The sequence below is a fragment of the Histomonas meleagridis genome (assembly GCF_020186115.1).
Source record: "Histomonas meleagridis strain 2922-C6/04-10x chromosome Unknown contig_51, whole genome shotgun sequence".
NCBI classification, from domain to species: Eukaryota; Parabasalia; order Tritrichomonadida; family Dientamoebidae; genus Histomonas; species Histomonas meleagridis.
The window spans coordinates 12,644-589,359 of NW_027150894.1; the positions used below are offsets into that span (position 1 = coordinate 12,644).

Below are 576,716 nucleotides of genomic sequence, written 5' to 3' on the forward strand. Positions count from 1 at the left end.
GAAAGTTTTACTACGGAAAATGTTCTTTTAGAATTAATTGAATCAGCGAAAATTCTTAAAGATAAAATATCAAAAATAGAAATTTATCGATTAATTAAAAATCTTCAAGAAAAATCAACGAAAATTCAAGAAATTATTCATAAATATGATAATGAATTTTATTTAAATAAAGATTTAAATTCAGCTATAAAATCTTTTTCATCATTAAATATTAAACATTCAAATGAAGAATGTCTTCAAATGATTTTACAAACAAATATTCATTGGTCAATTATTCATCAATTAATTCAACAACTTCAAATAATTCCTAAAGAAGAATTATTAACTATTATCAATAAAACAAAAGCTATCGAAATTCTTCAAGAAAATATTCGAAAACAAGAAATTAATCCTCAACAACTTCAACTCCTTCAAATTATTATAAAATATAACAAAGAAATTCTTCAAGAAATTCCAGAAGAAATTCAACATAAAATTCAATTATTAAATCAAAAATATGGAGGAGAAATCCCTATTGGATTTGAAAAAGAGAATAAAATTAATGCTGAATGATGAAATGAATAAATGATTTATCTGAATTTTTATTATTTTTTGATTTTATATATTAAGAAATTTAATGATTTTCTTTAGATTTTTTGTGTAAAATTAGGCTTGAAAATTATATTATCATTTTTTAAAATACTTTTTACATAAAGTATCTACAAATCATATTAAATAATTATCTAACGTTGAACAAAAAAGACAATGAATATTCAAACAATAGTTTTCACTACAAGCAAAACTTTAGTGATTTTATTTTATGGTTCTTAGAGGTTAATTATAAAGATATGAAGGTGGAAATTTATTAAAATGTAAATAAGTATAAGTAATTTATAACTTCTTTAGAAGCTTCTTTTGAAAAAATTAAATAATTCGATATAATAATTAAATTGAAATTGATCGTTCTCATGAACAAGCTTGTCTTTTCACATTTAAAAATGTCACAACCCGACAATCAAGAACAATTAAATGGTAATAATACCCAAAGTGAAAATAAGTTCGCTGACTTTAATAAGTTAGTCCATAAACTTAAACAAATAATATATAATTTAACACAAGACAATTTTAAAATCTCTGTTGAACAAACAAAGAAATTATTTGATATAAGTTTTCCATATTCACATAAACTCCTTCTTTGTAACCTAATTTATTCTATATTTTATTCCAAAAAAGAAAACAATTATATTTATCTGAACTACTTAGAAGCTCTAAACAAAGATAAACCAAAAATTATTAAAATATTTTGTAATTATTTAAGTAAAATTAATTCACAAGAATCATATTATTTAATTCTAAAAATGATTGAAAAAAATTTAGTTGATTTAAATGACAAAAATGTTCTCAAAAAAATCAATCCAAAATATCGCATATATGTAAGTGAAGATGAAATTATTTATAAATTTTCTAAATATTTTTCTTCTACATCTGAAATATTTTCAAAAGAAGATTTTGGACTAGATAAGAAGTTAGTTGAAGAAGGATTTAATCCGAATGAAATTGCGAAAATAATTCGAAATGATGAAATCGAAAAACTTCAAGAAATATCATCAAAAAATGATTTTGATTTTAATCAAACAATTGAACCATCACTTTATGAAAGATGTTCATTTATTAATCAAGAAGATGTTTCATTAATTGATTATGCAGCATTTTTTGGATCAATTAAATGTTTTAAATTTTTACTTATGAATGATGCAAATGTAGAAAATACAGGTAAATATGCAGTTGCAGGTGGAAATATTGAAATCATTCATTTGTGTGAACAAAATAATTCATCATTTGATAATGCATGTGAAGCTGCAATTAAATTCCATAAGAATGATATCTTTAAATATATTTATGAAAAGAAAATTGAACAAATTGACTTTGAAAAATGTTTAAAATATTCTAATTATGATATTTTGTCGTATTTGCTTATAAAAGAAATGAAAATAAACAAAAGTCTTATTGATTATATAGCTCAATTTGGGAACTTATATCTTATGCAATGTTTCCTTCAAAATGATCTTCTTTCTGGATATGTATTGTTTTCATCAATAAAATCTGAAAATTTTGAACTTGTTAAATTCATTGTTGAACAAAAAGTAATTGATATTAATGTTAAAGATGTTTAATTTTTTTATTTAGGTTTTATTTGTTTTATTTTATATTTATTTTAAGATTTTACAATTTCTAATTACATTTTGAAAATTATTTAAAATGTTTGAAACAGCACTTATAACTGCAACTAAAATTAATAACAAAAATATTGTTAAAATACTTCTTGAGCTTAAAGGAATTGATATTAATGCTAAAAATATTTATTTGTTTTATTTAAAATTTATTTTAATAATTTGATATTTCAAAATAATATTTGGAAATTATATAAATTATTTAAAACAGCACTATTTATAGCATCTCAAAAAGGTCATACAGAAATAGTTAAATTACTTCTTGAACAAGAAGGAATTGATATTAATGCCAACAATATTTATTTCCTTTATTTATCGTTTATTAAAATTTTTTTTGGATATATCAAAATATTATTTGAAACAGCACTTATTAAAGCATCTGAAAAAGGTTATACAGAAATAGTTAAATTACTTCTTGAACAAAAAGGAATTGATATTAATGCTAAAGAAATTTTTTTGTTATATATATTGTTTATTCTAATAATTTACGATATCAAAATAATATTTGGAAATCATATAAACTATTTAAAACAGCACTTATCTATGCATCTTTATATGGTCATACAGAAATAGTTAAATTACTTCTTAAACAAAAAGAAATTGCCATAAATGCTTATGATATTTGCTTGTTTTATTTGATATTTATTATAAAAATTTTATGTCTTAAAAATAATATTCGGAAATTATTTTGATTATTACACACAGCAGCCTCACTAGCAACTCAAATGAAAAATAAAGAAATTGTCAATTTGTTTCTTGGAATTAATAGTAACGTTAAAAAATAAAAAATTAATTTGGGAAACTTTGATAGTTGGATCAAAATATTATTTGAAATATATTTGAGCAAAAGTCGAATAATTTTTTTTTTCTTTTGTTCGAATATAATTTAATTCTATTAAAAAAGAAAAAATTCACCTTCGACGGGACTTGTTTATTCATTATCGTATGTTATTAGTGATATTATCTTTAATTATAGACGCGACCGCCTTATTCTACTTCACTTTGACTCTTGTTTTATTCATAAACCAAATCTCGTCGGTTTTTTTTAAGGACTTTATTGATCGTCATGTTGGGGATGCCCTAACCCATCCTCAACATTTTCGTCAACAAGTTCTTCTTGATTTACACCAACATCTTCTTGTAAATCGATTTTCTTTCATTACTATTTGGGTCGTCAGTTAATTGACCATATGGTGACGTTACTTCAATAATTTTAAGATTTTGATAATTACTGGAAAACCACCATACATCCGGTTTAAGATTTCTGGAGTTTCCTTCTAATCTTATATTTCTTTTACTGATTGGCCTATCATAATTAAATATAATATTATTATTTGGTTTAATTTCTTTTAATACTTCTTTAATGATTGCATTATGTCGAATAGTATATTTATTTCTTAAATTAATACAACCATTTAATCTGTGCATGAGGGAATCATTGTAATTGTTATTACATTTATGACAAATTCCATCGCCGATTCCATTTTTATACAAAATTTCGCCTGTAGGCAAATTATTTGTTCTTGAAACTACGGCGAAATGTATAATAGAGTCAGCAGTTGGAGCTTTATAATTCCCCAATGAAGAAATTGGATAACGGAGAATTTTTGTAATGTGTTAAATGTGTGACCTTTGATAGGTTTTGCTCTTAATTTTTCTCCATGTCTGTTTTTAATAATATTATTTAATTCATTTAATATATTTGTTTCATCAACTATTATTTTATTAATATCATTTGAATTATTGTCCCATATTTTAGCAGTTTCTTTATTAAAGTTCATCTTCATACCAATTTTTAATTTGGCTAAAGATTTAATTGTCCTTGAGAATAAACAATTTGTTCTGCTTTGACTAATTTGTGTAATTATATTATTCTCATCAACTGGAATATTTAAATAGGGTGAATTGTAATCTTTTTCGATCTTTCTATAATCTATTTCATTAATAAAAGATTGTCTGAATAATTTCCTAAAATTTGGATCAAAAGATTTTATAATATTTAGGAAGTTCTTAATTTGTAAAGTTTTAGCTCTTTCCCATAATTTTGGTAACCCTAAACCTCCATCACTCCATTTAGTATAAAATAATTCTTTAGGTAAACTATTAGTTTTACAATCCTTCATAATTAATTTCTTAATCATTGTATCAATATTATTTAATTCTTTCTCTGAACAATAACCATTTAATAATTCGAAATCTATTTCAGGAAGAATCATTCTTTTTATCACATCTATCTTTTGATTAAATTTTAATGAGGATTTCATAATTTTAATGATTTCATTTTTAATTTTTATATAATCTAATATTAGTATGATCAAAACTACCTTTTTATTTAATTACTGCAGATGAACCTAAATATTCTAAAGCTTCTAATAAAGGTAAATTAGGAATATTTTCATTCTGAATTTGTAATTTATAATTTAATGTAACTCTTCGATTATTTTCTTTAATATAACTTAAAGTTTTACATTTTTTTTTTTTTTTTGTCATATAATTCTTCTTACAGCACTTTTCTACTGTCTTTAACATGTTTTGCATACCTTCAGGGGGTTTGAGAAATCAAGACTATATCATCAGCATAAGCTTGAATATTAAAAATATATTACCTCATTATCATTTGTATTAATTGGAACACCATCTAGTTTATGTTTAATCTGGATTTTCTTTAATAAAGGTTCTAAGCATAAATTAAATAATAAAGGTGATAAAGGACATCCTTGTCTTACACCTCTATTTATTTTAATTTGTTCAGTTCTTTTATTTCCAACTTTGATAGTAGTATAAGAATTATCATATAAGTCTTTAATTGCTTCTATAAATTTCGTTGGGAATCCTCTTTTCTTTAAACTCCATAAAATAGCTTTATGAGGAACAGACCCAAAAGCATTAGTAAAATCTAGTGTAGTAATAATGATTGAAGAATTATTTCTTTTAGCTTCAGAAATTAATTCATTTATAGTTGCTATATGTTCTGAAATACCATTAATACCAGCTTTAAATCCTTTTTGTACATGATTAATGAAGTTACAATTTTGATTTATAATTTGGATAATCTTTGATATCTGACACATTACAATTCTATACAATGTATTTGATATTGATATAGGTCTCCAAGATTTAATTTCTTTTGGATCACCTTTTTTATATAATAATATTGTTTTCGAATTCTTTAAAGTTTGTGGAAATTTTCCGAATTTAATTATTTGTTCATTAATCATTTTAATAATTTTAGTAGTTGATTTAATATCTATTTTCCATATAGGATTTCCAATTCCATCTGGACCATTAGCAGCCATATTTGATCTTGATCTTATTGAATTTCTAATTAAATCCTTATCTAATAGATTATTTAATAAAAAATCTCTATTTTCTTCGTCAATCATTTCTTTTAAGTCCTATAAACTATTTTCTTTTGGTTATTCAAAATTCGCAATTTTCTCAAATTGTATTTTATAATAATTCCCAACTTCTTCTATATTTAAATCACATTCTGGTATAGGATCATTTAATATATACCATCTGATAGCTCTAACTGGATCTTCTCGATACATGTTTTGAGTTATATTTTTATATTTCTTTGATATAATATTCATATTATCTTGTTGAATATTTTCTAATGTAGCTGAAATATAATTTAATCTATTTTCTCTATGTTCTGGATTATCATTAATAATGTTTCGAATATATTCAATGTTATTTCCTCCAATTATTTTATTTAATATATCATTATTAGTATTCTTTAAAATATTTACTATTTCTATTTCAATACTTGAAATAGTATTTAATATAGTTTGTGTAGGTGTTTTATCTTTTAATTCTATAATCCTTTTAATATAACTAGTAATTTCTGATAAATTTCTAATTATATTGTTTTGTCTTCTAATTGTAAGTTTTTGTCTAAAGTTTTTAGTAAGTTTAGGTAAATGAATCTCATTTTGTTCTTCTATTTCTACCCTATTTAACCATTTTCTACATTTTATTAATAAATTATTTCTTTCTTCTAAAATAATTTGTTGTTCTTCTTGAGTCATTCCTATATTTTCTACTTGTTGTTGTTCCTGATTATTATTTTGTTGTTCTTCTTGATTATTATTTAGTTGTTCTTCTCGTTGTTGTTCTAGATTATTATTTTGTTGTACTTCTTGATTATTTGGTTGTTCTTGTTGAATGACTCTTTGATCTTGATTTTGTATAATAATATTATTATTTCTATTAATTTCTCCATTATTTTGTTGATTAATAATAATATTTCTATCATTGAAGTGATTATTATTGTTATCATCTGTTAATTGTTCTTGAACTTTAATTTCATTTTCAATCTCATCAATTTGTTCTTGTAACAGGATTCTAAATATTGTGGATTTAATTTTAATCTTTTGTTTTGTAATAATTGTACCTTTTATTCTTGAATCACTATGCATTGAAAATGCATGTAATTTTATATTTCCTTCATTAGCTGTAATTGTCTTTTTTACAATAACCACATTATAAACCATTTCTTTTTTTCATTAATTCTTTAATATTTGGTGTTCTATTAACTTGATTTATCCAATATTTAATAGTCGCCCAAATCCATCCTATTTCTGATTTTTTATCAACTATATATTTGTGTTTGGTTTTCATATGTGAAGAAAATGAACCCTGATTCATAATAGTAAAATAATCACAATTTGGACAGAAGCAAAAATAAAGATTCTTATGATAACTTTGATGTTGGTCTTGTAAATTAACTTGTTCCCAATAATTATCTTTTAAACTTAAAAAGTTTAGAAATTCTAACATTGTACAACCTGGAAATGTTTTATTATGTATTTGTTTCTCATGATATTTCAAATGAGGTACACATGTGTAAATGCTTCTCCATCTCCTTGTGTACATACAAAAGGTCCTACACCTGGCCAACTTTTTTCGAATGCTATAATATTTAAAATTGGTATTTTAAATCTATTATTATTGCACATGAATAAGTTCTCGTTTAAATCTTTATTCTTCCATTTATTAATTACTAATTTAATTTCTTCTTTAGTATTCGCATTTCTAATATCATTTAATAAATTTTCTGGTGTTAAATCTTCTTCATCATTAATATTATTATTATTTCCATTATTGTGATTATTATTATTATTATTATTTAAATTGATGTTATTGATTTGATTTTGATTTTCTTGTGGAATATTATTGTTATTGAATCCTAAGGTTGTAATATTTGAGTTTAGTTGATTTTGATTATCATTGTTATTTTGATTTTGAGTTTCGTTATTATTTAGATTTATATTGATATTAATATTGGGTAAATTATAGTTTGGTGTTGGAAAATTGATATCTTTTTCTACAAATTTAATTTTTGGTATTTCTATAATTTGTTCATTAACTTTAATCTGTGGAATATTAAATGGTATACAATTCCTTCATTGTAATACGGAATAGGAATATTAATATTTTGTACTTGATTTTGATAGTTTGGTATTGGAATATTAATGTTTTGTATTTGATTTTGATAATTTGGAATATTAACTAAAAAGTTTTCTTGGTTGTATTGAGGTATTGGTATTGTATAATTTTGTAAATTTTGTTGGTAATTCGGTATGTCTATTTTGAAATCTTCTTGTTGATAATTAGGTATTGGAATTATAAAATTTTCTGTTTGTTTCTCATACTCTGGTATTTTAATAGGTACCAATTTTTTTTTTTTTTTAGGAATTGGTATTAAATAATTTTCTTTATTGATTTTAAAATTAGGAATTGTAATTAACTTGTCTTCTTTATTGTAATAAGGTATAACGACATTAATTTCTTCATTATTGATTTTGAAGTCTGGAATATCAATAATTTTTTCTTTAACTTTTACTACTGGTAAATCACAATTTATGTTTTTCTGTGTAATAGAGAAATTAGGAACATTAATTGGATATTGTTTAACTTGTGTAACATGAGAAATGTTTTTATTTAGTCTAATTTTGTTATTTAAGAATTGTAATGTGTCAGGTCTGATTGATAATGTTTTATTTATAATTCGAAAAGTATCTGGTGGTAAAATTAAACCTCGATAAGAACATATATTCGGGATCTCAATATTGATGTTATTTTGTTCGATGATTAATATCCAATATGGTAAATCAATTTCAGTAAAATCTTTGTTTTCATAATGTTCATTAATTAAATAAATTTCTCTCCAAGCATCTGGATTAATATTATTGAATATTCCAAAAATCAACTTGTGTTTTTAATAAATTTAATGCTGTCGGTAATTTTTCCGTAAGTTTTTGTCCATGAAAAGATTAACGTCCAAAATAACCCGACGGTTTGTAAAGAATTTATAATTATTTCTGAACTGTGGTCTTGATTTATATGGTTGATTAATTCAAAATTGTTAGAAATAATTTTATAACAATTTGGAAACGGACAGAATCTTTTATAATTTTTTGATTTTATAATATATTTGTTTTTAGTCAATAATCTTTGTATGATTCTTTCGTGAAAGAGTAATTCTTGATTAGGGTCAATATCATGTTCTTCTGATAAATGTTTTGATAGTATTTGAAAATCTTTTGTGAAAAAATTACATTCTGGAACTAATGAACAACAAAATGGTTCGAGTAATGGAATTTCACGAAACTCATTTAATTTGAATAATTGAGAAATTGGGAAATTTAAAAAATTATGAATTAATAATAAATTTTGCTGTAACCAAATGTTAGGCTTTGGTATTTGTTTCTTGATTGCTTTGATAATAGTTCTTTTAATTTCTTCTTTGTTGGGAAAATCTTTATTAATTATATAATTTTGTAAAAAGTTTTGTAATGTTCGATCTGTAATAATTTCTTTGTTATCTCTATAATAATTTTCATTAATATCCCATATATTAATCTTATCTTGTAGTACATGGTCGAACTTTAAAATGTAAATATCTTCATAATTATTCGTAATTAAAGATTCGTTTCTTGTTGATCGTAATTCAGATGTATGACCCTCTATTCCTGTAAAATTGTTCGTCTGAAGTTTTGAATTTCCAAATAATCTATCTGATGAAAATTCGAATTTTGAGAAAAGGGTATCATTCGATTCCTCTCCCTGTAACGGAGCTAAAGGCGAATTCTCAGCAAAAATAGAACTCTCCATCAAAAAAACAAAAAAAATTCACCTTCGACGGGATTCGAACCCGCAACCCCAGGATTAAAAGTCCTATGCTCTAACCGTTGAGCTACGGAGGTTCTTGTTATCTTAAATTCAAAAAAATAAAATATATTATAGCTTTATTTTCATGTGATGATCTTTTTTGTTTTTCTCATTAACTTAAAAAAATTTATTACTGTTTAATTTTCATTTTTCTCATATTTTAGTTGACTCAAAAATTATATCAAATTTCAAAGTGAATAAATAGGTATTTTTTGCTTATTTTTGTTTTTATTTTTTAATTACTAATATCATTATATATGAGTTTATACTGATTCCGAGTTTGAATCTCCCATCTGTCATTTGGATCGAAGTATTCAAACTTGCCTAGCTCATACTCTGATGTTTTTTCTGTCGGTTCTGCAGCTTTCCGTAACCAAATCTGCAAATTTGTATCAAATAACCAATCTCTTCTTTTTAACTCTTTTCCTGCGAAATATCTGGTTATAGAACTCTTTGTGTAATAGAATATGAAAAACAATGTTGATAAATCATATTTTCGCATTGTTTCTGGTTGAAGAAGCTGTTGTAGTGGTTTCTGTGGATAACCATTTGGATGTGAATTATTAGAATCTACCGTTGGCATCATGTCATAAGGAGGGTCTGGTATAAGATTTTGTGAAGAAGAAAGGGCATAAGCAAAATCTTGTTGACTGAGATCTGATTGAAAAATTGCTTCTGGTGATTTTATACCAAAAGCATTTAATTGCTGAAACAAAGTTGGCTGTGGTATTGGTTTCTTTATTGATTCTGGTTGATTTGAAACAGGAGCTGAGGAAGCAGAAGGTGGTGGATGCGTAACATTATTAGGGTGTTGGTTACGCTTTGGAAGCGACGAAAAAGAAGGGAATTCTTCGTCAAGCTTTTTATTATAAGAAGAATTTACACGGCTCATTTCCTAAATAAGTCGTCCGTTTGTTCAGATTATTAACGGTCCCATTCTAATTCCATCACCATCAAACTTTTTGAATGCATATTCGGCCGATTACAGCGGTTTTTTACTATTTCCTATATATTAAACTCGACTTATGATTTCCACCCATCGTAAATAGCGATCATCCTACGATATTGATATCATGAATATATAATATATATGCATAGTTGCATCTATGATTAATACAAATCTAAATATAATATCATAATTATCACGAGATAAATCTATTCTTTCATTTTAAAAGTGACAAAAATCGACTTTTGCATGATTTATATCAAACGATAGCAGTAACGATTAGTGACGATAAAAGCAAATTTGAATGATGGTAAATATTATCAAAATTTTACCCTTTCCTCGGAAAGATACGTTATTTATCTACATCATTGTAATTTGGGAACATCCAAATTAAAATTCTTGGTTCGTTAAAGAATAAAAATATTGATATTTCATCATAGAATCCTGATTTGTTATTTATTCCAAATAATTATATGAAATCTTGATTTTCTTGAATTTATGGATTTATTAAAAAAATGAATGATGTGATAATTTTTGTAATACCTTAATGATTTACTTATCTAACCTGATTAATAATTTATTATCGATAAAATAGTTTCTGTGTAAGTACATATTCTTGAAATATCTTGAAACGACTATGATTTTTTTTCTGAAAAAACCGATTTTTGATCATTGAATTTATTTGATGATTTTTTTATTTATTTTCATTACCCTATATTAGCAAAATGTTCAATTTTATCGATTAAATATCTATACAAATGCAATTTGCAAATTATCTTTAAAATACTAACTTGAAATACATTTATCGATTCCTTTTATCTCATATTACTTATGTGCTTTCAAATTTCAAATATATTACATTTTTCAATTTATTTGACATCTAATGTTATGATGTTGATTTCTCTATTTTTCCGAATTTGATTCGATATCACCGTTTCTTGAGCAAGCTTTATTCTGAAATTGTCTCTGAGAACGATACGAGCTGATTGCGTGATTTTTATACGTCCACTCATTCAAATTTGACTTCGAACCGCTTGAACATGTAAAATGATATCAATAACTTATAATCAGATTATAATCGTATATAGCGATCTTCCTACAACCTTGATATTTATGAATATATAATATATAAATACATTGTGCATTCATGATTAATAAAACTAAGAATAATATCTCGATCTATTAAGTAATTGAAAATTCAGAAATTAAAGTATTCTTCAATAAGTTTCCCGAACGATACACTTTTTTAGGCCAATAACCCTCGCACTTCTATTAAAAAGTTCTATTGTTTGGGAAATTTATTGAAGAATTCAAAATTTATTTGTTTTTTTTAGTAGTTGGTATGATTTTCATTATTGCGAATAACTTGTTGCAGTCTGTCTTGCATAGAGTTTGCAAGATTTTGAAGCATTTCAGGGGAGATGCTTTTCCAGACTTCGAATATCGCAGCACAGAGCTCACAAATGGTTTTCGGTCTAAGTTCATAAACTTTTCTTTTCATAATCGCCCATAGATTCTCAATTGGATTGAGATCTGGGCTCATTGTAGGCCAGTCTTCTAGAATGTTAACGTACATTCTTAAGTAATCTATAGTTTCTCTGCAAGTATGAGCGGTTGCTCCATCTTGCATTAAAATCCAACCCATGATTCCATAGACTTCATTCATATGCGGTATCAAACCGCTTCCATTTATCAGTTCGTCTACATAGGAAACATGGTCAATGGTCCCTCTTTCAATAATGATGAGGTTTGTTTTGACTTGGGAAGACATCCCACCAAACACCAAAACCTTATCTGGGAATTTTTTTTCACTAACTATAACTTCAGGACATTTCTCGCCTTTTTCTCGATAAAGAGGTCGATGATCCTCGTTGAGCCAAAAGTAGCTTTCATCTGTGAACAGCACTTTTGTCCAGTCGGTTCCAAGCTGCAAATGCTTTTGTGCAAACAATAAACGGTCGCTTTTCTGTTTCTCAGTAAGTGCAAATGAAATCAATGGGTAGCTGAATCGATATTCTAGAATTTCTCTCGCTATCATGATGGTAGATTCGCTTATAATGTTGTTGAATTTTTCAGATTGGTTAGCAAAGACTGATAACGAAAGATTTGATAATCGTCGATTTTCTTTCGTCATATCATCAACAAATTCCAGGAGTTCTGTCGTAATTTTTGTCGGGGCTCCAAGTTTTGTTTTTTGAAAGCAAATGTCTTCCCCATCTTTAATCATTTTTCGAACCAATTTTACAGTCTTGTGGTCATGACCAGTCATCCGTTGGATGTCCATATCTGAATACCCTAGGTATATCCATTTTGCTATTTCCTGCCTTCTTTTTATTGTTGTTTTTGTCGCCAGCATGTTCCTTGTCTGCGGAAGTTATTTGATAGCTTTACGTGGGAAACTTATTGAAGAATACTTTATTTGAGAAATAATGAAATATTACTTGTTTTATTTGATTATATAAAATCTTGATATTAAATTTTCTTCAAATCAATCGAAAATATTGATAAACTCAAAAAAATTCGAATATATTATTGATGGCATATTCATGTAATTGTCGTATATGAGTTATTTTCAATAAGTGAATGCACATTCAGCCATATATTGGTACAAACAATACAAAACTTTCTAACGATAACTTTTTTAAATGGAATGACAGTTTTTTTATTATTGAATTTTTTCAACGGTACTTTTTTCCCCTTTGCATGATAATTTAAAATCAATTGAAAAATTATCAGTCATCCTGAACAAGAAGGAATTGATATTAATGCTAAAAATATTTATTTGTTTTATTTAGAATTTATTTTAATAATTTTATATTTCAAAATAATATTTGGAAATTATTTTGATTAGTTGAGACAGCACTTATGAATGCATCTTCAAATGGTCATATAGAAATAGTTGAATTACTTTTTGAACAAGAAGGAATTGATATTAATGCTAAAAATGAAATTTATTTTAATAATTTTATATTTCAAAATAATATTTGGAAATTATTTTGATTAGTTGAGACAGCACTTATGATTGCATCACAAAAAGGTTATATAGAAATAGTTAAATTACTTTTTGAACAAGAAGGAATTGATATCAATGCTAAAGATATTTTTTTGTTTTATTTAAAATATTTTGAAAAAATATGAAATTTCATATAAACATTTGGAATTACTTATAAACATATAAAACAGCGCTTATGATAGCATCAAAAAAGAAAAATGCAGAAATTATTCGATTATTTGCAGACAAAATTCAACATCATAAATGTGACGACATAACAAAATTAAAAGATTCTAAAGGATAAAAGATGTAATATTTAAATATTGAAATAAACATTTCCTAAATTCAGTTTGTCTTCATATATTATTATCAACGCATTAAATTTGATTAATATTATTATTATATAAATCAAAATTTGATAAATAGAATATTTTATATCATATTTCATTGTATGATTTTCATATAATTTGATGATAATAATGTGAAAAAAATGATGAAAAATTCATAGCAACAAAATATTAATTATTATTCATAGTATTATTTACTCTTAAAGTTTAATGGAAATCTATTGAGTACACCTTATTATTTTCAGTCCCATTATACAAAATATTTGTGAGGAATCGTATTACCAGGGCATAACGGTCGTTTCCATTGAATTATTGTATAGTTTATGCTTTCAAATTTTTTCGATAAGTGACGCTTTACGCCAAGTGAAATTAAAATAAAAAATTGAATGTGATAAATCGTTTTGCATTGATCAAAATTGAATAAAAATTGAATTCAATTCAAAAAATCAGCTTGTGTATCTAAGATTGAAAGAATTTTATTAATTGTCTTCATTTATTTTCAATTTTTTTTTTCTAAACTTTCGATATATCAATTAGAACTTCCTCTATTTATTATTACGAATTTTCATTCAGCACAAAATAATAAAATTATTTTTTATTTATTACATTTTAATTTTCTTTCGCTTTTCCTTCTATTAAATCCAACAAATTCTGTGTTTGCGTATACAATGATCCCCACGATCCGCCGCTTCTTTTATTATCATTTTCCAAATTATCGACTCGCGCATTTAACTGCACCGATTGCGTCCATTTATTCAATGCGCCATTTACCTCATCGAACATTGGTAATCGCAAAGTTACATCTTTTTCGTCGACCTTCACAGCCATTACGTTATGAATTCTTGTTAAATTAGAGAACGCGTTACACAAACTTTCGATTTGTGCCGAAATATTTTCTTTATTTGCGTGTGGTATTGCGTCTGTTAATTTCATGATTCTATTTTTAATGTTTGCAATGATGTTTGTTATTCCATTTGTATAATCTCTTTCATTGTTTATCAGTTGTTCAATTTTATCGATTAACAAAACGATTTTTTGTTCTTTTTTAACTTTATCAATGTTATGTTTATCATAGATATGAAGTCGTTCTGATTGTAAATCTATTATTTGCTTTAATAATTTGATATATTCATTAGTTAATGTTTGAGTTCGTTGAGAACATTTATAACGCTCAAGTTCGAATGTATCAATTCGTTCATAAATAGTAATTGCGTCATGTAATGTATTATCACTTTTATAATGGATTTCATTAATTAATTGTTGCGATTTCTCTAATTCGCTTTTAGCTTTAGTGATTTCTTCATCAATTTGCGATAAGTCATTTAATGATGCTTTAAATAATATGTCATTCGAATATGTAATTTTTGGTATGTTAATGTTCTCCGATAATGTTTCAATTTCAGTATAAAGAGTTTCGAGCTCTTCTTTCGATCTCATTATCGATTTCTTGGATTCTGTTTTCAATGTAATTATCGATGTACATAACTCAGAACATCGTTTTTTATATTCATTTAAATCATAAATATCAATTTCAGAGTGAACAGAATTCGATCCTTGCGTTTGTTGGATGCTTTTTAAGGTGCTGATTAACCTTTTAAGAAGTATCTTTTTCTTTGGTATGTGATGTGATCGCAATTGCTGTATCTTCTAATATGTCTTTATGATAGAACTTTTCAATCTCTAAATACATGTTGAGCTTTTCTTGTGAGAGAAAACGTCGGGCCTTTTGAGCTGCCATAATTAAAGGTGACGTTTTTTGCTTCTTGGAATTGATGTCGAGTAAACTTGACAAAAATTCAATGTACTTCGGATCGTCAACCCCCGTAAACGGTTCCTCGTTTGATTTGTAGTAAAGAACAGTGGAATTTTGGCCCGTTTCATCTATGAAAAAGATACCACGCTTCATTGGAAACACAAAGAGTGACGATTCGATTGATGTGGAAAATTCAAGATTAAGCCATACATTATGCTCAAAAATATATATGAGAGCATCACTTGATACGACCGATTGTGAAAGACCTCCAGTGATAAACAAGTTACCAAAGAATAATGAGGCATGATGTGACCTACGTGCTGGATATAAATATGGAGAATCAATTATTGTGACTTCGCCCGTTGAAAGATCAATCAAATACATGTTTCGATTTTCTGCTTTGTTAGCATGAATTCCTCCATATAAACAAACTTGGGTACCTGATACATATGTGACTGTATGATGAGAGAATGGTAAAGGTGTTGATAAAGGAATTGTTTTGGATTTTCCTGATTTTAGATCTAGAAGAACAAAATCTTGATAAACATTATGATCAAAAGATCCTCCAGATAATAAAACTGATGACATTGTTGGTATCCAAGTGCAACTGTGATAAGCACGTGGAGCCAAATCATGTGTAAAAGCACGCCACCTATCAACTGCAAAAATCCATGCATCAGATATTGTTTTTCCACTAACATTGCCTCCAAAAACGACAATTCCATGTGGTGTAGAAGTCATAGAATGACCACTTTCTATTGAAAATTGTGGATCAGCTTCCTTTTTCCATTCTTTTGAGTTATATGTCAATGAATAAAGTCCGTTTGGTCCAAGATAATACAACTGATCATTGTGTACAGTCATTAACTGATGGTGAAGTCTAGAACGCTCTGAATCGATAACTGGTTTGTGGGAAAGAGTGTTCCCTTCATGAAGCTTCGTCATTTCATTCATTGATGAACACCGTTTAATAGTTGAACGTTATTATAAACAAGAGAAAAGAATTTTATTCAGTAAAAGAATCGTGAAAAAACATTTTCTGAGTGACATGTCTTATAAAACTATAGATTCTTGGTCAATAGAAAACCATTGAAGCTTCAATCTCTCTCAATGGCATAGCGAAATAATTTTAAAGGAGAATCTTCATAATAATCATAATCTTCAAGTCTCAAAAAGTCATGCATAAGTCTTCCTTAAGAACTTATCACATAAAGATTGGAATTGGACTCAATATTGTAAAAACTTAATTGTTTCGAATCTTCTAATTCTTTCTATAAAAAGATCAGACTCAGGATAACTGATGTTGAAAAAATTCTTGAGCATGATGGCACTTTTTATGAAGAAAATTCAAATAATTTATTACAATTGTAAGGTTTATTTACTTCATTGAGAAGGATCCACTTTTTGAAGCCTTAATGAAGAAATGGGTCAATCTGGAAGAAAATATTGTGCTTGGACAAAGAAAGAAGAAAAAAATTCAAAGATTTAAGCAGCAGCTTTGGCGGTGATCTCAATGAATTTATGAAATATTTTCCTGATCGCTCCGGAGTCAATAAAAAAGAAAATAACAAGAATGAACGTTAAATAAAATTCTTAACTTTACTTCGCTATTTTTTGTGAGAATAATTGGTTGGAAGTTCTCTGTTGAATTCCTTGGCATAAGCTTTTAATAACAATGTGTTATTATCCTGAAGACATTTGTTTCGGCTTTTTTATTCAGTCAATTATAACAGGTATCGGCTCAATTATTATGGTCATATGTGGAGGTGTGTTTTGGGGGAGATTGAACTTTGATCCAAAATTATTATCCATGGTTTCACTTCCGTTAACACCATCTACTGACAATCCGCGAGATATATATATAGTTTCAAATCTAACCAATCAATCTATTTTTTGTGATAATAAGTTTTCAATTAATTATCCAGGTGTGTCTGGAAGTAGTTTTTTTTCGTTTTATATCATACACAACATGTTTAGCTATGATATCAAAATTACTATTGATGGTGAAAATGTGAATAACTTTAATGTCAGCTTCAATACAAATCGTGAAAATCTAACAATTATTGAATATCAAAATTTTGAAGATCTTAAAATCGATTCATCCCCTCTTAGGGCTGGTGAATATTTTAGGGCTTGGTGTCCATCTTCATCACTTATTACCCAATACAATGACATTGATCAGTTATGTAGTACAAGTGAATATCCAATGAAATTCGACAGCAAATATACAATTTCATACATTGGTGGTGCTACACTCTCACAAACACAAAATATTTTGGAATTTTACAATTCGACATTTATTCCAAATAATTACATTGAAATTCCAGAAGTGTTTTTGGCAAACATTATCAATTATGATAAGGACTATACTTGGGAAATAGTAACCATTGTCGGTGTTGTGGCCTTTCCTCTTTCATTGATCGAGGGTTTGTTGATATTTTGTTGTGTTCTCCTTTAAGCAAGGAAAAATATTTATAACTGTATTAAATATCATTTTAAGGTTTACTTTTTTGATATTTTCATTAATTAATAACCTTGTGTCTCATCATATTATCAAAAAAAAATTGAGAATTATACTATATATATGAATCAGATCAACAAATAAAATTTTATGATTCACCGATGGGATTTCATTCATAAATTATTTATTCTTTACACTCATAACATAAAACATTTACAAATTATTTATTATTTACATTAAATATTTACAAATTATTTATTATTTACATTAAACATTTACAAATTATTTATTATTTACATTAAACATTTACAAATTATTTATTATTTACATTAAACATTTACAAATTATTTATTATTTACATTAAACATTTACAAATTATTTATTATTTACATTAAATATTTACAAATTATTTATTATTTACATTAAACATTTACAAATTATTTATTATTTACATTAAATATTTACAAATTATTTATTATTTACATTAAACATTTACAAATTATTTATTATTTACATTAAATATTTACAAATTATTTATTATTTACATTAAATATTTACAAATTATTTATTATTTACATTAAATATTTACAAATTATTTATTATTTACATTAAATATTTACAAATTATTTATTATTTACATTAAATATTTACAAATTATTTATTATTTACATTAAATATTTACAAATTATTTATTATTTACATTAAATATTTACAAATTATTTATTATTTACATTAAATATTTACAAATTATTTATTATTTACATTAAATATTTACAAATCATTAAACGCAATTCACAAAATGTTTTAATGTTTACTAATTATTTACATAAACTTTAAGTTGCTCAAGTTCACATTTTCTTTCTTCTTTATGCATTTACTTAACTTTTTCCCGTTTTCTGCGATGAACCTTTCGAACTTTTTATTCATTTGATTTATTTCATCTATTTCTCTAATTTTGAGTTCTTCAGTATCATTTAATATTTTATCGAAGTTTTTATACAATTCGCAATTTCTATTTCTTAAACATTTATTTTCTTCTTCTATTTTTCTATTTTCGTATTCGATATTATCTATTTTTTGTTTCATTTCTTCTATTTCCATTTTAATATTTTTGTTAATATTTTTCAATTCATTTATTTTTAGTTTTAATTCTTTAATTTGAGAATTTTTTTTCAGTTTTTGGATTTTATCGTTTTGGCACTTTTTCATCAACTTCAAAATTTTTTTACATTTTTCTTCATTATAACAATTTTCATAAAATGGTTCAACTTCGAATTCGCTTTTGTTTTTATCATTAATTTCTTGGACAAACGAAGTTTTCGATTTGTTACAAAACAATTTGCAATAATTTTCATCTGATGATTGAAGAAATATAATTATCGAACAATTATTTGTTATGAATTTTAATATTTCGTCAAAGTTATTGTTATTTGTTATGATATTTTTCGATTTGTTTTTGATTTGATATATTATCTTCGAAAGTTCAATGATTTCATTGTCGTCTGTTAACTCGATAATACCAAAATATGAATTAAATGTTGAAATTATTGTTATGTTATTCAGAGGGTGAAATGTTTCATCAAGTTTTTCGCTTCCAATGTAATAATTCTTTTGTTGCGTTGATTGTAATTCATTGTTTGTGGTCAATATGAATGAAATTATATGAGAAAAATTAATTACATGACAATTAATAGAAACAAGTAAAAAATTAGAGCCTGACATGAACTTTATGATGTTCTTTTGGATGATATGAAAAATGTTTTCTTCTATTCGTTTGGTTGAAAGTAATGATACAGTTGAAAAATAATATTTGTTTTCGATTTCTTGAGCTTTATCATTAGTCTTAATAAATGATACATTGTTCATTCCAATCTTTTGTTCATCTTCAATTTGTTCAAGTAAAAAATGAGTTTCAACAAATGTTTCAAATTTCTCATTTATCGGTAATTTTTTTGTATTACTTAAATTTTCAAGTGCTCTTGCGCCGCTTTTCTTTCCTTTTATCAAAGAAGAAACAGATTTTGAGACGTGAAGAAAACTTTTATTTTGTTGATTAATCGTTAATTAATTTTGATGTGAAAACATCAAATGAAAAAAAACGTTTTTTCTATTGAATTTTTGAATGCACATTGAATTTGCATTCAAAAAGATTTTATGAATTTGTTGATGCAAAAAAATCTTCATTCTCATATATGAGTAATCCACAATCATCCATGCAACAAAGAGGATATAGACCAATTGTTCCTAATAAAAAAAGAAATCAAAATATTCGATATAGAAATGCATCAAAATCAGGTGCTTTGTTTTATGTTCCTGACGAAATGAACTTCATGCTTAGAATGGCGTTCTTGTTATCATTGTTCTTGTTCCCAATGTTCTTGGTATGGAAGCAATTTTTCTTACCTTTATTGGTTTGTGCTTCATTAATTTATATAATGAGAGTAGCAATCGACCACAAATCCGAAAAATTGGTAAAGAAGATGGCATCGATTTATTCTTTTGATGATATTGAATCAATGATAGAAACCAGGAAACTTGATGCAGACGTTTCAAGAAGAGCAAAGTTATTTTTAATACGAAATGGCCACCAAATGCGTCGGAGAACATTGCAATAAATCATTCATAAATTTCTCTTTTTTTTTATCTAACTGAACCTTCTGCTTTTCATTAACTTTTAAATATTTCTTTAATATTATTTTGATATTGTACAAAGTTGTTGCCAATTGATTCACCATTAAATTTGTAAAACTGTTTGCATGATAATTTAACGGCCTCTCAGTCAGATCTGTCACTTTTATATAAATGTTTCAAAATCAACAAAAAAGTGCTTGATCGATGATATCAACAGCAAAACAACTTTATTAATGTATATATATTATGTATTAGATCCATTTATCACCTTCACCAAAGAATTTGGCAATACTTTCGCTTAGGCCTTTCTCATCGTTTTCAAGGTCTTGCATTTGTTCATCAAATTTCTTGTCAGCCGCAATATTATTTCCGAAGTTTGAAGAACTTTTGGTGTTTTGTTTATTTTTATTTTTTTTATATAGATATATAATTATTCCGATAATAATCAAAACAATTGCAAATGAACAACATACTATACCTATCAAAACATTAGTACTTATTGTATCATTTGCTTGATTAAATTCGTAATAAACCAAAGTGAAGAAATCGGAATAATATGTTCTTAAATAGGAATATATAACATAGTCATATTCATAATAAATAAACTCTGTATAAATAAAAATATGCGAATATGAATTAGTTAAAGATTTCGTATATGAATATGAATAATACATTGTTTTAATTGTAATTGATTTGGTGTATGTTTTTTGTTGCAGAAGGATAAATGAATGTGAAACACTGGCATCAATTGGAAATGTTGAAGTATATGTGCTGGAAATTATGTTTGAGCCTGAAAATGTTTTTGAATAAGTGTATGATTCTTTATTAATATTCGATTCAGTGGGTGTATTTGATTTAGTAATAGTATTCGTTTGTGAATATGTATTTGATTTAGTGAATGTTAATGTTGATAGTTCTTTTGTGATAAAGATATGTGATGTACCACTTAATATTCCATAGTTATCAATTGATGCAACATGAACATGAAGATCTCCATCTTTAATATTTGTTATTGTTCCATTTGTTATTTGATCTTCATTTAAGTTTTCTTTTGTAATATTCGTGTTTTCATTTTCATCAATAATGTAATAATATTTTTTGACAAATGTTGTAAGATTAAATTGTGTTGGTGATGATTCATATTTAATTTCATTTGTTGTGTAAGCTACGACTTTATAGTAAATTGTTGCGGTTTCATAATTATTACTTGTGTTAATTTCAATTGATCTTTCTCCTTCAATTCGGGTTATATTTGGTGGATTTAATTTTGGCGTTTCGACTGAATTATCATATCCATATTGAAGTGATGTTCTTTGATATAAATAATAAATAGTGTTTACAAGAAGTTGTCTTTCATATAATGTCGCACTACCTAATAAATGTCCTGTTTGAATCATTGCGGTGTTTTTATATGTTGTCAAGTAATAATGCGGATTACCATATCGTGTTCCGGAATATCCATCAAGTGTCCATTCATAGTTTTCTATTTCTGTAAAATTTCCGAAATTTGGATTTTCAAATTCACCTAATTCAACCCAAACATCACCAAATGCAGCATTTGAACTTGTATGCGTTAAATTAATTGGTAAGGAAACATCAGATGGAATGTAGTATGGATAATTTGTAACTAAACCTCGATTAGTTACTTTAATTTCTTTAGAAAAATGATTCCAATTTGTCGATATTGTACCTGTTGAACAATAGCCACTAACATTACATGTTGCTGAACCAAGTTTGATTCCGAATTTATCTGCAATTTGTCCATAACCAAAAGAGTTCCCATAAAAATAACCAACAACATCATGGCCAAATAAAACACTATAGTTAAGATCAATATATTGCCAAACACGTTGAACTGTTTCACTATACGATTGGCAATAAGGTCCGCCATTCATATCCATAAAACCAATAACAATAATATCATAATTTATTATACTTTCTAAACTCATTAATTCAAAATCACTACTTGATATTGGAGTAACACTTATAATTTCTTCTTTTGTTTCAAAATTCATTCCTAAACTTTCAAAATCAAAATTTTCTCCATTATATGTATAACTACCTCCTTCAACCCATACTTTAAGAATGGCTGAAAGATGAAGTGTTTTATTCTCTGTTGGTTGAGTTTTATATACAAAATTAACCTCGGTACCTGTTTTCGGATATACATTAAGTACTTTTATGTTTTTTGTGGTAGCAAAATCGAATAAACTGATTGGATGCCAATATAATTCATTTCTTTGTGAATAAACTTTATATGTTAAATTGTGATCTATATGAGATCCTGTCCAATTGAGTAAAACATGATTATCTTCATATTTAACTTGAAGATTAATTACATTTGCTACAATAGAAGATATTAAAATAAAAAACAATCCATAAAATTTGAAATGTTTTTTAAAAAAATTTTTGCAAACGAAATGGTTGAGTAATGGTTTGAGTGAGGGTAAGCTTTTTGCATATGGATATGCATTTGAAAAGCCAAATTGGAGTGATTTGCTTTTCGTGTTGTTTATCATTTGAGTTTTGAATGGATGTTGGGAATTTTTCAAATCGAATTGGAGTTAAGCTTTGAAAATTGTGTGGTTCAACCCGCAATAATTTTTTTGACTGTTTTACAAAATTATAGTTACTTAATTTTGTTCCAAGTGACCGTTAAATGGAAAAAAGTCGCTTACATCCATCTGAAAAATCTCAACGATAGAATCGAATGAATTAAAAATTATCGGATTTATATTCAAAGTGCTATAGAAAGCCAACCAACATTTTTTACCCAAATTTTCTACTAATCAATGTGTACTCGTCACATTTACATTGCAATATAAAACTTATCATAAACAAACAACAATATGTACAATATTTTTTCATATTTTGTAATTTTAAATTTGACAATATATTTTTCTTATTTTGCGTCATTCAATTCGATGCACATGCATCTGTTGGTGTTTTATTTCTCATATATATTTGCTCTAACTTTCCAAGATAATTGATTAAAAACATCTAAAATTAACAACAATTTTATTCAATTACCGTAAAATACAACATCAGGCACACAACTTCCTGTTTCATTTCCGAAGTTATCTAATATGTTAATATATATTGTTCTCAAGCGAACAACATCCGGGAGATTGAATTCATATTGATCGTCTCCCATTGAAAATTCCGCTATCGTTTTCGTCACATCATTTTCCAATTTTGCTGAAACAGAAAACTTTTTAAGTAAACACGATTGGATAACAGTTTTCTGGAAAACGATTTTCGAAACGTTATAAAAATTATTTCCGTTGTTAAAACGAAGCCTTCCTTTAATGTTATCTAAGTACCATAAATTGTTGAAATCTTTTGGAATTGGCGAATCTTTAAACTGCGGAAAGAACTTTGGCATTGTTTTGATGCTTCTGTGAATGCGTCTGCGTGATGCCTTAGTGCGGATGGTCTTTAGAATTAGAGGGAGTTCGTATTGATAATTCGTAATATTAAACATTTTTTGCATGTTTTCGAATATCGAAATTTCGGAGTGAAGAATATCTTTGAGAAGTCGAATTTGATCTGTTGCGCTTACGCTGCGGAAGTGCGCGGCGTCAATGAGGTGCGGATGAGACGCGACTTGGAAACTCAGAGTCTCCGGAAAGCGGTACACGGATATGGCTTCGGACTCTTCGGTGGATGAGCTTTCGGCTGGCGCTTCGTTTGTATCTATCTGAAATTGCGTTTGTGACTGATTAATTTCATCTGTTTCTTCTGTGTCAGCTTTGGCATCTGTAGAAATTTCTTCTTGTGAAATTTCTGCTTGTGATTGATTAATTTCATCTGCTTCTTCTGCTTTGTTATCTTCTTGAGTTTCTTCCAATGTAATTTCTGCTTGCAAATCACCATTTGCATCTGCTTGTACTTCCTTACTTATATCTGTTTGTGTTTCTTCGATTTGATCTGTTTTAGTTTTTTCAAATGCATTTGTTTGTACTTCTTCATTTATGTCTGCTTTAATTTCTTCATTTTCATCTGTCTGCTTTTCCTCATTTCGTTTTGTTTCAAGTTCTTCATTTGTTTGCGCTTCAAATGAATTTTCTATTTGTATTTCTTCATTTGCATCTGTTTGTGTTTCTTTGATTTCTTCTGTTATTTCATTACAAGTTTCGAGTTCTTCTGCTTCTTTATTTAATATTAGTTGAACATTTTCATATGTTTGTGCCATTGTTTCATTGTTTACTGTTTGTTCTTCTGTTATTTCTTTATTTGTATTATTTAGATCAACTTCTTCAGTGTTATCTTTTGAGAGAATTTGTTCGTCTTCTGGTAAAATACTGTGGTTGTTTTCTTCTATTATATAAACATTGTCGTTTTCGTTTGTTTTATCTGTTAAAAGAGAGTAATTATTTTCTTCTGTTTTATCTGTTAAAAGACTTTTATTGTCTTCCACTAAAAGAGAGTAATTATTTTCTTCTGTTAGTGTGATATCATTTTCTTTTATTGAAAGAGTATTATTTTCATCTTTTATTAAATATGAATCATTTTCTTCAGTTTCTTCTGTAGAAAGAGAATTATTTTCATTTTCTATTAAATGTATATCATTTTCTTCAGTTTTATCTGTTAAAAGAGTTTTATTGTCTTCCACTAAAAGAGAGTATTTATTTTCTTCTGTTAGTGTGATATCGTTTTCTTCTATTGAAAGAGAGTTATTTATTGTATCGCACAAATGCGCATCATCTTGTTCTATTAAGATAGCACTGTCATCTTCTTCTGTTTTATTAATTGAAAGAGTTTCATTGCTATACATTAAATGCATTTTATTTTCTTCTGTTTCATCTTTAGAAAGAGTATTCTTGATATATGCTGACAGAGTATTATTTTCTTCTTTTGTTTCTTCTATTAAAAGCGTATCGTTATTTTCTTGATTTAAAATTATTTTATTATTTTCTTCTTCTATTAAAGTGGAATCATTTCCTTCGAATTTATCTGTTAAAAGAATATTGTTATGTTCTTCTGTTTTACTTTCTATGAGAGTTTCGTTTTCTTTTGTCGAAACTGTTTCATTATTTGCTTCTTCAATCAAAAAATTATTTTTAGTTTCTGCAAATTTATCTGAATGTGTGTCGTTCTCATCTACAAAAAGAGTACAATTATGTTCTTCAACCAAAAGAGTATTTTCATCTATTGGAACAATATAATTATCATTTCCTTCTTCAATCGAAAGAGTATTATTGTCTTCTTCTGTTCTATTTGTTGAAACTGTGTTGTTTTCATCTACAGAAAGAGTGGAATTGTTTTCATCATTTAAAAGAGTGTTGCTGGTTTCTTCCATTAAAAGAGTATTTTTATTATCATTTTCTTCATCAATCAAAAGAGTATCATTAGTTTCTTCAAATTTATCTGTTGAAACTGTGTCATTTTCATCTATAAAAAGAGTTTTGTTGCGTTCTTCAGTCGTAAGAGTATAATTAGTTTCTGTTTTGCTTGAAAGTGTATTATTTCCCGTTATAAAAAGAGTGGTGTTGCTTTCTTCAGTCGTAAGAGTTTTATTAGTTTCTGGTGCATTTTCTGTTTCTTCTACTAAAGGTGTGAAATTGCTTTCTTCTTCTGTAGTTGAGAGAGTATTATTACTTTCTTTTTCAATCAAAAGAGTTTTATTTATTTCTACTAAAGGCGTGAAATTGTTTTCTTCTGTTTCATTCGTCATAAGAGTATTATTTGTTTCTACTATAAGAGTGTGATTACTTTCTTCTTCTATTGAAAGAGTTTCATTTTCTGTTTCTTCAATTAAAAGAGCGCAATTGTCTTCTTGTTTCGAAAGAGTATTATTTTCTTCTTCTATTTCTTCAGTTAAAAAAGTATTATTGTTTTCTTCTGTTTCATTCGTCATAAGAGTATTGTTTGTTTCTTCTAAAAGAGTGTGATTATTATCTTCTTCGATTGAAAGAGTATTGTTTTCTTCTTCTATTTCTTCAGTTAAAAAAGTATTATTGTTTTCTTCTGTTTCATTCGTCATAAGAGTATTGTTTGTTTCTTCTAAAAGAGTGTGATTATTATCTTCTTCGATTGAAAGAGTATTGTTTTCTTCTTCTATTTCTTCAGTTAAAAGAGTATTATTGTTTTCTTCTGTTTCATCTATTGGATTGTCGATTGTTTCTTCGACTAAAATTGTGTAATTATTTTCTTCTTCGATTGAAAGAGTATTGTTTTCTTCTTCTATTATTTCATTTAAAAGAGTATTATTGTTTTCTTCTGTTTCATTTATTGAATTGTCGATTGTTTCTTCGACTAAAATTGTGTAATTATTTTCTTCTTTAACATTAAATGTTATATTTTCGCTTTCATTTGGTTCACTTATCATTGTTTGGTTCACTAATTCATTCTCCAAATGCGTATAGTTCATTTCCATGGTTTCATTTGGATTTTCATTAATTATTTCTTCTGACATATTGGCAATTAATGATTCATTTTGAATATTTTCTATTGCCGCATTTTTTATTTCTTGAATCTTAGCTTGATTTGTTTCTTTCTCGTTTGAAATTTGATTATTATCTGCATTTATTTGTTTTTCCTGTTCATAGAATGAGGAAATAATTACAATACCTGGCTTATTAATTTCATCTATGTTTGTATCATTTTGATTTTGTTCTTCCATATTTTCCATTTGATTATCATCATTATTTATTTTAGTTTCACTTATGTTTTCATTAATACTAGAAACAGAAGGCATTGTTTGGTTTGTATTATTAGGGAGATCAAAAGGAAATATGATTTCGAATGAAAGTTTTTCTGAAATTTTTTTAGCAGATTCTTTGATTGAATTCGAGATATGTATGAAACGAGAAACAATATTTTCAAGCTTTGGTTCGCTTACTTTTTCTATTTCCGCCATTGCATGGCACAAAAACAGCAAGTAAAAAACCATATGTAAATCAGGGCCACCCCGACATTTGACCAAAAAAAATTGCCATTGAAAATTTTAAAATCAAGATTTTACCACAACGCGACATTGAGAACGTTACATTAACGGCGAGCACTTTTGATTACATTTGTTAATTTACGTTAACAAACGTATTAACCGTTATCAATCTTCGCTTTATCTAAAATCATGACTTCTAATTTCAAAATTTTACAAAAATTAAATCATAAAGGCGAAAAAGATAAATCACTTGTCAAAGATCTTCTTGCTTTAAAACCAATAACATCAATTGTAATCACAGAAGCACATCCACTTGTACCAGTTTACAATGATACGAATCCACCACCACAGCCAGTTGATCAATTTACTCCTTATTTATCACGGAAACTTACTAACAAAAGAATTGAAAAAATCCAAAAATTAAAAGGAAAGCCTGTCCAAAATTCAAAGACATATATGCTTACACGTGATCCTCAAACCAATAATCAACCAATGTCAGCACAAAAAAACACATCAAATCGGGAAATTACAAATATGAATTTTTTAGAAGAAAATCCATTACCACAATTATCAAACACCAATAAAGAACTTACCGAACATCTTCAAATGGAAGCACTTTTTGATAAAATTGTTATTGGATCACCAACAGTTTCATTACCACGATTAATTGAATCAACATTAAATGTATATTTTCTTGCTGAAACTGTTCTCTTTTATCATGACGTATCATCTGTTAAACTTTTATATTGTCCATCTACTACAGCAAGTTGTCCACATGGATCAGGCATAGTCGGATACACACAATTTTCCCGTAAAATTGTAAATATTGATGTCGCACATAATCATATTGCATATTTGCCATTATTAGAGAAGAATCTTTATCATCCTGATTCACGAGTTTTATGTTTTCCATTATTTGATATTAATGAAAATGTTGTTGCAGTAATTCAAGTTATAAGAAGTCCTAGTTCAATGCCATTTACATCAAAAGATGAAAAATTTGTTGAATATTTCCAATCTAAATGTAAAGCTTATTCAAGATGGTTATTTCAACCAGTTGTAAGTAACGTTTTCATTTCCAGTATCGTTCAAACTTCCAGACTTCGCAAATTCATTGAATCCACGACAGAAAAATTGACAAGATTATTCGGTTGTAGGGGTGCAGAAATTTGGGAAATTGACACACAAACTAACAAAATTGTGAAGTACGATCAAAATTCAAAGGAAGCCGTTCCGATAGAGTCCAGTGAAAGTGGCATTGCAGGGTTTTCATTACGAAATCAAATACCTATCTCATGTTTAATGCAAAAAGTCCATTCATCATATCAGCAAAAAATAGATGGGAATGGAGAACATTCAGTGTTAGCAATGCCAATTCGTGATCCAGATTCACCACGATGTTATGCGATAGTCTTACGAGGCAAACGTATACCACAATTCTTTACAGATCATGATGAGAAAATCCTTGTAAAAATATCGCCATATGTTATAGCATCGTTAAATAGTTCAATATTAATCGAAAAGAATCATCAACTATTAAAAGACTCATTACAGAAGCAAAAGCGACTTGCAGCGTTACTTGAAGTTGCCGAAAGTTTATCAGGAGAACTTAAAATGGACGTATTAATCCCAAACATTATGAACAAAGCTTGTGACTTAGTTAACGCTGATCGTTGTTCATTATTTATGGTCAATGACACGCGTGATAAACTTGTAACAAGTTTTCAAGGCGGCTTAACAAACTCTATTGAAGTCCCAATTCATGCAGGTATTGTTGGGTACACAGCAACCACTGGAAAAATATTAAATATTCAAGATGCTTATCAAGATCCACGATTTAATCGAGCGACAGACTTAGCAACAGGTTATCGAACTTTAACATTGTTATGTGTACCAATATTTGATGAGAAAGGAGCAATTTCAGGTGTTGTTGAAATGATTAATAAGTTAGATGGAGTATTTACTGAAGAAGATGAACGAATGATCAAAATATTTAATATATTCACTGGTATTTCGATTGAAAATGCACGATTATATAGAGCGTCAATTGATTTGTCATTACAATTACGTTCATTTTTAGATATTTCTTATTCATTATCACAGCCACAAACGATTAAAAAGTTAATTGAAGAAATCCTGAAAAATACTCGAAAAGTTGTCGGTGCAGTTCGAGCGCAAATGTTTATGATCGAAAACAATGGAATTAATTTTACTCCTTTTGTTACTGATGAAGATATCGAAGCGAAAATCAAACGAGAACAAAAGAAACTACAACAAGAATCAGAAGATAACTTAGGAGTTAAAAAAGCAATTATCCAAAAGTTACTTCAAGGGAAAGTACCAAAATTAGATGATGAAATAGTCCAAGAAGAAAATGAACGAAAAGTATTAATCGAAAATGTAATTTCTACTAAAGAAAGTATCTTACAAAACGATGACTTAGTACCCGAAAAATCATTAATGATGGTTCCAATAGTTTCATCTGATCGAGCAGTAATGGGATGTGTTATGATGCAATGGAAAAAGTCATTACAAAAGTTCACATTTGATGACTTAAAATTATTCGAAAGTTATTCCGTTTTCTTATCTATATCATTAGAAAGAAGTAGACTCAAAAACATTGCTAAACTTGGATCAATGGAAGTTGAAATGCAAACATGGATCACTACTAATGAACGAAATGAATCAGGAATTCCTGAAAAGCTTATATTATCTGATGAACAAAAGTCGAATTTATATTCGATTAACTTTGATATTTGTAATTTTAATGGGATTGGCTTAGTCAAGATTATGTTTAATTTATTTGATCATTTTCATTTATTTGATATATATCATATCACTAATGAAGTATTTTATCATTTCATTTATAATATTCGTGAATCGTATAATCAAGTTCCATATCATAATTGGATGCATGCAGTTGATGTAACTCAATTTATTTCATATGAATTATATTCAACTGATTTAGAAAACGTGTTTACGTCATTAGAAATATTAGGAATGATAATAGCTGCTGTATGTCATGATGCTAATCATGATGGCTTTTCTAATTCTTATAATGTTAAAGCTCAAACGCCATTAGGTATCTTATTTAAGAACAATAGTGTTATGGAAACACATCATTGTACAGTATCAATATCAATTTTAACAAAAGACGAATGTAATCTCTTTAAATCTTTGTCTGATACCGATTTAACTTATATATGGAATTTGTTTATTTCGTTAATATTGGCTACTGATATGGCAAAACATTTCGTCATACTAGAAAACGCTAAAAAAATTCAGGCAAATAAATGGACGGAATCTGATGAAGGTCGTTTAATGTTTATGCAATTACTTTTAAAATGTGCTGACGTATCAAACGTTGCACGAAAATTCGATGTCGCTAATAGATTATGTGATATTTTATGCGAGGAATTCTTTAGACAAGGAGAATTAGAAAAGGCAAATGGAATGGAATATACTTCGCCAATGAATGATAGAGAACATTTGGATAAGGCTAAAAGTCAAATAGGGTTTTATACTGGTGTTTGTATCCCATTACTCGAATTAACTAATTCGTTTTGCCCAAAGTTGAAACCTTTGGTGGATATGGCAAAATCGAATTTGAACGTTTGGATAAAACAAACTAAACAAAAAGATGAAAACGAAAAAATTAAAAAGGTCGAAGTCAAAGAAGAAGAATCAGAAGAAAAGAAAAAAGAATTGGAAATCGCAAGAAGAAAGTTCCAAAGCGAAAATCAGGAATTGGTACCAACTAAAAATGAACATAAGAAAACTAAAATTAAATATGGTGAAGAAACGGGAATTGTGTACGAGAATAAATAAAATTTGTTGTTATTTAATAAAATTAAAATAAATTGTTCAATTATTGAAATTTTTCGTCATACAATAGCTAAATGAAAAAAATTCAATTGGCATACATATGGGCTGCTTAAGTATAAAGTGGTTCATAAATTCTTCATTAGTATTTCGAGCGAAAAGAAGTCAAAAGGGAGTTTACTTTTTCTTGTCAACATTAATATTATTGTTTACATTTATTACATCTACTTTAATTTTAGCATAACGCACACGCTATTATTCTCATTGAAGCTTTGCTCATAAAAAAGTGCACAAATATGTTTTATTAAAAAGTGCTCAAAAATGAATGTTCTTTCCTTAATTTTATTTGGTCCTGAAACAAAAAATAGGAATTTTTTCTTTCACGCAGTTCGTATTTTTTCAATTTCTTGTTTTATTATCTTGGCAACAAATGTTCATTCATCAATTTTAACAACTTTTTTCACGATTGTTTCTCTTATAGAATACACAAGAACCCTCAAAAAATTTCAGCTTTTTGCATTTTTGGGTGTTTTTACATTTTCTTGCTGGCTTTCTGCATACATATCAATTTCCCCAATAAGTTCACGAAGTAATATTTTTTCAGATGTTTTAAGAGTGGTGGTATATTTTTCCGTAATTGTTTTAGATAAAATCGCTGTTAGGCGATATGGACTATCATCAAAAATACCATATTTATTATTTCCTTTTTTACTTGCAGGATGTAGCGAGCTACTCTCTATTTTCGATTCCCTTGGAATAATGACACATATTTCAACATTTTCTTCCACATCTCCACAAATCACATATATTCCACTTCATTTTTTAGGGCCAGCAGGGCTTGCCTTTATCATTGGATTTATTGTTTCTCTTGTTTCAATCTATCACAACAGTCATCTTGTTCCTAAAAATCTTCATTGGACAATATTCAAAATTATTATTCCAATATTTCTTATATATCACATTGGCAGATACTTTACACATGTACATATCCCTCCTTCTTACATAGATATAACATCAGTTTATGATTCTAATTATTTCATGAATCAATCATCATTTCCAAAAAGTGATATAATTGTTTTTGCAAAACCACTTTATGAAAACAAAACAATCGAACTCCAGAACATTGCATCCAAAACGCAAGCAATCGTAACTTTTGCAAACTTTTTTGATACATTTAAAACCGTTTCGGTTATTTTCCCTAATCAAAGTGTCATAACTCGATATCTCAGCAAATCTGCAGATAAATTCACTTTCTGGAGACTTTGTCTCAAGGACATGCTTGTTATTGACACAAAATTTGGTAGAATAGGTTTTATTGCAGGAAGAGAAATGTATAAACCAGAATTTTTTGCATCATCAGATACAGATTTATTAATAACATTTGGTAATACAGAATATGATGACAGATGTAACCTTGCGCAAAAAACAGCAAACTTGGTTAGTCAAGTAACTGGTTCAGCAAGATTTCATGCGAGCGGTTATTCGTTAACGTTCGCTCTGGATTCTATCGGCGAATACGTTATGAGAGATGAATTCATTTCAGATAACATTTCATCAAAAGTGTACCAAGTAAGAATAGACAAGAAAATATTTAAATACACTGGGATTATTTATATGACAAGTGCTTACTTGGCTGTTATTGCTTTCTTTGTAGCGATTATTTGTATTTTAGATCCAAAAAAGTTCATAGTTAAAACTATCATGAGATTACTACCAAAATTAGAAGAGAAACCAAAATAAACTTTTCAAGGATGATAGTGTTCTCATACAAGGATATATTTTAGTAATGAACAAAATATTTTAGAAAATTGATTATTAACTGAGACATTTAATAGATCTATATACAAACGCATATTGTTTCTCTTCTTTCCAAAGTTGCAACAAATGTTTGAATCACGTAAAATTATCCCAACGCACACTCAATGTTGTGCACCATCAAAAAAATGTATTAAACGGTTTTTCGTATAGCCACTTTTGTATAAAATATTGATTTTGTATTTATCGGCGTTATATTTTTATTAGTTCTTGTATAAATATTAAAAACCCGAGTAATTTATTCAGGATGTATATGTGCTTACCAAAACTTCATTTTCTTTTTCGGACGTTCAATGTTCACAATCTTGTAAAATTCTTCAAGAGCATCTGTATCGGGATGAGAAAAGAAATATGAGCGCTTTCCAGGAAGCTTAACATCGACTTGAAGCAAAAGATCGCGTCCATGCTTATTGGTGATTTGCTTTACATTGGTTACATTTGATATTTTGAATCTTCCAAGCTTTTCACCAAGTGTTGGATCAGCGAAATAAGTTATTTCGTACTCATCAATGTAAAAATATCGCCATCTCCAAATGTTTGTCATTGTAACTTTGGATAATTTGAGCAACGCTATAAATTTTTGATGACTATTATAGAATGATACTTCATTAACAGGAGACCATTCTGGCGATACGTTAATTAATACAGCTTCGCGAAAACCTGTGATCCAATTCCATTTTTCTTGATCTGTTTGTGCTGCGAAATATAGAATACGGCCATCTCTCTTGGTTATTATAAAACAATGAGCTATTTCTGGGTTGTTGTAAGGTTCAATTTCTGATATATCGGATAACTTAATTTTTTTTACCCATTTATTTTTGTCTCCAGGGGGACCATATCGAAAATATCCGTCTTCACCGACAACAAACTCTCTGTCTTTATAACCTTGCATAGCATGTCGGCCTTTTTTCTTGATTATACCACTCATTTTCTTCATTGCAAATTTACCAGCCCGTAACAGCAACCGCCATTTTACGCTGAAATTTCCTGTCGTTATTATATTTACACTTAACGATCAAAAACAATACATTTTACATATCCGATACGCTTTATTCAAAAACTGCTATTGTTGGGGTGTCCTAAATGAAAAACGTTTTTAATCTAAAGCAAAAAAATGTTTTTAGTGATTTTATTCACAAGCATTTTCACAAAGGAATTTGTAATTTCCAACAGTTACTGCCCTTGCGATATTAACAATGGTGTTTGTGATGCGAATTGCTCATGTGATGAAGATTGTTCCACACAAAATGATGATTCATATCCACTTTATTCAGACAAGTTAAATCGATGTCCAAGTAGCAGATTTAGTACAAAAGGTTCACTTGACAAATGGGCCTTTTCTGAAATCTTTTGTTTAAATTCAGATCATCGTAGTACACAATCTACCACTCATTATTCTACATCAGCTAATGTAAAATATGAACCGGAAAGTATTTATGATACATCCTCTACAACTACTCCAACATCATCTACTTATAATTATGGAGACAGTTTATTAACATCTGATGATACCATATTTTATCTTCCAACTTCAACATTAATCAACTCACAATGTTCCCGTATCCTTCCAATACAATTCCTCAAACCAATTCAAGTCTCCACATGTACTGTTACAGATCTCGCTGCATCGCAACTTGATGTAACAAATTTCATTCAAACGCAATTTAAACGGTCTCCGCGATCAACCGAAAATATACCTCTCAATTATAATATCGTTGGATATGATTCACCAAGTGGTCTTTATGCCAAAAGTCTTAGCTATATCTTTTTCTATAATAGTATAACATTAGATCTTGTTAGTGTTAATCTAACTATTGTTCCACATGATACGACTACGACATCAAGTGTTTATACTACAGATGTTAATGTTCATTTTGAGTCCGAATCACAAAATCCAAATGCACTTCCACGATCAGGTGAAATTGGATATGCTTATGGTCAACCAATTATTGTTGCGCAAGTCGAAAATGGCACATTGTTGTTGCCAAAAAGTACAAAAGGATCATTTCCAATTCCATTTGGTGTAACATGTGAAGAAGGATCTGTACATTATACACCTTTACTTTTCGGTGTCGAAACTATTGGCGGATGTACATATGGAACTAATACAAGTCCACCAACAATAGATTTCACTCGTTTTTCATATTTTTCGAAACTTGGAACTGCGAACCCAATGTATGAGAACGATTGGGTTCAAATGAGAGATAATTGTGCTGGAATTAGTTCTCCGATTGAGTTAATGAAATATTATTTCTTTTATGAGTATGTTGGAAATGTGAATAATCCACAAAATAGAATAGTTTCAGTAATTAGAGAATGTACGCCTTCATCAAGCCCAAAGAATTTCGTGTTCGTTGCGTCGTTCCATAGAATCGCTGATACAGAAACAAAAAGGTATTTGCCTCCACTACCAAAGATTAGAGGTATCCCAAGAGATACTTTTTATCCTTTTTAAGTTTTGTAAATAGAATTTTTAGAAATATTTTTAATGTTTTATTGATATTATTTTGGTTTAAATTTAATATATATTATTATAAAGTCCAATTTTATTTGAAATTTTTTATTATATATTTATTTCAGAGTTTATGGTTTGCCTTAATAAAAGATTCATTTGTATTACAATAATATATTTATTTATTATCTGTAGAGAATAAATCGAGAAATGATTTACATTATGCTAATTAATATTATAGAGAGTTTCCTAAACTAGAGGCAGATGAAATAAAGCAAGAAGCTGTGAAAAACTATTTTTTGTCTACATGGGGTTCTTACTTTCTTACGCTTATTTCAATAATAGGTAAAAAATGTTTATAGTTGAAGCATATTTATTATTTATTCACTTAAATGATAAATCTAAAAAAGCATATGATTGGATTGAATTTAATTTTCCAATTATTTTGTTTTTGGAATTGTAGTCTTGCATCTTTGTGCATTCATAAAAACTTATGAACAAATGATTTAATGTTCTTAACATGTTATTGAATATTCAAGCAAACATAATAATCACAAAGAGTCAAAATTTTTCCTTGTAAAATATTTAACGATTTATGTAGATACACCTCTTTTATTCACTTATTTCAGTTGAAATTAAGGAAAATTATTGCATAAAATAAAATGTTAGTATGTTTTCTTTAGTCAAAAGCTTGAAATAGAGAAAAAGTTGTTATAAAAAAATTTGAAAAATCTTACTTTTTCGATCAAAATAGACTCAAAAAATTCAATTATCTTCGATAAATTTCAGTTTTAAAACCGTAAGTTGACTTGAAAAATTGATCACAGGATTTCGGTTATCTGATTCAAATTTTATCGAAGATATCTCCCAAAATTATTACCTCATTTTCTCAATGTTATCCCAAACTTTAGACATAGTTGTTGGCGACCATACTTTTAATGCTGACTTAGTTGATAATTCTTCAACTGCTGCTTTAATCGATTTATTGAAAAAGGGTCCATTAACAATTCAAATGTCTGATTATGGAAATATGGAAAAAATGGGGCCTATTGGCACTAAGCTCCCAACAAATGATGAACAATTTTCAACTGGTCCTGGCGACATAATTTTATACCTCGGAACAACATTTGTAATTTATTATGATCATAATTCTTGGAACTTTACAAGAATTGGAAAAATAAATAATGTAACAAAAAGCGATTTATTGAAGGTATTTGGGAAAGGAAACGTATCAGTTACATTAAAATTACACTAAATCTTTAAACCTTTTTAAGTTTAATTTTTTCGTTTCATCATTTTGTTTTATTACTTTCATCTTAACACAGAAAATGTATTTTAAACATGTGTTGCTATACGCTGTTATACTTTTATATTGCAGCACACAATCACAGCAATTATCTCTATCAGTGCAAGAGAAGAAATCACAATGAAAACAATAGTTACTATTTTCCAAGCAGGAGAACTTGCTTCACCAGAAAATCCAGCGCACAGAAACGCTTGTGGAGTGTCAATGTAATTATTCAGAATGAACGTTGAATTATAAAAATCAATAATATTTTGCGTCTCAGAGATTTTGCCTTCGCCAATGTAAGAAACAGTATACTTACCATCAATTTTCATTGGATATTCACCTGCAAAACATTTTTGGTCAATGCCATAATGTTTTGTAATGAGTGATGAAGATGGGCACCAAACTTTAAAATAATCTCCATCAACTCTAAATATGGATGTATCAAGATCAAGTTGATTAAAGTATCGGAATTCAATACTTGTGATATTTTCCGGATTTGTGTTAAAATCAACTTTAATATTAGTTTCTTCTTCGTCAACATGAGTACTCATGTTAATGCTATAACCAAACATATTATGTATGATATAGAATGAAATAGTAGTCCTAGTAGAAATAGTAACAGGATAATTAATCGAAAAATTATTATTGTCATAAATAGAATGACTGGTTAGATTTGAAACAATATATATATCACGTGGGTTTTCATAGGAAGGCGTTAACGGAAGGGAAACCAAAGATTGCAAGTCGTTGTTAATGTTTCCAATGTTACTTTTTGACCAAAAAACACCTCCGCATATTACCACGACAATTGAAACAAGAAAAAGGATACCCGCTTGAAAGAATATTTTAAGTAAAAATACAAATGCCTCTGTCCCCTCATGGCCATCGCTCATTTTTCTTTGGCCTGGGTTTCATTCAAAAAACATATTGTTGATAACCACTTTATTCATAGTTTTTACATAAATATTCTTCTTCATAGTTCCTAATGCAGGTACATTTAAATACATTAATATTTTAAAGAAAATTAAAATCATGATTGTGACTTTTAAAAGCGTAAGTGATACAATTAGAATAATTAAACATGTTAATTAATCCGAAAGTATAATTTTAATTGTATCTATTCATCTAAAAGAAGAAAATATTGATTTTCGTTTGTATATTTTTTCTTGATTTCACAGGATATCTACCAAAATCCTAAAAAAGTTAAGATTTCATTGGTTTTTTCAACCATGTGCCAAAATTTTGGGGTGCCCTACATGTTTTTGGCCATTAAAAATGGGAAGAAAGCTAAAATTTCATGAACAAAAACTTTTAAAAAAGACAAATTTAATCCACTGGAAAAGAGAAAACAATCTAAGAGTCGGAGAAGTTATGTCACGTTTCAGTCTTAAGAGTTCTGACGAATACCATAATTATAATAGACTAGTAGGGAAAATCCAGAATTTCGTAAATTTCATACGTCAAATGAGTCCAGACAATGCAATTAGGATTGAACTTACCAATAGATTTGTTGATAGAGTATATAAGCTTGGTTTAATTAATGTTCCAACATTATCCGAATGTGAAAAAATCAACGTTTCCTCCATTTGCAAAAGGAGACTTCCTGTTGTTCTTGTTTCTTTGAAGTTTTGCGAAAGAGTATCTGAAGCAGATAAATATGTTTGTCAAGGTCATGTTCGCATCGGCCCTGACGTTATAACCAATCCAGCAACTCTTGTTTCTAAAGAGATGGAAGATTTTATTCAATGGACTCATGGATCTAAGATCGAGGCTCACGTCAAAGAATACAATGAAGAATTCGATGATTTTGACATGTTATCATAATAAAAATAAAGGATTAATTTTTTTAAGATCTTAAATGCGATGATAAAATTTATTTGGTTTTTTATTGGATTTCATTTTAGGGAAAGAAAATCATTTAATATTGTTCTTCACGTTGAAGCTCGTCAATATATTTGGAAAGCTCACAAGTCATTTTCTCTGGGATATATTTCTTTTCATATTTTAATAATATGTTTACAATATCTGTATTACCTTTCTCATATGCATACATAATTGCTGTATCAAATATTTTATATAATTTCCAAATATTTTTATCAAATCCTAATTTTATAAAATAAATATTAAAAAATTTTGATATATATCTTGAGCAAAGATATCAATTTCATCCTGTTCTAGTAGTAATTCAACGATTTCTTTATTACCAATATAAGAAGCTTTCATAAGTGGTGTTGAAAATAATATAAATAATTTCCAAAAATTACTTAGAATTTCCAAAAAATTAATATAAACATAAAATAAAAATATTAAATAGCTCTACAATTTACATCAACCCCTTTTTGCTCAAGTATAATTTTTACAATTTCTACGTTTTTATAGCGAGAAGCAAAACAAAGCGCTGTTTCATATAATCATAACAAATCATAAATGTTATTTTGATATATCAAAAAATTTATATAAACCAAAAATGAAATTAAATAATATAACGAGCATTGATATCAACTTTTTCATTTTGTAGTAATAATTTAAGTACTTCTGTATTCCCTTGATAAATTGCTTTTATAATAGCGTTTTCATATATTTTGAATAATCATCAAATATTATTTTCAAATCAAAAATTATAATTATAAATATTTTATAAATTAAAAGTATATCAGAACAAGTAATATCAATTCCTTCATGTTCAAGAAGTATTTTAACTATTTCTGTATGACCATTTGAAGATGCTCTGATAAGTGCTGTATAAAATAATTTAATTAATTTCCAAATATTATTTTCAAATATAAAATTATTTAAATAAATTTCAAATAAAACATATAAATATTTTCCGCATTAATATCAATTCCTTTTTGTCTAAGTAGGAATTTAACTAATTCTGCATGACCTTTATCTGATGCAATTATAAGTGCTGTATTAAATATATTAAATAATTTCTAAATATTATTTTAAAATCTTAATTTATTAAAATGAATATTAAATAAAATAAATTAATGTCTCGAGCATTAACATCAACTCCTCCTTGTTCAAGAAGTAATTTGATCTTTCCAATGTCACCATTTCTAGATGATTCAAAAAACTCGAGATAAAATAATATAAACAATTGCGAAATGTTGTTTTTTAATATCAAACTTTTTAAATAAATTTTGAAATAATCAAATAAATATCAACGCTAATATTACCTCCTTGTTTAAGAATTGATTTATCTACTTCAATTTGACTATTGCCAGTTGAAAGCACAAAATTTCCATTATTTTTCATTTGAAAATGTTTGGCTAAACAGAACGTATGACACTTGTCACTTTTTCATGAAAAAGTGGCAAATACCTTTTTACACTTTTTGCAAGTTATACAAATATTATTTTGTATTGTATGGGCACTATCCCCCATTCAAATCGATCTGACAACGGTTTGTCGGTTTTAGAAAAAGTATCACGTGATATCAAAAACAAAAGAAATTCATTTTGTTTAACTTTCTGATGTTTCACATGCAGGAAATTCAAGTTATTATGTCTCGTTTTTGATGACAATACGAAGCTCACCTCAACCAGTTTTGTTCGTTAATGCGTAAGTGAGAGCTCGAGGATCATTAATAAAAAATGTTCAACTTCTCAATTTTAAAAAGTGACATTGTCATACGTTCTGACTAAACGTTCACCAGATATTATGATAATCGAAAAAACCTAAAACTTCTACTATATATTCTTCCCCTTTATCGCAACGATCCGGAATTTCTATATCTATTTATGCCACAATATTTTTTTTGTTATATTTTTTTTTTTAGTCTGTATTAATGAGGAAAAAGTAACACAAATTGAAGTTGATATTAGGTTAACTACAGAAGAAAATATAGTCAGAAAATAATTTTACTATTTAAAATTAAAATATATTTTAATTATAATTTAATCAAGATCAAATGGTAAAAATAGTAGCATCTAAAAAAGGTAATAAAGAAATAATTAAATTACTCTTGAACAAGAAGGATTTGATATTAATAAAAAAGATATTTATTTGTTTTATTTGAAATTTATTTTTGTAATTCATATTTTTAAAAAATATTTGAAAATTATTTAAATAATTTAAAACAGCATTTATTTATGCATCTCAAAATGGTCATATAGAAATTGTTAAATCAAACAAAAAATTAAATTCAAAAAAACTGATTAAGAATTTACTTCAACATTTTAAAATGTATCATATGTGCACATGGTTAATAATAAATAAACTTAAAAATTTTCAATGGAAATGTGCCAAGGTTCGATCTTTAAATGTGCTATTGATATAAGTAAAAAATCTTGCATATATCTTATCGTTCAGTTTTAACCAAGTTTGTTATTGTCGTGTTTGAATTATGCCGATCATTTTCATTCTGAAATATGACAACGATATCTCTCAAATATAGCAACAAACCCAGTGAAATGCCTTCGGACGAATTTATTTTACAACCGAATTATTTCTCAATTTTTGAATACTACGTTTCAGTGTAACGTTGCTCGGCCATTTTGTCACTTTTATTTTCATCAAATGGCTTTAAGAAGAATACAGAAGGAACTTCAAGAAATTTCTCGTGATCCTCCATGTAACTGCAGTGCAGGTCCAGAGGGTCAAGATCTTTTCCACTGGACAGGTACAATCTTAGGTCCCCCAGATACACCATATGAAACAGGTGTTTTCTTTGTTGATATAACTTTCCCACCAGATTACCCATTCAAGCCGCCACACATCATCTTTAAGACACGTGTTTATCATCCAAATATTAGCCCACGTGGTGCTATTTGCTTAGATATATTGAAAGACAAATGGGCGCCAGCACTTACAATCAGCAAAGTTCTTCTTTCAATTTGTTCACTTCTTAATGATGCAAATCCAGAAGATCCACTTGTACCTGATATTGCACGTCAATATAAAAATGATCGCGAAGCATTCAACCGCACAGCACGCGAGTGGACACAAAGATATGCAACATAAGTAAAGCTTTAATTACGAATTATTTCATCCATTTTCAAACGATAAAAAATACAAAGTAAAGTTCTGAAAATTAATTATTTTCTCTTTTGACTAAGTTTGTTCGACCACATAAACAAAAATCAAAATCAGTCACTTTTTACTTTACAATAGAAAGTTCTATTGTTTCAAAAGAGTTTTTAGTACTTCAATTCAGAGTTTCCGATGAACTCTCTGATGCATGAAGTTGGAGGTGCAACTTCTGGTGACAATGGATAGAAGAAGTTAAGCAATCCGAGCAATCTTCTTGCTTCATTTGTGGTTTCAATTGCTTCTGGTGAGTCTGGATCTTCATCTTTACTTGGTTCTGTTGCTTCTGACAATAAAACCTTTCCAAAGATCGAAAGAACTGGTAACTCATAAACCATTGAAGAATTGAAGAAAAGTTGAGCATTTGCTTGATATGGGAAAATATTCCTTTCTTCACCAACTCTAACGCTTGTCCATCTTCTAATTGTTGTCCTAGGTGATTGGCCACGGAATTGATGGTCACGGATAATTCTTCTTATCAATCTTAAATCACTTGTCGGGAACCTATGGTTGTAATCAATGTTCAACGGGGTCAAAGCAGAGACATAAATAGGTGTAACATTACTAGTTCCAAGGCATTTAAGAAGTTCAGGATTTAATCCATGAATTCCTTCAAGAATCAAAAATGCGTTTGGCTTAAGCCTTAGCCTTTGCTTAGGATTATCTTCGCCGACTCCACGTTTGAAGTTGAACTTCCTTCTTGGGATTGATTTACCTTCTAGTAATTCATGAACTCTTTGTCCAAGAAGTTCAAGGTTCATGGCTGAGATATGTTCGAAGTCTTGAAGCCCATCCTCTCCGAATGGGATTTTACAGGTGTCTTGGAAGTAATCGTCCATTTCGATAACTGTTGCTTCATATCCATTGACGTTCAATTGGATTTCTAAACGCTTGGCAAATGTTGTCTTGTTTGAGGATGATGGACCTGCAACTGTAATAACTCTCTTTGAGTTGAAATTCTTACATAATTTGGATGCAATTTTGCTGATCTTCTTTTCGTGAAGACCTTCGGCAACTAATTTGATCTTCATGATTTCGCCAGTATAGATTGCATTGTTAAGTTTGGAAACACAATCGACATTTGTTAATTTGGCCCATGCGGCATACTCACTAAACATCTCATGAAGGACTTTAGGATCTTTGTACTCTTTGATAGAAGTTGGATTAAGCATGGTTGGAAGCCGCATAAGAAGTCCTTGTTCATATTTGCGGATTTCGAATATTGTAAGTCTGTTTTTATCGGTACTCATGGGTTCAATGACATAATCAAGGAATTCTCCACATCGAATGATTGGGATGTTAGCATCTTGCCATGCCTTTAAAACTCCGACTTTATCTTGACATTTGATTGACTTGAAGTATTTAATAAGTTCTGCTCGTGGCATAGTGCTAAGCTCTAAAGGAGTGTCGTTGTTAACAAGTTGAGTGAATTCCTTTCGAATTTCATCAATTTGTTGCTCGGTAATTGGTTCTTCAGTGGAATCGATATAATAAAAACCATCTCCAAGAGAGTGTTCAATTCTAAGGTGACGACCATAAAGCTTTTGGTAAAGAGATACGAGTAAAAATGAACTTACAGCATGTTCAGAGAGAAGTTGGGTACGAGTGATCTTCTCATTACGTGGGTCGTGGATCTTATCAATGGCAAAGTCAAACACTTCCATTGATGGGGCAGTTAATGATGCCTGAGACTGAAGTTGTTGCTCCATAGAAAAGTGAAATGTTCATTTTTAAATTGAATGTTTTGTGTTGTTTATAGAACGATATACATAGGTTTAATGCAAAACAGAAATATCTTTATTTCTTTATGTTTTATTAATAGCTCCAATGCATAACTAGACATACATTAATTGTTTTTATATAAATATACAAAATATTAATCGTATTTGTATGTTTAACTCAAGAAAATTGGACCAAAACATCGGTCCCCTCAATTTTGTATGGTCAGATTTTAAGATAAAAATGATCGGTCTATCAATTTTTATGAAATTCAAAAAGTAAAAGTTGATCGTTTTTTTGCTTATTGAAAATTTTTGATGGGTTTTTTTCGGTTTTGTAGGTTTGAGTTTCGGAGAGGGGTACTCCAAGGAATGGGCGAGTCAAAGATAACACATTCTCCACAAGATTGCATTTATGGTCCATTAACAATCCCATCTTACTGTTGGAAAATTATTGATACTTGCGAATTTCAACGACTTAGACAGATTACACAACTTGGATCAGTTTCTTATGTTTATCCAAGTGCAAATCATACACGTTTTGAACATTCATTAGGTTGTTGTCATTTAGCTTGTAAATTTATGAATCATATTTCTGAAGTACAACCAAAATTAGAAATTGAACCAAATCATATACAAGCTGTTGTCATTGCAGCACTTTGCCATTGTCTCGGATGTGGCCCATTTTCGAGTGCCTTTCGTGCATTTGCCCGAGAAATTGATACTACATGGTCACAAAAAGAAATGTCAACCAAAATGTTACGATATATTATTGACAAATACCAACTTAACTTTTCCAAAGAAGTCATTGATGCTGCTTGTGAATATATTTATGGCAATATCTATGAAAAATATCCACATTGGTTATCTCAAGTTGTAGTCAATCATAAAACAGCCATTGATATCGTTAAATTCGATCGTCTTTCACGTGATAGTAGTCGATCTCTTAACTCCCATATGTTTGAGTATGAACGACTTATATTCAATTGTCGAGTCATCGATGATCAATTGACATGGAAGATTTCAGAGGTCCCAACCATTGAGTCCTTATTTTATACCATGAATGACATGCATTTGCGTGTTTATAAGCATCGAGTCGTTCAATCGATTTCGTGCATGATTCAAGATATCTTCTCAATAATCTGCGACAAAGCGAAAATTTCGGAATCCTTAAACGATCCGAAGCTATTTTCATCATTAAATGATGATATATTATATCAATGCGAACTTGGCATGTTTGGCCAAGAAGCGAAAGAACTTGTTGAACGAATTTTATGTCGAAAACTATATAGTTGTGTTGATGAAATTCGCATAAAACCGGATGATGAAAATGGTTTTCGTTATTCTCAGAAGTCCCGCGAATCGATTGTGGATGATATCTTAAGATGTTCGAATGAGTGTGATAGAGATAAGTATAGAGTTGTGTCAATGAGATTTAAGTATGGTTTGTCCAAGACAAAGCATCCTTTGTTGTCGATTCTGTTTTGGAAAAAGGATAATGAGAAAATTATTTACTTAAAAGATGAGGAGATTTCGTGTATTGTCCCAGCGCATTTCACTGAAAACGCAATGAGAGTCTTCGTTACAGATAAAGATGAAGTACCAATTGCAAAAGTGGCATTCCAAAAATGGGCTGAACAAAATCCTTTCTTCAAATAAATAAATTTATATTTATAAAAAATAAAGTAAAATTTATGTTTAACTTTTTAGTAAGGTGTATATTGCTTATGAATATAAAAATTGGGCTTAAAATTATAATTATTTTTGATTTTATAAATTCTTCAGTACTCAAGTAAACTCGTTTAGAAACGAAGTGGTTTAACATACGTATTTCCCGTATTATCAAATTTTCATCGATACTTTTCTTTCATTGATATATATTTTATATTTTGCGCATATAAACATTCTTACATTCGATTAATCTGGAGCAATATCTTGTATATGCACTTTTTGATGTGCCTCATTATCAAATTCTACAATTCCATCATCTGCTATAATATTTTAGTGTAGTGCATTTTATGCTTGTCTTCAGTTGGAAAAAATAACAATGGGAGAAAATGCACAAGCAATACGGGAGGATTCATTTCTACAAATTCTTTTATTAAAGGAGACTACAATTCCTTTAGTATTAGGTACCTCTGTTAAATGAACTCAATCAATATCCATTACAAACTCACACATTCTCATATTCATACGATTTTACACCTTTCATACAATAGTACTTTTACATATGTAATAACACAAACAATTACTCTCGATATTATTTTTACGAAGCCTATTTCTCTTTCTGCATTTTGCTCAACATATACTAATATAGAGTAGTTGAATACTCAGCATAAATTGAATATTTCACTGGATTTTATACAAATATTAATCAGAATGAAAACAAAGCAAATAAAAATATAATCAATCAAATCATTTTATTGTTTTTGTTTATGCTGTAGTAATAACAATAATTCTTTTAATATTTGTTGTATATTTCATTCGTATGGATAGAAAAAATATTAAGCTACATAAAAAGTGTTAATGCAAATGAATACTTTGAAATAATTTTTATATACATATATTTACAGGCTCTTCAATAGTATTTGAAACTAAAGAGTCCTTAATATATAATCGTAAAATTTTATTATCAAAATTATAATTATCAAGCTGTTTATTTTTTGTAGCATGTGGTTTTTAAACATGACATAAGAATGATATATTATTTCTTGAAAAAATATTTATTTGTTATGTAACAATATACCTTCCAATGAGAAGAAGCCGTTTAAAGAATGTATGCAGCGGTTTTGATCGTCATTTATTGGATGTCCAGCAATGATTCTCTTCTTCCTTGGATTTATAGTTTTGAAGGAGTAACCCCGGAGAACTGTCCTTCGTTCAACAACCTTCGTGAAGGTTTTGCTGTTGCCACTATTTTTAATCAACTTCAAAATACATGTCAAATTGATACATCAAAATTACTAACTGTTGATCATTCAAAGGATGATTGGTACACATGCCTCAAGAATATCAAATCTATCCAAGAGAAAATTAAAGAACCATTTGCTGCTGCTAAACTTAAAAGCACATTTGATTGCACAGGAATTGCACGACTTTCTTCTCCAACAGCACTTCCTGATCTTATACATACATTAATTTTATATTCATTAAAAGGCCCTGAAAAAGCTAAAGGCCTCGAACGAATTAAAACATTACCATCTGAAACGCAAAAAGCAATCAAATCCATTATCCAATCAAAGTCCAAGAAGCCATCATCACCAGGAAGTCCTGAATCAAGTCAAACAACAACACCAACCCGATCAAATGCCAAAGCATTATTAAAATCCAAATACGAAAAAATGCTTCAAACTCTTAAAAGCGAAAACGAAAAACTTCTTAAAGAGAATGCTGAGCTGAAATCCCAACAACCTAAAGCGTCAGCACAAACAAAAGAACAAATTGAATTTAACGAAGCAAAAAAGAAACGAGATGATGCAATTGCAGCAGGTGCCGAACTCGACAAAGAACTTCAGTCGCTACAAGAAGTTGCTGATCGCAAGAAGAAGATGCAGCTTGAGTTGGAAGCAATCAACGCCAAAATCAAAGATTTAGAGAAAAAGTCCAAAGCCGATACACTAACGGTCGACAGCTTTAACGGCTCCACCGATCCAACCGTCATCAAACTTCTTGCTGAAATAAAAGAAGCAGAAGAATTAATTAAGCCGGAATATTATGAAAGCTTAAAAAAGACAGAAGCAAAGCTCAAAAAGGAGCACGCAAAACTTACGGCATTTATAAAATCGGTTGAACCAAAAGCAAATGCAGATGATAGCGATGATGCTGCAGCTAAGTTGTCCAAAGAAATAGAGGACCTTATCATGGAGAATAACAGAATGAATAGTGAAACAATCGGAATGCTCGCACGTGTTGAAAGTATTGAACGAATGAAAAACAAACAATCATTTATCGAACATTTGCGATCATCAACGCTATTTCTTAAGTAAAAAGTGTTGAATCTTTCTTTTTTGAGTTTAATATATATAAACACGTTTAATATATTTTTGAGTATCATCAAATTGGATCGAAAAAAAAAAATTAAAAATCAATGAATATTACAGTTAGGTGATCATAGAGAGAACAGAAATGAATAATTGGTCGTTCTTTATATTAAAAATTATGGAGATTTTAAAGAATTTTCCAAAGTCAAAAAAGGTAATTTTGTGCACTTTTTGTTTTACGGTTGCAATGGTTATAAAAGCAGACATGAAAGAAGGAAGAAACCCCAAACAAACACGGAAATTCATATTTTATGATATGGTATCAACCTTATTTCGAACAGTAATCGACTGGTTCAAGAAAGGTAATCCTCCTCCACCAACACACAAAAAATCAATGGCAATTATGATAGGTCTTCTCGTATTTGGTTTTGCATTTGTAACCATCTGGGCTTCATCAGTGCTTGACATAGGTCCATTTTCAACAGTTAATTCACCATCATCTCTGGCATTCTGTTCATTTATAACTCTTTGTCCTGGTCTTTATGCTTTGTGGATAACAATTTGTTGCTGGAGGGGCGTTAAAGGTTATGATTGGGGCATGATCCCTTTTTTTGATTAAAAAATTTTCAGCTGAAGATATATCTTACCTTTTTTTTGTGAATTTAAAAAGAAAGAAAATATGAAAAACATTTCCGTTTTTATTGATTCATTTTAGATGTTAAGCTTCCTTCTCCTCCAATGGCGGCGCATTGGGTTTTGAACATGGCGAACGCCTGTCATTGCACGGATAAATTGTGGCATTGGGCGATTTTGCTTGATTTTCTTAGCGAGAATGCGCTTCATTCTAAGGGTCTTATGAGCAGTCATTCGTAAAAAGGACGACCAAAACCGTTTTCATTAAAATAAGAAGAACGTTAACAATAATAAGGAACAAAAATTGGTAAAATTATTTTTTATTATTAACGAGGTATCTGAGCCAAACACCATCACCATCAATCTTTTGTACATCCTTTAACTTGAAGAGGAAAGTTTGAGATTTTGTTACAAAATCAGGTTTTTCGAAAAGCGTTGGTGTATTATTTTCACCATCAGCTATTGGTGCCATTAAAATACTAAGTTCATCAAGCATTCCTTCTTGTAAAAATGAATAATTAATGATACCTCCTCCATCAACCATCAAAATCTTGATGTCAAATAACTTGAGAAGCTTTTTGGCAGCAAGCTCACAATCAATATGCTCTTTTCCAGCAATGATATATGATATTTTCATCTTACGGAGGAATGCAAGATATTGATTAGTAACTTTTTCTGTTAAAATTTCAATGATATGTGCTTCAGGATAATCCTCATACTTTAAATTATTAGATTTCCAACCTAACTTCCCTGATGGATCAACAGCACAGAAGTAAATTTCGGTTTTTTCTCCTGCAACATAATCACCTTCTTCAACTTTTGGTGCATTTTCATCAAGATCAGGTTTTTCAAATTTTGTGAAACCTTCGTCAATAGTGACACGACCACAAAGGAATGCATTGAAATTGAAAGTTTTTTGAATTGTATCATATGCATTCAAAACAGGTGCTGCATATGGATGATCCATATAAGGTCCTGTAATCTTACCGTCTAATGCGGTTAACATGTGGCAGATAATGTAGGGTCTTTCCATTTCTAAAAATGTTTTGCTAATTTCGATAAGTTTTGAATGCACTAATTGTGAACGTACGATAAGTTTTCAATGAGTGTGGGAAGTCATAAACTTCAGAAAAATCATCCAATATTTTTGCTCATCTTTGTCCTGATTCAGATCTGAATTTAGGCTATGTGTGTTTGAGTCAAAAATAGTACTGCTTGATTATTTTTAAACAACAACTAACCCAGAGAAATTATATTAAAATGATCATCGTCATGTGATCGCAAAGACATATTTTCTCCATAATGTATAAAACACCTTGACTATTTTTATGAAATTAAATTTGGTTAGACAATTTGCTTAAATTTCGTTTTCATGAATAGTACTTATTTTTAATATTTTAATGTTCCCAACTAAAAAATAATAACCAACATTGATATCTAGCCCTGAGAATGCTTTGCCAAATGAAAAGGGATTTATTTGATTTAAATATTAAGATAAAACAAATTTATAAATAGATTCATATGTAATAGCATAGTGTAAGCGACATAAGTAATAGCGACATAAAATTAGCGGGAATTAATGTTGTTTTGCTCATTACGAAGATATCTTTTTTGACAGTTTACAGTCTGCTTTATTCTTTATGAAAAAAAGTGTTTTCAATTGTAGGCCGTTAAATTCATACAAAAAGTGCGTAAAATCAGACTTAAGAATTGAAGAAATGAAAAAACAAACAAAAGATGAGCCAAATCAAAATAACGAAACTGCTGCAAAAATCTTCGAAGAAAACCTACAATATTTTGCAGCTATAAGGAAAAGCAAAAAGGAAAAATCAACAGATTATCAAATTTTTCCTTCTCTATGGAATTACTTTTACTCAATTGATATGGCTCAAGGTGTTCGTAAGGAAATGATGAAAATTGGGTCTCAAAGTCCTAAAGGTTCCAAAGATAAAGAAAAATCAAAATCCTCAGATAATTCAAAAATGACTCCAACTGACTCCAAAAATGATACCAAGGAAAGCTCAAATCCAAGTCCATTCAAGCACAAAGGTAATAAGAAGGAAAAAACCTTTATTAATTTTAACGGAAATTATATTCCGTTTTTTGGGTTTAAGTACTCACCTAAATATTCCAAAGTTAGAATCCTTTGCCTTAAGAATTGCAATCTTGCTGAAGTTCCATCTGGATTAACCACACTTCCCAAACATGTTATCTCACTAGATTTATCACATAATTATATTACATCTCTTCCAAATGAACTTCACTGGAAGAACCTTCATGGTATCAATCTCAGTTTTAATGCTTTTTGTGAATGGCCCAATTCATTAAATTCCAATGCTTTTCCTGGGCTTGTTTTCCTATCTTTAGCATTCAATGACTTAGGTAGATGCAACCCTTGTCAGTCAGCGTTTAAGAATCTTAAATTTTTGGATCTTTCATTCACAAATTTGAAGATGTTTCCAACTTGGATTTCGAGTTGTAAGTCACTTAATTGTATATATCTTCGAGGGAACTCAAAGATGGAGTCAACATGGCAAGCTAAATTGGATCAATTGCCTGAGCTCAACATAATTGATTTGACAGATGTAAATTTCCCTGAGAATGCTTCTTTTCCTGCATCACTAGATGTTGTTGTAAATAAGAACGGGAAACCTAACGCTTGGGAAAACAAAAAATTTGTTGTTTTCAATTGATCAATTTTGGGCGATATTAAATAAAATATATAGTTTCGACAAAAGAAGTTTGTTGTGAGTCTTTTTTATTCATTGTTTTCAAAGTGATCACAACCAATAGTAGCTATGATTTACTTGAATTATAAAATCATAGGGATGAAATGAAATCATTATTAGAGGGACATAACTTCCAATAGATGATATAGAATCACCAAAATTCACGGAAATAACTGTTGACCATGATGAAAATGCATTATTTGGAATTAATTAAATTCCTTCACAAATATTTATAAATTTCGTTTTATTTTGATATTGTTCAATATCATCAAAATCATTTTTATTTGTTATTATTAATGTAAAATTATCATTATAAAATATTTGAAAAGAATTTATGAAAAATTAAAACATTTTTCTGTTTTTTCTTTTCGTTTGTTTTCAATTTATTAATTAAATATTTAATTTGATTTCATAAAATATAAAAAATCCCAAAATAAAAAAGTAACGCATTAGAATTTGAACAGTTTCATTGAATTCGAACATTTTCTTCATGAAGTTAATATTCAGTTAAAATGGTAAATAAGCTTACAAATTCGAAACGCAATGTTTTAATGAAAAGTGACAGATAGTTCCCTCATTTAAATTGTCGAAGCAGACAAAAAACTGAAAGAAAGAAGATGATATCTTAACAGATTTTTAAATGAAAAATGATCAAAATGTGGCATAAAGGAATTTCAAAAATCAAATGAAACATTAACTTTATTATGTTTTAAGAGAAGAATGCAAAAAAGTCACTTTTATATGAAAACAACTTTTTGTGATTACGATAATAACCGCTCCGATAGAGTGTTACTTTTTTAAAAAATGTGCTGCCATTTGCAAAAAAAGCATGCTTGCCATATTTTTAGAATTTCAGGGTTTCCATGGAAATGTTCCTGGTTTGTTTAGGGTACTCTTTAGTGTTTGGCATTGAAAGAGCTTACTATTAAGTATTCCATTTGAATATACCCATATCATATATATCCATTTCCTAAATCATTATTGGAGGTGTATATAAGATTTTATATTATATATAAATGAATTTACCTTTTTGGTATTTATAATCCATTTTTTGGATTTTAAAACAAAACAAAGAAGATAAAAATAAGTTTCTTACTGAGAAAAAAACTTTAGTTTCGATATTCTGTGATACTTGAAAAAAAATGAAAATGTTTTTATAAAAACTGACTAAAAAAAATGTCATTTGAAAATTTAATCAAAAGCTTAACGAAAATAATATAAATTATATTATTAACTAGCAATTTAATAAACTTGGAAAAAAATTCAAATATTAATTATTCAACGAAATAAAAAAGAGTTAAATTTTAAATATTTTATTCTATAACTTGTTATATACTTTGAATTTTTTATTATAATTTATATATATGATTATCATGAATTTGTAGTTTATATTTTTACATGTTTAGATATTAAGATTTCTTTTTAATATTCAATAAAAATCGATTTTAATAAAAATTAATTCGAACCATATTTGACATGAGAAGGTTATTTTATACACATCTGTATCATTTTATAGCCATTTTTTGTTCCTCTAGGAATAGAATTTCTACCTGTGCAAGTTGTGTATCACATATTTCATATCCAATTCGATTTTTATTCTTTGCGGATTTAATAATTGAACATATGAAATTCATATTCAGATCTAAATATACAATAAAAATTAGAACAAAATTTATTAAAAAACAATTTTACATTATAAAAAATGCAGCAAATATCAACTTAACTCAGGTCTTTGAGGATTTTCATTTCCTTCTGTATAAGCTGATGTATTATTTTATTCAAACTTTCTCTATTTTCATTTTTCCCATCCAAAACAATTGTTTCCTTGTTTTGGAGCTCATCAAAACATTTATTATAATTCAAAAGTTTCTTTTGAACATTTTCAAGTTCAACAATTAGTTCATTTTCATTGTTTATATTTGTAATACTTTCATTTATTCTTTTTATGTCTTGTTTTAACATTTTGTTCTCGTTTAATATTAATGTCATTTCATTATTTCTTTTTTGTTCTCTTTCGAAATATTTTAATGTCGAAATGAATTCGTCCAAATCTGAAACATTTTCTGGTTGAAATAATGAAACTTCATTAATTATTTGAGATATCGAATCACAACATTTTTTGATGTCGATTTCTTCGAATTTATTTCCTTCAAATTCTTTATTAATCGCTTTTAAGGATTTTGATGTTTCATAAATTTTTTTCTCAGTTTCATTCATTTTAGTGATTTCTAAGATGCTTTCCTCGATCTCTATAAGTTGCATTTCCAAAGGAAACTCATTTTTGGATAAATCAATTTCTTTATTATAAAAATCAATTTTTTCTTTGAGAGATATAATGCTATCAAAAAGTGGAAGATCGGATTCAATAGATTTCAATAGAGCGTTGATATCGTATTTGATGTGGTTTTTATCGTCTTTTTTCTCGATGGAATTTAACTCATGTTGAAACTTCTCGAGTGATGGTGAACATGGCTTCTTAAGTAACATATTCTCTTGAAATATAGCACTGTTAGTTTTGGGTATGTTTAATTGAATTGCTGATGAGATAATTGAACCCTTTCGTTTGGAGTTTTGAGTATGCGCTGGTGGTGTTCGGGATTGTGTAGAAAGAACTTTGGTTGAGGATTTTAGGTTTTTACGTTTTGGTCTTTCGGAATTTGGAATTGTGGATAAAGAAGAAATAGGTGGTGGAGTTTGAGGACGTGGTGAAACTAAACGCTTATTAGATTCTTCTGATTTAATTATATCTGAAATTTGATCAAATTCAGAAGGAATTGTAATTTCAGAAATCTCAGATTGTGGTGATTCTAATACTTTGATAAGTTGAGATACTATACTTTTAACATTGTTCTGTGCCTGAGTTTTTTCAGCTCGAGTTAAACTAGTGGTCTGAAAAAATAATGAGTATGTATTTGGAATATCATCATAGAATTTTTTCAATTTATCTATCAGCAATTGCGTATTCCCGCTGTTTCTTGAAGTGCTCATTTTTTGGATTTCATTTACAGTTTTTTTAATTCCGATATAAGAATTGTTATGTTTTGATTTAATATTAGGAAGAGTTGGCGCTTTATCATGAGTACTTGAGATGATTCTTTGTAGATCTGTAAATAATTGATTTACAGATTTATTTTGGTCTAAATTTCCTAAAGTTTTTTGAACCTGCTTTTTAAATTGTTCCCACTTGCCGAGGAGTGCTGATGGTGAAAATGAATTTGGTGATTTACGAATCATTGATAAAATTTCACCTTGAATTCTCCATAAAGTAATCAACAAATTCCCTTTTCGATCTCCTGCTCCATTATCACCTAAAAATTTCTCTATTGCCGAAAACAATTCGACAACTTTTGTCGTTTTTGGCATTCAAGAAAAAAATGTTGTCTCGAAATAAATTAGGGGGAAACGATAGAAAGGGGTACCCCATTTTTAGTCATCAAAAATTGTGAGATTTTATATTTTGTCAACAATTACATCTGGGTGTTTATTATTAAAAACAGAATATTATTCCATTGTAGTGTACTGATCTTTAACAATGTTCGAAAGATTTGATATATCGTTTGTTTGAAAGAAAGAATTGATATATATTTGTCATAAAAAGTTGAAATAATAAAGAATCTCAAATTTTGGTTTTATTGTTTAAGTTGTAAAAGAAGTGTTTTCATTTTGGAAACATCTCTTTGATGGAGATCTGACCTATTGAAATCGATGAAGCTAACAACTTTTTCCCATTTGTTGCTTGGCTCGTTTTCAAGGTCGCTCATGAATTGTTGATCAACTTCAAGATTATTTTTGGCTCTTTTCTCTTGTGCTTCAGATAATTTGGAATGATAGTTAGCAAGGATTTCTTTAGCCTTATTTTTCATTTCTTCATCAGCAGCGTCATTTTTGGCATCAAGCTGTTGAATTTCTATTTGTTTCTCCTTTTCCCATTCAACTAATGCAGATGATTTTTCTTCTTCTTGGGGTTGCTGTGGCTCTGGTGTCTGAGCAAAAAGATCATCATCGTCTGAACCAGCAAGCATATCATCCACATTTGTTCCTGCAAGCATATCGTCAACATTTGTACTTGGATTTCCAGAAAAAATATCATCATTTGAGGCCCCACCATTTGAACCACCAAAAAGGTCGTCGGTTGGTCCATTGCTTGGAATAGATTTGGCTCCTCCTCCAGACAAAATATCTTCCATTTCTGAAAAGTGAAAACCGTCAAAAACGCCCATTGTAAACCGCCGCAAAATGACATATCACAATAGGGTGCCCCAATCAATTCGTTGTCTTTAGCTCAAAAGTAGATAATTCAATAGTTTATTAATTCAGAATCTGTGTTCGAACAAAGAAACACAAAAAATTGGTATCGGCAGTTCCTATTCCCAACATTGGAAATATATATAGTAACATGAAAATAATGTCCTTTAAACAACCCAAAAGTTGGCTTTATTGGTGCCGCATTTTGATTTGATCTTCTAATAATTTTTTCTGATCTGTTAGTTGGCGACATATTTTTTCAAGCTTATTAACTTCTTTTTGTTTTTCATCAGTTTCTACTAGAAGTTTTCTATTACTTAATTTAATTGCTTCAAGAGTGTTAGCATTGGAAATTTCTTCATTTGTTAATTCAGGATTACTTTCCTGTAAATATGACCGAAGAGCAACTATCCTTTGATTTGTTTCTCTCATCTTAGCTTTAACCAAATTTAATTGGTATCTGTTTTGAGATATTCTTCTTGAAATATTAGCTTTATGTTCTTCACTTCTTTCAACAACAAAATTCAAACGTTCTGCAACCATTTGGTAATTAGCTTTTTCTTCATTAAGTGGTCCTTGATATGTAAAAATTTCATTTTTCAGAATAGAGATTACATTTGAAAATTTTTCTTTTGTTTCTTTCATTTTTTGACTTTCCACATTTGTCAGCTCTTCAAGTTTAAGCATTTGCTCTCTTTGTGATTTTTTTAGATTATCAAATAAATTCTGTATTGCGACTTTCTTTTTACGAATATTTTCTAGTTGTTCACTTTGGTCTTTAAGTCGCTCAGCAAGCTTATTTCGTTTGTCTGTAAGTTCTTCTAGAATTTTTGCAAAATCTGATGCAGACGATTGGGACATATGTTAAACTTTTTGCATGAAAAAATTGAGGATATCACTTTTTGAATAAAAATCTTTTTGCCATTTATGCGACCGTTAACATTTAGACTGAATCGAACGTTAACTCTAAAATCGACCAATTTCAATGTTCAACAACAACTTTCTTCCACATTTTTCAAATGAATTTTTCCATTCCGTTGGAAATGGTTTCATCGTAGGACAAGGCTTGACAGCTGCATCATCAGCTTATCATTCTCTCATGAATAATCCACCAGGCAAAAAATTACAAGGATTTATTTCTGACCTTGGATACAACTCTTTTAACAATGGAATTGAAATGGCTAAGTGGTCAATAGTAAGTTCGACAATTGAACCATACATTGCACCACATATTCAAACTCCATGGCTCAGAAGTGTGGTTAGCGGTGCAGCAACAGGTGCTCTTATGGAGGTTCGAAATGGTTTAAATGGTATTGCTACTGGTGCATTCAGTGGTGCTATGCAATCCGTAACAATGTCTATATTCAATAATGTTGTTGGTTTTGTTCTTTCACCAATCAATAACATGCGAATGAGTAGAGCTCGAAATAAGTTCAATGAAAAGCGAAACAAAGCTATTTTTTCGGAACCAATTGATGTTATATCGAAGGCATTTTTTGAATAGAAAACTTTTTGAATGTTTACAATCAGAATTGTCTATCGTTCAGTTCAAACACAAATAAACAAAACAAATCTATTTCTTTATAATTTCGCTTCTGTTCCCAAACAAATTCTCCTCATTTCCGGGATAATACCATCAAAGTACGGATGGTTAAGCGCCTCTTTTGCTGATATTCTTTTCATTGGGTCAAATCTTAGCATTCTCAAAACTAAGTCGATTAACAAAGGATCAGCACCACTCATCATTGCTGCTAAGTTGCTTCCTTCGTAATGAGGCAATTCTACGTTATATGTCCTCATGAATTTTTCTCTAAATCCAGGAGATTCTTCTTCAGTTGGAGTTCCTAGGACCTTCAATATTCTTACCATTTGGTCCAACTGGCTATCGCCAGCAAAAAGCGGCGAATAGGTTATCATTTCATACAATATACAACCAATACTCCAAATATCAATTGACAATTCATAAAAACTTCCAAGTATTAGTTCTGGTGCTTTGTACCATGGCGTTACAACCCCTTTAGTGTATAGCCGCATTGGGACCGCAAAGTATCGCGCCATTCCGAAATCACAAATTTTTAAAATTCCATTTTTTGAAACTAAAATATTTTCGGGTTTTATATCGCGATGAATGATTCTGTGTGAGTGAAGATAGTACACACCTGCGAGCATCTGGAATGCATATGATTTGATGAGGCTTGGTCGAAATTGATGTGTTTTTAAATTCATTAAACGTGCTAAATCTATATCAACATATTCAAATGCAAGATATATCGGCACTGTTGATGTGCAAACATCACGTAAAGATATGACATTTATGTGTGAGAGTGATTTGAGTATTGATATCTCTCTTAGAAGATTAGACGGAATGCCATCTTTTTCAATGTTTTCCAATTTCAAAATTTTTAGTGCTACTATTTCATTCGTGACTTTATCTATTGCTTTATATACAACACCATAGGATCCTTCGCCTAATTTTTGATGTTTTTCATATCTTGTTATTTTCATTTCTGAAATTAAACGTAGGCATTTTTGAGGTTTTTTCAATGCCACTGACGGTTATTTTCATGGCCGATATACGTTTATTTTTTCCAATAAAAAATAAGAATTCCCGGGAAATAATAACATTTTAGGAAAGGGAACTTCAATCGAAGAATGGCGTTAATAAAATGATTATTAAAACTTATTCATTTAGTATGGTATTAATATCTTAATACTAAATTCATTCTACCGTGCGATAAGAACGATAAAATCAAATTGTGCACAGAAACGATCATAAAATTATGAAAAAGTTTTCTTAAGAAAAAATGACTTCCCAAAATTTTTTTTATTATGTATCACAAAGATTGATCATGTGGTTCTGGCATGTTCACACAAGTAATGTTATAAAATTTATAGTACCGAATTGGAAAACAGTATTTTTCAAATTTTTTGGAAAAAAAACATACTTAAATTTAATGTTTAAAAACAAGAAAATTCATCTCAAAGATCTCGAATAGAACAGAATTGACCTAAACTTACTTCTCATTTCAGGGTGAGTCTTTAACAATGGGTTTATCACTTCGTTCACAAGTGTTTTATATGCATTTACGAACTCATTATCTTCAATTAAATGTTTTCTTTCAGGTTCGCTTTGCGAAGCTTGAATGAAAGAGCACATGCATTCAATGGTATTATCGAAGAGAATTGACTGGTTTTCTCTTGACGAGCGTACAGCTGTTTGTGTAAGGAGCTTAAAAATCGATTTTTCTGAAAATTCGACAAAAAATAGTTCAGTGTTTAAACTCAACAAATTTTGGAGACATTGATTAAGAATAAAGGAAGGGGCAGAAAAAATGGTGAGTTGTGGTGGCGTGGTGTTGATCGAAAGATGTGAACAGGTTTGAATATACGAAAGGATTTCAGATGAAAATTGCATGAATTCATCAATGTTTATAATACCAACTGTTTCTTTGGCTGTGAAACATAGACAAAGTAAAGTTGGGATTTCAACCAATAAAGTTGATGTAATAAAAGGATCAAATTTTGTTTTTTGATTCACTAACTCCCCTTTATCTGAAATTACCAAATCACCAGACATAAAGCCTTTTGAAACCTGACGACAGTATTGTAAAAGAAATTGAATTTTGGATAAGCGAAGACATTCTCTCACAACATAATCAGGCCGATCATACACAGAACCTGACCTATCTATTTTGCTTTCCATTTCTTTATATGCTTCGTTTTTTAGTTGGAAAATCGCTGTTGCAACGTTTTTTAAATATTTTGAAGTTATATCTAAAGGCTGTATTAAAAGCACAATATTGGTAAGCTTTTGCATCCATGGATGAATGTTAGGAACATCAGATGGAAAAATTAATGGGCGAATTGATTCCCAATAATTTTGCATTTTTTTGGAACGATACTGCGGTTAGGGGTACCCCGTATGTTCCAAAAATCGAAATGGAAAAAGAACTCAAGGACAGAATAAAGATTGAAATCAAATATTATGGCATTGGAAAGGTAGTTTACTTTATTTACAATAATTTTTTCCTTTTAAGGGTTTTATTGTTTATCTTGGGTTGCCTTTTTTTATCAATTGGAGTCAAGCTTCCTTTCTTTATTTTCTTCTTTATAGAAATAGCTGTAGCATGGTGTAGATTCAAAGCTCCACTCATTGACCAAGAGAGAAGAGAACAATTCAAGAAATGGGTTAATGAATCAATTGTTGCAAGCGGAGGTGAAAGTTGTCATTTTGCTAATCTTCTCTTTGAGAACGTATATAGCAAAATGATAACTGATACATACAGTGATTTTTTATGTCCAATTGCAAGTTCTACATTACAAGGTTTATTACCATTTTTTGTTAAGAATCTCAATTTCACTGCCATTTCCTTTGGTTCTAATCCACCTAAGCTTTTACAAGCTGTCACAGAAGAACCACCATTTCCTAATTCTTTATCACTTCAAATTGCAACTGTTCTTGCGAATGATATTTCTCTTTCATGTGACTTCACTATATTTCGAGTTCCATTTACTGTTGTTATTAAAGACATAGTTCTTTACGCACCTGTGCGCGTAATTATCGAGTCACCCGAACATAACGTCTTTTCGAACACATCGGTTATCACATCAATGGCTTTTACAGCGGTAAAACCGCCTATCGTTCTATCGGCAAATATTTATCTTAACGGTTTCTGTATCAACCGAATCCCAATGGTAATGTATCTTATTTCGATTATAGCCGAACATTTTATTTCATTGATTTTAGCGAATGGAGAATGTATTGTTTGGGATTGGATAACAAATAAGTTGTCAATGAGACATATTAAGAGACCTGAATCAGCTCTTTCATATCAACTCTTCCATACAATAGCTGATAAAAGTAAGGCTGATAAGGACTATGGAAGGTTCTCATTTTCAAATGACGCTATTGAAAGATTCGATGAAACAAGAAAGATGTATTGGGAAAGAGCGCAAAAGACTCCTCTCAAACCAAACGAAATTTTGTTGCCAATGTCTCCTGCACATGGAAACGAAACTGAACCCGTTTTCCCTTTCTACCCAGAACGAAAAGAATCACGTGAAGTCGGAATACAGAAGTTCGAATCTGAAGGTTTATCTCAATAAATAATGTGATAGAATTCTAAATATAATATTTAATGGCATGAAACTGTTAAAAATATTTTTTATTAGAGGTATTGGTTTTAAATGAATTACGAATTTTGTTTCAGCAAAAAAGTTTGGCTGCTTCATATGAAAACATTGTTACTAAAAGTATAATGTGAATACAAATTTCAAAACTAGACTTAGGGATTTTTATAAGTATTTTCAAATATTAATTAAAATGTTTTTATGATTGATGTTTATAATGAATGAAAGGGGATTATTATTTCATTTTTTATTAGAATTGGTTCAATATGTTGAAATATTTATATAAATTATTTCGTTTTAATATCATGTGCAAATTATTTTTGAGTAAAATCAAACTTATTTCAAAGTATAAAAGCATAAATATTTTACTAAACAATATAATTTAAAGTTTTTTCCTTAGCTCACTTACTATATTTGACCAAGTTTGATTGAAAGTCTTTAATTCCAGCTGTACGCATTGATCTCTCAAACTATCATGACATATAACTTCCGAACACAACTTTGGGTAATTAAAACAAGTGATCAATTGCGAAGAAGAGTTTGATGGCGCCCTCTTATTCATTATCGCATAATAATTCACGCCAGCAGCATTTGCAGCTACTTTATACCAATCTCTGCAAATATAACCAAACGGCAAAACCTCAATCATATATGTCGGAAATTCATCTGTACTTTCATGCATCCACATTACATGTGCGAGACCACTTCCATGCAGCCCGACAAGTACAGAAGCCTTTGAAACCAAACTAATTTGTTCTTGTACCTTTAAGCTCTCAAATTTTATGCATCGCACATCACAAAAATCACATGTATTTCTCATCAATTCCACAACTTCATCTTGATTGACAATACGCCGATGACTAGTTTGTCTGTCTATCATTATCACTAATAGTTTGCTTTCATTAGTTTTCCGGGCATTTAAAGGGAATTTCAAACTCTCTAAAACAGCATCACGAAAGCCGATAGCATTTTGGCGGTTAACTTCATATTTGAATGAAATCATTTGATTGGAATCGCGGTTTGGGTCGGGGTTCTTTTCGAGTTTTTCAATGCCAACGGTTCCTTGTCGTAACAAAAGTGTGTCTCTAACGATCGACAGCACTTGGATGCCTTTGTGTGAGAAAATATTAGCAACACAATGAAATAGCCAGACGCCATCATTACGGACAAAGACTTGACTGTTATTCATGGTTGCATTCGGCTTTAATAATTGAATATGATTCCATAATGGGATACTAAAATCAAATAGAAAATGCCAGAGCATATAATAGTTATGAAATGTCCCATAGATGTAACTAAAATCAGTGACTTCTTTGAAGTTAGTAGGAAACTGTGAAATTTTGAAATTAAGAACAATGGGTTCCGAATTAAAACGATCAATGGTTTTGTCAAATGGAGGAGCTCTTGCTCCTGGTACTAAAAATGGCTCGGGATACCGAAATTGGGCAGGCGAGAAAAAATAAAAATGATTATTAAAAAATATTAAATTTTGATATTCGCACCAACGCTTTGAAAATGAATTCTTATGGTGACATTTTAATTGTGAATATTCGGTGGAATTAGCAAATCTTGTAGTTGATAATTGAACTTTATAAGCAGAATTTATAAATGGCTTAAAATCTTCATATGACTCAGATACGTTAATACCGGATGATGAACAAAGAAGTTCGCCTTCATAATAATCAAGAACAGGCAAAAAAAATCGAAGTTGATACGTGGTATTATCTATTGATAAAACTTCCCCTTTACCAATTGGAAAGAAAATTTGCTGATTAAGCCATGTTGTTCTTAGAGCGAAATGTAAGCTAAAAATATTTTTGTTTTGAGTTGGTAATTCTGGATATGTTATAGAAATGATATCATCAGTGATTAGTATGGAATTGATATCTGTGCAAATTGATGGAACTGAAGGAATACGATTTCGTGCAATTATTATTTTTTGTTCTTTCCGTTTTATTTTTTGAGGGTATGGAATTAATTTAGAAAGAATAACTTCAGATGTAAAGAAGAATACAATAAAAGTTAGTATGAATCTTATTTTCTGGCCAAAAAAAATGCTTTTTTTCCGAAGGTACATATGGTCGAACGTTAATTTAATAAAGAATAATTGAATAATCATTCAAAAACTGTGATAAGGTATTCTTCCAAAAAGAATAAAAATATCCGCAAATATAAGACTTTAAACAAGCAAATATTAATTATTGAAAAATGCACATGAATGTTAAAAACAAATGTGTTGTACATATTACTCAATGCTTATGTATTAAATAAGACCATCACTTTCTTTACGTCGTTAATAGATAAAATTCTGCACAACGAACTTCCATTATTTTTTCATTGTGTAAAACTAAAGAAATATAATATATTATTAACAACATAAAAAAAAGATCTCTTAATTTCAAAATTACTTCATGGACTATACTTGTAAAATCATGAATAAACAGCCCAACTAAATGCAAGAAACTTTTTATCATTAAACTTCAAAATTGTTTAAAATCATACATGCATTATCAGAATTCAAAAATCTTTATCTATGGGATAAAATCCAAACTTGCCATAACTCTTCAGTGAAAAATCTTTTTTGCATAAAGTCCTTTACAAAAAAAATTGATCAATTAATTTATTCAATTTTTTTAATAACCAAAAGAAATTGTGTAAAAACAAGTTCATGTATAAATTAAACATTTTTCTAATCATCATATATCACATTTTTGCAAAAATAAAAAAAAAAAAAACAATATTGTTGAATCAAATCTGAAAATCAGATTTTGATTAATAGACCTGAAAAACAAATAAAATTTCATGTACGTAAAGAGTTGCATTATCAAAATTAGATATCTGTTTTCGATTTTTTAGTTTCATGAATTGTCACTTTTTGTATTCAATCCAATGCTTTCGTTGTTTTTTCATCATTTTCTTTCTATAGAATTGAATTTAACACGAGAAATTTGGGATAAGTTGATTTTATCTAATGACACTGTCTTTGCAAATTTTTATTCACCAACATCATTTTTTTCAAAATATGTTCAATCACATTTTTCCAAAGCTGCAAAAAGATTTAAAAACATTCATTTTTTGAACATCAACTGTGATGTTTTTTCGTGGGTTTGCGACAAATTTTCAATAATCGGGCTTCCTACATTTTTATATTTTCCAGAATTTCAAAATCAAACATATATTCAATATACACTTCCAAGAACAGCAGACTCAATTACAGATTTTATTGAAACTCAATCGTATTATCGAAATTTTTCACATTCCCATATCCATAGAATTAATCCAATTTCATATTATTCGTTCATTAACACCAGTGAATGTAATATTTTAATATTTGGAAATACTTGGTATCGAAGCACTAAAGACTTTCGAATATTAATGCGCAAAGTTGCAAAGATATTTTCTGGCGACAAAAATGTTAACTTTGGATTTATTGACTGTAAGGAATACTTTAACATATGTTACAATGAAATCGAAAATCTGTTTCCTGTTGCCTTCTTTTCTAATGAGAGAGTTAAATACTCATCACGATTCGAAACCGTCGAAGAAGCGGTTTTTTCCATAAATGATTTTTGTGGCACATTTCGAAGTGTGGACGGCACATTACTTGATTCAGCCGGTATTAATGAAATTGATGAGGAAAATATTGTGAGTTTTTCTGAAATCATTAATAATTCGACAAAAAAGCAACAAATGGAATGGGTCAAAAAGAATATTCCTGAGAAATGCTTTTTGTCAAACGTAATGAATAAGATCGTAGAGAATGGAAAAGAAGCTTTGGAGGGCTTACTGAACGTGACAAAAAAGATATTCGAAAGTAAAAGAATGTCACGAAAAGCTAAAGATCAATTAAATATGAAATTGAACTTGTTGAACTTGTTCAAAAAAACTTTGATATGAAATAGAATATAATAATAAATGTTATAAAATTATAATGTTCTTTATTAAATTAAGTGAATTAACTAATATTTGAACATGAAATAACTTGAATTATTATTATATATATTAAGATGCACTCGTTCAAAAATAATTATATAATTTGATTAAAAGCACTACTCAATTAATATTAAACTAATCAAAAATTATAGAAAACCTTAAGATTTCTTAGATGATTAATGAAAAAGTTAAGCATACGATTGTAATTAAAAAATATAAGTTGGAAATGCATTTAATATGAAATGCAGTCTTACTATTGCAATTTCATTTATTGTTTGTACTGTTTCGTTTGGAGCTTCTTCAGCATTATCTTCATTAGCATTAAGATCTTTCACACCTGAGTTGGTTGTAATGTACAGGATATTATTTGGATTTTGTTTTTGTTTAATTATATTAATATTTCGCTGCTTATTCGAAAGAGATTATTTTAATAAAGTAAAATCTCATTTAAATTTCAAAATGATTAATATATATTTATTAATTGGAGGACTTATTAACCTTGGTATTCCACATACATTAATTGCTGTTGCATTACAATGGTGTCAATCAGCAATTATTCAGATTTCAAGACCACTCACGACAATTGTTTCACAAATTTTTTCCCATTTTTTATTTGCTGATGAAAAACTCAACAGATTTAAATTTTCTGCTTTAGGATGTGCATTCATTGGTGTTTCTTTTAATGCAATTCCTTCTTTCACAAAACCACCAAACACAACAAATGATACCATTATAAGTTATGTTTTAATTTTTATGGGTATGTCTCTTTTTGGTGCTGCTGCAGTATTTTTAAAATACAAAACGCCACTTGTTGATATAACCATAAGTTCATTGATCCAAAATTTAAGTTCTTTTATTTTTTGTTTGATTTTTACTCTAATTTGTACTGGTCCTCATAATATGCATAAATGTGCAGTTAGAGCAGATGTTATTGATTGGATATGGCTTCTAATATTAGGAATTTTTGCTTCTGGAATATCTATTCAATGTATGATGTTTCTTATTAAAGAACTTGGTGCAGGTGGCGCAAACTTTGTATGTTTCGGTCAAATAATTGTTGGGGTAATTCTTGGAATTTTTTGGCTTAAAGAATGGAATTCATATAGCTCATGGGAAATTTCAATCTCTGTTATTGGGCTTACCCTAATTGCACTTGCTGTTTTAATTGGATTTATTGAGAAACCAAAAAATGTATTTAAATCTGATGAAGAAAAATACTGAAATATTAAAAAAAAAAAAAATTGATGTTGTCGTCGGTGTGGGAGTGATAATGAGCGCATTGGCTGTTTCAACAATTTAAAATAAAAATTATTAGTTCGACAATTTATTTAGCTTGTTTTGCCTTTGGTTTTTGTTGTCCATCTGCAGCGAGAGATGCTTCTTCTGGTTCCTTTGCAGTGAATATTTGTTTTGGTAATGAATAATCAATTTCGAAAAATGGAATAAGATCTTCCATTCGTGTTGGCTTCTTCTTTAAACTTTTCATGCTCATGTACCCTTCTTGATCATAATAATCATAATATTCCATTTCGATTGGATTATCCATTTTATTCAGCATTGCTTTGCTTGGTCTCATTCTAGGATCTGGATAGTCCCTTTCGTCGCGTCTTTCATACTTTTTTCTTGCCTCAGGATGCATTTCATAATGTTCCTTCTTGGACCTGCCTCCTTTCATGATAATTATTTGGCAAAATTACTGACAAAGAAAATTTGAATGAAAATATTCGTTGCATTATTATTTACGTTCAAAAAATAAATTGACAAAAAAGATATCTAATGTAACACATTTATAGCTTCATATCTAAGAAAGAAAACATAACTACTGAACGTAATTATACAAGAGATTATTAAAATCATCATAATTTCAAAAAAAAATATGTATCACATTGTTATTCAATTTTTATGTGTAAACGAGTTTGTGGAATTATGAGAATATTATTATGTTTATAAAAATTATAAATGCATTTTCTAAAAAAAGTTTTTATAAACTTGTATCAATAAATTCATTTGAGTTATTTCCATTTTTCATTTTTATATAAAAGATTATACCTCCTGTAATGGCACTTATCCCAGCAAGAGCTGCTATAATTCCCACAATCAATCCAACTCTTGAAAATTTGCTGTGATCCTTTTTATTGTTGGTAATTTGACTTGTTATATTGGATGATTTATCTGTTTTTGGAGGATTTTCTGGTTCTTCAGTTTTCTTTCCAGGTTCATCTGGTTCTTGAGGCACATCAGGCTCATCAGGGACTTCTGGTTCATTTGGTTGTGCATCTGTTATCATAACGCCGAGACAATTTTGCAATTCGCTTTCATCCTTAAGGAAGTAAGATGTACAAAATGGTTTTATTCTTGAATTTTTTCCATTAAGTTCTGGATTATCTGATTTAAATGTAACTAATTTTTTATATGAATTACAATTTTGTATAGAAAATATTTTTCTCTTTGCACAATAGACAAAGCTTATTGAATTAAGCAAGTCATCTGTAATTTTATCTTTACCTTCATATCTTAATATAATTTCTTTTGGAGTTGTCATTCCATTTCTGGTTAAAATTAAAGGGAATGAACCGAATGAATAATTAATTTCAACAATTCCATTTTTTATATCAATATAATTAGATTTTAATGTTTTGGTATTTTTAAGTGATAATTTTTTACCAATAATTAAATCTCCAAATATTATTTCATCAGATTCCATTACATTAATATTATTAGTAATTAATTTGTTATTAATTTTTGAATTTTCCATAAAGCTTGATTCAATATTATTACATTTTATAAAATTAATTTCAGTATATTTAATAATTCCATTATTTGCACGATAAGAGAATTTCTCATTATTACAATTTATTGTAATTGGATCATTTAATAAATAATTAATATTATCATATTTAAAAGAAAAAGAAGCATCATTTACCTCATTTAATGATAACTTTATATTATTTGTAATATCTACAAATTTAAGATTATTTCCTTTAATTATTAAAGGTTTAGTAAATTTTGAATTTTCCCAATTTCCTTTAAAATTCAAAGTTAATTCTTTGTTTAATGCTTGAGTATTTAAGATGAATCCATCAAATTTAACACTATTTTGAGAAAGAGTGACTTCATTATTATTTAATGAATCTGTTAAAATTTGATATTCAATAATTCCTTTATGTTTTTCTTTCTTAATTAAATTCGTCCCAATATTAATATCATTATCGTTAAACTGAATAGACATTGGATATGTAGATTGTAATCCTAAATTATTATACACTGATTTTGTAAGTGATCCAAAAGTTTTAAAATCAAGAAAAACTTCTTTTCCTAGAAACAAAACATTATCTTCATAAAGTTTTCCTTTGATAGTATTGTTAATAAGTTCTACATATGGAATCTTCATTTCAATATCTTTATTAGATATTATATTTTTAAAATTAATATCTAAAGAACAATTTTCAATTCTAAGTTTTTTAATATGTTGAATATCAGTTTGATCTATATCAATGGTTAATTCATTTTTTATCAATGATGTTATTGATATTTCAGTATTGATATTTGGTAATTCAGATAATTTTATTGAATCTTTTAATGATTCATTAAATAAAAAGTTTATTTTCTTTGTTCCTTTATGTATTATACTTTTTGGATTTGTAATTTCAGTGAGTTTTACAGGAACATAATCATTATTGTTAACATTACATTTTGAACCATAACAATATTTTTCAGGAATAGAAGCAGGAAGACTTTTCATAATCATTTGAATGCAATCTTGATTGTTAATATGTTCAATTTTGAATTCTGTAATTTCCTTAAATTCATCAGCATCCTCATTTATAAAATTATAATTAAATGCATTTTGAGGAATTTTATTTGCGCACATGAGATTTAAAGGAATATTAATTTTTTTCTTTAACTCTTCAAAATGAATTGATTTATCCATATTTAAATTTATGTTTAAATTATATTTTAAGTTATGTGAATCATAAGGAATTTCAGCTTTATAATTAATATTAGGTAATATTATTTTACCAGTCTTCTCAATTTTGATTTCTAATGTTATAGTACCTCCGGAAATTAAGTCAAAGTAATTAGATTCTTTGTTTTTATTACTTAAAATATTAATATTCATAGATTTGGTTTTCACATTTTTTGAAGAAGAGATTGGTATGTCTAAATAAGAAACCATTAAAGTTAACTGATTATTAGAATTTAAATCAGAATTTAATTCCAAATTTTTAACTTCATTTGCATAAAAAATTATAGGTTCTGTGATTTGAGAATTTATTGAGTTACTTGATGATTTTAATATCAAACTATTTGTTATTCCACATTCTCTTGATGTTGTTATTATATTAATTCCAGCACTACCAATATTTGCAATTAAAGCAGGAACATTTAATCCTCCAATTTCAATTGTTGACTTTTCTTTTTGTATAATATTGAAAATTGGACCTAACACTTTATTTGAAGGCATTCCAAATGATAATGACTTTTGGAAATCATTTGGAAAAGAAACTATTCCTCCATTAAGCTTTAAATCAAAAAGAAATGATTCATGAAAACCAAATTTTTCTTTTTGAATAAATGTATATTTAGAAGTGATATCTTTGAAATATACTTTTGTGAATGAATATTTTGTTTTAAAAGAAATTTTATTATTCCCATTGTATGGTTTGATTGAAAATGAATAAGCAGAAAGAATTATTTCAGCATTTTCTTTGATATCTTTTGAAATAGTAATTCTAGGTCCAATAAAGAAAGTTGGCGTTAGGTAAGTAGTTTGAAAATGTTCGATGTTTATTGTAATATCAGAAGTAATATCTTTATCAATGCTTGTTAAGATGAAATTTGCAGAAGTAATAGAATCAAAATAAATAAGCGATTTTGAATCACTAACAGTAAAAGTAGAATCAAGTACACATTTTGATATTTGATTACCTTTCTTAAAAATAACATTATTCATATCCATTTTAACGCATGAAACAATTTCAGACACACTTATAATGACAATATTTCTTAATTTAATGGTATTTATAGCGTTAATGTTTCCAATGTCAAATGTAATTATAGGTTCAATATTGTCTTTACCAGAAATTCCTATGATTTCAAATTCTAGTGGAGCATTAACAAAAGAAATTTTTACGGAACTAGCATCACCATAAACATATAAAGTGCTACCACTATTCAATTCATCTGGATCAAAATCTTTGATTTCGTAAAATTTATCAGCATATGTTTCTTTGCATTGCTCATTTGATGTACCAATGCATATTGAATAACTTAAACATTTATTAATTAATATTAAGCAGAATATCATTCTTTAATAATGAGTAATTAAGGTTTTTGGTTCAGCTAAAAATGAAATTTCAAAAAAATTCGTGAAAAAATTGAAAAATTGAGAGAAAAATATTTATGTTTTTATGATATAGGTTTTTGACTTTAAATACTTAATATCTATGAAAATTGTGTGAATTTTTATAAAAATAGGATAGAGCACTTTATACTTTTTTTCGATGAATTGATACTAATAATAAATAATAATGAACGTTCACATTTATTACTAATTTCAAACAGAAGTATAAAATATTATATAAAATCAAAACACATTTTTACATATATTAAAATACATTATTCAGCTTCATCACTACTTTTTGAGGAATGTTTTTCTATTTCATCTTCCTCTTCAACATTTATTTTGATTTTTTCTTCGTTATTTGATTCTTCAATCGAAAGTAATTCTTGTTCAACTTGTTTTTGATGTCGATGATGATGTCTGTGATGTCTTTTCTTTTTGTCTTGTTTATCTGAGAGCAAAAATCCTGAAAAAGAATAAATAAACGCTCCGAAACATAATGAAATTGTTCCGAAAATTTGGAGCAATGTCCATTGTGTATCGCCATATATTAAGTGTGAAATGATAAGGGTTGGAACAAACCTTAGTTGTGCTAATATTATACCCGAAATCATTGATATCTTTTTAGTGATAGATAAATTAACTAATTGGAAAATTTCACCAATGATCGATCCAACGACAATAAATAACCAGGTTTGGGATGTAAGTATCTTCCCCATGTTTATCCATGCGCCTGGTTCGAGATAAAGTGAGAAAAATGTAATTGGAATACAGGCAATGAAATATCGCCATGCTAAAAATGTTAATAATGAAATGCTTCTTTCACTCCCTTCGATTATGTTCATGGATTTTTTGAGTGAAACAGATGAAAAGGTTTGGAAAATAATTGAAATAAATTGTAACAAAAATTGTCCAAATGATGGCATTTTGTCTGTAGACCATTGGAACTTAGCAGAAATTAAAATAGTACCTACAATTACAAATGAAACTGATACAACAAAATAAAGTGTAATTTTTTCTTTTAAAAATATGGCAGCAAAAAGACCTTGCCAAACAACACCTGATACTTTGAATATAACAGTGAAGTCTACATCTGAAACAAATATACCAAGATTATTGGAGCACATCATGATTCCATAAGTCATTGAAGAGAAGATAAGATGCCAAATAATTTCTTTTGGTGGAATTAGCCATCTTGTTGATTTAGGGAAACCTAAATTAACCCATGCAGCAAGTAATCCTTCTGGAATTGATAGAATCATTTGTAATAAAGTTAGGAACAAAGGAAAAGGAGCAAAAGAAAATAGCTCCTTATTAAATACTGGGAAAATTGAAGTTAATGTCCATTGTATAACAATTAAAATGACAATGGTTGCTGTGGATCTACAATCAGCCATTACATAAGAGGACGTTTATTATATGGAATACGTTAAGCAAAAGACGTTTAAATTAAAAAATCTATTTTATTCGAAACAAAGATTCTTCAATCTGTAAACTTTGCATACTCTTTAGTCCATTTACGGGCAGTTTCTTCCGCTTCTGCTTTGTTTTTAATCCAATGATTTGCAACATTTGTATCAAGTGGATCTTCAGGGTTTGGATCAGAAAGTAGTGATTGAACTGATAATAAAACTGTTGATATTTTTAATACAGGAGTCCACTTATTTTTCAAAATATCTAAGCAAATTCGTCCAATTTTGTCAACATTTGGATGATATATTTTTGTAAGAAACCTAACCTTTGGTGGAGTGATAGGATATCCATCTGGCAAGAAAACTTCTAATTTAAATAATCCGTCTTCATATGGAGAATTTACAGGTCCAAGAATTCTTGCTTCAAAATATCGATTGTTGTCTGGATATGGTTTTGCAGTAATTCCACTTGGCGGTGATGTTGCTAATTCTTTTATTTCTCGGGCAATCCTCACATCACTGTTCATCAGAACCAATGTGTCACTTTTTGCTTATGGCTTTTGCAAAACTTTAAAAAAAGCATAAAAGTTGGTGAAAGAAATGTTTCCTACAAAGATCATAGCCATAAGACTGAACGCCCAGTGTATTATTTATTTTTAGATTCTTTTTCATTTGTTATTAATTTTTGATTATCTTATGGACAAATTCCAAATATTTCATAACATTCATCATCCTTAAACTAATTTTTTAGGAATATTCACAAATTGTTAGTTGCCTTAAACAAAAAAGAAAAAATCACGTTGAAGAAGTTTTCAAAAAGTGACTTCGGATCAAATGACACTTTTAAAAGTGACAAAAAGAAATGTCAGCCGAAGGGACTGTCACCGTGAAAATCGCTCTTATTGGTAGTACAATGGTTGGTAAGACCTCACTTATGGTTAAGTATTGCAAAGGCACATTTAGTGAAGACTACATTGCCACACTAGGTGTCCAATTTCTAGAGCGTACCATCAAAGTTAAGAACACTCCAGTTAACCTTGTCATCTGGGATATTGGTGGTCAAAAGAACTTTATGGACATGCTTAACATTTGCTGTGAAGGAGCTCATGCCATGATTTTCATGTTTGATTTAGCCAATATCAAATCCTTAACAGCACTTCGAGATTGGTACAAAGCAGCATACCAATGCAACCAAACAGCACGCGTCTTTTTAGTCGGCAATAAGTTCGATAAATACTTCGAGCTCCCCGAACAAGAAAGAATTGCCATTACAAACAAAGCAAAGAAGTTCGCAGCGGCTATTGGGGCACCCCTGGTTTATTGTTCTAACACTCATTCAATTAACGTTAAGAAACTGTTCCAAATTGTAATTGGTTCCGTTTTCGGACTGAACTTAAAAGTGGAAAAGGTCGAGGACCCAAGCAAGCCAGTCATAATTTTCTAAAAAAAATAATTTTTTTCGAAATTTTATCAAAAAAAAAATATGTTCTATATAAATATATTCATCAAAATTATTCGGATTCTTCTTCACTAAAATCATTGTACCAAGGAGTATTGGATGTTAAAAAGCCCATCATTTGATGGATCTTTTCGAGCCACCTCTCACCTTTGATCTTGTATTCATCAAGTTCCGATAGTTTTTCTTCATATTCGTTGGACTCAAGTACCAACAATTCAAGGATTTCAGCCATGGGTTTGCCTAAATATGTAGTTTCATTGGCTTCATCAATGAGTTTATCTATAATAAGAGCTTTCTCTATAATAGATTGTGCATCTTTTGGAATTTGATCTCTTGTATATGCAATTCCTGGTGGAAAATCTTTGGGATCAATATGTGCAAAATTTTGTATATTACCAATGACATTCGTCATTGCCTGAAGTTGGTCCTGAAACATAGTCTGTAAAAGCTGAACATGATCTCTCAGCTTGCGTTGGTTTTCCATATATTTGAACAAACATAGTTAAATAATTGAATTAATTTTAATTCGTCACATCTTTTTTTCTCAAATTGAAAATTGTCAATTAGTACTGGTCGAGCAAAAAAATGGAAGAAAAGCTTCAGTACTTCACAGACATTTGTAATTTAGCAGATTACAAATTAATGAAAACTCTTATTGATGATACAAAAGATGATCCAAAGCCAGTTGTCAAAAAAGAGAAAAAGAATTCTGATAAAAAACAACCAAAAGCAGTAAACAAACAAGAGGAAATTGACCCAGAAGCAGGACCATCTGCTCCAAAGGAAAAAGGAAAAATTGAAGTTGCAAAAGAAAATTATAAAAAATTAAGAAAAGAAGCAACTCAAAGAAGCAAAGCTGAAAACAAAAACGCAGAAACAAAGAGAAATGAAAAAGGTGGGAATGAAAATAAAAAGAGTCAAAAACTTGATAAACCTTTTAATAAAAAATTCGAAAAGCCAAACAAAAAATTCAACAAGCCAAACAAAGGAAAAGGAAACAAGCGCAAGTAAATGGTTTGAGTTTAAATTATTCAATAAAATTTCATAATGATATTTATAAACTTTTTTCAATGAAAAAAAATGAACACCTTGCTTGTAATAGTAAAAGAACAAATTCTTTTTCACGTGAAATTTGTTTGTTCTGCGGATTACCAAGAAGAAGTATTTAAGCGGATAAATGGTCGGATAAAATGCAACCTCCACCTCCCGTAGCAGTTTTGCGAGGGCATAAATCCTCTGTCACTTCATTGTGTTTCATCCCTGATCGCCTTATTTCTGCTTCCAGCGGATGTGAACTTTTTATTTGGGACATTCAATCCAGAAGAATTATATCAACTCTTCATAAATCAGAGGAAAATGATGATGGGTTTCTTCGTGCAGTAGCCAATGATAAAACAATCTATGTTAATTCCAGACTTGGCCGAATTTTTTCATATGATATGAATGGTCAGCTCATCAAAGAAATTAGTACAGGAATCACAGCAGGTTTTGCCGGGTGTCGACTTCAAGGCACAGATCTCTTATTTGCAGATGCATTTAATGGGCGTGTTTATGTATATGATACAAATCAAGGTACACATTTTCCTATTCTTGATTATAAAAACCATGGGATGATTATGGATATTTCTGTTTTCAACGAATATTTTAGCCTCGCTCTTGAAGATTCCACAGTTGTTGTTTATGATTCACGAAATACAGCCGAACCAGTTTGGTCACATGAAATGAAGCTCAAAGATCCAATTATATCATTAGCTACTGTGAATGAAAACAAATGTGTTGTAGGAAGTAGTCAAAAAGAAGTTTATGAAGTTACGCCAACAGGAAAAAGCGTTTTCTACGAGATGCCGCATGCGGGCGTTGATGACATTGCCATACGATGCGATGGGAGAATTTGGGCGACTGCTGGATGGGATGGAAGAGTTCGATTGTTCGATGCGAAGAAAAAGATACCATTGGCAGTGTTAAAGCACCATAGAGGAGGAATACACACCGTTGCGTTTGCTCAAGATGGTTTGCTCGCAAGTGGAGGTGATGATAGAGGTATAGCAATTTGGTCACTCTATAGAAAGTAAAATTACTTAATATTGTAAGAAGTAAAAGAACCCAAAACAACAAATTTGAATCGTTTCACATGAGATTGGAAAACAACTATAAAAACTTTAACATGTTTAAAAATTAGTAAGCATCTACAGATGAATATATATTCCCAAAATAAAGATTTCAATACATATCTAAGCATCTGAATATACCCGTGTTGTTCAATATCTCATTGAAGATGAACATTCATTGAATTTGCAAATTTAAGCATTAAAAGATCAAAGTATTAAACGGTCGTTCGATGGAAATTAGAATACTTTATTTGTAGACCGTTTGTAGTTTAACATGCAATGATATAACGGTCGTTTGAAAGATGGAAGATAAAGAATAAAAAACACATTAACAAAGTAGAAAATTATTTAAAAATGATATGATCGTTTAGGAGTTCCTTTCTAAAGAGGCAAATCAACATCAGTTCCGGTGATTTTCATCTTCAAATATTGATAAATAAAATCACTATAAATAAGTGTTTGTAAAATTCCTGTAATCCAAACAACCTTAGGTGTTGATCCAGTGTCTGAGGCAACTTTATAGATCCAATTCAAAAGATAGAACAATCGGTAAATGCCAAGGAAGAAAATGTATTCAAGGTTGATAACATCAAGTTTGAAGGACCTTTTAAGTAAAAGCAATTGTGGGAAAATGGCAAAGCTTTCTACCCATAGGGAAAAAGTATGTAGGAAACTTTCGAATGATTTTCTAGGCATTGAAATTAAAGAAAAAGGAATACAAATAACAATGATAAAAATTATGCGAAATGTATCATGCCTTTTTTCATATGTTCTAGATAACTTTGTGAGCATTAAAATAACAATTAATGCTTCTGAAAATATGTAAAATATTTTGAAGAAAATGTTGTAAAAAGGTGGGTAAAAGAAGTACTGGTTGATATACCTTGTTGCGAATACGATTAAATAAAGAATATGTGTTTTAAGTGAAACGCCATTACAAGTTCGTTTAGAAATCATTTTATACAAAAGGATGCAAACTGATATTAAATGGGAAAAGTCTGCTAAGTAACGGAAAATGTTCCATTCTAGAACCATTTTTGTTAATAGTAATCTAACAAACCTAGTCAATTGTTGTCAGACAAAACGGTTGAAATCCTTAAGTTAAAAAAAAATCAAAATTATAATATAAAAGTTCATCAGATTTTTTTATATATTAAAGAAATCTCATAACAATATGAATTAAAATGAAAATTTATTCGAAAAAAGTATTAAAATAAGAAATTAATGAAAATAAAAACGCATATAAACATGATCAAACTAAACAACCAAAAGAAAAACGATTATTTTTTATAAAGTTTTTATTTAAATTTTCAATATTTTTGTTTTAAAAGTATAGATATTCATATTCACTATGAATTATTATATCCATTGATCATTATCTTTATCAATATATTCTTTGAAATCACCGCCAACGTATTCAGTTTGATCTTTATTATCATCATTTGATGAAAAAGATTTTCCTGATTTTGTAACTAAATTTTGATTATTAGCTTTTTTAACAACAAAAACAACAATTCCAATAATCAAAAGAACAATTATAATTGCACCGCATATTATACCAATTAATACATTTGTTGGAATAGTTTTTGCATTATTGATCTCGCTTTCCACAATAATTGTGTAAAATCTGGTGTAAATATTATACTGTGAAGTGTATTGATAAATTGTATAATTATAATAGATGACTTGTGAATGCGTAAAGGTATAACTTGTTTCAATATATGTATTTATTAATGTGTTCGATAAGTATGTGTTAACAATAAATGTTTGCGTAACAGAATAAAAATTAATTAATGAAAATGAAATTGAAATACTTGGAAATAACGAATTTGTAAATTCATTGGATTGAGTAAATATATTTGAATTAGTAAATATATTTGAATTAGTGAATGTATTAGATTGAGTTAATGTATTGGATTTAGTAAATTTGTTTGAATTGGTAAATGTGTTGGATTGAGTAAATGTATTACTTCCTGTAAATGTATTTGAATATGTATTACTTCCTGTAAATGTATTTGATTGAGTAAATGTATTTGAAAATGTATCACTTCTAGTAAATGTAAGTGTTGACCATAAATATATATCACATTCTGAAAGCATTTTATGTGAAACATTAAGAGTTCCAAATGTCGCGTTTTGATATAAATATGATGTCATAACATATTTCGTTAAAATATCAGAAAATGCATTTGAACTTATGTATGTTGGTGATGTAATACCTTCGTAATAAATACAGTTAAGTTTTTGACATGAACAAAATGCATTATCCCCAATCGTTGTTACATTTTCGCCAATAATAACTGTGACTAAATTACTACATGATAAAAATGCAGAACTTCCAATCGTTGTAACTGAATTTGGAATTGTAATATTTGTTAATGATGAACAATATTGAAATGTATAATCACAAATTCGTACTAAATTTTCTGATATATTAATAGTAATTAAATCGGAACATGATTCAAATCCATAAGATCCAATCGTTGTAACTGAATTTGGAATAATAATATTTGTTAATGATGAACATGATCGAAATGCTGATTTATTAATTGTTTCTAAATTTTCATTAAGATGAACTGTTACTAAATTACGACATGATAAAAATGCAGAACTTCCAATAATTGTAATTGATGAATAAAGTTTAATTGAAATTATTGTTTCCCATTGATAAAAAGCATTAGATTCTATCTCAGAAATACCTTCATTAATGATAATATGTTTCACTTGTTCTTTATATGTTTTTCTATTTGAATATTCACTAGAATTATTAATAATTAAAGTTTGCGTATCTGAATCAAATGTTTCATGAGTTTCAATAAAAAAGAGAATAAATAAAAATGAAATAATTTTATAATTAATTTTATAACTTTTATTCGTTTTATTGAAATAATAATGAAATAATTTAATAAAAAATAATAGAATTAAAATATTATTATATAAAAAATTAAAGATAATACAAAAGATTAACTTGAAATATTCAAAAATGTTCATAAAATTAAATGAAAAATAGTTTTGTTTCGCAAAGAATCTAACATCCATGATTTTTTGGTGTGACATGTTTGTTAAAAGAGTTGATTTATTAAAAGATAGTGGAATATTGATGTTTATTTGTATGAAAGAAGAAATAAAATGTATGATGTTCAAATATTTTGAAAAGAGAAAATTTATGAAATTTTTAACATGGGATAACATGAAATCTTCTATATGGGGCAAATTTTTTCCTTGAAATAGACCTGATTTAATGTTTTTGTATGAATGAGAAATATATTTGGACATTCTGATCGCGTATGACCGAGCACGTTAAAGTATCGCCATGCACAGTAGAAAATTTCTGTGTATCTTAACAAAAGTGTTATCGGGTTTTGCAGGAACAGAAAAGGAAGCACATACATAAAATTAACGTGCTTTTTCGGCCTGCCTGTTTTTTATCGTATTTAACTAACCGCTACAACTCAGAAGCGTGATGCATCATATACAATAAAATGAAGTTTCCAATCATTTTTTGCTCATCTATTTATAAAAAATGGACTAAATTTTATCATTTTCATGTTTATTAAGGAAATTAACATTTAAGTACTCAAATCATCATATTTAAGAGAATGATTTCATTTTTGTGATATTAGAAATTAAATATAATTATAATTTTTCTTTCAAGGATAGATCATACAAAACATATATTTTCTCATTTATAATTAAATTCTCAGACATTTGTTATTCTACAAAATAAATTACGTAATTAAGCACGTACACAGATCAAAAACATAAAATAAAATCTTTTTCGATACAAAATTTATAGAACAAAAATTCCTTTTCTTGATAATATCATAAGCACACAAAGGATTATTAAACAAACAAAAATTGATATATAGCCTGTTGTATTACGAGATTCACATGCAATCCAACGCGCTTGCAATTCAAGCGGAACATTATAATATATTCTTTGTGGATTTTTTTCAACAGATTTACGGAAAATACGACTTACAAAATGTGATATTACTATCGCAACTAATGCGCTTAATGCTAAATATGGTAATAATTGTGTTGATGTGATTTGAGTAGTAAACCATCTCATATTCTTTCTGGCAAAAAAGGCTAAAACTGATCCAGCATAAGCACATACATGCCAGGTAGCAACAATACCCCATGCAATTGCATTTAGTGTTGGATTTAAAGTTCTTAAAAGTCTATTTTCGAGATTTTGTCCATCATAAAAATGTCGAACTGTAAAATATTCAATGCATTCTCGACATGCAAACATATCATTAATAATTCCATAAACATTACCAACTAGAACAGTAATTCCAATGATTCTGATTGATTCCTTCGATGAAAAAAGTGAAAGCAAAGCGAGTATAAAAGCTAATCCAGCAGCTCCTAAAACAGCAGAATATTTTCTATTGAAAAGAGAATGCTTAATTTGAACCATTAAATCCAATTTTTTTTTGGCATTTTTTAGATGTCATTTTACTCCCATCAAATTTAAATGTACATAATAAACCGAATCTTATCAAAATTCAACGCAAAATTCGGTTTTAATTACATCAATCTTTGATGTATAAATTGATTTTGTTTTATGGAACCAAAAATAATAATCGACTTATATACAAAGCTTTCTTCAAGCAATCAAGAGTGGATAACAGAGATATCTGATAAATTTGTTATGATTGTACAAAATCCAAATAATATTCCATCTCTAATTACAGCTTTTTTTCAAACTGAAAACGAATTTGTTAAAAAAGGCATTTTATTAGGGCTTGAAAAATGTATTACGATTTCAATTTCAAGTTTTGATGTTAATCAAATAATTTATCTTTCTCATCATCTTTTAGAGATATTAAAAGGAGAAATTGGGTCAACAATTACCATTGACATTTTATCCTTAATTTTATCCAATTACCATGACCCTATTTTAGAAATTGAAAATTATTTGAAAAATTCAGACAAATTAACTAGCCATTATTTTACATTATTTTCCAAATACTCATCACATAATCATCATATTCCATTAGAAATCATCCTTAATAAAATTCATATCGGAATTGAATCTAATGAAATCAAAACACAAATTTCTTCTTTTTGTTTATTAGCACTTTCATATCCAATACATAAATCCATTGATATTCTTATTACATATACTGCACAAATTCGAAATATATTCGAAAAACTTTTTTTACCAGATACAGATTATCTACAAATTTTATTATTTCTTAAAGTTATTAAATATTTCAAAGTTACACAAATTGATGTTATTGAAATATTTTGTCCAATTTCCGAAATAATACTAAATTTAAAAACATTAAATTTAACAAATACACAAATTCTTATATTTATTGATTATATCAATGAACGAATAACAGAAACGAACATTGAATCAACAGATTTATTATATATATTCGATGTATTTATTGAGTTATGTATTAAAAATATATTCATTTGAAGTAGATGAACCAATACAATCAATTGATTTCTTTGTATATATATTACGGAAAATTCCATTTGAAGAAAGTAAAATAATTTGTTTTAATAAATTAAAATATTTATTAACAAATAATGAAATAATATATTATAAATTTACATATTTCACTTTACTTTCTTCATTTGTAATTGTTTATGGCGATTTTGATGAATTTGTTCAATTATTTTCACAATGTTTATTAATGAATAATTCCAAAGTTTTCATATTCGCATTAGAATGTTTTAATGAAATATATCAATTTATATCGAAATCGATTTGTAAAAATTCGGAATTTCTTTTTAATATATCAATAAATGCATTTCAAACATTACATAATTACATACAAATTATTGGCGATTTTTTATCGAATGTTATCATTTTTTCAGATGAAATATCTATAGATATATATAATAACATTAAAATGATTATATTTACATATTTAAGAAATGGAATTAATTCCGAAGTTTTGATATCATTACGAATTATCGAAGTATTAATCGAGAAAATTCAACTCGAAAATTATTCGGATATATTTCAAATAATAATTTTACATTTAACGAATAATGATACAAATATTAGATCTTATAGTTATTGTTTAATTACTTCATTTGTTTTAAAATTTCCTAAACAATTTCAAGAATATATTCCAATGATATTTGAGATAATTAAAAATGAAAATGATATCGAAATAATTGGACAAATTTGTTACTTCTTTGGTATTATATCAATAGTTTACAAAAATGAAATAAAAGATTTCATTCAACAAAACATTAATTTAATTATTGAACAATGTAATAATGAAGTTAATGAAGAATATGCAATAAATTCATTATCATTAATATTCCATTCATATAAATCAAAAGAATTAATTCCAATTTTATCATATTTCTATATAAATATATTTAAAAAACATAACATAAATTCAACAATTTTCATTTTATCTTCATTAGAATTAACTTTAAATGTTTTTGAAGAATATAAAGAAATTACAATTTTTAATGAAATTATCAATGATATTAACATAAATATCGAAATAGTTGATGAAAACCTTCAAATTATTTATATTGATATAATAAATTTATTATATAAATATAATAATAATTCGACATATCAATCAAATGTTATAATGAAATTATTAAAACAAATTATGAATGAATATAGTCAAGACAAAAATGAAATGTTAAATACAATTCGAAGATATTTTAAGTTAAATTTAATTGATAATGAAATAACAATAATTTTAATTAACAATTTTTGTAATTATTTAAATTGTTCAATTAAATTCATCAGAAAATATTCATTAAAATTATTATATAATATAATGAATTTAATGGATAATGAACAAATTAATTTTATTATCAAATATTCAATTGATTCATTACAAAATAATATAAACACAAAACAATCATTAAAAATCATTAAAAAAATTCTTCAAATAAATTGTAAATTGTTACCAATCGATATAATATTTCCATTAATCATTAAAAAACTTCAACAAAATATTAAAACTAAAACATTAAATAACATTATATTAATTTTAATTATCATCCAAAACAATATCCAAATAATTTCAGCAGAAGAATTCTTTAACATTATATTACCTTATATATATAATTGTACAAATCCACAAATATTTGAATTTGTTCTTTCATATTATGAAAATAATCCAAACAACAAAACATTTTTCGTTGGCTTATCCATAAAATTACTTTCGTTACATTTTTCTCAGCAAATGTTACCAATTCTAATTAAATGTTATGAAATAATACAAAATGAAACAAGTAAACATAACGAACCAATGACATTTATACACCAATATGTATCCGATCAAGAAACACTCGAAACATTTATGAAGACATTCAATTACATTTGTTTAATAACGAAAACAAATAACTACAAACAAATTAAATTGTAAAAATGATTAATAACGAAAACAAATAACTACAAACAAATTAAATTGTAAAAATGTTTAATAACGAAAACAAATAACTACAAACAAATTAAATTGTAAAAATGATTAATAACGAAAACAAATAACTACAAACAAATTAAATTGTAAAAATGATTAATAACGAAAACAAATAACTACAAACAAATTAAATTGTAAAAATGTTTAATAACGAAAACAAATAACTACAAACAAATTAAATTGTAAAAATGTTTAATAACGAAAACAAATAACTACAAACAAATTAAATTGTAAAAATGTTTAATAACGAAAACAAATAACTACAAACAAATTAAATTGTAAAAATGATTAATAACGAAAACGCAAAACAAATAACTACAAACAAATTTAATTATAAAAATGGTTAATTTCCATTCGGATTTGTTTCGATTTCAGTTTCATAAATTCCAAAATTTGTTTCTTCTCTTCATTCTTCGGCATCATCAAAGTCAGCACGCATAACATAACGCATATCATCGTCATTGGCAGCTTCGTCCTCCACTTCCTGAACATTCCCTTTACTTTATACGACAACACATACAACACAAACAATATCAAAAACATCATCAACAAATACATTTGTCTTCTTCGCATTACATCGATACATTCAAGAGCTTTCTCCGATGCAATTGTTACATTCCGTACGTCTTCTTGTAACTTATCGATTGCTTCCATTACCATTTCATCATTTGCGTTATTAATTATATTAACAATGTAATTAATTTCATTACCTTCTTCGATATTTTCATTGTTATTCGGTATATAAAACGACTTAACTTCAATCGACGTCGTTATTAAATTACTTAACTGCTGCGCGATCGATGCCACAATTCGACTTCGTCCAACGCTGTTAATGATAGTGTTCGCTTTGGAGAGAAAGAACCGAAGTTTCCGGCGATGAAATTTCTGTATCTTTTGGAGATAACTTTGAAGATGTGGAGAAAACGCTTGGCTCGACGAGTCCATGAAGCAGAGTATCAGCTGCGCGTAGTCCGACAACGAAATTAAGATATCTTCGAGATCAAAATTCAGCCGACTTCGGTCAGGAATAAGTCCGGGAGTGTCAATGAGGGTAACAAGTGACGGGCGTTGGCATCGTGGAAGGCATATCTCTGTTTTGATGTGATTTTGATAATTTTGAATATCTTTGATTTTGCGTAATATGCGAAACTTGTCAACTGTGGACTGGCCATCGAGTGTGGAGTCGTATGCGCCTGATGTGATGAACGTGATCGAAGAGGTTTCGATCGAAACTGAAACATTTTGGATCTCCTTCTGATAGTACCAGTTGATGAAACTCGACTTCCCGGTGGAGTGGTCCCCGATCAGGAGGATGAACGTATGCTGCGGAGGTTCAGATATTGGCTTCGACATATTTTTGTTGACCCATTTGTTTTTGGCTATATCGTTCAAGCCGAGCCTTCGCTCACTGTATATCCGTGCGATGCTTTGGATGATGGACTCGTTGGCTTGTGGCTCAACTGTTAATTCCATTGCGACCAAATAACATTTGAAACCATTTCCGAACAAACTTTCTCAAATTTTTATGATCAATAAACGGTCGTTTTGTGTATTTGCAAATTAAAGAAATTGTTTAAATTCGATACTAAAAACTGGTTTACGTCCTTAAACTCATGAAAATTAAAACAAAAGTAAAATTTGCGCTTTTTTGAGGTTTGGCAAATTTTGGGCAATGACTAATTTTAATCAAATTAGTGCATTTTTTAAATTAATATCGTTGAAAGCAAATGCCTTCGTGTGAGTATGGTCGGTTGAAACTTTATATAAAATTATTATAACAATATGTTATTTTAGAAATCATTTTGAAATTAATTCAATGCTTGGAAACAGAAAAAGAGAACTCTTTACAAACCTGAATTATTGTGAAGCCCAAAATTGCATTGCCGGCGTGCGTTTCGAGTTCACAGTACCAATATTGAAATTTGTTATAATCAAAAATACTTATGCTCTTAATTTTGGTGAATTTTGGGAATGGCCTGAAAAATCTGCCTTGGCACAATATCATCACTGTCAATTTTATAATAATAGATTTGGTTCTGAAGGATCAGCTATAACTTTTTTTCACTGGATGAACAGACCACATGTTGGAGATTGTTTCTTTTCAGGTTCCAATGGCAAATCACAAAGTGATATCTATGTTTATGTTAAGGATAGCATTGGGAGGAGATTACAAAAATACCCTCTTTTCGAAATTTCGACTGTACAATCTTTCGAAATTCGATCTGATTTCGACCATACTTTTTCTGGAATTTTGGATTATTTCCTATATAGTAATGTTGCATATTAGATGTGTTTATTTTCTAAACTATTATCCTTTATCATTTTCATTAAAAATTTTGAGAAAAAGTGAAAATATATGAAAAAATCAACTTAGTCGATAATAAATCGAGTGCAACTTTTTATATAAAGTGGCGGTGGTCTTTATTTATTTATGAATAAAAATATATGATTTATTATTTAAAAAAATGTGATTGTTAAATAAAAATATTTTTTGCATGGATTTTTATGAATGATTGAAATTTTGGTGAAGTGAAAAAACTAATGTGAAGTGATTTTTTCTTTATTTATTAGATATATTTATTTTTTTTTAAACTATTATCTTGTATCATTTTTATTGAAATTTTTGAGAAAAAGTGAAAATACATAAAAAAAAAACGACTTCTCCAACATTCATGAAAATCCAACTTTTTATATGAAGTGGAACTGGTCTTTATTTATATGTGGATAAAAATATATTATTTTATTTTTTGAAAATATTTGATTATTTTTTGAAAATATTTTTTATATAAATTTTTATATCTGATCAATATTCTGGTGAAGTGAAGAAAGCCGATAGGAAAATGTTTTTTTCCACCTTGTTTTATATCATATTTTCTCATTAATATATGAGAACATTTAGTCAATATTAAAGTCCATACTATGAACTTACTACAATCTTTGATTAAAAATTGATTTCCTTAAATTTAATATTTTTCTTAAAGAAATGAGAATTATTTATGTTTAATAATTCTTTCTTAGATTTATTACTCACTTATTTATTACAAAATATTTTTTCTTTAAATAAATACACTATAAAACTTCAGTTATAATTTTCAAGATAATTAAACGGTAAAATAACTTTTGGCGTTTACATTTGTATAACATATATTCGAAAGAAGAGAAATGGTGTCATATTGAATTATAATCACAAAATATTTTGTGAGAGATAGATTAGGTCCAAATGTTCGGTCACTACTTAGTCGTGCGGAGGTGCCTCCATTGGCTGACTTGAGAAAAATGGTTTGCAACATACTCCGAGGGCTGTGAGCGATTGTGAATTTTGGTGATCTAACAGACTTAGTCATGAAACATATAAATATGCGCCTTCAACTTGATGTCAGTGCTTCATATAATGCTTAGCGAGATCTGTTCTCTACATAATAAAGAAGTCAATTAAAAATATTATTATATATTAACAAAATGATCCTCTTTGAAATCTTCAACAAATGGATCTTCAGCAATGTTCGACATTTGATTAGGAACTGAAAATCCTTCTGTCGTATTATTGTCATTCGTTTCAACACTTATCGCGTTTTCTTCATTTTTGGTTTTGTTTCGTTGATGATTAAGAAATATAACAACAATTATTATAATTAGAATAATAACTATTATTACACAAACAATAATGATAATAATAACAGTATTCGTTTGTTTCTCATTATCATTTCCTTCATTTTGATTGAAAATAGTAAAGAAATCTGAATAATAACTTAAATATGTCGAATATTGAATAATCGTATAATTATAATATAAATATTCTGTGACAAAATATGTAATAGATGAAGATAACATTGAAATGATATATGTGTTTGATAAAAATGAATAATTTGAAATTGTTTGTATAAATGATATCGTATATTTCAATGTTAATGAATATGAAAATGTTGTGAAATATTCAAATGAATTCTCTATTATAAATGAATTAGACTTACTAAATGAATTTGACTTAGAAAATGTATTTGATTGTGAATATGTATTTGATTTAGTAAATGTATTTGTGAATGTATTTGATTCAGTGAATGTATATGTTGAAAAGCACTCTGGAACTGTTTCATATGTCACATCAAATTTACCAAATGTTTTACTTTGATATGTGTTTAATACCATGATTTCAACTGTAACATAAATAAAAGCATTTGCATCAATTGTGGGCTCATTTTCACCATAAAAGTAAACACATGTGAGACTATTACAAGAATTAAATGCGAAAATTTCGATTTTATTTACATTTTTTCCAATGTAAACAGTGGTTAAACAGGTACATGATGAGAATAAACCCTCTGAAATTGTTGTGACTTTGCTTGAAATTGAAAATGATTTAAGTTTAGTGCATCTGCATAATGCATATTCTCCAAAACTTTCAATGTTATCACAATTTGTAATCTCTTCTAAATTCGAATAATAAAATGAAATATCTCGAATATAAGTAACTGTTGATGGGATTTTATATGTATTTCCTTCTTTAGCTGCTGGATAATAATAAATAGTTTTAACATTTTTATCATAAAGAACATCATCATCATTTAAATTACAAAAATACGGATTGTTTTCAGACACTTTATAAAACTTAACATTCGGACATGATATAAAAACAGCATTACCAAATGAACTTACTGATGCTGGGAAAGTGATATTCTGTAATTGACCGCACTGCTCAAATGCACGACTTCCAAATGATTGAACATTTTCTCCAATTATAACTGATTCTAAATTTAAACATCGAAAAAATGCACTATATCCAATCGATGTTACAGAATCACCAATTATAACTGAAACTAAAGAAGTCCAATGGGAAAATGCATTATCTGATATTGCTGTAACTCCACTTTCAATTATAAGATTTAACGTTATGTTTTGGTAATAAGATCTTTCATCAAATTCACTTGAAGTAGTGATGGTAAGTGTTGATGTTTCTGTAGAAAATGTTTCACTTGTATGAATGAAAAAAATAATGAATATTAAAGGAAGGAATTTGTTTTTTATTGTTTTAATATGTTTTATTAATTTATCAAATAAATTTATTGATATGTGTTTCATTTTGTTGAAAAATAATTTGGTGACAAAAAAAGTGAGTAAAATTACTAGAAAAATATTAAATAAAAAAGAAAATACATTGAATATATATTCGTTATTCACTGTAGAAAAGAAATAATGGACATTAAAAACATGAGAAATTTTTTTTGTCTTTTGATTTTTAAGAAATAAAATATTCACTGGAGTTAATACATGAGATGACATAATAGGACTTAGTTGATGTGTAATTAGAAATACTAATGGTTTGTTGGTATTAATATGAATTAAAGATTTTGATGAAAAATGTTCATTTTTTGTAATATTTATTGAATAGAGGCTGAAGCCAGTCACCGATAAATCATTCATATCGAAAATATTACATGAACAAAATTTGAGTTGCAGCAAAAGGATCTGGTAAATCATGCCTCAGGAACTAAATTTGTATAGTTTACATGTTCAACAAATTTCAATTCTAAAACTATCAAAGTTTTGGAGGTAAATAATGAGAAACTTAATGTGCTTTGTTAGTAACAAATTGTTACTTAAAATGTGTTACTGTTCAGTAAGGCGCTGGGTTAAGCTCAGGGAAAACCTGATTTTGAAGCCAAAAAAAAAAATAAAAAAAAAAACTACAAAGGTTGGTAAAAGTTGAAATAAGAATTTTGTGTTTGAATGGTTTACAATATATAATTGTTAGGTTTATCTCCAAAAATTGCCAATATTATCCAATTGTATCTTAATTCATTGGAATATTTTATTATTAAAGTCACTCTGCATCATCAAAAGTATGAAGAGAACGTTTATCTAATTTAATAACTTTACTTGATTTAATTTTCAATTGAAAATTATGTAATATTTAGTCGGAACCACTTTGTTTTGGTTTTATTATCAAAACAAAATCAAAAAAAAAGATACCAACAAGAGTTCTCAAATTAGCATTGTGATGCCGCCATTTAAGATCACATCATCAATATGGATTCCATATCGGCCTTTTCACTGAGCTTCTTGTTCACAAATGTGGCACACTTATCAGAGGTCGAATGGACAAAGCCTTGTTTGTGTCAAACTGACTTTTTCTTAACTCGGACTTGAAAACTTGCCATGCAAAATTGTGTAAATCATTCAATTGCAAATTTCATAACCAAAACATAAATTTCTTGTTATAAAGCTATAATATATTAACGAAAAATATAACCTAAAACTAAAATAAATATGTTTTAAAAAATTTTACATTTTGGTTTCTTATTTGTCACTACACGAACGACAAGGTTCACGTTTACAAAGGGAGTTCACTTTTATAACCGTAAATACAAAATCATTTTATTGCTGTAAATGTTTCGTGCTCCTCCATTACGTGTGAATGGATACAGACTAATGTTCTGTCAGTCACACACAAGGAACTCGTACGTATACACGGCAACAAAGCCACCATCACCGAAAAAGTTTTCATTGAAATTCATTTTCGTTACAAAAGAAAATATAGAAAGGATTGAGAAAGAATGTCAAATACAGTCAGAAATACAACATCCTTATATTATGCCAATATTAGAACAATTCCAACACGATAATTTTAGAGTTCTTGTGATGCCAAAAGCTATTGGTGAAACTTTGATTAATACAAGAGATAGATTCAATGTCTCGATACGCTTTATCGCGATTGTTATGTTTAGAACTGCTACAGCTCTTGCAGCATTACATAGAAATAATATTCTTCACGGAGATATAAAACCAGCTAACATTGTTATAGAGAACTCAGACAGTGAAGATCCAGTACCAAAAATCATTGATTTTGGACATGCCGTAAAATTAGAAGATAATGAATCTTGTCATTGTCACTTAATGACATGTGTTTATTCATCTCCAGAGCTTCTTAATAACCAGCCACATTCATATCCATCTGATGTGTTCTCATATGGATTAACATTTTATTATCTCGTTACACAAAATAACCTTTTGCATTTAAAGGAAATTGCAGAAATGTATCAGGAGGCTATGAAAATAAAGCCTGATTATAGTGATCCTCTTTGGTCAAAGTATCCAGATTTGAAAGATCTGATACAAAAAACAATCGAATTTGACCCAAAGAAAAGAATTACTGCGGAAGAAATAATGGAACATCCGTTCTTCGAGAAAGTGCTCGGGTGGGATTGGATCAACAACGAGCGAAAATCTATTTACTCGAAGTCAAACGTTTTCTTGGATATCGAAGAGAAAGAATTCGATGACTGCCTCGGAGTATAAATATTTTTAATATAGAGAATAAAAAACGATTTATTTAAAATTCTTTTTTTATTTAAGTAAACTAATCAAAATTGATAAGTTTACACACTATCGTTAAAGTAATTTGCAATCAAATATTTTCTTATCGACTAAAATAAACTGAAATTCTAAACAAGTTAAAGTATTACATAGTTTTAATATATTGGAAAAAAAATAATTTGATGATTTCATGGAATTGCAAAAGTGACAGAATTGATTACTGTAAAATCATTAAATGGTTTATTTTTATAAGAGGTTTACCAGAAACTGAACCGCATTCACAAATATGAAAGAAACGATAAATTTGTATTCAAACCTATCATCATAAAATGGATGCACTTCTACAAAATATACAGGCTTTATCAAAGAAACAAAGGCTTATACCAGCAGAAGAAATAATTTCAAGGGTTTTATGTGATTTTGAAGAAGAATTTAATAAGTCAACAAAATTTAATTTCGAATCTGCAGAAAAGGCATTATTCTCATTATTTTATGCAAATACGGGATGCCTTAGTCAAGGTTGTTCAATTCAAATTGGTAAATGTTTACTTTATCTTTATTCAAATCAATCATTAAAATTGTGGAATCTTTTTTCAACAGTAACAAATAAGCCCACAGTTTCTGGTGTATATGCAATTGGGTCTATTATTAGAAAAATTGGAGAACATTCGAGATCTATGATTCCAGGATTACTCAAAGTCTTAATTTCATCAAAAATCAATGCAACTCCAATCATATATGCTTTAGGTTCATGCGCTTTGAAAGCGCCCATAGAAACTCAACAATTTGCCGATAAAATTTTTAGTATTTGTCAATCTGCTTTTACAACTAAAACACCAGAAGAAACAGCACAACTTTTTGCAACAGAAACAATTCGCTATCTTATTCTAACTAATTTAATTCCAATAAGAAAAGTTCAACTTTTCATACTTGAAATTATCAATACAAATCTTGATATTTTTGTACAAGAAGAAATCCTTAATATTTGTGCACTTTGTGCATATCACCCATTAAGTAAGTTACAAAATTCTCAAAATCAAAATAGTGATTGGTCATTAAAAAAAGAAAACAAAAGCCTAACACCAGAAAACTTTCAGCAAACCTTTGAATTTCTCACCATATCTAAAAAGCATTTTCCTCAAATTCTTGGGCATTTTTTGGATTATATGCCACCAGAACTAATTTACGATAACATTTCGGTTTTATTCAAATTTGTTCGAAGCATTCAAATTTCAGAAGTCAGTCAATTAATGGCACTTTTCGGTAAAGATGTCAGAAGTGAACTTTTCCATGAAATATCATTAGAACAGCCACCATCTGTTGAACAACAACATTTATTGCGTTTATTATCATATGATGTAACATCTGATCAAGAAATAGCGGGATTGTCATTACAATTAGTTTCGTCTAAATCACCAACATCACATTTATGTGGTGCTTCATTTTTTTCCTTATTACCAGAAAAGAATCGCCAATCAGCAATACATTATTTACAAATGGCTACATTATATTTAGCAGTACCACCAGAAGATAATGAAAATCTTGAAGACGATTTACATGGAATGGCATTAATTACTTCGCATATTATTGGCTCTGCGACACAACGGAACAAACTTATTGAGTTAGTTTCACAAAACTTGAAGATTTTTTTAAATCGAGCAATTGAATGCAAAAATATATATTCATCCGAATATTACTCTATTTATTTAATATTAACAGTATTACCATCTGAATATGTCAATCAAACTAAAATTGACGAGTCATTAATGTTATTAATAAATTATATCAAAAATAATAAAATGGATAACACAAATCGTAAAATTGATTTGTTAATAACAATTGTTCGATATGTTACATCATTTTTAGCTTCACATCCAAACACAAAATTAATTGAACAATTTTTAATATTAATATCACAAAACAAAATATTACAAACACATACAACAGCACTTTGCGCAATGATCGCATCAACAGAAGCTTCAATTGCTTCAAAGATATATAAAAACTTTTTGTTTCCGACATTACTTGATTCATTACCAACACGTAATTATATAATCTCAAAAATTAAGTCTCCAATGTTACCAGCTAGTGAAACATTACATCGTGTAATTACTACTTTTAACAAACATGATATTATATATTCGAAAGTTTCGATTTCATATTTCTCACAACATGCGATTGAATTTTATCCGAATTTAATACTTTCATTAACTGATAATGAAGTCGAAAATGTTATTAATCATTTAATTAATTGTACAACTAATTTAATTGTTACACATTTATTAATATTAACATTACTTAAAAACATTGAAACGCAAAGATTATTTCCGAATAATCTTCATATGTTTTTATTGCCAATGTTAATTAATGATGAAAATGATATATTACAAATGCAAATTACTTCGGAATGTATATCAGTTTGGTGTACATTAAATCAAAATGTTATAAATGAAGTTATAAATTATTTCATGAAATATAAATGTATTGGGAAATGTTTATGTTTTTCATCAATATTTTCTTATATTAATTTATCGAACAGTTATATAATATCTATGATTCATGACTTAAATGAAATGTCTAAATCAACAATTACTAATAGTTATGCACAATTTGCATTATCTAATGCATATAATCATTTATCATTTCGAATTGATGAATTACATCTTTTAGATATTCAATTTACGTTTTTATTATCATTATTAAACACGCCAAATTTATTAGCGCCATATAATTTATATAATATGTCATTATCATTTAATATGTTATTACCAATTATATCTGCAGAAATATCAACATCTCCTTCATTAAATACTATAAAGTTAATCATTCAATCATTTTGTTGTATACAAATTCCTTATAGTAAACAAATTATGTTTCATGTATTACGTGGCGTATTTGCTTTCATACGTGATTATTCTAATTTAACATTAATCGAATTTCCTAATGAATTAGGAAGTTCTATTTCATTACAAATTTCTGCTTGTGGAGCGTTTTCGGATATGTTAAAAGTTAAGAATAATATTAAAGAAGATTATTTCGAATTAATTCCGAATTTATTTGTTTTATTACAAAAAAGAAATGATGAAAGAATTGTTGATTTAATACAAACAATTGCACATAAATTTTCTATTCAAGAATTTATTAATTCAGAACAATTAATTTCTTGGATTAATATCATCAAAAATGTTTTATCAAATGGTTCTTTGTTACCGAATTTACAAATCGAAGCTTCACTTCAAGTGAAAAGAGTTTGTTCGAAGATATCTTCAATGATTATTAAAGTTATATCTAAAACGAATCCTTTAATGAATGAATGTTTAGATGATTTAATTACATCTGAAACTCGAGCATTAGAAATTCAAGATGAAAATATATCAAAATCAGCTTATAAATTCTTCATTAAAATTATTACATTATTTAAAGATAAGAAAATGCAAAACGGAGTTTTATTACTTGAATTATATGAACCTCAATTTGCATTAACAGTACGAAATGGATTTTTAATTAATTTCGAAATATCCGATGAGTTTTTATATGAATATTTATGTTTCCAAATGAATAATTTCTTAAATCGAACAAATGATTTCATTAATTTAATTGAAGTTTATTTTAATGGAATTAAAGATATTAAAGTTAAAACAGATTTTTATTATAAAATTATTATAAATTTATGTGATATAGCACAAAATAATATAAAAATTTATGAAAAATTCCAAAATATTTTCCAAACATTTGAAAATGATTTCGAACAATTCATTAATGAAACAATGATATTATTTAAACAAAACCCTCCAAACCCTGTACAATATACAATATTTAAATCATCGAAACAAAGTTATTATGGAAAATTATTAAATTCTTTTGTTTGGATTAAAACTATAAATCAAAAAGTTATTAACATTGAGTTTTTGATTAATGAAATTAAAGAAGAAAACGAAAATTGGAGAATATCAATTGCTATTAATTGTATCACAACAATTTTACAATATTCCACAAATAAAGAAATAATTCCAATGAACGTATTATATGAAATTACGGAAATAATTAAAAAGAAAATTATAATTTCAAATGAAATTAATGAAATTCTTCCGAAATTTTTGAAATATATTTCGACGTTAAACATCGAAATTAATTCGAATCTTTGGAATAATTTAATGGAATTAACTTTAAATAATTCGTTTTCTTATGAAATAATTGGAAAATTAATAAGAAAAAATCCGCCAAAAGAATATTCAAAAGAAATATGTGAAAAAGTTTTCGATTTAAATGAATCAAATCCAAAAGCATTATCACTATTAACAATTCTAATTAATGTTCAATGGGAATATGAACTTTCATCTTTGTTTAAATCTAATTTTAACGACGAATTTAAGTTAAAACTTTTGGAACGAATTCTAAAACTTTCGGAAATTTCAATTCAAAATAATCGGCAGGAAATTTTCGATTTCATTTTTAGACTATTTAAGAAAGGAGGAATGAATTGTTTAGCTCAAATATTATTAGAAAACCCTAAAATTGGTTATGAGATTTTGTGTTTTGATAAGTTGAGGATAATTTGTTTGTTATGTGAGAAAAATATACAAAATTCTTCTGTTTTCTTGAATTTTTTATGTTTGGCAATTGTTTTATGTGATTTCGAAAACGATTTATTAAAAGTTATCATAAAATGTGCTATAAAATGTATAATTGTACATGGAAATGATTCACATTTCGGTTCAATGATTATTGAATCTGCAATTAAACTGATTAAGAAAATAACTTCGAAAAATGAAATCGTTGTGAAAGAAATATTCTTCGAAATTACTCAAAGAGAACAACAAACGTTAATACATCTCTTGGAAAATTTCGTCGATAAAAATAAAAGAAAACAAAATGTGCTTCATTTGAAACAATTCTCAAGCGAGAATTTAAAGAGGAAAAATGATGACACAAGTGATGACGAAGAATGGGAAACACTCGAAATTGTATAGTAATATGATATTTTAATAAAAAAGTAAAATTATGTTTTTTCTAATCTAATGTTATTCTGATGAATCATTGTTATGAACAAAATGAACTTTTATAGAAGAATTCCACAATCGGATTTTTATATAACCGGTAATATTAACATAGAGATATAACTATATGTCACATGTCTTTAAGTGAGTTTTTTTCAATTACGTAACCATTTAATTGGACAATTTTTCTCATATGGCACGTTTCACATTTTTTATTTGAACCGAATGGATGGCAGCCAACATCATTCAAGTCTTATAAGACATTAAGGATAAAGATGGCGAAACAGCACTTTTTCATTGTAGTGAAGTATCATACAATTTTATTAATTAATGCTGATGTTAATAAAAGAAATAAAGATTGAGAAACACCAATTTTCAATAGCTTCGATTGCGATAATGCTAAAGCATATGTTGGTGCAGGTGCTGATGTTAATTCACGAAACAACAATGGAGAAAATGTAATATTTAATCGCAAAATTATTAATTGATTATGGTATTGATGTTAATGTAATGAATAATGAGGGAAATTATGCAATAAATAATAAAAAAAGTAAAATTGCTAAATTATTAATTTATGCTGGAAATAATGAGAAATCGATATCAAAATACAAAAACGACCATGTTTTTGTGTAAAATTTAAGTAATAAGTTCTTTTGTTTTAATGATTTAAATGCTTTGTATACAAAAACAAGTCGAAAAATTCAATAGTTTACATACATAAATGGGAAGCTTTTTGAGAGAAGTGTAATCTAGTCAAAAAGCAGAGCAACGGTTTTTTCTTTCTTTGGGTTTGTAACCTCCTGTGAAGGCAATTTGAAAACCTGCCTCGAATACTTCTCTTATGTTTTCGTTGGTTAATGAAGAGCATTCAATGTAGGCAAGAGCCCCAATTATGTTTTTGAATTCTTCGCCTTGAGATGTTGAAATTTTAATTGAAACATTTGATTCTTCTTCCCTAAGATCGCTTTTTAGCCCAACTAAAACATATGGTTTGCCAGGGTAATGTTGTTCTATGTTTGGAATATATGTGGTTCGAATTTTTTGGAATGATTTTGGTGACACAAGTGAAAAACAAATCATAAAAACATCTGTGTTCGGGTATACAAGCCTCTGTAATTTTAGGTATTCATCTTTACCACATGTATCTTCTAAATTTAAATAAAAATGATGACCTTTAAAGCAGAAAGGAGCAGAAAAACCACCAAAAATTTTGGGGCATAATCCGCAGGAAAAACACCATCGCGTGTGTAAGTTACTAAAAGACTTGTCTTACCACCTCCTACGAATGTGAATTTGACACTATTGTGGTCCATTTGCGGTTTTTTAACGTGCCCCGGTATGGAGTACGTTAACACAAATGGACCCAATCCTTCTTTCCAAATGTTCTAATATATACGAAAGAATTATGTCTTCTCCATTAGGAGAAGGTATCACAACGCACTATTCTACTTTTCAAGGGGTCCCATTTTTTCAACTAATTCGAAATAAATTAGAAAGTAATTCTTATTCATCACCAAATGAATGGATCAATGATGTCAGAACTTCGTTCAATATGGAGGCAAGGAATCTTGGAACTGAAAGTGAACTATCTCTTTTAATTTTGACTTTACTTCAAATGATAAATGAAGATGCTGAATCAATTTTACCAAAGGAACATAGAGACACGAGTGGCGAACTTCAGAAAATAATTGAAAGCCTTGCAAATTTAGCAAAAGAATTACCAAATAATCTCAAAGAATTTAAAGCAATGCAAAAACTGAAAGAGGAAACAATACCTGTCATCAAAAAGATAAAGGATAAGGAAGAAGTAGAAAATTATGATCCAAATAAAATATATCAAGAAATTTCAGAATTGAAATCAGATTCTGATCTCCAAAATATTGCTGATATTTTGACAAAATACGAAACTAATTACACACACCACAAAAGCGTCATCGAGATCGACTTGTCATTATGTAGTCCAACTACACTTAAATTGATTCATAATTATATCGTATCGAAAAATAAAGAATAAAAGTAAATAAAAATTTGTTTCTCTCAATGTTTCACACTGTGTAAATACGTGAAAAGCGATAACATGATATTTTTTATTGATGAAATCCATAAAATATATTAAGTTAAATCATTAATGAGCGATTGTAATGTTCATTTAGTTCATAATATTATTATTCATAGCAAAATATCAAATCAGATAACGAAAATATTTCATTGAGCTTCAAGTAATAAAAACTGAAATTATTTAATGCAAAACAATCTTTGTTTGATTGAACCTTTTAGAAACATCTTGTGAAGTGCGAATATTTATATTTGGAACCAAATATGAATCAAGTAATATTTGTTATTATGCATGGTAATTAATATATTTCAAGTGCATTAAGAGTGAATTCATTATATACAATAAATTTTAGTTGTCATTAATAAGTTTAAAATTAAAGTGATTGATGAATCGAAACTGAATAAACAAAGAATTCGAATACAATATTAATAAGGATCAAAAATATCAAATCCATTGGTCATCATCTTTTTGAACAAGACTTTTGACCTCGTTGTTGACATGTTCTGTTTGTTCTGCTTCGTAATTTATTGATACGTTTGATATATGAGTTGGTGCATCTGTTGTTGAATATGTTTTCTTTTTGTGCTTTTTCTTAATTAAAAATATTATAATTCCGATAATTACAAAAACAATTACAACTGTACAACATACAATGCTAATGAGAACATTTGTTTTCATTGGATTTTGTTCATCATTATCATTTTGATAGTTTAATATTGTGAAGAAATTACTATAAATTTGGGAATAAGTAGAATAAATGATATTGACGTATTCATAATGAACAAATTTCGTATTAGAATATGTAAATGAAGAATTGATGTGGGAAATAGTTAACGAATTCGTAATATATGATTTATAAATAGAAGCTGTTATCGTAATCGACATAATATTTGTTAAAATGAATGAATGCGTTAAAGACGAATAATGCGAATTTGTATTTGTTAGAGAAAAAACATTCGAATTTGTAAATGTATTTGATTTAGTAAATATATTTGATTGAGTAAATGTATTTGATTTAGTAAATGTATTTGACTTAGTAAATGTATTTGACCTAGAAAATGCATTCGATTTAGAATATGTACTTGATATAGAAAATGTATTTGATTTAGTAAATGTATTTGATTTAGTAAATGTATATGATTTAGTAAAAACATTTGATTTAGTAAAAACATTTGATTCAGTAAATGTATTTGATTTAGTAAAAACATTTGATTTAGTGAAAACATTTGATTTAGTAAATGTATTGGATTTAGTAAATGTATTTGTGAATGTATTTGTAAATGTATTTGTAAATGTATTTGAATTAGTAAATGTAAGTGTTGGAAGAATGCATTCGTCAATTGTTCCTTTCGTTATCTTTAATTCTCCAAATCCTTCACTTGTATATGTTTCATTGACCATAACATATTCTGTTGGAACATCTTGAAAACAATCACTTCCAAATGCTGGTGAAGTTTCGCCATAAAAATAAATACATTTCAGTGATGTACAATACGCAAATGCTTGATTTCCAATATTTTCAACACTTTCGCCAATGATAATCGTTTCTAATTCATAACAGAATGAAAAAGCACTTGATTGAATATCTATAACAGTGTTTGGAATTATGAAATTCGTAAATACACAACTTGAGAATGCAGAACTTTTTATCGTATTTAAACTTTTCCCAATTGAAATTGTTATTAAATTTGTACATAAATTAAATGCATCTGATTCAATTGAAGTGACTGAATCTGGAATGCTGAATGTTTCCCTGAGATTTCCAATAGGATAAATAATGAGTTTCGTAATCAATTTATCATATAAAACTCCATCGTTTTCATAATTACTATAATATGAATTATCTTCTGCAATTTTAATAATTTGAAGACTAGTACAATAAATAAATGGATTTGTTGATATTGAAGAAATTGTACTTGAAATTGTAACATCTTTAAGATTAATACAGTTTTGAAACATCATAGATCCAATTGTTTGAACACTTTCACAAAAAATTACACTTTCAAGTTTATCACATCCATTAAATACATCTCCACCAACTGTTGTAAGAGGACTTTTAATTGTTACATATTTTAATGCAGTGTTTTGAAATGCACTTGATCCAATACTTGTAATACCTTCTCCAAATGAAACTTCTTCTAAATTAGAACACATAAAAAATGCATAAAATCCAATTGAAGTGACTGAGTCTGCAATCTCTGCTGTAAGCAATGATGTCCATTCATAAAAAGCGGAATCTGGGATTTCTGTTATTCCACTTGAAATGATAATATATTTTGTATTACTTTGATAATCATTTGTAAATTCATTTGGATCCGTTATAGTTAATGTTGATGTATCTGTATCAAAAGTTTGTATCGAATGAGAAAAAAACAAAATAAACAATATGAAAACAAATTTGATGTTTGCTTTCTTATCGATTCTATCACTTAATTTAGATATTATATAAGAATCTATTATTTTGATGTAACAAATAAATTTCTCGATAATAATAGAATTTAAAATCAAATGAAGTTTGAAATTATTTGATATAAATTGGAAAAGATCTTTCAAATATGAAAAAAGGTAATGTAAAAATTTGCATTTAAGTTTGAGACATAACAAAAATATTTGATTATAAGTTGGAATCAATTTCAATATAAAAACAAATGTTGTATTAAAAAGAATTGATACGCTCAGAATATATGTAACAACTATAAGAGCGCTCAAAAATCCAAAATCATTTTCAAATTTTTTTGAGAAAATGTTAAATTCGAAAATTTGATTTTTGTTGTTAATATAATCTTCTGTGGTTGTTAATTTTCTATTAGGGATAAATATCATATGTAGAGCACACAAAAAACATGTGAATTTTATTTTGAAATGCTTGAAGAAAGCCTTCAGCATCTGTTGTAAATTGATAAATTGTCAGAAAAAACGATTTTTCATTCAAATCCAGATCCAGAACGGCCATAAAATCATACAAAAATTTGCTTTGAGATATAATCGTTTTTGCCTGCACAGAAAAAGTGTTTTAACCAATTTATTTCAATGGATGTTACATTTTAGTATCTGTTTGTTCTTGTTGTCCCTTCAGAAACAATTTTCCTTCTTCCGCCTCTCTTTCGGTACACACCTTCTTTCTCCTTCAAGCTCAGAGTGTATCTACTCACGTAATAAAATTCTATAACATCTTTCACGCATTTAAGAGGCAAATGTTTCGCAATGATGTGAAACTTCTTTGGATGTTGCATATACTTCGTAACAAACTTTTCTTTCTCTTCTTCGCTCCATGAAATTCGATTCTTAAACTCATTATGTGCAGCTTCTGGATCTTCGACAAATCCATTTGTATTGTAAAAACAATTCGTTCGTTTTCGAACCATGGTCATAAATTGTGGTTGGTCAGGGGCTGTATACTTCATAACTTCTTCTAAATTGTTCGATTTAGTTCGACCTTTTGGAAATTCGGGTGGCCAATTTTCATGGCAATCATCAACACGAGTGGAATATTCGTCAATAGCTTTGGAGCCACGGAGCCAATTCTTCTGAATCTCAACGTAAATTTGTGCTAATGATTGCTTTTTTTCTTCGATAATCTCCTTATTGAGCATTTGGACAAAAAAAAGTGGGGTAACGAGATCATAATACTCTCGCGTCTTTTGTCTGTAAGTTGGAATATCCATAATTTGCGAATACTTCGAGGTATCTTGTGTATTTATTAAGGTCAATTTTTCTGATTCGATTTTTTTTTCTTTGTTTTCGGAAATAACACCATCAATAACAGAGTCACAAAGAATTAAATTGTGATACTCACGAATACCATTAATTGTTGTTGTGGGTATTAATCTTTTGGATGAATTATCATAAAAATCGCGTTGGTGTTGAAGCGACAATAACTCTGCTTGAGCAAATTTAATTTCTTGCTCAACATTAGCTTTTTGTTCTTGAATTTCTTTATTGGATGGTAATGTTGGAAAAGGTGCTGCAACAGGTTTCATTTTTTGAGTACCTGGAGTGTGAACAAAAGTAGAAACAGGTCTCATGGGATGAATACGTCTTACAATTGGATGTTGAAGTGGGGTAGATGGTTTATTCGGTATTAACCATGGTGAATTATTTTGATCGACAGGTAAATTGCGGTTTGTATTTTCGTTTGAATTTAAAAAGATTGGCTGTGGAATTGGCTGGGAAAAATTCATGTGTGAGTGAAAATTTATTCTGGCAATTTTTATTATGTAACAAAAAAAGGCGGCACGAATATTAACACAGAAAAAGTTGATCCTGACCAATTGAAAATTTGTTGTAAAAAGTTTTTTGTTCACCAACTTTTACAAATATAAGTATCTTCATCATATAAATCATATATTAAACACAATAAATCAAACAAATTATAATAAAACTTCTTAATCATATTTAAACAGTTTTAATATATATTATGATTAAGTTAAAGAAATATTTGTATATTAATCAGGAATAGTAAACATTCGATAAACCAATGAAAACAAACGGTTTTATATACGTTAAATGTAAATGGAGGAATTTATACAATGCAAATATGAGGGTGAAAGAAATCAAATTGGAACAATGAATGGGAAAGGAGAATTTACTTTTTCCAATGGTACACGTTATGTTGGCGAATTTTTAGATGGTCAATTTCATGGACAAGGCGTTCTTTATTATCCTGGAAGAGGCTGTTACAAAGCTCAATGGGATCACGGGAAAGTTATAGATGGCCAAATGTTTTTTGAAGATGGTCTTGAATATTCTGATAAAGATTGGAAGTATTGTTCTAGCGAAGATCGCCGTTTCTACCCTGAAATAACAAATGGTCTTCACCCAGCAGGAGAAAGTTATATTACACCAACTCAACAAGAAGCTACATAATATTAAATTTTCACACAATTCAATAAATTTTTATTCATGCTTCCGCCACAATTTTCTTTAAAGATTCAACGTGATTAATAAAATGTGTCAATGCGACATTTTCTGTTTCACTTACAATTTGTGTATCACCTTGTGGCAACCCCATTAAGAAATGTTCCAAATACTTAGAGAACGAGTACATATTTGTTAATTTACTTGATAGCAAAGTAAAACTAATTAATGGTGTCATTTCATCTGCTTGAGGTATCGCATTAAATTCAAGATTAAACATACACCTAAGGATATCCATCATAGAAGAAATATATTTTAATGCTTCCATTGGTAATTCGACGAATTCAGCATCTCTTAATTCAGCCTCAGCAAACTCGAAAAGTGACGGATTTGAAAAAAACCGTTTTAACTTATCGGCCGATGGATCAATGCAAACAGACTTTGTCAATTCATGGTTTACAACTGCCAAATTATTATCGAATGGAACAAATTGAGGATGTTCTTCGATGAAATCTTTTAATGGAATCATTTGCATCACCCAAGTATGAAAATGTATGATAACACCAGAAATTGTCATTTTCGCTATCGGCTGAATAAAGTTTTGAATTTTTTGAATGGACTCTTGGAAAAAGTTGATGAAAACGGTTTTATCTGACATTATATGTTTACGTTTTGCTTTAATTGTTTGAGTAATTGAAGGATCTGATTGCAAGAACAAGTTTAATAAAGCTGAATATAAAACAGAATAAGACTGATCTGCCTTTTGTTTGTATGATTTAATTTGATTATCAAGTTCATGACAAACACGTTCGATTTGAGTCAAAAGATAATCGTTTTCATTAATTATAATTCGAATGTTATCAATTTCTTCTTCGAAAGAATCCAATAACATATATTGCTCCTTATCTTTAAGCAATGATAGTTTCGAGAAAAGATGATTTAAATAAGTGTAAGTCTTAAAGTCATGCTTCAATCTTGTTTGCTTCTCGTAATATTTCATGAATTGCAAGAACTCATCCGGCGCGTTATTGTTTGGGATTATATGGCTGAGTAACCTGAACAATGTATTTGCGGCAGAAGAAACGTTACTATTATCTTTACGATTATCATTTTCATTTTTATTATTAACATTTATATTAAATATACTTAAGTCATCAACTTTGAACCTAAAGAACTCATAATTAAACTCGCGATTCATTGGAACCCGAATTTGATGTATCGATAATTCGGGCGCAACAACTAAACTCGCAAGTAAACAGATATCACTCATTGTGAATATCATATTTAATGAGTTCGATGATAATAACTTTAGCATTTCATTGGTATCGGGCTCATTTAATTCATTTGATTCGTCTTTATTAATCGGCCCAAATAATTCATCAAGTAATTTATCAAATGAAATTGCTTTTAAAGCTTCGATATCATTCTCACTCATGTTACGGAGTTTCGCTTGCGCTGGATGTAGTATGAGACGAAAATGTTGCGCAAGTTGTTGTAATGTTCGCGCTGGTCCTGTCGGACTCATGTCGAGTTGATAACTCGGCGGTAATATACAATATGCTTTCGGCAATGAGATCGCAGGCGCTAATATGCAGTCGATGAATAACATCTCAACGCGATTAAGACGTTGATTTGAGCCGTTCGCTAAGTCGGCAAAACTACGGATTAATAATTTGACATCTTTTGGAAATATGTTCGAGTTTAATAACATGTTGGAAACCATCTCCTTGACATAACTATTAAGTTTAGTGAGATTACTTGTGTTTTCGCGAACAACACGAAGAATTGTATCGCCAATTGAAACCTTTAAAAATTGCTGTATGTCGGAGGAAAAGATAAAGTTCTTAAAACAGTCAAATAACCAATGCTCGCGGATGTTTGAGAACGTGGATGTGGAAGATTTGGAAACTTCCATCAAAAAATGAATGTAAGCTCTACGAAGTTCTGTCGTCCAACAATGACCAAATAATGCAGGTAATGTAGAGCTAGCTAAAAATTCTCGTGGTTTGACATTAGATGGTAAAAAAGGATAGTTTTGTAAAAATAATGAATCTTGCGCTTGTGAAAGAAGTTGAGGAAGAGAAGAAAAGTTCTTGTATATGGACTTTAAAAAATTATCAACATCAGGTCCAAAATCACAAACTTCAGAAGCACCGGATTTGACACAAAATCCTTCCGATTTAACAAAAGGAAGTTGAATAATGTCTTTGATGTTTTGAGTATTAGCACGGAGACAAAAGCCAGAGCGAAGTGTAGCAAGAGATCGCTGCTCTTGAGTTACTTTCATTTTCTCAAGAAGATGTTCGCGTGCATTTTTGATTTCTTTTTTTTGGAAAGATAATACTGCTTTGAGCTCACGGCATTGTTTATGATAAAAATTCATTGTTTTGTTGTTTTTCATTTTTTAAATGAAATGTGATTTGAAAAATAATAAAATTCAAAATTTCCTTTTTATGAATTTGCTTAAAAGATGATTTTATTTTACCAGATTAATTGTTTTTAAAGTATAGAAAAGAAACAAAAAATTAATAAATATGCTAACAATTTATTAGATATGTTCAGATGAAATTATAAACTATTTTTGTTTCGAAATAATTAGTGCCTTGAGCGCACTAACTTCGAAATCGAACATTTTTTCAACATGTCCTATCATTCGATCGCTTGTATATAATTTGCCAGACCACATCGAACTTAATGTAACAATTACATCATATGGAATGTATAGTATGTCGCATGATTGTAGGTATTCGACAATTTTTTTTCTTAATTTAAATTCTGTATTATATGCATCTAAAAGTTGACTAATAAAATCCTTCATTTTACTTTCTGAAGCAGAGAGTAAAGGAGTTGAGTTATCTAGAGAATCTATACTTTCTTTTAATAAATTCAGAACAGTTTCCAAAGAATCAATAATTTGTGGAAGTTCATTAATAAGTTCTTTATACTTTTTTTGACCTTCGTGAAGGATATTATCTTGCAAACCATTAAAGTCGCATAATTCACCCCAATCCGAAATTTCAAATGACTGAACATGTTGAATCCAAATTATTTGATTCAATGCTTTTTGCATCACTCCTTTTGAAGCATCATCTATTACATGATTCCATCGTGACTTTAAACTTTTATATTCTCCAAGAAACTTTTCAACCATTGGATCTTCAATGCGTCACTTTTTATATCCAGATAAAATGACCGTTAATTTAAAAATATAAATTTTTCATCAAAAGTATCATTAAAGTATTACTTTGTCATCTTTTTGTTTAATTTTTAAAATTATTTCTAATTGTCAAAATTTTAAATAAAACAAATAAAAATTTTTATCATTAATATCATTTTCTTTCTGTTCAAATAAGTAAACTAAGTTCCATACAGCCTTAAAATTTTAAGTTAAAAAACACAAATAAATATTTTTTGCTTTTATATATTTTTAATTAATTCCGTTTTCTATCAAAAAACATAAAAACTCATAATTATGACATAAAACACATTTCTTTCCTGATTTTTCTATAACAAAAATTTTTCGAATTTATCATCATGTTTAAAGATATCATTGCGATAAAATTAAACGCTGTTTTATCAGCACCTTTAAACGATGAATGATTTTTTCGTTTCCATTTTCAACAGCATTTTTAACTGTATTGTATGCATTATTAATGTATATACATTTACATTATCACGAGTAAATATTTAAAACATTTAACCGAAGAAAAAAATGCTACATAATCAATGAATGTAACATATGAACATATTTCATCTTATTCTGTGAAGATATTTCATTCTGATTAACTGCAGAAAAACAATTTGTTTGCTGGAAATAAGTTTTCCATATTCATTTCGAAATTTTTTATCAACCTTTGCTTCATTTTTATTTCCAATAGAATACAATTAAAGTATCCTTTTCTTAATTTTATTAAAAAAAATTGAAATATCTTACTTTGTTTTAACAAATAATATTGTTTAACACAAAAAAATTTTCGAAAATTATTTATTAAATTACACAACAATTATATTTGGAAATTAACCCAAACTTCGTTTATGTATACATACATAGACATAATTATACGTTTCTTACATCTCATAAAATATTTTTTATTTCAAAATTAATATCATTATTTATAAATGATATATATCAACTCAAATTGCAAATTGACTTATCTTTTCCATTTTTGTTATTAGTTTGCTTTGGTTCTTCTTTTCCCTCAAGAACATGAAGAATTTTAGTTGCCATAGCTGCAAACGCTTCGTGAACATTAGTGCCATTGATCGGTGATGCCTCATAGAAGATGAGTCCCTCGCGCTTGCTGAGTTCAGCGCCTTCGCTAGTTGAAATTTTCCTATCGTTTTCAAGATCGCATTTTGATCCAATTAGCATGATGACAGCTTTACTGTCTGCATAGCGACGAACTTCTTGAATAAAAAAGGGAACCTTTTGGAATGTATCTTCATTCGTAATGTCATAGAGAATAATTGCACCCATTGCATCTTGATAATAACTTGGTGGTTGTTCGCGAAAATCTGCTGAACCCATAACATCATAGATCTGGAAAGTTAACGTCTTTCCTTCAATCTCATATGTTTTTGTGGCTTGACCATTTGGCAAGAAATATGGTCCTTGATCTGGAAAAACACTATCGATCAAGCGGAATATAAAGCATGTTCTGCCAGTGGTAAATTCACCTGAGAGTATAACTTTGATATCATATTTTGATTCCATTTTATTGAGGTGATGTGAAAATTTTTCCCCAAACTGGCCATTCAAAAAGTTCACCGCCCGATAATTGGAATGTGAAAATTTCGTGTGTAAAAACAAAAACGATCAGATTACATTGAATCTTTTTTCAAAAAGTTATAATTATGGTGTTCGATAAGTATTCAAAAAAACCGTATTCAATTGATTGCGGGCGGAAATTTTGGGATGAATCTCATCCAAAGATGGGTATAAAACATAAGTTTTAAGTAGAAATGGAACCCTCAATATGAGTGTTTGTTGGTCATAATTCAAATTTACAAGAAGCTTACATATTGGAAATTTGTGAATTCTTTATTTCAAGATTCAAAGCTTGTTTAATGGATAACAACATATTTTTCATACAAGTCATTGTTTGTAAGACATCGGTGAAAGCTTGTTTAATAATGATGAATGGATCCCTAAATTTGGCTGAGCATTGTGCAGCCACTTTTGTTGTAAACTTGCGTGAAGTTGACTTTTTTTTGAAACGATTAAAAAGCACACAAATTCCTTTTTGAAGATGAATTGCAAAAGAATAATTTGGAAATAAACATATACACAAGACAAAAAATGCTTAGGAGTTCTTATTGAAGACACTATTTTCATTTTAAGCAAAAAAAATTTTGAATAAATTAATTCAAAAAAAAAAAAGACATCAAATCGAAAGATGATATATCTCCTCTCCTTTTTAAGCAACCACAGTACTTCTTCTTTTGAACTTTGTTATGAACTAAATATGAAACAACATCTTCAACTTCCTGAACAAAATTCGAAATTGTTCCGATAGAAAGTAGTACCACTCCAAAGGCTCGAAGCTTCTCTCATTTTGCGAAATGTCACAGTCACCTGACTCTGATTTGAATGCGCGTGCAAAATTTATATAACCGCTTCTTGTTTTTGGCGCCGAATTTCGTTTGAATGATTTATTTGGCAATGTTCAGTCAATTTCCAACTGAATTTTCGCCAAAAACGAAACCATTTTTTTGTTACCAGCGCCGAGTGTTTATTTTCCAACAACTAATTATAGAATTTACGTCCGATATCCTTCTTAAAAACCAAATTACTTTCGTTTTTATTAAGTACACATTCGAGTTTTAATGCTTAAGTTAACTTTTGGCACCATATCGTCAGAGCTTTTTGTGAACATTGAATCACTCACAAAAATAAACGTTTTTCCAAAATGTCGGTTCAACACCAAAGCGAAGCTTACCTTCCACCCTTAGACCCTGCATACTTCTCGAACACGAAACTCACCGGTTTCGATATATCGGCAATGCGCGTTCCGGATATACCACCTAATGAAGAATTGAAATCGCATGTCACCGTTTCACGGATAAATCGTTGCCGTCTCACGAAAATACCAAAGGGCCTTAACTTCTATAGCAACATCCAAACTATTGACTTCATTGACAACCAATTAACGCAATTCCCAGACTCATTTTTCCTCTCCTTCACCAACTTGCGCTACTTAAACTTAACAGGGAACAAAATCCAAAAGATCGATGTCAAGCTTCCAGAAACACTTGTGTCAATTGATGTATCGTATAATCCAAATTTCAATATTTCATCGCTCTTCGCCCAAAACTTACCAAACCTCAAATACCTCAAAGCAATTTCATGTGACCTTAGTGAGCTCCCTTCGCAAGTACCACAACTTGCACAGTCATTGACAAATATTATGCTCGATGGAAATAATTTCACCGAATTTCCACAAGTTCTTTCACAGTATCCATTGCTTGAAGAGATTGGTCTTTTTGGTAATAGAATAAGTACATTTCCAGAAATTGATTTTCCACAACAATTCAAATCAATTAATTTGTCATATAATCTATTTGAACAATTTGACGTAAAGTCGAAGTTATGTACACACTCTATCAACTTATCGGGTAATTCACTTAAAGAATTTCCTATGTCATTATTTGACATTACTGATCTTCGGTCAATATTCATATCACGTAATGAAATATCAGGGGAATTAAAGATCGAACTTCCAACAAGTCTTAAGACATTTGACTTATCACATAACCATATTACCAAATTATCGAAGAAGTTCTTATGTTCGATGGGAACGTTAACTATGTTAAATGTATCGTACAACGATATAGAGAACGTTAAGGACTGTATTCCAGAAGGGCATAAACTAGTGAAATTATATATAAATAATAACCAACTGAAAACGTTACCAAAATCATTACTTAATGGCAAAGTATTAGAAGAATTAAATATTTCTAATAATAAAATCAAAGAATTACCCGAATTTGAACTGCCCCAATTACGAACGTTAAACATTTCCTTTAATGAAATCTCTTCAATTCCTGACTGCTTCCAGAATTGTTTAATGTTATCCGATATTAATATATCGTTTAATAAATTGAAGGAATTACCACAATCAATGCAAAACTGCAGGAAAACGTTTAAGTTCATTGGCACATGTAATGAATTTGAAAGTATACCGAAACAAATATTTTCATTTTCTAAGTTACAAACGTTAGTTATGAGTGGCAACAAATTGAATTCATTACCATCGGGCATCACTTCATTATTCTTTATGAAGGCACTTGACTTATCGAATAATCATTTTATCGAAATACCGAAAGTATTAAGTAAAGTGCCCAAGTTAAAGACATTATCACTTTCGCATAATGCAATTGAAAGTATTCCTAATGACTTTGAGTTTCCAGAAGCATTAAATTATTTAGATTTATCATATAATAAAATCAAGTCATTACCGAACTTAGAGTTAAGTCAATTAAATTGTTTATCACTTGATTGTAATGAATTAAATGACATTAACATCGAAGGAATTACAAATTGTAAGTTCTTATCATTAAATAAGAATCCGATACAAAATTCATTAATTAAATTATTACCACAAATTATGACATTAGATGAATTACAAAAGTTGGAATATTTGGGTAATAATAATAAAGAACGAATTCCTCCATTAACATTTAATATAATGGATGATACACATTTTTCATATGGGAATAAGTTTAGTGTTGGATATTCTTCAACGATGGGAACAAGGCCGAACATGGAAGATTCAATTACTATTAAACAATTGGATGATAATAATTATATCTTCGCAATGCTCGATGGACATTCTGGTAATTCATCTTCAACGATAGCTTCCAATTGTTTAGTTTATGAGTTATCGAAAATTTCAAATTCAAATAATATCGTTGAAGACCTTAAATTGGCAATCGAAAATGTTAATAATGTTTTGGGATTGTTAAAGGTTAATGATGGAACTACTTTAGCAAGTGCTTATATTCATAATAATACGTGTTATGTTATAGGTATTGGAGATTCAAGAGTAATTAGAATTAAGAAGAATGGTTATGAAAGAATTACAAAGGATAATAAACCATTACAAAGAGATGAATTAAGAAGATTACAAGATAAAGGTTTGACTGTGAATAGTGAAGGTAGAATTAATCGTAAGTTGGCCGTATCAAGATCACTAGGTGATTTCTGGATTTCAGATTCTGGAATGTTCGTTAAGCCCGAAATTAAATCTTTCGAAATTGAAGATGATGACGTCGCTTTAATCATTGCTTGTGATGGAATTTGGGATGTAATAGAAGATGAATATGCTGCTAATATTGTCCGTGAAGCGAAATCTGCAACAGATGCCGCAAATACTTTGAAGAATTACGCTTTTTCATTACAAAGCAAAGATAATATTACTTCATTGATCGTTAAGTTTAATCCATCTGAAAATGAGTCTGGATTTTTTTATCGAAATGAGGTTGAAATATTACCTCCGCATGTAGATGATGAGAAAGAAGATGGAGAAGAAATGAGCTTCCCATCACTTCCTGCTGCAGGAAATAGAAGAAGAAGAAGATAAATAATCTCATCAACTATTGATGTACAAACATCAAATTTCAATACATTCAATTTAAATTTCACCCCTACAATAAATTGAATATTGTACGTTAAAATGCATTTTTTTTTTCTTTTTTCATGGAAAACGAAATTGATTTCGATTGGGAATTTTCTGCTCCTCATTGGGTAAACTTTGAGAAAGGTAAAGAATCTCCAGTGGATGATAATTGGTTCGAGACACCAGAAGCATATTATTTGGAAAATATTAGATATTACCGAAAAAGATCAACTCTACCAACAAGACTAACTAAAGCAATCAGAGAAGAGTACGGAAATGGAAAAGAGAATATTGATCAAAATAATTTAGAGAAATCTAGAATAATTAAAAAGGAAAGAAAATCAATTGAAAAGCCAAAAACACAAAAACAAAAAATTTACACACCAGAATTCCAAACGTTCATGCGTTTTAGAGGATTTCAACCTTGGTGATATCAAATATTTATTTGATACATTTTTTAGTTCATTTTATTGTTAAACATTATCATTTATATTGTTTGTTTTTCAACAATTTGTTCATGCGTTAATAATAAAGTGTGAAGACAAACTGAATTTAGGAAATGTTTATTTCAATATTTATATATTTCCTCTTTTATCCTTGAGAATCTTTTAATTTTATTATGTCGTCACATTTATGATGTTGAATTTTGTCTGCAAATAATCGAATAATTTCTGCATTTTTCTTTTCTGATGCTATCATAAGCGCTGTTTTATATGTTTATAAGTAATTCCAAATGTTATATGAAATTTCATATTTTTTCAAAATATTTTAAATAAAACAAAAAAATATTTTTAGCATCGATATCAATATTCTCTTGTTCAAGAAGCAATTTAACTATTTCAGTGTGACCATTCCAAGATGCTCTAATAAGTGCTGTCAGAAATAATTTAAATAATTTCCAAATAATATTTTGAAATAGAAAATTATTAAAATAAATTTTAAATAAAACAAATAAATATTTTTTGCATTAATATCAATTCCTTCTTGTTCAAGAAGTAATTTAACTATTCCTTTATGACCTCTTTCAGATGCCCATATAAATGCTGTATTAAATATTTTAAATAATTTCCAAATATTATTTTGAAATATCATAAAATTATTAAAATAAATTTCAAATAAAACAAATAAATACTTTTAGCATTAATATCAATATTCTCTTGTTCAAGAAGTAATTTAACTATTTCTGTATAACCATTTTGAGATGCATACATAAGTGCTGTTCCAAATAATATAAATAATTTCCAAATATTATTTTGAAATAAGAAATTATTAAAATAAATTTTAAATAAAACAAATAAATATCTTTAGCATTAATATCAATTCCTTTTTGTTCAATAAGTAATTTAACTATTTCTGTACGATCATTTTTAGATGCTAACATAAGTGCCGTATCATATAATTTAAATAATTTCCAAATATTATTTTGAAATATTAAATTATTAAAATAAATTTCATTTTTAGCATTAATATCAATTCCTTCTTTTTTAAGAAGTAATTTAACTATTTCTGTATAACCACTTTTTGAAGCATTTGTTAGTGCTAAAAATATTTAAAAAAAAATTTAAAAATTTTTATGAAACAATAAAATATTTTAATAAAAATCTAATGAAATAAGCAAACAATCTTGCTAAAATCAATGTATCTATTGTTAATTAAATAGTTATAAAGTTCCACATTTCCAGAAAAACCCGAAATTTTCAAAAAATCAATAGGAATATGATTACTTTCGAGAAAATATTGAGTAATATATAAATTCCCTGTTATGATTGAAGCAATGAGAATATTTTCATTTATTTTCAATTCTTCTTTAAGTAAAAATGATAAAAGTTCATAATTATCATGTAAAACACATTTTGTTCCTAATTCTTCTAAATTCTTAATTTCTTTTAACTTATTATCATAAAAATATTTAAAGATATCATTTCGATGAAATTCTATTGCTGCTTCATATGCATCTTTAAATGTTGAATGATTTTGTTCACATAAATGAATTATTTCTTCATTTCCACCTGCAACTGCATATTTACCTGTTTTATCTAATTTTGCTCCATTCATAAGTAAATATTTAAAACATTTAATTGAAGAAAAAAATGCTGCATAATCAATTAATGTAACATTTTTTATGATTAATAAATGAATATCTTTCATAAAGTGATGGTATTATTGTTTGATTAAAATCAAAGTTTGTTTCTGATGATATTTCTTGAAGTTTTTCTATTTCATCATTCCGAATTATTTTCGCAATTTCATTCTGATTTATTCCTTCTTTAACATATTTCTGATGAAGTTCCCAATTATTCGCTTTAAGTTTTTCAAGGTTTTTGGAGAAATATTCAGAAAATTGATAGCGATAGTTTAAAACGAAATTTGCTTTAAAATGTGAAAAAAATAAATTTTTCATATTTTTAGTAATCGATGAGTTAATTAAACCTTTTTCTATCAAATTTCCGATAAGATAATTAGATTCTTGTGAGTTATTTTTCAGAAGGAATTGAGAAAAGATGTCAATTATTGAAACTTGATTTTTATTTTCATCTTGTTCAATTAAATTCAAAAACTCAATAATTATATCTATATTTTTCAGTCTTGTTACAAACAAAGTGTAAATGAAACGGCAGATGATCAAGTTGAATGAATACGTTCGTGAATTATCATAAAATTCGCGTAATGAAGAAACAGATGTATCAAGATTGTTTGTATTTATGTTATAAATTATTTCTGTAAGTGCAATTAAGTCTGGCAAGGAATTTATCTTTGATGTGCTCATTCCACTGCTATTAAATAACACTGAAAAAAATTTTAATGGTCATGTGATATGAATTTTTATATAAAATTATCATAAATAAAAACATAGAATGAACTTCATGATGTAATCCATTCACATATTTAATTTTATTTGGAATACTTAAATTTTCATTATTCATTAAAACTTTATTATCTTTCTGCCATCCCAAAGGCAGCTCATCATTTATCTCATATACTTGAAGTTTTTCATTAAAAAATATTTCATTATTCAACCAAAACGCATCCATCTTGCCCAAATCTTTATGTGAATGGATTGGGAACAATTTATAGCGGCCAAATGAAAATTGTTCAATTTCAGGAGATGTAATAAATTTTTATCATTTATTATATTCATTTTCCATTCTAGATCATATCCATTCGAGTCTAATAAAAAACATATCTGCTAAAATTATTATTAGAAAAAATATGATATATTAAATTAGATCGAATAAAAAATCGGTTTGGGTGGTAAATTCTCATCTACTTGATATTTTAATTATACATTCTCTAGTCTTTGGTAAATATTAAAAAAAAAAAAAACTAAAATAATTCATTACAGAATTATCAGGAAGAACGATTATTGGAATAAGTTTTCTTTCTTTAATTTGTTTTAGTTTGAATAAATTGAAACAATTAACATAGCGATGGCATTAAAAATATGGTTTTCTTTTTGAAAAAGTGCTGAGCAAATTTGATAACTTTTTTTGCTGCCCCAATCAGAGTATTCCCTTTAAAAATTATATGGTCTTTAAACATGAATGTTTATAATTTTCTATAATAAAAAAAATGATCATTCACCAATTTCCTATAGAAAGTTTATAATTTCATTTCACACATGAAAATACACAACCATTTACATATTTAATAATTTTTCTATTTATTAAAATTACACATAGAGGCATATTCCCAATTTTATATCGAATCAAAAAACGTCTTGCGAAGAATTACAACAACTTCCATCACTACATTTTCAGTCAACAAAAGTTTTTTGCTTTGTATATCAAGAGTAGATGTTACAGCCAAACACTTTTGTGAAGGATGTATTTAAGAGCTGCTGTAGCCTTGTTCGTATATGATAAAAAAAATATCTAATTTTCATATTAATATATGGTTATCTTCCATAAAATCTTGAGCAAATGGATCTTCTTCAATAATCATTGGTTTGTCATTTAATGAAAAGTTTTCTGATGTTCCTGCTGTAGGAACAATAATTTCACTATTTTCTTTACTTGATTTATTTTGCTTATGTCTACGTATAATAATAAACATTATCAATATACCACAAATTATTATTATTATCACTGCAATTGGAATACTTATTGCAATAGCAATGTTCGTTTTGCTATTATCTCCATCATTTTGTGCAAAAAGTGTGAAATAATTAGAATAAAAAACAAAATATTTGGAATAAATTATAACAGTGTATTTATAATATATAGAATCGACATAAACGTAACTGAGACCGGAATATTTCATTTGAGTCTTTGATATATATGAGTAAAGAATTATTGTTTGAGTAAATGAAATAGAATGAATCGAAACAAAAGTATGTGATAAACTGTTGTCATATTGATTAAATGTATTTGATTTATTTGTTGTACTTGATTTAGAAAAAGTATTCGATTCAGTAAATAATGAATTTGATTTAGAAAAAGTATTCGATTCAGTAAATGAATTTGACTTAGTGAAAACATTCGATTCAGTAAATGAATTTGATTTAGAAAAAGTATTGGATTTAGTAAATGATTTGGTTGGCTCTGGAATTGGTATTTTGATACTTGCAATTTCACCAATGTTTCCTGCATTATCTACAGCCGCAACGTGTACATAGTTTCCGTTTTGTATTTGTTCTTTTGTTAATTTGATAAAATTATTTTTTGTTTGAGATAATAATTCACTTGAGGTAGAACTATTATTTGGAGTTATTTTATATTTATACATTTTGATTCCTGAAGATACTTCAACTTCAACCTCAGCCGTTGAAGCGATTAAATCATCATTATTCCTTGAGTATGCTTCAACTTTATATTTATACAATGATCCAACATCAGTTCCTTTGATCATAACTGTATATTCTTCTTCATTATAAGAAATATTAACTACTGGTGGCTCAAAATCTTGTGCTGAATGATCCTCAATAAAATTATCATAAGTCCTTTGCTTTAAATAAAATATTGTATTTGCAATAATTTGACCTTCTATTGGCATTGAATTACTTAAACCTGATTGAATCACTGCCGTATTATTATTTGTTGTTAAGTAATAACCATGAAGAAGTCCGAATTCGTCTCTTTCTGTATTACCGAATAATGCCCAAACATCTCCTGTAGATGCACCAGATGCAGATATAGAATTCAAATATATAGTTGATCCTTTTGAACCAATTTTATATGGGTAGTTCATAAGTAATCCATCTTGTATAACTTTTGCATTGTTCGTAATATATCCCACATAAGATGGTTTTCCGCCATTAACAGTTGAATCAGCTCCTGATACTTTAATTCCAAAAAGGTCCCGAATTGCAAGCAGGCTTTGAGCATTACTTTTGATATAAAAATTATCATCAATGGAATCATATCCAGTAAATACACCATACCCTTTTTTTATATATTCAGCAATAACATTTGTGGCTGTTGTTGTAAGAATATTATAACCAGAACTATACTTCGCTGAACCAAAGAAAATCACATCATAGTCATATATGAAATTTGGTTCTACTGAAATATTAGATTCAAAATCATTTATTGAAATTGGTGTGACATAAATTACTTGTTCGCCTGTTCTTGGATCAACTCCATTTGGATTGAAGATTGTGGTGCTGTTTTTTGTTGACATAGTGCCACCTTCTAATATAGCCTTAAGGGCAGCTGATGAAGGCAACGAATACTGTGTAAAATCATTACCAAATGTGAAATTAACTAAAGATGTGTTATAGTCGCCTGTATATAAATTTGTTTGACCATTGTAACCATCAATTTGACTTGGGTAAACATTTAAAACATTTATAAAAGTCCCTTTTATATAAGTGCTAATTTGTCCCCAGTTGGTCCATTCATTATTGAGATTACCTTTGCTTTGAAAAACTTTGTAATACACATTACTCTCTGACAGATTCGTCCAAGAAAGATATGTTCCTCCTCTGTTATATGCATATGATGAATTACAAGTTGCCCTAGATGTAAATGTAAGTGGTTCTGAGAGTGCATGAACAAGGAAAAAGAGAGTCATAAAAACCATTGAAGCAACCTTCAAACCAAATCATTTTTGAATGAGCGATCGAATTTTCATAGCAACGGTTCTGAATTGAATGTTGTCCAAAAGTGTTTGAATCGGCAGTTATCTTATCGTTGATAACGGCTTTTTTTCTTTACCTATTTATAAGAATAAAACATAGGTGGAGAAAATTAAAATACCGACAGTCAATACTTTTTTGACTACATGGGCTATACTGTAAATTGATTACTCCAAGTCTCAAAAAAATTCTGATGGACAATATTGATATATTATAACAAATTTGTTGATTATTTTTGTTATGTAAATTGACAGAACGGGCGACAAGTACGTTTATTTTTTACATTTTTTGACAAAATGAAAATATCTTTCCTTTTAAAGATATTATTTAGATATCATTATAATATTTATATATAGAATATGTGTTGGACATTTTAATATATGTTGTGAATAAATTCGATTCAATATTTTTGTTGAGTTATAATTATAATTAAAAAAATATTTTACAGCTCACAATATTATATATTTTACACATATCGTTATTGAAATAACAATTTTCAACTTTTATGTTACGATTCCTTGTATATGAATTTTTTCTACATACATTGTATGCAAATTATGAATTTAAATTTGCTAAGAGATGTGTGGGCCAATTTTATTGTCGCCTGTTTCAAATTTACAAATAAATGAGTTTTCTCCGATACGTAAATCGGAAATCTTACAGTGCCGGCCATCAACGGACAGCTTTAAAGCCAAAAAGACGATCAAATCTTTTTTTTAGTTAAAAAGTGGACAATTTTTTGCTTCCAATGTTCTAATTTTCGTGGCAGGCACTGTAAAAAAAATGTTCATAGCTATGTAAGTATATTCCCATATATATGGTAAAGGTTTGATAATTTTCATCGAGAATTTTTTTTATAAGTTAGAGTGTTTTTTGTTTTTCATGAAATATCTCCATGTATATAATAAATTTTAAAATTTCTTGTTGATCCGGAAAATAATACTACTTGAACTTTAAGTTTATTATGTTGTTTCCGAAAAAAGGATAAAAAATAAATTAATACAAAATTATTGATTAATCAATATAATATATAAACCAAATTATTGTAATAATTTCCTATCTTGTTCTTTATTAATATGAATATTTAATGAATAATTAATTTCTAATTCTTGTAATAAATCTTTATATATCTTTTGGATATATTCTTGATTATGTAAATTTTATAAATGTTGTTGTTTAATGGTAGAAATTAAAATATTATTATATTTAGAAAAAGATGTTTTATTGAATATAATTTCATTATTAAATAAATTATTTATCGTAGTACATATTTAATAAAGTTTTACATCATTTGTGTTTGTAATAGAACTGTTAAAATAAATATCGATTGTAATTATTCACTTGATGTAATTCCATTAATTTCAAAAATAGGTTCTTCAATAACTTTTTGTTTATTAAATCTAATATTAAAATTTGATGTTCGCAATGATAATGAAAAGAATTATTCAAAATTCGTATTATTATTAGATATATCATTAATAAATTCTAATAAAGTAAAATCACTTATCAAATCGTTTAACTAAAAATATTCGATTTTGAATACCATGTCTTTGATATAAATCATTATTTTGATAATTTTGATCATAATTTGATATAAAGAATAAATATTTAAATATTTCAGGAAATACATTCATAAATATATTTTCATCTTTAATTTCAGTATTATCTAATAACTTCAAAAAAATCATTTTTAAGTAACTTACTGTTTCTTTGCTTGAACATTTCAAATTTCTGTTGTTTACTCGCAATCGATGGTAAATTATCCATCCTATCTATCAAACAAACAGAATCTATTTCATATCTTATTTGTTTTTATTGCTTTTAGTTGTTACTTTGCTATTATTCATACTTACCAAACAACAGATTTTCAAACAATTCATTTTAAATTTTATCAAAATATCATTTATTTATCTTGAACATTATCCCAATAAACAAAATACACACACTTTTTTATGTTTCGATCCTGATCTATATTTAAAATATCATTAACTTATCTAAAAGAAAAAAGAATTTTTTTCCCAAAAAAAAATTATTAGCAAATCAATTTTTATTCTTTTTGCTTTCTTTTTTGCTTGTTCATATCAAGAATTTAACAACGGGACTCTTATTATTTCTAATTCTGTAGATTTCACACAAGATTACAAAGCAGAAACTATAAATTTAATTGTTAATGAAGTAACTTCGATACCATCAAGTGTTTTCAATAATTGGGATATCTTAAAATATGCTGAAATAAGTGGATCTGTAACAATTCATACTTCGGTGACTTCGATTGACGTTAATCCTTTTGTGGAATGTGCGAACCTTTTATATGTGAATGTCTCTAAAGATAACCAATATTTTTCAAATTTAGCAAATGATGGAATTCCTTCATAGATATTTGAATATTAATAAGGTTTGCAATTTCCTTAGTTGCTGTCGAAATATTTCGGAAGTTGACCTCATTTAGGCAATCAACAAATGGAGTTATTAGCAGAGCTAAATCAAATTATATTTGACTTGACCGAAAAAAATTTCAAAGAATCAGCTCAACAAACAATAAAATTATTCGATTTAAATTTCCCATATTCTTTTAATTTTGTAATATGTAATTTTGTTTATTCTGCATTTTTCGCTCAAAAGAGTGGAAGCAATTCGTACTTAAACTTTTTAGATTTGATTAGAATTAAGGAAGAAGAAATAGACAAAAATTATCCCAATATCATTAAAATTTTTGCATATTATATATTACAAATTGCAATAATGAAACAAATTATTTAATTGATGAAGATGTTATCAATCATATGATTATACGCACATTATTTCGATCATAGGAAAAGTCTCAAGAACAATATCGTCTTACTGATCAAGCAGAAAATAATTTTATTGAAAATTATGATGAACTCTTAGCAAATGATTGGTAACTTCACAAAAAATATGTTAAAGAAGGAGTTAATCCAAATGAAATTGCGAAAATAATTCGAAATTATGAAATCGAAAAACTTCAAGAAATATCATCACAAGAAAACTTCGATTTTAATCAAAAAATTAATCCATCACTTTATGAAAGGTGTTCATTTATCTATGAAAATGTTACATTAATTGATTATGCAGCATTTTTTTCTGCAGTAAAATGTTTTAGATATTTACTTATGAATGGTGCAAATATCGAAAAAACAGGTAAATATGCAGTTGCAGGTGGAAATGAAGAAATTATTCATTTATGTGAACAAAATCATGCATCATTTTACCAAGCATGTGAAACTGCAATTAAATTCCATCGCAATGATATCTTTAAATATATTTATGAAAATAAATTAGAAGCAGATTTAAATGAAAGTATTATTGATGGATTAATGTGTATATGTGTTGATTACGAAAATTATAAAATTCTTTCGTATTTAGAAGAGAAAGGATATGCAATTAAAGCTTCCATTATTAATGAACAGCAAAAATTGGAAATGTATATCTTGTTAAAATGTTTCTTCTAAATAATCAAATCCCAAATGATATTTTAGTGTCTTCTTCAAAATCAGGAAATATTGAATTATTTAAATATATTCTTGAGAAAGGAATTGATGTTAATGCTAAAGATATTTATTTGTTTTATTTAAAATTTATTTTAATAATTTTATTTTTAAAAATAATATTTAAAAAATATTTTCATTATTCCGAACAGCACTTACATTAGCATCTGAAAATGGTTATATAGAAATCGTTAAATTACTTCTTGAACAAGAAGGAATTGATATTAATGCTAAAGATATTTATTTAATTTAATTGGAATTTATCACAATAATTTTGGATTTCAAAGTAATAAATTGGAATTATTTTAATTATTTCGAGGTGCACTTATGTATGCATCTCAAAAAGGTCAATTAGAAATAGTTAAATTACTTCTTGAGCAAAAAGGAATTAACATTAATGATAAAGGTATTTATTTGTTTTATTTTATATTTATTTTAATAATTTGGTATATCTATACAATATTTATGAATTTTTTATATTATTTCAAACAGCATTTATAATTGCAGCTGAAAATGGTTATATAGAAATCGTTAAATTACTTCTTGAACAAGAAGGAATTGATGTTAATGCTGAAGATATTCATTTGTTATATTTCAAGTTAATTTTAATGATTTTGGATTCCAATATAATATTTGGAAATAATTTATAATATTTCAAACTGTACTTATGATAGCATCTGAGAAAGGAATTATGGAAAAAGTTAAAATGATTGAAGAGAAAGAGAAATAGATACAGGGTGTTCTAATTCGGAATAACATCTCAGTAAATCAAAATTTTTAATATGCATATAATATTTCGAATGATAAAAGGTTCAACGTCTTTTTTGCACGTTAATCTGATTTGTTTTATTATGTGTTTTATCAAAGACGAAACGACGTCATTGTTATCCAAAGAGAACATATTAATGGATTCAAAAAATAAAAAAAAAATTCATTCTTATGCTTATCAAAAAATAATGAGTGATTATAAATGAGGAATTTTTTCACAACATGGTTTTTATTTAAAAAAAAATTGATTTTATAAGGTTGATAAAATTACTGTACTTCACTTCACAACACAAATTTTTCACTGAAAAATATTTTTGACAATTTTAACTTTTTGATGATATTCTATAATTTATTTTTTATTTTTTGATTGGCTCACAATAATTTCTATGGATTACTTTTAGTCAGCGGCTAGTTTGGAACGTTAAAAAAATTTTCTTTTCTCAAACATCAAAATGGGAAAAGATAAAACAAAGAAACAAAAAGGAAAGAAAAATGACATTTTTATTCCTTTCAAGGTCAGTTCCATTCCTGACAAAATGCCCTTAGATTCAGCAAAGATTGATGAGATTTTTATCCAATTAATGAATGATCAAGATTTGAACATCGAAAAACGAAAACCACTTCTTCAAAAGCCTGCTGAGTTTAAGTGGAATCTTATCAAGGCACAACAAAAAACAGATGCTGAAACTCCTGATCCAGAATATCTATTAAATAAGTTAAGATCAGAAGTCACCAACAAAATCCTTGAAAACATTCAAGTCAATCTCAAATCTGGTCGTATTTCATGGTGCATGAGATTTATTGAGCAAGATGGGCACAAAGAATTACTGAATATAATATCTAAAATTATGGTTGATATTAAACTTAAATCCAATTATGATCCTGTTATCCTTACTAATGCTCTCCTATGTGTTAGACACATATGTAACATTAGTGATGGAAGTAAAGCAATGGCACTACAAATCTCATTCTTACCAACACTTGTTCATTCTTATCTACCACAATCACCCAAAACCATTGAAATTGTACTCCAAATTCTTTTAGCTTTCTTGTATAGTGGCGAGAATGACCGCAAATCCTCGAAAATAATTGTTCAAGAGCTCCAAGTTGATGACTGGTCACTTTTCTCTCAATTTCTTGACAAAACCTCCAATCTGGCGAACGTTATGCTTGCCTTCCTTAACGGTCTCTGGTATTCCACAAAAGATAATCCAAGAATTCATTATGAATTACTTTTCAAGTTTAAGAAATCTGATTTCTTTAGCACCCTTAAAGCCATCCATCCTACGTTAGATGTAACAATTTCACTTGAAGAAGAAATGAAATATCTTAATTCGATATTCCCACAAAAACAACTTAATATTTTTGACCCCAAAATTATCATTAGTGAAATATGCCACCTAAGCAAGCCTTCTCCTTTAATATTATGTATCTTAATATCACTTATCGAAATTACACAATTTAACATTAAAGCATTTCGTGATCTTTCTGTATACATTTATAATCTCTTGGCGATACTAAGAGTTAAATTTCAATCTGGAGAAGAAATGCCATTATCATATGCATCATTTTATGCGACTCGATGTAAAAAGCCAATTACATTGAACATAACACCAAAGAGTCCAACTTCGAATTACATTGGGGAAACCACAATGTTTTATCCAATGTCAGAACTTACAAATATTTCATTTTTAGAATTAATTGAATCGAACATGAATGAAAAAGAAGAAATTAAAGGCAACGAAAACATTTATTCATCCATAATCAAAGACTTCGAGATCAAATTAAAAGATGCAATGACGCAAATGGAATCTATAAAATCAATGTACCAGTACATGAAAGAGAAAAAAGATCAAGAAGAAAGAAAAGCAAAAAACATAAAGAAAGAATTCGATGAATATAAAGTTAAATATCAGAAAATCGAACCTTATATCACATTATTGCAAGGTAATCCGTCAAACCTAGTACCTAAGCCAATAAGTAACTCCGAAGCCACCGAAAAAGATAAAGAAATCAAAAGACTAAAAACAGATATAATTATGAAAAAAGCGGAGTTAACGTTCTTCAAAGATATGCAATTAACAACAAAAGAAAAAGAGCTCAAGGAAAGGCTAAGACAAAAGGATGCAGAGATAGAACGGCTGACTGTACAATTTGCAGATACGAAAACAAAACTAAGCGAAAAAGAAAAGGACTACAAAAACTTAAAGAAAGCACTGGGTATCGATAAGGCACTTCCTTCTGAGTTAGAAATGTTATTAAAGGAAATTGAGAAAAAAGATGATATCATTAAGCAATTAAAAGGAAAATCAAAAAATAACATAAACATTGACTCGGAAGTGTATCAGGACCTAAAACTAAAGATAGAACAACAAGAACATGAAATATTAAATCTCAAAAAAATTAACGAAAATTTGAGAAACAAATTGACAGGAAATAACGCTGATGGTATTGAAAAAGACAGAATTCAATTGGGAAATTTGGGAAAAACCGCTTCACAACCGCAGCTAAAAGTGACTTTAAGCGAGGGAAATTCACCCAAATGCTCAAAGAAAGTTGAAAAAATAAAAGAAAAAGAAGAAAACAATGCTCCTCTTCCTCCTCCTCCTCCGCCACCACCACCACCTCCGCCAGTTCCTCCTAAATCTAGTGTTCCTAAGAAAAAGAATCTTCCACCACCAAAGAAATTAAAGCCAATATTTTGGGCAAGAATTCCAGATGATTTATCACAAGAAACAGTTTGGATTAATGTTGATGATAGTAAAGTCGATATCAATGAAGATGAAATCTGCGAATTATTTGCTCAAACAGAACCTGTTGCAAAAGTAGCGACACAAGTTGCTGCAGCGCCGAAAGTTGTTGAATTATTGGATCCAAATAGAAGCAAAACCATTTCAATTATGTTGTCAAGAATCAAAAAACCTATTCCAGAAATTGTTAAACAAATCAAAACACTTTCTGGAACTTTCACAGAAGATGAAGCAACAGCACTTCGTAAGAACAAACCAACACCAGAAGAAATCCAAATGTTGCAATCTTATTCAGGAGAAACTTCACAGCTTGATAAACCAGAGCAACTATTCGATGGGTTATCGCAGATACCTCTTATGGAGCAACATATCGAGTTTATTTATCTTAAAACTGTATTTGAAACCCAAATGTATGAAATCGAATCACCACTTGGTACACTAATGGAAGGCCTTAAGTTAATTAAGAATTCATCTTCAATTCGTAAGTTATTTACAATTATATTACGAATTGGTAATTTCGTTAATGGTGGAACACCTCGTGGAGGTGCGTATGGCTTTAAGATTGATTTCCTTAATAAGCTAAATGATGTTCGAACGCAAAGGCGTCAATACACACTTTTGAATTATTTAGCAGACAAAATCAACGTTGATGAAATGTCAAGTGAAATGCAACCGCTGAAAATCTGCCTGACGATCGATTTGGATTCAATTCGCCAAAGTTATCAAAAAGTTAAAGAGTCCATTCAATCCATTCAAAAAGTTATGTTTGAAGCAGAAAAGAAAGCAATAAACGGCTGCCTTCTTTTCCCTCAATATCAAAAATTTATGGAAGGGCAACGAACTAATCGCATCTCATTTGTTGGTGAGAAGCTAAAGAAAGTGAATATGAAGTATTCCAAAGTATCGAAATTATATGGCGAAGATTCGAATTCAATGAAAATGTCGGAATTTATAGGACTATTCGTAAAGTTAACAGAAGACTTAGTGAGGGCAAAAGATTTCAACATTCGAGCGCGCGAAATGGAACAGAAAATGAAAGCGCGCGGCGCAATTGGACATCCGACAATGGGCGGAGGCGACACGCAGCGCGGAGTGCTCGACGAGCTGATGAGGAAACTCGCGTCCGGAACGCCGCAGCTGAGGAAGGTGAATGCGCCCGCAAGGCCGCAGCCCGAAGAGAAAGTGGCGAACGAACTCGAGCTCGCGCGGTCAAAGGTGTTTGGGAAGAAGAGTAAATATAAATAAATATTTGTTTTGTTTTATCAATGAAATAATTAAAAGTTAGTAACTCTATAAACTTTTGACTTCTTCATGTTCATTATCTATGATGACGAGAATAAATTGTGGACATGCGGAAGTGTAACTCTATAAACTTTTGGCTTCTTCATGTTCATTATCTATGATGACGAGAATAAATTGTGGACATGCGGAAGTGTAACTCTATAAACTTTTGGCTTCTTATTTTTAAATATTTTAAAATATACCTTTAAACATTTTTTAAATATCAGTAATATAACGTATACATTTATTCCCGAATTTTATTAAATTATTCATTTTTTCTTATTTGTTTTCATAAATATATATTTAAAGATATCATTTCAATGAAATTAAATTGATGTACGCATCTGCATTACGAAATGAGAAATAATTTCTTCATTTCCACCATTTATAAGCAAATATTTGAAACATTTACATAACCAATGAATGGAACGTAAGTACATGATAATTATGTGTCTTTTATAAATGCATCTGCTTTGAAACGATTTAATAATTTCCAAAAAAAAATCTCGTAAAATGGGTCAAACAAATTTTTCATTGGTACTTAAGCTCCACATATTTTGGATGGTAATGGTTCTAATGCCTTTAAATGAAATAATTTTGTTGGTGTAAAGCAACCGTTTATTTGAATGGCAAATCAAAAAAGTGACTTTGTTATAAAAATTGAATAAGGACACAGATGCATCTAAACCTGAACCCAAAAAACCATTTTCTGGTATATTTTCTGGTGAAGGAAATACCTTTTTTGTCCAACTTCTGATGAAAGAAAGCATTCCACCAGACCCTACACAATGTATGGATATTTTCAAAATACATTTTGGAGAAATCCAAGAAATTAGTCAAAATTGTTTTATGACCTTGGAATATAGCTTTACTTTAGGAGATAAAACAAGTTCTCCATCAATTTTATTGTCAAATACATCTGAATTTAACCCAAGTATAATTGTTCCCTTCACGCGAGCACAGATGTGGGAATGCCAAGACCACGAACAAGTATTTACTGAGTGTAAGTATGATGTTCTGGCAAATGATTTATTAGGTTCATTCCTTCCTTCACAAAATCGAGCCAAATTCGAGTTGACTCTAATTGAATCTCTTTTAGAAATCTTCCCATCTTGCGTCGCTTTTTACTTCATGAATTCAGGTAAACTTCTTCGAACTCAAAGTGTTCGTGATATTTTAAATGATCAAAATATCCCGCGATCCGACAAATTCTTTTATTTTTCCATCAATGTCCGTATCCAGCGGGTAGGGGAAGAAGAATTTGTTATCGATACTGTCGGAATGCGCATTTTGTCACTTCCTGATGTCCAATATCATTTTCGGTTACCAATGAGTCCGCAAGAAATTGCGAGCAATGCATTTAGTTGTGCGTTGTATATTTATAAAAATAACGATCCCATTAGTGATGGCGAAACAATCGCCGGATTTTCGCAAGATGAAAACGGAAAGTTTTACCGCGACCCTAAAATTCGATGGAAATGCAGAAGAGAGGACGCGCTGGTTCCTCCAATGAGAACTGTGATAGATGTAAATATGAATGAATATGCAGCCGGCAATCGTATATAAAAATGATTTACAATAAAAATTATTTTAGGGTTTAAAACTTAATAAATTTATTTTATTTTGACATCATCAACATGTTTCCCTTCCATAAAAAGCAAAATTTTTAATGGGCATCAAAAAACTTAACTTAAGATCATTTGCAAAATCAAGTATAGAAGTTTATCCAATAGACACTTTAATAAGAAAATATATGGCTGATTGCAAAAATGTAAATTGTTACTACAATTGGAGAAAATAAATTTAAAAGGTGTTCCCAATCAAAGAGTATTTGTATACGCTGTATGTAATGCTATTCAAAATAACATTTAAAAATGTGAAAATTCGTTATCAAAAATCAAGATTTATTTCTTGCCTTTTCTGCCTTTTGGAGCTGCTTCAGCCTTAGGTGCTTCTTCAACAACTTCTTCCTTGGCACCTGCTGGTCGACCGTATGCAACGAGCTTTGAGTGCTTAATCAAGCAAACAATCTTACCATCGGCTTCGAGTTGCTTCAAAACTTGACGAGCAACTGTAAGAGATATCTTATAACGATCTGCAAGTTTAGATGGAGTTATGAGCTTACTGCGTGGTACTGCTTTCTCAATTTCTTCTGCAACTTCGGAAAGGAGCACTGTAGCCCAGTCCCTCTTTTCCTTGTTGGTAGTCTTTGTCCACTTCTTCTTAACTTGTGGCATTATGAAGAAAGGTCAGTCAGACCATAACGATACAGGGGTAATTGTATGGGTAAAATATGGGTAAAATATGGATAAAAAATTATTAAAAAAATTGTCAAAAAATTATTAAAAAAAAGTCAGGATTAGATCATCTTTATTTCCTTAAGTCTCTTTTCAACGAAATCCCAATTAACTGCATCCCAATATTTGGCAAAATATTCGGCTTTACGGTTCTCGTAATCGATGTACCAAGCGTGTTCCCATGTATCAACACAAAGAATTGGGAAACCACCTATCTTTAACTGGGTTAGCTGCATTAGAATATTGGTTAATAGAAACTGATCCGTCTTTATTAACTGCAAGATAACACCAACCACTTCCAAAGATTGTAGATGCTTTTTGTGTAAATTCTGATTTAAATGATTCAATTCCTTTGAAGTATTTCTCGAAAAAGTTGTTTAATTGTTCTGAAACTTGAAGTTTTTCACCTGAAAGACATTGCCAAAAAGAAACTATGGTTATAATGTTGTGCTACATTATTAAAGATTGGTCCACTAGAAGTTTGAATAATTTCTTCAATGGTTTTCCCGTCAAACTCACTTCCTGGGACGTTTTTATTAGCAAAATCAACATAAGCTTGATGATGTTTCGTGACATGAATTTCAAGTTGATGTTTAGTTAAGAATCCTGGGATTCCATTTTGAAGATAAGGGACTGGAGCGATGCTGAACATGAAAGTGATGTGACAAATCAACGATAAAATTGAATTTTATTCAAGTCAAACGCTGAAAACACAAAATTGTGAGAAATTTTCAATCATTATTTTATTTCAAGTCCTCCTTTTCAATATGAATAGGGGGGGCCTTATTCTTTTGTAACATTTCGGATCGCAATTTTTGAAAAAATATCATTGTCCGGTGATAAATTCAATTTCCCTATCTGATTTCGAAATTGAACATTTTTTGAGGATAACAAAATGTTGATCAAAAGAATCGAAACTCAAGAAAAAACAAACCAATGAATTTTCATATTATTTCAGATTAAAATTTTTTTTCACATAACTTTAATTGTTTACACTTTTAAAAATAAGCTTTTAATCAAAAGAACCATGTAAATCGTGACTATAAAGAGGATTTTAGTAAACTCATTTCCTGCCTAAGTTGGCCATTTTTATGACTGAATTTAAATGCATATTCGGTCACTTACTTTTTGCGTGAATTCTTAGTAACCTCCAAAATAATGTCAAAAAAGTTTCGTAAACGGTTTTAGAACATGGAAATGTTTTCAAAGGAAGACATAAACGCCGCAAAGAACTACAAGTACAATGGCGTTGATGACAGTATTTTGATAAAACTATTTTATAGGAGATTTTGGAATTGGCTTATTGAATTTTTCCCTCTATCCCTTGCACCTAATCTTATCACATTTATTGGGTTTCTTTTCGAAGTTGTTTCTTTTATTGTTTCCTTGGTTTATAGCGAATGCTTGACAGTACCACTTCCATCATGGGTCTGCATTTTCAATGGTGTATGCCTTTGTATATACCAAACTCTTGACAACCTTGATGGAAAGCAAGCAAGGCGTACAGGTTCTTCGTCTGCTCTTGGACAATTCTTTGATCATGGTTGTGATGCAATAACAGGGGTTTCCGAACTAATTAAGGCTGCAGCCTCATTCAACCTTGGATGTGGAAAGGAAACATTTTACTTTGTGTTTTTGATGGGCGTTGGCTTCTTCCTTACATCATATGAAGAGTATGTAACACATGCATTTTATCTTGGATACATCAATGGACCAGATGAAGGACTTACACTCATTTGGGTTGCTCATATTCTTGTTGGATTCTTCCCATCTCTTCGCCAATATGTTCAATCGAAATATGTCTTCATATTGTTCTTCATGGGCGTTGGTCTCACAGTTGGAATGATTCTCTTCAATGTCATCAAAAAATCCCTTACATCAAATGACAAATCTGTAATGAAACGTGCATTAATATCAATTTTACCATGCTTAATCTCAGTTAAAATTTTCTTATCGCTTGCATCATCGCCAAGCACACCCTATAAAAACCCATTCTTCACAATGAGCGCTGGATATGTCCTTCAATATGGATCTCAAATCATAATTGTTTCGTTCCTTACAAAGAGAGGACCTCTTAGAACGTTCCCATTGACAATGATTGTCCTTTGGGCTGTTGCATTGGCTGCACTGTTTCTCCCAAGAGTTGCATCTTTAGAACATTTGTGGGAGGGATATTATGTTCTAGTTGTATTGATAATGGTTACTTTTGATATTAGAGTCATTCGCGGGCTTAGCAAAGGCCTTGAAATCCCTGTTTTCACTCTAAAGAAGAAACAATAAAGAAAATTTTTGTCGATCACATATGTATTCAAATTTTCAATTAAGTGCGATCGCACAAGTCAAAATCACGAAATTTGTCATTGATCATTTGAATAAGGCCCCCCTATTCATATTGAAAAGGAGGACTTGAAATAAAATAATGATTGAAAATTTCTCACAATTTTGTGTTTTCAGCGTTTGACTTGAATAAAATTCAATTTTATCGTTGATTTGTCACATCACTTTCATGTTCAGCATCGCTCCAATCCCTTATCTTCAAAATGGAATCCCAGGATTCTTAACTAAACATCAACTTGAAATTCATGTCACTAAACATCATCAAGCTTATGTTGATTTTGCTAATAAAAACGTCCCAGGAAGTGAGTTTGACGGGAAAACCATTGAAGAAATTATTCAAACTTCTAGTGGACCAATCTTTAATAATGTAGCACAACATTATAACCATAGTTTCTTTTGGCAATGTCTTTCAGGTGAAAAACTTCAAGTTTCAGAACAATTAAACAACTTTTTCGAGAAATACTTCAAAGGAATTGAATCATTTAAATCAGAATTTACACAAAAAGCATCTACAATCTTTGGAAGTGGTTGGTGTTATCTTGCAGTTAATAAAGACGGATCAGTTTCTATTAACCAATATTCTAATGCAGCTAACCCAGTTAAAGATGGTGGTTTCCCAATTCTTTGTGTTGATACATGGGAACACGCTTGGTACATCGATTACGAGAACCGTAAAGCCGAATATTTTGCCAAATATTGGGATGCAGTTAATTGGGATTTCGTTGAAAAGAGACTTAAGGAAATAAAGATGATCTAATCCTGACTTCTTTTTTTAATAATTTTTTGACAATTTTTTTAATAATTTTTTATCCATATTTTACCCATACAATTACCCCTGTATCGTTATGGTCTGACTGACCTTTCTTCATAATGCCACAAGTTAAGAAGAAGTGGACAAAGACTACCAACAAGGAAAAGAGGGACTGGGCTACAGTGCTCCTTTTTTAATTTTTGCTATATTTTAAATATGTCTTTGTGGTAATTTTTGTAAATTCATGATCAACGGTGACGATACAATATACATAAAAGTGCAATTTTGTGTGATTTATTCAAAATGATCGTTTTGTTTAAAATCAAAAAGTGAATTAGAATAACATCAATCAAGAAAAACGTTTAACTCAAAAATCCATCCTTGCATAATATTATTCCAAGGATTTTGGGAAGCTAATATTTCTTTGAAATTTCAAAAAAATAAAATCTTAAATCGTAAGTTCTTGATAAAATTTTTATCTCACATTAAAAAATAGACAACAATAAGAGCATTCAACAAAAAGGATAGATTTGTTCGTTATAAATACAAAAATACAGATGGAATCATTGTTTACTTTTCGTCTTTCCCAGAAGGACAGAAGCGATTTTTATGTTGTTGTAAAATATTATTTATGCTTCAAATAAAAAATTAAATAAGATGAATAAACTCGAGCATTAATGTATTGAATTTTATGAGAAATTATGAAGACATTAACTAATATATTTTATCTTGTTTCATCTCATTTCAGAAATATGATATAACACAAAATCAAATCATATATTATCATAAATATTCACATGTAAATTTTTATTATTACATAAAATATTAACATAAAATATGAATATAATGATTTCACAAAAACAAAACAAAATGTTTTTAGATAAATACTTATCTCAATGTTATTGGTTTTATATAAAAATTATTTGTACCAAATGTCATTGATGTAATTCTGGAATGCTTGCATGGAGAAATTGTTCATTCAATTTTTTTTTAGATTTTTATGCACACCTAATAATAAAAAAAGGTAGTAAAGGTATCCTATCAAGTATGAATTTCTTGTTAAGATCAAAGATGCTAATACAATTGCTGCATTATTTGAAATAATTTCCAATTAACATTTTGGAATATCAAATAAAACATTTAAATCTTATCATTTAGCATTGGCATCAATTCCTTCCATGTCAAATTGTAAGATAAACAATTTTAATGGAATCTAATAGTGAGTTCCTTTTTATGACCAATAATTTGTTTATGAATAAATATTAAATAGGAATAATAACTCATAGAATACCGGTCTGGTTTACATCGATTTCATTTAAGTTATACCTGAGCAAAAATAAATTCTTATTCATTGAATATAACCTGATAATCTATAGATGCCAAAAATCTTTTACTATGAAAATGCAAAACTTCATATTTTTATGATATATAATTAAAATTTTAGCGTTATTCAACATTTTAATTCTCAAGAAATAATTTTTCTCTAATTTTTGCACATTATTAAAGAAAGAAAAATTTTGCATAAACTATTTACATATTTGACCATTCCAAGTTTCTCAATGCCACATTATTCGCTAACTCATTAAACGATGGTAATTTTCCATCGTCCTCCTTTTTATGCAATGACTTATACGTTTCCACCGTCAGCACTTCCTGCACGATGGAAATTGTAATGTTAAACATCAACAAAAGCGCGAATGCCACCCAAAGCGATGTGTACGAGAATCCGACGTAAGGGCTCATATCTGTTTGTAATGTTGTTGCGTCATAAACTTCTTTTATTGAATCACCGTGCATTACGCAGAACAAAAATGAAGCGCATTGTAAAGGTGAAGCGAATGCATCATTTAGATGACCAAAGAAACACATTCCGAATGCCCAAAACCCAAAAAAGAATGGAATGCAACCAACAAGGAACTGCATAACTTTCACAGTTGATGATAACAACACATGTATAATTAGATTTGTTGACTTGTTTAATTTCAGATAACGTATCAATGTAAAGCTGTGAAAAAGTGTTGAAATTGCAATTACATAAAGAAATGGAGAAACTTCTTTAGTGACATCTTGTCCAACCTGAATATATAATGTTGAAGAAGCTATTGATACCGAATGTGTGACCAATGTAAATATGTCCCATTTATCAAATTTCTTCTTAAATATTTCTTTCCATGGAATATTTATATCCATTGAACGATGTTTCGAATATTTATAAAGTGAAATTGTATTCTTTATTAAAATTAATAATGTGATGACATTTAATACAATAATAAGAAATGGTAATGAATAATAGAGATAGAAAATGGCATTGCCTTCATATACTTCGGGATTTTCTTGGATTCTTGAATGTTCAATGTCAAGAAAGATCGTATCGGTGGTGAGGTCACGAGTGAATGTGCCTTTGATGGAAAGCGTCATACGGTAATCATACGTGTCTTTATTGACTTGAATGTGATAATCTGCTATAACTTCAACACTGGAAAAAACATCAAGGCTTTTACAAATTTGATCAATAATAAGATCAATATCTTCTCTAACAAGTTGAAGTTTAAAGGATTCAGCGCCTTGAAAAGCAACCTCTATCTCCGCTGATGAAAGTGAGTCAACGGTAAAAGAAACTGGAAATGATTGATGAAAAGTAAAAAAGCGTGAACATAACTCAGTAAAAATAAACTTGAAATCACCTATAAAGTATAATTGACCAACACCAATTGGAATACCATCAGGTTGTTCTGGAAAATCGAGTTCGCCTAAAAAATAATCAGAAATTGCATTTGAAAAATCTTGAGTAAAAACTACTCTAGATTCTTGGTGAAATACGGCAAGAAAAGCATATAGAATAAATATTGCAACGTCTAAAAAGCAGACCCAAGGAATTTTATAATGATATTTCCAATTATCAACTAACTTATGTGGCTTTAATTGAGGAACTTGGTCGCCATGATATGAAGCAACAAATTTTACATCTGCAAGTTTGGTTTCATCGAATCCAGCAAGCGTAATTTTCCGAAAGTTTGTCATCTTCAATTCGAACAAACATAGTCAAAAGATATTTGTTTTTTATTTGTTGCAACAACCAGTAGAATCAGTTTTTTGTGCTTGAGGTGGAGTTACTGTTTTAGATGATAATTTTCCTGTTTCTGCTCTGTCATAAACTAATTTAGCGGCTCGATTAAATGCTTCTGTTACATTATCACCACCACGTGCAGATGTTTCAATGTACGTAAGTTGGTGAGATGCAGCAAATGTTTGTGCTTCTGATAATGATACTACTCTTTGTGATGATAAATCAAGTTTGTTACCAATCATTGTTATTGCAGCATTTGGATCACATAACGCATGAACATCATTAAGCCAAAGGCTTAAATTATCAAATGACTTTCTATCAGTGATATCATATACTAAAATTACGCCAACAGCATGACGAAAGTATGACTTTGCAATTGATCTAAATTTTTCTTGTCCAGCTGTATCCCAAATTTGTAATTTAATTGGTTGTCCATCAATTTCAAGAACTGTTGACATATATTCTACACCAATCGTAGAAACATTTTCTGCTGAAAACTGATCATCAATCAGACGCTTCAATATAGATGTTTTTCCAACACCACTAGAACCAATAACAATAAACTTAAAGCTATGTTTGTATTCGACTCCTATCATTTTTTTGAGTGTCTTGTCAATTCAATTCAATCCAAAATTGGGCACATTTAATTTTGGGGCATCCCGTTAAAACCACTCAAAACCCTTTGCGTGAAAAGACGATATGGAAACAACAGAATTCTATTGAAAATCACATCATTTTTTGTAAAGGCTTTTGTTTGTTCTCTTTGGGTTCATTAATGTTGTCATTTCACTTAATAACTTTGTGAATTCTTCATTATTTTTGGTATATGCTATAATTCTTTTTGTAGTTTTGAATATTGAATTCAATACATTTATTAATGTTTGATACTTTGTTAACATTAGTACCAAAGTCCCAGATGCATCATTAATAGTATTCTACTTCTTTTCCTCATGGAAAATATCCATTAGTTTCAATTATAAGTTCGTTTATACAAATTCAGAATTTTCCTTTTTCTTTCGCAAGTCGAAGACAAATTGAACACACTTATAAAATAAGTGGACATTAATAAATTTTTGTTTTTGATGAAGTTTTTTGACAAATATTTATTTTGTTGAAATATCAAGATATCTTAAATCGATTGATTATATTTTTATATTTTTAACCCGAAAGTTGAATTCACAAAATGAATGGAAGTATTAAATAATTTATATTTGAATCTCTACATATTAATTTGATGAATATGTTTTTACCTTTTTAAAAATTGACAAACTTTGTTTAGTATCATTTCACAAGTCAACGGTTTGTACGGTTTGGCCGTTCCTTTCTTCTCAGAGCCATGAAGTACACCTACAAATCTAATGGTGCTCCAGTCCTTAAGGCTTGCACTCCAACTGAACGCGTCCACTTCAAGCCAATGTTCGAAACAGGCCGTGCTATCAATGGAATGAAGGTATCAAAGGCCCTTGCATATCTCGAAGCAGTTATCGAGCACAAGCGTGCTGTTCCATTCTTCCGCTACAACGAAGGTATTCCACACCATGCACAAGGTAAGGAATGGGGCTGCCCATCCTCAAGATGGCCAGAAAAGTCTGCCAAGTTATTCATCAAACTTATCAAGAATGCATTGGCAGGTGCTGCTCAAAAGCCAGAAATCAACGTTGACAACTTATACATTGTTCACGTTCAATGCAATTATGCAAGAATGTATCGTTATCGCCGTATCCACCAAGCACACGGACGTGTTAAGTGCTATGCTTCACCACCAACTAATGTTCAAATCGTTCTTGCTGAAAAGAAGGCTCCAGTTAAAGCAGCTAAATAAACACAATCAAGATTTGAATTCTCATTTTCAAACAAGCAACAACAGTTGGAACTCGCTTGCGCTTCCAGTTTCCTAAAATCATTGATACTTGAAAATTATTGATACTAATAATTGTTGAAAAATCTTATTTGACTTTTACGTCATATTAACTTTTGTGAACAAGTTGCCTTTAGCTGTTAAGGAACATCTTCTTTGTTAAGTAAAGATTCCGGAGATACATAAAAAACATTAGAATTTTTACAAAAGTGACAATTTCATATGTCTTCATATTCTCGCTCCATCACAAGGTTCAGTCCAGATGGGCGATTATTTCAAATAGAACATGCGCACGCAGCTGTAAAACGCGGTACAACCGTTGTTGCCACACAATCCAAAGATATGATTGTAATTGCTATAGAAAAATCAGCAGTAGCTAAGCTTCAAGATCCAAGCACCTTCAGGAAAGTTGTTCCTCTTGATGATCACATCATGTGCGCATTTGCAGGTCTTCATGCAGATGCTCGAGTTCTTGTTGGCAAAGCACAAATCGAATGTCAAAGCCACAGACTTACATACCAAGACCCAATTACAGTTGAACGAATTGCTCGTTATATTGCTACGGTCCAACTTCGATATACCCAATCTGGTGGTGTTCGACCATTTGGCGTTGCTACATTAGTTTGTGGGTTTGATTCAACTCAACAACCGCACATCTACGAAACTCTTCCATCTGGTGGTTATACCGAGTGGAAAGCGCGTACAATCGGAAGACACGATCAAACAGTTATGGAATATCTCGAAAAGCATTACAAAGATGAAAGCAGCGATGACGAAGCGATGAAACTCGCTGTGGGATCTCTATTAGAGGTTGTGGAAAACGGAGCTAAGAATCTTGAGGTAGCTGTAATGAAACGCGGAGAGACAATGAAACTTTTGGAAGAAAGCGAGTTGAATGAGATCATTAGTACAATCAACAAATGATTAGAAATTTTTGTTTTTGGTGTAAGTTGCAGGAAAATAATTTATGTTTATTGTTTTCAACTTCAACTCGAAGCGCGTTTTAAATTATTGAAACAATAAGCGACCAGTTTCTTCATCATCTTTTTTCTCTATAATTAATTTCAATATTTCAAAACATTTTGTTCGAAGAATGATAAAATTTCAAAGCTATTGAATTGCTGTTTTATAATAAGTATTTCATTTGCTGTTTTATTGATTTCAAACACTTTCTCGGCATAAAAATATTTCTATGAAATTCAATTACTGCTTCATATGCATATTTCAATGTTTCCGCATGCAATTGCATATTTACTGTATTATATACATTTGCACCATTCTTAAGTAAATATTTAAAACATTTTGCTGATCCAAAAAATGCTGCATAATCAATTAATGTAACATTTTCTTTAACAAATGAAAATATTTCATAAAGTGATGGTTTAATTGTTTGATTAAAAACAAAATTTGTTTGCAATGATATTTCTTGAAGTTTTTCTACTTCATCATTTCGAATTATTTTCGCAATTTCATTTGTCTATTTCCTTCTTTAATTAATTTCTTATGAAGTTTACAATTATCTTTTGATAGTTCATCATAATTTACAAAAGACATGTAATAATAGCTCTGGTTGTTTTTTGCAATGTTTGGTTCAAGAAAATTATGTTCAATCATAGCTTCAAGAAGATAAGATGATTCATATGTATGAATTTTAAGAAATCGTCCAAATACGTCAAATTTTGTTCTTCAATGTTTGGAATGAGTTCATCATAAAATATTGGATTATCTCTTCTAAACATGATTCTTGTGCTTTTAATTCGTTCACATAATGAAAAAAGATATAAAACAAATTAATTAATATTTTATCATTTTTTTCTTTTTCAAATTTGTAATAAATATTTCAAATTTTTATTTGAGCAACAAAAGATGAGTATAATAAAATGGAAACAAGAAAATTAAATATACATTGTGTTATATAATCGTCAAATAATTTTATTGATGATTGAGCTTGTTTTCATTATTTTCTTGGAGGAACCTTTCTTTGATATGAGGCACCCCAATATAACTTCACAGACAATTTAAACGGTCAATTTAACCTAAATCAAAGATCTTTATAAAGCTTCAAGATTTTCATATAATGGAATATTTATTTTAGTTATATTGAAACATTGATGCAATTTTATTATATCATTAATAGAAATAAAAATATTTATATTTGAAGTTACAAAAATTGAATGCGAAACGATATGTAATTTGATCGGCAAAAAGTGGGTGATGTCATTTGACATTAGTTCACATGATTTCAGTCGGTGGCGATTACACAAGTTATGGTCACTCTATTGATGAAATAAATGCAAACGAACAAGAGAAGCAACTCGGCATTGACCTTGCTCCAACAATTACTCAAAATCTTCAATCAACGAAGATAAAAGATAAACTTAATGGTGTTAAATCCCTTCTTAGTGTCATGTCTAAAGGTGATGATGTCAAAGAGTTTTTCCCTCTTGTTGTTCAAGAAATCACATCTGAAGATGAAACTCTTCGTCATTTATCATATGTATATCTTGTTCAATATGCCGAAGCTGATCCTGATTCTGCTCTTATGTCTGTCAATACTTTCCAGCGATCACTTAGTGATGAAGATCCAATTGTTCGTGCAATGTCATTAAAAATCTTATCTTCAATTCGTTCACCCGAAATCATTGAAATTGTTCTAGATGCCGTTCAAACATGTTCACGAGATGCATCACCATATGTACGTAAAGCTGCAGCCCTTGCCTTAATCAAAATCTATGAAACAGATTCTGATTGTCTTGATGACATTCTTGTTATTCTCCAAAAACTCCTTAACGACACATCTGTAATTACAATCAGTGGAGCTCTTTATGCACTATCAATCATCAAACCTGATTATGATGAATTAGTCCATCCAATCTTTCGTACGCTCTGTAATGTTATTAACAAACTTGATCCATGGGGCCAAACGATTGCATTACACATCCTTCAACGATATGCCCGACGTAATTTTAAGCGACCAACCGCCACCGATGAATGGTTAATTGGCGATGATGTCGAAGAAGAAGAGATTGATCCCGATCTTACTCTTTTACTTAAGTGTGTCAAACCACTGTTAAGTTCGATCACACCATCTGTCACATTAGCAGCCTGTTCATTAATATTTTATTGTGCCCCTCCATATATGTTACAATTAATTGTTAAACCGATGATCCGTTTGACGTATAATAATTCCTCGATATCATATGCCGCCTTATTATCGATCTCATCGTTCATCGCAGACAATGCTGAAATCTTTGTTCCACATATTCGTCATTTCTTTATTACATTTGAAGATATTCCACCGATAAAAATCTTAAAGTTACAAATCTTATCACAACTTTCACGTCCATCTAACTCAGATATCTTATTAAAGGAATTAGCACTTCATATCCATAGTCCTGACAAAGAAGTTGCATCAGCAGCAGTCAAAGCTATTGGCCGTACCGCATCCAATGCAGGCGACTCAAGTATTAATTGTATCAATGTCATCGTTAAGTTATTATCATCACCTTCAATCACTGTCATCTCGCAAGCAGTGAAAATGTTATGTATCTTATTACGTCCATTACCCAAACAAATGAACGACAATGAAGTCGACAACTTTAATTCTAATGAACTAATGGATTCAACAGAAGTTATTTCAGTCCTTAACAAGTTACTTAGTGTCTTTAACAAAATCAATGATGCGGAAACTAAAGCAGCGTTAGTATCATTAATCGGAGACAAGTCAATATTAATACCTTTACAAGCGCATGAAGTATTACGTCAATTAACTATAACATTTACACAACTTGAAACGCCAGTAAAGATGCAAACGGTGAACTTAGCAGCGAAACTTTTATGTGTTCGACCTAATGAAGTTAGTGATTTAACACGTTATGTATTTACTCTCGGATATTATGATAACGATATCGACATCAGAGATCGATCGCGTCTATTACACCAATTATTAACAGCGCCTCAAAACAATACATTTATGAACAACGTGCGCCAAAAGAGTTTCGAATTTTTGTTCCCCAAAAAGCCAATTGTGATTTGGGAAGGAGACATAATGAAGGCATCCGAAATAGAAGTCGGTTCGTTCAGTCAAATGTTCGGTAAAAACATCGCAAAGAACGCTCTCGTACAGCAGTGGGCGGACCCGTCGAAGCTGCCGCCATCGTCGGTAAGGGACGAAAAGATAATCGAGAACGACGATGAAAACGCACTCAAAATCGAGCAGGATAATGAGGACGACTTGGAAATGTTCTTCGGGCCAAGAAAGGAAAAGAACGCAATACAGGTGCAGAAGCTGGACGAGGACTTCTTGAACATGACCGAGGACACAAAGGAAAGCGTCCAGAATAAGTCGGACGACTTCTTCGACTTATGAAGAAATAAACGAAAAGTCAAATTATTTTTGGAGTGAAATTATTTGCGCACTCATAACACTGTAAATGTGTTTTGGGCAATTCGACATTACTTTGACAGTATCTTAATGTCGCGTCCGATTGTAAAATTCCTGTACGTTAAGGAGTTCTCAATTTTCTGAAGTTTATTGCAAGGGAATTTTTAATTTCAAGTATATCTCATTATGCATAGTGCTTTAAAAAAATTGACAAAATTTCTCCATAACCTCATATAAAGAACTATTATATGGTATATATGAAATTCTTCATTATATTATACAGCGGTAAAAAATGCGGATATTTTATTAATTTTACACCATAACCACTAAAATCGTCTAATAAAAAAAATTTACCTATAGTTATAAAACTAATGAACATTGTATCAAATTAAAGAATAAATATGAATTTTATTAATTTTAAAATATAATTACATTTTTTCAAATGTGTATTGAGATAATCAAAAAATAAGAAAATACTAAATAAAAATCATTGATACTTCAAAATAGTGAGTCTTTTTAAAGAGTTAATAAGATTTCACATTATAGAAAATCGTTTTGTGTTTGATATATTTCGCGAATTAACAAGTAAAGGAAAAGTTTAGTTGATTTTATTTGTCAGACATTAATAAAAAGTAAAGTGGAGAGAGATATGAAATGAGAGTGAATATCGGGCCGATAGGGACATCTATTATTTTGATTTTTTTCAATGCATTCGGATTTTTCTAAAATGACGTTTCGGCTATCAAAAAGCGAGAATAACGGTTTTTTGAGAAGGCGCAGAATAGGAAATGCAAACGAGTTGGGAAGATCTCACCAACGACGAAGATGTGGACACCAACCCAAACATGCAGTCATTATTACCATCATCACTAAGAGATGTGTGGGAAGACCCAGACTCACAAACAAATTTTTATGTTAACACGAATCCTTCATTTATTAGTCAAAATAGAAGCTTCGGTTACGTAGGTTCTGCACCAATTCATAACAATTTCGTCCAAAATCAAATGAGATTCCAAGGAGAGATTCAAGATGAAAATAATTCTATTTTAAACCAAAGCTATCAGGTGGAATTCCATCCTAGTAGGTCTGCATGGTTTTATGCTCCTCAAAAATGCAAAATAGAGATCGGAGATTATGTCTTAACAGAAGCAGATCGTGGATATGATATTGGAAAAGTTATCAATATTAAAAAAAGACCACCAACAATGGATTTAAGGTCTACCAAAATGATTGTAAGAATTGCACATAAAGATGAAATTGATAAATTACCACAAAAAGCAGAAAGTGAGAAATGTGCACTCGAAATGTGTCGTGCAAAAGCAGCAGAGCTTGGACTGCCCATGAATATAACAGGCGCTGAATTTCAATTTGATGGGAAAAAATTGACCTTTTATTACACATCTTCAACCTATATCGATTTTAGAGTTTTGGTTCGTACTCTTTTCAAGGTATATGGTACAAGAATATGGATGTGTTGTACGTCAGAATTGATAAAATAAAGTTAGATATAAACTGCATCATTTGATGAAAATTTTTGAACAAACAAATACAGATGTAAAGTATCGAAAATTGAATTTGAACGGTTAGTGTCAAATCCAACACAATTTTTACGGCAAAACAACAGAATCTCTCAAAAAGTGGACCGAAGTTCACGAAGTTTTGTGAACACTAATAAACATAACAAAAAATTATTAGAAGATATATTTATTTTATTGAAGTGTGACCCCAATTCCAAATTCATAATTGCGAGAGCTAAGATGAGATACTGATGATAAAGTGAGTCTTATGTTAGGAGTAATTCTGCGAATATACACAGATGAAACAGAACCACTGGATGTAAATGAGGCTGAAAGATTTGACATCTGAAATTCTCTTTCGAATCCAAATACAAAATTTGATGAAAGTTGAAGAGGAACCATTTGGAGTTGAATTCCAGCTATGGTACGTCCAATAGTCTTTTGCCCTGATAACACCATAGCAATTCTATCTTTTGATTCAATCTTAGCACATGCGCCAAGAACAATTTTGCTTAAATCTATGTCTGTAGCGAACTCGAAACATGTTTCAGAATCCACAAAGTCATGATAAAACCCAGTACCAATTCTAATGTTTTTATATTTTGTTGCTATTTCAAAATCAAGTTTTCCTGTAGAAGAACCATTTGTATGAAAAGCAGTGTCGAGTGAACATAATCTGTTTGTATTTGAAAATTCTATATTAATTGATGGTGAAAATGTTTCGGAAATTGATCCACTGAAAGTTACAGAAGATGGATGAAATGGAACTGTTAAACTAACCTCAGGTAACCAAAGACCGCTAAAAATTGCTCTAAATGGCATTTCCATATAGTTTCCAATAAAAAGAATTTGATAATTCCCTGGGTATTCCTGTTCGTTAAACTGTCTTGCATGCGCTTTGTCGTAAGTTCTAGGTTTTATATTGACACTATTTACAATGTTGAAGTTTGGATTTACTGGGTACAAATGTGTGAAATTGAAACCAGAGAACGAACTAACAAGACCTACTGAATTGACATCACTGAATATATCTTTGTATTTACTTGACCTAGTTTCTAATACGTTTTGGTTAGGTTTGGCTTGTGCGCTCCCCATTTATTGTTTCAGGTTCTTTGTTTGGACCAACATGCAATCCTATAACGATAAAAAATCGTTCAAAAAATTGCAGTCTTCATTCAAAAAATTCGTAGAGCTAAAGAAATTAATGCAAAAATGCGGTTGAAGAAGATTAGCGTTAAAATAGACATGAATTAGTTTAAAATAAATATGTTCAAACATAAATTTGGATAAAAAATACATTAACAATATAAGATGACAACCATAAGGTAATTGTTTATAAACAATAGAGTTTAATTGAGAAATAATTTTTCTATTTCTATTTTAATTAAGATTTGTTGTTGTTCTCTTCCTGACGCTTGATGCTCTTGTTGTCGTTCTAATGTTGCGTCTTTGTGTTTCTGCTCGATCAACTGAATTCTCACGAGGTCTACGCACAGGATTTCTCGTAGATGTGGTGAAAGGTTCTCTTTCGAGCAGTAGTGTTCTGTTTTTCTGTCTTGAATTTATTTGTGTTGATTGTAATGTTTGTGTACGAGCCCGCCCAGATGTTGTTCTTTCCTGTGTCTTCTTCCTAGTACTAAGCATTTCTTCTGTTTGCTTTAGGTCAGCTTTTAATGCATTTAATGCAGAAATGAGATTTGCATTTCTATGTGGTGGATATTCAGGATTTGTTTCTTTCCTCGAAGTTTTTCGGGGTGTTTCAGCTCTTCGTACAGGTTTAACCCTTGATGTTTGTTCTTCTGTCTTTTTAGTTCGAAGATTATTATCATCGACTTTTTTCTGTCGTGTTCTTATTTTAGGTTCTACACCTGTACGTAAAGGAGTTTCTTCATCATGCCGTACCCTTGTTTTTGGTTTTAATTGTGCAGCTTTTGGTTCTTGAGGAAGCGCTTTTTTGGGGAGCGTTTCGACATCAGAATTTGACGGCGGTTTGGCGGGTGTTTGATGCTGTTCTTTTGTCCAATCGTATTGGAGATCATATATAAACCCTTCTCGAATGAAAAGGTCTCTGAACAATTTTTTTAGTTCAGTATAATTAGGGGCCTCAGTGAACTTAAGGTTTCGTACAATTTTGAAATACTGAACAAACTCATCAGGAAATCCTTCACAAAGTTCCTCAAACGTGGTTTTAGCTTTGACAGAACATATGCGTTCGTATTTTTGCTTTTGGTCTTTTGCAGGAAGACCCATCCATGGAAGAGAGCCTCTAAGGAAATATAGCCAAACAAAACCAAGAGATTCCAAATCATCTCGCCTTGATTGCTCTTTTCCTTGTAGAGCGTTAACAGATGCGTATCTAGCTGTTCCAGTAAGTGATTTTCCTTCACAATATGGAATGTGTGTATGTGTATGTTGATCCCGATATTTTTTAGCCAGACCAAAGTCAATTATAAACACTTGCGATGAGTTACGACCAACACCCATTACAAAATTGTCTGGTTTGATATCTCTATGGATAAAATTTTTTTGGTGTATATATTCTACACATGATATCATTTGATCTGCTAACATTAGAACTGTTTTTAAAGAGAACTTGTGGTGGCATGCTGAAAATAAATCTTCTAATGATTTACCTAATAAATCTATAACCATAATATTATGCGTTTTGTTACTGCCATACCAATGTAGACGTGGAATTCCAGTACCACCAGAAAAAACTGAATATAATTTTGACTCATATGATAATTGTGGAACTTTGGCTTTTACACTTTCTAATTTTACAGCAAAATTTCGATGTAAGCGGGTATTTTCTGCTATGTAAATTTCACCGAAACTTCCGGCTCCTATTCTTTTTATAAGCCTGTAATAAGAACCAACTACTTTTTCCATTTGACTTTACTTGGAAAAATTAAACGTTTTCTTTTGGACCAACAAAATTTATTAAATATTTATTCAGAATAAGTATTATTGATTTTGTGTGTTGTTTTGATCATTAGTGAAATGATAATAACATTTGGAGATATTTTTAATATTAAAAATAATTTTGAAGATAATTCATATTATAGTAATTATGAAAACGATGGAGTTTTATATGATAAATTGATTACGAAACTCATTATTTATCCACTTGGAAATCTCAGGGAAACATTCAGCATTCCAGATTCAGTCACTTCAATTGAATCAGATGCATTTAATTTATGTACAAATTTAATAACAATTTCAATTGGGAAAAGTTTAAATACGATAAAAAAGTTCTGCATTCTCAAGTTGTGTATTTACGAATTTCATAATTCCAAACACTGTTATAGATATTCAATCAAGTGCTTTTTCATTCTGTTATGAATTAGAAACGATTATCATTGGCGAAAGTGTTGAAAATATTGGAAATCAAGCATTTGTGTATTGTACATCACTGAAATGTATTTATTTTTATGGCGAAACTTCACCATCAATTGGCAGTGATTGTTTTCAAGATGTTCCAACAGAATATGTTATGGTCAATGAAACATACACAAGTGAAAGATTTGGAGAATTAAAGATAACGAAAGGAACAATTGACTAATGTCTTCCTCCAACACTTACATTTACACTATCAAATATATTTACTAAATCAAATGATTTTTCTTTAACAAATACGAATTCATTAACTATTTTTCATATCAATTCTTTTTTTGTATATTTTAATACGATATTTGTTCATTATGAAAACGTTTATATCATTTATTCTACTTATTCCCAAATTTGGGAATTACTAGTAATTTCTTTACAATATTAAACTATCAAAATGATGATGATGAACAAAATCGAACGACAACGTGTGTTCTCTTTAGTATTTTCTTACGTTTTGTCGTAATTGTTTTTATAATTATCGGAATTATAATATTTTTAATTAAAATAAACATACAAATTAATCAATAGCTGTACCAACTGTTTCAATAAATTACGAAGTAACAGAAGAACAAACGGAACATGTCAACAGATTTCGAAATCATAAATCTTGTTTATAAAGATAATAATCACTGGATTTGATGATTTCTATATAAATGTTTCTACGGATACATTTTATAAACAAAGAATCTTCATTTAAAAATTTTTAATATATTTTTGATTATATAATAAATATCACTAGACATATTTTTTTTTTTGTTAAAGTTTTTGAACGTGTTCAATAGCTATAAACTTGTTTCACCAAAAACGTTTTGCATTACTGACATATCATCATTAATGTTCTAACCATGGTTAGAAGTCACTTAGTACAAAATGATTGATACCACACAAATAAATGCGTACTATGTTCCCATCTCAGTACATAAAATTTTTATATAAAAAATATTTTATACTCTTTTTCCTTTTTAGTTGTGAGCAACTTTTCTTTGGGAAATAACTCTTTTGACTTATGTTATTACAAATAGTAATAATATTTTATTTTGGGGGTGCCTAAAAGCAATTTTTTTCTCGAAAATTATTTGAATTTTGTAAAGTTTATTGTCAACCGTTTGTTTTCGGAGCCTAAAAAATTGGATTTGCTTTTCTTTTTTTTCATTGTATCCCTTATAGTTTTCTTGACATTTCTATTTTTGAAGTTCATTATATTCAAGCTAATACAGAAAAAAACAAATAATCTTTTCCCAAATGATTACTTATTCAACTCATCATTTTTCAATAATTCGATTCAAATAGTGCAAGGATCAGGGGAAATCGGATCAATTAGTGTAAAGAATGCTCAGCTAAAAATTAATCCACGAGGATTTTATAATTCGTCAATTTCATTAATTGATATTAAAGTTGATTCCTTAAATCTAACCCTGAATAAAACGCATCACAAAAAGCAGGTTAAACACAAAACATTCAATAGATTATTGCTGAATAAGTTTTTAACAGATTTTGCACTTATCTTAACAAAGTCCATTCGAATCACAATACAAGATATTTCCATTACCACAAACAAGTTTTCTTTTTCTACCAAATCTTTTAAATGTAATTTGACTCGTGGTGATGAGTGTGTTAATTTTCAATTATTATTCTCTCATTTTATCAGTCCTTTACAAAAACCACTTATTTACATTCCAGAGTTCCAAGTATGCACCAAAATCATAAACATTACCAAATTATGGAACATACGAAATCTTCTCAAAATATTCATTAAACAATTCGAAATCTTTACTCCTTCAATCAACATCAAATATAACTTAGGGAAAGTCAATTCTACCATTTCAGATCTTTCGATTAATTTGGCAAAAGAAGATACTGCCATTATTCAATTCCATATTTCTCCATTTGAATTATCACTTCCATTATTAGACTTAGCGACGACAAGTTTTGAAGTAAATATTTCTTCTTTACAATGTGTTAATGGTGAAATACACACCAAAGAAATAGAAATTACACGTAACACAATTCCCATGGTTGCAATTCCATCTCTTGTAGCAACACGACGTTTGTGTACGCTTGGTAACATTAAGGTTCATTTGTTTATTACATTCATAATCGACTTGGCACTTTTAAAACGGTTCCTCACAAAACCGAAAGCAAAAACAGCAAAACCGAAAAGTGCCTTTACCATCACATCACCACTTGCGATTATTGATTTTTCATTTTCTGATCAGCATCAAATTCTTTTTACCCTAAAGCAAGTTTCATTATGTAACAAAGTCATTGAATCCAAAAATTTAATAATCGATCCAATCATCATTGATAATCCAATTAATTTTTGTAATAGCTCAAGTGTCACAATTGACTTTGCACGACCGAACTTTAGTATTCAAGCACGTCGAGCCGAATTTAAGTTAACAAATAAATATGCGCAAAAAAGTTACATTCAAGAAATCTTTAATTTACTTTCATGGTTATCCAAACAAATCCATGGCGATGAATCAGCTTATAGACATTTGCAACCACCGACACGTCGTAAGTTTAGTTTTAAGATTCATAAAGTTATAGTTACATTAGAAGAACCGATTTTAACCAATTTAATTTCCCGCTCAAATGAATCCAAAAGAATTGCACACGAAGGACTACAACTTCGGCAATACAAAGCAATCCAAATGATCAATGGTAAGAACTCCAATTTTTCGCAAGAAGAATTTGATAAAGAATCCAACAAAATGTTATTTGAAATCTTTAAGAACATAATAAAATCAATACCAAAAGATCCAAATTCGAATTTACTTGTAATTGTTTCGACTGATTTTAATTTGATCATTGATGGACCTTCAATACCGAATCATGAAGCAGGCGAGAAAATCATTAATGAAATTGTTCCTGAAATGACTTATGAAGATATCGGCCGAATATTTGGAGGTAAGTTAACTTTATCTTCTCGATTTTTATGTTGTAATAATTATAGGCTTGGTGATATACTTAAGATTGAAGGACTTAATAGTAATGGTTACTTCTTCAACGTAAAAAGAAAAGGTTTAATTAGAAGTGATTTCTTTCATTTCTTAATTACTTGTGATCATGGTCAAAATGAATTCCATATCCCTGGAATTTCAACACGATCTGTATGTATAGTAGAAACAAACATTAAATGCTCCAAAACAATCATTAATTATTCGCCTTTATTAAGCCAATTAAAACAAGACCTAAAATTGGGAACTATAAACTTCAGAAAAAGGAAATTTAACTTCAAAAAGTTGCGGTTTTTCGATAACTGCAGATTAAGGCTAAGGGGCAAATGTAATTTTACCTCAGAAAGCTTTATTGTTACTTATAAAACTAAACAACAGCCTTACCAAAAGCTCCCATTCTTAAAAATCGAAATACCTTCGCTTTCATTGAATTTCGATGGAAAAGGATTTAATATTAATACAAATGATTTATGGATTAGGATTCTAAACAAAGGAAGCTATCAACAATTGGCTACTTTACCTTCTTCGAACATTAAGTTAAGAGTTGTTTCGGTAAATCCAAATAATGCATCTGGTGTACATCCAGTGTTTTTCCCTTTGGATTCCTCAAGAATGAATGATCCTTTATATGATCCATTTGAAAAATATAGAACACATACTTTTCATTTAGATTTTAACATTAATTTCGCAGTGAAATTTGCGAACGTTAACATTGAATACCTTCCGCTACTTTTTGAAAACTTTATGACGAGTTCGCTCTTACAAATTTTCGTTAAGCCTGCTTATTATGTTGCAAGGCCTCATCCTTATCCTACCTTTTCTTATATTTCTTTAAATGCAACATTACCTTATATTAGCATTAGTGTTCCAAGTAAATCATTAGATTTAAAAATTTCTGGAGATCCATTAAAATTACAACTTTCGACAAATGATCCGAAAACGTTTTCTCTCAAAAGCAAACTAACGAAAGTCGAAGCGTTAATTAAAGAACAAGTTTATATTGATTTATCGTTAACTAATTTTGAAATAATCAAAGATATATTCACCGAAATTTCGATAAATAACTTAAAGGCCGAAATTTCATCACAGATTTTACAATACTTAAGCGAATGGAAGTCAGATCTTAGTTTACCATCATCATCATCATCAAGAAGTAAGATCAAACATGAAAAATTACCAAAATTCAAATCAGAGTCACAAATCATGAATTACTTCCAAAATCCTTCATTTGTACTTAACATTAAATCAGGTTTAGCCAAAATGCACTTAATCCAAAACAAAGAAATTTTGTTTTTAATAAATGGACTACGTTATTCCTTAATGAAAAGCAAAAAGCAAACTAAACTTCATTGGGTTTGCTTTAACATGGCAAGGCTATTCACTATAGGCGAATATCCTTTAATCAAGTTCGAGGGAGGCGACATCAAGACGACGAGTGTCATCAGTCAGAGTTTAATTCTGTTCAAACTCAACGCCTTTGAAATTAACCTCAAACCGGTCGATTTTGAATTCTTTATTCCTGAATTTTCTAAGTATAGAAATAATTCAGAGTCAAATCAAAACGAGGGTGCCCCAAGTAAGCAACCGTTGCAACGCCATCAAAAAGTTACGGTTGACGTTAAGGCTGCTGTACTTCGACTTATCCAAAACGAATCTTATGTATTAGTGTTTTCCCAAATCAATAATGTGTCAGGAGAAATGAGTAAGCTTCCTGACTCATCCAGCGCGATCAATCTTATCATATCTTCTATCTTAATTCGGAATGATCATGGAACAGATGATTTCAAAGTTATCCTTGAAAAGTCACAAAAGACAACTAACCCATTCCTTAAGGTATGTATACAACAAGCCCCACGTATTATGAAGGCACCTGTATTTGAAAAGGTCGAATTCGTATTTTCTCCATTTATACTCAGACTTTCATTAGTGTTCATCAAAGACCTTATCAAGGTATTTCCATCCAACGATGACCTTAAATTACTTCTATATTTCGAGGATAACGAAGATGAAGCTCCACCATCAGAAGAAATATCGCTTAAACAGCCCGAAGTTGTTGTAGGCGACAGCTATTTCTTCCGCGAGTTTGCATTCGTTCCATTTTCTGCGCTAATCAGCGTCAAGCGTAAGAATCACGGAATGTTCTCCGAGTTCAGAGATCGACCATTCGACTATAAAGGAATACATCTGTACGACACATTCGGCACGCCGGACCGACTTTCGAACTTCGTGAAGAAGCATCTGATTTGGGCGATAATTAAGGCAATACCGCACGCATTGCTCAGAAAGAAAAAGAGCCAAGGATCAAACGCCGGACAGGATACGGACAAGGAAACAAACTAAATCATTTAAATACGGTTATTCTAATAAAATTTTTGGTCTTTCAAAATGTATAATATGAATTAGAGTCAGAAAATTGATTTAAACATTTTTTGAAAAAATGTATCATAAATGCCTACAAAAGCAAGGAACGTGCTTGGTATTCGATAAAAAATATTGATTTTCTTCAAAATGATAGTGACGAATTAATTAACAATCAAAAATTTAAATTAAATGTATTTTTAAAAATTCCAAAGACAAAAATCATATTTATCTTCCATTAAATTATTATATTAATAAAAATTTTGATTTTCTAATATTTTTTTCGTGAAACCTTCTGCTTGCACCACATTATGTTTTTTCATTTTGTATTTAAAATAACAAATAAAAAAGTTAAATTTCTTCTTGAGATAAAATATATTAGAAATTTGTACTAAAAATTAATAGCTGCATAACCAAAAGAATCATTATTTTCATTGTTTAACTTTATTAATATTTATTACTTGATGTAATTTTCATTTTGTTCATCGCAAATATTATTCTTATGTTTTTTATAGTAGTAAATATTTTTTATAAAAATTATCCAATTAATTTACATTTATTCTCTAAAAATTACGTGTTGCTTTTCTGTTCGCGACTTTGCAATAAAGAAGTCAATTACTGTTTGCCAGTCGTATTGTATCAGCAAATCCTTAAACATATCGGGCGATATCATTTCTCTAAAGTACGGAATATAAATAGTGAACTTAATCAAATGGTTACAGAACGCCATTTTCGCGGAATTAATTTTCGGCTTTTCATCCAACAGCAATTGCCTAAACTGCAACAAGTCGGAGAAACCCTCTTTTTTATATTCGCCCATTGTCGTTACTATACCCAAAATGAACAATGCTAAATCACTTCCATCTTTTGGCAACAACTCAGGCAAATATATCAATTCCTTCACACATTTTATCACTCCGCGAATTTTCTCAGGGTCATTTTCACATAAAAATATGAAGACACAAGCCGCATACTCATAATCAAAAGATAATCGCTTAGGATGAAACCTATAAATGTTATCGAAAAGCATTAGCCTCAAAAGTGTATTCGAAAATTTCTCAACGCCAAAATAATCAAATAAAGTTTTCCACCAAATAAATATTCGTTTCGCTTGGAAAGGCATTGAAGCTGTAGGCTGAGCTAAGAAATGTATATCTTCTAATAGCTTAGAACTGACAGCTTCTAATGAAGGAGGAGGAAATTTCATGTTGATCATATAACATGGATCATCAACTAATAATTTCCATTTTCGACTGGAGTTCATATAGATGATAGTGATATAGTTAAATAACATATTATATATTTTACCATTCGGATATTTAACTTTTAATACCTTAACACCACTCAAAGGAATATCAAAAAATAACCAAAAAAATACCGAAGTCCATAAAAAAGAATATTTTTGTATTAAGAATATGGCAGAATCTATGTCAGGAGATTCATGCAATAAATAAAGAAACTCAATGCACATATAAAATGGTGGCAATTGCTCAAGATTTTGATATGTAATGTTTCGATCACGATATGTAGAATCAATAGTGGCTTGTGAAAAACAATAAAAAAAATGTCCTATGCGCTCATTAGCAGTTTTACACCAACTTAAAAATTTATCTTTGGCTTGTTTATAACCAATTTTAAACCATGGCTCAAATGTCAAATATAAAAACAATGTATAAAGCTTCTCAAATGTAGCATATGAAGTAGAGCTCTCAAGGTAATTTAATAACTCAGTTAAAAACTCATAATAATTATCTTGAATACTTAATATGATATAAAAGTCAAGAATGTTATCAACAAAAAAGTCTGCTAATATGATTAGTTCATTGGTGCTTCCTTGTTGGAGCTTCTCAATGAAAAGATTAACAAGTTTTCCTGTAAATGCAGGATATGTTTGAACAACCATTTGAAGGTTATTGAAATCAATTTCTTCAGGTAATGCTGTTAGAAATTCGATAGCTTGCTCAAGTGAGTCGAAAAAACCAATAGATAACTTTTCGATCCATTTTCGAATAATTATCGAACTGATCATATAAGCTGAATAAATAGTAAAACCACACTCATATGAATGTTCTTTTGGATGACCATCAAATATTTTTTTAATAATATTCCCAATAACATCAGAAGGTGGCAAGGAATAGATTTGACTAAGTTTGGCTGGCAAAAAACACGATGCTAAATAACCGGACGAAAGAGTTGGATTTGACAAAAAGGAATGAAGGGCAAAAACAAAAAATTCTTTGTAAAAACGAACTGTACATGCGTCATCATAAATTTTAGTTTGGAGATATATCATGGAAAAAATATGAATATGAATGTGATTTGAAAATTGAGCAAAATGTCCTTTAACACCTTTGGAAAAAAGTGCAAATGGCAAGTGCCCTTGTGATAATTGTGCTTCTTTGAAAAAATTTTGGAATGCTGGTGTTGCTAATGCAAATTGTTGAACTTTTAAAAAATCATCTCTTGCAAAATATCTGGCTGACGCAATAAGTATACTAAAGAGGTGAGATTCTGATAGCTTCTTAAGAGCACCTTTTAAAATTTCATTTGTTTCAGATAATAAAACTGCAGTCAAAGCAATACAAGCACTCTTGGCCGCTTCTTCGCTGCCAACATTTGCAGAATTAAAAAGATCATCTCCAAATTGTGTTATTAATCGAATTGTTCCAAGAACATGTTCTTTATTTTCTAAATCTATATTTAAAAATAGATTTTGTGGGTTGCCTTTTACAGTGTTATAAAGACATTTAAGAAAATATTTTGTTGGTTGGTAATCTTTTCCACATAATTCTGTCATATAAATTCCTAATTTGATAATTGTTGGTTCATCTAAACTTTCATGAAGAACTTTTATATATTCTTCTCCTGAAACCCTTTGATTCCAGCATTTTTTGATGAACTCTTCCATATGTTCCTGGTTTACAATTTTGAAAGGTATCTCATTTTTCAATCCTGTAAAGTATTGTAATATAATTAAGACACTTCACAATGATCCAAAACCGCTCAAAAATGAAAATCAAACTTTCTAATGAAATATTAGAAACAAATACTTAATTGCAGAAAAATGGCATTGCTGGTTTGATGATATATACATAAAAATATAGTTTTTCAGGGCTTATTATCAATATACTAATATCAATGTATTGCTATTATTATTATTATTCTATTTGATCAGGCTAATTGATGATTTATTTACATTAAATTGCTTTTTTAGAAAGCTTCACTCAATTTTTTCCATCTCGGAATACATGTAACATTTTATGTTACATTAAAAAATTTCACTCACAATATTGTTGTTGTCATTTTCAAACTTGTTTTTATTAGCCTTTTATATATTTGCACATAATAATTACTGATTATTTGTCATAATAATAAAAGATATTCGAAAAGCAGAAATATTGAATATGATTTTTCCATAAAGTAACAAAAGTTAATATATGAATAGCTATTATTATCGATTTAATTTTGTTTTTCGAAAAGATATTTTTTGTCTGGGAAGCGACGGCTTCCGACCATCCCTTCTTTCAAAAAAACAATTTTTGTGAGTAACCGGATTTCGGTGATACGCGCGCGATCATTCAATTTGTATCAACAGTTTAACCTCTACGATGAAATATCGACTTTTCGCACGAAAGCTTACATCGTACTTAAGTTAAAACACCGATAATTTCAAATCTAGAAGTTAAAAGAGGATTTGTATTCAATATGATCGTACCTAATCAGCCTCATTCAAAAAGTGATTTTGACCGCCCAGGTCCAACACAAATCCTACTGAAAATATTAAATACAACAATTAAAAATTGAGATACGAACAATAACTACACACAAAATTTGATGAGGATCGGAGAAGAAGAAGAATCTGATATCCATATGGAGCATCAAGATTTGTTTAATAAACATGAACAAAAAAATGAAGGTCCTATCCCATTCAAAAGTTTCTTTTCTGAACTTGGTGATCAATCAAAAAATGTACATAATTTATTTTATGAAATCCGTATTTTTGTCATGGGATTAATGATGATAATTTCTGGGACAGGGCTTGTTCAACCTGATTCGAATTGTAAGACAATAACAATGTTATTCTTTAGATTCATTCATTTTATGTCTTTTTCTACAGATTCTATGCTTGAGATGAACAAAATTCATATATTAGTTATGTTAATTATATTAGTTGTTAATGTATTATCAGGCATTATCACCCTTATATTGCTAATGCAATATAAAAATCAAATGACTCTTAATAAATACTTAAGCACCACATGGATTGTAATGCATCGCTGCATCATCTTATTTCCATCACTCATCATTGGCAAGTATTTTGGATTTTATTTTAACAAGCTTACATATGATCAAAATTTAACAAGCTATGTTCCTACACTTGCCCTTATATTCATTTCTTTAGTTGCCTGGTTATGGTCTATAGGTCTTAGTTCATATGTTTATAACTTCAATGTCACAAGCAAACGAATATATTCTGATTCATCACGCCTACATCGATCCAATGCCTTTTTCGAAGTATTTCTTACATTTTATCCACTTCTAAATTCGATGTACATTGATGTTATGAAATCCTTTTTTGGCTTAGCTAATTCATATATCAGTTTTCCCATCTTTAACTTCATCATCTTTCTTATCTGCACTATCATCATCATTAAGAACACACCATTTATCGTTCCATCCACCAATTGGCGCTTTATACATTTAATTTTCACCACATTTTTATTATCATTTTTACCGATAATATCAAATTATTTACCCAATGCATTAGGCTTTTCATTAATTCTTCTACTAATCTTTAATCCATTATTTCTCTTTTTATCACGTATAATCTTTTTTAAGTATAATTCCAGCACAGAAACAAATCAATCGGATGAACTTTGTAACTTTTCACGTCTTCCAGAAGATACAGATGAATCACCCACCAATAAATATCCATTAATTTCAATCACCAAACAAGACATAACCATTTTGATCTATTTAATCTGCGGCCTAATATTTATGGTATATTTAAATGCTTTAACAGCGCAACGAATGCCAGAGACCACCGCATTACCCGATTATTTACATGAGAAGTTTTCCATAGCTAAATCATTACGTGAATCCAAATATTATGGTAATTATCAAATCTCAAACATAGCATGTATCATCAATGGCATTACATTAATATCTTTCTTCTTCACAGCACGTGATTCATTTAATGTCCGACGAATCGTAATAATATATGCGACATTATGTTACATTCGAGCAGTCTCTTTCTTCTTGACGACAATGCCAGCCCCTTGTACAGGTACAACGAAATGTCCATGCAGTGAACATAAGGCATTGACTGACTTGAAGCATGCAAACCCATTCATGATCGCGTTCTCGTGGCTGTTCGGACTCGGAATGTTTCTGACGCATCCGCAATGTGGCGATTTAGTAATATCCGGACATACAATGTTCTTATGGCTATCCACTTTAGGGATATTGGATGTCATTAGAATTAAGATTCCAACGCCATTCAAACAATTGATGTCAGCGTCGTGGGTAATGTTCATTATGGTTTCGTTGTTGTTCATCATAATCTCGAGAAATCATTACTCAATCGATGTATGGTTCGGATTTATATTCCCACAAATGTTTTGGATGCTATATAAGGCAGGTCAGAACTCTTTGAAATTTAAGCCCGGTAATAATGACTCTTGTTTGCTAGAGCTGTTACGATGGATAGAATATAGAAAGTTCCAATTGATCGATGACGAAGAACAAAACAACGAAGAAAACGTACAAATTTATGAGGAACCGACAATGTAACGTATAGAATTGTTTTGGAAAGTTCAATACTGTATCGTGGTATTGAATTTTTGATCGTCTGTTTGAAGAAGGTGTATCAATTGAGTAATATATAAATAAAATTATTCTGTTCTTTAATATTTCGTTGGAATTACGATTACAATTATTGGTGACCATTCATCTGTAACGACAAAGTATGTGTAACATGTATTTTTTAGCGAATGTATTGAATATAGAAATTTCTGATGAGTCAAAACAATTTCCGATTGTTGTTGACCTACTGAATGGGAATCCTATTTGCTTATCATAAAAAGTTAAATCATTTAGAGGAAAATCTTCAAATGATAGCTTGAAAAACTGAAAAAAACTACTAAAAACTAACCATCATAAATCCTTTATGAATTAAATATGGTTTTTTTTTAAACAGCATTTATGGGTTATATAGAATAGAAATTCATTGTATACATCATCTGCAAGAAGAAAAATAAACCAATGATTGACCCACAACAACTTTTAAAAAAGTTAATTTTAATAACATATGACTCATATAATGCTTTAGAAAACGAAGTACAATTTCTAGTATAAATTTTTATTTATGAAAAAAAAATTATGAATATCATTTTTATTTGCTATATTTCTATTATTCTCTTTGTCTTTTGTATCGTAACTTACATATTGATTGATAAATAACCGTCGATATTATCGGCCATAATAGCTATTTATTCTTGGCATTTTTTGAAAAACCAAAACGATTAAATTTTTTCACAAATGCAAAAATTGACACTTCCAAAGCAATGTGATAAAGAATAAAACAACTTGACATTTGCAATTTTTTGGATAGTACTACATAGTTACGATCGAAAATTTTGAAAATATTATTAGTGTTCATTGATAATGCAATGTTTACACTAAATTCTCATTAAAAAAAAAAACAGCGCACGTTTAATTTCGTTGACGCTTTGATGTTTAAACGGTTTTGATCGGTAAATTGAAGAAAAAAATGAAATCAAAAATCATTCACTTAACAAGAGAGGCTCTATATCAACTTCTTGCGCTTTTACTAGCAATAACGTATTATTTCCTTTCTAAGATAGAATTTGATTTTTCAAATATATTTTTCAATGGTTTTGATTTACACAATATATATCAAGAAATTAAAGGGCTAAACATTTTGAATGACTTCATTTTATACATTTCAGCCATAATCGTCAATGTTTCTATTCGATTTTTAGTTGACGATGCATTTACATCCACATTATTATCGCCTCTTATCTTTTTAGACAAGAACTTTACTGATTTTCTTCATACAAAATCAAGTGTATTTGTTTTAATGTCTATATTTTTATCAATTCCCTTTTCTATTGAATTATCATTTTATCGAAGAAACCATCTGAGCTTTTTAATTCCATTTTTCTTCTCAATTATCATCTGCAGCTTTTCCATAAAGTCAAAAACTCCATCAGTTATGCCATATATCTTTCTTGGAATTAATTTAATAAAATTCATGTTTGGTCCAACGCCCACAGTACCTCACAAAACATTACTTCTTTTATCACAGCTATTTATTACTTTAATATTTTTCTCTATAATTCCCAGATTTCTTTCACGATTACACGAACGCATTCTTTGTGATGGCATTGATATTGCCAATGACATAGTCACACGCAAACGAATTGGGCTTCTCTTTGATTACTATGCGTATGGAGATAACATCCGTCTGTTTTTTGTGATGTTATTATTTGTTTTAATATCAATAAACAATAAACATTCGCACGTTGCGTCGTTTGTGTACGCAGCTGTTGCATCACTTGTTTGCCCACAATGTACAAATGGTGTACGAACACAGGAAATAATTATATTCCATTTGAAGGCGTACATGTTTTTGGCACTGTGCGTACAATTAGCGGAAACAAGAAGCAAAAGAGAAATAGTGGCAATGTGTGTGATGGCATTAGTGGAAAGTAACCCACGAATTGGAGAAGTGGAAAGGAAAATATTCTAATGAGTGTATAAATAAAATTGATTTTTGTGTCAACCAGCTCACCTCATGTTTTTTTGTTCATTACAAAGTTTTTTTCTCATTTTTTCTCTTCTTTTTTTCTTTTTACATCTCTTTTTCTTTTGTTTTTTTCCTAATTTTTCTTATTTAATTTTTTTCTTTTTCAAATGATTAACCTAATGACATGTTTACCTCATAAATTTAATATTAATTGAATCAATTATACCTCATGAAATCCCGACACAATGTGTCATTTTTTTTTTTTTTTTGGAATACCTTCAATTTATTCAATGTCTTTAATCGATAGTTTGTGTATCTTTTAATAGCTATTAGCTAATGGACAATTTATAAATATTTTTCAAAATAGTTTACTATGCACACCTCAAAGGGGGAAACGGTTTATTTCCCCTTTTTACCCATAATTTTCAATACATTATAATCGTCATCAATAATTGTCTCCTTTTTTTAAATGTCATCTTCCCCTTCTACTCCTTTTGAAGCACAGAACGAGCGAAAGATATTGGAGATAACTAAAACATTAGAAAAGTAAATGAAATATAAAATTTATTTGAGAAAATATGTCACCTGTGTAAAATATATAATCATGTAAATTACAAAGTTTTTGTTTGTTCATTTGAATTTCAAATTTTATGATTTTGCATGGTATCGGGTTTCGACAGAGACAAAAATGATATCAATTTAAAAAATTGATAATTTTATGTAAGGTGATAAATTACCGAATTTAAATGATTTTTATTAGATGCCTTGAAAAATTAGTATTATTATTAACATATTTGTTTATAAATTTGGATGCATCTAAAAAGCACCTTAGATAATTCATCTTTTTCTGAAAAATGGCCCTAAGGATTTTCCTCATACGAAGAAACTAAAAAATATAGGGATCTTTAAAAGTAAAACAAGTCCATTCACAAAAAATCCTAAGATTCAATCCATCAAAATGTTTAAAACAAATAGGAATGGATTTTTTCTTTAAAATTAAATTTTAAAACAATCGCCTCAATTTATGATAAAAATAATATTACAAATATGTAAAACATAGATTTTTTGATTAAAGCATTATTTAAATTTTATGTAAAAAAATCAATTATGACAAATTTCGGAGGACAATTATATGTATTCTATGTCAGTTGATGGTACAGTTACAAGACTTGAAATTGTTGAAAATGGAGGCATTGAAGAACTTTATCAAATGTTCTTGGGTTCAATTAAGAAAGAAAATGGTTTTATAGTTGTTTATAGCTTGGAATATCGCTCATCTTTCATGGATGCTAAAAGACGTTGCAGTGATATTTTGAAAATCCAAAATCGTGTTAATGTGCCAATAATCATATGTGCTAATTTTTCTGATACCCAAGATAAGAGACGTGTTATTACCAGACGAGAAGGCGAGGAACTTGCGGTAATATTCAATGCAAAATACTTTGAAACTTCAGCAAGGTTAAACACTGGCATCACTGAAACATTTTCTGAAATGGTCAGAATGCTGAGAGAGATGGTGCCTGTTGAGACAAAACAAAACATTGAAACGGAGCAAACCTCGGAAAAAAAGAATTGCATTGTGTATTAAAAGATTTATGTTTAGAATTTTAGGTAAATTCTTCTTTGATGCCTAACAAAGCACATTAACAATTGCAAATATGTTACTGAGTGATTTAAAAAAAATTTAAGCTTGGGAACTCATCAAATTTTTAAGGCAAAATTTCATCATCCATCGATCTACATTTGTTTTACACGAATAAAAATTAGAGTAGCTGAGTGTCGGCATTTGTTTTATACAAATAAAAATTAGAGTAGCTGAGTGTTACATTTGTTTTATACAAATAAAAATAAGGGTAGCTGAGTGTCGGCATTTGTTTTATACAAATAAAAATTAGAGTAGCTGAGTGTTACATTTGTTTTATACAAATAAAAATTAGAGTAGCTGAGTGTTGACATATATTTTTAAATTTCTCTAAATAAAAACATATATAGTAACATCTAAATCATATAGATATATTAATCCAACTTTACACTATTAATTTCATAATTCACATTTTTTATTCTTTGCCATTTCCTCTAACAGATCTGCAACTTCAACAAGTGACTTCATTACGTACGTTGGTTTGTCTCTTTCTTCTGCCCTTTCCGCGTCCTCGACAGTGTCCACACCGGTCAGCACAAGCACTGACCTTGCTCCATGACGCGCCGCAAACGCAACGTCTGTCACTATGCGGTCGCCGACCATCATCACATCATCCTTAGAGACGCAGAGAGTGTTGAGCACTGTTTCGAACATTGCGTCTTCCGGTTTACCAATGACAATAGCGCGTTTATGCGACGCGGCTTCGAATGTTCGAACCATAGAGCCGCTGCCAGGAATGAGGACATTGTGCGGCATTGGGAAATTAGGATCTGGATTAGTACCAATAAGTGGACAATTATAACGCTTGATGATGTTCATGCCACGTGCGATCTCTTCAAATGTACATGTGTCTGATTTGGAAACTACAACAGCATCAACTGGAATGATATCAGAATCTGTTTCAACATTGTGAACTTCAACACCATGAAGACCTAGCTCTTCCATAAGACCTGGAAAACCTGAAACAAAGACTTTGGTGATGTTATGTGAATTTAAATATTTGGCTGTCGCAAATCCTGATGAAAAAATATCATCAACAGTAAAACCTTCTAATCCTATGTTTTCCATAAATGATAGATACTTGGAACGGGTTTTTGAACTATTATTTGTTACTAAAACAAGACGAATTCCAAGTTTACGAATACGGTTAAGTGAATCAATAGCACCTTTTATTGGAGTACCATCTATCCAAATAACTCCATCACCATCAAGAAGTAAAACTTTTGGAGGATTCATTGTGTTTTATGTGAATAAAATTAATTGAAACAGAGTTTGTGAATTTTGTTGAATACCGACATTTGAAATGAAAAATCAGACATGGAAAAATGGAAAAAACTAACGAATTTTTATAAATATTTAGAAAAAACAGAACAGGAACTTACAGACAAAATTTACAATGTTCAAATAGAAGTTAAAAATATGCAAGAAATTTTGGATAAAATCTCACCAAATCCTGTTTCTGAACCAAAAGAAGAAGCTCGACCTCAAAGATTTCAAAATCGCAAAGTGTTTCGTGGATTTGATTACAAAGTAACACCACAAGTTGCACAAAGATCATTGGATCCTTACAATGAATTTCTTGATGCTTTAGAGGAATATAAAAAAATACCGAATACAAATCGTAGCCAGTTGTCACTTAGATTTGCTAAACGTGTTATGGACTTTTCTAGAATGACACCTGCTCATATGCACCAAAGATTAATTCCATGCATCAAAAGACTTGACAAAGAACTCGATAAAATATTAAACTATGACACAGAAAAACCAAATTTAAGGTTTAGAGCAAAATATACAACAGAAAAAGCAATTCAAACGGTTCATCAATATGAAGATCTGATAAAAGAACTTGGACTTCTTCGGAAAACAAGCGTAATATCATGTGAAATGGAGCTAAGTAATACTAAAAATACTGAAGAGAAACCTAAAAAAGTAAAAACAGATTCTCAATATGAAGTCATTGCAAACTTCACACCGAGACAACTAAACTCTTTGTACGCACTTCGTGGTAACGCACGTAGATCATTGGTTGATGCATCAATTAAGGAAAAGGCGCAAAACGTTTTTTTCGGTTTTTTTGATGAAGTTAAAAATGATATATATGAAAGCGATGAACTCGTAATTGATGTACTTCGTGCTGCGCAAAGATCATTCATTATACTTTCTAATGATCAGCGTTCATATGCTATTGTTCAAGGAAGATAAAATTTCGATAAATGTTTTTGTTCGTAATTTTTATTATTTAATGATTGGTTTCACGTTGTATTAATTAAACAAGAAATATGAAATTTGGATCAAAACAAAAAATCATTACAACGATGCACATAAAGTATTTAAAATGTGGATGTAAACCATTTAATATTCATTTTACTCTTTACAACGAATATTCCTTATTTCATCGACATCAAGAAATTGAATGCAGATGAATAATCTTTGTTGGTTGAAAAGTAAACTTCTCTAACAATTCCTTCTTCAATGTTTGTTGCTCTAACCAGTTTTTGTATTTGATCGTTATCATTGCCACCATAATTTGGTGTATGAGGCGGTGGTGGAGGCGGTGGCGGTGGACGTGATGGAGGTGACCTTGGTGGATTAAAGTTACCGGATAGAATACATTCTATAGCTGCATCAAGGTTTCCTCCACAAATTTCAAGAGCTTTAGCCGCATCTTCAGGAGAGAATCCCATGTTAACCAACGCATTAATGTTAGGATCACGTGGTTTTGCAGCAGATGGAGGTGGAACTTTGCTGGGTGATTTTGAGTTTTGATTTGTTTTTCGCTTGTTTTCTTTTGGTAAAGGTAGTAACACTCTAACAGCAATAAAGTCGCCTTCTTTCATATGTAGAGATGAAATAATGACATCATCTGATAATTCATAGCTTCGAAGATATAACTTAATTTCGAAATCTCCTTTAACACCAAGTTCCCTTCGAACTCTGAATTTTGTTTGTTCGACTGGTTCATTTCCAATTGGTAGATCAAAATTTTCTCCTGTCGCTTTCTTGAATGTGATTGTTGACATTTTATTAACAGATTTTTGACCGTTTAAAATCCACGAACAATAATTATTGCACTTTTTTATAAATGATGAAACAAAGAGATAAAACAAAAATGAACAATTGGGAAACAATTCAGTATATTCAAAAAATAATATTTTCATTAAATAAAGAAAATATTGTCCAATCAACTCTTTCAATATTTGATATATTTGATAATAATTACCAGTATTCATTGAACTTACTTATTAGTCAAATCATTTATTCATCATTTGTAGCAGGTATGAATGATTTAGAAGTCTATATGAATTTCATTATAGAAATAAAAAAATTTGAGGATAAAAAACAAATTCAAAGTAAAGTACATAAAGTTTTTTTACAAATGATTTTAAATATACATTCTCAAGAATCAAATTATTTTCTTGAGAGAATGATTCAAGAAAATTTATGCGAATCAAAATTAGTTGAACAGGCAAGAGAAGAGCCATATTTTATACATTACATGTCCAAAAAATTTCTAGAAAAAAAAGAATATTTGAAACGAAATATAGTAAACATTGAAAAACTTTCAAAGAATGATTGGGAAATTCATAAGAAACTTATTAAAGAAGGACATAATCCTAATGAAATTTCGAAAATAATTCGAAATGATGAAATAGAAAAACTTCAAGAAATGTCATCACAAAGTGATTTCAATTTTAACAAATGCATTGCACAATCACTTTATGAAAAATATTCTTTTATAAATGTAAAGAGGGTTAAATTAATTGATTATGCAGCATTTTTTGGTTCAGTTAAATGTTTTAAATATTTACTTATGAATGGTGCTAAAGTAAATAACACAGGTAAATATGCAGTTGCAGGTGGAAATATTGAAATCATTCATTTATGTGAGCAAAATCATTCAACATTTGAAGGCGCATGTGAAGCTGCAATTATGTTTCATCGAAATGATATCTTTAAATATTTTTATGATAAGAAATTAAAAAAGAAAAAAATAAATTTAGAAGAATTAGGAAAACTTTGTATTTCATCTCATAATTATGAAATTTTTATATTTTTACAAAAAGAAGGGATGATAATTTGTGAAAACATTATTAATGAAGCAGCAAGAATTGGAAACATATTTATCATTAAACATTTTCTTGAAAGTAATCAAATTCCGAAAGATATATTAATATTTTCATCAGAGTCAGGAAATATTGAACTTGTTAAATATATTTTAATACAAGAAGGAATTGATATTAATGCTAAAAATGAAATTTATTTAAATAATTTTATATTTGAAAATAATATTTGGAAATTAATTAAATTACTTTATACAGCACTTATTTTAGCATCTTCAAATGGTTATATAGAAATAGTAAAATTACTTCTTGAACAAGAAGGAATTGATATTAATGCTAAAGATATTATTTATTTTAATAATTTTATATTTCAAAACGACATACGGAAATTATTTAAATTATTTGAAACAGCACTTATGTATGCATCTAGAAATGGTCATACAGAAACAGTTAAATTACTTCTTGAACAAGAAGGAATTGATATTAATGCTAAAAATATTTATATGTTTTGTTTAAAATTTATTTTAATAATTTTGGATTTCGAAATAATATTTGGAAATTATTTAAATTATTTAATATAGCACTTATTTTAGCATCTAGAAATGGTCATACAGAAATAGTTAAATTACTTCTTGAACAAAAAGGAATTGATATTAATGCTAAAGATATTATTTATTTTAATAATTTGATATTTCAAAATAATATTTGGAAATTGTTTAAATTATTTAAAGCCGCTCTAATGTTTGCTTCTGAAAATGGTCACATTAGAAATAGTAAAGATATTACTTGAACAAGAAGGAATTGATATAAATGCTAAAGATGTTTATGTATAAAGCTTAATGTTTATCCAATTTTTTTTTGGATTTTAATATTATATTTGAAAATTATATAAAGTACAGCATACATGTATGCAAAAAAAAAATGAATTTACCGAAATAATTAAAATGTTTCGTAAAAAAGAAGGAATACAAGATGAGATAACAGATGAAGCAAATGATCAAATGGAATTCTTTCCATTTTGGTAAAGAATTGTTATCATTCTAAAACCTTATTGAACAAATCCATTCAAAGTAGAAAAAGAAAAAAATTTAATCCTAAGTAGATCTTGCCATATAGCATGACAATTATATATATATATTTTTACATGTTATAAATTTCCTAAAACATTTTTCATTAATCCGTTTAAATCAGATTTCAATGTAAAATATTTCATATTTGTACAAAAGATGCAATTTAACGAAAACATCACATTTAAAATGAGCTTTTTTTAAAACCTTCAAATGGATTGGATCAACTCCATTTCTCGTTTTTTTTTAGATCTCCAAATCAGGATCCTGATTCTAGTGGAAAGCAAATATTATTGCCATCAATAACAATTACTATTACGTTTGATACAAATATAACATATAGTAGTTATAAAATCATTAACATGTCATTTAAGTTAATGATAGCGAAAAACATATAGTCCTGATGAATAACATACAGATTAGTTTTAGATCAATATATTTTGAGATCATAATCGATTTTAAAAATTATGGACAACTTTTATTAAATATTGAATTTCTTAAAAAGGACATTTTAACCTCAATCTGCTTTGCTTTCACAGTAACATAACCTGTTCACAACAATGAAGTAAGATTTACCTTTTGAAAAGAATTTGTTTCTGATGTTAACATATGTTCAAGAAAAGGAGAAATTTCCAAACTCAGAGATATGCTTGACTCAAATGATAGTCACCCGCGAAAGATAGCGGCTAATAAAGTTGTTTCATTAATGAGCGGTGGTATCCCATCATTCAAATAGTTTGTTCCAATCTTGAAAAAATCAAAGATTCTCGAGCGAAAGCAGCTGCCATATGGATGCTTGATGAGTACAACACCATCATAAAGAACGTTGATGTTTTATTAGAATCATTTCAAGATGAATCCAGAAGTTAAATTAAAAATTTTAACAGCTTGAGTCAAAGTTTATGTACGTAATCCCGAACAATCGCACGACCAACTTTAATTTGCTCAGTCAGCGCAATGCCATATGCAGAATGATTTACTGGCGGTTATTATCGACCGTTGAAAATTCGTTATCGGCGCTGACCGTTAACTTCATGATCAGAAAGTGCCAAAACACATGATCCAGCAATTTTAGAATGGGAAGTATTTCCGGTGTATTACATGTAACCACAGCTAATTCTGCTCGACGTATCAAATATTTACTTGATGAAGATTCCATAATTGGTCACCTGTAAACTTATTAGAAGATCTCCTAATAATCTTCATGATTTTGGTATAGCTTTTAATAAAAATTGGGCGGGCATTACATTAAAAGAATGACCATATTTTCCAGAATCTTTTAATTTTGTGTTCGATGTGGCCGTTTAGGTCTTAAAGAGACCGTTTAAAATAACGGAGAACGTTAAGTGTTAATAGTTGACCGTTAAAAATGAAAACAATAAAAATCAAAATGATTACAAAAATATTTTTTGTATAAGATATGTCAATAAATCTTGTAAAAAAATCCTGGCTTCTTGTTGAAATTCAAGGAATCATCCAACTTGAATTCTTTCTAATGGAATTAAGATATCTTAATTAAGAAGAAAAAGAAATTTAAAAATAAAATTTCTCATTTTGAAGGAAATGTTTTTTTTCTCCATGAACACCCAAAGTGTTCTCTTTTTAAATTTTAAAATGATCATTTTTAACTGTGAAAAATTGAGTTGAGATATATAATGCGAATTCTGCAAAACAAGGGCCATTATAAAATATCTCTCAGTATATAAGATGAGCCGAGAAACAAGATAAATTACATCCATGCTTCAAAAAGTATTCACTTCAAAAAAGTCATTCAATTTCTATCGTCATTCGCTTTTGATAGTGAATATTCAATTCATTTCATTTGACAGCTCTGAAAAAGTAAAACTGCAGTTTCAGATGAAGGAAGAAACAGTCCGGAAAATCCAAGAAGTACTCCTATGGCGTCGTCCAGCTGCTTTAGCTATTCTTTTTGTTCTTACTGAAATAACATTTTATTTGGTTTATGCAATGAAACTTGATTTTGGTGCGACTTTAATGTTGATTTTAATTAGATACAACATAATTAAAATAGTAATGGGATCACTAGATAAAGTTCTGTTTGCTCCACTTCCAGAAGATAAACCTGATCAACCAAATAGAATCCGAACAAATGATGAAGTTAAGGAAATCACAGATAAAGTTAAAGAAAAAATTGCTGTAGTAACCAATTGGCTTGATGATTACATGAAAAATCCGACCAATCAAAAACATTTCATTTTCTTTAGTATCGCATTTATAGCCTTTGCCCTTTTCACAATGATGGGGTCATACTGGGTTTGCTTTATAGTAATACACTCATGTCTTATCATTCCTGGACTTTATTTATCATCTTTTCTTCAAAATTTAATCCATAAGGATCAAAACAAAGGCAATGTAAGCAAAGATGAAAAGGTTAAAACCGAATAAATCATTAACCTTATGTAATTTTTTTTCTTCAACAAATTTATCTTTTAATGAAACTTAGTTTACATATAAATCATTGATTCCAATGAAAAGGAAAACAATTGTATTGTTAAGCATAAATGCTAAAATGTATCCAAACATTTCTGAACCAGGAAAAGAATTTTGGTGAAGTAATTCGAAAAAACGTTAATTTCTGAAACTTTAAATAACTCATTGAAAATATTCCGATGAAAAGCCGATCAAAATTCCGGGTAAAGCGCAATAAAATCAGTCTGGATGGCAAAGTCGATCAAATACACCAGCAAAACAATATCAAATCTAACTGTAAGCAATCCTTCATTTTATCAAATTGGTGCATTACCTCAAAATCAAACGATTAAAAGTAAAGTTCATCGAGTTATCCCAAGTATAAATACAAAACCTGAAGAAACCACACCACCGCCACCAGAGAGTAACATTCTTATTGTTGATTCCAAATATTCACCTCCACCATTGATTAACATTGATAAATTTTCAAAAGAACCTTTTGATGGTTCTAAATCTTTTAAGCGTGGACGTAACGTGCCAAAGTTTAGCACATTTCTAGAAGACGATAATTCAGTTTTAACTGAATTTTTATTTGAACCAATTCCAAAAAATCGATATCCTCATGTTCATATATCAGAACATAATAATGATTCAAATCATAGTTTTACAATAGTTCCACCAAATGTTCCACCAGCTAAAATCGTGAAGGCGAAAAGTTCACAAAGAAAACCCAAAATCAATAAAGTACAGCAATCACAAATAAATACATATGCTCCTCCTGGACAAATCTCAAACTTCTCAAACATGGACATGCAAATGATGGCGCATTTCTTCGGCATGAGCACATCTGAACTGAAGCGCGCAATATCGAACAAAAATGCACGCGTTGCTGCTACGAATGGATACATGCCTGGCTTCATGCCACAGAATCATTTTATGGGACCAATGTAGTATTGTGTGAAAAATGATTCGATGTAATAAATATACAAAAAAATGTTTTTTGTTATGTAATTGTTAAAACAATCCAACTATTAAATGATCTTTTATTCATAAATTGCTTTTGTTTTGAAAAATCATATGTAAAAAACATCGAACGACATGTGATGTGAAATATAGCTCAACACTTCCTTAAAAAAATAAATTCGTTCTATCATGATAACATTAGTACCAACATTTGATCCAAAACTTCAAAACCAAACAAAATTATCTGAAATCAGTGATGAAGAATTCAACAAAGGTATTATTCCAACCAAGTCCACAACCAAAGATCGAATCATACAAGTTATATTATTTATTTTAGGTTTTGGTTGGCTTCGTTTTCTTCTTCTTATAGGTGTTACTATTCTTTATGCCATTTTAGTTATTCCGTCTGTTATTTTTCATAAATTTCCCTTCATTCTCAACTTTGGTATTAATCTATCACGTGTATATTTCCGTGTTGCCTTCTTTTTACTTGGTCTTTCATGGCTTACATTTAAAGGGAAGCTTGATCCCAAAGCCAAATGTATTCTTTTCAATCATCAAACAGTACTTGATGGTCCACTTATCTACATACTCAAACCCTTTACAGTCCTTGGTATGGCGGAGCTTAAGAAGGCCTTTTTGATTGGTAATATTCTCACAGCTAATGGCACAGTATTTGTTGATCGTTCCAAGCACGAAGGCGCATCGCAGAAAATCACAGAGTACTTAGAGAGCGACACGCAGCGCCCAATGGTTCTTGCACCTGAGGGCAAGACAACGAAGGGACAATTCCTCCTCCAGTTCCGCACTGGTTCATTCATTGCACATGCGCCAATACAATGCGCAACAATTCGCTACCGACAGTTCTTCGCGTACGGAGGCGCAGGCATCGTGTGGGCAGTCGGCGGATTCAAAGAATGGCTGTGGCGAATACTGTGTCTCCCAATGTTCACTGTCGAAATCGAATTCTTACCGCTGATGGATGGCGAGGAATTCTTGAAGAAAACGCCACAAGAAAAAGCACTCGAATGCAATTTGTTGATGGCAAACAAACTCGGCGTGAGGGCAACGAATAGATCGTCACGAAATATGTTCAAGAATAAGAAAGAGTAAACATGAAACTTTTAAACTTTTTAAGCGTGAAATTATAAAAATGATAATTTATATGATATTGTTTCCTTCATTCGCTGTTAAGTTTTTATACAGCTTCTTGTGTTTTTTATTGATTCTTGAATAGCATTTGTATATTCTTCTTCTTGTGGTGTTTTAATTTGGAAACAATTATTTTTGGTGAAAATGTAGCAGAAATTTACGATTCAGCATTTTCTTTATGCTCATCATTAAAAAATATTACAAATTAAATGGTAGTTATGCATTTGCGATTCGTTATAATTTAACAATATTAACACTTGGCTCTGGTTTAACAGCTATTGGTGATTCTGCATTTGGAAGTTGTGAGAATCTTCAATGTAATTATTTTTATGGATATTTATCACCAGAATTGATGTAAATGCAATTTTTTTATGTTACAATACAGGTTATAATATTATTTAACATATCAAAGTAATACATTTGAAAATATGCCTGTTGTCAGTGAATATAATAAAGGAATCTGCAAACCAATTTCAACATTTTCTTTTTCTCAATCAAATACATTCTCACATAGGAAAAACTTTTTCTATGTCAAATACATGTAGTCAATCAAATTCATTTTCTTAATCAAATTCTTTTTCTGTATCACAACATAATGACTTAACTAAATCTTTTTCATATTTATTAACATACATTTTATCAAAGAAGATAAGTTTATTGAACAAATATAATTATACTCAAATATTTTAAACAGCACTTATGAAGGCATCTGAAAATGGCTTTTTACCAATAGTTGAAGGACTTCTTGATAATGAAAATATTGATATTAATGTTATAGATAATGTTAATTTAAATAACACGATGCTATTTGGAAATAATTTTAATTGTTTAACACAGCTCTTTCCCTTACATTAAAAAATTCATATACCAACATCGCGGATTTAATTGGTAAGAAATCTCCTGCGAAATGTATTTGTTATTAATAAAAAACTATTGATAATTATATAGAAATGTTATGAAATTGAAAACATCTTTTTCTTTTCTCTAATATTTTCTTTTTAGTATACATGAGATTTTTAGTTTATAAAATTGACTTTTTTTGGCGGTTTTCCATTTTATTTTTTTCAAATGGGAGTAAATCAAAGTCAGATTCACACAGAGAGATATGAAAGAAACTTCGAAATATTAATAAGCCTTGAACAAATTATTTTTGATTTAAATGAAGATAATATTATTATATCAGTAGAAAATTCTTTGAAATATTATCCTGAAGATTTTCCATATACATTTAATTTTATTATATGTCGAATTTTATACGCATATTTTAAATCAAAAAATAATTATAAAATAATATTTAAATATTTGAGTGAATTAGAAATGAAAGAAAAAGATTTTTTAAATAATAAAATTACTGAAATTTTTGTTCAATTTCTTTTATCTATATATGAACAAGAAGCAAATTATCTTCTTGAAAAAATGATTGAAAATAAAATAATTGAATCAAAAATTATTAAAAATAAAATCAGGCTTTATTTTATGCATTATATTTCTAAAAAATCATTATATAAACTTCATAAATTCCGATTTTTTAAATATATAATTGAAAATTACAATGAGCTTTCAAAGAATGATTTTAAACTACATAAAAAATTAATTAAAAAAGGAATTAATCCAAATGAAATATCAAAAACAATTCCACGTGATGAAATAGAAAAACTTCAAGAAATATTATCACAAACAAATTTTGATTTTAACCAAGAAATTGAACCATCACTATATGAAAGATTTACATTTATTAATCAAGAAAAGGTTACATTAATTGATTATGCAGCATTTTTTGGATCAGTTAAATGTTTTAAATATTTACTTATGAATGGTTCAAAATTAGAAAATGCAGGTAAATATGCAGTTGCAGGTGGAAATGAAGAAATCATTCATTTATGTGAACACAATCATTCATCATTTAAAGGTGCATATGAAGCAGCAATTGAATTTCATCGAAATGATATTTTTCATTATCTTTATGAAAGTAAAATTGAAGAAATTAATAATTTAGAAAAATTAGGAGAAAAATGTATTTTTTATGATAACTATGAGATTCTTTCATTTTTATTAAAAAAATTGTTACTTAAAATCAATGATTCGATTATTCATCAATCAATAGAAACATCTAATTTATTTTTAGCTAAATATTTTCTAAAGAAAAGTCAACTTCCAAAAATTTGTTTGCCATTTTCTTTTATTTTTGGAAATGTGGAACTTGTAAAATATTTTTTAGAAAAAAAAGAAGTTGATATTAATGCCAAAGATATTAATTTGTTTTATTTAATATTTTTCTTTATAATTTGAATTTTCAAAACAATGTTTGGAATTAATATATTTTATTTAATACAGCACTTATTTGGGCATCTGAAAAAGGTTATACAGAAATTGTTAAATTACTTCTTGAACAAAAAGGAATTGATATTAATATCAAAAATTAATATTTTTTTTAATTTGATATTTGTTAAAATGATCTAAAAATTCAAAATAATATTTGGAAATTATTTAAATTAATTCAAACAGCACTTATGTTTGCATCTTATTATGGAAATAAAAAAATTGTTGAATTACTTCTTGAACAAGAAGGAATTGATATTAATATCAAAGATTAATATTTTTTTAATTTGATATTTGTTAAAATGATCTAAAAATTCAAAATAATATTTGGAAATTAGATAAATTATTTAATACAGCACTTATGTTTGCATCTTTATGTGGAAATAAAAAAATTGTTGAATTACTTCTTGAACAAGAAGGAATTGATATTAATATCAAAGATTAATATTTTTTTAATTTGATATTTGTTAAAATGATCTAAAAATTCAAAATAATATTTGGAAATTAGATAAATTATTTAATACAGCGATTATGATTGTATCTTTATATGGTCACGAAAAAGTGTTCAAAATTCTTCTTAAGCAAAAAGGTATTAATATAAATGATAAAAATATTTTTTTATTTATATTAATGTGTATTAAAATATTTTAAAAACTTAAAATAATATTTGGAAATTATTTTGAGTTTTTAATACAATTCTTATGATAGCATCAAAATTTTGTTTGATAAAATTAGTTAAATTACTTCTTGAACAAAAAGGAATTGATATTAATGCTAAAAATATTAATTTGCTTTATTTTATATTTATTTTAATAATTTCATATTTCAAAATAATAATTGGAAATTATTTAAATTATTTCTGACAGCACTTATTAGAGCATCTGAAAATGGTCATATAGAAATAGTTAAAATACTTCTTAAACAAAATGGAATTGAAATTAATACTAAAAATATTTATTTGTTTTATTAAAATTTTATTATAATAATTTGATATTTCAAAATAATAATTGGAAATTATTTAAATTATTTAAAACAGCACTTATATTTGCATCTTGGAATGGTTATCCAGAAATAGTTCAATTACTTCTTGAACAAAAAGGTATTGATATTAATGCTAAAGGTTTTATGTTTGTTTTATATAGATTTTATTTTAATAATTTATTGTTGAAAAATAATATTTGGAAATTATTCAAATTATTTGACACAGCACTTATGTGGGCTTCTTTTAAAGGACATATAGCAATCATAAAAATGCTTCTTGAACAAAAAGGAATTGATATTAATGCTAAAAGTATTTATTTGTTTTAATTAAAATTTATTTTAATAATTTGATATTTCGAAATAATATTTGGAAATTATTTAAATTATTCAATACAACATTTATGATTGCATCTTTATGTGGAAATGTAGAATTGATCAATCTGCTTCTTGGACAAAAAGAAATTGATATAAATGCTCAAGATATACATTTAAATGTTTTGAAATTTTTATTAACATTTTGATATTTCATAAAAATATTTGGAAATTATTGAAGTTATTTAAAACAGCAATAATGAAAGTATACGATTTAGGCCATAGAGATATAGTTAAATTCCTTCTTGAACAAGAAGGAATTGATATTAATGCAAAAGATATTTGTTTGTTTTATTTAAAATTTATTTTAACATTTTGATAATTCAAAACAATATTTGGTAATTATTTCAAATATTTATAACAATACTTATAAGAGCATCTGAAAAAGGTCACAGTGAAATAGTTAAATTACTTCTTGAACAAAAAGGAATCGATATTAATGCTAAAGATAATATTATTGTTTATTTTTATTGTTTATATGTAAAATCTAATGTTTTAACATAATGTTTGGCAATTACTTCAATTATTTTTTACAGCACTTATATGGGCATCTTGTAAAGGTTATACAGAAATAGTTAAATTGCTTCTTAAACAAAAAGGGATTGATATTAATGCTAAAGATTTTTTTTATTATTAATTAAAATCAATATTTAAAACATTGGGTTCTAAAATATGATTTGCATTATATTTATATTGTATCAAACAGCACTTATTTGGGCATCATATCAAAATATGAACGAAATAGTCATATTACTTCTTGAACAAGAAGGAATCGATATTAATGCTCAAAACATATTTTATTTTAATAATTTGATAATTATAAATAACACATGGAAATATTTTAAATAATTTATAACAGCCATAATTTGTGCATTTATTAATTTCCATGCAGAAATTGTTAAATTACTTTTGGCACAAAAGGAAATTATTTTTAATGTTGAAAGTAATTCTTCATATAAATTGAAGATTATTTTCCTTGTTTCAGATTTCAAATAAATAATTGGTATATATTTAAAAAAATGAAAGCAGCATTTTTGATTGCAGCTATGAATGGTTACACAGAAATTATTAAATTATTTTTTGAAAATAAAGGAATAAATATTAACGCAAAAGATATTTATTAATTCTATTTCAGATTTATTCAAATATTTCAAATTTTCAAAATAATATTTGGAAATTATATAAAAAATTTGAAACAGCACTTATGAGAGCATCTTTAGGTGACCATATAGATATAGTTAAATTACTTCTTGAACAAGAAGGAATTGATATAAATGCTAAAGATATAATTTATTATAATAATTTAAAATATCAATTTATTTTTTGGAACTTGTTTAATTTATTTAGAACAGCTCTTATGAAAGCATCTAAATATAATCGAACTGAAATTGTTAAATTACTTCTTGAACAAGAAGGAATTGATGTAAATACTAAAGATATTTATTTACTTTATTTAATCTTTATTTTAATGATTTAAAATATCATTTTATCTTTTGGAAATCGTTTAATTCATTTAAAACTGCACTTATGAAAGCTTATACTTTTGGACAATTAGAAACAATAAATTTACTTCAGGAAAGACAAGGAAAAGATAGTTAACATTCTGCTTTTAACTCTATCGATAAATAAAAATGTATCAAATCAACATATGCTCTCATGCTTTTTACAACATAGTGCTTTTTTATGATTAATCTTTGTGTTATAACACCACTTTACAACAATTTACATTAGCTTTTGAATTTTAAAGATATAGCAACTTGTAATTATTTTATTAATTTGAACAAACAAAACGTATTGAATGATGAAACCAAAGCATAAAAACTTAAAAATGAACTAAATTCTGATTGAAACTTCTTAATTCGAATATCCTTATAGAAAAATAATTTGAAAAATTTTCGTAATTCATTTGCTTTTAATCTCCATGAATGATACCAAATGTTTTGATCATTAGCATTACCAAATTTTATATTTCATACCAAAACATTCATCAATTAAAACATTTCAACACTTTATCGATATTTATTTACATAATTAATTGATTCATTTTACACATTTTCAGCATCTATAGTCTGTTCTCGCAGCCTTCCATTGTATCACGGTATTATCATGCGACGCCGTTATGATCCATTCACCGGAGTAATTGAACGCGCAGCTCATTATTTGGTTCGTGTGCCCCTTCAGCTGCTCCAGCTCGAGCCCCGTCGCCAAGTCCCACAGTCGGCACGTCGCGTCGTCCGATGCGGTCAGCAGCTTCGAGCACTGCGGCGAGAACATCACGCGCGTCACCTCGTCGCTGTGCCCTTCGAACGTGAACAGTTCGTCGCCGCTTTGCGTCCACACCTTCGCAGTGTGGTCCGCGGAGCACGTCGCGATGCGCCGCCCGTCCGGCGACCAGCACGCGTCAAGCACAGCGTCGCGATGGCCCTCGAGCACGCGCGTCGTGCGGCCGCTCCGGATGTCCCATATCCGCGCAGTGCCGTCGGTCGATGCTGTCAATGCATGCTCGCACGGCCAGTCGAAGTGAGCCGTGCTGACCTCAGAGCTGTGCCCTATAAGAGAAAAGAGCTCGGAGCCGCTCCGGACGTCCCATAGTTTGGCGGTGGAGTCAAATGAGCTCGTCATGAGGATGTGGTCGTCGTTGGTAAACTCGACATGCGTGACCTCAGCAACGTGCCCGCGAAGTGTGAGAAGACATTGCCCACTTTCGACATCCCAGATGCGAGATGTGCGATCTAATGAGGCAGTGGCTAAATGTTGTGAATTATGATCAAAAACTACTTTTACTACTTCCCCAGTGTGTCCTGTGAGCTCATGAAGTGATGTACCACTTTCAACATCCCAAATACGAGAAGTCTTATCATTGGAACCTGTGGCAATAAGATTGCCAATGGGGTTGTTAAACGTGCAGCAATAAATGGAATTGGTGTGCCCAGTTAAAACATGGAGTTTTTTGCCTGTTTCGGTTTCCCAGATGATACAAGTACGATCGTTAGAAGCTGTGATAAAAAGTTCGCCCATCTTATTAAACGCACAATCAGTAAGCGGCATCTCATGAGCTTTGTGAACTCGCGCAAGTTCAAATGTATTAAAATCTATGCCTTGCATTTTTATAACTTTCTCAATCGATGAAACAAGCGCCTTACGGTGTTTTGGTTTAAGAATAGGTTCACTTGCCATGATTTCGTCAGCGAGTTCTTCAACATCTGTATCAGAAGAAATTGATTGTAAATCAATAACACTTTCAGAAAGGTCATTTCCTTGTTGGGTAATAATAGAAAGAGAGGGTGGATAAAATTTGATGTTGATTTGCTTCAGTGTTTTTCTCATTTGGGACTTGGAGGTTTTTGCGGTTGAATACCGTCACTTTTTGCTTTATTTCGCATCTCATTAATGAAATTCCTTTATGGGAAGTCAAAAAACATTTTTGGATTTAAAAAAAAAAGTATATTCTTCTTTTAGATGAAAAGTAAACATAAAAAATATTCACATTGAGTAGAGATGAAGAAAAATTTCAAATATTTTAATAAAAATAATAGAAATAGTTTTAATATTTTATTCATTATTAATGTTTATATTATATGTGAAAATTAAAGTTATCTTCATTGAAATCTTTCGCAAATGGATCTTCTTCAATATTATTCCTTGAATATTCAATAGTAAGATCATTCATTTCTTTCGATGTTTCTTCATCATATTCAGTTTCTTCTTCTTCTTTATTTCCTTGTTTTTGATTACGAATTAAGAATATAATAAGAAATACAATAACAAGAATAATAATTATTATTCCAATCAATACTCCAATAATAATATAAATATATGTTTGATCATCATTTTGATTTTCATTATTTTCATTAATAATATAAAAATTAGAATAAAATGTGAAATATTGTGAATAAATAATAACTGTATAATCATAATATATAAATGTTCTTGAAATATATATAAATGTTGAATTGATATTCGTCATAATAAATGAATTAAAATATGAAATATAAATACTTAATGTTTGTGTAAATGATAAAATATATGTTAAAATAAATGAATGTGTTAAATTTATATATGATGAAAATGTATTTGATTTAGTAAATTTATCTGTGAATGTACTTGATTGTGTAAATGTATTTGTTTTAGTAAATGTAAGTGTTGGAGGAAGACATTTCTATTAGTTTGTTTTTTGTTTTCTTCTTCTGCTTTATAATGTGCAAAATATAATGATTGAATTTTTTTAGTGATATTTAAATCAATTAAATTTTGTTCAATCATTTGTGCTATCACATAATAAGATTCTTGTGTATTGATTCCAGATATATACTTAATAAAAATTGATATTAGATTACCGATATTTTGATTCATTTCTTCTTCTTTTTTTTGAAGTGTTTTTAAAAAATTTAAGTAAGCTGAATATAAGCCTTTCAGGTTCAATCAATTTTGGAATGGGCATGATTGAATGTTCGGAATTTTTATAATTTGGGGTTTCACCGCAGCCATCAGGCATTTGGTGCGAGCCTTGGACTCATATCGGTTTATTCAAAATCCTATCGTAAAGGCGTGTCGGAGATCACTTTTCACATCACAATTTATACTACATACACAAAAGTGCTACTATTTACCTTGAACTGTTTGGGTCAACCAACTTTCCTTATTATAGTTTTAATTTTGGAATTATTTATAATGTTTCAAGTATAGCATCTCCTTAAGCCCACAAAATTCTTAAGCTCAAAAAGGGATTTCCAAAAAATTTGTAAAGCGGAAAAAACATAGGGGTTTTTTGGCATTATAAATGGTCGTATATAGAATTTTGCCATTTTGAGCCTCAAATATTTGTATGTAGAAATTGTGGGCCCTTATAATTTCTTATAGCATTACACAAAAATGAATCTGGAATGTATGATATTATATTAAAATTAAGAACAAAAAATATTTTTCAATTCGAAGCATGATTCATTATCTGACATATAATGTACAAAATATGTAATGTTTAAATTTTGGCTCAAGTAAATTGTTCTCAATCATATTTTCAAGAAGATATACTGATTCTTTTGTTAAATTTCTAAGAAGAATATTCATGACGAATACATCTAACAATTTCGGTATGATATTTTTTATCTCTTGCATTTTTGAAATTTCTTTTATAAAACCCAAATATGCATCAAATTCATTTAATTTTATTGTAAAAAATGATATATCATTTTACTAACTATTATATTAAAAGATAAAGAATAATTGATATCAAATAATTCAAATATTTTATTTGAAGATCGGGAAATATTTTGTTTATTTAAATTAAAAACAATTTGTTTGATCAATAAAATTGTTTCCCATTTGTTGTGTGCTCTCTGCATTTTTCCTAGATGAAAGCAAAATTATTGGTTTCAAAGGAAGCCATTTGGAATTTGTCCCATATGATACAAACGATTATTTCCTAAAAGTAATTTTATTATTTCTATATTATTATTTCTAACTGCTATATGAAGCACTGTCCCAAATTATTAAAACATATTCTAAATTATTAAAATGAATATATTTTGCATTAACATCAATTCCTTTATCTAAAAGTAATTTTACTATTTCTATATTATTGTTTCTAACTGCTATATGGAGTGATGTTTCAGATTATTAATACATATTACAAATTATTAAAACATATTATAAATTATTAAAACATATATAAAATAAATTCTTGTTGCATTAACATCAATTCCTTTTTGTCTAAAACATATTTCACAATTTCAATATTTCCTGATTCTGATGCAAAAGGTAAAATATTTTTTGGAATTTGATTATTTTGAAGGAAATATTTAACGAGATACAATTTTCCATTTCTTGCTGATTCATTTATATCATTAACATTAACATTAATTCCTTTTTCTTCTAAAAATGCTAAAATTTCATAATTATCTTTTTTAATACAAAAACTTATCAACATTTGATGAAAAAATTTCATTAAAACCGTTTTACAAGATGTAAAAAATCAGCAGCACTTTTCGGTCAGTTTTAAGAAAAAATTAATTAAAATTGATTTTTTTTTTCAAAATTTCTCCAAAATCTCTCTATTATTTTATTTTAAATATTTTTGACAATATTTTGATGTTATTTATTTCAATTGCAAATTGCATGATAACTTCATAATATTATCATGCTATTTTTTAAATTTATAATATATATACTAATGTTATTTATTTAATGCAAGAGAATTATATTTAAATATAAATAATAATAAGAAAAATATATTTGAAAACAGGTTTTTCATGTTCCAACTTTTTAGGTCTTTTCTATGCTTTTTGATCGTATTTTCTTCTTATAAACATTTTTATCTCCAAATCAAATAATAATTTACTAAAATAATATCGTAGCATCAATTGGAATTATTATGTTCTTTATTATATTTCAAAATCAATTTTCATGATTTTTTGATTTTAAAATGAATAGAACTCAATATTAACTGAATATAAATCAAAATTATTAAAAAATTTAAATATATTATATAATTTTAAAAAATGTTATGAAGATATTTTTCAACTCTTTAATTAAAAGTGAAATTGATTATTTATCATAAAAAAAATTAAAATTAAAATAATTTGATACCTAACAAAGAGCATTAATTATTATAGATATTTTTTGGGTTTACAGATTAAAATTATAAATGTGTATCGATTTATTAACAAAACAATATTTTTTCAGCGGCAACCGTTTACGAATCATGGATTTGATCGTTTTATATTCAATTTACTGGAGTGCAACCTTAATAATCAGGTTCAAAAAGTGCCCAACCGAAAAGTGACGTTATCGTTCATATCAAATGAATGATGTTTGATCGTCTTATCTGTGGCAATTGAGGAGATAATTGGTTGGATACGTTCAAATGCAATTCAAATTTTAACTCAAAATCCAAGCTTTTTGAATAGTACTTTTTGACTCGCCTCACAATTTGGTAATCGAATCGTAACGGTTTGAACGTTTGCTTGTTCGCTGTAAATTTTGCTCAATTTTCCATATCAAAGAAGATGACAGCTATTTCTCTGAGGTTTATATGTGTTCAAAATGATCAAATTAAAAATAAAAACAGTAGAAAAAATTTGATTTGGAAATTAATCAATGTGAAGAAAAAGTAAAAAAGGGAAAATGAAGAATTTGATTAACGTTTACGACTTAGTATCCTTGATAACCTGGGTAACCTGGTTGTGGATAGCCTGGTTGAGGATAGCCTGGTTGAGGATAACCTGGTTGTGGATAAACTGGTGGTGGTGGAGCATAAACTGGTGGTGGTGGTGGTGGTGGTGGAGCTGGGTAACCTGGGCGGTACATTGTATTTGGATAAGCGCCTGGATAACCTGCATTGTATGTTGTGTAGCCAAACCTACGCCTTGATGAGGATGATGAGGAGGATCCGAAGAATCCATAGCGTCCGTGCTTATAGCGATACTTTGGTGCCATTCTCGAAAATGACAAAACCGTCGCATTCTCGAAATTTTCTTTTGTGTTATTTGAAACAAACCCCAATTTTTCTATGTTTTCTATAAAACCGGAAAAAATTCATTGGACGCTCATCTCAAAAAAGCCACGAACCGCCTGAACAAATATACAAATTTCTCATTTCGCAAAAAGGTTCTCATCAATTCCGACTATATAAACGAATCAAAGCTTTAATTCTTTTTAAAGATTATTGAGTCATAAATTTTAAAACAAAACATTTCAAATCACTCCATAAAAACCGTCAAGATTTTGGCGGTTATGGGTAAATATTTTAGCCTTTTGAAAAAATTTAAAATCAAGAAAACCAAATAAATTTATTAATCAAAACCAAATCTATAGAAGATGCGCAATCAAAGGAATCGGAACTTTCAAATTTTTCTGTAGAGTTAACTTTAAAGTTGTCACGAACTGGAAATTATTTTCTTTTAATTCTATATGTAATTTATATTTTTCTTCTTCTTCTTTATCTTTCACAAACGCGAATCTTTGGTTATGTCTTTCAAAGATTTCTTTCATTTCCTGAAATGCCTCTTTCATCACTACTGCAGGAATAAATAAGAAATACGAAGAAGGATATTCCGAAATCAACTTATGTATCAAGAACGGCATTTCACAGAAGTCTGCGTAAGTGAACACGAATATTGAAGAAGACATATTCAAAATTTTCGGAAATGAATTTGGAAGTACATCTACGAAATCACAAAATGTATATTTCTTTGCGTAATCATTTTGTTCATTATTTAAAGACAATGGGAACGGATAACACAAAGACTTTTTACATTTGTCCACTGTTAATATCGGATTCATATTTGAGTTACAAACATCGCAAAACAAATTATAAACATTTTCGATGATTCGTTGCGTTGGATTATCCATACATTGACATGATACAACTCTTGGAACGTTTGTATTACATACTGAAGTTTTTAGAATTAAATATGAAAAATATGGACATGAAATTGTTAATGAATTTGGTAATAAGAAATCGAAAGGAATCATTTGTAAGTCTGCGGAAGTATTAATAATCACTGGATGAGAACCAGTGTTTAATGTATATAATGCGCCTTTATTATTTTTATTAAATATATGTGAGTTATTAAATGATAAATCATCAGGATAAACATCATAAATGAAATCTTTAAAATCATCTTCGAAAAATGTTTGTGAAATATTATTAATTTCATTTATATATTTTGTTTTCAGTTTAATTTTCTCTTTTAAATCGAAACTTATTAATTTAATAATATAACGAATTAAATTCGGAGTAAATAAATTCGATTGTGTATTAAATGAAATCGAATTCTTTTGACATATATAATTAACTTGTTTGATTGGATCCTTTGTGTTAATTAATGGGATTTTCCGTATTTTACCTTTCGATGGTATATAAATATAAATGTTTTGGAATATTCGTTGTATAAATATTAATCCATTTAATATCGGATGCGCTTGAATTAAATATTTAAATGATGTACATGAAGGTATATATGACTTACGTTGATAACGCTCTTTCTCTGTTTGTTTCTCTATGTTTCCACATATGGAACGATTTCGATTATTCATTTCTTCTTGTGTAATTTTCCCTTGTTTATAAAGTCGAACATTTGTATTTATTAATGAAAGATATTCCGGAATTTTTAATGAACGAGTTTCGAGATATTCATCAATGAAATTATAATCTTCTAAAATGTTTATGAAAGAAGGGAAACGTAAACTTTGAAGATTTAATATATGTTTAGAGAAATTAATTGAAGGTTTTATTAAGTTGATTGAATCGATTTTAATATTTTGTAATTTATTTTTGATTATAATTCGGATATCATTCATTATATCAAATATTAATAAATGTTCATTAATAAATTCTATTTCATATGTGAAAAGAATTAATGACATTCTTTGTAAGATATAAAACATTAAATTTAATGTTTTTAATGGGAAATCATTTGATATTAAATGACAACCACAAACAAAAAACTTAAAGAAGTTATTATATGAATATTCGAATAATTTTTTTGATTGTTCATTTTTATTTTTTTGTGTATTAACTATCGATGAAAGTAATTGTGAATATATAATATATAAAGGATTAAATATTAATGATGACATACTTTCGATATTAGTGTTCAAACGATTTATATCTTCTTTTTGTATTTCTAAATTAATTGGCCATTCTGAGATATTTTTATTTGGCACTTCAATTAATGGTTGATAAGGTTCTGCATGTAATTCTGGATATTCTAATAATAAATCTAACATGAATAAATTCGTACGAATAAGTTTGTTAATTGATTCAACACGTTGGAAACAAATTTTCGCGGTAGCAAATGATGAATATGTCATATTAATTATTTCACCTATAGTATATTTTTTATTTTCGATTATATTACCTAAAGTTTTATTATCATTTTCTATAATTTCGATTTCTCCATAACAATTTTTTAATGTTAAAAATAATGAAATACCTCTTAATAAAAATGCATTACCTAATTCTTTTAATGAAGAGAAATAACATCGTTGAATATATACTTCGGAATAAAATATCGATTTCTTATATTGATATCGTTCTAAATAAGCAATTGCTAATAATCGTAATGAAGCTACTGAAGGATCGAATTTATTTGCTGTTAATATCGAAAAATTTGTAGTTAAACTTACACGTGTTTTAGGGAATTGATATTGAGGAATATAATTAAACATTTCTTGGAAATTATTCCGTTTTAAACATTCCCAAGCACGAAAATATGAAATAAGTCTTTTCATTTGTAATTTATCTGTATTTTCATAAGTGTTTAATAATAATTTTTCTGATTGTACAAATAAATTTAATTTACAAAATATGATAGCTAATGTAACACTTGAAACTATAGTTGTAACTGAGTTTTGATCTGGTGAAAAGTTTCCACTTTTATTTTGAGTTTGGAAATGATTTAAAATTTTTGGAGTTTTAAGTGAACCTCCAACAGTTGCAGCTAATGTTAATCTTCTTCTTTTATTTACTTGTACGTCATACGATTTATGTAATAAATACATTAATACTGATGCAGCTTCTGAATAATAACCTTGTTCAATATATATCGAAGATACTATTTGTCCGAAATATATTGATTCTTCCATTGAATTCTTTGCATAAAAATATTTTAATGATTGTGTATAATAAAATAATGATCGAATAATATCATTATTCCGAAATGATATTTGAGCTATTTGTGATGAAAATGATAATTGTCGAATATCTGTTAAGAAATAATTATCCATTACATCTGCACAATAATAATATTTATTAGTTTTATCAAGCATTTCACCAAAAAATAATAACGCCGAATGTATAAATATTATTCTTTTAAATACTGGAAATCCATATAATAATATATAAAGTGCTTCAAAGATAAATGAACATGAAAGTTTAGGATTTCGTTCTGAGAAATTGACTGCTAATGCAAATGCAATACGAAATGTTATATAAGGTGAATAATTGTTTTTAAGATATTCCGAAAATAATATTTTCGAACGCCATTTTTCATTACATATTTTTGAGTTTTTAGTTTTTGTTATTGGTATCGATAAAACTGAATAAATTAATGGTGAACGTCCATTAATAATAAATTCATAATCACAAATATACATTAATTCTTCAAACGTTTCATTTAAATCAACAATTAATTCGGGATGATTCCGTTTCTTTTGTAAATATTCAACTTCAATATCATCAATTGAAGTTTCGATAATTTTCGATTTTTCAATTTTATCGATAATTGTTTCTAATATTTCTTGTGTATGATTTTCATCATTAATCGATAATGAATAATGTGCTTCACGTTCGATCTTTAACATATCAGGGAATAATTCGCAAGGAATTTCATTATTCTTTAAACTATTAATCACATGTAATATCGGTAATAATAATGAATAATATTCTTTCGGTACATTTCGAGGTAATTGTTGTATTGATAAACGTGATTCAGTCAATGATTGATATAAATTAAAATATGTTCCAATGTTTTCCCATTTTAATTTACTTTTCTTTTGCTTTTTTTTGTTCTCATTTTCGATAATACGTTTTTGTAAAATTGGCTTCTTCGTATATATAATCTCTGATGTAATACTTGTGTTCGCACTATGTATAAACTTCGGAGATGTTGGAATTTCACATCGAATAGATAATATCCATTTCTCAAATTGTATTGGAGACATTTGATTCGATCCGTCTTCAAATAAATATGTGACTGTTTGTGGTGGCTCTGGTAATGCGACTGGTTCATATCGTGGCGCTGCTGTTACATCTTCAAGGACATCACCGATTTCTTCATTAGCTATTTCTAATGTTAATATTGGTGCACGTTGTTGTACTGTTCCAAGATCTGCAAAGAAATCATCAGAGAAATCATCCTCGTCATCATCACTATCATCTTCTGGTATTAAATTTAATACTTCTTCGACTTTAGGATTGAAATTACTAAATTTTGTAATCGCGGATTGTAAAAAAGGATGTCGTGGAAACTCTATAACAATGTCTTTACATAATGAATAAACTAGATTTTGTAACGTATAGTTGGGGAAAAAATTGGAAATCGGTAATGGATTTGGATTCTTTAAAAAGTCTTCAATGCTACAAACAAGTTGATAGATGGCGCATTGTTTGTCATTGTCATCAATTAGCGCATAATGAATTAATGAAAGAACTCGCGAATCAAGATCTTTCGAAATATATTTCGTAAGATTTGCGTTTTTCTTTTCTTTGTAAAATTTTATTAAGTCAATTTGAGCTAATAAAATGTCTGGGAGATCTGGATTTGTAAGATAATGAATAATGGTATTATATGCTGCTTGATTATTCTGATCTTCGACAAATGTCGTTAATGCTTTTGATAATTCAGTGGGTACTATGTTTTCAGGTATTAAACAGATGTTGTTTGGGTTTGGTGGTGTTTCAAAATCTTCTAACATATTTGAAATTGAAGATATATTTGATAAAATTTCATTAAATGAAGTTACCCTTCCAAGATCTTGTTCAAGTTCTTTTGGCACAGTAAATGAAGATGGTGTTACTTTGGTTGTTAAAATTAATTCTGAATTATCATCATCTGACATTGAAGAAAAAAAATCAGATAAATCATCTCCTGAATCAAAGTCAGTTTTAAGACCCAGCAACACTGTGTTTCTTGACATTACATTCATGGCTGGTTCTTAAAATGGACTTTTAGTTTGCAAGAATTTTGACTTTTCAATCGACAACGATAGAATAGGTTTTTCTTTTTTGGTGGATGCCTTTCAATTTTAAAGTTTGGCGAAAAGACCTTTGGGCTTTTTCTTGGTATAAAATATTTCATTAAATTAGTGCCTTATGAGTGAATCCCATGATTTTGATAAAATGTTTGTCACCAATATAGGAACTTTTCAAAAAAGAATAGGAAATCATTCGAAAAAAACATATCCTCGGTTTTTGCATTTTACTTATAATAAATTTCAAATATTTTAATAAAAACAATAGAAATAGTTTTAATATTTTATTCATTAGTAACCTTTATATTAAATATGAAAATTAAAGTTATCTTCATTGAAATCTTTCGCAAATGGATCTTCTTCAATATTATTCCTTGAATATTCAATAGTAAGATCATTCATTTCTTTCGATGTTTCTTCATCATATTCAGTTTCTTCTTCTTCTTTATTTCCTTGTTTTTGATTACGAATTAAGAATATAATAAGAAATACAATAACAAGAATAATAATTATTATTCCAATCAATACTCCAATAATAATATAAATATATGTTTGATCATCATTTTGATTTTCATTATTTTCATTAATAATATAAAAATTAGAATAAAATGTGAAATATTGTGAATAAATAATAACTGTATAATCATAATATATAAATGTTCTTGAAATATATATAAATGTTGAATTGATATTTGTAATAATAAATGAATTAAAATATGAAATATAAATACTTAATGTTTGTGTAAATGATAAAATATATGTTAAAATAAATGAATGTGTTAAATTTATATATGATGAAAATGTATTTGATTTAGTAAATGTACTTGATTTAGAAAATGTTTTTGATTTCGAAAATGTACTTGATTTCGAAAATGTATTTGATTTAGAAAATGTATTTGATTTCGAAAATATATTTGATTTAGTAAATGTATTTGATATCGAAAATGTTTTTGATTCCGAAAATGTATTTGATTGTGTAAATGTATTTGATTTAGTAAATGTATTTGATTGTGTAAATATATTTGATTTCGAAAATGTATTTGTGAATGTATTAGAATTAGTAAATGTAAGTGTTGGAGGAAGACATTAGTCAATTGTTCCTTTCGTTATCTTTAATTCTCCAAATCCTTCACTTATATATGTTTCATTGACCATAACATATTCTGTTGGAACATCAATAAAACAATCACTTCCAATTGATGGTGAAGTTTCGCCATAAAAATAAATACATTTCAGTGATGTACAATACACAAATGCTTGATTTCCAATATTTTCAACACTTTCGCCAATGATAATCGTTTCTAATTCATAACAGAATGAAAAAGCACTTTGTTGAATCTCTATAACAGTATTTGGAATTATGAAATTCGTAAATACACAACTTGAGAATGCAGAACTTTTTATCGTATTTAAACTTTTCCCAATTGAAATTGTTATTAAATTTGTACATAAATTAAATGCATCTGATTCAATTGAAGTGACTGAATCTGGAATGCTGAATGTTTCCCTGAGATTTCCAATAGGATAAATAATGAGTTTCATAATCAATTTATCATATAAAACTCCATCGTTTTCATAATTACTATAATATGAATTATCTTCTGCAATTTTAATAATTTGAAGACTACTACAATAAAGAAATGGATTTGTTGATATTGAAGAAATTGTACTTGAAATTGTAACATCTTTAAGATTAATACAGTTTTGAAACATAAAAGATCCAATTGTTTGAACACCTTCACAAAAAATTACACTTTCAAGTTTATCACATCCATTAAATACACTTCCACTAGCTGCTGCAAGAGGACTTTTAATTGTTACATATTTTAATGCAGTGTTTTGAAATGCACTTGATCCAATACTTGTTATACCTTCTCCAAATGAAACTTCTTCTAAATTAGAACACATAAAAAATGCATATAATCCAATTGAAGTGACTGAGTCTGCAATCTCTGCTGTAAGCAATGATGTCCATTCATAAAAAGCGGAATCTGGAATTTCTGTTATTCCACTTGAAATGATAATATATTTTGTATTACTTTGATAATCATTTGTAAATTCATTTGAATCCGTTATAGTTAATGTTGATGTATCTGTATCAAAATGTTGTATCGAATGAGAAAAAAACAAAATAAACAATATGAAAACAAATCTGATGTTTGCTTTACTTTTGGTTCGATGATTTAATGTAAATTTTATTAAAAAATTTAGGATTTTAATAAATATTAAAAAAAGTAATGAAATTAAAGAAAAACAAAAACAAAAACTCAAATTGGTTTGGAAAGAACCAGATAGAATGAGCAATTGTAATAAAAAATGAAATAAATATTTGTTCATTCGGACTTGATAGATTGACAATTTTTGTGAAATAAAACTTCGAAAATATTGAAAATTAGATAAATTCTGATAAGGAAATGTGTCATTAATGTTTAATATTGGATAAGTAAAAGTAAAGTCCTGATCCTTCAGATTGGAATTTTTTATGTTATTATCAAACAAATTAAGATGATTCATATTAAAGACATTTCAAGACTTACGAATATGGTTGGCGTTTTTGTTCATGTAATGATAAAAACTTTCGATAAAAATAATGGAACAAAGCTTTTCAGACTTCGAAAGAAACGTTCCAACCCAATTCAATTTTGAGGTTTGTGAGATAATCAATTTTTCTGGGCGCTGGGGTTTGATCGCCATCTTATCGTTGAAATTGGTGCAGAACTCACAGATTGAATACTTATCGTTGTCAATTGGCCATGGCAGCCGTCGGTTATATTGTGTCGAAATAGATCGTTTTTTGTTATAGATATTCATCAGTATTTGTAGTTTGAACCTTTTATTCACAATTGTTTTTGATTATTTTATATTTTATATTTTTTTTTAAAAAACAAATTAAACAGAAATTATATTTTATTCAAACAAATTGACGTTTTTTTGTATTGCTTCTATATCGTCTGTTTCAGCAGTTGCATACATAAAACCCAATTCCAAATTTTCATTCTTTCTTATTATTTCACATGACATTTTTCTTGATTTTGGCTCACCACAACTCAATGCCTTCAACAACTCATTATTTCTTTTTAAAAAATACACAAACAACAAAAAGCACAAAAAAAATCCTTTCGACAAACAAGTCAAATTATTAATCAAAAAACAAAATGTACTTTCATTAGAATTACTAATTTCAGATGTTTTCATCAACAATTTCATACATTCTACTGATGTGTTTTCTATAAAGAATGTACAAATTTGGTCATTTATAGCCTTTAATCCATTAACGTCGAGTTTTTTTCTTGAAAAAAGATTACAAAATGATTTAATAACATCAGAATTCACAAATTTAATAGTAAACAATTGATTAATAATTTCAGGATTCGTATTAGAATAATATCGAATTGTAACCAAAGACTTATAAAACGAAGGAATATTAACATTATACAAGAATGAAAAAGCAAAATTCTGAAAGAAGAAAGAAGGAAGTTTCAAAATATTATTCGAATTAAACAATGCGATTATGAGTTCAATCATTTTTTCGGATATTTTAAAATCAAATGAAAACAATGCCATTCTTTTACATAATGAAACACAACAATGTTGCATAACTTCATTATGAAAATTATTCGAAATTAATGTCGTTAAACTTTGGATTAATGCAGAAAGTTGTGAAGGTAATTCCGAATCACAAAGTTGAAGAAATTCTTCGGATTTTATTATTCCGAAAATGTTTTTATTTAAATATGTTAATAAAGGTAAAAACAATGAAATAAATTTTGTGTTAATTATAAAGTTTTGTATAAATATTAAAAATTGTTGATTTTGTATTGTGTTTGAAATAATTGATGAAATTATATACGAAATTTCTTGATACATTGAATCATAAGTAGTATCAATGATCATATCAAAAGATACTGAAAACAATCCAACGACTGATTGAAGTTCGAAATTATTTTGTTGTTTCTTAAGTTTATCAATTATAATTAAGATAAAACGTAATAATAATGAACGCTTTTTATTGTTATTTAAACTAATGTAATATGATAAATGAATTGCAATTAATTCATGTAATAAAATTGGATCGAAATTACTTTTCGGAATTAATTTTATTATTTCTTTATATATTTTTGATTGAAATGTTTGTTGTTTGATTAAATGTTTAAGGAAATAATTCGGAGAATATTTAATTATTCGTTTTATTGTTTTGTTTTGATATATTTCAGTTATTAATTCATTGGAAATTTCTTTTCCGATTTGTTTTTCAATAAATGTTTTGATTTCTGTTGGATATTCTTCAATTGATTTATATCTTTTAAAGTATTTTAATAACTGATAAAATATTTTGTTATTAGTAAATATTTCATTATTCAAAATAACTTTTTTTGATATTTTTTTGTTTTTATTCGTTGCATATTTTATTGTTAATTCCATTAAATCAATGAAATTTAATGAAAAACTTAAAATTTTTTCGAATGTTTCTTGTGAAATAGAAACTTTCGAATATTTCAAAAATGATTTTATTAATGAAAAAGATTCATAAAATTTATTATTCTTTAAGAAAGGAGAAATTGTAGAAATTATTAAAACATTTTCCAAAATGTTATTATTAAATTTATATTTTAATTCTTTAATTTCTTTTTTATATATTTCATCGACGTTAATTTTAGAGAATTTTTGTGGATTTTTAATGATGAAATTAATAATTTCATTTACATCGAAATAATCTTTATTTTTTATAATGAATTTCCAATGTTGAGCGTCAATTTTATATAAATCATTTAAATGAACAATAATTTTATTTTTACGAAGAAATAAAACTAATTCATCATTCATAGTTTCATCATCTAAAGGTATATCATTAAAATCAACTTCTTTTAAATAATTTTTTACTTTCTCAATATATTCACCCCCACATTCATTTGCATACCTTAAAAAAGCAATTCCATTAATATTATTAATATTTATCATTATTGATTGTGCTATAACAGTACTTAACTTAAATAATAATACTGATGCAATCTTAGGCTCAAGGTCTTGTATCATAATTAATATCGAATTTAATGCTTGTTCATGTTTCATTTGATCGACAAGTATAAAACTATAATATAATAGATCTGGATCATTAATACTTTTCTCAATTAGAATTTTTTCAACAATTTGATCAACATTCGATGGAATTTCATATTTAGTTTTGGATAATATCTGACAACATGTTGTCACAACAGAATCTTTAGATGTAGTATTAAATAAATTGGTTACAGTCTTATATAAAGCTTCCGAATTAATATGATATATTTCATCAATTTCAAACGCTTTCTCTAATGCTAATTTATCAAATATTGGTATTAAATTAATACAAAGCCAAAAGAAACATGTTTTGTCTTTGATGAAATTAAGTGGTAAAGAACAAAGAAATCGAAAACAATTTCGGATGGGCGCTAACACTGTTTCATGTCCAAATGATGGATTAGTAACAATGTCAGTATCAACGGAATCTAAAAGTGAATTTGTTAATTGGATTCTTAGAACATTTCCTGGAAGACTTATCGTCATGTGAGTAAAGCTTTCAAAATTCGAGATGACGAAGCCGATACAGAAATTCTGAACTTCGTCTGTAAAGCATTCAATTTTAACGTTCGACAAAAATGAACAAATGTTCGAAACGACATTTAAAGAATCGAAGAAAAGTAAACATTCGAAAGCAATTGGTATGAACATTGAGAAGTCGACATCAAAGGTAGCCGATAAAATCGATAATAATTCGAATTTTCTCGAAACGAAAAAATCATCCATCCAATCGCCTTTCAAAACATAAAACAGAAAATTGCGTATTGTATCATAGGAAACAATGTTTTTAATTGCATCTAAAGCAACTTGAAACAAACGAATGTTCGGAGAAATAGAAAATTCAAGTAATTTTTTCGATGCGATATTAAAATAATTCGGAATAAACTTCGAACATAAATTACAATCAATAACATTAATTAAGTTAGCTACAGCTATATCATGGACCCAATTCGTGTTTTTTTTATTAAGGATAAATAACAATAGTTTAATATGATAATCATTTTTACATTCCTTTAAAAAACTCGGAAAACATTTTGTAAATGATTCAATTAATGAACAATAAAGATCATTTGTCGAATCCTTAAAATTATAAAATATCTCTGAGATTTGATCTGGATCAATATTTGATACTCGATCAATATAAAATGATGCTAATGCTATTAGTTGAGCTGACTTCATTGAATCTGATTCAACTTGCATTTCTAAAATATATGATAATGACGTCGGCAATAACATCCTTAATCGCAGAAAATGTTGTGGGTAATCATTCCTGAGGGAACTAAATATCCTTTTATTGATTTCTTCATATTTTTCGGTGTTTTTTGCATATCGTAAAAATTGAATGCAGATTAGACAGGACGATTCAAATTCACTGAATCCTGGTGTAACCTTCTGAAATTCGTGTAATGATGTTGATAAAAATAATTCTTTGCCATCATCTTCAAATAAATCAAATATTATGGGATCTTTTAATAATGTTTGTCCTAGCGAAAGTGTTACTGATGATGAATTAAGATCAAATAATAGTTTTTTTAAATGTGGAACAAGTTTGACTTTATTGAGTGAAATAAGTGATGAAACTGATGACGTAAAGTTTGAGTTTGTTCGTTTTGAACAACGTAATAATAAAGTTTCAAGAAGAGTTTGATGGTAATAAAATGGAATGTTATGCATTAATGGAATAACTTGTGGTAGATGCTTCATATAATCAGTAAGATCAGAGCGGAAATATTTATCAACATTAACAACAATTATGAATTTTTGTAATAAAACTGGTGATATAAAACGTGACAGATAAACAAATGTATTAATAATAACAATTGGAGAACTGGATTCAACACTAGAAATCGCATTTCCAAACGCTTTTATAAATAATAAAGGCTTAAATGGTGTGATACATAAAAGAAGAGATCCAAGAGTACTACATGATATAACGCGTACATTTGCATCTGAATTTTCCGTATAAAAAAGAATTGTTTCTATGATTTTTGTGAGGTATGATAGTCCATCTTTTTTTGATGTTTTAATAAACCATGATATTGATAAAGATTTTCTAAACTTACCTAAAGCAGAACAAATTTCTGATGGCTTGGCTTCTATGCCCCCTAATTTTATATCATGAAGAAACTTGAAACATTTTCCTTCATGAGTCATCAAAGGTGTAAACCAAATAAACGGTCACTATTAATCATTTCGGATTTAATCGTTTCTGAAACTTTACAGAAATACCTCAACCAAAAAACATTTTTTCCCCCTTCTTTTTTCATTCCATACTGAAGTACTTCATGAATTATATAATAATTCAGATTTCAAATTAAAAAATTTTATTAACACATGAATTATAATTTCTGATTGATTTCTTATAAAAATTTATTATTTCCAGTCATTCATGATTAATTTATGATGGATTTTATTTTATATTGATTTGAGCATCTGAAACCTACGAGGAAAAAAAATTCATTCAAATTTTTTATGAAAAATTTCGGGCAATCATTCTTTGCTACAGACAAACCTTGTCAATTTTAGTAGCAAAAAAATAATTTAGATGTCATTTTGCTGTAATTAAATTTGTTAGGTAAAAAATAGATGGAGCAAAACGTCAGATTTTGATGGAAAAATTATGATATAAGAAGATAACAAAATCAGATAAATTATAAATTATTTATGTCATTATTATATTCCTATAACAAATTTCGAAATTTAATGTCATTCAAACCATATCAAAATTTGCTTCTCATATTGGCCAAATACAACTTATTTAATAAAAAAAACTTTTTTTATTTAATTTTAAGAAAGAATTATAAGATCAAATTCTCAATTTAAGAATTTTTTTATCATTCTCGTGGACATATTAATAATTTTGACTGTAATTGATATAATTTATTTAAGTAACATGCATTTTATTATAAATATTTAACTATTTCACGAATTTGAACAAAAGATTTCTTCAGACACCTTCCAAATGGTTATTTTTGTACTTTATACAAAATTTGAATATTATCGGAATTGGTCTGAGGTTGTGTAATTGATCAATTAAATAAGTGCTGTTTTAAATAATATAAATAATTTCCAAATATTATTTTGAAATATAAAATTATTAAAATAAATTTCAAATAAAACAAATAAATATCTTTAGCATTAATATCAATTCCTTCTTGTTTTAAAACGTATTCAACAAGTTCAATATTTCTTGATCCTGCTGAAAGTACTTGTGTATCATGCGGAATTGAATGCTCTTTAAGAAAATATTCAACTAAAAAAATACAGTTAGGGATCAAAACGTGTCCCAGTAATGAAAGTGGTCCCATACGTTAAAATACGTTAATAAATAATCTTTAATAAAACCTCATTTTTCTCAATGTCAACATTAACACCAGCAATGTTACTAGATGAAATTAAACAAAAATTAGATACTATCGGTATTTCTCTAAGATTTACTCGATTATTATTAAGGAATTCTCACTTTATGAACTTATAATATGAAAATCATCAGCTATGTTTTCTCTACAAAAAATGCATCTGAATTCGATGATGTTATTTTCACTTTTAATCAACTAGCATTCTTCTTTAATATGTGCAGTAAAACTGTATCTAGAAGTATTTCAAACGGCCCACAAGATCCAAAACCTTTAGGTCGACATAGAGCATTAGATGAAGATAAAGAAGAAATAATTGTTCAAGCAATTATTGATTCATCTAATGAAGGTCATGCAATGACCCAAAGGCAGATATTAGTTTTTATCAAAGAAAAATTCGATTTATCTTTAACAAAGGGATGGATAAATCGATTTTATCTTAGAAATATAAATAAAATCAAAAAATGTAGATCACATCCTCAAGAAGACACAAGAATGACAGTTTATAGAGAGCATTTAAGAGAACACTTCCAATACATGAATAAACATGTGGATGGAAGGTTAACAGAATTAGTTTTTAATTTAGATGATATAGGAACTTCATCTTGGGAAGATTGAAAATCGAAGAAAGTCTTTGTTGATGCTAAAATTAACTCAAACAATGTTCATCATTATTCAACAAGAAAAGTAACTCATATGACACTCCTTACATGTGTTTCAGCAGCAGGTGATGCTCTTACTCCCATGTTAATAACCAAACACTTATATAATGATGATTTATGAAGATGTAATGATCTGTATTCGAAATCCACCTTACGTTGATTCTGAGTTATCTAATGAATATATTAATGATGTATTGATTCCATATGTCAAATGTGTAGAAGAAAAATATGAAGTTGAAGAGTATGTAGCAATTTTATTAATGGATTCATTTGGTGCGCATTGTAACGTTGATATTATAAAAGTTCTAGGAGAAAATAAAATAATTGTCTTATGTTTTTCTTCCCATACCACAAACATTTTCCAAGCCCTTGATTTGTCATTATTTGGCGTTTTTAAAAAAATCAAAAATACTGTTGAAGATGAAGAAAGCCAAGAAATGGTAGAAAATGCAATTATTGTCATATTAATGGCATACGAGCAGACCACAACATCATTTGACATTCGTGGGGCTTTCAGATATGCAGGAATAAGTACTAAAACTGTTGCTGGTAAGAGAGTTGTTGAATTTGTTGCCAAAGAGCTGCTTTCGAATACGGGATTTCATGAACTTTGGGATTTTAATATAAAAATCGATGAAGTCAAAAAGAAAAGGCAACACAAATTCGGCATCGTGAATTCTGAATACCGTCCACCTGGTTGTACTTTAATTAGCAACGAAACTCCAAAATATGAAAATGAAAATGAAATTAATCGACTTTTGCAATAAAAATTAAATTGCACTTTTTAACTTATTTATAGGGGGTGGAAAAAGTGCGTTCGTCAGCCTTTTTTTTAATGAATAAAAAAGTAAAATATAATATAATTATATATTATGATATGTATTCACCTTAAGTTTCAATTGTAATTGAAAGTCTGTTCATCTATTCATTATATACGGCTCTGAAGATGTCTTTAGGAATATTATACAGTAATGTTTCAACCTTATGAAAAAGTTGATCTTCATTTTCAAACTTGTCACCTTCGAGCATTTCTTTAGATATCCGAACAGAAAAAAGTCAGAAGGTGCGAGGTCAGGCGAAAACGGGGGTTGCGGAAATCTTTTGATCCTCAATTCATTCAATTTTTCATTAACCAAATGAGGCCGGGCGTTATCCATATGCAAAAAATATCTATTCGTTAATATTCTTTTTGCCAAATCTCCAAGTACAACTTCAGAAAAAAAAATTCGATTAAATTTTTGGCTTATCGGGAGCATCGTTATTGATTTGATACCAGTTATAGACCATATAACAGATATCATTACTTTTTTGGAGGCAATAGTTTGTTTGGGTTTGTATGGTTTTTGCACTCCAGATTCAATCCACATCGAGTTTCTCTTGTTAACAAAATAAATCCAGGTTTCATCTTGCGTCAATATGTGTCTTAGTCTGTAGTCATTTGAACTAGAAAGGAATTCAAATAATTCAGAAGCAATGGCAGCTCTTTTGGCTTTAATTTCTGGAGTCAACTTATGTGAAATCCATTTGAATTTAACTTTTTCAATCCCTAAAATATTAATCATTATATTTTTCACTGTTTTTGGATCTGCGCCTACATTCTTCGCAATTTTCTTCGTCGATGCATATGGATAACTTAATATAAAACTGGTTATTCTTTGATCTAAATCTGATCTTCTTGGTCTCCCTGTTTTTTTCTGTTCGAAAATTGAGAAGGTATGTTCATTCATCTTTTTTGTCCATTTCTGAACTGTTCGAAGTGTAATAATATTGTCACCATATACAGCGCATAATCGCCTATATATGTCTTGATTTTCATTTGATTCTAACCAAAGGAAATGGACAACAGAACGTAATTCCTCAATTGGAACTGACATTAAAATGATTAAACGTTCTCTTTCAAAGGTATCCTGAAAAAAAGTAGTTTTACTTCATGCATCATATTTACTTGGAAAAAAGTATTATAATAACAATGATAATATATTTATTATAAATTTTATTTATATAATTTGATTTCATTAATATCTAATATAAATCAAAAAAAAAGCTGACGAACGGACTTTTTCCACCCCCTATATATGTAATATTATAGTTTAAATAAATATTTATACTTAAAAGAATAATTTGAATTATTTTTATAAATATAAATTATTAAAACCAATAAATAAATGAGATATTTATGTTTGTTTCAAAAATTTCTGACATCTAAGTGTAAACGTATGGGACAACTTTAATTCATGGGACACGTTTAAATCCCTAACTGTATTTCCAATATTTGCTGCTTCATTAATAATATCATCATTGATTTTCATTCCTTCTTTAAATAAAATTGAAAATATTTGATATAAAATACAAAACTCTCCTAATTCTTCTAAATGATTAATTTCTTTTAATTTATTATCATAAAAATATTTTATTCAATCATCGATTCAAGAAGATAAGATGATTCATATGTATGTTTATCATTAAGAAATCGACCAAATATATCAAATATATTCGATTTGATTTTATTATTCTCTTCAAATATTCTTATTTCTTTGATAATATTCAAAAATAAATTTACTTTATTATTTTTGATTACAAATGAATAATATATCATTTGAATAATAATTAGATCATAAAATAAAGGATGGATTTCATCAAATTTGTTGATTATTAAACCTAAAGATCTCGAGAAATTTTCTTCATTCAAACTAAAAATTGCTTGATTTATTGATAGAAGGTATCATGTGGAAAAATGAATCCAACGACAACCGATATATCAATTCAAATTCGAATAAAATTTGAGAGTATAAACCAGTGAAAAAGTTAATTTATCTCGTGTGGCCACAACAGGTTGTAGACGGAAAAGGTACTCGAACGAAGTAAAAAAAAATCTTTAAAAATTAATTTAATTTAAGAAATGTTTACTTTGTGATTGTTAAATGGCAATTTCCGCAATAAAGACGACCATCTTTGTGCTTTGCCATGAAGCAGCCTTTGCAGTTTTCACACTCCTTACGTTGTGGTTCAACTGAACCATCTTTGCCAATCTTGAAAAGTTTAAGAAGTTTCATCTTTTCCTTCTTGCGTGTGTGTGGAACCCTCTTCTTTGTTGTAAAGCTCTTCTTCTTCCTCTTCTTCTTTTTACCTCCATCGCATTCTGGGATATCATAAAGAATAGAATCTTCGATGATTTCGTAATCTTGAAGTGAATAACCTTCAACAAGTTCTTCACCGCCGAAAACGAGAACACCATCTGTTGAAAGAATGGACTTGATCTCTTCAACCTTGGTTGTCGATTCGACTTCCAAGGAGATAGTCCTTGAAGGTGTCTTGACGAACAGCTTCATCAAAAGGCCACTTATTCACTAGCTTTGTTTGGCCTAAAAATGAACTGTCACTTTTATTTCGGCTTTGATCGGCATTTTTTTTTTCTAAAAAAAAATTAATTCTCTTCATTTTTAACTAGGTAACCTACTTTTTAGATTCATTGTAATAATATTTTGTGAAATTTGAATTGAAAATATGAACATTAGAAATGTTGAATGTATGAATAATTTTCCAAATCTGCACATTGTTTACAAACCACTAAAGCAGAAAAAGAAGCCAAAACAAATATCTCTATTTAATCATAACACATGTGCTTCCGGTGATTAATAATTGCCCAATCTAAAAACCGATATAACCGCCATAAAACCTCCAACAATTTTTTCATGTTGCCGCCAGACCCATTTAATAACTTTCTTAATCAATTAAAAACAAATATCACAAACATTGAAAACAGAGTTAAAGAGCTCCAAGCTCTTCGTCAAACAAATTCACCAAGTATCGCATATCTTGAAGCACAAATTCAAAATCAATATAGTGATGCACTTCAAATGAAAGAGACTCTTCAAAGGACTGTTGACACATCACGTATTGATCCAAGTAAGCATAATCTTACACTCGAACAACTTGATGAACGAGAAAATGAACTTAAGAATGCACAATCACGCTTAAACGACATCAAAAACTTATTAGAGAACAATCTCCAACATATTACATCCCCTAAGAGTGCCCCTGAAAGTAATTACGTTAAAGCTAAACGCGAAGATAACCAAAACTTCATTGACGATGAACTCAGATATCAAAACCAACAATTGGAACATCAAGATCAGGACCTTGATACCATTAATGAGGGTGTAACTCAAATTAAACAAATTGGAAATGAGATTAATAACGCACTTCTTGACGACCAAGAGCGCCTTAACGATATGGACGAGCAAATGGAGCGAGCGCAGAACAAGCTCGACAGGGCTGTCAAGAAACTTATTGAAATTGCAGATAACCCCGAGTGCTGGTTCAAGGTTGGATGTGTTGTGCTCACGTGCATTGCCGTGGCGCTTTTGATTTACGTGTTCTTAGTGTGAAGGAACAATTTGAATTGTCACAATTACTAAATGAACTATTTGTATATGTTTTGTAATTTTATTCCCCTTTAATTAGATACAATGTTCAATAAAAAAAGATAATAGTTCATTATTAATCATTAAAATAATATCAAATCATTCCCAAAGAGACAAATTGTAAATTACATAGGACATTGTTATATAGAATAATTGGAAGATATTTCCTCTAAGAAAATATGAGCTCAATCAACACACATTTTAAAACAATGAATTATTCGTATTTTTCAATGAATTTATCTTTATTACCATCCTATTACTAAAGATAATATTAGATTAAACTTAAAATTTGAAAGAAAAAAGAATTTGAAAAAATCATATCAATCTTCCCAAAACTTAAAAAATGAAAAATAAAAAACATTCGTTGTGTGAGTTTTGATATCTATGATTCATTTTAGATTTTTCATGACCCAGCAACAATTCGCGAATTGTGGTTTGGCGCTTTTTTATACCGTTTACTTTTTTTAACGGTCAGAACCAAATGAGAAGAGTTTCCACCAAAAATGAAGTTTCAACAGATGAGAGCGATAACATTTATAGCTCTGATGAATATGGAAGCTCAGGGAAACAGCAAGCAAAATCAAAAAATACAATTTCAACGAGTGACATATTAAATATTTTCATTGATTCAACAAATCCTCAAGACATCATTCAAATTAATGAACTCAAATCCCTTAAAACAAGCTCAGATCCAAAATTAGTTTTAAGCAAAATTGAAGACATTTTAGAACAATATAATTCATCAATTAATAGATTATGTAATCAACTCAAAGGCCATACTCAGTTCCTTACTAGGCTTGTTGAAACACCTGATCTTCAGTCAATGTTTCTCATTTCACAACAAAATGGATCTCTTTTCCTTCCCGAAACCGCGTCCAAACTTGCTCTTGAACAAGCATCTCGTACTTCTCAACTCATTTCATCCATTAGTGATTTCACCGAAAATGACACAATCATTCCCGACATCACCGATCAACTTTTAAGTGAAATCCAATCCAAAAATCGCCTCATGCGCATTAAAACTTTTCTTTTTAACAACCCCGTCAGTTCAAAAGAGTTATCTGCGCTATTATGGCAAGAAATTTTGATCAATGATATTCTTCATCGCATCATCGGAAAGTCAAAAATCGGTACACTTCAAGCCTTCAAATCTGATTCTGAAACATTTAACACTTCTATTTCTTCAAATCACCAATTTAGCTTCGATCTTAATTCCATCCGTCAACAAATAAAAGAAGAACTGGAACAAAAAAACGCATCCAAACTTCAGCATATGGAATCACAACTTCGTGTGCAAATTCTTAAAGAGTTAAACAGCGATGCAGCAACAGCTGAATCGAATATGGGCAAACGAATCAAAAACGAACTTAAGCCCAAAATCGAAGCAAAACTCAAACAAAAATTCGACAGCGAAAAGTCTTTACTCGAACGAAGTCTTCGCGTTCGAATACGAAATGAACTCGAAGCGACTCTTCGTCCGCAGATTGAGCGCGAATTGCGCCGACAAATCCACAAAGAAGTCAGCAAACAATATGCATCCGATCGAAGTGAACGTGAGTTATCACTTCGCACGCAAATTAAAAACGAGCTTAAGCCAAAGATCGAAGCTAAACTTCGTCCACAGATTGAGCGCGAGTGCCGCAGTCGGATCCTCGAGCGCATGCAAGCGCGCATTCCAAATCGCGAACATCAGCATCTGAATGACGCAGAACTCGAAACGGCGCTTCGTCGACAACTTCGACGCGAACTTACGCCACAGATTGAATCAGAACTTCGACCGAAGATCAAATCGGAGCTCAAAGAAAAGATGCACAATAAATACGAACCGAAACTTCGCGAAACAATTCGAAATGAATTACGTCCACAAATAAAGCGCGAACTCAAACAACGAATGATGTCCGAACTTACGCCAAACATTGAACGCGAATTACGGCCTAAAATTACAGCTGAACTTCGTCCAAATATAAAACGCGACGTCAAAATGAAACTTGAAAACAAATTACGTAATGAACTTACACCTAAAATACGTAGTGAACTTACGCCATTACTTAGTAACGAAATACGTGCGAACCTTAAGAAAGAACTTATTCCAAAGATAACGAAACAAGTTAAAGCACAAAACGAAATTTTATTACGTGAAGAAATAATGAATGAACTTCGACCACAAATTGCAAATGAAATTCGAGAAGAAGTCACAAAACAAACGAAAGATGAATTAAGAAAGAAAATCGAAAAGGAAATAACGCCAAAGATTACACAGAAGAATCGCGAAATTGTTGAAAATGAACTTAAGCCAATTCTCACACGAAAGATAACAGAGAAACTTCAGAAGTCATATGAAGATAAGCCGCGAATTGATCGCGAAACATTTGAGTTAATACGTAAAGCAGTTGGTAATGAGGACATCGAATACACGCGCTATAATGTAATTACATTATGTCGACAACTCGCGAACGATGTAATTAGTATTAGGAAAAAGGCGAATTGCAGTAATACATCAATTGTGAAAGTGTTCGATAGTTTGATAAAGCAAATTAAGCGACTGAATAAATTACTGGAGAAGACAAAAGCGCTGCTGTTGTCGCAGGAAAAGAAAATCACAGAAACACAAAAGAGACTGAACGAGCTCTTGAAGTGGTGTAAGAGTTTACATAAGTCATTTGAGGAAGAAAAGTGGAAATACGACGAAATTATTCACTTGCAAAACTCAATTGAAGAACTTATTAATGAAAACTTATAAATAAAATATTGGATTTGTTGTGTCTTAAATGGAAATTGTTTTTGAATTTATATCTTATAATTTGTGTGTCAAAAGTATGAATAAAATTAATTTTATTTATTTGATATAAAGGAAAAACATAAAATTCTAATGCAATTCAAATGTTTAAGATAACTGATTCATTGATGGATAAAAATTTCAAATATTTTAATAAAAATAATAGAAATAGTTTTAATATTTTATTCATTATTAATGTTTATATTATATGTGAAAATTAAAATTATCTTCATTGAAATCTTTCGCAAATGGATCTTCTTCAATATTATTCCTTGAATATTCAATAGTAAAATTCATTTCTTTCGATGTTTCTTCGTCATATTCAATTTCTTCTTCTTCTTTATTTCCTTGTTTTCGATTACGAATTAAGAATATAATAAGCAATACAATAACAAGAATAATAATTATTATTCCAATCAATACTCCAATAATAATATAAATATATGTTTGATCATCATTTTGATTTTCATTATTTTCATTAATAATATAAAAATTAGAATAAAATGTGAAATATTGTGAATAAATAATAACTGTATAATCATAATATATAAATGTTCTTGAAATATATATAAATGTTGAATTGATATTTGTAATAATAAATGAATTAAAATATGAAATATAAATACTTAATGTTTGTGTAAATGATAAAATATTTGTTAAAATAAATGAATGTTTTAAATTTATATATGATGAAAATGTATTTGATTTAGATAATGTATTTGTGAATGTACTTGATTGTGTAAATGTATTTGTGAATGTACTTGATTTAGTAAATGTGTTTGAATTAGAAAATGTATTTGATTGTGTAAATGTATTTGATTTAGTAAATGTATTTTTGAATGTATCTGAATTCGATAATGTATATGAATTAGAAAATGTACTTGATTGTGTAAATGAATTTGATTTAGAAAATGTATTTGATAGTGTAAATGAATTTGAATTAGAAAATGTATTTGATTTAGTAAATGTGTTTGATTGTGTAAATTTATTTGAATTTGTAAATGTATTCGAATTAGTAAATGTAAGTGTTGGAGGAAGACATTCGTCAATTGTTCCTTTCGTTATCTTTAATTCTCCAAATCCTTCACTTATATATGTTTCATTGACCATAACATATTTTGTTGCGACATCTTGAAAACAATCACTTCCAAATGCTGGTGAAGTTTCGCCATAAAAATAAATACATTTCAGTGATGTACAATACGCAAATGCTTGATTTCCAATATTTTCAACACTTTCGCCAATGATAATCGTTTCTAATTCATAACAGAATGAAAAAGCACTTTGTTGAATCTCTATAACAGTATTTGGAATTATGAAATTCGTAAATACACAACTTGAGAATGCAGAACTTTTTATCGTATTTAAACTTTTCCCAATTGAAATTGTTATTAAATTTGTACATAAATTAAATGCATCTGATTCAATTGAAGTGACTGAATCTGGAATGCTGAATGTTTCCCTGAGATTTCCAAGTGGATAAATAATGAGTTTCGTAATCAATTTATCATATAAAACTCCATCGTTTTCATAATTACTATAATATGAATTATCTTCTGCAATTTTAATAATTTGAAGACTACTACAATAAAGAAATGGATTTGTTGATATTGAAGAAATTGTACTTGAAATTGTAACATCTTTAAGATTAATACAGTTTTGAAACATAAAAGATCCAATTGTTTGAACACCTTCACAAAAAATTACACTTTCAAGTTTATCACATCCATTAAATACATCTCCACCAACTGTTGTAAGAGGACTTTTAATTGTTACATATTTTAATGCAGTGCTTTGAAATGCACTTGATCCAATACTTGTTATACCTTCTCCAAATGAAACTTCTTCTAAATTAGAACACATAAAAAATGCATAAAATCCAATTGAAGTGACTGAGTCTGCAATCTCTGCTGTAAGCAATGATGTCCATTCATAAAAAGCGGAACCTGGAATTTCTGTTATTCCACTTGAAATGATAACATATTTTGTATTACTTTGATAATCATTTGTAAATTCATTTAAATTCGTTATAGTTAATGTTGATGTATCTGTATCAAAAGTTTGTATCGAATGAGAAAAAAACAAAATAAACAATATGAAAACAAATTTGACGTTTTCCTTACTTCTATTCAGATTATTTGAATTAAATTTTATTAAAAAATAAATTCCTTCTTTAAAGAAAAATATCAAAATAAGAAAAATTAAATATAAAAAACATTTCGAATTTGTTTTAAATGAATAAAAAGAAATAAACGAATATGAAGAGAAAGAAGAGAAATAGTCATCAATTTGCTGAAAATAAATAATAAATTTTTGTAAAATAAAACTTTTATAATTATCTAAATTTTGAAAAAGAAAGGTTTTATTAATGTTTGGTTTAAAATAAGTAAAATGAAAATCGTTTTTCTTATAACTATAATGTTTTATGGATTTATCAAACAAAGTAAGATAATTTATATAAAGGTTATTCACAAGATTTATGGTAATTTTGGTATTTTTGTTCATTGGAAAATTAATATCTTCATTTATTGGATGATGAATAAAATTGTGTATTGTATAAAAAACACTCCTAGTTGCTAATTGTATTGATGCTGTTACGATATAACACTGCATTTTGTATTCGGAACAATCAAATCTCTTTCCTTTATAATAAACAATCAAATAAACGTATTTTATGAAGTGTTCAATACTACTCAATATTCCATCGGCTAATAGAAAAAATAATTCAAAATGAGGGAAATTTGTAAAGTTACAGCACATTTTCATCATATTTCGAATGAATAACTTTCAAAAATGGACGGAATTCCGTTCAACAGTAATCAAAATCAATACAACATCCGCTATAGCATCAGCCAAATGTTATTATTTTTTTTTAAAGTTCTGTCATATAACCAAGCAATTGAAGCATATAATTATCATACCCTACTAGTCAATCACAAAAAACGACACCACGAGTGCTAGCGTTAATCACAAGACATTCAGTCTTATTTTCAAGTTGCAAAAAGCAGATAATGCCAAAGATCTTTAAGACCAATTTGATTAACGAACAACAAATTCACATATAATACAAATATGTAATAATGATCCAATTCTTGATACTAATTTAATTTGGATAAAATCATTTTTCAAAGTTGAATGACATTAAAAACTTTTTGTCGATAATTGTTCCTACTGATGAAAAGAAATTAATATAGATATATCATTCAAAGAAATCACATTATAGCTTTTTATATTTTGCTAAATATTCAATTATTAAATAAAAATGTTTAAAATATTAAAATTTATTTTTTAGGTTGTTAAGTCATAATGTTGATGATAGCTCATATGTGGCACCAAAGGCGCTATTAGAGTCATCTCCTGATCGCTGATACTTCTTTTGTATGGCTTAGGTTTCATATCTTTCTTATCTGTTATGGGTACCGTTGTATCTTCTTTGAAATTTCAGCGCTCTTTCCAAATCGATCATCGTGAACATCACTTTCTGAATGACTCAGAACTCGATACAACTCTTTGTCGACAAATTAAATGTGAACCTACAAATTGGATCAGAACTTCGTCCTAGGGTCAAATCAATGTTGGAACTTTTCAAAAAAGAATAATAAATTGGGTAAAATAGAGAAAAGTACATGTTCATTTTTATTGTTTCAAAATAATATTTGGAAATTATTTGAATTATTTTATACAGCACTTATAATAGCATCTTCAAATGATAATATATAAATAGTTAAATTACTTCTTGAACAAGAAGGTATTGATATTAATGCTAAAACAATTTATTTGCTTTATTTGATATTTATTTCAATAATTTAGAATTTATAAAAAATATTTGGAAATTCAAATTATTTAATACAGCACTCACTCATGAATGCATCTTCAAATGGTCACACTGAAATAGATAAATTACTTCTTGAACAAAATTTTATAAATTGTAACGTAATGAAAAATATCGAACTGCACAAAATAAATTCATAAAATTCAATTCAAACGCCAAAGTTTATTTTTCACTTTGCTAATTCATAACTATTGTCGGCGGTCTTCTTCCTCTGCTTGGCCTTACGTTTCTGACTATTTGCTTTCCTGGTGTCATCACTTCCTGCACCGGCTGCGTTGGCTGTTTAATTGGGCGCAACTGCACATTCATATTCGAGCCGATTGGGAACATTTGCTGTGGCGCCGCTGATGCGTACTGACTTACGCCTGGCTGCGTCGGCCGCGTCTTCACTTGTCTCACGCCGCCGCTTGCGAGCGCCTTCTCGAGTCCCGAGTTACGCAGCATTGCCATGCGCTCCTTGATAGAACTTGTCGTAAGCTGCTTATCGACGACAATAGGCTTTTGCAGCGGCGTTTCCTCCTTCTTCTTCTGCGCTGGCAGTTGCATAGGCTTTGGCGCCGGCGGCTGCGCGAATGATATTGTTTTACTCGCTACAGCACCACTCGTTGGCGGCGTCTGAGGCTTTGGAACGGGCGGCTGCGCGGGCGCTGCAGACGGCGCAGGCAGTGCAACACTCTGAACAAGAGGCGGAGTCGTTTGGATTGTGGACTGCCACACGTGCCGCGATGGCGGCGGCTCGTTGCGCGGAGTCGATGGCGCAAGCACAGAGTCGTCTTGCGATCGCTGCGGCAGCTCTGGCTGAGTAACTTCGGGCTCGATCTCTTCCTTGGGCGGCTTGGGCGGTGGAGGTGTAAATGACGGAACAGTGGGGCACTTGTGGACGAGGCGCTTCGGGCCGGCGCGCGCTTTGATGGTCTTGCGCGGGCGGCGCATGACGCGAGTGATGACTTTGGGCTTGATGAAGTAGAATTCAATGTCAAGGAGGTTTTGCGCTGAGCTGTTTTGCTGCATTGGCGGCGCTGCTGCTGGTGGTGGTGTAGCTTCTGTCTTTGGTTGTTGGATTTCTGTTTGCTGAAGTGGCGCTGTTGGATCTGGTTTTGGCTGCTGAACTTCAGATTGTTGTTGTGGCGGCGATGCTATTGTGGGTACATTTGGCTGCTCAGTTGCATTGTTTTCGTTTGGAACAATAAGAGAAGATGAGCTGTGAGAGCCACGAGAACTATGAGTGCCATGAGTGCCATGCGAGCTGTGGTGATGGTGCTGGCGCCTTGATGGCGCAAGAGCATCAGTGGTTTGCGCAGCAAGTGGCGACGCACCTTTGTCGAGACTTGAAGCAGGCGAATTGTAGTTGGACGAGTCTGGTGAATGGTGTGAGCGCTGTGGTGGTAACGAATAAATACTTTGTGGAATAGTGAAAGAAGCTGAAGAAGATTGCTCAGAGTTTGATGGCGAAGGACTTTGTGGAGCTGCTGCAGTTGACATTGTGGGCGGCTGAGGAATGTTTGGCACTGAAGTGGGTGAAGGAATTCGTGGTAATGAAGATGGCTGTGTGGCCTGCGGAACTGCAGAAGGAGGAGAAGGAATGTTGGGCACTGCAGCAGGCTGTGGAATTTGTGGTGGTGCTGCTGGTTGTGGAATCTGTGGAACAGTTGCAGGAGATGGAATATTAGGAACTGGAGTTGGCTGTGGAATTTGCGGAACTGGAGTAGGTGATGGTATATTAGGTACAGTGGTTGGATGTGGAATTTGTGGTGTGGAAGGAAGTGGAATTTGTGGAACTGTTGATGGTTGAGGTATATTTGGAACATTGGTAGGTGGTGGAATGGGTGGAACTGAAGTTGGGGCTGGAATATTTGGTACTGGTGGTGGGATTTGTGGCGAGGAAGGAAGTGGAATTTGTGGAACTGATGTTGGCAATGGAATGTTTGGTACTGAAGTTGGTGGTGGAATTGATGGGATATTTGGAACAGGAATTGGTGGAAGATTAGTTGGTAGAGGAATTTGTGGTAATGCACTAGGTGGAGGAATAGGTGGAAGATGAGTAGGAAGTGGGATATTTGGCATTGATGTTGGTGGTGGAATTTGAGGCGGAGTTGAGAGCGAGGATATAGGCGGTGGAGTTGACAGCGGAGAAATAGGTGGAGGCACTGTCAACTTTGGTGGTGGGATTGGCTGGCTTGTTCCGTTGTTCATTTTCTGGCAAATTGAATGCCACACAACTTTAACTGTTAATTCACCTCAATTTTGATTCAACCGTTTGATTCAAATTTCTCTTAACAGATCAAAACGCATACATTATTTTATAAAGTATTCAACTTTGTTTTTTTCACTTTTCAATAAACTTTCAATGAAATAACTTCGATGTTTCGAATGGTTATCTCATTTTATTCTTGAAATATCAATAAATTAAATAGAAACGAAAGCCTATGGAATACCTTTCATGTCTAAATGATTTACCTTCTGTTTTTGACAAAAAAAATATCAAAGAATACCCATTACAGACAAAGAAGCCCGCAAATAAAGTGAAATGTATTAATAACATTGAATGAAATATAATCACCCAGCATTCAATTATCAGTCAAATTCCTTATCGTTTTAATTTTTGAAATTGGAGCTTTCTAAGTTACAGAATGTACGTTATAGTTAGAGATCACCATGAATAGTCATTAGTCCTACGAGACTATCATTTTTAAGAAGACCCATAGTTAAACTAAGATCTCGAGATTTATAAAAAATGTTTCAGCCGCTGAAAACGTTAAAAAAAACTGAAAAATACAACAGCTGAATAAACCAGTCAATACTTTCAGCCACTTTTTAATGTGAATTTAAAAAAAAAAATTGGTCTAATCAGCTAAAAATAGAGCCTACAGGCAGATATCAGCAACAATATCTTCCGATATTCTATTGGAATGCATTGTGCTGACTATTACAAGCTATAATAAAATTCATTATCAAAACCTAAAATAAATATACTGATTGTATCAGTATATACTGATTGATTATATTTGTTAACAATCATTCTCTGGGCAAAAGTTTAAAAAGTTTTTACCTAAAGCATAAGATTGAAATTTCCAAATTAACTTGTAACAAATCATCATAAAACAATTCGAATAAAGTTTATCAAACATGCTTGGAGTTGTCCAGGATACAGCTTAAATTTAAATCAAAAAAATTGAATTTTTAATGTTTCAATCCTCTTTGTTCAAGTAATGCTTTGTATGCTTCAGCTTTCTTGGCTGCAGCTTCTCTACGTGCTTTCTTTTCTTTCAAGAACTTGGCCTTGCGTGCAAGACGGCGTGGTGTGATGAGTCTTTGGATCTTTGGTTGTGTGAATTTGCCTGGTTTGACTTCACGGCGAAGAACGAGCTTGGTTACATCTGCTTTCTTATCTGCACCAAAGATTGCACGAATTCTTGTTGCACGCTTTGGTCCATAACGACGTGGAACAACTTTATCTGTAAGGCCTTCAATTTCTGCATCACCTTTCTTAAGAACTATAAGATGAAGTGCTGAAATTTCGGATGAGATGACACACCCGCGAACTGTTTTCCTTTTACGTTCACCATCTTTACGTGGACGATAGCAAGATGTACCTGCACGAAGAAGTAAACGAACACGTCGTGGTGTAAGAACACCTTGTTTCATTGGAAATCCTTGTTTATCAAAACCACCGCCAAGACGGAAAAGATATCCTGCAAATTGTTGTCCAAGAATTGATCCATCAATATCTTGACCTAAACGATGATCATAAAGACTGTTAAGTGCGACTGGATCTTCTACATCGATACATATTTGTGTTCCATGATCTGGATAGGCGAGTGTAAGCCTCATTTAAAAAGGAAGGACCATAACCGTTTTAACCGTAATCTACTTAACGTTTTCCTAAAAAAGATTTAACGTTTTCCAGAAAGGATGTCACTTTTTAATGCAAAAATGATGAAAATTTACATTGATGAAATAAAGCAAAAGAATACAATTGAAATTAATATCTCAAGTGATTCAACAATACTTGACATAAAGAAAATGCTTGATGATTCTAATGGTTATAAAGTTGAAGAAACGAAATTATATTTCCAAAAAAAAATTCTTCAAGATAATATGAAATTAAAAGATACAGGTGTACAAGATTCTTCACACTTAAAAGCTTATTGTCGCGGAATTAGTTTTCCTCAAACCCCTTCTATTCAAAAATTTGATTCAACTTCATACGAAATTATTCCACCGAAAAAAGAAAGTGCTTATATAAATTCAAAATATCTTTCTTACATAACGGAAAAAAAAGTAAAAAAACTTTATGATGTTTTCGGGGGCAAATATAATATGCTTCAATGTCAATGTCTTTTGATGGTTGTAGGAAATGACAGAGAAAAAGCAAAAGAATATGAAAGCAAAGGTTTACTCAAAGATAAAGAAATCGGTTTTATGAAAGAAGCAAAAAAACTTTTGGAGGCAAAAGATTTTCAAACTGCAATCCTTGAAAAAAATGAAATTTATAAAAAGCTCCAAGAATTCAATAAGAAATATTATAACTAAACCTTTTCTTTATTTAATTATTTTTATTTACTTTTTTGCTAAAAGGTTTCTTTAATTTTTTTAAACTAGAGAAATTCAAATTTGAAATGAATTTTCAAGAATTAGACGTTGTAATCACTGAAATCTGATTTTAAAAAAATGATTCACCTTTATAAAGACTTTGATACTTATCATAACATGAAATAAGAAAAATGTCAATTAAATTTTCGCACAAATTTTTTCATTTATTCATTTAATAAGATAATGATTATATTGATTTTATATTTATTTATGTGATTTTTTATTTTTCTTATCAAATTTATTTTGTTTTTTATCATTTTTCTTATCGAATTTGTTCTGTTTTTTATCTTTTTTCTTTTCCTGCATAAATTTCATTCTTTTAATTTTCTTCGCTACGTTCGCCACATCCTTTGCCTTTCTTTTTTCTTTCGATATATATACTCTATTTTCTTTTTCTCTAATACTTTGAGGTTTAAACGCAATTTCCTTTGTACTTTCAACTGCGTTTTCTAACTGTTCCAAAGCTTTTTCTTCTTTTTCCTTAATGAGGAACTCCTTAACATCATTCATTATTTCTTTTAACTTATCTTGCGAAGCCTGAATAACTTCGTCGGGTATAGTTCTCTTATGCACAGGGTTATGAGAGTTCCTAATTACATCTTTCATCATTTCGCGATCTTCTTCACCAATTAATGATACAGCTCTACCATTATTACCTATACGAGCAGTACGTCCGACTCGATGAATATAAAAGCTCATTCTTTTTGGCATATTATAATTAATAACATTTTCGACTCCATTAATATCAAGTCCACGTGCAGCTATGTCTGATGCTAAAAGAAATTCAACAGCTCCATTAGCAAATGCAGCAAGTGACTCATAGCGTCTCATTTGTGACATGTCGCCATGTAACTCAACAGATGGCATGCCTAAGATTTTAAAGATCGCATACATTCGATGACATGCTTTTTTGGTCCGAAAGAAAATAACGGTTTTCTTGGTGCATAAACGGGAACAAATGGCAAGAAGAGATGCATCACGCGTTTCAGGCTTGATACGAACAAATTCTTGCGATAACGAGTCACTGACAGAATATAACTCATCTAATGCAATCCGTACTGGGGTTTGAAGTGCAAGATCAACGAGTTTAGCAACTGATGATGTCATAGTGGCAGTAACTAAAAGAGCTTGACGACGTTCTGGAATACTTTTGACTATTTCTTCAACTTGTGGAATGAAACCAGAATCAAGAAGACGATCTGCTTCATCAAGTATGAGAATTTCAATTGTATTTAATTTGAATTTTTTGAAGTTTTTGATGTGATCAACAAAACGACCTGGCGTGGCTACTATTATGTCTGGGAATGTAAGAAGTTTTATCTCTTCATCACGTGGTGTGAGAATTCCACCAATTAATAATAAAGCTGTAAGATTAGTATATTGAGTTAATTGACTTAAAACTGAAAAGGTTTGTTGAGCAAGTTCTCGTGTTGGTGATAAAATTAAGGTTCGGATACATTGTTGTTCTGTTGGATGTCTTAAAAGTTGTTCGATTGTGGGAATTAAAAATGCAGCAGTTTTCCCAGAACCTGTTACTGCTGAAGCACAAATATCTTTTCCTTGTAAAGCAATTGGAATCATTTGTGATTGAACAGGTGTTGGTTTTTCAAATTTCATTTTTTTGATAGCTCTAAGGAGTGTGTTAGAAAGACCAAATTCATCGAATGTTTCTGCATTTGGTGGTAACGCTGTTTCGCTATCGAAAAAATCGTTCATTGAACGACCAAAATAATTTCAATTAAAAATAATCGTTAAAAATCGGAAGACGTTAAAAATAATGATCTTGAAAAATGTTAAAAATAATGACCACATGCATTAAATAATTAGAAATAAATTAACAGGCTTATCAACAATTTTACTTTTAAAAACAGAATGAAAGGTATCTTTTTTAAAGAAACAAATTTTGCAATATGTTAAAACATGAATGTTTTATTATTCAATAAAAAATCACCCAAGCATATATGTAGTGTTTCTTTTTGCTTTGGCAATAAATGTATACTTAAAAATAATAATAAGATAATTAGAAAAAATGTTTTTTTTTTTTTTTTTTTTTTTTTTTTAACGATAAATTATTTATCTTTAGTCCAAGAAATTTGACCTTTTTGTCTTAAACATCAATTCTTAAATTCGAACGAGTTTTTTTGGTTTTGAAAATTGGATTCAAGGACGACCAAATCCAAAATTTTATTTTCTGATAGGGACTTTGAATTTGAGTCGAAAAAGCGGCTTAAAAATTTTATTTCAATGGTCTCCATCCAACAAAACGGAGGATTGTGTGTTGACAAACATTTAAATTCTGTGATAAATTTGTTGACAAACTCATATGCTCCCAGAAGGTTATGTTTCTCCAGAAACCTTTGAAAATATGGTAGGCCTAATGCAATCTGGGACTAGTGAACAACAACAAGAAGCCGCTGCTTTTTTGGAGTCGTGTAAAAATTCACCCAATTCATTGATTACAATATCAAGTTTATTAACAGCAGAGCTTTCTTTCAACTCAAAGTTCCAAATCTTATGTATGATACTGCATATTATCCAAGAAACCTGGTTTAAATATAACAGAGAAGTCTTAAACCAAGTCAAGGAACTTTACATAAATTTTTTGTTTAATAACTCATTACAGAACCTTATTTCAACTAAGCTTGAACAGGTCATCGCACAAATAGCGTTTTATGATTATCCTGAAAATTGGGAAGATTTTATTCCTTTTCTAATCAATTTCTTAAGTACTGGTAGAGAAGATCTTTCTTCCCATGTCTTTATGATTCTTACATACTTCCTTTATCTTGTTAACTCTTCGTCAAAGATTTCACTTAAAAGACGATCAATCGTATTAGAACATTTTATGACACAAATTCCAAACATTTTCATATTCATGAAAGGTTTTCTTAGTAGTGAAGAAGTTGTTACTTCTTTTATAGAATTTTCAAAAATATTTTGTAATATCATTGCAGACAATTCCCAAATATCTTTGACATTTTCACATTTTTTCTTCGATCACTATGTAACAGACTCACGATATACAGCGCCTGCCATTGAAGCCATGACCAATTTATTATCACAAAATTCATCTCATCTTATCACCTTAATTCCTAACCTCGTAGACTTTATTTCTCGAAGCCAACAGCCAATACCCATAGAATTCCATAACTTTCTCTGTAACTATATCAAGAATATTTTAATATCAATTCCCACAATCTGTGATTCGGACGAAAGCATCCAAAAGATCCAGCGCCTTTTTGAAGTTACGCTCTTAGCTGCTCCACTGGACACATTTTCTTTATCATTTTGGGAATTATGGAATGATTCAATACATTTTTTTATGAGCTCCCAAGCCTTATTTTCGAGTTTGTTGTTGCCATTAATACCATTAGCGGTGACTACCTTTTGTGAATTGTTACCATCTTCCACAGAGTTATCTCGATTTATCTCTCCGATAACACCATCTGCTTTTTTATCATTATATAAAATTTCACCAGAGCCAATCATCGATTACATGACCAAAATGCAGCCGTCATGTTCATTATGTTATGCGATTGGGATTATTAAGCATCCGATATTTACGGAGAAGTTATTACAAATAATGAATGAATGTTCCAAACTTAAAACGCCCGACATAACAATAATCTCTGCAATCTTTTTTGCGTTATCAAGAAACGAAGAAATATTACAACAAAACGTTGAACTATTAAATTCATTCCGACATTTGTTTTCATTATTTTTAGTGTATGATAACGTAAATGAAAATCCGGACTTCCAAACTACAGCTTTATTAGCGTTAAATCATGTTGCGTCTAAGTCATCAGTTGTTATCACTAATGATCCGACATTTGTTGAATATTTATTTAACATTATCATCAATCCAAACAATTTTACTGAAGAAAACTTTCATCGAATTTGTCGAATAATATCAAAAGTTATACTTTCATTACCGATAAATGTACGACAAATGAATATCAATCGAATTACTAATTTCGCTTCAAGTTTCTTATTATCAGATAACCCTAATAGTATTTTACTTGGATCACAAATCGTTTTCTCTTTGTCAAGTATATCGATGTGTGGCTCTTATTTAATCAACAAAAACTTTTGGATGCCGTTAATTAACGCTATGAAAATTTCAATGGAAAATGACTGTTTCTCTGACTTGGCGGTTGTTTTCGCATCGTCAATGCGGGGTGCCCCGTGGGGAATGTGTAAAAAGCCAATCACCAAGTTCTTAAAATTAGTAAGTAACGCTCAACCAATTCATTGTAATGCAATCGTTAACGCGTTTAATCAACTGTCTCAATGCCATTACGAATTGTTGGATTATAGAGATCAAATATCATCAACTTTTGTAAGGTTTATGTTGGATGATCCGCAACCGCCGTTTTTTGAATTCTTTACAATCTGCGGTTTGAATGAAGAAGAAGAAGGATTTGTAATACCAAAAGCTTGTCAATGTTTGCCTTGCCCGTCATTGGATCTGAGTAAATCGGCCTCAACAATGCTAAGAACAATGATCAGGAAAACTAAGAACCCAAAATTTTTCGAAAATTATGAACAAATGATAATTCATGCATTATTCGCGACACTTTTCGATGAAATGCACTTCAAGATGTTGAAGTCTTTGGCTAAGTTGTTGCTCTCTGTCTATAAAAAACATATTAGAACAAATACACTCGGACCAATAACAGATCAATTCGTGACACAAGCTGTTTGCCAATTTGTCGGAGATAACGAGGTGTCAAAGGAATTCGCTATTGCTATCAGAGAAGTTGTTAATAATGGTTCATCAGACGAATTTTTGCAAATTGTCTCCGAATTTATGATTTCTTCAGGAAGATATAACCCAGAAGAAATGAGGATACTGAGAAACTCTTTGATACAGAAAACAATAGCAAAGGAATTGATGGATTCACAAATTAATGAGGCCGAACTTTCGATAGAAAATGAAGATGAATACGTTTCACCTTTGTAATAAATAGAGAATATTATATACATTTCTTGTTTTGGTGTGAAATAATGAGAAAAACCGAATTCAAATTTTTTTATGGAATCGATTGGATATAAAATAAGTTTCAAAATTTCAAAACCGTCAAAAATTGAATGCGATTTCACGTATCTCAAAAAAAAGATTATCTTGAAAATAATGAATGACTTAAAAACACTTAATAACTAAAATTTAGATCACAATTAAAAAAAATAATTGATTTAATGATAATTAATAAAGATATTTGAATTTAAAAATCATTAAAACCGTTTTGTTTCAATGAAAACATTCCTATCGGCTTTTTCACCCACCAGAATAATTATCATTCGTAAAAATTTATATAAAAGATTATTTCTGAAAAAATAATCAAATATTCCCAAATATTAAAAAATATATTTATTATTCATAAATAAATAAAGACCAGTGCCACTTCATATATAAAGTTGCATATAGGGGCCGTGTGATCTATAGATCATTTGATTATAATATTTGAATGTTAAAAATTAGTGCATCGCCTTGTATATTGATATGTTGTGAAATTATTAAAAATAAAATTTTAAAAATATTTACATATGGAATGGATTTAAATAAAATTGAAGAATTGGAAATTCAAAGTTCGAAAATACAATGGTGCGAAATGATTATTGCACATAAGGATTACGTGTTGGCAGTGTCCGACTTAAATAACAAGTTGACATTGTTAAGTTTGCCGTGTTTGAGGATTTTAAGGACTTTCGAGTTACAGGACGCAGTCGTAACGATGTACTTCGACTCAAGAACAAATGTTTTGTATTATGGGACTGAAAATAATAAGGTGTACTCAATAGACTTCCATTAAACTTTAAGAGTAAATAATACTATGAATAATAATTAATTTTTTGATGTTATGAATTTTTCATCATTTTTTTTCACAAAAATTTTAATCAAATTATATGAAAATCATATAATGAAATATGATATAAAATATTCGATTTATCAAATTTAATGCATTAATAATAATATATGAAAACAAAATGAATTTAGGAAATGTTTATTTCAATATTTAAATATTTCCTCTTTTATCCTTGTGAATCTTTTAATTTTATTATGTCGTCACATTTATGATGTTGAATTTTGTCTGCAAATAATCGAATAATTTCTGCACTTTTCTTTTCTGATGATATCATAAGCGCTGTTTTATATGTTTATAAGTAATTCCAAATATTATTTTGAATTTTCAAATTATTAAAATAAACATCAAATAAAACAAATAAATATTTTTAGCATCAATATCAATATTCTCTTGTTCAAGAAGTAATTTAACTATTTCTGTATGACCACTTTCAGATGCTTTCATAAGTGCTGTTTCAAATAATTTAAATAATTTTCAAATATTATTTTGAAATATAAAATTATTAAAATAAATTTTAAATAAAACATATAAATACTTTTAGCATTAATATCAATTCCTTTTTGTTTAAGAAGAACTTTTGTAACTTCAGAATGACCTTGGCGTGTTGCCCAATAAAGTGCTGTTTCACTAATTTTATATAAATTCCAAAAAAAAAAATATTAAACGTTAAATCTTCATGAGAAACATATTTACCATTAATATCAAATATTTTTTGTTCGATTTGCCATTCAATAAATGATACAAATTCTTTTTGGTGTTGAGGAAGCATCTGGTTTTGAATATATTTGACACTTTTATATTCGGCATTTTTTTTCTTCAACAGTTGGATCACTCGCCGACCTTAACCAACTGAATCGCATCGAAAATTTTTTTCTGATAAACCACAGAATGTTAGTAGCAATGTTGTTGTGTAAATAACGGCCACGGATTTTAAATTTAAATTTTCAGGTGGTTGGGATACTTTTGAATGCTTATGAGTTCAATGGGTTTTGAACTGAGCTTTACATTCGCACTCTTCATCAAATCTTTTGGCTCAAAAATAACAAACTTAGTCAAATATGGAAATTCTTGTGTATCTTTTGAAGTCGATGGATTCGATGGTTGTGGTTAACAGTCCAAAATGATCGGCTTCTAGTTCTAAAGCGGAGGTTATATTCAATGCATATAATAAATTTTTTTTATTTTTTGCAAGAAGAAAAATTTGTAATGTTCAAAATAATCATAATAAAATTTGTTTGTGAGAAGAAACGTTATGCTAAATTCATATCCTTTTATCCTACTATAGTTATAATAATTTTTAATTCATCAAATTCAATATCTGTTCTTTTCGATATTTTTAATTTTTTCTTTATATTATATTCATGATTTATTGGTGTTAATTTCTTTCTTGAATTTTTTTCTATTTATGAGTAACAAATTGTGGTAAGGTAAAAATGAGGGTATTCATTTAAGGGAGATTTCCAGGCAAATATAAATCAATTAATGTAATTTTTTATGTGATGAAAAATATGTTTCTTTAAATTTTTTTAATGCAAAGTTTGAGAAGTTCTATTCATTTTGAAATCATGGCCGTGTGAAATTCACACTGTGAATCACACGGCTTGTCTATGCATACAATTTTGGAATGGATTATTCTCATAGAATATTTTGAATTAAAGAAAATCAATATTTTACATATGTTACATATTTAATAAAAGCATTGATTTTGTGTTTAACACTTCTTATTAAGAAAATATATTTACAAAAAGTGACATCTTCATATGGAGAGATTCGCTCTCCAAAAGTGTATTCAATTAACAAAATCAATGCTTTCAAGGAAAATTTGCAGGCCATTCTCGCATCCAATTGAACAAGGACCTGAGTATCCCGATTATTTCTCATTTATTAAAAAACCAATGGACCTTAAAACAGTTATGAAAAAACTTGAACAGAATTTATATCAAAATGTTGAGGAATGGATTAATGATGTTGATCAAATTTGGAAAAATGCATTTCTTTATTTCGATAAAACAGATCTGAGATACCTTATTGCTATTGAAATGCGACAATGGGTTTACCGCAAACTCTCAACAGTACCGCTGAGACCAACCGGTGAATGGTTGCATTCACTTCAAAAAACAGCAAATGCACTTTATAAAATTGCTTCCTGTCCACCAGCTCGGGGTCACGGCTCTTAGATTCGAGCTTCACACCGTTAAGCAAAGACAATTTTGTCAAAATAATTTGTTCGATACACAAAAATTTTCTGTTTAATAAAGATAGGTTTACCCGAAATTGTAACTCTTAGCTTATAGAAGTCAAAGGAAAAGATGCTATCTTCGGATCTATTGGAGAAACTCTCAAATGAGCTCAATCCACTTTTTCTATGAAATTGTGAGGATTTGAAAGACGTCAGAAAAAAGGGTATCCAAAAAACCGTTTATACACCACGTACAACATTAAAACCGAATGAGCAATCAGGAATTTCCAAATGTGGATTGGCCATATCCATCAAAAACAGCGCAAAATAACTTACTTTCATGGTCTACAAACAACTTGTTGGCAATGTCCAATGGTCCAATTTTATCCATTTTTTCACCACAATCTCAAAATATTGAATTGCTTTTAACAATGAATCCATTAAATCAAATTATTACAACTCTCTCATGGTGTTCAGGGTTTGATGCTGATGGACAAACACCAATTCAACTTTTAATCACAACAAGATCATTAGGTCTTGTCTATGACTTTTCTAAAAAACGCAATATTGCAAGCTTTTCTACAGATCGCTCAATTGTATCATCTATATGGTCCATAATATCAAGTGATATATTTTTTATTGGGGATGCAAATTACAATGTCACATGCTTCAAAATCACGGGTGATAGCTTCAAAGTTCTTTGGACAAATGAAATCCAATTTTCGCCTGATTTTTTATCAATATCACCATTTGACTCTAATTCACTACTAGTATCTTCAAAGTTTGGTCTTTTTAAGATACTATCCACACGATCTGGTGAGACAATCAATCTTGGAGGCAAGTTTCCAGTTGATGATGAACCTCTTCATAATGTCAGATTTTATCCATTTCTTAATAACACTCTTTTATTTGTTGACAAAACTGGTATTTTTATCTATACGCTTGCTGATAAAGCTCTTATCAAAGTCATAGGCTCTGAAATGGGTCACGAACGAATATTCAACATTTTTTTTGATGAAACAGACGAAACGATTTTTTCATTAGTACACAACACGCACATTCGTAATTACGATGTATTTAATAATGGCATTATTCGAGGGCGACATATAACATATTTATCGCAACCTAAGAATAACATTTGTTCATTAATTACAGCGTCGTATTATCGAAACAAAATTGCTGTTTTATCAGCTGGAGGATATCTTCAAATCTTTGAATACAAAGAACATGATATTCTTCTTCAATGTGTTTATAAAATGCTTCCATCGAAGCCAAATGATTTTGATGTATATAATAATTCACTTATTACTGGATCGAAAAGTGGCTATGTATCAATAACAAACGAATCGAAAATCATAAAATTCTTCCAAATATATGACGGCAAAATTATACGCATAGTTTGGTTGAATGATAATAAATTTGTTTCTGTTATAAAAACTGTTGACAATAAAATTAAATCATTTTTTTATGATGTTAATTCAATGAAATCAGTTTCGTTATTACGTTCATCACTTGTCTCACTTGAAACATCAATTGATTTAATTGTATCGAAGAATAGAAAATATTTCGCATTAGTTATAAGTGGTTATATTATACTTTTGTTTAAAGAAACAAAAAACTTCGCAACAATAATCGAACAAACTCAAGTGATCGCAACATTTTCTGACGTGTATGACGAAGAAATTATTAATATAACACCAAAAGGTATTGGTAAAAAATATTTACTTTCTCCTGATAACCCTAACGAAAGTTATAATTTGTTGAAAAAAATCGATTTTAATATAATAAAATTAAATGAACATTTAACTGTAATTAAGGCGTTAAATGATCATTTAATATGTGGAACTAATCATGGCGATATAATTATAATCGATTGGTTCGGTGGTAATCCTGTTTCAATCCCTTTCTTAAAAAAGCAAATTACTTCAATTGAAATTCTTGGTAACAAAATTTATATTTGCGATATATCAAATTCAACAGGTTTAATTAAATACGAAAACGATTGTTATCGCATTGAATTCATAAACGATGAAAATTGCGTTGAAAAAATTAAATGGGTTGATTCAAATCGGATTTTGATAAGAAAACCGTCACAGCCAACACTAACCGTTCTATCGGCCGACACCTTCTTAACGGTCTCTCATCCAAATGAAATTAATAATTTAACAAAAGAAGAATTTATAACAGAACTTAAAAATGATAAAGAAAAAGATTTATCAACGATTTGTAACCTTGCTTCTAAATCTGGTTATCATTTGTTATCAATATTACTTTTATCATTATCGCCAACCCAATTTACATCGAATTGTTTTTGTGCCAATTTTAATGTCGAAAGGATTCGCTCATTTTTAGATGTGATTAATGGGATGTTAACGTTATCATCTCATAAAATTTTACGCGTACGTAAAGCTCGACTTGATCTGTTATTAGGTAACAATGAAGAAGCCATAAATTTGTTTTTAGATTCACCTTCAGATAATCCAAACTTTATAGTTGACTCCATTAAAGTATGTTTTTTTAATAGTAAAGATTCGACACATTCAATCGCGCCATCAGTTGCAGCGCTAATTGATTCGAATAACATATCCGATGCAGTCGACATATTAATCATTACAGAACAATATAAAGAAGCAGTGAAACTTCTTTTGACTACGGGAAATGTCGAAGAAGTACTTGAGATTGCGAAGATAAGAATGAACAAAGAAGAAATCGAAGCAATTCTTGATTCACTTGTTCGAACATTGTTAATTGGTAATCAGTTTGTTCAAGCTGCTTCTGTCATGATCGCATGCCGAAAATTTGATGAAGCTGCAAAAATTATTAGAAAAAATGGATTTGATTTCGTGGCAAATGTTTTGGAAGCAATGGAATTTCAAGAAAATAACTTGTTGAGATTTAAATTGGATGAGTAGAGTGGAAACGATTTGTTTGTTATAAAGAATTGAGATTAATAAAGTTTGATACGATTCTTTCGTTTTGTTTATTGATAAAATTTGACGTTTTAGATCGAATTTGTTCTTTCGTTTTAGAGTTTTCGTTATATCATTATGTAAAAATAAAAAGTGAATTGACACAATCAAACATTTAAGTTTGCATCGTATACTCAAAACACATAAAAATTTAAAGCAGTCGGAAAATTAAATTATTTATTTGTTCTAGGTATATGTATCAACATTATAAATAGTATTTGGGCTTTGTAGATGTGATATTTTTCATTGCTTTTATGATGAAAAATCAGAAGAATGAAATTTCATGTTGTAAAATATTGAATTTTCTATTTAAATAGTCGTTATTTTTGTACATTCGAAGTTACTGGTTGCAAACTTTTCCATCATAAAAAATATTTTATATGCTACATCCAAGATCCTTCCACCTTATGGTGTATGCGAAGAATGCTCAAAAGTTGTCATAAAGGGCATCATATAAAAAAAGTTGATCCCAAACCTAACTAGCTATTCTTCTGTGAATGTGGCGCAGGTCATTGTATTTACCCATGCAAACTCATGAAGAATCAAACAAAATTAAATTAGTCATAATTATTATTCAAAAATTAACATAACATATTGCATTTTATAATAAATTTTTAATATGTTATATTTTATTTTTATTTTTTCATTTGTTAAGTTATTTTTTGAAATTTTATAGATAACAAAAATCTTTTTTATTGGTTAGATTAATACCAATACTTTAGGGAAATGGTAAATCTACTTATTTACAGAAAAATCTAAAATATTTTTTCACACATTTAGTATAATTATCATTAATAACATGAGGTTCATCGTGGAAACTTTTTATTATAATACTATTCAAATTGAATTGGCGACGATTAAAATCTTTTCTATTCTCTCAGAGGCTCAAGCAAACAACATGGGAAGTATCCGACTTCGCCATTCATTTTTTCCACTTCCCAATAGGCGTGTTGTGTTGCATTCTTCACAAGAACTAACGATTTCTTTGATGCCTTCAATTCGCCAGGTTTATTTGTATCAAAACTTTTCCATACTCGAGCATAAAAAGGCTCTGTTTGCTCGTCTTCCCAAGATTTCGGAACCATTCCAATTGGTTTTGCAAAGGCCCGTGAATTTGTGACAGAATCTCTTAGTGAACATAATAACTCCCTAATCTTATCAACGCGGCTAGCCATCAAAAACTCTGCATCAACTCTTTTATTTTCTTCCTGTTTTACGTTAGGAATGAAATTGTATATATCAATAACTAATTGTGATGCAATATAAACGACAATATATTCATCTTCTTTGAGCTTGGTAAAGTACTTTTCGGCATCGAGCAGTTCTTTTGTGAGTTGTTCTTCGGTATTTTCAATGTTCTTGCTTAAATCAATGTATAGATTGTTGAACTTGGAACCTGTATCTAATATATTATTGATAGTATCGGAAAGTGGCATTTCTTGTTGCTTTTGTTTGAACTTTGTACGACTATCAACAAACGTTTTATATGATTTTTTCAAATTTTGGATAATATTACTTACTCTCGAGTTATATTGTTGAGAATTTTTGGTGTGAATAGCAATGTGATCTTTTAATTTTGGAATGGTATTGAATTTTATCTCTGCAAGAAGTTTTTGGAAATGTTTTGGGAAATTCGATATAATTACACCAACCAACTCACCTGATAGATTAGAAGTTGAGCTTGTCCCTTGTGTTTCGTTCATTAGTTTGATTTCATTTAGATTGCTTGATAATGATTTAAATGCGTTTTCAAAGAAATTAAGATCTGCCACTAAATACTTTTTCTGTTTTTCGAAGAGAGCACTCACCGAATTCATGCATTCATCAATTTCGTTGATGAATTTTTGTCCCTCTGTTTGCATGTGTGACAACGGTTTTTTACACAAACGCCCAAATAAACAATTGAAAAAATTTGAATGTTTGAGAAAATGTCATTTTATTTGGCAACAAACTTTGATCATGTGAATGTTCCATGGAATAGTACATCAAAAATTAAAATGAGTGCACATTTTACTTGTAATATGTTTGTGTGGGTTAACAAAAAAATATTTGTAATTTTCAATATTAATTTTTAGATATGACTATTTTTGATCAGTTATCGTATATGAAGCTTAATAACTTAACTTAAATGTTTTGCAATTTCATTTATAAAAAATATTTTGTGGTAACAAATTGATTAAAAGAGATTCACATTAATCAAAAATATTAACTCAAATAAGCATACCCATTTCCTACTCCTCTTTTTTCATATGTGTTAATAAGAGGAATGTAAAAAACCAAAGAGATTTTGCACAAGCTTTGTTTCATTGGAAACCAAATTTCACCGTTGATAAAGGTTCTTCTCAAAATTTGTGCGTTTATTTAACAGTCTTGCTTTGAAATTTGAGTGCATGAATTGGTGTTGTTGACCAGTCTCTTTGCTGACTACAAAAGAAAGATTTATCTCTTATTAAAACAAAGTAAATAACTTTTAAGATTTAAGAGATTCAATAGAACAAGTTAGTACTCCCAAGAATTACCAAATTTATAAATAATATGCTTAAAGATCGCCAAATTAACCATAACCCAATCTTGTTGGTGCGCCTAAGCATAAGTTTAGATTATGTGACAGCTCGCTATTGGAGTGATTAAAGATTTTGGAATACTTAAATTGATTCTTATTTCAAAAATGCTGAAGAACTCGTGAACACCTTTCTTAAGATGCACTTTAAAAAAACAAACAACAACAATCAAATAACAAAAAAAGAACTTCTCATGAGAATTAAACTATTGTTCAGAAATGCATACCAAAGCTCATTCAAATACCAATATGCCATACTGCAGTCATCACCATATCCAAATTTTCATGGAATTATATAACTATATCAAGTTACAAAACAAAACAGAAAACTAAATAATTTCACATCACATGTCAGTAAATGCTCGATGACTTCGATTCGTAATTATATTGAAAATTCGACACCAGAAAACCCAATTAATGTTGAGTTAATCAGACAATTAGCACGCCGTAGTCTCGAAGTTGACGTAGACAGAGCATATTCATGGTTGGTTTTATTTCAAATTTTTCCTTCTTGTTTTATTGAATGGCCGCTTAAATTATCAACTATGAGTGATGAATATTGGGGATTTGTAAATGACTTTGGGGTAAAAGATTGGGATAAACAGATATTACCAAGTAAATTCCAACAAGAAGATTTCAAAGTTCCTCATCCAGAAACCATGTTAATGATACACAGTGATGTTACTCGTACAGGTCATCAACTTTTTTTCTTACCAGACGGAAGAATTCCAGGTTCACAACTCCAAGAATCATCTCCTGGCGAAGATAAACTATTTTACATACAAGGCCATATAAGACGAATTGAGCGTATTCTCTACATCTTTGCTATGCTCAATCATGGTTTAAATTATATCCAAGGCTTTAATGAACTTGTATCTCCATTTTACATATTACTAACAAAAACTAAACAACTTTGGAATAATGACTTTTACTTCGTAGAGGGTCTTTGCTTCCATATGTTTCAACGCCTTATCTCCACGACTTCGATCAATGATTTTTGTTCAATCCAAGATAAAACCATTGTTATTCACCAGCTAGCTCCGTTCTTATCTCTACAAAAGAAATATGTTCCTGTTGCTGCCGACATAATATCCACTCTTAAGATCCATCCTTTATTCTATTGTGTGAGATGGTTTTCACTTCTATTTTCCCAAGAATATGAGTTACCGAATCTTTTCGCCCTTTGGGATTGTTTATTTTCGCACTTTGACCACCTCATGGATTATGTGTTTTTCGTTGGTCTTGGTCATCTTAAGTATGTAGAACCAAGAATGTCACCTACAGATTACGCTAAGACAATAACAGCACTCAAAGAAATGGATGTTGGAGATAACTTAGCAGAAGTCATAGGATATGCAAATGCATTTTGGAACACAGAGCACAAAACTAAACAGAACTCAGTATCAACATTCATCAAGAACATGTTACCATGGTAACAATATTGTTCACACACTTCGTTTTTTTAGTAAAGTTTGTTTCTCAAGGAAATTCACTGGCCATCGGTGTCCACTTTTTGACATGAAATTGCGGTTTTCCCTCCAATTGTCAAGCCATTGTCTTTTCAAATTTAAGAAGATTTCCCCAGTTTACAAATTGAGGGAGTTTAGAATTAAGGGTGTAATGGGAACGTTTAGAATTGTTTGATATAAACCGTTATTTTTATCCCAAAAGGTTGCAAGAAACTGTTTGCGTATCTCAAATTTTGTGCGCACTCTGAATTATTTGCGGTTGTTGCCAAAATCGTTGTAAATATGTGAATTTCTGTTAGTTATAATTTTGGAACATTCCGAAGCAATGCTTCAACCAAATACTTTTATCCCCCATTCCATAGGAAAAATAGCCTCTCACAGGAAATGGTTTACTCCAGAAGAAGATAAAATCCTCCTTGAACTCGTTAATGATGATAAAAAGAAGAATTGGACTGAAATTGCAACAAAATTGCCTGGACGTACTGCTCGTCAATGCCGCGATAGGTATAATAATACACTCAAAAATCAGGTTGAAAAGAAACCTTGGACAAAAGAAGAAGATGAACTTATTATTACGAAGTTCCTCGAAATTGGACCTAAATGGGTTAAAATTTCATCCTTCCTTAAGGGTAGAAGTGGTAACAACATTAAAAATCGTTGGCATAAGTATATAAATCGTGATAAAAAATACGTACTTCCTGCACATTTAGCTACAGAAAAGAAGATCCAACCAAGAACAAAACCCCCGCAAGAAGTCAGTAATACTATCTTGAATAATAATACCTTTGATTTTAACTTCAAAACAGAAAATACAGAGAATACAGAAAATGATATTTTTTACGGATACATGGATGGTACTGATTCATATGACTACTTTTGTCTTGGAAAGGGCATGACAGATCCTTTTACTTTCTAGCGTTCCAGATTTTCAATCTCAATATTCAATAAAAAGAAAGTAGCTAATCGTGTGCATCTTTACTAATATCGTCCAACATGCCCTCGTTACATTTTCTTTGTAAAAGCTAATATTCTTTTTCTTTTTTTCGCTTCGGGGGGTACGGCCGCCTTGTTTTTGTTTTCAAAGAATTTGCGATAGTTTGACGGTTAAAATACAGAATTCCAAGTTTTATATTGCTTTTGTGAACTTTTTATTCCGCCAAAATCCTCTGCATTGAATAATTGTGAGCAATCGACTTTTTCTTCGTATACGACAGCTTACTTTTTAAGGAAAATTACGACTAAATAAACATTCAAAAAAATATCACAGTTTTTGGTAAAAACTACAGAAAAGTGTCATCTTCGAAATGTTTTTTTGGCGCTATTAAAATTGACAAAGTTTATTTGAAAATAGAATTGACTTGGTTTGTTTCCTTCTTTCTAAATCAGAATTCTGATTTGCATTATGTATTATCAAAAGTAATTTTTATTATCATCCAATAAAAGTTTTAAAAATAAATACTGTCTTAAATAATTTTTAAATATCATTATGAAATGCTGTAAAATATTTTAACGCCTAAGTTCGTTAATTCTTGAACATGAGCATTACTTGCTGATTTTTGATATAATTGTATTATTGCCAATCCTTTCTTTTTATTTTTATATATTCATTCACCTTTTTGATATGTTAAAGCTAATTTACAAGCATAATCATCATCGCTTAATTCAGATCCTTTTTCATATTGATTTATTAAGGATTTTTTCCTATTAATTTCGGCTAATTTTTTAATTAAAAATATATCACCTAATTCAGAAGCTTTTGTGCACAAAACGTCCTAGTGTATTAACTTATGAATTTGACAAGTTATAAATTGAACATAATGTTTTAAGATTGCTTCTTCATAACATTCGTCAATGTTCTTCCCAACATATTCATAATATTCTCCTAATGAACATTATTCGTTTTGGCTGACTCAACTAAAACTCTTCTTCCACATTTTCTTAAGTCTTGTGGAATCACTTTGTAACCATCGCAATTAAAATGCCCTTTTTCTGATGATTCAATTACTTTTTGAGTATTATAGGAACTTATAAATTCGGATGCAAGATTATACATGGAATGAAAAAACCCTTTTGCGCTAATGTTTCGAGTAACTCAATACCACGTGAAATATTTTTCGGAACCCCATTACTGAAAATATAAATCATAAATAAATTAAACATAACAGTAAGATCATTATTTAAGACACATTTCTCATATAAGTTTACGGCTTTTGGATTTCCTGCTAAACCATTTTGATAAATTTGTGTAAGATTAAATGATGCATTGTTTGTCCCTGCATTAGATCCTTTTTGGTAATATTAAATCGCTTTATTGATTAATTCAAGATTAATTTTCACAATATTCTCGTATGAGGTAATTCCTGAATTCTTGTGTATTTATTTATAAAAATGAAAATTTTAGAAAAAGAATTCATAAAAATTTTTTATTTATTTTCCTAGTAAATTTTTGATATCGATATTTCCTTTTTTTGATGCATATGTGAAAACTGTTTCATTTAATTATGATAAATTCCAAGAAAATTTTTAGCATTAATATCAATGTTTTTTTGTTTAAGTAACATTTTAACTATTTTTTCATGTCCATTCATAGATGCCAAAATTAGTGCTGTATTATCTAATTTATATAATCATCAAATATTATTTTCAATTACAAAATGATTATTTAAGACATTATGCTATTTGTTTAAATATCTTTTATGTTAATATCAATTCTTTTTTGTTTGAGTAATATTTTAACTATTTCTATATTACCTTTTTCTGATGCCCATATAAGTGGTGTTTTAATTATTTAATTTATTCATATATCATTTAATAAAATTATGAAAAAAAATTTTGATATTTGCTATTCTTCAAATTAATATCTTGAGCATTAATATCGATTTCGTTTTGTTTAAGAAGGTTTTGAAATATTTCTATATTTCCAATTTCTGATGCCCAAATAAGTGGTGTTTTAAATAATTTTAATAAATTCCAAAAATTATTTTAAAATATAAAAAACTTTTAATAAATATCAAATAAAACAAATAAATATCTATAGCATCAACATCAATTCCTTCTAATTCAAGAAATAATTTAAATATTTCTGTATAACCATGAAAAGAAGCTAAAATAAGTGTTGTTTGAAATAATTTAAATAATTTCCAAATATGATTTTGAAATCCATAATTATTAAAATTAATTTTAAATAAAAAAAATAAATGTTTTTGGCATTAATGTCAATTCCTTCTTGTTCAAGAAGTAATTTAACTATTTCTGTATGACCATTCCAAGATGCATTCATAAGTGCTGTTTCAAATAATTTATATAATTTTTATATATTATTTTGAAATATCAAATTATTAAATTAAATATTAAATTAAATAAATAAATTTCTTTAGCATTAATGTCAATTCCTTTTTGTTCAAGAAGTTATTTAACTATTTCAGTGTGACCATTTGAAGATGCAAACATGAGTGCTGTAAAAAATAATTTATATAATTTTTATATATTATTTTGAATTTCCAAATTATTAAAATAAATTTTAAACAAAACAAATAAATACTTTTAGCATTTATTTCAATACTTTCTTGTTCAAGAAGTAATTTAACTATTTCTGTATAACCATTATCAGATGCTATGATAAGTGCTGTTTCAAATAATTTAAATAATTTCCAAATATTATTATCAAATATCAGATTATTAAAATAAATATTAAATAAAACAAATAAATATCTTTAGCATTAATATCAATTCCTTTTTGTTCAAGAAGTAATTTAACTATTCCTGTATGACCTTTTAAAGATGCCCAAATAAATGCTGTTCTAAATAATTTAAATAATTTCCAAATATTATTTTGAAATCCTGAATTATTAAAATAAATATTAAATATAATAAATAAATATCTTTAGCATTAATATCAATTCCTTTTTGTTCAAGAAGTAATTTAACTATTTCTGTATGACCATTTTCAGATGCTAATGTAAGTGCTGTCCAAAATAATTTAAATAATTTCCAAGTATTATTTTGGAATATAAATTTCAAATAAAACAAATAATAATCTTTAGCATTAATATCAATTCCTTTTTGTTCAAGAAGTAATTTAACAATTTTTGTACTACCATTTTCTGATGCTACCATAAATGCTCTTTCAACATTAATTTCGATTTTCTTTTGCTTGAATAAGAACTTATATATTTCTGTGGAACTAAAATTATTTATAATTTTTAAATAAAATAATTAAATAAAACGGCAATAAAATTTTTGATACACTAAATTATTGATATAAAACTAAATATAAATGAATGAATTATCATCATTACTTTTAATCATTATAAATTTATTTTTAAGAAGATATTTAAAAAGTTCTTTATTTCTTGAAATTAAAATCAAACTTAAAACATTTTTTGGAATTTTGTCTGTATTATTTTTTACAAAATATTTAAATAAAAATATATTTCCTGTTTTAATCGAAGCTGTAATAAGTTCCTTAATATTTTTATTTTCTTTATCGATTAAAAAGGAAAGTATTTCATAATTATAATAAATAACACAATCTGTTAATAAATCATTATGCAGAATATATCCTAATTTATTTTCATAAATATATTTAAAGATATCATTTCGATGAAATTCAATTGCAGCTTTATATGCATCTTCAAAAGATGAATGATTTTGTTCACATAAATGAATTATTTCTTCATTTCCACCTGCAATTGCATATTTACCTGTGTTATCTATTTTAGAACCATTCATAAGTAAATATTTAAAACATTTAACTGAAGAAAAAAATGCTGCATAATCAATTAATGAAACATTTTCTTGATTAATAAATGAACACCTTTCATAAAGTGATGGTTCAATTGTTTGATTAAAATCAAAGTTTGTTTGTGATGATATTTCTTGAAGTTTTTCCATATCATCATTTCGAATAATTTTTGCTATTTCATTTGGATTATGTCCTTCTTTAATATATTTTTTTTCTTCAATTATTTTATTTTTCGTTAATCTTTCGAGAATATAATTTGATTCTTGTGTTTCAAAATTAAAAAGAAAATCTGTAAAAATATTAATTATATTATCTTCTTCTGTTTCATTTTTGATATCATTATTTTCCTTATATAATTCTTCTTCTTTTATTTTAAATAATTTTATATATTCAAAAATTAATTGTATATTTTGATTTTCCATTAGAAAATATGAATAAAGTAATTGACATATTATAAGCTTAATCGAATATGAATATTGCTGAGTTTTAAAATGTAATGTTGATTCAACTGTTTCTGGAATATTATTTTCATTCATTTTGAAGATATCGTCTTCTATTTGTTGCAATATTCCTATAAAATCTTTATTTTTTCCTTTAATTTGACCTTGACTATTTCCCATTAATCTTTGTCAATTGCAAATAGGAAAGTGCAAAAATATTTTTGAAATACGATCCAAAATTGAGGAGAAAACGAGGATGCTCTGAAATATACAGGTAGAAATATTCAAAAAGTTAATGGAATATAATATTCTCTAATCTAATCGATTAAATTTTATAGCATCATGTAATTATTTTATATTATCATGAGAAGGGCTTTTTATTATTTCAGTCAATATAAAATCGAATTTCCATGATCTTTTTGCTTTTGTTTTATTCTTTATAAATTTTAAATAAATTAATAATTAGTTTTTACAAACATTTTAAAAAACACATATATTTATTTATATTAAATATTATTTCTGCGCAAAATGTACCGATGACGAGTGTCTTAAACCCAAAAACTCGTGCATCGATGACAATTTTCTTCTTCTTTCCGTTGTCACCACATTTAACAGTTCAGGCTTAAACACCAAATTCTTCGGATGTATCAAAGGTCCCAATTCGTTTAACACTTTTTTATTGGAATTTTCATTAAAGACTATTGACAATGAATTTGGGAAACTTGCGTAAAATCCATTTGCCTTTAAGCTTTTTCTTTCTCTTTTTCTTAATTTCTTTTTCACTCCTTTCGCTTGTGTAATTTTCTTCATGCTTTCGATCATTTCGTCTCTTGTTGAGAACGGGATAATTTTAATTGACGAATTATCCATGAACAAAAAGTTCAAAACAGATTGATATGACTTACAATCAGTTATATTCGACGAAGTATTTTTTATAGGTTTTATTAAATTCTTTAAAGATCGATTTATGTCTTTAATTGATCTTAAACATTTATCATCAAAATTTATATTCATAAATGAAGCTATGTTTGGTTGTTTTTTACATATTACTTCAATAAAAGAATGAGCTTTCGGACATTTAAAGATAAAACGCAAAGAAAACTGATAAATTTTACTCAAAGGTATTAATAAATTATTATTATTTTCGATTTTCACAAATATTTTCGATGATATATCGAATATGTTATTTAATATTTGCGTTGATGCTTTCTCACACATATTACTGTAATGTGTTAATACATTACATAAATCACTCTCAGTCGATTGCTCAAATATTACAAAAGAACTTGGACACGAATGAAAGTTATTCGGAAACGAAATTTTTAAAGGTAAAACTATTAACATTAACTCATTAATTTTCCATAAGTCGATTAATTTATCGAAGAACTCTTGAATAATATTATCCGATTCGATATAAGGAATGAAAGGCTTAATCATTGGTATCACAAATTCATTCGGAAATTGTTGGTCAAATATTATATTTTTATATATACTTATGAAGAAATTCGGCGATATATTTATCGATTGTGAAAGAATTTTCGAGTCGAGAAATGACAAATGGAATTTTAATGAAAAATCGAAAGTAATTTTATTATAATTCATTATCAAATAAAAAACTTCAATTAATAAATCACTTAATAAAGATATTTCTTGTGAGTTATTCTTTAAATGATAAGAAAAGATATTTAATATATAATTTGGAATATTTTCATCATAAGGATAAAAAATATGATTATAAATATGTAATGAAATTATAACTTTCTCTAATTCGGGACAACCAAATACCCAAATCAATGATTCATTACCCCAATCCCTAACAACTTGCGAGTTAACTCCACCAAGTTTTTCGATGACTTGATCAATAATTTTATGGAAATTAGCTCTCGGGATGGAAAAGAAATTAATTTCTAAGTCGATGTTATATATATTCATAATAATATCAACAAGTATTTTATTAGCTTTATTCCGAAATAATAAAGTGAAATGTAAAATCGATGGTAATTCATTTATTATTTCTTTAAATGTGTTTTTAAGTATTGGTAAAAAATTATATAACCAATTTATTTCGGGTTCAATTGGTTGTTTCTTAATTTGCGTTATGTAATAATAATATGAAAATGAAAAACGTGAAAATAATCGTTTAGCCATATAAATCGGATTAGTTTTAGTTATCGATGATATTAATAATGTTTTAGTCTCAGTGTTTTTCCAAAAGTTTATAATGAAAACAGGTAATAAAACATTATGATCAGGATATTGAATGAGTTCTATCCAAATAGATGAAATATTACTAAAATATTCGGGCTCAATTAACTCAGTCATTTCCATTAAGTTACATAAGAATTGATATGGAGTAAAATAATTAAATTCTTTAAATATGTTTTGTGTACATTGATAATGCATTGGTAATAATCGAATATTTTTACACCAATGTATTAATATATCCAAAATATCTTTTATTAAGTTATTATGCGTATTTTTTATTATGTTAAAAGAAGCAGAAAAAATAGATTCAGTAGCAAATGAAAATAATATTGAAGGAGATTGAGTTAAATCAATAGGTTCATCATTTATATACTTATTCATTATTAAGAAATTATATAAATTCTCTAAAAACGTTTTAGGAATTTGATTATTATTATATATAATATATATTTCTAATACTAATAATATGTGACCGAAATTTGATATAATTAAATCTTTTGAATTAAATGAAATCCCTTTAATTATCGATGATATATATAACAATGAATAAATTGTCTTTTGAGTAAAACTATTAATCAAATAATGTTTAAATAAAACATCGAAATTATATATCAATAAATTCGTTAAAAGTGTTTTTCCTTTTAATTCTAACTCAGAAAAATATGATAATGATACATCATCTTCAACAATTGCTTCTTTAAATATTTGACCTTTACTAATGATTAATACTAAATTCATTTCAACTTCATCACGTAATGTTTGTAATGCTTTAGATTGCGTTAAACCCCAATTAACTAAGAATTGTAACATTGTACCACGTGAATTAACAGGCCAAACTTCATCAGGTATAATATTAAGATATGAATTAAATACGATGTATATGATTTGGCAATAATCAAGTAAAAATGTTAAATTATATATTAAACATTTCTCTTTATCTTCGGTCCAATTTTTTATACGACGTAAGTTATTTAATTTCTTTTGCGTTATATAATAATGTAATGAATTAAAAAAGTTTATAAAGCGTGGTGTATTATGTTTAAAAAATTTCTTTTCGAAAATCGGATTTTTTATTAAACTTGCTAAAATGTTTGTGACTTTAGGTATTAAATCAATTGATAAATTAGAAAATATATCAATTGTTACACTTAAAAGTGAGAAATTTAAATGTGATAATACTGTTAATGTAGTATTATAAATCGATTCATTATTCGATGTTAATAAGTTATTAATAGTATTACAAAAAAATTCTCGATTATCAATGAAATCTTTATTAAAAGGTTCGAATTGTTTGAAGTTTTTAATGAAGTTAAAATATAATATTGTAGGTAAATAATATTGTGAATTTATTGTAAGTAATAATAACCCTATAGATGTAGGCCTTCTTAATTCATCACATTTTAATATTTGTTTTATAAGATTTTCTTTTCGTTCTTGAAAAAAATTTAATATTGGAACATAATTACAAAATATAACCAAATCAAAAATTCCTGATAAAAAATATAACCATATATCATAATAATGAGAAATTAAAGCGATTTCTAATGTTATTACACTTTGTGGAATTTTTTTTATTGGCTCAAAAACATTTAAATGCGTTTTATAATATATTTTAAACTTTACTGATTTCTCTAAAGTTTTATTATTCGATAATATAAATGACATTAAACCATTTGAATTTAATAACTCATTAATTTTCATTAGAATTGTATAAGCTAATTTCCGTGTTGAAGGATACATTGATGAAAGACAACATAACATAAAGAATTCAAGTTCATGTAACATTTTTATTGAGAATATTTCTTTAGTATATTTTAGTATATAAAAAATCAATGATAACTTTGTGAAAAAACTTTCAGGTATAATATCTTTACAAGACAATTTTAATAATATTTCCATATAATTAGTAATATTTGGTAATTTAATTAATATATTTTTACATATATCATAAGACGTCGAAGCAATTTTAATATTATCATGATTACAAAGTTTTATCAGTAATTTAATTAATTTCTTTGATGAAAAATCATTTATCGAAAATATGTATTTTAATGTCGGAATTAATTTCCCAATTAATGTGAAATTCTTTTCATAATATTCGTTCTTTTTATGCTCAATTAATAATTCACTATATTCATGAATATCCCAATCGTCTAAAATGGTTGATATCTTTTGATCTGCTTCTTGTGATGTTATTGAAGAAAGTATTAAATTCGTTGCTTGTAAAAATATCGGATTTTTATTAACTATATCATTATTATTAAATTCATTTAAACATGATTTAACTTTAGTGTTTAAGATTGAGTTAAATTCATTTTGTTGTTCTTTAGTTACTGTTTGAAATGCATTTTTAATAAAATCATTCGAATTAATTTCGGGTACAATAGATAATAATGTAATAAATCGTGAATCATTATTATTAAGTTCAATGAATTTCGGTAATACATTTTTTATAAAATAAGTAAAATCTAATCCTGCTAATACAATTAAGACTATTTTAAAAATTTTTGGTGAAATACTAAAATCTGATTTAAGAAAAAAGCTGCTCATGAATAATGAGGTAAATGATCGTGGATCTTCTTGTGGAAATTCAATGACAGATCTGGACTTAATATAACTAAGTGGTGATGACCGTGGATTTTTGCCCCATTCCCAAAATAAACAATTGGGATCTGGGTTACGTGAATGATAAACTAAAAAAAAGTTGAAAATTAAATTTCTGACTTTGAGACGATCAGAAGCTTGTGAAATTATTTTCTTTTTAAATAAACGGGTTAATTGGGGTGCCCTTTTCGGCAACCTTGAAATCAATAAGTAACAAAGTGTTCTTGAAAAATCAGAAAAATTTTTCTCTCGTTTTAGAGGATGGATTAGGTTATAGATTTCTTGAAAAGTATCCTCGGAATAAGGAAGAGTTAATAGCATAAATCCAATTGATTCTAAGATTTCATTATTTACTGATTTTTTCTTTAGAAGTTGCTTAAATGTTGTCATTATCTGATCAAAAAATACAGAGCCAAAACCACTGTCACAATCAAACCGTATAAATCGAAAAAGAATAAACGGAACTGTAAAATCATTTGAGGTTGCAAATAAAGAAAAGATTTGTGATACAGAAGAAAAATCCGTTTCGGAAATGATGGAATAAATGACTGACCATTGACGAATTATTTTAATTCCAAGATTTGGTAAATAATGTTGTGACGTAGAAAAGTTATAACCCGCACGAAGAACAAAACTTGATGCTTTCCCTGGACCATGGTTTGCTATAAGATGGCATGTTAAATCAGTAACAAAAAACATGGCAAAATAATAAAATAATAAAACATGATGTCGATTTTGTGGATCAAAACTGGGAGATATCCCTTGGATTTCAGAAAATGGTGTGCTATGTGAATCTTTTAGAATTCCTTTGATGACTTTTGATAAATATTGTAATGCTTCATCACTTCCAAATTCAAACATTTCTGTAATTTCATCAATGGCTGATGCATAAAATTTCATCTTTCTTGGAAAATATTCAAAAATTGATTCAAGTATTTCATTATTTGTTTCTTCACCAATTTCCGCTTTTTTTTCGAATTCCGCTAAAGCATATATCACATGTAGGCCTGAACTTTCAACATATCGCGAAAATATTGCTGCGAATATGTTGGTTTTATTATCGTTCATCAAAGCAATAGGGTACCCTATTTTTTCTTTTTTTTTCAAGCCATGTGATCAGATTTAAAAAAAATATATATATTTTATGTATTGATAAACTTTCTTTGTAGGATTCAAAATGTGAGAAAATCTTTATTGAAAATATTGTAAATTTATTCAATTCAGATCGATGTTTTAATTTATAAATTTAAGAATATCTTGTTATAACTCTAGGCTTTTTTGTTACATGATCCTTTTGACTTAGATCTCAGGAGAAAATGGAGATAGCAAACTATCTCTAAAAATCTTTGAAAATTGCCCTTTTGATTTTAGGGCGCCTCAAAATATGCTTAAATTCAATACTTTACTAAATCAAAAAAATTTCTTCAAATGGAACCCTTCGAGAACTCAGAAGAATGGTTTGAAAGGATGTTCGGATTCAAAGAGAACCTTCAAAGCGTCAATGAAAATTTTGAAGTTCATGAAGAAGGTGGCTTCGTTTTTCTACGTTCTAAAGTTAATTTGGCTAAATATTGTGCTGGACATTTCGAAATCAGAAAACTTTCATCATTTCAAAGACTTACTCCTCGAGGCGGTGGTAAGCTTCATCTTATCAGAGGTAATGGAACCAAATCAAATCCTTTAAATCTTGTTGATGTAATTGCAGCTGAAGCTAATCCAGATAACCATGGCGCCACATTTCAGGTAGCTTCCAATTTTAATTGTCTTGATCACGTTCCTCAAGGAAATCATCGTCCTCCACAAGGAACATGTTCTGAATATTACACCAGACTTGTCCAAGGACCTCCTGCTGATGTTGCATGTGGTCCTGCTCTTCTTTACCGTCAATATTTTCTTCCACTTCCAAATGGCACCATTGGGCAAGTAGATATCAATAATGATCTCAATCTTCTCTCAGAAACTCCTATTCCAGTACATGACGGGTATACTTACATTCCTGAAAGTCTAGCTAAGGATCCTCAATTTATTCAATTTGATTGGGAAAATCTTGATCATTATCCCATTGGCCTTCACACCGAAGTCGACGTTACTATGGACCGCGCACCTCATGGAATGTTTAAGCTTGTTCCACCGCCCCAAAGAGTGCATCAAGTGTTTTGTTCGGCGGTTGCATTCAATAATTACGGTTCGAAGGATCCGTTTGTCTATCGTATTGCGTCTTATATTCTTCGTGCTGAATATCGGGCAACAATCCTCGCAGCTTGGGAGAATTCACTGAATTTCCCAGGAAGACCTGGATCGAATAAGTGCTTCCTAACATTGATTGGAGGCGGAGTTTTTCTAACGCCAATGCAAATTGTCACTGACGCAATAAATGAGTGTAAGGATATAATAGTAGCGTCGGGTTTGGATGTTTACATTGTTTGCTTCGATGAAAAGGTTTATACTAATGTTCATGCATATTGTGGAAAAACAGTTGAAGAAACTGGTGGCTCAATTATAAGAGGAAATCTATAAACGTTTAATATTAGTGATTATTTATTGAAAAATATTTAAATTTTTAATTTTTTATTTATATAATTTTAATCATGGCTTAGAAGAAGACTTAAATTGTCATTCAATGGATAAAAGTTTAGACTTTTGAGAATTTCTTCTCTGGCTTCCTTTAGGTTTTTTATATTTGATTTTAGTGTAATTAGATTTAATATGTTTAATAAATATTTTGATATGTTTTCAATAGAAAGAACTATTTCTCCTGGAAATGGAGAAAATTCATCTGAAATGCATAAAACACGATATATCCTATAAGAAAAAGGTGTCAAAATAAGTGTAATCGGAACTTTCTTGATATTATAATTGAGATTTAATTTTCTTTTTGTTTCATTAAAAATAATTCTTATTGGTGGATCTAATGATTGTAGCTTCTTTAAATCTTTCTCTTTATTTACCATTACTAAAGAAAATATATAACCAAATCCATTAAAATAAGGTATCGTTGGAACAGGTTCTTTAAAATTCGGTAAATCATATTTAATAGACATTTCTTTAGAAATATTCATTGGAACACCAATATTTTGAAGGAAGTATAACATAGCATTTGTCATTCTATCCATATTATTTTGATCGTTACATATTGATTGACATAAATCAAGGATATGAACCAATTCAATAGGCGTAAAAATAGTATCATCAACTTCATCATAACTTTTTATTATTGATTTTACAAAATTTGAATCTTTAATAACCCGAAGCTGAACTTTATTATTTGATTCTATAAAGCATGTTGTAGCCAAAAATTCATATATTCTTGGTCTAAGATAAGGCTCTTTATGATCAAACAAATCAACACAAGATTCAAATTTCAAATTACAGAAATTTTCTCTAAATTCTTTCTCGGGTTCTAATAAATCTTCAGATGTTAGCGTTTCAATATTTGTAATAAAATTGTCTTCTTGATGTAAACATGATGATTCTTTATATTCATGTTTTTCTGTCTTTATTTCATCTGATAAACGAGGTTCAAGTTCTCCTTTTAAATCATTTTCCAATATCCAAACAGATTTTCCAAAATAAGCACGCGAAATCATTACAAGTGAACCTTTGCCACTTATTTTTTGAATCATAGTAACTAATGTATTATTTACAAAATAATAACTTATTTGATCTCCAAAAGCTTCATTCTCTTGGATAAATTCTTCATTTATTTTTTGATATTTACCTTTTGCAAAAAGAGGCAAATTGAAAATTATTTTACTTTGTAATTTGTCATATAAAGTTCGAAGGATTTCAATTTGATTAATATCATTTTGCTCATTTCTTTCATTTGAAGGAAAAGAACCTTTTTGAGTGTATAATTTATGATTTATTTTAGATTGAGATTTAGCTAATAATAAGATTTTTTTATTCATTTTAATTTGATAATTATCAACAAAATTTAGAAAAACTTTCACTTTAGTAAATGTTTCTTGTTTAGAAATATATGAAGGAATATATTCCATTAAAGATATTAACATGTGTAAAGTTACAATTAATATTTTAATAAAGGATTTTTCTTTAATACGGTCATTCATTTTTATTACTGAATTTAAAATATCGTTATATAAATGAGAATTATCATTTTGTTCTAAAAATTTTGGATCAATACATATGAAAGTTCCAACAAATGAAATAAATTTTTCAATTAAATTGTAATTATAATCAACTTTGTAAATAAGATCACAATTATAAAAGAAATCTTGAATGCACTTTATAACAATTTTCTTATTTACTCCAGATGATAATAAAAAAGATAAAAGAAAATATTTTGTTTCATATGAATTAATAAAACTCCATAATTGTGATGCAATAGAAGTTTGAACAGTTTCATAATTTTCATTTGATATACCAAGAGTTACAGATGAAGAAATGAAAAATGAAACTAATGCATTACAAAAACCATTATTTTTTCGATGTGTATTTTTTGGTCTTTTACTTATAAATTTGAAGAATTTTGAGATAAATAACGAAGAGATAAAATATGAAAACCCTGAATCATTATCATATAATGAACTTCCATATCTCAAGAAAATAACAATTCCTTTGGAATTTAACATTGTTACAAGGTTAGAAATTAACTTTTTAATATGTTGATATGAATTATCATTTGAATTCCATGACAATTCTGTTATAATTAATATGATAAGTTTGATCTTACGTAATATACATATTTGGAAATCTTTTGAATCATTAAATTTTAAATATATTATTTTACCAAAAAGATTTACATATGTTTCTAATGGAAACTTAACTAACAATAATTTTGAATGTTTAGCTGCATGTTTTCTAATTATTGTTATAGTATCAATTAATGCTTTATATACTAAATTCAATAAAATAGGTGATTTTTTTAACATTTTAATATTTAACATCAAATACATATGCTTGTAAAAAAGCATTACATTTGCTTTTTCATTTTCTTCAGATTTATCATAAGTTGTATATATCATTTTTTTAAAAGAGAATAAGAAATAGTTTTTCCATATCTGCATAAATGTAGTATTATTAAACCAATTTTTGGTAATTTCTATAACTTTTATCCATGTTTTATCATTATTACAAAAATATGCTACTTTAAAATAACATTTTATTGATTTATATAACAATTTATTAATAATATTATGCTCATTTGATGATATTTCCAAAATATATTCTACTATCCCAGTTAACACATAAAATAATGTTTCATTTATTTCATCATTTTGTCTTCCTCTTTTCAAACAAAACTTTGTGTAATCATTAAGGATATCAAATAAAATTTGATAATATTGATTTGGAATTTCTCCTCTTAAATCAAAGTTAAAAGGTATCGACAACTGTTTAATCATAAGTTTTATATATTTATTTTGGCGATTAATATTTCCTAAGAATGAAGTATCTGATAACCATTCGCTATATCTTTTCTGAGCAATTGATATAGTACGAAAATCAGCTGGATTTAATGATAATCCATATGCATAAAATTCAATCATCTTAAAATATTTGCTTTTAGAATATTTTTTATCATACTTATTATCAAGGCATTTAAGAATTTGCATAATGGGTTTTGATATTTCTTTTATATCACTTAAAGAAAGCATATAATCTTTAGAATCATCTGGAAATAATCCTAATTCAAGAAGGATTGGATGAAAAAATGGGGAATTATTTTCTGTTTTCATTGTATCATAAATAAGATTTTGAACCCAAATAAATTTAGGTTCAATTTAATGGTTTTTAATTAACCATAATTTATATTCAACACGAAATTTTGTTTTATTATTTATAGCTATTAATGTTCGCTACTTAAAAATAAACATAGTTAATTTTAGGTAAGTAAACAATTGTTTTCCACCAAATTCTATTTAAAATATAATAAGTCTAAATACTTCTTATAAATGTTAAAAAAAAATGAATATCTGTATGAAACATTGAAAGAAAATAATAAAAAAAAAATGTAAAACATATAACAATGTTTTTATCTTGTATTATGTATTTAATGATGTAGAAACGTATTCATATTTCTCCAGATTTGACAATAAATTTAAACGCTCGTATAAAATGAAAAAGCAGAAATTTGAATGATTATTTAACGGTGACCACTCAAAAGTTTTATCATTTCAATGTCGGGCACTTCCAAAAAGAAAATCCTTGCAAACATAAATTCTGTTGTTGAAAACGCAAAAAACGAAGTAAAACATTACCGTAGGGAAGTCAAGCATCTTAGAAAATTTATGGATAACCTGACAATTATCGTTGAACATGAATGTCCAGAATTTACACCAAAGATGACTCAAATATCAGGAAAGTTTTATAACTCCTTAGCTTGTGAAGAAAGGTTTATCAATGCATATGAAAGATTAAGTGAGGATTTCAATGATATTGCTGAACGTTTCAATGTTCTTTACCGTGCATCAATGGCATCAATCGATGCAAAAAACCACTACAAACAGCGTAGCGCGAAATATGAGAAGCAAAAGGAAGAAGTTCGTATTCTTGCAGAAAAAGGATCTTCTAAACGAATTAAAGCAGAAGCTGAGCTTGCCAAAAACAAGGAGAAGAAAGACGCCAGCCTTGCAGAAGCCATTAAGAAGGAAGAAGAACTTTTAGTTGTTCAAGATCGTTTCACCAAATTCAAATGCAGAAGACTTAAACATGCTTACACTTTCTTAGCAAAAGAAATGCGAGCCACAATGAAGCAGATTCTGGAGGACTCCAAAGCAATCAGGTCAATTTGTTCTGATAATTCAGTAGCACCAAATGAACAAACAAATATTCAAAATGAACCAACAAACACAGTTGTCCAAGAAGAGCAAGCACCACAATACGCAACTTATCAAGAACCACCCGCTGAAGTTCCAACATATTCGCAACCAAATGTTGTAGAAAATCCATATACATCCATTCCGCAAGAACCACAAGAAACATATACACCATTTGAACCACAAGACACTTACACATCTTTTGAACCACAACAGCAGCAGACATATGAATCACGACCAGAAGAAACTTACATGTTCATTCCAACATTTGACTGAATAAAGTAAACTAGTCAAATAAACGTGATTTTATGCAAACGGTTTCTTCTTCGGTTTTTTTTTAGACTAAAAACCAAATTATTAAATAATATTTTAATTAATGGCTAATTTCAAAATCATATTCCTAATTGCAAACACAAAATATATGAACTTATGTATATTAATGTGTATGCAATGGTAAAATAATTTTTGCGTTTGAAGAGTTTTTTATTATTTTATTGTTTATTGTTTAGATTTTATTAATTCATTAACTTCCTTTGAAAGATGTGCTTCAGCTTTAAGGAGATCTTTATATTCGATTCCTTCAAGTGAGAGTAAATATTTCACCATTTCGACATCATTATTAAAAGCAGCAACATCAAGAGCAGTTAATCCATCTTCATTTCTTGCATTTAGATCAATTCCTTTAGCACTTGAAATCAACTTAACAATTTCCAAATTCTTTGCTTGAGCAGCTCCAATTAAAGCGGTCATTCTAAATCATATAAATAAACACAATCAATAAGAAAATAACTTTATCCCTAATATTAACATCAATTTTTTCACATTCAAGTAATGCTTTTGTAGATTTAGGACTACTAGAAACAGCAGCAAGAATTAAAGGTGTTCTATCGAATGCATCTTTTCTATTTACGTCAACTTCTTTGTTTTTAATAAGAAGCTTAATTGCTTTATCTTGATCATTACAAGAAGCCCAATGTAATGGAGTTGCATCATATCAAAAAAAGAAACTTCAAATGAAATATATAATTTCTATCTTTAGCATTTATTTGGATATTTGGACAATTAAGAAGAACTTCCATAGTTTCTATGTAACCTTCTTTCGCAGCGCAATGAAGAGGAGTTTCGAATAACATAAAAAAACACCATCAAAAAATAAAATCAAACCAAATCAGTTATATTCACATTTATGTTTGGGATTTTTAATAAAATTCTCAATGATTCTATTGAGTTATAAGAAGCAGCTAGATGTAAAGGAGTCCAAAATATAATGAATAAACATAAAAAGATAATATAAAACATAAAATTATATTTATAAACTTCATCTCTATCTTCAAAAGGGACTTTATTATCAATGAGAAGCTTAAGAATTTCGAGATTATTAACTTTAGCAGCAGCATTCATAAGTCTTCCTGTTAATTTTGTCTGTTTCAATAAGAAATCAAATGATTTTTTACGGAAAAACTCAATTGAAGTTATCATAGCATTTTGTATGTCTAATTTTGTTTTAGAAATTACATATTGTAATAGTTCAATATTTCCACTTATTACAGCAAAGTCTAATGACGAATGATTTTCTTCATCAAGCAAAGATAAATCTGCTCCGTTTTTCTCTAAAACTTTTAAACATTTTATTGAACCATAAAACGCTGCAATTGATATAAGTGATGGATTAAAACTAACTACTAATGATGGAATAATTAATGTTGGTTCAAGTGTATCATTAACATCAATAACATTTTGATTTATTAATGTTTGAAGCATTTCATCATTATCATTCATAATACAATCGAGAAAAGTTTTACAAGGAAAATCTTTCGGAAGATTCCATTTGGAATTTTGAATGTCAATAATTTGTTGATAATAAAGTTTATATAATTCAGCATTCTCATCAAGTTTAAAACCAAGATTAATGTTATCAAATCGAAGTTTAAGTTCATTCATAATAAGATCAAACTTTGGGAAAGTAGATAGAACTTTTCCATAATAAAAAATGGGATATAAATATTGAATAAATTGTGCGTTATCAAGTTTTTCAGAATGCTCAAACATCAAATAAAGGTATTCATTGGCTTTATTAGGAGATAGAAATTGATTTTCAACAAGATATACAAAGAATAAGCATACTTCTTGTTGATTTGGTTCATGCATTTTATTCAATATGAAATTTAAAAATAATTGTTTATTTTCAGTGTCGTTTAATTGAGGGATTTTATTGAGAATCGATACTAATAACTTGAAGTGAGTAGGTCGAGCTGGTATAAGTTCAATAAAGGCTTTTGAAAAAATGGAGATATTGCTTTGACTTGAACTAAGTTCTTTATTTAATTGTTCTATTACATCATCTGAATTGTTTTCTTCTAAGTTACTAATAATCCTTTGGATTTCCATTAAGGAATTACTTTCTGGGTCCATTTTGCGGGGAAAAGTACGATAAAAATCTATGGACTGCCCCAAAATTGACTTAACGGTTTAAGGAAAAGTGTCCCAAAAGTGACGGTGGTTGTGGCCTCTCCTTTTCTTAAGATAATGGCCGAACTCCTTTTCATTGCACCAATCCAAAAGAAGGACCCAAGGAAGCCAACATGGCACGGAATCCCACGTGTTGCTTTAACACGCCCAGCTGTCGCTGCTGAAATCGATCCAATTAAACCAGAAGAAATCCCAGTTCCAGAAAGGAAAACACGCGACTCCATCCAAAATGGTACTGTTGTCATTATCCTTGATGGTGAGTTTAAGGGTAAGCGTGGCGTTGTTTTCGCTGATAACGGAAAAGGTGTTGTCAAAGTCAATGGCCCAGCTATCAAACCAATTGAAGTTGACCAAGATTTCTTAATTGCTACATCCACCAAATTGGAAATTGGTAATGTCGATGAAGCTGGATCTGCTGCTGCAATCGAAGTTGCTGCACAAAAGATTCCAGAAATGATTGATTACCTTAAGGCCACATTTTCACTCAAACCAGGAGATCGCCCACACCTTATGAAATTCTAAATCGTCCTTAATTTTGGTGAATTTTTTTTAAAATTTTATCTCATGTTATTATGCAATCTAATTTCAATCAATTTATTTTGTGTTAGCAACCAAAACCACAGAAATTGTTCTTTGGAAAAAGAGATCGAAAAGAAAAAAAATATTTTTTTCTTGAATTAGATACTTTTTCATCCAAAAATGTTCTTTATCAATCAAATGAAGCGTTGTATTGTTTACTTGATCGGTATAAAAATAATATTGCAATTTTAGTGATAGTACTGGAATAGTTTAATAATTGAAAATAAATAATTGCATTATAGTTTGTTTCGTGTACACAATAATAGTACCACGCGACTTGAGCTTTTTTTATAAATTTTGAAGATTGAAAAACGTATTGAATCAAAAAACATTCAACAAATCGTATTTTCGCATTATTGAAATTGGCATTAAAATGATTTGTGTAATATTTGAAATCTCAAAGTTTAAATCTCAAACTTTGGTTAATATGTCTGTTTGATATGAATTGATAAGTATTATTTCACTTTTGATAGAAAGCAGTTAGAAGTGGCAAAAAAATTTCATTGAGCCACTTTTTATAATTAACGTCCGTAACAGAAAATGGGTGGAGGCGGATCAAGCTTAAAACCCGAAGGAATTCCAAATGCTGAAGCACGGAGTTTCTTCATCGCCACAATCCCTACTCAAAAGCAAATACCGGAAAAACTCAAACGATATAATAAGACATTTAACAAAGTCATGTATGATTCACTTAAAAAAAATCCTGAAAAAGACAATAACTTTAGTCTAACCATAACAGGGAAAGGAACAGGTCCTATTTTTATTGATTTTTATTTTCCTGTTCTTCATATTCCACAAACACTAACAAAACTTTCTCTCCGAAAATGTTCACTTCAACAACAACATTGCAAATCCATATCTAGGCTCTTAATATCACTTCCTAATTTACAACAATTTGATGCTGGTGATAATGATTTTGGAGATTCCATTCAATTAATCTTCAACTCAGTTGCTGGCCACCCTTCTCTTACGGCCCTTATTCTTGACAATTGTCATATCCCAGAAAACGTTACTCAGTCCATAATTGATCTTATCAATACATCCAGGAAAATTGACACCCTTCGAATCACGACCACGAAGTCCACATCCAACCAAAAACGCCTATCCACTGCACTTATGAACAATCTCTATCTCAAAAACACGACAATCAGTGATGATCTCACTTCGCTTTCGGCCACCACCAATGAGCGCAACATTGCTGTTTCCAACATAGTCGATTCCATTGTCCGCTCACCGTTTCAGCGTCGTTTCCGGTCGAAGATCGAAAGCTTCAAGTCCATCAAAGGCCGCGAAATGCTCATAGGAAGAGCCGGCCAGAAGGAGCGCATCCGCGGGACAGCTCTTTTTGATGATCTTGAGGCTGCTGACAAGCGCGCGAAGACCATCGAAAGCCAAGAAACGCATCAAAACACCGAGTTATTCCGGAGCGGCCAAGCTGACATGATTGGGCGCCGACAGACAATGGAAGATGTCTCCATCATATTAATGGATATGCCTCGGAAAGGCGCTGCATTGTATGGGTTATTCGATGGTCATGGGGGCCGTGAAGCCGCCGAATTTGCAGCTGCAAATCTCCCGAAAGCAATTAGCGAGCGATTAAAGGCCACTGCAAATGTTGAGGATGCATACGTCGCATCGTTCCGCCAATTACAGATGGACATGAAGCCATGGTGCGTCTATGTTGGCACGACTTCAGTGATTGCTGTCGTTGAAGGCACAACGCTCACAGTCGCTAATGTTGGTGACACGCGCTGCGTGTTGTGCAGAGACGGCAAAGCAGAAAGACTAACAGTGGACCATAAGCCTGACTTGCCTGATGAAGCTGCGTACATACAATCGAAAGGCGGATTCGTAAAAGAGGGAAGACTCGGAGGAATGCTCGCGGTGTCAAGAGCCCTCGGAGACTCGTTCTTGGGAGACGCGGTCAACGCTACGCCTTCATTTAGAACATTGGAATTGAATGAGAATGACTCGTTTTTGATTTTGGCGTGTGATGGAGTGTGGGACGTAATGAGTGATCAAGAAGCGTGCGATATTGTGGCTGCAGAAATTGACCCGCTGAATGCAGCAAAAAAGTTAAGAGATGCAGCGTTCGAATTGAATTCGCTTGATAATATATCGGTAATAGTTGTGTTCCTTGCGGAGGCTTTCGCACATAAAGAAAATAATAATGGTGATGATGAGTAAATATCTTTTTATGAAGAAAATAAAAGTGATTTGATACTGTTTCATTCTGATTATATATAATGATTTCTTTGTGAATTCTTAAGCAATAATAGAAAGGTAAAACAAAACGAGTACGTTTTCGTTATCTTCTTCAAATAATTATGTTGCACATTGTATTACATTGAATGGAAAAGAAATACAAATTCCTACAGAAATATTTATATAAATTAAAATAGGTTCAAAGATTAAAAGTCTGCGGGTGTAATTTTTTTAAATAATCGCTAATTCCAAACGTTATATCAAAAAATGAAATAAAATAAACAAAATATTTTATCTTTGGTGTTAATATTAATACTTTTTTGATTAAGAAATAATTTAACTACATCTACATAACCATTTTCAGCGGAATACATCAAAGCAGTTTTTAACAATCTGTACAGATTCGATGTACGAGAGATATTCTAACGGATTCAGAATCCAATAAATTAAATATTTAATTTGTCCTGTTTTATATAAAACTTGATATATATATATGTTACATATATAAAATAAAATTAAGATCAAATAAAGTTAATTTTTTAGTTATTATAATAATTTCGACAAAAAATTATTTATTTTTATCAATTCCTTTTTGTTCAAGAAGTAATTTAATTATTTCTGAATGACCATTTTCAGATGCAAACATAAGTGATGTTTTAAGTATTTTAAATAATTTCCAAATATTATATTCAAACATAAAATTATAAAAATAAATTCTAAATAAAATAAATAAATATCTTTAGCATTAATATCGATTCCTTCTTGTTCAAGAAGTAATTTAACTATTTCTGTATGACCTTTTGAAGATGCTTTCATAAGTGCTGTTTGAAATAATTTATATAATTTCCAAATATTATTTTGAAATATCAAATAAAACAAATAAATATCTTTAGCATTAATATCAATTTTTTTTTGTTCAAGAAGTAATTTAGCTATTTCTGTATGGCCTTTTTTAGATGCTATAATAAGTGCTGTTCTAAATAATTTAAATAATTTCCAAATATTATTTTGAAATATCAAATTATTATAATAAATATAAAATAAAACAAATAAATATCTTTAGCATTAATATCAATTCCTTTTTGTTCAAGAAGTAATTTAACTATTTCTTTATAACCATTTTTAGATGCATAAATAAGTGCTGTTTGAAATAATTTAAATAATTTCCGAATAAAATTTTGTAATTTTAAATTATTATAATAAATATAAAATAAAACAAATAAATATCTTTAGCATTAATATCGATTCCTTCTTGTTCAAGAAGTAATTTAACTATTTCTGTATAACCATTTTTAGATGCTAAAATAAGTGCAGTATATAATATTTTTATTATATTCGGAATAATTTTTTAAATCATCAAATTCTGTAAATAAATAAGTAAAAAATTAAAAATACATCTTTTGCATTGATATTTATTTCGTTATGTAAAAGAATAAATTTAACAAGTTCTGTATTATCAGAGGATAATGAAAACACCAAAATATTTTTTGGAATTTGATTCTTTTCTATAAAATGTTTAACAAGATATAAATTTCCCATTTTTGCCGTTTCATTTATGATAGAATTATCAATTTGAGTTTCATTTTCTAAAAAAAAAAGAATTTCAAAATTACTACTTTTAATGCAAATATCAATCATTTTGTTATAATCATTTTGTTGTAATTCATCTGAATTGCTATTATTTTCATAAAGATATTTAAATATATCATTTTTATGGTATTTAATTGCTGCTTCATATGCATCTTCAAATGATGAATGATTTTGTTCACATAAATGAATTATTTCTTCATTTCCACCTGCAATTGCATATTTACCTGTGTTATCTAATTTTGCTCCATTCATAAGTAAATATTTAAAACATTTAACTGAAGAAAAAAATGCTGCATAATCTATTAATAAAACATTTTCTTGATTAATAAATGAACACCTTTCATAAGGTGATGGCTCAATTATTTGATTAAAATCAAATTTTGGTTGTGATGATATTTCTTGAAGTTTTTCTATATCATCATTTCTAATTATTTTTGCAATTTCATTCGGATTAACTCCTTCTTTAACACATTTCTTATGATTTATAAAATCTTTTCTTGAAAGACAATTAAAAAAATCTTTTTTATATATTGCAAAAAATCCAGATTGGGTATTTATATCAAAATTTGTAAATTCAATTAAATTTTCCCTTATCATTTTTTCTAGAAGAAAATATGCTTCCTGTGTTTTAAGCTTAAAAACATATTTACCAAAGATATCAAAAATTCCCAAATTTTTATTATTGATATCTTCTTCTTTAGATTTAATTTCTTTTAAATAAGTAAAATAAATATTATATTCGTTCCTTCGTGAAGAAAACGCAGCATATACTATAATGCAAATGGAGTTATTAAATGAATATGGAAAGTTTGAATCAAATAAGTCTATTGATTGTTGAACTGATGAGCTGATATTATTTTCATTTATATTAAAAATTATATTTTTTAATGACATTAGCAGTTGAATGGAATTATCCTTAGGATCATTTGTTTGATCTTCCAAAGAATTAATTGTTTGCAGGACTCCAAAATTTTGCTCATTTTCCCTCATTGAGTAAAATTTCTATAACTGTTTTCTCACAAAATATTGAACAGAAAGTGACGTTTTATAAAACATTTATCAATAATTATTGATAAACACCCAGTAAAAATTAAAAGCATCAATCTATAAATTTTGTAGGAAAACAGAAAAAATGAGATCGATGATTTAGTTTCATTAGACCCTATTTTTTAAGAAATCTATAGATTCGTTAACTAGTGTGAAAAAACATTCTAGATGTTCACAAACACCCCTACTTTAGGGTGCGGTGAGTGGAGTACACTTTTTTATGAAGATTTTTTTTTAATTTGAAACGCATTTTTAATTTTTCTCAAAATTGGTCAATAGAATTTCTTAGATATTCTCACCACTGTACTTCACAACATGAATTATATGAATTTTTGTCTGTTTAATTTTTAAAAAAATTCCAATCTTTCTTTTGAAAGCAATTATCCGTGCAAAATGATTAAAATTTTCTCAAATGAAAAAAAAAGACATTTATTTGATGTTGAATCCAACCCAACAATTTGATTTACAAACGCCCTGAAATTTATATATATGCTTCCTATAAAACGCTTTTGATAATCTTCGCATAAGTTTCGCGCTTAAACTGCGGCCACAAAGATGTTAGGTCATCATGAAGGGAATCAACAGTAGAAAACCTCTGCATATCTTTATCACCTAAAAAAACAGCGCCGAATGAACTTTAATAAGGATCTTCTTCCATTTTCTGTAGAATAAAATCAATCAATGATTTTTCATTTCGAAGTTTAAGTTGATCATTCCCTAATATTAATAGCCATTGTGATAACGGTATGTTTTGTGTTTTAATTTGTTCAAAATTTGTTGCACCAAACCCAATATCTTTATCAAAGTTTATCGATAAACTTTGTTATCGATAACAATGATTTGATTTTAATTAAATCTGTTAGAGTATCACAATGAGGCTCTGGTATATCAAAAGAGATAAGGGCGAATTTATTAAAACTCTTCAAAATGTTTAAGATTGATCATTTGAATTGACACTTATTGTTTTTCCGTGTAAAAGCATTTCTAACTTCTGAAGTGTTTTATCTGTCATTTCTTCATCAAGAAACAAACTTTTTGCATTTGGATTTTTAGACTTAAGACTTGAAACAATAGGTGATAAGAGTTCAGCAAGCAATCAGGATCATGCAAAATTCAAAATTATTTACATTAATGAAGTTGATGTACGAGTAACGTTATGTCTATTTTTGTTTGTGATGGTTCATTTTAATTTTTCGTAAAACATTCAAAACATATGTAAAGTATTCAACAACGTTTTTGATTTCAAAGGAATTTTCTGGCTGAGGATTTTCAACCAAAAAATTTGTCGGAGCATTTTGAAATTTCTGCTATTAATTGAATTCAATAATCCTGTTTAAATAAGAGAATTGTGAACTGTACGAAACTATTTCTAGAAGCGGATCTTCAGGTTGGTTTTCTTCTTCGACTTTTATTTCGTCCTCGATCATTTTACAAATATTATTAATTAGTTGCATGAGAAGAATTAATTAAAATCACAAGTTGATCAAATATCTATTCTAATTCAATGCTGATGTCTATTGATTAATTGTCTAAAATCATCAGCATTCCTGAATGAAATTTGTTGGAAAACAGAAAAATGCACGTTAAAAATACGTTAAACAGCATAACTATTTCTCTCCAAACACCCTGTCAAAACTTCCCATAAAATGAGACGTGGTTAATTAAACGTCTCTCATTCAATTATCGGGTCTGACAAAATTAGATCGATTACAAAATTACTAATATCTCATGGACTTATCTTTATATAAACCATTTATGATATTTAACACGTTAATTTCAACTCAACATATAAATATTTATATTCTAAAGATGAGAAATATCAAGAAAAAATAGTTTCATTTATTTGAATGCACTATTGAAAAAACGGAAAACCGTTTTCTCAGTTTCTTGATATGGCGGTAGCATATGGTGGAATGAAATTAGGAAATCAAAATGGGAAGCTTAACAATTCGACCCAAGCTGTTTCCAACACGGGAATTATTGATAACGCTTCAAATGATCCAATTATTAATATTCATGTTTCATGTAAAGATATAATCAAACTTGATGTTGGTAGCCCATCAGATCCAATGGTTGTCATGTTTGTTCCAATCAATGGTAAATATTGTGAAGTTGCACGTACTGAAGTTGTATGGGATGATCCAAATCCATCCTTTGTCAAGTTTTTCCAAGCTCTTTATATTTTCGAGACTCAACAACCTCTTCGTTTTAATGTTTATGATTGTGATTCCGAGAATGCTCCTCTTGAAAGACATGATTTCATTGGTTATGCAGATACAGATGTTCAAACTCTTGTTAGTGCAGGTGCAAACGAAATAAAACTTGAGCTTAAACATAACACAGCCAAGAACAAGCGTGGTACTCTTATTCTTACCTGCGAACAAGCATCTGCAAGTAATTCTGTATGTAACATGACCATTGCATGTTCTGATCTTCGTAAGATGAGAACCTTTTCCAAGAACTGGCCATATGTCCAAATTTCCAAGCCAAGTGAAAGCGGCAAATTATTACCAATTTACCGATCTGAAGTTGTACCCAAGACATACAAATGCACATTCAAACCAATCCAAATACCACTCCAAGTCCTCTGCAATGGCGACACCAATGTTCCTGTTACGATATCAATCATGGATCATAAGCGAAGTCATGCTGATGACTTAGTTGGTAGTGTTACAATGAGTCTCCAGACCTTTATAAATGGAGGCAACAGTTCCTATACCATTGAAAACAACAAACGAAGGAAGATGGGCAACATCAGATTTTTGACAATCAATGTCATTAAGAAGCCAACGTTCTACGATTACATCCGTAGTGGTCTCCAGCTCAATTTAATCACAGCTATTGATTACACAGCATCAAATATGAGTCCAACAGATCCACGATCATTACATTATCTCTCACCGAATGGCCTCAATCAATACGAATCGTGCATCTGGTCCATTGGTTCTGTAGTTTGTCCATATGACAGTGATCAAATGTTCCCAGTATTTGGATTTGGAGGCAAAATCAATGGCGTTGTTTCACATTGTTTCCCATTGACATTTGATCCCAACAATCCGAACGTCCAAGGCCTCGAGGGCATTTCGATGGCTTATAAGAACTCATTACGCATGGTACAATTAAGTGGTCCGACATTATTTGCGCCAATAATCCACGCGGCAACAGGCGTCGCGAGGACGTCATTCGATGAGTCGCACACTTATACCATTTTGATGATTTTGACCGATGGCATCATCAATGATATGCCCGAAACTATCGACGCAATAGTCGAAGCATCGGACGCACCTCTGAGCATAATAATCATCGGCGTCGGATGCGCTAACTTCGACGCAATGGACGTCCTCGACGCTGACGATCACCCGCTGAGGTCGAGGAACGGCGTCATGATGAAGAGAGACATTGTGCAGTTCGTGCCGTTCAATAAGTTCGCGGCGAACAACGGAATGGGACTTGCGCAGGAGGTACTCGCTGAGGTGCCGCGACAAGTGGACCAGTTCTGTTCGGCACATGGATTTATACCTCAAATTTAATAAAATTTTTGATGTGAAAATACTTCTGAGTGCGAATGGGTTCAATTGTTTGTGAGCAGAAATGAGTAATTATGTTAACGACAGCGCGAAGAAAACTATTGTTGAGCAGTGATAGATGTACCATCTCAACAAATGTTTTGAGTGATAAATCTATTTTTAGTTTCTACATCAATAAGACAATAAATTGTTTTCAGTTCGAAGATTTCAGTCGATTCAGATTAAAGCGTTAAATGAAGATATGATTTTTTATATAAAGTGGTTGAAGAATGATTTTATATACACTTCAGTTTTTGAATATGAATCCGATGATTTTTCATTCATTTGATTATATCGTTTGGAAACCTTTCTGCAACCACTTTATAGTAAAATCGTATTTGAAATTAGTACGACTGCACTTTTTGCAAAAATTCAATTAAAATATGCAACTAGACGAATATACTTTAAAGTGATAATTAGTAAAGCAAATAAAAAACATTTTGAATTAAATTATTAGTATCGAACTTAAGTAAAATTAAATTAAGAAAAACGGTCATTACAAAGATTGCTTACGATCAAAAACGATTCAAATATAATCAAAAAACCAGAACAAATGGTTATATTTGTTTTTATCCATTTAGCTATATCTGAACCTTCAAGTAATTTTGTTTTTTTCCAATCTTTTGAAAATGGCGATTGGAATAATAAGTTCGTATCAACAAAATTACCAAATTATAAAGGTGAATGGGAATCACTTGAAACAAAACAACCTCAAATGTTCAATGGTGAAAAAATGCTTTTTATAACATCAAAAGGAAGACACCATTATGGAATATCAGCAAGTATTAAACCAGCAATTAAAATCGACAATGAACCATTAATCATTCAGTATGAAATACTACTTACAGAAGGAATCATGTGTACAGATTTAGGTATTAAAGTATTCGGTCCAAATTTTGATCCTTTAAATCTTTCTGAAAAAACACCATACTTAATTAAATTCGGACCAGAGGTTTGTGGAAAAAACTCCAAAGTGTATTTTTCATTCTATCATTTGAATCCTCTCAATGGCTCATTCGAAGAAAAAAAGATAAAATATCCACCCACATTTCTTCCTGATAAGCACAATCATCTTTATACCCTTATGATATTTCCAAATAACACATTCAACATTTTAATTGATCAGACTCTTCTTCGTACTGGCAGTCTTCTTAAAGACTTCGCACCTCCTGTGAACCCGCCTGAATTCATCAACGATCCGAACGATCAAAAACCGCCAGAGTGGGATGACCGTTTAAAAATTCCTGATCCTCAAGATCAGAAACCTGATGATTGGGATGAAAGCCAACCTCCAATGATTCCCGACCCAGAGCATGTTAGTCCACCTGAAGGGTGGCTTGTTGGTGAACCATTAATGGTTCCAACTGAAAAACCTGCTGAGTGGAATGATGAACTTTTTGGTAAATGGACACCATCATATATTCCAAATCCTAAGTGTAACATTGGATGTGGAGAATACAAGCCACCAATGATTTCCAATCCTCTTTATCGAGGAAAGTGGATTCCAAAAATGATTCCAAATCCAAACTACCAAGGTCCTTACAAACCACGCAAGGTTCCCAATCCACAGTATTTCTGTGACAGTGAGCCATATAAATTTGGTCCAATTACTGGTATTGGATTCGAGATGGAATCAATTGATGGTGGTTCTATTGGTTTTAATAATATAATGGTTTCAACAAATGAGGTTGATTCTTACAGATGGACCCATGATGTATTTCTTAAAAGACAAAAACGTAGAATTTGGACGATAAGAATTCATCGCTTCTTTGGTCTCATTCGTAATAGTGGTATTGTAACATCTTTTTTCGACTTGATTAAAGTGACCAAAGGAGCATGGAATGGTTTATTCCGTCTTTATCCATACACTACATTCTTTTCTACAATTGCAATTATTGTTATTCCAATAGTTGTACTATTGATAGCGTATCTCCAGAAGAATGATGACGAAATTTTCGGTATTGATGAGGAAGAATTGAAACGACAAAATGAGCGGATGTTGTTAAGAATCCAAGAAAAGTACAAAAAAGATTGATAGTTATCAGTATTTGTGTTTATTTTAATAAAGAGATATACCTTAAAAGCAATCGATTGCAAATTATTTTGAATTTTGTTTGTTGGTGAATTGAATCAAAAACGATCGTTGTGGAACTTTTTCTATGGATTACTGTAAATGAACCAGAGAAAACTTTCCTTGCATTGTAGATTTGCTTTTATTGGTGATAGTGGCGTTGGCAAAACAGCACTGCTATACACCCATTTTAGCAATAATTTTCAAGATGAATATAACCCAAATTGTTTCTTGGGTACTCCTTGCAATTTCATGTATGAGGGGCATAATATCTTACTTGATATTATGGAAGTTAACAACGATGAAGCAGTCATGAAATTGCTCCCTATTACATTCGTTGATATTGATGTTTTTATTATTTGTTTTTCTCTTGTTTGTCAGAATTCTTTTTCCAATATCAAAAATTATTGGATTGAAAAAATCAACAAATATTGCCCAGGTAGACCAATTATTTTGGTTGGAACGAAGTGTGATCTTAGGGATAAAGAAGATAACATAAAAAGCGAAATGATACAAACAAATCAAATCGAAGAAATGAAAGACCAAATTGGTGCACTTAAATATATTGAATGTTCGGCAAAAGAGCGTCATAACTTGAACGAAGTTATGACATCAGCACTTGACATTGTTGTTTCTGAAGATTATGAATCTCCACAAGATGCCTATAAGCGGCTCCATCCAAAGAAATGTTATATAAGTTAAAAAATATTATTTCATTAGATATAATTCCAGAAATAATATTTTCCAAATAAAAAATTTTTATTTCTTTGTTTTCATAGCATATTATCGATTTAAGATTCAATATATATATATACATAAAATCATTAAAATGGTGATCCAATTAACTTCATTTTTAATTAATTAACGCGTTTTTTTGCTAATCTAGATTAAAAGGAAAAATGAAAGGCAATTCACCATCTTATTGATTATGACCATAATAAAATATTTTTCATTTGTTTTGACTTCATTACAAACGAAGGTGATGACTCAATAACAACACTATTTTCAACAATCTTATGATGAAAAGTTTTAAATGCACTTAAATCAAGAAATTTTAAATTTGTGCAAACGCAGGAAGGCCTAACACAAAATGGATATATTGGGGTTGGTATGTGGGTTTGAATCGAAATGAGAAATTATCACGTTTTGGAACCATGCTTTCTGGTTTGAAATAAATCCTTCTAACCGCAAATGCGTACCTTTAAAGTTAGATATTTTTGAAAGAAAATGTAAATATAATGACAATTTGTCTAATTTCAAATTGATGATTTAGGATTAAGGTTAGACTGTAGTCCTTTCTTATACATTTGGAGTGAAATTTTGTTATTTGTTCATCGTGTATAGATCGTAAAATTTATATATATACAATTTCAGATATTATTAATAATAATGGAAAAAGATTCCAAAATTCCAAGCACCCTAGCGATGGGTGACTGCAAGCAACCAGAAGAAGAAAATGTATTTTTTGAAAAAGATGTTCATAAAATATTTATAGATGGAAAATTTAAATATTAAGTTTATTGTGATGTTGATGAATTGTTTGGCTACAAAGAAATTTGTGTTGCTTGTGCGAAACATATTAAAGGTTTATGAAATCAAGGAATCATATCGACCGAAAATCAAGTCATGGTGGAATATTTATAACAAGCCAAATGATCAACTTCACAACCAATGCATTATTTTAGAAAAATGCAAAACTTAAAATTTCCATTTTCTTTATACTCAGCAAGATTTTTTTGGAATCCCTAAAAAAATCCATAAAGGATGGGTTCCAAATTGGATATTTTTGAATTTAGTATCCTCTAGATGATACTTCCCACATTTTGGTCCCTCAAATTTTGATTCCATTTAGGACAACCCTTTACTACCAAGGTGTGTTCATCATATGTTAGTTGCTTATTCTAAAAGTTTTTAAGTTAATAAGACTTTCATATTTAACGATTATGAATAGATTTGATATAATCACTTTCAGCCTTTGCACTTACCACATATGAAATTCAGACATCTTATCTATTATGTCTATTCCTTTATCAATTGGGACTCAAACGTAATAATTTATTGTAATTATTTTCGTAAATGATAAAACAATTCTCAGCAACAAATAGGTAATTCAAATTATCATTAAAATATAATATTTATATTTTCTGTTTTAAAACAGAAATTCATGTTTTTTTATTTTGAAAGTGTTGGCCAAACCAGCGTGGGGACAGACCGTTTAAATACGTTAAGCTTAACCGGATTCGATTACAACTTCAATAAAGTGTCAGTTTTTTTTCTTAAAAAACATGTTTTAAATCAATAGTTTATTTCGCTAATTGTATCGTCTCCTCTTAAAATTGATAAGTGCTTTGAGTGCTGTATTTCTGTGGTTGATCGGAGTAAACTTCATAAATTTGATTATATCAGTCAAAAAGCTTACTTTAGGATGAGTGAAAAGAAGCCCAAACTGGTTGTTGCAGGAGATGGAGGTGTTGGGAAAACATCTATCATCGTCAGATACACAAAGGATCAATTTTCAGAAGGCTATGAGCCAACTCTTGAGGATAATTATCATGCTAAAATTGAGTTAGAAAATAAAGAAGTACTAGAGATAGAAATAGCAGACACAGCTGGACAAGAGGATTACAAAGCACTTCGTGATAAGTTTATGGCTGAAGGTGACGCATTTCTTATTGTTTATAGTATCATTGACGCACGTTCAATACAGATGGCTGATACACTACTTGAGCAAATATCAGTCCTTCATGAAGGCGATGACTTCAAATTCGTCCTTGCAGGAAATAAATGTGATAAAGAATCTAAACGACAAGTAACTCAAGAAGAAGGTCAAGACCTTGCCAAAAAATATCATGGTGTATTTCTAGAAACATCGGCTTTATCAGCAATTAACATTCAAGAAGTATTTCAACAAATAGGAAAGATGCTTACAGCACCACCCAAGGAGCCAGAAGCTCCAAAGGCTGAAGGTTCATGCTGTGTTATTGAGTAAATTGCTGGTCTTTTACAGTATTTTAATATTTTTTCTTTTGGAATCAACAAATGCAATATTTTTTTATTTTGAAAGTTTCACAATTTTTTGTTTATACGTTGCTTTTTCTTTGTTAATGATATTAAATATTCATCATTTATTGGATGTTGCATGATCATTGTTTTCATGGAATTCCAAAAATTATAAATATTCAACTTCTATCATTTTTTATGCAACACACAGTGATTCGCCCGGATTATTAGAGCTCCTTAAAAGTAAAAATATGATTTTTACTGAACATTACAATTTGTCATTAAATTTCATTGTGACGAAATATTAGTTGATTAACAACTTAGACAAAACATGAAAAGATTTAATATTAGATGCTGTAATATCTAATAATGAAACAAATTTCAATTTGGTTTTTTAATTTCCACTTTGACCACAACTTTGTTTTATAAAACTCAAAGTGATTTCTCCATTCGATATGGACATCCACACATTTAATAAGTTTTAGGTGAAAGATTAAAAAAAAAATAACGCAGCCGTTTTTACTAAGCATCAATTAAATATTTGCGAAGAAATTGTTTTCTTTGAAATCATCTACAAATGGATCTTCATCAATGTTCGATAAATTGACAGTGAAGTTGTTCATTGAAATGTTGTCACTATTGTTGTTCATGTTTTCATCAACAACACTTTCTTCATCACTTAGTTTTTTGTTTCGAATACGAACAAGTATTACAACAAGTATCGAAATGATTATAATAACTGCGACGCCAACACAAACTCCGATGATAATTTGATTTATATTATTTTGTTCTTCATTTGTGTCATCACTTTGGTTTTGAAGAACTGTATAAAAACCTGAATAATATGAAAAACATGATGAATATTGAATAAATGTATACTCGTAATAAATAAATATTGTATTTATATAATAAGTCGATGAACCAAACATAGAAATAGTTATAGTATCTGTAAATGTAAGTTTAGGCGTAATCGTTTGTGTTAATGTTTGTGTGATAATTATTGTGCGATTATATGTTTCGCCGATTTTTTTTGAAGCTGTAAATGAATTCGATGAAGTAAATGTGTTCGAATTCGTAAATTTATTTGATTGAGAAAATGAATTTGATTTTGTAAATGAATCCGATTGAGTGAATGAATTCGATTGAGTAAATGTGTTTGAAAATGTATTTGATTCTGTGAATGTGTGTGTCGGCCATGGATATTGTTCGCATTCTTCTGTTGGTGTTCCAAGTGATACTCCAAGCGTTCCGAAATTCGAGGAACTATATAAATCTGATGTCATAACAGATTTCGCTTTTATGCCATAAAATGCATTGGAATTAATCGTTGGGGATTGATAACCAGTGAAATAAATACATGTAAGATTTGTGCAGTATCCAAATGCGTAAGTTCCAATCGAATTAACTGTATCCGGAATTGTAATATTTAATAATGATGAACATGATCGAAAAGCAGAACTTCCAATCGAAGTAATTTTTCCTTCAATAATGACTGTTTCTAATGCTGTACATGAATAAAATGTATAACTTTGAATTGAAGTAACCAAATTTGGAATTGTAATATTTGTTAATTTTGAACATGAATAAAATGTATAAGTTCCAATCGAAGTAATTTTTCCTTCAATAATAACTGTTTCTAATGCTATACATGACTGAAATGTATAACTTTGAATTGAAGTAACCAAATTTGGAATTGTAATACTTGTTAATTTTGAACATGAATAAAATGCATAACTTCCAATTGAAGTTACTGTTTCTGGAATTGTAATACTTGTTAATTTTGAACATGAATAAAATGCATATGTGCCAATCAAATTAACTGTATTCGGAATTGTAATACTTGTTAATAATGAACATCGATAAAATGAATAATCATCAATTGTTGTAATCGTATTTGGTATTTCAAATGTCGTATCTGAAATTACTGGTGGACAACATATAATTATTGTTAATCCTTTATCATAAAGAACACCATTATTTCCATTACAATAATATTTATTTTCTTCTGATACTTGAATAAATTCAAGTTTCGTACATCCTGAAAAAATACCCGTTCCTATTGAACTGACAGATTTTGGAATTGTAATATTTGTTAATGATGTGCATGTTTGAAATTCATAATTTCCAATTGTTGTTACATTTTCTCCAATAATAACTGTTTCTAATTTTGAGCATGAATAAAATGCATAACTTTGAATTGAAGTAACTGAATTTGGAATTGTAATATTTGTTAATGATGAACATGATCGAAATGCATAAGTTCCAATTGTTGTTACATTTTCTCCAATAATAACTGTTTCTAATTTTGAGCATGAATAAAATGTATAACTTTGAATTGAAGTAACTGAATTTGTAATTGTAATACTTGTTAATGATGAGCATGAATAAAATGCATAACTTTGAATTGCGGTAACTGAATCCCAAATTTTAATATTAGTCAAAGATGTGCATGATCGAAATGCACTATTTCAAATTATTGTAACATTATTGCCAATCATTATTGATTTAAGATCGAACAATAAGCAAATGCATAATTTCCAATTGATATAACTGAATCCCCAATTTCAACTGAAATTAATGATGTCCAACTATAAAAACTATTTGTATTTAATATTTCAACACCTCTAATTATTATTAAGCTGTGTTTGACTTTTATATGTATTTCTCCCTGAATATTCACTAGAATTAGTAATAGTTAGCATTTTGGTTGTTGAATCATATGTTTCATTCGTTTGAATGAAAAAAGAAATATGAAAAAAAAAACAATTTTGGTCGTATTATTTGTCTTCTTATAATTTTGTAAAAAAAAATAGTGATAAATAAAGTATCATATAAATCAAAAACAATGAAATCATATTAAATTCAATAAGATATAAATTTATCTGCATAAAATCTGATAAAATATTTCGGAATTTATTAAATAATAATGATTTTTCATTGTAAGATGATATAATTTTACTTATAGGTATCGCAAATGGAGATGGTTTTAATAACAAATAGTTCGAAATAATTACATTTTTTTGGTGATCGTATTGCTTTGTATTCGAAAAAAAATCTGAATAAAAATTGGAATAGAATAATTCATTACGATCATTCACTTTTTTTGGTCGCTGAATATGGTTTATTTAAAATGATTTTCGGATAAGATATAAGTGTATTTTTGAAATTATCGTCATAGACATTCTGAGTCAATTCTGTTTGCAATAGTATGTCGGAAGAATGATATAATATATTATGAGTTTCCTGAAAACGACAAAGAGATGAGAAACATGTCTGATATATTTGCGTATTTTTTTCAGGGTGTTGCTGCGGTTTGAAATTTTTTTTGTGTTTAAATTTGTATATATGTGGTATTTTGTTTAGCAGTCATTGAATTAAACCGCCTCTTTTTTTTGATTTCGATGTCATGTAAACTTGGTTTCGAAACAGACATTCCACTCAAATTGTGGTAGATACTGTTTGAATTGTTTATAAGGATGTAGATAATTATCGAAAACAACTCAGTTACTAAAACGAAACCCATTCTAAGCAAAACGAAAAAACGAATCTTTAACATTAGATGTTTGCTAAACTTAAACAATATAATGATAAAGAAAATGCTATAGAAACTGCAAATACTAACAAAGGAAACACATTTTTTTGACGGGGCTCTTAAAGGTTGATTAATATGTTTAATAATCTTGGAACTTTTGTTGCTTTAGGCCTCACATGAATGTAATGTGTCATGTGTCATGAATGTAATGTGAGGCCTAAAGCAACATTTGTCAATGGGAAGCCCTTATATTTTGTACGTTTAAGATTATTTTTTGTCGATTTTGAATAAATAATTGAAATTTCTGAGAAATCCGTTTTTTTACTTTTTTGGATGGTTCGTGAAATTGTTCACCTCCAAGCAGGCCAATGCGGAAACCAAATCGGTGCCAAGTTCTGGGAAGTTATCTCAGATGAACATGGTATTGATCCTACTGGTTCATTCCATGGCGATAGTGATCTTCAATTAGAAAGAATCAACGTTTATTATAATGAAGCTACTGGCGGCAAATATGTTCCACGTGCTGTCCTTGTAGATCTTGAACCAGGCACTATGGATGCAGTTCGTGCTGGTCAATATGGTCAATTGTTCCGACCAGATAACTTCGTTTTCGGTCAATCTGGTGCTGGTAACAACTGGGCTAAAGGTTATTACACTGAAGGTCAAGAACTTGCCGAATCTATTCTTGATGTTGTTCGTAAAGAAGCCGAATCTTGTGATGCCCTTCAAGGATTCCAACTTGTTCACTCTCTTGGTGGTGGCACTGGCTCAGGCCTTGGTACTCTTCTTCTTAACAAACTTCGTGAAGAATATCCAGATCGTATTCTTTCCACATATTCCATTGTTCCATCACCAAAGGTTTCTGATACCGTTGTCGAACCATACAACTGCACTCTTTCTGTTCACCAACTTGTTGAATCTGCTGATGAAGTTTTCTGCATTGATAACGAAGCCCTTTATGACATTTGCTTCCGTACCTTAAAGCTCACCACACCCACATATGGTGATCTTAACCATCTCGTATCAATGGTTATGTCCGGTACAACATGCTCATTAAGATTCCCAGGTCAACTCAACTCTGATCTTCGTAAGCTTGCAGTTAACCTTGTCCCATTCCCGCGTCTTCACTTCTTCATCGTAGGCTTCGCTCCACTCACATCCCGCGGCTCACAACAATATCGCGCGTTAACGGTCCCCGAACTTACATCACAATTATTCGATAACAAGAACATGATGGCCGCCTGCGACCCACGCCGTGGTGTTTACTTAACTGTTTCCGCACATTTCCGTGGAAGAATGTCATCCAAAGAAGTTGATGAGCAAATGCTTAACATCCAAGCGCGTAACACGTCGTACTTCGTCGAATGGATTCCAAACAACGTGAAGAGCTCCATCTGCGATATCCCACCACGAGGTCTTAAGATGGCAGCAACATTCATTGGCAACACAACCGCATTCAGAGAATTGTTCACACGCGTCGACTCACAGTTCCAAAAGATGTACGCTCGAAGAGCTTTCATCCATTGGTACGTAAACGAAGGACTCGAAACAGTCGAATTCGATGAGGCGAGATCGAACATGACCGACTTGATACAGGAGTACGAAATGTACGAAACAGTTGGAATTGACGAAGTAGGCGAAGAAGAGGAAGAAGGCGAAGGCGAAGGAGAAGCAATGGAAGACTAAATGAATGAAATAAACTGAAATTTGAATGAAATGTTACTTACAGCTGAAGTTCTGCAATGGAAAAAAATTTGCAGCGAATGTTTTACTTCATTTTAAGTGATATATATGACGAAGTATTTTAGGACTGACTACAGAAGACATGTTATTATTTGCTGTGTGAAAAGAAATGTTGATAAGGTTTTGGGAGAAAAGTTATATCATTAGGAACTGAAAGGTAAAAGGTTAAGTAAATAGTTTTGCATTCATGATTCATTCGAATACATGAAGGCATTTTACAATTTTTTGAGAAATATGTTATTTACTAAATTAAAAGTGCATTGTTAAACTAAAGATGAACTCGGTTTCCATCAAATTATTATAAATGTGAATAAAATATTTTTTTTTTGTATTTGTTTATATATATTTTTTAGAGACAGTTAATCGGTACAAGGTGATGAAATTACAGGAACTGTTATATCCTCGTCACTAGAATGGTCAGACCAGAATCTTGGCAATTGTTCCGTAGCTGGACCGCCTCGAGGTGGCGGTGAAATAGTTGTCCAACTTGGCGGTGTTGTAGGAAGATCAGAAACTGACGAAGCATTTACAAATCTTTTGATGATATTTCGATAACAAAAAACCGTACCCTCCACTTTGCTAAAGAACTGGTCTTTCATCCTTGCATTTTCATTAGACAATGCTTGAGGTAATGAAAATTTCTTTGTTTTCTTTTTGAAACTAGATTTTGATGCTCTTTTCTTTTTCGATTCTGGTTGATCTCTTACGTATATATGTGCATTATCTTCAATACCGAACCACTTAAAAGTAAAAGATGGAATTAGTTGAATGTTTTTATAGTAAAATTGATGATTTCCAGATGGAAGATATGGTTCAATTTCAGTGATTGTAGAATGTGAATTGACAACTACTGATATCGGGTCACCATTTCCATAATGCAAATGAAGTGTGTATGTTTCCATTTGTAGAAATTTGCGAATCCAATTTTGGAATTTGTTTTGCGGTTATGCTGGGGTTAAAATTAAAATTTGATATGTGCATTGAATTTTGCTTGTTCGATTCAAAAACGCTATTGAAAAAGTTACATCCGGATATTTGAATTGTTGTAAATATTTTAGGGTTAATTTGCAGGAAGAAACTTAAAAAAAAAGGATAACTAAAGAGAATTTGATAATGATAAAAAATTTATTGCTTTATTGAGGCACTAAGGTGCTATATTTGTTTTATTAAAATGAAACAATATTTTTGCCTCATATAATGAGAAATGAACCTCGTTTTCATTTTTTATGATTAATGATATGATATTAGTGTAGATTCTTTAATAGAAAAAATGCTTTTGAAAAAAATATAGTTTTTCAAACAAATTGTGAAATATTCATTTTTTATGAATAACTTCGCATATAAGTACATAAATAGTTCGATAACAGTTTATTGGCATTGTTGGAATACTTGATTAGAAAAATTGTTTTCTGTTGGACGTTGGAAAATTTCATAGTCTTGCAATATTTGCTGAATCTCCTGACATGATCCATAAAACTGCTCTTGCAATTGAAGCAATGTTTGTTTTAATTGATCAAGAGGGAGATTCACCAATATTTTCAAATCAGGAATATTAATTTGCATAGGTTTCATTGGAAGATTATTTGATTTCCTATATGCCCGCTTTTTCTTTGCTCTTTCGTAGCTGTATTCAGGGTTGTTGGTTTTAAATTTTTGTTGCTCTATTTTAGCTTTATTTTTATAAGGGAGCCTGCTTTCTTCGCTCATTGCTTTCCATAGGTCTGCTAGAATTTTGGAAGCTTCAATGTTTGATGCGTCTGGATTTTGTTCTCGTATTTTTGCTCGATTTTCGATACAATATAGAAGAAATGCATTTGGCGGCCGCTTTAACTTATTGTTCTCAGTGGCGTTTCCCCCTTGAGGTGGGATTGATGTGTTTTCGAATTGAGACATAGCTTGAAGTTGGAGTTCACTGAGTTCTTCCATGGCGCTTTTTTTTGAATAAACGTTCCCTTTATTGTAATTAACGTACTTTTTCAAACTGCAGTTTTTTGTGTAAACCTTATTGAATTATTTAGGTACACTTAGCCTAAGTGAAGAATTTGTTTAATTAATAGTTAAAAAAGAAATGAAATTAATATCTTCAAATATTCATCAGAAGTCTGGTTTACTATTTGTTTTTTCCTTTAGAATATGGATGATGCATATAAAATACATTAAATAAAATTTTTTAATATTAATATATATTTCCAAAAAAATCTTAATTCTTTATTTATTTCATTTAAAAATGAACTTTGGTTTCATATTTATGTGTCAAATCAAGAAATCACAATTAAATTCTTATTTTTCATGATTTTTTTTCAAGTTGTTGATGATAGTTACGAACTTTCAAAGAATGGTTGGGAACTTTTTAAGAAATATATTGAAGAAGATGGCAATTATAATTTAAAACATAATAAATAGCGCAGTAATCATAATTTTTTGCTGGACGGTTATTGTGGGATCATTTTCAACATAAAAAATGGCCCACCCCAAATTCCAATGAGTTTGGCTGATCCCTGCCAAATTCAACCTTTCGATATTATTAATAACTACCGTGTAATAAAAATAATTGCAAATGGAGGATTTGGGTCTGTTTTTTTCGTTCGAGAAATTGGAACTAATCAACCATATGCAATGAAAATCGAAAAACCTAAAAGAAGAACATCTCAATTTGACATTGAATATTCAATCCTTAGGCAAATTCAAGGCAGTCTTTATTTTCCCAAGCTTTATTCACATGGCACATTTGGGCAGAATAATTACATTGTAATGGAATTACTCGGACCATCTCTTTCCAGAGTCAAAGCTTTTTTACCTAATGGTAAATTCTCTGTTTCCACCACGATAAGGCTAGGAATGGAAATGGTTTGTATGCTTCGTGAATTCCATGCGCGCGGTTTTGTTCATCGTGATGTCAAACCTCAGAATTTTCTTGTTCGTCTCAAAAATCCCACTCCACTTTGTCTTATTGATTTTGGTCTTGCCAAAAGATTTATTGATCCAGTCACAGGCAAACCACATCAACAGTCCTCAGTTTCATGCTTCATTGGAACGTGTAAATACTCCTCACTTAACGCACACAAAAAAGTTGATCTTGGTCCACGTGATGATATGATATCATGGTTTCATACAATGATTGAAATGCTCGATGGGGAACTTCCATGGAGTAATGTTCATGATAAAGACAGTGTGATGGAGATGAAAGAGGCAATTACTCCTTTAGAACTCACGAAAAACGCTCCAAAAGAATTTGAGAACATTATTTTGTCACTTTTGCAGCTAAATTACGAAGATATGCCCGATTACGACATGATTCTGCTAGAATTAAGTCAAGCACTAAGGGGCATTGGAAAAGAGGCTTCAGATCCATATGATTGGGAGAAGTTAAGTGAGTTTGAGCTAAATTCAATCTTCCAATATCCAACAAGAAGAGGAAGTGATGTATATGACTATAACCAGTCACATACAGTAATGCCAATGAGATCGTCAAAAGAAGAAACTAATGAGATATTTTTACTGGGTGGAGATGATGATAGAGGAAAATGTTGTTTCGATTGTTGCGGTGTTGAATAAATGTTTTTATGTTTGTATCAATTAGGTGACATTAAAAAGAGACACAATACACAATGTGAGATTAATTCATTAAAAATTGTTTTTATTTTAAAATGAAAATTTCACTCAAACTTACTCAAGAATCAAATCTTATCGAAATCGTTATCACCATTTTTAGTTGACACAAAATTATTCTTGAAATTCCTGTAATTTAGTGTCTTATTTTACATCTTGAAACAGTTAATGAAAACTTTTCTGAAAATGCAAATTCAACAAAAAATTATTCGATTTAATTCCAAATCCTCATGAAACTATTTCACAATAACATTTTGTAAGATGATTTCAAAATAAAATATTTGCAGCGAATAACGTTTTATAAAACTTTGACTTTGGGAGTTTCTCTTTCGACGAAATTCTCGAACTTGCTTATTGGCATTCCGAGTCCGATTGCTGCACCGATTTTGCCATCGATTCCGAGTTCCTTTTCAAGTTGTCCCTTATTCATAAAGATGGCCGAACACATATAGCCCAAATAGAACTGTGCCACGCCTAAGCTCTCAGCCATCAATGATGCGTTTTGGTATGACATGTTTTGGTGTGCAATTGTAAATGTATCATTTGCCTTTGAGTGGAAAAGAATGACAGACTTTGTTCTTCTAAGGACTACATCGTTGCCTTTCTTATATTCTTCGATAACATGTTGTAATTTTGGAAGACTTTGGAAGGAATCAGGATTGATAATTTTGAGAATAGGCTTGAGGATAGGATTAGTCAATTTGTCAACGACCTTTTGGAATTCAGAAATCGTGAATTCGGTAAGAACTTTTAATTTTTCTTTTGAAGAAACAATTGTGTATTCAACATCATCAATGTTTCTTGCTGTTGGCGCATAACGAGCAGCTTCAATGATCTTGTCCAAATACTCTTGAGGTATTGGCTTGTCGGACATTAATCTATTGGAACGACGTTTCTTAATTAAATTGAATGTTGCTTCTGGAGTTGGACATTTCTCAAAGTTGATTGGCTTTATTTTCTCGGGTGGGAAGAGTGAATGTTGAAGGGCATGAGTTGGACAAATTGCAGCACAATGGCCACATCCAATACAGCTATCAAGATTATTAACTTTAATGTTCTTTGACTTGTCAAAAGAGAGTATTAAACATGGGCATGCAAGAACACATCTTCCACATTTTATACATTCCTTTCCTATTGTAATGCTCGTTGCTGGCTTCATTAGCTAAAAGTGGGCCGGCGGTTATCTGATCAGGCAATTGAAAAATTGTGTAACAATAACAGTTTTTACATAATTCAGAACACGTTGAACGTTGCGTTCAAAAATTACGATTTTTGTTATGTTTACAAACGGAAATTCAATTGTTTTTTTTCCTGAAAAACTAATTACGTTCGATCAACTTTCTTGCATATAATTGTATTTTTATCCTTCGTTTAGCATGTATTTTTCTTTGAAAGTACATTTGTTTATAATAATTTTTAATAATTATATTTTTTGGTTAAATTGAAGAAATTTAATTAAATGTTTTTTTCGAACAATTATGTTTTTTTAAATGTCGAATAAATCTAGAACCTATGTTAACATATTAACAAATGAAAAAAAGAATTTTTGCCGTTGGAATTGAACTGATTTCAAGGATTTTAACAGACGACTTTTCGACCGTTTAATTGAATTTCCATTCCGAAAAAAATCTCAACTCAATGGCACAAAAACAATGCAACAGTATCGAAGAACTTTCAGCCGAATTTTCCAAATATGTTATTACATTGGATCAATTTGAGATAGGAAAGAAAATAGGTCAAGGAGGATTTAGTAAAGTATATGTCGGACTTAATAAGAAAACTGGCCAACTATGTGCACTCAAGATTTTAAACTACAAAAACCTTCATCACGATCGCATGATGCTATTTGATCGTGAAATACGAATTCTTGCTCTTGCTAATAATCGATTTGTACTTGATTTTATTGGTTTCACCACCACAGTTCCATATGCAATTGTTACTGAATACATTCCAAATGGATGTTTATATGACATATTACATTCACATAAATCCGAAAAAGTTCTTACAGGAACTGAAAAGACAATTATAGCCATAGGCATAGCTTGTGGTGTCCAAACGCTCAACAAACTAGGGATTATTCATCGAGATTTAAAGTCTCTTAACATATTACTTGATTCGAATTATGGTCCCAAAATCTGTGATTTTGGACTTTCTCGATTTCACCAAGAAAACAAGAATGATTACATGACCACCAATGTTGGTACTGTTCATTGGATGGCTCCTGAACTATTTGTATCCAGCTCATATGATTATAAAGTTGATGTCTATGCTTACGGGATACTATTATGGGAATTACTTACTGGTCATATGCCGTTCCACGACATGAAACCTATGCAAGTTGCGTACGCCGTATGCAAGGAAAATAAACGGCCGAAAATCCCATCAAAGACTCCGCCATCTCTACGCGACTTGATCACTTCTTGTTGGGACCAAAACCCATCCAAGCGTCCATCATTTAAGAAAATCCTTAAAACCTTCAAACATCATAAAGCCAAATTTCCTGATACTAATGATGATGTCATTACCCAATTATTTCATGACATTAAAAGCAAAACCATTCCCACGTTTAAGAAATATCAACATTTACCAGTACAATTTCAAAACAAAAATAATGTTTCAAATGAACAATCGAAACAACCACAAACGCAAATCCCGAAGCAACAACCAAACACAAATACAAACATGACAAAAGTACAAAAGGTTGTTATGCCACGTGATGTAAATTCTCCCACATTTGGCAGTGACTTAGAGAAGATAGCGATTACAGTTGAGCCACAATTTTCCGGGCATTTCTTCACCACTTTAATTAAATATTTTGAGAAACAATTACCAACGAAAGCATATCAATCAATACTTAATGTCATTATACTGCTATTAAAGCAAGGTACGCAATTTTCGAACTCATTTGTATCGAAAGGGACTCATTTACATTTGAAATTCGATGACGTAAAATGTTCGAATGAAATTTGCGTCATATTATACATTATCTTTCTTAAGCATCCATTCGAGATCACTCCCGAAATATTACAAAACATGACGAAATTCATTAATTATGTACCGGAGAAAGTGTTAAAGTTGTTATGTATATATTTGACGACATATCCGCAGCCTCCAAGTTACTTGGATGCGTTAGAGATATTTTTTAATAATGTGAATGTTTTTGTTGAGAAGTTAAAATTTTTGCCGATTTTGGAAATAATTTTTAATGTTTTCTTGGTGAATAATGAGTTCTTGTATAAGTTTAAAGAGAACATTAAAAATATATTTGAGAAAACTTTAGAAAGTAATGAAAATGATACAAAAGTTTATATGTTTAAAGCGATTTGTGCGAATCAAATTATGTTTCAATTCGTGAGAAAAGAATTAATTTATAAATATTTGGATGACACAAATTATAATTATTATTTACATATTATTTTATTACAAAATAACGATATTAAATTTGATGAAATGATTATCAAAAGTTTATTAAATAACGCAAAAATTGACAAATTCCCTTTAAACGTTTTAATGAATAAATGTCTCAATAATGAAGACGTATCGTTGGCGGTTTCGAACCAAATTAATTATTGGATTACGTTAAAGTTGCCGACGTTAAAAATGACAACAAAATTATTGTTAACGGTTTTGCGGTTTGACAGCTCTAAAAAAGTTATAATTGAATGCAATCAATTGGCCGACTTTTTGATATGTTTATGTAACGACTCCAGTCAAAAATTGAATTGCGTCATAAGTTTAATAATTAAAAATTTACCAATTAATAATAACTTTATGAATAATATTTCAAACGCACATTTCTTATCTATATTTTATAAGAAAATGTTGAGCATTAAGGATTCGTCGGCAATCATGAATATGATTGTTGTATCTGAAACATTAGCACGTGTTCAATACAATTCGGAATTCTTGGAATTGTTACCAGCGCTCCAAGTAATGATCGAAAGCGATGGCTGGAGAAGCTTCGCGATTTCATTGATATGTACTTTGAGCATGTACAAAGAAACGAGAGAACATTTGAAGAAATTCGACTTCGTCCGCAAGATACAAATGTATAAAGACGACCCGCAACTGTTACCGTATGTGCAATGCTTCTTAAGGAATATGGCAGATGTATATTAATGTTTTGTTTTAGAATATTTATTATTAATAAATCATTTTTTGAAATTGTTTTATCATCGATTTGTAAGTGTTTTAGAAACAAATTTATAAAATTGTTTGAAAAAAGTGTTTATATTGTCGTAATGTGTGTTTATGAACAAGAATAAGAGTTATATTACAAAATGATCTTCAAAAATAAGTATTTGAAATATTTTTCATTTGATATATTTCGTATGAAGTTCCTAATAATATTTTTAATGGATACTATGAGAAAAACATTATTATAACTAATTGCCCAAAAAAATCTCTGGGCTAATTTAGCAAAGATTACTCATTTGGTAATATTTACATGTTTAATTAATGAATGTAATGATAAATAATTATGTGATTTACACAATTGGTTAACTTTTTTTTAATTTTAACTTGACCATCGTGTGAAGTGTTTTTGCTTGCAAACCAGTATTGAAATAATTAAAAATTTTTATATTATTGTTTATTAAGTTAATTGTATCGGCTTATTTTTTGGATTTTCTATCAATTGCTTTGTGTTCTCGAAGTAATTTAACTATTTCTTTATAACCATATTTCGATGCTATCATAAGTGCTGTTTGAAATAATTTAAATAATTTCCGAATAAAATTCTGTAATTTTAAATTCTTAATATAAATTTCAAATAAAACAATTAAATATTTTTAGCATTAATATCAATTCCTTCTTGTTCAAGAAGTAATTTAAGTATATCTGTACGACCTTTAAATGATGCAAACATAAGTGCTGTTTTAAATATTTTAAATAATTTCCAAATATTATTTTGAAATATTAAATTATTATAATAAATATAAAATAAAACAAATAAATATTTTTGGCATTAATTCCAATTCCTTCTTGTTCAAGAAGTAATTTGACTATTTCTGTATGACCATTATAAGATGCAAACATAAGTGCTGTTTGAAATAATTTAAATAATTTCCAAATATTATTTTGAATTTTCAAATTATTATAATAAATTTCAAATAAAACAAATAAATATCTTTAGCATTAATTTCAATTCCTTCTTGTTCAAGAAGTAATTTAACTATTTCTGTATGACCTTTTTCAGATGCTCTAATAAGTGCTGTTTGAAATAATATAAATAATTTCCAAATATTATTTTGAATTTTCAAATTATTATAATAAATTTCAAATAAAACAAATAAATATCTTTAGCATTAATTTCAATTCCTTCTTGTTCAAGAAGTAATTTAACTATTTCTGTATGACCTTTTTCAGATGCTCTAATAAGTGCTGTACTAATTAATTTAAATAATTTCCAAATATTATTTTGAAATATCAAATTATTAAAATAAATATAAAATAAAACAAATAAATGTTTTTAGCATTAATATCAATTCCTTCTTGTTCAAGAAGTAATTTGACTATTTCTGTATGACCTTTTGAAGATGCATACATAAGTGCTGTTTGAAATAATTTAAATAATTTCCAAATATTAAGTCGAAACCATGATATCAAATAATATAAAAATACTTCAGTATCATTAATATCAATTCCATTTTGTTCAAGAAGAAATTTAACTATTTCTGTATGCCCTTGTTTAGAAGCAACTATCAAAGCATTTTCACCATACAAATCAAAAAAAACATAAAGTATTAAATAATAATAAATTATTTTTATAAACTTTGATCAAAATAAATAAATATCTTTAGCATTAACATCACTTCCTTTTTGTTCAAGAAGGAATTTAACCATTTCAATATGACCATTTTCAGATGCAACGATAAATACCTTATAAAATAATTTTAGTGAATTCCAAATAAAAAATTTTAATTTTAAATTATTAAAACAAAAACTTCCATAATTTAAATCAATACCTTTTTGTTCAAGAAGAAATTTCATTAATTCTAAATTTCCAGATTTTGATACACAAACTAAAATATTTTTAGGAAGTATATAATCATACATAAAATATTTCATTAGAAAAACATTACCGATTATTGCTGTTTCATTAATGATATCTTCATTAAATTTTGACTTTTTCTTATCTAATAGAGATAAAAACAATGAATAATTATCATTTTTAATACAACTTATTCCTAATTGAGTATATTCTTTGATTCTAATTGCTCTTTTCTTATATATATAATCAAAGACATTATTCCGATGAAATTCCAAAGCAATTTCATGAACGTGTTCAAAAATACAATTATTTTGCTCACACAAATGAATGATCTCTATATTTCCACCTGCTATTGCATATTTATTTATATTATTTAACTTAGAACCATTCAGAAGTAAATATTTAAAACATTTAATCGATCCAAAAAATGCAGCATAATCAATTAATGTAACATTCATTTGATTAACAAATGAGTACACTTCATAAAGTGATGGTTTGATTCTTTGATTAAAATCAAAATTTGTTTGTGATGATATTTCTTGAAGTTTAGCAACATCATCGTAACGAATTGCTTTAACAACAGATTTGGGATTAACTCCTTCTTTGAGAAGTTGTTTATGTTGTTGCCAGTTATCTTTTTTATACTTTTCAATTTTTTGAAAGAAATTTGAAACGATTCCGTAATTTTTTAATTGATTAAATTTGGTATCAGTAAAATAATGTGCAAAATATAAAGTGTTTTTTGATTGAACTACATTAGAAGAAATATATTTTTCTTCAATCATGTTTTCTAGAAAATAAAAGGATTCTTTTGAATTTAATTGAAGAAGAAAATATGTAAAAGTTTCGATTATACTCCAATTTTTTTGTATTAATTCTTCTTTCGAGTTAATTGCCTTTATGAATAATAAATATACTCCAATATCTTTCTTTTGAACTATAAATGATCTATATATTAAACGTGAAATTATTAGATTAGATGAATATGGTAAATTGATATCAAATAAATTCATGATATTTTCCACTTTTGACTCAATATTATCTTCATTTAAGTCAAAGACGATTGATTCAATGTCTTTTAATAATGTAATATAGCTATTTTTTGGGTTAGAATGTTTCAGCATTTATGAATAATACTTCATTAATTCAATGGTTTATTTATAAAGTACCGATCTTTATAATTGAAAAGTGTTGAATGTAGTAATCGTTAATGTTTTAACATTGTTTAAAAAATTTCTTTTTTAAATTTTAAAAAACTTTTTAAATAAGCTCTTTTACATAAACAATTGAAGCAAAATTACATTTGTGACAATAATGGATTTGATACTTCTAAAATGCTGTAATTAAATGATAATTCTTAGTTTTTAACAAAGAATAATAGCCACATATATTATAAAATAAACATTTTATATAATCAAAAACAAAAGTTTTAATGAATTTTAAGTCTTGAGTGATAACATATTTATGAATTTCATTTATGCAAAAAAACAAATGTTAATGGTATAGAAATTAAGTTCTACCCCAAATAAAAATTATAAACATCTGCTGTATTTTTATCAATTCCATTTTGCTTAAGTAATAAATTAACAGATTCTCTATTTCTATTTTCGTACGAAAATAGCTGCTAAAATAATTGCAGTCTTAAATTTAATGAATAATTTCCAAATATTATTCGGAAATCTCATTGAATATAGATAAAAATAAACAAAACAAACAAATATTTCTCTCATTAATATTGATTCCTCTTTGTTTGAGAAGTAATGAAATCATATTTATTTGACTTTTTATAGATGCAAGCATAAGAACTGTTCTAAATAATTGAAATAATTTCCAAATATTATTTTTAGATCCAAAATTGTTAAAATAGATTTTAAAAAAAACAAATAAATATTTTTTGCATTAATATCAATTCCTTCATATTTAAGAAGTAATTGAACTATTTTTATTTTATTTTTATCCACAGCATTATGAAGTGCTGTATAAAATAATTTAAATAATTTCCAAATATTATTTTAAAATACGAAATTATTAAAATAAATATTAAATACAACAAATAATAATCTTTAGCATTAATATCAATTCCTTCTTTGTTAAGAAGTAATTTAACTATTTCTGTATGACCACGATAAGATGCTCCAATAAGTGCTGTATAAAATAATTTAAATAATTTCCTAATATTATTTTGAAATCCAAAATTATTAAAATAAATTTCAAATAAAACAAATCATTATCTTGAGCATTAATATCAATTCCTTCTTGTTGAAGAATAAATTCAACATATCCAACATAATAATAACGCCAATTACTACATGCTTTTATAAGTGTTGTTTGAAATAATTTTAATAATTTCCAAATATTTTTTTTTAAATATAAAATTATTTATGAAAAATTCAAAAAAAAATTATCAATATTTTTATAATTATAATCATAATATTTATATTTTATAAGTTAATCAAAAATTTCTTTATTCCTAGAATTATATGATTTTTCCAAAAAATTTAAACTTATGGGATTTTTTCCAAGAAAATATTGTAAGAGAAATATGTTTCTTGATTTAATAGAAGCAACAATAAGTTTTTTTGTAATTATCATTCCTTTTTCTACTAAAAAAGAAAAAATTTCATAATTATTATTCCAAATACATAACTTTCCTAATTTTTCCAAATTATTTATTTCAGTAATTATATTTTCATTAATATATTTAAAAACATCGTTTCTATGTAATCTAATTGCTGCTTCATATGAATCTTTAAAAGATGAATTATTTTGTTCACATAAATGAATGATTTCAACGTTTTCACCTGCAACAGCATATTGACCTGTATTTTCTAAATTTGCACCATTAATAAGTAAAAATATAAAACATTTAACAGATCCAAAAAATGCTGCATAATCAATTAATGTAACATTCTTTTGATTAATAAATGAACATCTTTCATAAAGTGATGGTTTAATTTTTTGATTAAAATTAAAATTTGTTTGTGATGATATTTCTTGAAGTTTTTCTATTTCATCATTTCGAATTATTTTTGCTATTTCATTTGGATTATGTCCCTCTTTAACATATTTTTTATGAAGTTCAAAATCATTCTTTGCTAGTTCTTCATAATTCTTTAAAAAATAATCATCAAAATTAGTATGTATTAAGTTATTCGATTCAAGAAATTGTTCAATATCTTTTTTATTAATCTTTTTATTGTTTGATAAATGATGTATAAAATATATATTATTTTTCTTGTCACATTGTTTGATCAAATAATTTATTTTCTATCATTTTTTCAATAAAATATCTATCTGTACTATTCGGGTGAAAATTTAGGCATTGAACACAAACATCAATGATACGACATGAAATTTTATATTCTCTTTCTTTTATTTCAAGCTCTTTTAAATACTCTATACATATCTCAATATAATCCCTTGATACAAAAAATGCAAACACAAATTGAAAAATTATGGAATTGAAATAAAATGGAAATTCTTTGGAAAAATATATATTAATGTTGATTCAACTGATTTTTTGATGTTATCTTCACATAAATTAAAAATAATTTGTTCAAGAGATTGTAAGTGATTAAAATTTTCATGTACTGAAATTGAATTTGAGTATCCTCAGCAAAATCATTCGAAGCAAACATGAAAAACAGTTATTTTCAAAGCTTAACAAAAAAGTTACCTTACAAACAAATGAATTCAATCAGATCGTTGTATAGTTCAAACAGACAACCTCAATTCGGGCGGTTTTGGTCAAGCTTCCTTTTTTAGATGCCTCGTCCAGTTTTGCATCAGGATCATCTCAAAATTGAAGAAGATGTTAAAATTACAATCAAATCTGGTGTTGTTACAGTAGAAGGCCCACGTGGAACCCTTACTCGTGATCTTTCTCATCTTAAGCTCGACATTGAATATAATGCCGAAGAAAAAACTGTTTTAGCACGCTGCTGGTTTGGAAACCGTAAGCTTGTTGCTCGTATTGGAACACTCTTTGGTCATATCAAAAATATGGTAACTGGTGTTACAAAAGGTTATCGCTACAAGATGAGATTTGTCACAGCACACTTCCCAATCAAGCATTCCATCGGTGACAACAAGGATTCCTTTAGCTTTACTCACTTCATGGGTCAACGTGAAAAGAAATCAGTTATTGCTCCAGAAGGTGTTAAAATCATGGACAGTCCAAACCAAAAGGAAGAAATCTGGATCGAAGGTAATGACATTGATAAGGTATCATTAGTATGTGCACAAATCCACCAACATACACATATCCACAACAAAGATCTTCGTAAGTTCCTCGATGGTATCTACATTTCTGAAAAGACTCATATCGTTGAGTAAACGAACATCTTCATTCACTTTTAAATTAATTTAATAATTTTAAAAAAATGTCAAAAAAAAATTTATCCAATGAATTAATTAAGAACTATTTACTTGAACTGTTCATAGCTAATGTTCAAATGTTTTGTTAAATCGTCTTTTTCCTTGTTGGCGAATTGACGAAGTTTGTTCGATAAAAATCTGTGGTCGGTTATTGATTCGGATGTCCTTTGTTGTTCGAAGGGTTGGTTGTGGGACATTTAATCCGAGAGCAATGTGCTTTTCCACAGACGAAAGGTTTCTTTTTGTTGGATGTGGAAATATTATAAACATCTACGACTTGCCTGATTTACAATTAATTGACCAACGGAATTGTCACAAAGGGAAAATTACAGCACTAGTGTGCACTGATGAAGTTTTGGTGTCAGCTGATACAGATGGGGTAATTTTGTTTCACCGATTTAATGAAATTACAATCATCGAAAAAGAACCTTTTGAAAGCTACCAGAACAAAGAACCAATTGAAAAGTTATTAATTCGAAACCGTACCTTATACTTTATATTTTATAGACATAGAATGTTTTGGATTAATGAATATCAGAACCCAGAATCCAAGTTTATAGTTACTCCTGATGTACAAAAGAAACTTACTGACCTTCATATATCACTTGTATATCGTCAACCATCATGGCTTAGATTTCATAATCTGGATTGTTTCGATATAAATAATACAGGCACAGAAATTGTTCTTGGTGATGAATGCAAATTACATATTTACAATTTTGAAACCAAAAGACATCAACAATTTAACTTACACAATCCAACCCGAATTTGTAAATTCCGTGGTCCAAATGCCCTTGTGTTCACACAAAACGGATATTTCATTCAGCTTGGAAACACCTTTTATAAAGATCATTGGCATTTTGTTTGTCCCAATGATTTTGTATTCAATAGTAACACCATTTATTCAGGTGGTACTGAAGGTGTTTTATTAACTCTTAACCAAGCGACACATAAGAAAACCTTCCTTCCACGTCTAGGTCTTACAATTGAAGGACTTGCGATAAGTAATAATTCCACATATATAGCATGCATTTCTGATAAGAACATTCTAGCGTTAATTGATCCATCCAATTTTGTTCGTCAGTCTATTTCTCATCTTTATGGAGAAGTATCATTTTCAAATGATATTATCGTATCACTTCGAAAACCTAACCTTCTACAATTCTTCGATTCTAAACATGGAAAATGCCTTGACCAACTTCAAGTCTCCTCTTACAACTGCAGAAATCCAGTTTCCATTTTTGAATTGACAAACGACTTTTTGATAACAATTGAGACGAACGATAGTCCCCATGAGCCAGCACTTACGATAGGACAAGATGTTGAATTTCATCATACAGTTCCTCAAGCAAATTTACAAGTACGAGATGAAAAACATGCAAATCTTTTAACTCAAAGAAGGATTGATGAGATCAAAAAAATTTTAAAAAAGAGATATGAACTTAAACAATATGAAAAAACAGAAAGGATTCGACCTAAATCTGTAGAATGTAACCCACTTGTATATACTTCCGATTCTTCGGATATCATTGGATATAGTGAAATTAAAATTTGGAGTAATAATCCAGAAAAAGATTCTTTTGAGATTCAACAATCATTTAGAATAACTGGTAAAAACGTTTCAACTCTTTCTATGCATCCAAGCCTTCCTGTTTATGCGATGGTTGTATCGAAAGAGCTTCAAATCTGGAAGAAATTTGAAAATTGGGAAATTCTGAAAACTAAAGACATTAGTGAACCACCCAATTCTATTACATGGTCCAAAGATGGTACTATCCTTATTCTTACCTACAATGACCGCATTGACATTTATGATGCCGAACTTTTAACGGTCATCTCTCAAAAAGTTTTCGAGTACTCAATTCTTAACGTCTACTTCATGAATGATTATGAAGTTATCATTCATTCTAAAATAGGTATATTAACATTTGATCTTCGATCGTTATCAATAACCAAGAAAATCTTTGCACAAGCACGCTGTTGTTCTGCCGATGAGAATTGTTATGCATTTGTCATCAACAAAGAAATTCCAATTATAATCCTTTATGCGAATGGGGAAATGAAGAGTTGGAACATGCCAACAAATGGCACTCCAATTCGAGCCATAAAAGTGTTAAATGAAAGCACTGGAATTCGAATTGTTGCAATTGATAATGATAACTTCATTTGGTCGATTGATCAATTCGGACCCGAAACAAAGGAAATTAAACGCGCAACGTTACCGCAACTTAAGCCAAGAGAAATCGTAAAGCCAAAGCAAATCGAAATTAAAGTCGATAAGACACAACAAATCATCGAATTGTTGGACGTGCCTTCGCACCAAATCCCTCCAATCGATGACCTGTGCGCGGCACTGTTCGGAATTGTAATCGATGAGAAGAAAGAAGAGGAAATAGTGTCGGTGCCAATTAAGTGCCAAGAAGTGGATGAACTCAGGGAAATAGGCGCATGCGCACTGGAAGCAAATGACATATCATTCTTAAGAAGTTTCTTTAGCTAGAGTAAATATATATTATCATATGCAATGTTTTATATAATATATAGAACAATGAAACATAAAAATGGAAATAATCAGAAAATGACTAAAAAAAAATTAAAAAATTCATTCCGATACGGGGAGTCGAACCCCGCTCCCGTGGATGAAAACCACATATCCTAACCGATGAACGATATCGGAATTCGAAAATGGATAAATAACTTAATTAATAATTGATTTTGAAAGGAAAATTAAAAAAGAAAATCAAAACTTTCAATATTAGAAAATGAACTTGCAACATAAAATGTACCAGAATAATATTGCTGATCAAACAGGTTTCAGTTAATAAAGATTTATTTTTATTTATTTCAATAATATATATTAAATATGTCTTTCCTAAATGAAAGAGATTTTTTGCATAAAAAAAAATTACATCTAAATGCTGGAAAAACTGTATTTATTTCTTAATGTTAAACTTTATTGTTATCCCAGTTGGTGGATATAATTGAAACGTTGGACATTAACGGTTATCAACGGTTATTCTCGTTAAAGGACGTTTGATTTACTCAAATGAATTTCGGCTCGAACAACATCGAAGAACAAATTGTCAGCTTATTAAAAAGACTTTTTGACATGAAATTTACTCTTTTCCAATTCTCTGAGCTTTCAGGGAGAGAACTTCTAGAATTATTCAACACAATTTTATACAAAATTAGTGATACTATGCCGGAGAAAATCGGAACAGAAAAAATAGAAGCAACGGTAGAACGTATGTCGGAATTTTTACGTGTTCTACAATATGAATTTCCTTGTGAACCTGAAGAATGGGATGTTCGATTTGGCAATGCAGACAAAGAACTTATTCATCCTGCAATGCTTTGGCTTCTTAATGACTTTGATGAGATGAAAAAGCGAGCCTACAAAGCCAAATTTTTTGAAGAAGTTCCAATTCCAGATGAAATCAAAGTTGATCCAACAGTTGCCGAACTTATTACACAACAAAACGAGCTTCGTGAGCAATTTGATGCAGCTTTAACCGAGTACAACGAAGTTGGTAGCACAAATGTAGATGAGCTCAAAAAAGTTATTCAAGAACTCGAATCCAACAAAGCACGAATAGCCACACGTATTTCCAGCTTTAAACGGAAGTTATCCAATGTTCCTAATATTGATGAACTTCTCAAATGGACGAGTAAAATCCGAGAAGAAAACGAACGAGAAGTTCGTCTTGAAGAACAACAACAAAAGCTTACTGAAGAAAAACGCCTTTTAATTCATCGTCAAGAAATTTCATCAAATCGAATCCAAAACATTCGAAGCCACATGGAATCGCAACTTATATCGTTACGTAATGCAGTTGCCGAATTCCGTAACCAAGGCAAGAACCAAAGTTCTTCCCCCAACGAAAAAAGTGTCGCATTCTGCCAGCAACAAGTTATAGCCGCTAATAAACGGCTCGCTCAAAAACAACGACAGCTATCGGACATTCAAAAAGCTCGAGCCGAAGCGGAGCAACAACTCCAAGAGAAGCAAGAAACAGGAGCAATAGAAGTGCCAACCGGAAAAGACTTTACTGCATTTGTCCGGACATTAAAAATCAAAAATGATAATTATAAAGAACTTCAATCACAACTCGCATTACAAAAACGAGAATTGGCTATAATGATGCGAACTGAAGAAATAGTATTACAACATCAAGAGAAATCTCATAAGGAAGTTCTGAAGATAGAACAACAACGTGGAGTTGGAGGATTTAGAGATGCAAGAGAAAAACTGGAAAAGGTATCAGCTGCTAAAGCAGATCTCGATGATCTCAAAGGCAAAACACTTGAAGAAATGAGTTCAATTGTCAAAGAAATTCAACAAAGTATTCAAGCTCGACAAAATGAGTTAAAACCGTATGTAGTACGACTTCAAAACCAACGTAAAGATACAGCGGCTGTAGAAAGCAAGTATTTGCAAGCCAAGAAACGATATACCAATGCAGTATCTGAATATGATTCTGTTTGCATGGAATTAGATGAAGAATCCAAGAAGCTGAGAGTTGATATTTCCAACTACCAATCGAAGTACTTCAGTATAATGACATTAATGCAAAGTTTGGAGCGAACGTTAAAGCGAGCAAATGATGAGAAAAACGCAATCGAAACCGGAAATCCGATTTCGAAAGACATGAAAACGTATTCGGACTTCTTCCAAAAGTCGGCGCACGTCATGAAGAAGCAAATGAGGGAGCTGAAGGAGCAAAAGAAAACAGTCGGAACGCAAAGCGAAACGAATCAGAAGCAATTGGACGCGTTCCAAAACTTAAGGCGACTGCTGCAGGTGAAGCTGGAGTGCTTGAAGGTGTCGAAGAAGGAAAAGGAAGAAAAGCTGAGTCAGGAAGAGAAAGAAAGACAAAACACAGAAGAAAGACTCGAAATAGTATAAATATTTTTAATGAAATAAAAAATTATTTATAAATTAGGAACGAATAAAATGTTTTGTTGCGTGAAATTAAATACAAAATGAAAATCATTTGGAAATGCAATGATAAATTTAACACATGCACAGGAATGCATTGAAGGAATTGGAAAACTTTGTATAGAAGCATTACTGTTTGATATTAATAATTATTGCAGCTCATATATTATTTTTAACTTTCATTTGGTTGGATTTATTGTAAATATTGTAAGCAAATTAAAATAAGTTATATAATTGATTTGAAATAAGTTTCAAACATATTCATTTCGATATCTATTCATTTTACCAAAGCGCTTAATTCAACGTAAAAAATTCTCACAACGCAAAAATACATTTATTACATTTATCGTCACAAATATTCCTAAGCGATTATTTTTATTACGTAAAAATAAATTCCATCCATATTAAAAAATTTATTCACTTTTTGGTTTTGTCTCTATTTTCTTCTTATCTTCATCTTTTTTATCTTCATTATTCTTCTTTTGAGGTTTCTTAATAATAAGAGATAATATTAACATAACACCATAAGTTCCAAATGTCAAAATTGTACCCAAGTAACCATTTGACCTTCTTACGAAGAAGAACGAGTCGAAAGTCCTATACCACCATGTCGAAGTCGCATTAAACATTGACATCCATATCCAAAAACGATAAATTAAACGTACTACTATCGGCCCGACATTTGCCACATCACCAAACATTTGATGTATTAACAAATCCGCTTTTTGCGCCGCAATCATTTCAGGCAAAAGAAGATAATAAACAGGATTAAAGCCATGCCACATTGCAGACACGCCAAGAACCATTGGATTTGCAAGCCAATATGGACAGCCATGATCAAGTAAAGGATATAATAAATATCGCTTCCAAAAGATATGCGCTGAATGATTCCATCGTTGAAGCCATATGGCAATGGTGTCACTTGTGAGAACTTCAAAGATGTTCAAATTGGAAATGTCATCAATTTCACATAAGCCTGATTCTCCTGCTCCAGTTTCATAAATACCAGCTTCAACTGATTGCCAGGCAACGAAGTATCGGATGGTATGGAAAAATGTACAGAAAATGGTTAAAAGTAATCTTATTATTGCGGGTGAATTAACATAGAAAGGCTTGCTATAGAAAGATATTGGCGTGATTTTCATGGCAACAATGGTAAGAATGACCCAAACTGGAATCATTATGAAGCGCTTTTTCGCATATTTATGTGATATTGAATCATCAGAAACATGTGGACGTGTGCCTGTTTCAAGAATGTATTCGTGTATCTTATAATTGAAGTTTGGACCTGATGTTGCACCATATGGTGTAAATGTGTATGATATCCATTCGACTAAACTCATCTTTTTATCGAGAGCTACACGTTCATGGAATGGACGTATCTTTTCTCCTTTCTTTAACTTCCTGCCATGGTAAAGATCTAAGGCCGTTGTCATAATTTTTTGGAACATTATTAAAGTCATACTGTTTACCATCCATTTCCATCCCTTAGCAATAGTAACCATACAGTAAACGTTAGAAGCAGAGCTGAATACAAAGCTATAAATAATTGTAATTAAAGGATTTAATTCGAGCATAAAATATGTTGAAACTGCCATAATAAGTGGTATGAAGAACTCGATACCGAACATTGCTATTGCGAGTGCTAATCCAAGAATAACATGAAACCATAAATTTTGTTTTCGGGATAATTTCGGTAAAATATAACGAGAAATCGGATATAACAAAACGTTAAAAACAATGATAATGAGCATTGGCCCAAATGTCTGAATTAAAGAAGCGATGGTATTGAGCAGGGGAGAACCCATGACGAGGCTGTTCGGTATGTAAAGTTTTGATTTGGCTGGACGGTTGTCACTTGACCAAACGAGCCACAATTTTGACCAAAATAAACTATTTAAAACCACTTAAAAAAACAATTTTTTACATCAAATGTCTGAGAATGAACAAAACAGTTAAAATTGAAGAATTTGTTCATAAAAAACTGGGCGTTGAAACTTCAGGCCATGACGTTTATCACTGCATACGTGTTAGAAACGTCGCTTTAAAGATTGCTGAGAGCGAAGGAAATTGTGATCTTGAAATTGTTTCTTGTGCTGCTCTTCTTCATGATATTACAGATTGTAAAATTTGTACTGACCAAGCTGGTGCTAGACAAGAAATGATTCAAGTCATGAAAGATGTTGATATATCTGATGAAAAAATATCTAAAATTCTTGATATAATTGATAATATATCATACAAAGGAGCTGGAGTTCCTACTCCAATGTCATCTATTGAAGGAAAAGTGGTACAAGATGCTGATCGTCTTGATGCAATAGGTGCAATTGGAATTGCTCGTTGTTTTGCTTACGGAGGGCATGTCGGTAATCCAATATACACTCCCAACGAAAAACCCGTTCTAAGTTCTACAGAAGAAGAATATCGAAATCATCGTGGATCAAGCATTTCTCATTTTTATGAGAAACTTCTCCTTCTCAAAGACCGTATGCAAACACAAAGCGGTAAAAGGATAGCAGAGTTAAGGCATCAGTACATGTGTGATTTTCTCAGTAAATTCTTTGAAGAATGGTCAGGCGCCGATACGATTTAATAAACAACTGAATTTTCAACCCTAATAGAAAATTCAAAGCAAAGCCGTTTTTCAGTTCTGAAAATATTCTATCATCCATTCGAACGTTAAGTTTCAGGTTCAAGAACAAAAATTTTGTTATTTGGGAGCTTTAAATTCCCTTTCCTAATGCCATCAAAGAAAGGATGATTTAAGCACTGTTCAGCAGTGATTCGTTTTGAAGGTGAATATACAAATATATGTTCAAGCAAATCAAGCAGTTGGGGATCAGCATTGCTTGATAGTGCTTCTTGAATTGGTCTTCTTTCTCTTTTTATATTAGGACATACCTTTGAGTTCCCATATTCATTTAAATCAGATTCAGTTGGGGTTCCAATAATGTTTATCATGGAACGGATCATATAATCATTGGACTTACCACGAAAGATTGGTGTTCCACCATTGACAAACTCAGCAACGATGCATCCAGCTGCCCATATGTCAACTGGATAATTGTAATACCGACAATCAAAGAGGAGTTCCGGGGCTCTATAGTTACGTGTAGCTATGTAGGAAACACTGGGTTCATTAGATTGAATTTTCTTGGCTGATCCAAAATCACAGATACCCAGTTTTCCATTTTCAGGATTTATGAGAATGTTAGATGGCTTAATATCACGGTGGCATATGCCGATCTTGTGTAGATATGAAAGAGCTCGAAAAATTTGATATGAAAATATTTTGATAATGTCATTACTAATATTACCTTTTTCTTTCCGAAGGTAAAAAGATAGATCTGTTGGAAAACAATCTGTTATTATATGTAAGTATAATTGTTGTGGTTCACCTTCAGTTGTAACATAATAATCGATTAGCTTGAGACAATTTGGATGATTTACTTCTTTAAGTATAGAAAGCTCTCTGTTTTTATAGTGTGGGTCCTGCAGAACTTTTTTTATAGCATATAATTTACCATCTGCTGTTTGAGCTTTAAAAACAGTTCCAAATGTTCCCTTTCCAATTACAATTGCTTTTTCAAATTCGCCAATTTTCTCTTTAGAGCTTTCATTTTGGAAAAATGCCAAAGAGCCAATCTTCATTGGAGGTACCTTAGCTAAGGCCCTTCGTTTTTGTGATAAAAATAATCGTTCTTATGTAAACATCAGAAAAAACCACCGGATTGCATTCAAAAAATTTACAACATGTGTAAAATTTCAAATTTTTTTGGTTAATTTAACCAGAACAAAAAGAAAATCATTGAATGAGCAATAACGTGATCAAAACAAAGCAGATGAGATAAGAGCCAATTTTCAATAATACTTTAATAAAATCTCATATATAAGCTACTCTCTTATATATAAGCTCAAGATGGAATAATTTTAAGGAGCACAAAGTCTCCAAAAAAAATTAAAAGATAAAATGTATTTAAAGAAAACCATCAGTTTCAATGTGCTTTCTTATCATCAACTAAAATGGCATTTTTTTCAATGTTTTATGGAATCCGCAAAGGAATTGTTTTACACGATTTTCTTTAAGCAAATACTTCATGTTGATTTTATAAAATTATTTTTAGTTCTATAAATCATGAAAACACATTTTATTTTTGTGCAAATGGGTCATTAGCAAATGGATCTACAGGCGGAGTACCTTTTACATTTGCAGCCGCAGCAAACGGATCTACATTTGGAGTAGCCGCGAATGGGTCAACAGATGTATTACCAAATGGGTTAGCAAACGGATCTACGTTTGAAGCGGCAGCAAATGGATCAATCTGTGTATTGCTTTGTGAGGCAGTAGCAAATGGATCAACTTTCATATTATTTTGTGAAGCATTTGCAAATGGATCTTGGTTAAATGAGCTAAAATTCCATCGATTGCTCATATCTTTATCAACGGGATCTACTTTTTCAGGTGATTTCTCTTCTTCTCCATCAAATTGAAATCCAATATTAGGGTTTTTAAAGTCAGAGCTTCTTGAAGAAGATACTTTATCTTGGATGACTTTTGTTTGCTTTACATTCTCAAAAAGTCCAAACGGATTATCAAAATTGACTGTGTTTGTTTGGGTTTTGATTTCCCACTTTTTCTCGATGAGATCTGGGAAATAAGAATACAGCTTTCCCAATAGTTCTCGAGCTGTAGGTCTTTCATTTGGGTTCGACTTAAATATGCACCTTACAATTTCTTTGAAACTTGGATTGATCTTTTTACTTTCGGGCCATTTGTAATTTATATTTAAAATTTGAAGATTTGATTCTGGAAAAGGATCTTGGAATGTACAAAGCTTATATAAAATACATCCAAGTGCCCAAATGTCAGACTTTGAATCAATTTTTTGACCTCGATATAAATCACACATTTCTGGTGATCGATATATTGGTGTAGTATTTTTTTCTATATCTAATGAAGCTTCATTAAATTCATCAGTATTTGCCAAATCATATACTTTATTTGTGGCTGATCCAAAATCACATAATTTCCATTTTCCTTCATTCCATAATACATTTTCTGGTTTTAAGTCACGATGGATAATTCCACAAGAATGAATAAAGTTAACAGCTTCACAAATCTGAGAGAAAATTTCAACAATTTTTTTGTCATCAAATCCTGTTCCGAAAACTTTGTTCATTTGGTTAACCAAATTATCTTCACAAAACTCCATCAAAATTATCATTTTGTTTTCATTTTTGTTTTCAATCATTCCATAGATTGAAACAACGTTTTGATGTAATGAACATTCATAATGATATTTGTATTCATTAGATGCCATTATATAACGTTCTTTATCAGGTACTTGTAAGATCTTGAGTGCACAATTTTTCCCATCAGAATCTTTTGCTAAGTAAATAACACCATAACCACCTTCAAATATTTTTCGGTCGATAACTAAATGTTTATCTTTAAATATAAATTCATTCCCAGTGAGATCGCCTCCAAACGAACCGAACATTTTTTGACAGCCAGATTTAGGTGAACATTTTACGTTGTAAACGTGAACGGAAACGGTTTGGGGTGCCCCTACAATACGTTATCCTCCAAAAAAATGTTATTTTCCCTTGGCTCAGAAAGAAAATTTTCTAATGTTATAAAAAATACACCAGAAGAAGTAGGGCCTGGGAAATATAATGTTACGTCTGAAATTGGTAATAAAAAGAAAATGAAGGCTCCATTTGGATCGAGAGCTTCACGTGATATGTGTCTCACAAAAACAGACGACAACCCAGCTCCAGGAAAATATGAAGCTAAACCTCTTAATCAAAGTGTGGCAATAACATCGGTTTTTAATTCAGAAAGTAAAAGAGATGTTTTCCCAACAATATCAACACCATCACCTGCACAATATGGACACATCGAAGAATGGGTTGGAAAACATCCAAAAAAAGTATCAAGAACAAATCTTCCGACAAGAAAAACTTCAAGTGGTTATGTTGGACAGGATGTAATTGGGTACATTCAAAGTGGTGATGGTAATTGGGTTCCTGTGAAACAGGTTAAGCATGGACCAGAATGGATTGGGCCAGGTTCGTATGATACCAATAATCCCAAAAAAACATCTTTATCAATTTCTCTCGACAGGAGCAGTAAACGCGATTTATTTCTTAACAGAGAAAGCAATCCTGGTCCAGGGTCTTATTCGCCTTCAGATATCAACTCCAAAATTCCTGTTGCAATATCACCTGTTCCTAGAAACAATCGCGTATCTGATGGTGGATCTTCTGGCTTCGTTAGCCCTAAAGTTTGGGTTACACCAGAGCAAGAATCAAGTCCAATGTTCAAATATCGCGGAGAAAGAAAAATATTCGACACACGGGATTCGACCCCGGGCCCTGCAGCATACTATCGTTATAACCGCCGTCAGAATTCTATCGGCGGTGGTTTTGAGCTGTATTCTGATCGTCATTCGCTTCAACCTCTTAATCGCAACCCAGGGCCAGGTTCTTATAATACCAACTCTAAGTGGGTTAAAAATAAACATAGTGCTTTACCAAGGGCTCAATCGCGTTCGGTGGATTCAAAAGAATGGGTTCCTGGACCAGGTAAATATAATACAACTCCACTTTGGGATCATGAATATCGTCCTAGTAGCGTCTTTAAGTCATGCGCATCACGCTCAAGGAAAGTTGATAACTCTAATCCTGGTCCTGGAAGTTATTCACCACAAATCACAGACTCAGCACATCATATACCAATGTCAATCCATGAGTCAAGGTTTGAGAAACATGGAGATTGGATTGAGTCATCTAAAATAGAGACACCATCTCCAGATTCATATCAGAAATTAGATAGTGATCTCGAAAAAGGAAGAACAATTCCAAGAACTTACCGAGAAAATAGAAATGTGGACAATTTCCCTGGGCCAGGAGCATATAATGTTGTCCATGGATCATTTAAAACAAAATCTCATAATGCTGCTGCGATTCAGGATATGAGCGACTGATTTTTGTTATAAATATTTTTGTATTCGATTTGTTACTGTTTCGTTTTCATCTTTTTGTAAATTATTTCGCTTAATTGCTATAAATTTTAGTTATTTTTTTGCAAGATATTTGCAACGTAAAGAAGATAATTGATATAAAAATCAAATCTTTTATGCACAATTTGTTCTTTTTTCTTTTCTTAATAAATTCATCTAAGAAATACAACTTAAAATGAATTTGGATAAGGAAAATTAATGAGTTTATATCAAACTTCATTCAGATTTTTTACACTTCAAATAGAAAATATTAATTCCAACAGTAAAAATATTATAAATCAAAATAATCTTTTTTCCAAACGATAAATTATATATTACATTTTATTTTCGCTAAAAGTTATTTCTCATGGTAACGACAAATTTCCTCTCTTTACAATCAGCGGAGGAGCTGTTGCATCTAATGTTGAATTGAACAATGGAAAATTAATAGGAAACATGGAAATCGGATTAGAGCCGTCAAATGTAGGCGCGAGGCTTGGGAGCGTGATGTGTGTCTTATTTGTTGTTGTTGTTGTTTGAGGTTCTGATATTTTATTCTGATTTGAAATTCGTTTTAATTGAAGATATCTGTGTCTACATTGCAAGTCTGTTCTCCCTGGAATCTGTGATGCAATTCTTCTCCAACCATATTCGCCCAATTGATTAACAATATTTATGAGTTTTTGATCTTCTTCAGCTGACCATGGCTCTCTTGAAATGGCTGGATTAAGGGCACGCGTCCACCTTTGATTACATTGTGATGAGGTTCTTCCATTGCCAACAAATGCAGAAATCATTACCCAATCATGTGTGCCATAACGAGAAATTGCTGTAAGTAAACGCATGTCTTCATCTGCTTTCCATACAGCACTCTTTTTTCGAGTTGGCATCAAAGCTGTTTTAAGATTATCAACTGTCAGTTTTTTGACGGGAAGAGGCTTATAACCAGATGCCTTAACATGTGCAAGTTTTGTTATTACAGTTGCTGGACATGAGCATTCGGAAAATACTGTTAATGCGGCAGTCATAGAAATCTTATTTTCGAAAAATCCCAAAGCTATATTTGCCAATTTCTTTCTAACTTCATCGCCAAGTTCAGGTGCGGATATGTTCAACTCTTTTTCGATAAATTCTTGCATACAAATGTTTTCAGGCTTTGTAATGTTTCCAGATTGGTAGAGGCTCATTTGGACTTTCAAATTTGAGCAATATTGGTATTCAAAAAGGTAGATAAACAGAAAAAACCTTTCAAATATGTTGCTCCACAAGGTCCAGCATTTTGTTTGAAAATTAATCGTTTGAGTACAAAAATATTTTATAGAATTCTATCGTTATCCATAAAGCTTTTATTCTATGAGATCTCTCAAATATATCAAAAAGTGGATGTGCTATCGTTAGTTCGGTTAATTATGCTTTGGGTGTTGCCACTCCTTTTTATCAGGAATTGTAACATAGTTCCATTTGACATCCATGGTGAATTTAAGGAAGTTCAAACAGATGAAAATGGGTGGGCATATTTCGGAGTAGGTTTTGGTGACTTCGGACATACTGTAAATGTTAAAGCATATTCAGGAAATAACCAAACAGAAGAAATATATTATAACTATGGCCATGAATGTCCAACTACCAACAGCACAAAAGTTACCTCAAACCAAGTTTTTCTTTCTGATTCATCCCAATATGCAATTTTTGGATTAAAAGCAAAACCAAACGAAAATATGAATGTATTGCTTGCAAGCAATGTCAAGCCTATTCATCCTAACTCTGCAACTGCTTTAGTTTATTCATTCTTTTTTTTCTTTGCAGCTAACGTAGCTATTGCAGGAATCCTTCAATTCTTTTATTATAGATCATCAATGAATCCTACGGAGTATCAAAACTTGAACCAAGATGAATAATTATCTTTGAATAAATTCTATATTCATATAGAGACCGTTTAATTTTAACGTTTTTTGATGAGATTCTAAATTTAAAAAAAAAAAAAAAACATTTTTTTACTTTACATAGTTTTTATTCATTCGATTTTAGCTCATTTGTTATTTTTTCAATGAGTGTATTATTAACAAAAAAAATCAGAAGAACTTCACTGAAATCAATCAAAGAAGCATCAGCCAATTTTGTAATTCCCTTTGGATTAATAATGACTCCATTTACTCTGAAAATGGTCTTTCCTATGTTTTCTAAGTAGAAGTTACAATCTGGCATAAAATGAAGAATTGCATGAACTCTAGAAACATGATTGCAAACATTTGGTTCACAAAAAGAAAGATTAACATTAACGCAGTCACACTGAGATGACCTACCTATTGTAATGTAACAACTTTTCATATGAAAACGTAATCTTTCTGTCATCAAAATTGCAAGATCATTTTCCTCAAAAATCCCCATGGTCAAAAAAGGAAGTGATTTTGTTAGAGATGAAATTTCCGGGTCTATTCGTTTGTTAATTATAGTTCTGTTTACATTATTAAATGGACATGTTGAAGTTGTTAAAAGATGCACATTGGATGAAACATTTTTAGCTTTTTTGGAGTGAAGTTGCATATCATTGATTACACATTGTTTTGCGTATTTTTTAATTATGGTTTTTGTTTCTTTTGGATTCATTTGTTTAATGGCTGCAACTCTTTTGCGAAGAGATGCCCTTGTGCGGAATTGCTTAAAAACATTTGGGTTTGCCTTTGCAAAAGCTTCAACTGAATCAAATTCATTTGATTGCGAATAAAGCAACAATGCAAAATCTTCTTCTACAGAAAATGGAGGAACATCAACCCTCCCTTGCATTTCATTTGGAAATCCATTGATGAGTAAATCGTTGAATATATCTTCAATTTGTTTTTGTGTGAATTTTTCAAGCCCAGGTACAAATACTTGACAATATGGCAAACCATACCCTAATACACCATTTATGATTTTAATTTTTGTTTCTTCTGAAATTTTTGGTTCCATCTAGAAAAGCCGTTTAATGATGTTTTGAATATAAAAGTGAGAGGTACCAAAACTCAAAATCCTGCAATATTTTTTCAACGATAATTTTATGTTAAGGATAACATTGGGAGGAGATTACAAAAATACCCTCTTTTCGAAATTTCGACTGTACAATCTTTCGAAATTCGATCTGATTTCGACCATACTTTTTATGGAATTTTGGATTATTTTCTATATAGTAATGTTGTATATTATATGTGTTTATTTTCTAAACTATTATCCTTTATCATTTTCATTAAAAATTTTGAGAAAAAGTGAAAATATATGAAAAAATCAACTTAGTCGATAATAAATCGAGTGCAACTTTTTATATAAGATGGCGGTGGTCTTTATTTATTTATGAATAAAAATATATGATTTGTTATTTAAAAAACTGTGATTGTTAAATAAAAATATTTTTTGCATGGATTTTTATGAATGATTGAAATTTTGATTAAGTGAAAAAAATAATGTGAAGTGATTTTTTCTTTATTTATTTTTTTATTTTTTTATTCGAATTTTTGGGTGTCTACTTAAATATTTAAATCTCTTAAGTTAACTGATATTACTGCTATTGTTTCTTTAATGTTATCATAATATTTCTGGATCCATTCGAGCATATTTTGCTTTGTTTTTGTATCATATTTGGAAAATGGAATTTGATAGTATTCAGAACAATTTACGATGATATCCTTCAGAGTACTACATAATAACTTATTTCCAAATAATTTCTTTACATCAATTATTATTTCTTCATTAATTGGAGGATATTTCCTTCTTATCTTTAATCATTGAGAATCTTCGATAAAGCATATCTTATCCATTGATACTTTGGATTGTGTAAGATTTCTACCATTTAAACCTGTCTGAACAGACAAGGTAACTGCATTAATACTCAAGGAATTCATTATTCTTTTTGTACTAAAATAAAATGTATCAAATAATATTTGAAAAAATCCTTCCACGATTTTAGAATGATTACTAATAATGATATCAAAATTTTCTAAATTAACAATAGGTTTTTCTACTATGAATCCTGCTTCAATTAATAGTGAATAAGCAATTGTCCTTCCATCATATGGAAATAATGATTTATCGTATTAATTGTTTGAAATTGTAATTCCAAATGATGATGCTCTTTTAGAAACCTTTAAAGGTTGTAATTCTTGGTCTGTTATGTCAGCTATTATTTGATCAGTTGATATTCTTTTTAATGCTGATCTTAGGGTTTTGAACATACCCATTTTTATTCTTAAACATTCAAATTGATGTTCAAGAGGATTTGACGTAAATCTATTTAAGCTTTTTTTGGCATTCATATCTTTTAAAAGTAATGTAACAAATAAATGAATTGTATTACGACAATGAATACATAATTTCTCATCAAAAAGTGTTAAAGCAACAATATTTCTCATTTTTCTTTGTTTAATTCCTGTGTCTAATTTTGTTTTTTTCATAAATTTATAATATATAAACATTAAAAAAAAATGATTTCAAATAGCGAAATTTTTTCGCTTGAATTTATATTGTCATTAGACATTGCTTCTATAAACAAAGATCATGGTAAGAAATATAATAATGCTGAAAAATTATGTTTCTCATATAGCATTAAAGTATTGTTAATAGAAAATGAGAAAATGTAAAGAATATCGTGCATTTTTGTGATTTTAGAGTTATTAATTACAAACGGTAATAAATTTAAATTTTCCCGTATTTTGGAAATGTCAATGATTGGTGAATTTCGATTAAATTCAATAGTTAATGGTATGTCTTTAAGTAAACGATATCTTGCACGTTTGAGTATATAAAGGGGATCACTAATATATATATCGAAAAAAAACTCTTTTTGCGATTCCAACAATTGAAGTCGTGTAATGTTCAGCAACACATTCATATTGACCAAAGAACGAATTATGATAAGAATCATAGCAATTATCACCATCAAAGGCAAATCCAAGAACATATATTTTATGATTATTTAATTTATTACGTAATGTTTCGAGTGTTTCACATTGAATATTCGTTGCTTCCCCCTGGGGTGAAGGAGAAAAATAAATTATTGAGCACGAATAATCTGGATTTATAGGTTGAATGTAATAAACAAAGGCATAATTTTCTATTTGATTCCAATTTATCATTAAAGAATTTATCCATTGTTGTGCATTTTCGCAGAAAAATTGATAAGGATTTTCAATATTTTGTAAAACCACTTTTTTTAAACCAATAATTTCATTATCTTTTGTTATAGTCACATCGGGCAAAAATGATATTGCGTCAATACTTAAAATACAATCCATTGGAGCTGAACGAAAAATATTAATTTGATTGTGTTTATAATCATTTATGATTCCATCTATTTGATTAATATCAATCAAAGACTCGAAACGTTCATTGATTAAATCTGCTAAATGATTATGTATTGATGTATAAGAAGGTAATGGAATAAAAGATCTAATATAACGTAAAGCTTGTGGCGAAATCGAATTAATATTGGATGCTAATTGATAAATTTTTTCATCATATCTTCTTGCATTTGGGTGAACTCCAAGGTTTCTCAATATTGAATTAATAATTTCATCATATTCTTCATTTTCTGAATTAATATCTTCATTTCTTTCTATGTTTGAAACACATTTAACACTTTTCGCTTCATAAAGTCTTCTATAAATACGTGCTTGTCTTTCTGCCTTGATCCGCTTTTGTCTTTCTCTCGCTAATTGCAAAACTTGTCTTGATTTTTCCATGATAAAAAATAAAAATGATGTGAACGAAAAATTTTCTCAGAATTTCAATGGCATTAAATGAAAAACAACTAGATGCATTCAAATCAGTAAAAATTTTTATTCAAAAAGCTTCCGGCCACGTTTTGTAAAGTATTCAATTTATTTTTTTGGGAAACACCCCAAAAAGAATTGCACATAAAAAAAAATTCAGCAGTCCAAATCCTGAGATAGGTTCGATTATAAATAAATAAATCCTAAACTTCATAGTTAGTCGGGTCCCATTAAAAAACTATTGCACGATTTTTTTTATCATTAAAAAAATGAGAAAAAAGCACCCATTTTTTTAATCAAAAAAATTAAAAAATTATTTTTTTTTTCATCAAAAATGTATATTATAAAAAACCATATATGTGGAAAGACAGCAAATCGATCATAAATTATTTTACACATTTAAAATTTATGATTTATTTACTTTTGACATCATTTCTAAATTATTAATTCGGAAAATTAAAATTTAATTTCCTTCAAACAATACATTCGTGAAACAAAATAAAACATTTTTAATCAAAAAAATTTCTATTTAAAATCATCACATAAAAAAAAAATTTGAAAAAACCGATTTTCGAGCACTTTTTGATATTAAAAATATAAATATTCTAATAAATAATCAAAATTATCGAAATATATATATATATAAATTAATATTCATGATGTATTTTTATTATAGCTAGAAAAAAAAGATCACCGCCACTTCATATAATTTTTTACTAAGATTTTAAAAAAAAGTGAGAAAAAAATGCAAAAAATTGAATGAAAAAAAATTATGCTTTTAATTTTATGAATTACCATTTATAAAATATAATTTACATCAAAAATAATAAAGATTGGTCACCAAAAAAAAATAGGAAAAAATCGATTTAGAAATTTCGATTTTGATCCGGATATTTTTTTTCCCAATTTGAAAGCAGATTTTTATTCATGTGTTGATAGGGATCTAATAAAAATCAAAAAATTCACCAGGATATGTTTATTTCCCAGTTTGAGGAACTCTTAAAAGTGCGCCTTTTTCTTCTTGTTGCTCATTATAGTAAAAAGTAATGTAATTACTTGATTCGTCTAATATTTTTAAATATTTTGATAAATAAAATATAATTTTTTTTATAAAGAACTTATTTATTCATTTTGATATATACTGCATTTAGAAATAACAGTAAATTATTTCGAAATAACATGATACAACGTTATTGTAATTTTTAGAGATTATCAATATTATGTTAACGTAAAGCTTCAATCATAATTAGTGTTTTAAAGCTTCTTGTAATAATTTCAATATTAGATAAGCGTAACCGACGTAAAATTTCTTATCATTTATTTTTGCTATACTAATTGCTTTTTTAAAATATTTGAATAATTTTTAAGAATTATTTTGATATCTTGAAAAAATGAAATCAATATTAAACAAAATTTAGAAATATTTTTAACATTTAGATCAATTCCTTTATGTGCAATAAGTAATTTAACAACTTCTAAGTGAATATGTGAAGTTGCCAAAATAAGTGCTGTATTATATGTTTCTAAAGAAATTCCAAATATTATTTTGAAATATAAAATTATTAAAATAAATATTAAACAAAACCAAAAAATATCTTTAGTATTAACATTAACTCCTTTTTGTTCAAGGAGAAATTGAATGATCTAACTACTTCTGTATGACCATTTCTAGCTGCAAACATAAGTGGCGTCATAAATATTTTAAATAATTTCGAATGTTTTTTTAAAACAAAGATTTAAAAGAAAGATCAAATATTTCAAACAAGCATTTTTGGAATTGAGATCATTTCCTTTTTGTTCAAGAAGATATTCAACGATTTTATGTTAACCTTTATAAGATGCTATCAAAAGTTTTGTCTCAAATATTTTATATAATTTCCAAATATTTTGTTGATACAAAAAATTATTAAAATATACTCCAAATAAAACAAATAATTATTTTTAGCATCAAGACAAATAGTTCCTTTTTCAAAAAGTAATTTAACTATATCATCGAAACCATTTTATATAGCATAAAAAAATGGTGTTTGAAATATTTTTAATAATTTTCAAATAGAAATTTGGAATTTCAAATTATTGAAATAAATTATAAATAAAACAAATAAATATCAGCAACATTAACATTAATTCCATCCTTTTGTAAAAGGAATTCAACTATATATGGTTGAATATCTTTAGCATCGTAATCAATAAGTTTTTGTTCAAGAAGTAAATTTACAACATCTACATTATTATACTTAGATGCTGTCATAAGTGCTGTGAAACAGAAAATTTTATATAATTTCGGAATATTTTTTTGATACAATAAACACTTGAAATAAATTTTAAGTAAAACATTTAAATATCTTTCATATTAATATCAATTCCTTTTTGTTGAAGTAAAAATTTAATTGAATCTATGGCACCAACCAGAGAAGCCGCCATAAGTGGAGTGAACAATCAATTGAAAAAATTCCAATAATTATTTTGAAATGATAAATTAACATATTATATTTTGTTATGTAAAACAATAGAATATTATTGTCATTTATATTAACTTCTTTATGTTCAAGAAGTAATTGAATGATTTCGATATAACCTGACATAGCCATCCACACAATTGGGGTGAAAAATATTTTAAATAATTATCAAATATGGATATGAAACAAAAAATTATTATTGAACTAAATTTTAAATAAAACAAATTATTATTAACTTTGTCATTAAGATCAATACCTTTATGCTGCATAACTAATTTTATTATATCAGTATTACCTGTTTGATAAGCTAGAAAAATTGCAGGGTTAAATAATTTAAATGATTCCCAAATATTATTTTGAAATATCAAATTATCATAATAAATTTTAAAAAAAAACAAATAAATATCTTTTGCATTAATATCAATTCTTTCTTGTTCAAGAAGTAATTTGGATACATCTATGTGTTTGCTATTCAATGCCAACAAAAGAGCTGCATTAAATAATTGTTATAAATTCCAAATATTACATTGAAATATCAAAATGTTAAAATAAATTTTATTTAAAACAAAAAAATATCTTTAGCATTAATATTAATTCCTTCTTGTTTATGAAGTAATTTTACTATATTTATATAACCTTTGCCAGATGCTTGAATAAGTGCTGAATTGATTAATTCGATTTTATGCTTGTTATTAATTAATTCTTGATCAAGTATAAATTTCACGATATCAAAATGGCCATTTCTAGCTGCATTTAGAAATGGAGCTTTAAATTTTTTGAATAAATTCCAAATGTTTTCAAGAAATTTTCAAAAAATTTATTAAAATTTAATAAAAATTATTAAAAAATTTCATTTTTATTTTTAATATATTTCTCCTTTAATAGGAAACTAAAAAGTTCTTTATTTCCAGATAGAGATGAAATTTGTGAGAAATTAATCGAAATCCGATTTATCTCAAGGAAATATTTCCTGTTTCAATTGATTTAATAATAACATTATTTTTTAATCCCCTTGTTTTTGATAAGAATAATTAAAAAATTTTATAATTATCATATGAAATACATTTGTAGATTAATGCACTTTTTGACCGTAATGCACAATTTTGTACAGAAAAATATATATATATATAAATACATATATTCATGAAAAAAATATTTAAATGAAGATAAAATCCAGGTCCTAGTAATATAACCAAATTTAATTTATACACCAAACCTGATTCAACTAACATATTAATATACGAATATCCGAGATTTCGAATCTCAAATATGTTTCAAATTTAAACTTTACTCACTAAAATAAAATAGTATATTAACTTCTTTCACGTTAAATAGTTCCCTCCGTTTAAGATGATACAGGTGTATTTGCCCTTGAATTTTTTATATTGACCTGCTTTGTTCGATTATTCTGTATTGAAATTTCATTTTAATGAGGTAACTGCCGCATTGACAGCTCGAAAAAATTCATTTGAAACGAATATACCTATCAAAAAGTGGGCTGTGTGGGGTTTTGTTCAAACGAAAATATTTCTTTCTTCTCCATATTTATCACAATATAATTTATTCTAAAACAAAACAAATGAGTATGTAAATATAATTTATAGTTGTTTTTTCATTTACTGCTTGATTCGATGAGGTTTGAAGCGGAAATTTTTCTTATTTTCAGATAACATGTCATAATTAAGGCTGGATCAATGAGTAATCTTCCGAATGAAAATAACAACGCCTCACCAGATTATTTCAGCGGCTCTCTAAAACGAAAGGGGTTCTTTTTTGGTATGTACCAGACTTGTTATGGCGAATTAAAGAATAAAGTTTTCTCCATCAAAAAAAACAAAACATCTCCAAAACCAGAACTCCAGATCAAAATCAAACCAACTACACTTGTTCATGTTTACGAAAACGAAAAAGTCCCTCGATTTGTTATTTCAAATGAAGGTGAAAGCGATGTTTGTTTAGCAGCCGAAACTCCAGATGATGTTATGGCATGGGTTGTTGCTCTTCGTTCAGCCACCTTTCAGAATCAAGTCAAGCTTAGTATGGATTCCTTCAACATTATATCAGTTATTGGACGAGGTTTTTATGGAAAAGTCATGCTTGTTGAAATGAAATCCGATGGCAATCTTTATGCAATCAAAACAGTGCACAAATCCCGACTTATTTCCAGTCGAAAAGTTCATACGATTTTAAATGAACGAAACATTCTAGTTCGTGCCAATAATCCCTTTATTGTTCAACTCAAATATGCCTTTCAAACCGACACCAAATTTTATCTTGTTATGGAATATGTTCCAGGTGGTGAATTATTTCGACATATTCGAGAGAATGGAAAACTTACACATCAAATGGCAATTTTATATATTGCTGAGATTGCTCTTGCCCTTGATTACCTTCACAGCATTGGTGTCATTTACCGTGACCTTAAAACTGAGAACATTCTTCTTGGCGCTGACGGTCACATCAAATTAACCGATTTTGGGCTCTCAAAAGACCTTAGTTACCTCGAAGTAACGTCATCATTTTGCGGGACAACCGAATACATTGCCCCCGAGATTATCAAACGCGAGCCATACTCATATATGATCGATTGGTGGGCGCTTGGGATATTAACTTATGAATTACTTTTTGGGGTGACCCCATTTTTTAACCGTAACCGCTCGAGAATGTTCCAAGCAATAACGAACGATAGCCCTCCTTATCCTCCTGATACTGATCCGAAAGTTTCCGATTTCATTAATAAACTACTGACAAAGGATCCTAAGAAAAGATCAGGATTCTCCCAACTTAAAAATCATCCGTTTTGGAATGGTTTGAATTTTGATGATGTAATGGCGAAAAAAATAAAACCGGCATTCATCCCTGACGTGAAAGATAAGGTGCCAAATAACTTCGATTCCGAATTTACGGAAGAACCGGCCGCAGATTCTATCGCATCTGCAGTCGAACAATCATCTTCGAATTTTCCGGGATTTTCATACGCTGCAATGGATATTGAGAATAACGAAAATAATAACGTGAATGGAACAGATGGAGATTTGAAGGTAGAACATAAAACGGATCTGAAGGCTACAGAGATAGATCCTGATATAACGAACATTCCCACTGAAATAGAATAAATTATTTGAATATGTATGAAAAATAATCAGAAATTTTATGATGTTTTTGTACGAAATGATAAATTTATATCCATGTAAAAATATCAATTAAATTCTTTTTGTAATTTGATTTAGATTTAATTGTTGTGATCAATAGACAAAATGAGCTTTATCATATGATGTAAAACTTGCTTATAATGATAATATATCTTGGAACTCATTCGGATTTGTTTTCATGTTTCGATTGCCGAAAGACCGTTTCCTTTATTGAAAGCTGATTAAATGCTTTTTCGAAATATCTTTTACACACACAAATATATCAACGAAAAACTGTATCAATACCATGTATTTAAGTGGTTGGTTCTTGGAAATTAAGCAATAATTTTATAACAAATAATTTATGATGATTCATCAAAGTGATATATGAAGATGTTAGCAAAAACAAATAGCACACACCTTTAAAAAAAGAGAAAGAATAAATTAACGTTAATTTATTGGGAATTTAATAACCATAGGAGCGGAGGATGTCAGCAACTTCAACGACAGCTTTGTAACAATTTTGTGGTTGAATTCTATCATTGTGGTAAGCAAATACAAAGCAAGTTTTGCATCTTGACATCATTAATCCATATGAATGAAAACGCATTTGGAGGTTCTCGCTATCAGCTTTAAGGATAGAATACTCGTTTCCTTGGAACTTCATGTGTGCTGATAAAAAGGCAGATCCTTTATCATAAATATTAAAAATTTGCATTAATTCATCTTCCGAAAGAGAGAATCCTTCTGTTGATGCTAGTACTTGACCATCAAACCTAAAGATAGATGCGCTTGTAACATTGGTTCCAAGGAGATCAATAAACTGAGCCCAAGACATTCAAAAGTGTCAAAAAAGAAACCGCTTTTTTCAATACTCTTCCACAGAAAATCTGAAACGTAATTAATTGCGTTTTCTTCAGCGTTGAGGGGAATTGTGGAAATTTAATTTTTATTTCATGTTGAGCAATTAAAGTTATAAGTATAACGAAAATATTTTTAACATTTCTTATACAAAAATCATATGATGAAGATATCTTCAATGCTTAAATCTAAATCGACTGAAATCTTTAAAAAGGTTTTAAATTATAAAGAATTTTCAAGTCAAAGCCAACACAATTGGTTCAGTCATGTTATGTATTGCCGGAATAATTACAAATCTCTTTGGAGGATTAAGTCTTGCACAACGTCTTATTAAAGAAGGACATAATCCAAATGAAATTTCAAAAATAATTCGAAATGATGAAATCGAAAAACTTCACGAAATATCTTCATAAGCAAACTTTGATTTTAGTCAAACATCACTTTATGAAAGATGTTCATTTATTAAAAAAAAAATGTTACATTAATTGATTATGCAGCATTTTTTTTCTTCAGTTAAATGTTTTAAATATTTACTTATGAATAATGCAAATGTAAATAACACAGGTAAATATGCAATTGCAGGTGGAAATGAAGAAATAGTTCATTTATGTGAACAAAATCATTCATCATTTGCAGGTGCATATAGAACAGCAATTTAATTTCATCAAAATAATATCTTTAAATATATTTATGAAAATAAAATTATCGAATGTCTGGAAATATAACTTATGATTTAAATAGTTTTTGTATTAAATAAGATAATTATGATATTTTAGCATTTTTGGAAGAAAAAGGAATTAATATTAATGCTAATAATATAAACGAATCAGCTAGAAATGGAAATTTATATGTTGTTAAATGTTTCCTCCAAAAAATATTTTGCCATTTGCTTCAGAATCAGATAATATTGAACTTGTGAAATGTGATTTAGAACAAAAAGGAATTGATGTTAATGCAAAAACTATTCATTTGAATAATTTATAATATGCTTTAATAATTTAGAATATGTTTTAATAATTTGAAACAGCACTTCATATAGTAGTTTGAAACCAATTGGTTTCCTTTTTGCCGATTCGAAAAAAAATTAACATAATTTCTGCCAAAGCGACAAAATCCTCAAAAATCCATAAAATCTTTTTAATAAGGTATACATAATAATGTAACTCAATAGCGTTTTTGACAACTATATATTTAATCAATGGATTTGGAATATGATTTATTTCCTTGAAAGAATCATTACCAACATAATTTCTTAATAACAACCTTATGGTTTTACGAAAACATTCATTTTTTAACATTAACTTAAATATTTTCGACTGTTTATTTGTCCAAGCAATTTCGTATGAAAATCGAAATGACATGTGATGTGGTATACTTGATCACTTTATCTTTCATATAAAAAATGTTATCTTATTTTTAAAACTTTCACAATCTTTGGAATAAATCAAAATAGTGCCATATGCAAAAAGATTGAGTATGATGAAAATTATTCTATTTTATCAATAATATTATATGATAATAAATACACCAAAGCATTTATAGTCTTATTGATATAGAAACTAAAAATAGATAAATCAAAACAAAACAACGTTTATTGAAATGGTTCATCGAGCACTGCTAGAAATTGTTCCATTTTAAAATCGCTCAATATATTCGTTTTCGTCAAACTATCTCTGCTTTGCAGTAAACAATCACTAACTGTACCATAAGAATCAATCATAGAGGCAGCGTCTTTCCGAGAAACACCAATTGCATTCAATGCATTGATTGCAATGTCATATGTTGTTTCATTTGTTGCTTTTAATTCATCAACTTGTGATTCTTGTGTATTGTAAATTGTTAAGATCCATCGTCCTGCTTCCTCTAAATTAAATGCTAAAACAAGGTTAAGGTTGTTTGCAATTGATTGAGCTGTTAGTTTTGAGATAACACGATCTGGATTTTTGCCATCTACAACAAGAAGTAGTATTCTTGTAGCATAGCCTCCCTTAAAGTTTGCTATTCTTTCGCTTAGATAGTTAGGATGTTCACGATGAAATTTTAGTGATAAAAATAATATTCCAATTTTATAACCAATTGAATAATCGCATGTAGAACTATCACTCCACACCGTTTGAGCAGGTGCAAGTATTTTGATCAATTGGTTTCCTTTTTGCCGATTCGAAATTGTGATTGGGAGTTTCAAGGTGATTGGTTCACCACACCATAAACGATAGGAAATTGTATGTTTTACATTAAAAAACAATGGGCTGAATAAAAAATAAACATAAAGCTCCAAAAAAATCATTCAATAAAGCAAGAAGTCAACCAAAACCATAAGAAAACTTTTTTAGAATTATACTTCAAGCTAGTTATAATAAATGACTTTTCTAATCAAAATATGTAATAATATGCATTAATATATGGAGATCGATTTGTCTGATTTAGCACCATTAAAATAAAAAAGAATTTCACTACATAATATTAGAAATAATATTTGGAACTTCGCATATGTCACATTTAAAAAATAATTCAAAAAATCATGAAATTCCCTTAAAAGAAAATTGATACCGGTATTTAAGTAAGGGATATTAGTTTATTTTAATTGATGTGAATTTTGTAAATTTATTGTTCCAATATAAACAAATGATATTTTTTTGTAATATTTTTTTTTCACTATTTCTTTTCTTTTCACAAATTTTTCATTACTCAATAAGACTTATTAAAAAAAAATGTGAACAATATATCTCTCTTTAAAATTATCATTGAATATAAATGCCTCATAAATATTATCGAAGTTTTTCATTTTATTATATTTCAATTCACATTTCATATATAAATAAAAATTTATAAATTTTCATATGAAAACAGATAAAGAAGACCCTACAGAATATCTTGAAGACCAATCATATCGGGTCATAAAAATAGCAATTCCTGTCATCATAACATTAATTCTCGATGTTATTTTAACTCGGGTTATCGAAAATACGCATGGATCTACATCATACGATCGATCTTTTTCACAAACAATGGTTTCAAATAATCTTGGTTTAGACACAGCAACTTCAATTTATCTTGCACTAGGATTAATTGGAGGCATAATTGTTGTTACAGCAATTTTACTCCTTTGTTATTATCACGGATGCACAAAAGTTATTTATGTTTGGATGATTATTGCAGTTACTCTTATTCTTTCATATTATGTTTATCAAACATTTTCTCAAATTCCAGCAGTTCTAAATATACCAACAGATTACCTTTCCGGTGCCATCTTTATCCTCAACCTTGTTGTTGTTGGTAATATGTCCATATTTTGGAGAGCTCCTCAAATTGTTACACAGATAATTTTAATTTTCATATCAGTTCTTATTGCTATTGTTTTTCTTTCTCTTCCCGATTGGACTGTTTGGGTGCTTCTTGCGCTTCTTGTTATCTATGATTGTTGTGTTGTTCTTTGTCCGTTTGGTCTTTTGAATATGCTCATCAAAAAATCCGAAGAAAGAGGCGATGAGATTCCAGCTCTTGTCTATGCTTCAGCTGCTTATCATATGCCAGAGCATAATGAATCAGATGAATCTGATGAAAGCCAAGAATCAGAATCTCAGCCATCTTCATCCTCATCTTCTTCCTCCAGATCTTCGGCTCAGAACAACGAGAGTCATCGTGACGAAACTCAAAACGAAGAGCATCAAAATCTTAACGTTCCCCATATCGTTCCACAACCGCCGGAGGAATCGTTTGTTCTTCCGCCACCGCCAAAGAAAGAACGCGATGGTGTTCGACTTGGTTTAGGTGACTTTTGTTTTTATGGTATCCTTATAACAAGAGCAGCAAGGCAAGGATGGGATTTGACTATTCTTTGTATTTTTGCTGTTATTTTGGGACTTTCATTAACATTATTAATTTTAGCATGGCTGAAAAGACCTCTCCCAGCTCTCCCATTGTCACTCATCCTCGGTATTGTGTTCTTTATGATTGGCGCTCTTACTTTCAGAAGATTTGATGCAAATCTCAATAATTTACTTTTGGCTTTTTAATTTATTTATTTATTAAATCTATTTTTTATATAACGTTTTTTAATATAAAAGTGCGTATATGCAGAATTCGTTGCTTTGATCTCTATTCATATTGTCTCCAGATATTTTACAAATTCAAGAATTTTTATCAGCACCAATAAGTAATTTAACTAATTTTGTTCGATCATTTGAAATTGTTCTCATAAGCTGTTTTAAATTAAATAATTTCCAAGTATCTATATATTAAAATTTAAAAAAAGTTTGCACTAACTATATTAGAATTATTATTATAAAATTTCTTGAAATTAAAAACATTCGGTTCGCACTGGATTTAGTGAAGATTATTAAGATTCCTAAGAAAAATATCAATCATTTAATAAAATTTCTTATTAAATTTGAAATTATTTATTTCTGGAAAGTGACACTTCAAGGAAACTTGAAGAGTAGTATCTATTAACACCATATATTAAACTCGACTTGCGATTTCCACCCATCGTATATAGCGATCATCCTACGATCTTGATATCATAAATATATAATATATATACATAGTTACATCTATGATTAATATAAATCTACGAATAATATTATGATTAGCACGAGATAAATCTATTCTATCATTCCAAAAAGTGACAAAAATCGACTTTTGCATGATTTATATCAAACGATAGCAGCAACGATAAGTGACGATATGAGCGAATTTGAATGATGGTAAATATTATCAAAATTTTACCCTTTCCTCGAAAAAATGTTTACATCATTGTAATTTGTCAACAGCCAAATTAAATGATTCTTGGTTTGTTAAAAAATAAAAATATTGATATTTTATCATAGAATCGTGATTTGTTATTTATTCCAAATAATTATATGAAATCTTGATTTTCTTAAATTTATGAATTTATTGAAAAAATGAATGATGTGATAATTTTGGTAATACCTTAATGATGTACAAATTTAACCTGATTAATCATTTATAAACAATAAAAAAGTTTCTGTATGAGTCCATTCTTGATATATCTTGGTATGGTCTAAATATTTTTTATGAACAAAACGATTTCTGATCATTGAATTCATTTGATGATTTTTTTTTGTTTATTTATTTATTTTTATTTACCTATTTTAGCAAAATGTTTAACCTTATTTAATAAATATCAATACAAATGCAATTTGCAAATTATCTTTTAAAATACTGACTTATGATACATTTATCGATTTTTTTTATCTCATATTACTTGTTGTTTCAAAAATCCAAATCATCAAAATTGTAAATATAATTTCATTAAACCTTCATGTATTACAACAACATTAGATTCTAATGGACAATATCATTTAAAAAGAAGTGAAGAAGAAAAAAGAGTTGTCGAATATTAACCCCTTATATATTACTTCGGAAAGGTTATGTATATCTAATGTTATCAAAAAACAGCTGAAAACCCTGATAAGATTACTTCTACAGGTCATTATGTATTAAAATATAATACGAAACCTGAACCATCATATAATGTAAATTTATCTGTTGATGATTCAGTTTTGCACAAATTCATGCACGTGTAGTTTCATCAGAAAAATGCATTTAAAGGATATAATGCTTGAAATTTTGTATTCATGATACAAAATGCATTCATCAAAGTGGTGCACCTCCTGAATTACGAAATGCTTCATATGATAGTTCAGGTAATCAAATTCGAATGGATCCAGTACAAATATATTTTAATATAACTTCAGAACTTGAAAAAATTGGTTTTGCTGATCTTTGGTCTTGGTATGAGATCAAAATTGATACAAGTGGTATAAAATGGCAAGGTGACCCACCAGATTTCAATCGTATTAGACCTCCAAATATATTAAATAGAAATGATGATAATTTTTCTTATTTAGATCAATTTGGATTACATGAAGAAATATTAACACCTATGCCAATATATTTTGATCTAAATTTAGTCAATGCAAAACAATTAGTTGTTATTAGAAGTAGAAAATATGCAATAGTGGGTTTATACAAATATAATTTGAATTCAAATCGAAAACATTATTGTTCTCATTTATTATTTTCTGCAGGATGTTGGCGTTCAGATAAAGAAATTATATGTGATTTTGATTATTATGAAGAAGCTTCTAAATTCCATGGTATTTTTACTGATTCTAATTATTCTGAAATTGATCAATTCTTCATAATGTATATTAATTACATGATTAATTCAAATCGATATTCACCTGGAGAAATTGCTAGAAATATATGAATGATAAAACGATCTTCAAATATATTAGGTATTGAACAATTATCAAATGAATTCTCAACAACAATTCCTCAACGAATAAATCAATTTAACAATAATTATTAAATCAATTCAATATGTTAGAATCTTTGAACAATCATACTCATCCAATAGAAAATGATAATACTAATGAGATTAAAGAATTAATCGGTTTGGATTATTCTATTAATCAAAAAATAGCAGCTAGAAATTTGAATGCTGATATTAGTAAACTTAATTCAGAACAACCTTCAGCTTCTAATATGATTGTAGATGCATTTATTAATAATAATGGAAATGATTCTAGATTATTTATTTATGGCAAAGCTGGAACAGGTAAAAGTTTTTTAATTAATATTATACAAAAATTCTGTGTATCTGGATCACATAGTTTCATTACAACAGCCTCAACAGGAATTGCGACTTTATCAATTAATGGTATTACATTCCATAGTGCATTTCCTATTTAAATGTCACCTGACGGTCCTGTTAGTATCTTAAATATTTCTACACATCATGGACTCGCAATTTCACGAGTCAATGTAATTATTGTAGATGAAGTAACAATGTTAGATAGATCAGTAATAAATGCTGTATCTAAAAAATTAATAGATTTATGTGGTTATACAGGAAATCATATTCAAATCCCATTTGCAAAGAAAATAGTTATTTTTCTTGGTGATCCATCACAAGTACCAGCAGTAACTCATACTCATGATGACATATCTGAATGTGCTGAACAATTTATGCACATTACTGGATTTGATGGTTTTATACCAATCCATTCGAAAAAATTAATGCGTCAGAATGATCCAAGTCAAGAACAATTTAGAAATTTACTTGATGAAGTATCTAAAATGACAAATGATGGACATTTATCTGACGTTCATCAAGCAATGTTAAGATCAAGTTTTCATCAAGAAAATATTACTGAAGATCAAAGTATTCAACTTGCATTTAATCATGCTTCTTCTAACGTTTTCGCTGACAAAAGTATGATTATTACTTATACAAATGATCGGGCAAATATCTTTAATCAATTTGGTATCATCACACAGAACTCCTATTGATATTGCATTTAATCATTTTTCTAACAGCATCATTACATTTTGTTCTGTCTTGACGTATGTTCAACTTTTCGAAAAAAAAAGTCAGATTCGTTATTTTTTTGTCGAATATTTTCCATTTTAAAATGATTTGCTTTATACTTAAATGTTTAAGCATTTGGCCAAATTCAGAGCTTGCTAGAGAGAAATCATAAATTTTAAAAAAGATTAAATGGTTCAATTCCATTTGGAATATTTTCTTCTTTTTTGTATATCTTTTTATAGATTTCGTAATTACAACATGATATCATTTCAAGGTTCTTCATGACCTTCTATAAATTCAATTCAAAAAGTATGGCTATATTTACATTTGAAAATAGCATAAAATGACAACAACAAAATTTTTAACCTTTTCCACATATCATTTAGCTGTTATTTTTCACAGATAATCAAGTCGTTAATCAATTGTTTAGAGAACTGTCAACTTTAATTGTGTCATTTTCAAGTTTTCCTCGGCAACTGTTTTGAAGTCTTCGCTAAGGACTCTCGGGGGGAATTGCACAGATAGTTGTAATCTCTTTCCGCGCAATTGTGGATCATTTTCGATAACATATCTCTTCAGGTCACCAACTGTGGCATTCATATTTACGGAGAGGACAATGATTCCGTTCGGAAGTTGAATGCGGACTTTGGTCGATGGTAGATCTGGATCGGCATAATTCGTTTTTGTGGGTTTAAGTGGTGCATTGCTGACTTGCTGTGTGGGAGCAGATGGTCCATCGTTAAGCTTATGTGCTGTTCCGCTCCATGGATCTTTTGGCTTAGGTTTTTCAACATAATTCTTTTCTCGATTATCTTCAATCTCAACATCAACTTCTGATCCAGGTTTGTAAAGCTCACGTGGAATAACACCGCGTGATATGGATTGGAGAAATTCATGGTTGGCCGGATCTTCGTTAAGACGAAGTTCCCCATCATTGACTTGAAATCCATTCTTCCAAAATGTTACCTTGACTTTATCAACCTTAGTATTAGGTGGGTCTTCAGGTTGTGTTTGCTGATGATTTGCATGATGAAAGATATCATCAATAATTTGTCTAGAATCTTGATTTGGTTGAGTAGGTTGTGGTGCAGGCCTTGGTGTAGGTTTTGGCGTTGGTGCAGGTCTTGGTGAAGGTGCGGGATGTGGTGCAGGCTGAAATGATGATTGATCATTATAGAAAAGATTAATTGCAACTTCTAAATTACCATTTGCAGATTCTAACATTTGCCTTGCGACTGTTGGTGAAACACCTGTTATATCTATAAATTCTCTCACTACTGATTCGTTGCTGCTCATTTGGTTTGGTTCCAACCGCTTGTTTAAGGGCACCCCGAAATTGGCACATTTTATGTTCATCCGCCAAAAAGTTTATTCATTGAATTGTTTGTATAAAACCGTTTACGTATTCATCAATTTTTTATAAATTTTTTTACAATGTCAGTAGAAATCGTGGATGACGAGGAAGAAGAAATTACCACACAAGAAAAAGAAAAAACTCAACCCACCAGTGAAGGACCTCATCTTCCAAATGCACCTAAATATCCAATTTACAAACGTACTAAAATGATATGCCATCCGTGGCATGCTGTTCCATATAAAGGCCTTAACGATGATGAAATTCGAGCTGTAATTGAAATTCCGGCTTTGTCTAGAATTAAAACAGAGCTTGATAAACAATCAGGATTATTGAAAGTTGATAGGGTTTTACATTCATCAGTAATCTATCCAGCAAACTATGGGTTTGTTCCTCAATCTTTAGCAGAAGATAATGATCCGTTGGATATTCTGGTTCTTTGCCAATTATCAGTTCCCCCATTATCAATAATGAGAGTTAGACCTATTGGCGTAATGCCAATGAACGATGGAGGTGAAGCAGACGACAAAATCATTGCTGTTGCAGCTACTGACCCTGAATATAACATATATTATGATATCTCAGAATTACCTCCTTTCAAGTTATTAATGATAAACCAATTCTTTAACGATTACAAAACTTTGGAAAGAAAGAAAGTTAAGACATTCAAGCCACTTGGAAATAGTCAAGCAAGAAAGATCATTCAGAAAGCGTTAGAAGCGTACAAGACAAAGTATGGACTATGACCAAGCATTAGCTATCCCGAAGGACAATATATTTTAATGAATTAGTAAAATATTTTTCTAATATGTCATATTAGATAAACACTTTACTTTTTACTAATGCAAAAGTATTCACTTGGAATATGTTTTAATAATTTGATATATGTTTTAATAATTGTGGATTTATTTTAATGATTTAGAATATTTTTTAATAATATTTGACACCAATTAGTTCAATCACTTAGAGATTAGATCTGATGAAAATTTTTGCCTTCTTAAAGACAATCTAATCAGTAATGTGTAAACATTAAATTATTACCAAAGAAATGAATTGTTTATACCAGACGTGTTTTGATTTCTTTCGTAATTTTTTGTTCTGGTGTTACAATATAAACAATTCCACCCCAACCACTGAGTCCATCGCGTTCGATAGCTGATATCAAACATGTTGAAATTGTTTTAAATAACTCATCAGGATTCATTCCTGGCCTCCAAAGACTTTCACAAATACCATACAATGAATCACTTGATGTTCCTGCAACAGCAAAATCATTCGGTTCTATCATAGCACCAATACTATCTGATGGATTATTTGTACCTGGTTCAAGTCCAGCTATAATTGGTTGAACTAAATATTGATCAAATCGATGTTTGAAAAGAAATGACTTTACAAACTAAGTGTGGAGTAGCTAACTTAAAGAGGTGTGAATTAATCTTCATAGGTAATTTGCCTATTCATAAAAAATGCCTAATCAACAAAAAGTGGTTTTCAAAAAGTGGATTTTGAAAGAAAAATGGCAGTTATGTCAAAAACAAGGGTGATGTGAGCTGGAAATGAATTATTTATTAAAAAGTGTCTACCAGATCAAGTATTTTGAATCAGTAACTGGTCGGGAATTTTATTCATTGAAAATTTTGATAAAGAAATAACGGTTTTCTTCTGTCTTGAAGACCACAAAAAATGGAGAGTTTTGAAGCAATTGGACTTTTAATTCTCATATTAGAAACACTATTTAAAGTATATCTTAATTACCGCCAGCTTTCATTTATCAAGAAACAAAAATCACCGCCAGAAATATATCGCAAAGAAGTCACCTTTGATGAATTTGAAAAATCAAAGGAATACGAAACAGTTTGCATGAAGTTTTCTGTTGTAAGTGAATTTGTAGGCCTAATACCAAATGTACTAATTCTTCTTAATTTACATAAATTTTGGACATTTACAAGATTTATCCTTGAAATCATACACCTTCCACTTTTTATTTTAGCCACCACGATTCTCTCTACTATTTTTGAAATCCCATTACGTTATTATAAAAAGTTTGTTATTGATGAAAAATATGGCTTTAACAAGTCCACTGTCTCACTTTTTGTTTCTGACACCATCAAGAGTTTTCTTGTATCCTTTATTCTTCAATCTATTCTTTATTCAGTTTTATCGTTTATCTATAAATTATCAAGTATCTATTTCATATACATAAGTTTAGTATTTCTTTTCGTCTTTGTTATTATTGTTCAAGTGTTATATCCCATTATTATCATGCCATTGTTTACAAAGCTGACTCCACTCGAAGATGGCCCCATCAAAGAAGCCGTTACTAAAGTTGCAGCTGATTCATCGTTCAACTTAAGCGAGATATACCAAGCGGATGATTCCAAGCGCAGCACCAAGCAAAACGCCTTTATGTTTGGTATGTTTAAGCACAAGGTTGCAATTGCTGATACTGTTTTAACAAATGGTACACCTGATGATGTCGCTGCAATTATTGGACATGAAATTGGGCATTCAAAACATCGCCATATCCTTAAGTTATTATTTATTTCACAAATATCGAATCTTTTGACTTTGTTATCTTTCGTTAAAGTAATGCAAAGTGATTCAATATTCCAAAGTTTCGGTTTCGTCGATGAGAAACCTTTCATAATTGGAATACAACTTGTGTCGTTCTTCGTTGTGCCTGTGTATGAGTTGTCTAACATGGGATTGAATTTGATTAGTTGTATGTTTGAGTATCAAGCAGATGAATACTCTGCAAAAATGGGCCTGAAAATCGACGACGCATTGTTGAAACTGTGCCAGGAAAATAAGGCAATTGTCGATACAGACCCAATTTATTTGGCATTCAATGCAAACCATCCAACGTTGGCACAAAGAATTGATAGGATTCGGAAAGTGCAAAAGAAGAAAGAATAAAGAAATTAATTATTTATGTTGAACGTTTCTTTTATATAAATTTGTATATGTGGCTTTCAAAGATATTTTTTCGATGATTGCAAAATATGGCGTACAAAATTCATCGTGATAAAGTGATTAGTAATTACAATCTTCATCTGAATACGTAAACAAGTATCCCCCAAGTACAACAGTATATTAAATTATTAAAAGATATCCAAAATTATTCAAATAAATAGTTTTTGTATTAACATCAATTCCTTTATCTAAAAGTAATTTTACTATTTCTATATTATTATTTCTAACTGCTATATGAAGTGCTGTTTCAAATTATTAAAACATATTCAAAATTATTCAAATGAATATTTTTTGCATTAACATCATACATATGTAGAAACATCAGACTTTATAATAGCTGTTTTAAACTTATAAATCTAATGCTTCTTTCATCTCAAAATATGTATCACACATTAATTTGAACTTAAAAAGTCATCATAGAAAAATGTTGTTAAACATTTTAATAATCAATTCATCGACTTCAACATATTAATTTAAACCACTACAGACTTAGAAATGCATTTATTTTATAACATTTAACTTTTTTATTCACATTTTTCTTCTGAGTTATTTGGCGCATCATGAAACTCATTACACGGTATAATTATCGGGGTTTTCAGCTTATTTATTTGTTGCACCGCTCTCTCCATTTCTTCCTGAATAGCCATATCTTCCGGGTCCGCTTCGATTGCCTTTTGGTAAAACTCTTTTGTCTTTTCGAATTCTCCCATAAAGAACAAACAATTTGCTTTTTTCCTTAGCATTTCAGCGCTTGGATTCATTTCTATTACACTTTCATAATCACTTAAACATCTCTTAAACTCTCCTATCTTCACAAACAAGTCAGCTCTTCTTATGAAAACATCTTCGTTTTTGTCGCCGTTATTAATCGCCTTTGTAAAGTTGTCAATTGCATCGATAACGTTCCCTTTCTTTTCTTCATCGATACCTTTTTCTTGATATTGTTCATATGATTCATCATTTTCTTTTGTTAATGCTTTAAGTATTTGTTCAAGTCGTTCTTTCTCGCGTTCAATTTCTCGAGATTCTTTTTCTTGAAGTGACATTTCAAGCGCTTCAATTGCTTTATCAATGTTACCAAGAGCTGATTGATTTGTAGCAATCTTTTGATACGCACGAGAAATCATATCTTTACTCGCGTTGTGATCGCGCCCAATTTGAATGGCTTTCTCACAAATTTCGATCGCATCAAGAAAACGGTTTTGCTTAGTGTGAACTGATGAAATGTTCGTGTAATAGATCATGTTCGTAGGGTCAATGGAGATTGCTTTGTTGTAATGCTCCATGGCGCTATCATAATCGCCACGTCTAAAGTCGGCATTTCCTAAGTTTTTCTCATCTTCGGCTTCTTTTCTGTTTCCTGATAACTTTTCAGTGGTTGATGCGGGTGATGGAGGCGTTTGTTGTTTATCTTGGTTAAGAAGAGGCTCAAGTAATGCCCGAATGACAAGAATTAGTCGTGGATCTGATTGATATTTATCTGAAAATTGTGGATTTGTGGTTATGTCTTCAACCATTTTGACAAAAGAAGGATCACTAAACATCGGAGCTATTAAGGGATTCATTCGAAGACGATCTATTAAATCTGGTGGGAATAACGGATTTAGAGGAGAGGGTGCTGGCTTCTTGTTTTGACGTACACGTTTGAGATCTTCGGCAATAAGGTTGTTTGTTGGGTCGAGTTGTTGTGCTTTTAAATAAGCAGCTTCGGCACCATTCCAATCTTTGATTGCTTCTAAAGCTGCAGCGAGACGAGTGTGTCCACGAGCCCAATCTGGTTTTAATTCTATTGTTTTTCTAGCATCATCAATTGCTTTATCATACATTTGGAGAGATAAATAAGCTCCACTTCTATTTGAATAAAGAGTTTGGTTGAGTGGATCAATTGCTATTGCTTCTGTATAATATGAAATTGCTAGCTCATAGTCTTGTGAAGCAAATGCTGCATTTCCTCTTGATTTAAGCTCTTCGCTTGTCATTTGGCCTAGCTTTTGGGATAACGTTTCCTTGAATCATCCTTGAAGTCAAAATTGACTCAGTCTGTTGGCATTGCAAAATATATTTCAAATCATATGTCAGATAAAGAAACCAACACATCAGAAATCGACAAACCAATTCCAAATAAATTATTTATTCAATCAAATACATTCTTTAGACAATATCGATATGCTTATTATTGTGATAATAATTCAAATTCAAAATAAAATTAAAAAAATAAATGAAAATGAAAACTAACGAAACTTTATTTTTTTCCCATTAATTCAGAAATGTTAATCCGATCACTTACGTATGTAATTAACAAATAAAGCTTTTAAAATTTTTTTATGACAAATAGATCTAAAATATTAACGAGCGAAACTTGTTTGAAAAATGGTAATTAGTGTTTACTCAGTAGCTGGTTTAGTTTCTTCTTCGGCCTTTGAGAAATCAACATCTTCTGGAACATCGCCAAGATCATTATTTTCTTCTTCTTTCTTATCCTTAAGTCCAGAAAGGTTCATTCCTGAAATGAGGTCAGTTAAAACTTCAACAATTGGTTTCTTTTCAACCTTTCCCATGATAGCATATGTATTTGCATGCATGTTGAAAGCAAGTTCTGGCTTTTGGAAGGAAAGAGCTTCTTCGCTGCCTTGGAGGATGATTGATGCTGAGTCTAATTCACCAAATTCACGGCATCCGAGACGTTGTGCAGCCAACCATACCTTAAGTCCATTTTGATTTCCGTTCTTTTGTGTTTTCTTTGTTTTGCGGCGCCATGAGCCACGGCCTCCTGTTTTCATACCCACACCTGGTGACATCAGTAAAAGGCCAAACACAACCGTTACAACCCCCAAAATCTCGATAACGGTCGCCATAAAAGTGCTTGATATCATATCGTTCCTTCAAAAAAATGATTTTGTTTTCTTTAATAAAACTAATTAAACTTAATCCCTGTTTTTAATCAATAATTAAATAGAGCACAATTTCGTGTATGCATAAAATACAGAACAGCAAACTATACTTTTTTTCACAATTGAATTTACTCGGACATCCACCTAAAACTAATCCAACAATTAAAGCATATGACGTTTCACCAGAAATGAAATATGTTCACATAATTCTTTTTAACGCTTTGTTATTTTTGAAGTTACACAAACATTTCAAATTTTACTCATAATAACAAAAGTTTATTCATCCGTACCATAATAGAAGAATAGCGCTGCTGTTGATACCACTGCGACAATTTCGCTTCTTGGGTGTGCCTCGCACACTGTTACTCTTTTGTTAAAATCTTTACCAGGCTCAGGAGGTAGTCTTTGATTTCTTGCGCTTACAGCCTTATGCTTTGTCGCTTTTTGTCTTTTCCAATCCCAAGCAATATAATCCGCAGAATAACAACCAGTCACAATTTTATCTTTCGCCGTAAACGCAGTTCGAAATTGATCTTTCACATAATCCTCACTTAAAAGATATTCCATCTGATTAGGAAACCATTGAACCTCAAGTTTCGCACATGGAGAATTAAGATTACGTATATCCCAGACTTGTAAATCGTTAAAGCGTCGCACTACAAAATTGTTTCCATCACGTGAAAATGATATACTTCCAATCATGCTGCATTCGTCTGAAAATTGTTGGCGTATTGAAAATTTTGATGTGTTTATGTCAAAAAGTGGCATCAGATTTTCTGCTTCTTGACGAAGATCATACATCTTGCAGAAGCCGCCGTCATTACCAACCATGAAAGTGGATGATTGATTCGGCTGTATACCAGATGCAGTGATTTCGGAATCTTGTTGAGATATTTTACAAAGACAAACAGATTTGATATCTCGTTCAATATCCCACAATTTAACACACGTTACATCAACCATAAGAAATGACCGTTGATCTGATAACGTCTGAAGATCGACGATGTACTCGGTTTGGATATCATTGAAAGTACGAATACATTCGGGGGCGTACTTTGTATCGCTACGTTGTGGCATGGGAAAAATGTATGTGTCTTTTAATTTGGTGTTCCATGCAATTCGTGGTGTGGAATTAAAGTGCCATAGTTTGGCATCATGGCTATTACAGGATATAAGGAGAGGATTAATAGTTTGTCGTGGAATCCATTTTAATGAATTTACTCTCATCTCGCTGATTTCGCTTCGGAAATAATCAAACTGTGATTTATGTGCATGAATTTGATTAGAAAACGAAATGGTTGGTCTACCACTGCTTGAATATGTAAGTTTGAAAACTACCACCCTTCCTGCTTGATCACCTGATGCAAGAAATTGTCCATCATGACTGAATGCAAGTGTGGAAATGGTGTCGTCTGGTTTGAATTGAGACAGTGGAACATGATCACCGAAAGCAGCAAGGAATTTGAGGTTCATAGAATTATTTTTTTTTTGAATTGGAAAATTTGACCTTTTTACAACAAATCTGACTTCTCACTTCACATGAGACCGTTTATTATGTAAACTTAAGCTTAACTTTTGTTTTTATGTTGAATAGCTAATATTTTTTAATAGATTTTAAATCAATCGTTTCCTTTCATTGAAAATAAGACAATTTTTTGTTCGATGGGGTATGATAAATTTAATGCTCGAAATTTAAATCGATAAATAATCGATATTTTATTAGAACACTTCCGCTTTTTATCGTAAAAATATTTTTCACAAAAAAACAATCAAGTTTTCTGGAAAAAGATGCATAAACATAAAATCTTTACTTTTGAAGTTCTTCAATCTAGCGGTTATGATCGGTATGTATTGAAAAAATTCTAAACTGCTGATATTTATATTTAATGCTTCCATCAATCCAAACAATTCATACAATAGAAAGAATTATTTTTGATATTACTGAAGATAATATAAAGCAAACAGTAGATTTAACTCTAGATTTATTTGAAAACCAATTTCCAGATTCATTTAATCTTCTTGTTTCTCAATTTTTATATTCGGCTTTTATTTCAAAAGTATGTAATAAAAATCTTATTATAAATTATTTATTAATTTTAAATTCAAATGAAGAAGAAATATTCAAAACTAAAAATAATATTATTTATATATTTAAACATTATTTACTCCAAAAGACTTCGCAAGAATCATATTTTCTTATAGCGAATATGATAAAACAAGAAATACTCGATGCAAGTTTTGTAAAAAATATAAATTCTTTATATTTTGCACATTATAAAACATTAGAAGAAATTTTAAGAATGAAAGATTTAAAGTTTTATGATGAATTTATTTCAAATCTTGAAATTCTTTCTAAAAATGATTGGAAACTTCATAAAATGTTAATTGATGAAGGAGTTAATCCACTAATAATAACAAAAGTTTTACGAAATGATAATTTAGAACAATTACAAGAAATATCATCACAAAAAAAATTTGATTTTAATCAATTCATTGAACCATCACTTTATGAAATATGTTCATTTGTAAACAAGAAATATGTATCATTAATTGATTATTGTGCATTTTATGGATCATTTAAATGTTTTAAATATTTATTAATGAATGGGTCAAATGTAAATAATACATTAAAATATGCAATTGCTGGAGGAAACTTAGAAATTATTCGTTTATGTGAACAAAATATTTCATTATTATCTGAAGATCCAATTGAATGTTTCGAAACAGCAATAGAATTTCATCGAAATGAAATTTTTTATTATTTTTATGAAAAGAATTTTGATCAAATATATGATTTAACTAAATTAGGTAGAAAATGTATCGATTTTAGTAACTATGAAATTTTTTCATTTTTAGAAAAAGAAGGTATGGAAATAAATGATATGATCATAAAAAATATAGTAACAAATGGTAACACTTTCTTACTTAAAGATTATACTCAAAAGAATCAAATTCCAAACATATTAATATTTGCAATTCCATCTGGAAATCTTGAAATTGTTCAATTACTCCTTGAACAAGAAGAAATTGATATTAATACTAAATATATTTTGTTTCAGTGAATATTTATACTTATTAATTGAAGCTCGTTTTCATAATTTGGAAATTATTCATATTATTTGAAACAGCACTTATTTATGCATCTAAATATGGTCAAATTGAAATTGTTAAATTCCTTCTTAAACAAAAAAATATTGATATAAATGTAAAAGATGTTTATATATTATATTGGATATTTGTTTTAAATAATTTTTATTTAATTTAAAAATTTTGGATTTATCTGATTTATTTAGAATTTATTTTAATTATTTTTAACAGCATTTCTATGGGCTATTTTATATAATCATATTGAAATCGTTAAATTATTTCTTGAGCAAAAAGAAATTAATGATACAAATGATATTTATTTACTTTATTGGATATTTACACTTAACATTTGTAGAAGGTCTAATGTTTGCATCTCGATATGGACGTATTGATACAGTTAAATTCCTTATCAAGCAAAACAAAGTTGATCTAAATGCAAAAAATGTTTTTATTTTCTATAAAATATTTGTTATAAAAATATGAAAATTATTTTAATTATCTGGAATTTATTTTAATAGTTTTGGACCGCATTAATGTGCGCATCTCGACATAATCAAATCGAAATTGTTCAATTCCTTTTTAAACAAAAAGATATCGATATCAATGCAAAAGATATTCCAATATTTTATAGAAAATTCATTTTAATTTATCGATATTAATTTTAAATATTTGGAATTCATTTAAATAATTTTGGACAGCACTAATGCATGCATCTCGATTTGGTCAGTTTGCTGTGGTTGAATTCCTTCTTGAACAAAAAGATATTGATATAAATGCAAAAGACATTTCAACTTTTTATAGAAAATTTATTTTAATTTATTGAAATTAATTTTAAATAGTTGGAATTTATTTTAATTATTTAAAACAGCACTTATGCTTGCATCTGAAAATGGTCATATTAGGATAGTTAATTTACTTCAATCGATTCAATTCTAATTTTAAAATCGAAATTAATCATCTAAACTATGTTTGTAATATATAAATCCGACATTTTTTCAAAATTCTGATGTTTTGGGTTCAAAATCGAATAAGTTTGTTTTTAGTGCAAAATTGGAACTGCTCTCAATTTTTTATCGTCTTTTAGCTTCAGAACAAACCGAAAAAAGCATTGAAAACGAAAAAACGAGCTCCGTATGAATAGTGAGGATTTGCCCCCTGTTCCTGGGGTTCTTCACAAGACTTCTCATGACGGAACCAAGGTAAGCTATGTAATTGGGGAGAAAGCTGGCTCTGGAGGTTTCGGTACTGTTTATGCAGGAGAAGAACTCCCATCTCATACACCAATTGCAATTAAATGCATCTCAAAAACACGCATCACAAGCGAAAGAATTAAGCGCAAAATTTTTAGCGAGGTTGATATTCAACGTTCTCTTCATCATCCACATATAGTAGAATTTCGCGGGGTTTTTCAAGATGATAATTACATTTATATCCTTATGGAATATTGTCCCAATGGAACCCTTTTAGATATTCTCAGACAAAAACGTGTTTTCTCAGAAGATGAAGCAGCAGATTATTGTCGACAAATTCTTGAAGGTCTAGTTTACTTACATGACAATCATGTTATTCACCGTGATTTGAAGCTTCAGAATTTTCTACTTGATAGTGAATGGAAATTAAAAATTGCAGATTTTGGATTAAGTGCCAAAATCATTGATGACGATGAAAAACGAATGACAATATGTGGCACTCCAGGATATCTTTCACCTGAAGTTATTGGTCATCGCGAAGGCCAAACTACTAGTGTTGATATATGGGCCACAGGTGTTTGTGCCTTTCTAATGCTTACAGGGCACCAACCCTTTCAGTCCAAAGATAAACATCAAACGCTTAAAAAGATTCGTCATGTTGCATATTCTTGGCCGGAAAATTGCGGAGTTTCTGAAGTCGCAAGAAACTTTGTAGATTGTCTTTTGCAACGTGACCCAGCCATGCGGCCACCAGCACGCGCCCTTCTCTCCCACCCGTTCATCACTCGCCAGGTCACCGGCAGCTTGAACCGTTTTCCGGTTTTGTCAGAGCGACCGTTAACTCTTCCAAGCACATCAGTGCGAATTTGGTGGGATTATTCCCATCGTTATGGGCTAGCTTATTTACTACACAACAGTATTTGTGGAGCATGCTTTAATGATTCAACTCGGATCTTAATGACACCTGATGAATCATTAGCACAATATTGGGACTCACCTCAAAAGCCAGCTCCTGAAATAATATCCATGAAAGGTATCGAGGAATCGCCACATCGAAAGAAACTACTTTTGATCAAATATTTTGCATCTGAATTAAAACAAAAAGCAAATGAATTAACTGCACCTCCATTACGTATTAATATGCCAACAGATGTAATTGGACATGTTAAATATTGGGCTAGAACTAACGATGGGGTTTTGTTTAGAATGGCAAATCGAGATATCCAAGCAAATTTTAGAGACCACACAAAACTGGTCATCGAATCTGCATCGAAAATTGTTTACTTTGACAACGCTAGCGAAGTAATAAAAGTGAATTTGTCGGACTTGAGCGATAAAGAAAAATACCATGAAATTAGAAAGAGATTCGCAATTGTAAAAGAAATGGCTCAACATTTAGTATAAAGCACTTTTAGTGTTACGGAAATAAATTATATATATATTAAATTTTCCATTTTTTTTAAAATGACAAACAATTTATTATGATAAAAATAATGTTTGAAATGCTTAAAAAGTCAAAACCTAAAGATGTTCATATTTTTTATTCATATTTATACAATTGATTTCAATAAAAATTAAGAAGTTCATTTTGTTTAATATTTTTGGTGAAAATGGAACAGGGTGCCCCAAACCAATGTCTCAACCACTGAAAGCAGAATGGATTCCTGCACATATTAACTATGATGGACCTGCAAAGGTAAGTCAGTACTTTGATAGCAGAATTTCAGAAAACAAAAATGGACAATATATTGGATTTTTTAGAGGACATCAATTATTTGGAAAGTATTTAGAACTTCCAGATGGTTACAAGCCTGTCATAGTAACAACAGATGAAGGTGAACTTAAAAAAATTGCTGATGTTGGACAAGTTAGACTTTGGGATCTTGACACTCCTTCACTCGAATTTTCTCTTCAGTGCACTGATGTTATTAAAGTTAGCGACATTTTAGCAGAGGATTAATATATTAAACTTTTATTATTATTTCTAATTTTTAAAAATCATATCTTGTAATTTAAGTGAACTTGAAATCACTTTAATTCTAAAGCAACACTCATGACTTTTATTATACCTGGAATTTTAAAGCCATTATTTTGAAAAATTAATAAATGTTTAATTTAATATATTTCGATAAAACTAAGTAATACCTGAAAGGCACTCCTTCTATGCAAAAAAAACTATGAATTATTTTCTAGATTTTGATACAATGGTATTATTTTTTCTTGTTTTTCCAGTGATCAATAACCGCCTGACCATTTATTTTCAGAATTCCATCCAAGACGTCTTGAAATGGAACCAATCATCCAAGAATACTCTTCACAAAGTGAAGGGGTATCTGCGCCAAATGAAACGGATTCTGGCTTCCATATCAAAGAAACGTGGAAATTAGAAAATTGGTCAAACGTCGAAAACGAGTTCAACCTTATTTGTCAGCATGGGGATTATACATTTAGTTTTACACTCACTAGATGCGAATCAGATTTTGTAAAGATAACAGTTGAGATGCCGGAAGCCAAAGAAGAGAAGGAATTTTCATTTCAATTTTCAGTCATTAATGAAATACCAAAAGAAACAACTACCAATCCAAATCCCATAAAATGTTCTTTTTCGGAAGGTCAAACCAAGCACACAATAAGAATTCCAGTTTTTCAAAGTGCAGTATCAAATATCCAGAAAGGATATATACATGATGACGTTGTTATTATCGAAATTGAGATTACATATACTCCCACAGTCAAAGTAATCCCAGTACAAACGCCAATATATCATGTTTCCGAGCCCGAAGTCATCCCATATGTTGGACTTCGTAACCAAGGTGCCACTTGTTACATGAATTCCATGCTTCAATCACTTTTCCACATTCCCGCGTTTCGCTTATTAATATATACCATGGATAGTACCATGCAAAACAAATCAGATGATCAAAACATCTGCTTAAATCTTCAACGATTATTTGGCCTTATGCAATTATCTGATTCGCCAGTCTCAACCAAATCATTAACGCGTTCATTTGGTTGGAGTGATTCAGATAGTTTTATCCAACATGACATCCAAGAGTTTTGTCGAGTTTTATTAGATAATCTTGAAGAGAAGATGAAGAAGACCAACTTGGAAGGTCGGATTCCCGATTTATTTCGTGGGGAATCACGTTCATTCATCAGATGTCGTAATGTTGATTACGAGAGTTCACGTAGTGAATATTTTTATGATTTACAACTTGACGTTGTGAATTGTAATTCCCTTGAAGAATCATTTGTGAAGTATGTTGAGCATGAAGAATTAGATGGCGACAACAAATATGATACAGAAGAATATGGGAAACAAGAAGCAGATATGGGCGTCGAATTCATTGAGTTTCCGAAAGTATTACATTTACATTTACGAAGGTTTCAATATGACTTTAATTATAATCGGATGACGAAGATAAATTCATATTTTTCATTTCCAAAGACTATTGATTTAAAGCCATATTTAATACAGACAGAAGAGAATCAAGACGAAGATTGGGAATATGAATTATTTGGTATATTAGTTCATTCTGGTTATGCATATGGAGGACATTATTTTGCATATTTAAGAACTACTCCAGAAGAAAAATGGTATAAATTTAATGATTCGAGTGTATCAATAGCTACTGAAGCAGAAGCAATTGATAATAACTTCGGAGGTGTTGATAAATATAGCACGAGTAATTATGAACGTACATATTCGGCATATATGTTAATATATATTAAACAAAGTGAAATCCAAAATATTTATCATCCAATTTCGAATGATGATATACCGAAATCAATCATAGATTATTATCATGATTTCTTAACAAAGAAGAAAGAAAAAGAAGAAAAAAGATATCAAATACAAAATACATTACATATTGGTTTAGTAGATGATACAATATTAGAATATAATGCACAAAATAATAACTTTTCATTTAAGACAAAGAAATTTTTATGTGAAAAATTCGATGTTAAACGTTATGATAAATGTGAATATTTATATGCACAAGTCGAACAACAAATCAAGAAATCCGAGTTTAAGTTATGTTTAATTGAACATTATAATACTATTAAATGTATATTACCTAATTCTTCTAATACATTAAATCAATATATATCATTATATTCAAGTAAAGATGTGTTAATATTTGTATATTATTATAAGAATGAATTATTACATGAAGAAACTCCAAATGATGAATTAATATTTGAATATGATTCTGATGATGAAGATGATTATTTTAGTAATACAAATTACAAGAAAATTATTTTGTTCGTTTATACTTATTTATGGAATAATTATTTTCCGATACATTACTTGTTTTCAGTAATAATTTCAATCGATGATAGCCCTGAAAAAATTTTGGAAATTTATCGAATGAAATTTAATATGCCGCCTGAAGCGCCTTTAAAATGTTTCTTTATTAGTAATAATGAAATAGAAGAAAATGTTAATATGAATGATTTGTTCTCGAAGAGTTCTGCAATGATCTTAATACAACCAAATCATATAACTCAAATAAATCGTAAAATTAAATTTAAAGATATCTCAAAGTATGGGAAAGTAATTGATAACAAATCGACGTATTTAAAAATTTTAAATCAAAACCCTTTAAACCCAATAAATTATTTGGATTATTGTAGAAATACTTTCGAAATTAAAGTCACATATTTAAGTAATGAAAAAAAAGTTAAAAACGTTGTAGTGCCTGAAACTATATCATTTTTGAAATTTAAAATTTTTTTGGCAAAATGTTTTAATATTAAATTCGATTATAAATTCGATTTAATATTAATTTATTTGACAGCAAAACAAGAGTTTATAGAAAGTGACGATGAAATACCATATGAAATTTGCACGAGGGCAAAAAGTATTGAATTCCACTTCTTCAGAAAAATATCAATTGAATGCTTTACTTATACAAAACGATTATTAATATACTTCGTCTTAGCAAATGGGGAAACTAATGACGTTCATGTGATTTATCCAAAAAGATTAAGTATTAGAGCTATCATTCATGACATACGTCAAAAATTCGAATTAAAACTTAATCATCCTCCTTTAAGACTTTTATTAATGCAGAAAAGAAATGTAATCGAAAGAATTTGTCCTGAAAATAGCTTTGTTAGTGATATACCACATAATCCTTTACGTTTGGAATACATTCCAGATGATCAAATAGAATTAAATGAAGGTGAATGGTTAATTCCAACAATGAATGTTTGGGATTATGATGATACAACCATTAAATTTAACCAAAGATATCCACCAAAAGTATTTAAAGTTATTCCTGGTGAAATGTTCGGCGAAACGAAAATTAGATATTTTCAATGTTTGGGTATACAAGAAGACAGATATGACGAGGTGAAAGAAATTAGGTTTTATTATAATGATGCAAACTCATTACAATTACTTTATGATAATTCAGTGTTGTCAGATTTTAGTCCTTATGGTGCAAGGTTAAGAGTGGTATTCCCCATGTCTTCTCAAAGAGAAATTAGTAGACCATCTCAAATTCTCCCTCGAATAACAACTTCCTTCTCAACGAGGAGTTCATCCGTCAAAATTTACAATTGAAAATTTGAACAAAAAACGATCAGACCAATCAAACAAACTTACTCAAATCGAAAGTGAACTTCCTCAAAAATAAACGTATAAAATATTTTTATGTGCGGTAGATTCGCTTTAAATAGAGCACTTGCACAAATCAGAAGAGTTGCTGGTGTTCAAAACGTGAATACAAATGGAAAGACTTTTACTCCTTCTAATAACATTTCCCCAGGATCAGTTGCACCAATTGTTACAGCTGAGGAAATTTCTCTTTTATTATGGGGTACTCAGGTTTTAACTAACACAGTTATTAATGCTCGCGTTGAAACTGTTATGAAAAAATTCCAAAATGATATCACTCAAAGAAGATGTGTTGTTCCAGCTGATGGATATTTCGAATGGAACAAGGAGAAACAGCCATATTTCTTCCATAAGCAAAATGATGAAATTATGTTCCTTGCTGCATTTTATAATCAAAGAGGAGAATTTGTTATTTTAACAAGAGAAGCAACAAAACAAGTTAACTCTATACACCATAGAATGCCAATCATCTTTGGAATTGATCAATTAGCGTTATGGTCAAGTCCAAAATGGGAAATCTTGATCAAAGAAAATGAACCAATAGTTTCATTTTATCCTGTTTCAAGACTTTCTCTTCGTCCAGGATATACTGGTGCTGAATGTATTGCACCAATTAAAGTTGAAACAAAAGTTCAAAAGTCATTATTAGATATGCTTAAAACTAAAGAAACAAAACCAAAAATAGAAGAGATTAGTAGAAGTACAACAGACAAAGAACGCAGTACGACAGAAATTTAATATTACATAATATTGATATTAATTTGTAAAATTTAATTAAAACTGTAATTTATTTTCTTGTATATATCTTGAAACAGTAAATTTTGTTGTGCTTATAACACTTTTGTATTAAAATATTTTAATTGAATCAGATATATCGTTTTTCTTTGTTATAGATGCTATTATTAATTGAAGTTATTGTTTTACTCACTGACCGTAGATGATATTTCACCTTCTATGAACCGAAAGCGAACTATTATTCAGAAGATGGAAAACTTTTTTCTTTTCAAAAACACTTTTGATCGTGCGCACGTAATTTTTATCAAAAAGTTCGGAATAAATTCGATTTTTTCTGCGTGTTATCGTCCAAACGTCTGGCAAAAAACCTCCGCCGTTTAATTTTAAATTGCACTAGTTGAGAGCCAAAAACGCAGAAAATTTGAATGAAATGTACAGATTTGACAAATTTTTGATTGAAAAGAAGTTGAAATAATAAAAAGTTTCATTGTTTAGTAATGCCTTGCAAACCAAGCTGCTGTAAAAACGCACTCATTATGCTCTTCTCAATAATAGGAGTTCTCCTTTCATTAGCACTGATGATTGTTATTGTTGTTAAGTTTGGAATGATCAAAGATCTTTATGATAATCAAACATTCTTTATTATCTTAATTGTAATTACTTGTATTGGCGTTTTCGTTCTTTTTATGTCGATTTCTGGTGGTTGCGCTGGTTCCAAAGGTTTCAGAATTTCTGTTTCCGTTTTCCTTTATATTTATGGGGCTATTGGAGCAGTATTTGCCATTCTAATATATATATACAAGGGTGGCTTCGCACAAGATGTTGTAACTTACTTGGGAATCCATTTCTACAATGATAAACTAACAGAAGCAATTGAAAAAGCATTTGGCTGTTGTGCAATACTTTCGTTAAGAACAGAATGCTTGTCATTAGAAGCAAAAAGATGTGTTTCTTCCATTCCGGATGATATTGAGATTTTTTCATACGTTTCGTTGGGTGTCTTCTTCGCTGCTTTTGTTTTGATGATCATAGCAGGTGTTCTTTTAGATTGCACGTCTTGCGGATGAACAAAATTAATTAAAATTTCACCATTTGATTTCATTTCACATTTCTCTTTATTTATGTAATTGAGTTTTTTTAAAGCGGGTTATCATTAAAAGGACAAATGGATATCAATTTACTGCAAAATTGTTTCCTCAAGAAATTGGAACTAATACAGAAGATATTTTTCGAAATTATTTTGAACTATTTGACGCATCGCTTACAAAAGCACAGTAAAATTAGGAATCGTCATTACTTAAAATAGTGAAATAACAACTTAAAAAAAAATAACAGATTTATTCAATAACAAATATCGATATAAGTTTGACACAAAGTTTGCGCCTTAGCCTCCGGGTGATTTGGCTTTTCCATTTTATGTGTCTGGGGGCTTATGAATTCATTTATAAAAATGATAATTGTACGAACGAAAAATGTCAACATTCTCTTTAACACAATCTGTGTTTTCACCATTGCTTTTCCCGTAGAAGTTAAGTCAACTCTGAATAATCCATTTTCTAATGGATAAACTAATATGTAATATTTATTTGAATTTGATAAAAATATATTTTCATTAAAACCTCTGCCACTTTCTATCCAAACAATAACTATTGGATTCTCAAGTATTAAATTCATTTTCTTGATTTTATAAGGATCATCAAAAGTTGGCTTAAAAAGTGTCGGAGTTTGGAACGATATTTCATATAACAAGTCCGAGTAAAGTAAAACATTCAATTTACTATCGTTTGATGTAAAGCTGTCATAACCGCTCTTCATAACGGTTAAATTTCCTAATGAAACTAAAAACTCTTGGAATCTTGGAGAGGTTTCTTCTAATGTCATTGTAAGCAAATCAGATTGCTTTGAATGGTTTTCATCCGTGAATAATAAACCTACTTTCAAATGTTTCTTTGATAGATTATCTTGAAATGATTTTAAAAATTCCTTTGTTTCTTGATTCTTAGGTAAAGATAACAATGTTTCGGGTTCAAGTGGATCAAGAATTCCAAGTAATGTCATTGGTGTTGATGGTTGTAATGGTGAAATTTCACTCATTTCAACAACATTTACAGGATCTGATACTTGACGCATGACCTTTTCATACGATGATTCTATGCTTTTAAGTGATGCCATAATTTCATTAATCAATGGAAAAGAATGTAATGAATTTGTTAGATCAGATCTTAAATTTATAATATTCATGACCTCAGCCAAAGGCCTTGTAAAGTTCTGTTGAAAGTCTGGGACAAATTCATCAGTTAACTTAATTGTTTCCAAATCTTCGAAAATATTTGGTAATATTTTTTCGTCTGATTTAAATGGCTTAAATTCCCATGAAAATATTCCAGAATCACTTAAGCACATTAAGCCATCTTTTGAAGGAATATAATAATTTCCAAATTGAGTCAAAAACACGTTTTTTGTTTCCGCATCAAAGATTTGATTGAATGGGTATAACCCAAATTGAGATGTTAACAACAAAAGTGACAATTCAAATTTTTGATTTTTGTTTTCTTTGTTCTCCATTAAAAAATTCAAAAAAATTTCATAAACTTTGGACTTATAGATCAAATTATAATTATAAATTAATAAAGATGAACAATATAATAGAAATGTATTATACCAATTTATGTTTTCAATATTTTTTAAAACTAAACAAAGTCTGACAATTTTTTCAATGAAATCGGAAGTTTCGGTTTGATACAATTCTGAGATTGAATGAAATAACGGCAACGAACTCAGTAAAGCATACAAAACTATGTCACTTTTTTGGTTAATTCCTTCGATAATTCTGTCAAATGAATTTATAATGTAATTATTCACTTTATTATTTGAAAGTAAAACGAAAGAAATCAATTGAACATATGAGTGAATAATTAACGGAAATTCCTTGAATGAAATTTTATTTAAAATTTCAATTACTGCATCGAATAAATTCTCATTTTTATAATCCAAAACATATTCGTAATCATTAATTAATTGATCTTTTTCATCATTTAACATCGATTTAACATCATTAATGAAATCTTCTGGAAAATAAAACGTTTTAATGAACAATGGATATGATGTAATGAATCCAATTATTAAATTTGTTAATTTAATTTTTTCTTTTTCTATTAAACAAATTAAAATCGGAATTAAAAATTGCGAACCAGAAAAACTATTTTTTATGAATTTGATCGATGCTTTAAATGCTTTGTAACGAATTTCTTCATTTTGATTTAATAACATCTCAATAACAATTGAATATAATTTCGTTAATGAATTTATATCAAAACAATTTTTATATGATAATTTCGTTATTAATTTATATAAAATGTTAAATGATATAAATGAAATTTCATTTTTTTGATATGTAATAACATTAATCAAATATTCAAACGAATATAATATTAAGTTATACTCGTTTTGTTCTATTTCCATTGGCCAAACATTTAATTTTACCAATGAATAAAAATATGATAATAATGGAAAACAGAAATTTTCATTTGACATGTCATCGAATAATGAAATGTAATAATTTATCATTGTTTTGTTACATTCTGTAATTCTTGGAATAGATATAAACGAAAGTTCTTTTTGAAAAGTTTCGAATTTTTGTATTTTTAACGATATTTGTGGAATCGGCTTTAAATTCGACTCATTAAATATGTTCCGAAGATTGGAATATAACCAATCATTTTTGTGGTTGATAATATGTTCATTCTTTTTAAGTTGTAAATATTTATCACAATATTCAAATAATTCATCGATTTGCATTTCGAACATTGTTAAAAATGATTCGACTGCGAATATTTGTGAAAAATGAACAGCAATTGATAAATATAATGTGTTATTATTAATTAATATATGTATTAAATCTTTTAAGTCGATTTGTCTTATTGTAATAAATTGTAATAAGAAACAAAATAAAAATGAAACACTGACACTTTTGGATGAATATTCTTTAAATATGAAAACAAAAAATTCCGAAATTTGTTGTATGTTTTGTAAAGAAAAAATCGAATCAAAAAAGGTGGTAACAAATCGTTCGGCAACTGTTATTACAACTTTGTTCTCTGGATCCGGATCTTCTAATATTTGGATAAATATTTTGATGATTTTAATGGCTTTGTCCATCGAATCATTAAATAATTCTTTGATCTTGACAAGCGATGTTAAAAATGTTAATATCGCAATTAAGTCGCGTTTGTTAAGTGTGGGAATGGTTGCCTCAAAAAAGTATATGAAAATGGATAAAATCGCTGAAGATTGTGATATTGGTAAAATGTCATTTTTGATGTCATTGAATTGATTAACAAAATAATAAAGTTGTGAAACAAAGGTTTCGGGTGGAGGACTTTTGAAGCCAACATCTAAAGCACATTTTGGACATGATTCTGCTATGCTATGATAGGTGATGGAGAGAATGTATTTGGAAAGAATATGAACACATGTACGAGGAAAAGCTGACCAATTGTTGTTAATAAACTTAAGAATAAGGTTAAGTTGTGATTCAGCAGATTCTAAGGTGGACGTTGATGGATCAGGATTATATATGTGCTTAACATTTTGAAAGAGAGATATAAGACTTTGCTCTTCTTCTGGATCACGAGAAAATCTGTTATATGGAATCATAAAAGTTAAGGAATCATGAAATAAATCTAAATTTGGTTCATCGACTAAAACAATTAACTGAAGAAGTAGGTTGAGAGCTGTTGTACGTATGCTTTCAGGTGAAAGTGGATGCATCAAAATTGAGAAAATTGTATTTAAAGTGCTCGCATTATGTAGAATTGTACTCTCTGTTAAGTAAGGAAATATTTTTGAAAATGAACTAAATATTTTATTGAATATTTTTTCAATTTCTTTGTCTTTCTTTGACTTATTTCGACCATTTTGAGGTGATTCAGACTGAATACTTATAAATTCAAGGACTAGATTCAGAAACTCAGCAAAGCTATTTGTTATAAATTGTTTTGGTGCAAATGTTTTATCTTTAAGGATAAATTTTAGTTGGCTCGAAAGAGAAGGCATTTGCTTGTCACTTTTTCAGTAGTTAAGCAAATCGACCTAGTCAAAAAAATCATATCGTCTGATATTTAGAGCAGTTTTCTGCGGTGATATTTATGAATTTGATAGCAGTGTCAAATATTTGTCAAACAAAATTGAAGCAACTGAACGTTTTCAAGAAAAAAAAATGAGGCAAGACTTCAATTTAATCATGACTAAAAAACATATAATCTAGCTCTGTAGTATTACTAAGCAAGAGGACAGTGAGTTCACTGTATTTTTTTGAATTCGTTTCGAAATATATTTTCATTTCTTTTGTTATAACAATGATTTTCGATATATTAACATGTCATCATAAAGATGCTCAAGCAAGTATATATAACTTTATTATTAAAAGTTATAAATGAAATTTTCATTCACAAATCAATTGATTTATAATATTTCACCATATTTTCCATAAACACTATTTAGTGCATCATAAATTCATAATGAGGGCAATATTACTGTTTAAATTTAAAAATTAATTTCAATTATATTCCACATCCCATGTGTACCAAAATTATTTAATGTTACTGTGATTATGTAACACAGATATAAATTAATAATCATGCCTTTTTCAATAAATGTCTTTCTAACAACAGGGAAAATAAGAAAACTTATAAGTTGACAATTAATTGACAAAAATAAAACGATTCAAAATTTTCTGACATATTTTATTGAATGCAACAGGATCCATTTTGCAATAATGTCACAGAGGCGCTTAACAGAAAATCTCAACACCCTTATATGACTTTAATCGTATCTATTGAAACTGATCAAAACATCATGAATTATTTTTGGGATAATCCTTTAGTTCATGCTACTGTTTCAGAAAATTTCATCATTTTGAGAATATCACAACTTTCAAACCAAACAGAAATAACACAATTTTCACAACTTTTTCCTGTTTCAAATATTCCATCTTTATTTGTATTTGGTCCAAATTCAAATGGGGTTACCTATTCCTGGTCTGACAATTATCCATCTGCTCAAGAATTTTATAATTATTTCAATAAAAATGAAGAACAATCTGATAATATCAAATCAGATATTTCCGACCAAGAAGTAAAATCCAATCAAAAAACTAAAATTGCTGTATACTTTAATAATCGTGTTGTCACTAAAGAATTTCCAATCAATTCAAGACTTCAAGAATTACGTGAATGGATCGAGTCAGAATTCGGACCAGGATTTTCAATCTTCTTAACACATAAACGAAAGAGCATTGATGACTTGGATGACTCTTTAACGATTAAGCAAGCACAAATGTGTCCATCTTCATTTTTAAGATTAATTCCGAAATCAGATAAAACAACGCAAGAAAATATGTCAATCAATGAGAACGAGGACTTGCCATACATAGGCAACGAAGAAACAGCAGAAGTTCCGGTGGAAGATGACCAACCACAAAATACATTCACGAAATATTTGCTGAAGTTTCTTTCGATTTTTAACCCTTTTGATGACGTTGTTGAAGTCGAAGATTTCTTCCAAAGCAAAGAATGAAATAAATATGTAAATAAAGCATTGTTTAAACGACTAATGTAATTTAATATTGAGAATTGTTGGTTCTTAAAAAACTGAAGCTATTAATTTTGTATATTCGCGCTTACGAGTTATTCTTTTTCAAAAAATATTTACAAGTTTTGGATAACAATTATGGATGCAAGCAACAATTTATAAAATTATATAATTTTTATATAAAGAGTGAATGATCTTAACCACAAAGGAAATAGATTTTTAGTCGAAAATGTACACAAAGTGGGACCCTCAAAAAATTTGTCAATATATTTTTTCAATTCCATCCATTGGAGTATTTTGGCTATCGTCGGAAAAAAAACAGTTATCAAATTTGAGACGCACTTTTTCTGATAAAAAAACGTTGGTTTGAAAACAAAAACAATTGATGTTGATAATCGTGTCGATAAAAATTGGGCGAAAATTGTGTTTGATATAAATAATTAATAATAATTACCATAAAAACTTCGTTGTTGCTCGGTGAAAGGAAAGACATACCAAACTTAAAACAGAACATTTAAATGAATAAAAGCATTCGGTTGGCGCTGTATCAATTAATACCATATCATATTATCCCTTACATTTTTGTGTATATTGATAAAGGTTTTCAATTTCATTTTCAAATTGTTTATTTTTATCATGTCTAATTATATTATACAATTGACTAGCCAAAAAATTGGTTGCATTAAAACGGCGAATGAGATCGTAGGCATTCCAAATCTTGCTTCTTTATTCATTTTGTCTTTTTGATTTGAAGTTAAAAGGGGAAACTTGCTTTCTACTAGATTATCGATTCTCGAGACTATGACAATGATAAAGGCTTTCATTATTAATCCGATATATTATATTTTTTTGTATTCTAATTGTAAAAGTCGTTGGACATTCATATAATTTCTTTGCATGAAACTTGCATACGAATTTCGTATATTATATATTGACATTTTTTCTAATATAGATTCGAATCATTACATGAAAATGGGCAAATCTTTTTAATTGATTCATCTTTTATTGTTGTCTTTATTTCATTATATTCAGTGATGTTTCTTCCTTTCAAGTTACCTAAAAAGTTAATGAAATCAGTTGGTGTTTCATATCATTCGTCATTTTTGGGCGATGGATTTGTAAGTCCTAAACTTTCTAATTCGTGATTTATTTTGTCTGAAATGCTTAATAGAGCATAAGAAAAATCAAAATGGTTATCATTTAAAGTTTCTTCTGGATGGTTACTTTTTCATTTGAATTAATGAACATCGTTTCGTTTTATTTTAAAATAACGTTCTAATTATATATATATATACCACCACTCAGAACGTTAATAGCATATAAGGTTAGTAATAATATAGATAATAGTAATAATATAAACTTGTGAAAATAAATCGGCATTGAGGAAACTCAATGAATTTTTTGAATACAGACCGTTAATTATTAGGGATGAACAAGGCTGAGAACATAATCAACCTTTACAAACAAGGATTCAGCCAAAAACAAATAGCAGACATACTGCATGTTGGAACTCATCGAGTTGGTGATACAATTCGACAGTTTACCTCAACGAATGAAATTCCAAAACAATCAAAACGTGGAAGGCCTCAAGTAATTAATAATCAAATAAAAGAATATATCGAAATTAAAACACTTCAAGACGCATCATTAACATCAGTTAAATTATCACAACAAATAGAAGATATTTTTCATAAATCAATTTCACCACAATATGTCTCAAAAATTAGAAACGAAATGAGATTTCAGTATCGACCTCCTAAAACAGAACAGCTTTTAAACGAAGAACAGATTAATGCAAGAAAAAAATTTTGCTCAAAAATGTTAACACAAACACAATTTTTGGATAAAATTGCCTTTTCAGACGAATGTAGATTTGTATTAAGTAAAGACAATAGATGGGTGTGGGTAAGCAAAGGAGATTATACTCCAAATTCAATATCAAGAAATGTAAAATTTCCCCAGTCAATTATGATTTTTGGGGTAATTTCATGTAACTATAAGAGCAAACTTGTAATAATACAAAAATCTGTGAACTCTGAGCAATATATAGAGAATATGATTAAATCTGATTTCATCAATGGGATGAATGAACTACATGGAAAATTAGATTGGGTGTACATGCAGGACGGAGCTAGGTGCCACACATCTGTTGATTCTATTGATTGGTTGGAGGAGCGACTCGATGTGATTACTGATTGGCCACCCAACTCCCCCGACTTAAATCCCATAGAATTACTATGGGCAATAATGAAGCGTATTGTAGCTGAACAAATGCCGAGCACTGTAGAGGAGCTTAAAAAACTGCTTGAAAAAACTTGGAATGAACTTGACATGGAATTAATTAACAAGCTTTGTTCGGGTTTCGTCGACCGTTTACGCCTCTGCTTGGAAATGGAGGGGCAGTCGATTTTAAGATTCTTAGGATTAGCGAAAGATTTAAAAGAGGCTACACTAAAAAAAAGAGACTATACGCGATGGACAGAAGAAGAGGACATGTTACTTCATGATTTGGTAACAAAAATTGAACATCAAAAATCATCAAAAATTGATTTCCCAACATATAAACAAAAGAGATCCGATTTCATGCAAAAATAGGTGGTACACATGTGTAAGAAAGAAGCAGGCAGAAATATTGGAAAAAAAATTAAAAAATTTATTAATAAAAATTGAATAAAAAAGAGATTTTCGAAATTAAATCGACAATAATTCAGTTGTCAATTTTGAGAAGTTTACATACTATCTTATCATTTTTCAATCTATCGTAATGCCGAATTATTTTCACCAGTTCATATAATAATAGCAATATTTCTTATAGTAATAATATGTTTATGATTGGTACAATAATGAAATTCTTTCAATCTTACATACAAGATGATTTTTTGATTTAAATTATTTTTATTCAATTCTGATCCCATTCAATTTTTTTAATTTAATTTTATATGATACAAAACGGCACTTATTTTATTCAATTTTATTCATTTAATTTCACTTGGCGTAAAGAGTCACTACTTATCCAAAAAAACAAAAAATTTGAAAACATAAATTTATAATAATTCAATGGAAACGACCGTCATGCCCTGGAATACGATTCCTCGCAAATATTTTGTATTATGGGACTGAAAATAATAAGGTGTACTCAATAGACTTCCATTAAACTTTAAGAATAAATAATACTATGAATAATAATTAATTTTTTGTTGTTATGAATTTTTCATCATTTTTTTCACAAAAATTATCATCAAATTATATGAAAATCATACAATGAAATATGATATAAAATATTCGATTTATCAAATTTAATGCGTTAATAATAATAATAATATATGAAAACAAAATGAATTTAGGAAATGTTTATTTCAATATTTAAATATTTCCTCTTTTATCCTTGTGAATCTTTTAATTTTATTATGTCGTCACATTTATGATGTTGAATTTTGTCTGCAAATAATCGAATAATTTCTGCATTTTTCTTTTCTGATGCTATCATAAGCGCTGTTTTATATGTTTATAAGTAATTCCAAATGTTTATATGAAATTTCATATTTTTTAAAAATATTTTAAATAAAACAAAAAAATATTTTTAGCATCGATATCAATATTCTCTTGTTCAAGAAGTAATTTAACGATTTCTGTATGACCTTTTGAAGATGCTAACATAAGTGCTGTATAAAATAATTTAAATAATTTCCAAATATTATTTTGAAATATCAAATTATAAAAATAAATATTAAATATAACAAATAAATATCTTTATCATTAATATCAATTCCTTTTTGTTCAAGAAGTAATTTAACTATTTCTGAATAACCATATATAGATGCATCAATAAGTGCTGTTTCAAATAATTTAAATAATTTCCAAATATTATTTTAATACTAAAAATTATTAAAATAAATTTTAAATAAAACAAACAAATATCTTTAGCATTAATATCAATTCCTTCTTGTTCAAGAAGAAATTTAACTATTTCTGTATAACCATTTTTTGAAGCATTTGTTAGTGCTAAAAATATTTAAAAAAAAATTTAAAAATTTTTATGAAACGATGAAATATTTTAATAAAAATCTAATGAAATAAACAAACAATCTTGCTAAAATCAATGTATCTATTGTTAATTCAATTGTTATAAAGTTCCACATTTCCAGAAAAACCCGAAATTTTCAAAAAATCAATAGGAATATGATTACTTTCGAGAAAATATTGAGTAATATATAAATTCCCTGTTATGATTGAAGCAATGAGAATATTTTCATTTATTTTCATTCCTTCTTTAAGTAAAAATGATAAAAGTTCATAATTATCATGTAAAACACATTTTACTCCTAATTCTTCTAAATTCTTAATTTCTTTTAACTTATTATCATAAAAATATTTAAAGATATCATTTCGATGAAATTTTATTGCTGTTTCATATGCCCCTTCAAATGTTGAATGATTTTGTTCACATAAATGAATTATTTCTTCATTTCCACCTGCAATTGCATATTTACCTGTTTTATTTACTTTCGAACCATTCATAAGTAAATATTTAAAACATTTAATTGAAGAAAAAAATGCTGCATAATCAATTAATGTAACATTTTTATGATTAATAAATGAATATCTTTCATAAAGTGATGGTTTAATTCTTTGATTGAAGTCAAAATTTGTTTGTGATGATACTTCTTGAAGTTTTTCTATTTCATCATTCCGAATTATTTTCGCAATTTCATTCTGATTTATTCCTTCTTTAACATATTTCTGATGAAGTTCCCAATTATTCGCTTTAAGTTTTTCAAGGTTTTTGGAGAAATATTCAGAAAATTGATAGCGATAGTTTAAAACGAAATGTGCTTTAAAATGTGAAAAAAATAAATTTTTCATATTTTTAGTAATCGATGAGTTAATTAAACCTTTTTCTATCAACTTTCCGATAAGATAATTAGATTCTTGTGAGTTATTTTTCCGAAGGAATTGAGAAAAGACGTCAATTATTGAAACTTGATTTTTATTTACATCTCGTTCAATTAAATTCAAAAACTCAATAATTATATCTATATTTTTCAGTCTTGTTACAAACAAAGTGTAAATGAAACGGCAGATGATCAAGTTGAATGAATACGTTCGTGAATTATCATAAAATTCGCGTAATGAAGAAACAGATGTATCAAGATTGTTTGTATTTATGTTATAAATTATTTCTGTAAGTGCAATTAAGTCTGGAAAAGAATTTATCTTTGATGTACTCATTCCAATGCTATTAAATAACACTGAAAAAAATTTTAATGGACATGTGATATGAATTTTTATATAAGTATTAATATATAAGAACAAAACAGTCGGTTGACACTCTAACCGTAATTTCTTCTCAAAAATTATCATTCAATTTCATCTATCAAAGCGGCTCACATTTTTTCCTAGAAAATTTCGGTTATTTTTCTGATGTTTATTCTTTACATATATCGTCATTCAATATTGAAAAGTTTATTATTAGAAAAAGTTTCATCTTCGAATTAAATGATTTACTTACGTACTTTTTCCTTCTTATCCTTCGCGCTGGTTATTTTTTACTATATCATGTCAATCAGCGAGCTCTTATATATAATGATTTGTTTCATTTTTTTTATCAATTTTTTTCTTTTTTTATCTTCTCTTTATTTTATTCTTAACTTATTATTCTTCTTTTATCAGGATCCAGTATAAACTGCCCTACTTAAAATTTATTTTTTTCCAAGAAATCTCGGCGGTTGAATGCATTACTTACGATTAAAAATAAACAATATTTCTTCCATATGATGTACTATTTATTTCTTGAAATATTAAGATTTTTGATAAAATTTGACAGATAATCAAAATTTATATTGAAATAAATTGAAAAAATCTTTCTATTACATTTTTACAAAAAAATAAAATAAATACATTTTGAATTGAAAAAATAATAGTTTTGAATTCAATTTTTTTGATGTATTTTGCGTTTTTTGTTTTTTCTCTCTTCTTTTTCTAAATTCTAAATTTATTTCAGAAAATATATTATCACATTATTACATGGAATTTCTCATATTAATTTCAAAATTGAATTATGCTTTCATGATGATTTATTCATCATTTCTCTTAATTTTTTTCCTTTTCTTCTACTTTTTCAATTTCTTCTTTTTCAAGACCCGGGGAAGATATCTTCGGAAAATTTATAAAAATGTAAAAGAACCATTTTTTTTATTTTATTTTTATATAGAATTTAATTATCTGTCATATTTTATCAAAAATCTTAATTTTTCAATAAATAAAAGATACATTATTAGGTAGAAATATTGATTATTTTTAATCGTAAGTATTACATTATTCCACGAGATTTCTTGAGAAAAAATAAATTTCCGAAGAGACCGTTTATGAATTTATCGAATAATCGTTTTTTATTCAATTTAGTGTGCCGCACCTTTAAATAAGATTTTCTTTTCTTTGTTAAATTTGATGCCTTTGAAAATTATATAATTTTCCTACAAATCAATTTTTTTATGATAATATAAATAATGGTTATTCTAGGTATAATAATTTAATAATTTCTTTCCTATCATAAATATCAATCAATTGATATATCAATTATATAGAAGTCCAATGATTTTCCCGTTGATTGATGAATAATTTTTTTGAACTAAGAACAAAATAATTGTATTAAACTTTGATTTTAATCTTCATATATGGATTAAAATTTCTTCTTACATTATTTATATTATCTCTCACAGAAACTCGACTTATTAAAAACACACATCACGATAGAAAGTGGGTAATTAATGTTATGTTTCAGAATTATATTTAAAAATTATTCTAAACATTCAACACAGCACTTATGAAAGCATCTAATAATGGTAATCTAGAAATAGTTAAATTACTTCTTGAACATTAAGGAGTTGATATTATGGTTATGATCTATGTTTATTATAAAATCAGTTTAACCGATTTAAATAAAAAGTGATTGAACCTCAAAATATCTTCTTTAATAAACAATATTTTTTAAGATTAATAAATACATTTATTATGAAAATAGCTATTTAAATTCAAATTGTAATATTATATTCAGAATTTAAAGAGAGAAAGAAAATTAGTAAAATTGATTATTTATAAATTCGAGCCTTTTCTTCCTGCTTATAGGATATTGATCTAAGTTATTTTTTAGATATTAACTTCAATCATTTCCATGATTTTGTTCTCGTTATTTTTGATTTTGTGCGTAATCTGTAGTTGATATATTATTGGTTTTTTCAATAAAATATGATATTTTCTTAATCATCTTTTTCTCGAAGTCAATACAAATTGTCATGTGAATTACATTATTAATTAATATTAAAATTAAATTAATTTATTTTCTTAATAATAATTTTGTAAAAATAGAAAAGAGAGATGGCGGAGACACTTTTTGAGCTTTGCTCAAAAAGTGGCATTACTTGTAAAAAATTAATAAATAAAAACATAGAATGAATCTCATGGTGAAATCCATTCACATCTTTAATTTTATTTGGAATACTTAAATTTTGAAATATGTTAATAGGTAATATATGCCCGAATGTGCATTCACATATCGAAAATAACTTATATACTACAATTCATTAATGAATAACTTTATTATCTTTCTGCCATCCCAAAGGCAGCTCATCATTTATCTCATATACTTGAAGTTTTTCATTAAAAAATATTTCATTATTCAACCGAAACGCATCCATCTTGCCCAAATCGTTTTATGAAAATATTCTGAATCTTCTCAGATCCCTTTCCGAAGGAAGTAAAACCTGGTTCAAAAAGTTGAAAATCCAATTTTTTTCAAATAAAAATGACGGTTGAAAACCGCTATAAATGATGAGATTGGAACAATTGCTAAATGAAACTTGTTCGATTTCAGGATATGTAAGAAAACATAAATTTTTATCATTTATTATATTCATTTTCCATTTTAGAGCATGTCCATTCGAGGCTAATAAAAAACATATCTGCAATTATTATTATTTGAAAAAATATGATATATTAAATTAGATCGAATAAAAAATCGGTTTGGGTGGTAAATTCTCATCTACTTGATATTTTAATTATACATTCTATAGTCTTTGGTAAATATTAAAAAAAAAAAAAACTAAAATAATTCATTACAGAATTATCAGGAAGAACGAGTAATGGAATGGGTTTTCTTCCTTTAATTTGTTTTAGTTTGAATTGAAACAATTCACATAGCGATGGCATTAAAAAAAAGGTTTTCTTTTTGGAAAAGTGCTGAGCAAATTTGATAACTTTTTTTGCTGCCCCAATCAGAGTATTTCCTTTAAAAATTATATGGTCTTTAAACATGAATGTTTATAATTTTCTATAATAAAAAAAAATGATCATTCATTAATTTCCTATAGAAAGTTTATAATTTCATTTCACACATGAAAATACACAACCATTTACATATTTAATAAATTTTCTATTTATTAAAATTACACATAGAGGCATATTCCCAATTTTATATCGAATCAAAAAACGTCTTGCGAAGAATTACAACAACTTCCATCACTACATTTTCAGTCAACAAAAGTTTTTTGCTTTGTATATCAAGAGCAGATGTTACAGCCAAACACTTTTGTGAAGGCTGTATTTAAGAGCTGCTGTAGCCTTGTTCGTATATGAAAAAAAAATATCTAATTTTCATATTAATATATAATTATCTTCCATAAAATCTTGAGCAAATGGATCTTCTTCAATACTCAGTGGTTTGTCATTTAATGAAAAGTTTTCTGATGTTCCTGCTGTAGGAACAATAATTTCACTATTTTCTTTACTTGATTTATTTTGCTTATGTCTACGTATAATAATAAACATTATCAATATACCACAAATTATTATTATTATCACTGCAATTGGAATACTTATTGCAATAGCAATGTTCGTTTTGCTATTATCTCCATCATTTTGTGTAAAAAGTGTGAAAAAATTAGAATAAAAAACAAAATATTTGGAATAAATTATAACAGTGTATTTATAATATATAGAATCGACATAAACGTAACTGAGACCGGAATATTTCATTTGAGTCTTTGATATATATGAGTAAAGAATTATTGTTTGAGTAAATGAAATAGAATGAATCGAAACAAAAGTATGTGATAAACTGTTGTCATATTGATTAAATGCATTTGATTTATTTGTTGTACTTGATTTAGTGATAACATTCGAATCAGTAAATGCATTTGATTTAGAAAAAGTATTGGATTTAGTAAATGATTTGGTTGGCTCTGGAATTGGTATTTTGATACTTGCTATTTCACCAATGTTTCCTGCATTATCTACAGCCGCAACGTGTACATAGTTTCCGTTTTTTATTTGTTCTTTTATTAATTTGATAAAATTATTTTTTGTTTGAGATAATAATTCACTTGAGGTAGAACTATTATTTGGAGTTATTTTATATTTATATATTTTGATTCCTGAAGATACTTCAACTTCAACCTCAGCCGTTGAAGCGATTAAATCATCATTATTCCTTGAGTATGCTTCAATTTTATATTTATACAATGATCCAACATCAGTTCCTTTGATCATAACTGTATATTCTTCTTCATTATAAGAAATATTAACTACTGGTGGCTCAAAATCTTGTGCTGAATGATCCTCAATAAAATTATCATAAGTCCTTTGCTTTAAATAAAATATTGTATTTGCAATAATTTGACCTTCTATTGGCCTTGAATTACTTAAACCTGATTGAATCACTGCCGTATTATTATTTGTTGTTAAGTAATAACCATGAAGAAGTCCGAATTCACCTCTTTCTGTATTACCGTATGATGCCCAAACATCTCCTGTAGATGCACCAGATGCAGATATAGAATTCAAATATATAGTTGATACTTTTGAACCAATTTTATAAGGGTAGTTCATAAGTAATCCATCTTGTATAACTTTTGCATTGTTCGTACTATAGCCCACATAAGATGGTTTTCCGCCATTAACAGTTGAATCAGCTCCTGATACTTTAATTCCAAAAAGATCCCGAATTGCAAGCAGGCTTTGAGCATTACTTTTGATATAAAAATTATCATCAATGGAATCATATCCAGTAAATACACCATACCCTTTTTTTATATATTCAGCAATAACATTTGTGGCTGTTGTTGTAAGAATATTATAACCAGAACTATACTTCGCTGAACCAAAGAAAATCACATCATAGTCATATATGAAATTTGGTTCTACTGAAATATTAGATTCAAAATTATTTATTGAAATTGGTGTGACATATATTACTTGTTCGCCTGTTCTTGGATCAACTCCATTTGGATTGAAGATTGTGGTGCTGGTTTTTGTTGACATAGTGCCACCTTCTAATATAGCCTTAAGGGCAGCTGATGAAGGCAACGAATACTGTGTAAAATCATTACCAAATGTGAAATTAACTAAAGATGTGTTATAGTCGCCTTTATCCAAATTTGTTTGACCATTGTAACCATCAATTTGACTTGGGTAAACATTTAGAACATTTATAAAAGTCCCTTTTATATATGTGCTAATTTGTCCCCAATTGGTCAATTCACCATTGAGATTACCTTTGCTTTGAAAAATTTTATAATACACATTACTCTCTGATAGATTCGTCCAAGAAAGATATGTTCCTCCTCTTTTATATGCATATGATGAATTACAAGTTGCCCTAGATGTAAATGTAAGTGGTTCTGAGAGTGCATGAACAAGGAAATAGATCATAAAAACCATTGAAGCAACTTTTAAACTAAATCATTTTTGAATGAGCGATCAAATTTTCATAGCAACTGTTCTGAATTGAATGTTGTTCAAAAGTGTTTCGGCAGTTATCAGGCTTTCTTTGAACGATTGGTACGAATAAAACATAAGTGGAGAAACTTCAAATACCGGGAGTCAATACTTTTTTGACTACATGGGCTATACTGTAAATTGATTACCCCAAGTCTCAAGGAAATTCTGATGGACAATATTGAGATATTATAACGAATTTGTTGATTATTTTTGTTATGTAAATTGACAGAAAGGGCGACAAGTACGTTTATTTTTTACATTTTTTGACAAAATGAAAATATCTTTCCTTTTAAAGATATTATTTAGATATTATTATAATATTTATATATAGAATATGTGTTGAACATTTTAATATATGTGAATAAATTCGATTCAATATTTTTGTTGAGTTATAAGAATAATTAAAAAAATAAATGAGTTTTCTCCGATACGTACAAAAGAAATCTTACAGTGCCATCAACGAACAGGTTTAAAGCCAAAAAGACGATCAAATATTTTTTTTAGTTAAAAAGTGGAAAATTTTTAGCTTCCAATGGTCAAATTTTTGTTCATAGCTATATAAGAGTGTTCCTCTATATATAGTAGAGGTTTGATAATTTTCATCAAGAATTTTTTATTTTTACCACACCTATGATATGCATAGAGAACTATTTAGAAAAATAGCTAAAACTTGTCCATCAGCTTTTAAAAGATATTCTAAATATAAATATTATACATTGAATAAATTGAAAATATTCCAAAAAAATGGAACATTGTGTCGGTACTTCATAAGGTATTTTTTTTTTTTATCATAGAAAATTTTATAATTGCTAAACATTACTATTGATTGTGACTAGTCATCATATTCACCTCCGAAAAGTATGGCAAAAAATATAATTTTTATGTTAAAGTTGAGTGAAATCATGACTTTTTTGAAGACTTAACAACAATTACGAAATTTTGGAGAGAAAAAAAATGGCAGCGACAAAAAACATTGTGTCAAATGCAAATAAAATGTTAGAGAAAGACAGGTACACCAAATTCAGCAGTAAAAGTTAAAAAAATGAGAATGAACTTATTTTAGTTTATTAATAATATTTTGTAAATAAAATAAAGTGTTTAAAATCCTTTCCCATCAATAAAGCAAATCTGAGTACAATGTTTGAATATAGGCTTAATGATTTATTGTAAAGATTTGGTTCAGAGCGACGTCGCAAAATCCGTGGCCGTTACTTACACAACAACATTGCTGCTAACATTCTGTGGTTTATCTGAAAAAAATTTTCGATGCGATTCAGTTAGTTAAGATCGGCGAGTGATCCAACTGTTGAAGAAAAAAAATGCCGAATATAAAAATGTCAAATATATTAAAAACCAGATGCTTCCTCAACACCAAAAAGAATTTGTATCATTTATTGAATGGCAAATCGAACAAAAAATATTTGATATTAATGGTAAATATGTTTCTCATGAAGATTTAACGTTTAATATTTTTTTTTGGAATTTATATAAAATTAATGAAACAGCACTTCATTGGGCAACACGCAAAGGTCATTCTGAAGTTACAAAAGTTCTTCTTAAACAAAAAGGAATTGATGTTAATGCTAAAGATATTTATTTGTTTTATTTGAAATTTATTATAATAATTTGATATTTCAAAATAATATTTGAAAATTATTTAAATTATTTTGGACAGCACTTATTTGGGCATCTTATTATGGTCATACAGAAATAGTTAAATTACTTCTTGAACAAAAAGGAATTGATATTAATGCTAAAAATATTTACTTGTTTTATTTGAAATTTATTTTAAGAATTTGATATTCCAAAATAATATTTGGAAATTATTTAAATCATTTTGGACAGCACTTATTTATGCATCTTCAAATGGTCGTACAGAAATAGTTAAATTACTTCTTGAACAAGAAGGAATTGATATTAATGCTAAAGATATTTATTTGTTTTATTTGAAATTTATTATAATAATTTTATATTTCAAAATAATATTTGGAAATTATTTAAATTATTTAATACAGCACTTATGTTAGCATCTTCGAATGGTTATACAGAAGTAGTTAAATTACTTCTTGAACAAGAAGGAATTGATATTAATGCTAAAGATATTTATTTGTTTTATTTAAAATTTATTTTAATAATTTGGAAATTCAAAATAATATTTGGAAATTATTTAAATTATTTAAAACAGCACTTATTTGTGCATCTATAAGTGGTCATACAGAAATAGTTAAATCACTTCTTGAACAAGAAGGAATTGATATTAATGCTAAAGATATTTATTTGTTTTATTTAAAATTTATTTTAATAATTTTGGATTTCAAAATAATATTTGGAAATTATTTAAATTATTTAAAACAGCACTTATGTTTGCATCATTTAAAGGTCATACAGAAATAGTTAAATTACTTCTTGAACAAAAAGGAATTGATATTAATGCTAAAGATATTTATTTGTTATATTTAATATTTATTTTTATAATTTGATATTTCAAAATAATATTTGGGGGTTATTTAAAATATTTAATACAGCACTTATGCATGCATCTGAAAATGGTCATACAGAAATAGTTAAATTACTTCTAGAACAAGAGAATATTGATATCGATGCTAAAAATATTTTTTTGTTTTATTTATAATATTTTTAAAAAATATGACATTTCATATAAACATTTGGAATTACTTATAAACATATAAAACAGCGCTTATGATAGCATCAGAAAAGAAAAATGCAGAAATTATTCGATTATTTGTCGACAAAATTCAACATCATAAATGTGACGACATAATAAAATTAAAAGATTCACAAGGATAAAAGAGGAAATATTTAAATATTGAAATAAACATTTCCTAAATTCATTTTGTTTTCATATATTATTATTAACGCATTAAATTTGATAAATCGAATATTTTATATCATATTTCATTGTATGATTTTCATATAATTTGATGATAATTTTTGTGAAAAAAATGATGAAAAATTCATAACAACAAAAAATTAATTATTATTCATAGTATTATTTATTCTTAAAGTTTAATGGAAGTCTATTGAGTACACCTTATTATTTTCAGTCCCATAATACAAAACATTTGTTCTTGAGTCGAAGTACATCGTTACGACTGCGTCCTGTAACTCGAAAGTCCTTAAAATCCTCAAACACGGCAAACTTAACAATGTCAACTTGTTATTTAAGTCGGACACTGCCAACACGTAATCCTTATGTGCAATAATCATTTCGCACCATTGTATTTTCGGACTTTGAATTTCCAATTCTTCAATTTTATTTAAATCCATTCCATATGAAAATATTTTTAAAATTTTATTTTTAATAATTTCACAACATATCAATATACAAGGCGATGCACTAATTTTTAACATTAAAATATTATAATCTAATGAATAACTATATTGATAAGAACCATTTAAGAAATTAAATGATGAAATTTGTCGTGATTTATAACCACAAATTAATGCATTACTTACAATACCGATATCAAAATCAATAATCGTCGCTGGATGTGCACTAATTTGGAATTTCATTGTCGCTGGTTGTGTAAAATTCCATTTAATAATAGAATAATTTCGTGAAGCGGTAACAAAATCATTCGTACTCGTAACTTTTAATGAATTTATTAATGAATATTGTCGTTGTGAATTAATTAATTTAATAGTTAAATTATTAATATCAATTTGAAACATATGAAATGTACAATCATTACATGTTGATATAATTAAAATATTCTTTTTTTAAATGATATGAAATTGTCCTTTCTGAAATACCTTGAAATCCTGTTAAACAATAACTAATATCAAAAATATTTTCATTTTTATTATTCTTTAATATTAATTTACCTAATGATGTAATAATAATTAAAATATTATTGAATGTCGTTCGAAGAAATATTGGCTTCGATTTTATTTCAATTTGTAATGTCGGTGTAAATAAAGATAAAATAAAATTAATCGTAGAAAAATTAATTTTCATTGGATGTGGATTCTTAAAGATTTGATTTGGAATAGTACCAAAACTTTTTACTAAATTGTTGATATAAAATTAACTTTTCTGGATCTTCTATTACTTGTTTAGTCATATTCGTAGGGATATGTATAAGGATGAAATGTATTATTAGCTAAAATTGCTTCTTTCCCATTTTGTTTATATCCAAATATTAAATCAATCCATTTAGGTAAATTTAAACTTACATAATCACTTTCTAATGCTGCTCGATGTTTCTCAATGAAATCATACGCATTTTTACTCCATGGTGGTAATATAACATCATTAATTTTACTTCCATCTGATTTGATTCCTAAATCAAAATTATCTGAATTAATTAAAAATCGTGGGGTACTATAAAAATTCTGGTATTAATTCTCGATAATCTGTTAAATCTGGTGATGTAATAGATTCCCATAAATGAGGAATTGATGAAAAAAATTCGACTTGATTTATCAAATTTATTATCTTGCATTTTAATATTAATACTTGTAAATGGTTCTAATCGTATTAAATAATATGATACAAAAATATGAATTAGAATAATGAACTTTATATAAAAATTTGTTTTCTTCATCCATTTCTGTAATTAATTCCTTTAAATGTTCTAATCGATCTTCATTTAATGCTCCAATAGGTTTACTTAAATCTCGATAAACATTCGGATCATTTAAATCAATAGTTTCACTCGTATAATCTTTTAATACCCATGGAAAAACTGGATATTGTGTTAAATCATTAAAACTTCGTCCTGAAAATAAATTAATTATGATTAAATATTTATAATTAGAAATTTCTCCATTAACCCATTTTTCAGTAATTTTTTCTTGTTCTAATAATGATGAATTCGATGTTTGTAAATATTTTAAATTAGGTAATTTTAATTTTTTAAGAATTTTAATAACTGTTTCCTTAATATTTTGATTCGGAAATATTATTAAATAACTTTTTTGTGTAGTTAAAAAAAATTCTAAACCACATGGAATATGATATTGATTTCTTTGTAAAACCATATATAAATCTTTAAGTTTAATTTCTATTAATCGATGTTTAATATTATTATTAATATTATCTGGTGTGAAAAAAACTTGATTCTTATTAAGATAAAATGTACCTTGAAATGAATTATTTAATTTAATATGTTGTGCTGGTGAAGCAAATGAATATGTATATGTATCTTCTTTAGAATCATCAATATTTATGTCATTTTCATTATTATTATTATTATTATTATTACTATTATCTTCAATAGTTGTAGTCTCTGTTGAATTAGTTGTCCCTGAATTTATTTGTTTAAATGATTGTAATCTTTGTAATGCTTCTGTTTGATCACGTGAATCACGTAATAATGATGCAATTTGATGTTGATCAAAATGTTTATTCGGTCGTAATATATTATGTCTCCAATCTAAATCTAATGTCGATGATAATTTCCAATGTTGTTCTTTATTAATATGAATATTTAATGAATAATTAATTTCTAATTCTTGTAATAAATCTTTATATATCTTTTGGATATATTCTTGATTATGTAAATTATATAAATGTTGTTGTTTAATGGTAGAAATTAAAATATTATTATATTTAGAAAAAATTGTTTTATTAAATATAAGTTCATTATTAAATAAATTATTTATCGTAGTACATATTTTTGTAAAGTTTTGCATCATTTGTGTTTGTAATGGAACTGTTAAAATAAATATCGATTGTAACCATTCACTTGATGTAATTCCATAAATTTCAGGAATAGGTTCTTCAATAACTTTTTGTTTAGGAAATCCATTGATTAAATCTAATATTAAAATTTCTATTTGTTTATATATTGTTGGATTTTTACAACCAATAGGATATAAATACATTAATATTATTGATAAACATTCAATTATAATATCATAATTATTAATTAATAATAAATGTGATTTATATAATGGTAAAAATTGATTAATATATTTCGAATCAATTCTAAATATATTACCCATTAAAAATGTTAAAGCTGAAAATAAATTGATATTATTCTTTTGAATATTAATTTGTTTATCATATAATGAAGAATTAATCGTTTTCAAACTAAATATTAATAATTTAATTGATAATTCAATATCATCCCATGTACCATTTGATGTTCGTAATGATAATGAAAAGAATATATCAAAATTCGTATTATTATTATTAAATATATCATTAATAAATTCTAATAAAGTAAAATCACTATCAAATCGTTTAACTAAAAATATTCGATTTTGAATACCATGTCTTTGATATAAATCATTATTTTGATAATTTTGATCATAATTTGGTATAAAGAATAAATAATTAAATATTTCAGGAAATACATTCATAAATATATTTTCATCTTTAATTTCAGTATTATCTAATAACTTCAAAAAAATCATTTTTAAGTAACTTACTGTTTCTAATTGTTTTTTATATTGTATTATATGTAAAAATGAAATTGTATTTTGCAATAAATTAATTTTTTGTTTTATTACTATATAACTAACAATATGTGAAAATATATCAATTAAAGTTTTATTATGTAAAGCTATTGAAGGTTTTGAAGATTGTGTATATATATAAAATATATATAAATGCCATAAAGAATTAATTAATTGATCCAATGATTTTTGTATCAAAATAAATGAAAGAAAATTATTCAAAAATTCCATACATTTATCACTAAAATGATTTGAAATAAATGCTATTAATTGTAATAATCCATAAGAAAGTTCAGGATTACTAAATAATAATTGTGTTGATTCATCCCAAATTTTGATAGTTTCATTTTCATAATTATAAAATTTAATATATAAACTAATTGCTATATCTAAAGGATAAGGTATAGTTTGTAATTGATTCTTTTGATATAAGTTTTGTGATAATATTATGAATCTTAATCCATAACAACGAATTTCTTCATTAGGATCAGAAGATAAATTAATTAATGCTAAGTAATAATTTTGATGTAATAATATATTTCGACTATCAAAGATTTTTTGTTCAATTAATTTATACATTAATTCTAATGATTCTAATCGAATTTCAATTTTCGTATTATTTAAACAATTTTGAAATAGATAATTCATATTAGATAAAGAAAATTTCTTTTTAACATATAATAATAAAAACTCATATAATATTTTACGTGATTCACTTGATTTAATACTAATAATGAAATTAAACAAAAAGATAAATCCTAAATTTTGTAATAAATTAACAGATGTATTATTTTGTAATAATTTTTTATATATTTTCTCAACTAATATTTGTATTGTTAATTTTTGATGATTTTTCCATATGTTAATATTAAAGAATATATATTCTAAAATTTCATTCTTATGTGAAACATCAATTAATGAATCATATAAAGTATTTAATGAATCGAAAAATGTTAATGAGAAATTATTACGATTAACTTTAGTTAATTGATAAGCTAATAATTTAGCGCAATCATTCGAAAAGAATAAATTTTGGAATTCTTCAGAATAACTTATTAAACCAGTGAAAAGTGATATTAATGTATTAAAGAATGAAGCATTATCTGTTTCTGCTACCATAGTTAATACTGGCATATCAACTTGTTCGAACAAAGGTATTAATAATTGAAATCCACTCATGTTAAATACATTTCCAATAAAATTACAAGAATATGGTACTATATCACCTTCAACTAATGCTGGATTCTTAAATTTTTGAGAATAATTTAAACAGATATTATTTTGTGTCATTCTTGAATTATATAATAAAACTAAAGAATTTTCTAAATCATTTTCTTTGGAAAATAATGTATTAGGTAATGATGGGAATAATTTACTATTAGATGATATAAATGAATAAAAATAATCTAATGGTAAATTAGTTATATCTTTTTGTAAATTAGGTTTGATAAATTGATTAAATAAATAGATTACACTAATATTACATGTTAATGAATTACCATTTTGAAATCCTCGTGCAATATAAAAACATTTTATTGTATCAGCTCTAAAATTATTTGCGGATAATTTATCAAGTAATTGTCCATCAACAAATATCTTAAATTCATTGTTATGATATGCTAATGTAAAGAAATACCATTTACCTGAATCTGATGAAAAGTTTATATCATGAACATTTTTTTTGGATTTTTTATTTGTTTGAATTTCATATGATATTATATTATTCTTTAATATGATTTCAATCATTGTATCATTAGCTGTTTGGAATGATAATAATCGAGGTTCATTACTATAAAATCGTATTGTGTTATCTAAATAAAATCGTATCATTAATGTCCATGATTTATTTGGTGTAGAAAATGGATTCGTAGTTTTCATTCCTGTATTTAATCCACTAAAATGGATAAATGATGAAGGTAATGAAGATTTATTATGTAATACATTTTGGAAACATGTTAATAAATTATAAGTCCACCAAACTCGATGACCTTGATAAGGTTTTAATAAATCAAATGACTTTAAAAATGTCTTTGGCATAAACAAAAATGATGTTGTTCTTTTAATAATATCCATTGTTTTAACAATTGAAGTAATTTTATTACCTTCTTCAAAGATAGATAAATCTGGATAATTACGTATATAATCTAATAAAATAATCAAAAAATTCGATTGACAAATATGTAAACAATTTGAAAATGATTGTTCACATATAGATAATATAAATTGGATAATTATCGAATGTTGTGGTAAATGACATGTAGAAGAATGTAAAAATGATAAAGCTTTCGGAAATTGTATTTCAATTAAATCTGGTAATGACTTTAAATATATATCTTTTTCAAATACTATTCTTAAAATTATATCTATAATATTATCATCAAATGTTAATTGTGATAATAACTTTGAAAATTGATCAAAATATCGATTAGGTTTACAATACATAAATCGTTGACCCTTTAAACATTTAAATGTTAATGTAGAAATCCATAAAATTATATTTTGGATAATTCGAATTGAATTTTGACCAATTTTATCAATTAATGTTTGTGCTTTTTCTATTACAAATGGAAAAACATTCAGTTTTTCTATTTGTTCAATCATTGTTAATTGATATTGTGTAGATTTTAATATATAAAATAACTTTTCAACTAATTTAATCCAACGTTCATCTTCAAGATTATTAATAGATTCATTAATAACATCTTTGAAATAATTAAAGAATGGTTCATATTGTGTAGTATTAACAAAAGTAATTTCTTGGATATCAATATTCTTAACAAAGAATGAATTAATTAATATCGTAGTAACAATTTCTGTTGTTTCTTCTTCAAAGATTAAATGAAACATAAATCCAATGAAATATTTCGATGATGATAATACATAATTTGCAATAACATTATTCTTTAAACTTAAATGTCCCAATAAAAAGTTTTGTCTAATTTCAGAAATTTGTCTTTTCTCTTCAACATCATTTGTTAAGATATGAACTCTTTGTAATTTATATTGATAATTATATATAAATTCTAAAAATGGTAATGTTACCATTGCTTCAAAAAATTGTGGATTAGTAATAGTTAATAAAGAATTATACAATTTCGATATTAAATAACCAAATTCGAGACCAGTTCCATTAAAAAATTGTAAAAATGTTTTTAATATATAATATGAATCACTTGAATTTGCAACTTTTAATGATAAATACATTAAATAAAATATTGACGCACGTAATTTATCATAAAAATCATTTGTTGTCGAATTAAATACTGATGTTTGGAAAATCGATTCCCAAAATTTCTCTTTTGTTAATAATGGATTAATAATTGATTTTTCATAATATATTAAAAATGATAAAATCGTATATAAAAGTGATAAATTCGATTCATTAATATCATTTTTAAATGACATAAAAAGTTGTATAACTTTCGATGGTACCGAAGAACTTAATACACCTTCAGCAAGTTTTTGTGTTGTAGATAATAAACGATGTGAAAACTTATTAACAAATATAACTTCGCTTTGATCTAATTGCTTATAAGTTAAATCATTTGTTAATACACGTTCAAATGTTTTGTTCTTTATCCAATCAAATTTCGGATATTTAATTTCATCATTTTCATCAAATTTAATTGTGTTAATTTTAGGTAATTCATTTTGTTGTTGTTTTGTTAAAAATGGATAATTCTTATTATACCATAAAATTACTTTAATATAACATTGTGATAAATAATTTTCGGGTACTATATCTGTGATTTTACATACTGATATACAATACCTAAATAAATAATCAGATAAAAATGATAAATAATCAAAATAATTCGGTTCAACATTTTCTGCTGTCGCTAAGTCAATAACCATTCGATAGATGGATGTAATAAATGGTAATATAATATCATTCTTAAATTTCTCTGAATAATCAGGTGGAATCTTATCAAATACTTGCGCAGCTTTACATGATATCGTAAATTCTGTTTGCGTATGATCAGGAACTTTCGATATAGCCGAAAAATATTTTAAATATGCAACTAAGTATTGATACGCTTCATAAAAGTCATCAAAGGTTTCGATACCTATGTTTAATAATGAATTTACTGTCATGTTAGTAAAGTTACGTATGGATTGTTTCATCGTTGGAGAATATGTCTTGAAATTTAAGTTTTGGAATATTTTGGTTGTAAGAAAACTATATACACTCTTCATTGGGATAAAGGCTTCAATGGAATATTCAATAGGTAATGCAAAAGAAACTTGAAAGGCTGCAATAGTATCACTAAATGATTTAACATTCTCATCATTATCAAGTGCTAATTGAAAGATCTTTTGAAATGATAAGCTAATGGCTATAAGAAACTTGAACAATGTAGGAATAAGTGGGTCAAATGCATGAGGATCATCTTTAAGAAGATTAAGATTATTGACTAAAAGAACTGCAAGTTGGAAATAAGCTGGATTAGGAATTAAACCTAAGCTAAGCTTTTCTTTGATGGTGGAAATATCAAATTTTTTCCCCTGGAATGGTTTGGTTGAATAATGTTGATCTGGAATTTCGGGAAAAATTGTGTCAAATCCTTGAACCCCCTTTAAATCAAGATTTTTAGGCTTAGCCTTTTTGAACCAATGCTTAATCATGTCATCAATGGTTTCTCTTCTGGAATTTGACTTCTTCATCATTTTGTCTGAAAAAAAACCGCAGTTCTAAAAACACTTTTTCGGTTTAACCTAAAAAAGTTTAGAAAAGCTCTACAATTTTACATCGCAACTTTTTTGTTAATGTTCAGAAAAATTCACTCAATTATCTTGACGAATTTGATGGTATCGGGTTTTGATAACTTTATTGATGATTGAAAAGTTCCGATAGACATTTGCCCAAATACAAATATCATATGACGATTCGGAATTCAATGATAAAAAAATTGGGTACCTAAACGACCCCTTCGTGCACAAAATAATCTGATTCAAAGGGAATCAAAAACAATTTACATCATGGACTCAGCTTACATTACAAAAAGTTATTGAAGAACCTATTCCTGAAATTTATGGAATTACATCAAGTGAATGGTTACAATCGATATTTATTTTAACAGTTCCATTACAAACACAAATGATGCAAAACTTTACAAAAATATGTACTACGATAAATAATTTATTTAATAATGAACTTATATTTAATAAAACAATTTTTTCTAAATATAATAATATTTTAATTTCTACCATTAAACAACAACATTTATATAATTTGCATAATCAAGAATATATCCAAAAGATATATAAAGATTTATTACAAAGAATTAGAAATTAATTATTCATTAAATATTCATATTAATAAAGAACAACATTGGAAATTATCATCGACATTAGATTTAGATTGGAGACATAATATATTACGACCGAATAAACATTTTGATCAACATCAAATTGCATCATTATTACGTGATTCACGTGATCAAACAGAAGCATTACAAAGATTACAATCATTTAAACAATTAAATTCAGGGACAACTAATTCAACAGAGACTACAACTATTGAAGATAATAATAGTAATAATAATAATAATGAAAATGACATAAATATTGATGATTCTAAAGAAGATACATATACATATTCATTTGCTTCACCAGCACAACATATTAAATTAAATAATTCATTTCAAGGTACATTTTATCTTAATAAGAATCAAGTTTTTTTTCACACCAGATAATATTAATAATAATATTAAACATCGATTAATAGAAATTAAACTTAAAGATTTATATATGGTTTTACAAAGAAATCAATATCATATTCCATGTGGTTTAGAATTTTTTTTAACTACACAAAAAAGTTATTTAATAATATTTCCGAATCAAAATATTAAGGAAACAGTTATTAAAATTCTTAAAAAATTAAAATTACCTAATTTAAAATATTTACAAACATCGAATTCATCATTATTAGAACAAGAAAAAATTACTGAAAAATGGGTTAATGGAGAAATTTCTAATTATAAATATTTAATCATAATTAATTTATTTTCAGGACGAAGTTTTTAATGATTTAACACAATATCCAGTTTTTCCATGGGTATTAAAAGATTATACGAGTGAAACTATTGATTTAAATGATCCGAATGTTTATCGAGATTTAAGTAAACCTATTGGAGCATTAAATGAAGATCGATTAGAACATTTAAAGGAATTAATTACAGAAATGGATGAAGAAAACAAATTTTTTATATAAAGTTCATTATTCTAATTCATATTTTGTATCATATTATTTAATACGATTAGAACCATTTACAAGTATTAATATTAAAATGCAAGATAATAAATTTGATAAATCAAGTCGAATTTTTTCATCAATTCCTCATTTATGGGAATCTATTACATCACCAGATTTAACAGATTATCGAGAATTAATACCAGAATTTTATAGTACCCCACGATTTTTAATTAATTCAGATAATTTTGATTTAGGAATCAAATCAGATGGAAGTAAAATTAATGATGTTATATTACCACCATGGAGTAAAAATGCGTATGATTTCATTGAGAAACATCGAGCAGCATTAGAAAGTGATTATGTAAGTTTAAATTTACCTAAATGGATTGATTTAATATTTGGATATAAACAAAATGGGAAAGAAGCAATTTTAGCTAATAATACATTTCATCCTTATACATATCCTACGAATATGACTAAACAAGTAATAGAAGATCCAGAAAAGTTAATTTTATATCAACAATTTAGTAAAAGTTTTGGTACTATTCCAAATCAAATCTTTAAGAATCCACATCCAATGAAAATTAATTTTTCTACGATTAATTTTATTTTATCTTTATTTACACCGACATTACAAATTGAAATAAAAATCGAAGCCAATATTTCTTCGAACGACATTCAATAATATTTTAATTATTATTACATCATTAGGTAAATTAATATTAAAGAATAATAAAAATGAAAATATTTTTGATATTAGTTATTGTTTAACAGGATTTCAAGGTATTTCAGAAAGGACAATTTCATATCATTTAAAAAAGAATATTTTAATTATATCAACATGTAATGATTGTACATTTCATATGTTTCAAATTGATATTAATAATTTAACTATTAAATTAATTAATTCACAACGACAATATTCATTAATAAATTCATTAAAAGTTACGAGTACGAATGATTTTGTTACCGCTTCACGAAATTATTCTATTATTAAATGGAATTTTACACAACCAGCGACAATGAAATTCCAAATTAGTGCACATCCAGCGACGATTATTGATTTTTGATATCGGTATTGTAAGTAATGCATTAATTTGTGGTTATAAATCACGACAAATTTCATCATTTAATTTCTTAAATGGTTCTTATCAATATAGTTATTCATTAGATTATAATATTTTAATGTTAAAAATTAGTGCATCGCCTTGTATATTGATATGTTGTGAAATTATTAAAAATAAAATTTTTAAAAAATATTTTCATATGGAATGGATTTAAATAAAATTGAAGAATTGGAAATTCAAAGTCCGAAAAATACAATGGTGCGAAATGATTATTGCACATAAGGATTACGTGTTGGCAGTGTCCGACTTAAATAACAAGTTGACATTGTTAAGTTTGCCGTGTTTGAGGATTTTAAGGACTTTCGAGTTACAGGACGCAGTCGTAACGATGTACTTCGACTCAAGAACAAATGTTTTGTATTATGGGACTGAAAATAATAAGGTGTACTCAATAGACTTCCATTAAACTTTAAGAATAAATAATACTATGAATAATAATTAATTTTTTGTTGTTATGAATTTTTCATCATTTTTTTCACAAAAATTATCATCAAATTATATGAAAATCATACAATGAAATATGATATAAAATATTCGATTTATCAAATTTAATGCATTAATAATAATATATGATAACAAAATGAATTTAGGAAATGTTTATTTCAATATTTAAATATTTCCTCTTTTATCCTTGTGAATCTTTTAATTTTATTATGTCGTCACATTTATGATGTTGAATTTTGTCTGCAAATAATCGAATAATTTCTGCATTTTTCTTTTCTGATGCTATCATAAGCGCTGTTTTATATGTTTATAAGTAATTCCAAATGTTTATATGAAATGTCATATTTTTTAAAAATATTTTAAATAAAACAAAAAAATATTTTTAGCATCGATATCAATATTCTCTTGTTCAAGAAGTGATTTAACTATTTCTGTATGACCATTTGAAGATGCTATAATAAGTACTGTATTAAATAATTTAAATAATTTCCAAATATTATTTTGAAAGATTAAATTATTAAAATAATCATTAAATAAAATAAATAAATATCTTTAGCATTAATATCAATTCCTTTTTGTTTAAGAAGAACTTTTGTAACTTCAGAATGACCTTTGCGTGTTGCCCAATGAAGTGCTGTTTCATTAATTTTATATAAATTCCAAAAAAAAATATTAAACGTTAAATCTTCATGAGAAACATATTTACCATTAATATCAAATATTTTTTGTGCGATTTGCCATTCAATAAATGATACAAATTCTTTTTGGTGTTGAGGAAGCATCTGGTTTTTAATATATTTGACATTTTTATATTCGGCATTTTTTATTGGCATTTTTTTTCTTCAACAGTTGGATCACTCGCCGATCTTAACTAACTGAATCGCATCGAAAATTTTTTTCAGATAAACCACAGAATGTTAGCAGCAATGTTGTTGTGTAAGTAACGGCCACGGATTTTGCGACGTCGCTCTGAACCAAATCTATACTATAAATCATTAAGCCTATATTCAAACATTGTACTCAGATTTGCTTTATTGATGGTAAAAGATTTTAAACACTTTATTTTATTTACAAAATATTATTAACAATCTGAAAATATTTTTGGGCCAAGCAAACGCTAAAAAGTCAGAATAAAGCATTGATTTATATTGTATTTGTAAGTCCAAATGTTGCTGAAATTAACGGTCAATAAACGATCGCCAATTTTCAAAACTTTATTGATTCAAAAAGTCGAATATGTCAAAATATTTTGAGGTGGCTGTTATTATTTTTAACTTATCTATCGTGTTTGAATCAAGTAAAGTATTTAATTTCATTGGTCATCTACAAGAAAGTGACATTGAAACAAACTGAGTAAGGAGATAAAAATTCCAAAATTAACAAATGAACAAATTTAGTATATCAAAAATAATAACAAATGACGTGGGGTGCTGGTATATTTGATAGGTATGGAGCGACTTCGAGTAAAATTTTAAAGAGATTCAAAGTGACAAATCCACATATTGACAAATAGATAAAGTTGCTAAAAAACAAGAACAATTCTTGGTTGAATATAAACCGGTTCAAATAATTCGACATTACGATAGATTGAAAATTGACATGAATTTTTGTATTCTTGTCAAAATTGACAATGAGATTAATGTCGAAATAGTTTCTAAAATCTCTTTTATGTTTTTGTTTATTTACCAATATATTTCATGTAACGTTTTAGTTCTTTAAGGAGGTAATTATCTTGTCTTCTTCTTAATGAGATAATCATCTTGTCTTCTGTAATTTTTGGTTTAGCACCTCTTCTTTATATATTTATATTTACTGGTAATGGTATTTTACCAGTTTCATTGTATTCATTTATTACTCTTCATACCCTAAGGCTACACACATGTAGGATTTGAGTTATTTGTTGGTGCGTACAACCATTTTGATAAAGATCAACAATTAATTTTTCGACCATTTTTTTTAATGAACGGTCTCAATTCAAAATATTCAATGACTTGACTCAATGTCGAATTATTTGAACAAGTTTATAATTTTTAAATTATTAGAAGCAGAAGAAGAATTATGATCATTTTAAAAAGGCAGTTACATAAATATAAAAAGAATAAAGTTTTTAGATTATTAAGGTCAAAAGAAGATAATCAGATTTAGTGTGTAGATAAAATGCTTGACCAATTTTCGTTTGACTATTAATTTATAATACATCCGGTAGGAATGGTTTTAAGAAATCTTTCGACTTATATATGGGTTATTGACCTTTGAATTCGTGGAGTGCCCCAGCATCTGAATTTGTTCAAAAAGCTCTATCGTATTTCTATCATAAAAGTGATATCAATGTAAGAGAATTGAATAGTTTACATCGAATATAAAGTATTGAAGAAGATCAAAAATATTTTGACGTCAAATATGTAAACTATGCAAAAATTGGTAACCGTTTATTGACCGTTAATTTCAGCTTACTTAACTGGTGGAAAAAAATCGGCAGTATCGGTTCCACTTTTTGAACGAAATTCTATTAAAGTATTTTTCGATCTGAAAATAAAGTCCTTTTACCACGTACTCTCCTTCCTTGTTTCAAGGCCATGTAAATGTGATACAGTGCAATGCATTATTGATATTTGGGCATATGGATTTTTGGCAACAACAATTTCACAGTTTCATTATTCGTTCAATCACTTAGAGATTAGATCTGATGAAAGTTTTTTGCCTTCTTAAAGACAATCTCAATTGAGTAAACATAAAATTATTACCAAAGAAATGAATTGTTTAATCCATACGTGTTTTGATTTCTTTCGTAATTATCTGTTCTGGTGTTACAATATAAACAATTCCACCCCAACCACTGAGTCCATCGCGTTCGATAGCTGATATCAAACATGTTGAAATTGTTTTAAATAACTCATCAGGATTCATTCCTGGCCTCCATAGACTTTCACAAATACCATACAATGAATCACTTGATGTTCCTGCAACAGCAAAATCATTCGGTTCTGTCATAGCACCAATACTATCTGATGTCGCAAGAATTGGATTATTTGTACCTGGTTCAAGTCCAGCTATAATTGGTTGAACGAAATATGGACCAAATCGATGTTTGTAAAGAAGTGACTTAACAAGATTTATGAAACGTTTTGGATCCAAAGGACGTTCTTCACGTAATTCAAGAAGATTTACTTCATGTCTAAGTTTCTCATGAACTGTATCGGCATCAGTCATAAGACCACTTAAACCAATAAATATTGAATCATTTATTTGAAATATTTTCTTACAATTTATCGATACTGTTTGCATTTGTGCGCCAAGTCGTTTGTCTGATGCAATGGCAACACAATGATCTCCAATCATTGCAACCATTGTTGATCCATTTTGTGAATCAATTGATCCAGACATTAGGATTTATGATTGACAGACTTTGTTTGGCCAACTTTCAAATGACCCATTAAAATACACTCAAAGGAATACTTAAACATATATTATTATACACTATTTTTTTAAGTCATCAGAAAAATATAAAAATTTCCAAATTCGGATAAAATTATTAAAATTTAATTTTCTAAAATCACTTTTCGTTTTATACTCAAACAAAACTACATTCAGAAACAAACATTTTGCGACCAAATAAAAAACATATTATGAAAAGAAATAAGTAAAAAAAAAATTATGAAAAAAAATTATTTGTCACTTTTCAATAATGAATTATTTTCTCATTCAAAAATATATGGCGCAAAGTGACATAAAACTTATTATGTTCTGTTTCTTCCTGATATCAGTTCATTCAACAGTTTATCTGGAAGAACGTTTCGGCCCTGGATGGGAAACACGTTGGAAGAAGCCAACGCATGTACGAAAAGGCGTTCAATTAGGCCGTGTTCGCGTCACATCAGGAAGTTTCTGGGGCGATGAGAAAAAGCAACGCGGACTCGAGACAATGGACAGTAAACGGAATTATCTTCTCTACACAAATCTCACGCACAGAATGGACACAAGAGATAAAGATTTGATTATTCAATACACAGTTCGCCTTCCTTATTATGTTGATTGCTCTGGCCAATACATCAAAATATTGTCATCTGATGTTGATCCAACACATTTTTCTAATGAGACGGATTATTTGATAATGTTTGGACCGGATATTTGTGGCGCAACATTTAGAAGAACACATTTTATTATCACACACAAAGGGAAAAAATATGAAACAACACGACATGTTAATTGTATCAAAGATCATCTTACACATTCATATACATTAATCATTCGTAAGAATAATACAATCGAAGTACGAATTGATGGGGAAATCGTTGATAATGGAACACTTGAAGAACGATTCCAAATTCCATCTGCTGATTTAATACCAGATCCAAATGATATTAAACCTAATGATTGGGACGACGATGAATGGATCATTGATCCTAATGATAAGAAACCCGATAATTGGGTTGATGAAGAATTTATTGCAGATCCAGATGCATTCAAACCTCAATCATGGGATGATTCAATTGTTTGGGCACCGCCAATGATACGTAATCCACGTTATCGAGGTGAATGGTCACCACGAATCATTAAGAACCCAAATTATAAAGGCGTTTGGACACCGAAAATGATCAATGAAAGTGTAGAAAAGGATCCAACGTTTGGACATTTCTCATCAATTGGTTATCTCGGACTTGAGTTCTTTCATAATGCGCCAGGTTCCATTTTTAATAATTTCTTAATTACAGATAATGAAACATATGCACGAGAAATGCTCGAAGATGTGTTCTTAAGTATTAGGGAAGCAGAAGTAAAAAACTTCGATGAACATAATAGGAAATTAAGCAAAGAAAGAGAATTAGAAAATATTAGAAGAGAAAATGAAAATCATAGAAATTATGACCCAGATCAAATTAGTGATTCATTAAGTGATGGTGATTACTTTAAAAAGAGAAGAGAAATGGCAAAGAACAAACGAAAACAAAGGAAGATTTCCCAATTTGATGATTTATAAACGGAGTTACCCGCCCATTTTTAATAAATCTAAATGTTGTTTTTCGGCTCTTAATAAATGGATTTCATTATCATCAAAATTTAGGATTTCTTCTGTAAGAGAATCAATTTCTTGTTTTAATTCATCATTCTCTTTCTTTAATTCTTCAATTTGGATTTCAAGTTCTTCATTAGACAAAAAAGTTGTTTCATTATTATTCATTAAATGTTCAGATAGTTCTTTGATTTGCTTAAGAAGTGAACCATTTTCAAGAGTTTTGGATGTTTGCAACTGTGATATTTCATCTATATCCAACGTTTGGACTTTAAAATGGGCTGATTGTAATGACGTTTGAAGATCTCTTTCCATATCGATCTGTCGCTCAAGTTCAGTTCTTTTCATCCATAATCTTCGAAATAACTCTTTACCCTTTTCAAGTGTTTCACTTACTATCACATGTTGTTCATTCGCGTTATCGACACTCATAAAATTAATTTGAACATCAAAAAATACATCAAACAACGGTTTTTTCCAATAATTTTCTTTTTTCTTATAATTTAATTAATTATGTTAATTAATATAGCAATAAACCTAATAACTCATTAATATCTTTTGTTTACAGGCAATAATATATAAAAAACAAAGTATGATAATTTATCAACAAATTTCGAAGAAAATATTTTGCATAAAAAAAATCTTCTTAGCATAATAAAGTAATAGTTAATGAATTTAATGTATTTTATCTAATTGGATGATTAATGATATCAAAAAAAAAATCAGAATGATAAAGAACAATATTTATAAACAAACTTAGTCAAAATTAATTCATTTTGAATGACATGGAACACACCGATTTGATTCTTTATACAATACTAAAAGTGCAAGGTCAAGTTCTTCTGGGTAATTCCTCTTTATGTTGTTGACCCATGCTTGTGTTAATTTTGGAAGAGGTCTCTGCCCATATAAATGTAATATGGATGCTGCAACTGAAACAATTGGATGTATGTTTAAGTAATTTTCATTTCTCAGAATTAAGCAGAGATCCCTCATAACAAAATTACAAATATTTTCTGTATTTTCTGAATTATCATTTTCAATGTCACGAAAAACTGGTTGTGTTGCATTAAAGTATTTGAAAGGAAGATCAATATCTGGGTTCCAGTTCACGATGTTTAGGAACATAATCTCGTAATGAACAATTTGCATTTTTTCTTCATCTGTTACAAATGGACAGTTATAATCTCTCGGTCCAAATGTTTGAATTATTTTTTCCCATCCAACTATTTTTTGGATTTCCAAAATGCTTTTGAAAATTTCTTGGAATATTAATGGTAACGATCGATAAGCATCTTCAATTTTGCATGACAAAAATACAGATGATACCATTAATACATATAAATGTGCAGGCTCTCTATCTATTTTTGCAAAGTATTTGTGTAAAAAAGTAAACGATTTTGCAATGCATGGAGAAATTGATAATTTCAAACCACGTCTTGCATAAGTTACAGCTGCCCATGCTATTTCTCTTTCCTCAGTAGTCCAGAGGTGTGGAGTATATTCTTTCATCTAAGTCACACTATGAAATGATATGTGCGATAAAATTTGAGCTGCATTAATTTACGTAAAGAATACAAAATGGTCGACTTTTTGAAAAGGATTAAGTCAAAACAAAAATTCTGATAAACATTTGGTCATCAATTAAAAAGTGAAATGAACGATTCTTTTTTTGATTTTTGAATAGTTTACAATTGACAATAAATTTGTGGAAAATATTCAATTCAATGTAAAATATAGAAATGCATAAACACTGTAAACTTTTAATACACTGAGTGAAAGGATCATTCCAAAACCATAAGATCAATTAATCAAAAAAGTAAATTGCATTGCTGTAAAAAAATTTTTATCGAATTAATGACAATTCGAATCATGAATTCATATATTAAAAATCAAAAAAAAATTTAAAACATTTTTTTTCATGACTCTTTCAAATGTAGTATAAATAAGTAGTCCTTGCTTGGCCAATTAATATGTAGATTATATTTATTCAGCCATAGCGGATGTTCACCATTGTGATCATTATTAATTACTCCTTTTTGCATCAGATTTTTTCATCCCACATAGCCATTATTTCAATAAATAACGATCGGATACGATTGTTATGCATTTAATTTCCCATTGAATTATCAGTCTACGATATGTCACGTAAAGCAGTCATTAAGCGCTGTTTACAAAGGATTGTGTGTATTTCTCGGTTATGCCACTTTACAAAAGAAGGTTAAAAAGTTTATTACTTTTCAGTCGTTGAGTATTCAAAATAAGCGCTTCCCTAACAAAAGAGATGGGCAAGTTCAAGGAAAAATTTCAATATCCTTCCTTACTTGCTGTAGCATTTAATTCTTGGACTGATCAAACATGTCCACAACTCGATTTTTCGACTTTTTTTTCTGTTAAGTTTAATCATAAATTGATCAAAAAAAGTTATATCTGGTCAAATCCTCTTATTTCATCCACACTTTTTTGTGGCACAACCACAGGGCAAATTGTTGCATATCAAATACATTCACAGAATAATGAAATATTAAATGTCATACCAATTTGCTTTATTTTTGGGCATGACTCAAAAGTAACGTCCATAACAAATTATACACATCTTTTATATGATCCATCCATTGCCTCTTTGTCAATAGATGGAACACTTTCAATTATATCTGTTCAAGATTTTACCATTATTTTAAATCATCAGAAATTATTTTCAGAGGGATCCGAGTTTTTATCATCGCATCAAACCAAGACTTCATTAATGATTGCTTCACAATCAATTGGCACAATAGAAATAGCAGATATCAAATCAGGAACTCTTCTTTCACGAATTTCTGGATTTTCTTCTCTTATTACATTTTTTAATGGCCATGGACAACTTCACTGTGCTTCATGTGCTGATGGAACAAATTCAGTTTTTTCATTTTTTGGGAATTCTGTTGTTTGTACATACTCATATTGCTTAAATACTGATTCATCTTTTTGCGATTCTATTTTATCCCCAGGCCTTGATTATATTCTTCAAGTTACGCCTGATAAATGGTTTATATATTACTCCGATGAAATTCTTTATCAAAAAGAAATTGAATTTGAATTTGATTTTTTTTCAGAAGGTCGATGGGTCAACGATACAACTTTTTATATCAAAACCGTTGGCGGTGTAATAGAAATTTGGGAGCTCCCAAATTTGGAAAGTATTCAATATTCAAAAACGAATATTTTTGATAGGATTACAACCAAAAGTTCATTTTTTAATGTTTATTCATTTGATGGTAATTCTAATAGAACAATTCGATCACAAGTAACTAAAGAAGGGATAAAAATTGATTTAACAAAAATAAATCCACCAAAAAAAATATTAACATTTAATGGTAAAATGAATCATCCAATATATATCACTAGTGAAGGATTTATAATTTATTCGCCTTCTAAGTCAATATTAAATTTTCATTCATCTAAAAATGAAAATGATATTATATGTGATTTATCAAAATGTTTTACAACTAAATATCGTTGTAAATGTGCAATTAGTAGTCATAATAACTTAATAAAACATGAAGCACGAATTGATATTAATGATAATGTTTATTTGGATGATTTTAATAAACCAATTGGAACACATAAAAATGCAAATTTATTATATTCGCCACCAAATGGTAAAATGTTTTTTTCTTTTGCTATTGATGGCTCAATTATTGCATGGAATAATCATAAGTTGGCAGAATTTCATGATTTATTTGAGCCAATCAAAAAAGCGAAATATAATTCGAAAAGAAAATGGATAATATTCATTGCAAATTATTCATTTTCATTAGTTGATACACGAAATTTAACTTCGATAATGGTTTTTTCTGAAATTAGTTATCCGATAACAGATATAATATATTATAAATCTTTGTTTTATTTGAAATGTGAATCTCCTTTTGTTTATGTGTATAATATTAAAGGTGAGTTAGTATCGATAAATCGGAATAAGGAAATCTTAAAAATGAAATACATTGACGATAAAGTCCCAATTAAAAAAGCTATGAGTGCGCCTGCTTTAGATAATCAACAATCATCATTAGAATATAAAGAACCAGTTTTTGCGCAAATACGAAACTTAATAATACCGAATTGTCAAACATTTGCGTTAATATTTGATGCTATGGATTTTTTTGATTCATTTGATTCCTTTGATAATTTACCGATTCGAACAAATCCATTATTTATACCATTAAAACTTTTATGGAAATTTCATATAGGAAAAGGAAAATTAGATATTTGTGATCAAGTTAATGTATTAGATACATTTACATATGCTATAGCCGGTGATAATTATACGGTAACATTACCATTATATAATAAAGAAGATGAAGAAGCATTAAACATTGCATTTTCGATATCGCCGAATCTTTCAGCTATTCAAGCAGTAATATCATCATCGACAGGACAATGCTTTTCTGAATCGAAGAATGATAATTCATTATCAATTATATCATTTATATCACAATCAGTTACATCGAAGTTATTAATCGAAGCTGTTTCACCATCGATTTTCATGTTAGCGAATTGGTTAATATCACCAAATGATTCAATGCGTGAAATAGTAATCGGATTAATTAAAATGTATTATAATTCTTTGACGTGTGAACAAGGATTAGAAATAATTAAAAACATCCAAAACTTGTTTAATGATTGGAGAATTATATTACCATTTGCATTAATTCATTGTAAGAAATTTAAGTTATCAAATGAATTCGGGTTAAAATGTTCTGAAAATTTGTTTCCTTTTTTATTCGAAAATTCCGAAATCATTGATTTATTATCTGAATCATATCAAAATTTTCGAGTTTATATTAATGATATAAACAAATTCTTCGAAGAAATGATTAATGGTATATCAAATGGTTATATATATGAACAACAAATTATACCTTTTGCAATAATATCACCAATCGAATTCTTCGATAAAATAATTTTAATTCCACAATATTTACATTTCATTGAAATGCTCTTTAAAAAATGGAATCCGAATGATCGAGATTTAATTCTCTTTTTCATTAATCATATTATAAGTGTGACACAAAAAAATTCACAAATTAATTTAAACGCAATTTTTAAAATTATCGAAGAAAAAATTCCATTTTTCACTTCCGCTAAAAAATTTGTTGTCTTCGGTGATAACTATGGTAATATAATTGTTTCGTCAACTGAAACTGCTTTGATAATTTGGAAAATCGAAATTTCGAAAGAACCAATTTCATTCGTTTCAGTTTCCCCAAATGGAAAACGATTTATTGTTATTTCCCCTGCTGAGAAAATGCTGACGTGGGTCGAATCAGCAATAATATTAAAGAATAAGGAGAAATTCGAATTGTCAAGTTCAATAAGATTCGAATTCGATGGAATACCAACAAATGCGGTGTGGAACGGAGATGATAAAGTTTCGTTGTTTTATAATGATAAATTAATACAAGAAATTTGCGCACAAAAAACTTCGATATTTCAGAAAATATTGAAAAATACTTTTAAAAATAATGTGTAATAAATATAATATATATAACGTTTTGATTTTTTTATGAAATTATTGTATGTTTGTTGTGTATCGAAATAAATTTTAATTTGTTAATTTATTAAATCTTTAATTTCATGTACATGTATTCAAATGATAAGAAATATTCATAACAGAAGCATAATATATTACATATATATGATATAGGATAAAATTGATTCACTTTCAACATAAAGATACATCATAATTATAGTAAATTTTTTCTGTAGGTTAACGATCATAATTCAAAAAAATCATTCCATAAATTATGTTAATCTCATTATTTAAACATTTGTCAAACCATTCAGTAGATATATAAAGTGCAAATGAAAACAAAGCAATAGGATTTTCAATGGCAAAATTCTGAATTATTCAATTAATTTATTAAAAAAATTTATTTGTAAACTATTTAAAATTAATTTCTGACCACTTTCGATTTTTTGTGAATTTAAACTTTTTGAATACACTTTTTGGTTACAAAGAAATGACCACTCCGTTTGACTTCATTTTGCCTTTTTAAAGTTAATGCCAAAAGAAGTATGCAGTGGCTTCTCTTTTTCTACCCTGATATGCAGTATTTTATATTGTTTAACAGTTATATTTTCACTTACTTCTGTATATTTTTCGATGATAGTAATTACTATTGTAACAATACCAATATTTGTTATTCTTATTTCTGATATCAGTGCGAGTTGTTTGACGCATAGTTTATATACAAATCAAGCATGGGGTAAGAAATTTGTTATTACTATTGTTAATGTTATTCTTCTTGGTCCTGTTATTGAATTATTTATATACATTGTAATAAAGATTGTTAAATCATTTTTTTCAAACATATGGTCAAAACTAAGTCCAACGAAAGCAATTGCAAAAGCAAATGAATATTTACAAGATCCTTCTGTTTCAAAATGTAATTTTTTCATTCAATGCAGTCTTTTTGGTCTTTATCATATTGGTGCTATAGTACTTATAATTTTAGATTTTATCAGACATTCTTTTACAACCGATATTATATACAAATCAACATATTTGTTATTCATCGGTTTGATTCCTCCTTTTATTGGTATCGTAAAAGTTTTTTTTCATGCTTGGAAAGTCTTTATTTATAGGAATATCAATAAAAAATATGAATATACAGCAATTGATAAATCATTATTAGAAGAAAGTAGTGAATTTGAAATTAATATAAAACAAAACAAAACAAAGTGTAAATGGTTTATTATTCCTCAAGAGCTTTATGATCCATCAGATTTAATGAATTTAGATGAATGGATAACATTTTTAGATAGTCCAGAAACTAATTTATATCAAGAATGGTTTTTTTCATGTAAAAATGATCACAAAGATATAGCGTTCGCATTAGGTAAGAAATTTGCAGCCTACTTTTGCTTTTTATTACAAATTGGTATATTTTTTGATTTACATGAAAGAGGAATGGCTGATTTAAATAGATATTCTTATAATATTGCATTTCTTGGAATCACATTTCCATTTTCAGCTATTGTATTTTTTACAGTTCCATTTTTCTGCGATGAAAAATTTGCGAAAATGCCGACAATTCATAAGATCAAAAAAGTAAAACTTATCATTTTTATTATTCTCATTATTTCAGTTGTATTAATTGTAATATTTCAACGAAAAATTTATAAAACACCAAATGTATCACAATTAGAATATAAACAATATGATAATAGAAATGATTTTCATATATTAACTCAGAAACCACCACTTTGTTCATATCGAATTGGAAGTTTAGATATAATTCAAGCATCAGCACTAAATACATTAAAATATATAATTGTAAATCCAAAAGTTGTTCAAGCAACACTTAAATATATAACAAGAGAAAAGTTTAATTTAACTGTTATTGAAAAACATGAAGAACCAAAAGAGCCAAGATATTATGTTAATGAAATTCCATATAACTTAGAAATTATATTAAACGATAATCAAGAATATTATGAAGTATACGGAACTAATCTAACACTTCAAGATATTGGTAATTTAGAAGAACTTTTAACACGTAAACATTCATCTTCTCTTATTACTTCAATTGTACCATTCTATAGGGCAATATATTATTTTCTTTCCAATTTATTTGTAGATATAATTCGAATATCACAGTATCTTTTTGCTATAACTACAATATCACAATTTGAAGGTGATCAATATGTATATTATTCTAAAAATATCATTAATGATACAAAACATTATGTAATATCTCATGGCGTTCCTGCTTATTTTGTTAAAGCTTTCGATGTAAAAAATATGAGAGGAATTATGTTTAATAATGTTGCATTAAATCCTGAATATGTACATGCAAATTATTCAATATTAAAAAAACATCATAAGCAGCCAAACATGATTAATATATATTGGAATAATTCTTTCATTTATGAAAGTGATCCTTTAATCGAAAACTCAGCTGCTATATCAGTGCCGTATTCTCCATTTCATTTATCAAATCCATTCGAAGAAACATGTTATATGGCTGCGTTATGTTCAACTGATCATCATTGGGATTCTTATTGTACACAAGTGTTATCTGATGATGGAGCCAAAAATGGGACTTTGGAATATGGTAAGTTAAGTGATTTTGCAAAGAACCATTATTCTTGAATTATATAAACGTTTTGTTAAATTTATTAATATTTTTTTTTCTATTGTTTATCGAAAAAATCTTAATATCATAAAAATTTTGAAATATACTTATAAAATCAATTTTTTACATGATAGTAAATACTTCTTTTGAGAGCCATTTAAGTAATAACAACTTTGAATTTTTTTTTTCATGTAAATGTGTTTATAGAGTTAATAAATTTTTATTTAATAATAAATTTAACAATTAAATTTTACACCTTTTTCAGCTGCATTTCAGCCTTTTGTATAATTTCCTTAAACGCCTTCTCATCTATGTCATTTTTCGGATCATAAAATTGCTTCAAATGTTCCACAGCGAAGTATATAATTGCCTTTTTCTTTTGTTCAAACTCGAACTTTGCATTTTCTATCATATCATTCATTTTTTCCTTCTCCGCGTGCATTTCCAATTTTCTTTTCATGTCTGCGAAATTTTTTTCTCTTTCAGCTTTTTTCTTTATTTTTTCCATTTTATCGATCAGTTGATTCTTTTCTTCTTCGAGTTCTCTTTTTTCTTTTTCCAAATTATCATTTTTCGTTTGCAAAATTACGATTTGTTGTTTATTCTTTTCGATGTTTTCATCTTTTCTTAAGTTTTCGTTTCGTAGTTTTTCTGTTTCGCTTTGAGTTTCGCGTTGCATATTTCTTATTGCGTAATTATGATTTTCTTTAATTTGTTCGATTTCAGTTAATTGTTTCTTTTCATTATTATTTAATGCATCCACAAGTTTATTATTACGTTGTTTAAGTATTTTTATGAATTGTTTTGCATTTTCAAATTTAATATTTATTTCTTCAAGTGATTTTTGTAATGAATTTATGATTCGATCTTTTTCTTTATCTTTTTCATTATCATTTATTGAATTTAATGTTTTAATTTGTGGCTGTGAATTAGTTTTTTCGGATTTTAGATTCGAAATGATTTCTTCTTTATGCTTTAATAATGTTTCAAGTTCAGCAACTTTATATATATGTTCATCAAGTTTTTCTTCTGCTTCATTCAGTTGCTTACGTTGTTTATTTGTTTCATGTTCATAGTTTTGAATTATTGTATTAAATTCAAGTTGTTTACTTTCAACATGTTTCTTTAGTTTTTTGTTTAATGATTTATAATGTTTACAATGTGATAAAATCGAATTTAATTTTTCCGTTTGCGTGGAAATTTGTTTTTCTTTTTGAAGTATTTCTTTCTTTAATGAATCTTCTTGATTACGCATATCTTTCTTTATTTGATTAAATTGATCTTCGATGTTTTTAATTAAACTTTCAATATATTCACTTGTAATGTTTTGTTCATCAAAATTTCCGTTTAATAAATAAATTGCACTTTTGATTACATTAAGAATTTTGGCGTATTGTGTTTCAGTTTCTTTAATTGTAGAATTTAACTTTTCTATTATATTATTGAAGTATGTTGCTATAGTATTCATAGATTGTTTGATCTTATTTGATGTAGATATCGAATTATTTGAACCAATTTCAAATACTGTCTTTGATAACGAATTTGGAAAATCTGTACAATTCCAAACATTTGATGGAATAACTTCAACAACTGGTTTAGTATTATGTGTTGCTGATTCTTTTTCTATTTTATCTTCTAATTCTTGTATTTTAATTTTAAGATTTCTATTGGCTTGTTCTAATTCTTCATTATGATTTTTATTAGAGAGAATTAAGTTTTCATTTAAATTCTTTTCATCTTGAAGCGATGTAATTTTATCTTTATAGTTCGCAATAGAATTATCAAGAGATTTAATTTTTTCCTTTAGTTGAGTATTTTCATTACGAGATTTATCAAGATTTTCTTTTAAGCTTTTACAATTGTCTTCAAGCATTTCGATGTCATTTTTCATCTCATCGATTGTTACTTTTGCTGTTATTGAATCCTTTTCAAGTTTTGATTTTTCTTCAGTAAGATGTGTGATTTTAAGTTTACTCAACTTTTGATTGTCTTTGGCTTCTTTAACATTTTGTGAATATTTTTTAAGTTCATTTTTTAGTTGTTTAATTTGTTTTTTCTGGTTAGCAACTTTTATATTTAACTTATTATTGGAAAAAGCTAATTGGTGCATTTCTTCTTGATCATTTAATTCACTTTCTGTTGGCGTTTTATCTTTGATATCATTTTGTTGTTGGAAATTGTTAATTTGCTTTTGAAGTTCATTATTCATGTCTGTTAACGTTTGAATCTTGAAATCATAGTCTGTTTCTTTGATTTTTTGATCATTTTCCATTTTCCTAATTAAACTTTTAAGTGAGTTAATTGTAGATTCAGAATTCTCTTTGCTTTTTTGTAAATCAAAAATCAATGAATTAAATTTTTCTTGTTGAGATTTGTTTGCTGCTTTTGTTTCTTGATTGTATTGCTTTAGTTTGCTGATTTTGCGCTTAAGTTTTTTTATTTCAGAGGTTTCAGAATTATCAATAACAGATTTTTCTGGAATTTGTTTATTTTGCATTTCTTCAATAAATAAAAATATATCATCAAACGTACGAATTGGAGTGTTAGTAATTTGAGCAGTTTTTTGCATGAAAATTTCAATCATTTTAGAAATTGAGTCTTTTTGAGAAATTATATTCCGTAATTTTTCATTAAGGGATTTGATCTTTCTCTCATATTCATTAATTTTAGCATCATATTCATCTTGCTTTTGGTCCATTTGCTTATTTAAATTTTCAACTTGATCCCTAATATAAGACTCGGCACTTGCCTTCTCTTTTTCGAGTTTTTCATGGAGCTCTTTGTTAGTTTCTATGATTAATTCAATCTTTTTATTTTGTTCCATAATTTTTGTTGATAAATCACTATTCTGTGCTTTCAGTTCATTATTTTTTTGGAAAATTTCATCAATTTCCTTTGAAAATAATGCCACATCATTAAGTTTTAATGATTCAATTTCTTGTTCTAACTCTTGATTTTTTTGTTTCAGTTTAGTTATTTCTGTATCTTTTTCTTCGATTTGTTTCTCTAAGTTCATATCATAACCAGAAGACGTAGTAATAAAATCCATTTCAGGTTCTTTAAAAGATCGTTTATTAATTCCAAAAAGTAAAGTGTAAACTATAGAATTTATTTCAACATAAACCCAACAAAAATGCTTTGTAATCAAACCAACGATTCTTACTATATCTTCTCATTATTGTAGACACTTCTTGTTTCTGTAAACCAAACTCACTTTCTAAATATTTCATTACGTTTTGAGCAGGTATTAGTCCATCCTTATCAGTATCTAATTGTTCGAAAATAGGCTTTAATCTTGTTATTCCATCAGGATAACATCTCTTGATCATTGCCATTATTTCAAACAAATCAGATTTCGGAAATCTATCAGGTTCTGCTTCCATTAATTCTTGAGCCAATTCATCAGCGGCGTCAATTACAAAACAATAATAATTAATAACAACTTCAGCTCCAATAAAGAAATCTGAAGCTTGAAAATATCTATTTCCAGCATTAACATTCTTATATTTGCCTTTTTGTAAGAATTTCCCACCCTTAAATCCAGAATTTCTTTGAACTGTTTCGAATACTGCTAAAGTATCATCAGCTTCATAAAATGCAATTACAAATTTTCGATCTCGATCTTGCATTTGAGGGTTCTTAAATCTTGCAGAGAACCTTAAAATATCATTGCTCTTTTGTATAAGTTTAACAATATCTTTTGTAGGTTGTTTAGGATGTAATGACAAACAATTTCCAACCGAATCTTCTTCATTTCCCCATCCATTATAAGGTGGAATTTGGATTTGTGTTGTGATTTGTTGGTTTGTTTGTTCTCCATCAACATTGATTTGTGTCCAATCTTTCTTTCCATATTTTTTATCCAAAAATTCTCTGGTAAATTTGTCTGCGTCATATATAAGGAATTCACGGCCAAAAACATTTATTTTTTGGCCAATATATAAATCAGAATCGGTATAATATTCTGTACTATTTGGCTTTTTTAGTTTGGTCTTGCTTAGGAATTGAGATACAGGATCACGACCTGAGTTTTGTGGTAAAACTTGGCGAATTTCAATCGTATCATCAACAAGGAAATAGTGTAAAATAAATTTCCGTTTTTCGCCAAAAAGTGACTTGCTATCGTCCCATACCACATAAAACCTAAGAACTTTACCGTCAAAGTCTAAGAATTGGCGTAGATGTGTTTTGTCGGTATTAATATGTGTAACTCGTGTAGGGCGTTCAGTAAGTTTCCTTTTAATAGAGTACAAATCATCTGGTGGTTCTTCAAATGCTCCAAGTTCTCGACCAATTGACTTGAAATATTTCTCTGTGAATTCATCACATGAGTAAATACGATATGTGATTCCATATATTTGAATATTAATACCAACATTAAAATCTGACAAATTGTATGGTGTACCATAAACTTCTGCATTAGGATTGAGTACTTTCATTCGGCGAAGTAGAACACCTTGTTCCATTCCTGAATTACGTACTTTAGATTCTTCAATCATTATTGAATTGTCTTCAACATATACATAAATTTTTACATAACGAACACGTTCTTCTTCCTCTTGTGATTCTGCTATGTTTTCTTTGAAATAAGCATAGAAACGAAGTACAATACTTTTTAATGCTGGTGGTGTTGGAACAAATTCATTAGAATTTTCTTGATCTTGTAATTCACCAGTTTTATATTTAATTTCAGAAAATGTTAGATGACGACTATGTTCTTGAACTTCCTTTTGTAATGTCTCTTGTCTTGGTGGCTTTGCTGTAGTTAATCCATTATTTGAAACTGTGAAATATTGCCCTCTCCTAAAATCTGTTCTGCGAAGATTATGTGGGGTAAAACCTGGTAAATTTGGTTGGCAATACATATGATATTAACGTGTATAACCGAGAATACGTTAAAACGAGAACGTTTATTTACAGCTCATCAGCAAGCTCTGCCTCCCAATCGATTGGTGGGTAATCACCAACTTTAACCTTTCCTGGGCGGACAAAAACACCGTATTTTTCATCACATTGGAAATACCTGTGACCTTTAACAGAACCATCATTCTTTCCAACTGGCTCATCTAATTCAACACCAATCCAATACCCTTTGGCAACATCCGTTTTGCCAACAAATCGTACAATGCCACGGTTATGTGAGTGATCAGCCATTTCAACTTCACATCTCTGTCCAACTTCAATTCCTTCTGGAGCTTTTTCTTCTTTTTCTGGAACTTCTCCTTTGACAGCAATACCCATTTTACGCTTCATTTCGCGAATTGTGCCATGTCTTTTATCATAATCTTCATCAGAAATTTCGAACTTTTTAACAGTTGATACATCATTTAAATCTCCAAATTCTGATTGTCCTGTAATATCGATGTTTACGGATTCATCTTTTGCAAGATCACCAAGTGTTAATGATTCATCTGTAACTAAAACACCATTAACTTTGATCTTCATTGATTCTTGTGTAAACCCGGTCATAGCATAAAATCTTGATCTTAATGATTGGATTGTTGATGTGCTAGAAAGCTCAATTTGCGTTGCAAGTCCTTCATTTGCACGAATGTTTGCGTGGAAATTCATTTAGTAATTTCTTTAAAGAAAATACAAACGTTTAAAACATGTATCCGGCCAATTATTTATTCAATAAGCGTAGCCTTTTCAATGTAAAACGATCAAAACCACCCCAAAAGATTTTTGGTGTTTGACCGTCACTTTTCGTTTGTGGTCGGCCAAATATACTGTTAATTTTATTTATTGAAAAAATTGTATACTTTATTTGTTAATTTTGAATGGTTAACAGGGAAAAGTATTGAATTTTAAAATTCCAGCTGGAAATAAAAGGTGATATAATTATTTAAGGGTTAAAGTGGAAATTGTTATATTTCTTATAATTTTTCCTTGGTGGTTAATAAATTTTTTCTCTTATGTTTTTATACAAAAATATTTATTTTTTCAGTCCGATCAAGCTGTTTAGTGGTTTGACTTATTTTGACAATAATTATCCATAAACTGTTATTAGGGATACCCTGTAAATTTCATATAAAGTAAACTATATAAATCGGATTTTGATTATATAAATGGCCAGTTGGTCGTAACATCAACCTTGTTTTAAACTCATAGAAATTAAATATTTTTAATTAAGAAATCGAAAAGCCATATCACTCACTGATTAGTGTAAGATCAAAGAATAGTTTACACATTCATGATCAAAGTATTCTATCATTCTGAATTTACCCTTTAAAAATCGATTGAGAGGATTTGGAGGTTCGGTCTACGGTTGTGTAATTGATCCTATAGATGAAATATTTATTTACCATATTTCAGTCCGATCAAAATTTTCTTATTGAAATAAATGATTATGATATAGATAAAGATGATCATTTATGATTGATTTCATATACCATTTTTTCTCATTTAAATTTATCTAAAAGTTCAAGAAATTATTTTATATGATAATTCATGAGGAAATTATATAAAAAATATAATGTCTAGATTAATATAAAATTAATGATAATAATGAGCATTTTTTGCTTAAAACCACTATAGCGCCCTGTCACTTTCTTTATATTGCAAGCCAAAAACCAAAAGCATCAATCAAAAATTCAAGACTCAAAATGACTAATAATTATTCACCTTTTTTTGTCAGAATCTTTTGATAATATTATAAACCACTCAAAAAATATTTTGCCCATCAGCTTTTAAAAGATATTCTAAATATAAATATTAGACACCGAATAAAATGAAAATATTCCAAAAAAATGGAACATTGTGTCGGTACTTCATGAGGTATTTTTTTTTTATCATAGAAAATTCATCAGTAAAAGTTAAAAAAATGAGAATGAACTTATTTTAGTTTATTAATAATATTTTGTAAATAAAATAAAGTGTTTAAAATCTTTTCCCATCAATAAAGCAAATCTGAGTACAATGTTTGAATATAGGCTTAATGATTTATTGTAAAGATTTGGTTCAGAGCGACGTCGCAAAATCCATGGCCGTTACTTACACAACAACATTGCTGCTAACATTCTGTGGTTTATCTGAAAAAATTTTCGATGTGATTCAGTTAGTTAAGATCGGCGAATGATCCAACTGTTGAAGAAAAAAAATGCCGAATATAAAAATGTCAAATATATTAAAAACCAGATGCTTCCTCAACACCAAAAAGAATTTGTATCATTTATTGAATGGCAAATCGCACAAAAAATATTTGATATTAATGGTAAATATGTTTCTCATGAAGATTTAACGTTTATTATTTTTTTTTTTTGGAATTTATATAAAATTAATGAAACAGCACTTCATTGGGCAACACGCAAAGGTCATTCTGAAGTTACAAAAGTTCTTCTTGAACAAAAAGGATTTGATATTAATGCTAAAGATATTTATTTGCTTTATGTAAAATTTTTTATAATAATTTGATATTTCAAAATAATATTTGAAAATTATTTAAATTATTTGAAACAGCACTTATGAACGCATCTTCAGAAGGTCATACAGAAATAGTTAAATTACTTCTTGAACAAGAAGGAATTGATATTAATGCTAAAGATATTTATTTGTTTTATTTAAAATTTATTTTAATAATTTTATATTTCAAAATAATATTTGAAAATTATTTAAATTATTTCAAACAGCACTTATTAGAGCATCTTATGAAGGTTATACAGAAATAGTTAAATTACTTCTTGAACAAAAAGGAATTGATATTAATGCTAAAAATATTTATTTGTTTTATTTAAAATTTATTTTAATAATTTTATATTTCAAAATAATATTTGAAAATTATTTAAATTATTTAAAACAGCACTTAATTTAGCATCTTTAAATGACCACACAGAAATAGTTGGTTTAATTAAAAAGAAACTTGAAATTAAATAATCTTATAAAGTACCTTTTAAATAACGTACATAAAGCATGAAATTGTAAGAAGAACTTAATTTTTTCATTAGGGAAAATAGTTCTTGAGAAGATTATTTTGTATATCTCAAATATATTATTTTATTCATAAATTTCTCTTTGAGCAAATAAAATTTTTATAAATTATTTATTTATTCTTTATGTGATTAATCCTTGTGAAATCACAGTTGTAGTGTCCTGTTCATTCTTTTTCTTTTTTACTTTGACGAAACATATAATTACAATTATAGCAACAACTAAAGCAATGGAAATTCCAATGATTGAACCTTTTCTTAATCCATTTTTTTATATCCATAGATTATTTGAATTATATTTTTTAGACTTTCGTCCATAGTACAATTATAACCATTTTTATTTAAGAATTTAAATATAATATTTGTGTTATTTGGTAATATCAATTGTTCTTTTTCATTATTTTTAATATTTAAAGTAACATTTTTATCACGTTTAGTTTCAAATATTATATTCATTCCTTCTAGCAAATGAATTTTCTTAATTTCACCATTAGAATGTTCAAATTCAATGTAATTGTTACTAATTCTTATTATTGGAATTGGTTCTTTTGCATCATTCATTAAAACATTATTTGGTTGTATAAATGTTTCATTATATGATTCATAATCACAAATTAAGTTTTCAACTAATAAATTATAATTATTTGATATAATGTTTACATTTATAATATTTAAGTTTTGGAATTTTATGTTTTCTTTTGTTTGTATTATTTCATCATCAAATTGAAGATCCAAATCTTTAATAGTTAAATCATAACCATTTGTATTAGTTAAAAATGGACCTTTTAACTTAATATTATGTTTTGTATCTTCTTTATTAAGTAATTCTAAATTAAATTTATTTGTTAAAAACATTGATGAAATTTCAGCTGATTGATCAATATAAAATATTTTATCATTAACATAATTATGGATTCCATATAATGAATTCATTGATGAATAAACATTCGTAATATTACATATGTCTTTAGAACAATTATTATCATTACATAAATAAAGTGGTCCATCCATTGGCATATTAGTTAAACATATGAAAAAATCATCAGCAACAGGGTAATTATTAGAAATCATTAAATAATGTTCTTGTTTAGAATTAACAACTAATTTTTTAGATACTATCAAAAAATCGAATGTTGGAACACTCATAGTAATTCTTGCTAATGAAGGAATATATTTATCATTTGAATCCATTTCCCAAATAAGTGAAAAAATATTATTCGGTTGATAACTATATATAGTAATAATTAAATTTTCATATTCATTTTGTGGTGAAACTTTGAAATATTTAATTGCGTTTGCTGGAATATTTGATATTTGATATTGTGAATAAAATGGAATTTCTTGGAATTGGATATTACAAAATTGTCCTGTAAATCCAGAATTACATTTTAATTTTCCATTTTCACATTTTCCATTTTCAGATGTTATACATTCATTTGTATTTATCATTTCAATAAATTTTGGATTTGTATCAATATCATTTTGTGCAAATGGACCAACTGCTGTTATTATATAAGGTACGTCTAAATTTTCTTTTATATCTATATTTGTGATTACATGAATTTGATATTCTCCAATTTCTAATTGTGATTGATAGATTATAACTTTTTCATTTAATGTAAAATGTTCTGTGTTTTGTGTTCGATTATTTCCAACATAAATTTTATTCGAAGGTGATATTACTATTAAATCTAAATCATAATAAATTGGAAGGAATGTGTCTGAACTAAGAGGAATATCATGTGAACATAATACAATTCGAAGTGATACATTTTGATTTGTAACTTTAATTTTTCCGATATGATGTGTTTGACCATTTATCATTTTTGTGACACTAGAAAACCTTAATCCAAAATTACTATTATTAAATGGAATTACTGTTGATATATCAATTAATCCATGACCAATAAAACAATCAGGTGTAGAACTTAAATCATTTCGTGAAGCCGAAGCAATTAAAATTGATTTCAATAAAAGTGAATTTACATTAATTTTTTCATCTAAATAATATCCATCTTCAAAATATTGTGAAATTAAAGTTGCTGCTCCAGCTGCAGAAGGTGTTGCAAACGATGTACCTGAATCTAGACACAAATGCTTTTTATAATCTTCATCATTTGATCCATGATCTTTATCAACTGTTCGATTATTTAAAGCAGAAGTAATAAATGAACTTGATGCAATTATATCAGGTTTTATTAAACCAACAAATGTTGGTCCAATTGATGAATAACCTGCTTTTGTAATTTTTGAAACATCTTTTCCAATATATCCATATTTATATTGAATTTTAAGATTTTTTCCGACTTTTGTTGAGAGTTTAGAATTATTTGGTAAAATAAAATTTTCAATTGTAACCACCTTAAAATTTTCTTTAATATTAGGATAAGATTCTAGAGGAAAATCAATAACAAATCCAAAAGTTTGATAATGTTTTTCCTGTTCAATATAATAGGATTCAAATAAAAACGAGTCATTTAGTATAGGAAATGCAGAAGAATTAAAATAATATAATTTCTTTGTTCCATTTGGTTGTTTTAAATCGGTGATTTCTGATAAATAAAATTCATCCAAATTCATAACTATCTGATAATTTGGTTGTTCATCTTTAAAATACATTTGAAACTTTTCTTCACCATCTATAGCATATATTTCGAGATTACTATAATCAAAAACTTTTGATGCTCCACCTATTGTAAGCACGTTTTTTGCTCCTCCAGGATTTCTAATTGTAAAATATTTCCCATGACCATCATTACCAGCACCAAATAAAACTAAACAATTCTCTCCTATTGAAGAATTATAAACAACTTCATCAATAAACATATTATAATCCATTGTCGATTCATAAGGTAAAAACCCCCATGAATTAGAAAATACATGAGGATTTCCTAATGAAAGAGTATATAAAAAAAGATCTATGTCTTTAAGGAGTCGATTATATTTTGGTAAATAATGACCAAGATAAATAAGTTTAGCATCTGGTGCTATACCATTATATGAAGATATTTTACTATTAGGGTTTAAAGCTTTGCCCGCAAGAATTCCTGAAACTTCTGTTCCATGATCATTCTCATGAGCAAATTTATAAAATTCTTGTTCTGTTTGATAAAAGTTTTCAACATATAAAATTTTCCGATGATTTGGAATTATTTGACGAAATTTAATTGGTACATTTGGATCATAAAACATAGTATGATAATAATCAAAACTTGTATCCATATATGCAATTGTTTGATTTTTACCTGTGATACCTCTAGATTCAAAATATCGAGAAATAACTGGATTACCATGAACATCAGCTGTAACTGTTGAACTTATTTTTTGAGTAAAACCACTCGAAATGCTATTTAATGTTGTTGGAGGATTATATTGATTAATAAATTCAACTTCAGGAATTTGACTATAGAATTCAGCTGATTTTAATGGATCTTTAACAGAGATGATAACAATTTGATGTGATTTAAAAATAATATTATCAGAAGATAAACATGAAAATGATTGATCAAAAACACCATGAAGAATTAAATTATCAGATTTTTCTATTTGAGTAAGATTAAGTATTTTATCTTTTGGTTGAAGAATACTAATTTTTGCATTAATGCTTAAAAGATAAGAGATTTGATCTGAGGTCAAATATAATTTATAAACATTTTGATATAACATTCCATTCGTTTTACGAATATCAATACTATGGTTTGCTAATTGAATAAAATCAATATTTGCTGGGATGAGTACATATGCCCATGTATTACTATTTGATTGTACATTTTGATTTATAGAATCAAATTTAATTGTTTTACCATTGAATGTTTTGATTTGTGTTGGTTGCACATCCAAAAGTTTCAAACAAAAAAGAAAAACAAACATAATGAAGCGAACTAATTTTTCCGGTTTTCACACGATTTAAAAGATGAATTTCAATTTCACATAATTTTGAATGTATTTGGAGGACTTTTTGAGATTTTTTCAGAGGGGGATGGCAATGTCGACAATAAGGATGAATATCTATAAAATTATATAAGTGAAAATGTTCTTCCACTTTAAAAGACATTCATATTTGATTCAAAAAGTGGAGATGTGGCAAGGTGTCATTGAAACGAATGTTGTTGATGTTTGTAAATATGAGTGTATTACTAGTCATATGTTGTGCGTGTTGCCAATAATTGTTGGGGATGTTATATAACATATTAAAAAAATTGGCTTCATTTTATCAAGGATAAGATTCATTTTTGTGGAATCTTTTTTTCGCTTACACTGATCCGAGCACACACACAAGTTTATGGTAAGCATAAATTACAACAATATTAATGTTAAAGAAAATATATTTAGAAGTATGTAGAACGACAAAAACATGAACAGTAAAAACAGGAATGGATTTTCTGCATCATGCTATAAAAGTCACGTCGAAAAAGAAAGTATTTCTTTATATAGTATAACTGATGAATAATAATGTAGTTAGTAATATATATGATTTGAAAATAAGGAAAACAACAAATTTTTCGTTAAATAGATTTAATTCATTTCTTAACGTCTCTCGTACCCTTGTTTTGTCTTTCTATCAAAAGTGATCCTTAATGAGGTTCCATTTAGAGAACAAATATTCTTCAGCAAATGAACTAAAATATAGGTATTCATTAGCGAAAATTATGAAAACAAATTTTTATATGAAAATTCTTTATTTTTTGCAAATAACTAGTGTTTTTTATTTTGGACAAAACCATAAAAAAATGGTGCCGTGCAGGGTGCCCCTAACGAATATTTTAGAGGAATCGTATTTCCAGGGCATAACGGTCGTCATAAACGGTCTAATCCGTGGTAAAACCCCGCCGAAAATTGGAAAACCCGCCAATAATATTATCCCCGCCAAAATTGATATCGCAAAACAATTATTTGAATCTCTTATATCAGCTGTGCATTCTTTTGGTATTTATACAACGATATTATCATCCTTTCTTAAATATCTCCAAATTATGAGATCATCCAAATGTGAAAACTTAACAAACAATTTCCCTCATTATTATAAATAATTTAACCTTGAAAGCTTTCCAATTTATTAATATTTTTCCCTTTGAAATAACGATAATATTTATGTTTCCTTTTTCTAATGGAAATCAACACTTATATTTATTCTAAAATATATTTTTCATCTATAATCCTTTCCATTGCCAAAGTTTCGGGCAAAAATAAAAAATTCATAATTATCAGATATTATAGAAAGTTAAAACACAATGGTTTTTTAATATTATTTTTGAAATTTTGGTGGCTATATTTGTGAACTAATGTACTTTATTTCAAATCAATAATTAATATTTGTACAAAATTTTTTTTTATTAAGCAATTTGTTTTTTGCATATAACTTTTTTTATGAATAAGAATTTCTTCTCAATTTTTGATATTTTATTCCTTCTCGAGAGTCTTAAAATTTTTCCAAATTAAATCAATAAATCAACTTGGAAAATATATCCATCACTTGGCCGCTGAAATAACGTTGAATGATGGAATTGAATTAAATTTTGTAATTTGTTTATATATTCATCTTCAGTTATATTTTTATCGACAAATTTACAGAACAAATCTTTGATCATTGAATTCCTACCCATTTTATGTTCAATATTTCTAGAAATATGAATTCGACAATAAACCAGAATTGGATTCGAATATACTTATTTGATTGCCTCTATTTGAGCGATTAATCTATCAACAATAAAGATTCTAATAGAAGTAATAACTAATTTTAATAAATTCATGACTTCAGTGAAACTTATTTCTTCTTTCGATGTCATGATTGATATAGCAAGCATTTGAACTTTGTTATTCTCATCGGATACATGAAAATATAAAAAGGGATAATGAAATCTATTGGTGCATTCAGTATCATTATTTATTACAACAATATCTCTTGCATAAGAAAAGTATTTTATTCTCGAATTTATCATTAATAGACTATCAAATTTATTATTATTATCATTTTTCCAAATAATGTCATATTCTCCCTTACATTTTTGTGTATATTGATAAAGGTTTTCAATTTCATTTTCGAATTGTTTATTTTTATCATTTCTAATAATATTATACAATTGTCCAGGCAATACATTGGGTGCATTAAAACGGCTAATGAGATTTGTTAGCATTCCAATTCTTGCTTCTTTTTTCATTTTTTCTTTTTGATTTGAAGTTAAAAGGGTAAACTTGCTTTCTACGAAAAGATTATCGAGACTATGACAATGATAAAGATTTTCATAATTAATCGAAAAAATTATATTTTTTCGTATTTTTATTGTAAAAGTCGCAGGACATTCATATAATTTCTTTGTATGAAACCTGCATACGAATTTCATATAATATACATTGACATTTTTCTTATATAAGTTCGAATCGCTACATGAAAATGGGCAAATATTATTGATTGATTCATCTTTTATTGTTGTCTTTAAATCATTAAATTCAGTGATGTTTCTTCCTTTCAAGTTATTTAAATAGTTAATGAAATTGGATGGTGTTTCATAGCATTCGTCATTTTTGGGCGATGGATTTGTAAGTCCTAAACTTTTTAATTCGTAATTTATTTTGTCTGAAATGCTTAATAGAGCATAAGAATCAAAATGGTTATCATTTAAAGTTTCTTCTGATGGGATGCTCACTATTTTGTTGTTCATTTCTGTGCATTCGACAAATGCTTCCATGACCCTATCCATTATTAATGTTTGAGTGGATGGTTTCTTCTTCATTAATATTAATAAACGTCTTTTGATTTTATTCTAAAATAACGTTCTAATTTAATGAATATAAATATTTGTCACAACTCTGGACTTTAACAACATATAAGGTTAATATAATGTACTAAAAATAAATATACATATTAAATAAAGGATCCATAAATAAAGTTTCTCATCTATTATGTAGATATTGATATTTGGTTTTTTATATAATGAATAAAAGAACATAATACGAATTTCTAATGTATTGTACGTACACTACTACGTAGTATTTATACTATATATAATATAATATAATAGTTTTAATATATATATATTAGTAATAATATATATAATAGTAATAATATATATAATAGTAATAATATATATAATAGTAATAATATATATAATAGTAATAATATATATAATAGTAATAATATATATAATGATAATAATATATATAATAGTATTAATATATTATTATGATACTGATATTAGCATATATCATATCGAAAGCTAATCAATAATTCATTTACTTTATTTTATTCACTGATAAAAAAATATAATTTACACCATCATTTATTTATTTTTTGATATTGTTCACACGATAATAGATAGTAGTTTGGTGTTGTTCACACAACTATATTAAAAATTAAAATAATATCAGAAATGTAGATGTTGATATTTGCTAATGTGATAATTATATGGATTTCTTATTTGCTATATAAGTTAACGAATACCAATGTGATAATATTATATATTATAATTACATATAGTTAATCTTTCAATTTATTAATATATATACTGATATATATACATTTATTTGATGAATAACTATTTTATATTCATTTTTTATAAAAATTACTATTTATTCGACAACGAAATTGTTAATCTTAATTTTTTTTTCATATAAGATACATTTTATGATCATGTGATATCACATATGTTATGTATTTCATAAATAATATATAATAAATTCAAAAAAAAAATACTTATTATACGATTCATACATATTTTTAATGATACGAATTAATATTCAACATTATTTTCATTATATTCTATTTCATCTGTATTCATATACAATTTTTTGCTGCATTCATATATTAATATTGAATTTTGATAACACGAAAAAGTTCACATGTTTATGATTGAGACAATAATAAAATTCTTTCAATTTTAGATACAAATTCGAGCAAGATAACATTTCTGAAATTCAATTTTTTTATTCAATTTTGATCAATGCTAAACGGCAATTACTGCGCTCAATTTAATTAATTTAACTTTATATGATGCAAAACGGCACTTATTGTATTCAATTTTATTAATTTAATTTCATTTGGCGTAAAAAGTCACTTATCGAAAAAAAATTAAAGAATTTGAAAGTATAAACTATACAATAATTCAATGGAAACGACCGTTATGCCCTGGAAATACGATATCTCTAAATAACTTCTGTTGTCAAGATACAGAGTGAGTTTGAATTTGCTTCAAAGAAACGTTAATATGCAATTATTTAATTTACATCCATTCAAGAAGAAAAAAGTCAAACTGTACGAATTTTATTAATTAACTAACATATCGATTTTGTCGATCGCACTTTTCACGTAACCATATATTACAACGAAAAGTTCAAAATTTTGACTCAATTTATACAAAAGCGTTTCTTCACTTATTGCATCGTCATCGATGATTTCGTGTATTTCTCTTAAAATTTCCTCGAAATATTCTTGAAACTCGTCAACATCATTGTTTTCTTTATAATAATAATGTAAAATATCCAAAATTCCCATCAAACAATAACTTTTCACGTTGAAATCACTTGAAAGATATTGAACATAAATTTGGAAAAGTTCTTTATCGAAATCAAAATCTTTACCTGGATTCTGATACATAGTTAAACATTTAATACATTGTACGCCATTAAAAAATGGTTCAATCTCTAATTGGTTAATAAATGTATTCATTTGTTCAATACCAATTTCATTTTGAAATTGTTCTTTAAATTGCTGAAATAATTTATAAATAGAATATCGAACTTTTGGGTATTGATTATAAATTAAAATTTTGAATAATATGCTCGGATATTCTTGAGGTAAATCGGTAAATATATTTAGTACTTTATATATAATATTCATTTGTTTCTCATCAATTACAATATCAGAGATGATAAAAAGTTGTTGAAATAATATTCTAAAATTAGGAGTTATGTTTATGCGTTGTTGGCAATAAGTAATAATTTGAAATGAATAAAAAACAACATCCAAATGATGCTTAATAAATGATTCAATAAGTGCATCGATGTTATTATTGTTGGTTTCACTAAATAAAAGTGATGATTGAAGTGCAAAAATTAAACTTTTTGAAAAACGCCCTTCTGTACTTTTAGTATGATGTAAAAAATCTTCAATAAATTTAAAATTAAATTTCTTGCGATATTCAATACTTAAATATTGCATAATCCCAATGAAATTAAATGTTGAATAAATAAGTTTTTCATTCTCGCCTGAACAAATATAAATCTCAAGAGTGTTTAGAAATTTTTCATCAAGAAATAAATCTAAATTAGAATTTGGAAAAAGTGAATATATAGAAAGAGTATCAAGTGCGGTAGACCGTTGTTCTTCATTAAATTCGGGTGAAATAGAAATACCAAAAATGTTTCGAAGAGGAAATTCATTCAATTCAAATGGAATCGTTTGTTGTTCTAAAAATTTTTGAAGATATTTCCCAATATCTTCAAGTGTTGAAACTAATGGATCTGAGACAAAAGAATACCTTAGAGGCTTTTGTTCTCTTAGATGAGTGTGAATACATTTTTCAAGATAAATAACTAAATCTTGAAAAGATCCCAAAACATGTCGTCGAATATGATGGTTTTGTTCTGATGCAGAAGGAAGAAATGTACGTAAATTTCGTTGTTTTTGTTTGGTGACATCCCACGCTTTATATGTAATCATAAAAATCTACAAAAATTTGATTTCAATGTTTTTTGATCGGCCAAATGTTGTTCTTCAATCCCATTTACAAGTGGTTATGTCAGGGTGGTTCAGACTCTAATTAACGTTTTCCATCGCTATCGTTACAGGGCACCTCAAATATAACTTTCATTTAAAGTTGCTAGCAGAATCGTCCTTCAGAAATTTTGTAATCACTTTTTCTAGCATGTACACTTAAAATATCCAAAAACATTTTTATTAAAACGATTAAAAAAGTTGGCAAATTATTCATAAAATTGTTTTATTGTAAAAAGAAGTTTATATAAGAGAGTGAATATGGACTTTTATAACTTACATTTCGATTTGTTAAATGCGCCATTTTTCAGATAAACATATTGATTATATGATGTAAAAAAAATTGTCACAATAATTATTCATTTCAAATAATAAAATGAAAGAAACGAAAAGCAAAAACCAACATATTATACAGAATCATCTTGGGAAAGGTTTTATATATATCTTAACATTTTTTCCGATGAGTTTATTGGAACTTTAATCTCTAAATTAAATAACATTACTAAAATCATAAAAATAACTATAATTTTAATGTTTATTTTCGTTAATGTTAATCATTTTGAAAAAGAAACGGATAGAAATAAAAACAAAAACCCAAAACAATGTTTTAATTCAAATATTAACAATAACAATTTTTCATTAGTAACAAAAAATAAAATTAAAAAGTTTTCATAAATGAATTTTTTCGTTATTCAAACATAATAAGAAATAATTAAAATAAAATAAAATCGAACATGAGTGATATTATACTTCCAACAGGTAAAGAGAAAATTGATCGAAGAAATTGGGGTCAATATCGAAATCCAGGTGATATTTATAATATGAATTTTCATGATATTTTTGGTAGTATAATATTTCTTATATTTTTTATATTATTAATATTATTATTAATATTTGGAATTTTAAAAGGGAAACCTTTGTTATTATTTCAATCATGGGATGAAAATGGGAATTATTGTGGGATTGATAATTATAAATTAATTAATAAAATTCATAATTATAATTCAACGAGATTTCAACTTTATAATTTTCTTGAATATCCTTATTTATTATTTAGTTTACCACGAAATAATGGGAAAGAATATGAAAGAATCGGTGAACATCAATATTGTGTTAAAAAATGTCCAACATTAAATACTTTTGAAGAAGCGATCACAGATTCATGTAAAGATTCGATTCGAATTTGTCCTTCATATTTTAATCAAGAACAACGTATTCAAGAACGTAAGAAAGGAGGTAAATGTATTTGCCCTTATCCTACACAACAAATATTAAATCGTTGTATTCCAATTCTTAATGAAAGTATTAAAAAATCATTTTATAAATTTTATTCCAGGTTTAAATCAAAAATATAATTTCATTTATTAAATTATGGTTACCAATTTTATTATCTTCATTTTTTATCAATTATTATATCATTCTTATTTATATATTTATTAAAATATTTTACAAATTTCTTTATTTATTTTATATGTTTTATGTTTCCTTTAATATTTATATGTTTTGGAATATTATTTTATATTTATAATGATAATAATGATAATAATAATAATAAATATTATTATAAATATATTCCTTATATATTTTGGTGTATTGGAATTATTATATTATTAATTATAGTATTTTTAATAGATAAACTTAATAAAACTATTAAAATTATTGAAATTTCATCCCGTGCAACTATTTCAAATATAATTTCATTTTTTATACCTTTTATTTCATTAATATTAATATTAATTTTTTATTTAATAATTATTTTATCTTCAATTTTTAATTATACATCAAATGATTTTATTATTAAATATAAAAATAATAAATTATATTTAAGTTATTTATTTAATGATATTATTAAATATATATTAATATATAATTTCTGTTATTTTATATTTATCACGATTCATTTATATTTTATTAATTTTTATTCAATCTCTTCATCTATTGTTTATTGGTATTTTTAATCAAAATATTTCAAATATATGTAATTTTAAATGTTTTTTATGGATTTTATTTATCTTTTACTAAATCACTTGGAACTATTACATATTCAACTATAATTATTATTCCCTTTTTATTTATTAATTATAATATTAAATTTTATTGAACAAAGAATTAAAAAGAATTCATTAAATATTAGTAAATTTATTATAATTTTAATGAAATGTTTAACATGTTGTCTTTATATTTTTGAAAAATTTCTTCGTTATATTAATCGAATCCTTTTTACAATATCACAAATTTATAATAGTTCATGGTATAAAAGTATTAAAATTTCATCAAAAATATTATTTAATGATATTTTATTAACAATATCTTTAAATGGGATTACAAATTTTATCATATTTTCTTTAAAAATTGTTACATCAGGAATTAATACATTTTTCTTCTTTTTTATATATTAAATTTATAATAAAAGATTTTATTCATGATTGGATTTTATCATTATTTATCATATTTATATTAAGTTATTTATTTTGTTCATTTGTATTTGGAATGTTAAATAATATAATTGATATTATATTTGTTTGTTATCAAAGTGATATTCATTTAACTAAGAAAGGAATTAAAAGAGAAATGTATATCAATATTGAATCAAAACAATTGATAGAAAGTTTAAAACAAGTTGAAATGAATAAAAATAAAGAAGAACATTCAGAATAATATTAATAAAAACATGATAATCTTTATTTTATTTAATTTTTTATAGGTGGTAACACTCACAAGAAATGAAAATATTTTGTTAAAAAAAAAAAAATAGTTTTCGAATAATATGTGATTTGTTTATAACTTCTTTTGAAAGCTTTTACTTTAGATATAATATATTAGTTGCAATATGTGAATCATTTTATTCACTTTCATTTTACATTTTCCCTAATATTCCTTTTAATAATTCATTGTTATGAAAAAAAAAAAATACTTTTTCAAAGTTTATTTAATTAAATAAAATAATATCCGCATTTGTTTTTCTTTAATTTTATGTTTCAGATTTATTTTCATTTTTGATATGTTTTCGTTTTGTTCTTATTCGTTTCCGAATTTTAATTGGACGTTTTTCATTTTCTTTTGTTTCAATTTCAGTTTTAATGTTTTGAAATATTTCTTTTAGTTCTTCTTTCTTTTCATTGTAATTAATTTTCGATATTTTGATTTGTGTTTTAAGATTTTCAAGTTCATTAAATGTTTTCATCTTTTCATTGTTAATTTGTGATTCAATGTTAGCTAATTGTTTCATAACAGTACTTAAATTTTTAGATGTTTCCAAAAGTTCTTTGGAAATTATCGAATTTTCACTTTCTTTAGTTTCAAATTCATTTTCAATTTTATCAGTTTTTGAATTCGCTTCTTCATTAAACGCAAAACATTTGTTATTCAAATCTTCTTGTTTCATCTCAAGTTCTTTTAAATGTTGAAATTTGTTTTCTTGAACATTTTCATTTTGATTTTTCTTCGTTTCAAGTTCTTCTTGCAGAATTTCGATGTTTTTTCGTTCTTCTTTAATATATTTATTAATTTCAGTTAATTTTTTTTCTTTCTTTTCAATGTTTTCAATTTCTTGAATTTGTTTCTTCTTTTCATTTGTGTTATATTTTTGCAAATTATATGAAATTCGTTTTTGAATTTCTTTTACACATTTATAATTAATATTATTAAAGTCAAATAAACATGAAATAAAATTAGAATTATCACAAAGCGCTTTTTCGATCATCATTCCATTTTGAATTAGATTGTTTTTAACAGATATTTTTTGGAATCGTTTTGACTTCCCAATCGCTTCAAACAATTCTTTCGCACCTTTATCGCCAAATTCACAAAGTTCAACATCAATATATTTAAGATTCGGATGTTGAATAATAGATTTCGCAATTTCAATTATACCCTCATCATGCAAAGGATTATTAGCTAAAAGTAATGATTTCAATGTTTTATTAGGGAAAAATTCTCTTAAGAAATCATTTATTCCATTCGTATCAATTAAACAACTACAAACGTTTAATGTTTCGATTGTGTTATTATAACTTAAAGCAGATCCAATAGCAGAGATTCCTCTTCCATATAAAGCGTTACGTGATATATTGAAATTACGTATGGATTTATTGGATGCAAGTTGTGTAACAAGCGATGTAGTAAATCGTTGCGTTATTTCATTGTTCGATATATTAAGTTCTTCGATTATATTATTATTAGTCAAAAAATTAATAAAATATGGAGATGTGTCATCACGAAAATGATTATTAGAAAGATCAAGACTGACAATGCCTGTGCCGATAAGACTGGAAAGAATAAAATTTACGCCTTTGGATGTAAGATTATTGTTGGAAAGATTTAGAAATCGAAGAGTTTTGTTGTGCGAAAGTCCATGACTGAGAATTGAGGCATGATCAGATGTAAGATCTGTCATAGAAAGATTCACTTCAGAGAGAACTGTGTTGTGAAAAAGCATAGAACTTAATGAATTAGATGCTTCAACACCTATCGAATTTCGTGTAGATGTATTCGTGCTACTAATGTCAAGATGAATAAGAGTCTTATTATCAATTAGAGATTTAAATATATGTGACATTCCAAAATCTCTGATTTTATTCGATGAAATGTCTAATGATATAATTGAATGATTTTGTTGAAGAATTTTTGATATTTCAATCGCACCTTCGTCTCCAAGTGAATTATTGGGGAGAACAATAACTTTGAAGTTTGAATGTGTTAAAATTATCTTTGATATTACTTTAATAGTTTGAGGACCAATACCTAATCCGTCAAATTGAAATGTTTTATGTTTTGTTTCTTTTTTATGATGATTCTGATATCGAATAAAACTTTTTTTTGAGAATTCGCAATTAGAATCTTGTGACTTTGCAATAAAAATTTGTTTGAGTTCTTGTTTAGAAATTGGGGCATCAATTAAATTTTCATCAGGTTTTTCCATTGAGTAAAAACCCAAAAAGATATTTTAAACGTTCTTTTTATCCAAAAACAAAAAATTCCAATAAACACACTAAAACCCATAAAAAAAAAGCATTATACGCATTTCAATAGTTTCCTGAATAAAACAAATATTTATCCATAAAGAATCAATGTATTGACTTATACCTAATAATGAATAAAACGATTAATCATAATTTATCCTAAAAATAAAAGAAAATCGAAAAACAAAAAAGAGCAAAAGTCTTCACTTTAACAAAAATATTAAATTTAAGAATTTCAAGATAAGATATTTAACAGCAACGTTTTTCCGTTGGTTCATTTGTCATAAGGATCGAGTTTAATAAAAACATGATAATCTTTATTTTATTTAATTTTTTATAGGTGGTGACACTCACAAAAAATGAAAATATCTTGTTAAAAAAAATAGTTTTCGAAAATTTGGTAATAAAAAATAATTATCATATATTATGTATTGCATATGATCTAGAATAATATGTGTTTTGTTTGAAAATTATTTAAAACGGTACTTATTGAAGCATTTGAAAATGGATATACAGGGATTGATAAAATGCAAAAATAAATATCAATAATAAACACAAAATTATATTTAGGGTGAAATATCTTTGAATAAAATATTTCAATTGTTGTGCATCGAATATGAGATTGTAAAAATAATTAAGAAAGCAGGTTACCATTTTAACTTAAGTTAATGAAGAGTAAGAATCTTCCCTTTTTGATATTGTCCATCAGATTTTCCACATGTATTTATGCATTCAATATATAGCTTAATTCATACATCTATTTTCGGTTTCACCTCCCACGACTTTTTTTATTTGAGCAATGTACGTTTATTAATTTTTGGAATGAGTTCACTTTCCCGCAAAAAAATGCCGATAAGTACCAACTCCTCTCAAATGGCGGGCTTCAAAATTTGGTAAGGCAAAAACAACATGCAATCATCTTTATTTCAATTCTTTTCGCCAAAGAAAAGCACAACACCTTCTACATCACCAGTTGCCAAGAAAGCTAATGCTATAAGAACACTTAAACGTGTTTCTAAAATTGCAAATGACGATCTTGACTTTGAACTTGATCAAGATTTTTTGTCAGATGAACTTGAAGATGAAGATGAGAAAGAATTTGATAAAGTTGTTACCGCCAAGAAAATCAAAAAGAGCAATAAAGCAGCTGAGAAAGCAAAAACGCCCAATTCAACATTTATTTCAGCACCTAAAACGCCCAAAGCACAACCTTCTAAGAGTGATTCAAAGTCGCCACTTATTTCACCATCATCGTCCATGGAAAATCTTCGTATTACAGCGGAAGATGAAGTTGAACTTCCAGATTGGCTTACAACGAATCTCCGTGATGCCAATAAGCGACGGCCAAGTGATCCTGATTATGATCCTACCACTGTTTATATTCCTCCCAAGGCGCGAGATAGTTTTACTCCATTTCAAAAACAATTTTGGGAAATTAAAGAACATAATTTTGATGCCATCGTTATGATACGGAAGGGCAAATTCTATGAAATGTTTAGTGTTGATGCAATTTTTGCTCGAGATGTCTTAAAACTTAAACTTACATCACGAGGTAAAGAACCAATGTGCGGAGTTCCAGACAAAGCGTTTAGTGAATGGGCCATTAAACTTATTAACAATGGTAAACGAGTATGTAAAGTTGAACAAATGGAAACAGCAATTGATCAAAAGAATCGGAAAGGACAAAAAGCGATCAAACGAGAACTTGTTCAAATATATAGCATTGGAACTATTGATGATTTTGAAATGCTTGAAAGTACACAGCCATCATATTTAATGTCACTTCGCTCGTTTGGACGTAATATTGCTGGTATTTGTTTAGTTGATTGTTCGATTGGATCATTTCATCTCGGTATAGTTAGTGAAGAAGATCTTTCGGATTTATTAATACGATTTGAACCAGTTGAAGTTATTTATGACAAAGAAACGATTTGTCCGGAACATCTCGACATTGTTAAAAAACTTTGCGGTAATTCATGCGCACATGCGAAAAGTGGAGTTCAATGGTGGGATGGACAACTTGCGATGAATGAGATCCAAAAAGTTGCGTCGTGGGATAACATTCCCGAGAAATTACAAGAATTTCCGAAAGAAGCAATTGCAGCATTTGGAGGATGTGTTTTGTATTTAACGGAACACAAAATCGCGAAGTCTCTTTTATCACTTCAACGATTTTCATCACTTAATGAAGCGGGCGGAACACGTTATCTTTCACTTGATTCAAGCGCATTATCAAATCTTCAAATCATTGGCAAAGACGAACATTGCCTTTTAACGATTCTTGATCGATGTTCGACACCATTTGGGAAACGTCGTTTACGCTTTTGGATTATGCATCCGTTGCGTAATATTAAATCGATTGAACAACGCCTTGATAGTGTTGAAGAACTTATGGATCCGAAATTTTCGACATTACCGAAGTCACTTCAAATATTACCCGATTTAGAACGAATTCTCACACGCGTTTATTCGAATCGATGTAGTGTTAAGATATTTTTAGAATGTTTAAATTCATTAATTAAGGCGTCGGATATCTTAACAGCATATGAAGATAAAGTTCATACGTCACAACTTACATTATTACTTCCAGTTGGGAAAGGTAAAGCAGCGCATAAACAAATCGAAACATATATTGAATCACTTGATCTCAAGAAGTCCACAGAAAGTAATGAATTTGTAGTTAAGCCAGGAATATTTGAAGATATTGATGAAATTGATCAACAGATTAAAACAGTTGAAGATGAACTTAATGAACAATTACAAAAAATTCGACGTGAATTACGATGTAAAGACATTGAATTTGTTCATCAATTAAGTGAACGCTATCAAGTATCTATACCTAACAAAGTAGCGTCGAGTGTTGATGATCGATTTATATTAGTTTCTCAAACTAAAGGTGTTAAACGTTATCGCACTCCAGAAATTAATCAACTTATCAGTAAGTTAGAGAATTTAGAAAACGAACGACTAAAACTTCGAAGCGGCTGTCAAAAGCGTTTTATTGATCAATTTGCATCCAAAAGTGAACTTTGGGATTCGATTTTAGAATCCATATCAGAAATTGATTGTTTATATAGTTTATCAATGGCATCGCAACGTTGGGAAGGAACATCATGTCGTCCTAAGTTTGTTACTAAAGAATCGGAAGAAGCAAAAGGCCATTCGTTACTTTCGGTGAAGCAAATGCGTCATCCATGTATTCCAGGGCGATGTTGTCCTAATGACATTGACATTGGTGACAAGAACGTGATTATTGTCACTGGCCCTAACACCAGTGGTAAGTCAACATATGCGCGTATGTGTTGTGTTGCTATAATATTAGCACAAATCGGATGTTATTTGCCTGCTGACTCAGCAACATTAACAATATTCGACCAAATATTTACCCGAATCGGTGCAGGCGATCGACTTTTTTCTGGTCAATCGACATATTCAGTTGAGTTATCAGAGACAGGAAGACTTATGCGTAATTCGACAGAAGATTCATTTGTTGTTCTTGATGAACTTGGACGCGGTACATCGACATTCGATGGAATTGCTATTGCTACAGCTGTTCTTGAAGAATTCATCGAAAACATTCGTTGCCCATTGGTGTTTTGTACACATTATCATATCCTTACACAACAATTCAAAGATTATCCAATGGTTCGAAACGCATCAATGCAATATAAAATCGGTGATACACTTACGCTGTTATATCGATTGATTAATGTCCCTTGTTCATCATCATTTGGATGCGCTGTTGCAAAAATGTGCGGAATTCCAAAAGAAATTACAGACGAAGCACAAAAAGTAGCAGACGATTTCGAGGCACGACACAAAGCATTGCATATTATTGGGGAAGAAAAGAAAGTCGAAGTGAAAGAAGCGAAACCAGAACTAAAGAAATTGGTCGAAGAGTTTAAAGCCGCGGCTTCAAAAGGAAGTAGCGCAGAAAAATTTGTCAAATTGTTACCTTTGTTAGACGCTGTTAGGAACATAGATTTGAATTAAATAAAATGAGTTTTGTATATTAAATTATGAAAATAATTATTTTTAAATGTTGAAATTTGTTTTCTTGAACATTTTCATTTTGATTTTTCTTCGTTTCAAGTTCTTCTTGCAGAATTTCGATGTTTTTTCGTTCTTCTTTAATATATTTATTAATTTCAGTTAATTTTTTTTCTTTCTTTTCAATGTTTTCAATTTCTTGAATTTGTTTCTTCTTTTCATTTGTGTTATATTTTTGCAAATTATATGAAATTCGTTTTTGAATTTCTTTTACACATTTATAATTAATATTATTAAAGTCAAATAAACATGAAATAAAATTAGAATTATCACAAAGCGCTTTTTCGATCATCATTCCATTTTGAATTAGATTGTTTTTAACAGATATTTTTTGGAATCGTTTTGACTTCCCAATCGCTTCAAACAATTCTTTCGCACCTTTATCACCAAATTCACAAAGTTCAACATCAATATATTTAAGATTCAGGTGTTGAATAATAGATTTCGCTATTTCAACATATTTGAAATTTCAAAAAAATTATTCAAGTTTTAAAATGTGGAAATTCTACACAGAAACAACGGTTATACATTAATTTGAAAAACTTGATAAAAACGGCGCATTGAAAAGAAAACACAAAATAAGAGCTGACATAGCTTTGTCAAAGCAAGATAAACTGTGATAATTTTTGTTTAAAATTTATCGATAATTTGTTTCAAAGGTGCGTATTGATCTTCAGGAATTAATTTGAACTCTTTAGCAAATATTACAAAATGTCTAAAGCATGTGTTCAAATGAGCTTCGGCCCCAATTCTTTGTATGTGCTCACGGTGGTGGAAATAAATATGTGCATAGATTCTGAACATTCTTTTGAATATATTCACTAAAATTTCTCTGAAGTTTTTGGGATATGGAGTTGCTGGATCACTAGGAAATACAGACTCATCGTCAAGATACTTTTCTACCATCAATAAAACATTCGCGATATATTCTCTGGCTGGGATCATAGTTGGTTTCTTATACTTATCATTGTCTTGCCAATAATACTTATACGCGGGACCAGCGGTCATTTCAGGGCAAGATTCAGTTGTGCAATTATCAATAATTGAAGAGAAAAGTAAATTAAGCTGATTGAAAAACTCTGAAACATGTGCCGCTGCCCACTCTTCAAAGGTGCGATTTGCTGGAAGCTTAACAGCCTCTTTCAAATCTCCAGCGCCTAGTGTGGCCATTTGCGAAATTTCTTTGAGCTGATGTTTTTGATCAGCACCACGAACAGGCCTAAATGTTCCTTGATTCTTGTTTCTGGAGTTAATATTAAAACATACAGCCAATTAAACATACAGAATAAGTGAGGCCTCCACTTTTCAATGAAATGAATACTATAGAATTTTGTGAGATGAATTTTGGCATTCAATTTTCTGCTGTTTATAGCAATCGGTTTTTAATGAAAGCAATTTGCAAAAAGTTTTATCGTTTCTTCAATTTTCGTTGGGTTTCCATGGAAACCAAATTGAATTTGCGAAAAAATCTCTATTGCAAAAAAATTAAACAATACTTATATAAAATATTTAACTTGATTATGATAAATGTTGCATGATCGCATTCAATTACTTTTTATGCTATTCCACTTCAATAACAATCAATTAACAAAACACAAATGCGTCTTTAGTGGAATAAACTAGGAAAATTTCTACTTAGTGAAGATGTTAAAAAATCCGAATTATGAGAAATTGAGCTTTGTGTATACAATCCTAAAATGAGTCGTATTTATCACATTTTTATTATGCATAATTTATATTAATGTTATAACTAGGAAGTAAAAGTCCAACTTCTGTGCCCCATTTAAATATTCATCAGAATGGAGAAAAAAAAATGATCATTTGTTCAACATCAATTTTAAAATAATTATTTTGAAAAAATTTCTGATGTATTCAAAGTTTTTTAACAAAATAAAGTCTCAAATTAAATATTTAGATTCAAGCACATGAATAATATTTACTTGAAAGTAAATTGAAGCGATTTAGCATCACTTAATTTAACGTGCGTTAATCTGATATTCACTAAAATTCTTTAAAAGAAATAACATCAAATGAACAAAACAACATTCACACACATTTATATATGGTTTAACAATTATTTAAATCAAAGTTTAAGTGAATCTGGATCAAAATCATCATCACTTGATGATCCGCAAATTTCGAAAATATGTTTTTGAAAGCAATCAGGCGGTGCCGACATAACAAGGTCTTCACATTCAGCATCATCTGGTGGATTTCTGATAAATGTTGGAAATTCACCAAGTTGTTTTTTCATGTGTCCAAGAAGTGGATGTATTCCTCTGATCTCAGGGAAGAATGGATGTGATTTCTTTGGTGTGATTGGAGGATTAGTTTGATCTTCAACAATTTTTTGATTTGGATTAGGTGTATTTCCAGGAGGTTGCATATTGTTACTATGATTAATTATTGCAAGAGATGATAATAGAGAGGCTCGAGAGGAACGCATGAAATGTAATTGTGCAAAAAAAACATTTGCATTATTTACAACTTCAGTGCATGGATGTGGTTCTCTAATATGAAACGCAGGCACTTTGGATGGATTTTGGCCTATTTTCATTATGATATCTGCAATAGAATCACTTGCATTTTTGATATTTAATTTTTTAGGTTTGTAAACTTTTTTATGAGTAAGCATTTCAACTGAGCATGGAGCGTCTGTCACGGAGGAAGAGAGAGCATCACGTGCAGGATTCAATATATCATAAAGATTTATCCCATTTTCAATTGCTGAAAGTTCTGTTAAAATTCTTCTTTTACGTTCTATTAATTTTTCGTTTTCAGCTTTTGCTCTATCTACAGTAGCCTGTGGCGTTGGGAACGAAAAACCATATTCCATTTGAAGTGTATATCAGAAGTACTTTTGATGTAAAGTATATAATTTTTGATCGATGCATACAGAACACATGTGATTCGTATGAATAAATCTTATAGCAAAATAAATAAATATCAGAACGAATGGGAAAAGTTACTATTGATATGTCATATAATTTTTTTCTTGAGTAAAGAAATATCACCCAAACTTCAAGTTTAATAATGGATAAATTTGATTATCACTGTATTCTTTTAATTTGCTAGTTATTCAAATTATATATGTATTATTTGGTATACAATATAAAATTTTTATTTTCTTGAAGAAACAAAGAAAATGATTTTTGGTTAAAAACATATTATATTTAAATTCAAACAATTATTTATTAATTTTCACAACAGTTTTTTCTTTTTCGATCGCATCTATGAACTCTATATGTTCGCTATGGAGTCTTTCTGCATATTGGTTTACATTTTCAGAGAACTGTGATATCAGCTCAACAATTTGTGGGTTCATTGAGTGTTTCTTTGATTGCGCGATTAATTTTTCGTAGTTCATTTTAATTTTCTGCAATATCAAAACCAAGTTTTGCTTGAACGAAGCATTACAATTATTAAATGAAATCGATTTTGCGAGTTCATTTTCGTTGAATATTTTCAAAACCGATTTCACAAAGAATTCGAATTGTTTAACGTATTCAACGTATAAATTTTTCGGAATATTATTATTTATACTAAACATAACTCGATTTTCATTATTTTTAGTTGAATTTTGGGTTTTCAAAACTCCTTTTAAATTAGATGTTGATATATAATCACTTACATCTTTAAAGCTTATGAACGAATTTGTTTCTTCCATATCATTTTTATATTTTATGTTATATCTGTGTTGAAGATTTATTATATTGTTTTTTTCATCTTCTGATAAATTTAATTTATATAAATTTCGTTTATTCGTTTGCGATGCTGTTGCATGTATACAAGCAGTTGCTGCATCATGTAAATCTTGCATCATTTCGGATGTAGTTTTAATGAATTCGACAATATCTGAACGTAATGAAACAAGTGGGAAATGCGATTTATTTTGGATGAGTTCTATTATCGAATGTTTTAATTTAAAGATTCGGATATTTAATGGTTCGATTTTGTTCGAAAATTTTGTGATGAATAAAGTGATTTGATAAACAAGTAACTCAAATAGTTGTTGAAATCCTTCCATAAGTATTTTACGTGCTTTAATTTCTTGGTTAGAAAATTGTTCCATTTTTTCTTTATGTTGTTGTTTTTGTTGTTTGAGCTTTTGATTTAATATTTTCTCTGTTTCGAAAGCTTTTTGTTGTAGTTGATTCGTTTTATGATTCGGCGATTGAAGTTTATATTGTAATGTTTTGTTTTCTTTCTTTAATTGTTCATTTTCTGTGATTATTGTTTTGGATTTTTCAATTTCATTTTGAAGTGATTCGATTTTCTTAAGTAATATTTGCGTTTGATTACGAAGTTCGCGATTTTCTTTTTGTAAAATAATATAATTTTCATTTAAATTTAAGTTTTCGGCTTGCAAACTAATCGAATCTTCGCGATTTATTTTATTGGTATTCATTTTAGTTGCAGATGAAGTTGTTGAAAGTGTTTCTAATGTTATTAGTTTCGATTGTTTTAATGCCTTTTGAAGTAATTTGTTTTTTTCTGTTAATTTTTGATTCAATTTTTTAAGTGCTTCAATTTTGTTCGATTTATTGTTTGTTAATATGTTTAATTCATCAATTTCTTTAAGAAGATCATTCGCTTTTTCTACTAATAAAGCATTGTTATTATTATTTGTCTTAAGTAATTCATTTTCTTTCTTTAATTCTTCAATAGTTTTCTTTCCGTTTTCGAGTTCAACAAAATTTTCAATGTTTTTATTTTGTAATGTTTCGTTTTCCCTTTTTAATTCATCAGTAATTTTCTTCTCTTTTTCAAGCGCAATCGAATTTTCGATGTTTTTCTTTTGAAGTTCTTCATTCTCTTTCTTTAATTCTTCTGTAGTTTTCTTCTCTTTTTCGATTAAAACAGAATTTTCAATGTTCTTCTTTTGAAGCGTTTCGTTTTCCTTTTTAAGTTCTTGATTTTGCTTCGTCATATTCTCCATTTCTTTCGCAAATTTTCTTTCTTTTTCAATCGTTGAAGAACTTATTCTCTTCTTTTTGAGTGTTTCATTTTCTTTCTTTAGTTGATTTGTTATTTTCTTCTCGTTTTCAATTGCTTTAAGATTTTCAATGTTTTGATTTTTAAGTGTTTCATTTTCTTTTTTTAATTTATTTGTTAATTTCTTTTCATTTTCAATTGCTGTTAAATTTTCGGTGTTTTGTTTTTTAAGTGTTTCATTTTCTTTCTTTAATTTATTTGTTAATTTCTTTTCGCTTTCAATCGCTTTTGTATTTTCTATGTTTTGATTTTGTAGAGTTTCATTTTTCTTATTTAATTCCGAATTTTGATTCGAAATGTTTTCGATTTCTTTTGTTAATTTCTTTTCTCTTTCGATGAGTTCATTATTTTCCGAATTTTTCTTTTTAAGTTCTTCATTTTCTTCATTAATTTTCTTATTTTGATTTTGTAATTTTTTGATTTCATTTGTAAATTTTTCTCTTTCTGCAATTGATAAATTCGGCTGAAATTTTGGTGACATTGAATTACTTTTTGATGTTTGTCTTCTTAACAATTTATTTTCATCTAATAATTTTATATTTTTCTTTTTAAGTTCATCTATTTCATTTGAAATTTGTTTTTCTTTTTCTTTAAGTGATTTATTTTCTTCATTAATTTGATTATTTTTATCTTGAAGTTCTTTAATTTCCTTTTCATTTAATATTTTATTACTTTTCAACATTTCATTTTCTTCAATAAGTTTTTGATTTGCTGTTTTTAAGTCACTTATTCCTTTAATGTTTTGTATTGATATTGATTCAGATGCCAAAAGATCTTCTTCAGTTTTTTCATCATCACTTGATAAAGTAAATGTACCAAATGTTTTTTGATTACTATATTTCGATGTACTTAATGAAATTTGTTGAATTAATCTTTGTTGTAATTCATTATTTTCTTTGACTAATTTTTCATTCGTTTGTTGTAATGAAATTAATTCATTATTTATTTCAGCTACAATTTGTTTATAATTCGGTTCTATTTTTTCTAATTTATTAACTTTCTCTTTTAATTCATTGTTTTCTTTTATTAAATTTTGTACTTTTTCGTCAGATTCGTTTTTCCCTTCAAGATCACTTATTTCTGCTTTGAGTTCATCATTCTCTTTAACTAATGCTTCGTAATTAGAAATGGCACTATCAATGTCATTTGCTTTGAAGCATATAATTAATGATGAAATTGTTTTATGTAAATTTTCATTTTCGTGCCTTTCAGCAAATAATAAATTATTCGCATTTTCAAGTTTGTCAAGAAGTGATACATTATCTTCTTCATTGTTTTGAAGATTTAATATTTTCGATTTTAATTCTTCGTTTTCTTCTTTTAATTTGTCAATCGTGTCTGTTGCATTTTCGAGATTCTGTACAAGTCGTTCAACTTCATTAAAGTCAATGAAGGACAAATTTTCGTTGTTTTGATTCTCTTCAGTCAGTTCTTTGTTTTTCTGCTTGAGTGTTGCGTTTTCTTCATTTAATGATTTTAATGAGTTTTGCAAATTTTCTATCAACGCATTGTTTTTATTGAGATCCTCATTCTCTTGTGTGAGTTTGTTGATCCTTTGATTGAGTTCTGTGATTTGGAATTGAAGATTTTTAATGATATCTTGCTTATTTTGTGAATCATTTTCAAGAACTTCAAGCTTAGCGCGCAAAGACGTACTTTCTAGAGCCGCTTCCGCCTCGTTTTCAAGCTGAGCTGATGCTTCAGCTACTGCATCAACCATATGATTCGCTCTTTCATTTATTTCATTTTGTAATCTTTGATTTTCTTCAATGGCCTTGGAAAGCTGCTCTTGAAGTTCTTCGTTCATCGTTGATGAATTTTGTTCATCTTGTGATAATTTGGCAATTAATTTTTCTTGATCAAAAAATTCTTGTCTAACACTTTCTTCAATATTGTGCGATTTTAGAAAGCTATTTAACCTAAGTTCCATGTTACTTAGAAGCATTCTTAATGTAAAATTTTCACTTTCTAATTCGTCAACATGTTGTTGATATTCTTTGGCAAGAACGAATGGAGAACTTAAAGTTTGATCCATTAATGATTTTTTGGACTTAGGTGTTGAAGAGAAATCAAGAGGAGAATCTGACATGAATTTTGGCCGTTTAAAAATAAAATCTACACCCTGAAAAAAGAGAAATTGCATCTGCATTACAGGTTTCAACATGTGAAATATTCACAAAGGTACGCTACATATTAAGAATTTCATATAAGTTTATAACGCAAAATTAATAATTCATACATATCAGTTTTACATAATTACGAGACAATTATTTCATATATGCCTTTTTGATTCTCAGCTCCATAGTTCTTTTAATATTTGTGAAATTAAGTCAAATAATTTTGTTAATAAATCTTTATTTATCCATACAACAAACAGCCAAATGTTTAACAGTACATTAAAACTCAAGATTGAAAAACTTGCAAACAATGAACAGAAACACAAAAATTGTTATTGACACAAAATTGATAATTGTACGATGACTTCTATTTACCAAGATAAGAGATCCAACATCGTACAGTCTACTCGAAACAACAACACATATTTCTTTGCCAAATCCTTCTGTTGACAAAGGAATAAATCTGAAAAGTTGTGAAGCAAGAAAACATGTGAATGAGAGTAAAAGTATTGTAGGGTCTGTAGTTTTGATTAATGATGGGAGAATTGGGATCAACGAAATAGTTACCTTTGAGTGAAGAATTGGAAATTCGTTAAGTGTTGAAGAAAAGCTGAAAAATTTTGTGGAATAATTAGGATGACCATTTATGAGAGAACAAATAATAAACGTTGTGATTGACGAAACCATGAAGATACCAACTGTAAGGATAGCTGGTAAATCTGGTGCTGTATCACTACCAATTCGATTATTTTTTAACCATAGAAATAGAAATGAAAAGAAACAACAAAAGACAATATGGATAAATTCAATGCAAATGTTAGCTGCTAGTGAGCTTAAAATGCCTGAAATGAGAATCAAAATATAATTTAAAATTAATCGCTTTGAAAGGCGCAATGACAAGACAATAATAAGGAAGTTAATGCTTGTGAAAGAAAAGGCGATGTCAAATTGTGATTTTGATAGTATGAATCTGAGAAGAATGAATAAGTAGCTCGATAAAATATTGCAATTTAATAAAGCTAAAGAGATGATTATGGACAAGATACCAAATTCATGTAATATAAACAAGATCTGTTGATTTTGAAATAAAAATATTGCCAATTTATTATTTGTATTTGCATCAATTTTTGGTGTTACATCTATTGCTTCTATGTTTAAATAGCATTTAATGGATGTGCATATTAAGAGACAGATCATTACTAAAATCTCAAGAACATGAGGCCTCATTTTGCTACTTTTGCTTACAACGTGTGCATCCACGCAAAAAGTGGAGTCAAAAGTGAATTTTTTGAGTGGTTTACTTTTCTTATGTGGGAATTAACAACTTTTATTATTTAAAATATAGTTTAATAAACATAACAATTTATTGCTTCTTTGACCTACTCTTAATTTTATATTTCTCCACTGCTTCATCCTTCGCTTTCCTAAATGGTAAAACCCATTTAAGTACCTTTTTCTCGTCCACTTGTTTTGGTTTCAATTTCCTTCTTAAGAATTTTTCTATTTTCAAATATTCATCTTTATCTTCAAGTGTTACAAATGTCAGCGCAGCGCCTTTTCGTCCTGCTCTACCTGCTCTTCCGCATCTATGGACATATTCCTTTGGCGTTGGAGGCAAATCATAGTTTATAACCAAATCAATGTTTGGAATATCGATTCCACGTGCTGCAACATTAGTTGAGACGAGAATTCGTATTTCGCCGGTACGAAACATCGATATTTGTTCTTCACGCTGTGGTTGCGTCATTTTCCCATGCGCCATCCCAGCACTGAAGCCAGCATTCTTTAATGCGTCTGTGAGAATTTCGGCCATGCGACAACTCGAGCAAAAAACAACAACGGACAATTGGCGGTTTTCATCAAGGATGGTAGCAAGCGTCGCTTCCTTACGTTGGGCATGTACTGGAATCATCTCTTCTTCGATGACAGTTGGAAGTTGTTCTTTTGAGCCAAGTTTAACAAATGACGTATCGCTGATTGAAAGTTCTGCAAGGCGTTCGACGCTCTGTGGCATGGTAGCTGAGAAAAGAAGAAGTTGGCGTTGGTGAGATGAGCTACGAATGATGATACGGATATCATCATAAAATGATACACCTGCCATTTGATCAGCTTCATCTACAACAATGATGTGGACAGTAGAAAGATTAAATCCATGGGCTTCTGTAAGAAGTTGAGAGAGTCGACCAGGTGTGGCAATTATTATGTTTGGTTCTTTTGCAAGAAGTGCCATTTGTTCAACATCATCCATGCCACCGTAGGCTGTAACAATAGTAGCTTTGATTTTTTTGCAAAGAATTTGACAAACTTCTGAAATTTGAAGAACGAGTTCACGTGTAGGTGCTAATATGACAGCATATTTAGGTGGGATTTGTGCTTCAATCATACGGTGGATAAGAGGAAGCAAATATGCACCTGTTTTACCACTTCCTGTTTTTGCCATTCCTGCAACATCTTCCCCTTTAAGAGCTTTTGGAATTGTTGATGCTTGAATTTCTGTTGGAACTTTCCATCCTAAATCTGCAACTGCTTCACAAACTTGAGGACAGAGGCCTAAATCTGCAAAAGTTTGAGTTTCCATGGATTTTGGTCAAGACCATTGAAGAAGTGTTCAATACTTTACAAAATCTGTATGATATGACATGTGATATGAAAATATATCAAACATTTATTAATTTATATATTTGGCTAAAAATATTGCCGATTTATCAAGATCATTTGTCATTGACACCAATTCTTCTTTGGTGAATACGAAATTAAAAATTGTGCCGTTTTTTGTGACCATGATATGTGCAAATTCTACAAGTCTGTCAAAAACTCTTTGGACAAGAGGAGAAAGTTCTACTTGAGATATTTTACAAAGCTGATGGATTGGACAATTTTCGCCCATTGCTCCAATAATTGCACACACTGTAATAATTTGGGGTGGAATTTCTACGAATGCATATATCATTAAAGAAAGATCTAAGAAGTATTCAGCACATTTCTGATATTGTGTTCCATTAATTTGGATTAGAAATGGTTCTAAAAATAACTGAGCAGTTGGATAATTAAATCTACCTTTAACTGCTTTTATGACTTCGAGTTCTTTTTGAATAAATTGATCATCTGTAAATTGGTTTTGACAAATACATGCCGAAAAAATTGGAAGTTCAAAATGAGATGTTTCCACAATTTTTGCCATTAGCCATAGGCAAACTGTAGCCGTCAATTGAATGTCTTCTGTCTTTACATTAATTTGTGTAAGTACTTGATCAAGAATATAAACAGTATTGTATAATGTTTCTTTTGTAAAATGTATTTTATATACAACTCTTTCAAGCCATTCTATAATGCAAACTCTGGATTTAAGTGTGAGATCAGTTTGTTTATTAGCAAATAATGATGAAGATATTGTAATGTTCTTTGCTTCGTTTAATGAATTTTCAATTGCTTCTTTTATTGGTGATTTTTGTTGGTATTCCATTTCAAGAGAATCATTGAAAAATTCATCACAGAAATCGTCTTCGCTGTATTCACACTCATTTATTTCCATTGGATTGCATGTCACAAACCGTAATATTACTTTGAATTTTTGAATAGTTACCGTTTTCTTTTGAGTTTTTATGGCATTATCGACCACTTATTGTGTAAACAATGTTTAAACATCAGAGTTTGTGAGTCTTTCCATGATTTTAGGAATAAGCCAAGATTAGAAAATTCATAGATGGCGTTTACTTGGGAAGTTTTCATTAATTGATCAATCAATTAAAATATTATATACGTAGCTGTTTTCAAATTGGATTAAATGGATTGCATTGAGGCTCGATTTGTTTCACTTGGTTTCCTGCTTCTCGCTCTCGTAAACAAAGGTGATGTCAAAGGTTGGACGGTTATATGTTTGGGTTCAATAAACGGTTAAAAATGAGGAAAAGGATTGGAAACAAACCAATCCCCAAAATTCACAAACCTGCAGTAACAAATCATTCAAAACCAAGAAAACTTGCAAAAAGAGAGGTTCCAAAATCAGAACTGAATCTTAATGTTGATCAAACATTAAGTATTTCAACATTGCGTCGTTTAAATTCAGAACGTGATGTCGTCATTAAAATGAGTCGTAACTTTCAAGACGTGCCACCAAAAGAATATACAAATCTATTTTTATCAAAATGTACTGAATGTTCAATTATTTGTGATTTTTCATCTCCAAAAATTGATGCTAAGGCCAAGGTAACCAAGGCTACATTGTTAAAGCAACTAGCATCATGTTTTTCAATCCCACATCTCATCCGAAATATTTCACTTGAGTCCATGAAAGAATTTCACAAAATGTTATCTATCAACTTATTTCGTACGTTACCAAAGATGCCTGCTATTAATGTAGTTGGTGCACATGACTCAATGTTGGATTCTGCATGGCCACACATCAGCCTTGCCTATAATTGCTTATTAGCCTCTTTGAACTGCCGTCATTCCTCCAATATATCAAGTAGTTTTATCTATAATTTAGTTCGGAATTGCTCGTCTCCAGATGATCGCGAAAGAATTGCTGTACGCGATATATTACATACTTTATATACCAAATACATGAATCTCCGTTCAATTGTGCGTGATAAAGTTGCTGCTCATTTTGCAATTGGTAATTGCTCCACTGAGATTCTCGAATTTTTTGTTAGTGTTGTGACAGGTTTTAATTCTCCACTAAATCCCAGCCACATTACATATTATTACAACGCTATACTTCCCATACATACGCTTGAAAATTATCCAACTTTCCAAGCGCAATACGTTCAACTCATTTTACGATACATCACAAAAAGTGGATTTTTGCTTGACAGAACCGTTAATTATCTTTTGATGCACTGGCCCAAGTCCTGTCGTCAAAAGCAAATACTTTTCTTGTCTGAAATTGAGGAACTTCTTGAGAACTTTGAGATTAATGTGACGCCTCAGATGGCAACATCAGTTTTCAAGCTCATTTCGAAGATGACAATGAACTTAAATTCTGATGTTGCTGAGACAGCAATTAATATTTTGATGAACCCTAAGGTATCATTTTTACTGAAAACTCATGCATCAACTCTATACCCAATAATTGTGAAATATGTTTATAAAAGTGCAAAGAATCATTGGGATGAGTGCATAAGGACAAACGCATTTGTGACATTGCAGGGATTGTCAGAGCTCGACTCGCAGACATTTAATAAGGTAAACGAAACATTGAAAGTGAGGAAAGCTAAAAAAGCAAATCAGTTCAAGGCGAACTGGACAGAAATATTTGAGGGCGCTAAGGCTTTTGATAGGAACATAAAGCCGATTTGATCAATGTATGTAATGAAATAAATGTCATTATGAATATTTTTTTTTAATGTATTATATGTTCAGATTCATTCAAGTTGTGAACTATGTGTTAGGTTTCAAACATTTTATTGTGAAATATAAAAAATTGAAATTTGCTTTCTATAACACAGTTAACAATTTTTAAACATTTATTGAGTTTATTTTCGATTATAAATCATTCAAACGAATCAACATCAAAGGCTATCCTTTAACCTGAACTTTTTTCATTTGTCAAATTTTGCATTTCATTTTCATGAAAGTTGTTGTTATTAGTGCCACTGGTTTCATTGTATGCTTACAAAGGACATCATTGAAGCACCAAGGCTGTGTGTTGTTGTTGGTGCAGGAACAATATTCAATCAAAAAAGGGAAAGCAAATTCTCAAATGCAGATTATGCAGTATGGTTGATGAAGTGTCCAATGGCAAACGCCTCACCGTTGGCGACTAGGCAAAGAAACAAACATTTCACATTTTATAGATTTCGAATCATTCATTGGTAACAACTTTCAAACAAAGTAATGGAAGCAGAGAAAAATTAAAAACAAACTATTTCAGACTTTTTGGAATAAAACCATATGAAAAGGTAAAATTAATCCCATTAAACTGTTTAGAAGCACTTGCGGTGAACAATTCCTGGACCAGCTTCGTTGTATTCGTCACGTGTGATAACCATTTGTGGGAATGTAGCGAGTGATGCGAGGATGGAGCCACCGATCCAAACTGCGTACTTACGTTCTGGTGGGGCGACGACTTTGATCTTCATTGTTGGTGGTGCGAGGCGGACCATTTCCTTCTCCATACGCTCTGGAAGACCTTCGAACATTGTGGTACCACCAGAGAGAACAATGTTAGCGTAGAGATCCTTACGGACATCGATATCGCATGCCATGATGGAGTTGAAGAGGGTTTGGTCAATACCTTCGAATTCGAAGCCATTGAAGTGTGGCTTGAAAAGAAGTTCTGGGCACCTGAAGCGCTCGTTGGCGATGGTGATGACGTTGCCATCTGGAAGTGTGTATGAGATGTCGCTATTCGGATGTTGTGGCGGCCTTGTTCATTTCTTCGTCGAAATCAAGAGCAACATATGCGTGCTTCTCCTTGATATCACGAACAATTTCCTTTTCGGCGGATGTTGTGAAGGTGTAACCACGTTCGTTGAGGATCTTTTGGAGGTAGGCTGTGAGATCACGACCGGCGAGGTTGATACGCATGATGGCGTGTGGAAGGGAGTAGCCTTCGTAGATTGGAACTGTGTGGGAAACACCATCACCAGCATCAAAAACGATACCGGTTGTACGACCTGAGGAGTAAAGGGAAAGAACGGCTTGGATACCAACATAGAATGCTGGAACGTTGAATGTTTCGAATTGGAGTTGGATCATCTTTTCACGGTTGGCCTTTGGGTTCATTGGGGCTTCTGTAAGAAGAACTGGATGTTCAGCTGGGTCAACACGTAATTCGTTGTAGAATGTGTGGTGCCAGATCTTTTCCATATCGTCCCAGTTGGTAACGATACCGTGTTCAATTGGGTACTTAAGGATGAGGATACCTGCCTTAGCGCATGCTTCATCACCAACATATGTATCCTTGTTTTGACCACCGGCGATTGTTTGGACATACTTTGGACGACCAACAATGGATGGGAAAACTGAGCGTGGTGCTTCATCACCAGCGAAACCAGCCTTGCACATACCGGAACCATTATCGATAACTAATGTTTGAACTTCGTCTTCAGCCATTAGATGAAAGTGAAGTTAAATCTGTCACTTCAATTTACGGACTGTTCGCAATGGTTAACGGTTATTTTCAATATTTATGCTCTCAAATTTGTGTGCAACGATCAATATCGTTCTTCTTTTATATGAAAAAGCTGATTGTCAAAATGCTTGTAATGTATGTTTGATTTAAGGGGAACGAAAGTTTCATAAAATTCACATATTTTTTTATCATTTTAAATTAGTTGAACTCCGTTCTTTTATTGCAGAAAATTATCGAAAACAGTCTTTTTATAGGTCTATAAAATATAATTCCATATTAGGCTTGCACAAAAACAAAATAAGCAAACAATTTTAACTTAAAGAAATCTTTTAATTGACCAAAATATAATTGGAATGTCATAATTTGCGACTTTGATCATTCGATTATATCATTTATAAATTTTGCTTAAACTAACGGTCGTTCTTATGGAAGTAAACCGTAAAATCAGCACAAAAAGTTGTATGTTATCGGAATTTGAAACAATTCATACAAATTATGCCGATCAAAAAATTCTCAAAAATTTTTGAGAAGAAAAATTTCTTTGTGATAAGCGCCTTAAATCAGGGGGTGTATCGTTTCTATTATATCCCACTTTATTATAAATATTTAATCATAATTAATTTATTTTCAGGACGAAGTTTTAATGATTTAACACAATATCCAGTTTTTCCATGGGTATTAAAAGATTATACGAGTGAAACTATTGATTTAAATGATCCGAATGTTTATCGAGATTTAAGTAAACCTATTGGAGCATTAAATGAAGATCGATTAGAACATTTAAAGGAATTAATTACAGAAATGGATGAAGAAAACAAATTTTTTATATAAAGTTCATTATTCTAATTCATATTTTTGTATCATATTATTTAATACGATTAGAACCATTTACAAGTATTAATATTAAAATGCAAGATAATAAATTTGATAAATCAAGTCGAATTTTTTTTTTTTTTTTTCATTTATGGGAATCTATTACATCACCAGATGTAACAGATTATCGAGAATTAATACCAGAATTTTATAGTACACCACGATTTTTAATTAATTCAGATAATTTTGACTTAGGAATCAAATCAGATGGAAGTAAAATTAATGATGTTATATTACCACCATGGAGTAAAAATGCGTATGATTTCATTGAGAAACATCGAGCAGCATTAGAAAGTGATTATGTAAGTTTAAATTTACCTAAATGGATTGATTTAATATTTGGATATAAACAAAATGGGAAAGAAGCAATTTTAGCTAATAATACATTTCATCCTTATACATATCCTACGAATATGACTAAACAAGTAATAGAAGATCCAGAAAAGTTAATTTTATATCAACAATTTAGTAAAAGTTTTGGTACTATTCCAAATCAAATCTTTAAGAATCCACATCCAATGAAAATTAATTTTTCTACGATTAATTTTATTTTATCTTTATTTACACCGACATTACAAATTGAAATAAAATCGAAGCCAATATTTCTTCGAACGACATTCAATAATATTTTAATTATTATTACATCATTAGGTAAATTAATATTAAAGAATAATAAAAATGAAAATATTTTTGATATTAGTTATTGTTTAACAGGATTTCAAGGTATTTCAGAAAGGACAATTTCATATCATTTAAAAAAGAATATTTTAATTATATCAACATGTAATGATTGTACATTTCATATGTTTCAAATTGATATTAATAATTTAACTATTAAATTAATTAATTCACAACGACAATATTCATTAATAAATTCATTAAAAGTTACGAGTACGAATGATTTTGTTACCGCTTCACGAAATTATTCTATTATTAAATGGAATTTTACACAACCAGCGACAATGAAATTCCAAATTAGTGCACATCCAGCGACGATTATTGATTTTGATATCGGTATTGTAAGTAATGCATTAATTTGTGGTTATAAATCACGACAAATTTCATCATTTAATTTCTTAAATGGTTCTTATCAATATAGTTATTCATTAGATTATAATATTTTAATGTTAAAAATTAGTGCATCGCCTTGTATATTGATATGTTGTGAAATTATTAAAAATAAAATTTTTAAAAATATTTTCATATGGAATGGATTTAAATAAAATTGAAGAATTGGAAATTCAAAGTCCGAAAATACAATGGTGCGAAATGATTATTGCACATAAGGATTACGTGTTGGCAGTGTCCGACTTAAATAACAAGTTGACATTGTTAAGTTTGCCGTGTTTGAGGATTTTAAGGACTTTCGAGTTACAGGACGCAGTCGTAACGATGTACTTCGACTCAAGAACAAATGTTTTTGTATTATGGGACTGAAAATAATAAGGTGTACTCAATAGACTTCCATTAAACTTTAAGAATAAATAATACTATGAATAATAATTAATTTTTTGTTGTTATGAATTTTTCATCATTTTTTTCACAAAAATTATCATCAAATTATATGAAAATCATACAATGAAATATGATATAAAATATTCGATTTATCAAATTTAATGCATTAATAATAATATATGAAAACAATATGAATTTAGGATATGTTTATTTCAATATTTAAATATTTCCTCTTTTATCCTTGTGAATCTTTTAATTTTATTATGTCGTCACATTTATGATGTTGAATTTTGTCTGCAAATAATCGAATAATTTCTGCATTTTTCTTTTCTGATGCTATCATAAGCGCTGTTTTATATGTTTATAAGTAATTCCAAATGTTTATATGAAATGTCATATTTTTTCAAAATATTATAAATAAAACAAAAAAATATTTTTAGCATCAATATCAATATTCTCTTGTTCTAGAAGTAATTTAACTATTTCTGTATGACCATTCGAAGATGCTAACATAAGTGCTGTATAAAATAATTTAAATAATTTCCAAATATTATTTTGAAATAATAAATTATTAAAATAAATATAAAATAAAGCAAATAAATATCTTTATCATTAATATCAATTCCTTCTTGTTCAAGAAGTAATTTAACTACTTCTGTATAACCATTCGAAGATGCTAACATAAGTGCTGTTTGAAATAATTTAAACAATTTCCAAATATTATTTTGAAATATAAAATTATTAAAATAAATTTTAAATAAAGCAAATAAATATTTTTAGCATCAATATCAATATTCTCTTGTTCTAGAAGTAATTTAACTATTTCTGTATGACCATTCGAAGATGCTAACATAAGTGCTGTATAAAATAATTTAAATAATTTCCAAATATTATTTTGAAATAATAAATTATTAAAATAAATATAAAATAAAGCAAATAAATATCTTTATCATTAATATCAATTCCTTCTTGTTCAAGAAGTAATTTAACTACTTCTGTATAACCATTCGAAGATGCTAACATAAGTGCTGTACTAAATAATTTAAATAATTTCCAAATATTATTTTGAAATATAAAATTATTAAAATAAATATAAAATAAAGCAAATAAATATCTTTAGCATTAATATCAATTCCTTTTTGTTCAAGAAGTATTTTAACTATTTCTGTATTACTTTTTGAAGATGCTAAAATAAGTGCTGTTTGAAATAATTTAAACAATTTCCGAATATTATTTTGAAATATAAAATTATTAAAATAAATTTTAAATAAAACAAATAAATATCTTTAGCATTAATATCAATTCCTTCTTGTTCAAGAAGTAATTTAACTATTTCTGTATGACCATTTCTAGATGCTAAAATAAGTGCTGTTTGAAATAATTTAAATAATTTCCAAATATTATTTTGAAATATTAAATTATTAAAATAAAATTCAAACAATTTTTTTCAAACATTTTGTTTTATGTCAATATATTTATGTTTAATAAGGTAATTAAACAGTTCTTTATTACCAGAAAAAGTTGAAATCTCTGAAAATTTTATTGGTTTTGATTTTTTATCTAGAAAATATTGGAAAATAAATAAATTCCCATTATTGATTGATTTAATAAGAATAAGTTTATCAGATTGCATGCCTTCTTTTTTCTAAAAAATGAAAGAATATTATAATTGTCATGCAAAACACATTTCTTCCCTAATTCTTCTAATTTATTAATTTTTTCTAATTTATTTTCATAAAGATATCTAAAGATATCATTTCGATGAAGTTCAATTGCTGTTTCATATGCTTTATCAAATGTTGAATGACTTTGTTCGCATAAATGAATGATTTCTTCATTTCCACCTGCAACTGCATATTTACCTGCGTTTTCTACTTTTGAACCATTCATAAGTAAATATTTAAAACATTTAACTGAAGAAAAAAATGCTGCATAATCAATTAATGTAACATTTTCTTTATTTATAAATGAACATCTTTCATAAAGTGATGGTGCAATTGTTTGATTAAAATCAAAATTTGTTTGTGATGATATTTCTTGAAGTTTTTCTATTTCATCATTCCGAATTATTTTCGCAATTTCATTCGGATTATGTCCTTCCTTAATTAATTTCTTATGCAGTTCAATATTATTCTCTTTAAGTTCTTCTGTTTGCTTGTTAATGTTTTCTTTTTCTGCGAAATAATGCATAAAATATGCATTCTTCTTAGTTTGGATAATTTTTGGTTCAATTATTTCGTCTTCAATCATTTTTTCGAGAAGATAATTTGATTCTTGACTATCAGTTTATAATAATAATTGTGTGAAAATGTTGATAATCTTATAACTTGATTTTGCTTCAATTGTTTGTAAATATTTGAAACATAATTTTTCATAGCCACGTGACACAAAATATGAATAAATAATTCGACAAATGATATATAGAAAAGAATATTGAAATTCTAAAGAAATGTAATTTAATGAAGATTCAACTAATTGATCAATATTATTTTCATTTAAATCAAATATAATTTTTTCTAGATCTTGTAATATTTGAAGGTTTCCTTTGTAAGTTGTTGTGTGACTTTGACTTCCTCCCATACAGAGAAAAATATTAATTTACATGTCTTAGGGCACCCCAAATTAAGGTTGAATCCGTTGTAAAATTTGTGACAATTATTGAATGGTTTATAAAGAAGAAAAATTTTTAAGTTTCCAAAAGATGTAGGAAAACAGGTGATTTTTGATCGTAGAAGACACCACCTGTATAAATGTAGTGAACATTGGTAGTTTCTGAATCAGTGGATATTCCTATTCCATAAAGCATCATTAATTTGGGATTGAGCAAAACGTGAAACAATTTTTTCTCTTATTTTATCAGAGCCCAACTTTGCATATAAGCTAATAATATACGGTAAGTCATTGATCCAGTTAGAAAATCATGATTTTTATTTTAGCTAATAACATGTCTGAAACTCAAAAAACATTTTGAACCAAATAAAATTTCAAATTTTTTTCTAAATTAAAAAAAAAATGGTTAAATTATTGCATAATTTCATGTTTGTAATCCTATCTGGGTTTTAATCTAATAAGTTGAGTTCCAATTCAAATTTTTTATAAGTTTACATCAAATTTACCTTCTGAAATGTTATTCAATTGAATTATCAACAAATTTTGACTTTACAAAGATCATTTATTTTTTCTAACCATGGATATTCATTGCACAAAAAGAATGGTATAAATTTATTGCTCCCATTGTGCTATGTTTTCACGGAGGAGCTCCATTGCATGAATTGCTTCTTCTTTAGATTCGTTACTTAATTGATCAAGACCAGATTCTGCATCAGAACGAGTACTTATGGCTAAATTACGAGCTTCCACCGGATCACCTAAAACTTCATACGTGAAAACAGAAAAATTGAGGAACAATTCAAGTCGCAATGAATGATAAACTGGTAATGAAGTTTTTGTGAGCTCCACAACTTGGTCATATGTATCTTTGCATTCCTCTGCAACTTCCTCTTGCTCCCTTCCTGTACTTCCTTCCCATTTATATCTTAAAAAATCTGCAATTATTTTTCCATAAAAAATCCGAATTTCAGGCTCTTTTGCATATGGAAGTAATTGGCCTCTGAATAAAGCTACAGCTTCATCATTGAAATTAAAAATTTGGAATTAGGAAAGAAATGTATTACATCTTTTAATTATAAAATATTTTTGTTCCTTCAAGAAAATGGTATGAATATTAATGATGATATTGTTAACGAATCAGCAAGAATTGGAAATTTATATCTTGTTAAACATTTTATTCAAAACAATCAGGAGCACATGACAGAGGATGACGTGAACGTTAAGGTAGAATATAAAAATGTTCAAAAATGAAATTCAATAGGTTTGGAAATCGAACGTATAGCATTTACAAAAAACGCTACGTATGGGAATCGAACGCAAGGCGTATATTGAAAAAGTGACGTTAAAATTAAATATAAATTTATTTCGTAATGTGTTTGTTATTTCTATATAATTTACATATCCAATGATTTCTTGTCGTCTGTACTATCCGGAAAACTAATTTTTAAACCTTCAAACTCTTTTGATATCGCGATATTTTCATTTCCAACATATGCATTCAATGATATAATTTTATTATCGATTTCTTCACGTTTCTCGACTAATTCATCGATGATTCGTTATACGATATCATTCTTGGCTTTCATAAATTCATTATTTGATTCTGCATAAGCAATATTTATGAGTTTCTTTTCATTTGTTTTAGTAAGAATGTTATCGGTAAACTTTGAATTTACTGATTCAAAAAGTTTTATATTCTTATCATAAAATTTAACGCCAACAAGAATATTATTATGAAGTATAGGTTTGTTTGTCGGTTTATCTATCTTAACTGTTGTATTGTGATTATATTTAAACTCAACGGCGGCGTAATCAATTATATATTCTGATATCAAATAATCTTGGAATAATTTTAGCTATTAAAGGTAAAAAATTTATTTTTATAAATAAAAAAAATAATGCGGAAAAATAAATCGAAGAATATAGATAAAAAATTTGATGAGATTAAAGAATCGTTCGATAAATTAGAAAAACAAAACAAAGAAATATTAGAAAACGCGAAAATAAAACCAATACATAAAAAATTCTTATTTGCTCAGAACGGAATAACAGCATTTATAGCGCCAATATGTTATGGTAAATCATATCTTTACGTTAAACTCAGCGCGAAACAAGAAGTACTATTTAACGAATCGTTTTTTGAACTAATAACTATTTGTTGTACATCATCAAAATTTGATTAAACAGTAAATACATATAAAAAAGCAATAAAGAAAACGAAACTTGTTGCGATAAAAGATACTGATTTGTTAGACTGGATTAATAAATATATTCGGAGAATTTTAAAATATAATTCTATCATCAAATATATCAATTTAGATTTTAAGAAAACGGATGAAGAAGTAGAAAGATTATTTATGACAATATAATTTGAATAACTCGAAAAAGAAATGAAAATACATTTCTGAATAGTTAGCGAAATATCAATGGAAAACTTATTCGCATAGATGCTTGTTGATATTAGACGATTTTGCTAATCATCCTTTACTGAGAAGTAAAAAGACGGAGATGTCAAGATTATTGAAAAAGCTCAGACATTTTAATATTAACGTTATCATTTGTGTGCAAACAACAAAATATATACCAAAAGATATAAAAAAAACTTTGTCGGGTCGTGTGCTAACTGTACCTCTTTTGTACCCACTTTTTGTTGGTTATTCCCACAATTCTCCACTTTTTGAATGCGATGTGATGACAACCGCCGAAAAAACAAATTTTTTAAAATTCCAAAAAACCCAAAAATTAAAGATTAAAAATTTATAATTTTCATACCAAACTTTAATAAATTATGCAAGGAAAGACATAAATGCACTATTAATTTCATACAATTCCTGATTTTGACGAAATTATTGAGCATTAAAAATTTTATTTCTATTTTTGAAATTTACACATATGGTTAAATTCACCATACGCACTTTTATATGCGCTTTTATTAATTTTATTAAATTAAATTTTATTATTACTATGTATAATTGATCTTTTCAGCAAGAGAAATTGAATTATTAATATGAAAATTTAAACGTATAAAAACTTTATTAAGTGCATACATTTCCATTAATTCTTTTCATTGAGAAGTTTCTTTACTTCTCTTTTATGCATTCTTAAGACCGCCATTACGTGTTCGTCTTTTTTATATTTTTTGCGATATTCATCGATAACTTTACTAATGACTTCCAATTCTTCTTTTGATTTCTTTTGCAGCAGAAGTTTCCTATCACAGTTCAGTAGTCCTTCTCTAAATGGATCTTTTGACGGCCTTATTTCTCTCCACTTCTTAAACGTGTTTGAATTTTCCCATTTTACGAAGTCATCTGCGCACGGCAAATTAAACTTCTTATAATAGTCAAGCGACTTTTGGAGCTTTTGCTTGTCGAGTTCTTGTTTTGTGTCTTCGAAATATGGATCTTTTGCTAATACCATATGATCGAGCTCATAATTCGTCATTGTTATTATTTGTTTCGTCTTCTTTTGGAGCTCTTCACGAATTTCACTGCTTCGCGGATGTCTTTTTGGAACTTGAATTACATTCTTAAAAAATGATGTCGCTTCGCCTAAATAAACACAACTAGTGGCCGCAATCTTAATGTTACTGTCGCCGTTAATTATGGAGACAAATCGTGGATCTGTTTCTGTTAGCCAAACGCATACTTCATCACAAAATTGAAGTGGTGAAAGAAGAGATAATGCACTAAAAACAGCATCGTTAGCACTAGTGATGTCTTCAGCAATGAAAAGAATTGGAGTGTTGGTAAATAATGATAACCAAATTTCATTACATTGTTCATCTGTAAAATAATCAGTGGGATCATAGTCTTTGTAAGTAAAGGAATCTGGAGTAATATTTGTCTCATAATCCCAAAATGGAAAATGAACAGTAATGGAAGAATTAATATTATCTGGAATTGATTTAATTATGGTGGCAAGATATGATAAACGTGAAAGGGGCTCTAGAGGGGTATCATCTTTTTGAAACTCATTATAAACATAATTTAATATTGTTGTGAAAAAAAAAGCAAATGGATAAGGTGATAAAAGAACAAGCGAATAGCCTGTTCCATCATGCGTAAAAAAGAGTGAATAGCAATACATGGAGGGTATATTGAAAGAATATACTTGCCCATCTTTTAATTCTGTCAAAGGATTTGCTGAGGACACAAACATTTGTTCTTCTTCTTCCACAAAATTAAAAGGGCGCGGCCATGAACTTAGAATAATAGGTAGATCCCCGACTGTAAATTTAACAAGAAGCAAAGAATCCACAACTTTCATTTCCTAAACGATAACACTTTTTTGTTAAACCACAAAAGAAAGAACGATGGGAAAATAATGACTTTTTCATGTGATTTTGATCCAAGACTCACATAATTTTTGACATCGTTTCTATCGTGGAAGTTTGTGCTTGAACTGTGTTCAATTCGGTACTTTATATTTTTTGCACAGAAAAATTCAATTGGGTTTAAAAAGCGCTTTTTATTTGGCTTCCTTCACTTCACCAGAATCTCGATTATTCAAAAATAAATCAAGATCAGTTTTCATATAAAAAATATTTTTTAAAAATTATTTTATTTTTCTAAATATTATATAATATATTCTTATTCAAAAATAAATAAAGATCGGCGCCACTTCATATCAAAAGTTGCATTTGCAAATGTTTTTACATTTATTTTCACTTTTTCACAAAAATTTTAATAAAAATGATACAAGATAATAGTTTAAAAAATAAACATATCTAACATACGATATTACTATATAGGATTTTCATTGATTCTTTGAACGACGCCGAGAAGCAAGTTTATCTTGCCACTGTCACTTCTAAGTAAAAACTGGAGAATAATATAAAGCCTTGAAATCCTAACAAAAGCTTAATCAAACCACCTGCCAAAAATGAATGTGTCAGAAACAAACAACCGCTCAATAAAAATATTTTTATTTAACAGAACTAATTAATTAATCTGCATATATTTCCGCATACTTAATAGAAACATTATATGGGAGATTTTTAATAAGTGATTATTCATATCTCTTTACCTGACCACGATTTAATAATTATATATCTATCATTAAATTCAAATATTATATTCAAATTAATGAAATATGAAATAATAATAATATTTCTTTTTGTTTTATCTTTGTTGTATTTTTGTTGTGATAGAAAAAAGCCGGTAACATCACAAAAAGTTTCATCCATAACGTACTGCATTAAAAAAGCTCATACAAAACCAAAGCGTTATATAAAAAGTGTTGGAATACGTTAACATCATAATTACATGCAAAATGATAAAAAGGGGTACTATGCATACTTTGATCAAAAAAAGCAAAGGTACTATTACCTTGATGCAGCCCTCGGAACAACAACATGGAAATATCCAGAAAATGCAATTGTTCTAGATCCTCACACCCGTAAACCATTTCCAAATCCAAATGAAGTGTCAAATTCTAAATCACCTGTTGGGTCTGCTACAGAACCAAGTCCTTTTGAATCACTATCTCCGCAAGCAAATCCCATAATACAAACTAATCTTCCACCTCAACCATCACAGCCATCACAACCCCAGCCTCCATCTCAATCCGTTAAGCGACCACATCCACAATTACATTATATTCCACCATCACAGCGAAATAATCCTCGATTTCAACAATTATTTCAACAATCTACCAATAACTCAGCTCCATCTCGTGACCAACAACCAGTATCCAATGAGCCAACTCCATCACTTTCACAATCACTTTCACCCCAATCCATTTCACCAATCCCATTACAAAATCAACCACCAACATTATCCTCATCAACTAACATTAGTCAACAACCACACTCAACAACAGTTACTCCTTCGTTAAAACCTCAAAGTTTTTCATCTTCATCACCACCACCGAATGCAAATCATTCACAGTCACTTTATTCTTCATCCAATCAAAGTCAACAACCCAAAGTTTTAACATCGAATACCTCAACAAAACCATCGCAAAACCAAAGCGAAACTAATTCGATACCACAAAAACAAACGGAAACAGAACTAATGCAAACAGCCGACAACGCCAATGCTAATGCTGTTCCTCCTCCGCCTCCTCCGCCACCAATTTCTGATCAAGAGTACAAAAACGTCGTCATCGAAGTCGATCCCAAGATCAAAAACTTTGTTCCTCCTGAACAATGCGCCGCGCCAAAGCCACCGAAGCCTCCCGAGAAGACTGGCAAGCGCAAAGAGCGCCTTCCTCCGGTGTCATTTACAGATGAAATCCACAAATTTGTTTTCCGCGATTTTGCTCAGCAGCATTTCCAGAAGCAAAAAGAGCGTCGAGTTTTCCGTCGTACTAAGGTTTCATTAGACAATTTGATCACATTCCAAACGAAGCCATTAACAGCTCCTCTTTTGCAATCATTACCTGAAATGTATAAACGCGATGCGATTCGATGCTTTAACTTAATACTAAGTTACACAGGCGCAAATGGTAAAAGTAATTTATCAGCAGCATGTGAATTAGTATCGATATTATACTCGAAGGCGCCATTGATTGATGAAGTATACTTCCAAATAATGAAGCAAACGCAAGGAAACACGAGCCAAGACTGTTTAATTGCGACATATAATTTGTTTCTTATCATTGCTACGATATTTCCATCGACATTAAATAGTGAGACATGGATTAAATCGTTTTTGTCGCAACGAATGAATTATCCCGACCCGAAAATCTCCGCCACTGTAAAGTTTACGTACATTCGATTCACAGAGCGTTGTAGCATTGGGAAACAACTCGACGGAATGTTACTTCAAAACATTACAGAGATTCCTTTACATGTATACACGTCACGTAAAGTATTCGGCGTGTCATTATATGAAATCATGTGGAACCAACGTAAGATCGATCCGAATTGTCCAATCCCATTAGTGCTATACGAAATGATCAAGAAGTTACTCGAATTAAACTGCGAAAGTCATGTCGGAATATTCCGTATCACAGGAAGTGGGAAAGAAGTCGACCAAATGATTTGCAGAGCAAACGAAGGCGTCGAATCATTCCTTAATGATAAAGTCGATGACATCGCGTCATTACTTAAGAGTTGGGTCCGAGACTTAGCTGAACCTTTAATACCATATACATTAGTATCGAAACTAATGAAGCTGAAAGATAAGGAATATATTTCGTTTGTGAAAACACTCCCAAAATTACATGTCGTCACTTTGGGATATTTGGTTGGTTTCTTACAACAAATGGCAAAAAATGAAAAAGTCACAAAAATGGATAAGAAAAATTTGGCAATTGTTTTCGGACCAAATATTGTACAGTCAAAAGAAATTTTGATTTATGGAAAACAAATAGCAGATTTGGGTATAAACTTTATTGCTTATCTAATAGATAAATGGGACGTGTCACAGTATTACCCATTGGATTTGGAAAATTTCGTCAATTCGGAGGATGAAGAAGTTTGGTAGCGTTTGTATGGAATAAATAAATTTTTCATAAATAATTTGTTGTTTGAATAAGATGAAAAATGTATAATTTTGATGATTCATTTCATGTTACTATAAATTATGTGAATGAAATTTACATAAAAGTAAAACTTTCGGAATCATATAAGTGTTTATTTTATTATGAAATTGTACAGTTAATTTTAAATATTTATATTGCAAAAATCAGAGTAATTTGTTTCAAGGAAATTTTGTAAATTGTGCATTTCATTCCAATGTAATTTAATTTCATTTAAGTTGAAAAAAGCAAAACATTAATTTTTGTTACTTACATTTCTATTTGTTAAATGTATAATTAAAATAAAAGAAACAGAAAGCAAAAACGAACATATTATACAGAATCATCTTGGGAAAGGTTTTATATATAACTTAACATTTTTTTCCAATGAGTTTATTGGAACTTTAATCTCTAAATTAAATAACATTACTAAAATCATAAAAATAACTATGATTTTAATGTTTATTTTCGTTAATGTTAATCATTTTGAAAAAGAAACGGATAGAAATAAAAACAAAAACCCAAAACAATGTTTTAATTCAAATATTAACAATAACAATTTTTCATTAGTAACAAAAAATAAAATTAAAAAGTTTTCATAAATGAATTTTTTCGTTATTCAAACATAAGAAGGAATAATTAAAATAAAATAAAATCGAACATGAGTGATATTATACTTCCAACAGGTAAAGAGAAAATTGATCGAAGAAATTGGGGTCAATATCGAAATCCAGGTGATATTTATAATATGAATTTTCATGATATTTTTGGTAGTATAATATTTCTTATATTTTTTATATTATTAATATTATTATTAATATTTGGAATTTTAAAAGGGAAACCTTTGTTATTATTTCAATCATGGGATGAAAATGGGAATTATTGTGGGATTGATAATCATAAATTAATTAATAAAATTCATAATTATAATTCAACGAGATTTCAACTTTATAATTTTCTTGAATATCCTTATTTATTATTTAGTTTACCACGAAATAATGGGAAAGAATATGAAAGAATCGGTGAACATCAATATTGTGTTAAAAAAATGTCCAACATTAAATACTTTTGAAGAAGCGATCACAGATTCATGTAAAGATTCGATTCGAATTTGTCCTTCATATTTTAATCAAGAACAACGTATTCAAGAACGTAAGAAAGGAGGTAAATGTATTTGCCCTTATCCTACACAACAAATATTAAATCGTTGTATTCCAATTCTTAATGAAAGTATTAAAAATCATTTTATAAATTTTATTCCAGGTTTAAATCAAAATATAATTTCATTTATTAAATTATGGTTACCAATTTTATTATCTTCATTTTTATCAATTATTATATCATTCTTATTTATATATTTATTAAAATATTTTACAAATTTCTTTATTTATTTTATATGTTTTATGTTTCCTTTAATATTTATATGTTTTGGAATATTATTTTATATTTATAATGATAATAATGATAATAATGATAATAATAATAATAAATATTATTATAAATATATTCCTTATATATTTTGGTGTATTGGAATTATTATATTATTAATTATAGTATTTTTAATAGATAAACTTAATAAAACTATTAAAATTATTGAAATTTCATCACGTGCAACTATTTCAAATATAATTTCATTTTTTATACCTTTTATTTCATTAATATTAATATTAATTTTTTATTTAATAATTATTTTATCTTCAATTTTTAATTATACATCAAATGATTTTATTATTAAATATAAAAATAATAAATTATATTTAAGTTATTTATTTAATGATATTATTAAATATATATTAATATATAATTTCTGTTATTTTATATTTATCACGATTCATTTATATTTTATTAATTTTTATTCAATCTCTTCATCTATTGTTTATTGGTATTTTAATCAAAATATTTCAAATATATGTAATTTTAAATGTTTTTATGGATTTTATTTATCTTTTACTAAATCACTTGGAACTATTACATATTCAACTATAATTATTATTCCTTTTTATTTATTAATTATAATATTAAATTTTATTGAACAAAGAATTAAAAAGAATTCATTAAATATTAGTAAATTTATTATAATTTTAATGAAATGTTTAACATGTTGTCTTTATATTTTTGAAAAATTTCTTCGTTATATTAATCGAATCCTTTTTACAATATCACAAATTTATAATAGTTCATGGTATAAAAGTATTAAAATTTCATCAAAAATATTATTTAATGATATTTTATTAACAATATCTTTAAATGGGATTACAAATTTTATCATATTTTCTTTAAAAATTGTTACATCAGGAATTAATACATTTTTCTTCTTTTTATATATTAAATTTATAATAAAAGATTTTATTCATGATTGGATTTTATCATTATTTATCATATTTATATTAAGTTATTTATTTTGTTCATTTGTATTTGGAATGTTAAATAATATAATTGATATTATATTTGTTTGTTATCAAAGTGATATTCATTTAACTAAGAAAGGAATTAAAAGAGAAATGTATATCAATATTGAATCAAAACAATTGATAGAAAGTTTAAAACAAGTTGAAATGAATAAAAATAAAGAAGAACACTCAGAATAATATTAATAAAAACATGATAATCTTTATTTTATTTAATTTTTTATATGTGGTAACACTCACAAGAAATGAAAATATTTTGTTAAAAAAAAAAATAGTTTTCGAATAATATGTGATTTGTTTATAACTTCTTTTGAAAACTTTTACTTTAGATATAATATATTAGTTGCAATATGTGAATCATTTTATTCACTTTCATTTTACATTTTCCCTAATATTCCTTTTAATAATTCCTTGTTATGAAAAAAAAAAAAAAAAAAAAAAATACTTTTTCAAAGTTTATTTTTTAAATAAAATAATATCCGCATTTGTTTTTCTTTAATTTTATGTTTCAGATTTATTTTCATTTTTGATATGTTTTCGTTTTGTTCTTATTCGTTTCCGAATTTTAATTGGACGTTTTTCATTTTCTTTTGTTTCAATTTCAGTTTTAATGTTTTGAAATATTTCTTTTAGTTCTTCTTTCTTTTCATTGTAATTAATTTTCGATATTTTGATTTGTGTTTTAAGATTTTCAAGTTCATTAAATGTTTTCATCTTTTCATTGTTAATTTGTGATTCAATGTTAGCTAATTGTTTCATAACAGTACTTAAATTTTTAGACGTTTCCAAAAGTTCTTTGGAAATTATCGAATGTTCACTTTCTTTCGTTTCAAATTCATTTTCAATTTGATCCGTTTTTGAATTCGCTTCTTCATTAAACGCAAAACATTTGTTATTCAAATCTTCTTGTTTCATCTCAAGTTCTTTTAAATGTTGAAATTTGTTTTCTTGAACATTTTCATTTTGGTTTTTCTTCGTTTCAAGTTCTTCTTGCAGAATTTCGATGTTTTTTCGTTCTTCTTTAATATATTTATTAATTTCAGTTAATTTTTTTTCTTTCTTTTCAATGTTTTCAATTTCTTGAATTTGTTTCTTCTTTTCATTTGTGTTATATTTTTGCAAATTATATGAAATTCGTTTTTGAATTTCTTTTACACATTTATAATTAATGTTATTAAAGTCAAATAAACATGAAATAAAATTAGAATTATCACAAAGCGCTTTTTCGATCATCATTCCATTTTGAATTAGATTGTTTTTAACAGATATTTTTTGGAATTGTTTTGACTTCCCAATCGCTTCAAACAATTCTTTCGCACCTTTATCACCAAATTCACAAAGTTCAACATCAATATATTTAAGATTCGGATGTTGAACAATCGATTTCGCAATTTCAATTATACCCTCATCATGCAAAGGATTATTAGCTAAAAGTAATGATTTCAATGTTTTATTAGGGAAAAATTCTCTTAAGAAATCATTTATTCCATTCGTATCAATTAAACAACTACAAACGTTTAATGTTTCGATTGTGTTATTATAACTTAAAGCAGATCCAATAGCAGAGATTCCTCTTCCATATAAAGCGTTACGTGATATATTGAAATTACGTATGGATTTATTGGATGCAAGTTGTGGAACAAGCGATGTAGTAAATCGTTGCGTTATTTCATTGTTCGATATATTAAGTTCTTCGATTATATTATTATTAGTCAAAAAAATTAATAAAATATGGAGATGTGTCATCACGAAAATGATTATTAGAAAGATCAAGACTGACAATGCCTGTGCCGATAAGACTGGAAAGAATAAAATTTACGCCTTTGGATGTAAGATTATTGTTGGAAAGATTTAGAAATCGAAGAGTTTTGTTGTGCGAAAGTCCATGACTGAGAATTGAGGCATGATCAGATGTAAGATCTGTCATAGAAAGATTCACTTCAGAGAGAACTGTGTTGTGAAAAAGCATAGAACTTAATGAATTAGATGCTTCAACACCTATCGAATTTCGTGTAGATGTATTCGTGCTACTAATGTCAAGATGAATAAGAGTCTTATTATCAATTAGAGATTTAAATATATGTGACATTCCAGAATCTCTGATTTTATTCGATGAAATGTCTAATGATATAATTGAATGATTTTGTTGAAGAATTTTTGATATTTCAATTGCGCCTTCATCTCCAAGTGAATTATTGGGGAGAACAATAACTTTGAAGTTTGAATGTGTTAAAATTATCTTTGATATTACTTTAATAGTTTGAGGACCAATACCTAATCCGTCAAATTGAAATGTTTTATGTTTTGTTTCTTTTTTATGATGATTCTGATATCGAATAAAACTTTTTTTTGAGAATTCGCAATTAGAATCTTGTGACTTTGCAATAAAAATCTGTTTGAGTTCTTGTTTAGAAATTGGGGCATCAATTAAATTTTCATCAGGTTTTTCCATTGAGTAAAAACCCAAAACCCAGAAAAGATATTTTAAACGTTCTTTTTATCCAAAAACAAAAAATTCCAATCAACACACTAAAACCCATAAAAAAAAAAAGCATTATACGCATTTCAATAGTTTCCTGAATAAAACAAATGTTTATCCATAAAGAATCAATATATTAACTTATACCTAATAATGAACAAAACGATTAATCATAATTTATCCTAAAAATAAAAGAAAATCGAAAAACAAAAAAGAGCAAAAGTCTTCACTTTAACAAAAATATTAAATTTAAGAATTTCAAGATAAGATATTTAACAGCAACGTTTTTCCGTTGGTTCATTTGTCATAAGGATCGAGCTAAATTGAATTGTTTGGTTTCCAATGCACATTTTAACCAATTCATTGAATGCTTCATTAATATTTCTTCCATCTAATGCCGATGCAAGAAAATGCTTTTCGATATGATGTGTTTCAGCAAATGACTGTGCATCTTGATAAGTACTTTTTTCATATGGTAAGTCAGCTTTGTTACCAATTAATAAAATAGGGATGTTATCGTAATTTGGCAATGATACAAGAGAAGTAAACTCTTCGTACCAATAAGAAAGTGGTTCAACACTTTGTGGGTTAGAAACATCGTAAACCAGAATACAACCATCAGTTCCACGGTAATAATTTGGTGCAACAGCACGATGTCTTTCAGAGCCAGATGTATCCCAAACATTAACTGTGCATTTAACACCATCCAATTCGATGGTTTTGGAAAGAAAACTGAATCCAATTGTTGCTTGATAAGATTTGTCGAAAGTTCCATTGACAAAACGTTCTATCATACTTGTTTTACCAACAAAGTGTTCACCAATAAGAGTTAGTTTTAGTGAAATTTCTTTCAATTCGCCTTTTTCCACCATTGAGAACCTGTGCGGTTACTTGCGAATGTAAAGTTTTCTTTTTTCTATAGAAAATTTCGTCCTGTTTTTTGGGCAAATGGAATAAAACAAGTTCAAAGGGCACATGAATATATTTTAATTCTTTGAAAACAAAACAATTCATTAAACATTTAATAATGATAATACAGAAATTAAATGATTACTAAATTTACAATTGATCTGATACTAAAAAAAAAAAAAAATAATAATAATATTGAAGGCCCACTAAAGTTTATTTCGCTTGTGTGTATGTTTAGTCATATTTCTTAAAACCAAGAAGACCCGCACGTTCACGGAAGCATCGGCGGCACATGTTAATTCCATAGCTACGAATAACACCACGACGGCGTTGGCAGCAGCGGCATCCACGATCGAAAGAACCTTTTGCGTGTTCACGGTTGTGTTTTGGTACAAAGTTTGCTGGCATTAGCAAAAAGGAAGACCATAACCGAAAAACCGTTATTTATTGAATAGTTTATTCACATCGCACAGAAGACTTCCAAAAAATGATGATACCATTCTCCGAGGCTTCACATAGAAATGAACTGTTAAATGTTAATTAACATCACATTTAATAAAAAATTGGTATTAAATTTAGCAAATGCATTTGTTTTGAATTTGAGAATTTTTAGTCCATATATGAAATGTGATATGAAATTCAATAAGCTGATGAATGATGAAGAAGAAATGAATAACATCTTTTTCAGAAACGATCAGTTTCTAAAAGAACAAAACCTTACTGTAGCAAATGTTCTTCAGTATTTTTCAACTAGTGATTTTTATGATACAACATCAATTAATGAAGTTTTAAAAATGCAAAATAGATCAATGGATCAACTTGACAAAACAGATGGAATTTCATTTAGACTTAGCTATGTTGAGCAACCACGAGGGCTAAGTCTTCAGAAGGAAAACCTAAGTGATCCGAATTATTCAGCAATTATTATTTGTCCAGGTCTTGCAATAATTGACAAAATACAAAGGGAAGGTGGAGAGGATTCATTGCTTGCCAAGTACTATATTGTTGATGGTTCAATTTATCAAGCTCCTGACATATATACAATTCTCTCTGTTCGAATTCGTTCTGCTATGTTCCACTTACAAGAAGCAGTACACGAAGTAAGAGAAATGTTTAAATGGAACCCAGAAACAGGTTTCCGCAAAAAGTTAGCAGCAGATGAAACAGAAATCCTTTACACATTCCACACATCCGAGTTAGACGAACTCAAGCAAGAGCTTCCGGATGACTTCAAGCTCCAAAACAGTCTATTAGATTCTTTGTTAGCGGAAATTGGAATTTCATAATTAAAATAAAAATTGATTTAATAACTATGCGTTTCTATTTCATAAGCAATCATTTTCCCCCTTTGGACCTTTATATGTTATTATAAAACAATTTGATTTTATCAAATTGATTATTATTGATAACAAATTTTTTATTAATGAGAGTGTGTTATAATTCATTTAAATCATTTAATGCATTCTCTTCGATAGGCCAGTAAGTTTAAATCCCATATTTACTTTGATGTAATATCTTTATTATGAATTAAAATAATTGGAAAAAATGTATTTCAGATAATTAAAAATTAAGTAATTTATAATATATGTTTAATATATCAATATCAGCAGAAATATTTAAATTTTATATTATGATAAATTACATCTATTTGTTATTTATTAAAACAAGTATTAAATAAAATGTTCTTTTTTAACATAAAGAATGCATTTTAATTACACTGAATTGCTTGAAACAAGTAATCTTTCTTTTAATTTTTCTCCATAACTTTTTCATAGGAAAATAATCGTCTTGGTCACCAGAAAATTTTTTCAAATTCATGAGTTTTCGAAATCTCCCAAAAAATAAAATACCTTTGATGCGTGGTCTTGAAAGTGATGATGATACATCTTCATCATATGAATATAGCGAAGAACCTAAAAATGAATTTTATGAAACAAGTAGTTCATCAATGTCGACATTTTTACCGCTGAGAAATCCCGTCTTCCCGTCAGCACAACCAGAAATTTCAGATGTTAATTCAGCGTTTTCACAGAGAGCACTTGAACTTCTTCAAACAAACCAAAAGTATCCAAATCCAACAAAAAGATTACTTGCAATATGGGGAAAATTGTACTCTTGAAAATTAGGTATCTGTTCATATTACGTTCTTTGTATTTACCTTAATTGATCATTGTTGATCAATTAATTCATATGTAAATATAAATATTATATAATCTTTATACCACTTGAATAGCACTGACTTTTAAATTGAATGTTTTTAACCAAACTTTAAAAAATTAATAAAATTTGCAAAATTATATACTTTATTTTTTCATTATTTTTAAACTTCATCAAATTATTTGTATCTTCTTTACAATATTATTGTGGTTTGTTTTTATCTAAAATGGGGAAGTGTGTCATAACAAAAATACGTTAGCATTTGACGTTAAGGTTCTTGTAAAAATGAATGAATGCTTCTCCTATGCGTTATACAGGTAATTGCTCATCCATGGAAGGTGAAAATTCCGATGATAGTCTAAATTCTATTCAAAACCAAATTCTAAGTCAATCGATCCACATCGAATCATTTATTAATAATTATGAAAATCCAGATGAAAATAATTTATGTTTTGTTCTTCTCAAAAAATTATTTTCATACTTTAAAACAGAACTATCTATCAATTTAAAACTTCGAAAAACTCTTATTAATGAAAAGAATAATTCCAAAAAAACTTCCCAAATAATCCAAGAAATAAATAAAATGGGATTCCCAGGGGTATCAAAAATTGAAGATGTGCCTACAATAATAACTTATCAAATCCAGAAATTCCAAAAACATGGAAAGAAATATTCTAGAGAGATTCATCATCTTGAAGCAGAAAATAAAATATTATCACAAGAAGTTAATTCATTAAAAGAAGAACATTCGCATCAAATAGTTGATTTAGAATCTCGAAACAAAAAGCTTCAAGATCAAATCAATCAACTCAAATATGAATCACAAGACCATTCACTTAAAGAAATGAAATCTCTGAAAGATCAATTGTCAATGATTAAAAAAGAAAAAGACTCTATTGAAGAACATCTTAAATCACAAATCGAAAGATTTAATAAAGCTGAAGAGCAAATAAAAAATGTTACAATAAATCATAAAAATGAAATTGATGCTTTGAATATGGAAAATAAAGAAAGATTTCTTTCTCTTCAACATTCAAGTCAACAACGCATTGAAGAACTTCAACAACAAATTCAAACATTACAAAATGACAATGCCAACGAAATCACACAATTATTAAATCAAATATCTTCAATGAAAAAGTCAATTGACAATTCAGAAGAAATTTCAACAATGAAAACACAAATAAATAAATTACAAGAAGAAAATAATTTATTGAAACAAAAAAGAAAGATCTATAAAGCAAAATATCACAAACTAGCAAAACAAATTGTTATTCTGAAAAAAGAATTTGAAAAAATTTCTTCATTACACAGAAACGAAACCGAGAAAATTCAAAAAGAATATCAACAAAAAGAAAAACAAATTCGTTCAAGTTATGAAATAGAAGCGCAAAAGTCAATTATTACTGAGAAAGAACTTAGATATAAAATTGAAGAACAACAAATTGAAAACAAAAGATTACGTGATCAATTACGCCAATATAGTTATTTACTTGAAAGAAAAGAAGAAGAAAATGTAATTATTCGATCAAAACTGGAAAAACTTGAAAGCTATAAAACATAAATTTTTTCTTTGAATTTTTTCAAATGAGTATGCCATAATTGTCATATAGTTAACTTATGTAATTAATCATAATTCCATTTAGCAAATTTATAAATCTTTTCATTTTTAATTGAATTGCAATTACAAAATGATTAATCATTTTAATGATTACAAAAGTAATTTACTTAAATTAAATATGAAATAATATAAATATTTAAATATTTATTCAATGAAATAATAATACAATTTTGAGTATTTTATTGAAATTTAGGAACAATCACATCATAAAAAGCCGTCACTATCATCAAAATCATGTTGAAATCCATAATTTTGATTATCTAATGTTTCAGTTGCTGTGAAAAGCGGATTTTCTTGCGTCATTTCTCCGATATTAATTACTGAGCTTTGTGCATCGATTGTTGATTTATAATTTGAATATTTTTCGAAATCTTTTGAAAATACTTCACCTGAATCACTTAAATAATGTTTTCTAATATAAACAAATATAATAATGCCTGCTGTAATAACATTTGTAGCTATTACAATTCCAATTGCTATCGATTTAACCATAGATTGTTTTTCATATAGAGTCAGAGAACATTTTTCACAATTTCTTAATTCATTTTTTCCTAAATATTTTGCTATTGCATTTTGTTCTAAATTTAATTTTCTATTTCCATAAAGACAATTACCTTCATCAAAAGTAATAACAGCTGTTGAATTGACATTTATATGATAATTACCATGACTTTGGTAAAAATTAAAACAACATCCATAAAAATATATATCTGCTCCAAACAAATAATGAAATGCTATAGTATCACTATGAATATCTCTATTTACTAATAAAAATGATGAATCTCTAAAATATGCCTTTTTTGCTATGTATATAATTATTGGAGTATCTTCAAACATTGTATCTCTAATATCAATATTTTTAAATTTAAACTCAATAGCTTCACGTTTTAATGAATTACATCCTAAAAATGAAGAATCCCTAACATAAAAATTGGAATTCGGAATAATTTGTGAGGTTACAGATCCTAAAAATGTTAAATGCCGAGAAATTGTTGAATTCTTTACCCAGAAATCAATTTTATTTTGAGGAGTAAGCATTTTTAATTTAGAAATTATATTTAAGTCACATTTAAAAGTCGAATCAGTAATCAAATATTCTATAATATCTGATATAACTATAAATGTATAATTTCCTCCAATAATAATATTTTTCTCACTTACTAACTTATTACACTCAACTTCGAACTTGTTTTCTTCCGAATTTAAATTCATATCTTTAAGAATTAATGAATTTGTTGTTATTTGACTTAAATTTAATGATTCGATTTGATTATTTTTGAAATTTATTTCTTCTGAATTAATGGAATTTAATCTTAAAAATGCATTTGGAAACATATTTTCATGAATCTGTATGATTAATTTAGATGATTTAATTCCTTTTAATTTCCCAGTACAAAGATTACTAAGCGAACATTTTTGTATTAAAATTTTTTGTGTTTCACATTCTTGATTCCCTTTTCCAATAATATCGAAATTGAATAAAATTGTTTCTATTAAAGAAAATTCTTTTACAGAATATATATCAAATATTGATTGTCCATTTAATACACATTTAATAAAACTAATTTCAGAGATTTGAGCATATTGATCATAACTAAATATTCTTTGAGAATTATCTTTAAAAATGCAATTTTTAAGATTTAAGTTAAAATTAGCAATCTTTTTCTTATCGGAAAGATAAATAAATGAATTTCCAGGTCTACAATCATCAAAATTAAAATCACTAAAGATTAATTTATTTGAAACACTTTCAAGATAAAAAATATAATTCATTTGATATTGTATATCTTTAAATAAGAATTTAGAAATTTCTAAGTTTATATCATTAACCATTCTAATTAAACAACTTTCTTCTTGTTCACAAGATGCAGGATTTTCAAAATTTAAATTATTCAATGAGTTCTTTATATCATCTTTAATAACTGTTCCATCAATATATATTTCAGATCCAGTTAAAGAATAACTCCCTTCAAATTTGCAATCATTTATAACACCACAAAAATTAGATAAATATAGTGAGCCTCCTTTTTTTTGTGCTCTATTACTTGAGAAAACATTACCCGTTATTATTGTCTTTGAGTTTTCTGAATAAATAGCTCCACCTGATTCAGATATTATATTTTTTATGAATTTGGAATTTTTAATTTCTGCTGTTGACTCTTTAAGAAGAATACAATTTTCTCCTGAGTTGGAACTAAATTCACATCCATCAATTGAAAGATCATTGTTATTAATAGTAATGATTGTAGTTCTAAACTTTTGGAATATGCAATTTGTAATTTGTAAATTTCCTTGCCCTTGATTAAATGTACCTATAAAAGTTTGTCCTGAAAATGATTCTTCATAAGATTGAATTATATATAAAAGAAACAAATTAAACATTTGGGAAATCTAACAATTGTTGAGTTTGTGAATTTTTCTGTAATAAAAGGACAATTTTTTTATTGAATTATGTTTTGAAAACCAGTAAAAATTATATAATATTAATATATATATTCACATTATGAATAATAATCATATTTAACATATTAAAAATTCGAATTTTAAATTAGGATATTTATTTAATATATTTTTGATTGATTTTTAGCAGATTATCATTTCTTAAAAATGAGTAATATTTTTCACATATAAAAGCATAAAAAACATAATAATAATCGCTATTACTGCAAAACAAATAGAAATGATTTTATTTTATTTTTTATTTTTTTGGAAATCTCTTGGAATATTATTTTATATAAAACCATTAATAGTCAAATAATCATTTCATTTTATAAAATATATAATTATGCTGAATATGTGTGATAAAATCAAAATAAAGAAGTTATGTGTGCTAAATTTTTTTCATTTTCTCCTATTTTGTATGATGCCCTATCGTAATACTTAAAAATCATGTAAACTATTTAATACATAACTTTTTTAAGATAACGATAAAATAACATGCCCTTGTTTGACCTTGAGAAAACTTATCATATTTGTATGATAAAATATAAATTTATTTCACATATGTATGTCATCACATGCATCATTATTTTAAGCAAAACTCAAAGAAAAAAAAAAAAAATGGGAATTTGATAAATATGATTTTTAAAGTTCGAATGGTTTACCAGGTTCAGAAGAAATTGCATCTCTCTGATCTATAAGAGATTGAATTGGGTTAATTCTTGAGCTTTCAACAAATTCACCTGCCAATATAATTTCATCAAGAAGCATATATGCATAATGGAAGCCAAAAATGATATCTACTTCACGAACATTTCCGAAGAAGGAGTCAAGGGTTTCGACATAGAAGTGGATAATGTCAAGAATCATTGATTCATTATCATTTACATCGACGCACATAACGAAGAATAAACTTGCGTATCTATTATATACAAGCTTACGATCTCTCCATTCGATAAAAGTACAGAAATTTGTTGGACGAGATAAAATTGAATTTGTAACTTCGCGTGTAATCTTATCTTTATCCTTCTTTGTTTGTGGTTCGTACCACTTTGTTAGACGTGTTTTTCCTTGCCTGTTGAAGATGAGAAAGAAGTGGATCATTAAAACAATAAAACAAAGACTTTGTTCGAATATGACGGTTTGATTCAATTTATAGGGCACTCCATTCTCGTTATAACCGTTTTTCTCATCACCTGCCGAAATGTACCCAAAAGTCGATGCTGCACATGATTTACTTAGACATGTACCACCTAAAGATATCCAGCAGAGATTGATCAATATAATTTCGTTGGATAATGATTTAGCAAATGATCTTTTGTCAACAGTTGATACTCCATTTTCTGTAGCTTATGATAATATTTCATATAAGCAATTTATTAAATGTGATTACAATCGAGATTGTGATTCATATCGGTCACCTCACTCAAATGTTTATTTCCCTCCTCTTGACGAAGGAATCTTACCTTCAGATCGACTTCGCGAGATGGAAATCAAGGCAAACAAAGTTTTTCAAAACTACAGGCAAAGGTATTACCATAACTCTGGAATATGTTCTGTATATTGTTGGGATCTTGATCCTGACAATGAAGAATCATTTGGAATTGGAGTTTTTATTCACAGGTCGATGGATTCTGAATTAAGTGATTATACGCATATTGCTGGTACAATTGATAGTAGTGATGTATTAAGTGTAACTCCAAATATTGATGGGACATTTCGATACGAAGCTGTTTCTTCTTCTCTTGTGACGCTAACTGTTGATACTGATATGGAACCTTTAACGCTTTCAGGATCTGTTGCTGATCAATTTGAAGAAAATCGAAGAGCCACAACAGACATTGATCATCTTGTTAACGTTGGAGAAATGATAGAAGCAAAGGCTGCTAACTTCTATGAAAAGATTAAGCAAATCTACATCACCAAAATGAAGGAAATTCTCGGATACACAAAAACATCAAGAAACTCCGTATCGGCCCATTCAATTCAAAGTTTGCAAGCGAACGCAATCAATCAAATGTTCGGAAGGAAATAAAATACTTTTGTAAGTTTGTTTTGGGAATAATAAAAAACTTATTGAGATAATAACTAAAAACGCAGAACTACTTGGAAAAAATTATTCAATGAAGAAAAAATTATTCAATGAACATCCTTGTGCCTGAAGATATTTGTTGCCAAAAATACAGAAGACTTAATTTTCACATTTACACGAAATTGGAAGTTGTTAAAAATTAAAATCCCTTAAATGATAGTTTCTTCAAAAATGCATTATATGAGTGAAATACATATATATAATTTAAAATTTGTTCATTAAACTTAGTATATATACTTTTTTTATGGGTTGTATTAAAGATTCTATGAATGACATTCTTATCAAAGTAGACAGTTTTTCACATCTCCTTTAGTTACAATACTATTTAATTTTTGAGAAACAATAAGCACTTATTAGGAAATAATACAGAAACAGTAAAAATGTTTTTTTAAAGTAAAGAATACTTGAAAAAGAGGATAGAAAATATAATTATAGAAACAATTTACAAACATTTTATTAATCTGTGAACGCTTTTTTGAAATATTTTTTCATTTCATTTATTTCCAGTTTTGAGTTTGACCTTAATTTCAGCACCAGATCCATATTTTCCTCAATATATTCGAACACCGCCAAAACGTAAACATCGAAATCGCTTGAAAACTCCACTTTCAACGCGTACGCCACAACGTTTTTCTCTTTAAGTATCAACGAAGGCGACACATTAAGTAGATTTCCGACAATTCTAATTATTTCCGGTATAACTTCATCGTCAGGAACAACCAAATGGTCCACAACTTCTTCGTATAATTTATTCCATTTTTCGCCGAAATCTTTTTTATTAAAATCGATTTTTTGAAACCATTTTAGAAGCGAAATTGGAATTTTTGCTTTAATTATATTATTTTGATCACATTTGATATGTAAAATTGGATATTCAACAAAAACATTTAATGCAATGAATTCGATTTGTATAATTTTTGTTGAATCTTCTTCAAGTTTCATAGGTAATTCAACATCAACAATTTCATATTTAAGGTTTTCATTTGTATCAATTTTAATTTCTGTTATTTCGATCTCATCAAAAGATTCGAACTTTAATGTAACAAATGCTTTTGGTGACGAAATGATAACATTTGAAGTTATCTTTAGTTGCTCTGAATAAAATATAATATCAGAATCACGTTCGACGTCTTCTTCTTCTTCTTCAATTTCATTTTGCGTAATAAATTCAAAGTTATTCGATATTAATAGTTTCGACGAATTTAATATTTTGGTTTGGAATGTTTCGGGATATTTTAACAAAATCGAATATTCTTTACATCGTTGACTGATATCGAATGAATCAGAATTTAAATATTGTTGAAAAAACGAAATCGTTTCTTCTTGAAATTCGGGCTTATTTAATGCTATTTTAAACAAAGATGTTATAATAATTCCTTTCGATTGTTCCGAAAAATTGTCAAACGAATCTTTAATTTTTGTTGTGATGACTTGAATGTCATTATTATTAATCTGATGACAATATTCTCCATATAAATATGATAATAAACGAAATAAAAATTCATTAAAATTTGTTTGATTACTTTCTAAAATTAAATTCGTTAATTTGAATATCAGATAATTCAATACTTTACACTGAGCTATAAATTGATTTATAATTTTTAATATTTCGTTGAAATATGATTCTTCACAATAATCAATAATTGAAATTAATTTGTCAATGGCCCAAATCTCATCAAATGCATAAGACAAAATTAAATATGATGATTTTATACATAATGATTCATGTAAATAATTTGACGAATTTGGAAGATATGATAAAAACTCGGATACAATATCAAGACCAATTTCTTTAAATGCGCATGTATATAATAAATTTATGGATAAAATATCAAGTTCATGATCACCACATTTGATCATTTGATATAAGTTTGAAAGATATGGTTGGACTAAACATGAATAATGTGGATTAATTTCAATCAAAAAATCGAGCTTTTGAAGAGAATAAACTTGAAGAAAATGGAAATTGGAGTTTATGTTTTGAAATAAAATTTCAATGATTTGTTGAGTAATTGAATCAGAAATTTCAATACTAACCGATATTTCAACAACCTCTGAAAAAATTGTGTAAAAAGTGACGAGTGAATCCTCGCTTCCAAGAAATGATGAGTTCTTCTCGATGATTTTGATGATGATATCTTCAAGCGTAATCAAATCAGCTGGATTCCAATCGGTTTGGAAAGATAAAATTCGAAAAAGTTTGGATGCTAATAATGGAAATGGAAGATTAAAAAAAGTATACTCGGCTGAATAATCATTTTTGGTAAAAAAAGATTGAAGGACTTCAAGTGCAAGAGAGAATATTTCGGATTCAAGAAGATTTGGTTGAATTTGTAAAATGGAATAAATTAAATGAGAACCACATAAACGAATGCCATAATTGGAGTCTTTAAGAAGGGAAGGAATTTTGGCAGAAATACGATCGACAGAAGAAAGTTGCATTGTACTTTGATATAAATTCGTTAATGTAAGTAATGCTTTTTTTCGAGCATGTTCTGAGTATTTTTGATCAAAAGCAATCTCTGCAATAATTGGACCTACAGATTCTGCAAGTTCAGCACCGCCTATTGATGATATCGCAGATAATGTAAAGCATACTGCAAACTCATCTTTTTTATTATTTAATTGGCGCTTAATTTCTGGAATTATTGAGTTTAAGTGTTCTGAATTAGAGCCACAAAAAATTGCAGCTGCCATCCATCCAATTCTTTGGAAACTTGTTTTCTTGGAAATAATTAATTCGATGACTTGTTGAAGACCAAAGTTAACTTCTATGCCATTAAGAATAATAAAACATAATTTTGCAATATATTTTTTTCGATCATACGAAGATAATTTTGGTGATATAAATGCCTTCTTGATTTTAAATAATTCTAAATTTATTCTGTCGTGTGCTTGTGCTTCAGAGGTGCTGGTAGCTACCTCCGTTAAGAAATTATGAAGTCCTCGTATATTCATTTCCAAATCGATTTAGAAATTTAGGGCACCCCAAACGGAATACACTTGTTGGCAAAAACCCTCTTTTGTCTATGTTGAGAAGTATCTACCTTTTATGAGAACAGAATTGAGGTATATAAATGAAGAACATTATTATATGAGTGCCTAAACAATAAGGATTGATATCAATTATTTGAATTTGCAAGAAAAAAAAGATTTCGATTAAATTTGGTAAAAAAATTCGACACTTAAAAATAAATATGTACATTTTACAGTACATGAAAAACTTATTTGGTTTTTGCACAATAATGTATAATTTTACTCTGTAATTAATTATCTAATAACAACATTTCACTTGAAAAACGAACCGAAATAAGAACTTCATTCTTTTTATCCCGTGATTTGTACTAAGATTGCTATGCTTTTCTAATCCGGTTTTATTTTTCTTGTTGAAATTGTTATGAACGTTTAAAATTACTAAAATGAGAACAGGAATCAATCCCAATAAACTTAGAAAAGAAAGACTTTTAAAAACAGGCATGCCAAACTCTGATGATTCATGTGATGAACAACCTAATTCTACACTTGATATTCAAGAACTTTTTAGAAATTTTTTCAATTTTTATCAACAAAAAGATATATGTTCAATGTCAAAAATCGTTTCAGCACTTCGAAAGCTCGCACAGAGAGAGCCATTTCATATATTTCCAGAATTTATGCAGTACAATTTATCCAAAATACTATGTTTATCATTAACTATTCCAAATACAACCCTTCACGTTAAGCTTTTGCAGCTATTTTGTTTTGTTTTCCGTTATCACAAACCACAATTATTAGTCCCCTTATTAAAAGATGGATTTTTAGTCTCTTTAATGGGTTCAATAGATTTTGATGATGAACAAACAGTTTTCTTATCTCTCCGCATAATAATACTTCTCACAATCCATTCTAAAGAAGTATGTAGGCAATTACTTCAACCAAATTGCATGGAAATCTTCTTTCAAATCACACAAGAAGACACATATGCAGATTCTATTAGATCTGAAGCCACTAAGATTTTGGTCAGTTTGTCTGAAACAGATCTTACTGAAGAAGATATAAAAAATCTTTTGATTTACTCCAGACAGATACTTTCCGATAAACTTCTGATTTTTCTATGGGCCGATAGTATTGAAATTCTTTACAACATAATTTGTGATTTGAACACTTCATACTTTGTTATGATTACACAAGAGTTTGCAGAAATACTTAATTGTCTTCTTCATGGGCCCGATCTGAAAATTGTAGGGAATGCATTATCTTGTTTTAATTCATTTTTTGAATTTTGTTCTCATCGGATTGAAATTGATTATGGAATTATAGTTTCATTATGTTTATGTGAAGATAAAGAAATATCACAAACTGCATTACAAACATGTGATAATATCATCAAAGATAAAATGATTGATGAATTATTAGAATTTAATTTCTTTGGAGTAATTAAAGAAATTAGTGAAAGTGGTTCATTTCAAAACAAATCTTTGGCTGTAAAGATAATGTCAGACATAATCAGAAATTGTTCAATGGAAATAATAATTGGAACAATTGATTATAATTTTATTGAATCTCTCGTTGCAATGTTTGAGCTTGATGATTTCAAGCTTTTTAATCATGCAATCGGTGTAATAACAAAACTTTTAAGAAGAACAATCGAATATGACCCAAGAGATATCTTTTGGTGTCAGTTCGAAAGCAGCGGTGGTGTTGAAATCTTGGAAAATTTGTCATATGACAAAGCGCATTTGTTTTTAGACACAATTTATAAGTTTAGGCCATAGGTATTATGTAAATATTTATATAAATCAATTTGTTTATACTGATATTTTCAAAAATCCGTGGACGGCCGATAGAAAATTATATTGACGATAATTGATTTTCAGAACAATATCAAGCAGTACTGCTTTGAATTTTGAAAATAATGTTCCCAACGATAGAATGGAATGAATGAAAAATCATCGGATTTATATTCAAAAACTGAAGTGTTTGGGAAACCTTTCTGCAACCACTTTATCAGTAAAGTTAAAGTAATTTTGTGATTTATAACATTAAAAATCGTTAAGCTTAACAATAATAAATATCTTTTTTGCAAGTGAATACACTTTAAACAACTTTCGATAGTTATTACAGAGTGGTTCCGACTCCTAGGAGATGTACCTTCAGAAAATTTGTAATTACTTTTTCAAGTATATACACTTAAAATATTAAAAAATTTTTATAGTAAAAATTATTCGTCTAGATTCGGATTATTCGAGTATATTACTTATATTTATATAAATTAAATATTTCGAAATTTGATCGAAAAATTATTTTATAATTTTTTGATGATTCATACATATTAATATGCACAATAATATTGCTAAGTATGCTATTAGGTTTTTTCTAAAATAAATATTATTGATTTTGAGAAAAAGTACATTTATTATATAAATTTACATGACGAAAGATCATCAAGACTCTAAAAACTCACTGTTTTTATTCTGTTAAAAATTCTATATAAGAATTTACATTAACTATATTTTATTAGTTTGAAATATTTATGGATTTCTCCTCCTGAATTTCGAGAAAAAGTAGTATTTTGCACGACGGTTTAAAAACCGTAATTTATCATTCAAATATTTTATGGTTATAAACTTTTTGTATGGAAAATAATCGTTGATAAAAGAAAACATGTTTTATATGCATTTTCTAACAACTATTTCTCAAAACTCAGCAGAAGAATTCTAATAAAACTTTGATATGATTTCAATCAAATCATAATTATAATCATATTTGAAAATGAAGGGGAAAAAAGGGTCAATTTTATTTTATTTATAATTTAAATAATGTGTTTTTTGTTGAAAAATAAATATATTGTCACTTTTTATAAATGGAAAAACAAAGAGAAGCTAAAAAACAAAACAGATCAAAAGAATCCACATCGCAAAAATACATTCAACAAGTTTATCAGTCAATAATAATGTTAATATTATACGAAATATATAAGTTAATCAAAATATTCGAACAAGATCAAATATTGGAACAAGTCCAATAAAGCAAACTCATGTAAAAAACATACCAAAGATATTACCATATTTTAATGAAATTGTTGAAAATGTATATAGTAGTCCAAAAGGGAGAAGGTGGACTGTAGGTTCACTAATTTTATGTTCAATGGTTCATTTTTATTCTCCATCGTCCTATTCAATTTTCAAAGAGCAAATGCCCCTTTCTGCAATTTCAACACTTTATAAAATACTTAGTTCTGAAATTTTGAATAATGAACTTTTGTTAAATGAATCTAAATTACCTGATCTATTGAAAATTTATGAAGAGAAATTTAGATATAATAATTCTATGCCAAAAGAAAAGGCCATTATTGCTGTTGATGCTGTTAGTGTAACAAAATTTTAAAAAATTTTCAAAAATGGGACAGTTTCAGGTATGTTAAAAATTTTTAATGTTACCCAAGAGGAACTTAATACAATTCGAAACTCTTATCAAAAATTTGAACAATTTATTATAAATAACTCCAAAAATTCTATGAATTCTGCATTTGTTTTCCAACCTCAGCCAATCAACCATTCGAATCCTTGTATTTTAATTCATGTAATTCCTTCAAATTGTAGTAAAGCCAATACAGATATTACCAAAAAATTAGATGAATTAAAAATTTTTATTGAAAATCATACTAATTTCAGTATAATTGAATATCCTGCTGATGGTGATAATTTCTATCGGAACTTTTCAAGAGAACAAGTTTTGAATGAAAAAAATAAATCATTGATATTATTTACACTTATTAAAATAAGGTAGATATTGGTTTTTAAAAAATTTAAATCAATATACACCAGATATCAATCAATTCAAAAATGATTTTTGCAATGAATACAATTTACAATCAATTATTATGTCAGACGAAAAAATCACGAAAATGCATGATTCTTTACCAATTAAACTATTTGGCAGAAATACATTAATAAAATCTTTCGACAAATCTCACAACGATCAAATTTTTTAATATTTTCTCCCATGGTCACTTTTTATTATTTCAATCAATAACGATCACATTTCTGTCAAAAGTAGATGTAAATATCTGAAACTTGCATTGATGTATTTTAAACAATTTTATTATATTTATGATTATAATTTAATGATTGATACAAAAGGCACTATAATCAGCTTATTGAAATTTTTAAAATCTGAACAAGGAAACATTACTTTAAATAGACTTAGCTCAAATTTTTTGAAACATTCTTTTAATGTTTTAAGAATGAAAGCTCGAAACCATGATTCTATATGTAAATTTATTAATGACATTAAAAGGGTTAACTTCATCAGGTTACACAAAAGAATGTACATTAAAACAGTGACTAGACACAGAATTAATGAATTCGGAAAAATTATCGAACTTGATGGCAGTTTTAATGATGAAAATTTAAATAATTTATCAAATTCAATTGTAAGGTTTATATATTTCAATGTGAAGGATCCACTTTTTGAATCCAATATTTTCTTCTCAATCTAATATACAAGGAAGACAAGAAATGGATCAATCTGGAAGAAAATATTGTGCTTGGACAAAAAAAGAAGAAAAAAAACTCAAAGATTTAAACAGCAACTTTGGTGGTGATATCAATAAATTAATTGAATATTTTCCTGATCGCTCTCCAGAGTCAATAAAAAAGAAAATAACAAGAATGAACGTTAAGTAAAATTCTTAACTTTACTTCCCATTTTTGTGAGAATAATTAGTCGGAACCACTCTGTTGTAAGATCTCATAGAATAACGGTTGCTTAAGTTTGCGGAAGAATGTTTCTTATATTAGGTAAAATATTGTCACATCTAAGTACATAAGACGATTATTGGTATGGCTTTGCGCTTTAAATCTTTACACTCTTTCAAAAAACAAAAAAAAAAGTAAATGGGCCAAAGAGTTTAAATTCCAAATGCCTTGAGAAGTTCGTGGAAGTCAAGTTTTCCATTCATATCGGTATCAAGAACCATTATATCTTGTTGAGCTTGTTGCAACGTAATTGGGATACCAATTAATGTTCCAAACTCAATCATTTCGTAAACGTCAAGTAATCCATCATGATCAACATCAATACAATCAAAAATCAATTTAAAGAGGTACGTAGCATCAGCAGCAGACTTGTTACAAGCATCAATGTATTCAAGAAATTCATCGAAGCTAAGTAATCCATCATTATTTTTGTCGAAAATTCTAAAAATGGCTTCCACAAAATATGGGTCAAGTTGGTTAGCTTGCATAAATTGGGAAAATTCTTGTTTAGAAAGGAATCCGTTTTTGTCTGCGTCAATTGCATTAAAAGACGCCATTAAGCCATTGATTTGTTCTTGAGAAAAGTTATAATTTGGGATATGATCCATGGAAAATGAATCCTTTTGGAAAAGATATTTAAATTGCAACTCCCATTTTTTGATAAAAACGCAAAAATTGAATTTAATTTAATCGTAGACTTTATTATTTTTGCCTTTGTGCTTTCTATGTTAATTAACGATTTATGCTTCTAAAATCATTTGTAAAAACCAGTGTGTTTACTATATATCATACACCATTTTGGATTTAGAAAAATTATTTTAAATATGAAATATTTTGACACTATAATTGACATAATAGTAACTATTATGATAACAATTACATAGCCTTCATCTGTTTTCATATATAGCCATGTCAGGAAAAAAGATCTTCTTTGATTGCAATTGCAATGGTAATTAAGTACGCCGATAAAGAACGACTTTTGTGTAACGGCCAAATTGAATGTTGATTTCGCACAAAAATATTTTTAAATTTGAATAATTAAAAATCATTTTCAATGGGTGTCAGGACCTCACAATTTCAAGACAGCAAATATGGACCTTCGCGGACAAGTAATGGCGGAACGCTTCAAGCTTTGCGATAGAATAGGCGCGGGAAGTTTCGGGGAGATATACATTTGCGAGGATCTTGAAGATCACCAAAGATATGCTGTTAAACTTGAAAGTGTTAATACAAAAGTACCCCAACTAAAATTCGAAGCAAAGCTATACAAGCTATTCCTTGGATTTTCAAGTATTGGTCAATTACACTGGTATGGTCGTTTCAACAAACACCATGCATTAGTTTTTGATTATCTAGGAAAATCTCTCGAATATTATAAGAAAATTTACCAGCGCCTTAGCCTTAAAACAGTTCTTATGCTTGCAGACCAGATGCTTACCTGTATTGAATATTTTCATCGAAAATGTTTTATTCATCGTGACATAAAGCCAGATAATTTTGTCATGGGGCTTGATAACAATGCCAACCTTGTTTACATCATTGACTTTGGACTTGCCAAACAATATTGTAATCCCAATACACATACACATATTCCTTTTACAAGCGGTAAATCGCTCACTGGCACAGCTCGTTATGCTTCTGTCAATGCCCTTCGTGGAGTTGAGCAATCGCGTCGAGACGATCTTGAATCATTAGGATATGTATTAGTATATCTTCTGAAAGACCGCTTACCCTGGATGGGACTTCCTCTTGGTAATTCTCATCCCAAATACGCGCCAATTCTCCGTGTTAAGGAAGCCACATCTGCCGAAAGTCTTTGCGATGGACTTCCAGATGAGTTTTTGGAGTATTTCCGCCTCGTCAAAAACCTTTCTTTCAGCCAGAAGCCCAACTACAAACAGTACCGGAGGCTTTTCAGGCAATGTTTTGAGAGATATGGGTTTACATATGATTACAAATATGAATGGACAACACCACAGAAGAGAACAAGGAAACTATCAATGCCAAGACTGCCATCGCCTAAGCAAATGCCATTAGCATTACAACAGAAGAATGAAGCAATTAATCACCTGAGATTGATACGATCAAATAGTGGAACAAACTTAAGCAGAAGTGGACAATTGGACTCAGTGCATGTGAATGCAATGTCTTCCAAGTTCGAAACTTGCTTAGGATCAGGTGAAGAAGATGCAAGCGAATCATTTGATTTGGATTTCGATACATCTTACACTTATGAAACTTATGAATATAGCTATACATATGAAACTGATACGTCCAGTTGAGGCGAAATTTAATTAAAGAAAAATATACCTTTTTCAACTCGTTTTTTTTTCTTTGAATGATAAAACTTTTTGAGTGAAATTAACGTTCTCGAATTTACAAAAAATATTTCTAAAATGCAAAAAATCAGATTTGATTTGTGACAAGTATCACTTATCGAAAAAAAATTTGAAGCATAAACTATACAATATCGTTTCTATCGTTATGTAAAATTTACAAAAAGTCGAGTGAAAAAAAATGGACTATCAATGATCATAAGCACGTTAAAAATGTCACTTTTTAGGTGGTTTCCGATAAAATTTTACTCAAAATCTCTGATCGGAAAGAAGAAAAAAAAAATCAATGATTAAAAGGGTAGCTGGTACGATTCCATACAAATATTTTGTATTATGGAATTAAAAATAATAAGGTGTACTCAATAGACTTCCATTAAACTTTAAGAGTAAATAATACTATGAATAATAATAAATTTTTTGTTGTTATGAATTTTACATCATTTTTTTCACAAAAATTATCATCAAATTATATGAAAATCATACAATGAAATATGATATAAAATATTCTAATCAACAAATTTAATGCGTTAATAATAATATATGAAAACAAAATGAATTTAGGATATGTTTATTTCAATATTTAAATATTTCCTCTTTTATCCTTGTGAATCTTTTAATTTTATTATGCCGTCACATTTATGATGTTGAATTTTGTCTGCAAATAATCGAATAATTTCTGCATTTTTCTCTTCTGATGATATCATAAGCGCTGTTTTATATGTTTATAAGTAATTCCAAATGTTTCATATGAAATTTCATATTTTTATAAAATATTTTAAATAAAACAAAAAAATATTTTTAGCATCAATATCAATATTCTCTTGTTCAAGAAGCAATTTAACTATTTCTGTATGACCATTTAAAGATGCAAACATAAGTGCTGTTTGAAATAATATAAATAATTTCCAAATATTATATTAAATTCTCATCGAGCCACTTTTTGAAATGAAAAAATTAAAAAAAATAATTTCGTTCACAATTTTCAATTCAATTTAAAATTGCAAAAATTTTATTGTTTATATAGAAAGTGTATCTGAAATTTCCATACCAGCTCTGCTCATGTCTACTGAAAATAATGTGCAAAACTATTAATGTAAGCTAGTAACGTACAACATTTCATATTCTGATTCTTTTTAAATATAAATGAATGCAACCAATTTGTCATGAGTAATAGGAAATGGTTCTTCGTGTATTAGATTTCTCATCACTTTGGCATAAGCATGAATCAGCCTATCATATGTACTTTTCGTTCCTGCTGAAACATTTGCGGCTGATATTGTATCAGCTTCAGCAAGTAATTGCTCCATCAATGACATTTTAAATATGATTCATAAAAAAAACTTAAAAACAATATTGAAAATTGTGAGCGCAATTACAAATAACGATTTAATGAAAAAAATATAATATTTTTGTTTCTTAACAACACAAGAATTATTTAATTTGGCTGTTGACAAATTACAATGATGTAAATTAATAACGTATCTTCTCGAGGTAAGGGTAAAATTTTGATAATATTTACCATCATTCAAATTTGCTCCTATCGTCTCTTATCGTTGTTGCTATCGTTTGATATTAACCATGCAAAAGTCGATTATTGTCACTTTTTAAAATGAGAATAAATTTATCTCGTGCTAATTATGATATTATTTTCAGATTTATATTAATCAAATTTGTAATTATGTATATATATTATATATTCATAATATCAAGATCGTAGGATGATCGCTATATACGATGGGTGGAAATTGCAAGTCGAGTTTAATATATGAGATTAATAGTGATGAAATTTCAGCGTTTTTGAAAGAAAAAAAATTAATATTAATGCTGATAATATAAGCTAATCAGCAAGAAATGGAAATTATAATTTGTTATAAATTTCCTTCAAAAAAATCAAATTCCAAAAAAATATTATGCCATTACTTCAGAATCAGATAATGTCGAACGTGTGAAACATATTTTAGAACAAAAAGGTATTGATATTAATGCAACATATATTCATTTTAATAATTTATAATATGTTTTAATAATTTGGAATATATAAAGTGTATTATAAGAAAAACTCCAACAAAAAAAGTGTTGGCAACAATCGTAACATTTGATAAATTTTCACACAATTTAAACGATGTTTCTCCAATCATTGGAGAAGATTTTCGCATATAAAAAAGTGGTGTTTGAAGGGTAAGGCTATCAATTGATCAACTAATTTTAGGCCCACAATTTTTGTTTTTTGCCAAATTCTAATTCTCCATTATATAAAGAAGCTGCGGAACAATATTCTACAAACACTACTGCATTCAAGCAAAAGGCTCAAGAGTACATGACTCTTTACTGCAAGTATAAATAAAGATGATTATATATTTTTAACTCTCAATAATATTTTCATCTTTTACAAATTTGTTCAGGTACTTATAAAGTGTAAACATAATCATTAAAATTCAACATATATAAATTTAATTGGTTGGTTTTAACTTAAAAAATCTTCATTGTAAATTCATTAAAATTTTCATTTTATTGTTAAGGTATAAATCATCTGTTAGCAAATATAAATAACATTTACAAATCATTGAATATTTACAACTTAATTAGAATTTTTTTCTTTAGGTTTTTCATCTAATAAGAAAAAATTAAATTTTGTCATGAAAAAAAAATATTTATTAAAAATTAAAAATTGCATTACCTACAAATGCTAATTCAATAAAAATTATATTTTAACGAATCCTTTATCTAAGAAATCTGTTCCAAACGGATCTTCTTCGATATGTGAAGTTTGTACACCAGAAAAACCGGTTATTGTTTCCGGCTCTTCATTCGTAGCATTATTCATTTTACTTTTGTCCTCTTGAGTTTTTTCATATTCATATAAAATCGATGACGAACTTTTATCTTTAGCATGTTTAACAACACAACCAAGAGTACCAATAATTATTAAAATTATAACAATTGAACCACAAATGATTCCAATTAATAATTCTAATGAAATTTTATTATTATTTAAATCATAATTATCATTTAAATAAAAAACAGTAAAGAAATCTGAATAATAACTATAGAATGTGGTGTATGTAATAACTTTATAATCATAAAATACAAATAATGAAACAAAATGTATGTATATGGTAACGCTAAAAGAAATTGTATCTGAATTAGTTAAATATGAATACGAAATTATTGTTTGTGTAACTGTCATAACATAAATTAATGTTTGGGAATAACTTTGACTTATAGTAACACCATCAGAAATATTATGTGATGACAATTGAGCAGGAGTAAAAGCATCTGAAGAAGTGAATGTATAAGTGGTGGAAAAAGTGCGTTCGTCAGCCTTTTTTTAAATGAATAAAAAAGTAAAAGAAATTTTGTTTATTTATTATGATATGTATTCACCTTGAGTTTCAATTGTAATTAAAAGTCTGTTCATCCATTCATTATATACGGCTCTGAAGGTGTCTTTATAAATATTATACAGTAATGTTTCAACTTTTTGAAAAAGTCGATCTTCATTTTCAAACTTCTCACCTTCGAGCATTTTTTTTAGATATCCAAACAGAAAAAAGTCAGAAGGTGCGAGGTCTGGCGAAAACGAAGGTTGCGGAAGTCTTTTAATTCCCAATTCATTCAATTTTTCATGAACCAAATGAGGCCGGGCGTTATCCATATGCAAAAAATATCCCTTCGTTGAAATTCTTTTTGCCAAATCTCCAAGTACAATCTCAGAAAAAAAAATTCGATTAAATTTTTGGCCTATCGGGAGCATTGTTATTGATTTGATACCAGTTATAGACCATATAACAGATATCATTACTTTTTTGGAGGCAATAGTTTGTTTGGGTTTGTATGGTTTGTGCACTCCAGATTCATTCCACATCGAGTTTCTCCCGTTAACAAAATAAATCCAGGTTTCATCTTGCGTCAATATGTGTCTTAGTCTGTAGTCATTTGAACTAGAAAGGAATTCAAATAATTCAGAAGCAATGGCAGCTCTTTTGGCTTTAATTTCTGGAGTCTACTTATGTGGGATCCATTTGAAGTTAACTTTTTTCATCCCTAAAATATTAATCATTATATTTTTCACTGTTTTTGGATCTGCGCCTACATTCTTCGCAATTTTCTTCGTCGATGCATATGGATAACCTAATATAAAACTGGTTATTCTTTGATCTAAATCTGATCTTCTTGGTCTCCCTGTTTTTTTCTGTTCGAAAATTGAAAAGGTATGTTCATTCATCATCTTTTTTGTTAATTTCTGAACTGTTCGAAGTGTAATAATATTATCACCATATACAGCACATAATCGTCTATATATGTCTTGATTTTCATTTGATTCTAACCAAAGGAAATGGACAACAGAACGTAATTCCTCAATTGGAACTGACATTAAAATGATTAAACGTTCTTCTTCAGAGGTATCCTGAAAAAAAGTTATTTACTTCATGCATCATATTTATTTGGAAAAAAGTATTATAATAATAATGATAATATATTTATTATAAATTTTATTTATATAATTTGATTTCATTAATATTCAATATAAATCAAAAAAAAGCTGACGAACGGACTTTTTCCACCCCTATACTTTACGCAGGAAATGTATGTGTTGGATCAAATGTCATCAACGGATTAAACGTAGATGATGGATCAAATGTAGATGTTAAAGAATATGTATTTGACCCTGTAAATTTTAATGTTGGTGGAGGGGTACATCCTTCTACTGATGAAGTAAAGATTTCTAACTGACCAAATGTATTATTTTGATGTTCCACCATAAAAATTAAAACAATTAAGGGTATTGCATCGATAAAATGCGTAATCACCAATAAAATTTACATTTTCTCCAATAGAAATTGATTCCAATGCAGAACACTCACAAAATGCTGCATCTCCAATTGATTCTACTTGGAATTGATGTAAATCATAAAGATATTGAATTGTTTTGTTTAATATTTATTTTAATAATTTTATATCTCAAAATAATAATTGGAAATTATTCAAATTATTTTATACAGCACTTATTAGAGCATCTTGGAAAGGCTATACAGAAATAGTTAAATTACTACGTGAATACAAAGGAAATGATATTAAATAAATCATAATTTTTTTTTGTTATTATTATTAAAATGATATGATTTTTTTTTTTTTTTGAAAAATACGACAATTCAACAAATAACGATACCTCATTCATTCCACATGTAAACGGTCGTATCAAAATAATAAAAAAAGAATTTTCAGATAAGAAATCAATAAATATACGAAGAATAACAATTGTATGAATGAGTGTTCTCAGAGAGTTCCTCAAACTTCAAATCATGCGATATCTTTTCAACAATAATTTTATGTTAATAATGGCATCGGCAGTAGATTGCAAAAATACCCTCGTCATGAAATTCTGACTGTTCAATCTTTCCAAATTCGATGAGATTTCGACCTACTTTTTCGGGAATTTTGGAATATTTCCTATGCTAAACAAGATAGAAAAAAAGAACCGGAAGAAAGATTGCAAGATGAAATTAGAAGGATTCGAAAAGAAGTTGAAGAATCGGAAGATATCAATTCGTTTGTTGAAGAATATTTTCCGAATAAAGAAAGAATTTATGTCATGTCGATCGTTAAAATGTGGAAAGCTGTAGAGAAGTGCATGATTCGGAAATATGCAATGAAAGGAATGCTTGAAGTAACAGGCAATTGGAAAATAACACATGTTTAATTATACACTTTATGCCACAAAAATAAAATGAAAAATAAATTTTTCTTATTCTTATAAAAATACCGATACGATCAATCGATATTGGAGTTAAAAATCTTGTATCATTATTACTTTTGACGTTATCGATATACTAAGCTAAAAATGCTATCGAAAAATGCAGATTGATTAATCTATATATTGATACTGTAGTAATCGAAAAGCAATTTCCGGTTCGTCGTTTTCTATGAACTGTACTGCTATTATTCTATGTTCAAGATATTTTCTGCCGTTCAAGCGACATTGAACGTATCCGCCTCGTGTTTCATCGACATGTTCACTAATGATTCTTTTATTTGATTTTCTTCTTATTTGATAAAGGAAAATTGTAAAAATCTCGTAATCGCAATCGCAAACACAATTAATCCAACTCATTCTATTTCATAGAAATTGAAAAAATTAATTATTTATAAAATTAAGCTTATTTTTAAATTATGTCAAATCAACCGAAAAATAAGATTTATTTTTAGCTAATACTCATTAATTTCTTTATCGGATTACTTGAATTTTTACAGTATCTGGGAAATACAATTGCCATGAAATTAATGTATAGTATCATTACTCTTTCACTAATCTTTAGAACTAATGTTCATTTATTTGAGCCAGAAGAAAAATTTTCATATTTAGGTTCAAAATATAACACCAAAAATAAAGCTCATAAGAAATTTAGCGTTAATATTGCAAGAAATTTTATAAAGAATGTTGAAGAAAAATATTTTAGTACTTGGAGTTTATTTCGAATGCCATATAATTTTGAAAAATATAATAAGCAAGATGATATAGCTTATGCAATAAATCAAGGAATAGTTTGTGCTTTACAAAATAATCATATATATGTCTTACTAAAGAGCAGTATAAAAAATTAATTTCAGAAAAAAATTGAACTTAGTTTTATAAAAATTTATGTCCTGTACGAAAATTCTCAAAAATCTTTCAATTACATAGTAAACTATTCAATTTCCCGCATACTTACAGTGCGGTTGTGATCGTTTCCCTCGGAAAAAGCCAGGCTTTTTCCGAGGGAAACGATCACAATAGCTCTCGCTCCCGGCGCTCGCAATTACTAAAAAAAAATTGTTGTTGAGTGTTTTACTCAATTTGCTCCATATGGGATAAATGGCTCGACGACTCCATCGACTTTCCATGTAGGAGAGATTGTAGGATTCCATTTAACGCCATAGAAATACCTTTGATGAGGTGTTTCCTACGTCTATCTATCATTGACGGTTTTTTGGGGCAGTCCACAATGAGCTGTGTTGTTGTAAAATGTTTCCAATTTCTAAGTTCTTCAATATTTTTGCATTTTTCTGCTGTACCCCAAAATCTTTTACATTTCCCATTTTGCTGTGGGTTTTTGACTTCTGATGCAACTTGTTTAATTCCATTTTCTTCGAGGAATTTCTTAAAATCTCCTTTGAATTCCTCACCATTATCGGTCCACACAGAAAATGGACGGTTGCCACAAGATTGAATTGCTAATTCGAGGCACTTTTTTGTAGTTGCTTAGAATTCGTTGAAGATTGCGTCACAATAAACAACGTAACGAGAATAATCATCTATATAAGATATTAAATATTAACCGTTATAATTATGAGATCAGTATGCCGAATTAAGTCTGGATTCGATGCTTCATATCGGCAACGATAGGGTTCTTCGGGCTTTAACGGTCGCGTGTACGATAAGGCGTTGTTCTCCTTTGCTGGATTGTCTTGACGGTAGCTTCTAGCCAAAGAGGGCAAATTTTGATCTTTTTTGCATTCGGATATTTTAGTTCAATAGTTTACTCAGAGATTGAATGATTTTTGAGAATTTCCGTACAGCTGGTGTACAAATATAACCAAAATTAGGGGGTGCCGAGCGTGGCTTCCTCAATTCAGAGGAAACTTTTCAATTTTTCAATAAACTCAATTTTCAATAAACGATAACTATGAATTTTGAATGTTTCTGAAATTTCTTAATGTCATGACAAAATAAATTGAATGAATTCATTTTTCAATTAACGATACCTATCGTTTTATCATTGAATCATTTGTATTTTGTTTTAAAATGTGACTTTATTCATAATAAGCATGATATACACGTTAGCAACATACTAACAATGAAATAACATTTTTATACATGAAATATATGATATGCACATATGAAATATATGATATGCACATATGAAATATATGATATGCACATATGAAATATATGATATGCACATATGAAATATATGATATGCACATATGAAATATATGATATGCACACATGAAATATATGATATGATATTTTGAATTTTATTCAAACGGTCGCTCGTGGATTTTTCATTTCATTTGATTCATTGTGAATAATTTGAATAAATTAAAAAGCTTGGTACCAAATATAATGAAGAATTTCTTGTAAATAATTAGGAACATTTGTCGATTGATGTTTGCGATATACAACGTGAAGGTAATAATAGAAAAAATGAAATTGAGATTTGTTAGAAATTATATTCAACATCTTCATATAAATTTTTGTTTTCGTTGATTTTGTTACCATTATCTGTGTTGTTTGTAACATTTCAATTAACTTTTGATCTTTTACGTCAATTTTGATGTTTTTATTTGAACCATTAGTTTTAACATGATTACTTAAAAGTCCAATTATTTCCAAACAATTGGAATTTCTTCAATTTCATATTCGATCATAATTCCATTTAATTTGATTTTGTATAATGCGATTTTAGATCCATTTGTTATATATGATTGACTTGATTTGGTAGAAGCGATTAATGCATCATGTACAAATATGATGAATATATTGTAACTTTATTTTTATTAAAGAAAAATATGTTCTTAAATATGTTTAATGCTTTTCTATATGAACCTGATTGAGTCATAAGATGTTTTGCGAACTCAAATTCTGAATATCCTTCAAGAATTGATTCGGATAGTGTTCTATATGTTGTAATAATGAAATTTTCCATTTTAATTTGTTAAAGTATATAAAAGAATAAATGGTATACTAATGCGCATTATGTAATTTACTCGAGCACGTAAAATAGATTGGAAAAATTTCTTTTGCCAACGAGTTAATTGTGTCAATGTAACATTCTCTGTACCTTTTTCCGTATTTTCATTTAATAATATTGCTTATGAGATTGAAATATCAACTTCAAATTGTTCAACTGAAATCCAATTTCTTGTTCCATGGATATCACTAAAGTAATTTTTAAGTTCAAACACAATGAATTGTGTGTTCTCTATTATGTTGAACAAAATATTATGAAATTTTTTTTTATGATCCAAATAACAAATCTTTCATATTTATTTTGGAAGATTGAACTTTTTGTAATCAATGCTTCCTATTTTTTTATGTTAAATCTATCATAACAAACTTGCAATTCCATGGAATTGCATGGAATGCATAGATCAGACAGATCATCAAATATAGAAACAGCTTTTTGCTCTGAATCAACTTTTTCCATCGTTAGCCTTAACTAGGCGTTTTTGACACAATTATCGTCTAATTTTTATATTCAAAAATGGAAATGTAATAAGGTCATTTGAATCGATTTTGTTCCAAAATTTTTAACGATTTGACCTAAAAGTTATCGTTCATTTCAAATGAATGATATTTGATCGTATGACAATATTTGTCACCCTTTGTTAGGTTTTCGTTTTTTACGGTTGGGGTCGGAGCTCTCAATTTTTCAATCAATAAACTAAACGATAGAAAGTTTATGATTTTCTTGTTTCCTTATCTTTCTTGTGCATTATTAGAAATCATAATCGATAAAAAAATTCACATTACAGCAGAAAGTTTGAATCAAGCATATCATGAAGCATTAAACATTGATAATTCGACAAATTTTTCAGATGTTGAAATCGTTAATGGCGAATATATTTTCAATGAAGTCGATAATAATCAGTGGGAAATGATTCATAATCTTACTATTTCTAGTGATGTTAATTTTTGATTCATATGACTTATTTTTTGATTATCCCAATGTTAATACAAATAGAAAATATTTATTTGGGTATTACAATAAAACGTGATTCCTATTTGAATTTCGAGAATTTTGAGCATTTGAAATATATTTTTTTTGCAAACATTTCCCAATTTAATACAAATATGTTTTCATATTGTAATAACCTGGTTACTGTTGAAGCTCCTACGTTGTCTTGTATTGGTGAGTATACGTTTCGAATGTGTAAAAACCTTAAATCAATTTCATTTCCACACGTTATAGCAATAGATGCTTATGCATTTTCTTGCTGTGCTGCACTACAGAGTGTTAGTTTTCCCTCAACTCAAAAATTGTGGATCTAACGCTTTTGAATATTGTCCAATCACAACAATAAGTTTTCCATTTCTCAGCGAAGTTTCTCCATATATGTTTTCTTCATGCGGAAACATGGAAACTGCTTATTTACCAAATGTTACTACGATTGGTGCTTATGCTTTTTTGCATTGCTTCAGCTTAGTCGATGTAAACATCACAAAAGTTGAATACATTTGTGAAGGAGCGTTCAATTATGCATACAATCTCAGAACCCTCGAATTACCTTCAATTATAAATGTTGGCGGACCTTTTCTTGTTGAATGTTCTAGGCTAATCAATATTTCTTTACCCAATGCAATTCGTGTTCCAGATTATATGTTTGCTAATTTATCAAACACGTTACATATATATATTCCAAAAGTTGTTTCTATTGGAAAACATTCATTTGAACAATATTTTTTCGGTGAGAATACTTTTGAACAACTTAAAATCAAAGAAATTGATGATTACGCATTTTCAGGTTGTGTTTGTTCTGATGATTTAACATTTGATTATTGTGAATATGTTGGAAATTTTGCGTTTTGTAATACGCTTGTATTTGGTATTTCATTACCAAATCTTAAATCATGTGGAAATTATTCGTTTTGTTCATTTGGTTATATTGAAGAATTATATTTTCCTAATCTTGAAAGTTGTGGTGATTATTCATTTTCATATAATTTTAATTTGATTAATGTTACATTTCCTTCATTAATTACGATTGGAGATTCGCCATTTGAAGAATGTCCAAATTTAGAGATCATGAATTTACCAAATTTAGTTCAAGTAAATGATTATTTTATATCTAATGTTAATATGAATCATTTTGAATTTTTAAAATTAAAATATATTGGATCTAATTCATTTACGAAAGCATGTGACAAAGTTGAAAATATTAATTTTCCAGAAGTCATCTCAATTGGTGATTATTTTTTAAAAGATTGTCAACGAATTCGAAGTATTTCATTACCAAACGTAGAAAATATTGGTAAATATGCATTTTATAATTGTAGTAATTTAATTGAAGTTTCATTACCAAAATTAAAATATTTTGACTCAGAATTATTTTATTATTGTAATTTAATTGAAAATATTTCATTCCCAGCACTTGAAACTATTGGTAATAATTTTTTAATTCTTTGTTATAATATTAAAATAATAAATTTACCAAAAGTTCGAAATATTATTAATACAGCATTTTATAATTGTAGTTCGATTTATGAATTAAATTTAAATAATATCACGAATGTAAACGAAGGACCGATTGCTAAATATTGTAAGTCATTAAAAATCATTCACATGAATTCACTTGAAAGTTCACCAAGATTTTTTATTTGCGCACATGCAAAGTCTTGAAGAAGTTTCATTAAGAAAATTAAAAATTACGAAAAGTTATTTATTTTATAATTGCACAAATTTACGAAACATTAATATGCCAAACTTTGAAACAATGATTGAATCTGATTCAGGTTATGAATTTGCATATTGTTCATCACTCGAAACAATAAAATTACCATCAATAGAAGAATTCTATGGTCGAAATACATTTCAGAATTGCACATCATTAGTCGTAATTAATATCTCTAAAACAACAAAACTTGTCGAATATATGTTTTCAGGTTGCTTTGATTTGATTGATGTTAATTTATATAGCGTTACTACACTTCCATCATATTGTTTTAAAGATTGTACATCATTAAAAAGCATTGAATTGAATATTAATGAATTAGATGGAGATGGACATTTTTCAGGGTGTATTAACTTAGAAATAATTAATCTTCCAAATTTATTAGAAGTATCAGAAAATGCGACAAAAATATTTGAGAATTGTAAACGCTTAACGATTATATATTTACCATCTTCTCCACCAAAAACATTTAATGAAAATATATTTTCAACTACAACTAAAGAAAACTTAAGTATTTGCTTATACTATGATATATATTATGGTAATTATACAAGTGGTTCCAACGGCACAGGTTACTGGAAAGGAATAAATATCACACTTAATGACGATTTAACAAGAAAATGTAATGTACATAGATATCACGAGACGAATTGGACTTGGATTGATACTTTACTTATATGTATAGGAGTTGTAGTTTTGTTGTTCATAGGTAGTTACGTGCTATTTATTTATTTGTGTCGAAAGTATAAAAAAGAAAAAGAATCACTGGAGACTGTGCCTCATTTAAATATTTCGATTATTGATCCGATTTAAAGAAATTCAATAATATATAAATGATTTTATATCAGTAAATTCAAGTGAATTTTCCATGAAAAACACATAAAATATAGTATTTATAAAACAAATATATTCATTGAAATGAAGAACATTCATGGCAATATAAACAATTTTTTTTTTGGTTTATATTTTTTAATTTTATTTGAATTTATTCCAATAAAAAAAACATTTGAAGTTTGCATGCAAATACAATATCATTATATTAAAATCTTTTGATATTGTGGAAATGACAAAAAAATAAATGGAAAAAAATAGATATAAATCAAATATACAACAATTTAAATTACAGAAATAGAACCATTTTGTGTCATATCAAAAAGTACCAGGTGAAACAAAATGTAACATGATGAAACAAAATATATAAATATTATCCCTGTTAATTTCAAATATTATATGACGTTAAAAAAAAATATGAATATATCAATGTTTACAGATTCAAGACAAAATAAATATAATTACATCACAACCTTGGTTAAGTAATTTTACTTTGTTTTGTATAAAAAGAAAGAGAAAATAAACCCCATTTATTTGTTTCGATTAGTGATTTTAAAATAAATTTGGTTATTTTGGTCTGCACTTGATCAATTGTGCATTTTGGTCTAATTTGTTATCATTAATATTTTAATGAACTAACCTTGGCACTGAGAAACAATATCTAGCGAACAAGCAACAAACAAACAATTTACTAACTTTTGAATTTTTGTGTGGTTTTCAAAAAATGAATAAAAATTGATCGTTGTTTAATGAGAGAAAAAGATCAAAACTCGGCATTCTTGGCAATTGATGTGATATTTGTACTAATTGTTGGAATTGTCTCTCTCTACACAAGGCTTTGGACAATTTCTTATCCAGATTGCATCATTTTTGATGAAGTCCATTTTGGAAATTTTACGAAATGGTACATTCAACATCTCTTTCATTTTGACATCCATCCACCTCTTGCAAAAATGACCATTTCTCTTCTAACCTATCTTCAAGGTTACAAAGGCACCGAAATTGAACATTTTGATCGACTAGGCCGACAATACTCCACCACGGAAACAGTTTATGTTATTATTAGGATGGTTCCAGCCATTTTTTCTGCTTTTTGCGCACCATTAATATATTGTTCTTGTAGGTTACTTTACATTACACCATTTTCCTCATTAGTAGCGTCATTATTTGTAGCCCTTGACACCTCCATGATAGTTGAGAGCAAGTTTATTCTCTCAGATGGTGTTCTTCATTTTTATTGTGCGTTACATTTCTTTTGTTTTTCATTATTTATTCGACGTGGAGGGACTGTACTTGCTATTTTAGCTGGTATTACACTTGGGATGGCCGGTTCTTGCAAATTTACAGCTCTTGGCCTCATTGCAGTTGATGGCATATCACAAATAATTTGGATTTTTATGGCAAAGCCCACACTTTTCGAAATCATTATCCGTGCCATTGCCATTCTTATGCCTGCCTTTTTAATTACATATCTTTCTTGGTTAATCCATTTTGCGATCACTCCCATTTCCGGCCATCACGGCTACTACATCAAGAAAGAAGATTCCCACACCATTGCTGATCCGAAGAAGATCAACACATATTATTGGGGGAATCGAGTTTCCCGATCTTCATATTTGCTACGGTTTATCCGTTGGAACATTGTCATGAACGGCATAAACATGCGAAGCAAGATTCCTCATCCGTGGGAGTCTAACCCCAAATATTGGCCTTATCTTGGCGACAAATACGTTTCCTTCTATTCGAAGCCGAATCGACGCATTTGTTGCATGGGATCTCCATTAATATATTGGACAACATTCTTCGGAATGGTGATAACATTTCCGTCGCTGTTGTTCAAGAGAGCTGGATGGCAGAACTTGTTGTTCATGCTTTCATGGGCTGTTTCATATATTCCGTTTTTGGGCGTTCCAAGAACAATGTTTCATTATCATTATTTAATTCCTTTGATGTTCGCTTCGATGAATTTGTCCGCTTTGATCGATCGAATGTTTAGATTGAGATCTGTGAGAGGCTTCGTTTGCATGACGCTGATCATACTGTGCGTGCTGTGCTATTTGTATTTCGCCCCGTGGATATATGGAACGGAATGCCCGAACTGTACCGCAACAAGGATTTGGTGGAGCAGATGGAACCAGGGACCGCCAAGGCCACTCCTGTACTACGGAAAGGAACTGTTTAAGACAAAGGAAAAGAGAATTAAATTGCCAATATGACTTAAGTTACATATGTAAAATAGAGTTATTACTTTAAAATGAATTTCTTTTTGGTTGTAAATATGAAAATAATTAATAATTTTTTTTTTAACTTTTAATTGTTTATATAAAACAAAAAAATAATATGTTACTGAAACTAGAAATTGTTGAATCAATAAAAATATATTCTTAATTTTTTATTGTTTGCTTAAAATATTAAGCAAAGTTTTTGTGAATGTGTTAAATTTAATTTCAGCTTTTTAAAAACAATATCTATGATTATTAGATATTACAAATTTCTTCTGTTTAAGTAAAAAGAAAATTATCAAAAATTAGCAAAATGATACCAAACTATGAATTAAATTATGAAAATTGTTAAGTGATAAAATTTCCCAAAAAGAATTAAATTTAATTTCAGCTTCTTAAAAACAATATCCATAATTATTTGATATTACAAATTTCTTCTGTTTAAGTAAAAAGAAAATTAGCAAAATGATACCAAACTATGAATTTTAATTATGAAAATAGTTAAGTGTAAAATTTCCCCAAAAAGAATTTTATTAAATTTGTGTCGCCGCCACAACTGACAGTTCCTTCACTATTGGAACATTACATAATTCTCTTATTAACTCTAATCTCTTATTGCATGCGTCATTAAATTCTTTCACAGACATCAAAGGCACAATTGCATCACCGCATATTGATAAACCGAAAGCTATTCCTTCGGCTGTCATTGTCTGTTGTTCACCGAATGGTGTTAACATATCCTTAAAGTTGGATAATTTCTTCACGTGATAGAGACCGTTTAATGTCGGTTTTATGATCAAAACCATTTGGTCACTTTTCAGATAATCCTTACTAATTTTCAGATCGAAATCGGTTTCATTGAAAATTATGTGTATAACCGATTCGCGTGCCATATTGAAAATGGTCTTTGCGCCATCTTCAGCTTTAGCCATGGAAGGACATACTAAAGCGGATACAGAGTTTGAAGATGGGATAATAGGTACCGTAGTTCTTAAAGGAGGTAATTTGTGATCTTTAGCCGCAGTATCACTTACGACCATTGGCTCACTTATTTCACGCATAAATTGCTGAAGTAACTGCGAAACTCTCTTATGATGTGCGGGCTTAAACAAGAGGGCATCATCTTCGCAAGTAACATGTAAAACTGGAATAACATTTACATTTAATTTTTCAAGTTCATCAAATCGTTTTATAACAGATAACACATGTTCCTTATTAAGTTGTAATCTTACGGAAAGTGAGTTATTCGAATCCAAAATACCAATAGTTGTTAAGAAATCAATGACTTTTGGTCTTTTTGCAACAATTGGTTGATTGAAATTCGGATAAAATCCAAAGTAATCCCATTCCAACCAAGTTTGATATTCTTTTCCAAACTTTTGTAATAACTTATCATCTTCAGCCTTTAACTCATTCAAATTCACTTTTGAAATGTCCTCGATTGGGGTGCCCTGGAGCTGTATCGGCTTCACATCAATTTGGGGTGGCTGCGGCAGAGCGGTTTTGACGATATCGTTTGCCAGTTTTGGCTCAGGCGAAGTTGACTTTATGTTATCCGATACGATCCAAATTGTTTTACCGAAAGAACCACGAGCGAACACCACTAACGGCCCAGTTCCGTCACTTTTTTCGATGAATGAAACCAACAATTTTTCTTGTACCGTATAATAATTTATTACCGGGTTATTAATTGCGTATTTTTTGATGATTAATTCTTCGTTAATTGTTAATGAAGAGTCCAATTTCCTTGAGAAGTAATCAAGGATTGGAATATGTGCATCAATTCTTGACACTACAATATTACTTAACAAGTTAATAATCGGCAAATGATAATTATAAGTTTTTGCCGATTCTTTATTCGCTAAATAAGCGCTTAACTTATTATAAAACGGATAAAACATTTCGAGTTCTTGTCTCTGATGGAATATGTCTTCGCCCCATTCGATTAATGTTATTAACAACAATAGAACCGATATTAATACGTGTGGATTTTCTTTGACTTTATTCGCGCAATCCAAAATCGAATTTAAGACATGTTCTTCTAAAAATGCTTTACTTAATTGTGGACGCGCTCGAATTATTGCGCTAATGTAATTAATTAATCCGGAGATGAAACTAATTCCGTTTTCGATTTGTTCATAATTCTCTAAGTTAGAAAAGATATCATTTATTTGTTTAAAGATGGGATAATCAATAAGTTCAAATGAATTACATATAAATTTATATAAAACGATTTTGTAATGTGATGGAAACTTAGTAAATGGGTCTAATAAACTACTATACATATCAGAAAACTTTTTGTCATTACGTAATATGACTTGTGAACTAATTAATGAATCAAATGTATTCGATAAAAGTTTCATTGGTTCGAATAAATCAGTTGGAGTTTCTGAATAATCAATGTTCTGCATGTTTAATAATGACACTTCTGATAGGTATGGAATAAATTGATAATTATGTGAAAACGATTTGGATAAATAATTATAAAATGATTTGATACAAAAAGGATATTCTTTCTTAAGGAATTTTAAGATATATGTAATCATCTTATAATAGATATTCTCGGAATTATCAACTTCAAAATGTTTCATGATTCGCATCATCGTCGTGATGTTTTTGGATATAACAACATCAAATTCTTCTTTTGGTGATTCAGAATTTTTAATGTCAGAATATAATAATTTGCCAAATAGTTGTAAAAAAGTGACAGCGGGGAAACGGTTAGTTAACAATTTTGATAACGTTTTTGATGCCGAGCGTGCGATCTTATAAAGAGTTTCACAAATAGAACTTGCTTGATCAAGTGTTCCTTTGAGTGAGTGTATTTTGTTTCCATCAACTGGCGATACTGAATTAACAAGAATATAAGAAATTGATTGATCATCAATTTCTTTTCCTTTGATAAAAATACCACCAACAAATGGATTACTATTGGCATCTATTGGGATATTGTAGATTTTATGAAGAAAATAGTTGAATAATCGAATAGTATTTTCACCCCATGATTTAATAAAATCAATGTCATTACTCCAATCAGAGAAAAACCTTCCAATACGCTTCCATACATGATCTTCTTTTATTCCACTGGTATATAATGCTGAGAATAGTACATTTGCTACTGCTTGTTTGAGTGAATGATGTTTCTCACCAAGAATCAATGTAAGTGTTGCAGAATGTTTAACTGTGATTGTATCCAAAATGTTAATAAGGGTATTAATAAGGACAATCCATGTTTCTTGATCGAATACTCGAGAATAATTTAAATGAATATCATTATAACAATATAAAATACCACTCAAAACCGAATAAAAAGCATCCTTTGTGACGTCTTGGGAAACTGGATGGTTCATTTGAAACGGAATTGATAATTGCATAAGAATCCTTCGAATATATTTGTTTTGCCTTTGTGGTGACCCAAAGAAAGACATGTCTTTAAGAAACTCATGATAAACATCTAGGGCACATTGCATTAATTTATGATCATCAATGGTCATTGATAATGCAACAGCTAAGAATTCCATTAAAAACTTAATTCTTTTTTTAGAATTTAAAGGAATTGCTGATGGGTCTTTATCGATATAGCTTACAATGATTTTACAAGCAGGAATCATAACTTCATCTCTTGGATATGTTAAAAGTGCATAATGAGAAGAATTATCTTTCATAAGTGTTGGATCTTTTGATGAAGGGAGATAAAATGGGAATTTTACCTCGGGATTTCCCTTTTTTTCGTCGTTGGATTTCATTTTTTTATTGTTTTTTTGTCTTTCAATATCGACCGTTTGTAATCCTGAGTAAAAAATTTACGTCATATCAAAATTGACAATTTCATAGAATATTTGTGAATAAGTCTGGTTGACTGTAAACATTGTTGAAGAACATCCTTATCATCTTAGACATTATTAAAAAGAACTAATAACAAAAAAAAAGAGAATCCTTATATTTGTATAGATGAAGAAAAATAAAAAAGTTTAGTAAAATAATTTAACTTATCCAGAAATGATTTATTTTCATGTAATTTGTTTTTAATTTTCATCATAATCACAAAATTCTATTCAGTTTCTAAAAATTTATATTTTATAATAAAATAAAATATTTTATTTTCAATGATCTTTGATTGTTGAGTATAATGGCTAAAAATAATATCATTTTATTAATGTATAATATGTGATTAATCATTATAAATGTTTCAAAAGTAAAAATAGTTCAACTTTTATATTTTAAAATAAGTTTTAAGTTTTATTCTTTAATCAAGGAATTCATTCAAGCAATTGCACTATTTCTATGTAACCATTTTCAGATGCTTTCATAAGTGCTGTTTTAAACAAATAGAATAATTTCCGAATATTACATTGAAATTAAAAATTAATTTGTTAAATTTTAATTTAATTAAATAAATATTTTTGATGTTAATATCTATTTCTTTTTGTTCCAGCAGTAATTTAATTACTTTTATGTTATTTTTATAAGATGCTTTAATAAGTGCTGTATCATATATATTTAATAATTTCCAAAATTTATATTGAAACATAAAAATGTTTTAATAAAAATCATACAAAAAATGGTGAAATTTTCGGCATTAATATCAATTCCTTCTATCTCAAGAATAAACTTTACAGCTTCTACGTTTCCTTCATATGATGCTTTCATAAGAGCTGTATCAAATATTAATCATAAATCCCATTTATTACTTTGAAACAGAAAATTATGAAAGAATTTTATATCTTTCATATTGATATCAAATCCTTCACGCTTATAAAGTAATTTCATCATATCTATGTTATTATTACAGACAGCTTTCAAGAAGGCTGTATTAAATATACTAAATAATTTCCAAATAATATTTTGAATTCTCAAATTATTGAAAGAAATTTCATACAAAAATAGAAAGCATCTTGAAGATTAATATCAATTTCTGGTTGTTTAAGAAGTAATTGAACTATTTCATTGTGATCGTTTTCAACTGCATAAATAAGTGGCGTTTTAAATGATTTAATTAAATTCCACATACTATTTTGAAACATATAATTATTGAAACAACTACTAAATAAGATAAATAAAAATCTTTAATATTGACATTAATTCCTGCTTGTTCTAGAAGTAATTTAACTATTTCTGTCAAACCTTTTTCACAAGCAATCATAAGTGATGTTTGAAATTATTCAAATAAAATCCAAATACTATTTTGTTATTCGAAAATTTTAATAGAAACCAAAAATAATATAAATCAACATTTCTAGCATTAATCATAATTTCTTTATGTTCAACAAGAATTTTTACTATTTCTATATAATTATACTCAACTGCGAACATAAGTGCTGTATTAAAATTACGACCAAATAAAAAAAATAAATATTTTTAATATTGATATTAGTTCCTTGATGTTCAGCAAGCAATTTTACTATTTCTACATATCTCTTCTTACATGCTACAATAAGTGGTGAATTAAATATTATAAGCAATTTCCAAATGTTATTTTGAAATTCTAAATTATCAAAACAAATTTTAAATAATACAAATAAAGATCTTCCATATTAACATCGATTCCTTCTTCTTCCAAAAATAATTTAACTATTTTTATAAATCCATTTTCAACAGCTATAATCAATGGACAATATAAATTAAATAAATTTTAAATATTTTTTAAAACATAAAATTATGGAAAATAATATTTTCACGAATATTAGCATCTTCTTTATCAAGAATATATTCAACAAGTTCATTATTTCCTGCTTGTACATAATATTGATTCGTTAAATAATATGGAATTTGTTTTCCATTCAGAAAATGCTGAACTAAAAATAAATTACCAATTTTTGCTGCTTCAACAATAAAATTAACATAAATTTTCATCCCTTTTTCTTGTAAATATGTAAAAATATCGTAATTATGGTGTTGAATACATATTATTCCTAAATCTTCTATATTTTCAATCTCAACAATTTTATTTTCAAAAAGATAATGAAAGATATCATTTCGATGAAATTGAATTGCTGTTTCATATGCATTTTCAAATGATGAATGATTTTGTTCACATATATGAATGATTTCTTCATTTCCGCCTGCAATTGCATATTTACCTGTGTTTTCTATTTTTGCTCCATTTATAAGTAAATATTTAAAACATTTAACTGATCCAAAAAATGCTGCATAATCAATTAATGTAACATTTTTATGATTAATAAATGAATATCTTTCATAAGGTGATGGTTTAATTGTTTGATTAAAATCAAAATTTGTTTGTGATGATATTTCTTGAAGTTTTTCTACTTCATCATTTCGAATGATTTTTGCAATTTCATTAGGATTAACTCCTTCTCTAATTAATTTCTTATGAAGTTCCCAATCATTCTTTGAAAGTTCTTCAGTAACGATGTCAAAAAGTGTTTTCTTGTTTTCTTTATTTTGTTTATAAGTAAAAAAATTTAATAATTTGCTTTTAGGAATAAATGATTTTTTAAGTTTATGTTGAATAAAATCTTGTTCACACAAATTCTTGAGAATAAAATTTGATTCATTAGTATGATTCACTATGAAAATAGTGAAAACATCAAAAATTTTATATTTGATATTTTTATCTTCTTCATGTTTTTCAATTTCATTTAAAAATTTTAAATATACGTTAATATCATGCATTTTCGTAGCAAACAATGAACAAGTCATCTGAATTATAATCATATTGAATGTAATTGGATATGTATCATCAATTATATTTATTAAAGATTTTGCTCTTTGAGAAATATTATTAGCGTCTAAACTAAAAATTATGTTGCTAATTGATAAAAGAGTTTGCCATTCATTGTGATTGTTATTTTTTATTAATCGTTTTTTCTTAATAGATCTTTGGACACGAGAATCTTTCGAGGGTATCATAATCTTTGTAATATATGGTAAAACAATTGAAAATTCACATAAAAGTGACAAAAGAAGGAAATTTTTTTATATTACTGCAAACTCAAAATATAATCACTTTGTGGAAATATAAATATTATATTAAGTGTTGGTTAAAATCTTTCTTACCAATTTTCTGGAATGCAATTTTTCAAAAAATCAGCTGATTTGCAAGTCAATTTTCAAATTTTGAATTTTTAATTGGATAAATTATAGTAAATAATATAAATGGAATATATAATAAATATGAGCTTTTAAATCATATTTAATTGGAGAAAAAGTCACTTTTTAGCATTGAACCAAACAGATGATATAAAAAATAATTATTACACATTCTAAAATTTTTAAGAGAAATATAACTTATTTTTGAAATATATCATAACATTCAGTTTTAAATAAAACTTTTTGTTTTTCCAGACACTCAAAGTTTTTGATCGTCTTGAATTCAATTTCTCATGTGATTAGACCATTTATAAATTTAAATTAATGTTTTTGTTTTCTAATGAACGAAACTTTATTATACCTATGATGAATCAACATATATAAGAATGGGAGGTCTTAAATATGCTTTTTTTAAAAATCATCAACTTTTTGAGATCATTCAATTCTTAATAATTTATCATAAAATTCATAAATGAAATAGTATATATGTTGCACTGTTTATTTATATTATTTGCATTTTTATTTGAAGCTTTAATAATTTTTTACAAGGACATGAAAATCGCTTGAGCCTTTCTGGCAGAACTAAATTCATTACCAACCTCAAATATGTGATTTTTGTTTGAGTGAAAGCATGAGATTTTATTTCAAGAAATAAAACAAAATAATTCATATAAAAGTCTGAAACTCAGGAATTTGCTACCTCTTGTTATTCAACATGTTTTGATTCTTAATTGCCTTCATCAGATATAATTGGTACGTTTGCTAGATCTAATCTTTCATATTCTGCATCAACTTTTTTTTGGATAATATTTAGCTCATCTACTGTATCCTTAAGCATTGCAATTTGCCTCTTAGTTTGAGTCTTTAACTTTTGATAATCATGAAACTGTTTTACTCCATTTTTATATCTTGTAATCAAATTTTGAAAAATTTGGTATATCTCTTCAGGATCCTTATTGTCAAGATTATCAACAAACCCCGAAGCTTCAGATTCAGAATCAAAGTTATCATTTGATTGAGCTACCATTGGAATATCAACATTTAATTTCGGAATTTCATTTGAAATGTCAAATGCATAAGATTTTCTTCTTTTAGGATTTGATGGAGTGACATATTTTAATGCATAATTTGATTTTTTTTGAATTTCTTTTTCAAAAACTTTTTTTGGCATTTGATTTGATTTATTTTTATTTGGCTTTTTTGGTGGTTCAATTTTTTTACTAATTATAGGTTGTGATAATCTGTGAGTTCTTTTCATTTTTTTTGGCGCGTTTATACAGATATTTCATATAGCATGTCAGAGCTATCTAATGATTTCTGGGATTGACGATACTAGGCAATATCCTACCGAGGATGAATTTAAGATATTAATTCCAAGGTTAAAGGATTATTTTAGTTTACCGGAGCGATCTAAAGAAAGAAAAGAAATGGTTGACAAAACATTTAACGAACTTGGAGATAAAGAAAGATGGCCCCAAAAGAAAATCCGACTTTGGTTCAATAATAATAAAACCAAATTCCTTAATAAAACAGACAGAATTCTAACCCCACAAATAACTCCACAATTTGCTATAGATCCAAACATCAAACCTAGTTTTCAAGTAGATGAACCAGAGCCAACGCAAAATGAGGATCGCCCAATAGAAACAGCAGAAGTTCAGGCTCTAAGAAGTTCTCCTAATCAATTTGTTCTTCCTCAAATTCCAGCAAAAGAAGAAATAAACACATATTTTAATTTATATGTTTCAGAGCGCGAAGAAACAAATGAAGCAGAAGATGATATTCCTAAACTTCCAGAAATTCCAAAAGAAGATTTAGATTTTGATACCCTTGATTCTCTAAAATTTTCACATTATAATGTCCTTCTTGATTTGAGTCATCGGGCCAACTCTCAAATCAAGAAACCAGATAATGATCGATTAAAAATGTTATTTGATATTGAAATTCGATTTAATGAAGTTCTTCGACAAATGCATGATCAACTTAAAATTGATCGCATTTCGCCAATTAACAGAAACAATCAAATTGCTACACCAAGTTCATTTGGTGTAACTCGTATGTTATCTATTACATCAGAATCATATGCGGGTAAAAGACATGATCAAATCCAAACCTTACGCGAGAAAATATCTGACGAAATCCTCTTTGAATGGCCCATTTCCCGCAAAATCCCAAAAAGTATAGAAAATAACGAACCCCTTCTCAACTTTTACAAAGGAAAGTGCCAAACAAACGAAGAGGAGTTAACGGGCATCCAGTGCGGTTGTTTTTCATCTCAGAGCAAATTTGCCTATGTTTATAAGAACCGTGTAAACAGTAGTCACACTCTAAAATATGGTGGGAAAGAGATATCAACAGGGTTTTTCAAAGAAGCAAATTCAATGGTCATCGATGAATCCGATGGAAAAATATGGATTCAAGCTGATTGTCGCTTAAAATCATTTAGTATGGAGACGCTTGAGCCAATTGATAACTTTGAAGTTGGTGCTCGTTGTTTAGCCCAATCATGCATTTGTATTTGGGATCAATATATAGTTGTTGGAACAGACCGTGTTATATCCCTTTGGCTCAAGGATCAACCTGGCGCTACAAATTCAAGTAATCCAGACACATTTAAGAATAATTTAAATGAAGAAATAGCCCGTAGACAAGGCTTAAATTTTGATTTAATTGATTGGAGTCGCGGCAAGAAACCACATAATACATTTTGTACCACATTTAATGGCAGAAGTCCTGTTACATCAATTTGTGGATTAGATGGAGTCTTAGCAGTAGCATCCGATCAATATCCCACGATACATCTCATGAATGAAAGAGGCAAAATCGTTGGCCGGTTAATCTTACATGTTGATGGAATCACTTCATTATCATCAAAAGATGGAACAATTTTATTTTCCGGTTCCAAAGATATGACTGCCAATGAATGGGACATTAAAAGCCTCTGTTCAATAAACCAATTCTTCATCCACGAAGGCCCTATAATATCATTGACACATGGTAACTATTTTGGACATGAGTTTCTGTTTACGGGCGGCGGAGATAATGTAATCAGAGGATGGGACATAACTGGGAAAAGAACTATCTTCGAAATCAGACGCGACATAAATAATACAAAGGAGTTGACACCAAAGTTAATTATGTTCGATACAGAAAACGCTGTTTTAAATGTTTTGTTTGTGAATAATGAGTTGGAATCGATGTTGTTCCAAAACAGTCAAAGTTCGGTATGGAAACAATATCGTTTCGATAATATAAAACAAATCGTATGATATTATTTTTGGTATTTGAGTTAATAAATTATATATTTATGATTATTTATAATTTTTTGGATAAGATATCATAAATTGAATTTGGAAAACTTTTTTATTTAGAGTAACAAAAAGATATTGATATATGCTTTTCCATACTTAGTATCACTCAAAAAAGTTTTTTGATCAAGCTTTTATTTTTGGTGTTCATTCTCGCATAAAATGGAAGTTTATATACGGTCGGTTTAATTTTTTTGAAACAGGTAAAGCACTCAAATTTAGACTTTATGTTTTTTGCTGCAAAATCGATTTAACAAAAGCCAAGAACAAATCCAAAAATCATTTACTGAAAAAAATTAATTGTTTTATATATTTTTCTCATCCAATTTCTTATCATTATATGAATGAGTTTGCTCTTGCTACATGTTAACATACATTCTTCAATGAATACACATTTTGTAGATGTCACACCTAATTTCTATGCTTAATAGCAAGAAAATATATTGGTATATTGAACTCAATTAAAAAGTGTGTAAAACAATTGTTGAATTCTTCAAAATTATGAAATAAACGGCCGTCATCACGATCGTTGTGGGCACCCCCAAATATATTGGAAACCAAAAATTTTTGAGATACAAACCATAAATGTTTACTAAAGCTATTTAATTTATCAGATGTTTATACGATTATCTTCCACGAAATCATCTGCAAATGGGTCATCAAATATGAGTCATTTTAGTTGTTTCAGTTTCTATTCAACACTTTCAGCCTTTTCTGTTTGCTGTATGTTATTTCTTTGATGACGAATATATAAAACGACAACTAAACATATGATCACAATAACTACAACTATACATACGACTACGATTATTATTATTGTAGCTGTATTATACACCTGTGTCATACTATGAGTCTCTTCAAATACAATAGAATATATTATAGTTATGGAATACGTATATCGTTCATTAAACTTTAATGATTCTGTAAATGTATTTGACTTAGTAAATAAATCTTAATTTGAAAATGTATTTGAGAATGTATTTGATTGTGAGAACGTGTTTGACATAGTAAATGTGTTAGAAAATGAATTCGATTCGGTGAATGCATTTGATTGAGTAAATGAATTTGAATTCGAAAATGTATTTGATTGTGTAAAAGTATTCGAAAATGTATTAGATGATGTAAATGTATGAGAAAAAGTATTTGACTTCGTAAAAGTTTATGTTATCAAATCCATAGTAATATCACAATCATATACATATCCTGAATCTAAAGAAGTAATTTGAATTAATTCATCTACAGATTGTCCATATCGAACAATGGATAACGTAATTCCGTTTGTTAATGTTTGTGGAAATAATATCATTTTACACCCAATGGTTTGAAAGGCTGTATAAGCAGTGCAAATATTTGTAATGTCCCAATTATTAACTACAACTGCATCTGAATTAACAGCTGCACTTGCATCATTATAATATTTTTCATGTTTTAGACCACTAATTTAAAAATATTTTAATATGTTGAATTACAAATTATTATACCAAAACTCTCATGCTATAAGTTCTGCTTATATTCCAAATAAAAAATTAAAAAAATAGACATAATATTTAATAATAAAACCGAAATTCTTTAAATGGGATCAATGATCGAAATATTTAAGTGAGGCGTAGTTTCGAGTGATTCTTTTTCTTGTTTATTCTTTTTAAATAAGTAAAGCAACAGTATATAAGTACATATTACCAAAAAAGCCGGAATTAATATGCATAAGAGTGCAATGAGTAGTATTTTGTTGCCATTATCATTCTGTAAATAAATACATTCCTGAATTAAATCATCATCAATTTCAATATTTATTCCTTTCCAATAATTTTTAGGACATGTTGATACACCACAATCGTTTCCATAATTTTCATAAGCGTCTTTAGCTGGCAAACAAATACTTAAGTTTCCTTTTTTTATAGTTGAAAATATATATTCATTAAATGTTTTTGGTGGAGAAGATGGTAACCAAATAATTGTTAAGCGTTTACAATTCTCAAATATTTTTGTCGCGTTATTTGATACTTCATTTAACTTTTGAAGATAAATTTTTTCTAAGTTAACACATCCTGAAAAATGTCCATCGCCTTCAAAAAAGGTAACACTTGTAAATCCAGCTTCATTTAATGATATGCAATCTTTAAAACAATATGATGAAAGTATTGTAACTTTGGGTACTTCAATGTAAATCAAATTAATACAGTTTAAAAACATATATTCGACAATTCTTATCGCTTTTGAAAAGTTAATTGCTACTAATGATGTGCAATTCTGAAATGTATTTCGACCATAGAATTCTTCTATTGATGGTAATTTTATTGTTTCGAGTGATGAACAATATGCAAATTCATAACCTGAATCAGATTCAATCATTGTTTCAAAGTTTGGCATATTAATGTTTCGTAAATTTGTGCAATTATAAAATAAATAACTTTTCGTAATTTTTAATTTTCTTAATGAAACTTCTTCAAGACTTTGCATGTGCGCAAATAAAAATCTTGGTGAACTTTCAAGTGAATTCATGTGAATGATTTTTAATGACTTACAATATTTAGCAATCGGTCCTTCGTTTACATTCGTGATATTATTTAAATTTAATTCATAAATCGAACTACAATTATAAAATGCTGTATTAATAATATTTCGAACTTTTGGTAAATTTATTATTTTAATATTATAACAATGAATTAAAAAATTATTACCAATAGTTTCAAGTGCTGGGAATGAAATATTTTCAATTAAATTACAATAATAAAATAATTCTGAGTCAAAAATATTTTAATTTTTGGTAATGAAACTTCAATTAAATTACTACAATTATAAAATGCATATTTACCAATATTTTCTACGTTTGGTAATGAAATACTTCGAATTCGTTGACAATCTTTTAAAAAATAATCACCAATTGAGATGACTTCTGGAAAATTAATATTTTCAACTTTATCACATGCTTTCGTAAATGAATTAGATCCAATATATTTTAATTTTTAAAAACTCAAAATGATTCATATTAACATTAGATATAAAATAATCATTTACTTGAACTAAATTTGGTAAATTCATGATCTCTAAATTTGGACATTCTTCAAATGGCGAATCTCCAATCGTAATTAATGAAGGAAATGTAACATTAATCAAATTAAAATTATATGAAAATGAATAATCACCACAACTTTCAAGATTAGGAAAATATAATTCTTCAATATAACCAAATGAACAAAACGAATAATTTCCACATGATTTAAGATTTGGTAATGAAATACCAAATACAAGCGTATTACAAAACGCAAAATTTCCAACATATTCACAATAATCAAATGTTAAATCATCAGAACAAACACAACCTGAAAATGCGTAATCATCAATTTCTTTGATTTTAAGTTGTTCAAAAGTATTCTCACCGAAAAAATATTGTTCAAATGAATGTTTTCCAATAGAAACAACTTTTGGGAATATATATATGTAACGTGTTTGATAAATTAGCAAACATATAATCTGGAACACGAATTGCATTGGGTAAAGAAATATTGATTAGCCTAGAACATTCAACAAGAAAAGGTCCGCCAACATTTATAATTGAAGGTAATTCGAGGGTTCTGAGATTGTATGCATAATTGAACGCTCCTTCACAAATGTATTCAACTTTTGTGATGTTTACATCGACTAAGCTGAAGCAATGCAAAAAAGCATAAGCACCAATCGTAGTAACATTTGGTAAATAAGCAGTTTCCATGTTTCCGCATGAAGAAAACATATATGGAGAAACTTCGCTGAGAAATGGAAAACTTATTGTTGTGATTGGACAATATTCAAAAGCGTTAGATCCACAATTTTTGAGTTGAGGAAAACTAACACTCTGTAGTGCTGCACAGCAAGAAAATGCATAATCATCTATTTCTATAACGTTTGGAAATGAAATTGATTTAAGGTTTTTACACATTCGAAACGTATACTCACCAATACAAGCCAACGTAGGAGCTTCAACAGCAACCAGGTTATTACAATATGAAAACATATTTGTATTAAATTGGGAAATGTTTGCAAAAAAAATATATTTCAAATGCTCAAAATTCTCGAAATTCAAATAGGAATCACGTTTTATTGTAATACCCAAATAAATATTTTCTATTTGTATTAACATTGGGATAATCAAAAATAAGTCATATGAATCAAAATTAACATCACTAGAAATAGTAAGATTATGAATCATTTCCCACTGATTATTATCGACTTCATTGAAAATATATTCGCCATTAACGATTTCAACATCTGAAAAATTTGTCGAATTATCAATGTTTAATGCTTCATGATATGCTTGATTCAAAACTTACACGCATTTGAAAAGCACCTTCACCAACATAAGACAACGTAGGAGGATCAACTGTTATCAATTTGACATACCTTAAAAACATATATGGCTCAATTCGAAAAATATTTGCAAAAGAAATATATTTCAGATTTCTACAAGAAATGAAACTCAAAACGGAATCAGTTCCTAATGTAACACCTAGGTAAATGTTTTCTACATGTATTAAATTCAAGAAAATTAGGTATAATGTATAGGAATTAATATTAACATCTCCAGAAACAGAAAAATTAAGAATCATTTCCCATTGGTCAGAATCAATTTCATTATAAATAACTTCACCACTCACGATTTCAACATCTGAAAAGTTTGTCGAATTATCAATGTTTAATGCTTCATAATATGCTTGATTCAAACTTTCTGCTGTAATGTGAATCTTTTTATCAATAATAATTTCAAATAATGCATAAGAAAGACAAGGAAACAAGAAAATCATAAACCTCCTATCTTTTGTTTAATGTCTGAAAAATTGAAAGGGATTTGAGTTAGTTATAATAAAAAAATCATTTTTTATTTTGATATCTACATTTTAAGTGCAATTTAAACTTATTTATATTATTAATTGATACAGTGGTATTTTTATTCTCAAAATATTTCCTCGAAATTCTCTATTAACCCCAGGAAAAAGCTTTTTTTCTTTTCTCCATAGAACGTTAATTGAATGCTCAACCGCAAATATTTGAATTCAAATCTTATTCAATTTTTGATAGACGGTAGGTTGTCAGAAATTTGATAAGATGTGTAAAGATGTCACTTTTGGTAAAAAGAACTCAATACCTTTTATGTAAACTATACAAAATTCATAAATTACCTACATTCTGCACTTTGATCCTTCTTTTTGGCGAAATTACTAAAGACATCTTTGATTGCTCTGGAACAAAAAGTGGATTTATTTGATTAAACCTATTTTTTTGAGGAATTGGCAATGCACTTTATTTCATTGTTTGGATATAATATCATCAACTTATCAACTTTAAGTGTACAAAGAATCGTAAAAATCTATTTGTTGTTTTGGAGAAAGTTATATTTTTTCCATAATATTTGATGAATCAAAAACAATTTATATCGCATTTAATGGATATGTTTAACTTGATTTTTCGATAAAATTTAATTTTTGCATTTTATTATCAGATTTCTTATTGATGAATTTTTTTCCAATCAAGCATTGCCATTTAATAGATCATCCAAAAAGAAGCTTATCTATATCAAAAAAGTAAACCAAAACAACTAGATAAAGTTATGGTATATTTTATGAAGTTTATTAACTATCTTTTTTATGAAACAAACTTATATTCATCATCTCTGTCTTTGAACCAGCACTTTTTGTTTTCACTAAAATAAAGTATTTAAAAATTCAAAAATGGTCTTTTTTGTTCCAGGAAATGGATTCCTGTCAAATCACAAATCCTTTTTTTTGTCCTCTTCATACACAAAGATACCACCATGCGTTACGTTATATTCAAGAAATAAATCCCTATTATGTTTTAGATCTTGGTTGTGCAGATTGTGATTTTATTTTTTATTTAAGCCGAAACCCGGGGAATCTACAATTCATTGTTGGAGCTGACAAAGATTTAAGAGCTCTTCAAAAAGGATCTAATTATTTATCTGCTCCACAAGTTTTTTATTCAAATTCAAGATCATTTCCAATATTTTTATTCAACCAAGATGTTACCAATTTTAGCAATGATTTTGTTCATCAAAATCTCTGTTGTCCATTTATCACAATGTTAGAATTAATGGAACATTTGGAACCAAATGATTTAGAATTAGCTCTTTACCAAATTTTCCATCGTATTTGTCCATTTTGTATATATATTACCACTCCAAATATTGAATATAATGACATATTAACAAAATCATTTGGCCATGACAGAAGATTCGGCAAATTCAGACACAAAGATCATAAGTTTGAATTGAACCGAACTGAGTTTTATTGTTGGTGCTCATGGGTTTGTGAAAATTATGGATATTCAGTAAATATCGATGGCGTTGGAAAGTGCGTTGATGGAAACGATGATGGTAATTGCGGCTGCGCTTCTCACTCCGCATTTTTTTTACGTTCTTTGCCGGTTTACAGGAACTTTTTCTCCTACCCAAATAACTCCACGTTCAGTGTCATAATACAACTGAATGATGAGCAATGCAAAGAAGCACAATGAAAAGTTTATGTGCACCTGCAAATGATGAATGGTTTCCTCATTTCTACATACATATCTCCTTGTATCTGTTAATTTAGAGTTATATAATAAATAATACATTTTGCTATAGAAAAAAAATACTTCATAAGTTTTCATGAAACATTGTTTTGTTAGAAATGAACAAATTTCATATAGTAATAGTTCAAAATTTGTAAGTGTTTCTTTCATTATTTAGAATTGTATTCTTTGTTTTATGGAATTTTTCTTCAAGTTTAATGGTGTGGCTATTGAATAGTTTATTGATCGGTATGGTAATCGTTCGAGTAAAATGGAAGAAATCGAGGCTTTTCCTATATCATGCCCTTTAATTCCACTTCTTCCTGATGGAGAAAAATACCCAAAGGATTACCAACTTCCTTTAAGGCAGCGACCACAACATTCACTCGACATTGCTTATCTTGTTGATGTTCTTCAAAAGGAATCTATTTTTGACTTAAATTATCAAAATTCACATTTATCAGTTATAGCAGTTCTTTCACCATATTCACTTCTTAATCATGTTATGATAACTGAACTCAGTCCAAATAGGTATCTTCCAAGTCCAACTTCATTTACTTCAACAGAATTTTCCAATATCACAGAACTTACTGAAAATATTATTTTACTCACAAAACAGGATCCACATAATGTTCAATGCATAGGTTATAATTGTTCGCCTTATTCATGGGGCATTGAAGAAGAAAAAGGAGGTTGTCAATCCATAATGACCAAATTTCATCTTATGATTTGGCAATGGGGTGAAATTACTAATCAAAAAATTCGCAATCTTTCCAGTGGTCATAAGCTTTATTTTTCCACAAACACATATAATATTCCCTTTGCACGTCTACTTCATTCCACCTCAAGCTCCTTTTTATCCAATTATCACATATTTTCAACACCGACATTTACATCTCGCGGACTTTTTCTTCCATTTACTGAAAATTCTTCGATATTAACTGTACTTCGGGAAAATGATTTTTTGTATAATTTCTCGCACATTATCGAAGGAGTTATTGATCATTTAAACGAATGTCTTTTGTCTGATGATTCCATTCATGAGATGAAAACAATTCTTGAGACGACTTCTTCACATGTATTAACAGAAGAAGAAAGAATAACACTTCGAAAGAACCCTAAAATTCGGACATTCGATGAAGCAATAAAAATGTGTAAATGTGAAAATGAGAAAAATGTTATTGAGGCTGTGTATGAATCCGCTTTAAACAGAGCAACAAAAAATGATCCGTCGAATCCATTGTGGAAAAAGTATTTCGGGTATTCGCTTGCGGTTGTTGACTCTAAGCAAAATGATGTTTGCAAAAGCGGTCTATATGTTGGATTGCATGCGCTTTGTATTCCTGGTGGGGTAGCAGAGTTAGTCGGATGTTATTTAACGAGGCCAGAGCAATGTTTGGCAGATGAGGAAATCATGATGAAGCATAATCACTTGTTATGGAAGCTCTCAGATGGTCTTAATAAATTGTATGAATAAATATTTATAGACAGTACTTTTTAGGACAGATAATTCACTTTGGCTCAATGTCCCATTCAACAACTTTTAAACATATTTTTAATTTTCTCCAAATAATTTTATTATGGGAAAACGAACAACAAAACTTCAGCATTTTTTCATTGATTTATAGCAAAAGTGTCATATATTTATTTTTTATTTATTCGAAAATTTTTGAAACTCCATAAATTTCATTAATTGAAGCGATCAAATCGATTGAACTTCTACCAATTGATTTCATACATTGCTTTTGCAAGTCAGGCTGTGCCTCCAAGAAGTCCATCATCAAATCCATATCGACGACAAGCCTCGGCTGCTCGATCATCAGCTCTTGGTTTTCCAGCAAAGGGAACTTCCCACATCTGTACTCCAAGTGGGAGAACCCTGTCAGAGTTTTTTCGAACAAAGATTGGACCAAACAAAGTCTTCTTCGGTCCAACTCGTTATTAATTGGCGATAATATACCGAATTTCCCATGGTCAGAAACGAACCAACCGAAGTGTCCATCGATTTCATTACTGATTGCGCTTTTTATTGGGAAGAATCCGGAATTTAAAGGTCGACAACCCAAATAGAAAATTGATTTCCTCACGAAAGCATCAATTGGTATTGCGTATTCATCGATATCAGAGATTTGGACATTACCGAAATTATCGAATAAACAAGTTGCTAAAACACCTTTTTTTGTAAGTAAAGCTCCAGCTATTGGAGAGAAAGTTAAGAAATCTTTTGCCATAGTAATTAATTTGTGTCCATAATTCCTCCATCGAATTAATTGACATCCTTTATATATATCGATATAAAACAACAAATTTTTCAATGATAACATTTGCGAAGGGATAAAATGTCCATTTAATTGTGACACTACTTTATATTGTTTTTCATTCACAAACATTAACATTTGAAGTTGTCCTCCAATAAACGCTGCAATATAACCATCTAATTCAGTGATAACATTAACTGGCGCCAAGAAAACCTTACTAAATAATTCTTGTAATTGATATTCATTACCATTATTTTCATCGCTTTGAATAATGGAACCTTTATAAATAGCTAATCGGCCTCTCATTAGTCGTTCTTCATGACACATATAACCTGTGCCTATAGCTAAATATTCCGATAATGTCGAATTCGGGACTTGATAATTTTCAGATGTACGTATGAATGAGACACAATTACCATATTCATGATTATCTAAACTTAATGCTTTGATAATACCTTCGGAAGTAATAATATTTAAGTCATAATGCTCTTCATATTTTAATGGTAATCCATCAATACTATCAAATTCTCGTGGTGGAGTTGGTGGCTTTTGATAATGTGGTGTTAATGAAGCTTCTGGATCAATGTCCGGTTCATTTTCATGTGTAAATAATATCGGATATGATGAAAAGAAGATAATCGCACGCCATGAAGGTGCAAATGTCATTGATCGAATTGTTTGGCCAACTTTAATACGTTGAACTATACATCCATCAATTATATGCGTTTCTTTTTGTGTTAAGTTATCGAAATTAATTAATTTAATATCATTGTTATCAATTAACATTAATGATTGATGATATTGAGTACAATATATTCCAATAGGTGATGGAATAATTCGTGGATAACCACATTCAGAGAGAATATACATTGGATGTTCACAACAAATATATGCACCTGAATAACCATTAATATTTGTAAATGATATTATCGATCCAAATTTACATGTTTTACCTGACGATGTAAATCTTCGTGTTTTAATCTTACGGAAACCAAAGTTATAATTACCAAAGTAATGTATTTGATATATAATAAGATTACCTTCACGCATTAACATTATTAAAAATGGCTTTTTATCGATTTCAATTATGTTCATATCTACAACAGTAATTAATTGAAATCCGGAATTATTAATTTGACATTGCGGATATATTAAATCACTAAAATATTTAAATTGTTCATAAAACGCAATAACTTTTTGTTCTGATATCGAATATATATGTAATGTATGATTGTTTTGTAACATAAATATATAATCATCATATATAGCTAATCGATAAATTTGTGGTTGTTTACCAGTTGTAGCATTTACTGGTAAGTTTAAAGGTACAAAATATAATTCATCATTAAGAATTTCACTACATATTAATACTGTATGATCTGATAATATTATAATGATATAATCTTTCGATATTTTCGCTGTTTTAATTTCTCGACCTATAGGTGGATCGAATTGATATAATAAAATATTATCTCTAATTAATCGAATTGAAGTAGAAGTAATTTGTACAAAAGAATCCATAAAATCGCCTGCAATAATTGTCGGCTCATTTGTAACAAATATTTTTAATGTTTCTTCATCTAATTCGTTGAAATTATTCATATTTAGTTGGCGCACTGCTGTAGATGTTTGTTGTGATAATAAAACATAATCAAAATAATTCGATGTAAAAATGGAAATTACATCAGTCATATTAAATGAAGCTAAAATATTTGGAGTTAATGATGTCCTTAAATATTGTAAACAACTACTTTTCTTAAACCCACAACCTAATGCCATCGAAATAGCTTCATTATTAATTCCTTGTGTAATCGATGTATCATCAAAGTTAATAAATGGAGTAGAACATGTAACTGTACCAATTTGATATATAACTCCAACAATTGTTATATCCATTTTTGTAATAATATGTCGTGAAACTGGTTCTGGTAATTCTTTATATAACATTTGGAATAATGTCTTTTGTGATTCTGTTAATTGGAATTCATTAAAATAACTATTCGATATATCTTCTGTTTGATAATTTAACGATAACATATATGTGTCTTGAATTGTAGAAGCTGCAAATATTAAGTTGTCCTTATAATGTAAAAATAAACTCGGATGGAATTCAAAATCTTCATGAACATATAATGACATCCCTGTAATATCAATACCATTATCATGTAATGTTAATATGGCGGGGACATGTTGATCGACTGTGATTAAAATATGATTAGAATCTAAGACACAATATGCCGATGAATATATTTCATGTGGCGTCTCACAATGATCAGAGATTTCATATGGACATTCATCATCAATGACTGCTAATGAGTTTAAACCATATGCAAACCCTGACGTATGCGTCATATAAAGAATGGCATTCTTGGTTAATACTATAAACCCGCCATGAGGTACAAAGACTGGAATAATACATATGAAGTTATGTGGTATTGGTCGAGAGTTCCATGATGATTTCTTAAGATCTGATTGTTCACCACGACGACGTATAAGTAATGGGGAAATTAAGGAGACTGTGATCGTCGACTTTTGAATGGGTAATCGAACGGAAAATGTAGGAATTGGCTCATGAACTATTGCTAATGTGGGTCGATTATAACCTTCTAAAAAACGTATGTCAATGGTTCGGAAAAAAGGTGGATCATAGTCATGTAATAAGTTATGATGAATTGCTCCTGTGATTATATTCCAACCTGAATGTTGACCTGTCTCTAAAATAGGTCGTTCGCTTTTGGAAAAATCATTTGGATCAAATAAAGTAAGAAATAATAATTGATCACCACCTAAAAGTAAAGCTATGCAAGAATCATTTGGATCAATGATCATTTTGGGTGGATAACGAAGACAAGTGGATGTATCACAAACATCAAAACGATGAAATTCCGTTTCTTGAAGATCTATATCGCCAACTGCTTGAAGTGCAACTACTTTTGAATAATCACATCCTAAAATTAAAATATCATAATCGCCCATCCTGTGTCGAACAACGGAAAAAATATTGGCCCAAAAGTTCTTTTCCCAGATTAAATGAAATCCTTCTTCATCAAAAGTATATATTTGAAGTTTACTACCACTAGCAGCTGCAATACATTCGTTTTGAGAAAAAGGTAATATGCATTTGGTTGCTGTGGTAAATGCTGGTGGATCACAAATAGTTCGATAAGCTGTGTCCATCCAATGCGATTTGCCCTTTTGAGAAGGGTAAAATATGGGGTGGTCTGAACGATCAATAATAATTCAAAATTATGATGTATGTATATTCGGTATCTAATTTTAGAATTTCATTATCACACATATTACTTTATCTTTTCCTTTAGTGGTCGAACAGGTTTCCAAAAAATTACTTAAAAAAAAATTTTTTATCAGATGTAATGAAAATATTTAAAATATCATCTTTAATTTGCTTAAAATTTAAAAATGATTTTAGCATGAGTAATCATATTTGTTATATTTAATGAATTTCTTTCATTTCTTCAGAAGATACGCAAAAAAACATTTTTGTATTCATGATTTTGACTTTTTGACAGATATTTGAAATGTCACTTTTGTGTCGAATACATCTTTCAATGCTAGTTCTTTTTCTTGCTGCAATAAATTCATTAAAATATCAGTGCGTAGCACCTTTATTGACGCCGGCTCCAATACCAGACATGAAGTTAGTTTACGCAACAGTTGTAATTCGTCATGGCGCAAGAGCACCACAAAATGCTTATCTTCCATTAGCACAAAGAGGACACTGGGTTTGTGATGGTGAAGACGCATACGCGCCAAGGTTAATTGGATCAAAGGATTCTGAATATAGAAGATATAAGCAAATATTTGATCCAAGATTAGTTGAATTTTTACCAAATTGCAGAGCTGGTGATCTTTTACTTCAAGGAATGGAACAACATCATCAACTTGGTGAAATGTATCACAAATATTTCTTTGAAACCACAAAATTATTTGATTCAAATGATGCAAATAATAACAATTATGTCTTTGCTCGTTCTACCGATTTCGACAGAACTCTTAGAAGTGCCGAGTCTTTCTTAGGAGGAGCATTTCCACCATTAAAACCATTTGAAAAAATCACAATAAACCGTGGAAGTGAATATTTAGAACTTCTACGTCCCAGCAGTGACTTTTGCCAAGATATCAAAGACATTTATACCAAACTTGATGCAGATCCCGATTATCTTAATTATACCAATACCATGTGGAACAAAATCAAACACATTGCTGATGAATTTGGTGTTACATATAGCTCCTCTAATCTTAATCTTGTTGCTAATTGGGTTGTTACTCTTGAGTGTAATGGACAACAACTTCCATCCTTTGTCAAGACAGAAGACCTTGAACTATGTCAAAGGATCACAGCTGACCTTATGTACATTGCATTCAAGAAGAACACAACTGTTTTCGTGTCTTATGCCATGCGTGAGCTCCTCAGAGTCGCAAAGGAAGCCGTAAACGGTGGAAACCAATTCAAATTTTCACTTTTGTCATCTCACGACTCAACCGTTGGCACTTTTTTGACATATTTAGGATATCAAGCTACTGAGACTATTCCCCCTTATGCTTCTCACTTATTAATGGAAATATGGAAAAGTGGTGAACAAAGGTATGTGCGTTGGTCTTTCAATGGTGAGGTGTTGAAGATATTCGGTGGTACAAATGAATACATGAAATGGGAAGATTTCGTAGAAAAAACAAATGAAGTGTACCAATATTGTAAAGAACTTCCATAAACATTTTATTTATGTCTAATTATGATTTCATTATTTTTTTTTATTCGTGATTTTATTAAGTCCAGAGAAAAAATCTTTATCTTAAATGGTTGTGCAAGTGTTTTGTTTGTTTGCTCTGTACAATGATGAAGGAAACAATGAAAAAATTGTAAATAAGCACTTTGATAACTTTTTTCAAATCATTAACACAGCTCTAATTTTTGAAACTGTGTGTAATAAGCGTTGATGAATTGCTGCTGTGATTATTTCTTAAATAATAATTTACATCAAAAAAAATTACTTATTCAATTCTTTATTCATTTCCTTCTAAACCTTCTGTATACAGCTATTCCAATTCCAATTACCAAAACACTACCAGCCACGATTGCCAATGTCTTACATAATCTCGAATTACCTTCCTCCTTCTTTGCACACAACGTATCGTTCTTCCCTAGCTCAGGCACCAGTGAAATGGCAAATTCGCGCATCTCTTCAGCTTTTTCAATGTCTTTTTTAACGTACTCTCCTTTTTCATAGAATTGAGCGAGGTCATAGCAAACGAAGGGATTCTCGCGCATTTCTTCGTGAACTTTCTCAAGAATCTTCAAAGACTTTTGGGGATCTTTGTGTTCATATACAACAGTTGAATATGGACTATAAATTTCGGCTATGGCAATTCCGGCTTCATTGTTCCCTTGTGAATATGAGATTTCAAAGTACTTGATGGAGCTTTGGACATCAGTTTGAAGAAGATAAAGTCCAATAAGCAATGATGTGTCTTCATCATGATATATATCAAATATCTTTTTAAGTAATTGATAACCTTCTTCTTGTGAGCTCTCGTCGTAGATAAGCTTGCGGCACTTCCAACAAATGGCTTTTGTGTAATTGAAGGAAAGAGCAATGTCTAAATAACGATTTGAAAGTGAGTCATTATCGTAATATAACATTGAGGCTAAGAAAGCAGAACGAGGATCAATGATATTAGCTTTGGTTGGGCCATTGATGACAATTTTTGGCTCATTTATGGAAATTCCCTTAAGTTGAATAACATAGTTCCCATCTCTAATAAATGTTTGTATTGATTCTGCAGGTTTAGCGAGTTGACCAGCGAAAAAAGGTATGTGATTTTCAAGTTTGCAAATAATTTCAGAATTTGAATTGTCATTTTCGATTGAAATCTTATCAGGTGAAACACCTTCAACAATAGGGAAACAAACATCTATAATGTTTTCATGTACTTGTAGAGTGTAATCGTACATTTTTCGTAGTTCAGGACGAATCATTGGAACAGATGAAAATAAAATAAATCATTCAAATTATTGAATACTCAATTATTCTCTAAACGTCTCCTCGCAAAATGGAGGAAGAAATTAATGAAAATTCTCAACCCAGCTGTTTTGAAACATTACAGATTAAATTTGAAGGAAAATTTTCTTATTTAAATATTGCTGATAAGTCTTTCTCAGATGTATATATTTCATTTATATTATTTGCACTATTACTCATAATTCTATTCTCAATTTCATGGTATTGTGATTTAAATGCGTACACACTTTCAAGCTATGAAACAAATAGGCCAGAATCAGCAAGAAGTTTAAGAATTTTCAATATTGATGCATATGCAAATAATGAAATAAACGAAAAATCAAGTGTTAAAATACAACTAATTGTTACAGAACAAACGAGTTTTATAACATCAAAGTTATATTTCTCATGCAATTCAACGTTCTTTTATCGTTCAAATTATGTTCTCTTTCTTGACTCACCAAAACCTTTTCCCATCACCAACACCACATCTTTTTCGATTTTTGACTCGGTTCCAATCAAATCTGATACATTTTCAGTTTCATGTCGATTATCAGGTGATCTTACTCTTTGTAACACTGCTTCCTTTGCTGTTACTTTTGGAAGCGAACGGTTTGATTACTACACTACTTTTTGTTTTATATTTTTCACAGTTGCTATGTTTCTAATTCAATTATTTTATTTTGTTGTTATTTTTGCTTTCGGCATTCAGCCACATTTTCTTCAATACTGTGTTATTTTCCTTGTGATTTCAGGTGGTAGTCGCCTTTCATTAACCGAAAAAATGGCCGGATATATTCCATCAAATGGTTTTAAGACATTCATAAATATCTCACATTCGGTCTCCATTTCCATTATTAGGATGGTCTGGTTCTTTATTCTTAGTTATTATTCACCTGTCATTATCAAAAATCCAATTTTTCGATTAATATTTTTTTTGTTAATTTCTATTTGTTATATTGCAACAAATCTTTCTTATCAAGAATCAAAAACAGATGGCTCTAAATTAGCTAAATCATTCATGGACATCATTATCTTTTGGCTCACCGCATTTAAATGGATAAATTTCTTAATTATGCCAAAACAAAAAACATCAAAATTCTTTAAGTCACTTTTTCTATCGGTTGTCGTTCTATCGTGGCTATCGTTCTGGGTATCGGAAACAATGGACTCAAGTGGAAATTATTCAGATAGATCAGCAGTAAAATATTTCTGTTCAGATATAGTAGATGAAATAATGGTTTTCGTGTTCGCATTTTATGGCCTAAAGTCTGATAATGAGAATGATGTTGTAAGCAAATGATTTTTATAAAGAATTAGATAAATGTTTGGATATAAGGATTTTATTTATCTAATTAAATATCATAAAAAACTGTAAATAAAAATAATTTTAAAAAAAAAAATGTCTACTTGTTCTCTTTCTTATTTAAGAATTAAATGACTTTTTACTTGAAATGAAATATTTCTTTAAATATAAATTTTTTCATGAAATGAAGATATATTAATATATTTCACATAAATTTTGATCGAGTGGTTGCTGATCTTCTTCTTCTGTATTATCATTTTCTTCATCATCTATTGCACCATTTTCAAAAAATTCTTTAACTTTTTCTTCCATTTCAGAATTTGGATTAATTATCTTAAAATATTCTAAAACGGAATCCTTTGCATCATTATCTCCACCATTTATTGCCTTTCTTATATATCGAAATCCTTTCTTTTCATCCTTTTCACCAGCTACACCAGACAAATACATTAGTCCTAAATTTCGATATGTCAATGGATCGCCTGCTTTTTCTGCCATTTTAAAACAATGTAATGCCATTTGAGGATTTGGATTTGTTCCTCTTCCACTTAAATACATTATACCCAAATTACTATATGCGCCAACATCACCTCTTCTAGCTCCTTCACCCAAATATTTGAAAGCAAGCATCATTTTGTGGAACTCCTTCTCCTTTCATATAAAGACAACCTAAATTATATATTGCACTTGCACTTCCTCTATTTGCTGCTTCACGAAAATACATTACTGCTTTGTTATCATCAACAGAACCTCCTAATCCCTTATGTAATAAAATACCTAAATTTGTCATTGCAGGAACACATCCACTTTCTGCTGCAATGGAATAATTCATTCTCGCTTTAAGGTAATTTTGTTCACAACCTAATCCATCACTATACATACGTCCCAAATGAAAACGTGCATTGATAACACCTTTTTCAGCACAAGTTTGGAAACATTCGAATGCACGCTTATAATCAATAGATGTACCTTTCCCTTGCATTAGAAACTCACCTGCTTTCATCAGAGCTTGTATTTGACCTTTTTGACCTGCTTCCCAAAAACATTCAAATGCTTTAGCATCATCTTGAGGACAACCATCACCAGATTCATAAAAGTTACCAAGATTAAACAAAGCACCAATGTGTCCTGCTTTAGCAGCTTTCTCAAACCATTCAAATGATTTAGTAGTGTCCTTCTTAACAACGCCCCATTGTTCCCCTGCAAGATAGAAATTACCAATTTGAACCATAGCAGGAGCATTTCCATCCTTAGAAGCAATCATAAAATGATCAAATGCTTTATGTCCATTGACTTCACAGCCATAGCCACGATTATAGCAAACACCAAGTTGAAAATGAGCTTGAGGACTTCCAAGATCAGCTGCTTTTTGCCAATAGTTAAATGCTTCATTAATATCTTTTGGTAAATCATTTATACCTTGGAAATAAAGAGATGCTAAGTATAAATTGGCTTCAATAGAACCTGCTTTACTTGCCTCACGGATTATGCTAAGACCTTTTTTAATATCTTTTTCAACACCTTTTCCATTAAATGTACATGCTCCTATTTGGAAAAGAGCATCTGCATACCCTTGTTCATATGATTTTTGGAAAAATATAATGGCATTAGGATAATCTTCCTTTTTCATAAGTTCCATTGCAGTTTGATATTGATCATACCCTGGTTTTTGTTCCATGAAAATTATGTGATGTGGTAAAACACAGATTCCTAAAATTGAATAAAAATTTTGTATTAATCAAACAATTCTTGCCCTAACCGACAATAATAAGTGTTGGCATAAATAAGGCAAGAATTACTCTGCTGAAGCAAGGATCATTTTATTTAAAATTTGGTTAAATAATTTCAACTAACTATTTATTATGATGATTTTCAAAAATCATTACTTTCGATATTTCTTGTAAACACATCTTTCACTGGAGCTTTTCCATCATGCCAAACCATCCATATTCTTGTATTAAATACTTGAAAAAGAACACGTACCAACTCTCTAAAGTCCACATATCTAGCAGCAGTATAATAAAACGTGAGCTTTCTCCCATCAAATTGATATTCTGCCCCTGTTATTTTCATTGGAAGGTTCATTTCTCTCACTTTAATTTGACATATTTCGACTGCTTTTTCTTCATGCTCTGTTTTTAATTCAACTTGATCAATCTCACATTGCCATGCTTTTCTTTTTATTTTCTTTGCTGTTTTTAAATCTTTATTTGTTGGATTTTCAATATAACTTATTACTATTCCAATATCAATTCCTTTCGTAGCAGCAATTATCACATAATCACCTATAGAAATCTTTAAACTTTCATTTGTTGAACAAATTTCACTTCGATTCTTATGACATTTAATTAAGAAATAGCTCAGCTTAGTTTGAGGAAATAATAGTGCGTTATTTCTTGGAATTATTGAGTTATCATCAAATAATAAATTAATGTTATCAAAATTTTCAGACCATTCATCTTGTAAAGATGATGGAAGAAGACATTTATATGATTCATCATCTATTTCAATTAAATAATCCCATTGATCTTTCATAAAAGTAAAAATATAAAATAATAAATATTTTTTAAGTAAATATAGTCTTAAATTTCAAAGTTATAGCATTTGCCATAGCGGTGTTTGAAAACTTTATTATTTGACTGAGTCAACAACAGTTAAATCAGATAGCATTTTATATCGTTTAATTTTTGTGCCGATTTAAAATCAATAGTTTCAATTTTCGATATTATTTTTTGTAGTTCAAAAATGTACATCAATAAGTTAAACTACTTAAAAATAAAAATTCTAAAAAAACGATTGGTTATGAAATTTGCTTTTGACAATAAATTACTTGAGTTATTATTCAAATTGTTGTGATAAAAGTTATTCATTTTATTAATTATTAATTTATAATTATAAATTTTACATATAGTAACTAAAATATTATAATATTTTTTAAATTAAAGGGAGAAAAAGAAATTTAAGTGAATTACATAATATTAATGGATATAGAATTTAAATAATTTAAAATATTTTTATTTAGTAAAAAATGCATGTTCTATTCAACCTCGCATGTTCACGAAGTAATTCAACGATTTCTTTTGCTTCATATTGTGAAGCTATTGTAAGAGCCGTTTGAAGAGAAACGAAAATACATCAAAAATTATCTAGAAACTAAAAAACAATTTAATAAATTTTATACAAACATTAAAAACATTTTTTATATTAATATTTATGTCTTCTTGCTGAAGAAGCAATTTTACTATATCAACAGTACAATTTCTACATGCAATCATTAATGCTGTTTGATAACTTTTAATTTAACTCCAAAAATTTTACCTAAACCAAAAAACACATAAATAAACATAAAATTAAACAAATAAAAATTCATTGCATTAATATCAATTCCGCCATTTTTAATAATGAATTTTACTGTTTCAATATCACCACTTAAACAAGCGAACATAAGTGCATTATAAAGCTAAAAGAATAAATTCCTAATAATACTATGAAACGTAAAATTTACAAAAAGAAATTTTAATTGATTTAAGTTAAAATCAGTCTCAGTAATATCGAATCCACCTCTTTCATAAAGTAATTTTACAATTTCAAGGCTACCATTTTCACATGCAGTTAAATAAGCTGTTTTAAGTAATTTAATTAAATTTCATTATTTAAAAACAAACTCGAAAACATTAAAACAAACAAAAAATTAACCAAAAAAATGCCTTTTAATGTAATATCAATTCCTTCTTGTTCGAGAAGTATTTTAACAATTTCTGTATTTCCTCTTTCTGATGCCAAAATTAAAGCATTTCTAAATAATTTGTATAAATTCCAAATTTATTAATAAAACACCTCCTTCAAACAAGTTGGAAAAAACTTCTTTCATATTAATATCAATTCCTTTTTGTTCAAGAAGTAATTTAACAATTTCCTGATAATTTTTAGAACATGCATACATAAGTGCAGTTTGGAAAAATTTAATTAAATTCCAAATGTTAAAACTAAACAAAAAATCATTTAATCAAACAGGAAACAAAACAAATAAAAATCTTTGAAATTTACATCAATATCAGTTATATCAAGGAAACATTGTACAAGTTCAAAATTTCCAGAGATCACAGAATTAACCAAAATTCTATTTGGAATTTCATTATCAGCCAAAAATTGTTTTGTCACATATAAATTTCCAATTATTGCTGATTCTAACATAACATTTTCATCGACATTCATATCATCGTTTAATAAAAATGATAAAATTTTAAAGTTACCACATTCTATACATTTTATTCCAAGTTTTGTTTTATCAACATTTTCAATTATTTTCCTTTCATAAAAATAATGAAATAATTCATTTCGATGAAACTCAATTGCTGCTTCATATGCACCAACAAAAGATGAATTATTTTCCTCACATATTTTAATGATTTCTATGTTTCCTCCTGCAACTGCAAATTTCCCAGTATTATTTAATGTTGCGCCTTTAGTTATTAAATATTTAAAACATTTAATCGATCCAAAAAAAGCACAATAATCAACAAGTGAAACATTAAGTTTGTTAATAAAAGAACATCGTTCATATAATGATGGACTAATTGTTTGATTAAAATCATTTTTAACTTCTTGTTGAAGTTTATCAATATCATCATGTCGTAAAATAATAGAAATTGAAAGAGGATTTATCCCTTCATGAAGATATCGCTTATGAAGCTCCCAATCATTTCGTTGAAGTTCATGAATGTTTGAAAAGAAATATCCACTAAATATCGTTTTTTCTTTTAAGTTATTAATTTCTGTTTGCGACTTGTGATGTGAAAAGTATTCTGTTTCTTTGTTTTTTATTACTTTTGGATTAATTAATTCTTGTTCAACCATATGTTCAAGTATATAATATGATTCATGAGTTTCAAGATTAAGAAGAAACCTACAAAAACATTCAATTATTCCTTGAAAATTCTTTGAATTTTCTTCTTTTTTATCAATTTCTTTTATGTAATTAAGATAAATATTAACATCTTTCATCTGAGAAACAAAATATGAATAAACTAATTGTGAAATAATGTTATTAAATGAATATGGAAAATTTTGATCATAAAAATTAAAGGATGATTCAACTATTGATTCAATGTTATCTTCTTTTAAATTTGAGATTATATCATCTAGCTCTTGTAAATCTTGAAATAAAAACGTTTTATCGTTTTCATTTTCTTTAGTTGACATTTTACAAGTGTGTAATGCTTTGTTAAACCGGAATTTGTCTGTCACTTTTTTGTAAGGCCAATGGAAAAATGCGAAAACTTATCAAATCAAGGCAATAGATTCGAAAAATTACAATTTTTACAGAAAATAATACTTGATTTAAGTGAAGAGAACACTAATCAATCATTTCTTTCAATAATTAATATGTTTAATGAAAATTATGCATATTCTTTTAACTTACTTATTAGCCAAATAATATATTCATCATTTATCTTACAGAATAATAATTTTAATAAATATTTTAATTTTATGAAAGAAATTGAAATATTCGAAGAAAAACATAAAATAAAATCCAAAATATTTTCTGTATTTACACATTTTCTTCTCGGGAAATTATCACAAGAATCACATTATCTCCTTGAAGTTATGATTGAACGTAATGTATTAAAGCCCAAAGTGCTTGAAAGTCAAAACGAAAAATATTTTTTTCATTACATTTTATATAAAAATTTTAAAGAAGCAAACAACAAAATTTTATTACGTAAAGATTTCAAAGAAAGTCGCGAAGAACTTTCACAAGATAATTGGAAACTATATAAAAAATTAATTAAAGAAGGAGTTAATCCGAATGAAATTGCGAAAATAATTCGAAATGATGAAATCGAAAAACTTCAAGAAATATCATCACAAACAAAATTTGATTTTAATCAAACAATTAAACCATCACTTTATGAAAGATATTCATTTATTAACAAAAGAGGTGTTACATTAATTGATTATGCAGCATTTTTTGGATCAGTTAAATGTTTTAAATATTTGCTTATGAATGGGACAAATTTAATTAATACAGGAAAATATGCTGTTGCAGGTGGAAATGAAGAAATCATTCATTTATGTGAACAAAGTCATACATTGTTTGAAAGACCATATGAAACAGCAATTGAATTTCATCGGAATGATATCTTGAAATATATTTATGAAAATAAATTTGTTGATATTGAGAATTTAGAAGAATTAGGTATTGAATGCATTTTGCATCATAATTATGAAATTTTTTCCTTTTTGCAAAAAGAAGGAATGGAAATCAACGATTCCATTATTAATATCGCAGCTAAAATAGGTAATATATTTCTTGTTAAATATTTTCTTGAAGAATATCAAATTCCAAAAAATATTTTGATTTTTTCGGTAAAATCGGGAAATATTGAACTGATCCAATACATTTTAAATCAAAATGGAATTGATATCAATGCTAAAGATATTTATTTGTTTTATTTGATATTTGTTTTAATAATCTGGTGATTCAAAACATTATTTGGAAATTGTTTTAATTATTTAATACAGCACTTATAATTGCATCTCAATATCATCAAAATGATATATTTAATTTATTTTTTGAACAAGAAGAAATTGATAATAATCCTAAAGATTTTTATTTGTTGTGTTTTATATTTGTTATATTAATTTTCTATTTCAAAATAATATTTGGAAATTATACAAATTATTTAATACTCCTTTTAATTGTGCAGCTGATTGTGTCCATATGGAAATAATTAAATTACTTCTTAAACAAGAAGGAATCGATATTAATGCTAAAAACGTTTGTTTATTTATATTAAAATTGATTTTCATAACTTAAAGTTTCATTGTAATAATTGGAAATCATTCAAATTATTTAGTACAGCACTTATTTGTGCATCTTATACAAGCAATTCAGAAATAGTTAAATTGCTTCTTGAACAAAAAGATATTGATGTCAATTCAAAAGATATATATTTATATTATTTAATATAAGTTTCTATAATTTGAAGTTCCAAAATAATGTTTGGAATTCATTTATGTTGTTTCAAACAGCACTTATTTGGGTATCTTCTAAAGGAAACATAGAAATAGTTAAAATACTTCTTAAACATGAAGGAATTGATGTCAATGCAAAAGATATTTTTTAATTTAGTTTAATATTTGTTTTAACCATTTAATATTTCAAAATTATATTTGAAGACTATTTGAACTATTTCAAACAGCACTTATTAAGGCATCTAAAAAAGGTCACATCGAAATAGTTAAAATCCTTCTTGAACAAGAAAGAATTGATATTAATATCAAAAATATTTGTTAATTTTTCCCATTGTTTAATACAATATTTTAATGTTTTGAAATAAAATATGGAAATTATTTGTAATATTTAATACAATTTGTTTTCATGCAATTCAAAATGGAAATACAGAAATCGTTAAATTACTTCTCCAACATAAAGGAAATGATGTTAATATCAAAAATATATATTGATATTTATCAAAATTAGATTCTTTTATTTAATGTTTCAAAATAATATTTGGGAATTATTTAAATTATTTGATACAGCACTCATTTTGGCTTCAGAAAAGGGATATATAGAAATAGTTAAATTACTTCTTGACAAAAAAGGTATTGATTTCAATGCAAGAAATGTTTATTTAATTATTATAAAATTAATTTCAATAATTTTTTGTTTTAAAATAATGTTTGGAAATTACTCAAATTGTTTAACACAGCTCTTATTTTAGCATCTGAAAAGGGATACACAGAAATAGTAAAATTACTTCTTGAACAAAACGGAATAGATATCAATGTTAAAGACATATATTTGATTGATTTGATTTTTCATTTAATAATTTGATATTTCAAAATAATTTTTGGAGATTATTAAAATTATTTAAAACAAGTTTGATTTTGGCAGCAGAAAATGGTCATACAGAAACTGTTAAATTACTTCTTGAACAAGAAGGAATTGATATTAATGCGAAAGATAATTAGTTATCTTATTTAAACTTTATTTAAATAATTTGACATTAAAATATAATATTTGGAAATTATATAAAATATTTAGAACAGCACTTATGTTTGCATCTGATAATGGTCATAAAGACATAGTTCAAATGCTTCTTTTACAAGAAAAAATTGAAGTTAATTCTAAAGAAATTTATTTCTGTCACAAAAATTTTCAGAAAATACTTTGCTATTTCAAACAAATTTATGGAAATTATTCAAATTATTTTATACAGCACTTATGTTTGCATCTTCAAGCGGTAAAACAGAAATAGTTGAAATACTACTTAAACAAAAAACAATTGACATCAATGCTATAGATGTTTACATGATTTAATTGATTTTTCATGTAATAATTTGAAATATAATAATAACATTTGGAAATAATTTAAACTACTTCAAACTGCACTTATAAAAGCATCTGAAAGAAATCATACGATAATAGTTAAGTTACTTCTTGAAAATAAAATTGATATTAACATTAGAGATGTTAACTTGTTTTATTTAAATTTTATAGAAATAATTTGAAATTACAAAATAATATTTGGAATATTTTTTAAATAAATTGGAGCTCACTAATTTATGCATCATATAATGGCTTTACAGAGATAGTTAAATTACTTCTTGCACAAGAAGGAATTGATATTAATGCGAAAAACATTTATTACTTTAATTTAATGTTTAATTTAATAATTTGAAATATTATAATATCATTTGGAATTAATTCATGTTAATTCAAACAGCACTTATGAAAGCATCTGAAAAAAATCATACTGAAATAGTTAAGTTACTTCTGGAAAATGAAGGAATTAATATTAATGATAGAGATGTTGTTTTTGTTTATTTAAATTTTATTTAAATAATTTGAAATTACAAAATAATATTTGGAATATTTTCCAAAGTTATTGGAATGCATTAATTTATGCTTCATATGATGGTAATATAGAAACAGTTAAATTACTTCTTGAACAAAAAGGAATTGATATCAATGCTATAGATTTTTATTTGTTTTGTTTGATTTTTTATTTGGTAATTTAAAATATTATAAAAAAATTCGGAATTAATATAAATTAATTCAAACAGCACTAATTTGTGCTTCTTCAAATTGTAAAATCGAAATAGTTAGATTACTTCTTGAACAAACAGAAATTGATATCAATTCTAAAGATATTTACTTTATTTCATATGTAATTTATTTTAATTATTTGGAATTTTGAAATAATATTTGGAAATTGTTTAAATATTTTTGGACTGCACTTATGATTGCATCTGAAGAAGGTTATACAGAAATAGTTAAATTATTAATCCAACAAAAAGGAATCGATATTAATGCCGTTGATTATGTTTACGTATTCTGTTTAATTTTTATTTAAATACTTTGGAATTAAAAAATAATATTTGGAAATTGTTTAAGCAATTTTGGACTGCATTAATTTGCGCATCTTATAATGGGCATGTTAATATCGTTAAATTGCTTGTTGAACAAAAAGGAATTGATATTAATATATTAGATATTAATTTATTATATTTAAAATTTGTTTTAATAATATAATATTTCACAATAATGCATGAAAATTGTTGATAATTTTTGAAACAGCACTTATGATTGCTTCTGAAACAGGACACAACGAAATAGTAAAAATACTAATTGAACATGGAGGAATTGAAATAGCTGATAAAAATAACTAACTCAATATTACGGATCGTTAATAGATATAATAAAAATTAATATAAATAAATTCTTTTTGATATATTTTATCAAAACCTAATTCTTATCATTTAAACTTATAAAAAAAAAAAGAAAATCCATTAAACAAAAACTTTTTACTTATATTAATATTAATAAATTCCTAAAACATTAACATATTATTAAGATATCTTAAACTGAAGAGATATATTTGTTGTAAAACTTTTTATATATGAATAGAAAAAATCTTAAAGTAATCAAAAATTCTATGAAAACCAAATTCATTTGACTTTCAACATGCGCAATTCCAATAATATTTCATTTTATTATCAACCTAACAAAAACAAAAAAATTTTATGAAATTTCTAAAGTAAAAATAAACAACTCTTTATAATAAATACAATCAAATTTTGAAAAATTCCTTTTTAATACATAATTAAATGATTTCTTTGTACTAAAAAAATGATCATTAACTCATATTATCTTTCTTATTATTTTTTGTGATAATTCTATCGTCGACGATCAAAACCATAACAATTTTCAAATATAATTCAAATTTCAATTTATTGCAGCTTTACAGGAAATTACATAAAATGAGCTTCTTCAAGGTTCATCGTTATCTCGTGGGTCAGAAGATTGGATCCGGCTCATTTTCATCCATCCGGCTCTGCTTTAAATCAGCCGGTGAACATCCACTGGTTGCAAAAATCACATCCAAAAAAGTCGCTGCCTCTTTAGTAGATGGCAATAGAATAGATTTCAACGAGAAAACTCTTTCTCCTCTACTTTGCCATCCAAACATTTTAGCCATTCACGAAGTTATTGAAGGAAAATCACAAACATTCCAAATATCAGATCTTTATGAAAAAGGTGACCTTCTCCAGCTCCTTAGGACATCTGGGCTATCAAAGCAAGTCATAATTTCAATAGCAGATCAAATCCTTGCAGCTATCGAATATCTACATGAGAATCATATTTGTCACCGAGACATAAAACTAGAAAATGTACTCCTCACAGATAAAATGGGCGTTAGACTTTCAGACCTTGGCCTTGCATATGTCACTTTTGATGATAAAGTAACAGGGAAATGCGGCTCTTATCAATACGTTGCCCCTGAGGTTCTTACCCAACGCTTTTATGATGGCTTTAAAGCCGATATATGGAGTTGCGGGGTTCTTTTCTTCTCAATTTTCTCGAAACGATTTCCATACAAAGAGAATGAGCCTCCAACCAACATCAAATTCGACGCGCTCCCCGCTGACGTCCGCCCGCTGATATCGGCTATGCTTAACATAGATCCAAAAAAACGTCCGACGGCCAAAGAGTGCCGTAAATTTGATGTTTTCAATTCAATTCCAGTTCGAACCCCTCCTTATATGTCACCGTTTGATTTTGACGTGCCAATTCAACACCCAAAAATGGATGTTGTCTCAAGAGTTTCACAATTGATTAGCGTTGCACCGAATGAAGTTAATAATCAATTGTCAAAGCCTGAACCATGTATCGAGAAATTACTTTATTATTTGTTCTTCCAAAAATTACAATCAAGACATCTATTCAAGAGATTTAAATCATGTCCAATTAATAACAAAAAAGTATTCGATACTTTCATCGAGAAAAAATATAGAGCTCATAGTTGTGCTTTGATGAAGGCAATTAATGGATTTTTGTTACCTTTTAATTGCTGTATATCAACAGCTGCAACTTTAAATAGAACTATTGTATTGAACCAAGTTGATGATGATTCTTCGGCTTCTTTTGATCTAGTGGATTGTGATGATTTCGAATGTTGTATACTAACGTTGACAGTAAGAAAGGAATGCAGTCTTTTCCCTACGAAATTACTTGCATACTTAGATAGCATGTTTGAGTTCGTTGGGTAATATGAATATGAGCCAAAAGACAGAATATAAATGTAAGAATAGAGAACTAGCAATGATTTTTTGATGTTTATGATAATTTGTGTTAGAACATCAAAATGTTTGATGTGAACAATACCTTAACGGTCGCTTATATAATTTTGGTTTTTATTTCCTCGAATTGGGATAATTTATATTTCATATAAATTTAATTTTGTTTCACTGTTAAAAATTATATAATATTTTTTTTTATTTTTGTTTTGCAAAAGCCATATTTTATTTATAAGTCTGGATATATTTGCAAAAGTACTAAAGGATGGACGAAGGATTCCTTTACATTCAATTTTGATTATTTTCTTAAAACTTTAGGGTAAGATTATTTTTAAAGAATAGCAATCAATCGGGACCGCAAATTTTCAAAATTTTCATTTTCGAATCGATACATTTAAATAATAACATATAAGGGACATTTTTTTGGGCAATTCTATTTTTAATTATATTTATAAAAGTTTCATTTAATGACTTAATTTCACTTGATTTATTTAAAATTGATATTAATAATGAATCAGAAACATTACAAATAATTTCATTTTGATTATATAATAAAATTGATTCATCATAATAAAATAACGAATTTTGTTTTATATTAATTTTAGGTATTTTCATATTTAACTTATTATATATCAAAATGAGATCAGAATATATAAAAGGCGGAACTAAATGGATTTTAATTTGTGGAAACTCATTAATTTTTATTTGTTTTTCGATTATTAATATTTTTAATATGTTAATAAAAGTATTTAATGAATTTGAAGTAATAATTTGATCAAATTCAAAATAATTATTCGAATAATTATAAATATTTTTATGTTCGAAATATTTCGAATCATTTAATATATAAAATATTTGCTCATAAAGTAAATTATAATCACTTTCAGGTATAACATTTATAATTGACTTAGAAATAAGTCTTCTAATTCTTGACGACTTATTATCAATATGTTTTATTAACAAGTTTAATATTTCAGTTTCTTTTTTAGTCGAATTAAATAATGATAAAACAGTTATCGCAAAGTATATAGTATGATTATTAATAGACTTTAATGCATTAATTAATATTTCTTTAGAGTTTGGAAACTTTTGGAAAAATATCATTAAATTTATTGTCTTTTCACTTCGCTTCCAAAGCTTTTGTAATAAAGTCGCAAAACATAAGTTTAATGCACTTATGAAGTCCCAACAATGGAATTTTTCGGATGTTTCGAATATTATTTGGAATATTTTTGGTAAAAATGTTTCTTCATAAGAAGAAGTAATTTTATCTTTGAGAACAAATCGAATAACATTTAATGTGTTTGTAGCTTCGATTTCATTCGAAGTATTTTTTAATAAGTTAATTAAAGCGTTTAATATTTTAATTTGATTTTGATTTAAGTTAACTTTATCATTGTTTTTGTTATTATATATTCTAATTAATGATAAAGCTACAAATGGTAATGAAGCACTTCTTCGCATATTTTCCATATCGAAATTACTTAAAATTGTTAATAATTGCGTTGTATAATTATTAAGTTTTGTTTGAGAAATTTCGATATTGTTTATTAACTTAAATAATGATTCAAAGACAAATTGTCCATGATATGAAATTCCGACATCTTTCGTATTAATAAAAACATCGAAAAATTTGTCAACAATTTCATTTAGAAATGTTTCAGTGAAAACAATTGTTTTATCCTTTAAAAAGCGCTCAAGAGTATGAATAGTTTCGGAATTATTTTCTTTTAATTCATTAATATATTTATTTAATGTTTCCTCATTATTTTTAACGTTAATTTTATTATCATTTTGTTCTTTAAATCCAAAATTACGTAAAATTTCCGCTTTTTTGTTATCTTTTTTATATATTTCATTATATATTATATTGTATACATTTTTACTAAATTTCGTCGATGGATCAAATAACAATGAATATATTGAATGAAGTAATGTTTCATTATAAATATTTGGGAAATGTTTCCAAATTATTAAAGTTAAATCAAATCCAAATTTTCGTTGTGTTGTTACTGAATCAGGTGCCATTAAATAAACAAATTCATTTAAAAATGAGTTTAATACATTATGAACAACTTCTTTATTCGAAAAGGATTTAAATATATTAATAAAATCATTAAATAAATTGAATATAATTTGTATATGTTTCGATGAATCACAATAAATCATTTTAATGAAATATTTTGTTATTAATTTTAATAACTTTTCAGAAGCTAAAAAATCTGTTTTAAGTAATACTTGAAATGATAAAAGTTTTAAGTCATAATTACAATGTCGAATTCCATACTTTAAATCATTATATATATCATAATTCGGCCATTTCGATTTTGGTATTGTTGAAAGTGTTTCTAATCGTAGCCAAACTTTTATAGAATTCGATTTAATATCATTAAATAATTCAAATGCTTTTGTTATCATTTGTGGCTGTAAGTTATAAAATGGCTGAAATATCGAAACAAATGTTTTAAAGTTATAATTATCATCATGTTGAACCGAATATTCAATGATTGACTTAATTAAATTTTCGGATTTTAATTTGTTGTTCTTACAAAATGATTTAATACATTTGTTAACTAATGAGCAATCAGATGCATCTTGTGATAGCTCAATTAACTCATTTGTAATCGATGGAAAATCAGTATAAAATGTTATAATGTCGGGAAGTACAAAAGATTTGAAATGTGTTTGATATGAAAGTTGTTCAACTGATAAATATAATTGTTTCCCTAATTGATTTAACGTTTTGTCTTTTTTGGAGCGCTTAATAATGGATAAATATAAATTCTCTAAGGAATTATGTATATTTGCATTTCGTGAATCAAAGTCAAGAATCATAAAAGCAATCGAATTGGAAACAAATGATTCAAAGTCTTGAATATAATTGGTCAAACGCATTAATGACACATATCCAAAGATTTTGTCTTCAATAGAAGATTCGGACGATAGAAAATTGAGAAGTTTATTGTATATTGAATTTGTGATTTCGGATTTTTCTGGAATTCCTGAGACTGTTATTGATAAAAACAAATAAAAACAGTTCCTATTGAGTTTAGATTTAAGCATCAATAATAATGGAGATTTTGTTTCAGAATATAGATTAAGAATATCATTGATGTTAATAATAGTTAGAATGATTTCTGAAAGGGCTCTTGTTAAAGAATAAATAGTTTCAAAGTTAGTTTCATTAGAAATAACATCAAGAATATATGAGCCTAAAATTGAATATGAATTTGTTTCAACATGTGGGAAATGATTTATGCCTGAACTAATGGGAATTGGCGCTTGTTGTGATCTTAAATATGGTTCAATTAATTTAGAACATGATGGAATATCTTTTCCAGATGATATAAAAACAAGAAATTCTTCATTCTTTGATTCAAAAAATACTTCCTTTCCAAATATTAATATGAAATTATTGGCCGATTGGAAATTTGGATTTGATGACTTCCAAAATGATTTTTCGATTGTTTCAATACAAATATTCTGGAATTCCTTCAATTTATTTATTTTTCGCATTATGTTTTTTACTTTTGTTGACATAGTTTGAAGAACAAAGAATGAGTTTTCTCCGCAAATGCGATCTGCTAAAATATTCATTGTTAAATTCTCGTTTTCATTAAGAGAGTCTCTGAGGAAATCAACAAACATTTGTACATTTTTAGTTGTAATTTCTTCATGTTCTAAAAAAAAAGTTTTCAATTGTTCCATTGCGACCAACAGAAAAAAGACAATTTAAAAGTTCACAAATTATTTTGCCATATTAAAAATTAATTCCCAGTAATTCCTCTAAATGTTTATAAAATTTATAAATTAAATTATATTTTTATATTATACGCGTAATGTAAAAGTTATGTTTCCCATAATTTTCGGTAATAATCACAATTATTTATTTTTATCAATAATTACAACAATGTCAAAAAATAACCACTCAGTCTAACATGATGGATAAAAATTTTTATCATCCCATGATGGGATGTGGCTTGGTTGTGAGAAGGAGAAATCAATTTAATAAAAAATAAAGAAAGATCATGTGGTTATAGTTGAAAAGTATTGTATAGGTTGCATGCTACATAACAAAATAATTCAAACAAAAATGAAGAACAAAAAATACTTTAATTGAGGTGAAATCAACAATATCGTTGCAAGAATTCTTGGTGTTGAAATTTCACCTAAAAATCATCGATGATTTGAACAATAACCACTTTTTGCTTTCAAATTTTGAATAATTTTGTTTATTGCAAAGAATTAACAAAGTCATTTATTGAATTATCGGGTAAAACCATCCAAACTCGGTGCTTTCAAATTATTGAATTATTGTTGTTGTTGACAAAATATAACATTTCACAAACAAAGATGCCTCCACCAGGACCTCCACATCATCACCCAGGACCACCTCATCACCACCCACCAGGACCTCCTCCATTCCATCATCCACCTCCACCACATCCAGGGTTCCGTCCTCCTCCTCCACCTCCTCCAGTTTATCATCATCCACCACCACCACCTCCTCCACCAGTTTATCATCATCCGCCACCACCTCCTCCACCAGTTTATCATCACCCACCTCCACCACCACCTGGACCTTTCTTCCATCCACCTCCACCTCCACCACCACCTGGACCTTTCTTCCATCCACCGCCACCTCCAGGACCACCTCGCCGTTGGTAAAGCGTTTAATAGTAAAAAATACAAATGTACTAAATCTTTTAAGAAGGACACAATCAATTGAGTTTCGATACTGAATAATATTACTCCAAAATCAAAGAATAAGGACTATCTGGAGATGTCATACTAAGGTTTGTAATATCTGGATTGCAATTTTTCAATAAATCAGCTGATTTGCATATTTTCGATATTTATTTGGATGAATTATAGTTAATAATAAGTGTAGTAGATAGTAAAAATAAGCTTTTAAAATTATATTTAAGTGGGAAAAAATCATGCTTGAAATATTTTCAATCACATAATATGGCTTTTTAGTAATGAACCGGACTGTTAATATAAAAAATAATTACATATTATAAAAATTTAGAAGTGTTATATTTATTTTTAACCAAAATATATGCAACCTAAGAGAAAAAAATATTTTTTAGGTGTAAAGCATTTTTATCGTTCGGATTCAATTTTTCAAATACTCAGACCATTTATGAATTCAAATTAATGTTTTCGTTTTAAGATATTTTGGTCTGATTATGCAAGTTTTTACATAATTTCATGAAATAAATCCCAATTTCACCATCATTACGGCATTTCTCAGAAAGTTAACAATATATCGCAAAATGTTGTGTTCGTTTGGTTAAATTTCAATTTTGAAAAGGAAATAATGTTAAACTATCAAATAAATATTGATGATAAATATTTTTGTGTAAAAAGATTGCAAAATCGTTCCCTGATGAACTCAAAAGTCGAGAAAATGAATTCAAAACGAACTTTAAACAATTCCTGGATGTCGTTTTTGTAATCTTTTTGAAACACTCAATTTCCCAATGACTTTTGTTGTATCTTCTATAGAAATATACATAATAATTACTCATGAAACCACTAAACACAGTGCCATACCATAAGCAAAACATGAAAAAAGCGAATATCAAAATAAATAAATTCGAAAAATTTGTCGCAAATTGTGTTTCAAATTCATTCATTTATTTACCACATACAACAACTATCCCACGAGGTAACATTTGTACTCAGCTAATGTTCTGTTTTAAAATGTTAATTAAAATTCATAAAAGTTAAATTCAATTCAATTGGCTTATTTATGCAATTGGGACGCAGGCCATTGATGCAACACCGCATTGGTTGTTCTTGTCCTTGATCATGCGGATGTAACCATCTTCACCCCATGATGTGCCCCATGAGTTACGAACGATCCAGTAGTTTGTAGCACCATCTGAGCCATAACCAACAGCAGCAACACCGTGATCGAGGGATGTTGATGAGCAGCGTGTTTCATCATAGATACCACTGCTGTAGAGTTGGAAGCTGTAGTGTGAAGCATCGATAGCAATGCATGTTGGGCCATTGTTTGTAACCTTAGCAGCAAGATCATCTTCATCATATGAAGCAACTTCGAGGTAGTCTGAGATTGAACCAACAGCCTTTGAAGCATCGAACTTGCATGAGCCTTGGACAGCCTTGTATGGATAGTCATCTTCGAGCATGAATTTACCATCTTGGTACCTGATAACATAGTCATAAGCGGATGTCATGAGACCACCATTGCAGCCATAGCATGTTGTAACGCAATCAACAAGGTTTTGTTCTGAGAAGGAGAGGAGTTTGCCTGTCTTTAAGAAGTAAGCACCTTCAGCACCAGCGATAGCAGAGAATGCCCAGCATGAACCGCAGCTAGCTTGGTCCTTGATATCATTAACAGCACCCTTTTGACGCCAGTCGAGGGAACCATCGACCTTGAAGTTGGACTTTTTAGCCTTGCTAGCCTTGATTTGTGGAACAAATCCAAGGAGTGATTTGTATTCAGATGGTGTGTAAGCAGCAAACTTGTTCATGGCAAGCTTGAATGAGTGGGCTTGGTTGTGTTCTTGGACAAGACGTTGGTTAGCCATCCAGACACCGAAACGTGTTTGATATTCATCGCCAGTGAAGAATTGGTTTGTGGAACGCATCCATGAAACGAAGGATTTTTCTTCGTGTGCTTGGTAGTATGCCGAGAAGGCAAGAGAAACAAGCAAGTGTAACATTTTGTGATGTCAACAGTTGTTGTTTTTTCCTCAACCGATGCTCTCAATATTTGAATAATTTCAGTTAACTGAAAATGATTCTGAAAATTGAACGCAAACAAATTCGTTCCACGTTGTTTTGACATCGTTTTTAAAACTGGAATTATACACTAATTACTAAATGTATAGAGATATTTTTTGGGTTATCATTTTGTTATTATAATATAGAATATTTTATTTGCTATAAAATATGTTTCTCTTAAATATTTATTGGGAAAGTTAAAAAGAAAAAAATATCTGGATCGTTTAAGGTGAACGTTTAAAAATTTAAAGTGGTCGGTTTAAGCCAACAGTGGAAACCGTCGAAATTTTCTGTGTTGATTTTGAAGTAAAATATTTACGAAGCATTTCACTGTTTCACAAAACAACCATAGATCGTTTCAAGGACCATTAACCTAAAAAAGTTATTGGACAATTAGCGTTAACACCGAAAGTATAATTTCAAAATATGTATGTTTAAATAAATAACAAATCAACGCACTGTAATTCATATTTCTTCACAGTTTGGTCCTGGACACCAAAAAATCCTTGGTTTTGTGTTAGTTTTTTTGAATCTATTATTTATATAGTTGTGAAGTTGACATTCTTTTGGAAGCATTTGGAGTTCTTTTGTGCGGTTTTCGAAGTCGGCTTCTGTAACAAATTCTTGGTTTTGAAATTCGTTTTTTTGACATTCATCAAAAAAAGTTTGAGCGGCTTTCAAAGTCTTATAAGAGACATAACAAGAATTTAATTCTGGATCAAGTAATAATCCGTTTATTTGTCCATAAGACTCTAATTTTGATCTAAAGAGTAGAATGTCATCTATTTGAGGAAGTTGGAATTTAATGCAACACGATGCCATGATTTTTCCATTTGCAGATGTACGGTGTGTAGAAGACGGTGATTGAATTTCGAACCAGAATTGGTATAATCTATCAACAAGCTCATGTTTTTTTCCTGTAGAATCCAAACCTAACTGTGTTAAAATTTCTTGCAGCTCGCTGACATTGTATTTGCGTAATTGTTCTCGTGTGAGAGTATCTGTTTCCAAGAGGTAACTCCAACTCATGGTGTACGTTTATTATTTGGAAGAAAACTTTTATAAGAAAAAAGTTAACATCTCTTAGACTCCATATTATTTAAAACTACTTGTTAATTGAACTTTCTGTTTCTTTTACTTTGGCACGGTATATGTTATTAAGCAATTTATTTTTCGATGATTCATATGAAACATTTGCATTGTCATGTTTCGTCACATTGTTACACATTGGTTGTGGTGTATTTTTGTTACCATATTTTTATTACTCGAAAGAACTATTTCGCTTTATGGGGGTGTTTCTTTTCTATTTTTATTTGGTCAATGAACGAAGCTTCGTTGGCTTATGAAGCACTCGAAGCTCAACTTGATAATATAATACCTTACACAGCTATTAAATATGACGAACAGACATATTGGGAAGAAAAGTATTTAGCAAACAATGATGAAGAGTTTGAATGGTATCTCGATTGGGAGCAATTCAAAGATAGTATTGCAAAATTCCTTCGTAAAGGAGGAGCAGCACTTGATGTTGGTTGTGGTAATTCATCTTTAGCAGCAGATTTGCAAAAAGATTTTTTTCAGAAAGTTTATGGAATAGATATTTCACAAAATGTAATTAAACAAATGAAGGAAACTTACCAAGGCAACAACAACTTAGTGTGGATAGTTGGAAATATTTTAAAAACCAATTTCCCTTCAAATTCATTTGATGCAATCTTTGAAAAAGGAACAATTGATTCATTACTCTGTTCCAAATTCAACACAAAAAAAGCTAAACATGCAATTGCAGAAATTTCACGAATCTTAAAGCCTTCAGGTGTTTTCTTTTCTATTTCACATGGAGAGCCACAATTTCGAGAAGCTCTTTTCAAGACACAAGAAAATCTAATAACCTTAGTTCAAACAGAAAAAGTGCTTAAGCCATCTGGAAGTGGCTACTACTATATATACATTTTACGGAAATTATAGATATTTTTACATTTTTTCTTTATTTATAATTAAATCTTTCTTTAATGGGTTTTTAATATTTTTTCTGAAAATCAATACAATAATTAAAATTTAAATCTTTAATGCAAATAGACAGATGGGGATGAATGTATTGACTTTCTATAAAACATTTCATTAAAAAACCAGAGGTACTATGGCCGAGTGGTCTAAGGCGATGGATTCAAGTCCCATTACCGAGAGGTGCGTGGGTTCGAACCCCACTGGTACCATTTTTTGATTTTTTTAGTGTTAAAGGATTTTTTTTAACAAGTATGTTGTTTAACTCTAGGAAGTTACTAAGATTCGATTCAACTTGCATTTTCTTTTGTAAGAAGTTGTAACAATTAAAATTGATTTTATTTTTGATATAAATTCGATGAATTTAAATCGCAATTTTTTAATAAAAACAAAGGTTGCCTTGTAACATATGGAGTTCATTCAACAAATAAAACAATTTTTATTGTTCATTTTGTAAGCAGTATCCCCATATGGTCCAACAGTGAGAATTGACAGGACTCTGTTTGAATTCCAAGACCAGAGCTCAAATGACAGACGTTATTCAGCCATCAAACGAACAGCCAGCAACTCCTGACACATCCAAATGGCCATTGCTTCTTAAAAACTATTCCAATCTTCAATGTAAAACCAATTTTTTCACACCAATTGGAAGTGGCCATTCACCATTAAAACGACCAATTCGTGAACATCTTAAATATGGTGTTCTCAATCTTGACAAGCCATCCAATCCATCATCCCATGAAATTGTTTCCTGGGTCAAACAAATATTACAAGTTGAAAAGACCGGACATTCAGGCACACTAGATCCCAAAGTCACAGGTGTTCTTATTATCTGTTTAGAGCGTGCCACACGTATTGCCAAAGCCCAACAAAATGCCGGTAAAGAGTATGTTGCTGTTCTCAAGTTATTTGATCATGTCACTTTACCTGATCTTGAGAATGCTGTTAAATTCCTTACAGGCCGTGTATATCAATGTCCACCATTAATATCAGCTGTCAAGAAAGAACTTCGTGTTCGAAATATATACAAAGATGAAGTTATAGAATTTGACCAAGAGAATAATTTAGCCATTCTCAAAGTATCGTGTGAAGCAGGCACATACATTCGAGTTTTATGTGAACATTTAGGGTTGATCTTAGGAGTTGGTGGTGAAATGGCAGAGCTACGACGTACGCGCACAGGGCACATCACAGAGAACACCGGCATGAACACAATGTACGATGTCTTAGATGCCAAATGGCTCTTAGACACCAAAGGCGACGAATCGTATCTTCGCCGAGTCGTCAAGCCATTAGAATGGATGTTAACTCAATACAAACGAATTGTAATGAAGGACTCATCAGTCGACGCAGTGTGTCACGGCGCTAAAGTTATGATTCCTGGTATACTTCGATTTGAGAACGGAATCGAAGTTGACGAAGTTGTTGTGATCATAACGACGAAAGGAGAAGCAATCGCATTGGGGATTGCGTTAATGACGACAGAGCAAATGTACAATAGTGACCATGGGTTCGCTGCAAAGATTAAGCGAGTCATCATGGACAGAGGCACATATCCGAAGTGTTGGGGCAAGGGCCCAGTCGCACAGGAGAAGAAGAGGATGATAAAGGCAGGACTGCTCAACGAGAAGGGGAAGCCAAACGAGAAAACACCCGCAAATTGGGTAAGGAATTACCTCGAAGGGAAACTGAATCAATGATTTTAATAAAGAAATTATTCAAAGTGAAAATTCGTTTAAGTAAATTTTAAATTTAAATTTTGTTGAAGTTCTGTTTTGATAAATGAATAGAATACAAAATAAAAATTATATCCATATCGAACATGTGTTCAGTGTTATGCAATTGCATCAAAAATTTCTTGAAAATTTATATTTTGCTGAAGTTCTGATTTTGATATATTAGTGCCCATATTTAACAGGTTAGCAGTGATATTATGCAGCTAATTAAAAACACAACATATCTCATGATAAAAATATTATTCAAATTATAAATTTAAGTTTCACCGATTTTTTTTTACTTAAATAAGCAAATGTTTTTATGTTAAATATGATTAATGAATTTTTCTTTTTTGAAATCATCAGCAAATGGATCTTCATCAATATTATTCGTTGATGTTCCCATTGCAAATGTATTTTCTTTTTCATTTTGATTTTCTTCGAAACTTTTTGCTTCTTGTTCATTACTTATTTGTTTCTTATTATGAATTCGCATCAAAACTATGATAAGTATTGCAATTATTACAATTACGACAACTGCAACGCAAACACTTATAATTATAATTGTGTTTCTATTATCATCATTAATATTTTCATTTTGATATATAATTGTAAAGAAATTACTATAATATATGTAATAAGTCGAATATACAACAACAGTATATTCGTAATAAATAAATTCACTCAAAACATAAGTTAATGCCGAATTAAAAATAGAAACAGAAAATGAATTCGAATACGTCGAATTATAAATTTTTATTGTTTGCGTAATAGATAATGATTGTGTTAATGTTATTGTATTCGTTAATGTTATACCATTCGAATATGAAAAAGTAAATGAATTCGAAACAACAAATGAAATTTCATATGACTTTGTTAGTGTATTCGTCTTAGTGAATGTATTCGACTTAGTGAACGTATTCGACTGAGTAAATGTGTTTGAGTATGTGTTCGATCGTGTGAACGATTGCGTCGGTGGGAGACATTCATCAATGACTTTTCCTTTACTGACTTTTATACCGCAGAATGTTTGGCCGTTATATGAATCGATTGTCATGACACTTCTGATTAAATTGTTGTTATCAAATACATTCGATGTATTCGTTGGGACTGTTTCGCCATAATAAAAAATACATGTGAGATTGCAGCATGATGCAAATGCTTTGCTTCCAACTGACGTTATATTGCATGGAATTTCAATGTTCCTTAATGAAATACAATTACAGAATGCATTAATATCAATTACACTGACATTTGTTGGGAATGTATATGTTTCGTTTGTTTTCCCGCATGGATAACATATAATTTTAGTGACGTTTTTGTTATATAAAATCCCATCTTCGTTATAATTGCAATAATTTGCGTTTTCGCTGGAAACTTTAATCATTTGAAGGTTGGTACAAAATTCAAATGAAGAAATTCCAATTCCTGTTACTTTATTGGGAATTGTAATATTTACTAATGATGTGCAATATGAAAATGCATAAGTTCCAATTCTTTCCACATTTTCTCCAATAAAAACTATTCTCAAATTAGAACATGATGAAAATACATAATTTCCAATTTCTGTTACTTTGTTTGGAATTGTAATATTTACTAATGATGTGCAATATGAAAATACAGAAGTTCCAATTGTTGTTACATTTTCTCCAATAAAAACTATTATCAAATTAGAACATGAATAAAATGCATAAATTCTAATGTCTGTTACTTTGTTTGGAATTGTAATATTTACTAATGATGTGCAATATGAAAATACAGAAATTCCAATTGTTGTTACATTTTCTCCAATAAAAACTATTCTCAAATTAGAACATGATGAAAATGCAGAATTTCCAATTAAAGTGATTGATTCATTCATTTTGATACTTTCCAAATTATTCCACTCATAAAAACAATTATCTCCAATTCCAGTGATGGAACCTCCAATAATAACATGAATTGTTTCATTTTTATATAACATTCTATTATCATAATCTGTTGAATTTGAAATAGTAAGTGTTTTAGTTGAATTATCAAAAGTTGAGAAACATTTTGTGAAAAATGTAAAAAGAAAAATCAAACAAAAATTTTCATTTCGATGTATTTTATGGAATTTATATAGTAAAAAAGATGTAATTGAACAAAAATTATATAAAAGCAAAAAGATAAAAGATAAAATCAAATAAATGACATTGATTTTAAAGATACAAAAATTGTTTTCTTTTAAAATAATATTAAAAATAAAATCAAATATTTGAGATTTGAAAATTTTATGATTTGATAAATGAGAATGAAAAGGTAATGAATGGGCATATGCTTGGTTGAAATAAAAAGAACAATTTGTTAAAAAAATTAAAGGGAAATATAATTTGTTATGAAAATTTAAAGATTGATGATAATCATAAATCAAACTGTTGAATTTTTTGGAGGAAGTATGATTAAATGACAAAAGCATGTTCCTAAGAGGCGATAGGATCTGCCCTTTTTTGATTTGGTGTAGTTGATATTGAAAATTTAAATGATAATTACAAATAATATTGAAAATAGTTTTACTTAGAGTGATAACATAGAAGAAGGTATGGGAAAGCGATGTCCTTGTAGCAAGATATGATGTTTTATTCGTGTGTTTCAAAATGTTCGTTCTGGTTTGAAATGACATAAAGAGTTGCGGTCGTCAGTTTCAGGTTTCTTGGTTACAGTAACTGAAATTGACAATTTGCAGGTTCCAAATATGTAAATTTTTTTTATATATCGAAATATAATAATGAATAAAAAATTTTGCCTTTGCTTGCTGCTTTGCTATTCAGAACGTGCATTGGTTTAGAAGATATTTTTGTTTTAATTGCGGAATATTTGAATACAAAACAACGACTGAACCCATCCTAAAAAACTAAGGAATTGATAGAATTCGTTTAGTTTACATAAGTAAACATTTTAATACTCACTTTTTGATAAATATGTCACTTTTATACAATAAAACGGTTATGATCCACTTTGCGCACGACCGTTTAGCAAAGATTGAATTTCTGCCATTGGTTGCATCGACTTATATTTTTTTTGATGTCTACGGGAAATTTAGCAGACCCAACATCAAGTGCAAAAGACAAAATGCATCTATTACAGAAATACAATTCGAATTTGAGTTTAACTTCACGATTTTGAACATAGTTTACAATTCAAAGCGAAATTGGAAAAGGAATGAATGGAACTGATTCCCCAGATATTAGCAATTCTTCTGGGAAAAGTTATGGATAAAACCCATTAAAAATATTTCTTTTGATAATGTTTTTAATGAAATCTAGATATTATCACAAATTTCGCACCCCAATGTTATCAAATGTTTTGACATATGATTTGAGCACAATCCACAAAAGGACAACATATCATTATATATTCAATTGGAGTTATGATCAAACTTCCTAAATTTGATATTTATAGCCTTGGAATCATTTTCCCCGAAGTTTTTGGTTCATTTAATACTCAAATGTCGAAAATAAAAACTATAAAACAACTTCAGGACAACGGCGAAGCGAACATAAATGCTGCCGAAAAACCAAAATCACTTATCAGCAAAATGACTGATAAGGAATCAAGCAAAAGACCAAACTCTGACAAAGTTATCAGTGCACTTGAGTCTTTGCTTTAAAATAAATAAATTAATATGAAAAACCAATTAATTAATGTATTGGTAAAAAATGACTATTAGGAAAATATTCCTAAAGATATAAAAACCAATTTTTATATTGGATATGTTTTTTTAATACAAACTTTTTTTTTTAAATTATTTTTTATTTCGAAATGAAATTGTGTAAATGTGTTAGAAATTCTTTTGATTTTCTGGCCGAAGAATCGATAAAGAGAGCGGATATATGATAAACTTCTTAACATAATATTCATTTCTCAGATTTTTGGATCTTAAAACATTAATTTGCAATTCATGAAGTTAAAGATTGTACTTAATTAAACAATTTCGATCATGTACAGATTTAGTACAATTATTATTGTAGAAAATGTCAAAAGCATTAACGATGATACATTTGATATCTGTGGACAGCTTAGATGTATTTATTATCATGGTAAATCAGAACCAAACATTTCATCACCAGCTTTTACATGTATTGAATCAATAAATGTTATGTCATTATACTATTATAACGATATAACATTTGGTCCTTTTAATGTTACAAAAGAAACAACTGTTGAAGGATATATTACTTGGTCAACACAAACTTTCACACAATCAAATTTATTTTCTAATTCAAATATTTTTTTCAGATCAAATGCATTCACACACGAATACATTTACTCTGTCCAACATATTCATAAAATCAAATACATTTACAACATCATTGCAAGTATGTCAATATTTTTCAATAACATACGCATAATAAAGAAGTTAAATGTTAATTATAAACATACAAATTATATAAAAACGAAAATTATTTCATGAATTCATTTATTAATGTTTAACATTTATCAAAGTACTTTCTATTTAAAGAAATTATTCACATATCATTTTTATAGCCATTGGTCCTGGTCTTCCAACACGAGTTCATTATATTCCTGATTTACTTCATCTGATCTCATATCGCTTCCAGTTGAATTTTTAGTTTCGAATTTTATCGCTGTTGATTCGCTGTTACTTTTCTTTGATTTCTTCACAAGGAATATGATAATTCCCATAATCAGCAAAACTGCAATTATTGTGCCGCAGATAATACCTATCAAAGCCTTTTGAGAAATACCATTTCCAACAGGATTTATGACGTCGATAATTGTGAAGAAATTCGAATAAAAACTATATAACGTCGAATAACGAGTCACAATATATTCATAATAAATTAAATCTGTTCTGACATATGTACTACTAACTCCAATTAAAGTCAAAACATATGAATAAGAATATGTACCAGAAATTGTAACAGTTTCAGTGATGGAATATGAATTCGTAAACGAAAGTGTCAGCGTTACATTCGAAGGTAATAATGTATTCGACTGAGTAAATGTATTCGTCTTAGTGAATGTATTCGACTTAGTGAACGTATTCGACTGAGTAAATGTGTTTGAGTATGTGTTCGATCGTGTGAACGATTGCGTCGGTGGGAGACATTCATCAATGACTTTTCCTTTACTGACTTTTATACCGCAGAATGTTTGGCCGTTATATGAATCGATTGTCAGGACACTTCTGATTAAATTGTTGTCATCAGGTACATTCGATGTATTCGTTGGGACTGTAAAAAAAAAAAAAAAAATACATGTGAGATTGCAGCATGATGCAAATGCTTTGCTTCCAACTGACGTTATATTGCATGGAATTTCAATGTTCCTTAATGAAATACAATTACAGTATGCATTAATATCAATAACACTGGCATTTGTTGGGAATGTATATGTTTCGTTTGTTTTCCCGCATGGATAACATATAATTTTAGTGACGTTTTTGTTATATAAAATCCCATCTTCGTTATAATTGCAATAATTTGCATTTTCGCTGGAAACTTTAATCATTTGAAGGTTGGTACAAAATTCAAATGAAGAAATTCCAATTCCTGTTACTTTATTGGGAATTGTAATATTTACTAATGATGTGCAATATGAAAATGCATAAGTTCCAATTCTTTCCACATTTTCTCCAATAAAAACTATTCTCAAATTAGAACATGATGAAAATACATAATTTCCAATTTCTGTTACTTTATTGGGAATTGTAATATTTATTAATGATGTGCAATATGAAAATGCAGAAGTTCCAATTCTTTCCACATTTTCTCCAATAAAAACTATTATCAAATTAGAACATGATGAAAATACATAATCTCCAATTGTTATTACTTTGTTTGGAATTGTAATATTTATTAATGATGTGCAATATGAAAATAAATAAGTTCCAATTCTTTCCACATTTTCTCCAATAAAAACTATTCTCAAATTAGAACATGATGAAAATACATAATTTCCAATTTCTGTTACTTTGTTTGGAATTGTAATATTTACTAATGATGTGCAATATGAAAATACAGAAATTCCAATTGTTGTTACATTTTCTCCAATTAAAACTATTCTCAAATTAGAACATGATGAAAATGCAGAATTTCCAATTAAAGTGATTGATTCATTCATTTTGATACTTTCCAAATTATTCCACTCATAAAAACAATTATCTCCAATTCCAGTGATGGAACCTCCAATAATAACATGAATTGTTTCATTTTTATATAACATTCTATTATCATAATCTGTTGAATTTGAAATAGTAAGTGTTTTAGTTGAGTTATCAAAAGTTGAGAAACCATTTGCGAACAGTAAAACAAAAAACACTAAAAACAAATTAATGTTTTTATGTCGCAAAAAAGTTTTCGATAAGTGAAATTTAATCAAAAACACAATAAATGAAACTATATAAATGTTATCATTTCTAAAAAATGAAAAATTGCTTTCATTTAATGAAAAAAATTTAATGAATTTATGAATTTTTGCCCAAAAAATGAAAATTTCTTTTTTTGTTTGCGTTGATAATAATATGTTTTTTGATCGCATAAGATCAATAAGGTATGTTTGGTAACATGTTTTTTTTGATTTTACCAAAATGTTAGCAGGTTGTTGATCATCAAATGTGTTGAAATTTTTGTTGTTAAAAAGATGATTAAATGGTGATAAAGAACTTGTATTAGTAGACGCAAAATTACATTGGTTTTCAATTTGATTTTGTTGCTGGAATTGTAAATGTTTATTAAAAACAAAGGTGAAAACTATTTTACTTATAAAAATGAGAAGAATAAAGTCTTGGGTTTTTGAAGCTCTTAAAACAAAATGATGAGGTTTGATAAAGTACTTCAAAATTGTTGTTCTGTTTGGGTGTGACATGGAAGATCGTAGTCTATCGTTTCTGATCGTTTAGTCAATGCACAGTTCATAACAGCTCCAAAATTATGATTTTTTGTATGATGTCGATATATGATAAAAAATAAAAAAATGAGATTTTTCGAGTTCTACCTATTTCGTGAGATCTATTTTGTTTTGGAAGATATTCTTGTTTTAGTTTGGTGATAATTGAATAGAAAATTATGGAAACATAAAAAAGGTTTGTGAATTGACTAACTTTGTTCGAATTTTACTGCAACAAAGGTATAAAGCGGTTTTGACATTTTGACCTTTAGCTAACTAATAAAATAAAATATTATATTCTAGTTTTCTTTCCGGAAGACTCAAGTATTTTTGGAAATTATCCTGATGATTTTGAGATATTTTAATTTTAAAATTTTTTTGATTCAATTATTTTTAAGATTACATTTTTTCTCTATATCATCAAAAATATTTTGTTTGATTTTGCTACAACGGGTAGTTATCATTCATCAGAACGAGACATCTTGAGTCATTAAAATGATTTTTAGGTAAGATTTTTCGATTAGAAAAAAAAAGCGAACGTTAATTCTCTCCAATATCTAACACACTTAGTCAAAAACATATGAAAATCATAAAACATCAAAGAATATTAATAAGCAAAAAACAATTATGTAGTCAATTTTTGCTTTAAGAATATCGGATGCAAAATTTATTAAATATCTTCTATAATTCATACAATTCCTGAATTTTTTTAAAGAATTATATTATCGAATAGAAGGATTAAATTATTCATTTGTATTTTTTACAAAAAATTCAAAATGTTAATCTTCTACAATTTTGATAGAAATGAATTTATAAATTATTTTATCCATAACTCCATAATAATGAACATTTTCCAATATATTTTTGTTTAACATTCTACCGTACGGAAAAAAGGTTTTACATCGACGCCAAAAACGAACGAATTTATTAAACAATTTCTTTTATTTCTTTATAAAATTCCAAACCACAAATTATCATTTCCACGATCTAATTCTTTTGTCATATTTTCCACAAATTCCCAAAATCATCGAAACCGACGAGCAGAATATTCCCAAGTATTTCATCTCAGCGTTCGAGAGCAAAGTTTCCAAGAACGAGCTCTTCAAGAAGAAGTGTTCTATGAACTTTGCGATTCCATAAATATGTTTTACTCTCGCAGACACCAAAACCCACAGTATGAAGTTATTAATTTGGATATTTTCACAATATAATTCCAACTCAGTCAAAATGTCAATCGATTCCACTACGTAATAAAGAATGACAGCTATACCAGAGTTGGGCTGAATGTGTCCGAGTAAGTCACTTGCTCTTTGCAAGTACTTTTCTCTTAATACGAATTGTTCTTTACAATTCGAAAGTATTTCATTAATAATTTCGTCGTGATTGTTTTCGATTATTGTTGAGATGATCACTGACTTCTTCCAAACGCTTTGATCACTTAATACGAATCTACGAAATGATACGTGATCAGTCATCAAAAAAAACAATATTCGATATATTAATGAACATTGTTGTGGTAATAGTTTATAAGGCTCTAATACATTCGATGCGATTTCTTTTAAGTCCAAAAATGATTGCTTAAGGATTTCAGTGTTTGATAAGAAGTTAATACTTTTCGACATTACGATTTTGAAGCAATAGTTTAAGTCATTACGTATTAAATATCGTGCAACATTCGATAACATATAACCTTGTACATTCTCACGCATTTTCTTCACAGCGGATAATGATGATGTAATACGTTGATAATGTATTCGTAATGCCGACGTTTTATCAGCGGAATTCATTGCATATGAATTACGTTGATTAATGATTTCATATATCTTAGGAAATAATGATGAGATTGATTTAGTGTTATTAATCGCATAATAAAATAATGCATCCGATTGTGTTAATAATTTCTCGGAGACAAAATACGGAGCAACAATTCGCATCTTCTCAAAGAACTCTTTCGCATTCTTCGGCTTAAATGATGATATACTTACTGCAAATGATGGGAAATTAGCAATGATGTCACAGAAGTAATTCTCGAATGGAAAGTTAAGTAAATTCGTTGTGCTAACTTCTTCATCAAATGAGAAAAGTGATTTAGTTCGGACTGATTTAGCTGCAATTGTTACTTCTTTTTGTCGTAACAATACAATTTTAAAATGTTCATTAATATATTCGTTCTTCTCTGGAATGTTATTTAAGAGATCTAAAATCTTTTCGAAGTTTTTGTTGTTGACTTTGTTCTTAGGGATTGAAAGCGCTGCTAAATGTAATACACAAAGATCTCGAGCAGTAATTACTAACTCTTTTGGAAAGTTCGGATTCGTATATAAAAGTTCACATTCTGATATTAATTGATCATGACGTTTCTTAGTGTTTGTTAACGCGTCTAAAAATATGTCGAAATTAATCTTTTCATACGCAGGTATTAATGATAATACATGCGTAAGTGGGTTTTGAAAGATGTCTAAACAATTTCGATATGATGAAATCGAATATTTCCCATACTTAGATCGAAAGACTGCTGTTATATCTCGCGTTGGTGACCATTCTACATTGCCTGGATGCCATGGTAACAATCCTAATAATTGTGGATTGTCAAGGGCACGACAGACAAATGATTCAAAAAATAATAACATGCATTTTTCATTGCCATTCTCAAATTGTCGGATAAACCGAAAAAGTTGGGGTACCCCAGGAGGAAGCAAATCCATACAGCGAATAAGCGAGTCAAAACATAAAAGTGCATTGTCGCAAATAACCGTCCAATATTCCATGGCAGCATAAGTGTTGCTTTCAGAATTGGTCGAAAATTGATTACGAAGATTTCGTAGGCGTGATAACGAATGAAGAATAGTAACAACATGACTAAGAGCACATTGAAGATATGAAAATGATGCTCCATTAAACAAATATGAAGTAACAAAAGATGAAAGTGGTTCAAGCATGGAAAGAATTTTGGAAGGTGAAAACCGTGGAGGATTAAGAACATTTTCTTTGACATTAAATTGGATTTGTGACTTTCGTTCAAATTGTAATATGGCTAATTGTCTAAGTGTAAGAAATAAAAGATGATCTTCTTCTTTACACCAGCCTTGTTGGAAAATACTAAGAAATAAGGACGAAATGCGAGTGATTTTTTGTGGATATTTTTGAGAATAAGAATAAAGACATTCCGCAAGTATATCAAGATGTGACCGAAGAAATGAAATAAATGTAATATAGTGATTTAAAACATTTGAGTCAAAAAAAGATGGACAATACTCTAGAGCAGAAAATGAAAGTTTTTCATGAAGCTCTTGGGATCTTAATATCCCTTTTTCATAGCCTGTTTTATCGCAAAGAAAGCGATATCGGATTAAACTCAGAAGTCTTAATTCACTAATTAAATCATTCGAATAAGAAAGTGTTTCTTCTGTTAACTGATCATGTTTAGCTTGTTGAGAATTTAAAAGTTGTTCAACTGTATAAAGGTTTGCTTGTATTTCAGCTAACTGCTTTAATTCTTCTACTTCTTCGGACATTACTTGAAAAATTGAATGAAACCGCCATAAAATGTGCGAACAACACGCAAGAAAGAGCATTACAGTAAAAATATTAAGGCACAAATCCAATTCCTCATAATATCTCATTCTAAAAACAATGTTAAAATGTGGTTATAAAAGTGAATAAGTAAATACAATACAATAGTCAAAAAATATTTTCTTCAATAGAAAAACAAAGTGACCACAATACGTTTCGTGTGGATTTAGATACAAAATTGGAATGATTGTTAACGAAAAAGATATTTTATGTTCTTTACTAAGAAGCTTAAGAAACGATAAAACCGTTTGAATGCAAAACCGCTCATTCACAATCAAAAAGTAATCCAATTTACATCAAAATATTTTTTTACAAACAAAATATCTTAACTCAAGAGAAGGCGTAATGGAGTAACTTAATTCCAGGATCCCCTTTATCTTTTTCTAAGAACGGGTACCGAATTCCGCATTCTTCTTCTTTAGGCCTCATTTGAAGTACCATTTTTTCGAATTCTTTAAATTCCATTGTTTTTAATACTTCACCATTTAATAAAATTCTTACTAAATGAGAATTTGGATTTTCGTTTTTTTCTAAGACTTCAAACGCAACAAATTTCCCAAATTCAGGAAATGTTACTGTCTCATTTAGAGAAGCTAAAAGCGAAACTATTGTTAATGTATGGCCACATATGAGCGTAAATTGCGATTTCTTTGCACCTGAAAGATAATCGCGCATGTCCAAATATATGTCAGATAATAATAATCCGGACGAAAAGGATCTACCCTTTGTAAGGTTCATAACACCCATATAGAAATCTACTAAAAGATTTGCAGATTCGGCCATAAATTCATTGGTGAATTTCCCTGGAAGATGTTGATTAGCACAATGACGAGTGATGAGAAGCTCCCCAATTCTTGACCAATGTGGAACGACTGTGATATTGCTAATGTTTTTGATATGATTGAGGTGATTATTGAAAATCTTCATTTTTTTGGAAAAGGTGGAATTAGGTGTTTGAACATCGCGATATAATGAACCAAGCTTGGGACATAAATAACTATTTGGCACGAGTGATTCAAGCTCTTCGTTTGCAACGAAAACATCAACTGGATCTTCTCCTGGTAATAGCTTTTGAGCAACGGTTTGAATAGATGCAAGACATCTGTTGGTGTAAGTGGATCGAAATGAAAAAGATCGCCTAGAATCAAGAGTTGATAATAAAGATTTGTAATTTGATTGTAAATAATCACCTAAATTATTCATTTGCTCAATCCCTTGGTTAAGTAATTCACCTGCACGACAAGTTCCGCGGAGAAAACTCTGATGTGGAATAGTTTTAATAATAAATTGATTTTTAAACTTATGTTCATCGTTTAACGAATTTCCTCCTGGGTAAAGCCATTCTTCTCCGGTGCAATTCCAAGGTATGTCATGTCCTGGAATTTTGTCAATAGGTGCACGCATCCCATGTTTAAAAATAATTGAAACATGTCTTACATTATACCCTGGCGGTGTTTCTGCTTGTTTATATAATGGTGTGCAATAGCTCTTTGAATAAATTAATAATGTTAAAAAAAGCATTTTAAGCAAAGGTTTTCTTAAATGGCGCTTTGTTTCTGAAGACCGTTACCACCCTTTTGAAAAGTGAAGATAACTAAAAGTGGTATTTGTAAACTTCAGAATTATTTAGCTTGTTAAATACATTAAGTAAATAAATTGTTACCTCATGAATGATTTGGAAACCTTTTGTTCAAGTGCATGTAAGTGCAAAAGAGTGCCAAATTAACTTTTTGAGAAAGTTTTGCTATAGAATTAAAAAAAGGTTTAATAGCGAAACACAAAATTATATAAAAGGATCTTTGGTGTTTACTTGGTTCCTAAATTAACCTTTTCGGAATATTTTCAACTTTTTCTCGAGATTGTGCATAAATAAATTTATGAAAGGACCTTAAATAAAACCAAAACTCATTACATGTTATAATGTGGCGATATCCTTCTTTTTGGAATTTTAAAAGTGAAAACCCTTTTCTTTTTCATATCACTTGTCGGCATGCGGGGGAACCACCGTCTATAATATTTTTTGTACCCTAAATGTTCAATTAAATGAGTTTTGATAGTAAATAGATGATGGCCAAAGAGGTGTGCTAATCTTTGAATTGAAATATATGGATCAATATCAAGTCAGTATAAAATTTTTTCAGATATATCTTCTTATAACGGTCTCCCAGGGGACTCTATAATCTGAAGGTCTTTTCTCCTCTACGAATTTCAGAAATTCAAAAATATACCTGTGTTTTAGAGAGCGAAGAAAACAATGCTAAAAGAATTTCATAAAAAGACACAAAATTAACCAATCAAATTTCGACTTTTTGAATACTATTACCGATCGAATGATGGGCATAGTATGGCACAGAACCATATCCATCAAGCTCACACGATTTTTTCCTTGGAAACAATTATGAAGAATTTAAAATATAACAAATTAGGCAAAAGTCTCAAATATTTTTTAAAATTCCTTTCTATTAATAATCATTTTATTCTTTGTTTATTTTAACAAACCAATTAATTGTTCCAAATCTGATTTTCATGGGAAAGAAATAAAAAGCTTTACATAATGGATAAATGTTTTACTTTTCTAAGAGTAATTTAACTATTTCTGTATGACCTCTTGAAGATGCATGCATAAGTGCTGTATTAAATAATTTAAATGATTTTTAAATATTATTTTGAAATATAAATTCTAAATAAAACAAATAAATATCTTTAGCATTAATATCAATTCCTTCTTGTTCAAGAAGTAATTTAACTATTTCTGTATGACCTTCTGAAGATGCCAAAATAAGTGCTGTTCTAAATAATTTAAATAATTTCCAAATATTATTTTGAAATATAAAATTATTAAAATAAATTTCATTTTTAGCATTAATATCAATTCCTTCTTGTTCAAAAAGTAATTGAACGATTTCTGTATGACCTTTATAAGATGCCCACATAAGTGCTGTATCAAATAATTTCAATAATTTTCAAATATTATTTTGAAATATAAAATTATTAAAATAAATTTTAAATAAAACAAATAAATTTTATCTTTAGCATTAATATCAATTCCTTCTTGTTCAAGAAGTAATTTAACTATTTCTGTATAACCTTCATCAGATGCATAAATAAGTGCTGTATTAAATTATTTAAATAATTTCCAAATATTATTTTGAAATATAAATTTTAAATAAAACAAATAAATATCTTTAGCATTAATATCAATATTCTCTTTTTCAAGAAGTAATTTAACTATTTCTGTATGACCATATTTAGATGCCCACATAAGTGCTGTATTAAATAATTTAAATAATTTCCAAATATTATTTTGAAATATAAAATTATTAAAATAAATATTAAATAAAACAAATAAATATCTTTAGCATTAATATCAATTCCTTCTTGTTCAAGAAGTAATTTAACTATTTCTGTATGACCATTATAAGATGCCCACATAAGTGCTGTCCAAAATAATTTAAATGATTTCCAAATATTATTTTGAAATATTAAATTATTAAAATAAATTTCATATAAAACAAATAAATATCTTTAGCATTAATATCAATTCCTTCTTGTTCAAGAAGTAATTTAACGATTTCTGTACGACCATTTTCAGATGCTAAAATAAGTGATGTTTTAAATAATTTAAATAATTACCAAATATCATTTTGAAATATAAAATTATTAAAATAAATATTAAATAAAACAAATAAATATCTTTAGCATTAATATCAATTCCTTCTTGTTCAAGAAGTAATTTAACTATTTCTGTATTACCGTAATAAGATGCCCAAATAAGTGCTGTATAAAATAATTTAAATAATTTCCAAATATTATCTTGAAATAGAAAATTATTAAAATAAATATTAAATAAAACAAGCAAATATCTTTAGCATTAATATCAATTCCTTCTTGTTCAATAAGTAATTTAACTATTTCAATATAACTTTTTTTAGATGCTAATATTAATACTGTTAGAAATAATTTAAATAATTTCCAATTATTATTTTGAAATATAAAATTATTAAAATAAATATTAAATAAAACAAATAAATATCTTTAGCATTAATATCAATTCCTTCTTGTTCAAGAAGTAATTTGACTACTTTTGTCTGATATTTTGAAGATGCATGAAAAAGCGCTGTTCTAAAAAAATGGAAGAATTTTTAAATTTTATTATCAAACAACAATAAAATAAATTAAATTTTAAATATAACATATAAAAATCCTTTGAATTGATATCAATTTCCCCTTGTTTAAAAAGTAATTGAATTATATCAATATAACCATAACGCGATGCTTTCATTAGTGCATTTTCAAATAATTTTAATAATTCCCAAAACAAATTTAACAATATTAAATTTAACAGGGAAGCATTAATCATAACAAATAACTATCATTAATTGTAACATCTTTTCCCTCTTTCTCAATAAGTAATTCAACTATTTCTGTATATCGTTTTTCAGATGCCAATATAAGTGCTGTTTTAAATATTTGAAAAAATTTCCAAAAATTATTTCCAAATTTCCTTTTAACAAATCAAATATTATTTCTGTCATTAATATTAATTCCCTTTTGTTCAAGAAGTAATTTAACTGTTCTTGTATTACCATTTTGAGTTGCATACATAAGTGCTGTTGAAAATGATTTAAATATTTTCCTAATATTATTATGAAACATAAAATTATTAAAACGAAAATAAAACAAAATAAATTTAAGTCTTTAGCATTAATATTACTTCTTTTCTGTTTAAGAATATACTGAACAAGTTCAAAATTTTTTGATTCCGAAGATTTACATAAAAGATCCACTGTAATGATATTTCTTGGTAGAAAATGTTTAACAAGATACAAGTTACCAGTTCTTGCTGACTCTTTGAAGATAGAATCATTAAATCCTTTACTGGAAATGTCTTCTAAAAATGATAGAAGTTCATAGTTTCCATATTTAATGCAAAGAAATTTTAAATCATTTTCTTTTTGTTGAGCGTATTCTTCTATTTTATTTTCATAAAGATATTTAAAGATATCATTTTGATGAAATATAATTGCTGTTTCATATGCATTTTGAAAAGAGATATGATTTTGTTCACATAAATGAATAATTTCTAAATTTCCACCTGCAATTGCATATTTACCTGTGTTATCTATTTTAGAATCATTCATAAGTAAATATTTAAAGCATTTAACAGCAGAAAAAAATGCTGCATAATCAATTAATGTAACATTTTCTTGATTAATAAATGAACACCTTTCATAAAGTGATGGTTTAATTCTTTGGTTAAAATAAAAATCATTTTGTGATGATATTTCTTGAAGTTTTTCTATTTCATCATTTCGAATTATTTTCGCAATTTCATTTGGATTTTGTCCTTCTTGAATTAATTGTTTATGAATTTCCCAATCATTCTTTGAAAGTTCTTTATAGTTTTTCATAAGAAAAATATATATTGGATCATTTTTGGAATAAATATGTGGATACTTTTTTGATCTATGATGGATGAAATAATTTGTTTTTATATTTTTGATAATATTTGTTTCAATTATTTTTTGTTCAATCATTTTCTCAATTAAATAATATGATTCTTGTGATTTAATTCCACATATATAATCAATAAAAATTGTAATAACTTTTAGATAACTTTGTTCTATTTCTTCTTTTGTTTGAATTTTTTCTAAATATTTGATATATAAATCACTTAAATATGAATTCTTATGTGAATAAAATGATAAATATATCAAATTACTTATAGTAACATTAAATGAATATGGAAATTTCTTATCAAATAATTTTATTGTTTGTTCAATAGCTAAATCAAAATTTTCATCAGTTAAATTAAATATGATTTTTTGAAGTGAAGTAAGTAATGTTAAATATACACCAGAATCTTTTGAGTTCTTTTTTGATTTTTTAGAGAAATTTGCATTAACATCGTGAAAAACTTGATTATCATTCATAAAATTAATTTTATTATAATGGCTTCGGAGGTTATCGGCGGTTTGGCCGTCCTTTTTCGGGATGCCAACTCGTTTCAAGAAGTCAAGGAAGCTTCGTGGCCAAGAATCAATGGGTTACGGTCGTGTTGGAAAGCACAGGAAGTCACCAGGAGGTTGCGGTAATGCTGGTGGTCAACATCATCAAAGAACTTGGTTCGATCGTTATCACCCAGGATACTTCGGTAAGGTTGGTATGCGCCGTCTTCATGTATTCAAGTGCCGCGAATGGGAACCAATCATCAATATTGACAAACTTTGGACATTAGTTCCTGAAGAAGTTCGCAACCAAGCTGCTTCTAAAAAACAAGGCGATGCAGTTCCAGTCATTGATTGCGTTGCCAATGGATATTTCAAAGTTGTTGGTCGTGGTGAACTCCCACAAATTCCATTAATTGTTCGTGCCAAAGATTTCTCACAATCTGCTGAAAGAAAGATCAAAGCTGCAGGAGGTGCATGTGAAAAGGTTCAATAAACATTTCAGTTTTGGCTAAAACATAATTTGAAAAGAATTTATGAATTTATTATTTACAAACAAATTAACAAAACTGTGAACCTCTGATTGGTGAACTTATGTTAGCAATTGCTCTGTCGCATTCTTCAATAGGTTCATATGGATGCATTCTGTAAAAATCTTCACATGAATGAACAGTGAAATTAATATGTACAATAGAAGATGCTGGCGTAAATAAAACTCCTGTTGGCAATATCCTAACGGACCTTGCATTTGTAATTGAAAAATTTGCAAAAATAGATTGTTGAATGTTATCAACATATGCCCATTTTAAATTATAAGTCCAATCAATAATTCCATAACATCTTCCAACTTTACATGTTTCTAATGTTATTGAACATGAAGAACCAAACATCAAAGGAAATAAAACCTGATCTTGATATGTTTGAGAGAATGAACATCCATCAGCCACAACATTACATTCGTTACCTGTTTTCCTTCTTTCCTCATATGAATCTTTTGAGAAATCAAAAGCCAAAAGAGTCAAAATCGCCAAAGAAAACATTTGAAAATACGTTAATCATCGACCGTTTATCATTTTCATCAAATTCGGCTTTCTATTTCTTTTAGATTATAAGGTTTCCCAACGATAGAACCGAATGAATGAAAAATCATCGGATTTATATTCAAAAACTGAAGTGTTTGGGAGAGAACTTTCTGCAACCACTTTATAAAAATTTAACAACTTCTACACGATCATTCTTTATTGCTTGAGTAAAAGCAGTTTCAAATATTCGTTAACAGCTTCTAAACTACCGAAAGCGCACGCGCACATAAAAGGCGTAATAAATAAATAAAATAAATTCCGATAAAATAAAATTAATAACAAAAATTGCAAACAAATGATAATAATCAATGAACAATTGAATTAAAGAGATTTTGAAATCGATATTTAAAAATATGGAAATTTATTCAGTGGAATTTAAAGTCCGCAAAAGAATCCTTTGATAATATGATCGAGCTAATCCTTTTACGGCTGATTGCTCCAATTGGCTCTGCAAGAACTTCGGAAGGGATGAGTTAATGATGACTTCCTTTCCAATCTTCATACTAGAAATTGCGTCCAAAATTAGCAAGATCTGAGATGCCTGATCAGTTTTCAAATATTCATCAACGCAACCAATTAACTTTTCGATGCCTTGTTCGTCAACGTAACTTTCGATTTCATTTACTCCAAACGTTCTTTCTAATGCAATGAAAGTTCTTTTCACGTTCATTTCATCATCACTCTTAATCATATTCACCAGACCCTCCAAGTTCTTTGCGCATTCTATTGCAGCATAAGGATTTATAGTAATATTAGCAATTAGAATCAAAGCATATTGTGTCATTTCGGGGTCACCCAAAAAACCGAAAACCGTAGAAACACATTCTGACAACGGTTTTGACATCGGTTCAACGACCGATACAAACGCCAAAACCATCAGAGCGGTTTTAGCGTATTCTTTAGTTTTCAATAACCGTACGATAGAAGGTATTGCTTCTTGAATGAACAACACACCGTTTAAAGTTGAAGAGATTACACCACATAAATTCAAAGCTTGTGTGGTCAATTCACCTTCGTTCAAATTTTCTAAGATGAACTTTTTCAGTTCAAATGTTTTGAACTTTTCAATGTCATATTTCTGAAGGATTAACGTGTAAATTGAAGCAACGATACCTTTCATTGAATCATATTCAGAAGCAAAGAATTTGTTCAATTTTGGATAAACTTTTTCAAATGTTGAATAGCAGCCACTTTTTATCAGTAAGCCAGCAATTGTTTTTAATGATAACATAACAACATTTGAATCATCGCTCTCCAAACATTTTTCTAAAGCTTCACACGCTTCGTTTGAATTAATGAATTTATTAATAGCACTAGGAGATTTAAATATCATTTTTGCTAATATATAAATTAATTTTCGTTGATTTTGATCATTGAATTTATTAATTAAATTTGGGAACATATCAACGAAAGTAATTATACTCTTTTGAATAAGTATTGTCGTCGTAACGATTTTAGTATATAACTCAAGTGAACATGAAACAATATAATCGTCATCACATAATAACAATGCGCATATTTTAGATGTGAAATCATAAGCTTCCATCATTCGACAAGCCTTAGGTATTTCGATTAAATACTTCAACAACTCGAGTGATAACTTAAGTAATTCGATTGGCGATTCTGGTACAACGTTCACTAAAACATTTTGTACTATTTGACATATTGCTGAATCATTTTCATAATATTTACCTTGTAATAATTTGATTATATAAATGGAACAATTAATTCGATTCGATAAATCTGATGTAATTAAAAATGGAGCAAGTTTAATGAAATGTTCTTTGTTAAGTTTAGTTAATGGTAACATTAATAAATTAGAAATCGCTAATGGCATTGATGAAACTCCATACTTTAAGAATAAGTTTAAATATGAATTAGTTCCATTATTCTCGATAAATATCGTGGACAAACTATTATTCTTTAAAATGGTATTAATAATTAGTGAGAAATCAAATGCAAGTTGTAATGTATTACATTTGTTCATTGAATCAATAAACATTTTAATGCATTTTTCATTAGAAAATAATTCTAGCCATTTCTCATCATCTATAATCGTCTTCAAATTAGAGATATTATTAGTTAAATCATCTAAAATTCGATATAATGTTATTGATGATGGTGCACCTGGATTAAAGACTGTTTCTTTCCGCTTAATAAATTGATTCAAATATGCTTCAACTTCACTATGATTCGTGCCTGGAAAATCTAATTGCCCACTTTCAAATGCTTTAACAATAATGTCAAAGTCAGGGCGGTTTTCTGGATTTTTGTCCCAGCACTTTTCAATAAACTGCGCAATTCGCCTGGGGCAGGTCGTCGGAATTAATGGTCGCGAGCCTTGCATCACTGCAACAACAACTTGATAATCCCGGAGACCTCTGTAAGGGATTTCATGCGAAAGTAATTCCCAGAATAGAATTCCATATGAATATACATCGGCTTTCTTACCATAAGGTTTGGAATCAAGGACTTCAGGCGCCATCCATTGTGCTGTACCTGTACCACCTGTCATTACTTCAGAATCATTACTAATCATTCGACTCAAACCAAAATCACAAATTTTTGGATAATCATCAGCATCCAATAAGATATTAGGTGACTTAATATCACGATGAACTAATCCTTTTTTGTGGATAAAGGAAAGCCCACATGCAACACCTAATGCTATAATAGTATGTTTGGTCGGTGAAAGTGGATTTGAATCAGAGTGAAGCCGTTTAAAGAGTGAGTTCCCCGACATGTATTCGGTGATGATGTAATATGGAGGCTCAAGAGTTATGCCAATAAATGGTAAAATGGCAAAGTGGTTAAGTGTGGACGCAATTTTAATCTCACGTTGAAGCATTTCAAATGTGTGCTTGTCGAATTGTGATGCATTCATCTTCTTGATGGCAACAAAACGTTTCTCTTTGATGTGATAACCAAGATACACATCTGCAAAACCACCAGAGCCAATGCGTTTTCGTAACTCAAAAGCGGAATGATCATATGCAAATTCACTGAATTGTGAAAAACCTTGTGCTACCTCCTCAGCAGTAAGAACACGTGAATCTTTGGTGTCGTCAAGTACACTGATGCGTTGGTTAATTTCTTCTAGTTTGTCTTGAAGTTTTTGTGATTCTTCTTGAGAAATTGATTGATCATTTGAAATGATTGTTTCAACTTTATCGCGTAAATCATAACAATCTACTTGGTCATCTACATTTTCTTGTTCTTTTGAAAGTCGAAAGACATTTGATTCAATAATTTTTGAATCTTCAATAGCTTTGTTAAAATCGTTCTTGAACTCGTTGAGCTTATCATTAATGTATAGTAATGGATGTTCAAGTAATATTCTAATGTAATTTTCTTCAAATAAATTGGTAAATAGTTCATGAAGATCAGATATTAACTGGGATGCTTGACGAAGAGCTATGCTTTCAGTAGGAGAAGCAATTTTATTGCCGCATTTCATGACTGCTAACTTTTTGACGAATGCATGTAATTCTGAACAAACGCAAGCAAGTTTAGTTCTATGTATAACGACAGACTTGTAGAGCTTAAGTATTTGCAAGATATCAGCTCTTAAACTTTGGATCCATTGGAATAAAGGTACTCCGATTTCTGATGACATCTAAACGATCATTTTTCACACAAATTCTGTGGGTGTACCAAATTTGAAAACCATAAAAAATTTCAATATTTTAACGGTTAATAATGTCAAATGTTTCGATTGGTGTATTGTTTGTTTAAAGTCTGTTTTTGATGTAAATAAATGTTTACTCAGAATCAGGCTTTGGCTCTTCTTCTGTTTTAGAGAAATCAACATCTTCTGGAACATCTCCAAGATCATTATTTTCTTCTTCTGCTTTCTTATTAAGTCCAGAAAGATTCATTCCTGAAATGAGATCAGTTAATACTTCAACAATTGGTTTCTTTTCAACCTTTCCCATTATAGCATATGTATTTGCATGCATGTTGAATGCAAGTTCTGGTTTTTGGAAGGAAAGTGCTTCTTCGCTGCCTTGAAGAATTATTGATGCTGAATCTAATTCTCCAAATTCACGGCATCCAAGACGTTGTGCTGCTAACCAAACTTTAAGTCCATTTTGGTTTCCATTCTTTTGTGTTTTCTTTGTCTTACGACGCCATGAGCCGCGTCCTCCGGTCTTCATACCAACTCCTGGTGACATTGCTTGATCAAAGGCCCAACAAAACCGTTATAACTTCTTGTTAACGGTCGTGTAAAAAATCAAAAATGGATAAAAATCCAAATAAATTAATTTTGCAAAATTAATGATTTATCGATTTTTTTTTTTTTTTTTTTAAGATTTATGGATTGTACAAGTTTTAAGAGATCTAAACGATCTAGATCAGATGCAACAGATACACAGTGTTAGTTGAAGGTTCAACAATTGTCATTTGAAAGCTAAGCAAAAGAAATTAGAAAACAAATAAAATAACACAAATTATGTAATTAGTTATCATTCACGCGTTGAAGAAGTTGATTAAATGAATAAAATGTAATAAAATAAATAACCTATATATATTATGAAATCCCATAAAATAGTATTGTTTGTTAAATAAAATTTGATTTGAACGTTCTTAAAATCAACAAACATTTTGAAATTATCTCTCACAATAGAAAACACAAATTAAAAAGTTTAAATGGTTATACAGAAATAGTTAAATTGCTTCTTGAACAAGAAGGAATTGATATTAATGCTAAAGATATTTTTATATTCAAAATTTATTTTAACAATTTGATGTTTCAAAATAATAAACGAAATTATTTTTGACAGTACTTATGTATGCATCTGAAAATGGGTATACAGAAATCGTTCAACTACTTCATGAACAAGAATGAATTGAAATTAATACCAAAGATATTTATTTGTTTTATTTGAAATTTATTTTATTATTTTGATATATCAAAGTGATATTAGGGAATATTTAAACCACTCAAATTTCCCATATTCTTTAACAATAAGATATCATAACATCCCTCTACAAAACATGAACATTAATATCATATTTTTTGTTGATTCCTTCAATTTTTTCGTAAAGATATTCACATGATTTTTTAGATAGATTTATTTATATTTTACATTCATAAAAAAAAATTTTATTAAACTTACTTTATAATTTGTTCTTTATATAACAAAATAAAGACATTTTCATTTTATTCATTTGTGGTGTTTTCTGTCATGATTGAGTTTTTCATAAACCAAAAGTGACGTTACCGATATACTTTAAACGGTCGAAAATACCCATTCTATCGGCTTTTATCGGCATATGATAAAATCATGTTCTTTTGGGCGTTTCTTAGCAAAATCACAAAAAGTTCCTCTTGTAGGGTTGATTAACATGCCCAAAGATTTGATTCTTGTTCGGCATGGATATGCAGAAGGAAACAAAGCCTATGCTGAAGAAAAAAAAGGAAATTACCAATTTTTCTCACCAAAATTCCTTGAAACACATGAATCACAATGGCGCCTTACATCTAAAGGTAGAGAACAAAGTAGAGCGGCAGGTGAATGGATAAAAAAAAATGTATCATATTTTTTTGGACAATATCTTTGCAGTGAATACATTCGAGCGCTTGAAACAGCAGCTCTTCTCAATCTCCCTCATGCCAATTGGACTCGTAATGTTTTTCTTCATGAGCGAAATTTTGGTAAACTCTCAAGACTCTCATATGCCGTACGTCAAAAGCGATTTGAAGCGCAACTCAAGTGGCGTGAGCGCGATGCTTTTTATTGGAAACCTCCTTCTGGTGAATCACTTGCTGATGTTGCTCTTCGAGTTGATTATATTCTTGACCAACTTTCTGAGTTTCCAATTCAACCAAGTTCGGCGATTATAGTTACACATTTCCATGTGATGCAAGTCCTGCGAACCCGCATAGAGATGATCCCCCAATCAGAGTTCAGAAAAAAGCTGGTAAACAATGACGAGTCAGAAAAACTCAAAAACGCCGCAATAATTCACTACACGCGTATTGACCCAGTCACCAAGGAAGTGGAGCCCGTTTACAAATGGATGAAGATTGTTATTCCATGGATCAAAAAATACTCAAATCCTGATTGGAAGGAGATCATATACCCAACATTCACAAACGAAGGGCTCAAAAGAGAAATTGAGGAATCGTCCAGAAATATCTAATCATATTATTTTTGTTCGCTATCAATCCTAAAAAATTGTGACATACTTTTTGCGACTAATCTTAGACGATTATAACATTTCCGTTATGTGTTATGAGAAAAATGTGTTTTTAAACAAGTTCTTGGCAAAAATATTTGTGAGTTTTTAAATTGACACAATTTATTTTTCATCGGTTAAAGCGGTTATGGTCCGTCCTTTCTGCAAAATGTCTCGCATTCATCAGGAGAACCTTAGGTCTGCTATTGCTGAAATCCTTGACTACTCTAACAACAAGAAGAAGAGGAAGTTCACCGAAACTATCGAACTTCAAATCCGTCTTAAGGGTTATAACATCGCAAAGGATAAGCGTTTCATTGGTAGCATCAAGCTTCCAAATGTTATCCGTCCAGGCCTTCGCATTGGTATCATGGGTGATAAGATTCACTGCGAACAAGCTGCTGCTATCAATGTTCCATACTATGACCTCCAAACCCTTACAAACTTCAACAAGGACAAGAAGACAATCAAGTACTGGGCAAAGAAGCATCATCTTTTCCTTGCTTCTGATACCATCATCAAGAACCTTAACAAGACATTAGGTCCAGCATTCAACAAGACAGGTAAATTCCCAGCACCAATCCGTTCATCTGACAAAGTTGCTGATGCTGTTGATGAAGCCCGCAAGACAGTCAAGTTCAGGCTCAAGAAGTCAATTGCATTTGGCGTTGCCGTTGCCAACGTTGCAATGAAGCCCGAACAAGTATACCAAAATGTTATGCTTGCCACAAACTACGTTGTTTCTCTCCTTAAGAAACAATGGCAATCAATTGGTGCCATCACTCTCCATTCAACAATGGGCAAACCACACCGCGTTTACTAAACACGCACCAAAACAACATCAAAAAATAACATACTTCACTCGTGAAGGAGATGTCTTTTTATTGCGGATTTGTTTGTTCAATCATATTTTTTGAAATGAGATTTTAAGTTTTGCTTATGTGTAATGAGAAATAATACAATTTAGTTTAAAAAAGTTTTAAAAACACAAAAAATACATTTTATCATCGCGAATAAATTCTGAATTTGATGCGACGGTTATTTGGAGAACGTTTATCTCATGCGCTATGATTTTAGGATCTGTGAAACAGCTTCGACGCACACATCAAACTCTTTAAGTAATTCATCTGGTTGATCATCTGTGAGTTCTCCATTTATTTGATCTATAACTCCTTGTGGTTGATCTATTACTTTTAAAAATTCAATTGTCCATGTCTCACTTGACATGCAATTGATTATTTTGTTGATTGTCTTTAATGCAATCCAAAGGATTTCTGTTTCACCGCATTCAATCACTTGTTTCATTAATTCCGCAAATTCGTTTGATGGTATTCTCAACAATGCAAAAACACAGCCTTGAGCTACCTCACACAGAAACTTGAAAAACATCAGTTGAACCTGGAAGATTTGTGTTGATAAAATGTTTTGTATTCCAATTTGTCCAAATGTTTGGAAAATAACATACACAGAATTTTCTCTTGTTAGAATGCATATGCTTAGCACACAAATACAATGCTCAAAGACTTGAATTTTATCAACAAATCTTAAGCTAAAAATCCGTGAGATTGCAACTGCAAAGTCTCCAACAGGGATTCCATACGTGGTGTTCTTTAAATATCTTTCAAGAAAGGAAAGACACATCTCAATTGTTTTCCAATTGACTGAGCACATCATTAGTCTGTAAACGTTCTCCATCACCATAAACCGTTCGATGAAAACGTTTAAATTTGTGAACCAATTCAATGCATTGAAATACCCAAAAAGTGAATTTCTGTCAGTTTTTTCATTCCCTGTGTTGATGTTGCTGCCAAGAAATTCCAATATGTCGTTTCCATAAACAGGATTTTCAAATTTCATGAATTGTGATAATGTCCAACTCTTGAGTTTCTGAATTCTTGAATCATTTTGAACATCAATTCTTAAAATGTCTGGAATTAAATCTAAACCAACTTGAAAATAAATAGGATCACGTGATACTAAATTTCCAACGAGAACAAGAATATTTTCGGTTGATTCAATTTCAATCTCTTTTTTTAAATATGGTGAAATTAAGCGAATTACATCTACAGGAAATGGAAACTCTGATTTTGCACTCATTTTAAGAAAAATCATTAAGGCTGTTGGAAAACATTCTTCAATATTTATCATTTCTGTAAGAACTCTTATGTGGTTTTCATTAAATTTACTCATTATATATCTGGGACACATTTGCATGTATTTTGCAAGTAAGTTTACACATTGAATTCTTATATTTAAATCATCATGCAATAAACATTGTACCGCTTGTGTGATATTATCAATATCAATCGGTACTACAATTGATAAATCTGCGAATGGATCATATTCTTCTTCTTCTTCTGTTTGAATGACCCATTTCCTTCGTTCACTCATTATGACGATAAATAAACCAAACAAATTTGAAAGTACATTTTTGAGAGAGTTTGTTCGATGCGATTTTTTAGATTATCTTTAAAGAATATATAAGAAGGTTAGATTTCCATATATTTAAGAAATTTTTTTGTTTATGAGCATATTACAAAAGATATATAACATTTTTGTATCAAAATATTGTAAAATTTTTCCATCAACAAATCAATTATCATAATTTTCCATATCTTTATCTCTCTTTTATTTTTATTCATTGATCTTTTTCATATCAAAATTTTCCCTATAGAAAAACACTGTATAGGTTAACTAAAAATGTTGAAGGCTCTTTATTATTCAACAAAAAAGTGAATAATTTAACCAAAAAATGTCTCAATCAATTTAATATAAAATGATTTATTATTCTTATATTACTTTTTACTCATTTTCCTCACTCTTTACCTTTTTCAGCACATCCTTAATGCTTTCCATATCGACTTGTCCAATCTTAATAAAGTTTTGGTCAGTTTCCTCCATATCCATATCTTTCAAGAACTTTGTTCTATAAGCGGCAACAACTTCGACGTACTTATTATGTGTCTTCGCTATGTCTAATGCGTGTTCCCATCTTCCGAGTTCGATGTTTAACTTTATTGCTCGGAATATGCATCTTCCCTGCAAAAGAATTCCCTCTGCTTCGTTCACGCGGCCTTGCAACACGGCAATCATCGCGTTACGTGCTGCGGGGCTTTGCATCTTTTTAACTTTCTCGAGAAACATAACTTTGTCAATGAGCGACAATACTGCATATGATTCTTGAGCAGCGTCAATTTCGCCAGATTGTATGGCACATGCAGCGCAGACAGCCCAAAGGCTTTGGTCGTTTGCAGATCGACAGATTTGAAGAACTAATTTCCAATTCTTATGAATGTCAATGGCTTCATGAACCATGATAAGATATGGTGAAATGGGAGCTACACATAGCGAGCCATCTTTGGAGGTAACAAATGCATGCGTTCCATCAAATGAAGTGATTTCAGATACATCAAATAATAATCGGAGCTCGGTTTTGAGCATGGGCATTAGTTCGGGCGTAAAGAATATGGCATTCGGGCAACACCAAACTGTAAGAGTTTTATCACTACGTGCTAAGATAACATCATGTGATGTATGCCATTGAAATTCATCAATAAAATTGGCTAGTTTTTGGGATTCTATGGTCATAGAACGTGAGTTTGCAGAAACAAAACGACAAATTGTTAAATCTCCATTTGAATTTAATAGACCAATTCTTGCTTTGTTTTGTGTAGTAGCTTGATTAGTACGAATGTTTTTAATTTCAGAAGGGTGGTTTAATGGTTCAGCTGTAATCATTTGACCAGTTGATGCCGAAAATGCAAAAACATGTTTTCGATCATCAGGTGAGACAACAGCCAAAACGCATGGTGACAATGAAACCAAGTCAAGTGATAATAAATCCCATTTAATACGAGAATCATTTATCCTTGAAATAGGTCTTCCATCGTAACCGATAACTTGAGCGCCAGCAACGGTTATGTAAACAAAAATCGTTTGCGATTGCAAAAGTGCTCTAGCGGTTTCTTTTGTATCGACGATAGACGGAGTGCTCCATTGACTTGATTTATAAATGTGAATTTTGTTTTGTAAAACAACAATTAAATGATCAAATGCTAAATAAAAGTCTACAACCGAAGTCGAAAATTGAAGGTTTTCTGTGATGCCATTCTTAAGATCATAAACAATAAGTTTTTTGGGAGATTCCATGAAAACTTCACAATCTCGATAAAATGCTTTTTTCCCTATAATTGATATTAACGAAAGTGTTCCATTTCCGCCAACTATAGCACGTGGTTGATCATCCATTACGCAAATAGCAGCTCCAGAAGCAAGCGGAAGGGTATTAATTATCCGAAGCTGAAGATCTGTAAGATATAAATGATGAGCTGTACCAATAAGAATAAGCTTTATAGATGAAAGAAAGCGTACTGTGGTAACAGCATAATCGAATTGTGCGGATTCAACTATCATTCGTCCATCAGGATCAAAGATTCTAGCAATGCGATCTTCACTTCCTGTGATGATCTCATTTGTGGCTTTGTTCCAATCACTGCATGTAATTAGTCTCCGATGACCTCTAAATTGTGTTTGATCTTGTTTAAATGATGCTGATCGAACAGTTATCATTCCACCATGTGTAAACATTAAATATTTTCCTGTACAATCCCAATTCATAGATGTGACGGCTGCCCCACAACTTGCTAATGTGGATCTTAATATTCCATTTCGACTCCATATTTTGATTATTCCATCTTCACCAGCAGAAGCAATTGAAGCACCATCAGGATTTACGCAAAGACAGGTAATCCCACCATTATGTGCTTGAACTGTTTTTTCAATTCTCCAATTTGAAGAACATAAATGAAAGTTTCCATCAGAGCAGCCAATAAAAAAAGTATTTGGAGCTCCTTGATCATGTGTACAATCTAAACATGTTATATGTGATTTCTTTAATGTAAAAATATCATCAGATGTTTGTGGAAGATCATCAGAATTCATTAAATATTTCCTAATTGCTCCTCCATCTACTGCTGAATAGAAATACTTATCGTCATGACAAAGAGCAGCTACCATTCCATTAAGTCCTGTTAATGAACTTGCATCTGTTTTTGACAGAACTTGGATCTTCATTTTTTTTCTTTGAAATATAGAAAACGTATTTTTTAACGTTCGTCAATGTTAATGACCGTTAATCTCCAAGTTAATTGGCCGAATAACAGAATGTATTTAGCTTTTTTGGTTGCTATATGGCAATCAAATGCACCTTGGAAAACAGGTTTACGAATGAATGACCCAAACTATTTACCAGTACCTCCAATTTTTGGTCTAGTTCATTCATCATCCAAAATAAATTCACAGATAATATTTGGCGATTTTTTAAGTATCATACAAAATAATTCATCATTTATGGGATATAAAATCCTTAATGATTTAAATCTTAAAACTAATGTATCATATTCATTTTATCAATTACGAACAGCTTGTAGAAACAAAACAGGACAAGCATGCCTTATTCTAGGTAGAATTTATGAGTTTGGTGCTTATGGAACCGAAGAAAACCATAAAAAAGCATTTTCATATTATCAAAAAGCTCTAGATTACGGTGATAAAAACGCTCTTATTCCACTTTCTTTTTATCACAGATATTATGACGTTGACATACCTGTTTCTATTGTTGAAACTGATTCAACAGCTGAATCAGTTGAGTCATTATTATCTTCTTCATTCCAATATGAAAAAGGTTTTTTGCGACCTTTATCATGTCCCACAGCATCTCAACTTCTTGTTGACATCTCTAGTCTTTGTACACAAATGAAAGCATTTCCCACATCTACACCCCTAAATCAAAGCGAAGTTGATCGCTTAATTAATTCCACTGATCCCAAAGACCTATACAAACTTGGACTTCATGAGATGTCTGTCTTTTATCCATCTCGTAGTGAATATCGCTCAGCCAAAAGCAAATTTAAGAAAGCATTACAACAAGGTCATTTACAATCAGCGTCAGCCATTGCACGAATTCAACTTATTCGTAAGCCGCAAAACACCAGCAAAATATTATCATTTCTTCGCTCAGCCATAAAAATTAAAGATCCTGAAGCTTTATTATTAGCCTCAGATTTATACATGACCATAGGAAGAAACGATCCAATGCAATTACAAAAGGCATATAAATATGTAAAAGACGCAGCACGTACAGATTATCCTCCAGCAATCCATAAACTTGGCCAAATCACTTACTATGGTTTACTCGGAGTGCCCCGTAGTAATACAGAAGGATATAAACTATTCAAAAAGGCGGCTACTAAAGGTTTCGCTCCTTCGATGTTTGATGCTGCACAACAGTTACTCGGCGGCGATGGGGTAACTGTTGATTGCCAAGCAGCTCTTTCTATGTTACGAAGAATTATTGACGTTGGACCATGGTCATTATTCTTTGATAAATATGTTGAAAGAGGATCTAAACATGCATTTCTTAAAATGCTTGATATGAAGCTAACACCAATTAAATGGGTTAAAATTGAACCACAAAATGAAGCCATTAGGAATTTGTTGGAGATATCAAATATGGAATATTCGGCAACTGAAAATGCCGAAACAGATGAAACTATAGAGAAAATGAGATTGGTCAGAGAAGGTGATGCTAAATCATTACTATGGCTAATCATGAAATCACCACTCGAAGAATCATTGGAATGGATTCAAGCGGTGGAAGTAATGCCACCGAAAATTGCAATATTAGCGAAACCTTTGAAATGGTTTATCATCGCAAAGAATTCTCTCAGAATGGTAAAGAATCAGACATCTGAGAAAGAACAAGAATTGCTGAAAGTGTTGTTGAGCCCATACTTAAAGAGATTGTTCATTGTCTTGGCCACTGTTTGTTTGGTCATTTTGGTGGCAGTGAGGTTTAATATCGCTTTTTCTGATTAAAATGTGTCATTTTGGATTTAATATATTTTTAATAAAAATCGAATTTTTAATTTGATGCATCGCAATAATACTTCTCGTTTACTGTCCAAAATCAAATAGAAAATGCGTTTCCATATGTTTAAAGTTGTTTGGTAATGATGAAACTTTGAAAATAAAGAAATAATTAAAATATTATTTTCATCTTCTCAGAATGCTTTTTATTCAGAGTAATAGTATCATTAAGTGTAATAGTATAATAAAACTATATTAATTGAAAGAGTGTATGCATATAAAATTTATTCACAAAGTGGAATTTGAAATTTAAATAACATTATATTTTTAATAATATTAGAAGACAAAATATGATTTGCATAATTTTGATTAATATCTAAAACTTTACTAACCAACTTGAAAATTTTTAAGTAATTCTACAATTTCGAGGTGCTTATTTTTAGATGCATACATAAGAGCAGTACAAAATTTCATGAATAAATTTTATATATTATATTGAAATATTATTTTATTGAAATAAATTTTAAATAAAACATACAAACATCTTTTAAGCCAACACGAATTTTTGCTTGTTTAAGAAGTAATTTAACAATTTCTAGATGACCATTTTCTGCTGCAAACATAAGTGCTGTTTTAAATATTTACAATAATTTCCAAATATTGCTATGAAATATGAATTTTTGTAAATGAATTTTTAATAACACTAAAAAACATCTCCTAAATTAATAAAATTTTTTTCTTGTTCAAGAAGTAATTTAACAACTTCGATGTGACCATAGTGAGATGCCATTATAAGTGCTTTACTAAATAATTATAATAAATGTCAATTAATATATAGAAATTTCAAATAGTTAAAATAAATCCAACATAAAATAAATAAATGTTATAATTATTGACACTATTTTTTTGTTTTTCAAGAATTAATTTAACAATTTCTGCATAACCAAACTCTGATGCATATATTAATGCTGTACCAAAGAATTCAAACATATTCCTATTATTACTTTAAAACATTTTATCACTTAAACAAACATCTAATAAAAATCAATAATATTTTCATTATTTATATCAATTCCTTCTTGTTCTAATAGTAATTTAACAATTTCTGCATAACCAAACTCTGATGCATAAATTAATGCTGTACCAAAGATTTCAAACATATTCCAATTATTACTTTAAAACATCTTATCACTTAAACAAACATCTAATAAAAATCAATAATATTTTTATTATTTATATCAATTCCTTCTTGTTCTAATAGTAATTTAACAATTTCTGTGTAACCTTTTTTAGATGCTTTAATAAGTGCCGTATCAAAAAATTTAAATAATTTCCAAATATTATGCTTTAACCCAAAAAGATTAAAACTATTATAAAATAGAACAAATTAATACCTTGGATATTGATATCAATTCCCTTTTGTTCAAGAAGTAATTGAACAACTTCAAAACGATTATTGCTTGCTGCACATTTAAGTGGTGTATTAAATCATTTTGACAAACTTGGAGTAATATTTGAGAATTTCAAATCATAAAATCAAACATTAAACTAAACAAATTAATATCACTATCATTAACATCAACTCCTTTTCGTTCAAGAAGTAATTTCACTATTTCAACATGGCCATTACTCGATGCTCTCATAATTGCTGTTTTATATAAATTAAATCATTTCCAAAAAATATTTTAAAAAATAAAATTATCTAAACAAATATCATATATAACAAATAAATATCTTTAGCATTAACATCAATATCTTTTTGTTCAAGAAGTAATTTGACTGTTTCGATATGACCATTTTGAGATGCATAATAAAGTGCTGTTCTAAATAATTTAAACCATTTCCAAATATTATTTTAAAAAATTAAATTATCTAAACAAATAGCAAATATAACAAATAAATATCTTTAGCATTAACATCAATATCTTTTTGTTCAAGAAGTAATTTAACAATTTCGCTATAACCTCTTTTAGATGCTATTATCAGTGCCGTTTTAAATATATTATATAAATTTGAAACATTATTTTTAGATTTTAAATTATCAAAACAAAAATCATTTTGAATATTAATCTCAATATCTTTTTGCTCAAGAACATATTTAACAAGCTCAATATTTCCTGATAAAACTGAATAAGTCAATATAAATCTTGGCAAATTAATTCCCAAATGAAGTTCCTTAAATATATATATAAAACCATGTGATGCAAATTCTAAAATAAGTTTATCATTAATTTTTAGGGAATTCTTTATCAAAAAAGATAACACTTCATAGTTATTATATAAAACACATTTTGTTCCTAATTCTTCTAAATCTATTTTCTGTATCTTTTTTTCAAAAAGATAAAAAAAGATTTCTTTTTGATGAAATTCAATTGCTGTTTCATATGCATCTTCAAATGATGAATGATTTTGTTCGCATAAATGAATAATTTCTTCATTTCCACCTGCAACTGCATATTTTCCAGTATTGTTTACATTTGCACCATTCATAAGTAAATATTTAAAACATTTAACAGATCCAAAAAATGCTGCATAATCAATTAATGAAACATTTCTTTGATTAATGAATGAACATCTTTCATAAAGTGATGGTTTAATTGTTTGATTAAAATTAAAATTATTTTGAGATGATATTTCTTGAAGTTTTTCTATTTCATCATTTCGAATTATTTTCGCAATTTCATTCGGATTTTGTCCTTCTTCAATTAATTTCATATGTAATTCCCAATCATTCTTTGAAAGTTCATCATAATTATTAAAAAATTCCTCCCAAAATGGATCTACGTATTCCAATTTTGACATTTTATAGTGTAACATGCGGTGTGCATATAATAAAGATTTCCTAATTTGAACAGTTTTTGAATCGATTAAATTATATTTTATCATTTCTTCAAGAAGAAAATTCGATTCTCGGATTTTTGACCTTAGAAGAATTGTTGTGAATACATAAATTATTTGTGATTTACGATTCTTATTTTCTTCATCTATTTTAATTTCCTTAATTATATGAATACATGTCATGATATCAATTTTGCGTGATTGGAAAGAAGAAAAAATTAAATAGCAAAGCATTTCCGTAAAAGAATATGTACCATCATCTAATTTTATGATCAAATCAAGTGATTTTTTGATATTCTCCTCTTTGAAATAAAATAATATATGATATAATTTAAGGGCATATGATAAAAATTGATTTTTGTGTTGTTGAGTTTCTTCAAAACTAAAAGTATTTAATCTTTTATCTTGATTTAGCATGAAAAAAATGTTACTGAAACCGCTGACGATAAAGCGTCGGTTATATATCGGCACAGAATCTTTTGACAAGTCAAACAACTTTTGCCGTGTCAAAATATATTCGCTGAATATTTTATGCAACTGCCAACGAAATCATTTTTGTTTAATGAGTACAGCTGATCAAGTAATTAAACAAGACAACAACACAATTGGGCAATATAAACTGATAAGTAATGCTAAAGGTGATCCCATTGAAAGAAAAATCAGTAAATTAAAGTTTATAATTAAAGATGCGTCAGATGAAGATTGTAGGAAAGCTCTCCAAAGCGCATATGGTAACCTTAACAATGCAGCTCTTCTTCTATTAGAAAAAAATGTAAATCATTCTAAGGATGAAGACAAAGAAAAGATCAAAATCAGTGATAAAATTTTAAAGAAATTTAATGGAGTGTTGAGTTTATTTGTAATATCCCAAGTCTTATTTATGTGTAACAATGATGAAGATGAAGCCATGTCCATACTTTGTACTATGATTTGATGATTATTAAATATGTGTATATTCATTTTTATAATTTTCCAATTTGAAAAAATTAATACCAAAGTATAACTGATTTGTAATAATATGGAAAATTTTGAATAAAAGTATCAATAGATTTTACGTTTGGAATATGATTCTACCATTTTTAATTATATAACTACCTATAATGCATTATCTTATTTATAGGTGTTAACTTATATTCAAATATAAACTTACCTTTTCCGAATTTTAAAAATACTACACATAGATTCATCAAATTTTTATTTCTTTTCATTGTTGAATTTATTAAATGCATCAATTTACATTAGAATCAATTCCTTTTGGGAATTTCTGAACAAGAAATGCTCACATCCGAAAAGTGCCATGAATTTTTATAAGGAAATTAAAATTGACAATAATTTTTCACACACTTGTTTATTTAAAAATTACAATTCTTACAAATCAATTAACGAATCTGTTTCATCTGGTGGAAATCCAGTCAAGTTTTCGAGTGAAAAGTTTTTTCTTAATTCTTCCCATTGACTTGGCTGTTTATTATAAGGCACCAAAATCGTCATTTCCCACGAAGCTGTTTGCTTTGCTATATGTGACTTTTGATAATTTCCATCTTGAATCAAAATAGAATCTGAGTTATAAACGTTTTCATTTTTTAATCGATTATTTTTTAATTTTTCTTGTAAGTTTTTCCAAGCCGCACTAATTTTACTTGGATCAACTCCAAATTTTTGAGCATTATGATATAATTTTGATAAATCTTTTTTCGATTTTGTAACGTATTCGAGGTGGTTAATTTCAGAGAGGCGGTTACAGCATTCAATGAATTTCAGAGGATTCTGAAAGTTATTTTTTGAGAAGTTTACAGACTTAATCAAATTGTTCTTTGCGCAAACTTCGACAAAACTTTCCAAACCTTTATCGCCGATGTTATTCTTACTGATCGATATTGATTCTAAGGTCGTTGAAGTAGCGAAAGACCCAAAGAATTCTTGAATTTTATTTTGGTAGTTTCTAATTTTTGTTCCACACATTGAAAGTTTTTTTAATTTACAGTTTTGAAGGAATGTAACGATTTTGCTCATTATCGGATCATTTAAGTTGTTTTCGATTTCGCATCCATCGATACCTAATGACTCCAAATTCGGAAGATTAGAAATGAATTCGATAAAAACGGAATTTATTGTGTTGTTTTTCCAATAAAATTCCTTGATTGAATAACTCGATTTTTTAGGCTTTAAATATTTGATGTCATTAAATGTCGTGCCGACAATTGATGATACATTTAATGATATTTTCGTGACAAATTTTTGTGAATCTAAAATATTATATAAACTATTTATATCCCATTGTACATGTGAAAGTTTTAACTCCGCTAATGTTATTGGTAAATTACATCGGCCATTAAAATTGGTGCATTTATTATATGATAAATCTAATGATATCAATGGTATTGATTTAGAATTTAATATATCAAATATCATTGTAATATCTGTCCCAATATCAATTAATGATAAGTTTGGTAATTTTATGGAAAAAATAAAGTTAAAAAGATCTAAAAACGTTTCATTATTCTTAAGTGAATTTGTATGTGAAATTATTAATGAGTCCATGTCTTTAAATTCATTAGAATGATTTGAAAATTCTTTAAATGTGCCATCCGCAAACTTACATCGGACAAATGATATTTGTGATACAAGTGATTTACCCATAAATTCAATAAACGGTTTTATGAATGTGTCGGTAAAAGTGACGTTTTTGAACGATAGAAAGTTAACGTTCGACGAAATGAGTGCTTTATACATTAATTCAATATTGGTTAACGTGTTACACCCATCAATCGTGAGCGAATTAAGTGTGTCCTTATTGTTCTCGATAACTACATTGATGTAATCAAAAAAACTTTGTACATCATTACCAGAAATAATTAAATTAGAAATGTTTCGTGAGCGATAAAGAGCTGTTAAAAGTGGAAATGTATACTTGGGATCACTTTTAAGACGTTGTACATTAACTATCATCCCTTCTTTAGATTCTTCAGCTTCGTTTTGGATCGATTCAAGCATATGATAGATTTGCTCATTTATTGATAATTCATTTGATATGCAATAAGAAGCAAATAAATTACAAAAATAAAAAGGTTGTTTGGATTCCGATGAAAAGTCTAGGGGAGTTGTTTCAATGTGGATTGGTGGGTCAGGTCCAAATAATTGATATAAATTAATGATTGTTTTTTCAAGAATAGGTCCTGGATTAACGGAAAGAAGACGAATTGGCTTATCCTTAAAAACAAAAAGAAGATGATGAAATAATGGATTAGAAAGTGATGGTGCATTGTAAATTATTTGTATTAAATTAACCCATGGAAAAATACCCGAAATTTTAACAGCTTTTAACATTTTAAAACCTACACATAGGTACATTGATGAGGTTGTTATTACTAAAAATCTGTGATCGGTTTTCCCATGACGATTTGTTTTAGAAACATGATCATATGCCAAAATATTACAACATGTTGTATCAACGCAACTTTGAAATGATTCTGGTGTTAAAATTTAAACATACTTATGTATGATTCTTTGAGGTCTTCCTTTGGCATATTGCTGAATAAACGTTCTCCATATTTTTATTTAACGTTCTATCGACCGTTTTTTTATTGTTCCATACTAAAACATGTTTTGTATTCCCATGATTTAATCATATATTGAATATTATCGCATATGAAATGAAATTACATTGAAAAATTATTTGAAAAGTTTCATTTCTGAACATTTGTATTTAATGAAATTATTTTGTTTTCCGAGTTAATACCAAAAAAATGAAAGAACGGATAAAGGAATGAATAACTAATATATGAACATAAAGTTTATTTTGGTTTTATTTATGTAGAATTCCATTTTTCTTTACCCTCTTTTTGATGATAACATCGTTGAATGCTTTACATGGTTTTCAGCCCCTCGGCCAACAAATGATAAGAAAATTTGACAAGCTTTGTTCGTATGCTTCATTATTTCCAATGGCACAATACTTGCTTCTTTCCTTTTCTAAGGAATTACCACCACAAGTAAAAGATACAAGCATCAACAAAGTCATTGAAGGAATTGTTGGTTCATTAGGTAAGGTTCACCAATTCCCAGTCTCATCAAATTTAACAGAATTTTCTTCAACTGATCAGTTAATGTCCATTGCTGATGAGGTTGGAAAACTCGACCTTCAAGCGTTTAGTCTTCTCACTCGTGTTGCTAGAAGTTGCTCTGATTTATCAAAAAAGATTCAAGCTGATAATCAAAGAGGCTGGGATGATCTCCCATGCAACTGTGCTTTTGACCCAGCTATTCCACCAAAGCTTGTTGTTTCACTTCAAAACGGAAATCAAATTGATGAAATTCCAATTGACCAATATATTGAAGGATGGGAATGGAACGATATCCAATTCTCACAAAAAGGTTCCGTTGTTGAAATTTATAAAACACTTTTAGATGAAGTTCAATCACTTGATGAACAAATTAGAAACTCGAGCACAGCTTTCACAGATGCCGGCAATAAGATTATAAACCTTCGTAGGAGGAGTGAAGGAAGTCTTCTTGTTCGTAATCTTGATGAAATTGGATCTTCAATGTATTCAGTTACAAATCTTGATGAATATCATGCATCCAAAGCAACAAAGACACCCATATATGTACACACACGTAACCTTAGCACTGTTTTAGTTGTTGTCAAGAATGGATATGTTAATGAATTTAAGAATAATTACACTCTTGACAGTCCTTATGTTGTTCCAAACTCATTGGAAGAGCTTGCTTCTGATAATGAGTACACATGTTTTGCCGTTACAATCATTTACAAGAATCTTGATGATTACAAGAGTGCCACTAAAGAAAAGGGCTGGCATATCAAGGACTTCACATACAATCCGAATCTTCGTGAAGAACTCCAAAAGGAGGCACAAGAAGCAATTCAAAATTATCTGAATGAATCTAATAATTACTCAGAGCAACTCCAATCAACATTTTCTCAACTTGCAATAGTATGGATGCATATTAAAGCTATCAGAATCTTCGTTGAATCAATTCTTTTGTATGGAATTAAATCTGACTTCCAGGCCTTCCAAGTTTGCGCCTTGCCAAAGAACATCCCTAAGATCCACAAAGAGCTCGAGAAGGTGTTCAATGATGGAATTCAGACCGACGATGCAGCTGACGATGATTTGATGAACGATGAATCAGAGTATCACCCATATGTCTCATTCAAATTGAACCTTGTTGGCCTCAAATAGAAATTTCAAATGAATAAATGAACAATTAATGCTGAACATTTAATTCAAAATTTTTGAATCTAAAAATGGACATACTGTTAAAGCTATAAGTTTTGTGTTATATGTTTTGATTTCTCTGATTCAAACATATATATGATTTGTGAATTATTACTATATTTCAATGCACCAAAACTTTATTTCAAGTCTTGGTTAACTTGTGGGAAAAGACGTAATTGCTGTAAAATATTGGTTAAAAAAGAAGTATTTTTTAATGTCAATAAAGATTTACTAACTTTATTTTTATAATGGTTTATGTTTTTACCTAGCCTTGGCTCTCATTTGCCTCCTCTTTCTTTTGAGTCTCCGCATACGCTTCTTCAACCACTTACCACGCATCTATCTTAGTGGTCAGACAAAACCGCTCGCATCCAGCCACGGAAATTGAATGAAAACTGCCGCAGACTTTTGAGAGTAGTCATTGAATCATAACCGTAACTTTACGCCTGAGTCATGAAAGAATGTTTCAGTAAAAATTCTCAAATTTCGTTATAATCATGCGAATGACACCAATTGCTAAATATATTTTTATATGCTATATCAATTAAATCATGAAAATATTAACTTGTTAGAAGTTCATCGAGAAGAATATCGAAAAATTAATATTTTCATCAGAATCGACAAACACTCTACATTACTTAATCATTTCATTGTGCTTGTATAATAAAAAGATATGATGAGCATAAGGAAATTAATTTTTTGGTGATGGCATTTGAATTTATACAAAAGAATTTTCTGAGAAGAATTGAACGTGTTACGATCGTTTTGTCGCCGTTTTTCTACGTAACGTATTCAAAATGTGAAGTAAATTTCAGGTCACCCAACAAGCCAAATTTTAATGGAGAACTACTCAAAAACCCTCACAGCATTCATGAAACTTCCGCCAAATATTCAAAAAATACTCAGACGCAAAAGTAGTCGTGATCCTTCGTCTCAATTCACAACTAAATTACATGTTTTACTTACTTATGTTATGAATAATCCTTCAACTGAAGAAGAATTAGGTGTTGGTTGGATTACAAATGAAAAATTCCGAATGAACAAAAAGATATTGGTTGAAGTTATGGGTATCAAAATTAACACTTTAAATGTAAATCTTAAAGATTTAAAATTCATACAACTTCAACGCGATAAAGATGGGTGGACCCAATGGACTAAAGAAGGATTTACAAAGAAAAGTCCATCTTTAATGCCTACAGTTATCAATGAAAATCCAAATCCTCCATCATCACAAAATTTAGCTTATCATTTTACCATTGGGTTACCTTTTGCAGTTAATGATGACTTCATTCGTAATTTCTTTGTCAGCTCACAGAGTTTATGGGAAGAAATTGTAGGATATCAATGTGAATCATTCAATGCGACAGAATTTATTCATAGAGCAGCTAACATGCTAAAACAGAACATGCAACCCATTGACAATGCAGAGAGTGTTCTTCAAGCCTTAATTTCACCATCTCGAAATGATCAATCAATAATTGAAAAATCAGATTTTATCAAATTTCTTGCAATGTTCGGGCCTCGCCGAACTGTTATGATCAAGATAGCATCATTGTTAGAGTATTCTAACAGCACTGGGAGTTGGCTATTTTTTTCGAATGATTATCCTCAAAATGGATTTTACGGAAGTTTTAGTGATACAATGCCAAATTGTTTGGTGCTGCACATGAAAAATGGCAGCGAGTATCGAATATATAATGTGCCGACTGTTGAAGCACAACAGGGGAATTATATCTATGATCAACAAGGATCAAGCTATGAGTCATGGGGTGACTTCTTTAAGAGACATCCGGAAGTGATCGAACAAGAACCAAATACATATATGTACTGATATTTAAATAAAAACTTTTTTGTGAAAGCAAAAAATAATAAAATTTATCGTGTTTTTAAAACGTAGACATTAAATTTAAGGCGTGTGGTTTTATTTTTCTTGTTCGATGCCTACTACCAATGGAAGAGAGATCTCTCCTTTGAGCAATAATCATTAGACAAATTTTCTATGCTGATGTTATGTGAATGAAAAGTGCATTTTTAAGCAAATTACACAAAAATTCAATAAAAAAGTGGCTTTTGTGCCGATATGATTTTGAGTTCATATTTGTTCAAACAAAGTTCATTTTTTTATGTAAGTTTGTAAGGGGGTTAAAAAAAATTTTTTTTAGGACTTTTTACTAATTAACTTATTAATTAGCTTGATTTTTTTCGTATTCTTGAATTTCTTCAACTGTTGGTTTTAATATTGGATCCTTTAATATGTATCTACATGCATATTTGATTGAAGCTATGCATCTCGGACCATAATTTTCAAGTTGATAATCACCTGCATGAATTGGTAAAAATTTAATTTGATTATTCTCATTTGAGAATTTGTTAGTTTTCCACATTTCATATTTAAAATTCGGTTTATCAACAATAGAAAATTGATAATAATCAGTTGAAAGTGTCATTACATTTAACTTTTTTAATATAGATGGCTTTATACTAATTTGTTCATCTTTTTTAATTGTTGTTACAAATATTAATTCAACATTTTGGGATTTTTCAAATTCCCAAAATTCATCTTGAGTAATTCCACACATGTATATTATACTAATTTTTTCTAGTAGTTTTGTTACTTTCTTATTACGTATAAAAAGAGAAGAATCAACACTTTTAAATCTTGATATAAGATAAATGGAATAAACATTTTCATAAAATAATATTTGTTTTTCAATGTTGTGCTTAATTTGGAATCCGGTTAATGATTGAAACAAAAGTTCTGAATGATGATTTGGTTGTTCATAAAATACAATTAATGTCTGATTTTGTGTAATTGGTTTCTTTATAATTTGATAAATAATTAACTCATTTGCTTTTCGATTATAGCAAATATCCCAAATATATGGATAAAATGGTGTCTTCACATTATTAATTATTTCTTTTATTTGCTCATCAGATAATCGTAATGCGTTGCTTATATAAGATTCAAAAGCAACAGCAATAATACCTGCTGCAACTCCTCCTGCAAAAGAAAAACCCACTCCAATGAATGTTGCAGCTGCAATATATTTCATTCTTAATTTCCACTTATTTGCTCTAAAATATTGATATTGTTTTATCTTTGACTTCATATATTGAATATTTATTCCAATAGAAGCTTTCAAATCACGTTTAATTTCTGTTACATATTGAGCATAATCACAAAACTTAACTTCAGCATTACCAAGAATATATGGTAATATAGTTTCTAAAACTATGCATATAAATTTATATACCTCATCAGTTAATTCATCAATTTTAGATGGATCAGTATCAATTTTCAATTTTTTTCCTATAAGATCATTAAGTAAAAATGTACATGCTACACAATCTGCTAATGGTTTATTAGGTATTTTTAATATAAATTCTTTTTCGAATTTGAGTATTAAATCCATAAAATTTTGAAAATCATTTGAAAATAATGGATATGATTCATTTTGTATTGAATTTATAAACTGATCAGGAAAATATTGTACTGATTGAATAGAATTTAAAATAAAGTAAAATGATTGATAGACACTATTAATATATCCACTTAAATTGGCTTCAACATCCCCAAGAGGTAAAGGTTTTAATGAATTTGGCGAATAAAGTTCTTTTGCTATGTTATGTTCTTTCCACCATAACTCAGAAAAATTCTTAAAATTATCTTGATATTTATCTGGATTTCTTTGATCTAAATTCTGTTCTAAATCTTTGAAATCTCTTACAAGGAAAAAAACATTCGATAAAGGAAATGAAGAAGAAAGTTGTGCACGACGAATTGTTGTTAAAGTACTTTTAAAATCATCAACTTTATCATTAAACCTAGATATAGTTAAACATACAGTAGAAATTGAAGTAAAGACTGCATTAACTTTATCTAATATTGGCTTAAGCTTTAATTCATACTTTTCATCACCAATACCTTGTGAATCAATGAAAAATATTGCTGTATTTTTATCGACATTAATTGAATCACATTTTTCTTTTAGTTTCGCATAATCTTTACTAAATCTATTTATTATATCAGAAATGATATAAGGTCCATCAATTAGTATGCCTTGAGTTTGACTTTTTGTTCCTTTTCCGGCATAAAATGCTCCATTCCCTGTAAGTGTCTTAAGATATGTTGATTTACCTGATTGATATGGTCCAAATAACATTACTAAAACTATAGGTCTATTTCCTGCTTTACGTAGGGTTGATTCAAAGTTCTTAATTAAAATAGGATATTTCGATGTTTTATCCCATGGATGAGGATTGGATTTAATATCTGTTAATGGTGTTGGTATAACAAAATTATTAAATGGAAATAGTTCTGAATATATTATTTGATTTTTATAATTGTCAAGAATTGATCTATTAATACCGGAAATTTCATCATATATGCTTCGAATCTTATTAAATAACTTTTTTGATTTGCATCTCTTTTTAGGATCTTTAGAAAGACATTTTTTAATTAAAGATACAAAAACTGGTGGTGTTGTACCCGAAATTTCAGGTAATACGCCATTATTAATATTTTCTTTAATTCGTTGAATATTAAGGCCTTCATAAGGTTGTTTGGAAGAAAATACTTCATTCATGAGAAGTCCAAATGTATATACGTCAGTCTTTTTAGTGTATTTTTCTCCATTGATAATTTCAGGTGCAAGATATCGAGCTTTTGAAACTGAGTCTGGTTCAATTGATTTATGCGTAAGTCCAAAACCACCAATAATTGGATGGAAATTATCATCAATAAATATATTATCAACTGTTAGATCATGATGAATGATGTCATTTTCGTGAAGATATTTTAACCCATAAGAAACACCTAAAAAAACAATTATTTTTGTATCCAAGGTCCATTCAGATGGTTGTGTATTAATAACATTACGTAAATTTCCATTCTTATAAAATGGAGTGATCAAAACAGCTTTTTTATGGTCATCATTTGGATAAAACCCAACCAAAGATTGCACTGTTACATTTGATATTTTACATAATACTTTAAATTCGTTTATGAGTGAATTATATGCATCTTCGGTTTGGGCTCTTTTCATTGCAACAAATTGTTCAGTGTAATTAATAATTCCTTTATCAACACGAAATGCCCCACTTGATATATTTGCATTGGTTGTTTTAAACATACTGAGGTCATTTATAAGATGAGATACTTCTGCTTCAGCAAATTGATTCATAACAATGTGAACCGATTGACGATAAATCAAAAAAAATGCCGCTATTCAAAAATGAGAAGTTTACAGAATGCTGTAGCAGTTGAAGGGGTTACTCACACTCAAACCCTGTATCAATAAACTATTCAATTTCTTTCAAAAAAGTTATTAGTTTTCATCTGCTTTATATAACGGTTTTCCAAAACATCGTTTTTGAATGACCGTTTATAAGAAAAGTGACACATACGTTATGAAAAAGGGTTTGAAGAGTTGATGGCTGATGGAGAAAAAAACACTTTAGCAAATGTTATTTTGAATGCACACCAACAATTTTCTGAGATAAAAAAATCACTACAAACTCCAGGAGTCGAATATTCAAATGTTTTATCGAAATTATCTGAAACAACAAATAATTTAAAAGTTAAAACTGAATCAATTAGCATATCAAAAAACAATGAACCTTTGGTGGCTCCAAAGTTGTTAAGTCCTCGAAGCAAAACAAAAATACAGAAACCGATTAATACAAAGCCACGAGAATATCATCCTTTTAAAAGTACACATTCATCAAACCTCAGGAAAAGATATGCAGTTATAAACAAAATTACCACAGAATCTGATAAAAGGTATCAACAATTATCAAATTTAAATAATGACTTGCCAATTGTTACTGGGCATATTGACCCAACAGATCAACAAAACACAATAGTGTCTCCTATGATCCATATGGATATACAAGGTGCTGCCATAGCTCGGAGAGAAAGACGACAAAAAAGAATTTTTACAGATTCTCAATTTAAACAACTCACAGAAAAACGCAAATCTCTTCAAAGAGCTAGTAGTAACGCTTCTTCTATTTCCTCACAGAGTGCATTGAGCTACTCAACGAGTACAGATAGTATTTATGTTGGATCAAATGAATATAAAGCTCCAAGAATCTATGAAGAACTTCAAGATAAATATGCCCAACAAACTCTCCTTGTAATAAAAGGTAAGATCCCTCGAGAAACGCCAGATTTCGAGTCATTTAAAAGAACAAATAATGAAATATGGAACCGTATTGAAACAGTTCTTAACCGAATTGAAGCTTACTGTGACAAATTTGGCATTCAATTTGCGGAAGTTAATGGACGCAAACTTAGTGAAGCTGCACTTCTTAATGTTATCACAGATGACAATATATATGAATGTCTTAATGGAATTGACGAACTTGTTGAACAAAAGAAATCATATGCTGCATATACAATTCAGAAATGTATAAGAAAATATTTAGAAAACATGGAAAGAAAAAAGAGAAAAGAAATTTTTAAAGCCGCTTTTACCATTCAAAATTTCTGGAGAAATTTAAACGTAAATAAACGGTTTCGAGCAGAGATTAGAAGCCGTTTAAGAACAGTTAGCAATCGAGCCGAACAACTTCAAAATCTTCTTCGTGGAAAATATAAAGAAATAGAAAAAGCTCCATATTTAATTGTTCATGTTATAACAGGGTTACAAGATCTGACAAGATGCTTTGATTTAATGTTCAAAAATGTAACTCTTATTCTTTTGCTTCCTTCTTTACCATCTGAACATGTATGGGAAGAAATGCTTGATCTTTTCTCTCAGTCTGGAATTGATGACACAAATTCTAGAATTCATTTTGTTGTTCTTCGCCAAAATTCAAGTGTTTCCCAACAATTACTTCGTGACATGAAATCTATTCAACAAGTTCGTAAAATAATATGTGGTAGAGATGCATTTCTTATCCCCCATCAAGACTGGTCAATTGAATCTACAATTTCTGTTGATATCAATCTTCCTATTCTTGGGTGCATTGATCCCACCTCTTTTCAAAGACGATCAGTGATCAAATCCTTATTTAGAGAGGCTGGAATTGTTCCTCTTATTTCCACAAAAGAGCATCAAGATTTGAGTGCTTTACTCGACGATACGCAAGATTTGATTGAAGATAATGATGATATCAAGGTTTGGATTATACGACTCAGTTATTCTACACCAAAAACCGGTGTTGCATGGTTTGATGCGAAAGATTTTCGTGATCTGAAAAAAATTCATTCTTCAATTTCATCAAATAATTTCATTTCACAGATTAAACAACTTGGTGCAACCATTGAAGCTATTCCACCAAATATCCGAAGCTTTCCATCTGTTTCACTTCTACTTACAGGGAACGAAATTCGAGTAATTGGAACATTTGATCGAATTCATCATTCACCATTTTCATTTTCATCAATTCTTATACCATCCATCTCTGTTGATGGAACTCATCTTATTGGTCTCTCCAGACAAGTTGGCTCAGTTCTTATGCGGAAAGGTGTTTTAGGTTATGTCATCATTGATTTTCTTTCATATGTCGAAGAGAACGAAATTCGACTCATTGGCTATGACATTCGACTTAATTCGTATCCTAACTCATTGTACACAGCATATTTTACGTTATGCGCAGGTTTTGATTCTCAACGAAACAAAATGTTATTGTTAAATAACATTAAAACAACAGAAAAAACATTTAAACGATTCGCTATTGTTCAAAGCCAAATAAGTCATCCGGGGTTAGCGATGATGAGCATAAACGAAACGAAGCAATGTCTCTTTAACAAAGGATTCATGTTCGACTTGCTGAACAGAGTCGGATTTAGGATACAGTTCTTCGGTGCGCCGTACGAAGGAAAAGGGTTGGCAATATGCGCCGCAACGAGTGCGAATGTCGCGTTGCAGAGGATGATAAAGATATATGAAGAGCTGTTGAAGATATTAGGGAAGAAGGCGGGCTGCGACGGGGAGAGTTCGATTGCAAAGGCACTTATTGGATTAAGGAATTATAAGGAACGCGTTTTTATGTAAATGTTTTGTCATTGTAAAACGTTCTATTGTGGGTGGTTATTCGCTAGAAAAATGTTTGTTATTGTTGTTTCTGTAATGCGCAGATTTTTGATAAAAATTAAGATACGTAACGATGAAAATTAAATGGTCAGATAACATTCCAATACAGTTGATATATGCGATTTACTTGCGTATTCTCAAACTTTCCAACAAATTGTCAACAGTGAATATTTCAACAACTAAGCAAGACAGAAAATGAAGAGAAAATCAAAAATAAAAAACTATGAAAATACGAAATTAAAACAATTAAAAACTTCATTTCCACCATAAAAGTTAAGCCAAACAAGTACTGCATCATGATGATGTTGCTATAACAATAATCACTAAATCAAGTGATTTCTTGAAATTTTGCATATGGAAGACAAAATAATTTAAGGATGAAGAAAGAAGATTCATTAAAGATGGGCCAAGCATCTTCAAGAAAAATAATTTTAGCAACTATGGAAGGAAGGAATGTTTTTTATAGCACATTGAATTTGCTTATCATTGTCAAACGGCAAATTGTGTTGAAATTGATCGTTTTGGTAATCATTAAAAAAACCGTTACGATGTGTAGTAGGCTTAACATACAATTCTCTTCCATGTTCGAATAATAATAGAAAGCATTCGGTAGAAGAAGCTCAAAACACTTTACTGGAACCCTTCTAAATTGTGTCTAAAATATTTACCAAGTTTCAAAAAGCATGCTATATAATTAGTTGGAAATTTTTCAAAAGTTATTAAATGGTAATCCAAAACTCTTCTCGGTTGTGTCTTGTGTCAATTTAGCAAGAAATATTCCATTCCATCCTTCCTGATATCAGACGTCATCTTTGACAAATGACATCTCGTTGACACTTTTTGGATTTTTTCAATTGAAAAAATTTGCAAATTTGCTGATCATGCACTCAATTATTGAGGGATTACTTAATATTTCAGAGATTTATGAGAAAAATAAACCGAAAGGGAACCGCAAGCCAACCGGCTTCACTCGTTCAAAAGTTTGTATATGTATTCAATGATTCAATGCATTCATGTGAAAAAGTCATTTTTTAGTTTTTGGCAACCCAACCGTTGGATTTGTGAGGGGTTATTAACTTTTTCATTGAAATGTATACATTAAAACTTATTACTTAATCAATACAATCGTTTGTGGTAAACCATTGTTTTCAATACTTTGTAGCCTAGTTCCAATCCAACCAAATTGGCCAACTCCAAAGACACCAAAAAATGGAAATACAAGAAATACTAAGAAATAATATCCATATTATATCAGAATGTATAATGTTTGTTATCTTTTTAGTAGCAACATTAAGAAGTAACTCTGAAAACGGCGAAATCAAATATTATGTTCCGACCGACACTTCTCCCAGGATATTATTTCTTATTATCACGATGCCAAATAGTACAATCCCCTTAAACATGTCTCGATTCTATGTCAATGATTTAAATCAAAAATCTGGATACAAAGCGCTTTATCTTGATTGGAAGAAAACAAACAAAACGGAACAAGATAACAAAGATGATATTTTACATCTTGCTGTACCAGAACGTTATCGAAACATAACATCGAATATCACCACAAATGGTTCATATAACAAAAAGAGCGTTGACATTTTCCGCAAAACATATTTTGGACTTTCATATTTTTATTACGAGACAAATTATAGATGGCTTCATCGCACCACAGATGATACTGGCATTAACCTAAAGCGATTAGATTCATTTTATGATGCAATCGAAAAGAAATATGATCCATTAAAAGATGTAGTCATTAAAGGCTGCTGTATTCGTCACATTGATTATCTCGGGTTCCTTCAAGGCGGCGCTGGATATTTCTATTCGCGAAGAGCTGTCGAATTAATGCTTCCAATGTATGAAGAAATTATATTCAACTGTAAAAGAGCAGAAGATGTTTGTCATGATGAATTCATATTTAGATTGAATCTTTCAATGAAGAATGCTACTTCATACGCATTCTCCGGACATCCATTCCCAAAAAGCGACTTAGATAGAATCAAAAAAAATGATTTCAATGACTTAAAACAATGCCCAGAAGAACAGCACCCAACGAGACACGATCAATGCCCGATGTACCATTGCCCAATCAACAAACTCGTGTTCTTGCATCACCACGACGTAAGGAAAATACCAGGCGTAATAATGAGAAATAAGCAAATATTCGCAGTGGAAGACGAAACAATCCATTTCTATTATGCGGACTCAACGCATCCGGAGCTATGCAAAGCGAAAAATAAAACATATTCCGAAATTTGCAACGGATGAAGATAATTGCGTACACAATAATGTTAGTGATCGTTCATATCTGAAACTTATTAAATGATATATTTAGATACAAATTTTGGATCAATTGTTGTCATTGATGTGTGAAGCGGCGGATGCAAATTAGCGATTTCGAATTTATTCATTTCTGATTCTGCTTTATTAAATAAACTTCGAACTATTGGAATTCGATCCATTTTAATACTAATGTTCATTAATAACTCCATAACTTTACGATTTTTAGGATCTTGTATGTACATTCTTTGTAATATATATAATGAAAATTGTAACGATTCACTTAATTCTGCTACAAGTATATAATCAACATTTAATGGTAATAATGAACGATGTGTTAATTGTATTAAATCCATAAAAAACTAATTAACTTTCTCGTGTTCAAACAATATATGATTAACAATTGATGAGAAATGATCTTCATCTGATTGTGAAGCATTTTTCCAGCATGATAAAAACGCTATAGGAAATAATGAATGTCGAATTTTTGGTCGTGATATATATTCAGAACAAAGTCTAGACTTGATGAAAATGGCGAATTTTTTACAACTAAATCAAACAAATTATTTAACCATATGTGTCTTTTATGGATATTGTATATCATTAAAAAATGATGTTGGTGGTTCATAAATGTGGTGTTAAATCAAACCAAAGAACAATTTGTTTATAGTGAAATTTGCAGATAATTCACAAAAAGTCAACTAAAAGTTCGCAACATTTTTGTTTTTCATTTCAACATTACAGATAGTCAAATAAATTTGGATTTTGTATTTTTAAGGCGAGTGGTGACTAAATTATCTTTCGCCATACTTAACGAACGTTTATTTTCAAATGTTTTCAATTCACATTTCATGTAATGATAGGAGAACAAAAAGTCAAAAAAAAGCTTCTCTTTTTTGGTTCTATATATGTTCCGAAGCCAACGTTTTCATTTTCTTTGAGCGACATTATCTTACTTCTAATTTTTATTTTTTTTGGTGTGTGCACCCGTACATTTAATTTATCCAAACCAAGTCAAACAACTTTTGACGAGATTTGGTTTGGGAATTTCACAAATTATTATCTTACACGTAAATTATATTTTGATATTCATCCATATTTTGCTAAACTTCTTCTCTCATTTGTTGGCAAAATCAGTGGATATAATGGGTCAATCAATTTTTATCAATCGTATGAAGGCTATCAAAATCTTCATTATTTTACACTTCGTTTAACAGTATCATCATTTTCATCATTTGTTCCATCTTTAGGATTTCTCACACTTCGTTTTTTTGGCTATTCCAAATTTGCGTCTTCTGTCACAGCTGTTTTTCTATGCCTTGAATCGATGCTTATTATTGAAGGGCGCTTTATTTTGACAGATGGCATTTTACATTTCTTCACAATGTTATCGATTTTTTCAGTTTCTTTGTTATCACAGAACCCAACTATACCACACATCATCTTTACAGCTGTTTCCACGTGTTTATCATTTTCGATCAAATACACATCATTAAGTCTTATTCCATTTATTTTACTACAACAACTTTTAGACATTACACAATGTAATCTTAAATCTATTTTCCAGCCAGATAATGATGAAAGGACCATCAAAAATGTTCTTTTCAATAAAAGGATTAAAGAATTTCTATTTCGACTTTTTTTGATGTTAATAATTGTTTTTCCATTGTTTTTTCTTATATTTATTCTTCATATTATTATAACTAAATATCCAAACCCTGAAATACAACAAACATATCCAATAGAGATACAGAGAAGTTCTCTTTTTAATTCGAACCTTTCGATCATTTCGCGAATTTTCGAATATTTAAAAGTTTCTCATTTGATGAATATGAAACGGAAACAAAACGAAACAAATATAACATCGAAATGGTATCAATGGCCATTTATTCAAATGAAAAGTATTATTTATTGTCTCACTCCGAACTCTGTTGTTTTGTTACATGCGAATCCAATTACAATGTTTTCCGCTTTGTTCGCAATCGTAACTTTAGTTATTATATGTATTGGAGAATTGTTAAATAATAACCAAAGCATTTTAAAGGTGATAATTTGGCCTTTTGGTTATTTCGCAAGTTTATTGCCTTTTATGTTCGTAAAGCATTCGGTGTATGCTTATCATTACTTGATCCCTTATTTGTTCGCAGTGTTGTCTTTGGGCGTTGTGATCGATTTGGTGCTTGAAAAGTTTAAAACTGCAAAAAGTTGTTTCTCTACATTGTTGATTTCAATTTGTATAATATCATATTGTTACTTGGCTCCTCTATGTTATGGTTTAGAGGGTTTCGGATTGGATAGAATTTAATTAAATGTTAAAATATTTTTTTTTTTCGTTTTTTTTGATGTTAAACAAGTTGAACGTTAAATTCTGAGAAACCGTTGTATCCAAACGTTCTTTCGAAGTAATGGAAGATGTTCCTGTTTATGCAAATGGCTCAATGAAGGGGTTTCTAGAATATCAAAATACCCTTAGAGTATGGGCTAGATGTTATGCAATTTTGAAGAAATCATCTTTATTTGTTTTTAAAAATGAAGATGAAAAATCATTAATTTTTTCAGTGAATATTGATAGTTTATGTTCAATAACCCTTACTAAACCTAATAGCAAGCAATTCAGAATCAAACCACCTAATCAAAAATCTTATATATTTCGAGCTGATACAAGTTCTCTAGCAGATGCATGGATTATGGCACTTAGGTCTTCATCTTACAGTAAGTCGCAAGTCAATATTGATTCATTTCGTTTAATCACAGTTATTGGTCATGGATATTATGGCAAAATCACATTAGCACAAAAACTAGATACAGAAGAACTTTATGCCATTAAGACAGTTCATAAGAAACGCCTTATAGATTTTGATCGCATTCATACGGCAATTTGTGAACGTAAAGTTCTCACTGAATGTCATCATCCTTTCATAATCTCTCTTTATTATGCTTTTCAGACATCCTCCAAGTTTTATTTTTGTCTAGAGTTTGTACCAGGAGGTGAGCTTTTCAAGCATATGCAAGAATGTGGGACATTACCAATTCCTGAAGTCAAACTGTATATTGCGGAGATCTCGCTTGCGCTTGATTACCTCCACAGCCTCGGCGTGATTTATCGAGATCTAAAACCCGAAAACGTTCTCCTTGATGCGCAGGGGCACGTTAAGCTGACAGATTTTGGTTTATGCAAGAATTTGCTTGACCAAAGCATGACGAGTACATTTTGTGGTACTAATGAGTATTTAGCACCGGAAGTAATATCACATTCTGAGTATTCTTTTGAGATTGATTTTTGGGCTCTAGGAATTTTAATGTATGAGATGCTTGTTGGTGATACACCATTTAATTCGCAAAATCGGAATTTAATGTTTAAGCGAATCTTAACAAGTGAGATTGAGTTTGATCCTGATTTTGATCCGAATGCACAATCACTAATCGAAGGATTGTTAGAAAAGGATCCAAAGAAAAGAATCGGATTTAACGAAATAAAGAAACATAAATTCTTCGAAGGAATTGATTGGGATAAAGTATATAACAAGCAAACAAGACCATTATATGTGCCTCCTTTGAATGAAATGGGCGTATGTAGTAATGAATACGAAGGAGAAACGCCAATGGACTCTTTGGTGACGCCGATAAATAGTTCGTTGGTACATTTAAATGATTTCTCGTTCGCGAAAGATGATATATTGACTCCAATTTATACGGATGAGGCTAATGGTTTGGCTTCTTTGACAATTGATAACTATTTGGCAGATTCGGAATCAGATGAGGCAAATACAAGAAATTAATTTTTGTAAATGTAATAAATGATTTGTTGATATGTTAAATGGTGTTTTTTTATTATTTATTATAAATACAAATTGCTTATGTATTTAAATTTTATTTTTATATATACAATAAATGGAAAGAAAGAGTGATTTTCCTAAGAATACTTATAAACCCATAAAAATTGAAACAATGAATTTACTAAAAGGAATAGCATGAAGAAAATATTGCGTTAACAGTTCAACAAACAATGCAAGTATTCGACTTGAATATCCAAAATTTATTTATCTTTTAATTTAGATTATTTCGCATTTGATAACTAAATTAATCCAAAAAAAGAGAAAGAAATTTCCAAAAATTGTACTTAAATCATTGTATTTTTAAGCAAGAAACATTTTACTATAGAAGCGTATTATATAACAGAATTTGTTGATATATTAGTATTATTTCAATAATCTCTTCATATATTTCAGTAGAAGGATTTTATCACATTAAATTTTTTCTAGGTCTTACTTTCAGAAAATAAAAGAAATTTGGAAAAGTGAAAAAACAGAATAATTATGATAAAGAAGTGCATAAACTGAATGAAATTATTCTTAATGCTAAACATTTAAACAAAAGCAACAAACCATTAATCACATTAACTTATTTTTACTGTTTGAACAAATCGAAAAAACGATAATCTCTTTTCAAATTTGTATCATTTTTTTCATTATCAACAATTTCATTCTCGCATTCATCCAAAGGGGCGACATTCGCCACCCAAAGTGCGATTCTTCCTATTTCCTTTGGGTCTTCCTTTTCCAACTCTAATTGGAATTGCGTCATCATCATTGTGATTCCGGTTTCCTTAATGTTCGCCAACTTCGGGAATATCTTTATAATTGTTGCAGCGATGAAATAAATCAAAAAATCTTTTGGCTCGACAAATGAATAAAACATTAGCCACAAGTCCCAAATGTTATTCCATGTTCTTTTATACAACAGAACAAAGTCTTGATATACCCATAGTAATGCTGTTAAGTCGTAATGTTTAAGCCATATGTATATCATTGGCGATACTTTTGATAATGTTTCAACAACAATTTTAGACTTAGACACACATTGTTTTTGGACATCCGCAATTAATTCAATGTGATTAATACTTTTTATCATGGAATCATAACACCAAAAAATATCAGATATATGTTCATCAGTATTTAAAATATGACCTTCTTCACCAATAGGTTTTCCTTCATCATTCCAATTTGGATAATATGCAAAAATTATTGGAACAAATAAATCATTCATTCCTTGAAGATAACCAATTTGAAAATTATATAAACAATAAGTTCGCAAAAGTGTCGTCAAAAGTGACATGCCGATACAACCGTTGTTGAGAAATGCAGGATGTGTTCGGTTCGTACGGCTGACGTCGTTGGAGATAACGTGGAATGAACTACTTAGCTTCTTATTACGTGTCATTTGGTAGGTGCCTATGGTGTCAACTTGAGATCGGAGAAGTTGAAAACGATTGCTTTGAATTTCTCGAAGTGATTTACGGTCTTCTGAAGTACTATCAAGTGGATATGAACCAAGAATAAAAGGTAGGACATCTTTGATTACATCAGATTCAACACCAGCATACAAAATACGTGATTTAAATAATTCAATATCTTTGAGTTTACCGTTGTCATCAAAAAGAGAAGCAAAATTGCTTTTGTTAATTGGTTCGTATTGTGGAATTTGATCTATAAAGTTTTGGTTTGTTGTTCTATTATGTATTGTGATGATAATGTTGCAATCTCAATTGGAAAGGCCGGATCTTGGAGAATGATATAATCTTTTGCGATCTCTGTCATAAGGTTAATAAAAAATTCTGTTATTTGAAGCCAAAAATCATCTAAGTTATTATATTTGTAAATTCGTAAATGAATATAGGTTGGATAAGGAAGAAGGTAATTTTGATTGCAGTTTTTGTATACAGTAAGAGTGTGCTTAACTTCTTTATAGTGATTTGGTACAACAATGCGATTTGATAATAAAGCTTCTATAAAATTAGAAACTTCAACTATATTGTCTTTTGGAAGGGAGAATCTGGAAGCAGAAGCATTATTGAAATCAATTGTTAAAATTAAATCTTCATCATTTTCACTAATTCGGAATTGTGAAATTTGTCTGAAATCTGTCTTAAAAGTCTTACCATTGTTGAGTCCAGTAGATTCATTTCCTACTTTTTTAAATATGCTATTGACAAGATATTGTGGAGAACTATCATATGGAATCCAATTAAAATAAAACATCCCGTTTTCACATGTCAGAGAAATAGATCCATTTACATTGTCCTTTTCTAATATTTGGGCAATATTTGATATGTGACTTAACTGGATATCTTTTTGCATTTCACAAATATTTTGGAGTGCCCCAAATTTAGTTCGATAATGAGTTAGTGTTTCTACTTGATGTGAAAATAATTTACACAAGAGAAAAAACTGAAATATATTTCAATTGTGATACTTGTGTGGATGGGATTTTTGGAATTTCTTCTGAATTCTTTTGAGATATTATAATTTTATTCAAATTTTTATTTGAATTGATTATAATCGAATCCGATCAAAATATTTTGATCGGATAGCCGTTTTTTTGAATAAACAGTTTACATCATTTCATTAAGATTTTAAAAACAAAAGAAGAAAAGGAAGAATTATTGCACATGGAAAATGATCCTTAGGCTTGATTTGACTTGCTATCATTTATTTCCTATTTGGGGACAACCCTAATGAATCGAAAATGTTTTTGTTGGAACCCCTCCAAAGCCTTTGGCCTGACAGTAAATAATAAAAAATAAAGAAAAATTTTTTTTTGAGAAATCGTATTTGGAATATCTAATTAATTCCTAATAAACATAAGGGGCGACAATAATTTCCTATAGACAAAATTCTTAGTAATTTTAAAAATAAACTCTCAGTATATCGATTAATTCACCAAAATTCGATATTTTTGAAATTATATCGTAACATTTTGCAAAATTATTATTTATATATTTCAATGTACGATAAGAATTTCTAATGTTTATTTCTGACGTTAAAAGAAAGTTGTTCAATGAAACCAACATGTACAAGGGGTTTTAAGCCAAGAAAAAATGATCTCCAAGATGCAACTGATGCTCAACTCCGATATCAAGTTTTACGTTTACAAGAAGAGATCAAAAATTTAAAAACTTCATTTAATTTACATTCATTTAAATATAAGCAATTATCTGAAGAAAACATAAAATTGAAAAAAGATATTGAGTCTTTACATTCCAGAAGTGAGCTTTTGCATAGTATAGAAAATAACTGTTTTTTAAAAATGCATGTTGATTCTCTTTCAACAAAGAGATACAACAAAAAAGCTATACCTGATTATATATGTATGTCTAATATGGGACAGTCTTTATGGATGTCAATGGAGTTCAATTTAGGATTCCCTTGTTGGAGAACAATTCAACGTTGGAAGAATGAAGAATATAAACAGTTAAATATTACAAAAGAGGTATTTGATGGAAGTATTGAACATAAAGATCATCTTTTGATAGTGTTTTTAAATGAGAATTATTCCCAAAATAACCATGATGTTATTCTAGCAGTTGACGCAGCTTGTATATCATCAAATGTCATTATACATTAAGATGGATTTATTATAGGTTTAATGGAGGAATGTTATATTGACAGAGATATAGCTGCTTATTTGAGATCATCTTCAGAGGCATTATTATCATTTATAGATGAAAACAAACAAGATATTATCAACGATTATTTCGTCTATTATATATGTCCAATATCTTCATAAAATGGTGGTTTATGTATAAAAGTAAAAGAAAATGGTTCATCTGACAATGAAATTGTATCTCAATTAGAATTAATTGCAATTTTACTTGGTGGCTTGGGTATAAATGTTGTTGGCATTTCATTTGACGGAGATACTGGTGATTTAAAGTTTGTTAAATCAATTTGTGATAAATTTCAAAATTTTAATATTTCTTGTTTTCTACCAAATTTAATCAGTGATTTAAACATGCCTCTTGTTTTTGAAGATATGCTCCATCTTGTAAAATGCATGAGGTATAGAATCGTATGTGGAAATTCAATTTGTGTTTTACCTGATAGAGATTTGGTGTTTAACAAAAAGGATTATATTGATGTTGGCATCCCAGAATTTATTTTGGATGGAAGTCATAGTAAAAAGATGGACGATATGCTACCAATAATGTTATTTACCGATAATAATATTTTTAAAGCATTTGAAACAAATAAATTAGTGTTAATATCACTTATTCCTGCAACATTACTTATTAAGTCTGTTATGGATAAAAATTTAAATAGAACTCGAAGAATTGAATGTTTGTCATTATGTTGGGCGTTGATGTATCTTTATATGGAAACTTATAATATAAAAATACGAGATCGAAAACAAACAAGCTCAATGTCAGAAGGGAAAAATCCTTACATGTGTATATACGATATATATACTATTGATAAAGTGATGTCACTCGTATATTCTTTATCAAATATTCTTTATCAAAACAAAGATATTCATCTTGGTGCTTTTGTGGTACCCATTGGCTTGAACATTATTTTGGCCAAGTTATAAGGTTGTGTCATTACAATCATAGTGCAACAAATTTTATGAGATGTTGCCAACAAGTAATGTATAAAAAAATATGCATACCAAATAAAGACAGAAAAATATCTAAAAGAATTTCAGATAGTAAGGCATTCCTTAGTAAAGATGAAGAAATTTTACATTTTGAAATTTCTAAATACATCAAGGAAGTCTCAACAATTTTTGAATTAGATCAAAGTTTGATTTCAGCTGAAATGAAAACATTATTTTCTAAAATTGATGAAAAATTTTCTGATGAAATTTCTTTTAATGACATTATATATAAGTATTTTCAAATAAGTACTGATAAAAAATGGGTATCAATAAGAAATTCAAGAATTGTATCATCAACTGGATATGCTACCATTGAAAGAAATGTTGAATCTTCCCAACTAGTTTAGTAAATTTTTCTTATTGTTACTGATTAGAATTTTAAACTGCTTCGCCGTCCGACCAAATATATTCAAATAATAATATCTAAAAACGTTACGATACGATTTCTCTAATTTCAAGATATTTGATTGAATTCATTATATAGACAATGAATATATGATATTAAAAAATTTTGTACAGCCGTTTTTTAAAAATTATCAATATTCTGATTATTCCAACTTTTGAAATGTTGTAACGCGTAAACCATGTAATATTGAATGTTGTAAAAAATAAATATTTAAATAAAAAAGGTGTTCTTACTCAATATCTGTATGTTAATATTAGATAATATTTCAATTTATATAGTTCAAGACAATATTTTACAAAATATTGTATTTTAAATGATGGCATGTTCTTTATTTATACCAATATTCGATAAATAAGTCCTGGCGGTTTTTTAAACGGCTTTGTCGCCCCTTCTTAATTGACACGAAGTGGCGTCAATTTTGTATTCGACACGATAATTTTATTTCAATTAAAAGTGCCAACATGAGCATCAAAAATCTCAAAAATGGTCACAATCTATTACAAAATTCTCAAAATGTTCATCCGGTCATCAAATTTGATATAATCTCATAAGATTCAGTAGGTTCAGATGAATGGAAACACGATTGATACTCCAGAAATTATATATTTTGTTTTACCTAAAAATTGGGAAATGTCGATTAACTTACAAGAGACTTCCCCTTATGATATACAAGAAATGTTCAAGCAAAATTTTGGTCATTATTCACTCGCAAGGACAAATATCTTTGGCCATTCGAATATTGAGATATTTGGTGTCGTTTTGGAGGACGTTGCAAAGTTAAAAAAATACCGTACGCTAAAACAATATGATTGCAAGAGCTTTATAAGATTGAAAGTTGATCATAATTGATCAAAAGTTATGTTTGTTGAGAGCAATTTTCGACACAAACATCCAATATCACTAGATTTTCATTATAGTTGGTTGGGTCAATCAAATTATAACTTACACTAAACAATGAGAAAATGCTGCATATATTAGAAGGAAAATAGCATAATCTGTCAGTGTCCGAAAATTTTATGATATCAGACGTTCTTATTTAAAAGCAAAAGATGTTGACACAATCAAATCAATCCAATCTATTATCTATCAGTCATCAAATAATTATGAAACGATATTAAATTTGAACAGAGCAGATAATAAAATTATCACAGCAACATTTGTTTCAAGGAAGTTAAATAATAAAATAATATCTAGAGATACATTACAAATCGATGACATAATGATGATCAATGATTTCGATATGCCTATTCTAAATTTATTATTCATTGATGATAATAATAATTAACAGATATTAACATTTACAATTATGTAAAGTAAAGAAAAGGAAATATTTAAACTCGTATTTGATGATATAGAAAATATAGTTGGCATACCAAGAGTCGTAATCATTGTTAGATTAAAAGCACAAAATCCAGCAATTGATGAGATAATGTTAAATACTATAATTGTTTTTCGCAGAGTTCATATGATTAGATCAGTTGAACAAATATTTGGTCCTCAATTTATAATATATAAGTCATCTCATAAATTCATTGAGAATTAAAATAAGTCGTTATAAATATATTAATTCCTTAAATCAAACTATTCGGAGTACTGTCAAAAACATAAGAGCTATTCGAGCATTAATTGATGATGATATCGATTGTTATGATCCTAGTTTCTTATTGTCTGTAAATTTAAGAGAACAATAAACAACTAATGCGATCGAAGGTTTAAATGGTAATATACGGGAAAGATTATAATGGTAAAAAAGATAATGATACTGTTATAAATATATTGGATAATTTATTCACAGAATTTGCTAGGCTAAGTGAGAGAATGCTTACAGAAATTAACAATAATATTTATGAAGGTAATATTAAATGTTCAATAGCAGTAGATAAATAGAAAAATGAAGTCGATAATACTAAGAAAACTAAAAAACAAATAATGGATGGAAGAGCTAATATCGAATTATTGATATGGATTAATGAGAAGAATTGCAAATGTATTACAAAGATTGAATATGGTGTTCCTTGTGTTCATGAAATTATTAATCGTGTAGATAAGCAAATCCCATTAATATCACAAGAACAAGTTCTAAAATCATCTAATGAACTTAAAGATATAAATTTAAATTTATTCTCTAGAAGAAAAAGGACAAGGCCAGCAAATTTAATAAGAAGGTCAGGGAGAAATAATCAGAAAAAACATTATTCATGCAGTATATGTGGAAGATCAGGTCACAACAATAAAGCAACATGTTTAAATTTACATGAAGAGAATATAAACGAAAAGATGTTAATCATCTGAAGAAGAAGAAATGAATGAAAACAATATTTTAGAAACCGAAAAAGAAATAATTGAAGACAACTATACAGAAATGGAAGAGGAAAGCATGAGAATTAACCTATTTCAAAGATATCCTGTTTTTCATGAGTTTTTGTTTGCTATAGGACGAAAAAAAATCCACAAGACATAGAAACACTGAATGGAATTTATTATATTCAATGGAAAACAGTAAAAGAGTTAATACAAAATCAGTCTATGGATGTCTCGGATGAAATAGTAATTATACAACAAAGTGTTTTGCAGTATTTACTCTGAGTATGATTTTAAAGCAAAATATAAAATTTGAAGCTAACCTTATTAGTGAACTCAAAGAATGCATCGCCCAAGCAACTCAAAGCACTGATTTAACTCTTCAAAAACTTTCATGTAAAGTCTTTGCACAAATATGTGTTATTGAAAAAGAATCTTGTCTGGAATCAATTCAAGCCATTGTTGACAATGCCTTTAGTTCTAGTGATCCCAACGTCACTATGTCATGTTTTAAATTTTTTATTGAAATTTTTAAAATCTCAAGTGAGCTTAAAATCTCAAGTTTTATTCCAATATACCGCAAGACTTATAGCCTAGCTATTGTTCTTTTGTCTTCACCAAATGATATCACTCCTGAAATCAAAATTTCTTCCATCAAGATCATCAAAGAGGGAAACATTTTTCTATGTGATGAACTTTTTTCAACTAATGTCGAACAAAAGGTTGGGGTAGTTTTGCGAATCCTTTTACCACTAATTAAATCATCCGATGAATATGAAAAATCATTATGTATGAGAGCAATATTCTTCATGTTTTTCAATTTAAAAAATGACGTAATCTTTTTCTTACAAGATTTTTTATGCTTGTTTTTCGATATAATTAATTGTGAACCAAATTTGAGTGAAGCTTATCCATCAATGCTAATGTTGGTTGCACATTTGTTCGAAATTTTTTCTTATAATTCGGTATCAGAAGAAATATTGCATAGCTTTCGCAGTAGATTGGAAATTCTTTTGGATATATATCAAAAGCAGAAAAACCTTGAAGAAAATATTGATTATGCAAATCAATTTTATATATCTTTGTTAAAATGTTATAAAGTTTATGCAAAAATTTTCTATGCGATGTCATTTGGAAATTCTCCAGAAGATTTTCAAAAAGAACGAAAACAAATACTTCAATTGTGGCAATTGGTTGAAAACATTTTGAGACTTCAAAGTGAAAACATTAAAGATGAATTAATCTCAACTTGTATTGATACTATATTACAATATGCTATGAACTGCTCAAGAAAAAATAATGTTATCATAAACAGAGAAGTGTTTCATAATATGATTTCATTAGGTTATGGGCGGGATAATTTTAAAAAAATGGCTAAAAATGCAATGCTTTTTGTTAGGTCTCGATAAACAGGGAGTCAATACTTATAACTATTTCCAAATTTCTGAATTCATATAATTATAATGTTTACACAGTATAACCATATTTAGTTAAACTGAAATAAATGATAAATAAATATATATATATATATATATATATATATAACTTATTTAATTAAACAATTTTTCAAATTTATAATATATGAATTGCATATAAAAATGTTCTACAAAAAATAACATTAAAATTTGTGATATATTATAATACTAAATTTAGAAAAAACTCCGTGAAAAACTGTCTACTTTCATACAACTACGAAGTTGCAATTGCATGATAAAAAATATATGTACGGGAAGATATTTATTATCAAAAATGCAGATGATTTTGACTTTTACAAATTCATCCAATTGGAAGATGTTAAAAATGAAAAGCCTTAAACGATAACTTCATCAAAAAAGCATATTAAGTGAAACACAATTGTATGATGATATTATTTAGCATTTAATCATTAAAATTGGTATATACCTTTTAGGTTGACAAAAAGCTTCTATGAATGACATTCTTATCAAGGAAGACAAGTTTTTCACGGCATCTTTATAATGAATTTTGATCTTTTTAGAGAACATTTACACATATTTTAAAAAACAAAAACAAAATGAAATAAATTTATTTAACACAAATCTAAATAAAATTTTAGCAATAAATGTCTATGAATTCATCCACTGTTTTGATGACGTATGATCTCAATATATCATTTTTTTCACTTATCAGAAAGTCGTCTTTCTTCTCCATAAGTGACACAATGTATTTATTTACTTGTTGCGGCAGTACTTGATCATCTATTTTTTGTTCTGCGAAGTTATTTAATAGGTCAATTGAAGCTCCGACTTCATTTTTCATGCATTTTATGAATGATTGATATTCGATCAATTCGCAATTTTTTTCTTTTAATTGTTTTAAATGATTTTCGACTTCTTTTTTATCGATTTTATTCGCGAAGTAACAAATTATTAAATCGAATATTAAATATTTTTCGATAGAAACATTATATTGTAGAAATGCATTCATGCATTCGATAGCGTTTGGGAAATCGATCCAATTATTATATGATATAATTCGTAATCCGAAATATCTTTTTTTAGGTTTTGATATTTCATCGAATAAATAATTAATAATCATTGGTAATGTAATAAATTTTATATTTTTCGTATTATTAATTTTATTAGTTTTTGTTTTAAATTGTTCATGAAATGCTTTGTTTTGTTTATTATTCTTTTGAAAGAAAATAAATTCTTTCGATAATGAAAAGAAAAGATCCAAATTCTTTTCATTACTTTCAATCGAACCACTAAACAATGAACAATAAAACAAATGTAAATAACTTTCTTTAATTTCGGTTGGGTTAATGTTTAAATAATTATCAAGAATAATATCAAACATAGTAAACGTGACCTTATAATATTCATTTTCGGATAAGATTAAAAACAAAATTAATTTTTCTTTAATTCTTTCGTTTTTAATCTTCGATATTAATATTATTACCCATATACTCCATATTGGGTTTGTTGAATATTTTATATTTGGCTCTAATCGATCAATAAAATCATTTATTAAGTCATCATTTGTTATATATGAAGCAATCCAAAAACAAATTGGAAGTAATTCATAAAATTTTTCATTTAACATTAACTGAGTTAATGATTTAAAGAATTTTTCTTGGATAAAATCCTTTTGTAATATATAAAATATTAAATAAATATGTTCATACATTTTATTATTATCAATTAAATTGCTTTGATTTAATTGATGAAATATTTTAAATATTAAACAATTAATTTCATCATCTAATAAGTTTAATAAAGAAACAAGTAAATTAATTGATTCGATAAAATCTTTTAAATCATTTATAAATGTTAGATCTGTAGAAATTTGTACTAATAAAAAACTTAATAAATCTTTAATTTGATGAATTTCGGATAAATTTAATAATTCACCAATTAAATATTTAAATGAATCATTATAAAAAGGCATCGTACGACATATCGATAATATTATTGATCTACATTCAGATATATTTAATTTCGAATTCCGTTTTACATTTTTAACATTAAATTTGTTATCATAAAAATAAAATATTCGTAACGCTATAATTAATTCGATTATATTCGTGGTAATTTTCGGTAAATATGTAGGAAATAAATAACGTGACCAATGTCTTAATATACGTAAATGATTTTCTGCTTCAATATCAATCCATAAGTTATAATTGATTAATATATCATTAATTAATTTGTTTTGTAATTCGATATAATTTAATGATTCTAATAAATTAAATAAGTTTAAATATAAATTATAATTCCGATAATTCGATGGAAGTTTTAATAAACTATTTAATATTAAATCAAACCCTTTATACTCAATGAAAAATATTTGTGCTTCATCACTTTCATTAAATAAAGTTGAAAATAAACTTAAAATTGTTTCTGCGAAATGTGGAACTAATTCATTTTTTGTTGTTTTTAAAGGTATTAAATCAAACAAAGGAATTAAATTCTTTAATTTAAATGAATGAATTAATACATCTACAAATGAATTATGAAATGTTTCATGTGAACAATAATTAGTTAACTTAAAATCGCCATTCGTAAAAGGTTTAAAATAATAATTATTATCATTAACTTTCGGCTGATAAAAGAATAAACATGAATTTAATGATATTAATTTGTTAAAACATGGGCCATTATCGAATAAACTTTGTAATGTTACATCATCTAATGAAGAAAACATTCCGAAACATGTAATTAATGATGGGAATTCAGGTGTAATACTATCATTAGTAATACCACCTATGAAACAATTAATTAAAGTTTTTTGTTTCCATTTCATTGTTGGTATAATTATTTCTTCGAAATGACTTAAATTAATTGATACTTTAAAAAGTGATTCACCTATTTTATTACTCGGCTCATATGAAAAATGTATTAATATCCATTCTTTATTAGGTATTTCTACTTTTAAATTCCCATAAGTTTCATATTCACCATTATTTTGATATATATTAACTTGATTAGAAAATAAACTAACTTCAATTGATTTTGTTGATTCTATTAAATGTAATATTTTCGGCTTATAAAGTGGAATAGTTGTATCATGATGTACCCAAAATACTGAATGAAAAGATTCTAAATGTGTTGAGTTTAAACCTGAAATAGAAATTATATATTCAGGTGATAATGGTATAGTTACTGATGGTTGAATTTTGGAATTATTAACAATTGAGTTTAATGAGTTAAATATATCGATGTAATAATATGAAAGTTCATTACTATTATTTATAGGCTTTAATAATGTATTAAATTTTTTAATGACTTCAATTGATGATATTAATGATGAGATTTTTACAATAATTTTTAAACATATAATAATATATTCATTAACTTTATCATTATTAATGTTTTTATATATGAAGTTTAAAAGCCATAAATCAATATGATCTAAATGACATGAAATACAATTATGTGGTGAGAAAGAACATAAATCATTAATGAATTGTAATACATCAATTAACTTTGGCGTATTTTCAAATATGGTTAAAAAAGTAGTTAATATCTTTGGTTGCCTGATATAAAAACAAGGATTTTTATAGATTAAACCATTCGCTGCTAATAATTGAACAATTGTTTCAAATATATTATCAGATGGTGAATTTTCATATACATTTTTTATTGCATTTTCGATACATAATTGTTCTTCATCATTTAATAAATGAATATTTGATATTAAAACTAAAAATGATAATGAATTATATAAAAATGTTTTTGAGTTTTTCGTTGTGTCTAATGTTAAAAACGCTTTGAATATGATCGGAGTTAATGATTCATATTGTAGTGCTAAATTACGTCGATGTGTAATAGATTCATTAATTTTATTTAAAACGTCTGAGACTAAATCAATATAATCAATATCAGGGAAATAATTACAAGCATTT

The 576,716-nt window shown here is 28.7% G+C and overlaps 156 protein-coding genes across 156 annotated transcripts; 85 read left to right on the forward strand and 71 right to left on the reverse strand.

Annotated features, from left to right (window-relative positions):
* Positions 1–9,621: 9,621 nt before the first annotated feature.
* On the reverse strand, positions 9,622–10,278 carry GO595_006935 (NOT2 / NOT3 / NOT5 family protein; the record flags this gene model as incomplete). The annotated part of the gene is made up of 1 exon (XM_067920343.1): positions 9,622–10,278. The coding sequence occupies one exon, from the start codon at positions 10,276–10,278 to the stop codon at positions 9,622–9,624; it is 657 nt and encodes a 218-aa protein (XP_067772454.1).
* A 1,384-nt stretch (positions 10,279–11,662) lies between these two features.
* GO595_006936 (transposable element tc3 transposase) lies at positions 11,663–12,559 on the reverse strand (the record flags this gene model as incomplete). The annotated part of the gene is made up of 1 exon (XM_067920344.1): positions 11,663–12,559. The coding sequence occupies one exon, from the start codon at positions 12,557–12,559 to the stop codon at positions 11,663–11,665; it is 897 nt and encodes a 298-aa protein (XP_067772455.1).
* Positions 12,560–15,265: 2,706 nt separating this feature from the next.
* GO595_006937 (galactose oxidase) lies at positions 15,266–16,369 on the reverse strand (the record flags this gene model as incomplete). Its single annotated transcript, XM_067920345.1, has 1 exon — positions 15,266–16,369. The coding sequence occupies one exon, from the start codon at positions 16,367–16,369 to the stop codon at positions 15,266–15,268; it is 1,104 nt and encodes a 367-aa protein (XP_067772456.1).
* Positions 16,370–20,767: 4,398 nt separating this feature from the next.
* Positions 20,768–27,411, reverse strand: GO595_006938 (Ig domain-containing protein; the record flags this gene model as incomplete). Its single annotated transcript, XM_067920346.1, has 2 exons — positions 20,768–22,629; positions 23,547–27,411. 2 exons carry the CDS (start codon positions 27,409–27,411, stop codon positions 20,768–20,770), a joined length of 5,727 nt encoding a protein of 1,908 aa, XP_067772457.1.
* A 183-nt stretch (positions 27,412–27,594) lies between these two features.
* GO595_006939 (3'5'-cyclic nucleotide phosphodiesterase family protein) lies at positions 27,595–31,233 on the forward strand (the record flags this gene model as incomplete). The annotated part of the gene is made up of 1 exon (XM_067920347.1): positions 27,595–31,233. The coding sequence occupies one exon, from the start codon at positions 27,595–27,597 to the stop codon at positions 31,231–31,233; it is 3,639 nt and encodes a 1,212-aa protein (XP_067772458.1).
* A 2,068-nt stretch (positions 31,234–33,301) lies between these two features.
* GO595_006940 (PH domain containing protein) lies at positions 33,302–33,979 on the reverse strand (the record flags this gene model as incomplete). The annotated part of the gene is made up of 1 exon (XM_067920348.1): positions 33,302–33,979. The coding sequence occupies one exon, from the start codon at positions 33,977–33,979 to the stop codon at positions 33,302–33,304; it is 678 nt and encodes a 225-aa protein (XP_067772459.1).
* A 177-nt stretch (positions 33,980–34,156) lies between these two features.
* Positions 34,157–35,497, forward strand: GO595_006941 (tectonic-1; the record flags this gene model as incomplete). The annotated part of the gene is made up of 1 exon (XM_067920350.1): positions 34,157–35,497. The coding sequence occupies one exon, from the start codon at positions 34,157–34,159 to the stop codon at positions 35,495–35,497; it is 1,341 nt and encodes a 446-aa protein (XP_067772460.1).
* A 2,563-nt stretch (positions 35,498–38,060) lies between these two features.
* On the forward strand, positions 38,061–38,609 carry GO595_006942 (U3 small nucleolar ribonucleoprotein IMP3-like; the record flags this gene model as incomplete). Its single annotated transcript, XM_067920351.1, has 1 exon — positions 38,061–38,609. The coding sequence occupies one exon, from the start codon at positions 38,061–38,063 to the stop codon at positions 38,607–38,609; it is 549 nt and encodes a 182-aa protein (XP_067772461.1).
* A 2,697-nt stretch (positions 38,610–41,306) lies between these two features.
* On the forward strand, positions 41,307–41,750 carry GO595_006943 (Ubiquitin-conjugating enzyme E2 2; the record flags this gene model as incomplete). The annotated part of the gene is made up of 1 exon (XM_067920352.1): positions 41,307–41,750. The coding sequence occupies one exon, from the start codon at positions 41,307–41,309 to the stop codon at positions 41,748–41,750; it is 444 nt and encodes a 147-aa protein (XP_067772462.1).
* A 176-nt stretch (positions 41,751–41,926) lies between these two features.
* Positions 41,927–43,525, reverse strand: GO595_006944 (Phosphoribulokinase / Uridine kinase family protein; the record flags this gene model as incomplete). Its single annotated transcript, XM_067920353.1, has 1 exon — positions 41,927–43,525. The coding sequence occupies one exon, from the start codon at positions 43,523–43,525 to the stop codon at positions 41,927–41,929; it is 1,599 nt and encodes a 532-aa protein (XP_067772463.1).
* Positions 43,526–43,852: 327 nt separating this feature from the next.
* On the forward strand, positions 43,853–45,193 carry GO595_006945 (HD domain containing protein; the record flags this gene model as incomplete). The annotated part of the gene is made up of 1 exon (XM_067920354.1): positions 43,853–45,193. The coding sequence occupies one exon, from the start codon at positions 43,853–43,855 to the stop codon at positions 45,191–45,193; it is 1,341 nt and encodes a 446-aa protein (XP_067772464.1).
* Positions 45,194–46,341: 1,148 nt separating this feature from the next.
* On the forward strand, positions 46,342–47,520 carry GO595_006946 (uncharacterized protein; the record flags this gene model as incomplete). Its single annotated transcript, XM_067920355.1, has 1 exon — positions 46,342–47,520. One exon carries the CDS (start codon positions 46,342–46,344, stop codon positions 47,518–47,520), a length of 1,179 nt encoding a protein of 392 aa, XP_067772465.1.
* A 259-nt stretch (positions 47,521–47,779) lies between these two features.
* On the forward strand, positions 47,780–48,133 carry GO595_006947 (uncharacterized protein; the record flags this gene model as incomplete). Its single annotated transcript, XM_067920356.1, has 1 exon — positions 47,780–48,133. One exon carries the CDS (start codon positions 47,780–47,782, stop codon positions 48,131–48,133), a length of 354 nt encoding a protein of 117 aa, XP_067772466.1.
* A 327-nt stretch (positions 48,134–48,460) lies between these two features.
* Positions 48,461–49,180, reverse strand: GO595_006948 (RibD family protein; the record flags this gene model as incomplete). The annotated part of the gene is made up of 1 exon (XM_067920357.1): positions 48,461–49,180. One exon carries the CDS (start codon positions 49,178–49,180, stop codon positions 48,461–48,463), a length of 720 nt encoding a protein of 239 aa, XP_067772467.1.
* A 5,325-nt stretch (positions 49,181–54,505) lies between these two features.
* Positions 54,506–55,063, reverse strand: GO595_006949 (Clathrin light chain; the record flags this gene model as incomplete). Its single annotated transcript, XM_067920358.1, has 1 exon — positions 54,506–55,063. One exon carries the CDS (start codon positions 55,061–55,063, stop codon positions 54,506–54,508), a length of 558 nt encoding a protein of 185 aa, XP_067772468.1.
* A 1,043-nt stretch (positions 55,064–56,106) lies between these two features.
* GO595_006950 (uncharacterized protein) lies at positions 56,107–56,625 on the forward strand (the record flags this gene model as incomplete). The annotated part of the gene is made up of 1 exon (XM_067920359.1): positions 56,107–56,625. One exon carries the CDS (start codon positions 56,107–56,109, stop codon positions 56,623–56,625), a length of 519 nt encoding a protein of 172 aa, XP_067772469.1.
* A 77-nt stretch (positions 56,626–56,702) lies between these two features.
* Positions 56,703–56,990, reverse strand: GO595_006951 (CMGC family protein kinase; the record flags this gene model as incomplete). Its single annotated transcript, XM_067920361.1, has 1 exon — positions 56,703–56,990. The coding sequence occupies one exon, from the start codon at positions 56,988–56,990 to the stop codon at positions 56,703–56,705; it is 288 nt and encodes a 95-aa protein (XP_067772470.1).
* Positions 56,991–59,060: 2,070 nt separating this feature from the next.
* Positions 59,061–60,227, forward strand: GO595_006952 (uncharacterized protein; the record flags this gene model as incomplete). Its single annotated transcript, XM_067920362.1, has 1 exon — positions 59,061–60,227. One exon carries the CDS (start codon positions 59,061–59,063, stop codon positions 60,225–60,227), a length of 1,167 nt encoding a protein of 388 aa, XP_067772471.1.
* Positions 60,228–60,633: 406 nt separating this feature from the next.
* Positions 60,634–61,440, reverse strand: GO595_006953 (uncharacterized protein; the record flags this gene model as incomplete). Its single annotated transcript, XM_067920363.1, has 1 exon — positions 60,634–61,440. The coding sequence occupies one exon, from the start codon at positions 61,438–61,440 to the stop codon at positions 60,634–60,636; it is 807 nt and encodes a 268-aa protein (XP_067772472.1).
* Positions 61,441–65,508: 4,068 nt separating this feature from the next.
* Positions 65,509–65,859, reverse strand: GO595_006954 (uncharacterized protein; the record flags this gene model as incomplete). Its single annotated transcript, XM_067920364.1, has 1 exon — positions 65,509–65,859. The coding sequence occupies one exon, from the start codon at positions 65,857–65,859 to the stop codon at positions 65,509–65,511; it is 351 nt and encodes a 116-aa protein (XP_067772473.1).
* A 3,944-nt stretch (positions 65,860–69,803) lies between these two features.
* On the reverse strand, positions 69,804–70,790 carry GO595_006955 (uncharacterized protein; the record flags this gene model as incomplete). The annotated part of the gene is made up of 1 exon (XM_067920365.1): positions 69,804–70,790. The coding sequence occupies one exon, from the start codon at positions 70,788–70,790 to the stop codon at positions 69,804–69,806; it is 987 nt and encodes a 328-aa protein (XP_067772474.1).
* A 221-nt stretch (positions 70,791–71,011) lies between these two features.
* Positions 71,012–71,467, reverse strand: GO595_006956 (ubiquitin-conjugating enzyme E2 36-like; the record flags this gene model as incomplete). Its single annotated transcript, XM_067920366.1, has 1 exon — positions 71,012–71,467. One exon carries the CDS (start codon positions 71,465–71,467, stop codon positions 71,012–71,014), a length of 456 nt encoding a protein of 151 aa, XP_067772475.1.
* A 335-nt stretch (positions 71,468–71,802) lies between these two features.
* Positions 71,803–72,384, forward strand: GO595_006957 (Septum-promoting GTP-binding protein 1; the record flags this gene model as incomplete). Its single annotated transcript, XM_067920367.1, has 1 exon — positions 71,803–72,384. One exon carries the CDS (start codon positions 71,803–71,805, stop codon positions 72,382–72,384), a length of 582 nt encoding a protein of 193 aa, XP_067772476.1.
* A 67-nt stretch (positions 72,385–72,451) lies between these two features.
* GO595_006958 (uncharacterized protein) lies at positions 72,452–72,883 on the reverse strand (the record flags this gene model as incomplete). The annotated part of the gene is made up of 1 exon (XM_067920368.1): positions 72,452–72,883. One exon carries the CDS (start codon positions 72,881–72,883, stop codon positions 72,452–72,454), a length of 432 nt encoding a protein of 143 aa, XP_067772477.1.
* A 101-nt stretch (positions 72,884–72,984) lies between these two features.
* On the forward strand, positions 72,985–73,410 carry GO595_006959 (uncharacterized protein; the record flags this gene model as incomplete). Its single annotated transcript, XM_067920369.1, has 1 exon — positions 72,985–73,410. One exon carries the CDS (start codon positions 72,985–72,987, stop codon positions 73,408–73,410), a length of 426 nt encoding a protein of 141 aa, XP_067772478.1.
* A 179-nt stretch (positions 73,411–73,589) lies between these two features.
* Positions 73,590–74,471, forward strand: GO595_006960 (guanine nucleotide-binding protein subunit beta-like protein 1; the record flags this gene model as incomplete). The annotated part of the gene is made up of 1 exon (XM_067920370.1): positions 73,590–74,471. One exon carries the CDS (start codon positions 73,590–73,592, stop codon positions 74,469–74,471), a length of 882 nt encoding a protein of 293 aa, XP_067772479.1.
* A 7,787-nt stretch (positions 74,472–82,258) lies between these two features.
* On the reverse strand, positions 82,259–83,404 carry GO595_006961 (EH domain-containing protein 3-like protein; the record flags this gene model as incomplete). The annotated part of the gene is made up of 1 exon (XM_067920372.1): positions 82,259–83,404. One exon carries the CDS (start codon positions 83,402–83,404, stop codon positions 82,259–82,261), a length of 1,146 nt encoding a protein of 381 aa, XP_067772480.1.
* A 5,115-nt stretch (positions 83,405–88,519) lies between these two features.
* Positions 88,520–89,224, forward strand: GO595_006962 (Pkinase-domain-containing protein; the record flags this gene model as incomplete). Its single annotated transcript, XM_067920373.1, has 1 exon — positions 88,520–89,224. One exon carries the CDS (start codon positions 88,520–88,522, stop codon positions 89,222–89,224), a length of 705 nt encoding a protein of 234 aa, XP_067772481.1.
* A 10,115-nt stretch (positions 89,225–99,339) lies between these two features.
* GO595_006963 (Myb-like DNA-binding domain containing protein) lies at positions 99,340–100,476 on the reverse strand (the record flags this gene model as incomplete). The annotated part of the gene is made up of 1 exon (XM_067920374.1): positions 99,340–100,476. The coding sequence occupies one exon, from the start codon at positions 100,474–100,476 to the stop codon at positions 99,340–99,342; it is 1,137 nt and encodes a 378-aa protein (XP_067772482.1).
* Positions 100,477–100,861: 385 nt separating this feature from the next.
* On the forward strand, positions 100,862–101,161 carry GO595_006964 (MORN repeat-containing protein 5; the record flags this gene model as incomplete). The annotated part of the gene is made up of 1 exon (XM_067920375.1): positions 100,862–101,161. One exon carries the CDS (start codon positions 100,862–100,864, stop codon positions 101,159–101,161), a length of 300 nt encoding a protein of 99 aa, XP_067772483.1.
* Positions 101,162–101,195: 34 nt separating this feature from the next.
* Positions 101,196–103,535, reverse strand: GO595_006965 (uncharacterized protein; the record flags this gene model as incomplete). The annotated part of the gene is made up of 1 exon (XM_067920376.1): positions 101,196–103,535. The coding sequence occupies one exon, from the start codon at positions 103,533–103,535 to the stop codon at positions 101,196–101,198; it is 2,340 nt and encodes a 779-aa protein (XP_067772484.1).
* Positions 103,536–105,281: 1,746 nt separating this feature from the next.
* Positions 105,282–105,866, reverse strand: GO595_006966 (Ras-related protein Rab11A; the record flags this gene model as incomplete). The annotated part of the gene is made up of 1 exon (XM_067920377.1): positions 105,282–105,866. One exon carries the CDS (start codon positions 105,864–105,866, stop codon positions 105,282–105,284), a length of 585 nt encoding a protein of 194 aa, XP_067772485.1.
* Positions 105,867–107,061: 1,195 nt separating this feature from the next.
* Positions 107,062–109,734, forward strand: GO595_006967 (protein phosphatase 2C; the record flags this gene model as incomplete). The annotated part of the gene is made up of 1 exon (XM_067920378.1): positions 107,062–109,734. The coding sequence occupies one exon, from the start codon at positions 107,062–107,064 to the stop codon at positions 109,732–109,734; it is 2,673 nt and encodes an 890-aa protein (XP_067772486.1).
* Positions 109,735–113,649: 3,915 nt separating this feature from the next.
* On the reverse strand, positions 113,650–115,782 carry GO595_006968 (DUF5057 domain-containing protein; the record flags this gene model as incomplete). The annotated part of the gene is made up of 1 exon (XM_067920379.1): positions 113,650–115,782. The coding sequence occupies one exon, from the start codon at positions 115,780–115,782 to the stop codon at positions 113,650–113,652; it is 2,133 nt and encodes a 710-aa protein (XP_067772487.1).
* Positions 115,783–120,656: 4,874 nt separating this feature from the next.
* Positions 120,657–125,717, forward strand: GO595_006969 (DUF4261 domain-containing protein; the record flags this gene model as incomplete). Its single annotated transcript, XM_067920380.1, has 2 exons — positions 120,657–124,078; positions 125,042–125,717. The coding sequence occupies 2 exons, from the start codon at positions 120,657–120,659 to the stop codon at positions 125,715–125,717; spliced, it is 4,098 nt and encodes a 1,365-aa protein (XP_067772488.1).
* Positions 125,718–126,055: 338 nt separating this feature from the next.
* On the reverse strand, positions 126,056–126,388 carry GO595_006970 (40S ribosomal protein S25; the record flags this gene model as incomplete). The annotated part of the gene is made up of 1 exon (XM_067920381.1): positions 126,056–126,388. One exon carries the CDS (start codon positions 126,386–126,388, stop codon positions 126,056–126,058), a length of 333 nt encoding a protein of 110 aa, XP_067772489.1.
* Positions 126,389–127,639: 1,251 nt separating this feature from the next.
* Positions 127,640–128,728, forward strand: GO595_006971 (choline/ethanolaminephosphotransferase 1; the record flags this gene model as incomplete). The annotated part of the gene is made up of 1 exon (XM_067920383.1): positions 127,640–128,728. The coding sequence occupies one exon, from the start codon at positions 127,640–127,642 to the stop codon at positions 128,726–128,728; it is 1,089 nt and encodes a 362-aa protein (XP_067772490.1).
* A 226-nt stretch (positions 128,729–128,954) lies between these two features.
* On the forward strand, positions 128,955–129,542 carry GO595_006972 (iron superoxide dismutase; the record flags this gene model as incomplete). The annotated part of the gene is made up of 1 exon (XM_067920384.1): positions 128,955–129,542. The coding sequence occupies one exon, from the start codon at positions 128,955–128,957 to the stop codon at positions 129,540–129,542; it is 588 nt and encodes a 195-aa protein (XP_067772491.1).
* A 1,524-nt stretch (positions 129,543–131,066) lies between these two features.
* GO595_006973 (G-protein-coupled receptor family protein) lies at positions 131,067–132,557 on the reverse strand (the record flags this gene model as incomplete). Its single annotated transcript, XM_067920385.1, has 1 exon — positions 131,067–132,557. One exon carries the CDS (start codon positions 132,555–132,557, stop codon positions 131,067–131,069), a length of 1,491 nt encoding a protein of 496 aa, XP_067772492.1.
* A 39-nt stretch (positions 132,558–132,596) lies between these two features.
* Positions 132,597–133,199, reverse strand: GO595_006974 (small GTP-binding protein; the record flags this gene model as incomplete). Its single annotated transcript, XM_067920386.1, has 1 exon — positions 132,597–133,199. The coding sequence occupies one exon, from the start codon at positions 133,197–133,199 to the stop codon at positions 132,597–132,599; it is 603 nt and encodes a 200-aa protein (XP_067772493.1).
* Positions 133,200–133,939: 740 nt separating this feature from the next.
* On the forward strand, positions 133,940–134,425 carry GO595_006975 (ribosomal protein L22; the record flags this gene model as incomplete). The annotated part of the gene is made up of 1 exon (XM_067920387.1): positions 133,940–134,425. One exon carries the CDS (start codon positions 133,940–133,942, stop codon positions 134,423–134,425), a length of 486 nt encoding a protein of 161 aa, XP_067772494.1.
* Positions 134,426–134,683: 258 nt separating this feature from the next.
* Positions 134,684–135,385, forward strand: GO595_006976 (Proteasome subunit alpha type-7; the record flags this gene model as incomplete). Its single annotated transcript, XM_067920388.1, has 1 exon — positions 134,684–135,385. One exon carries the CDS (start codon positions 134,684–134,686, stop codon positions 135,383–135,385), a length of 702 nt encoding a protein of 233 aa, XP_067772495.1.
* Positions 135,386–136,697: 1,312 nt separating this feature from the next.
* Positions 136,698–138,830, forward strand: GO595_006977 (Adaptin N terminal region family protein; the record flags this gene model as incomplete). The annotated part of the gene is made up of 1 exon (XM_067920389.1): positions 136,698–138,830. One exon carries the CDS (start codon positions 136,698–136,700, stop codon positions 138,828–138,830), a length of 2,133 nt encoding a protein of 710 aa, XP_067772496.1.
* An 803-nt stretch (positions 138,831–139,633) lies between these two features.
* On the forward strand, positions 139,634–140,344 carry GO595_006978 (PSP1 C-terminal conserved region family protein; the record flags this gene model as incomplete). Its single annotated transcript, XM_067920390.1, has 1 exon — positions 139,634–140,344. One exon carries the CDS (start codon positions 139,634–139,636, stop codon positions 140,342–140,344), a length of 711 nt encoding a protein of 236 aa, XP_067772497.1.
* A 210-nt stretch (positions 140,345–140,554) lies between these two features.
* GO595_006979 (uncharacterized protein) lies at positions 140,555–141,457 on the reverse strand (the record flags this gene model as incomplete). The annotated part of the gene is made up of 1 exon (XM_067920391.1): positions 140,555–141,457. The coding sequence occupies one exon, from the start codon at positions 141,455–141,457 to the stop codon at positions 140,555–140,557; it is 903 nt and encodes a 300-aa protein (XP_067772498.1).
* Positions 141,458–141,742: 285 nt separating this feature from the next.
* On the reverse strand, positions 141,743–142,846 carry GO595_006980 (CK1 family protein kinase; the record flags this gene model as incomplete). The annotated part of the gene is made up of 1 exon (XM_067920392.1): positions 141,743–142,846. The coding sequence occupies one exon, from the start codon at positions 142,844–142,846 to the stop codon at positions 141,743–141,745; it is 1,104 nt and encodes a 367-aa protein (XP_067772499.1).
* A 4,610-nt stretch (positions 142,847–147,456) lies between these two features.
* On the forward strand, positions 147,457–149,052 carry GO595_006981 (uncharacterized protein; the record flags this gene model as incomplete). The annotated part of the gene is made up of 1 exon (XM_067920394.1): positions 147,457–149,052. The coding sequence occupies one exon, from the start codon at positions 147,457–147,459 to the stop codon at positions 149,050–149,052; it is 1,596 nt and encodes a 531-aa protein (XP_067772500.1).
* Positions 149,053–154,068: 5,016 nt separating this feature from the next.
* Positions 154,069–154,863, forward strand: GO595_006982 (phosphatidylcholine:ceramide cholinephosphotransferase 2-like; the record flags this gene model as incomplete). Its single annotated transcript, XM_067920395.1, has 1 exon — positions 154,069–154,863. One exon carries the CDS (start codon positions 154,069–154,071, stop codon positions 154,861–154,863), a length of 795 nt encoding a protein of 264 aa, XP_067772501.1.
* Positions 154,864–157,982: 3,119 nt separating this feature from the next.
* On the forward strand, positions 157,983–158,429 carry GO595_006983 (small GTP-binding protein; the record flags this gene model as incomplete). Its single annotated transcript, XM_067920396.1, has 1 exon — positions 157,983–158,429. The coding sequence occupies one exon, from the start codon at positions 157,983–157,985 to the stop codon at positions 158,427–158,429; it is 447 nt and encodes a 148-aa protein (XP_067772502.1).
* Positions 158,430–158,882: 453 nt separating this feature from the next.
* Positions 158,883–159,719, reverse strand: GO595_006984 (haloacid dehalogenase-like hydrolase family protein; the record flags this gene model as incomplete). The annotated part of the gene is made up of 1 exon (XM_067920397.1): positions 158,883–159,719. One exon carries the CDS (start codon positions 159,717–159,719, stop codon positions 158,883–158,885), a length of 837 nt encoding a protein of 278 aa, XP_067772503.1.
* A 183-nt stretch (positions 159,720–159,902) lies between these two features.
* GO595_006985 (uncharacterized protein) lies at positions 159,903–160,685 on the forward strand (the record flags this gene model as incomplete). The annotated part of the gene is made up of 1 exon (XM_067920398.1): positions 159,903–160,685. One exon carries the CDS (start codon positions 159,903–159,905, stop codon positions 160,683–160,685), a length of 783 nt encoding a protein of 260 aa, XP_067772504.1.
* A 185-nt stretch (positions 160,686–160,870) lies between these two features.
* On the reverse strand, positions 160,871–161,503 carry GO595_006986 (uncharacterized protein; the record flags this gene model as incomplete). Its single annotated transcript, XM_067920399.1, has 1 exon — positions 160,871–161,503. The coding sequence occupies one exon, from the start codon at positions 161,501–161,503 to the stop codon at positions 160,871–160,873; it is 633 nt and encodes a 210-aa protein (XP_067772505.1).
* A 3,965-nt stretch (positions 161,504–165,468) lies between these two features.
* GO595_006987 (uncharacterized protein) lies at positions 165,469–166,017 on the forward strand (the record flags this gene model as incomplete). The annotated part of the gene is made up of 1 exon (XM_067920400.1): positions 165,469–166,017. The coding sequence occupies one exon, from the start codon at positions 165,469–165,471 to the stop codon at positions 166,015–166,017; it is 549 nt and encodes a 182-aa protein (XP_067772506.1).
* A 273-nt stretch (positions 166,018–166,290) lies between these two features.
* On the forward strand, positions 166,291–166,992 carry GO595_006988 (uncharacterized protein; the record flags this gene model as incomplete). The annotated part of the gene is made up of 1 exon (XM_067920401.1): positions 166,291–166,992. The coding sequence occupies one exon, from the start codon at positions 166,291–166,293 to the stop codon at positions 166,990–166,992; it is 702 nt and encodes a 233-aa protein (XP_067772507.1).
* Positions 166,993–167,193: 201 nt separating this feature from the next.
* GO595_006989 (Acyltransferase family protein) lies at positions 167,194–168,117 on the forward strand (the record flags this gene model as incomplete). The annotated part of the gene is made up of 1 exon (XM_067920402.1): positions 167,194–168,117. The coding sequence occupies one exon, from the start codon at positions 167,194–167,196 to the stop codon at positions 168,115–168,117; it is 924 nt and encodes a 307-aa protein (XP_067772508.1).
* Positions 168,118–173,883: 5,766 nt separating this feature from the next.
* Positions 173,884–175,155, reverse strand: GO595_006990 (WD repeat protein; the record flags this gene model as incomplete). Its single annotated transcript, XM_067920403.1, has 1 exon — positions 173,884–175,155. The coding sequence occupies one exon, from the start codon at positions 175,153–175,155 to the stop codon at positions 173,884–173,886; it is 1,272 nt and encodes a 423-aa protein (XP_067772509.1).
* A 3,822-nt stretch (positions 175,156–178,977) lies between these two features.
* Positions 178,978–179,262, reverse strand: GO595_006991 (uncharacterized protein; the record flags this gene model as incomplete). The annotated part of the gene is made up of 1 exon (XM_067920407.1): positions 178,978–179,262. The coding sequence occupies one exon, from the start codon at positions 179,260–179,262 to the stop codon at positions 178,978–178,980; it is 285 nt and encodes a 94-aa protein (XP_067772510.1).
* Positions 179,263–181,946: 2,684 nt separating this feature from the next.
* On the reverse strand, positions 181,947–184,476 carry GO595_006992 (uncharacterized protein; the record flags this gene model as incomplete). Its single annotated transcript, XM_067920408.1, has 2 exons — positions 181,947–181,951; positions 183,417–184,476. 2 exons carry the CDS (start codon positions 184,474–184,476, stop codon positions 181,947–181,949), a joined length of 1,065 nt encoding a protein of 354 aa, XP_067772511.1.
* Positions 184,477–196,500: 12,024 nt separating this feature from the next.
* GO595_006993 (Ubiquitin-40S ribosomal protein S27a) lies at positions 196,501–196,926 on the reverse strand (the record flags this gene model as incomplete). Its single annotated transcript, XM_067920409.1, has 1 exon — positions 196,501–196,926. One exon carries the CDS (start codon positions 196,924–196,926, stop codon positions 196,501–196,503), a length of 426 nt encoding a protein of 141 aa, XP_067772512.1.
* Positions 196,927–197,289: 363 nt separating this feature from the next.
* Positions 197,290–197,985, forward strand: GO595_006994 (Syntaxin-61; the record flags this gene model as incomplete). Its single annotated transcript, XM_067920410.1, has 1 exon — positions 197,290–197,985. One exon carries the CDS (start codon positions 197,290–197,292, stop codon positions 197,983–197,985), a length of 696 nt encoding a protein of 231 aa, XP_067772513.1.
* A 517-nt stretch (positions 197,986–198,502) lies between these two features.
* On the forward strand, positions 198,503–200,761 carry GO595_006995 (uncharacterized protein; the record flags this gene model as incomplete). Its single annotated transcript, XM_067920411.1, has 1 exon — positions 198,503–200,761. One exon carries the CDS (start codon positions 198,503–198,505, stop codon positions 200,759–200,761), a length of 2,259 nt encoding a protein of 752 aa, XP_067772514.1.
* A 4,045-nt stretch (positions 200,762–204,806) lies between these two features.
* Positions 204,807–206,822, reverse strand: GO595_006996 (uncharacterized protein; the record flags this gene model as incomplete). The annotated part of the gene is made up of 1 exon (XM_067920412.1): positions 204,807–206,822. The coding sequence occupies one exon, from the start codon at positions 206,820–206,822 to the stop codon at positions 204,807–204,809; it is 2,016 nt and encodes a 671-aa protein (XP_067772515.1).
* Positions 206,823–207,809: 987 nt separating this feature from the next.
* On the reverse strand, positions 207,810–208,460 carry GO595_006997 (40S ribosomal protein S6; the record flags this gene model as incomplete). The annotated part of the gene is made up of 1 exon (XM_067920413.1): positions 207,810–208,460. The coding sequence occupies one exon, from the start codon at positions 208,458–208,460 to the stop codon at positions 207,810–207,812; it is 651 nt and encodes a 216-aa protein (XP_067772516.1).
* Positions 208,461–209,426: 966 nt separating this feature from the next.
* GO595_006998 (DEAD-domain-containing protein) lies at positions 209,427–210,938 on the reverse strand (the record flags this gene model as incomplete). Its single annotated transcript, XM_067920414.1, has 1 exon — positions 209,427–210,938. The coding sequence occupies one exon, from the start codon at positions 210,936–210,938 to the stop codon at positions 209,427–209,429; it is 1,512 nt and encodes a 503-aa protein (XP_067772517.1).
* Positions 210,939–211,599: 661 nt separating this feature from the next.
* On the forward strand, positions 211,600–214,185 carry GO595_006999 (uncharacterized protein; the record flags this gene model as incomplete). Its single annotated transcript, XM_067920415.1, has 1 exon — positions 211,600–214,185. The coding sequence occupies one exon, from the start codon at positions 211,600–211,602 to the stop codon at positions 214,183–214,185; it is 2,586 nt and encodes an 861-aa protein (XP_067772518.1).
* A 2,664-nt stretch (positions 214,186–216,849) lies between these two features.
* Positions 216,850–217,266, forward strand: GO595_007000 (Bromodomain containing protein; the record flags this gene model as incomplete). The annotated part of the gene is made up of 1 exon (XM_067920416.1): positions 216,850–217,266. The coding sequence occupies one exon, from the start codon at positions 216,850–216,852 to the stop codon at positions 217,264–217,266; it is 417 nt and encodes a 138-aa protein (XP_067772519.1).
* A 3,840-nt stretch (positions 217,267–221,106) lies between these two features.
* Positions 221,107–221,673, reverse strand: GO595_007001 (Variant SH3 domain containing protein; the record flags this gene model as incomplete). Its single annotated transcript, XM_067920418.1, has 1 exon — positions 221,107–221,673. One exon carries the CDS (start codon positions 221,671–221,673, stop codon positions 221,107–221,109), a length of 567 nt encoding a protein of 188 aa, XP_067772520.1.
* A 1,489-nt stretch (positions 221,674–223,162) lies between these two features.
* Positions 223,163–224,233, forward strand: GO595_007002 (TBC1 domain protein; the record flags this gene model as incomplete). The annotated part of the gene is made up of 1 exon (XM_067920419.1): positions 223,163–224,233. The coding sequence occupies one exon, from the start codon at positions 223,163–223,165 to the stop codon at positions 224,231–224,233; it is 1,071 nt and encodes a 356-aa protein (XP_067772521.1).
* Positions 224,234–224,591: 358 nt separating this feature from the next.
* GO595_007003 (Myb-like DNA-binding domain containing protein) lies at positions 224,592–225,182 on the forward strand (the record flags this gene model as incomplete). The annotated part of the gene is made up of 1 exon (XM_067920420.1): positions 224,592–225,182. The coding sequence occupies one exon, from the start codon at positions 224,592–224,594 to the stop codon at positions 225,180–225,182; it is 591 nt and encodes a 196-aa protein (XP_067772522.1).
* A 10,505-nt stretch (positions 225,183–235,687) lies between these two features.
* GO595_007004 (uncharacterized protein) lies at positions 235,688–236,776 on the forward strand (the record flags this gene model as incomplete). Its single annotated transcript, XM_067920421.1, has 1 exon — positions 235,688–236,776. One exon carries the CDS (start codon positions 235,688–235,690, stop codon positions 236,774–236,776), a length of 1,089 nt encoding a protein of 362 aa, XP_067772523.1.
* Positions 236,777–240,396: 3,620 nt separating this feature from the next.
* On the forward strand, positions 240,397–241,311 carry GO595_007005 (uncharacterized protein; the record flags this gene model as incomplete). The annotated part of the gene is made up of 1 exon (XM_067920422.1): positions 240,397–241,311. The coding sequence occupies one exon, from the start codon at positions 240,397–240,399 to the stop codon at positions 241,309–241,311; it is 915 nt and encodes a 304-aa protein (XP_067772524.1).
* A 2,250-nt stretch (positions 241,312–243,561) lies between these two features.
* GO595_007006 (60S ribosomal protein L6) lies at positions 243,562–244,026 on the forward strand (the record flags this gene model as incomplete). The annotated part of the gene is made up of 1 exon (XM_067920423.1): positions 243,562–244,026. One exon carries the CDS (start codon positions 243,562–243,564, stop codon positions 244,024–244,026), a length of 465 nt encoding a protein of 154 aa, XP_067772525.1.
* A 597-nt stretch (positions 244,027–244,623) lies between these two features.
* GO595_007007 (protein phosphatase 2C) lies at positions 244,624–246,270 on the forward strand (the record flags this gene model as incomplete). Its single annotated transcript, XM_067920424.1, has 1 exon — positions 244,624–246,270. The coding sequence occupies one exon, from the start codon at positions 244,624–244,626 to the stop codon at positions 246,268–246,270; it is 1,647 nt and encodes a 548-aa protein (XP_067772526.1).
* A 4,547-nt stretch (positions 246,271–250,817) lies between these two features.
* Positions 250,818–252,455, forward strand: GO595_007008 (Copine family protein; the record flags this gene model as incomplete). Its single annotated transcript, XM_067920425.1, has 1 exon — positions 250,818–252,455. The coding sequence occupies one exon, from the start codon at positions 250,818–250,820 to the stop codon at positions 252,453–252,455; it is 1,638 nt and encodes a 545-aa protein (XP_067772527.1).
* Positions 252,456–253,224: 769 nt separating this feature from the next.
* GO595_007009 (calmegin) lies at positions 253,225–254,526 on the forward strand (the record flags this gene model as incomplete). Its single annotated transcript, XM_067920426.1, has 1 exon — positions 253,225–254,526. One exon carries the CDS (start codon positions 253,225–253,227, stop codon positions 254,524–254,526), a length of 1,302 nt encoding a protein of 433 aa, XP_067772528.1.
* Positions 254,527–256,987: 2,461 nt separating this feature from the next.
* On the forward strand, positions 256,988–257,551 carry GO595_007010 (RAP1B, member of RAS oncogene family; the record flags this gene model as incomplete). Its single annotated transcript, XM_067920427.1, has 1 exon — positions 256,988–257,551. The coding sequence occupies one exon, from the start codon at positions 256,988–256,990 to the stop codon at positions 257,549–257,551; it is 564 nt and encodes a 187-aa protein (XP_067772529.1).
* A 3,876-nt stretch (positions 257,552–261,427) lies between these two features.
* On the forward strand, positions 261,428–262,780 carry GO595_007011 (beta-tubulin; the record flags this gene model as incomplete). The annotated part of the gene is made up of 1 exon (XM_067920429.1): positions 261,428–262,780. One exon carries the CDS (start codon positions 261,428–261,430, stop codon positions 262,778–262,780), a length of 1,353 nt encoding a protein of 450 aa, XP_067772530.1.
* A 416-nt stretch (positions 262,781–263,196) lies between these two features.
* On the reverse strand, positions 263,197–263,739 carry GO595_007012 (uncharacterized protein; the record flags this gene model as incomplete). Its single annotated transcript, XM_067920430.1, has 1 exon — positions 263,197–263,739. One exon carries the CDS (start codon positions 263,737–263,739, stop codon positions 263,197–263,199), a length of 543 nt encoding a protein of 180 aa, XP_067772531.1.
* A 466-nt stretch (positions 263,740–264,205) lies between these two features.
* On the reverse strand, positions 264,206–264,763 carry GO595_007013 (HMG box family protein; the record flags this gene model as incomplete). The annotated part of the gene is made up of 1 exon (XM_067920431.1): positions 264,206–264,763. The coding sequence occupies one exon, from the start codon at positions 264,761–264,763 to the stop codon at positions 264,206–264,208; it is 558 nt and encodes a 185-aa protein (XP_067772532.1).
* Positions 264,764–265,318: 555 nt separating this feature from the next.
* GO595_007014 (CK1 family protein kinase) lies at positions 265,319–266,392 on the forward strand (the record flags this gene model as incomplete). Its single annotated transcript, XM_067920432.1, has 1 exon — positions 265,319–266,392. One exon carries the CDS (start codon positions 265,319–265,321, stop codon positions 266,390–266,392), a length of 1,074 nt encoding a protein of 357 aa, XP_067772533.1.
* Positions 266,393–266,744: 352 nt separating this feature from the next.
* GO595_007015 (4Fe-4S dicluster domain-containing protein) lies at positions 266,745–267,605 on the reverse strand (the record flags this gene model as incomplete). The annotated part of the gene is made up of 1 exon (XM_067920433.1): positions 266,745–267,605. One exon carries the CDS (start codon positions 267,603–267,605, stop codon positions 266,745–266,747), a length of 861 nt encoding a protein of 286 aa, XP_067772534.1.
* A 479-nt stretch (positions 267,606–268,084) lies between these two features.
* Positions 268,085–270,565, forward strand: GO595_007016 (TKL family protein kinase; the record flags this gene model as incomplete). The annotated part of the gene is made up of 2 exons (XM_067920434.1): positions 268,085–269,212; positions 270,263–270,565. The coding sequence occupies 2 exons, from the start codon at positions 268,085–268,087 to the stop codon at positions 270,563–270,565; spliced, it is 1,431 nt and encodes a 476-aa protein (XP_067772535.1).
* A 5,638-nt stretch (positions 270,566–276,203) lies between these two features.
* Positions 276,204–276,773, forward strand: GO595_007017 (60S ribosomal protein L9; the record flags this gene model as incomplete). The annotated part of the gene is made up of 1 exon (XM_067920435.1): positions 276,204–276,773. One exon carries the CDS (start codon positions 276,204–276,206, stop codon positions 276,771–276,773), a length of 570 nt encoding a protein of 189 aa, XP_067772536.1.
* Positions 276,774–276,975: 202 nt separating this feature from the next.
* On the forward strand, positions 276,976–279,315 carry GO595_007018 (WD repeat-containing protein 75-like; the record flags this gene model as incomplete). The annotated part of the gene is made up of 1 exon (XM_067920436.1): positions 276,976–279,315. One exon carries the CDS (start codon positions 276,976–276,978, stop codon positions 279,313–279,315), a length of 2,340 nt encoding a protein of 779 aa, XP_067772537.1.
* A 609-nt stretch (positions 279,316–279,924) lies between these two features.
* On the forward strand, positions 279,925–281,721 carry GO595_007019 (intraflagellar transport protein 81-like; the record flags this gene model as incomplete). Its single annotated transcript, XM_067920437.1, has 1 exon — positions 279,925–281,721. The coding sequence occupies one exon, from the start codon at positions 279,925–279,927 to the stop codon at positions 281,719–281,721; it is 1,797 nt and encodes a 598-aa protein (XP_067772538.1).
* A 446-nt stretch (positions 281,722–282,167) lies between these two features.
* GO595_007020 (MBOAT family protein) lies at positions 282,168–283,562 on the reverse strand (the record flags this gene model as incomplete). Its single annotated transcript, XM_067920438.1, has 1 exon — positions 282,168–283,562. The coding sequence occupies one exon, from the start codon at positions 283,560–283,562 to the stop codon at positions 282,168–282,170; it is 1,395 nt and encodes a 464-aa protein (XP_067772539.1).
* A 134-nt stretch (positions 283,563–283,696) lies between these two features.
* Positions 283,697–284,347, forward strand: GO595_007021 (HD domain-containing protein; the record flags this gene model as incomplete). The annotated part of the gene is made up of 1 exon (XM_067920440.1): positions 283,697–284,347. The coding sequence occupies one exon, from the start codon at positions 283,697–283,699 to the stop codon at positions 284,345–284,347; it is 651 nt and encodes a 216-aa protein (XP_067772540.1).
* An 86-nt stretch (positions 284,348–284,433) lies between these two features.
* GO595_007022 (CMGC family protein kinase) lies at positions 284,434–285,405 on the reverse strand (the record flags this gene model as incomplete). Its single annotated transcript, XM_067920441.1, has 1 exon — positions 284,434–285,405. The coding sequence occupies one exon, from the start codon at positions 285,403–285,405 to the stop codon at positions 284,434–284,436; it is 972 nt and encodes a 323-aa protein (XP_067772541.1).
* Positions 285,406–285,902: 497 nt separating this feature from the next.
* On the reverse strand, positions 285,903–286,934 carry GO595_007023 (CAMK family protein kinase; the record flags this gene model as incomplete). Its single annotated transcript, XM_067920442.1, has 1 exon — positions 285,903–286,934. One exon carries the CDS (start codon positions 286,932–286,934, stop codon positions 285,903–285,905), a length of 1,032 nt encoding a protein of 343 aa, XP_067772542.1.
* Positions 286,935–287,348: 414 nt separating this feature from the next.
* GO595_007024 (H-SHIPPO 1) lies at positions 287,349–288,743 on the forward strand (the record flags this gene model as incomplete). The annotated part of the gene is made up of 1 exon (XM_067920443.1): positions 287,349–288,743. One exon carries the CDS (start codon positions 287,349–287,351, stop codon positions 288,741–288,743), a length of 1,395 nt encoding a protein of 464 aa, XP_067772543.1.
* Positions 288,744–289,123: 380 nt separating this feature from the next.
* Positions 289,124–289,945, reverse strand: GO595_007025 (Myb-like DNA-binding domain containing protein; the record flags this gene model as incomplete). Its single annotated transcript, XM_067920444.1, has 1 exon — positions 289,124–289,945. The coding sequence occupies one exon, from the start codon at positions 289,943–289,945 to the stop codon at positions 289,124–289,126; it is 822 nt and encodes a 273-aa protein (XP_067772544.1).
* An 8,791-nt stretch (positions 289,946–298,736) lies between these two features.
* On the forward strand, positions 298,737–300,074 carry GO595_007026 (AGC family protein kinase; the record flags this gene model as incomplete). The annotated part of the gene is made up of 1 exon (XM_067920445.1): positions 298,737–300,074. The coding sequence occupies one exon, from the start codon at positions 298,737–298,739 to the stop codon at positions 300,072–300,074; it is 1,338 nt and encodes a 445-aa protein (XP_067772545.1).
* A 481-nt stretch (positions 300,075–300,555) lies between these two features.
* Positions 300,556–300,927, reverse strand: GO595_007027 (profilin; the record flags this gene model as incomplete). The annotated part of the gene is made up of 1 exon (XM_067920446.1): positions 300,556–300,927. The coding sequence occupies one exon, from the start codon at positions 300,925–300,927 to the stop codon at positions 300,556–300,558; it is 372 nt and encodes a 123-aa protein (XP_067772546.1).
* A 1,614-nt stretch (positions 300,928–302,541) lies between these two features.
* GO595_007028 (DNA excision repair protein ERCC-1) lies at positions 302,542–303,237 on the reverse strand (the record flags this gene model as incomplete). The annotated part of the gene is made up of 1 exon (XM_067920447.1): positions 302,542–303,237. The coding sequence occupies one exon, from the start codon at positions 303,235–303,237 to the stop codon at positions 302,542–302,544; it is 696 nt and encodes a 231-aa protein (XP_067772547.1).
* Positions 303,238–303,790: 553 nt separating this feature from the next.
* On the forward strand, positions 303,791–304,966 carry GO595_007029 (Clan AD, family A22, presenilin-like aspartic peptidase; the record flags this gene model as incomplete). Its single annotated transcript, XM_067920448.1, has 1 exon — positions 303,791–304,966. One exon carries the CDS (start codon positions 303,791–303,793, stop codon positions 304,964–304,966), a length of 1,176 nt encoding a protein of 391 aa, XP_067772548.1.
* A 2,704-nt stretch (positions 304,967–307,670) lies between these two features.
* GO595_007030 (AAA family ATPase) lies at positions 307,671–308,270 on the forward strand (the record flags this gene model as incomplete). The annotated part of the gene is made up of 1 exon (XM_067920449.1): positions 307,671–308,270. One exon carries the CDS (start codon positions 307,671–307,673, stop codon positions 308,268–308,270), a length of 600 nt encoding a protein of 199 aa, XP_067772549.1.
* A 445-nt stretch (positions 308,271–308,715) lies between these two features.
* On the reverse strand, positions 308,716–309,585 carry GO595_007031 (NSFL1 cofactor p47; the record flags this gene model as incomplete). Its single annotated transcript, XM_067920451.1, has 1 exon — positions 308,716–309,585. The coding sequence occupies one exon, from the start codon at positions 309,583–309,585 to the stop codon at positions 308,716–308,718; it is 870 nt and encodes a 289-aa protein (XP_067772550.1).
* Positions 309,586–309,723: 138 nt separating this feature from the next.
* GO595_007032 (inorganic pyrophosphatase) lies at positions 309,724–310,389 on the forward strand (the record flags this gene model as incomplete). Its single annotated transcript, XM_067920452.1, has 1 exon — positions 309,724–310,389. The coding sequence occupies one exon, from the start codon at positions 309,724–309,726 to the stop codon at positions 310,387–310,389; it is 666 nt and encodes a 221-aa protein (XP_067772551.1).
* A 1,516-nt stretch (positions 310,390–311,905) lies between these two features.
* Positions 311,906–312,559, forward strand: GO595_007033 (CAAX prenyl protease 1-like; the record flags this gene model as incomplete). Its single annotated transcript, XM_067920453.1, has 1 exon — positions 311,906–312,559. The coding sequence occupies one exon, from the start codon at positions 311,906–311,908 to the stop codon at positions 312,557–312,559; it is 654 nt and encodes a 217-aa protein (XP_067772552.1).
* A 581-nt stretch (positions 312,560–313,140) lies between these two features.
* On the reverse strand, positions 313,141–314,595 carry GO595_007034 (TPR Domain containing protein; the record flags this gene model as incomplete). Its single annotated transcript, XM_067920454.1, has 1 exon — positions 313,141–314,595. The coding sequence occupies one exon, from the start codon at positions 314,593–314,595 to the stop codon at positions 313,141–313,143; it is 1,455 nt and encodes a 484-aa protein (XP_067772553.1).
* A 405-nt stretch (positions 314,596–315,000) lies between these two features.
* Positions 315,001–315,414, reverse strand: GO595_007035 (putative basic transcription factor 3b; the record flags this gene model as incomplete). Its single annotated transcript, XM_067920455.1, has 1 exon — positions 315,001–315,414. One exon carries the CDS (start codon positions 315,412–315,414, stop codon positions 315,001–315,003), a length of 414 nt encoding a protein of 137 aa, XP_067772554.1.
* Positions 315,415–315,783: 369 nt separating this feature from the next.
* Positions 315,784–316,980, reverse strand: GO595_007036 (protein phosphatase PP2A regulatory subunit B; the record flags this gene model as incomplete). Its single annotated transcript, XM_067920456.1, has 1 exon — positions 315,784–316,980. One exon carries the CDS (start codon positions 316,978–316,980, stop codon positions 315,784–315,786), a length of 1,197 nt encoding a protein of 398 aa, XP_067772555.1.
* Positions 316,981–319,727: 2,747 nt separating this feature from the next.
* Positions 319,728–321,188, forward strand: GO595_007037 (CAMK family protein kinase; the record flags this gene model as incomplete). The annotated part of the gene is made up of 1 exon (XM_067920457.1): positions 319,728–321,188. The coding sequence occupies one exon, from the start codon at positions 319,728–319,730 to the stop codon at positions 321,186–321,188; it is 1,461 nt and encodes a 486-aa protein (XP_067772556.1).
* Positions 321,189–321,417: 229 nt separating this feature from the next.
* GO595_007038 (ribonuclease H2 subunit C) lies at positions 321,418–321,744 on the forward strand (the record flags this gene model as incomplete). Its single annotated transcript, XM_067920458.1, has 1 exon — positions 321,418–321,744. One exon carries the CDS (start codon positions 321,418–321,420, stop codon positions 321,742–321,744), a length of 327 nt encoding a protein of 108 aa, XP_067772557.1.
* A 327-nt stretch (positions 321,745–322,071) lies between these two features.
* On the forward strand, positions 322,072–326,148 carry GO595_007039 (Clan CA, family C19, ubiquitin hydrolase-like cysteine peptidase; the record flags this gene model as incomplete). Its single annotated transcript, XM_067920459.1, has 2 exons — positions 322,072–323,813; positions 325,458–326,148. The coding sequence occupies 2 exons, from the start codon at positions 322,072–322,074 to the stop codon at positions 326,146–326,148; spliced, it is 2,433 nt and encodes an 810-aa protein (XP_067772558.1).
* Positions 326,149–326,642: 494 nt separating this feature from the next.
* On the forward strand, positions 326,643–327,212 carry GO595_007040 (uncharacterized protein; the record flags this gene model as incomplete). The annotated part of the gene is made up of 1 exon (XM_067920460.1): positions 326,643–327,212. The coding sequence occupies one exon, from the start codon at positions 326,643–326,645 to the stop codon at positions 327,210–327,212; it is 570 nt and encodes a 189-aa protein (XP_067772559.1).
* A 4,684-nt stretch (positions 327,213–331,896) lies between these two features.
* Positions 331,897–332,721, forward strand: GO595_007041 (UBX domain containing protein; the record flags this gene model as incomplete). Its single annotated transcript, XM_067920462.1, has 1 exon — positions 331,897–332,721. The coding sequence occupies one exon, from the start codon at positions 331,897–331,899 to the stop codon at positions 332,719–332,721; it is 825 nt and encodes a 274-aa protein (XP_067772560.1).
* A 2,097-nt stretch (positions 332,722–334,818) lies between these two features.
* GO595_007042 (transposable element tc3 transposase) lies at positions 334,819–335,331 on the forward strand (the record flags this gene model as incomplete). The annotated part of the gene is made up of 1 exon (XM_067920463.1): positions 334,819–335,331. One exon carries the CDS (start codon positions 334,819–334,821, stop codon positions 335,329–335,331), a length of 513 nt encoding a protein of 170 aa, XP_067772561.1.
* A 25,131-nt stretch (positions 335,332–360,462) lies between these two features.
* On the reverse strand, positions 360,463–361,086 carry GO595_007043 (Proteasome subunit beta type-3; the record flags this gene model as incomplete). Its single annotated transcript, XM_067920464.1, has 1 exon — positions 360,463–361,086. The coding sequence occupies one exon, from the start codon at positions 361,084–361,086 to the stop codon at positions 360,463–360,465; it is 624 nt and encodes a 207-aa protein (XP_067772562.1).
* A 355-nt stretch (positions 361,087–361,441) lies between these two features.
* On the forward strand, positions 361,442–362,680 carry GO595_007044 (Calreticulin family protein; the record flags this gene model as incomplete). The annotated part of the gene is made up of 1 exon (XM_067920465.1): positions 361,442–362,680. One exon carries the CDS (start codon positions 361,442–361,444, stop codon positions 362,678–362,680), a length of 1,239 nt encoding a protein of 412 aa, XP_067772563.1.
* Positions 362,681–362,686: 6 nt separating this feature from the next.
* GO595_007045 (uncharacterized protein) lies at positions 362,687–363,145 on the reverse strand (the record flags this gene model as incomplete). Its single annotated transcript, XM_067920466.1, has 1 exon — positions 362,687–363,145. One exon carries the CDS (start codon positions 363,143–363,145, stop codon positions 362,687–362,689), a length of 459 nt encoding a protein of 152 aa, XP_067772564.1.
* Positions 363,146–373,946: 10,801 nt separating this feature from the next.
* Positions 373,947–375,698, reverse strand: GO595_007046 (EF-hand domain-containing protein 1; the record flags this gene model as incomplete). Its single annotated transcript, XM_067920467.1, has 1 exon — positions 373,947–375,698. One exon carries the CDS (start codon positions 375,696–375,698, stop codon positions 373,947–373,949), a length of 1,752 nt encoding a protein of 583 aa, XP_067772565.1.
* A 49-nt stretch (positions 375,699–375,747) lies between these two features.
* GO595_007047 (tubulin folding cofactor B) lies at positions 375,748–376,404 on the reverse strand (the record flags this gene model as incomplete). Its single annotated transcript, XM_067920468.1, has 1 exon — positions 375,748–376,404. One exon carries the CDS (start codon positions 376,402–376,404, stop codon positions 375,748–375,750), a length of 657 nt encoding a protein of 218 aa, XP_067772566.1.
* A 17,933-nt stretch (positions 376,405–394,337) lies between these two features.
* On the forward strand, positions 394,338–397,421 carry GO595_007048 (DNA mismatch repair protein MSH6; the record flags this gene model as incomplete). Its single annotated transcript, XM_067920469.1, has 1 exon — positions 394,338–397,421. One exon carries the CDS (start codon positions 394,338–394,340, stop codon positions 397,419–397,421), a length of 3,084 nt encoding a protein of 1,027 aa, XP_067772567.1.
* A 687-nt stretch (positions 397,422–398,108) lies between these two features.
* On the reverse strand, positions 398,109–398,648 carry GO595_007049 (MOB kinase activator-like 1A; the record flags this gene model as incomplete). The annotated part of the gene is made up of 1 exon (XM_067920470.1): positions 398,109–398,648. The coding sequence occupies one exon, from the start codon at positions 398,646–398,648 to the stop codon at positions 398,109–398,111; it is 540 nt and encodes a 179-aa protein (XP_067772568.1).
* Positions 398,649–399,561: 913 nt separating this feature from the next.
* On the reverse strand, positions 399,562–400,314 carry GO595_007050 (uncharacterized protein; the record flags this gene model as incomplete). The annotated part of the gene is made up of 1 exon (XM_067920471.1): positions 399,562–400,314. The coding sequence occupies one exon, from the start codon at positions 400,312–400,314 to the stop codon at positions 399,562–399,564; it is 753 nt and encodes a 250-aa protein (XP_067772569.1).
* Positions 400,315–405,953: 5,639 nt separating this feature from the next.
* On the reverse strand, positions 405,954–407,168 carry GO595_007051 (DEAD/DEAH box helicase family protein; the record flags this gene model as incomplete). The annotated part of the gene is made up of 1 exon (XM_067920473.1): positions 405,954–407,168. One exon carries the CDS (start codon positions 407,166–407,168, stop codon positions 405,954–405,956), a length of 1,215 nt encoding a protein of 404 aa, XP_067772570.1.
* A 1,727-nt stretch (positions 407,169–408,895) lies between these two features.
* Positions 408,896–409,888, forward strand: GO595_007052 (phosphoprotein phosphatase; the record flags this gene model as incomplete). The annotated part of the gene is made up of 1 exon (XM_067920474.1): positions 408,896–409,888. One exon carries the CDS (start codon positions 408,896–408,898, stop codon positions 409,886–409,888), a length of 993 nt encoding a protein of 330 aa, XP_067772571.1.
* A 626-nt stretch (positions 409,889–410,514) lies between these two features.
* On the reverse strand, positions 410,515–410,796 carry GO595_007053 (actin; the record flags this gene model as incomplete). The annotated part of the gene is made up of 1 exon (XM_067920475.1): positions 410,515–410,796. The coding sequence occupies one exon, from the start codon at positions 410,794–410,796 to the stop codon at positions 410,515–410,517; it is 282 nt and encodes a 93-aa protein (XP_067772572.1).
* A 139-nt stretch (positions 410,797–410,935) lies between these two features.
* On the reverse strand, positions 410,936–411,646 carry GO595_007054 (actin; the record flags this gene model as incomplete). Its single annotated transcript, XM_067920476.1, has 1 exon — positions 410,936–411,646. One exon carries the CDS (start codon positions 411,644–411,646, stop codon positions 410,936–410,938), a length of 711 nt encoding a protein of 236 aa, XP_067772573.1.
* An 8,011-nt stretch (positions 411,647–419,657) lies between these two features.
* On the reverse strand, positions 419,658–420,872 carry GO595_007055 (uncharacterized protein; the record flags this gene model as incomplete). Its single annotated transcript, XM_067920477.1, has 1 exon — positions 419,658–420,872. The coding sequence occupies one exon, from the start codon at positions 420,870–420,872 to the stop codon at positions 419,658–419,660; it is 1,215 nt and encodes a 404-aa protein (XP_067772574.1).
* A 998-nt stretch (positions 420,873–421,870) lies between these two features.
* On the forward strand, positions 421,871–424,036 carry GO595_007056 (RhoGAP domain containing protein; the record flags this gene model as incomplete). The annotated part of the gene is made up of 1 exon (XM_067920478.1): positions 421,871–424,036. One exon carries the CDS (start codon positions 421,871–421,873, stop codon positions 424,034–424,036), a length of 2,166 nt encoding a protein of 721 aa, XP_067772575.1.
* Positions 424,037–429,229: 5,193 nt separating this feature from the next.
* GO595_007057 (ras-related protein rab-7A) lies at positions 429,230–429,829 on the reverse strand (the record flags this gene model as incomplete). The annotated part of the gene is made up of 1 exon (XM_067920479.1): positions 429,230–429,829. The coding sequence occupies one exon, from the start codon at positions 429,827–429,829 to the stop codon at positions 429,230–429,232; it is 600 nt and encodes a 199-aa protein (XP_067772576.1).
* Positions 429,830–430,675: 846 nt separating this feature from the next.
* On the forward strand, positions 430,676–431,152 carry GO595_007058 (MED6-domain-containing protein; the record flags this gene model as incomplete). The annotated part of the gene is made up of 1 exon (XM_067920480.1): positions 430,676–431,152. One exon carries the CDS (start codon positions 430,676–430,678, stop codon positions 431,150–431,152), a length of 477 nt encoding a protein of 158 aa, XP_067772577.1.
* Positions 431,153–436,728: 5,576 nt separating this feature from the next.
* GO595_007059 (AP-1 complex subunit sigma-1) lies at positions 436,729–437,187 on the reverse strand (the record flags this gene model as incomplete). The annotated part of the gene is made up of 1 exon (XM_067920481.1): positions 436,729–437,187. One exon carries the CDS (start codon positions 437,185–437,187, stop codon positions 436,729–436,731), a length of 459 nt encoding a protein of 152 aa, XP_067772578.1.
* Positions 437,188–437,287: 100 nt separating this feature from the next.
* On the forward strand, positions 437,288–438,118 carry GO595_007060 (F-actin-capping protein subunit beta; the record flags this gene model as incomplete). The annotated part of the gene is made up of 1 exon (XM_067920482.1): positions 437,288–438,118. The coding sequence occupies one exon, from the start codon at positions 437,288–437,290 to the stop codon at positions 438,116–438,118; it is 831 nt and encodes a 276-aa protein (XP_067772579.1).
* Positions 438,119–446,066: 7,948 nt separating this feature from the next.
* GO595_007061 (EF hand family protein) lies at positions 446,067–446,522 on the reverse strand (the record flags this gene model as incomplete). The annotated part of the gene is made up of 1 exon (XM_067920484.1): positions 446,067–446,522. One exon carries the CDS (start codon positions 446,520–446,522, stop codon positions 446,067–446,069), a length of 456 nt encoding a protein of 151 aa, XP_067772580.1.
* Positions 446,523–447,005: 483 nt separating this feature from the next.
* Positions 447,006–448,196, forward strand: GO595_007062 (CK1 family protein kinase; the record flags this gene model as incomplete). Its single annotated transcript, XM_067920485.1, has 1 exon — positions 447,006–448,196. One exon carries the CDS (start codon positions 447,006–447,008, stop codon positions 448,194–448,196), a length of 1,191 nt encoding a protein of 396 aa, XP_067772581.1.
* Positions 448,197–461,467: 13,271 nt separating this feature from the next.
* On the forward strand, positions 461,468–462,730 carry GO595_007063 (Dolichyl-phosphate-mannose-protein mannosyltransferase; the record flags this gene model as incomplete). Its single annotated transcript, XM_067920486.1, has 1 exon — positions 461,468–462,730. One exon carries the CDS (start codon positions 461,468–461,470, stop codon positions 462,728–462,730), a length of 1,263 nt encoding a protein of 420 aa, XP_067772582.1.
* A 539-nt stretch (positions 462,731–463,269) lies between these two features.
* GO595_007064 (uncharacterized protein) lies at positions 463,270–466,482 on the reverse strand (the record flags this gene model as incomplete). Its single annotated transcript, XM_067920487.1, has 1 exon — positions 463,270–466,482. One exon carries the CDS (start codon positions 466,480–466,482, stop codon positions 463,270–463,272), a length of 3,213 nt encoding a protein of 1,070 aa, XP_067772583.1.
* A 4,617-nt stretch (positions 466,483–471,099) lies between these two features.
* GO595_007065 (TIR domain-containing protein) lies at positions 471,100–473,058 on the forward strand (the record flags this gene model as incomplete). Its single annotated transcript, XM_067920488.1, has 1 exon — positions 471,100–473,058. The coding sequence occupies one exon, from the start codon at positions 471,100–471,102 to the stop codon at positions 473,056–473,058; it is 1,959 nt and encodes a 652-aa protein (XP_067772584.1).
* A 6,853-nt stretch (positions 473,059–479,911) lies between these two features.
* GO595_007066 (uncharacterized protein) lies at positions 479,912–481,117 on the forward strand (the record flags this gene model as incomplete). The annotated part of the gene is made up of 1 exon (XM_067920489.1): positions 479,912–481,117. The coding sequence occupies one exon, from the start codon at positions 479,912–479,914 to the stop codon at positions 481,115–481,117; it is 1,206 nt and encodes a 401-aa protein (XP_067772585.1).
* A 178-nt stretch (positions 481,118–481,295) lies between these two features.
* On the reverse strand, positions 481,296–485,075 carry GO595_007067 (cleavage and polyadenylation specificity factor subunit 1; the record flags this gene model as incomplete). The annotated part of the gene is made up of 2 exons (XM_067920490.1): positions 481,296–482,995; positions 483,665–485,075. 2 exons carry the CDS (start codon positions 485,073–485,075, stop codon positions 481,296–481,298), a joined length of 3,111 nt encoding a protein of 1,036 aa, XP_067772586.1.
* A 476-nt stretch (positions 485,076–485,551) lies between these two features.
* On the forward strand, positions 485,552–486,631 carry GO595_007068 (histidine acid phosphatase; the record flags this gene model as incomplete). The annotated part of the gene is made up of 1 exon (XM_067920491.1): positions 485,552–486,631. One exon carries the CDS (start codon positions 485,552–485,554, stop codon positions 486,629–486,631), a length of 1,080 nt encoding a protein of 359 aa, XP_067772587.1.
* A 296-nt stretch (positions 486,632–486,927) lies between these two features.
* Positions 486,928–487,872, reverse strand: GO595_007069 (uncharacterized protein; the record flags this gene model as incomplete). Its single annotated transcript, XM_067920492.1, has 1 exon — positions 486,928–487,872. One exon carries the CDS (start codon positions 487,870–487,872, stop codon positions 486,928–486,930), a length of 945 nt encoding a protein of 314 aa, XP_067772588.1.
* Positions 487,873–489,828: 1,956 nt separating this feature from the next.
* Positions 489,829–490,902, reverse strand: GO595_007070 (sel1 repeat family protein; the record flags this gene model as incomplete). Its single annotated transcript, XM_067920493.1, has 1 exon — positions 489,829–490,902. The coding sequence occupies one exon, from the start codon at positions 490,900–490,902 to the stop codon at positions 489,829–489,831; it is 1,074 nt and encodes a 357-aa protein (XP_067772589.1).
* Positions 490,903–499,493: 8,591 nt separating this feature from the next.
* On the forward strand, positions 499,494–500,783 carry GO595_007071 (CAMK family protein kinase; the record flags this gene model as incomplete). Its single annotated transcript, XM_067920495.1, has 1 exon — positions 499,494–500,783. One exon carries the CDS (start codon positions 499,494–499,496, stop codon positions 500,781–500,783), a length of 1,290 nt encoding a protein of 429 aa, XP_067772590.1.
* Positions 500,784–505,163: 4,380 nt separating this feature from the next.
* On the forward strand, positions 505,164–505,478 carry GO595_007072 (uncharacterized protein; the record flags this gene model as incomplete). Its single annotated transcript, XM_067920496.1, has 1 exon — positions 505,164–505,478. One exon carries the CDS (start codon positions 505,164–505,166, stop codon positions 505,476–505,478), a length of 315 nt encoding a protein of 104 aa, XP_067772591.1.
* A 1,088-nt stretch (positions 505,479–506,566) lies between these two features.
* On the reverse strand, positions 506,567–507,511 carry GO595_007073 (Clan CA, family C1, cathepsin L-like cysteine peptidase; the record flags this gene model as incomplete). The annotated part of the gene is made up of 1 exon (XM_067920497.1): positions 506,567–507,511. One exon carries the CDS (start codon positions 507,509–507,511, stop codon positions 506,567–506,569), a length of 945 nt encoding a protein of 314 aa, XP_067772592.1.
* Positions 507,512–508,892: 1,381 nt separating this feature from the next.
* GO595_007074 (Menaquinone biosynthesis methyltransferase) lies at positions 508,893–509,540 on the forward strand (the record flags this gene model as incomplete). The annotated part of the gene is made up of 1 exon (XM_067920498.1): positions 508,893–509,540. One exon carries the CDS (start codon positions 508,893–508,895, stop codon positions 509,538–509,540), a length of 648 nt encoding a protein of 215 aa, XP_067772593.1.
* Positions 509,541–510,103: 563 nt separating this feature from the next.
* On the forward strand, positions 510,104–511,276 carry GO595_007075 (H/ACA ribonucleoprotein complex subunit 4; the record flags this gene model as incomplete). The annotated part of the gene is made up of 1 exon (XM_067920499.1): positions 510,104–511,276. The coding sequence occupies one exon, from the start codon at positions 510,104–510,106 to the stop codon at positions 511,274–511,276; it is 1,173 nt and encodes a 390-aa protein (XP_067772594.1).
* A 4,515-nt stretch (positions 511,277–515,791) lies between these two features.
* Positions 515,792–516,784, reverse strand: GO595_007076 (leucine-rich repeat domain-containing protein; the record flags this gene model as incomplete). The annotated part of the gene is made up of 1 exon (XM_067920500.1): positions 515,792–516,784. One exon carries the CDS (start codon positions 516,782–516,784, stop codon positions 515,792–515,794), a length of 993 nt encoding a protein of 330 aa, XP_067772595.1.
* Positions 516,785–518,370: 1,586 nt separating this feature from the next.
* Positions 518,371–521,676, reverse strand: GO595_007077 (uncharacterized protein; the record flags this gene model as incomplete). Its single annotated transcript, XM_067920501.1, has 2 exons — positions 518,371–518,427; positions 519,406–521,676. The coding sequence occupies 2 exons, from the start codon at positions 521,674–521,676 to the stop codon at positions 518,371–518,373; spliced, it is 2,328 nt and encodes a 775-aa protein (XP_067772596.1).
* Positions 521,677–522,064: 388 nt separating this feature from the next.
* Positions 522,065–523,138, reverse strand: GO595_007078 (acid phosphatase; the record flags this gene model as incomplete). The annotated part of the gene is made up of 1 exon (XM_067920502.1): positions 522,065–523,138. The coding sequence occupies one exon, from the start codon at positions 523,136–523,138 to the stop codon at positions 522,065–522,067; it is 1,074 nt and encodes a 357-aa protein (XP_067772597.1).
* Positions 523,139–527,728: 4,590 nt separating this feature from the next.
* GO595_007079 (60S ribosomal protein L27a) lies at positions 527,729–528,178 on the forward strand (the record flags this gene model as incomplete). Its single annotated transcript, XM_067920503.1, has 1 exon — positions 527,729–528,178. One exon carries the CDS (start codon positions 527,729–527,731, stop codon positions 528,176–528,178), a length of 450 nt encoding a protein of 149 aa, XP_067772598.1.
* Positions 528,179–529,125: 947 nt separating this feature from the next.
* Positions 529,126–532,380, reverse strand: GO595_007080 (TKL family protein kinase; the record flags this gene model as incomplete). Its single annotated transcript, XM_067920504.1, has 1 exon — positions 529,126–532,380. One exon carries the CDS (start codon positions 532,378–532,380, stop codon positions 529,126–529,128), a length of 3,255 nt encoding a protein of 1,084 aa, XP_067772599.1.
* Positions 532,381–532,525: 145 nt separating this feature from the next.
* Positions 532,526–532,939, reverse strand: GO595_007081 (putative transcription factor 3b; the record flags this gene model as incomplete). The annotated part of the gene is made up of 1 exon (XM_067920506.1): positions 532,526–532,939. The coding sequence occupies one exon, from the start codon at positions 532,937–532,939 to the stop codon at positions 532,526–532,528; it is 414 nt and encodes a 137-aa protein (XP_067772600.1).
* A 1,174-nt stretch (positions 532,940–534,113) lies between these two features.
* On the forward strand, positions 534,114–534,911 carry GO595_007082 (phosphoglycerate mutase family protein; the record flags this gene model as incomplete). Its single annotated transcript, XM_067920507.1, has 1 exon — positions 534,114–534,911. One exon carries the CDS (start codon positions 534,114–534,116, stop codon positions 534,909–534,911), a length of 798 nt encoding a protein of 265 aa, XP_067772601.1.
* A 184-nt stretch (positions 534,912–535,095) lies between these two features.
* On the forward strand, positions 535,096–535,770 carry GO595_007083 (ribosomal protein RPL10A; the record flags this gene model as incomplete). Its single annotated transcript, XM_067920508.1, has 1 exon — positions 535,096–535,770. The coding sequence occupies one exon, from the start codon at positions 535,096–535,098 to the stop codon at positions 535,768–535,770; it is 675 nt and encodes a 224-aa protein (XP_067772602.1).
* A 1,979-nt stretch (positions 535,771–537,749) lies between these two features.
* On the reverse strand, positions 537,750–540,020 carry GO595_007084 (intraflagellar transport protein 80-like; the record flags this gene model as incomplete). The annotated part of the gene is made up of 1 exon (XM_067920509.1): positions 537,750–540,020. One exon carries the CDS (start codon positions 540,018–540,020, stop codon positions 537,750–537,752), a length of 2,271 nt encoding a protein of 756 aa, XP_067772603.1.
* A 90-nt stretch (positions 540,021–540,110) lies between these two features.
* On the forward strand, positions 540,111–541,823 carry GO595_007085 (sel1 repeat family protein; the record flags this gene model as incomplete). Its single annotated transcript, XM_067920510.1, has 1 exon — positions 540,111–541,823. The coding sequence occupies one exon, from the start codon at positions 540,111–540,113 to the stop codon at positions 541,821–541,823; it is 1,713 nt and encodes a 570-aa protein (XP_067772604.1).
* A 6,725-nt stretch (positions 541,824–548,548) lies between these two features.
* On the forward strand, positions 548,549–549,856 carry GO595_007086 (V-ATPase subunit C family protein; the record flags this gene model as incomplete). The annotated part of the gene is made up of 1 exon (XM_067920511.1): positions 548,549–549,856. The coding sequence occupies one exon, from the start codon at positions 548,549–548,551 to the stop codon at positions 549,854–549,856; it is 1,308 nt and encodes a 435-aa protein (XP_067772605.1).
* An 874-nt stretch (positions 549,857–550,730) lies between these two features.
* GO595_007087 (39 kDa initiator binding protein) lies at positions 550,731–551,723 on the forward strand (the record flags this gene model as incomplete). Its single annotated transcript, XM_067920512.1, has 1 exon — positions 550,731–551,723. The coding sequence occupies one exon, from the start codon at positions 550,731–550,733 to the stop codon at positions 551,721–551,723; it is 993 nt and encodes a 330-aa protein (XP_067772606.1).
* A 4,051-nt stretch (positions 551,724–555,774) lies between these two features.
* Positions 555,775–557,895, forward strand: GO595_007088 (IQ calmodulin-binding motif family protein; the record flags this gene model as incomplete). Its single annotated transcript, XM_067920513.1, has 1 exon — positions 555,775–557,895. The coding sequence occupies one exon, from the start codon at positions 555,775–555,777 to the stop codon at positions 557,893–557,895; it is 2,121 nt and encodes a 706-aa protein (XP_067772607.1).
* A 1,248-nt stretch (positions 557,896–559,143) lies between these two features.
* On the forward strand, positions 559,144–560,199 carry GO595_007089 (uncharacterized protein; the record flags this gene model as incomplete). The annotated part of the gene is made up of 1 exon (XM_067920514.1): positions 559,144–560,199. The coding sequence occupies one exon, from the start codon at positions 559,144–559,146 to the stop codon at positions 560,197–560,199; it is 1,056 nt and encodes a 351-aa protein (XP_067772608.1).
* Positions 560,200–562,898: 2,699 nt separating this feature from the next.
* GO595_007090 (AGC family protein kinase) lies at positions 562,899–563,990 on the forward strand (the record flags this gene model as incomplete). Its single annotated transcript, XM_067920515.1, has 1 exon — positions 562,899–563,990. One exon carries the CDS (start codon positions 562,899–562,901, stop codon positions 563,988–563,990), a length of 1,092 nt encoding a protein of 363 aa, XP_067772609.1.
* Between the last annotated feature and the right edge of the window lie 12,726 nt (positions 563,991–576,716).